At 44.4% G+C, this 576,716-nt stretch overlaps 1 protein-coding gene across 1 annotated transcript; it reads left to right on the top strand.

The window, feature by feature from the left end:
* Positions 1–126,307: 126,307 nt before the first annotated feature.
* THRA (thyroid hormone receptor alpha) lies at positions 126,308–484,402 on the top strand. The gene is made up of 9 exons (XM_083375949.1): positions 126,308–126,388; positions 247,076–247,334; positions 339,252–339,313; positions 434,107–434,207; positions 437,674–437,821; positions 438,186–438,391; positions 470,382–470,528; positions 481,691–481,949; positions 483,905–484,402. The coding sequence occupies exons 2-9, from the start codon at positions 247,282–247,284 to the stop codon at positions 484,153–484,155; spliced, it is 1,227 nt and encodes a 408-aa protein (XP_083232075.1). The 5' UTR covers positions 126,308–126,388; positions 247,076–247,281; the 3' UTR covers positions 484,156–484,402.
* The last annotated feature ends 92,314 nt before the right edge of the window (positions 484,403–576,716 follow it).

Genomic DNA, 576,716 nt, shown 5'->3' on the forward strand with positions numbered 1-576,716 from the left:
AAGGAGGCAGACCGTTTGCCCCCACACCGGCCCTACGATTGCCCCGTGGACCTTCTGCCCAACATGCCGCTGCCAGTGGGACGTCTGTACCCCATGTCGGAGCCCGAGTTGGCTGCTTTGCGGGACTTTTTGGACAAGAACCTGGCCAGGGGGTTCATTCGGCCTTCGTCGTCCCCTCTCTCGGCCCCAGTTCTCTTCGTCAAGAAGAAGACGGGGATCTACGCTTGTGTTGCGATTACCGCCGACTGAACACCATCACGGTGCAGAATTGGTACCCCCTGCCGCTCATCCCGGAGCTGATGGAGAGGCTGCATGAGGCAACCATCTTCACCAAGCTCGATCTCCGAGGGGCCTACAACCTGGTATGGATGCGAAAGGGGGATGAATGGAAGATGTTTGGCACCCAATACAGTCATTTTGAATATACTGTTATGCCGTTTGGGCTGACCAATGCCCCCGCAGTCTTCCAACATCTGATGAATGATGTTTTTCGGGACATGTTGGACAGGTTCGTGGTGGTCTACCTGGACAACATTCTGATATACTCCCGGTCCAGGAAACGGCATCTGCAGCACGTCCGCCTCGTCTTGCAGCGCCTTCGGGAGCATCAACGCTATGCGAAGCTGGAGAAATGCCTCTTCTTCCAGACTTCCATAGAGTTTCTTGGCCACATCATCTCTCCCGAAGGCATCGCCATGGACCTGCATAAGGTGGAGGCCTTGTGTAGTTGGGAACCCCCCCCGTCGAGTGAAGGATATCCAGCGCCTTCTGGGGTTTGCCAACTATTACCGGACCTTCATCCCGAGCTTTGCTACATTGACAGTTCCGCTAACCCAGCTCCTTATGAAGAAGGTCCCATTCCGGTGGGGTCCCCCACCGCAGCAAGCATTCGAGACCGTCAAGAAGGCCTTCATCATGGAACCCATCCTGAAACACCCCGATCCGAACCGTCCTTTCGTCGTGCAGACAGACGCAGCCAACGTGGCTCTTGGGGCGGTGTTATTGCAGGCCTCGGTGGATGGCGGCACTCTTTCCCTGCACTCGAGCGCAATTACACCATCTGGGAAAAACAGTTGCTGGCTATCAAGGCCACGTTCGAGGCTTGGCGGCATCATCTCGAGGGGGCCCGACATCAGGTGGCGGTCCGGACGGACCATCGGAACCTAGAACACCTGAAGACGGCCAGGAAGTTGACCCAGTGGCAGATCCAGTGGTCTTTGTTTTTCGCCCGGTTCAACTTTCGTGTGACCTACATCTCCAGTGGTCACAACCAGAGGGCAGATGCCCTGTCCTGCAAGCTGGAGTACCTCCGCACCAAGGACCCACTGCCCCCGCGGACGGTGCTGCCCGTGGAAGCCTTGGCCACAGTCCATGAGCCAGTGGACTTGCGGGCTCAGGTGCATGAGGCACAGCGCCTGGACGACTGGTCGCAACAGAGGAAGGCCGAGGTTGGTCCTGCGTCCCCGTGGACTTTGGAGGAGGGTTTGCTGAAACATCGGGGGTGACTATACATACCCACGGGGCCGCTCCGAACCCTCGTGATGACACAATGTCATGACAACCCTGCGGCGGGGCACTTGGGTTTTTTTACGGCCCTCAATTTAGTGACACGGACCTTTTGGTGGCCTCGGGTACGGCACGACGTACATACGTATGTGACGTTCTGCGTGCCATGCCAACAAGCAAAGGCCCCCACGGGCACACCTCCCGGCCTCCTCCAACCCCTGCCAACACCAGAGAGACCATGGGGAGCAATCTCCATGGACTTCTTAACAGACTTGCCACCGTCCTCAGGGTTTACCACCGTCCTAGTGGTGGTTGACATGTTAACTGAAATGGCGCACTTTATTCCGTGTCGTGGGCTGCCAACAGCCCGGACGACTGCCCAGTTGTTCCTGCAGCACGTTTTCCATCTCCATGGCTTGCCAGACAGGGTAGTGTCGGATCGCGGCGTAAAATTCACAGCACAATTTTGGAAAAGCCTGATGGCCACATTGGAGTTGCAGGTGTGTTTGTCGTCGGCACACCATCCCGAGACCGACGGGGGGAAGGAGAAGGTAATCAGCATCCTAGAGCAGTACCTGTGCTGTTTCGTGAATCAGCAGCAGGACAACTGGGCTGATTACCTCTCCCTAGCGGAGTTTGCCTTTAACAACTCTCAACACACCTCCATCCAGACCACCCCGTTCTATGCCAATGTGGGGTACCATCCGCGGCTCTTCCCTCTAGCTCCCTCAGATTCTCCGGTTCCCGAGACCCAGGACTTCCTGTCGGAGTTGCAGGCAGTCCAACAATTTTTACGTCGCCAATTGATCCAGGCCAAGGAGGACTATAAACGGTTAGCCGACCGCTCCCGACGGGCAACGCCACCGCTGGCGGTCGGAGATCGAGTGTGCTTATCCACGAGGCATCTCCCGACTGACCGACCGCCCGGTAAAGAAACTGGACCATGGATACGTCGGCCCATTCCCGATCGAAGCGGTCATCAACCCTGTGGCCTACCGGTTGACCCTGCCGCGCTCCATGCGGATCCACTCGGTCTTCCACTGATCCCTGCTGGTCCCCGAAGCCGCCTCGTGTTCCCTCCAACTCCCGACGGCTCCTGCTCCACCACCTACACCCGACCAGGACAGCTCAGCAGAATACGAGGTGGCCAGTATCCGGGACTCCTGCCTAAAGGGGCGCTATCAATATCTGGTTGAGTGGAAGGGGTATGGACCTGAGGACTTCTCCTGGGTAGACGCTTCTGCAGTCCACGCCCCTGAACTTGTGCGGGTTTTCCATGAACAATTCCCATCTCGACCGCATCCCGACCGTCAGACCCGGGGGAAGGGCCCTGCGGTGGGGGGATAGTGTTGTGGCCCTGACCCCCTTGCCTGTCCTAACCGAGGAAGAGGACTCTGAGGATGATGGGGAGGAACTGGCAAGGCCTCCTTCTCCAGGACCCTCCCCTCTGGCAAGGCCTCCCTCTCCAGGGCCCTCCTCTCTGGCAAGGCCTCCGTCTCCATCTGAAGGCCGAGAGGAGCAGCCTGGGAGTAGCCAGGCTGGGACGGAGCTCGAGCAGCTGCAGCAAATACAGTCTAGTGAAGATGACCCATGGCTAGACCCTCGAGAAAGATGCAGGACCAAGCGTTTGCAGCAACGTAGGATGAGTAGGAGGGCCAGGGAGTAGCTGAGTCATTAAGCCACACCCCATAAGGTACAAAAGGGGGTGTGGCTGCTCTCAGAACTTTGTGACGAACAATTTAATTCAACACTGTTTCTGGTCACGTCTGTCGGATTTCTCTACCTGTGTGAACCCTGGTCTGGATTTTGTGACTATGCTTGTTCATCTCTGATGACTTACTTGTTGGCAGTTATCTCATGTCAGCGAACGTTTGAGATAACTAGCTTATTTTTGCCTGACTGGGTAGCTTGCTGCCAAGACTTTATTGGACAGCAATTATATTGTGGCATAAAGACTTAACCCTTTTGATTAGTACCTGCTTGTTTGTTTGTTTGTACCTTGAGGGAGGGGGAACAGAACAGAGATGGTGCTAGAGTTCCGGAGGAAAAAGGAGGAACCTGCCCCACTTTACATCGGGAAGGAGGGTGTGGAGAGTTTCCTCCTTTAAATTTCTGGGAGTCTACCTCTGCGAAGATCTTACCTGGAAAGTTAATACAACCCAGGTGGCCAGAAAGGCCCAACAGAGACTTCACTTTCTCAGGGTCTTGTGGAAGAACAGGGTAGAACAACGGCTAATGACCCTCTTTTACCGGTCTACTATAGAGAGCATCCTCTCGTATGGTATTGTGGTTTGGTATGCTGGTTTGACAGCCGTGGATAGGAAAGCATTAACAGAGGGTGGTGAGCACAGCACAAGACATTGTGGGCTGTCCCCTGATACCACTGGATGATATCGCCAGGGCTTGCTGCCTTGGAAGAGCGAGGAAAATTCTCAGGGATGACTCACACCCTGGACGGTATCTCTTTACTCTCCTACCATTGGGTAGGAGATATAGGAGTATAGCCAGACTACGAATGGGCAGTATCTGACGGGCGGGAAGCGACAGGTCTTGTTGATACCATTTGGGAGGAGATCGACCCTGTGACTCCGGATGAAGTGGACAGAATCATGGGAAGACTGAGTGCCGCCACATGTTTGTTGGACCCGTGTCCCTCCTGGCTGGTGTATGCGACTCGGGAGGTTACACAAGGCTGGCTCCAAACGGTTATGAACGCTTCTTTGAGTGAGGGGTGCTTCCCTGCCGCCTTGAAGGAGGCGGTGGTGAGGCCCCTCCTCAAGAGGCCTGTCCTGGACCCAGCTAATTTGAACAACTTTTGTCCTGTCTCCAACCTTCCCTTTATTGCGAAGTTTGTTGAGAGCGTGGTGGCGCAGCAGCTCCCGCTGGTTCTGGAGGAAACTGAGTATCTGGACCCGTTCCAATCGGGCTTCAGGCCCGGGTACAGCACAGAGACGGCATTGGTCGTGTTGGTGGATGATCTCTGGTGGGCCTGGGATAGGGGTTATTCCTCAGTCCTGGTCCTATTAGATCAGACATGTCAAACACAAGGCCCGGGGGCCGGATCCGGCCCGCAAAGTGGTTTCATGTGGCCCACGAAGCCATCCTGGAAACAATGAGGGAACGGCCCCCACTGCCTTGGCCCTGTCCCAGAGACCCTCCTTCTGCCAGAGACCCTCAGATCTGACCCACTCCTGCCCAGGCCCCCATAGGCACCCTTGATGCGAACGATGTAGAGCTGGCCACGCCCACCCAGTAGGCCATACACACTCTAGCCACACCCACCCAGTAGGCCACGCCCACCCTGGCCATACCCACCTGGCCCCCTGAGGGCAACCACAATGCTGATGCGTCCCCCAATGAACTTGAGTTTGACACCCCTGTATTAGATCTCTTAGCTGCTTTTGATACCATCGACCATGGTATCCTTTTGTGACGTCTCGAGGGGTTGGGAGTGGGAGGCACCATTTTACGGTGGTTCTCCTATCTCTCGGGCCGTTCGCAGTCGGTGTTGGCAGGGGGGCAGAGGTCGACCCCGAGGCCCCTCACTTGTGGGGTGCCTCAGGGGTCAGTCCTCTCTCCCCTCCTGTTCAACATCTATATGAAGCTGCTGGGTGAGATCGTCCGTGGTTTCGGAGTAAGGTACCATCAATATGCTGATGATACCCAGCTTTTCATCTCTACCCCGAACCAACCCAGTGATGCCCTTGAGGTGATGTCCCGTTGCCTGGAAGCGGTACGAGTCTGGATGGGGAAGAACAGGCTCCAACTCAACCCGGCCAAGACCGAGTGGCTATATGTAACGGCATCTCGGGTAATCCAGGATATTCCATCTTTGGTTATGGGGGGAGAGATGTTACCCCCCGTTGAAAGGGTGCGCAACTTAGGCGTCCTCCTGGATGCACGATTCAGTTTAGAAGATCATATAGGAGCCGTAGCCAGGGGGGCATTTGCCCAGGTTCGCCTGGTGCGCCAGTTGCACCCCTATCTGGACCAAGATTCCCTATGTACGGTCACTCATGCGCTCGTTACCTCCCATATAGACTACTGCAATGCTCTCTACATGGGACTGCCCTTGAAGACCACCCGAAGGCTTCAGCTGGTGGAGAATGCGGCTGCGCGGGTTGTGACGGGAGCGTCCCGATACTCCCATATTACACCCCTCCTGCGTGAGCTGCATTGGTTATCGGTTGCCTTCCGGGTGAGATTTAAGGTGCTGGTTCTTACCTATAAAGCCCTACATGGCTTATGTCCGGGATATTTGCAGGACCGTCTGCTGCCAGGAACGACTGCCCATTGCCCTGTGCGCTCACACAGGGAGGGCCTCCTCAGGGTGCCTTCGGCCAAACAATGTCAACTGGCGACCCCCAGGGGGAGAGCCTTCTCTGTGGGGGCACCTGCCCTCTGGAATCAACTCCCCTTGGAGCTCTGGATGGCCCTGGATCTCCGTGTTGTGATTCAGGGTCAGCCTGTGGGTTCGGCAGTTGGGTCGGACGACTCAGAGGAGGAGGAGGGGGGTGTTGAAGAGCTTGCTGAGGGGATTGGACAGCTTGATGAGAGCCCCCAGCAAGGCCCCTCTCATCTGGTCACGATGCAGACCCAGCTGTGTGAGCCTGACAGCGTGGATGAAGATGACCCACAGCTGGCCCTGTTCAAGGATGCCCGACGCAGGAGGCAGTCAGTCAGGAGTAAACAGAGGAAGGCAATGGGGCACCTCGGAAGGAGGCAAAGAGAGGCCACGCCCTGAACTGTATTTAAGGGGAATGTGCGGGAGGGCTGGTTTGCTGAAGGCAACCGCTTGGATTGTTCCTGCTTCTTAGCTCGTGTTTTATGGTTGGTGTCTTGTCTTGCTCTGTTTTATGTGAATAAATTTGGCAGGCATAATTCCAGCCTCTTGCCGTTTGTAGAGGGGTTGTCCCTGCCTTTTCTGCAGGGCCGGTAGCAGGCTGGTACAGAGCACTCCGTTCCTTTCGTCACGACCTTAAAACATGGCTTTTTCAACAGGCCGACCTGGACTGATGGAAGGGAAGTTTTCTTAATTTTGTTTTATTGTGTTTTTAATTGGACTATTTATGGGATAATTTGATTTAATACCTTTTAATGTTTGTATTCTGTGTTTTTATCGTTGTTAGCCGCCCTGAGTCCTTTGGGAGATAGGGCGGCATACAAATCCCATAAATAAAATAAATAAATAAATAAATAAAAATAAGATGGAGGGTTTGTGTCACTGTAAGTTGGCGGTAGGGGCACGAAGGGAGGCTCAGCCAATCTCAATGTATACATGGTTGTACTTTGACAATAAAGGTTCATTCATTCATTCGTCTTCTGCAGTTCCGGCTTGTAAAAGCTGCTGACGATTTCTTTGTCATTAGCGTCGATTATTTTATAGGTAGGCAGATCCGTATATTGCACTTTGGATACAGTAAACAATTCCCTTCGCCATCGCATCATATATACTTTCTCAAATCGGCTCTTAAACCTGGAAATTCTAACACGATCCATAACTTTAAACTTGGTGTTTATTTCAACAGCCGGCCTCTGACCGTACAAATTATTTCAAACTTTCTGCTCGTTTTCCTTGAGGCTGGCGTCAACCAGCAACATCTTTATAGAGAAATGTTTATGGTTATTGTACAGGTCGACCATTTAATACAACAAATGGATATTTTTGTTGGTGCTATTATTGGTAAAGTACTTGAACATAATTTGTTTCATTACTCTATTCTACCTCTCTACCACACAACTCTTTTCCACCATTTTCAGTTGTGTAAATCACAAATCCCAACGACTTGACATGCTTGTTATGAGATTCTATTCTTTTATCCACTCATAATTTTTCAGGTCTACGACCGCTGCTTTTAGCAATACACTAGAGAATGCCATACTAACACTTTCACTGGTTTTATTTTTCAGTGGAATGATAACAACCGTATTTTGAAAACATCAATGACTGTCAACAAGTATTTAATGTTCTTGTTATCTTTAGCAAATGCACGCATATCAATCAGGTTGGTGGCCCAAGTATCGTCACTCCCTCTTACTTCGATGCGTCTTTTAGCGAAATGATGGATAACTGGTTTATGTAATTCTTTGGCTAGTTCGTTTGTCCACCTCAGGTTTCTTTTAAACCCAAACCAAATTTCTGTTTTGTGTTTATAATTGTTTTGATAATTGTGCGCTCTGCTCTTTCCCACACAGTAGGGTCTTTAATAGTGTTCATCTCTTCAATCATTGCCCTGTCGGCAACGTTTCTACGAGCTGTATTGGGAAAATGCTGGTACGGCAAGTCGTGACAATATGCGGCTTTATCAACTCTGTCAACGGGCATTCACCAGCCTTTACACACCCCAGTCGGAGTTAGCCTCGCGTCTAAATTACTACCAGGTCCGGCAAAGTTCATTCCTGGTAAATGCATCTCGCCCAGGAATTTCGCCCACAGAAGCTTTATCTTATTAGTGATGGAGTTCAACGACAAAACCAAGTCACCGCCAGTCACAAACTTTTTTTGTCGAGCTGCACACAGCGCACTTTCTGCAAAGCATTTTGGGGGGCGGGGTTGGTCACATTTTGAAGGTTGTTTGTTGCAGTCTTGCTTCCACATGTTACATAATACATTTTAAATGTAATATATTTAAAATGGAAGTTAAAACATCTGTCATGCAATGATGTATTATCAAAAAGGTTTAATAGCCCTCTTCTTCCAAGATCGATAAGAGACCTCATTGTTGGAAAGAGCAGTTGTGGAAAAACAACTCTTCTCTTGACTCTTCTCTTACGTCCCAGATGGTTAAACTACAATAACCTACAAGTATTTTGCAAGACTGTGTCAACCAGAGTATAGGATCATCAAGAAAGTGGTGGAAGAGAAACTGTTGAAAGAACCAATCGTTGGATTGATTGTTAACTACAATGAGATCATGAGACTTAACCTATCCCTGCCTGAAGTAATTGAAGAAATGGCAAAAGACTTGGGTAGCCCGGCCAACATCAAATGCAAGTTTTTTGAAATGGTGGACGATGTGCCAGACCCGAGAGACCTAGACATATCAAAGAAGAACCTGATGATATTTGGTGATCTTCTGCTGGAAAAGCAAAACAAGTGCAAAGCTTATTACACCGGGGTCGTCACAGCAACACAGACTGCTTTTACCTCACGCAAAACTACTTTAAACTTCTGAAGCAAACCATCAGGGAAAATGCTAATTTCATTTGCCTGTTTCCGCAAGACCAAAAAAATGTTAATCATATCGATTACGATCATGGATCAACAGAAATGCCTATTGAAGAGTTTACAACGCTTTGTAAAACCACATGGGAGCGGCCACATGGGTTTGTCATTATAGATCTAACGAGCAAGAGAGGAGTAAATACAGATCAGGATTCGACAACTTTTATATACCTCATTAAAAATGGATACAAGAGTTCTGGAAAAGATTGCTCACAACACCGAACTGAAATCTTTATTCTTCATACTGTTGAGTAAAAAAAGCACTAAAATTAGAACCGACTTTAGTCCCGTTATCCAGTTAGACAAAAAAAAAAAGTACAAAATGGCTCTAGTGAACCTCAAAACGTATTATTCATTCCCAAACATCGACACGAGCAACTTTACTTGCCGGATGACGGTACGATGTGGCTTGACATAAACTTGCCAGAAGGCTCATACAAAATCAATGACATAAATGGTTACATATAGAGAATCATGAAAGAGAACGGGCACAATAAGTCTATTGTAGTCAAGAATTACATATCCATAGAGCCAAACAGCAACATGCTCAAGTCCGTACTCGATATAGTGCCTTGATACAAAGTTGACTTTACGCCAGCAAATTCTATCAGAACCATCTTAGGCTTCAACTTGTGAGTGTATGCAGAAGGCTACCACGAGTCAGAGAACATCGTTAACATACTGAATATAAGCAGCTTGAGAGGAACCAACGATATATTTGGATCATCGTACATTAATGGCTCAACGGGAAATATAGCTTTTCCGAATGTAGAACCCGGGTTTAAGATCATCAAGGAACTGGCTAACTTGATATACCTCCGGATCATCACGAGCACGATTTGGGCAATGGAAACAAAGCTCATCGATCAAGGTGGGAAATTCGTCAACCTACGTGGCAAAGAACTAACCATAAGGTTTCATATAAGAGAAGTTTAATATTCCTACACATATAAAATGAGTCGATACATAAATGTGAAGGTAAACATTAGCGAAGGACGAAAGGGCAAGATGAAATGCGCTATTCAATCAGGATTGGCTGTGTCTATTCTATCACATTCAGATTTGTCAGGAGAGCATGTGCTGGCATTAATTCAGTCTCAAGTTAACAAAATGGCAAAGGCGTACCAAAGCGGTATAGGAATGATGATTAAAAAAACACAAGAGCACAATGCAAAAGTTGAGGGGGGGTTATTGGAGCTGTTTTGCCTATGCTAGCTACCTCAGGCAAGTTCCTTCTCTCAAGCGTATTACTGTCACTCGCTACTGGGGCATTAACGGGCATAAGAGCAGCTGGCAGCAATAAACCTACCAATAGATATGCAATTTACATCAAAAAGGGAGGTTTTCTATGTAGGATTGTCCTGCATGGTTCTGGATTATATCTTCAACTGTACCAGAAGGGATCAGGAATAATGGTTTATGGACTCTTCATCAAATCTGGAAGCAGCAGACTTCTGGTTTGACATCGCAGCATGATGGGTTCAGGAAGACGGGGCTCCGTACTCTGCGTTTGATTTCGCCCCGCTGGGACCCTAAAAAGGGTCGAAAGTCGCCCCAAAGAGGCGATGGAGAAGGAGGGGACCCTCGTTGATCATGGGAGGGCGGCTACCCTTCTGTTTGATCCAAGGAAGCCCTCCAAACTGGCGGGGGAAATACTGGCTACATTCATGTGGCCAGTCAGAAGCTGATGACAACCAAAGAAACTAAGCACTAACCAGCAACTTTTGAGCAATGTGGATGGAACTGGGTGAAACCCTATCCTCTCTATGACTTTAAGACTTTTTTCCTGGGAAAAACCTGCCCAAAACAAAGAATCCTCCCTGATGAGAGAGGGAAGGGGAATTTCCACCTCATTCCCTCAGGAAACGAAAAGCGGCAAATTAATTGCTTTGGGGGAAAATAGAGAAAATTACAAGATTAATTTTGAAGCAACACACATCTATAACTTTGAAATTTGGGGACTAAAAGTGCTTTTGAGGTTTTTTTAAAAAAAATAAAGCTTGTAATACAAGTTTGGATGTAAAAAGTTGTAAGACGGTGTCAACGACATCTAGTGACGAACTACAGCACTACAATTTATTATGCCTAAAGGAAACTTGGCTGGAAGCCCAGACTCAGATAAAACTCTTGTTTTCAAAAACTTTCACTTTTGAAGACTGCAGCTGGGAAAAGGGAGAAAAAAACCCTCTTGGGCTGCTTATCTGTATGGCAGAGACAATAAACTATTTTGAAACTGGCCTGCCTGGACTATGAATATAAATACTAACTGTCTTTTACAGCTGTGTCATGGAGCTATTTCCCTATGGAAGAATCATGCATTATTGATTGAGATGATGGAATACTTTGGACTATAAACCTTTGATTGATGAACAATTTTTAATTGCTCTTCTCTATCTGTACAGAAAGGATGTGTTTTTCATTGGACAGAAATATTTGAAAAATTCAAACTTATATTTGCTGAGGGGAGACTTAAGGACAGACTGATAGGCTGGCTGGATAATTAGGAGTTCAAATGACAATTGACTGAAACTTTTAAAATCCCTAAATAGATTGGACTATAAAGACTACATACAAAAACAAAATGGATGTTCCATACTTAGATTCAAATGGTAAAAAACCATCCCTAACACCTGTCCCCAAAGCCCCCAGCTTAACATACCAACAAGAAAATGTTGGTGAATTTCAGAAAGAAATTTTTTCTATGTTAAAATCAACACAAGAGACAATTGCCTTAGCTCATGATGAGACTAAAAATAACACAAAGGAGATGAACAATTCTTTAAATCTGCAAACTCAGAAAATGACTACAAAGAAGGAACTAGCAACCTAGAAAATAGAAGTAAAATCAGAGGAAACAGATCCAAAGATGGATGACCTAAAGAAAGGAACTAACAGACAGATTCAGACAAATGAAGAATTAGAAGACGTAGCGATAATATTGGAAATGGAAAAGATATCTTACCTGTCAAGAACTCAGAACACACTTGAGGGTAAGAAAGAAGAGCTGATTGAATGGAAGATAGAGCTGTTAGGAGAACTGTGGGAAATTGGAGAAGGAGGAATTCTGTTTAATGAATATCAATGGGCTGAGCATCCTTCCAAAAATACTTTAATCAAATTGTCTTTCTTATTCCAAACCATATACACAAAAATAGAGGAAGAATTTCTTGATGATTCAAATGCATTGACTTGGAAAGTTAGTTGGCAAAGAAGAAAGCTAGAGTAAGACTGAAGAAAATAGAGGTTTTGACCCATTAGATGGGATATTATACTATTAATCAAACGTTTGAACATGGCTGAGAATAGATAATTCTTTGAAATAGAAGTATTATTATAACTAGAAAGATAGGATTTATAAGTAGTATATTATATTTTGGTACGAGAAGGGAAATATGAAAATGCTAAGAGGGTTTGAATAAGAGAAGCTTTTGGTTATCCAAATATAATTTATTATGAGAAATTATAAGCGATAGAGACATTTTGAACACTGATGGGAAATTAAAATTTTTAAAAAAGCAGGGAAAACAGGATATTAATTGAACAAATGGATATTAAGTGCAAATGCAATTAAGATATATTTTGGTTAGAAATATTTTAAACCGACATTATTGATATTATTAGGAAAATGTAACAAAGATATTCAATTGTATATGTATTAACAACAATAAGAATTGTATTTGCCTAATGTGGGAAAATGTGTACTACCGGAAGAAGAGAGGAAGCATTGGATGGTGTAATATTGGGCCTAGATTGAAGAAGTTCATATGTACCACTGAATTACTAATGGACCCAGGACAACACATTGTTTATTAAGTACTTATGATTATAAAACTAGAAAATTAATAAAATATAAAAAAATCTGGAAGCAGCGGTTTTGTTTCAGTTACCGTGTCTAGATTGATCACCAGTGATTCACAAATGTCAAGAGCTATTTTGAACATGCCACTGATAGGACTGTTGCTTTCAATGATAATCTAATATCAATAAAATGATACAATACATGATGCCGATACAGAAGTTTATTCGTAAATATAAATGCCCGCCGCCAGCCCTGGTCAGATGGTGACCAGAGGAAGGACTGACGCATCCGCCAAGTCGATGAAATGGAAGATGGGAGATTTTTACGCAGCAACCGTTGTCGATTCAACCCATATCGGTAGATATGCTATTGCTACAATTTGGTATTGTATTACTGCGAGGCGTTTGCTCCGTTTTGCTCAGGCAAGCCATAAAAGAGATGCGGTGCAATTTACAAGATGGGTTTGTTGCCAAGTCCATAGAAAACATAATTATAATGATTCAGAACAACTCGGATGTCATGGTAAACATTGCCGCAGGCAATTATGTTATGTTTTTCACCAGTAAATAAAAAGCATGGACAGAACGGCTCACACATACAGACTTCAAAAGATTAATGAAATCCAAAAAGAGATTGTATCGGAGTGAGAAAAGCACGCGGCGTTGTTGAAAAAGTATCACAGAGCGGTTAAAGTTATTGGCGGACTAGACAATGCTCTCGTGGCTTTGATGGGTCTGGGCATCGTAAGAATTGCATTTTTAAGCACAACAGTTGGTACAGCAGCGGCAATTGCAATGGAGGGAGTTGCTTTAGGAACAGGTTTGTTGGCGATTATAGGAAGTCAGGTGAAAAAGCTATTGCTAAAGGTGGAAAAGCATGAAAAGATCAAAACGCTTGCAGACGCAAAGCTAAACACAATAAGCATCCACATTTTCAAAACACTAAAGGACCTAATTTCAGACAAGGAATACTCTCTCATCCTGAGCAAGCTAGAAAAGTTTTAACTGAATGAAGGAAGAAATCAGGACTAAAATCAAGACTGGTATCGATGAGGAGACAAAGCAATTGGTCATTGCCCGAGGTCGTGAAGACATAATCACGTCATTTCAAAACATGTTTGACCACAAACGTGAAATGTTGCACATTAAAAATCATGTTAACATTGATGTAAGAAGTTAAAAATCACATTAACGTTGACGTAAGATGTTAAAAATCACATTAATGTTGGACGTTGGACATTGAAACATTATGCTGCTTACTATAAAATGTTCTTAAATATATTGGATCCTGTAAAGAGACTTTATCATGGAGGAGTTTCTAAAGACAAAGAGGAACATTCAACAAAATAAATTATCTGAAAGATTAGGCTATATTGGGTTACAGAGAGAGCTAGCGAAGCTTTACAAACCCATAACCTAGTTGCAATTGGCTCAAACAATGATGCTTATGAATGCTTTAATGCTGCCAGCAGTAACATTTCCTAATTATCCTAGCATACAAGCAGGAATGGATGAAGGTCTACCCATAGAAAAAAGCCAATTATTATAGACCAGCGGCTGAGCATTACCTGAGACGGCGAGCAAAACGTCGATGGATAAAACATTCGGGTTGTACAACAGAAGCGGAAAGTTCTACATTGGCGATGCTGAAGTTATTTCATTGGAAATGATAAATATAATGGGTCAGCAGGGTTATGGGAATTAATAACATCAAAGAGTCCAAATAGAGGCCTATACACTTTAGAAGACTTTGAAAACTACAAGGACATTTTTCTTAAAACTAATGCCATCATCAATCCATCAACTGGAAAGGTTAAGTGTAGTTCTGGTGAAAAATACATGCAAGTTATTAAACCAATATAGGATGAGTATTTAAAGCCACATAGAAAAGTGACCGGAGAAGGAATCACACTGATGCCTTTGGATCCAAACTCTGTAGTCAAAATGCTTAAAGAAAGGTGAGTTATAAGGCAGGCAACACAGGAGTAAGAAATGAGATTGTAGACATATCAGACAAACTGTTGAGGCAAAATATATTAAACAAGGAGTCATATAAAAAATTAATGTCAGTTCTTTTAAAAAATGCTGATTGTCAGAACTAAAAAGAAAGGTCCTGACCTCATTGACTTCTTTGAACAATTAGCTACATCGAGTGCTGCAAAAACAGCTTCAAAGGTAACAAGCGCAGCGCAGATAGATTTAGGCAAGAAGGCTATTGCTGCAGCAAAGCAGATAGGTTTACATGCTATAGATGTTGGAATACCTAAAATGAAAAGATTGATAGAGCGGCACTTTCACAAAAATAAAAAAATACACTAGAATCATTAATATGAATGCTAACGAAGCAATAAATATAAATCTGATAGCGGGCTCAGGTGTTAACGCAAGATCTAATGCTACTGCTATTCAAGATTTGGTGAAATGACTAGCTTAAATAAAAAAATCTTTGCAAAATAAAATGTCTAGTCCTAGTGATTTTCTCAGATTTACAGACCCTGTTGTAATTGAAGCCGTAGAAAAATGAGTTTCATGGTTATGGGCCTGTCGCTGGCTCAAATTTAAATGCCGTTGGTGAGATTCATATCACCATTGAAACACAAGATCTCTTCACTCCTGCAGAATCTTATCTGCTGTTTGAGGGATGTTTGACCAAAAACGATAAGCATACAGGTGAAACTCGAAAAATTAGAATATCGTGCAAAAGTTCATTTATTTCAGTAATGCAACTTAAAAGGGGAAACTAATATATGAGATAGACTCATTACATGCAAAGCAAGATAGTTCAAGCTGTGATTTGTCATAATTGTGATGATTATGGCGTACAGCTCATGAAAACCCCAAACCCACAATCTCAGAAAATATTACATGCAATCAATGAAACAAGGAGTGTACATAGAACAATATCAGACCTCTGAAAAGTATAAGCATGCATATGTACTCAGTACTTGGTTTGGGCCCCTTTTTGCAGCAATTACTGCCTCAATGTGGCGTGGCATGGAAGCTATCAGCCTGTGGCACTGCTAAAGTGGTATGGAAGACCAGGATGCTTCAATAGCGGCCTTCAGCTCTTCTGCATTGTTTGGTCTCATGTCTCTCATCTTTCTCTTGGCAATGCCCCATAGATTCTCTATGAGGTTCAGGTCAGGCGGGTTTGCTGGCCAATCAAGCACAGTAATCCCAGGGTCATTGAACCAGGTTTTGGTGCTTTTGGCAGTGGAAAATGAAGTCAGCATCCCCATAAAGCTCATCTGCGGAAGGAAGCATGAAGTGCTCCAAAATCTCCTGGTAGACAGCTGCGTTGACCCTGGACTTAATGAAACACAGTGGACCAACACCAGCAGATGACATGGCTCCCCAAATCAACACACTGTGGAAACTTCACACTGGACTTCAAGCATCTTGCAGTGTGTGCCTCTCCATTCTTCCTCCAGACTCTGGGTCCTTGGTTTCCAAATGAGATGCAAAAGTTGCTCTCATCAGAAAAGAGGACTTTGGACCACTGAGCAACAGACCAGGTCTCTTTTTCTTTAGCCCAGGTAAGACGCTTCTGACGTTTGTTGTTCAGGAGCGGCTTGACAAGAGGAATACGACATTTGAAGCCCATGTCCAGGATCCGTCTGTGTGTGGTGGCTCTTGATGCACTGACTCCAGCCTCAGTCCACTCCTTGTGAAAGTCCCCAACACTTTTGAATGGCCTTTTCCTGACAATCCTCTCCAGGCTGCGGTCATCCCTGCTGCTTGTGCACCTATTTCTTCCACACTTTTCCCTTCCACATAACTTTCTATTAATGTGCTTTGATACAGCACTTTGGGAACATCCAACTTCTTTTGCAATTACCTTTTGAGGCTTTCCCTCCTTATGGAGGGTGTCAGTGATGGTTTTCTGCACAACTGTCAGGTCAGCAGTCTTCCCCATGATTGATTCCTACTGAACCAGACTGAGAGACCATTTAAAGGCTCAGGAACCCATTGCAGGTGTTATGGCTTAATTAGCTGATTAGAGTGGGACACTTTGAGCCTAGAATATTGCACCTTTTCACAATATTCTAATTTTCTGAGAATGTGGATTTGGGGTTTTCATGAGCTGTACGCCATAATCATCACAATTATGACAAATCACAGCTTGAACTATCTTTGCATGTAGTGAGTCTATCTCATATATTAGTTTCCCCTTTTCAGTTGCATTACTGAAATAAATGAACTTTTGCACAATATTCTTATTTTTCGAGTTTCACCTGTATACAAACACTGATGCTGTAGCTTTGGCAAACAACGGTTTGATGCACCTGTTCTTTCAGATTTCATACTACTTGTGAAACCAAGAAATCAAGACCATGTTTCATCCTAGGCAGCCCACGACGATGCTCGGAATGCTAAAGTGCCCTGTCTACTTTGCCAAGACTAAGGGACTAAACCAGCTTTGGACAAAAGATACCACTGTGGCAGCCTCAATTGCAAACAACACAGGATTTGCAGTTCATCAAGCGTACTTGATCAAAAAGCGAAATGATAAAGGAATGTTTTTGTTGTTCCTGTGAAACACATTTTTGGATTCTGTGATGATTACAAGATTGTCTGCGGGTTCAAGCACACACTAATACTGGTTAGACAGCCCGACGACAATGCAATCCTTTGAGCATAGGGAATTACCACTGGAAAGGTGGACCTACGTAAAATTTCATGGTTCATGCCACATGTTGTTCCATCAGATTTAGAGTGAATGCAGTTGTACAAAACGATCAAATCAAAGACGATGATACCAGTGTGTTTTCGAGCCAGACGCTGCAATACTATAACATTACCACAATCGACTGACTTCACTTGGAGGTTGGATGTCAGGACCTCGTTGTCAAAGCCTAGGTACATACTAGTCGCATTCCAAACTGATCACGCTGGTAGTCAAGAAGCAAACCCGTTGATCTTTGATCATTCTGATCTCAAGAACATGCATTATGCTGAACGAAAAATGATATCCCGCCATCAAGTACAAGTTATCTTTCCCCAATCAACAATTTTCAAGAGCTTACTGGGATGCGACATCCTTTAGTGAGAAGTTCTATGGGATGGATGAACTACTTACGCATGGCAACATCTCCCCATCAGATTTCAGAGATCTGTTCCCAATGATGGTGTTTGATGTAAGTAAGCAGAGCAAAAGACTAAAATTGTTGGCTGTAGACATTCAAGTCATAGTGACATTCAATGAGGAGGTAAAAGCTGGGAGAAAAGCTTTTGCGATGGTTATTTCAGACAGGATACTAAACTTTCAGTCTGATGGGTCAAAAGTGTACTGAGCAGTTTTTGCAGTAATTTCCAAACCTAAATAGGTTTTGAAAACTTTAGTTTCTCGATCAATAATGTGATGCTCAGGTTCAAATCAGCAGCATCATTATTCTGTCTTAACTTTAATGATGGTGCCGTTATATTGGTATAATACCTGACCAAGCTCAAACCAATTTTTAATATCACTTTCGATTAAACTCATTTCAGTCTCTTTACCTTCACACAAAACTATCATAATAAGCTGAATTTTCGTGTCTTGGTTTGTTTTGCAGAAAAGCAAAAGCCTCCAGAAGCCAGAGTTAAGAGAAATTGTATCAGAGGCCAGTGAGCTAACGCGTGGTATGCGAACAGCATTTAGGCTGACCAACTGCCAGCTCGTTAGAGAAGTTTCAATACCACCTTTGTAGATGTGATTGAGCATACTATCCACATAGTTTTTTGTCACTGCATCTTGTGCATCACTAGGCTCTTGGAGGGCCGTGAGATGACAGCCAATCATGCTAATGTCCTTGTGGATCTTTACATCAGTAGTACTGAGCTGGCACACGTTTTGGCTGGCGGCACGGACCAGAAATCCGTGTGTGGTTTCCAGAGTAACCGGTGTCAGTGCAGCCGTAAAGTGCAGCCGGTTTTGCAAATTTCCCAGCACAAGTGTAAAGCTTTTGCCATCTGCTAGATCGGCACATCCAAGCAGTCTGTTGGTATCTGAACCAATACTCAGATACAGATTGCCTGTCACTATATCTCCAGTCTTTGAAACTTTGCTAGTAGCATCCACGTAGTGCTTAGTCGACTTATCTTGCACATCTGTTGGATCCACTACATTAACGATCTTGTGAGAATCCAAATCGATATTGTCGGTTGCAGTGTTACTGCCATCGCATCTTAGAAACGTGTTATTAACTTGCGATAAAGTAACTCCTCCGAAAACTATTCTTTCTGAGTCGCCAGTATCTGTTCTTTCAAACTTATCGATGGGCATTTATGCATATTTATACATTTGTACATATACATACATACATATATATAGGTATGTGTGTGTGTATATATATATATTATATATATATATATATATATATATATATATATATATATATATATATATATATATATATATATATATATATATACACACACACACACACAGACACTTTATTTTTAATACATGTTTATTACCTCCTGAAATTTGTAGCCGTTGCTCAACTTTTAAGCATGAAAAGAGATAAATGTCCACAAAACGTCTCGCTGTCTGGCTGTATTCGTTTGCTATTGTAGTACATGGGACGAGCCAATTACCCAACAAGCTCGTCGGGTGACAATAACCCGTAACTGTCAAAGTACAGATTCTCACTGCCGTTCTTAGACCAAGTTGTCCAGTAGGAGCCCTTTCCATTGGAGCTATCCAGGTTCAAAACACTGCACTCTATCTTGTGAGGTCTTTTCAGCAGCTCGTCTCTTAAAAAGACTCCTCCAAAGTTTTTAATTTTTAGCTTCTTAGCCGCATCCATCAGCTGAAAGTTTGACAATGGAACGTTCGGAAGCACGACTCCTTCCACGTCAATATTCATTTTGTATTATGTAGTATATAAAAAGGTAGTTTTGTTATCCATTTATAACAAAGCTTTTGGGGGACTCAAATCTGTGTCTCTGTAAGCTGTTTCATGTTGTAAAGTGTGGTAAAATGTAATTTGGAATGTGTATCTTTCACCACGCCATTAGTGACCATAAACCCACGACCTGTAAGATTTTTCAGGTCATTGTAAGGCATGATGACAACCTTTGTTTTACCTCTTGGCATGTTTTTATATATTTAATCAGTTTTGTAGTTTGTAGTGGCTGTGTGCTAATGTGTGCTAATCTTATCTTCCAATATGACTCGTTTGTCGTCATCGCTCAAGGCTATCTTGTTGACTTCTTCAGTGTAGACGTGGAGGTGGGATCTAATAACGTTCATCATTCTGTACTGCTCTGTTCTGTACCAGCCTGCTACTGGCCCTGCAGAAAAGGCAGGGACAACCCCTTTTACAAGAAGGCAAGAGGCTGGAACTAAGCCTACCAAATTTATGGATACAAAAGCAAACAAGACACGAACCATGAAACAGGAGCTATTCAAGCGGTTGCCTTCAGCAAACCAGCCCTCCCAAGCATTCCCCATTTATTTATTTATTTATTTATTTATTTATTTATTTATTTATTTATTTATTTATTTATTTATTTATTTATTTTGGGGACTTATATGCCGCCCTATCTCCCAAGGGACTCAGGGCGGCTTACAACAATAAAAACAACAATACAAAAATTAAAAAACGAATTAAATAACAGCCCCAAAATAAATTAACTACAATTAAAAATTAAAACATATTTAAAAACCCATCATCAATCCAGGTCAGCCTGATGGAAGAGAAAAGTTTTGAGGTCGCGGCGAAAGGACCAGAGGTCCGGGGCCATCCGAAGCTCAAGGGGAAGCTGGTTCCAAAGGGCTGGTGCTCCCACAGAGAAGGCCCTCCCCCTGGGGGTCACCAGCCGACATTGTCTGGCCGACGGCACCCTGAGGAGGCCCTCTCTGTGTGAGCGCACTGGGCAATGGGAAGTCGTCTCCGGTAGCAGATGGTCCTGCAAATATCCCGGGCCTAAGCCATGTAAGGCTTTAAAGGTAAGTACCAGCACCTTAAATCTCGCCCGGAAGACAACTGGTAGCCAATGCAGCTCACGCAGGAGGGGTGTAATATGGGAGTATCGGGATGCTCCCATCACTACCCGCACGGCTGCATTCTGCACCAGCTGAAGCCTCTGGGTGGTCTTCAAGGGCAGCCCCATGTAGAGAGCATTGCAGTAATCTATCCGAGAGGTAACGAGTGCATGAGTGACCGTACGTAGGGCATCTCGGTCCAGATAGGGGCGCAACTGGCGCACCAGGCGAACCTGGGCAAATGCAGTTTATACAGTTCAGGGCATGGCTTCTCTCTGCCTCCTTACGAGGTGCCCCATTGCCTTCCTCTGTTTACTCCTGATTGACTGCCTCCTGCGTCGGGCGTCCTTGAACAGGGCCAGCTGTGGGTCATCTTCACGCTGTCAGGCTCACACAGCTGGGTCTCCGTCGTGACCAGGTGGGAGGGGCCTGGCTGAGGGCTCTCATCAGCAAGCTCTCCAACCCCCTCAGCAAGCTCTTCAACACCCCCCTCCTCCTCTGAGTCGTCCGACCCAACTGCCGAACCCACAGGCTAACCCTGAATCACAACATGCTCCTTACCACTCTCCAGCACCTCTTTGTAGTCATCATGAGTGATGGTTTTCTTGACTACGGCTTTCTTTTCACCCTTACATTTCTTCATTGCCTTCAAACTTTTTGTATGAGTAAAGCTTGGCCCTCAACCTGACAAACTCTTCAATTAGCTCTCCCTTGGCTTCGTCCTTGAACGTGCCAAGAACATCTCTGTTAACTCCAGTTTTTATTCCAGAGGGGTGATCCTTAGGGATCTTGCTCGTGTCAAATAGTTTATCCATGTTGTCAGCAACGTCTGCATAGAAATCTTTAGTTTTTATTTCGTACATCAGACTGTCGGTCTTGGTAAACAACAACTCTGCTCTATCTCTGTACTTGGGTTTGATGTAGTTGTAGTGGAAATCGTACATCAGAGTCTTGCTCAAGTCAGGTATATACACACCTAGATATATTGGCTTGTACATCAGCTTTGTTTTTGTCATGTGAACAGCAGTCAGGTTTTCATTAAATATTGAGAATCTGCCATAGTTTGGTTGGGCGATCAGTTTCAACGACGGTTTCTTGCTCGTAACCAGCCTTATGTCCATGTGGTTCTCAATGTTTTCCATGGTCTTGCAGAAGACACTGTTGTTCATAAGTTTGAAGAAGTCTTTCTCAAACTCATTGGTAGCTTTCATTCTCAAGCCGGTGTTCAGATCGATCAACTGTGCTCGCTCATTAGATGGGCTAAAGTGTCCTGTAACGTCTGTTGAATCAGTGGGTGTTTAGGCCCTATGGGTAGGCTCACAGTTCTCATTCCTTTCTCCCACCAGATAAACAGCTTCCATTTGTCCAACCAAGCTAATCCTTGGATCACATCCTCAGTCATTTTTGGAACCACTAGGAAACAAATGAACTCCAAGTGCTCACCTATTTCTAGGCATAGTGGCTCAGTTAATTGCGTGACTAAAGTCCCTCCCATCAGGGAGCCATTGGCTTGCTCAAACCTCACGAGTTTGGAGAGCAGTTTTGCTTGTATGCCCATTTTCATGGCAAATGGCAAGCTAATGATGCATCGGGAGAAATCCAGAATCGACTAGCACTTTTAAGTCTACCTGTGCTCCTGACTTAGGGATTATGCGTTTGGCAGGCAGTGAGAAAGGTGAGACGAGTCGACTCACCATCGGGTCATTCTCTCTGTTGTCGCTGTCGAAAGAGGGTAGAGTGGGGGTGAATCCAGCCTTAGTCCCGGCGTCCTCCTTTGTGGCGGATGTGACTTGGGCAACAGGTTCCTGTGTGATCCAGTTGGATTTCTCTCTCGTTGGCTGCTGGGCAGGTTTCTTTCTTGCTGCTGGTCCCAGTGTGTTCTGCTGTTGGGGGTAGGGAACTGGGCATTTCGCTGCTTAATGTCCCTGCTGTCTGCATCGGAAGCACTTGTTTGGCGGGCCTGCAGGTGGCCTTGGTCTTTCAGCAGTCATAGTAATTGGTAGTTTTCGGGGGTGCGGGGGGTTGCCTTTTGGGTTGTTCTGGCTTCGGCTCAGCTTCAGGTGGGCGAGGCTTCTTATAGTGGGCGAGCTGACCGTGTAGTCTTACTGCTGCCTAGTACCATTCTTGCAGCTGCTTAGGTACTGCTCAATAGATGCAGGCCTGAGCGAGGTGATCGTCTAACACTTCCGTGAAATGATGAATTATGGATTACTCAGGCCACCTCTCTATCCAACTGGCTAACTTGCGAAACTCTCATACATACTCCAGGGCAGGCCTGCTGGCTTGTTTCATCTTATGGATTTGTTCTGCTTTGAGGGCAATGGATGGGTCTTCAAATCTTTCTCTCAGTCCTAGGAGGAAGAGGTGGGGTCCTCCAGTTCAGGGCCTTGCTCATGATATAAATTATTCAGCTATTCGGATGCCTCTCTGATAAGGATATGCAGAGTACCTCTTGAGCTAACAAGAGCTTGCACAAAAAAAGAGGATACTGAGAGTAGTCAAGTTTACGCAGCAACCACACAGATACACTGAGGTGTGTAAAAAAGTTTTACTTGTGGAATAATACAATAGCACAGTCCAAGAAAAAATCAGTCCAGGTCATACGCGAGTAAAGAGATGATAGCAAATAACAATAGTCCAAGGATTATCCAATACAGAGTCTTCTTACCAGTCCGTAAGTCAAAACACAGTTCTTCAGGTTTAGCAAACAGTAGCAAACCCACAAACCACAATAATCAGCAAGTAACAGCAAACGTAACAGAGACAATAACAGAGAGAAAGAAGCTATGTCTCTAGCTCCCTCTTATGGCCGTTGGAAAAACAGCATTGGCCAATCATCAGACATTTAAAGTGATACAATAGAGTTTCTATTACAACAATACAATCATAGTTTATATATACTGCATTGCCAACCCAACCAGTTCGGCCATAGTCATCTACCTAACATTCTCCCCTTTGGGTAGGACAATATATTGCTCTTTACAACCTTAGGCCATAACTTTCACAACAAGCTTTGTGCTTAACTGCACCCTGAGCTCTGGTAAAATGATCTGCAATGTTATCGTCGGTTGCACAGTATTCCAACCGTATTAGTTTATCTTTTACACACTGTCTGATGTTTAAGTATCGTAGGTCAGTATGCTTAGATCATGTTCTGATGGCTGCGTTTGTTGCCATCTTGATTGCAGATTGATTATCCTCATAAATGAGAATTGGACTTTCTACCGTTAGTCCCATGTCCCTTACTACTTGTTTATAACATAGTAATTCAGTAAACAAAACAGACAAACAGGAAAATTCAGCTTCCATTGTGGACAGACTGATATGTTTCTGCCTAATGGATTTTCATCCTATTAGCGAATTACCTAACATTATCACCAAACCTGATGTTGATTTCCGAGTAGTTACATCAGTAGCAAAACTCGCATCCGCATAAGCAGTTAAAACCAAATCATGATTAGGTTCCAAATATAATGAGTAATGTTTGGTTTGTTTTAGATATCTTAACACCCGCTTCGCTGCCTGCCAGTGCCTAACAGTAGGTTCAGCATTATATCTAGCTAGTTGGTTCACACTATACGAAATATCTGGCCTAGACCAATTACCCAGATATGAGAGACTACCAATCAAAGATTGATACACCAATTTGTCAAATGCAGGACTTGCTACATTAGCATGTTTAAAGTCCTGTGCCATTGGAGTCTTTGCAGGCTTACAGAGCTCCATGTTGTATCGCTTCAGCAGTTGGCTTATCTTTCCAGCCTGTGAAATCTTGTAACCTTTATCGGTCTTCACAATATCCAGACCCAAATAGTAATTAATTTCTCCTAGGTTTCTAATTCTGAACTTCTTTTGCAATTGTTTTTTTTATTGAAAAGTTTTACAATACATTTTATCTTTAACAATCCCCCCTCCCTCCGCCCACCCCTTCCTAAACCTTCCTAACCCTCCCCCCCTTCCCCCCTCCCCCCTCCCCGACTTCCCAGAGTTAAATACAAGGTATAAAAACAAAAAACAATCATAAACAACCATATGCTAACAACAATAAACTATTAAATCTATCGCACTCTAGCTCATATGAGATGACTACAAGCAATACTAATATCACATAAAAAAGAGAAAAAAAACTTATTCAAATGCTAAGTGAAACTTTTTAGTCCCATATTTGTTCTGGATATAATCAATCCACTTTTTCCACTCCATAATATAACGTTGTTGCGAATGATCTTTCAAATAAGCCGAAATCTTTGCCATTTCTGCCAGGTCAGAAACTTTTAGAGTCCATTCTTCTATAGTCGGGAGTTCCTCCTTCTTCCAATATTGACCTACTAAAAGTCTTGCTGCTGTAATTAAGTTCAACATAAACTTGGTGTCCACATCAGTAGTATCTGTAATTATGCCCAATAAGAACAATTGCGGACAAAACTTTATCCTTTGCTTAAATATCTTCTGCATATTCCACCAGATTTTAATCCAAAAAGCCTTAACCTTTTTACAGGTCCACCATATATGAAAATATGTTGCATCTTCGCCACCACATCTCCAACATTTAGGTTGATAGTTCGGATACATACTTGCAAGCTTTTTAGGATCTAAATGCCACCTATAAAACATTTTGTAAAAGTTCTCTCTTAAGTTTTGAGCTTGTGTAAATTTTATGTTCCTCACCCAAATCTTTTCCCAAGTGTCCATTGTGATAACTTCTTGAATATTCTGAGCCCACTTTATCATACAATCTTTAACAAGTTCTGTTTCTGAGTCAATTTCTATCAATCCAAGATATATCCGTTTGATATGTGCTGGACCCTGATTTCTAATTTGCTTTACCAAATTTTCATCAGTCATTGAGAAACCAATTTTCTGGTCTTCTTTCCACCTGGCCCGTAATTGACCATATTGAAACCAAGTTTGAACAATCTTCTCATCTCGTAGAAGATTATACGGCTTCAAACACCATACGTTACTCTCCAAATTTAAGATCTCCTTGTACGTAGTCACATCATGTTTGAAGCCAACATTTATGTTTTCTATTGCATGTTTCGGAATTGCCCACAAAGGTATCTTGTAGTTTAACTTATGTCTATACTTTTTCCAAACTCTCAGCAATGCCTGTCTTAAAATATGCACTTTAAACACATTATCTACCTTCTTATCATACAATAAATATGCATGCCAGCCAAATAACAAGTCGTGGCCCTCAAGATTTAATAATCTCCCTTGTGTCAAATTAATCCAATCACTTATCACTGACAACGCAGCAGCTTCATAATATAATTTAAAGTTGGGCGTTTTAAGACCACCTCTTTCACGCGTATCCTGCATAATCTTAAGTTTAACTCGTGGCCTTTCCCCTGCCCATACAAATTTATTGATACCCCGTTGCCATTCCTCCAAATTTGAATCTTTTTTAAGAATAGGTATCATTTGGAATAAAAATAGAAATTTAGGCAAGACATTCATTTTCACTGCTGCAATTCTTCCCAGTAAAGACAATTGCAATTTTTCCCAACTCTCCAATTCTTTTTGAATTTTTCCCCATAGCTTTTCATAATTATTTTTATATAACTTTGCATTTGAGGGTGACAAATACACCCCCAAATATTTAACCCTTTTAACAATCTCGAATCCAGTTAACCCTTCTAAAAGGGCCTTTTGCGATGCTGTCATATTTTTGGCTAATATTTTAGTTTTTTGTACATTAACCTTAAATCCAGAAACCTTCCCATATTGCATTATTATCTCCATCAGGTCCACAACAGAATTTTCTGGCTGGGTCACCGTAACAACCAGATCATCTGCAAACGCCCTCAGTCTATAATCCTGATCTCTAATTTGAATACCCTTAATTTTTTCCAAATTCCGTATTTTAATCAATAATATCTCCAATGTTAAAACAAATAATAAAGGTGATAACGGACACCCTTGTCTTGTGCCCTTTTCAATATTGCATACTTCAGTCAAACTATTATTTACTATTATTCGGGCAGTTTGTTTTTGATATAATGCCCTAATTGGTTGCAAAAATTTATCCCCAAAATTCATTTTATCTAAAACTTTCATCAAAAATTGCCAATCCAATTGATCAAAAGCTTTTTCAGCATCTAAAAAGATCAACGCCGCAGGGATCTGGTTGTTCCTTTCCAAAAACTCCACCAAGTCTACTATATGCCTCACATTATTTTTCATTTGTCTACCACTAATAAACCCAGTTTGGTCCCCATGAATCATCTGTTGCAAAACCCTCATCAATCTGTTAGCTAAAACCTTAGCAAATATCTTGTAGTCCGTATTCAAAAGTGATATTGGTCTGTAATTTCTTACTTGAGTAACATCCTGATCTTCCTTCAGAATCAGGGAAATAAAAGCAGTTCTCCAAGACGGAGGCACCCTTCCTCCCCTTTGAATTGTCTGAAACAATTCCCTTAATGGCTTTATCACCTCCGATTGTAGATTTTTGTAATAGACCGCAGTCAGTCCATCTGTGCCTGGCGTTTTATCCACCTTCAATTGCTTAATTGCTAAAAGAATTTCTTCTTCTGTTATCAATTGATTAATCTCTTCCTTTTGTTCTTGTGTAAGAACCGGGATGTTGGCATTCTTCAAATATACATCAATATCTGCTTCATTAATCTTATCTTTAGCATATAATTTGGAATAAAAGTCCAGAAAGGCTTCCTTAATAAGGTCCTGTTGATACACAACCTTACCCTTATGTTCTATTTTATCTATATTAGAAGCCCTTTGCTTTTTCCTTAACCTGTAGGCTAACCATCTACCTGGTTTATTGGCATTGCAAAAAGTGTTATGTCTAGCAAACCGTAAGTTAGTTGCCACCTGATCAGCCATCAGCTTATCAAATTGTCCTCTTAACAAATTAATAACCTCTTTGATCTTCACATCCGATGGTTTCAAAGTTAGGGCCTTTTCTTTTTCCCTAATTTCATTCTCCAATTCTTTCCTCCTAACTTCCAAGTTACGTCTGTATTTATTATTCATATATATTAACACCCCTCTCATATAAGCTTTACTAGCATCCCAAACCATGTCCATAGAAGTATCCTTGTTCATATTAATTTCAAAAAAGTCCTTCATCTGTTTTTTACATTCTTCCACATTACTCTGATTTCTGAACTTCTTTTGCAATTGTGAAACAATGTTAGTTGCTTCCTGTTCAGTCTTAGTAACAATTGCTATGTCGTCAGTAAATAGCAACAACAAAGAAATTACACCATTATTTTCCTTCTTAAACAAACATGGATCTGCGATGCTGGCAACAAAGCCCATTGCAGCTAACTCGTTTACAATACACTTGTTCCATTCATATCCTGATTGTTTCAAGCCATAAAGACTCTTCTTTAGTTTCCAACAATCAGTTGTCCGATCTGTGTTTACTCCTAGTGGTTTTGTAAGATAGCCAGTGTGTTGTAAAGGCGCATGCAGATAGGCTGTTTCTACATCTACGTGGTTTATTTTGTACCGATTCTTAGCTGCCCAAACTAATGCTGCTCTCAACGTAGTAGCCCTCAGACTAGGTGCAAACACTTCATCGTAGTCCTTGTCTGACTGAGCAAATCCTTGAGCAACTAAACGTGCCTTATGGGTAACAGTCCCATCTACACCCTTCTTCAGTTTATAGACCCACTTGCAACCAATTGCACGCTCTAGATCCTGCAAGGATTTTAACTCCTTATCCATTGCTGCCTTCCATGCACTCTGATCCTTTGCTGGATACACTTTAATCTCATCAAAGTTTGTTGTTGTTGTTAGCTGCGAAGTCGTGTCCGACCCATCGCAACTCTATGGACAACGTTCCTCCAGGCCTTCCTGTCCTCTACCATCTTGTGGAGTCCATTTAAGCTCACGCCTACTGCTTCAGTGACTCCATCCAGCCACCTCATTCTCTGTCGTCCCCTTCTTCTATTGCCCTCAATCTTTCCCAGCATTAGGCTGGGATGGTGTTTTGGACTCAAGTAAAGACAAGAAGGGATTTTTTAAAAATTCTCCTAATCATTCAAAATTACCTAAAGCTTTTTTTGATTTGAAAGATGATTTGGAATTTAGAGATATTTGGCGAGAACGGAATGTGGAAGACAGAGACTTCACTTTTTTTTCGGATAGGCATCAATCATTCTCCAGAATTGATTTTTTTTAATTACTACTGATCTTTTCTCCAGGGTCAAGAATGCCAAGATCTTTTCTAGAACATTGTCAGATCATAGCCCTGTATGGTTGGAGTTATTTGCTGAAGATGGGAACAGAAGATCTTGGAGATTGAACAAAAATTTATTTAGATAAATAAATTACATTTATATCCCGCCCTTCTCTGAAGACTCAGGGCGGCTTACAAGCTTAGCAGTAGCCTTCATTCTATGTATATGCCTGCTTATTAGGGCTTTCACACACACCCCAAGCGGCATTATTACAAAGTCAGCTTATTGCCCCCAACAATCTGGGTCCTCATTTTACCTACCTCGGAAGGATGGAAGGCTGACTCAACCTTGAGCCTGGTGGGATGCGAACCTGCACTAATTGCAGGCAGCTGGTGTTACTTAAGGAGGCATCAGCCCACTGCTCCACCAAGGCTCTTATGCGAAACATAATACGTTTTGTATTGCAAATAAGCCTGGTAGGTGGTTGGCTTATCAATTACGGAAGAAACAGAAATCATGTATTATAGAGAAAATAGAATATAAAGGTAAAGAGGTATATCAACAAAGGTTGATTAAAAAGTTTTTTAGATTTTTATGCAAAATTATATGCTAGTGAAAATATACAGGCTTTAGATATAGATAAGTACCTACAGGCAGCACATGAGAAGAGCCTTGGTGGAGCAGTGGGCTAATGCCTCCTTAAGGAACACCAGCTGTCTGCAATTAGTGCAGGTTCGCATCCCACCAGGCTCAAGGTTGACTCAGCCTTCCATCCTTCCGAGGTAGGTAAAATGAGGACCCAGATTGTTGGGGGCAATAAGCTGACTTTGTAATAATGCCACTTGGGGGTATGTGTGAAAGCCCTAACAAGCAGGCATATACATAGAATGAAGGCTACTGCTAAGCTTGTAAGCCGCCCTGAGTCTTCGGAGAAGGGCGGGATATAAATGTAATAAAAATAAAATAAATAAATAAAATAAATTTCCCTAGACTTTCAAACGAACAACGAAAGGAGATGAATTGTTTAATTACTTCTGAGGAAATTATTTTAGCAATTAAGCAGCTAAAAGTGGGTAAGGCTCCTGGTACAGATGGATCATCAGCAATTTATTATAAAATATTATTTGCAGAGATGGTAGAACCATTAAAGGAACTTTTTAATAATATCCAGATTGGAGGAGAAGTGCCTCCGTCTTGGAGAAGGACTTTTATATCGCTGATTCCAAAGGAGGACCAAGACCTTACCCAGCCTAAGAATTACAGACCTATATCGCTTTTGAATACAGATTATAAGATTTTCTCAAAAATATTGGCAAATATTGCCTAAATCTAAATCTTTTTTTAAATCTTTTTTTGAGATGAAGGATGACTTGGAATTGAGAGATGTCTGGAGAGAAAGGAACTTGCAAGAAAAAGACTTCACTTTTTTTTCTGATAGGCATCAATCTTTTTCCAGGATTGATTTTGTATTAATTACTAATGACTTTTTTTCTAGGATTCTAAAAAGTTTCATTTAGCATTTGAATAAGTAGTGGTTTTATATGATGTATTATTAGTTATTTGTTATCTGTTAGTAATATAATTATGACTATGGAGAGTTAAAGTGCGATAGAATTTATTGTCTTATTTTTTATTGTTAGCACATTCTAGCTTATGTTTGTATCACTATACCCTGTATTCAGCTCCGGGAAGTCAGGGAGGGGGGAGGGGAGGGGAGAGGGGAGGGGGAGGAGGGAGTTTTTTGTATTTAAAAATGTATTGTAAAACTTTTCAATAAAAATATTGGCAAATAGATTAATGCAAGTTTTGAAGCAAATGATTCATAGTGATCAGTCTGGATTTATAACTGGAAGATATATGAAATATAATGTAAGACAAATTGTTAATTTAATTGAGTATTTGGATAAGAACAACCAAGTCCCTGCGGCATTGATATTTTTGGATGCTGAAAAAGCTTTTGATCAGTTGAATTGGCAATTTTTATTGAAAGTTGTTGATAAAATGAATTTTGGGGATAAATGTTTACATTCTCTTAGGGCTATATATCAACAACAATCGGCACAAATTATAATTAATGGGGGATTAACAGAGACATTTAAAATTGAAAAAGGCACAAGACAGGGATGCCCACTATCACCATTGCTGTTTCTTTTAACATTGGAGATTTTACTGATTAAAATTCGTGAATCAATTATAATAAAGGCAATAAAAATAAAACGGAATGATTATAGGTTAAGAGCTTTTGCGGATGACTTGGTTGTGACATTATCTCAACCGATTCAATCGGTTATAGACTTGATGGAAATTATAATTCAATATGGGAAAGTTTCTGGTTTTAAGGTAAATAATAATAAGACTAAAATATTATCTAAAAACATGACTATGAAGGAAAAGGAAATGTTAGTTAAATTGACAGGTTATGAAATAGTGAAAAAGGTTAAATATCTGGGAGTATATATTACAGCCTCTAATGTAAAATTATATAAGAATAATTATGAGATATTATGGTTAAAAGTACAAAAGGATTTAAATAATTGGAAAAAATTACAATTATCTTGGCTGGGGAAAATTGCAGCTGTTAAAATGAATGTTCTACCAAAGTTTCTTTTCTTGTTTCAAATGATACCTATTTTGAAAAAAGATGCTAATTTGGACGATTGGCAGAAGGGTATTAATAAATTTATCTGGGCGGGGAAAAAACCAAGAGTTAAACTTAAGATTTTACAAGACGCACGGGAAAGAGGAGGACTTAAGGTGCCTAATTTGAAATTATACTATGGTGCGGTGGTTTTAACACTGGTTAGTGATTGGCTTAACTTAACAAATAAAAGTATACTTCATCTTGAGGGATGGGACTTATTATATGGGTGGCATGCATATTTAATTTATGATAAAAAAGTTGACAAAGCTTTTAAATCTCATATTTTAAGAAGTGCTTTATTGCGTGTCTGGAAAAAGTATTATTATAAGTTAAATTATAAAATACCAATCTGGGGGATTCCTGGACACGCGATAGAGAGTGTATCTATGGGTGTGAATTTGGATATGATTTCTTATAAGGAATTACTTAGATTGGTAGGGAATGATTGGCAATTAAAGTCGTTAGCTGAGTTAAAACAAGAAAATATTGTTCAGTCCTGGTTTCAGTATGCTCAATTGCAAGCTAGGTGGAGGTTAGATCAAAAGGTTAGTATTACACTAATGGATGAAAATTTGGTAAAACAGATTAAAGATCAAAATCGAGCACATATAAAGAGAATTTATAATGCTTTAATAGAATTGGATTCGGAAACGGAATTAGTTAAAGATTGCATGGTAATGTGGGCCCAAAATATTCAAGAACCGATCCCATTGGATATATGGGAGGTAATTTGGGTTAGAAATGTAAAATTTACTCAGGCCCAAAATTTAAGAGAAAATTTTTATAAAATGTTTTATAGATGGCATTTGGATCCTAAAAAGTTGTCTCGTATGTATCCTAATTTACAGCCTAAATGATGGAGATGTGGCAGTTTGGATGCTACTTATTTTCATATTTGGTGGACTTGTAGAAATATTAAAGCTTTTTGGATTAAAATTTGGTGGAACATTCAAAAGATTTTTAAGAGAAAGATAAAAGTTTACTCCACAATTATTTTTATTGGGTGTTATTACAGATTGTGATACTAAAGAAATTAACTTAATGTTGAATTTGATAACAGCTGCAAGGTTATTGGTAGGGCAATATTGGAAGAAGGATTGCTTGCCTACTATAGAAGAATGGACGCTTAAAGTGTCAAATTTAGCAGAAATGGCTAAGATTTCTGCTTATTTGAAGGATCATTCACAAGAAAGATACATTTCGGTCTGGAGAAGATGGATAGATTATATTCAGAATAAATATGGGACTATAAAGTTCCATTTAGCCTATGAGTACATTTTAAATTGTTATTATTATTAATAGTTTATTATACTGGAATTTTTATTAGTTTTAAGTATATGGTATTATTACTATTTTTAGTATTAGTATGGTTTAATAATTTGGATATTGTATTGTTTAATAATTTGGATTTTAATTTGTTTATGTTTTTTATTATTATGTATACTGATATTTTGCTTGTTTTTATGTTAAAGGGGAGTTAAAGCACATTATGAACTTGGTTATTTATATAGTTGGTTGACGTTAGTTAGATTATGATTATTATATTTGTAACCCTGTACTCAGCTCTGGGAAGTGGGGGAGAGAGGGAGGGTTTGGAGTGGGTTGGTTTTGGGGATTTTTTTGTAACTTTTATAAAACTTTTCAATTAAAAAAAAAATCTCCGACCCATCGTGACCCTATGGACAACGTTCCTCCAGGCCTTCCTGTCCTCTACCATCTTGTGGAGTCCATTTAAGCTCACGCCTACTGCTTCAGTGACTCCATCCAGCCACCTCATTCTCTGTCGTCCCCTTCTTCTATTGCCCTCAATCTTTCCCAGCATTAGGCTCTTCTCCAGTGAGTCCTTCATTCTCATTAGGTGGCCAAAGTATTTGAGTTTGAGCTTCAGGATCTGGCCTTCAAAGAGCAGTCAGGGTTGATCTCCTCTAGGACTGACCAGTTTGATCGCCTTGCAGTCCAAGGGACTCGCAGGAGTCTTCTCCAGCACCATAGTTCAAAGGCCTCAATTCTTTGGCACTCAGCCTTTTTTATGGTCCAGCTTTCACTGCCATACATTGCAACTGGGAAGACCATAGCCTTGACTATACACACTTTTGTTGACAGGGTGATGTCTCTGCTTTTTAGTGTGCTGTCTAGATTTGCCATGGCTATCCTCCCCAGGAGCAAGCGTCTTTTAATTTCTTGACTACAGTCCCCATCTGCAGTGATCTTGGAGCCCAGGAAAATAAAATCTGTCACTTCCTCCATTTCTTCCCCATCTATTTGCCAGGAATTGAGAGGGCCGGATGCCATGATCTTGGTTTTCTTAATGTTAAGTTTCAACCCAAGTTTTGCACTCTCCTTCTTCACTCGCAACAAGAGGCTCTTTAGTTCTTCTTCACTTTCTGCCATTAGAGTGGTATCATCTGCATATCTTAGGTTGTTGATATTTCTTCCGGCAAACTTAATTCCAACTTTTGATTCATCTAGCCTTGCCCTTCTCATGATGTGCTCTGCATATAAGTTAAATAGGCAGGGCGACAGTATACAGCCTTGCCGGACTCCTTTCCCAATTTTGAACCAATCAGTGGTTCCGTGTCCAGTTCTCACTGTTACTTCTTGGCCAACATATAGGTTTCTCAAGAGACAAATAAGATGGTCTGGTACGCCCATCTCTTTAAGAACTTGCCACAGTTTGTTATGATCCACACAATCAAAGGCTTTAGCATAGTCAATGAAGCAGAAGTAAATGTTTTTCTGGAACTCTCTAGCTTTCACCATGATCCACCGTATGTTGGCAATTTGATCTCTAGTTGCTCTGCCTCTTCGAAATCCTGCCTGTACTTCTGGTAGTTCTCGATCCACATACTGCTGGAGTCTAGCTTGTAGGATTTTAAGCATAACTTTACTAGCATGAGAAATGAGTGCAATGGTGCGATAGTTTGAACATTCTTTGGCACTGCCTTTCTTTGGAATTGGAATGTAAACTAATCTTTTCCAATCCTGTGGCCACTGTTAAGTTTTCCAAATTTGCTGGCAAATTGAGTGTAGCACTTTCACTGCATCGTCTTTTAAGATTTTGAATAGCTCAGCTGGAATACTGTCACCTCCACTAGCTTTGTTGTTGCTCAGCTTTTCTAAGGTCCACTTCACTTCACATTCTAGGATGTCTGGCTCGAGGTCAGTGACCACCTCATTGTGTTTATCAGGGATGTTAAGCTCATTCTTGTATAGTTCTTCTGTGTAATTTTGCCACCTCTTCTTAATCTCTTCTGCCTCTGTTAGGTCCCTGCCATTTTGGTCCTTTATCATGCCCATTTTTGCATGAAACGTTCCCTTCATCTCTCCAATTTTCTTGAAAAGATCTCTGGTCCTCCCTATTCTATTGTTTTCGTCTATTTCTTTGCACTGTTCATTTAAGAAGGCATTCTTTTTTTATTGAAAAGTTTTAAAATACATTTTTAAAAACATAAACTCCCTCCCTCCCCTCCCCCCCACTTTCCCCCCCTTCCCCTCCCCCCCTGACTTTCCAGAGCTGAATACAGGGTATAAACTTTGACCAACTTAAGCTAAAATATGCTAACCAACTAAAAAAAGACTCTTTAGATTCTATTGCACTTTAACTCCTCTTAACATAACTAAATAACTAAATAATAATAACTAATTAATTATAGATCATATAATACTAATACTTATTCATATACTAAATGAAACTTTCTAGTCCCATATTTATTCTGAATATAATCGATCCATCTTCTCCATTCCAAAATATATCTCTGTTGTGAGTGTTCTTTCAAATATGCTGAAATCTTTGCCATTTCCGCCAGGTTGCATTCTTATCTCTTCTATCTGTTCTCTGGAATTCTGCATTCAATTGGGCGTATCTTTCTTTTTCTCCCTTGCCTTTCGCTTCCCTCCTTTCCTCAGTTATTTGCAAAGCTTCCTCAGACAGCCATTTTGCTTTCTTGCATTTTTTTTTCTTTGGGATGGTTTTGGTTGCTACCTGTTGTACAATGTTGCGAACCTCTGTCCATAGTTCTTCAGGCACTCTGTCTATCAGATCTAATTCTTTAAATCTATTTGTCACCTCTACTGTATATTCAACAGGGATATGATTTAATTCATACCTGAGTGGCTTAGTGCTTTTCCCTACTTTCTTCAGTTTAAGCCTAAACTTTGCAATGAGAAGCTCATGGTCTGAGCCACAGTCAGCTCCTGGTCTTGTTTTTACTGACTGTATAGAGCTTCTCCATCTTTGGCTGCAGAGCATATAGTCAATATGATTTCTGTGTTGACCGTCTGGTGATGTCCATGTGTAGAGCCGTCTCTTGGGTTGTTGGAAAAGAGTGTTTGCTATGACCATCGTATTCTCTTGACAAAATTCTATCAGCCTGTGCCCTGCTTCATTTTGTACTCCAAGGCCAAACTTGCCTGTTATTCCAGTTATCTTTTGGCTTCCTACTTTAGCATTCCAATCCCCCATGATGATAAGGACATCATTTTTTGGTGTTAGTTCCATAAGGTGCTGTAGGGCTTCATAGAACCGGTCAATTTCATCCTCTTCAGCACTGGTGGTTGGGGCATAAACTTGGACTACTGTGATATTGAATGGTTTGCCTTGGATTCGAACTGAGATCATTCTGTCATTTTGAGGATTGTATCCCAGTATTGCTTTTTCTACTTTTTTTTTTCTTTTCTTTTTTTTTTTTTTTATTAAATTTATTATTTAAAAACATTGGACACAGTACCAGCGAGCTGACAAACCTTTTTGTCTACAATGTTTAAATATATATATATACATGTATATATGTACATCAAAAATACACTTAAATACACTTAGATTACAAATCGGTGAGATACCACAATATTTAAAACAGTGAGCTAGTCTGTAAAACCTAATAGAGACCTTTCTTTTTATCCATCCAAAGATACAATTTGTTCCAAATTCTATAATAGTCTGATTGATCTTTATTCTTTAATTCCAAAGTTAATTTGTCCATTTCAGCGCAATCCCAAATTTTCCTAATAACCTCTTTTTGTCCTGGGATCTCATTCTTTTTCCATTTTTGCGCAAATGATATTCTAGCTGCTGTGATAATATGGATCGTTAAGTATAGCACATCTTTAGGATATTTCTCTTTCGTGATTCCCAACAAGAAAAGTTCTGGACTAAACTCCAGATCTTGTTTCAATATTTCTTTCAGCCAAATCCAAATCATTCTCCAAAATTTTTGTGTTTTACTGCAAGACCACCACGTGTGGAAGTATGTGCCTATCTCTTCAGAACACTTCCAACATTTGGGAGATGCTGTTGTGTACATTTTTGCTAAGCGGGCTGGGGGAAGATGCCATCGGTAAAACATTTTAAATAAATTTTCTTTATACGATGAGGCCAGTGTTATCCTTTTATTCCTATCCCAAATTGTTTGCCAAGTATCTAGGTCGATGTTATGTCCTAAATTGTTAGCCCAGATCAACATGGGGTCTTTCACTTGCTCTTCAAACAGCTTATATCCCAAAAGTAATTTATAAAAATTCCTTATTTGTTTAGAGTCCGGTCCCAATAATATTTTGTCCAATGCTGTTTCAGAGGTATATATCCCCCATTCATTTTTATCCTTCCTAAATCTCGATTGGATTTGTAAGTAGGCCCACCAATCGAGTTTTATACCTTGTAATTCTAGTTCATTCCTAAGTTTCAATTCCCCCTCCTCATTCAGAATATCCTTGTATGAGATTATGTTACCCAAATCAAACAGATTTGGGTAAACTATCGCTTCAAGGGTGGATAGCCAGACCGGTATTTTGGTGTAATTGTGAGATCTAATTTTTTTCCAAGTATTGAATAGCGCTTGCCTGATCCGGTGTCTTTGAAAATGCGAGAAAAGACCTTGTTTCTCCGTCCATAGGAAAGCATGCCAGCCATATTGCAAATCGTGACCCTCTAAAGTTAATAGTCTTCTATTTCTCAAGATTACCCATTCTCTAATCCAGCTCAGGGCCGCGGCGTGGTAATATAATTCCCAGTCTGGCAATCCAAAACCCCCATTTTCCTTCGTGTCTTGTAAATATTTCAATTTAATTCTTGGTTTTTTCCCCTGCCAAATAAAATTTAGTGATAATTTATCCAAATTTCGAAAAAATTTAGAGTCGAGTTGAATTGGGATATTCTGAAACAGAAACAGGATTTTAGGCAGAATATTCATCTTAATGACAGCGATTCTTCCCAATAATGAGAGTTTTAGGTTTCCCCATCTTTCCAGGTCACCTTTTATTTGATTCACTACACTATCATAATTATCCTTTTTGAGTGAAGTGCATCTAGCCGTAATGTTAATCCCTAAATATTTTATTTTCTTGACTATTTCTATATCCGTGATTTCGGCCAGATTACCTTTTTGTTTATTGGTCATATTTTTAACAATCATCTTGGTCTTATTTCTATTTATTCGCAGTCCGGCAACCTCACCATATTTAGATAATTCTTCCAATAGCTTTGGTCCCGTCTGACATGGATCCTCCATAATAAAAACTAGATCGTCCGCGAAAGCTTGCAATTTAAAGGTTTCCTTTTTAATGGTTAATCCTTTTATCTTTGGGTCGTTTCTTATAGTTCTCGTTAATACTTCAAGAGTCAATATAAACAGCAACGGTGATAAGGGGCAGCCTTGCCGTGTTCCCTTTTGAATTTGAAACTTGCTAGATGCTTCCCCATTAATAATTATTTTTGCTTCCTGATTGTCATAAATTGCCCTAATTATATTTATAAACTTTTCTCCCATATTCATAAAGCTAAGCTGTTGGCACAAAAAAGACCATTTAACATTGTCAAATGCCTTTTGGGCGTCTAAGAAAAGTAATGCCATCTGTTGTTCGCTATGTAATTCATAGTACTCCAATGTATCTAATATTATTCTAATGTTGTGCTTAGTGTGTCTCTTAGCGAGAAAACCATTTTGATCTGCATGTATGAAATCATTCAGAAATCGTTTCAATCGTTCCGCTATAATTGATGTAAATATCTTGTAGTCCGAGTTAAGAAGTGATATGGGTCTGTAATTTTGGATTAATGTATGGTCTGTGTTATCTTTCGGAATAAGGGTTATGTTTGCCTCTAGCCAAGATTTAGGCGTCCTTGCGCCTTCTAATACTGCGTTAAATACCTCCACTAGGGGTTGAGCTAGGATATTTTGTAATTCTTTATAAATCTCTGATGGAAGACCGTCGGGTCCCGATGCTTTATTATTCTTTTGTGCATTAATAGCTTTTATCACCTCAGATAGTCGAATTTCCTCGTTTAACATATTTCTGGTATCTTCTGTGACCTTAGGTAGTTTGGCTCTTTGAAAATATTCCTCCATTTTCTCCACACTTGCCTGGCTATCTTCTTTGTATAAACGTTCATAAAATTCCTGGGCTATAATTTTTTTTTTTCCTCCTGGTGGAATATTCTCCCTTCCTCATCTCGTAGTTCGTGAATCCAGTTTTTCCCCTTTTGTTTTCCCAATTTGTATGCGAGCCACCGGCCCGGTTTATTTGCATTTTCAAAAAAATTTTGTTTCGTGTTTCTCAATTGTTGTGCCAATTTCTCTTTGTCTAGAATGTTAAGTTTGTGTTTAATCAGATCCATAGATAGCTTGATATTCTCTTTTTGTGGATCTTGTTGGAGTGTAACTTCTAAGCTCTTATATTCCTCTTCTAATCTTTCCCGTTGTTGTCTTTTCCCCTTATTTTTATATACCATAAATGCCCTCGCTACCCCTCTCATCATTGCCTTAGCTGTATCCCAATTGTTTTGTACTGAGGTGTCTATAGCTTTATTTTCCTTAAAGAAAAAACTTAGTTCTCTCTCCATCTTAGATTTGAATTCGTCTTCTTTTAAAATTGCTCTTTGAAGCGTCCATCTGGGTATTTTTTTGGAACCTTTCCAGATAAGTTTAATAGGATTATGATCTGCCCAAGTACCTGTCGCTATATGTACCTCGTCTATTTCTGAACTAATTTCTTTCGTCATCCATACCATGTCTATTCTAGACCATGAGTTATGTCGGTTGGAGTAATATGTATATTGTCTAGCCTTACGATTTCTTTCCCTCCAGACATCTTGGATATTTAGGTCATTAGCCAAGTTGAGAAAAGATCTTGGTAGAGTTCTTCTCTTCTTTTTCCTAAGCGTCTTACCCATATAATCCAAATTTATATCTAGGATAGCATTAAAGTCTCCTATTAAACAGATCTCCTCATAATCAATGCTACATATCTTATTGTGAAGTGTTTTAAAAAATTGTTCTTGGTTATGATTTGGGGCATATATCTCTACCATCGTGACCTTCCTGTGATTTATTACAACCTCGACTATCAGTATTCTACCCTCTTTATCGTTATAGATTTGTTTTGCTATCAATTTTGGGTTTACATATAATGCCACTCCTCTCTTTTTCTTGTGTCGGTCTAAGGAAACGAATAGGTTCCCTATTTTTGGTTGTACTAACAAATATTTTTGTTGTTCCTTTATATGGACTTCTTGTATTGCCACGATATCCAATTGTTGGTGAATAAGCCTATTAAAAAATTTCCGCCTTTTCACTGGCGAATTCAGTCCATTAATATTCACAGACATAATACTACACTCACCTCCCTTCATCTTACTTATTTCTGGTTTTTGTGGATCTCGTGATTCGGGGCTCTCTCTCTTCCTTGTCTCTGGCTCCATGTTTCTCTGTTAACTCTCCAGATTTGTTCCTTCTATCCTCTGTTGCTAAGACCTTCCCATCCATTGCCACTCGTATTGTATCTCTTTCTCTTACCTCCCTTCCATCTTGATCTTCTAAATCTACTTCCTCTTGGCTATGGAAGTGGAGTTTGTAAAAATCTTCTGCCTTCTCTATCGTGTCCAGTCTATGCCTTCTGTCCTGCCACGTAACTAGGATACCCTCTGGGGTTAGCCATCTAAAGTTTACATTTTCCCTAATTAATTTAGATGTTAAGAATTGATAGCCACGTCTAAGATCCCTCATCCTTTTAGGTATCTGTTTAAGGATGGTAATTGGTTGGCCCCGAAATTCTAATGGTTCCTCTCTAGATCTATGCAGAAGCTCATCCCGGATTGATTTTTTAACTAGCCGGACTTGGGGCGGAGCCAACTGTCAGAGCGGGCGGCTGTGTGAACGGAGCTCTCTCCTCGCACAACCTCTCACCCAGTGTTCGCGGGGGCTTTTCGGAGCTTCAGGAGGTCCTGTAGGGACATCCGAAGTTGCAGGCAGCCCGGAGAACCTTCATGAGCGGCAGTTCGTGTTGAAGATCCGGAGAAAGTCTGATGCGAGCGAACCGGGGAGAAGGAGGCCAGTAATGGCCGACATGAAGATCTGACAGAGGGACGGAGCTAGCACGTAAGCAGCGGAACAACGGTAGAGCGGAGCTGACGGAGAGTGTATCCGAATATTAAATAGGAAGCGCTTGTGAAAGAGGTACTGGTTCGAAGTGGGAGCCTCACGGAGAGGGAATAAGCGGCGATAGAAGTCTTGAGGGAGGCGTTTGGCAAAAACAGCAAGGGACAGAAAGCCGAAGACTATATGACTGTATTCTAGCTGGAGAAAAGCTACAACAGGTCAAAGTCTGAGCTTTGGAGCCTTAGAGACTGAACTCTGGATTGTCGGGCGTGGAAAGCGATCAGCTTGGTCTAGTCTGGTCTATCCTGGTAAATTTTGAATTTGTGAACTTTTGAAACTTTTGAAATTCTACTCTACTTGTCACGGGCGGCCATTTGATATAGCAATTTAGTAACTGGAGGTTTGTTTAGTGGGACACCTACTGGTCTTTGACAGCAGAGGAAGACGGAAAAGGTGCCAATTTCTGCGCCGGAAACGGGGGGGGGGAAAAAAAAAAAAGAAGAAGAACGTGACTTTGATTATATTCATACTATAGAATTCTATTATATAAATTGCTTAGTTGGTAATAAGTATCTGGTGGTAACTGTTTTATATATCTTTTGTCATAGAGTTAAAAGGTTTATATAAGACTCAGGGTATTATACATTGATAAAACGCTGTTAAAATTGGGGAAACATGACAAGTATCTCGGGAGCAACTAAGCCTAGCGCTGGCAAAAAGGCAGCAGCACAGGGACAGGGGATGGCCTCAAGTCCCTCCAATCAGAAATCTATAGAGGATATGCTGCAAAGGGAAAGATCTAACTCGAATTCCTTTAAAGATTTACATGCCCTTTTGCAAAACCTACACGAGGCAATGGCCAAAAACCACGAGGAGATGAAGAGAGAAATAGGCCAAATAAGAAACGACACTGGTGAATTAAAGGGGAAAATCCAAGCGATAGATGATAAATTTGAAGGGATTCAACAGCAATTAGTCAAAAATGAACAAAGACTTCAAGATATGGAAGCTAGAATGGAAAAAGAGGAAAAGAGAGTAGATGATTTAAATGAAACACTCCTTCAGGCTAATAAGGAATTAGAAACAACAGTCATTTTTCTGGAAGCAGAAAAGGCTGCTCATTATCTACGCTTCCAGAACGTTCAAGAAAAAAGAGGGGAAGATCTGTTGGTCATGATGGCAGAACTGATGGCAAAGGCACTCGGTGTAGGGAAGGAGGAAATGCTGGCGGAAATTGATGAAACATACAGGGTCCAAACTAATTATGCGAGAAGGCACAACCTCCCAAAAGAAGTACATGTAAGGTTAGTTAAAAAATCAATTCGGGATGAGCTTCTGCATAGATCTAGAGAGGAACCATTAGAATTTCGGGGCCAACCAATCACCATCCTTAAACAGATACCTAAAAGGATGAGGGATCTGAGACGCGGCTATCAATTCTTAACATCCAAACTAATAAGAGAAAATGTAAACTTTAGATGGCTAACTCCAGAGGGTATTCTTGTTACGTGGCAGGATAGAAGGCATAGACTGGACACGATAGAGAAGGCAGAAGATTTTTACAAACGCCACTTCCATAGCCAAGAGGAAGTAGATTTAGAAGATCAAGATGGAAGGGAGGTAAGAGAAAGAGATACAATACGTGTGGCAATGGATGGGAAGATCTTAGCTACAGAGGATAGAAGGAACAAATCCGGTGAGTTAACAGAGAAACATGGAACTAGAGACAAGGAAGAGAGAGAGCCCCGAATCACGAGATCCACAAAAACCAGAAATAAGTAAGATGAAGGGAGGTGAGTGTAGTATTATGTCTGTGAATATTAATGGATTGAATTCGCCAGTGAAAAGGCGGAAATTTTTTAATAGGCTTATTCACCAACAATTGGATATCATGGCAATACAAGAAGTCCATATAAAGGAACAACAAAAATATTTGTTAGTACAACCAAGAATAGGGAACCTATTCGTTTCCTTAGACCGACACAAGAAAAAGAGAGGAGTGGCACTATATGTAAACCCAAAATTGACTGCAAAACAAATTTATAACGATAAAGAGGGTAGAATACTGATAGTCGAGGTTATAATAAATCACAGGAAGGTCATGATGGTAGAGATATATGCCCCAAACCATAACCAAGAACAATTTTTCAAAACACTTCACAATAAGATATGTAGCATTGATTATGAGGAGATTTGTTTAATAGGAGATTTTAATGCTATCCTAGATATAAATTTGGATTATATGGGAAAGACGCTTAGGAAAAAGAAGAGAAGAACTCTACCGAGATCTTTTCTTAACTTGGCTGAGGAACTAAATATCCAAGATGTCTGGAGGGAAAGAAATCGTAAGTCTACTTTTTTATTGACTATGAAGGCTACTCCATTTTTTCTGAGGGATTCTTGCCCGCAGTAGTATACCTGATGGTCATCTGAATTAAATTCACCCATTCCTGTCCATTTTAGTTCGCTGATACCTAAGATGTGGATGTTCAGTCTTGTCATCTCTTGTTTGACCACGTCCAGCTTTCCTTGATTCATGGATCTTACATTCCAGGTTCCTATGGAGAAAAAATCTTTACAGCATCAGACTTTCCTTTCACCACCAGACACATCCACAGCTGAGCGGTTTTTTGGCTTTGGCCCAGTCGCTTCATTCTTTCTGGCGCTACTAGTACTAGCCCTCTGCTCTTCCCCAGTAGCATATTGGACGCCTTCCGACCTGAGGGGCTCATCTTCCAGCGTCATATCATATTGCCTTTTGGTACTGTCCATAGGGTTTTCATGGCAAAGATACTGGAGTAGGTTGCCATTTCCTTCTCCAGTGGATCACGTTTTGTCAGAACTCTCTGCTATGACCTTTCTGTCTTGGATGGCCCTGCACGGCATAGCTCATAGCTTCATTGAATTACGCAAGCCCCTTCGCCACGACAAGTCAGTAATCCATGAAGAGGTCATCAAAGTTAGAAGGCTCTATATTCATATGACACACAATACTAGCCTCGTATCTATCAGGTGGACGCCTATCACGAGTCGAGTGTCTAGGCAGTACAGGACTTGGTGTTGGACTCTCCTCTTCTACCTCCTCTACCTCCCCCATCGAGTCCTCCTCTTTAACAGTTACAGAAGGTTCATCATCATGTCTGTTTTCAGTATCAGGGGTGTCACTAAAAACGAGAGGATGAACACCAACACTTTCCTGCTCTAGTTTACTCCAACCAACGTGTTCTAGAAACTTAGCACTAGCACTACGGTACACATTAGTGGTACCTTGTTCGCAAAACCTAAAAGACCTATGGTTGGACTCATAGCCAACAAAAAACAATTGTCTTGCTCTATGTTGTCCCTTTCGCCTCAGTTGCGCTGGAATATGAACTCATGCTGGGGCTCCAAATGTGTGTAAGTAACCTAGATCAGGTTTCCTACCATGCCAGCATGTATATGGTAGTTCACCGGTTGTAGAATTAACCACAACGTTTAAGACGTGGTTAGCACACATTGTTGCCTCTCCCCACAGTTTTTCGGGTAATCCAGAATCAGACAACATTGTTCTAGCCATAGCCTGCAGCGTTTGCCCTTGTCGCTCAACAAACGCGTTGTGTTGTGGTCTGTAAGGGGCCGAACGCTTGTGTTAAATGCCAGCTGTCTGTAACATAGCTACAAAACGCGTATTGGTAAACTCAGTACCATTATCCGTTACAAGGCAAAGAACCTTACATTTCATTTTCCTTTCTGCAAACTTCAGCCAGTTTGAAAAATGCTGAAATGTGTCTGCTTTGGTTTTCATTAAGTAACAAAAACCATACCGTGAATAATGGTCCATGATACTCAACATATAGCAGGCTCCACCAAGACTAGGTTTCACAGGGCCAATGATATCTGCAAACACTACCTCTAAAGGTACAGTGGTCTTAAAACCATTAGTCCTGTTTGCAGGGGTTACCTTGCTTTTCTCTTGGCTACACGCATTACAGTTCAAATACTTTTGACACGGTTTCAGTTTTATCCCTTTAGCCAATTCAACAGTCTTCTGTAGCATTTTGAAATTCACATGCCCTAAATGTCTATGAAGCAGATGGATACACTCATCATGTGGCTTTTTGGTATCATAGACAGAACTTGCATTAGCCATAATTGTTGGCTTGTTGGTGAGAACAAATAGATCGTTCTCCAGGTTAGCAGTAACACTAGTACCATTCCTTTCGATAATATATTTATCTCCCCTAAATGTTACTACAAACCCAGCTTTCAACAATGCCTTAACGGATAACAAGTTAAACCTTAGTTTAGGCACATATAACATTGGTAAATGCTCATTAGTACACGAACAGTATGCATTACCTTCTCCAGAGGCTTTCATTCTCCATCCATTGGCTAATGACACATGCTGTTTGCTCTTAGTCATATGGACAAACCTCTCTTTAGTCTTGGTTATACACTGAGATGCCCCACTATCAACCACCCACAAATCATGGTTTACGGATGTTGGTGAACCAGAAACAGCTAAACCAACATCTTTTCTTACTCTCCTATTGCTATCTGAATTCTGTTTCTTACCCTTCTTACAGAATTTAGCAATATGCCCTTTAGCTCCACAAGAATAACATTTTTAACAGTATAAGCAGTAGTAGACTGTTTTTCCTCTTGTGGTTGTGTCTCTCTCAGTTGGTCTCTGTCTTGCCTTCTTCTGTACTTTTCCAGCAATCTCCCAGTTATGTCTGTCAATGTCAGTTCATCTCTGGTCAGGACTTCCAGAGAAGAAACATAAGCATCATAACTTTCATCCAAAGAGGAAAGAATAATGTACACCTGATGCAGCTCTGGGAAAATCAGCTCCTTTTCATGTAGCTCTTGCAGCATTTTCTTCATAAATGCCAAGTGAGCTAACATATCTCCACCTTTCAGAAGACGAGCCCTAAACAGTTTACGTGTAAGGTGTATATGTGCACCCACACTATCATGAACATAAATTCGTCTCAAAGTGTCCCAACACCTAGCAGCAGACTCCTCACCACGAATATGGACAAGCTGCTGGTCATTCAGTGTTAGTCCAATTATGCAAAGAGCTCTTTCGTTATCTTGGTTAAATTGTGCTATCTTCTTTGCATCTTCCTCATCTGCTGGATCCCAAGCAGTCACATTCGGTGGATCATGAACTACAGCCCATAGTCCTTCCTTGCGCAGGAGCAAGCAACATTTTGTGTACCAGGAAACGTAGTTTGTTCCATCTAACCGGGTTATCCAGGAGATACTTGTTGACTGTTCTTGTGCCATTTTCAGTTGAACAGATAACACAAACTCAGCTGTCTTAATATGGTACTGCGTACACTAGCTCTCAGTATGTCACTGGGCCCATAACCAATGATAAGGATATGCAGAGTACCTCTTGAGCTAACAAGAGCTTGCACAGAAAAAGAGGATACTGAGAGTAGTCAAGTTTACGCAGCAACCACACAGATACACTGAGGTGTGTAAAAAAGTTTTACTTGTGGAATAATACAATAGCACAGTCCAAGAAAAAATCAGTCCAGGTCATACACGAGTAAAGAGATGATAGCAAATAACAATAGTCCAAGGATTATCCAATACAGAGTCTTCTTACCAGTCCATAAGTCAAAACACAGTTCTTCAGGTTTAGCAAACAGTAGCAAACCCACAAACCACAATAATCAGCAAGTAACAGCAAACGTAACAGAGACAATAACAGAGAGAAAGAAGCTATGTCTCTAGCTCCCTCTTATGGCCGTTGGAAAAACAGCGTTGGCCAATCATCAGACATTTAAAGTGATACAATACAGTTTCTATTACAACAATACAATCATAGTTTATATATATTGCCAACCCAACCAGTTCGGCCATAGTCATCTACCTAACACTCTCCCTTTAAGCTGGACACAATCACATCGACCATAGCGGCTGGGTCCAGGCAGAGACAGGCCCAGCGGTTCAAATGAGAGTGCACTTGGTTGAGGAAAAAAATCAGCTTCTCTGGGTCCCCATTGAAGATTGCTCTGGAAGGTGGAGCAATCATTGGCTGCTGGGCACCCCACTGTGGCTGTGCACTCCAAGTTGCTGCTGGCCCCACCTTTGCTGCTGATACAATGGCTGCGGGGACCCCTGCTGTTGCTGTTGCACCGCCAGTTGCTGCTGGCCCCACCCTGGCTGCTTCTGTATGCCCAGGGGTTGCACGTTCAGGGGCTGTGGCCACCACCCCCCGGTGTGGTTGCAATACTGGCAGTTGTGGCTTCCTTAGTTGCTGAAGGTTTCCCAAAGATTGCTGTCTGGGTGGGGGCTGCTGTTGTCTTCCCTGCTGCTGGTCAGCGGGGAGTTGTTGCGCCCTCTGCTGTTGTAGGCCCCTCCATGGTTTCTGGATGGGTGGAGGTTGCTGCCATCCCCCCCCTGCTGTTGGCCTGCCAAAAGCTGTGGTATCTTCAATTGCTGTAGGGCCCCCTGTGGTCTCGGAGGGGGTTGTTCCTTGATCTCCCTCATTTGCGGGCCCATCAGTGGTTGCTGTACCTTTGGGGGCGGTGACCAATCTCCTTGCTGCAGTCCTCCCATCAGTTGCTGATCTCCTAGCCTCTGCACCACCCCAAGTTACTGCAAGGCCTCTATTAGCTGCTGCAAGCTCAGAGATTGCTGACCTTCCACCTGTGGGGGCTGCCATACTTTCCATTGCTGCAGGGGGCCAAAACTGCGTGATCAATATGCACATCGGTCTGGGGTTTGGCTGTCCCAGCGACTGCCCGGGCCCTCAATTCACCGGCGGCCGGCGGGGCTTCTGGAGGGGTGGAGAATGGAGCTCTCTCTCTCTCTGTGGCTGGAGGCCCTAGCAGGGGACTTCAGGGGCTGGAAGGCTGTCCGATCTGCGAAGGAGGAGCTGGGGGCTTCTCTTGGCAGGAGTTGATCTCTGCTTCTCATTTCTAGCTCCTCAAATTTTCCCACCAATTTTTCCACTGACTGACTTCGAGCTGCAGACAGGTATTTCCACTCACCTGAGTCCTCAGTGGCAGACGGTCTGGTAGCTCTCCACCGGTCTGGGGAATGTGATATGCGGGAATCCCTTCATGGTAGCTCAACCTTGCCTGCCTTTGAAGCCCTTGAGGGTGGCAAGGCCGTCTTGAGGTGTCTGGAGTCTCCTCTGGGCTGGGCCCAATCTGACAACCAGATCAGCTCTCCTAGCTGCTTTGATTTTGCCCCCAGCTGGGAGGCCTGCAAAAGCTCCTTCTCCACCGGCTTGCTGGCTGTCGCTTCCCCCCCTGGGGTAGCAGCTGCTGGCAGGGTGCTGGCTTCAGGCAATTTCTCTTTCTCCATGATGAAATCTTTCCCGAATCTTTGTCAGCTTATCCCTCAAGTCTAGGTACAGCAACTGGGGCTCAGGACCCCTAGATAGTTTGGAAAGGTTGGAGATTTTGGCTTAATGTCATGGTTCCGACAGATGAATCTCTTCAAAGAATGAATCTCTTCAAAGAACTTCGAGGCATTGTTTACCTTAAAGAATCTTTATTCAAGAACCATAGCATCGGCATGTACATGGTTGAAGCCAAAATCTGAATTCCCCTCCCCTGAACACATAGTATCAAAGCACAATTCCCTCCTCTAATTAACAATCATAAATCACATTCTCCAATTAGTTTGAAATGCAGACTTTCCCTCCAGTTCTCCAACCCAACCTAAGAACTCTGAGGCAATTGCTTTCTTCAAGAACACATTTAATGGCTACATAGTATCGGCACGAACAAAGGTGAAACCAAGACTGAAAGTCCCCCCCCCACAAGGTTACAAAGTAACAAGTTGAACTCCCCACCCCTGCAGTGTGTCATAAATCACAATCCCCAATTAACTACTTTGGCGGGCTTTCTAATGGTACTGTCATGGTTCCAATTAATGAGACAGTTCAAACAACAATCAGGCATTGTTTTTTTTAAAGTCTATAATAATGAGAACGAAGCATCGGCACTCATGGATGGATGCCAGAATCTGAATCCTCCTCCCCTAAACACATCATTATCATGCAGAACTCCCTCCCTTAATTACACGTCATTAATCACATTCTGCAATTAGCCCAAAACGCAAGCTCCACTTCCGTTATCTTGCGTGCCATTCTTATCTAATTTATACATCCGGTTAGCATGCTCCTTCCCACAACTTCTTTATATTCAGAGCAAGCAGTTTAAAGAAAAATGCTGCCTCATATTGTCAGAGCGAAAATATCCAATGTTTGCAGCGTTGACATCCGGCCCCCCTTACAAGAAGGATAGATGCTGTAATGTAAACAAAAGCATATGTCAGGGATTATCTTTTGGTTTGTTGGGGTTTCTTTCTTGAAACTTTTTGATGAGTCGGTCAGCCTTCACATCGCTAGATTTCACCCAAGTAGCTTCAGATAGCAAGTACCCCTTCCATTGTATTAGCTACTGCACTTTTCCCTTAAAGATTCTAGAGTCAAGAATGCTTTTCACTTCATAGTGTCTCTCACCCGCTACTACGAGGGGTTCGGGTGCCTTCTTAGGGGGAGGTCTTAAGGTGGAGCCCAAAAAGGCTTCAGTAGGCTGCAATGGAAGACAGGGTGAACTTTCCCTAAAAGCCTAGGGAGTTTTAATTCTACTGTGACTGGGTTGATGATCCTTATGATGGGGAAAGGCCCCAAGAATTTCGGTCCTAATTTCTTGCTGGGTAACTTGAGACATAAGTATTTAGTTGACAGGTAAACCTTTTCCCCAACTTGGAATGTTCTTTGGGGAGCCCTCTTTTTATCAGCCTGTTTTTTGTAAGTCTCGGAAGTCTTCTTTAATGCCGTTTTTGTGTTTTTCCAAACTCCTTCCCATCCCTTCACCCATTGATCAAGTGTCTGGGAAGCGGAGGGCACCTGAGGGTATTCAGGCATTGGGCTGAACTCTTTTCCTGTGGCTACTCTGAAAGGCGTGTAGCCAGTGCTGCTGCGAACAGAATTATAAGCCACCTCGGTGAAAGGGAGGAGGTCAGTCCAGTTTGTTGGTAGGAAACATACCATCTGAGGTATTGCTCCACCATTTTGTTATCAGATTCTGCAGCCCCATTGGTAGCTGGATGAAAAGCAGATGATAAGCCTTGAGATGATCCAATTAATTTAAGGAAATTCCTCCAAAGTTTCGCTGTGAACTGCACTCCTATATCCGAAATTATTCACTTGGGCACCATGTAGTCGGTAGATATGTTTCAGGAACAGTTTAGTCAATCGTTGGGCAGATGGGAGTCCTTTGCAGGCGATGAAATGAGCCTGCTTTGAAAACAGGTCTATCACAGTCCAGATGACAGTATTTCTTCTACTTTCGGGTAGGTCTACAATAAAGTCCATGGCTATTTCTTCCCATGGTTGAGAAGGGTCTGCCACTGCCTGCAGTAGCCCAGGGGTTTTCCCTGGAATTCTTTTCATGGTGGCACATACGGTACAACTCCTGACATAGTTTTCTACATCTCTATTTAGCCCTGGCCACCAAAATTGCCAGCGGATGAGGTGTAGAGTTTTTAAATATCCGAAGTGTCCAGCCTGTTTTACATCATGGCTGTGTAGGAGAGCATTGTGACGAAGGGATTCAGGTAGATACAGTTCCCCCCCCTTGTATGCTAAACCATCCCTGCATGTTAGAGAGGTTTAATTATCTTTGAACCAACTTCTTCAACTTTATTGATTAGCCCTTGGGCCATATCAAAGTACAAAGTTCCAGCAACAATCTGTCACCGAAACTAGATAAAAACAATCCGAAATGGAATTTGATAAAATACAATTTAAAATGGGATTAAAATACAATTTAAGTTAAAATAGTAATAAAATACAAATTTAAGATATAGATAAAAATTGGTAACATTATATTTCGGAGTCGCCCTTACAATCTACCCCAATCAGTCCCACATATGCAGATCTTAACTGGATCATTTTGTTTAAATACTGTGCTACGTTGAATGTTCTTTTCAAGTTCTGGCCGGACATAAGGTAAGTTATTTTGATATGGGGATCCCAATGGGTCATTCGTTTGGTATATAGACCAAGATACCTGTCTCTCACCCTCTTATACAAACAACAGTCAAATAGGATGTGAGCCAGGTCCTCTACCTCTGCCGCTCCGCAAATGCAGAGACGCTCATTGTACGGTATAGCATGAAATCTCCCATATCTGACCATTGTATCGAGCTGTTCGAATCTCGCTCTCGTAAATATCTCCCTAAGATGTTTTGGGAGTTGTGACTTCAAATAACTGTCCACTTGAAAAGTACATTTGTATTTACTCAGCCATTTCAAGTTACCCACCTTACTAAGGATAGCTATATCAGTTTGTGCTTCTATATCCTTAATTCTTTGGGCAACTCTTTTTTTAGATTGTTCTCCTGTTACGCAAGAAACAGGAAGGCCACAGCTTCTTACAAAATTTGTTAGTTTGGTGATCCAGGAGATTTGTGATTGCAGTTTTATTTGCTCTAGTAGCCATAATTTGGGGAGTCTATCAGTCTCCATTTCATTAACTTTGCACCAGTAGTTATAAGCTCTAATTTTAGATAATGCCTGAATTGTATGAATTCCCAATTCAGCTCTAACTGCTGCAGCAGATGTTCTTGGGTCTACACCCAAAATACATCTCAGATGCTGGGACTGTGTTTGTTCTAAAGCTGTGGTTGAATAAAGACCCCAAATTTCTGCTCCATACAAGAGCATTGTCGTAACCTTAGCCTTATAAACTTTGAGTAGTGGAGCTAGGGACCCTGGGTAACTATGGTTCTTTAGTTTGAGCAATAAATTCAAATGGGCTTTTGCTCTAAATGTACTTCGTTGATGATGGCAGGCCCAAGATCCAGTCTTGGAAAAAGTTACTCCCAAATATACAAAGGTATTAACCTGCTCAATTGGTTCACCATCTAATTGCCACTTATGTCTCTGATGGTTTCTTCCAAACACCATTATTTTCGATTTGGATTTGCTAATAATTAGGGAGTTATCCTGGCAATAAGAGCTGAATCTTCTTAATAGCCTACGTAATCCTACTTGTGAGTATGATAATAAAATCATATCATCAGCATAAAGCAAGCTGTTACAGTAAGTATTTAGGATCATCGGCATGTGTACCATGGTATCCTTCATTAACCCTGGCAAGTCATTGATGTATAAATTAAATAATAATGGGGCCAGGATACACCCTTGCCTTATCCCTTTATTTGTGTGAATCCTGTTAGTCAGGGCCCCATTAACCCCATACCGCACCCTCAAACAGGTACTTGTGTAAAGGGCTTTAATCAAAGCCAGAAGTCTGGGTTCTATTTTAAGAGATGTCAATTTACTCCATAGTACGTCTCTATTTACCATATCAAATGCTGCTGTAAGGTCTATAAAAGCAGCAAACAGGGGTCTCCTCTTATAGGCATATTTGGTAATCAGATGGTTCAAAACAAAGCAGTTATCAATAGTAGATCTGTTCTGTCTAAAACCTGCTTGTTCTTCTGTGAGGATGTTGTTTTCCTCTACCCAGATTTCAATTCTGTTCAAATATTTTTTCCTCCCAGTATGTACTTTAGAGTGAAGTTGAAACGATTAAAGTACTGTGCCCACCGCACTTGCTTTGGGGACAATTTGCGAGGGGTCTTCAGTGCCTCTAGGTTTTTGTGATCTGTCCATACTTCAAATGGCACCTTTTCGCAAAGGAGGGAATGAATTCCTGTTAAAAGTTAGCAACCCCCCCCCCCCAAATGTAGCTGCTTGTGAGTTCAAGGGGGCTGCCATTCCAGAACGGCTTTGACCTTCCCTGGGTCCATCTCCAACCCTTTGTTCGAGATTCGGTACCCTAGGTAGTTGAGGCGTGTTTGATGGAACTCACATTTTGTTAGTTTGGCATAAAGGTTTGCTGTTAATAATTTCTTGAGCACCTCATGAACCAATTTGATATGCATCTCCATTGTCATTGAGACAAACCCCCTTCTATATAGGTGGTCATGTAACAACCTCATTTATCAGCTGCATGAACACAGCAAGGGCCCCCTGGAGGCCAAAGGCCATCACCTTGAACTGGAAACTTCGCAGCAGGCAATTAAAGGCAGTTTTCCACTCATCTCCCTCCTTAATTCTTACTCGGTAGTAAGCTTCTTGCAGATCCAGCTTAGATTTTCCCCTTGGCGAGATGAGCTAACATGTTCTTCATTAGGGGAAGGGGGTACATGTTCTCCACGCTAACAGGGTTTAAGCCTTTAAAATCCATGCACAATCTGAGTGTCACATCTTTTTTTTCTTTGAACAACACAGGAGCAGCTACTCATGATTTTGCAGGCTGGATAAAGCCCCTAGCCAGGTTTTTTATCAATGTATTCTCTTAGTTCATTCATCTCTCGGGGGGTCGTGGAATACATTTTTGGTTTGGGTAGTTTAGCTCGGTGAGGGGGGAGCACATCACATTCCTTCTTGCTGAACACCTCGGCCAGATCCTGGTATTCTTTAAGAATGAGTTGGACCCCAGGTAACCAGTCCGCTGTGATTTTCAAAGTCTCATTTGGTTCATGTCTGGCTTCAGTGGGGGTGGCTCCCTTCTACGGATCATCATGAGTAGGCAGAAAAGGCCCTGTCCCTAATCTCATGGTTCTCACCCCATTTCCCCACCATTTATCTAGCCAGGTCAACCCCAGGATTACAGTCTCATCATTTTGAGGATCACCACAAAACGAATAATTTTCCACTGCTGCCCCATTTTAGCCATACTGGTTCAGTTAGGTGTATTACAGGTGACCCTCCAATTAATGATCCGTCAACCTGCTCAAATTTCATGGCCAGGGACAGTCGCTTGGCTCAGATTCCTAGCTTAAGCACAGTTTGGAGATTGATCAAGCATCAGCAGCTTGAATCTACCAGGACATCTAATTCCGTTTGGTCTCCTGTTTTAGGTACTATAAGTTTAGCAGAGATGGCGAAAGGAGGGATGGCTCGACTTACCATTGGATCATTCTCACCTTCATTGTCACTGTCGTATGGGGCTGGTAGTGGTTGGTGTTCAACTGGAGTTTTCTCTCTCACCCTTGTGGGGGAGGAGACCTCAACGGTCTGGCTTTGATGCACCCAGCTCAATTTCTCCCAACCTCTCCACTGCAGTATTTTTGGTTTTGATGTGGCTGGGGTGCTTTTTCTCTGGGGAGCCGGTGCTAGGCATTCAGCTGCCTGATGTCCCTGCTGACTGCACTTGAAGCATTTGATGGGGGGGCAGTAGGACCTCTGGGAGTACTGGTCACTGAAGTTGCTGTTGGGCATCTGAACTGGCGCCTCTCCTAGCTTTGCCTGGGCTTCGATTCAGGAGTGCTGGGCTTCTTGTAGCACTTAAGGTTGATGTCTAAGGTCACTGCCATCTGGTACCACTCACAGAACTGCTCAGGAATTCCCCAGTAGGTGCAGGTCTGGTACAGGTTGCGGTCTAAGCCCTCCTTAAATCAGTGGATGAGTAATCACTCCTGCCACTGTCTTATTGTGCCTGCAACCCTTTGGAACTCTGGTACAAATTCCTTAGACTGTCTACCTCTCTGCTTTAGGTCGCATATTTCCACTTCAGTTTGCAGGGCTTGGGATTCATCCTCAAACCTAGCTCTCAGCTCTTCCAGGAAAAGGTCTATGTTTCTAAGCTTTGGTGCATCCTCATTGTGAAGGCTGGTCACCTACTCTGCAGTTTCCCCCTCTAAATTTGCAGCCACTTGATTCACCATCACCCTCTCATTAGGGTAGGCAGGAGCGTAGAAATCCAGGTGTGCCCACACCTGGTTCGTAAAGAATGTCAGCCTATCCACGTCCCTATCAAACATGGCTCTGATCGGCGGTGGGTCCACAAGGGGTGGAGGTGCCCAGTGTGCCAGGCACCAGCTAAGCTGCTGGTACTGAGAATGCAGTTGAGGTTGAGCCCATCCCTGGAACCCTCTCGGTTGCCCGACTGGGCTTGTAGCTCCCTGTTGGCATGGGGGACTTCGCCTGGGTCCTGGGCTCGATGCTGTTGCCGGTCGGGGAAGCAGGGAAGTGGCATGGGCTACGACAACTGGACTCAGGCTCCAATGGGTGGGAAGCGGTTGCCTCGCCCTGGTGTCAAACCGTCCCCAATGAGAAATCAGTCGATGAGTCGTGGTACGGTCAACTACGATGGTTCCTTTATTCATGAACTCCAAAGTAAATGCAAAGTCAACGTTGGGAACCACACGCCCCAACGCCTGCTTTATGCCGATACACGCCTTGGCCCCACCCTCCCCAAACCAAGCCAGCATCCGGCTGGCACCTATTAAACCCGTCCTCTTTCCGTCCCCTCGCACATCCTCGCGCCCATGCTTCCCTGTGACCCGTCCGCCGTGAAGTGAGTATCTCATGTTATCCCCCAGCCCACTCCCAATCCTACCTTAAACGCCCAGTGTGTGACCATCCCTCCATACCCCACTATGCCCCCCTCAGCCCCACCTAGCTCCGATATACCCTTCCACACGTCCCACAAGAAGTCTTTGCCAAAGCCCGACTCCGGCTCGTCCGGTGTTCCCAATAACGGCCGATGGTCACAAGGCCCCACCGGAGTACAGGCATCAGCATAGACAGACCCATCCCGCCAGGACCCCTCTCATCTGGCCACGCACCCTCCCGACGGAGGCCTATCTATGGTCGGGCCTTCGGCGGCCACCCCGGCGCCAACTGCTGGGTTCCTTGTGTGATTGGGCAGTCTGGGGTGCCCTTTCGAGCGCCTGTGGGGCCTTCCTCAGGTCCCTGTGATGCAAGTGCGATGGAGAGTCCTGGAACAGCTGGTCGTCGGAGTGCCGGAACCCGGAAGAGTGAAGCAGCCGGCTGCCAGCCTCGGGAGGCGACGAACGGCTGGGACTCTTCCGGAGCTCGCAGACGAGGTGGCAACTGAGTCTGAGTGTGTGGGGCCTGCGGAACAACTGACTGACACCCAGCTGGTTGTTGGGACCGCTGCCCCCGTGTCTGTGTGGGCGCAGAGCCGTGTGGGTGGGTGGATGTCCCTGAACGCCCCTCGTAGTGGCGGGCCCACGGGGCTCGACACCTGGCCTCAGCTCTGGCCGAGATCTCGTATCGTGTCATTGGGGTCACTTTCCTGATCTCCAGTCGGTCGAATTTCTCCTTTAATTTCTCAACCGAGTGGCCATGCATCACTATCAGGTACTTCCATTCCCCTGACTCATCCCATCCGGCCACTCTCTTCACCCTACACTTGGGTGTGAGGGATTGAGGGCTGTGGATAGAGACCAAGGGGAACTCAGCCTCAGCAGCTTTAGGGATGCTCTTGTGCCGGAAATCTTCCTCTGCACGGTAAAGGTTCCCAATGGGTAGAGCTTCCTCCCGCACCGTTGGCCTGTCAGCTTTGTCCTCACGGGCTTTATGTTGTGCCCCAGCCAGTGGGGCTCCATCCCCAGCCTGGACAGTCACCCGTGTTCCATCAGCAGGAGTAGCACTGGGATTAGCAGTTGCTTCCCCTTTCTTCTCTATCCTGGAATCTTCTCTGAGTCTTTACCGTCCTCCGAAAAGAATCGGGTAGGCGGTCAGGGCTCAGGACCCCAAGGATCACTCCTTGATAGCCCTCTATCTTAGAGCAGTAAAAACGTTTTGGAGAGTTGGTTTAATGTCACGTTTCTGACTAATGAAACCAAATAAATCAGAACACTGAGGCTTGAAGCTTCCTCAAAGCCCATGTTTATTGGATACGTAATATCGGCAGTCAAAAGTGAAACCAACTCTGAAATTTCCCTAGAGATTCAATGTAACTTAAAGTAACATTTCCCTCCCCTCTACTGTGCTATAGATCATATGAGCCAATGAAAGTAATTGGCGGGCTCCTCAATTAATCTTCGCTCCTCCTTTCAGCACCTGCAGAAAAGACCTTAGTTCCCATGGGACCGTTCTATGTTTTGTCTAGCAATACTTTCATTTTCCTTCCCCTCTGTCCCCCCAATCTACATGGCAACTTAGAATGACAAAGATGGCTTCACCCAGGCTCATTTCAGAAGTTGACACCCAACCCCCATTTCCTTAGCATCTTGCAATAACTTATATCTAATTCTTGGTTTCTTTCCTTGACATATGAACTTGGAAATATCCCTTTGCCATTGTTTAAATGGAGCTTCAGTTGCAAGTATTGGTAATGTCTGGAATAGAAAAAGCAACTTTGGTAAAAACATTCATCTTAGTTACAGAGATCCTACCCAATAATGATAAATGCAGTTTATCCCATCATCTTAGGTCCTTTTTAATATCACCCCAGAGAGCCACATAGTTATTTTTAAACAGTTTTATATCCCCCAAATATTTCACCTTTTTCTCAACCTTAAAACCCAACTTTTTAGTCAATGTATTATTATCCTGGGATGACATATTTTTGAATGAATGAACCTTTATTGTCAAAGTACAACCATGTATACATTGAGATTGGCTGAGCCTCCCTTTGTGCCCCTCCCCCACAACTCACAGTGACAACAAACCATCTTGTTACACCATGTGAGCTAATTGCACAACACACCGGCCTTGTAAGTCCGTCATACATAAAATTATAAAATTATTTCCCGTTCAAGAGCCTAACAGCCCATGGATAAAAGCTGTTCTTCAGCCTGTTGGTACGGCTGGCTATACTCCTATATCTCCTACCCGATGGTAGGAGAGTAAAGAGATACCCACCAGGGTGTGAGTCATCCCTGAGAATTTTCCTCACTCTTCCAAGGCAGCAAGCCCTGGCGATGTCATCCAGTGGTGTCGGGACAGCCCACAATGTTTTGTGCTGTGCTCACTACCCTCTGTAAATACTTTCCTATCCACGGCTGTCAGGCCAGCATACCAAACCACAATACAGTGTGAGAGGACGCTCTCTATAGTAGACCGGTAAAAGAGGGTCATAAGCCGTTATTCTACCCTGTTCTTCCGCAAGACCCTGAAGAAGTGGAGTCTCTGTTGGGCCTTTCTGGCCACCTAGGTTGTATTAACTGTCCAGGTAAGATCTTCACAGACGTAGACTCCCAGAAATTTAAAGGAGGAAACTCTCTCCACACAGCCACCCCCCCGACGTAAAGTGGGGCAGGTTTCTCTTTTTTCCTGCAGAAGTCTAGCACCATCTCTTTCGTCTTGCCGATGTTCAGGTGCAAGTTGTTCTTGGAACACCATATGGATAGTTTTTGTACCTCCCCCCTGTATGCTGTTTCATCTCCACCTGTAATAAGACCCACTACGGTGGTATCATCTGCAAACTTAATTATTGCAGTAGATGTGTTGGACGATACACAATCATAAGTGTACAATGAGTACAGGTAGGGGCTAAGCACACAGCCCTTTGGCGAGCCAGTGCAAAGCTTCAGAGGGGTGGATAAAACAGACCCGACCCTCACTGTTTGTAGCCGGTCCCTGAGAAAGTCTTTAATCCAATCGCAGATGGAGGGGGAAAAATTCAAGTCAGTCAGCTTTTCAATGAGAGTGCTTGGCAAAATGGTGTTGAAAGTCAACAAAAAGCATCCTGACATAGGTTCCAGGTTTCTCTAGATGGCTTGCTACAGAGTGTAGAGCAGTAGCTATGGCATCGTCTGTCGATCTGTTCCCCCTGTAGGCAAATTGATGTTTACAGGGGGAACAGGTCGACAGACGATGCCATAGCTACTGCTCTACACTCTTAGTCAACATTGTTGTTTTCTGTTTATATATTTTGAAACCTGCTAAAGACCCAAACTCATTTAACTTCACCATCAAGTATTCTATATTATTTTTTGGGTCTTGCAGGAATATAACCAGATCATGAGCAAATGCCCTCAATTTATAAACTTCTTTCTTGATACTTATACCCTTTATTTTCTCATCTTGCCTAATATCGCTATTCAAAACTTCTAACACCAAAGTAAACAGCAGAGGAGATAAAGGCTATCCTTGTCTTGTGCCCTTTTGACTTTTGCATGAGTTAGTTACAGTAAGTCACCATTAATGACAACTTTTGCTTGCTGTGATATATAAATAGCTTTAACTCCATGAATAAAATTATCTCCAAAATCCATTTCTTCCAATACTTTAAACATAAACACGCAGTTTAGATTGTCAAAGGCCTTCTCTGCATCTAAAAATATTAGAGCTGCCTGTTTCTCGTTATGATATTGTAACTATTCAATAATATTCAAGAAAGCCCTCACATTATCCCTTAGCTGTCCTTTTGGCAGAAAGCCAAATTGGTCTTCATGTATATATTCTAATAAGATCTTCTTTAGTCTTTCTGCCAAAACTGCAACAAAGAGTTTATAATCTTTGTTTAATAATGAAATTGGTCTGAAGTTCTTTGTCCTTGTAGTATCTTGGCCCTCCTTTGGTAACAACACAATGTTTGCTTCCTTCCACATTTGGGGTATCTTTCCCCCCTGTAATATTTCATTCATTATGTCCTTTAGTGGTTGAAGAAGTTCATCTTCAAAACACGTATTTAATATTGGCTTGAAAGGCCATCTGGGCCTGGAGCTTTACCTGATTTCATTTTTTTAATAGCTTCAGAGATCTCAAAGGTAGTTATTGGGTCATTCATAAGTTGTCTCTGGGTCTGTGATAATTTGGTCAGCTGTTGTCTTAAAAGATATTCATTTATTCTAGACGTATGTAACTCCTGTTTTTTTATATAAATTGGAATAAAAGTTATGAAAAGACGTTTTGATAAGTCCATTGTCTGTTATTACATTACTACCTTCACAGATTTTCTCAATCATTCTCTTTTCCCTTTCCTTTCTTAATTTATATGCCAACCATCTTCCTGGTTTATTTGCAAACTCAAAATGCCTTTGTTTCACATACTTCAATTTTGTTTCTATTTCTTGTACTGTTAACATAGACAATTGTTGCCTTAGCAGTTTAATTTGATATAGAATTTTAGGGTCCATAGCCACACCTTGTTGATAAGCCACAGTTGCTGGGTTTTGAAAGCATGGTAAGCCAAAATCAAATGAATTTATGACTTAGCATATTCTTGAACTTGAATGTTCTTCATTGTGCATTGCCCTATATGGACTCTTACAGGGATTCAGATAGTGTCTTCCGTGGATTATGTTTCCTGTTTGCCCTTTTCAATCCGTTTTCTCTATAGGAAATCTGTTAAGAAAATGTAAAATAACTTACAGCATGGGTATCCAATCTTTCGGCTTGCCTGGGCCACACTGAGTGAAGAGGAATAGTCTTGGACTGCATATGAAATATGTTGTTGTTGTTGTTAGTTGCGAAGTCGTGTCCGACCCATCACGACCCTATGGACAATGTTCCTCCAGGCTTTCCTGTCCTCTACCATCTTCTGGAGTCCATTTAAGCTCACGCCTACTGCTTCAGTGACTCCATCCAGCCACCTCATTCTCTGTCGTCCCCTTCTTCTATTGCCCTCAATCTTTCCCAGCATTAGGCTCTTCTCCAGTGAGTCCTTCCTCCTCATTAGGTGGCCAAAGTATTTGAGTTTTAGCTTCAGGATCTGGCCTTCTAAAGAGCAGTCAGGGTTGATCTCCTCTATGACTGACCGGTATGATCGCCTTGCAGTCCAAGGGACTCGCAGGAGTCTTCTCCAGCACCAGAGTTCAAAGGCCTCAATTCTTTTGCGCTCAGCCTTTCTTATGGTCCAACTTTCACTGCCATACATTGCAACTGGGAAGACCATAGCCTTGACTATACGCACTTTTGTTGACAGGGTGATGTCAGTGCTTTTTAGTGTGCTGTCTAGATTTGCCATGGCTTTCCTCCCGAGGAGCAAGCGTCTTTTAATTTCTTGACTACAGTCCCCATCTGCAGTGATCTTGGAGCCCAGGAAAATAAAATCTGTCACTACCTCCATTTCTTCCCCATCTATTTGCCAGGAATTGAGAGGGCCGGATGCCATGATCTTGGTTTTCTTAATGTTTAGTTTCAACCCAACTTTTGCACTCTCCTTCTTCACTCGCAACAAGAGACTCTTCAGTTCCTCTTCACTTTCTGCCATTAGAGTGGTATCATCTGCATATCTTAGGTTGTTGATATTTCTTCCGGCAATCTTAATTCCAACTTTTGACTCCTCTAGCCCTGCCTTTCTCATGATGTGCTCTGCATATAAGTTAAATAGGCAAGGCGACAGTATACAGCCTTGCCGGACACCTTTCCCAATTTGGAACCAATCAGTGGTTCCGTGTCCAGTTCTCACTGTTGCTTCTTGGCCCGCATATAGGTTTCTCAAGAGACAAATAAGATGTTCTGGTACTCCCATCTCTTTAAGAACTTGCCACAGTTTGTTATGATCCACACAATCAAAGGCTTTAGCATAGTCAATGAAGCAGAAGTAGATGTTTTTCTGGAACTCTCTAGCTTTCTCCATGATCCAGCGTATGTTGGCTATTTGATCTCTAGTTCTTTTTGATCTCTAAATATATAATATAGTTAATGTATATAAATCACATAATAATGTTAAAAGTTTACCATCTTGTAGACCCACATTACTAGCTGTCCAGGGCTGCATGCGGGCCATGGGTTGGACATGCCTGACTTATAGAATGACTGGATTCACACATTGTGCTAAGTCGAAAGATGCTTTGGTTTGTTTTCTCTATATATATAATATATATTTCTAGCTGATCAGTTGTGGCTTATTTAACAAACTAAGCCTTAGCACAGTGTATGAAATCAGCCATTTTTTTTCAGTGATACAAGTGCTGCATATCTGGAAGTGCTTTCAGTTGCGGAATGGGACAACTTGGCACCGCTAGCTTGGGGTGGCCAGCTGGGAGAGGCCTCCTCGCCACTGCCAAGTCCCCTCTGCCAACTAGCTGCCACCATGTCCTTGTAGGACATATCAACACCAAAAATTCACTGTGGGGACAACTTGCTGCAGGCACTGGATGGAAAGCAAGCAAGCAGACTGTCAGACGGCAGAGTGGTGGCAGCGGCCAGAGGCTTCCCATTTGACCTGTTCAGGGGCAAGGCGGTGTGCTGGGTGGCACCACTGTTGCCTTTGCATCTTGGCTCCAGGCTGAACGCCAAATGGGCTGTTGGGCTATGGCGGAAGGTGGAGCAGGCAGTGGGGAGGCTCCACATGGAGTGGGGTGGAGTGGAGAGTAGAATGGAATGGAGTGGAATGGAGAGTGGGGTGGGGTGGGGTGGAGAGTGGAGTGGAGTGGCTTTTTTTATTTAGCAAGTTAGCAACATAATAAAGCCAGGCATCCTTTAGAAATGGCCATAAATTCAAGAATGGTTTATTTGGGCAGGATAGTTCTAAGTTTTTTTATAAGGGGATGTCTCAGATAGAGGGACAACCAGGGCAGAAATAAGCTGGATTTCCCCCTCCTCCTTTTATTCTTTTAATTCTTAGAGCGTCTAATAAAAAGGAGCTTCCTAGTTCACAGCAGTTAGTGATACCAGAGTAGTTGCTTTGAATGGTATAAATACATAATACAGTTTGCAAAATATTTTGCAGTAACCATGCTCTTTATCAGGACCAAAGTCTGGGGCAGAATATTAAAGATCCCTTGCCTGGGGTCTCTCCATTTAAATCAATAATCCATGTACCTGCCATTTGCTTTTTAAAACAATATGTGTAGTTACTAATGCAAAATTCCAAAAGGTTTCTTTTTATTAAGTATTGGAAAAGTCAGCTGTAGTTTCATGAAATTAGGTGGACTTAATTATAATTTCACTACAGTAATCAGGTAAATTCCTCTTATGGTTCATTAAAAATCAGCCATATTATTTTTAACTTTTAACAACTCCGATGTCCAGATGAATAGTATTTTAAGAATCAGTTCTGTTCATTGAAATTCTCATACCTTGGGTGATTCTTGTTTAAGAAACTGGAATGCATACTGTATATGTTGTGGTTGACTTCACAATGTTATAGTGGTGTCTTTGAAAAAAACTTTTGAGATTTCATGAAACTACAACTGACTTCTCCACTCCACTCTCCACCCCATCCCACTCCACGGGGAGTGTCCCTGATGCCCGCGGGGTGTCAAAATGGGAAGCCCCTGGCTGCTTACTCCCCACCAACCGCCCTGCCCACCACTCCCACCACTGAATCGGTTGAATGGGAAGTCCCCAGCCACCACTGACGCTGTGCCCTTTGACAGCCCACTCACTCGCCCTCCCGCCCAGCTCTCCATCCAGCACCACTCCGCCCACTGCCATCACCCTCTGACAGCCTGCTCCCTCACTTGCTCACCCAGCTCTCCATCTGGTGTTGTCCCACCCACCGCCACCACCTGACAGCCCGTTCACTTGCTCGCCCGCCCATCCAGCTCTCCATCCGGTGCTTGTAGCAAGTTGTCCGTGCAGCAAATTTCCAGTGTTGAGATGTCCTGCAAGGACATGGCAGCATGTTGGCAGAGGGGACTTGGTGGTGGCAAGGAAGCTGCCACCAGCTGGCCACGCCAAGCTGGTGGCACCAAGTTGTCCTAGACCCTTTCAGTCAGGGATCTTAATTAGGTCTGGCATTATTTAATTCTTGCTCTTTGTATTAGAGTAACTATTAGATGTAGATGGTCTAGAGTTAGATCAATATTGAGGAACACAGATAGTTCTCAACTTACAGCTGATTGCTTAGCAACTGTTCAAAGTTACAGTGGTACTTGCAACACAGATTCATGTTTTTTTTAATCCAAAATGTCTAAAGATGTTATTAATCTCATCTTGAATTTAGCTCTTAAATTTATCAATCCTGCATAGCTATGAATGGACCTATGTTCCCTTGGTCTAAGTGCTGTTAATGGCTACAAGTTACAGTATGCATCTGTTTTTGGAAGAAAGGCTTTAGCTCTGTGATAAAGGAATAGGTCTTGGAAGCTCTAGCAGCTTTAACTAGAGTCTAGCTGAAAGTATCAGGTAATAGGGCTGGGAAATACTTCTCTCTGACATTCTGGGGCAGACTTTCCACAAGCTGGTGCCCTTTAGATCAGAGGTCCCCAACCTTTTGGGCACCAGGGACTGGTTCTGTGGAGAGAGGTTTTTCCGCGGACCAGAGGGAGCATGTTTTTGTGTGCTGCCTGCATCTTGCGGATGGGGCTTTGCTTGTTTTTGCGGACCAGTTGTTGGCATGCCGCAGCAGGGTACTGGTCCACGGACTGGAGGTTGGGGACCCCTGATTTAGATGTGTTGTTTCACTACTAGCCCGAGTGGATGGTACTGGGATAAGTGGGTCATTGAGCTTATTAGATTTAAATGTCAAACAACTCACTGCTACGGAATGTGGACAGCAGTGGAAATCTGAAAAAAATGTTGAGTCTGTACTCTTTCCACTCCCTTTTCCATAAAACCCTTAGGACCTGGCTTTGTCATCAAGCCTTGGGGTCCCAGGGGACCAGGGATCTCTTAAGATGGATTGTGTTTAATCTACTCTCTCCTGTACCAGATAGTTGTAATTTTAATATGACTCATTGTTTTTATATATTGTTTTATTTTAATGGTTGTACATGGCCCAGAGCCAGTTCATGCAAGACAGGCGGCCATATAAATTTATTAACTAAATAAATACTAAATAAATAAACTGCACTGGATTAAAGTAGGAGTTGGTAGTTTGTGGTTCTGTGTTTCATGGGACCTAGGCATTGTTTATCATATTGTATGAATCAGGACCTTATGTTAAGCCATAAGATGGTATAATTGTTTGGGCACAGCATACTCTGTGAGAATAGAGATTTTGTGCTTTTAATCTGAATTTAAGGTGTAGCATGTAAACCCAGTCATTGGATTATTTTTATTTTTACTTTTACTTTTACTTTTTCATCTTATATGCTGGGGGATTCACATTATATGGTAAACTCTAAACTAGTGGCTGTTTTCATACAATATGTTTGGTCACAAACTCCCCTTTCTTAGTCTAGTGCAGCATTTTCTATGAACCTAGCCACCATGCTTTCTTTATACTGACTTCTCTTTGTGGTCTCTTATTCTCATCATCTTTTCCCTTCTCTCTCTTTCACACCCAAATCTTTCTCTACCCCTGCCCCAGTAAATAAAAATAAGAAATTGGTATCAGGTGTCAGATTAGAAAAGACTCTCTAAGGTTTACATCAGTGGGTTTCACTTGGCAGTTCATAAGCCCCATGATAGCAGTGTTCCAATACTGTACCTCAGCCATTTCTGGAATGGGACAACTCACAGCAGCCAGGTTATAATAACAACAAATTAATAATAATAATAATAATAATAATAATAATAATAATAATAATAATAATAATAATAATAATAATAATAATAATAACAACAGCAACAGCAACAACAACAACAACAACAACCACTTAGAAACAAGGAAGATCAAGGAAGCACTGGAAATAATAAAGCAGCAAATAACAGCTATAGCCAGGAAAATCAGTAGATACAAAGCTTGAATTGAAAATTATAGGCAGAACCTCCAATTTCAATCCAATCAGAAATGTTTCTACCAATCCATCAATGGAGAAACTACAATGAATCAGTCAGTACCCGAGAAGGAATAAACAGTGCAATACGGGATAACCCAAAGAAACACAACAAAGATGCGGCTTGGTTAAAAGAGGTGGATGCAAATAAAACAGAAGTTGAAAGAACTAGTAATAACAACAAAAATAGTAGAAAAAAGAGGAAGGAAGATCAAAAATTGGTCAACACCAGGTGAAGATGAACTGCATGGGTTTTGGTTGAAACATCTAACTATTATATACCCTCTCTTTGCCAAACAGTTCAACAATATACAGTACTACAAGGAGGAGAAATTGAAAAGTGGCTAACAACTGGGAAAACATGCCTAATAGTGAAAAATCCAGCAAAAGGGGCAACACCAGGCAACTACAGGCCAATTACCTGCTTACCAAGAATTGTCAAATTGCTAACTGGTGTGGTAGCTGATGCAGTACAACAACATCTAGTTGAAAACAATCTCTTTCCACCCGAGCAGAAAGGAAACCGCCCCAATAACAGAGGAACAAAAGTTCAACTTCTAATAGACAAAATGATGTTGGGAAACTGCAAGAAAAGGAAGACCAACCTGAATGGGGCATGGATTGACTACAAAAAGGCATTTGACTTTCTGCCACATGACTGGATAATCAAGTGCCTAGAAATAACAGGAGTCAGTAGAAACATCAGAAAATTTGTGCAAAGATCGATGACACAATGGAAGACACAGTTGCAGGTCAATGGTGAAAGACTGGGAGAGGTTAATATCAAGAGAGGAATATTTCAAGGAGATTCATTATCACCACTACTATTTGTTATTGCACTGTTTCCTCTGTCAACAATACTGAATAACTCAGGACATGGCTATCAAACATCAAAAACATCTGCCAGGCTATCCCACCTCCTTTACATGGATGATCTGAAGCTGTATGGAAAAACATCATCTGAAATAGAATCGCTGCTGAACACTGTCCGTATATATAGTCAAGATATTGCAATGGAGTTTGGCTTGGACAAATGTGCCACACTTAATCTCAAACAAGGAAAAATAGTGAAAACTGAAGGAATAAAGATGCTCCAGGAAAATAACATTTAAGAGTCTGGATGAGGAAGATTACTACAAATATCACAGACGTCCTCAATAATGAAACACAAACACGGCTGAGGAACGGGTGACAAGGTTTATTCTCCACATACACACAAAACCGCAATAAAGTCAGCGTTGGCAGCATCCTGCTCCAACGCTCTTTTTATCACCAGGCCACGCCTCTACCCCACCCCACCAGTACAAGCTGTCTTCCGCCCGCTATCCCATAAAGACCCCGCCCACAACCCTGTGCACTGGCCTCCCTCCACGCTTCTCACCAACAACCCGCAGGGCCACCCGCCAGGTAAGCCCCGTCCCTATGCAACCCCACCCGTGTTCCTCCTGGAGCCCACCACCCTCCACCGTGGCATGCCCATCACCCGCACGCCCGAAGGTCCGGCCGACGAAAGGGGCAGCGCAGGCATGGCCACCAACTGGCCGGCTGCTGCCTGCGTCGGCCTGGTCCATCCGGGCCGCCCCTGAACGTCCCGGGGTGCAGGCATCAGCTGGTTGGCGGCAGACACAGCCGGCAGCTTTGGTGCCGGCCGTTCAGGTGCCGGCCGCCCAGGCGCCGTGGGGCTGTTCCGCCATTGCCGTCCTCCCGCGCAGGCGCGGGCGTCAGCTGGAAGGCAGCAGGTGGCTCCGATACCGGCCGCTCAGGCGCCGGCTGCTCAGGCGCCGTGCTGCCGCTGCCATGCTGCCGCTGCCACTGCCGCTGCCGTCTCTCTGCAATGGAGGGGGCGTCAGCCGGCTTCTGACGGCTGGGCGCCGCACGGGAAGTTGCTCCGCTGTGTGGGACGGAGGGAATGGCTCTCCAATTTGGGGATGGGACACATCAGGTGAGCCAGCGTGCCGAGGTGTCCCCGAAGAGTGGCAAGCCAGCAGGGCTTGACAGTCGGCTCCCCCTACCAAAGACCCACCTGAAATGGAAGGACAAACAGATGGACGGTGGCTGACCCAGGCCATCGAGTCTCCGGTGTCACCCCCTGGCTTGTTTGGGTGTTTGTGGTGGAAGGCCACGACCAAACGGGCCACCCAGACGTCCGCCTTCCCCACCCAGGAGGCTTCTGTCATCGGGTATCCCTTCCACAGCACTAGGTACTGTAACCGCCCCCTCTGTACCCTTGAGTCGGGAACCGCCTGTATTTCGTACTGGTCCCCATGGACAGGGCCCAGTGCTTCCCCATCCCCGTCCCTGGCCGGACCCCGGGCGGGCTTCAGCAGACTGCTGTGGAATACCGGGTGGACTTTCCCCAGGAGCTTAGGCAGCCGTAACTGCACCGTCACAGGGTTAACCACCCAGACCACTTGGAATGGACCGAGGTACTTGGGCCCTAACTTTTTGCTAGGTATCTGCAACTGCAGGTACTTAGTTGAGAGATATACCCAATCCCCCAGCTTGGGGATTTCAAACGGCTCTCGCCTCTTATCTGCTTGTTCCTTCGCTCTGGCCAAGGCTTTTGTCATCGCCTCCTTGGCGACCACCCAGACACCTTCCATTTGGTGAACCCACTCCCCGGACCCAGTTGGTAACCTCGTTTCCTGACTGCATTCAGGGATAGGTATGAAGTCGTATCCCGCCACCACCCAGATTGGTGTTAAATCCGTGCTGCTATGCACAGCATTGTTGTGAGCAACCTCAGCGAACCTCAGCAAACCTCAGCGAACACCAGGAGGTCTACTGGTACATTACGTAGCTTCTGAGGAGCCTTTCCACCGTGGCGTTGGCCCTCTCAGCTGCGCCGTTGCTGCTTGGGTGGTAACCGGAACTTAGCCCTTGGGTGGACCCGATGCGTCGCAGGAACTCCCTCCAAAACCGTGTTGTAAACTGTACACCACGGTCGGAGATTATCCGCCGAGGAACTCCGTGAAGTCGGTATACATGAGTGAGGAACAGCCAAGCCAACCTTTTGGCCGATGGTAGCCCTTTACAGGGGATAAAGTGTGCTTGCCTGGAGAAGAGGTCCACAACCGTCCAGATCACATTGTAACCCCTGCTCTCTGGTAACCCGACAACAAAATCCATGGCGATATCCTGCCATGGTCGTTCAGGGTCAGACACTGTCTGCAATAGCCCCAATGGCTTTCCAACCCGAGGTTTTGCTGTGGCACACACATGGCAGCTCCGGACGTACTGCTCCATGTCCGCCTTCATACATGGCCACCAAAATTGTCGCCGTGTCAGGTGCAAGGTCTTAAGAAAGCCAAAATGGCCAGCCTGCTTAGCATCGTGGCATCGGTACAGGACAGTGGAACGAAGAGCCAGGGGTACGTACAACCTGTCCCCATGCCAGGCCAAGCCGTCACGCATGGTGAGGCTGGGATGCTCCTTCAGCCAGGCATCTGCAGCCAACGCGTCGCACATAGCACGGGACAAATCATCCCCCGCCTTGCACGCTACCTGGTCAACAGCCATTGGGCTGTTTGGAGGGATGAGTTCCTGGACTACTGCTTCCCGTTTGGTGTCGTATTGTGCGAGTCGTGAGAACGCATCCGCAAGGAAATTCCGTCCCCCCAGCACGTATTTCAGCACAAACCTGAAACGCCGGAAGTAGATAGCCCACCTCACGTGTTTAGGCGCCAATTTCCTTGGTGACTGCAGGACCTCCAGATTCTTGTGGTCCGTCCATACTTTGAAGGGGTGGGAGGCCCCCTCCAGCAAATGACGCCATGTCTCCAGGGCCGTGCGCACGGCGAACGCTTCTTTCTCCCAAATCGCCCATGCACGCTCTGAGGATGACAGCTTCTTGGACGCATAGGCGCATGGTTGGAGTGCGCCTTCGGCGTTTCACTGCAGCAACACTGCTCCCACCACAACGTCGCTGGCGTCTACTTGGACCACGTACGGTATGTCTGGGTTGGGATGCGCCAACACCGGTTCCCTGGCGAACAGGGCCTTCAAGGTCTCGAACGCTTGTTGGCACGTGGTGGTCCATGCCAACTTTGTCCCAGGACGTGGTTTCTCCCCGGTCTGCCGTGTACGTAACAAGTCTGTCAACGGCAGGGCTACGGTGGCAAAGCCCGGGATAAATTGCCGGTAAAAGTTGGTGAAACCTAGGAAGCTTTGCAGCTGTCTTCCTGTCTGTGGCGCTTGCCACTGCTGCACGGCCTCTACCTTACGGGGGTCCATTTCAATTCCGTTCGCCGAAACCCAATACCCCAAGTAGTCTAACCTTGTCTTATGAAACTCACACTTCGTGAGTTTCACATAGAGACGGGCGGCCAGCAGTTTCCGTAACACCTGGCGCACAAGGGCAATATGCTCCTCCATGGTGTTGGAGTATATCAGGATGTCATCCAAATAAACGAGCACCCCACGGTACAGGTGTTTGTGTAGCACCTGGTTTATCAGCTGCATAAAGACCGCTGGGGCTCCCTGGAGTCCGAACGGCATGACCCGGAACTGGAAACTGCCCAGTGGGCAATTGAATGCCGTCTTCCATTCATCCCCAGCCTTGATCCTTACCCGGTAGTACGCTTCCCGTAGGTCCAACCTCGTGAAAATGCGTCCCGTTGACAGGTGTGCTAAAAGGTCCTTCATGAGGGGCAGCGGGTGCAGGTGTTCAACACAGACCGCGTTGACACCACGGAAGTCGACACACATGCCGTCCTTCTTTTCCCAGAACAGTATCGGAGCCGCTATCTTGGACCGGGCGAGCTGAATGAATCCCCTTGCGAGTTTTTTGTCGATGTAGTGTCGCAACTCCTACATCTCGCGGGGTGTTAGGGCGTACATGCACGGTTTTGGCAGCTTGACACCCGGTTCAAGCTCGATGGCGCAGTCCGTTGCTCTGTGCGGAGGCAGGACATCGCACTCCTTCTCATCGAACACCTCAGCCAGGTCAGCATACGCCTGTGGTATGTGGGCCTCCGCCACCCCATCCACCCCTTGGACACTCTCGCCACTTGGCTGGCCAGCGGGGCCCACATAGGCATGTTGTGGTGGTTGTGGCCCTGTCCCCAACCGTAGGTGTCGACACCCTCCTTCCCACCATATCGTGGGACCCCACCTATCTAACCATGTAAGCCCCAGGATTACCGCCTCCGTCATTGACGGAACGACGATAAACCGCAACATCTCCCAATGAGTCCCCATTTCCAGGCCAATGGGCTTTGTCACATGGGTCACCAGTGCCCCCCCAGGAGAGACCCATCCACCTGCTGGAAACGGAGAGGGGTTGGCAACCACCGCAGCTCAAGGCCCAACTGGGTAACAACTGCCTGACTGAGCAAGCACCGGGTACTGCCCGAGTCAATCAGCGCTGGGTAGGCCTCCCTCCGTCCTGTCCGTGGGCTAACGAGCACTATCGGGATCGTGAAGGGCACCACCGGGTCACTCACCATGGGGTCCTCCTCTTGCTCCTCTTGGCTCTCATAGGGCTCTGGGTCGCTGGCAACTGGCTCATCCATCCCTGTTGACAGTGTCGCCTTGGGCATGATGGCTGCCTTCTGGTGAGCTGCTCTCGAATGCTCCACCGAGTTCCTTGCTGTGGCCCCCTTGCCGGAAGGGGTGGCAGTGGTCGCACGGAGCGCTGGCAGTGGGCATTCGACAGCCCGGTGCCCTGGCTGGTCACACCGGAAGCATCTAATGGTTGGCTTTGATGGTGGAGCGGGTGGCTTTACCGTTGATGCCACGGTCTTCCGGTCCTCCTCCTTCAGTTTGTCGGGGACCCTACGGGGCCCAAACGCCCCCTCCAGTCTCCCCCTGCACTCCCGTAGCCCAACGTCGAGTTCGACAGCGACGCGGTACCACTCCAACAGCCTCACAGGAATGCCCCGCACCACACACGCCCTGCACAGAGCCCCATCCAGCTCCGCCTGGAAGTGGTGTACCAGAAGGCGTTCTGGCCAGGAGCGTAGCTTGCGAGCCACTCGACGGAACTCACCGATGTATTCTGCCGCAGGCCTGCCTTGTTGTCGCAGCCCTACCACCTCCGCCTCAGCCCTGTGGGTACGGGCCACGTCCTCAAACTGCATACGCAGCGCTTCCAAGAACAGTCCAACGTCAGCCAGCTCTCTGGCGTGCTCGCTGTACAGGTCGGCCACCCATGCCGCGGCCTCTCCCTGCAGGCTCACGGTGATGGCCACCACCATGGCCCACTGGGAGGCGTAGGCCGTACCGTACTGGTCCAAATGATGGATGGTGTGGCTCAGGAACATGGCGAGCTGATCAAGGTGTCCATCGTACGTCACCGGCAAGGGCGGAGGGCCCCAATTAGCCCCTGGAGTCCCTCATACCTGGTGCCTGGTGTTGCCCACTCGGCGGCCCAGTAGGGGCCCCGGCCGTCATTGTCCACACAGTGGGCTCCATCTGACCCGATGCTCTCGGGGGAAGCTGTTCGGACCGGGCAAACCCCGGAACCGTCGGCTGTGATGGTGGCCCACGGAACCTCGGGCTTGCCAAACGAAAGCCGGACTGGCCCGTCTGACCGGGCAGCGTTCCCCTCTGCAACCACTGTCACGTTTCACGGCCCGGGGCGACGGGTGACCAGGGTGTGGGTTCCTGGCATCCAAACTCCCCGAAACGGTCTCTCAGAAGCCGTGGAGTAACTCCACTCCTCACCTTCCTCTTCTGTCAGCCGCCACTCCCTCCAGGCTGATGCCGAGACCCCTGAGTGGGACTTTCCATGGGCCAAGTCCAGGTGCTCCAGCGCAGGACTGTACCACCAGTCCCCGCTCCGAGTCCGGGGCCCTTCCTCCCGGCCTCCACTGCTGCCAGCTGTGGGTGCAAAGCTCCTGGCCTTGGGCTGCACCACCGGCTGAGGCCCTTCCACTGCAACCGGGTCAGGTGGCGCTGCAGCAGCAGCCCCTGCGGGCCCCTCCCCGTCAGCCGCCGAAGCAAGCCCCTGCGGTTCCTCTGCCATGCCTCAAGGCGAAGGTAACGGCAAAAGAGAAACCAGGTTAACGCTGACTTACTATCACAGACGTCCTCAATGATGAAACACAAACACGGCTGAGGAACGGGTGACAAGGTTTATTCTCCACATACAGACAAAACCGCAATAAAGTCAGCGTTGGCAGCATCCTGCTCCAACGCTCTTTTTATCACCAGGCCACGCCTCTACCCCACCCCACTGGTACAAGCCATCTTCTGCCTGCTATCCCATAAAGACCCCGCCCACAACCCTGTGCACTGGCCTCCCTCCACGCTTCTCACCAACAACCCGCAGGGCCACGCGCCAGGTAAGCCCCGTCCCTATGCAACCCCACCCGTGTTCCTCCCGGAGCCCACCACCCACCACCCTCCACCGCGGCACGCCCGAAGGTCTGGCCGACGAAAGGGGCAGTGCAGTTATGGCCACCAACTGGCCGGCTGCTGCCTGCGTCAGCCTGGTCCATCCAGGCCCCCCCTGAACGTCCCGGGGCACAGGCATCAGTTGGTTGGCGGCAGGCACAGCCGGCGGCTTTGGTGCCGGCTGCTCAGGCGCCGGCCGCCCAGGCGCCGTGGGGCCGTTCCGCCATTGCTGTCCTCCCGCGCAGGCGCGGGCGTCAGCTGGAAGGCGGCGGGCGCGGACGGCGGCTCTGGTACCGGCCGCTCAGGCGCTGGCCGCTCAGGCGCTGTGCTGCTGCTGCCGCTGCCGCTGCCGTGTCTCTGCAATGGAGGGGGCGTCAGCCGGCTTCTGACGGCCGGGCGCCGTACAGGAAGTCGCTCCGCTGTGCGGGACGGAGGGAACGGCTCTCCAGGTTGGGGAGGGGACACCGGAGTCATCAGGCGAGCCGGCGTGCCGAGGTGTCCCCGAAGAGTGGCAAGCCGGCAGGGCTTGACAACAAATACTTGGGTATCCTTCAAGCTGACAACATCAAGCACACTGAAGTCAAATAAAAGTTTAGAGGTGAATACATCAAGAGAGTGAAGAAGATCTTAAAGTCCAAAGTCAATGGAGGAAATACTGTGAAGGCAATCAACACCTGGGCAATTCCAGTCATTAGATACACAACTGGAATAGTGGACTGGACTCAAGCAGAACTAAAAGCAATGGATAGGAAGACCAGAAAAATAATGACAATGAATCATGCCCTTCATCCACGCAGTGACATTGACAGACTCTATCTACCAATGCAAAGAGGTGGACGTGGAATGCTGCAAGTATATCAGATGGTTGAAGAAGAAAAAATGGCTTTGGAAGAATATCTGAAGGACAATGATGAAGATGCACTGAAATTAGTATATCAGGAAGGCTTACTGACTACTGGAGAGACCAAACTGTCCTACAAGAAAGACCAAATGAAGAACAGAATAGAAGCATGGGAAGACAAAGCACTACATGGCCAGTACATTTAAAAAAAAGCTGGGAAAGCAGATAATAACAAGACCTGGCAATGGCTAAGAGCAGGAAAGTTGAAGAAAGAGACCGAGGGATTAATTCTGGCTGCACAAGACCAAGCCTTAAGGACAAATCCATACAAAGTCAAAATTGAGAAGATAGCAACAGACAGTAAGTGCCGCCTATGCAAAGAAGCTGAAGAAACAGTGGACCACCTGGTAAGCTGCTGCAAGAAGATCGGACAGACTGACTACAAGCAGCGGCATGACAAAGTAGCAACAATGGTGCATTGGAAGATCTGCAAGAAATATCATTTGCCTGTAAGCAAGAACTGGTGGGATCATAAAATAGAGAAAGTCATAGAAAATGATAAAGTTAAACTGCTCTGGGACTTCAGAATTCAAACAGACAAGCACCTGCAACATAACACCCCAGACTTAACAATTGTCGATAAGAAAGACAAAAAAGTCTGGATAGTGGACATGGCAGTGCCTGGAGACAGCAGAATAGATGAGAAAGAACTGGAGAAGGTAAAAAAATGCAAAGACCTACAAATAGAAATAGAAAGACTGTGGCAAAGGCAAGCAAGGGTAGTACCAATAGTAATAGGTGCCTTGGGTGCAATCCCAAAACAACTGGAGCACCACTTGAACACCATTGGCATTGACAAATTCGCCATTAGTCAATTGCAAAAGGCGGCCTTACTAGGAACTGCTTCCATCCTGCAATGATACAGTATCTATAATACCATCAAACATCCACATCTGCCTATCCCAGGTCCTTGGTAAGGACTCGATAGGTAGACAAAAATGCCAGATCCAGTCTGAACATCTGGCTGACTGTGCGATGATCAATAATAGATTTGGAAGGGACCTTGGAGGTCTTCTAGTCCAACTCCCTGCTCAGGCAGGAAACCTTATACCAGGTGGGTGTGACTGGGTGGGTACAGCCATTTGAGCGCAGACAGGTGGGTGTGACTGGGTGGGTGTGGCCAGATCAGCACAGAGGAGTAGGTATAGCCGGCTTGGCGCAGATAACAATGTGGCTATGTGGGTGTGGACAGGTGGGTGCTGCTCTGGGGGGCATGGCCAGAACAAGTCACCCTGGGCAAATGGATGTGGGGCTAACTCGGAGCCCCACCAGAAGAAAAATCACCCTGAGACACGCCAGCAAACAGGAACCGGAGAAGCAGCAATGTTTGCAAGAAAAGGGGAGGGAGGATTTCTCCCCCCCCTTGCAGAAACTCTGTTTTCCATTCTCCAGACCCACTTTCTGAGGAGAGGTTTCCCTACAAAGTTTGAAAGGAAAGGGCAGGGAGGATTCCCCCTCTTGCAGAAATGCTCTGTTTTCCATTCTCTAGACCCACTTTCTGAAGAGAGGTTTCCTTGCAAAGTTTGGGGGTTGGTTCACAACATGGAGCATGTGAGGATGATGAGTTCTGGTTGTGACTTCTACATTTATTTAGAATTATAAATCCTCACAAAGCAGTAGTCCTTTTGCAGCAATCTCACTGAATCCGGGGAAGGGCTTCATCATTCCCCATTTGATCAAATCCACAGAAATGGGGATGTCAAGCTATGAAACCTACTGCCTTTAGGACCGCTGCGTGCTTCTAGCTTGCCTACAGAATGGGGAGGGAGATATGCCAAGCTGTCAAAATGCAAGTTTCACAAATCTAGACTGGACTAATTGGGCTACCGTGTGTTGTTTGAAGGAATAAAGATGGACCCGGGGAAAGTGAAGTCCATCTTGGAGTGGCAAGCCCCTCGCACCTGCAAGCAGTTGCAAGGTTTCTTGGGGTTTGTAAACTTTTACTGGCAATTTATCCCCTCCTTTGCCAAGATTGTCCTACCGGTCACCAAGTTGCTGAAGACCGGAAAATATTGAAAAGACAAATGGAAATAATAAAACATAAATTTAATAGAATCAGAAAAACTGACACAGCAAATTAAAAAGGTAAAGCAAAACGTTTTTGAAAATGCAAATAAACCAGGAAGATGGTTAGCTTATAAACTTAAAAAACAGAAGAAGAAAAAATTGATAAACAATTTAATACAGGGGTGTCAAACTGCCGGCCCGCGGGCCGGTTTCATCATAGGGAGGCTGGGCCCACCCCAGCTCCGGCAATGCAAAAAAAGTCACGATATATCGCGACATGTCACGAGTTTGACACCCGTGATTTAGTAGATGATATAGGGTGTTTACAATTTAAAAATGAAGTAATAAAACAGATAATTAAAGAATACTATGAGAAACTGTATGTTAAGGAAGAAACTCCATGGGAGGAAATGACTCAATATATAGAACAAAAAAATTTACCAAAAATTCCAGAAAATTTCAAGACTATGTTAAATGAAAAAATAACAGTGATGGAACTGACAGAGGCAATAAAAAGACAAAAAAGAAAAGAAAAGAAAAAACACTGGGACCAGATGGACTCCCGGCAGAGTTTTATAAATGCTTACAAGATACATTAAGTTTACCATTGAAAGATATATGTAACGAACTTTTATTGGAGGCAAAACTCCCAAATATATAATAATAATAAGTTGGAAGGGACTTTGGAAGTCATCTAGTCCAACCCCCTCCTCAGGCAGGAAACCCTATACCATTTCAGGCAAATGGTTGTCCAGTCTCTTCTTAAAACTTCCAGTGTTGGAGCATTCACCACTTCTGGAGGCAGGTTGTTCCACTGGTTAATTGTTCTGTCAGGAAGTTTCTCCTTAGCTCTAGGTTGCTTCTCTCCTTGACTAGTTTCCATCCATTGCTTCTTGTCCTGCTTTCAGGTGCTTTGGAGAATAGCTTGACTCCCTCTTCTTTATGGCAGCCCCTGAGATATTGGAACACTGCTATCATGTCACCCCTCACCCTTCTCTTCGTTAAACTACACACACCCAATTCCAGCAACCGTTCCCTATATGTTTTAGCCTCCAGTCCCCTAATCATCTTTGTTGCTCTTCTCTGTACCCTTTCTAGAGTCTCAATATCTTTTTTACATTGTGGTGACCAAAACTGGATGCAGTATTCCAGGTGTGGCCTTACCAAGGCATTGTAAAGTGGTATTAGTACTTCACGTGATCTTGATTCTATCCCTCTGTTAATGCAGCCTAGCACTGTGTTGGCTTTTTTGGCAGCTGCAGCACACTGCTGGCTCATATTGAAGTGATTGTCTACTAGGACTCCGAGATCCCTCTCACAGTTACTACTATTGAGCAAGGTACCACCTATACTATACCTGTGCATTTGATTTTTCCTGCCTAAATGTAGAACCTTACTTTTTTCACCATTGAATTTCATTTTGTTAGATAGCGCCCAGTGTTCGAGTCTGTCCAGTTCCTCCTGTATTTTAAGCCTATCTTCTGGAGTATTGGCTATTCCTGCCAGCTTGGTGTCGTCTGCAAATTTCATGAGTTCCCCATCTATCCCCTCGTCCAAATCATTGATGAAGATGTTGAAGAGCACTGGGCCCAGAACAGAGCCCTGGGGCACCCCACTACACACTTCCTTCCATGTAGATGCAGTTCCATTCAGGACCACACACTGAGTACAGCCTGTCAGCCAGCTATGAATCCATCTGGTAGTGATGCTGTCTAACCCACATTTTTCTATCTTATCAAGTAGAAGGTTGTGATCTACTTTATCAAATGCCTTACTGAAATCCAAGTAAATTATATCCACAGCATTCCTCTGGTCCACTAATTTTGTCACTTGGTCAAAGAATGCAATAAGATTTGTCTGGCATGATCTGTTTTTGACAAACCCATGTTGACTTTTTGTGATGACTTTGTTTGCATCAAGGTGTTCGCTGATTTGTTGTTTGATTATCTTTTCCAGAATCTTGCCAGGTATTGAAGTCAGGCTGATAGGTCTGTAGTTTCCTGGATCTATTTTTTTCCCTTTTTTGAAGATGGGAACTACATCAGCTCTCTTCCAGTCCTCTGGTAGTTCCCCAGTGCTCCAGGATCTTTGAAAAATATAGTTCAGTGGTTCTGAGATCACGTCTGCCAGTTCCTTGAGAACTTTGGGGTGTAATCCATCTGGTCCTGGTGATTTGAACTCGTCTAGGCTGGACAGGTGCTCACTTACCATTTTCTTGCCTATCTTAACTTGCGTTTGTATTCTGTTTTTTATGGCACTGGTTTTGGTAGGTTGGACTGTTTTTTCCCTTTGTGTAAAGACAAATGCAAAAAATGAGTTAAATAGTTCTGCTTTCTCCCTGTTGCTTGTCACCTTCTTGCCACTTTCCCCCACTAATGGACCAATCATTTGCTTAACTTTTTTCTTGTTTTTTATATGTTGGAAGAAGCTTTTTTTGTTATTTTTGACTTTGGTCACAAGCCTTAGTTCATTTTGAGCCTTAGCTTCCCTCACTTCATCTTTGCAGGCACGAGCTATTTGCTGATATTCTGCCTTAGTTATGTGCCCCTCTTTCCACTTCTTATACTTGTCCTTTGTAGCTTTCAATTTATCAGAAAGTTCTTTATGCAGCCATGCTGGTTTCTTTTGAGAGCTGTTATTTTTCTTCTTTGTTGGTATTGTGCTAGACTGGGCCTTTATTATCTCACTTTTCAAAATTTCCCAAGCTTCTTGAGTTGTTTTCCCCTTTAGGATTCTCATCCATGGAATTCTTCCCAAGGTCTCTCTAAGTTTATTGAAATTAGCTCTTTTAAAGTCCAAGACTCTAGTTTGATTGTTCTATTGCTTGTGCTTCCAGAATGTTGAATTCCAATATTGCATGATCACTTTCCCCCAAGGTTCCTGTGGCTTCGACACCTTCTATCATTTCATCTCTGTTAGTGAGAATTAAATCCAATATGGCTAATCCCCTAGTTCCCTTCTCTACTTTTTGGGAGAGAAAGTTGTCTGCTAAGTTTGTCAGGAATCTGTTTGATCTTCCACTTGGTGCAGAGTTTGTCTCCCAGTTGATATCAGGGTAATTAAAGTCCCCCATTACTATTGTGATGTGCTTCCTACATACCTTAGTTAGCTGACTAGCAAAAAGTTCATCTATTTCCTCTGCTTGGTTGGGCGGTCTATAGTATACACCTATGACAATGTCATTTTTCCCCCTTTTATATTGACCCAAATGCATTCAAGTTTACAGTTTTCATCCTTGTTGTGCTCTATTTTTGTAGAGATAAAGTTATTTCTTATATAGAGAGCAACTCCACCTCCTCTTTTGTTTAGTCTGTTTCTTTTAAATAGTTTAAATCCCTCTAGCTGTGTGTTCCATTTGTGGGTTTCGTCCCACCATGTTTCCGCAATGGCAACAATATCATATCCACTCTCATTTACCTGAATTTCTAGTTCTAAATACACGGATAGAAGCAAATGTTACTTTGATACCAAAAGAGGATTCAGATTTGACCCAGATAAAAAACCATAGACCAATATCACTATTAAATGTGGACTACAAAATCTTCACTTCAATAATAGCTGAGAGGCTGAAAAGATTTTTGACTGAATTTATATATCCATACCAAAATGGATTTTTGCCAGAGACAAATAAAAAATAATTTGAGAGTAATATCAGATATATTGGAATATTATGAACTGCATCCAGGAAAACAACTGTCATTAGTATTTTTAGATGCCCAAAAGGCATTTGATAATGTTACTTGGCAATTTATGATTCAACAACTAAAAACAATGGACTTTTGTCAAAACTTTATAAATACGATTCAGACAACATATCAGAAACAAACAACAAAAGTGATTGTAAATGGGGATTATACAGAGAATTTTGATATACGAAAAGGCACAAGACAAGGATGTCCATTATCCCCACTGCTATTTATCTTAACTTTGGAAGTTTTAAATAGAAACATTAGGCAAGATCCAGAAATTAAAGGATTGAAAATAAAAGGTGAAACCTATAAATTGCAAGCATTTGCAGATGGTTTGGTATTCATTGTAGAGGAACCTTTAGAGACGATTCCTAAACTGTTGGAAAAGATAGAAAAGTTTGGAGAGATAGCAGGATTAAAGATAAATAGAGAAAAAACTAAAGTGATAATTAAAAATCTTACAGATAAACAAAAAAAGCAATTCTCAGAAAAAATAGAATTGCAAATAGTCAAAAAGGTCAAATATTTGAGAATATATTTGACAGCAAGATGTTCAACTATAAAAGAAGATAACTATTAAATTGTTAAATAAAGCTTGGTTTGGAAAAATGGAAGAATCTGCAACTGTCAATGTTAGGAAGAATTGCTACGGTGAAAATGAATATACTACCAAAAATTTTGTTTTTGTTTCAAACAATACCTATAAAACTAGAGAAAAAATTCTTTGAAGATTTAAACTCTCTAATTCAAAAATTTATCTGGCAAGGAAAGAAAGCTAGAATTAAATTGAAGATGTTACAATAAGCTAAGGGAAATGGAGGTTTTGGCTTGCCAGAATGGATTTTATATTATCAAGCATCAGTGCTAACTCTTACAAATAAAAGATTTTTGTACTTGGAGGGACATGACCTACAACTTGGTTGACATGCTTTTTTATGGTATGGGAAAAATAAAATACATAAATATTTCCAAAACCACTATATTAGAAATGCACTATGATTAACATGGGAAAAATAAAATGTGAAATCTATTTGAAAATTCCATGATGGCTTTCAACAATGGAAGCATTTGTACATCCAAATCTAGTCAGTCTCGATAAAATATGGACATATAAAGATATTCTAAATTCTGAAGGGAATTTAAAATCCAGGCAAGAGATGGAAAATCAGGGCATTGATTTAACATGGTGGTCACATTTACAAATGCAAGTGAGATATGACAAAGATATTAAACAGTATGGATTTTATAAAGAGGAGATAATGTTTGACCAGACATTACTAACTTCCGATGAAAAGTCAATTAAGAAAATGTACAATTTCTTATTAAATCTGAAAATGGAAGATGAACAAGTAAAAGAGACAATGATAGTATGGGCAAAGAATTTTGGATATAATATAGACTTAGAGAAGTGGCAAAGTTTGTGGGAAAGAAACTATAAATTGACAATGTCAGCTTCATATAAAGAAAATTTATACAAAATGTTCTATAGATGGCACTTGCCACCAACAAGATTAGCAAAAATGTTTAAAAATATGTCAGAGAAATGTTGGAAATGTAAACACAAACCAGGTACTTATTATCATATGTGGTGGACATGTGTTAAAGCAAGGAAATATTGGACAAAAATTCATACTTGGTTAGAAAAAATGTTAGAGAAACACATAGACTATAAACCTGATTTTTTTAACTAGGTATAATGCCAGAAAAACTTGATACACAAAGTACATATCTGATTTTACATGTGATAACAGCGGCAAGAATTATATTTGCACAATATTGCAAGAATGAAGAAATACCACCAGAAGAAGAAATAATTAAAAAAATACTAGACTGTGCAGAAATGGACACACTTACTTTAAGGTTGAAAGAAAAAGAAGAAACAGAATATTTTCAAACTTGGGACCTATTTTATCGATGATTAGAGAAAATATTTAAGGATTAGGAATTTAATTTGTATTAGTGAATAAGATACTCAGACAACACGTTTTGAATGATTACTATTGAATTCTGTTAAAAAAATGAAACTTTATAAAAAAAAAAGACCGGAAAAGGAGGTGAGCTGCCTTGGCTGAATCAGCCTGTCATGGTTCCGACAGATGAAACTCTTCAAAGAACTTTGAGGCATTGTTTACCTTAAAGAATCTTTATTCAAGTAGCATGGCATTGGCACATACATGGTCAAAGCCAAAATCTGAATTCTCTTCCCCTAAACACATAGTATCAAAGCACAATTCCCTCCTCTAATTAACAGTCATAAATCACATTCTCCAATTAGTTTGAAATGCAGACCTTCCCTCCAGTTCTCCAACCCGCCATTTCTTATCATCTTTTCAAGCAACCTTGAAAAACTCTCTACTATGATGTTGTTATGTCTAATTCCCATACACATTCTTCCTCCTCTCCCCACCCCAGCATCATCTAATTCTAACTCTAAAAGTAACACACAAGTTAAGGGGAAAATGGCTGCATCTTCATATATTGTCAAAGCAAGAACATCCAATGTTAGCAGCGTTGACACAGCCTTTGAACTGGACAATGGAATGCCAAGTGGCATTTGAGAAATTAAAGGGGCTGTTCACTGCCGAGCCTGTGTTAAAACACCCAAACCATGAAGAACCTTTCATGATCCAGGCAGATGCCAGCGATGTGGCTGTGGGAGCCATCCTCCTCCAATGAAATCGGGGATTTACAGCTGTGCGCGTACATATCCTGCAAATTGAATGATACAGAATGGAGATGGGCAGTGTGGGAGAAATATGTTTTTGCAGTATGATGGGTGCTGCTAACTTGGAGACACTTCCTGGAAGGGAGCAAAGTCCCCTTTGAAGTTTGGACTGAGCACAAAAACTTAGAGGCTTTGAAAAACCCCCCACAAACTTTTCCCTAAGCAAGTCAGATGAGCGCATTACTTCAAAACATTTGATTTTGAACTGAAGTACATCCCTAGCTGATGCCCTGTCCTGCATACCTCAGTACAAAAGCACCCGGCAGGAGGTGGTGAGTTTGGTCGTCTTCGATAGACACCAAGCAGTGCATGCGACAAACAGGCAGCAGGAGAAAAAAAGGAGCTCACCCCCACTGATGCGTTTGCCAAGCAGCTGAAGCAAGAGTTGCAGACCGACACATGGTTCATGGCTCACCAGGCAGAATTGACCATGAGAGATGAGTTGGCGTGGAATGGGGACAAGTTGTATGTCCCAGAACACCTGCAGTTGCAAGTCCTGTAACACAGCTATGATGCCAAACTCTACATCTCATGAATCGTCAGTTCTGGTGGCCAAAGATGAAGAAGGATGTTGAGAACTATGTGGAGAGTTGTGCGGTTTGTGCAGCCAGCAAAGGACTACCGGGGAAGAGTCCAGGGCTATTACAGCGGGTAGCCAACCCGACCAGTCCTTGGGAAGAGATAGCCATGCACTTTATCATAGTGCTGCCAGAGAGTGGGGGGAGCACCGTAATTTGGACTGTAATAGATCTGTTCTCTAAGCAAGCCCATTTCAACATCTGTGCCAGTCTCCCCTCGGCCCAGAGGCTAGCGAAGATGTTCTTGCAGCACATCTACTGATTGCACGGGGCACCCAAGCGAAACATTTCAGATCGGGGGGGTCGAGTTTACTGCCAGGTTCTGGAGGGAGTTTGTGAGGATTATTGGGTCCTCCCAAGGGCTCAAGCTCTGCTTTTCATCCAAGTACAAATGGATCTGCAGAACAAGCCAATGCCATAGTGGAGCAGTACCTGCATTGCTATGTCAACTACCAGCAAACAAACTGGGCAGAGCTGCTGCCATTTGCAGAAGTGGCATACAACAATGCAATGCACAGCAGCACTGGTTTCACTCCATTTAAGTTAGCCACAGAAGTGGAGTTTGTGCCCATTCCAGAGTGCCCCCAGGAGCCTCCATCCTCAAGCACCATGGGGGATTAGGTGAGTTCGTTCCAGAGAGTCTGGAACAATGTGAAGAAGGCTTTAGCTAAGGCAGCTGAAAGTCAGAAAAAACAGGCAGATAAGAAATGAGCTCCCCAGGAGACAGTCCATGTAGGGGATAAAGTGTATCTGTCTACAAAGTATCTTAAGCTGAAACACAGTTGCAAGAAGTTAGGCCTGAAATACATAGGTCCATTCCCCATAGTGAAAGTTATTAATCCAGTGGCAGTTGAACTGAAATTGACAAAAGTGGTTAGGGAAAGTGCACCCTGTATTCTATTGCAGTTTGCTAAAGCCATACAAGGAATCTACGCTGAGGCCAGTCGGGATGGCAGCTGCCGCCCTGATAGTGGTGGAGGGGGAAACACATTATGAAGTTAAGCAACTCCTCGACTCCAGAATCCACAAAGGGAAATTGCAGTAATTAATTCAATAGGAGGGTTACCCAATGTCAGAATCTAGATGGATGAAAGTGCAGCATGTAAGCACAGATCACTTGGTAAGGTGATTCCATGCAATGTACCCCCAGAAGCCGGGGCCGGCATGAGGGAAAGATTAGCAAACATTGATGTGTATTCTGTTTATTTTTTTCCAGGTTCCCTTTCCTTCTTAGGGTGGCAACCTGTCAAGCTATGAAGCCTACTGCCTTTATGCTTCATGCTTCTAGCTTGCCTACAGAGCACGGGGGGGGGGGAGACGGGGGGGGGGACTTTGGATCCACAGGTGTTCTTATCATCATGAGAGCCAAAGAGTTATTTTGGCGAACTAAAGTTTCTTCTCATAATAACTACTGGGAGATGTATTGGACAATGTGACCTGAACTGTCAGAGAGGGGAGGAGAAGATTCTTTTAATTAACTGCTTCCCGCCATTGCTTCAGAGATAGCTTTCACTTTAATCCACTGGTATGATATTGCTCAATAAAGTTTACATTAGAGGATGCAATGGCTCTGGTGTTTTTCTTAGTTGGGCTTTTCAGCTGGAGCTTGACGGGAACGGGAGGGTGGAAACAGGAGGAGATAAACAGAAGGAGGGGAGGGTGGATATTTTATATTTTCACTGCAGTTTGACATAGTTCTTGCTGTGACACCCCCCCAAAAAAATCCTAAGAATTTGATTTTGGATACCACCTTACATCTCTTTAAGTTCTGTTAATATTTTTTGAATAAGAGGCAAACTGGTTTTACAGTTATATACTATGTGTTATGCTTTCTTTGTATTTAAACTCTGTCACTAAATCTGGGTACTAATTTTTTAGATTATACCGATGGATTTAATAAAAGCCCATATTTTTCCTGCTTCTTATTCCAGCCATTTATTTCTCTTACCCTGCTTCCATATGTAGTGTTGGGAAACTCACAGTGCATAGGAGATGTACCAGTTTGTTTTCTTTGGTTTCCTGACTATATTGGTCTATGTCTTCCTTATTAGTGTTTCCCATAGTTAAGGCAAGATGTCATAAACAATTACAAATGTAGAATCCTGGTTTCCATGATTGTTAGCTTACCAGAATATAAAATAGGCAAGTGTTCCTTTTATTTATGCATATGCACATCGTTCCTTTGGACCTATCAGGCAAGAGATCCTTATCTGGCCATCCTGCCAAGATTACAAGCAAGAGTAGCATAAGAACATAAATCATAAGATTATGAAAAATCACAGTGATAGCCAAAGCATTGTCTTATCCTGCATTCTGTTTCTAAAGTGATAACTTGATATCTATGAGAAGGCCACCCCACTTTGCCTCTCAAATGACTGGATGACTGAATGTTTAACCATCATTATTAGCAAATATAGATAAAACATAACCTATCTTATGTGAAGATGGCTAGCCCCTTTTAAAGCTGTTTGTTGATGGCTTTTGCCACATTTTATGTTAGCAGATTTCATTGTCTACTATGCACAGTGTGTGAAGAAGTACTTGGTTATGGGTTTTTTGGGGGGAGGAGAGAATCTACCTTAATTCTTTTTAATCATATGAACCCAATTCCAGAATTATTAAAGAGGTGTCTATCTGCTGTCTCCATATCCCATACATTTTTATATTCCTATTTTTTGCCATTTTTCTAAACTGAATGCCTCCAAGGTTGTATCATTTTCAGTTAGGCAAGTTGCTTCAGCTTCTTGATCATTTTTGCTGTCCTTTTTCAAAGTTTCAGTATATATGCCAGGGGTGTCAAACTGCCGGCCCATGGGCCGGATGCGTCATCCAGAAGCCACACCAACCCCATTGGTGGCAATGGCAAAACTCTCCCGATACATTGCGCGACGTCATATGACGTCACGAGTTTGACATGTCTGATTTAGGAAATATTATTTATCAGGTGTGGCCATTGGAGCAGTACCTGGCACCCCAATGTCAATTCTCAAATTAACAATTATGTTTTGGGAGGGGGGGTTATCTCTTTAAGTTTTCTAACATTCAGTACTGGGAATTTTGTAGAGGATTAGAATATATACTTTCAGTGAGAAAGTGACAAAAACTTGTCCCTGGCAATGGGTCATTTACATGAGGGCCCCCCAACCTTTTGTTGGTGAATTCTGAGAGGTCATCAGCACATTTTAAAGGGGAGGGGGGAAGGTTGAGAAACACAGGACTAAGCATCCAACTTCTACACTGACTCAGCAACTTGGCGAACAGGATGTTCCAGGACCAGATAATGCCCGGGCCTGAAGCCTGATTGGTACGGGTCCAGATAATCAGTTTCCTAAAGGAACAGAGGAAGCTGTTGCGCCACCACACTCTCAACAACCTTCGCCAAAAAGCGAAGGTTGGAGACCGGACGATAGTTATTTAAAACAGCCGGGTCCAGGGCAGGCTTGTGATTTGTCATAATTGTGATGATTATGGCGTACAGCTCATGAAAACCCCAAATCCACAATCTCAGAAAATTAGAATATTACATGCAATCAATAAAACAAGGAGTGTACATACAACAATATCGGACCTCTGAAAAGTATAAGCATGCATATGTACTCAGTACTTGGTTTGGGCCCCTTTTGCAGCAATTACTGCCACAATGCGGCGTGGCATGGAAGCTATCAGCCTGTGGCACTGCTGAGGTGTTATGAAAGACCAGGATGCTTCAATAGCAGCCTTCAGCTCTTCTGCATTGTTCAGTCTCATGTCTCTCATCTTTCTCTTGGCAATGCCCCATAGATTCTCTATGGGGTTCAGGTCAGGCGAGTTTGCTGGCCAATCAAGCACAGTAATCCCACGGTCATTGAACCAGGTTTTGGGGCTTTTGGCAGTGTGGGCAGGTGCCAAGTCCTGCTGGAAAATGAAGTCAGCATCCCCATAAAGCTCATCTGTGGAAGGAAGCATGAAGTGCTCCAAAATCTCCTGGTAGACAGCTGCGTTGACCCTGGACTTAATGAAGCACAGTGGACCAACACCAGCAGATGACATGGCTCCCCAAATCAACACAGACTGTGGAAACTTCACACTGGACTTCAAGCATCTTGCAGTGTGTGCCTCTCCATTCTTCCTCCAGACTCTGGGTTCTTGGTTTCCAAATGAGATGCAAAAGTTGCTCTCATCAGAAAAGAGGACTTTGGACCACTGAGCAACAGACCGCATCTGTTTTTCTTTAGCCCAGGTAAGACGCTTCTGACATTGTTGTTCAGGAGCGGCTTGACAAGAGGAATACGACATTTGAAGCCCATGTCCAGGATCCTTCTGTGTGTGGTGGCTCTTGATGCACTGACTCCAGCCTCAGTCCACTCCTTGTGAAAGTCCCCAACACTTTTGAATGGCCTTTTCCTGACAATCCTCTCCAGGCTGCGGTCATCCCTGCTGCTTGTGCACCTTTTTCTTCCACACTTTTCCCTTCCACATAACTTTCTATTAATGTGCTTTGATACAGCACTTTGGGAACATCCAACTTCTTTTGCAATTACCTTTTGAGGCTTTCCCTCCTTATGGAGGGTGTCAATGATGGTTTTCTGCACAAGTGGGTGGGTTTGGGGTGGGAGGGATTTGGGGATATATTGTAAAATTTTGTTTTTGTAAAACTCTTTAATAAAAAAAATCACGGCTTGAACTATCTTGCTTTGCATGTAATGAGTCTATCTTATATATTAGTTTCTCCTTTTAAGTTGCATTACTGAAATGAACTTTTGCACGATATTCTAATTTTTCGAGTTTTACCTGTAGTACTCAAATGGATCAAGGCAAACATCTATCAATTTCTGCCATTGCTTTGCTGTATGTCCACCTGCCATAAATACTAAATACAAAAGGAACAATGTGCATATTAAAGAAGATCTGGGTAATGGATCCAGCACCATTCTCTTGGTTTATAACTGGCCCCAGGCATTCACACACACACACATTTACACACTTCAGCTATTGGACAATATATAAATGTGGTATATAAACTACATTTTTTAAATCAGATTGTCCTCGCTACCAGAAGAAATCTGGATGTTCAGATACAGAGAGGAAGACATCTCCTCCCCCACCGGCAAATTCTACTTTGCAACCACATAAAAAAATGCTCTTCTATAGTAATTAATATTTAGAGCTACACAGTACTTTGGATTAAGTTACAAAGTAGTGCTCTGAAGAGTGTTAAATATGCAAATAAAATACCTATAGGCAACTCTTAAAAATAGCCATGTGTTTTCTGGGTGCATATGGCAGTCGCAAAAAGCAGCCATCATGAATACATTCCAGGTGCCAAGCTTCTGAACTTTGATCATGTGACAACAGGAAGGTTGCAATGGTCATAAGTGAAAAATGGTCATAAGTCACTCTTTTTAGTGCCATTGTAAATTCAAAGGCTCACTAAACAAATGGTTTAAGTTGAGGACTACCTGTACCATGACACTGTGATGCGATATCATTGGCTTTTTTACCAGTACACATAATGATATGTAACTGCAAATTCTCTAACACCAGCTGCTTTTTTCACAATTCCTGTCTTGAGCATCTCTAAAATTTGTGGTTTTTTTAAATGCTGATATCCTTAAATGAACACTTTTGTTTCACTATCTTTCACTGAGGGAAGTAAAAACTAAGAATACAGGAACTATTGGCATCAGTGTGACAGTTTCTCTTTTTATTCTCACAGCCTTGTCTTTGCAGTTTACATTTCTCAAACACAGGCAAATAGATAAAGCATTAAAGACTCAAGACAGAACATGTATAGTGAGCAATCCTAGTAATTTTGCAGAAGGATGTTGGATGAATTAATATCTGCTCTGCAATTGATGATAATCTGTGATGGGAAGATGATTTGTTGCCCCTCCCAGGGCTTTGTGGTGTGTTAGTGAAGGAAATATAAGTGTGTTATTTTTATGACCTGAGGAACTGGAGGAAATAACATTGTCTTATCTCCTGTATCAGTTGGAATTTTTCTTTGTAGTGCATATGGTTCTTGTACTTGCCTGCCTTTATTATAGTAAATATGGGATAGGTGTGAATTCTCATGCCCTCTAATTGGGTTTGGCTCTAGCAAGTAGTCCCTGTTTTGCAGGGAAACCTGTCCTTTCCTTTCAAACTTTGCAGGGAAACCTCTCCTCAGAAAGTGGGACTGGAGAATGGAAAATGGAGTATTTCTGCAAGTGGAGGGGGGAATCCACCCCCTCTTTTCTTTCCTTGCAAACCTTGCCGCTTTCCCACTTCCCGTTTGCTGGCATCTGCCCCAAGCTGGCTGCACCTACTCTGTGCCGACCTGGGCACGCCCACCCAGTCACTGCCACCTGTGTGCTTCAGATGGCCGTTCCCACCCAGCCACACCCACCTGGCTGCTGTGAGTCATCCTAGACCCCATCCTTTCAGCTGCTACTCCAGGAAAGGGTGCAGGATGCTCCAGTCTCAGTGTAGTACCTTACCAAATACACTACACTGGCTCTTTTTTATTTAGTAGTTAGACACAAGATGTGGGGGCTAGGCCTTGTTTTGTACACAAGCATTAGGAAAGGCTAATAAAATTGGAAAAGGGGCTCCAGATACTAAAACCTGACATTTCCAGTTTTCCTAACTAGCTAGTGACATGGCAAACCTATTTTGTTTTTTTGATGATTATTACTTCAAATAACAGTTGAGATATTGTCACCTGACCACAAACCCAACGAATCTGAGGGGGAATGATGAGAAGGATGTTGCCATGGGACTAGAGGAAGGTCTTACAGTTGTGTAATGCCAAGAGGCCTCTTCACACCATGAAAGCTGACCTCTTATTTCTAATAATGGTGCTTCTCTGAAGGCTAGGAGCCCCCCCCCCCAAGTTGTGGAAAACAAGTTCCCTATCTAGTGGCATTGCAAGCTGCACTTCCTGTCTAGGATTGTCTTTGTAATATCTTTGCTGGTTGAAGAAACTGAGGCCACCTCTTTCCCCTTACAAATATTTCTTCCCCCTCCCTAACTGCTACTTTACCCATTCTGTTCCTTTACTCTCCAGAATGAGCTGTTGGACCAATTATTCTAGAGCACTTTGCTGTAATTTGTCAGAGCATGCACAGTCTTATTGTGCTGAGGTAACCCAGGAGTAAATACAGTAAACAGTGGTTGGTAATAAATGGTGGTTTATCACACACTATCTACAAATATACACTAGAAACAAAATACATACATGTGGTAATTCAGCAAACTCCAACACACAGCAGTTACAGCAGGGAACAGACGAGATGTCAACGCTGCTAACATCGAATGTTCTTGCTTTGACAACATATGGAGATGCAGCCTTTTTCTTTAACTTGTGTGTTACTCTTAGAATTAGATGGTACTGGGTGGGGGGAGGAGGAAGAATGTGTATGTGAATTAGTTAGACATAACAATATCATTGTAGTGTATGATTCAAGGTTGTTTGAAATAAGAGATAAGAAATGGGTTGGAAAACTGGAGGGAAATTCTGCATTTCAGACTAATTGGAGAATGTAATTTATTACTGTTAATTAGAGGAGGGAATTGTGCTTTGATACTATGTGTTCAGGGGAGGGGAATTCAGATTTTGGCTTCGACCATGTACGTGCCGATGCTATGGTTCTCGAATAAAGATTCTTTAAGGTAAACAATGCCTCGAAGTTCTTTGAAGAGTTTCATCTGTCAGAACCAAGACATTAAGCCAAAATCTCCAAACTTTCCAAACTACCTAGGGGTCCCGAGCCCCAGTCGCTGTCCCTAGACTTGAGGGATAAGCTGACAAAGATTCGGGAAAGATTTCATCATGGAGAAAGAGAAATTGCCTGAAGCCAGCACCCTGCCAGCAGCTGCTACCCCAGGGGGGGAAGCGACAGCCAGCAAGCCGGTGGAGAAGGAGCTTTTGCAGGCCTCCCAGCTGGGGGCAAAATCAAAGCAGCTAGGAGAGCTGATCTGGTCGTCAGATTGGGCCCAACCCAGCAGAGACTCCAGACACCTCAAGACGGCCTTGCCACCCTCAAGGGCTTCAAAGGCAGACAAGGTTGAGCTACCATGAAGGGATTCCCGCATATCACATTCCCCAGACCGGTGGAGAGCTACCAGACCGTCTGCCACTGAGGACTCAGGTGAGTGGAAATACCTGTCTGCAGCTCGAAGTCAGTCAGTGGAAAAATTTGAAGAGCTAGAAATGAGAAGCAGAGATCAACTCCTGCCGAGAGAAGCCCCCAGCTCCTCCTTCGCAGATCGGACAGCCTTCCAGCCCCTGAAGTCCCCTGCCAGGGCCTCCAGCCACACAGACAGAGACAGCTCCATTCTCCACCCCTCCAGAAGCCCCGCCGGCCGCCGGTGAATTGAGGGCCCGGGTAGTTGCTGGGACAGCCAAACCCCAGACTGATGTGCATATTGATCACCCAGTTTTGGCCCCCTGCAGCAATGGAGAGTATGGCAGCCCCCACAGGTGGAAGGTCAGCAATCTCTGAGCTTGCAGCAGCTAATAGAGACCTTGCAACAGCTTGGGGTGGTGCAGAGGCCAGGAGATCAGCAACTGGTGGGAGGACGACCACAGCAAGGAGATTGGTCGCCACCCCAGAACATACAGCAACTGCTGAGAGGCCCACAAATGAGGGAGTGTTGTGATTCAGGGTCAGCCTGTGGGTTCGGCAGTTGGGTCGGACGACTCAGAGGAGGAGGGGGGTGTTGAAGACCTTGCTGAGGGGGTTGAAGATCTTGCTGATGAGAGCCCTCAGCCAGGCCCCTCCCACTTGGTCACCACGGAGACCCAGCTGTGTGAGCCTGACAGCGTGGATGAAGATGACCCACAGCTGGCCCTGTTCGAGGACGCCCGACGCAGGAGGCAGTCAAGTAGGAGTAAACAGAGGAAAGCAATGGGGCTTCTCAGAAGGAGGCAGAGAGAAGCCACGCCCTGAACTCTATATAAGGGGAATGTGTGGGAGGGCTGGTTTGCTGAAGGCAACCGCTTGGATAGTTCCTGTTTCTTAAAGCTCCTGTTTCTTGGTTCGTGTCTTGTTTGTTTTTGTAGCTATAAATTTGGCAGGCGTAATTCCAGCCTCTTGCCTTCTTGTAAAAGGGGTTGTCCCTGCCTTTTCTGCAGGGCCGGTAGCAGGGTGGTACAGAACAGGGAGATCCAGCAACCCCCTCCGAGGCCGCAGGGGACCCTACAGCAATTGAAGATAATATAGTCCCTGGCAGGCCAACAGCAGGGGGAATGGCATCTACCCTCACCCATCCAGCAACCATTGAGGGGCCTACAGTGGCAGAGGGCACCACAACTCCCCACTGACCAACAGCAGGGAGGACAACAGCAGCCCCCACCCAGACAGAAACCTTTGGAAAACCTCCAGCAACTCAGGAGGCCACAACTGCCAGTACTGCAAACACAGTGGGCAGGGGGGGTAGCCACAGCCCCCGAACATGCAACCCCTGGGCATACATCAGCAGCCAGGGTGGGGCCAGCTGCAACTGGGGGTGCAACAGCCAGAGTGGAGAGCCCAGAAGCCATTGAATCAGCAACCAGGGTGGGGCCAGCAGGAACTGGAGGTGCAGTTCACAGCAAAGTTTTGGAGGAGCTTTCTTAAATTAATTGGATCATCTGAAGGCTTATCACCTGCTTTTCATCCATCTACAAAGGGGGCTGTGGAATCCACTAACAAGATGGTGGAGCAATATCTCAGATGTTATGTTTTATACCAACAGACAAACTGGACTGACCTCCTCCCTTTTGCACTGGTGGCTTACAATAATTCTGTTCACAGCAGCACCAGCTACACGCCTTTCAGAGTAGCCACAGGAAAAGAGTTCAGTCCAATACCTGAATACCCTCAGGTGCCCTCCACATCCCACACACTTGATCAGTGGGTGAGGGGGTGGGAAGAAGTTTGGAGAACCACGAAAACTGCTTTAAAAAAGACTTCCGAGACCTATAAAAAGCAGGGAGATAAAAAGAGGGCTCCCCAAAGAACATTCCAAGTTGGGGAAAAGGTTTATCTACCGACTAAATATTTATGCCCAAAATTAGGTCTGAAATTCCTTAGCCCTTTGCCCATTGTTGTTGTTGTTACTTGCGAAGTTGTGTCCGACCCATCACAACCCTATGGACAACGTTCCTCCAGGCCTTCCTGTCCTCTACCATCTTCTGGAGTCCATTTAGGCTCACGCCTACTGCTTCAGTGACTCCATCCAGCCACCTCATTCTTTGTCGTCCCCTTCTTCTCTTGCCCTCAACCTTTCCCAGCATTAGGCTCTTCTCCAGTGAGTCCTTCCTTCTCATTAGGTGGCCAAAGTATTTGAGTTTCAACTTCAGGATCTGGCCTTCTAAAGAGCAGTCAGGGTTGATCTCCTCTAGGACTGACCGGTTTGATCGCCTTGCAGTCCAAGGGACTCGCAGGAGTCTTCTCCAGCACCATAGTTCAAAGGTCTCAATTCTTTGGCGCTCAGCCTTTCTTATGGTCCACCTTTCACAGCCATACATTGCAACTGGGAAGACCATAGCTTTCACTATACGCACTTTTGTTGGCAGGGTGATGTCTCTGCTTTTTAGTGTGCTGTCTAGATTTGCCATGGCTTTCCTCCCCAGGAGCAAGCGTATTTTAATTTCTTGGCTGCAGTCCCCATCTGCAGTGATCTTGGATCCCAGGAAAATAAAATCTGTCACTACCTTCATTTCTTCCCCATCTATTTGCCAGGAATTGAGAGGGCCGGATGCCATGATCTTGGCTTTCTTAATGTTAAGTTTCAAGCCCACTTTTGCACTCTCCTTCTTCACCTGCAATAAGAGGCTCTTTAGTTCCTCTTCACTTTCTGCCATTAGAGTGGTATAATCTGCATATCTGTGTGGTTGCCGGGCACCGTTTTGTGGTGTGAAGGCGCTCTTCGAACTGGTCGTGGAGCTGGTGGAGCTGGGGCGGTGACTGGGGATATGCCTGCTGTTTCGCTGCGACTTCCAGCTGGCAGCGTTTCGGCTCGTGCGTTGTTGCAGCGAGGAGACTTTCCCCTTCTCTCTTCCTCCCCCTTCGATTGAGATGGGGATTTTTGAGGTCCGTATCATCTATGGGGTGTTTTTTCGCCTGAAGACCTCCCCCTCTCTCTTGGAGTTTTAGGACTGGGGAGTGATATGGCGGTCCGAATTAATCGCCGCCTGTTAACAGCTGTTCAGCACTGGTTGTGGCGCTGATGGGAACTCTCTGAGCAATGATTATATCTGCTGCAGCAAAGAGACTTCTCCCTCCCTCCCCCGACTGAGATGGTTGTGATTCTGAGGTCCTGGATCATCTGTTTGTGCCGTGGAGACCTCCCCCTCTTTCGGAGTTGTAAGATAGTATGGGGATATGGCGGCTAGGAACCAACTTGGCTGCCTCAGAACAGCTGACCAGCGCCCCTCTCTTTCTCGGCTACGGAATGTTAGCTGCAATTTTAAGAACTTTGTTGGCCAAGGATGGACCTGATAGACCTGGGACTTGACTGCAGTGAGAGGGCAAAACAATTAACTATCAATCCACCCCCTGATGTGAGAGATCAGCTGAGGTGGATTTATCCCGGTTGTCTTTAGCCAAGTTTTGCCCAGATTAATTTGCCATTCGTTGTGAGAGAACTATTATGGCTCTTATATCTGCAGCCAGCTCGGGTGAGAGTAGAGCTGACTTGGCTTGGCTTGGATGGGCTTGGCTTAACGGTTTTTGTTTTGCCGCCCTGACTTGATAACATCAACAATGTTCCTTAACATCTTTATTAACATCTCCACCTGCCTCCATTGCTCACAGCTCGGCGGATGCCTTAGTGGAAGCCTGGGAAAGGGCAGCCACTGAGGCACTCGACCGGGTTGTACCCTTGCGGCCCCTGACCCGGCGCAGATCCCAGCGAGCTCCATGGTTCTCCGCAGAGCTCCGGGAGATGAAGCGGCGGAAACGGGGCCTAGAGAGCTGCTGGAGGTCCAGCCGATCTGAACCCGACCGATTGCGGTTAAGAACCTACATTAGGTCTTATCTCGCTGCGATGAGGGAGGCGAGGTGTAATTACTTCTCTACCCTCATCGCGTCCGCAGACAATCGCCCGGCCGCCTTGTTTAGGGTGACTCGCTCCCTTCTTAATCAGGAGGTGAGGGAGGATCCCTTGCAGGGTCGTGCCGAGGAGTTTGGTCAACATCTGTCGGATAAAATCGCTCGGATTCGGACCGGTTTGGACTCCAGCTGGGCAGAGTCTGACGATCAGGACACGGGCGGTCTTGTCAATGTTATCTGGGAGGAGTTCGATTCTGTGACCCCTGATGAAGTGGACAGGATTATGGGGAAGCTGAGTTCCACCACATGCTTATTGGACCCGTGCCCTTCTTGGCTGGTTTACGCAGCTAGGGAGAGGACACGAGGCTGGCTCCAGGCGGTTATATCTGCTTCTTTGAGTGAGGGTTATTTCCCCACCGTCTTGAAGGAGGCGGTGGTGAGACCTCTCCTCAAGAAGCCTGCCTTGGACCCAGCTGTATTGAACAACTTCCGTCCAGTCTCCAACCTTCGCTTTCTTGCGAAGGTTGTTGAGAGTGTGGTGGCGCATCAGCTCCCTCTGGTCCTGGATGAAGCGGATTATCTGGACCCTTACCAATCGGGTTTCAGGCCCGGGCACAGCACGGAGACGGCATTGGTCGCTCTGGTGAATGATCTCTGGAGGGCTCGGGATAGGGGGTATTCCTCTGTCCTAGTCCTATTAGACCTCTCGGCGGCTTTTGATACCATCGACCATGGTATCCTGCTGCAGCGTCTCAGGGGATTGGGAGTGGGAGGCACGGTTTTTCAGTGGTTCTCCTCCTATCTCCTGGGACGCTTGCAGTCGGTGTTGGCAGGGGGGCAGAGGTCGACCCCTAGGACTCTCGCTTGTGGAGTTCCTCAGGGGTCGGTCCTCTCGCCTCTCCTGTTCAACATCTATATGAAGCCGCTGGGTGAGATCATTCGTGGTTTTGGAGTTGGGTATCATCAATATGCTGATGATACCCAACTTTTTATTTCGACCCCAAACCACCCCAGTGATGCCCTCGCTGTGATGTCCCGTTGCCTGGAGGCGGTTCGGGTCTGGATGGGGAGGAACAGACTTCAACTCAACCCTGACAAGACTGAGTGGCTGTACATTCCGGCTTCCCGAGACACCTGGGATGTTCCACCTCTTTCTATGGGGGGTGAGCTTTTACCCCCTGTGGATAGGGCTCGCAACTTGGGAGTCCTCCTAGATTCACGACTCACTTTGGAGGATCACATAGTGGCCGTGACTAGGGGGGCTTTTGCCCAGGTTCGCCTGGTGCGCCAGTTGCGGCCCTATCTGGATCGGGAGGCCTTGTGTACGGTCACTCATGCGCTCGTGACCTCTCGCCTAGACGACTGTAACGCTCTCTACATGGGACTTCCCTTGAAGACTACTCGGAGGCTCCAACTGGTACAGAATGCGGCCGCGAGAGTTGTCTTGGGAGTTTCCCGGTACTCCCATGTTACACCTTTGCTCCGTGAGCTGCATTGGTTGCCAGTTGTCTTCCGGGTAAGGTTCAAGGTTTTGGTTATGATCTTTAAGTCCCTACATGGCATGGGTCCGCGATACCTCGAGGACCACCTGCTGCCGGCGTCGACTCCCCTCCGCCCTGTGCGCGCCCACAGAGAGGGCCTCCTCAGGGTGCCTCCTGTCAAGGAATGTCGACTGGTGGCCCCCAGGGTGAGGGCCTTCTCTGTGGGTGCTCCGGTGTTATGGAATCAACTGCCGGTCGAGCTCCGGATGGCATCAGACCTCCGATCCTTCCGTCGCGGGTTGAAGACCCATTTATTTGAACTAGCGGGTCTGGCCTGATGGGGGTACTTGGGTTTTTTATTGGTTTGTTTTAGTATTCTGGTTTTAACTTGGGCATTAATTTAATTATTTTTTAATGTTTGTATTGGTGTTTATATTTATGCCCTGTGAACCGCCCTGAGTCCCTTTGGGAGAAGGGCGGTATAAAAATCTCAATAAATTAAAAAAAAATTAAATTAAATTTTAACCATCTACAAATTTTAACCATCTACAAATAGCCCAATGTGGACATTCTGGCATATGGCCCGCTTACACTACTCTTTTGCGGACTTATATGCCCTTAGGAGAGTTCCTGCTGCCTGGGCACGACCTGCCGCCTTGTGCTCTATCTCCCTTGAGGACGGGCCCAATTGCTGGGACCCTGAGAGGTGGTTGGGCATAGATAGGGGCTGTTGGTTGAAGCGGATTAAAAAGCCCCTACTATGTTTTTTAGCCGGTTGTTTTAGGGGGTTAGGGAGGGGGTGAATGATAGGGGTGGGAGGGATAAGGGTATTTTTATCAACCGGCTGTCAGTCCAGGCCGGAGATGGTTCCCGGCGAGGGCCGTATCAACATCCGGGATCACGCCCCCGCTGTCTTCAAGCGGTGGCGTGCTCCGACCCTCCGGTTGATACCCGTTTACCCGGGGGTGAGGGAGATCGGGCCCCTGAGCTTACGCTGGTGTATTTTAATGCCAGATCCGTAGTGAATAAAGCTCCCCTCGTCCGAGATTTGATTGAGGAGGAACACGCGGATCTGGCATGCATTACGGAAACCTGGTTGGGCTCAGAGGGAGGTGTCCCTCTGACTGAGCTCTGCCCTCCAGGTTTCTGTGTGCTGCACCGGCCGCGGGCTCAGGGTAGGGGCGGAGGGGTGGCGGTGGTTATACGGGAGACCTTATACCCTTGGGAGACCACTGTCGTACAGATTGGCGGGAGTGAGTCGCTCCTCCTGAAGTTTGGCTCTGGGGTTCAGTTGGGTTTGTTGCTGACATACCTGACGCCCAGCTGTGTTGCAACAACTCTGCCCGGGCTTCTCGACACCCTTTCAGGGCTGGTGGTTGAATTTCCCAGACTTATTGTTCTGGGTGATTTCAACCTTCCATCCCTGGGCAGGTCGTCAGAGTTAGCTCGGGAGTTCATGGCCTCCATGACGGCCATGGACCTGACCCAGATAATTCAGGGCCCGACCCATGGAGGGGGTCACACTCTCGACCTGGTTTTCCTATCTGGACAGTGGTTTCATGATCTGGGAGGGGGTATGCCAAATACTGTCCCCCTGTCATGGTCCGATCATCACCTCCTACGGCTGGTCTTCCGATATGCTACCCCTTGCTGCTGGGCTGCGGAGCCGACCAGGTGGTTCTGCCCCAGGCGCCTAATGGATCCAGAATGATTCCAGACGGCGCTTGGGTCTATACCTATCTCCCTCACCCACAGCCCGGCTGATGCCTTGGTGGAGGCTTGGGAGAGGGCTGCCACCGAGGCACTTGACCGGGTTGTACCCTTGCGACCCCTGATCTGACGTAGATCCCGATGGGCTCCATGGTTTTCTGTGGAGCTACGGGAGATGAAACGTCGGAGACGGAGTCTGGAGAGCTGTTGGAGATCCAGCCGGTCTGAATCTGACCGATTGTGAATAAGATCTTTTACTAGGTCTTATCTCGCGGCGACGAGGACAGCGAAGTCTAATTACTTCGCCGCCCTCATCGCATCCGCAGATAATTGCCTGGCTGCCCTGTTTAGGGTAACCCGTTCCCTCCTTTCTCAGGAGGTGAGGGAGGAGCCCTTGCAGGGGCGGGCCAAGGAGTTTAGCCAGCATCTGGCGGACAAAATCACTCATATTCGGACCGGTTTGGACTCTGACTGGGCAGAGTCTGACGGGGAGGAATAGAGCGGTCTTGAGAGTATTATCTGGACTGACTTTGATCCTGTGACTCCGAGGAGGTGGACAGGATTATGGGGAGGCTGAGCTCTACCACCTGTTTATTGGACCCGTGCCCTTCCTGGCTGGTTTATTCAGCTCGGGAGGAGACACGATGCTGGTTCCAGGCAGTGATATCTGCGTCTTTGAGCGAGGGTGTCTTTCCCACTGCCTTGAAGGTGGTGAGACCCCTTCTCAAGAAGCCTGCCCTGGATCCAGCTATTTTGAATAACTATCGTCCAGTCTCCAATCTTCGCTTTTTAGAGAAGGTTGTTGAGAGTGTGGTGGCGCATCAGCTTCCTCTGTTCCTGGAGGAAACTGATTATCTTGACCTGTACCAATCGGGTTTCAGGCCCGGGTACAGCACAGAGACAGCATTGGTCGCGCTGATGAATGATCTCTGGCGGGCTCGGGACAGGGGTTATTCCTCTGTCCTAGTCCTATTAGATCTCTCAGCGGCTTTTGATACCATCGACCATGGTATCCTGCTGTGACGTCTCAGGGGGTTGGGAGTGGGGGGCACTGTTTTGCAGTAGTTCTCTTCCTACCTCTTGGGCCGTTCACAGTCGGTGTTGACGGGAGGGCAGAGATCCGCCCCGAGGTCTCTCGTTTGTGGAGTTCCTCAGGGGTCGGTCCTCTCTCCCCTCCTGTTCAATATCTATATGAAGCCGCTGGGTGAGATCATTCGTGGTTTTGGGGTGGGGTATCATCAGTACACCGATGATACCCAACTTTTTCTTTCCACCCCAAACAAACTCAGTGATGCCCTCGACATGATGTCCCGTTGCCTGGAGGCGGTTTGGGTTTGGATGTGGAGAAACAGGCTCAGACTCAATCCTGCCAAGACTGAATGGCTGTGCATACAGGCATCTCGAGTGAACCACTCTATTCCATCTTTAATGATGGGGGGGTGAGGTGTTACCCCCCCGTCGATAGGGCTTGCAATTTGGGTGTCCTGGATTCGCGGCTCAGCCTTGAAGATCATATAGGAGCCGTGACCAGGGGGACTTTTGCCCAGGTTCGCCTGGTGCGCCAGTTGTGGCCCTATCTGGACCGAGATGCCTTGCGCACGGTCACTCATGCGCTCGTGACCTCCCAGTTAGACTACTGCAATGCTCTCTACATGGGGCTACCCTTGAGGACCACTCGGAAGCTTCAACTGGTGCAGAATGCAGCCGCGCGAGTTGTGATGGGGGCCTCCCGATACTCCCATATAACACCTCTGCTCCGTGAGCTGCATTGGCTTCCGTTTGCCCTCCGGGTGAGATTCAAGGTTCTGGTGATGACCTATAAAGCCCTAAATGGCTTGGGTCCGGGATATCTGAGGGAACACCTGCTACCGGCATCAAGTTCCCTTCGTCCTGTGCGCTCCCACAGGGAGGGCCTTCTCAGGGTGCCGCTGGGAAAGGATTGCCGGCAGGCAACACCCAGGGGGAGGGCCTTCTCTGTGGGCGCGCCTGCCCTCTGGAACCAGTTACCCGTAGAGCTTAGGACTGCCCCTGATTTTCGTTCGTTTCACCGGGACCTGAAGACCTGGCTCTTTGAGCTTTTCGGCCAGGACTGAGGATTTTTTAATTTTTTTAACTTATTGTAATTGGGTTTTTAATCAGAGATATACGGGTTTAGATTTTAATCAAGGAAAATTTAATCTATTTTAATTGCTATTAATTTTTGTATTGTAATGTTGATTTAATTGCCTTGTGAACCGCCCTGGGTCCTACGGGAGAAGGGCAGTATATAAGTTTAATAAATGTAAATATAAATATAAATATATATATCTTAGGTTGCTGATATTTCTCCCGGCAATCTTAATTCCAACTTTTGATTCATCTAGCCCTGCCTTTCTCATGATGTGCTCTGCATACAAATTAAATAGGCAGGGCGACAGTATACAGCCTTGCCGGACTCCTTTCCCAATTTTGAACCAATCAGTGGTTCCATGTCCAGTTCTCAGTGTTGCTTCTTGACCCGCATATAGGTTTCTCAAGAGACAAATAAGATGGTGTCGTATGTTGGCAATTTGATCTCTAGTTCCTCTGCCTCTTTGAAATCCTCCCTGTACTTCTGGTAGTTCTCGATCCACATACTGCTGGAGCATAACTTTACTAGCATGTGAAATGAGTGCAATGGTGCGATAGTTTGAACATTCTTTGGTACTTCCTTTCTTTGGAATTGGAATGTAAACTGATCTTTTCCAATCCTGTGGCCACTGTTGAGTTTTCCAAATTTGCTGGCAAATTGAGTGTAGCACTTTGACTGCATGGTCTTTTGAGATTTTGAATAGCTCAGCTGGAATACTGTCACCTCCACTAGCTTTGTTGTTGCTCAGCTTTCCTAAGGCCCACTTCACTTCACATTCTAGGATGTCTGGCTCGAGGTCAGTGACCATCTCATCGTGGTTATCAGGGTTGTTAAGCTAGTTCTTATATAGTTCTTCTGTGTAATTTTTCCACCTCTTCTTAATCTCTTTTGTCTCTGTTAGATCCCTGCCATTTTGGTCCTTTATCATGCCCATTTTTGCATGAAACGTTCACTTCATCTCTCCAATTTTCTTGAAGAGATCTCTAGTCCTCCCTATTCTGTTGTTTTCTTCTATTTCTTTGCACTGTTCATTTAAGAAGGCATTCTTATCTCTTCTAGCTATTCTCTGGAATTCTGCATTCAATTGGGTGTATCTTTCTTTTTCTCCCTTGCCTTTCGGTTGCCTCCTTTCTCAGCTATTTGCAAAGCTTCCTCAGACAGCCATTTTGCTTTCTTGCATTTCTTTTTCTTTGGGATGGTTTTGGTTGCTACCTGTTGTACAATGTTGCGAACCTCTGTCCATAGTTCTTCAGGCACTCTGTCTATCAGATCTAATTCCTTCAATCTATTTGTCACCTCTACTGTATATTCATCAGAGATATGATTTAGTTCATACCTGAGTGGCCTAGTGCTTTTCCCTACTTTCTTCAGTTTAAGCCTAAATTTTGCAACAAGAAGCTCATGGTCTGAGCCACAGTCAGCTCCTGGTCTTGTTTTTACTGACTGTATAGAGGTTCTCCATCTTTGGCTGCAGAGCACATAGTCATTCTGATTTCTGTGTTGACCGTCTGGTGATGTCCATGTGTAGCACCATCTCTTGGGTTTTTGGAAAAGAGTGTTTGCTATGACCATCGCATTCTCCCCCATGATGATAAGGACATCATTTTTTGGTGTTAGTTCTATAAGGTGCTGTAGGGCTTCATAGAACCGGTCAATTTCATCCTCTTCAGCACCGGTGGTTGGGGCATACACTTGCAGTACTGTGATATTGAATGGTTTGCCTTGGATTCGAACTGAGATCATTCTGTCATTTTGGGGATTGTATCCCAGTATTGCTTTTCCTACTCTTTTATTGACTATGAAGGCTACTCCATTTCTTCTGAGGGATTCTTGCCGGCAGTAGTATACCTGTTGGTCATCTGAATTAAATTCACCCATTCCTGTCCATTTTAGTTCGCTGAGTCCTAAGATGTCGATGTTCAGTCTTGTCATCTCTTTTTTGACCACGTCCAGCTTTCCTTGATTCATGGATCTTACATTCCAGGTTCCTATGGAGAAAAAATCTTTACAGCATCAGACTTTCCTTTCACCACCAGACACATCCACAGCTGAGCGTCCTTTCGGCTTTGTCCCAGTCGCTTCATTCTTTCTGGCACTACTAGTACTAGCCCTCTGCTCTTCCCCAGTAGCATATTGGACACCTTCCAACCTGAGGGGCTCATCTTCCAGCATCATATCTTTTTGCCTGGAGTGGGTTGCCATTTCCTTCTCCAGTGGATCACATTTTGTCAGAACTCTCTGCTATGACCTTTCTGTCTTGGGTGGCCCTGCATGGTATAGCTCATAGCTTCATTGAATTACGCAAGCCCTTTCACCATGACAAGGCAGTAATCCATGAATCCCTATTGTGAGGATCATCAACCCAGTCACGGTAGAATTAAAACTCCCTAGACCTTTAGGGAGAGTTCACCCTGTCTTTCATTGCAGCTTACTGAAACCTTTTCGGGGCTCCACTTTAAGACCTTCCGCTAAGAAGGCACCAGGGCCCCTCGTAGTGGCAGGTCAGACTCACTATGAAGTAAAGTGTATTCTTGATTCTATAATTTTTAAGGGGAAATTTCATTACCTAGTACAGGGGTCAGCAACCTGAAACAGCAAAAGAGCCACTCGGAACCGGTTCCGTCACACACACAAAAAAGTGCGAGCCGCAAAATGTGCGTGCGAATGCGCACGTGCACGCAAGCGCAAAACAAATCAAAATGTGCACCACCCCGATGCTCGCGCCGCATCCTGAGCCGCATGCACTTGTTGCCGCCCAGTGCCACCAGCTTACCAGGGGGGGACTCGCAGGCTGAGATGACCACGGAGGGCCGCACGAAGACGAGGAAGGAAACGGCCTTTCAGAGGATCCCGCCTGGCCCCCCCTTGGAGGCAACGGGCCCTTCCCCGGCCAAAGGAAGCCTCGCGAGCGTCTCCTGCAGCACGGCTCCCCCGAGCTGGGAGGCACCTGTGTGGTGGCAGTGGGTCTCCCTGGCAACTGGCGCTGTGTCGCAGCGTTGCCTTCAGCCTGGGCACCGCCAGAGCCACCTGAGCCCCCTGCCCCTGCCCCTGGGGCCTCCAAACCTCCATGTTTGACGAAGGCAGCAGCTCTCCAAACGGGGAGGCGGAAGTTTGGAGAGCTGCGCGGCTCTCCAAACCTCCGCCTCCCTATTTGGAGAGCTGCTGCCTTCATCCGTGTTTCTTTCAAACGCGGACGAAGGCAGCAGCTCTCCAAATGGGGCGGCGGAGGTTTGGAGAGCTGTGCAGGTCTCCAAACCTCCGCCGCCCCATTTGGAGAGCTGCTGCCTTCGTCCGCATTTCTTTCGGCCCTGAAAGAAATGCGGACGTAGGCAGCAGCTCTCCAAACCTCTGCTGCCCCTTTTGGAGAGCTGCTGCCTTCATCCATGTTTCTTTCAAAGGCGGACGAAGGCAGCAGCTCTCCAAAAGGGGCAGCAGAGGTTTGGAGAGCTCTCCAAACCTCCGCCACCCCGTTTGGAGAGCTGCTGCCTTCGTCCGCGTTTCTTTCAGCCCCGAAAGAAACGCGGACGAAGGCAGCAGCTCTCCAAACCTCTGCCGCTGTTGTGATTCAGGGTCAGCCTGTGGGTTCGGCAGTTGGGTCGGACGATTCAGAGGAGGAGGAGGGGGGTGTTGGAGACCTTGCTGATGATGGCCTTGGGGCTCCGCAGAGCCCTCAGCCAGGCCCCTCCCACCTGGTCACGACAGACCCAGCTGTGTGAGCCTGACAGCGTGGATGAAGATGATCCACAGCTGGCCCTGTTCAAGGACACCCGACGCAGGAGGCAGTCAATCAGGAGTAAACAGAGGAAGGTAATGGGGCACCTCGGAAGGAGGCAGAGAGAAGCTACGCCCTGAACTGTTTAAAAGGGGAATGTGTGGGAGGGCTGGTTTGCTGAAGGCAACCGTTTGAATAGCTCCTGTTTCATGGTTCGTGTTTGCTCTCTTTGCTCTGTTTTATGTTAATAAATTTGGCAGGCTTAGTTCCAGCCTCTTGCCGTTTTGTAAAAGGGGTTGTCCCTGCCTTTTCTGCAGTGCCGGTAGTAGGCTGGTACAGAACAGTTTGCCTTCTGCCTCCCACCCCTCATTATTATTATGGAGCAGCTACGTGCTGAGAATGCCCAGCTCGCCCAGCAACTCGCTTTGTTGGCAGCTCAGGTGGCTCAATTGCAAGCTCAGGTCCATGCTGCACCCCCACCATCACCCTCACCCAGGAGAAAATGCCACGTTGCGATGCCGGATAAATTTACTGGCAATCCAGAACTGTTTCCTGCTTTCCTGGGACAATGCCAGCTCTTTATCAGCGTGAGAGCAGCTGATTTCCCCACTGACCGGGATAAGGTGGGGTTTGTGTTAAGCCTTCTTTCGGGTGATGCAGCTCGTTGGGGCACGCCTCTGCTGGCTCAACCTAGTCCATTGTTAGACAACTTTGTGGGGTTTTGTGATCATATGCGTCTGATGTATGAGGACCCTATAAAGACGCAGACTGCTACTCGACACCTGAAAGCTCTGAGGCAGGGTCAACGCCCCCTACAGGGCTATATCAGCGATTTTCGGCTGCTTAGCCAGGATTCCGCCAGGATTCCGCCTGCATTGCAGGACTTTCTAGAGAAGAATTTGGCTTGCGGTTTCATCCGGCCCTCGTCCTCGCCAGTGTCTGCACCTGTGCTCTTCATTAAAAAGAAGTCCGGCGAATTGCGGCTTTGCTGCAATTATAGGAAACTCAACGCCATCATGGTGCGCAATCGTTACCCGCTGCCCCTCATCCCCGAACTCTTGGACCGACTCCGGGAGGCTAAGATCTTCACAAAACTGGACCTGCGTGGAGCTTACAACCTCGTCAGGGTTCGGCCGGGTGATGAGTGGAAGACGGCGTTTGGTACTCGTTATGGACATTTTGAGTACACGGTGATGCCGTTTGGCCTGACCAACGCCCCCGCCGTGTTTCAGCATTTCATGAACGACATTTTCCGGGATTTGTTGGATCAGTTTGTCGTGATCTACTTGGACGACATCCTGATCTACTCCCCGTCGCATGAGGTGCACCATCAACATCTCCATCAGGTCCTGCAGCGACTCCAAGAACATCGGCTGTTTGCCAAGTTGGAGAAGTGCCAGTTCTACCGGGTGACCATCGATTTCCTGGGTCACCACATTTCTCCTGAGGGCATCGCCATGGAGTCGAGTAAGGTTGAGTCTTTGCAGAGTTGGCAACCCCCGCGTCGTGTGAAGGATGTTCAGCGACTTTTTGGGTTCGCCAACTATTACCGAGCTTTCATCCCTGGGTTTGCTGCCTTGACAGCCCCCCTCACCCGGCTCCTGCAGAAGAAGACTCGGTTTCAGTGGAACGCTCCAGAACAACGGGCTTTCCAGACTTTGAAGGAAGCCTTCATGAAGGAGCCTATCTTGAAGCATCCTGACCCGCAACGGCCGTTTGCCGTGGAGGCGGACGCCTCCGACATTGCCATTGGGGCGGTGTTACTCCAGGCAACGACGCTCAGCGGTACCCTCTTCCCTTACGCGTACCATTCACGAAAACTGAACCCGTCGGAGCGCAATTATACAATCTGGGAGAAGGAGCTGCTGGCCATCAAAGTGGCGTTCGAGGCCTGGAGGCATCATCTGGAGGGAGCGCGGCATCAAATCGAGGTCCGGACGGACCATAAGAATTTGGAAAGCCTGCAGACCGCTCGGAATTTGAACCAACGCCAGATCCGGTGGTCTCTTTTCTTTGCGAGGTTTGACTTCCAAGTTCGGTACATACCAAGCGGGCACAATCAAAGAGCGGATGCTCTGTCCAGGAAGCCCGAATATTACTGAGTGGAAGACAAGCTTCTGCCCAGGACAGTGATCCCCGTCGAGTCTTTTGCTGCGGTGCGGGAGCCGGTTGATATACGGGCTCGGATCCGGGAGGCACAGCAGCAGGACGTGTGGGTGGCTCAGCGGAAGGAGGAGGTGGGGCCAGATTCTCCTTAGACGGTCACGGATGGACTCTTGTTTTATCGTGACCGGCTCTACGTTCCAGGAGGGCCACTCAGGGGACTCATCCTCAGCCAGTGTCACGATAACCCGGCGGCGGGGCATTTTGGCCTGTTCAAGACCCTGAACCTGGTCTCCCATACCTTCTGGTGGCCACGAGTGACACGACGTCCAGTCCTATGTCACTTCCTGCATCCCATGCAGGCAGGCCATGTCAGCGACAGGGGCCCCGCCTGGATTACTGCAGCCCTTACCGACACCCAAAAGACCCTTGGGGACTGTGTCCATGGACTTTCTGATGGACTTACCCCCGTCCTCTGGTTTTACGACAGTGTATATGGTGGTGGACATGCTGACCAAGATGGCGCATTTCATCCCCTGTCGCGGCTTACCGTCAGCCCGCGCCACTAGTCGTATGTTCATTCAGCAGGTGTTTCGGCTGCACGGCCTCCCTGATAGAGTCGTCTCTGATAGGGGGGCCCAGTTTACAGCCCGCTTCTGGCAGGAGTTGATGCATGCGTTGGATATCAAGATTTGCCTCTCGTCCATGCATCATCCTCAAACTGACGGGGGAACCGAGAAGGTCATCGGTATTCTGGAACAATATCTGCGCTGCTACGTCAGTCTGCAGCAGAACAATTGGGTGGACTATCTGGCCATAGCTTAGTTTGCATTCAACAATTCGCAGCACACCTCCACACAGATGACACCGTTCTTGGCCAATGTGGGATATCACCCCCGGTTTTTCCCCCTTTCTCCCGTGGACTCACCGGAGCCGGCAGTGAACGACTTCATGGCAGAGTTACAGGCGATCCATCGATTGGTGCAACGTCAGTTAGAGAAGGCCAAGGCCGATTACAAAAGGTTTGCTGATCGGTCAAGACGGGATACGCCTCTACTATCGGTGGGAGATCGGGTCTGGTTGTCCACCAGGAACCTACCGTCAACACAGCCAGTGAGAAAGTTAGATCATCGATATTTAGGACCGTTCCCAGTCGAGGCTGTCATCAATCCGGTCGCCTATCGCTTAACTCTGCCACGTTCCCTGCGCGTGCACCCAGTCTTTCATCGGTCTCTGTTGGTCCCCGAGCAACCGGCCTGTCCACTCCGCCGAGCGGAACCTCCCTCATCAGGACCTCGTGATGGAGATAGCACCCCCGAGTATGAGGTCGCCAGCATCAGGGACTCCTGTTGGCTGAAAGGTCGTTTCCAGTATCTGATTGAATGGAAAGGTTACGGACCAGAGGACTTCACCTGGGAAGACGCGACCACCGTTCATGCCCCTGCGTTGGTGACCGCTTTTCATGAACAATTTCCATCCCGACTGCATCCGGATCGGCAGACCCGGGGGAAGGGCCCTGCAGTGCGGGATAGTGTTGTGATTCAGGGTCAGCCTGTGGGTTCGGCAGTTGGGTCAGACGATTCAGAGGAGGAGGAGGGGGGTGTTGGAGACCTTGCTGATGATGGCCTTGGGGCTCCGCAGAGCCCTCAGCCAGGCCCCTCCCACCTGGTCACGACAGACCCAGCTGTGTGAGCCTGACAGCGTGGATGAAGATGACCCACAGCTGGCCCTGTTCAAGGACACCCGACGCAGGAGGCAGTCAATCAGGAGTAAACAGAGGAAGGTAATGGGGCACCTCGGAAGGAGGCAGAGAGAAGCTACGCCCTGAACTGTTTAAAAGGGGAATGTGTGGGAGGGCTGGTTTGCTGAAGGCAACCGTTTGAATAGCTCCTGTTTCATGGTTCGTGTTTGCTCTCTTTGCTCTGTTTTATGTTAATAAATTTGGCAGGCTTAGTTCCAGCCTCTTGCCGTTTTGTAAAAGGGGTTGTCCCTGCCTTTTCTGCAGTGCCAGTAGTAGGCTGGTACAGAACAGCCGCATCTCTCCAATCCTCCGCCGCAGCTCTCCAAACCTCAGCTCTCCAAACCTCCGCCGCCCCATTCTCTCAATGGGACTTTTTTATTCGCACTTTTCCCCCAGAACTGCACATGGTGGAGGAGGACTGGGAGCCGCAGGAGACGGCTTAAAGAGCCTCATGCGGCTCCGGAGCCACAGGTTGCCGACCCGTGACCTAGTACAATGGAAGGGATACTCGCTGTCTGAAGCCACTTGGGTAAAATCTAGCGTTGTCAAAGCTGACAGACTCATCAAAAGGTTTTACAAGAAACACCCCAACAAACCGAGAGATTGTCCCTAATTTATGCTTTTGTTTACAGGATCTGTCCTTTTTGTAAGGGCGGGGCAGATGTCAACGCTGCTAACCTCTAATATTCTTGCTTTGACAACATATGGAGATGCAGCCTTTTTCTTTAACTTGTGTGTTACTCGAGTTAGAATTAGATGATACTGGGGGGAGGAGGAAGAATGTGTATGGGAATTAGTTAGACATAACAATATCGTAGTAGTGTATGATTCAAGGTTGTTTGAAATAAGAGATTATAAGAAATGGGTTGGAGAACTGGAGGGAAAGTCTGCATTTTAAACCAATTGGAGAATGTGATTTATGACTGTTAATTAGAGGAGGGAATTGTGCTTTGATAGTATGTGTTCAGGGGAGGGGAATTCAGATTTTGGCTTCGACCATGTACGTGCTGATGCTATGGTTCTCAAATAAAGATTCTTTAAGGTAAACAATGCCTCAAAGTTCTTTGAAGAGTTTCATCTTTTCTAACCATGACACAAGTGCGAAAGACTCCAGCACGCCTTCCCTCTTATACTCAGGCTCTTAAGGGGATACATGCACCTGCTGAGTCATTTGTATGATTGCATCATCCACTTTACATTACATTGCATCATTACACAAGCTGTTTATCCTTTAAATAATTATCCTGAAACTCCTCCCATTTAGAGCTAAACAGCTGTTAAACCAAATGCTTTTACATTCATGCCTGCTTGCATTTAAACACTTAGTCAACATATTGGCTTGAACAATTGAACAATTTATTTCTGTATACATTCCTGCCTTTTACTGGAGTTCATTATTGTGTCCTTCCATTTACCCTTTTCTACATGAAGTAATGATAACATTGCTTCATAATTACAGGGTTCATACCTTACACTATATGCTCTAACCCAGGGGTGTCAAACTCAATTTCATTGAGGGCCGCATCAGCATTGCGGTTGCCCTTGGGCCAGGTGGGTGTGGCCAGGGTGGGCGTGGTCTGGGTGGGCATGGCTAGAGTGCATGTGGCCTACTGGGTGGGCATGACCAGCTCTACATCATTCGCGTCAAGGGTGCCTATGGGGGCCTGGGCAGGAGTGGGAGAGATCTGAAGGTCTCAGGCAGAAGGAGATGGGACCAGGGCAAGTGCCAAGGCATAGGCCACTGGAGGAGCCTCACTGTTCCTCTCAGGCCATGGTGGTGGTGGGGGGGGCTAGATGGTGGCACGGAGGTCAAATGCCCAGCCCAGCCCTCAACCACCAGTGGCACTAAGCCCAGCCCCACTTTCCCAAAGGGGGTGCCCAGCTGCACTTACCTCCTCCTCAAGGCTGCTGCTGCTGTGCTTGTTCTCCTTAGCTAGGTTCTAATGATGGGTATGAGGGCAAAGTCAAGATGGAGGCCCACTCCCTCTCCATGGGAGGAGACCCGGCTTTGTATCCAAAGCTTCCTTAGCAATAGGATAGGAGACCCCCCAGGATAGGCCAAGAGCAGGGGGCAAGTGGATGGTGAAAGGGCAGCAGGGAAGGACTAAGGCAGGACTTCCCTCAGACCCTTCCTTCCTTCCTTCCTTCCTTCCTTCCTTCCTTCCTTCCTTCCTTCCTTCCTTCCTTCCTTCCTTCCTTCCTTCCTGTGGTGGGAAAATATTTGAGATGAGGGAGAAAAACAGGCAAGAAACGCAGCTGGGGAAGTGTCATCTTTCGTGAGGAATGAAGAAATGCACCATTGCCTGGAAGTGGCCAGCACATGGCCCTCGCCTTCTTCACATATCCGGCTTGGTGGGCTCTGGGGGAGGGGATGCCATGAGGAGCATGAGTCGATGTTACCTAAGCAACACTGCCCAACCCCTAGCCTGCCCAAAGTAGGCAGGGCCATGTGCTGGACACTTCCAGGTAATGGTGCATTTCTTCATTCTTCAAAAAGGGTGATACATCCCCAGCGCGAGCCCAGGGGGCGGGGCCGATGCGGCAGAGGCTGGTCCGTTGCTGTTTCCAGACGGCCTTGTGGAGGTAAGACAATGCGTTTCAGCATAGATGGCCACTACAAAATTGTACATTGGCTCCCAGGTGACCTGGGCCTGGGCCAAGGCAGCGGGGGCCAATCTCTCACTGTTTCCAGGATGGGTTCGAGGGCCACATAAAACCACTTCGTGGGCCGGATCTGGCTCCCGGGCCTTGTGTTTGACATGTCTGCTCTAACCCCTTTTGCTGTGAATTGATCAGGAGGTACACCTTTGCTGCTACGTTCAGACCTCCTTGGGATCACCTGTTCCTGTTTTTCTGTTACTTCTCTTTTTATTTCAGGTCCATCCTCATCTATCCCTGCTACTGTATTTCTGACCTGCTATCCTGTTCTTCCTTCATTGGGTTTTGTGTAGCCTCTCCTTCCTGAGAACTAATGCTACTTGTTGGCATGAACACCTCAGTGTTAGCATGCACCCTGTTCCAATTATTCTGCTCTGCAAAACTGGCAGACCTTGAGATTACAACCTTCCTAGTTCCATCTGAAAATCTATATCCCTTGGAACCTGGCTCATATCCTAGAAACCTAAATTTCCTGGCCTTTTTCTGTCCTTTCCTTCTGGTGCCTTTGGGGATATGCACCCAAGCATAACTGCCAAATGTCCTTAGGTGAGCTAATAAAGTTTTCCTTTCATACAACATGAAATATGGAGTTTCATTGATAGCAACACTCCATACCCTGTTTACTAAATAGTTGGCTGTTTTTATGGCCTCTCCCCAGTACGTGTTACTCATTCCTGCATCTGCCAGCAGTGAGTCCTTCATGGTCTGCAATATACCATTTCTCCTTTCAGCCACACCATTTTCTACTGGTGTGTAAGGGTTTGTACATCTATGCTTTATGCCTAAATTTCTCAACCACCTTTGGAAATTATCAGACCTGAACTCTGTTCCCCTGTCTGTTTGCAGCTGGCATACTTTATGGCCATAACTTCTCTCTACAAAGTTCACCCATTGCCTAAACTGTTGTAGAATTTCAGTTTTGCTCTTTAATAAGTAGCAGAACCCAAACCTGGTGTAGTTATCTACTAAGACTAGTATGTACCTAGCTCCTCCAAGAGAGGGTGCCATAGGTTCAATTAAATCATGCACTAACTGCAAAACCCTGTTAGTTTTCCTCGTGCTTTTCTTACTTACAAGATACACACTAGACTTTGATTCCTTGCAAATAGGACAATCTTAATATGTATTGCATTGCTTAATGTTAAATCCCTCAGCTAGGTCTGGCATCCTATGCCGCACTTTAAAACTTGCATGTCTTAATCTTCTGTGTAATAGATGTACACCGTTATCATGCTTGGGAGTGTTTGTGCACAACCTTCCTGCTGCTTTCTTAGTACATACAAATTATCCTGTTTAACACCTTGTGCACAAATCCTCCCACCTTTCCTTATGGTGTATTGACCCTTTACAAACAGTATTTCATACCCCATTTTGTCCAAGCTAGAAATAATGAGTAAATTATGGTCTAACTCTGGCACATGTAATACATTATCCATTTCTCCTATATCAGTTACATAAACTTTACCTTTCCCTTTAACAACAGACTGTTGTCCATTTGCCAAGCTAACAAATGTTTGTTTAGCTGGTCTTAGGTTTGAAAACAATTGTGGGTCATTTGCAATATGCTGACTGGCCCCACTGTCCAACAACCAAGTGTTTTTCTCAGTTGAAGTTGCTGCCAGGGAAAATGTTGGTTGTTTCCTCCTCTCAGGGTAGCGTCTCTGGAGATGCTCTGTAGAACCACACGTGAAGCAGCGTTTCACCACACAAACTTTCTCAGCTACTGTGCCGGCACCCTGGGAGGTAGCAATTCTAGGTTTGGACTGTGTGTTGTGGTCACCCTCTCTCTGCTGCTTTTCCAGACGTTTCTGTTCCTCTTCCAGCAACTGGCCAGTCAAATAACTCATGGTTAAGTCCTGCTCCTGTATGGACTCTAAACTGGTCATTAGGACGTCCCATGAATTGTCCAATGAACTGAGCACCACATACACCTTCTGTGACTCAGTAAAAGCCATCCCTCTTTCCTCTAATTCTAGGAATGTCTTTCTCTTGGACTGCAAATGCAGACATCCTCTCTCCTAGCTTTAGCTGTGCCTTATATAGCTTTCTTGTCAGCATTACTTCACTACTTGCAGTCTCTCTCACGTACACACTGCGCAAAGCTTCTCAGCACTCCTTAGCAGACTGGAGACCCCTCACGTGTATCAGCTGGCTATCCTCCAAACTCAGGATTATGCTGGCCAATGCTTTCTCATTCTTTCTCCAGTCCCCATCATCCAGGGCTGCAGGTGGATCAACAACTATCACCCACAACTCCTCTCTTCTCAGGTACATCTCCATTTTCAGACACCAGGAGAGGTAGTTTGTCTCATTCAGACGAGATACTGCAAAATCTCCTCCCATTACACTGATGGAAGCCATGTTGCCTGCTTCTTCAAACCACTACAAACCACCACAAACCATAAGCCTCAACTCCTCTGGCTCTGGTTCAAACTCTCACTGGGTTTCTTCTCACTCTGGGCCCATAATCTGTCAGAGCATGCACAGTCTTATTGTGCTGAGGTAACCCAGAAGTAAATACAGTAAACAGTGGTTTGTAATAAATGGTGGTTTATCACACACTATCTACAAATATACACTAGAAACAAAATACATACATGTGGTAGTTCAGCAAACTCCAACACACAGCAGTTACAGTAGGGAACGGACAAGAGAGAGAGACTCCAGCACACCTTCCCTGTTATACTCAGGCTCTTAAGGGGATACACACACGGGGGCGGAGCCAGCTGTCAGAGCGGGCGGCTGTGTGAACGGAGTTCTCTCCATGCACAACCTCTCACCCAGTGTTCACGGGGGCTTTTCGGAGCTTCAGGAGGTCCTGTAGGGACATCCGAAGTTGCAGGCAGCCCGGAGAACCTTCATGAGCGGCGGTTCGTGTTGGAGATCCGGAGAAAGTCTGATGCGAGCGAACCGGGGAGAAGGAGGCCAGTAATGGCCGACATGAAGATCTGACAGAGGGACGGAGCTAGCACGTAAGCAGCGGGACAACGGTAGAGCGGAGCTGGCGGAGAGTATATCCGAATATCTAATAGGAAGCGCTTGAGAAAGAGGTACTGGTTTGAAGTGGGTGCCTCACGGAGAGGGAATAAGCGGCGATAGAAGTCTCGAGGGAGGCGTTTGGCAAAAACAGCAAGGAAAAGAAATTCGAAGACTATTTGACTGCATACTAGCTGGAGATAAACTACAACAGGTCAAAGTCTGATCTTGGAGCCTTAGAGACTGAACTCTGGATTGTCGGGCGTGGAAAGCGATCAGCTTGGTTTATCCTGGTCTATCCTGGTAAATTTTGAACTTTTGAAACTTTTGAAATTTTACTCTACTTGTCACGGACGGCCATTTGATATAGCAATTTAGTAATTGGAGGTTTGTTTAGTGGGACACCTACTGGTCTTTGACAGTAGAGGAAGACGGAAAAGGTGTCAATTTCTACGCCGGAAACGGGGCAAAAAAAAAAAAAAAGAACGTGACTTTGAATATATCCAGACATATATATTATAGAATTCTATTATATAAATTGCTTAGTTGGTAATAAGTATCTGGTGGAAACTGTTTTATATACTTTTTGTCATAGAGTTAAAAGGTTTATATAAGACTCAGGGTATTACATATTGATAAAACGCGTGTTACAACCGGGAAAACATGACAAGTATTTCGGGAGCAACTAAGCCTAGCGCTGGCAAAAAGGTGGCAACACAGGGACAAGGGATGGCCTCAAGTCCCTCCAATCAGAAATCTATAGAGGATATGCTGCAAAGGGAAAGATCTAACTCAAATTCTTTTAAAGATCTACATGCCCTTTTGCAAAACTTACACGAGGTAATGGCCAAAAACCATGAGGAGATGAAGAGAGAAATAGGCCAAATAAGAAACGACACTGGTGAATTAAAGGGGAAAATCCAAGCGATAGATGATAAATTTGAAGGGATTCAACAACAATTAGTCAAAAATGAACAAAGACTTCAAGATATGGAAGCTAGAATGGAAAAAGAGGAAAAGAGAGTAGATGATTTAAATGAAACACTTCTTCAGGCTAATAAGGAGTTAGAGACAACAGTCATTTTTCTGGAAGCAGAAAAGGCTGCTCATTATCTACGCTTCCAAAATGTTCAAGAAAAAAGAGGGGAAGATTTGTTGGTCATGATGGCAGAACTGATGGCAAAGGCACTCGGTGTAGGGAAGGAGGAAATGCTGGCGGAAATTGATGAAACATACAGGGTTCAAACTAATTATGCGAGAAGGCACAACCTCCCAAAAGAAGTACATGTAAGGCTAGTTAAAAAATCAATCCGGGATGAGCTTCTGCATAGATCTAGAGAGGAACCATTAGAATTTCGGGGCCAACCAATTACCATCCTTAAACAGATACCTAAAAGGATGAGGGATCTTAGACGTGGCTATCAATTCTTAACATCTAAATTAATTAGGGAAAATGTAAACTTTAGATGGCTAACCCCAGAGGGTATCCTAGTTACGTGGCAGGACAGAAGGCATAGACTGGACACGATAGAGAAGGCAGAAGATTTTTACAAACTCCACTTCCATAGCCAAGAGGAAGTAGATTTAGAAGATCAAGATGGAAGGGAGGTAAGAGAAAGAGATACAATACGAGTGGCAATGGATGGGAAGGTCTTAGCAACAGAGGATAGAAGGAACAAATCTGGAGAGTTAACAGAGAAACATGGAGCCAGAGACAAGGAAGAGAGAGAGCCCCGAATCACGAGATCCACAAAAACCAGAAATAAGTAAGATGAATGGAGGTGAGTGTAGTATTATGTCTGTGAATATTAATGGACTGAATTCGCCAGTGAAAAGGCGGAAATTTTTTAATAGGCTTATTCACCAACAATTGGATATCGTGGCAATACAAGAAGTCCATATAAAGGAACAACAAAAATATTTGTTAGTACAACCAAAAATAGGGAACCTATTCGTTTCCTTAGACCGACACAAGAAAAAGAGAGGAGTGGCATTATATGTAAACCCAAAATTGATAGCAAAACAAATCTATAACGATAAAGAGGGTAGAATACTGATAGTCGAGGTTGTAATAAATCACAGGAAGGTCACGATGGTAGAGATATATGCCCCAAATCATAACCAAGAACAATTTTTTAAAACACTTCACAATAAGATATGTAGCATTGATTATGAGGAGATCTGTTTAATAGGAGACTTTAATGCTATCCTAGATATAAATTTGGATTATATGGGTAAGACGCTTAGGAAAAAGAAGAGAAGAACTCTACCAAGATCTTTTCTCAACTTGGCTAATGACCTAAATATCCAAGATGTCTGGAGGGAAAGAAATCGTAAGGCTAGACAATATACATATTACTCCAATCGACATAACTCATGGTCTAGAATAGACATGGTATGGATGACGAAAGAAATTAGTTCTGAAATAGACAAGGTGCATATAGCGACAGGTACTTGGGCAGATCACAATCCTATTAAACTTAACTGGAAAGGTTCCAAAAAAATACCCAGATGGACGCTACAAAGAGCAATTTTAAAAGAAGACGAATTCAAATCTAAGATGGAGAGAGAACTAAGTTTTTTCTTTAAGGAAAATAAAGCTATAGACACCTCAGTACAAAACAATTGGGATACAGCCAAGGCAATGATGAGAGGGGTAGCGAGGGTATACATGGTATACAAAAACAAGGGGAAAAGACAACAACGGGAAAGATTAGAAGGGGAATATAAGAGTTTAGAAGTTATACTCCAACAAGATCCACAAAAAGAGAATATCAAGCAATCTATGGATCTGATTAAACACAAGCTTAATATTTTAGACAAAGAGAAATTAGCACAACAACTGAGAAACACGAAACAAATTTTTTTTGAAAATGCAAATAAACCGGGCCGTTGGCTCGCATATAAATTGGGAAAACAAAAGGGGAAAAACTGGATTCGCGAACTACGAGATGAGGAAAGGAGAATATTCCACCAGGAGGAAAAAAAAAATCATAGCCCAGGAATTTTATGAGCGTTTATACAAAGAAGAGAGCCAGGCAAGTGTGGAGAAAATGGAGGAATATTTTCAAAAAGCCAAACTACCCAAGGTCACAGAAGATACCAGAAATATGCTAAACGAGGAAATTCGGCTATCTGAGGTGATAAAAGCTATTAATGCACAAAAGAACAATAAAGCATCGGGCCCTGACGGTCTTCCATCAGAAATCTATAAAGAATTACAAAACATCGTAGCACAACCCCTAGTGGAGGTATTTAACGCAGTATTAGAAGGCGCAAGAATGCCTAAATCTTGGTCGGAGGCAAACATAACCCTTATCCCGAAAGATAATACGGACCATACATTAATCCAAAATTATAGACCCATATCACTTCTTAATTCGGACTATAAGATATTTACATCAATTATAGCGGAACGATTGAAACGATTTCTGAATGATTTCATACACGCAGACCAGAATGGTTTTCTCGCCAAGAGACACACTAAGCACAACATTAGAATAATATTAGATACGTTGGAGTACTATGAATTACATAGTGGACAACAGATGGCATTACTTTTTTTAGACGCCCAAAAGGCATTTGATAATGTTAAATGGTCTTTTTTACACCAACAGCTTAGCTTTATGAATATGGGTGAAAAATTTATAAATATAATTAGGGCAATTTATGACAACCAGGAAGCAAAAATAATTATTAATGGGGAAGCATCTAGGAAGTTTCAAATTCAAAAGGGAACACGGCAAGGCTGCCCCTTATCACCATTGCTGTTTATATTGACTCTTGAAGTATTAACGAGAATTATAAGAAATGACCCAAAGATAAAAGGATTAACCATTAAAAAGGAAACCTTTAAACTTCAAGCTTTCGCGGACGATCTGGTTTTTATTATGGAGGATCCATGTCAGACGGGACCAAATCTATTGGAAGAACTATCTAAATATGGTGAGGTTGCCGGACTGCGAATAAATAGAAATAAGACCAAGATGATTGTTAAAAATATGACCAATAAACAAAAAGAAAATCTGGCTGGAATCATTGATATAGAAATAGTCAAGAAAATAAAATATCTAGGGATTAACATTACGGCTAGATGCACCTCACTCAAAAAAGATAATTATGATAATGTAGTGAATCAAATAAAAGGTGATCTGGAAAGATGGGGAAAGCTAAAACTCTCATTATTGGGAAGAATCGCTGTCATTAAGATGAATATTCTGCCTAAAATCCTGTTTCTGTTTCAGAATATCCCAATACAACTCGATTCTAAATTTTTTCGAAATTTGAATAAATTATCATTAAATTTTGTTTGGCAGGGGAAAAAACCAAGAATTAAATTGAAATATTTACAGGACACGAAGGAAAATGGGGGTTTTGGATTGCCAGACTGGGAATTATATTACCATGCCGCGGCTCTGAGTTGGATTAGAGAATGGGTAATCTTGAGAAATAGAAGACTATTAACTTTAGAGGGTCACAATTTGCAATATGGCTGGCATGCATTCCTATGGACGGAGAAACAAGGTCTTTTCTCACATTTTCAAAAACTTCGGATCAGGCAAGCGTTACTTAATACTTGGAAAAAAATTAGATCTCACAATTACACTAAAGTACCGGTCTGGCTATCCACCCTTGAAGCGATTGTTTACCCAAATTTATTTGATTTGGGTAACATAATTTCATACAAGGATATTCTGAATGAGGAGGGGGAATTGAAACTTAGGAATGAACTAGAATTACAAGGTATAAAACTCGATTGGTGGGCCTACTTACAAATCCAATCAAGATTTAGGAAGGATAAAAATGAATGGGGGATATATACCTCTGAAACAGCTTTGGACAAAATATTATTGGGACCAGACTCTAAACAAATAAGGAATTTATATAAATTGCTTTTGGGATATAAGCTGTTTGAAGAGCAAGTGAAAGATCCCATGTTGATCTGGGCTAACAATTTAGGACATAATATTGACTTAGGTACTTGGCAAACAATTTGGGACAGAAATAAAAGGATAACACTGGCCTCATCGTATAAAGAAAATTTATTTAAAATGTTTTACCGATGTCATCTTCCCCCAGCCCGTCTAGCAAAAATGTATACAACAGCATCTCCCAAATGTTGGAAGTGCTCTGAAGAGATAGGCACATACTTCCATACGTGGTGGTCTTGCAGTAAAACACAAAAATTTTGGAGAATGATTTGGATTTGGCTGAAAGAAATATTGAAACAAGATATTGAGTTTAGTCCAGAATTTTTCTTGTTGGGAATTACGAAAGAGAAATATCCTAAAGATGTGTTATATTTAACGATCCATATTATCACAGCAGCTAGAATGTCATTTGCGCAAAAATGGAAAAAGAATGAGATCCCAGGAGAAAAAGAGGTTATTAGGAAAATTTGGGATTGCGCAGAAATGGACAAACTAACTTTGGAACTAAAGAATAAAGATCAATCAGACTATTATAGAATTTGGAACAAATTGTATCTTTGGAGGGATAAAAAGAAAGGTCTTTAATAGGTTTTTCAGACTAGCTCATTGTCTTAAATATTCTGTTATTTCACTGATTTGTAACTTAAGTATATCTAAGTGTTTCTTTGATGTACATATATACATGTATATATATATATATTTGAACATTGTAGACAAAAAGGTTTGTCAGCCCGCTGGTACTGTGTCCAATGTTTTTAAATAATAAATTTAATAAAAAAATTTAAAAAATAAAAATAAAAAAAGGGGATACACACACCTGCTGAGTCATTCGTAAGATTGCATCATCCACAGGCTCTTAAGGGGATACACCTGCTGAGTCATTCGTAAGATTGCATCATCCACCTTACATTATATCGTTACATAAACTGTTTAGCCTTTAAATAATTATCTTGACATAATTATTTTTATTTTTTTAAAAAAATGGCTTTAGTATGTGAATTATATAAGTAATTAATCTGTAGCAATAGGAATAGGACTTGGTCTGCTGAGTGGTATTATGTTGGTTCCTTACATTTTCAGCTTTCCAGATTTATCACCCCCTTTAAAAAGCATAAAACATCTAACCTTTCTAGAGTTGTTCAGCATGACATAACTCTTTCTTTAGATTCCAGAGCAGGGGTGTCAAACTTGCAATGTCACATGACGTGTTGTGACATATCATGACTTTTTTTCCATTGCCGGCAATGGGGTGGGCACGGTTTCGCTATGATGCATCTCGTCCGCAGGCCAGCAGTTTGACACCCCTGTTCCAGAGAATTCACCAAATATTTTTTTAAATTTAAATATGCTTTATATTTTGGTTTTGCAGTTCCTTGTTTACTTATATGTTTTGCTGCTTTGGTCATTCTGCTTTGTTTTCCTAAGACCTGGTTTACTGATTTTTTTGCTATGAGACAAGCAGTATATTGAAACAGTCTTTTGGAACTTGATGCCTTCCAAATGTATTGGATTATGTTGTTGGGAACTGCAGTCTAACATTTCTGGAGTGTGCCAGGTTAGGGAACCCTGTGTTAGATTCATGCTTATTTTGGATTATTAAGGAGCATAATCTGTGATGTGAGAGCCACTTTGGTTAGTGGTTAAGGCATCAGGCTAGAAACTGATAGACTGTGAATGGCACAAAGCCATCTGGGTGACCTTGGGACAGTCACACACAGGGCTTTTTTTGTCATAGAACGCTCAGAACGGAGTTCCGGCACCTTTTTTGGATGGAACCTTGTAGGGTATGCAGGGAGGGTTGTATGATATGTGTGAGTTCCGGCACCTTTTTCTTTTACAAAAAAAGCACTGGTCACACACACACACACACACACACACACACACAGCTCTAAGATGCAGGCAAGGGCAAACCACTTCCAAAACACTCTGTCAAGTAAACTGCAGGGGCTTGTTCAGGCAGGTGTCGGGAGTCAAAAACTGACTTGAAGGCACACACAGACAAACAAAAATAAATAAAATATATCTGTGAAGTGCTTTCCCCCAAAGCCCCTGCCTTTGCATTAAGAAGGTGAACTCAAAATTGCTTTTAAAGCAAATAAAGTGTCCCATAATTGATCTTTTGCTAAGAGGAAACCATATGCTGGATGCTGCAAAGTTTCCTGTTTGTTAATCTAGTCCAGACATGTCAAACTCGTGACGTCACATGACGTCGTGCAACATATCAGAGCTTTTTCCCCATTGACGGCAATGGGGTGGGTGTGGTTTCCCGGTGATGTGTCTGGCCCGTGGGCCGGCAGTTTGACACCCCTGATCTAGTCTATACAAGGGATGCTGTTTGTAGCATATTTTCTTATAAACCTAAACCAGTATTCTGCAATCTGTTGCTCTCTTTACTTGATGAAGTAGAATTCCCATCATCCCCATCAAAATTAGGCTGTTCTGTATGCTGATAATTCTGCACTGATATGCTGCAGTGCTTATACAAATGAAATAATTTTAGTTAGGAGAATTCTTTGAAAAATATAAACGTTCTTTAAGAAAAAAACATTGAAGCAGGAAAGTTTCAGTTATGAGAGTGAAAATGTTCACTGGGTACAGAAAGTGGTTGTTTAGTGGAAAATCAATATTAAAATATCAGGAAAAATAAAGATTTAGTATTATGGAAGATAACAGCTGGAATCTGGAACTGAAGTATTCTATGTTGCAGCATTTTTTTGCAGATGTTATTTTTTAAAATGTCTTAATTAGGAACTCAAGTGACTGAGTTATTAAATTGGAAGTAAAATAGAGCCACTAATAAATAACATAGTTTATGCATACTACGGGCTGCCCACAAAAAACAGAACTACCGTATATACTTGAGTATAAGCCGAATTTTTCAGCCCACTTTTTGGGCTGAAAAATCCACTTCGGCTTATACTCCAGTGAACAAAAAAAGAGAACTTACCGAGGACTTGCACGCGCGACTTGTGTGTGTGTGTGTGTGTGTGTGTCAGACCCGCAGGAATGGCTAGTAAAGGTGGCGGCAGTCCGGCATTTGCATTTCTCTGTGTGTCAAGCCCCGTGGGCCCGACACACAGGAGGGGGGGGGGACGCCGCTTCCTTACCAGCCATTCCCGTGGGTCTGACACACGCACGCATGCATGAGGGGGGGAAACGCTGGACTGCCGCCGCCTCTTCTCTCCGCTGCCTGGCCTGAACAGAGGAGCCGAAGGGAGCAGCTCTGCAAGGCTCTGCCGCTCCCTTCTCTCAGCAGCCTGGCCCGAACGAAGGGACGCCCCTTCGTTCGGAACAGGCAGCGGAGAGAAGGGGCGGCAGAGGCTTGCAGAGCTGGTAGAGGCGGCGGCAGTCCAGCGTTGTTTCTCCCCCTCGTGCGTGCGTGTGTGTGTCAGACCCACGGGAATGGCTGGTAGAGGTGGCGGCAGTCCGGCGTTTGCATTTTTTTGTGTGTCGAGCCCCGTGGGCCTGACACACAGGAAGGGGGGGAATGCCGGAATGCCGCTTCCCTACCAGCCATTCCCGTGGGTCTGACACACACACGCACGCACGAGGGGCGTCCCTTCGTTCGGGCCAGGCTGCTGAGAGAAGGGAGCGGCAGAGCCTTGCAGAGCTGCTCCCTTCGGCTCCTCTGTTCAGGCCAGGCAGCGGAGAGAAGAGGCGGCGGCAGTCCAGCGTTTCCCCCCCTCATGCATGCGTGCGTGTGTCAGACCCACGGGAATGGCTGGTAAGGAAGCGGCGTCCCCCCCTCCTGTGTGTCGGGCCCACGGGGCTTGACACACAGAGAAATGCAAATGCCGGACTTCCGCCACCTCTACCAGCCGTTCCCGCGGGTCTCTCACACACACACACACACACACACGCACGAGGAGGGAAACAACGCTTGACTGCCACCTCCCTAGCAGACCTTCCCATTCCTGTTAGAAATGGATCCCAGTACTTCTAATCCTGCACCAAAACAAAAACGCAGGTCATACGAAGCTGCTTTCAAACTAAAGGTTGTGCCAAGAGCAGAAAAAAGCAATAACAGTATTGCAAGTAGGGAATTTGGTGTTGATGAAAAACAAGTGAGGGAGTGGCGGAAAATGAAAGCTGACTTGGAAAAGATTCCAAAGCCAAAAAAAGCTCGACGTGGTTTAACAACTCCATATGGGGCTCTAGAGACTGAATTGCATAAATGGGTTATGGAGTATCGTCAAAATGGTTACTGCGTAACACGCATGGGAATTCGCTTACGTGCCCTTCAAATGGCTAAAGATGACAAATTAAAAGCACCAGGCATTGAAAATTTTGTTGCGTCAGCAGGATGGTGTACTGGCTTCATGAAGAGGTATGGCCTATGTTTGCGGCAAAGAACAAAGATTTCACAGAAGTTGCCAAAAGACCTTGATGAAAAAGTGATGTCATTCCATTCATTCATCATAAAACAAAGAAAGATCCATAACTATGACCTGGGAGATATTGCGAATATGGATAAAACACCTATGACCTTTGATCTTCCAAGCAACAGAACCGTGGCAAGTTTGGGAGACAAAACTGTTTTACTCAGAACCACAGGTAATGAGAAAAACCATTTTACAGTCGTTCTGTCATGTTTGGCTAATGGAACTAAGCTGCGGCCTGTCATTATTTTTAAAAGAAAGACCTTGCCTAAAAAGGTCAATTTCCCACCACGAATTACAGTGCGCCCACATGTTAAAGGCTGGATGGATGAAGATGGAACAAAAAAGTGGCTGGAAGAAGTTTGGAATGGACGACCAGGAGCAGCCTTAAAGAAAAAACCATCATTGCTAGTTTGGGATATGTTCAGAGCCCACACATCTGATGACATAAAAATATTGGCAAAGTCTTCTCAAGTTACTTTAGCCGTTATTCCAGGTGGGCTTACATCTGTATTACAGCCCTTAGATGTGTGTTTAAATAAACCTTTCAAAGACCGTGTGCGAAAGATGTGGTGCGAATGGATGTCATCTGGTCAAGCCCGACTAACAAAAGGTGGAAATATGATGAAGCCTGACATAGAACTGATAGCAAAGTGGGTTTGTGATGCATGGGAAGAGATTCCAGAGGACATGGTGAAGCACGCCTTCAAGAAATGTGGCATAAGTAATGCTATGGATGGCAGTGAAGACAGTGCTTTGTATGAGGACGACAGCTGTGATAGTGATGACTGCGAACTCTGTGACAATGTATATGATGATAACCTCACACCAGCTACAGCTGAAGCTCTGTTTGGAGATACAGATGAGGAGGAGGAATCCAGTTTTGAAGGATTTTGATGCTTGTGTTTTAGCTTGGTTGCTTATTGAGTTAAGGTTTTTGTACATTTAAAGTTATTGTTAATACTTTAATGTTATACAGACATGTCAAACACAAGGCCCGGGGGCCAGATGTGGCCCGCGAAGTGGTTTTATGCGGCCCGCGAAGCCATCCTGGAAACAGTGAGGGAACGGCCCCCACTGCCTTGGCCCTGGTCCAGAGACCGTCCTTCTGCCAGAGACCCTCAGATCTGTCCCACTCCTGCCCAGGCTGCCCATAGGCACCCTTGATGCCTTGATGCCAGCACCCAGTAGGCCATACACACTCTAGCCACGCCCACCCAGTAGGCCACACCTACCCTGGCCATACCCTCCCGGCCCCCTGAGGGCAACCGCAATGCTGATGTGGCCCTCAATGAAATTGAGTTTGACACCCCTGATGTTATATATTGTTTTTGTTGAATATACTGATAATATATTGTTTTTGTTGACCCTCTTTTCCAGATGCCTCAATTAAAGCAATTTTATTGTTATCTACCTGTATTTTTATTTTTGAAATTTACCGTGAGCTGCTGCATTTCCCAGCCTCGGCTTATACTCGAGTCAATAACTTTTTCCAGGTTTTTTTGGGGTAAAATTGGGGGTCTCGGCTTATACTCGAGTTGGCTTATACTCAAGTATATACGGTATATAGGCAAGAAAATGGTAAGTGAGCACCTGTCCAGCCTAGATGAGTTCAAATCACCAGGATCAGATGGATTACACCCCAAGGTTCTCAAGGAACTGGCAGACATGATCTCAGAACCACTGAACTATATTTTTCAAAGATCCTGGAACACTGGGGAACTACCAGAGGACTGGAAGAAAGCTGATGTAGTTCTCATATTCAAAAAAGGGAAAAAAATAGATCCAGGAAACTACAGACCTATCAGCCTGACCTCAATACCTGGGAATATTCTGGAAAAGATAATCAAACAACAAATCAGCGAACACCTTGATGCGAACAAAGTTATCACTAAAAGCCAACATGGGTTTGTCAAAAACAGATCATGCCAGACAAACCTTATTGCATTCTTTGACCAAGTGACAAAACTAGTGGACCAGAGGAATGCTGTAGATATAATTTACTTGGACTTGAGTAAGGCATTTGATAAAGTAGATCACAACCTACTACTTGATAAGATAGAAAAATGTGGGTTAGATAGCATCACCATCAGTTGGATTCGTAGCTGGCTGACAGGCTGTACTCAGCGTGTGGTCCTCAATGGAACTGCATCTACATGGAAGGAAGTGTGTAGTGGGGTGCCCCAGGGCTCTGTTCTGGGCCCAGTGCTCTTCAACATCTTCATCAACGATTTGGATGAGGGGATAGATGAGGAACTCATCAAATTTGCAGATGACACCAAGCTGGCAGGAATAGCCAATACTCCAGAAGATAGGCTTAAGATACAGGAGGATCTGGACAGACTCGAACACTGGGCACTATCTAACAAAATGAAATTCAATTGTGAAAATAGTAAGGTTCTACATTTAGGCAGGAAAAATCAAATGCACAGGTATAGTATAGGTGGTACCTTGCTCAATAGTAGTAACTGTGAGAGAGATCTCGAAGTCCTAGTGGACAATCACTTAAATATGAGCCAGCAGTGTGCTGCAGCTGCCAAAAAAGCCAACACAGTGCTAGGCTGCATTAACAGAGGGATAGAATCAAGATCATGTGAAGTACTAATACCACTTTACAATGCCTTGGTAAGGCCACACCTGGAATACTGCATCCAGTTTTGGTCACCACGATGTAAAAAAGATGTTGAGAGTCTAGAAAGAGTACACAGAAGAGCAACAAAGATGATTAGGGGACTGGAGGCTAAAACATATAGGGAACGGTTGCTGGAATTGGGTATGTGTAGTTTAATGAAGAGAAGGGTGAGGGGTGACATGATAGCAGTGTTCCAATATCTCAGGGGCTGCCACAAAGAAGAGGGAGTCAAGCTATTCTCCAAAGCACCTGAAAGCAGGACAAGAAGCAACGGATGGAAACTAGTCAAGGAGAGAAGCAACCTAGAACTAAGGAGAAACTTCCTGACAGTTAGAACTACTAACCAGTGGAACAACCTGCCTCCAGAAGTGGTGAATGCTCCAACACTGGAAGTTTTTAAGAAGAGACAGGACAGCTATTTGTCTGAAATGGTATAGGGTTTCCTGCCTTAGCAGGGGGTTGGACTAGATGACCTCCAAGGTCCCTTCCAATTTATTATTATTATTTTTATATATACTTTTGAAAATTAAGGAAAACAAGACTTTTCAGAAAATCCCAAACCACTTGTAAGCATCCAGAAAAAAAGTATCTTCACAGCGGTTGGTTTGAGAGGAGAAAAGAGATGAAAGGCTTCAAAGAACCAGAGGTCAGGTGAACCATATGCAATTCAGTGTTAAGTCTGTGTCAGAGCTGTTGAGATACAAATTTTTAAGAAGGAAACTGGGGAAAAAATCAGCATATCTCCCCCCCTTCCCTCCTACACCAACAATGAAAAAGTGAAAATGGAAATCAGGGAATTGTCCAAATTAAGTTCCTGGCAGCTTATAGTAAGTTGACCACCTGCTGCCGGCGTCAACCTGTGAGTTTCCACAGAGAGGGCCTCCTCAGGGTGCCACCGATCAGAGAATGTCGGCTGGTGGCCCCCAGGGGGAGGGCCTTCTCTGTGGGCGCCCCGGCTTTATGGAATCAGCTGCCAGTTGAGCTCCGGATGGCAGCTGACCTTCGCTCCTTCCGACGCGACTTGAAGACCTACCTATTTGAACAAGCCGGCCTGGCCTGATGGGGCATGCGTTGGGTTTTTTTTTTATTGGGGATTTTTTACATTTTTCTACTGTTTTTAGTTTGGGCTCGTATTTAATTCTCTTTTTAATTTTTGTAATTTGTATTTTTATATATGCCCTGTTCACCGCCCTGAGTCCTTCGGGAGAAGGGCGGTATACAAATATAATAAACTTAAACTTAAACTTAATTATCTGACAGGGTTTAAAAATTGGAGAAGATGCAAGCAGTGTCAGCATTGCCTACAGTGGTGTTTAAGAGTTTGTGAATCCTTTAGAAATTTCAGTATTTCTGCACAAATATGACCTAAAACGTTATCCACATAAGCCCTAAAATTACATATAGAGAACCCAAATAAACAAATGAGTAAAAAAAAATACTTGTTAATTGATTCATTGAGGCAAGTGATCCAAAGCTACATATTTGTGTGTGTCAAAAGTATTTGAACCTTTGCTTTCTGTAACTGGTGTGCCCCTTTTGGGCAGCAATAACTGCAATTAAATGTTCGGGATAACTGTTGATCAGTCCAGCACATCGACTTGAAATAATTTTAGCCCATTCCTCCTTACAGAACAGCTTCAACTCAGGGATGTTGGTGGGCTTCCTCACATGAACTTTCTGCTTCTGGTCCTTCCACAAGATTTCTGTACGATTAAGGTCAGCACTTCAACTTGGCTATTCCAAAACATTAACTTTCTTTCTTGAAGCATCTTTGGTTTTGTGATTTGTATGTTTTGGGTGTTGCTTGCTGCATGACCCACTTTCTCTTGATCTTCAGTTCACGGACATATACCTTGACATTTTCCTGTAGAATTTTCTGGTACAAATCAGGATTCATAGTTGTGTTAATGATGGCAAGCCATCCTGATCTGTAAGCAGCAAAGCAGGCCCATACCATGATACTGTTACCAGCATTTTCACAGATGGGATAAGGTTCTTATGTTGGAATGCAGTGTTTTCTCCAAGCAAAATGCTTTTCATTCAGGCCCAGAAGTTCTATTTTGGTCTCATCCATCCACAGAACATTCTTCCATTAGTCTTCTGGCTTATCCATGTGGACGTTTGCAAAATGTAGAAGGGCAGCAGTGTTCTCTTTGGAGAGTAGTGGTTTTCTCCTTGCAACCCTGCCATATACACCATTGTTCACCAATGCAAGAGTGGCCTTTAGTTCCTTGGATGTTACCTTGGGGTTCTTTGAGACCTCCCAGAGTATTACACACCTTGCTCTTGGTGTGATCTTGATTGGTCAACCACTCCTGAATAATGGTGTTGAATTGCCTCCATTTATACACAGTCTTCCTGACAGTGGACTGGTGGAGTCCAAACTCTTTGGAAATAGTTTTGTAATATTTTCCTGCCGAATGAACGGATGACCTTAGAGGTTCACATACTTTTCCTATACACAAAACCAGTTTGGTTGCCAGAGGCAGCCGACATCACAACCTCATTATTCAGCCATCTCCCCATGATGCTGACATGGACAAAGCAAAGAGGAGAGGAACCCATGCAAATAGGGGCAGCATGAAAATCATCAGCTGCAGAATAAAGAGATGCAGAGACTAGGCACTCTGTTTTTACTGTAGAGAATCTGGGCATATAGTGAGAATCTGCCCTACCAGGCACCAGAGGAAAGGAGAAAGACCCTCCCCTGCCTTGGGACCATAGAGCACCGCCCTGAACGCAGACTCCAAGAACAGGGAAATGACAACAGCTCCTCTCACAAGGGCTCACAGGAAGGGCTATTCAAACATTAAAGAGAGCTCAACACCAAGGTACATTGCTGAAAATCTATGTTGAGTTGACCCTACCCCATTGGTGGGAAGACAAAGTTGCAGCTTTAGTAGATTTAGGGGGCAATGGCCAACTTTATAGACTTTGCAACAGTTAAAGCATTAGAGATCCCTGTAGTGTCTGATTACACACACCACGACCCCACTGCAACTGTTGCCTAACATACTGAGCTTTTAACCCTGTATGTCACAAGACACTTTCTGATAATATTGGGATCAGAGTGTCTAAAGCTTCACAATCCTATGATAGATTGGGAGGCAGGAACCCTGTCTTTTACTGCCCCAGCTTGCCACCTTCACCATGCCCAGACAGTAAACCCCTCGTTCTAGCTGGCAGTAAGCCCCAAGAAAGGAAATTCCAGGCTACCCAGCAAGTATGCAGATTTTGCAGACATATTTTGAGAGGAAGAAGCAGCAGTCCTTTCTCCACATAGAGACTACAACTGTGCTATAAACCTGATCCCTAGGGCTAAAATAACTGCTAAGAGACAGTGTCCCATGTCAGCTAAAGAGCTATCAATTTTGAAGCAGTATCTGGACTCCAACTTGCAGAAAGGCTTTATTAGACCTTCAAAATCCCTGTCTTTACTGCCTACCTTTTTTGTGCCCTATAAACAAGACCCAGGCACCACAAACCCAAACAGTGAAATTCCCTTGAGGATTGTTCACAACTACAAGTTCCTCATATCAGACTTGCTGGGTAGGTTGCACACATTTTTACCAAGTATGATCTTTGCAATGCATGCAAACTTATTAGGGTCAAAGAGGGCCATGAATTTTTTAACTGCATTCATAACCAGATACAGTAAGTTTGAATACACCATCGTGCCATTTGGACTCAATGCAGTGTTTTCAAGATTTATGAAGCAGATTTTTTCTGATGTGATTGACACATTTGTGGTGCTTTAGCTGATGACATTCTGATCTACTCTGAAGATGAAACTTAGCATGAACATGATGTGCAGGAGGTCTTGAATAGAATGAGGGGAAATCACCTTTTTGCCAAATTAGAAAAATGTGCTTTTGACTTGAAATAGCTAGATTTCTTGGGTTACTGCATTTCCACAGATGGAGTTCAAATGGACTCCCAGAAAATCCAAGCAGTGCTTGACTGGCAAACTCCTTGCACAGCTAAGGATGTTCAAAGTTTCTTAGACTTTGCGAACTTTTACAGAAAGTTTATCCCGCACTTTGCACATAATGTTAAGCCCCTAACACAGCTGTTATAAAAGGAGTCAAATTTGCTTGGACAGTTGCTGCACAGCAAACTGCACTTGAAGAGTTAAAACAACTTTTTGCACGTTAGCCATCCTTCAACACCCCCATCCATCCAAGAGATTTATTGTCCAGACCAACTCCTCCAATGTGGTGATCTCTCTTACAAGAGGAGTTGGGGGAGGGGACCACTTTTTGCCTTGTGTGTTTTTCTCAAAGATTTTGACTACTCCAGAACAGAACTATGACATTTTTAACAAGGAGTTGTTAGCAGTCAGATCAGCTTTTGAACAATGGAGAGACATTTTTGTGAAAGTGCATGTTGGCCCAAATAAGTTAATATGAATCATAAAAATTTAGAAATGCTGCAACAGATTGAGCTGCAAGTGAGATGGAGCCAATTTTTTCCCTACTTTGTCTTTTACATCCAGTATGTCCCAGGCTCAAAAAAATCTGATGCCAGACGTGCTGTCCTGTAAACCAGAGTAGTCACAATTGCACCAAGCCCCAGTAGTAGTTACCATTTTACAACATGTACCTGCGCAAGTGACCACTGGAGTGTTAGGAGCAACACAACCACACCAGGACTTAAATCACCAGGATCAAGGCACAGCAACTTCTAGACCACTTCTTGTGGGCCCAGATGGATGACCTCCAGAGGCCCCAACCAGGTACTATATCCTTGTTTTTGATGGGGGGGGGACATTGAAGCACATGGGCAAGAATAGTGGTGCCTCCACCTTTGAGGGAAGATGTTTTGCAGCTTTGCAACAATAACCAGACAGCAGGGCATGGGGGAGTGTTCAAAAAACTACAGAATGTTAAGAGACTTGGCCTAAAATGGTAACCGACATCAAGGGCTACCTAGTATCTTGTCATACCTGCAGAAGGGCTAAATCCCACCATCAGAAGGCAGCAAGGGTTTTACAACCACACTCTACTCACCAACCCACCCACCCCCACACCAGCATACAACATCTCTGGATATTATTACTGATTTTTCCCCAGTCCATGACTACACATCCACATTAGTTGTAGTGGATCTTTTTACCAAGATGGCTCACTTCATTGCTTGTAAAGGGTTGCCCACTGAGAAAGAAACAGCTCAAGTTTTTTGGACCACATCTTTTGCTATAGAGGCATGGTGACCAGACTGGTCTCAGGGTCAGTTAATTTGCCTCCAGGTTTTTAAGGGCCCTGTCCCAACTTTAGAATGTACAAATGAGCTTAACATCAGCCCACCACCCAGCTACAAATGGTGAGGCAGAGAAGACTAATCAGATGCTCCAGCAATATTTAAGATGTTATTGCACCTACAGCCAAGACAACTGGCACTCACTACTACCATTGGCAGAATTTTCATGGAATAACTCTCTCCACACATCGATTGCTATGACCCCCTTTCAAGCTTTGTTTGGCACACATCCCAGAGTTTTGCCAGAGAACCCAAGGGAGGAGGGCTTCATCCCAGGAGCTCTGGATTTTCTGTAGGAGCAGCTTGCAGCCCAAACCTTGTTGAAACAGTAACTAAACAGGGAAAGCAGTTGTACAAGAAGGCTACAGATGTCCATTGACAGGATGAGCCAAATCATCTGAAGGAGAAACAGTCTGGCTCTCTACCAACTTTTTGGTCTCTAGAAGACCGTCTAGGAAGCTAGCTGCAAAATTTGTGAGACACGTCAAGGTCATCCAGCAGATCAATCCCATTGCATTTTGCTTGCAGTTACCTACCTCTATGAAAGTGCATCCAGTCTTCAAACAAAAGGAAAAAAACCCAGTCCAACCTATCAAAAACAGTACCATAAAAGACAGATTAGGAATGCAAGTCAAAACAGCCAAGAAAATGGTAAGACAACACCTATCCACTCTAGAGTTCAAATCACCAGGTCCAGATGGATTACGCATCCCAGGGTTCTGAAGGAGCTGGCAGACGTGATTTCAGAAACACTATACCATATCTTTCAAAGATTTTGGAGCACCGGGGAACTACCAAAGGACTGGAAAAGACCTGAGGTGGTTCCCATCTTCAAAAAAGGAAAAAAGATGTATCCAGAAAACTACAGACTTATTGTTGTGATTCAGTGTCAGCCTGTGCTCCCAGCAGCTGAGTCCGATGAACCTGAGGAGGAGGAGGAGGGGTTTGGAGAGCCTTTGGTGTCAGAGGGAGGCTCTGATGCACTGCAGGACTCTCAGCCTGACCCCTCCAGTCATATTCCTCATGAAGCTCAGCTGTGTAAGTACAAGGTGTTGGACTCAGAGGAGTCACAGCTGAATCTGTTCAGAGACACTAGAAGCAGAAGGCAATCCAGCAGAGCAGAGCAGAGAAAATCAATGAGGCAACTCAGTGAAAGGAGGAGAAGGCAGTGAGAAGCCACGCCTTGGGACTGATAATAAAAGGGGAAGGTGTGGGTAGGGCTGGTTGCTGAAGGCAACTGTTTGGAGACATTCTAAGAGAATCCTGGTCTGTTCTTGCTAATCTGTTTGACTCTTGTTTGTTAACTCTTGTTTGATATTTTGAATCATTTATTATTATTTTTTTTATTGAAAAGTTTTAAAATACATTTTATCTTTAACAATCCCCCCTCCCCCTCCCCTACCTATCCCTCCCTACCCCTCCCCCCCTTTCCCCCCTCCCCCCCCCGACTTCCCAGAGCTAAGTACAGGGTATAAAAACAAAGAACGATCATAAACATCCATATGCTACCAACAATAAATTCTTAAATCTATCACTCTCTAGCTCATATAAGATAACTACAAACAATACTAATATTTCATATAGAAAAAAAAAGAAAATAGAAAGGAAGACTTATTCAAATGCTAAATGAAACTTTTTAGTCCCATATTTCTTCTGGATATATTCAATCCATTTTTTCCACTCCATAATATAGCGTTCTTGCGAATGATCTTTCAAATAAGCCGAGATCTTTGCCATTTCTGCCAGGTCAGAAACCTTTAAGGTCCATTTTTCTATAGTCGGCAATTCCTCCTTCTTCCAATACTGACCTATTAAAAGTCTTGCTGCTGTAATTAAATTCAACATCAACTTAGTGTCCACAACAGTAGCATCTGTAATTATACCCAACAAAAAGAATTGCGGACAAAACTTTATCTTTTGCTTGAAAATCTTCTGCATATTTCACCAAATTTTTATCCAAAAAGCCTTGACCTTTTTACAAGTCCACCATATGTGAAAATATGTTGCATCTTCACCACCACACCTCCAGCATTTTGGCTGATAGTTCGGATACATACTTGCAAGCTTTTTAGGATCTAAATGCCATCTATAAAACATTTTATAAAAGTTCTCTCTTAAGTTTTGAGCTTGTGTAAATTTTACGTTCCTCACCCAGATCTTTTCCCACGTGTCCATTGTAATAACTTCTTGGATGTTCTGGGCCCATTTTATCATACAATCTTTAACAAGTTCTGTTTCTGAATCAATTTCTATCAATGCAAGATATATCCGTTTAATATGTGCTGGACCCTGATTTCTAATTTGCTTTATCAAATTTTCATCAGTCATTGCAAAACCAGTTTTCTGATCTTCTTTCCACCTGGCCCGTAACTGAGTATATTGAAACCAGGTTTGAACAATCTTCTCATCTCGCAAGAGATTATACGATTTTAAACACCATACACTTCTTTCCAAGCTTAAAATCTCCTTATACGTGGTCACGTCATGTTTGAAACCAACATTTATGTTTTCTATTGCGTGTTTTGGAATTGCCCACAATGGCATCTTACAGTCTAACTTGTGTCTATACTTCTTCCAAACTCTCAACAATGCCTGTCTTAAAATATGCACTTTAAACACATTATCTACCTTCTTATCATACAACAAATATGCATGCCAGCCAAATAACAAGTTGTGGCCCTCAAGATTTAATAATCTCTCTTGTGTCAAATTAATCCAATCACTTATCCCTGCTAACGCAGCAGCTTCATAGTATAATTTAAGATTGGGCATTTTAAGACCACCTCTTTCACGAGTATCCTGCATAATCTTAAGTTTAACTCGTGGCCTTTTCCCTGCCCAAACAAATTTATTGATACCCCGTTGCCATTCTTCCAAATTAGAATCTTTCTTAAGAACCGGTATCATTTGAAATAAGAATAAAAATTTAGGCAGGACATTCATTTTCACTGCTGCGATTCTTCCCAACAAAGACAATTGCAATTTTTCCCAACTCTCCATTTCTTTTTGAATTTTTCCCCATAGTTTTTCATAGTTATTTTTATATAACTTTGTATTAGAGGGTGACAAAAACACCCCCAAATATTTGACCCTTTTAGCAATCTCAAATCCAGTTAATCCTTCTAAAAGAGCCTTTTGCGATACTGTCATATTTTTGGCCAGAATTTTAGTTTTTTGTGCATTAACTTTAAATCCAGAAACCCTCCCATATTGCATTATTATCTCCATCAGGTCCACAACAGAGTTTTCTGGCTGGGTCACTGTAACAACCAGATCGTCTGCAAACGCCCTCAATCTATAATCCTGATCTCTAATTTGTATACCCTTAATTCTTTCCGAACTCCGTATTTTTACTAGTAATATCTCCAATGTTAACACAAATAGTAAAGGCGATAACGGACACCCTTGCCTTGTTCCCTTCTCAATATTACATGCTTCAGTCAAACTATTGTTAACTATTATTCGGGCAGTTTGTTTTTGATATAATGCCCTAATTGGTTGCAAAAATTTATCCCCAAAATTCATTTTATCTAAAACTTTCATCAAAAATTGCCAATTCAATTGATCAAAAGCTTTTTCAGCATCTAAAAAAATTAGCGCCGCAGGGATCTGGTTGTTCCTTTCCAAAAACTCTAACACATCAACTATATGCCTCACATTATTTTTCATTTGCCTACCACTAATAAACCCAGTTTGATCCCCATGAATCACCTGTTGCAGGACCCTCATCAATCTGTTAGCCAACACCTTAGCAAATATCTTATAATCTGTATTTAAAAGTGATATCGGTCTATAGTTTTTAACTTGAATAGCATCTTGATCTTCCTTCGGAATCAAAAAGATAAAAGCAGTTCTCCAAGACGGAGGCACCTTTCCCCCTCTCTGAATTGTCTGAAACAGTTCCTTTAACGGCTTTATCAACTCCATTTGTAAATTTTTGTAGTAAACCGCAGTCAAACCATCCGTACCTGGCGCTTTATCCAACTTCAATTCCTTAATTGCTATGAGAATTTCTTCTTCTGTTATCAACTGGTTAATCTCCTCTTTTTGTGCTTGCGTAAGAACCGGGATGCTAGCATTCTCCAAATATACATCAATGTCTTTTTCATTAATCTTCTCCTTAGCATATAATTTAGAATAAAAATCCACAAAGGCTTCCTTAATAAGATCCTGTTGAAACACAACCTTTCCCTTATGCTCAATTTTATCTATATTAGAAGCCCTTTGCTTTTTCCTTAGTCTATAAGCTAGCCATCTACCTGGCTTATTAGCATTGCAAAAAGTATTATGCCTAGCAAACCGCAAGTTGGTTGCCACTTGATCAGCCATCAATTTATCAAATTGTCCTCTTAATAGCTTAATAACCTCCTTAGTCTTCACATCCGATGGGTTCAAAATTAAGACCTTTTCTTTTTCCCTAATTTCATTCTCCAATTCTTTCCTTCTGGCTTCCAAAGTACGTCTGTATTTATTATTCATATATATCAACACCCCTCTCATGTAGGCCTTGCTAGCATCCCAAACCATGTCCATAGAGGTATCCTTATTCATATTAATTTCAAAAAAATCCTTCATCCGCTGTTTACATTCTTCCACATTTCTCTGATTTCTAAACAAATTCTCATTTACGCGCCATGAGCGCCTATCCCTATTGTCCTTATTGATCTCTAACCAAACTGGACTATGGTCCGAAATAGTTCTTGCACAAATCTTTACCTTCTTAATCCTAGAAAAAAAATCATTAGTCAGCAAAATAAAATCAATCCTAGAAAAAGATTGATGTCTGTCAGAAAAAAAAGTATAATCCTTTTCATGTAAGTGTATGTCACGTCAAATATCTCGCAATTCCAAGTCGTCCTTCATTTCAAAAAAAGATTTAGGCAATCTGGCATGACTCGGAGCATGCTTAAAAGAACCAGCCTTGTCCATCTGTACATCCAAAACACCATTCCAGTCCCCCATAAAAATAAACGATTTGTAATCCAATTGAGTAAGCTTTGTATGAAGTGAACTAAAAAAATCAGCTTGTTGTTGATTAGGAGCATACAGTCCAACTAAGAGCGTTTTTTTACCTTCTAACAACAAATCTATCATAACATATCTTCCTTGCTTATCTGCTTCAATTAATTCCGCTGTTAGAGTACTTTTAACGTAGACAACCACTCCATTTTTCTTATTCATCGCAGAAGCAACAAATTGCGTGCCCAACCTTGAGTTCGATAAATACTTTTGGTCCATAACCCTAATATGCGTTTCTTGCAGACATATAACATCAATCTTAAATTGTTTTAAATATTGAAAAACTTTTTTTCTCTTCTGTGGTGAGTTTAATCCATTAACATTCCAGGTTAGAAATTTAGTCACCATGCGTGGCATCCCAAAGCTTTTGGAGCACATCTTTAATAGCCCCTATATTTTCTTTGGGCTGCGCTCCTCCCACAGCTTCACTATAAGTACGCTTTGAGAGTTCCATAAACTTCTGCTGGTCTTGCTCTTGTACTTGTCTTGCTCGTTTTACAGCGGCACGCGTCAATCTCTGCTCTCCAGCAGCAGCCGATAAAGCTGTAATTTGATCCCCTCCCGCACCATTCTCCTCTGTCTGTCCACCTTCAGCCTCTTGAGGTTTTCCCTCTCCAGATCCCTTTGCAGCTTCCAGGAGTGATAGAGGGGTTGCTTTTAAAACATTATTGTAGAAATCACGCGCCTGAGTCACAGTAACCAGACGATATCTTTTACCTTCGTGCATCACCACCAATCCAACTGGAATCTCCCATCTAAACTTAATATCACGTTACTTAAGTTCCTGTACGAGAAATGCAAAATCCTTCCTTCTCCTTAAAATCTTTGGAGGAATTTCTTTTAGAACCAGAACTTCTTGCTCAGCAACCACAACTTTAGTATCATAAGCAGCTTGAATAACTTCATCTCTAGTTGCTCTCTTTGTAAAATATACCACCACATCTCTAGGTAACTTCCTCTGCCTTGCAATCCATGAATTTACACGAAAAACTTTATCCATGCATCCCTCTATTTCAGATGCTGGCTGGCCCAATACTGCTTCCAAAGCCTCAGAAATCAGCTGCTTTAAGTCTTCTTTAGGATTCTCTTTTAAGCCCCTGATTCTAATAGCATACTGCATCTGATGATACTGGACAAGACTCAATTCTCCGTCCATTTTATCCCTTAAATTTTCATTCTCCAGTACCTTTACTTCTAATATAGTGTTCTTTTGACTAAGATCCTCCATTTTTTCTTCCAAACATTGCACACATTCAGCCACGCTTTCCACTGTAGACAAGATGTCTACCCTCATTGCACTAAACTTCTCGTTAAACTTCTCTTCCATCGTCTCCTCCAATTTCTCCAATTTCTCCTCCAACTTTACCATCTTATCATCCAGCATTTCTGACATTACCTGGGATTGCTTTGCAAAGGCATCTTGTAAGTCCTTTAGCGTCAATGCCACAGGAGGTGCAGGAGGAAGCAAAGCTTGCAACGATGTCTGTTGCACCGGGGAAGTTCCCGCACTCCGAAGAACTTTAGAGGAAGATTTAGCCGCCATCTTTCGTCACTTTCACTTGTTGCGCACTTTCACTTTAAGTTTATAAAGTCCATTAAGCTAGAGAGTAAGAATAAAAGTCCTCTTCACCTTGACCTCCTGTACCGCTCTGCCTGCTCCTTTTATTCCAAAGTCTTTCCTTCTGGCAGGGGTGGTCGCAACCCAGGCTACGGGGGAGTTCAATCCTTCAGCCGCCCAAGCTTTCAGCTCAGGCGGCCCCGGAGAACTCAACCCCTACCTGGGGCCTCACCCCCTCCTCTTCTCCCGAGGAGGGGGCTTCAAATCCACCTAAACAGCTGATCGGCGCTGTTTTAGGTGGAAAAACTCTGCTGTGAAGCGGACAGCCCGAAACGGCTATCTTCGGCGCCGCGCCGCCACCGGAAGTCAATATTTTGAATCATTTATTGAAGGAAATATTCTGTTGCCTTTTTGTTTGAACTGTAAATAAATTTGGGTTGGGTTTTTCCAGCCTATTGATTGTTTAAAGGAAGAAGGGGTTGTCCCTGACACACAAACAGGGCCGGTCGTAGGCTGGAACAGAACACCTATCAGCTTGACCTCAATACCTGGGAAGATTCTGGAAAAGATTATCAAGCAACGAATCAGCAAACACCTAGAGGCAAACAAAGTCATAACCAAAAGCCATCATGGGTTTGTCAAAAACAGACCATGCCAGACAAATCTTATTGCATTCTTTGACAAAGTGACAAAATTAGTGGACCAGAGTAATGCTGTGGATATAATTTACTTGGACTTCAGTAAGGCATTTGATAAAGTAGACCACAACCTACTACTTGATAAGATAGAAAAATCTGGGTTAGAAAGCATCACCACCAGATGGATTTGTAACTGGCTGACCAACTGCACTCAACACATAGTCCTTAATGGAACTGCATCTAAATGGAGGGATGTATGCAGTGGGGTACTTCAGGTTTCTGTCTTAGACCCAGTACTCTTCAATATCTTCATAAACAATTTAAATGAGGGGATAGAAAGGGAACTCATCAGATTTGCAGATGACACCAAGCTGGCGGGAATAGCCAACACTCCAGAAAATAGGTTCAAGAGCCAGAAGGATCTTGACAGACTTGAACACTGGGCCCTATCTAACAAAATAAAATTCAGTGGTGAGAAAAGTAAGGTTTTACCTTTGATAAGAAAAACCAAATGCACATACATATTAGGTGGTACCTGGCTCAATAGTAGTAACTTTGAGAGGGATCTTGGAGTCCTAGTAGATGATCACTTAAATATGAACCAGCACTGTGCTGCATCCACCACTCTAGACTCTAGAAAAAATGCAGAGAAGAGTAGCAAAGATGATTAGGGGACAGGCTAAAGAATGTTTGCAGGAATTGGGTGAATCTAATTTAATGAGAAGAATGACTAGGAGTGACAGCAATGTTCCAGTATTTGAGGGGCTGCCATAAAGAAGAGGGGGGGGGGTCAACCTATTCTCCAAAGCCCCTGAAGGCTGAATAAGAAGCAGTGGATGGAAACTAATCAAGGAGAGAACCAACCTAGAACTAAAGAGAAATTTCCTAACAGTGAGAACAATTAATCAGTGGAATGGCTTGCCTTCCGAAGTTGTGGGTGCTCCAACACTGGAAGTTTTTAAGAAGAGATTGGACAGCATTTGTCTGAATTGTATAGGGTCTCCTGCTTGAGCAGGGGATTGGACTAGAAGACCTCCAAGGTCCCTTCCAACTCTGTTATTTTGTTAAGAAATGAAAGAACTGGGAATAAAAGAACAGATTGTGTTGACTTGATGCTTTTCCTCCATAAATTAGTTTGCATTTGCTACAATTAATCATCCAAATATATAATTACAGCTAAGCATCTATATACTGTAGCTATGATGAACTAGTATTGTTAGTGTATTATATAAAAATGTTTTATAGCCAAGGAATATGGTAAAGAACATGTCCACGCAACCTTAACCTTATTCCACAAAGGTATATGTTTACTTGAGTGCACATTCTAACTATGTTTCTCGTATCAGCATTACAAGTAAAGATGCAGAGTGAGAAAAGCACTTCTCCCAGAAAGGGGAACTGAATCTATTTTCCTTTGCTATGGTGCACTTTTTAAAATGGTCCATTCAGGTATCCTTTTTACTCTGTTATATGCACTGCCTTCCTTTCCTTGTAAGTCCACAGACCATACACCAAGTTGTGCTTATTTAATCAAATTTATATGGTCACTCATCTCATGGAAAGTGACTCTGGGCAGTGTACATTAATCCAATTAAAAAGTAAATTTATCCATTGGCCTGTACTGTAGATTTGGTTTTATGCTAAGCATACATGGATACTGATGATTATATTTGTAAGTTCCTAATAGATTTATTTAGGTTTAATTTTTACATATAATAAACATACTTTTCTTTGTGTTATTCATATGAATTTTGTGTGTAATATACATAGTTGCTTTGGTAGCTAAATGTTTTTTCTGAAATAATGAAGTGTGAATGCAATATACTGTGTTTCCCTGAAAATAAGATCTGGTCTTTTTTTTTTTGCCTCCAAAAGAGGCACCAGGTCTTATTTTAGGGGGCTGTCTTTTCCACTCACCTCCAGCACCGACAGCCCCGCCCAGCTGGTCCACTTCTTCTACAACCGAAGGAACAGCTTCATTCTGCAGCTGAGAATGTAGCTCCAGCTTGCATTTCACCATCAGAGGCCTTTCTGGAAGGCCTCTGCAGCTGAGAACCAAGCTGTGGATTCAATCCGTAGCTCAGTTCTTGGCTGCAGTGGCCTTTCCGGAAGGCCTCTGCCTGTAAACTGCAGGCCAGGGGATGCCGCAGAAGAAGTGGGCTGTCGAGGAGAGGCAGGCTGCAATGGTAAGTGGGTGCAGAGCGTGGGGGGCAGCTCCACCCCCACCCTAACTTGATTTTTAGGCGTGTGCCTCGCCCCAAAACTAGGTCCTATTTTTGGGGTAGGTCTTATATTAGGCCCAACCCCAAAAATCAAGCTAGGGCTTATGTTTGGGGTAGGGCTTACTTTCGGGGAAACACTAGTAATCAAGGTGTTAGACTAGGAACAGAGAGACCCAGGTTCTAATCTACCCTCGGCTGTGGAAAACCACTGGCTGACCTTTGGTCAGTCATTGTCTCTCAGCCCAACCTACCTCGCAGAGTTGTTGCTGTGGGGAAAATTACGAAGGAGCATTATATATGCCACTTTGAATAATGAAAGGTAGGACACAAATACTGGTTTCAGTAAATTACATTTAATGCAGCTTTTATTCAAATACTTTTGAAGCTTTGATTGAAAACTATATTGTTGTATGTGTAAATAACAATTTAACAGCATCCATTTCCCTTGCATAGTTTTGATTTTAAGGTGGAAAAGCATTTATTTATTTGTTAGTTTATAAAATTTATTGGCTGCCCATCTTACAATAGGGTAACTCTGGTCAGCTTACAGTTACATCTACACTTAAAACTATAAAAAGTTAAAAACAAACATTAAAACCAAAAACACATGGGAAGGGTGGGTGTCGAGTTGGGGGGGAGTTGGGATCTGTTATTAATCAACCACCTCCACTATGCTGTTCCCCCATTGGGACCACAAGCCAACTGGCAAAACCATGTCTATAGGCCCTTATGAAAAGATAGGGTTAGGTGACTTCCGGTGACGTTGTGGACTAGGCGAGTGGGTGAGGAAAGTTCTCTTCCCCCCCCCCCAGCTCGATCTCTTCGCTGATTTGCGGCCAAACGTGGCCGTTGCCAGCCCCGGAGAGGCTGGTAAGGAAGAGCGGATGCGCTAGAACGTGGGGAGCAGTGCGAGCTCTCCGACGATTGTTGCGCGGCTCTGATCCCAGGGCGAAAAGAGGACCCCGTAATGGCAGCCCCAATACTACGACGCCACTAACTTGGACACTATCAACTGTGCATTGCGGGCGGATAAGGATAGTCTGCAAGCCCCGACAAAGAATTTTTTTGTTTATACTTGGCTTGGAGATCAGCTTTCCTCAGGGGAGGAGTGGAAGCTTCGGAGCGGAGTGGCAGTTGAGCTAGTGATTGATGGTGGCGAACTTTACTTTTGCTTTCCTTTGGATTTAAAAACTAAGTTGGATTCTGGACTTTGCGTTCTGTTTTGAGGGGCCTCTCCCTCTTTTAGTTGGCTTTTCTCCTGACTGCTTTATCAAGCAGCTGTTTGGCTGTGCAAGGATCTGCTGAACAATTAACAATTAATATCTTGTTGGTTGATTAGTTCCTTTATATTTTTGCTGATTCACAGTCGCATTTGGAGTGTGGAATATGCCTTTCACTATTTGAACTGGAATAGTAGCACTTTGAAGAAGGCTTCCAATTATTGGAACTTTTTGGACTCTGCTCCTTGATTTACACTGATTTTTTTTCTTTTCCTTAATTGATTGATATTAATAACTAGACATAAGATTTTTTGCTTGTATCTCTGGATAAATTTATTACTTATAAGTATTTTGGCTTTACAGTTAGATGAACTAATCTAAATAACTATTAATTTGGTTAATTAAACCCATAGGGGGAGGGGGAAGGTAGCAAAAAGAGCCTTGGTGGAGCAGTGGGCTAATGCCTCCTTAAGTAACACCAGCTGCCTGCAATTAGTGCAGGTTCGCATCCCACCAGGCTCAAGGTTGACTCAGCCTTCCATCCTTCCGAGGTAGGTAAAATGAGGACCCAGATTGTTGGGGGCAATTAAGCTGACTTTGTAATAATGCCGCTTGGGGTGTGTGTGAAAGCCCTAATAAGCAGGCATATACATAGAATGAAGGCTACTGCTAAGCTTGTAAGCCGCCCTGAGTCTTCGGAGAAGGGCGGGATATAAATGGAATTTTAAAAAAGGGGGGGGAGGAAAAGGAAAGGAAGGGGGGGAAAAGGGGGATTACTATATTGGATGTGGGTAGTATATAACTTTTAAAAAGGGTTTGGAGGCCTTATGGAAATGTCGAGTTCCTCTGCAGCAGTTAAACCAAAAAAGGGTTTTACAACGCCCCCTACATCACATAGAGTGATTGAAAGTATGGCAGCTGAGAAGGCTCCATCCCTCCAGGGGATTCAAAATTTATTATATTCTATGCAGGAAACGATGGTACGGAATCAGGAATCTATGGCAAAGGATTTAGTGGAGTTAAAAAATGAAGTGGGGGATATGAGAGGCAAGATACAACAATTAAATATTCAATTTAAGGAGATACGGGCAACTTTGGAGGAGCATGATGGGAAAATTCAAGAATCAGCAACCAAGATTCAAAATGTGGAAGGGAAAGTGGAAAGGGTTGAGCTTAAGCAAATAGTAATTAACAGGGAGATGAAAGACAAAATTATTAAATTGGACATGGAAAGATCCGCATTTCTCTTGAGGTTTCAGAATATTGGTGAGGAATCTGGTGAAAATTTGCTTAAAGTGATCTCAGGAATTGTGGCGGAGATGTTACAAAGAGAGGCTGAAATGGTATGCAGAGATATTGACGAATGCTTTCGGGTGTACACTTCTTATACTAGGAAATTTAAACTCCCAAAAGAAATATATGTTAGATTCAGTAAAAAGGCGCTTAGGGATGAAGTGTACCAAAAGTCTAGAAGCCAGACCTTCTCTCATGCTGGGAAGCAAATCATTGTGTTAAGACAATTACCCCGTAGGGTCAGAGAGAGAAAGCAGAAATATTTGGCACTGACATCTGAACTTAGAAGATTAGACGTAAGATATAAGTGGTTAGTTCCTGATGGTCTCTCGTTGACGTGGCAAGGCAAGAGAATTTGGTTGGACACCCCCCAAGATGCACAGGTTTTTTTAGCTAATGAGATCAAACCTTCGGGAATAGAGTCTGGGGATGAAATGGGAGTGAAGGAACCAGAAGGTGGTGCGACAGGGGGAAGGGTGGATGATGTGGGGAGCGGGGGAGACAAAGAGGAAGAGGAGAAGTATCAGAGAGTCACTAGACAGACCACCAGGGCAAGAATGGCGGAGAAATGAAAATGGGCGATGTATCTTTACATTCAGGTAATGTTAATGGTTTGAACTTGCCAGTTAAAAGGAAACTTTTTTTTCAAAATTGTTAAAGTCGGGTGTGGATATAGTGTGTCTCCAGGAAGTGCACATTAAAAACAACATGAAACTGTTTTGCATTGCCCTAAATTAGGTAATTTATTTGTGGCCTTAGCAGATAAAAAGCAAAGGGGAGTGGTTTTTATGTCAAACAGTATTTGAAAGCTAAATTAATTTATCAAGGCGAAGATGGGAGAGTTTTAATGATTGAAGTTGAGATTGGTTGTCACAGGGCACTGCTGGTGGGGATATATGCCCCGAATGGAGCCCAAAAGCAATTTTATGAAAGGCTATATTATAGGTTGGGAGATTTGCAGTATGACCAAATTTGTATAATAGGTGATTTCAATGGGATTATCAATAAGGAGATGGACTATAATTGTGGTCAGGAACAAGGGCTTAGGCGGCTGATAGACAGGCGGATACTCCCCCAAATTTGTGACAAGATGAGGGAGGAGCTTGGCCTTCGAGATGTTTGGTGGGAGTTGAACCCAAATGGGAAGCAATTTACTTTTTTTTCTACGAGGCATAGATCTTGGTCACGTTTGGACATGGTGTGGATGACGGCAGAGATAAGATCTTTAGCCACTGTGGAAATACAGACTAATTTTTGGGCTGATCATAACCCCATAGTGGTGGTATGGGATGAAGGTAGGATTGGGAAAAGGAGAAGGTGGACCCTTGATGTAACAATATTAAGAGATATAGAATTTCAGCAGTTAATTAAGAGAGAGATGTTTTTAGGGAGAACGATAAAGAGGAGACATCGTTACAAATCCTTTGGGATACGGCGAAAGCTTATATGCGTGGGGTGGCAATAAAATTTATCGTGAGGAAGAAAAAGGTTAAATTACGAGAAAGGGAGGAGTGGGTAAAGAAATTAAGAGAAGCGGAAGGGGACTTACAATCATACCCATTAGATCGAAGTTTGGGAGAGAAGGTTGATAGAATTAGACATCAGATTACGCTATTAGAACAGGCCGATTTGGCCCAGAAATTTCGAAGTGTTAGGCAGCACCATTTTGAGCACGCTAACAAAGCAGGGCGTTGGTTGATTTACCAGTTGAAGAAAGAGAAAGAGAAAAGGTTTATTGATCAATTACAAGATGAGACAGGAGAGATTAGAGTAGATATGGATGGAAAGAAGAGAATTGCACAAGATTTTTTTTCACGTCTATACTTTGGAGAAGAGATACAGGAGAATAAGATCTTGGACTATCTGACTTATGTGGATCCCCCTGTAGTTCCACAACACATGAGGGAGCTTTTAAATGAAGAGATAACAGAGGGGGAGATAGAAAGTGTGATTAGGAGTCAAAAGACGGGTAAGACTCCAGAGACAGACGGCTTGCCTGCTGAAATTTATAAATTGCTCTTAGAGACTTTGGTGAAATATTTGAAAGATCTATTTAACACAGTTTTAGAGGAAACTGTAGTTCCCAAATCTTGGTCCGAAGCCTATATCACATTAATTCCTAAAGAAGGCACTGATCACTCACAAATTAAGAATTATAGACCTATCTCCCTTTTAAATACAGATTATAAGATATTTGCCTCTATCATGGCTGGGAGACTTAAAAGATTTTTGAATAGCTTCATTCATAGTGACCAAAATGGTTTTTTACCATATAGGCAGATTAGGGATAACTTGAGAATTATAATCGATGTGTTGGAATATTATGAGGTCCAACCTGATAAACAGTTAGCATTGGTATTCCTTGATGCCCAAAAGGCATTTGACAAGGTGAATTGGAGGTATCTAATTTGGTTATTGAGGTACATGGATTTTGGTCCAAGGTTTTTGAATGCATTTCAGGCGGTTTATAAAGAGCAAACTGCCAAAATTTTGATTAATGGAGAGGAATCGGAAGAGGTGAAAATAGCGAGAGGAACGAGGCAAGGCTGTCCTATGTCTCCTTTGTTATTTATCTTATCTTTGGAACCATTTTTGAGAGCCTTGAGAGGAGACCCGGAAGTTAAAGGGTTGAGGATAAAAGAACAAGAATATAAAGTCCAGGCGTTTGCGGATGATTTGGTGTTTATTCTTGAAGAACCTATGAATTCGGGTAAGCGTCTTTTGGAGAAGTTGGAGGAGTACAGAGAGGTGTCAGGGTTACACATTAACAAAGAAAAAACGAAAGTCATGGTAAAGAATATGACAATAGCACAAAGGGTGGAGCTGCAAGGCAAGTTGGGGCTGCAGGTGGTAAAATACCTTGGAATCTGGCTCACAGAATGGTGCTCCTCAATTAAAGAAAATAATTATCAAAAATTACTGGTACAAATATCCAAGGACTTGGAGAAGTGGAACAAATTGTCCCTGTCTCTATTTGGTAGAATAGTATTAATAAAGACGTAGGTTTTGTTGAGATTTCTCTTTTTTTTCCAAACAGCTCCTGTGAAGTTAGACAATTCGTTTTTTAAGAACTTGGAGAGACTTGTTTCTAGATTTGTTTGGGCAAATAAAAAACCTCGGGTTAAGGCTAAGATAATGCAAGGACCAAAGGCAGAAGGAGGACTTGGGCTCCCTAATTGGAAGTATTATTATGTTGTGGCGTTGTTAGTTTGGATAAGGGAGTGGATGACTCTCCAAAATAGGCGATTGTTAGCGTTAGAGGGACATGATCTAGCCCAAGGGTGGCATGCCCATTTGTGGCGGGAGTCAGGAAGCCCACCAAAATATTTTATTAGGCATTATTTGCGTAATATACTATTAGGGGCTTGGTCGTTGGTTAGGAAGAAGTTTTATACGAGGACACCGTATTGGCTGTCCCCAATGGAAGCATTAAGCTTCCCTAATGTGTTTAATCCAGAAAAAAGGGTGATTTATAAAGAATTATTACATTCAAATGGAGAATTAAAATCTAAATCGCAATTGCAGGAACAGGGTATCCAGGTAGATTGGTGGGCGTATATGCAGCTTCGCAGTCGGTTCATGAAGGAGAGAGTGGTGCCAGGGATTACTAGAGAAGCTCAAGGATTCAATAAGATTCTTTTCGGGAAAAGTGAGAAGTTGCTGGCAAAATGTTGCTCCTTACTATTGGATATGGATGGGTTAAATGAGCTTACAGAGGGCTTTAGGGTCGCCTGGGAAAGGAATCTGGGTTATCAAATTTAACGTGATAAGTGGCGGTCCATTTGGGAGAAAAATGTTAGGCTAACGAAATCTACTGCGTATAAGGAGAACGTTTATAAGATGATGTTTCGTTGGCATCTCCTGCCAGCTAGGTTGGGTAAAATGTTTTTGGGTGTGTCCCCAGCATGTTGGAAGTGTGGAGAAAGAGAAGGCACCTATTACCACCAGTGGTGGACCTGCGGCGAAGCGAGGAAGTATTGGCATCGGCTTCATATCTGGATGAATGAGATTTTAGGATATTCTGTTAAATTGACTCCTGAGACATTTTTGTTAGGCTTAAAACCAGACAACTTGAATAGATCTGCATGGTATTTGATGTCGCATTTGTTAACGGCGGGACGCATATTATGGGCTCAATACTGGAAAAACTCTGTTAGCCCTCCCGAGGATCTGTTAATTAAGAAATTTATTGATTGTGCGGAATCGGACCGTTTGACCATGCTGTTGAAAGATAAGGGGGGTACAGATTATTATCTATCTTGGAGACCATGGTATGAATGGTTGACAAAAAGGGATGGTTATGGGAAGGATTGATTATATAATGTAATAGCAATTTGTCTAAATCATTAGAATGTTTATTATTATGTTTTGTATTTCTTTTAAAAAAAAGAATTTTAATAAGCACTGCGATGTATTGTTATGATGTAGTTGTGGATGATTTCAATAAAATAAAAAAATATATTGGAAAAAAAAAGAAAAGATAGGGTTAGGGCCAACCTCACATCCAGGAGCAAGATGTTCCAGAGGGCAGGAGCCACAGCAGAGAAGGCCATCCTCCTGGACCCCATCAGATGGAATAATTGGGCTGATGGGACCCGCAGCATGCATCCTCTGGCAGCATGAGTGGTACGGGCCAATCCCAGTGGGGTGAGATGGTCCCTCAAGTAACCTGGACCCATGCAATGAAGGGCTTTAAAGGTGATCACCAGCACCTTGAATTGCACCCAGAGGCAGACTGGTAACCAATGCAGCTCATGGAGCAGTGGTGTTACAGGGGTCGTTCTTGGGGGCCCCAAAACTACCTGCGCTGCTGCACTCTGCACCAGCTGTAGCTTCTGAATGCTCTTCAAGGGTAGCCCCATGTAGAGCGCATTACAGTAAACCAGTCGTGAGATGACTAGGGACTGAACGACTGAATGCAGGGAATCCTGGTGTTGTGACTCAGGGCCAGCCTGTGGGTCCGACAGCCGGCTCCGATGTATCGGATGACTCAGATGAGGGGGAGGAGGAGGGTGTGGAAGACGAACCGGCTGATGATGGCTTGGAGGCTTTGCAGAGCCCTCAGCCGGGGACCTCTTCTCAGCTGCGTGAGCCCGATAGTGCGGAGGATGATGACCCACAGCTGGCCCTGTTCAAGGACGCCCGACGCAGGAGGCAGTCGAGCAGGAACAAACAAAGAAAGGCTGTGGGACTCCTCGGGAGGAGGCACAGGGAGACCACGCCCTGAACTCTAAATAAAAGGAGTGTTTGGGGAGGGGCTGGTTGCTGAAAGCAACCCTTCCGCTTGAGGATTCAAGTTCCAGTGTTTTTGTTTCTTGTTCTGTTAATTGACTAATAAATCTTGGCAGACGCTTTTCAGCCTTGGACGCTCTCCAGTCTCTTCTGTTTGAATAGGGGTTTGCCTTACTACAAGGCCGGAAGAGGGCTGGTTCAGAACAGTTTGCTTTCAGCCTCCCACCCCTTACTACTACGATGGAGCAGCTTCGTGCCGAGAATGCTCAGCTCACCCAGCAACTCACTTTGCTGGCAGCTCAGGTGGCTCAACTGCAAGCTCAGGTACACGCTGCACCCCCACCCAGGAGAAAATGTCAGATAGCTATGCCGGATAAATTTGCTGGTAATCCAGAACTGTTTCCTGCCTTCCTGGGACAATGCCAGCTTTTTATCAGCGTGAGAGCAGCTGATTTCCCCACTGACCGGGATAAGGTGGGGTTCGTGTTGAGTCTTCTGTCGGGGGATGCAGCTCGTTGGGGCACGCCTTTGCTGGCACAGCCTAGCCCTTTGTTGGATAACTTTGGGGGGTTTTGTGACCATATGCGCCTCATGTACGAGGACCCAATTAAGGCGCAGACCGCCACCCGACGCCTGAAAGCTTTGAGGCAGGGTCAGCGCCCCCTACAGGCCTATATCAGTGATTTCCGGCTGCTTAGCCAGGATTCCGCCTGGAATGAGGCTGCGCTCGTGGATGCCTTCCAGGATGGCTTGTCGGAGGAGGTGTTGGATGAGCTGGCCCGCGTGGACATTCCCTCAGACCTGAATGGGCTGATCCATCTTTGTCTGCGGATCGATGCCCGGCTGCAGCAGCGAAAGAGTCGCCGTGCCACCCCACAGACCCCTGCCGCTCCTGTTGTGCGTGAGCCCCCAGTCCAGAGGGAGGAGCCAATGGAGCTGGGTGCCGCCAGGTCCCGTCTCTCGGTGACGGAAATGGACAGACGACGATCGGGGGGGTTGTGTTTTTACTGTGGGGACCCTGGACATTTGGCTGCTTCTTGCCCGAAGAAGCGTCAGCGGGCATCAGTGACCAAGCCTGCCCCGAGAAAGTCTTCTACTTTGCTGTCGGGAAACGGCCCGAGCCCGATCTAGACGGTGTGATAGATCGGGCGACCCACAACGACCACGCCGAGCGACGCCGTTCGGACGGTGCCTGTGAACCTCCACGGCATTTGATTTTGGAGGCACGTCTGATCCTTCCTGGCAAGCCAGAGGGGATTCCGATCCATGCCTTAATTGACTCTGGGGCTACCACTAACTTTATGGACTCGGCCTTCGTGGCCAAATGGGCTGTTCCCCAGTGTCCGGTGGATCCGCCCATGCTTGTGGAGACCATCGATGGTCGAGTGCTCCTGTCCGGGCCTATTTTTTTTTTTTTTTATTGAAAAGTTTTACAATACAATTTTCCATTAAAAACCCCCATCCCCCTCCACCCTCCCCTCCCTACCTCCCCCCTCCCTCTTCCCTCCCCCCTTACCTCCCCCCTTCCCCCCTCCCTCTTCCCTCCCCTACCTCCCCCCCACCCCCCTCCCCCCCCCGGACTTCCCAGAGCTAAATACAAGGTATATATATATAAAAGCAATCATAAGCAACCATATACTAACAACCATAAATTCTAAAATCCATCACTCTCTAACTTATATAAGAACAAACAAAACTTAACATTATTAAATATATATAAAAAAGAAAATAGGAAAAAAAAAAGAAAAAACACGAAAGAAGACTTATTCGAATGCTAGATAAAACTTCTTAACCCTATACTTATTCTGGATAAACTCAATCCACTTTCTCCATTCCATAATATAACGTTCTTGCGAATGATCTTTCAAATAAGCCGATATCTTCGCCATCTCTGCCAGGTCGGAAACCTTTAAAGTCCATTCTTCTATGGTCGGCAGCTCCTCTTTCTTCCAATATTGTCCTATCAAAAGTCTTGCTGCCGTAACTAAATTCAGCATCAACTTAGAGTCCACCACTGTAGCATCAACAATTATTCCCAACAAAAAAAATTGCGGACAAAACTTTATCCTCCTTTTAAAAATCTTCTGTATATTCCACCAGATTTTAATCCAAAAGGCCTTAACCTTTTTACATGTCCACCATATGTGAAAATATGTTGCATCTTCAACCCCGCACCTCCAACACTTAGGCTGATAATTCGGGTACATACTTGCAAGCTTTTTAGGATCTAAATGCCATCTATAAAACATCTTATAAAAATTCTCTCTTAAATTTTGAGCTTGAGTAAATTTCACATTCCTCACCCAAATCTTCTCCCACATGTCCATTGTAATAACTTCCTGGATATTTTGGGCCCATTTTATCATACAGTCCTTAACAAGCTCTGTTTCTGAATCAATCTCTATCAATGCAAGATATATCCGTTTAATGTGTGCAGGTCCCTGATTTCTAATTTGCTTTATCAAATTTTCATCAATCGTTGCAAATCCAATTTTCTGGTCTTCTTTCCACCTGGCCCGTAACTGAGTATATTGAAACCATGTTTGAACAACCTTCTCTTCTCGCAAGAAGCTATATGATTTCAAGCACCAAACATTCCTTTCCAAACTTAAAATTTCCTTGTAGGTAGTCTCATCGTGTTTGAAACCAGCATGTATATTTTCTATTGCGTGTTTTGGAATTGCCCACAATGGTATCTTACAACTTAGCTTATGTCTATACTTCTTCCAAACTCTCAGCAATGCCTGTCTTAAAATATGCGTCCTAAACACAGTACCTACCTTCTTATCATACAACAAATATGCATGCCAGCCAAACAACAAATCATGGCCCTCAAGATTTAATAACCTCGATTGCGTCAAATTGATCCAATCACTTATTCCTACTAATGCAGCAGCTTCATAATATAATTTAAAATTAGGCAATTTAAGGCCACCTCTCTCACGAATATCCTGCATAATCTTAAGTTTAACTCGTGGCTTTTTCCCTGCCCACACAAATTTATTGATACCACGCTGCCATTCCTCCAAATTAGAATCTTTCTTAAGAATCGGTATCATTTGAAATAAAAATAAAAATTTGGGCAGGACATTCATTTTCACTGCTGCAATCCGTCCCAACAAAGTCAATTGCAATTTTTGCCAACTCTCCAATTCTTTTTGAATTTTCCCCCACAATTTTTCATAATTATTTTTATATAGCTTTGTATTCGAGGGCGACAAAATTACCCCCAAATATTTAACCCTTTTAACAATCTCAAATCCAGTTAATCCTTCCAAGAAGGCCTTCTGTGAAACTGTCATGTTTCTAGCCAAAATTTTTGTTTTCTGTATGTTTACTTTAAATCCAGAAACCTTCCCATATTGTGTTATTATCTCTATCAGGTCCACAACAGAATTCTCTGGCTGGGTCACTGTAACAACCAGATCATCTGCAAATGCTCTCAATCTATAGTCCTGATCTCCAACTTGTATCCCCTTAATTTTTTCCGAATTCCGAATCTTGTTCAATAATATCTCTAAAGTTAATACAAATAACAAGGGCGATAACGGACATCCTTGCCTTGTACCCTTCTCAATATTACATACTGCCGTCAGACTATTGTTAACTATAATTCGGGCAGTTTGCTTTTGATATAATGCCCTAATCGGCTGTAAGAAATTTTCCCCAAAATCCATTTTGTCTAACATTCTCAACAGAAATTGCCAATTCAATTGATCAAAAGCCTTTTCAGCATCTAAAAAGATTAGCGCAGCAGAGATCTGGTTGTCCCTTTCCAAAAACTCTAACACATCAACTATATGTCTAACATTATTTTTCATTTGCCTACCACTAATAAACCCCGTTTGATCCCCATGAATCACCTGTTGCAGAACCCTCATCAGTCTGTTAGCCAAAACCTTAGCAAATATCTTATAATCTGTATTTAAAAGCGAAATCGGTCTGTAATTTTTAACTTGAGTAGCATCCTGATCTTCCTTCGGAATCAATGAGATAAAAGCTGTTCTCCAAGACGGTGGCACCTTTCCCCCCCTCTGGATTGTCTGGAACAGTTCCTTTAACGGTTTTATCATCTCAAATTGTAAATTTTTATAAAAGGCCGCAGACAAGCCATCCGTACCGGGCGCCTTATCAACCTTCAAATCCTTAATTGCTGTAAGGATTTCTTCTTCTGTGATCAGTTGGTTAATCCCCTCTCTTTGTGCTTGCGTAAGGACCGGAATATTAGCATTCTCCAAATATTTATCAATGTCTTTTACCTCAATTTCCTCTTTGGTATATAATTTCGAATAAAAATCCACAAAAGCATCCTTAATAAAATTCTGTTGAAACACAACCCTTCCTTTATATTCAATCTTGTCTATATTAGAGGCCCTTTGTTTCTTCCTCAGTCTATAGGCTAACCATCTGCCTGGTTTATTAGCGTTGCAAAAAGTATTATGCCTAGCAAACCGCAGATTGGTTGCCACTTGGTCTGCCATTAATTTATCAAATTGTCCTCTTAACAGCCTAATAGCCTCTTTAATCTTCACGTCCCCTGGATTCAAAATCAAAGCCCTTTCTTTTTCCTTTATTTCATTCTCCAGTTCTTTCCTTCTAGTTTCCACTACACGTCTACGTCTATTATTCATATATATCAACACACCTCTCATATAGGCCTTACTAGCATCCCAAACCATATCCATAGAGGTACCCTTATTCATGTTAATCTCAAAAAAATCCTTCATCCGCTGTTTACATTCTTCCACATTTCTCTGATCTCTAAACAAGTTCTCATTTACGCGCCACGAGCGCCTGTCTCTTTTCTCCTTATCAATCTCCAACCAAACTGGGCTGTGGTCTGAAATAGTTCTTGCACATATCTTCACTTTTTTAGTTCTCAAAAAGAAATCATTAGTCAACAAAATAAAATCAATCCTTGAGAAAGATTGGTGTCTGTCAGAGTAAAAAGTATAATCCTTCTCCTGCGGGTGCCTCTCACGCCAGATATCTCTCAATTCCAGATCATCCTTCAATTCAAAAAAAGTTTTAGGCAGTCTGGCGTGGCTTGGAATACGCTTAAAAGCTCCAGCTTTATCCAAGTGTACATCCAGAACACCATTCCAATCTCCCATAAAAATAAAAGATTTATAATCCAACTGGGTAAGCTTTGTATGAAGTAGGCTAAAAAAATCAGCTTGTTGTTGGTTAGGTGCATATAGTCCAACTAGAAGCATCTTTTTACCTTCTAACAGCAGCTCAATCATAACATATCTTCCATGCTTATCTGCTTCAATTAAATCTGCTGTTAAGGCACTTTTAACATAAACAACTACTCCATTTTTCTTATTCTCTGCAGAGGCAACAAAATGCGTACCCAGTCTCGAGTTCAATAAATACTTTTGATCCAAAGCTCTAATATGCGTTTCTTGCAAACATATAACGTCTATCTTAAATTGCTTTAAATATTGAAAAACTTTCTTCCTCTTCTGCGGTGAATTCAGTCCATTAACATTCCAAGTTAAAAATTTAGTTGCCATGCATATCCTCCAGAAGCTCTTGGACCACAGCTTTGATGGGACTAACTTCTTTAGGCCGTGCTCCTCCCACAGCTTGACTGTATGTACGTTGCGAAGAAACTGAAGACTTTTGCTGATCTTGTTCTATTATTTTCTTTGCTCGTTTTAAAGCAGCACGCGTCACTCTTTGCTCTCTAGGATCATCCAAAGAAGTTGTAACTTGATCTCCTCCCGCACCACTTTCCTCTGTTTCCTCCTCTTGTTGTTCTTCTTCTCCAGATCCTTTTCCAGCTTCCAGGAGCGTTAATGGGGTTGCTTTTAGGACATTATTGTAGAAATCACGCGCTTGCTTCACAGTAATCAACCGGTACCTTTTACCTTCATGCATCACCATCAGCCCCTGAGGAATCTCCCATCTGAACCTTATATCTCTTTGCTTGAGCTCATGCACGAGGAATGTATAATCCTTCCTTCCCCTTAAAATCCTTGGAGGAATTTCTTTTAAAACCAAAACTTCTTGTTCAGCAATCACCACTTTAACATCATAGGCAGCTTGTATAATTTGATCTCTGATCTCTCTTTTTGCAAAATAAACCACCACATCTCTAGGCAACTTCCTCTGTCTGACAATCCATGAATTCACCCGAAACACTTTATCCATAGCTGCTCTTATTTCAGATGCTGGCAGGTTTAATACTTCTTCAAAAGCCTCAGAGATCAGCTGCTTCAAATCTTCTTTAGTATCCTCTTTTAAACCTCTGATTCTGACAGCAAACTGCATCTGGTAAAATTGGGCTAAGCTTAAGTCCTTCTCCAGTTTGTCTCTTACATTTTCATTCTCTCTTACTTTAACTTCTAATATAGCATTCCTTTGAGCCAAATCATCCATCTTTTCATCTAATTCTTCCACACATTCCGCCACTTTATGCACTGAAGACAAAATGTCTACCTTCATCACGCTGAGCTTCTGTTCCATCCTCTCTTCCATTCTCTCCTCCAGTTTCTCCAATTTCTCCTCCATCTGCGCAAATTTATCAGCCATTGATTGATTAATTGAGTCCAAAAGTTTATCCACAGCATCTCGAAACTCCTTCGCTGTCAGCGCTTCAGAAGGGTGCAACGCCTGTAAAGATGATTGTTGCACTGGCGAGGATCCACCACTCCGAAGAGTTTTAGGGGGAGGTTTCGCCGCCATCTTTTAATCCTCAAATATGACGCACTTTCACTTAGAGTTTAAAAAGTTCAAGTAGTTAGAGAGTATAATAAAATAAGCCTCTTCACCTTTATCTCTTGTACCGCTCTGCCTGCTCCTTTAAATCATAGTCCTTTCTTCAGGCAGGGATGGTTCGCAGACGCCTGGCTCTGCTCCAAAAAGTTCAGAGCAGACACGCCGGCCAGCTGGGAGCAACCCAGGCTTCGGGGGAGTTCAATCCTTCAGCCGCCCAAGCTCCAAGCTCAGGCGGCCTCGGAGAACTCTACCCCTACCTGGGGCCTCACCCCCTCCTCTTCTCCCGAGGAGGGGGCTTCAATTTCGCCCGAACAGCTGTTCGGCGCTGTTACGGGCGAAAAAACAAACAGCTGAGCCGCGGGCAGCCCGGGAAGGCTGTCTTCGGCGCCGCGACGCCACCGGGCCTATTACGGCCGCCACGCAACCCGTGTGTATGGCCATCAGTTCTCATGTGGAGGCCATCCAGTTCTACATCACTTCGGATCTGCACTTCCCCGTGGTCTTGGGTCTGGCGTGGCTCCGGGCGCATGATCCACAGATCTATTGGTCTCAGAACTTGGTCACCTTCCCGAGTTTGCAGTGCGTGGACCACACCCGCCATATCTGTGCCGGCCAGGTGGAGGGTTCCCCAGGGGTTTCCTTGCCTCCCGAACTGTCCGACTTTGCTGACGTGTTCAGTGAGTCAGAGGTGGACCAATTACCCCCGCACAGGCCCTACGACTGCTCCATTGATCTAGTCCCTGATGCGCCTCTCCCAGTGGGGCGTTTGTACTCCATGTCGGAGCCCGAGTTGGCTGCATTGCGGGACTTCCTGACAAAGAATTTGGCTCGTGTTTTCATCCGGCCCTCGTCCTCGCCAGTGTCTGCGCCGGTGCTCTTCGTCAAAAAGAAGTCGGGCGAGTTACGGCTTTGCTGTGACTACCGGAAACTCAACGCCATCACGGTGCGTAACCGCTACCCGCTGCCCCTCATCCCCGAGCTCTTGGACCGACTCCGGGAGGCTAAGATTTTCACGAAACTGGACCTGCGTGGAGCTTACAACCTCGTCAGGGTTCGGCCGGGTGATGAGTGGAAGACGCCGTTTGGTACTCGCTATGGACATTTCGAGTACACGGTGATGCCGTTTGGCCTGACCAACGCCCCCGCTGTGTTTCAGCATTTTATGAACGACATCTTTCGAGATCTGTTGGACCAGTTTGTCGTGATTTACCTGGACGACATCCTGATTTACTCCCCGTCGCGTGAAGTGCATCATCAGCATCTCCGTCAGGTCTTGCAGCGCCTTCGGAAACATCGGCTGTTTGCCAAGTTGGAGAAGTGCCAGTTCTACCAGGTGACCATCGATTTCTTGGGTCACCGCATTTCTCCTGAGGGCATCGCCATGGAACCGAGTAAAGTTGAATCGTTGCAGAGTTGGCAACCCCCGCGTCGCGTGAAGGATGTTCAGCGACTTCTTGGATTTGCCAACTACTATCGAACAAGGCTTTGCTGCCTTGACAGCCCCCCTCACCCGGCTCCTGCAGAAGAAGACTCGGTTCCAGTGGAACGCCCCCGAACAACAGGCGTTCCAAGCTTTGAAGGACGCCTTCATGAAGGAGCCCATCTTGAAGCATCCTGACCCGCAACGGCCGTTTGTCGTGGAGGCGGACGCCTCCGACATTGCCATTGGGGCCGTGTTACTCCAGGCAGCGACGCCCAACGGTACCCTTTTCCCTTGCGCGTATCACTCTCGGAAATTGAATCCCTCGGAGCGCAACTATACCATCTGGGAGAAGGAGCTGCTGGCCATCAAGGCGGCGTTCGAGGCTTGGAGGCATCATCTGGAGGGGGCGCGGCATCAAATCGAGGTCCGGACGGACCACAAGAATCTGGAAAGCCTGCAGACCGCTCGGAATTTGAACCAACGCCAGATCCGGTGGTCCCTCTTCTTTGCGAGGTTTGACTTCCGGGTGCGGTACATACCAAGCGGGCACAACCAGAGAGCGGATGCTCTGTCCAGGAAGCCCGAGTACACCCGAGTGGAAGACAAGCTTCCGCCCAGGACAGTGATCCCCGTCGAGTCTTTTGCTGCGGTGCGGGAGCCGGTGGATATACGGGCTCGGATCCGGGAGGCGCAGCAGCAGGAGGCGTGGGTGGCTCAGCGGAAGGAAGAGGTGGGGCCAGATTCACCTTTGTCGGTCACGGATGGACTCCTGTAGTATCGTGACCGGCTCTATGTTCCAGGAGGGCCACTCAGGGGACTCGTCCTCAGCCAGTGTCATGATAACCCGGCTGCGGGGCATTTTGGTCTGTTCAAGACTCTGAACCTGGTCTCCCGTACCTTCTGGTGGCCCCGAGTCCGACACGATGTCCAGTCTTATGTCACCTCCTGCATCCCATGCAGGCAGGCCAAGTCAGCGACAGGGGCCCCGCCTGGTTTACTGCAGCCTTTGCCAACACCCAAGAGACCCTGGGGGGCTGTGTCCATGGACTTTCTGACGGATCTACCCCCATCCTCCGGCTTCACGACAGTGTTTGTGGTGGTGGACATGTTGACCAAGATGGCGCACTTCATCCCCTGTCGCGGCTTACCGTCAGCTCGCGCCACTAGTCGCATGTTCATCCAACAGGTGTTCCGGCTGCACGGCCTTCCCGATAGAGTCGTCTCCGATAGGGGGGCCCAGTTTACAGCCCGCTTCTGGCAGGAGTTGATGCGGGCGTTGGACATTAAGGTTTGCCTCTCGTCCGCACATCATCCTCAGACCGACGGGGGTACCGAGAAGGTCATCGGCATCTTAGAGCAGTATCTGCGCTGCTACGTTAACCTGCAGCAGGACAATTGGGTGGACTATTTGGCCATAGCCGAGTTTGCTTTTAACAACTCGCAGCACACCTCCACGCAGATGACACCGTTCTTGGCCAACGTGGGTTATCACCCCCGGTTTTTCCCCCTTTCTCCCGTGGACTCACCGGAGCCGGCAGCGAACGAATTCATGGCGGAGCTACAGGCGATCCATCGGTTGGTGCGACGGCAGCTGGAGAAGGCCAAGGCCGACTACAAGAGGTTCGCCGATCGGTCGAGAAGGGATACGCCTCCACTATCGGTGGGGGATCGGGTCTGGCTGTCCACCCGGAACCTACCATCCACTCGGCCGGCGAGAAAGCTGGACCACCGTTACCTTGGACCGTTCCCAGTCGAGGCCGTCATCAACCCGGTCGCCTATCGTTTAACTCTGCCACGTTCCCTGCGCGTGCACCCCGTCTTCCATCGGTCCTTGTTGGTCCCCGAACAACCGGCTTGTCCACTTCGCCAAGCGGAACCTCCCCCATCAGGACCTCGTGATGGTGGCAGCACCCCCGAGTACGAGGTCGCCAGCATCCGGGATTCCCGCTGGCTGAAAGGTCGCTTCCAGTACCTAATCGAGTGGAAAGGGTACGGGCCGGAGGACTTCACATGGGAAGACGCGATCGCCGTTCATGCCCCTGCGTTGGTGACTGCTTTTCACGAGCAATTCCCATCCTGACCGCATCCGGATCGGCAGCCCCGGGGGAAGGGCCCTGCGGTGCGGGATAGTGTTGTGACTCAGGGCCAGCCTGTGGGTCCGACAGCCGGCTCCGATGTATCGGATGACTCAGATGAGGGGGAGGAGGAGGGTGTGGAAGATGAACCGGCTGATGATGGCTTGGAGGCTTTGCAGAGCCCTCAGCCGGGGACCTCTTCTCAGCTGCGTGAGCCCGATAGTGCGGAGGATGATGACCCACAGCTGGCCCTGTTCAAGGACGCCCGACGCAGGAGGCAGTCGAGCAGGAACAAACAAAGAAAGGCTGTGGGACTCCTCGGGAGGAGGCACAGGGAGACCACGCCCTGAACTCTAAATAAAAGGAGTGTTTGGGGAGGGGCTGGTTGCTGAAAGCAACCCTTCCGCTTGAGGATTCAAGTTCCAGTGTTTTTGTTTCTTGTTCTGTTAATTGACTAATAAATCTTGGCAGACGCTTTTCAGCCTTGGACGCTCTCCAGTCTCTTCTGTTTGAATAAGGGTTTGCCTTACTACAAGGCCGGAAGAGGGCTGGTTCAGAACACCTGGTCCAGGAAAGGCCGCAACACGAAGTTGTGCAAAGGCTCTCCTAGCCATGACTGCCACCTGTTCCTCAAACAGGACTCATGAGTCCAGGAGAACCCCCAGGTTGCAGACCAGGTCTTTCTGGGGCAGTGCCACCCCATCCAGAGTTAAAGATGACAAGATCCCAGATCCTCATGTACCCAAGGCCATTTGGTTCAGTCAAAACCTGTTGTCCCCCATCCAGGCCCTCACAGCCTCCAAGCACTGTGAAAGGGTGGTCACAGCATCACTTGGGTCACCAAGAGTGGAAATATAGAGTTGGGTGTCATCAGCATACAATATATACCTCAACCCATGTTGACAAATGATCTCACCCAGTGGTTTCATATAGATGTTGAAAAGGAGTGGAGAAAGTACCAAGGCCTGCGGTACACCACAGAATAGCAGCCAAGGGCTGGACCTCTCACTCCCTATTAATACTGGCTGGGACCTGCCAGAAAGAAGAGCCGAACCAGCACAGAACTGTGCCACCCATCCCCATCCCCTGCAGCCGGCCCAATAGGATACCATGGTTGATGGTATCAAAAGCTCCTGAGAGGTCAAGGAGAGCTAGGATGGTTGCACTACCACCATCTCACTCTCGCCAGAGATCATCAAGTGTGGCCAATGCCGTTTTTATCCCATAAACAGGCCTAAATCCAGACTAAAAGGGATCCAGATAATCTGTTTCATCCAGGACCCTCTGCAGCTGCCAGGCCACCACGTTCCCTGAGAATGGGAGGTTGGAAACTGGATGAAAATTGTCCAGGCAGGTGGGATCCAGTGATGGTTTTTTTAAGTAGGGGGCAGACCAGGGCTTGCTTAAAAACTGAATAAAACTCTGTTTTAAACTATTTAAAGGATGATACTCCCCATTTGTGGAATTTCTTTTCTGAAGAAGACAACCAGGTTTATTTATTCCAGGTCACAGAAGGGTAAAGTAATTCTGTGTATAGCCTGGCCTTGCTTTTTAGCCAGCTTTGGGAGGGTACGAAGGGGAGCAAGTTATAGTAAGGATGTAAAGATTTATTTTAATTAGTTATTGTGCAGCTTTATTCTTGGCAGGGGCTGCACAGACTAGGCAGTTGCTGTTCATTGGGGCACTGAGTTTGAGGGGAAAAAGTTTATCCTTAGTGATTTAGAGGAAATTTATCATAAGCTGCATAGGCATAAGCAATAGAAGCTTTTGTAGGAAAATGGAAGATTGGTTGATGAATGTGGTAAAGTAAATGGAATGTTTGCAAATTGTTCAATGCTGAGCAGGAAATAAGACAAGAATGTGTGATATTCCCCTGATTGTTTAATATTTTTGTGAATAAACATGTAGATAAATTGTGATATTTAGTGAGTAATGTGAGTGGGTAGATGTGTATTTTTGTATGTAAACTATTTTTTGTTGTTAGTTGCAAAGTCGTGTCCGACCCATCACGACCCCATGGACAACGTTCCTCCAGGCCTTCCTGTCCTCTACCATCTTCTGGAGTCCATTTAAGCTCACACCTACTGCTTCAGTGACTCCATCCATCCACCTCATTCTCTGTTGTCCCCTTCTTCTCTTGCCCTCAATCTTGCCCAGCATTAAGCTCTTCTCCAGTGAGTCCTTCCCTCTCATTAGGTGGCCAAAGTATTTGAGTTTCAACTTCAGGATCTGGCCTTCTAAAGAGCAGTTAGGGTTGATCTCCTCTAGGACTGACCGGTTTGATCGCCTTGCAGTCCAAGGGACTCGCAGGAGTCTTCTCCAGCACCATAGTTCAAAGGCCTCAATTCTTTGGTGCTCAACCTTTCTTATGGTCCAACTTTCACTGTCATACTATCGAGCCCAGTGGGCCCGACACATGAAGGGGGGGACCCAGTGCCGGACCACCGCCTCCTGACCTCCTCACCGGCCAGGGCCGCCACCAGGAAGCCAGGGGGTTTGACAGTAGTTCTCTGCCCCACCGCCGGACCACCGCCACCCTCCCAAGCACCTCACCGGCTGGGGGCACTGCCAGGACGCCAGGTGGCATGACAGGAGTTCTCCGTCCCAACGCCGGACCGCCACCTCCCTTCCGACGTCCTCACTGGCTGGGGCTGCTGCCAGGAAGCCAGGCGGTTTGATGGCAGCTCTCCGCAGACTGGAGCTCCATTAGCGGAGGTCGGGGCTGGCTCTGGAAGACCGCCAGCTGATGGGTGGCCGGTGCGATGATGGGCAGTTTGGTGCAGGTCCAACTTTGGCACGGCTGGGAGGCCAGCGGAGCAAGGAGGTCATGCGGCAAGGGACGACCCAGTGTAGAAACTGGAGGCGGCGACGGACAACCTGGTGTAGCAACTGTGGAAAAGGGAATACCTGCGGGGGCTGTGGGGAGGGGAATCCCTGCACTCCATGGCACGGATCACTGAGAGGCAGCCCGACGCTGCATGGGACATTGTTCCTGGTCCTGCGTGCCTGTTGCGAGGGAAGGAGGCGATGGCCTGAACTGCCGCTTATGTGGCCTTCTCGCCGGATGATGGCTTGCAGATTTGGGGTGGGGCTATGAATCGGGATGGCTAAGTAAAGCGCTGGGAGCAGTTCACTCCCAGCGCTGACTTTTTCCTTGCATGGAATAAACCATCTGTTACGCATACCTGTCTGCTGGTCGTTGCTTTCAACCCGAGAAGGACGTTGTGACACATACATTGCAACTGGGAAGACCATAGGGACTCGCATGAGTCTTCTCCAGCACCATAGTTCAAAGGTCTCAATTCTTTGGCGCTCAGCCTTTCTTATGGTCCAACTTTCACAGCCATACATTGCAACTGGGAAGACCATAGCCTTGACTATACGCACTTTTGTTGGCAGGGTGATGTCTCTGCCTTTTAGTGTGCTGTCTAGATTTGCCAGGAGCAAGCGTATTTTAATTTCTTGGCTGCAGTCCCCATCTGCGGTGATCTTGGAGCCCAGGAAAATAAAATCTGTCACTACCTCCATTTCTTCCCCATCTATTTGCCAGGAATTGAGAGGGCCGGATGCCATAATCTTGGCTTTCTTAATGTTAAGTTTCAATCCAACTTTTGCACTCTCCTTCTTCACCCGCAACAAGAGGCTCTTTAGTTCTTCTTCACTTATAAAGATATTTTGAATACTGATGGGAAACTACAAACTAAACAAGAATTGGAACAGGGCGTAGAGCTATCATGGTGGTCACATTTGCAAATGTAGATGTGATACAAGAAAGATACAAAAATATATGGTTTGTACAAAGATCAGACAGCGTTTGACCAGATACTATTGTCATCAGATGACAAATAGATTAAGAAATTGTACGGTTTTCTGTTAAATTTAAAGATGGAAGATAAACAAGTTAAAGAAACAATGATAACTTGGGCAAAACATTTTGGGCACAATGTAGAGTTAGAAAAATGGCAAAACATATGGGAAAGAAACTATAAAATAACAAGGGCAGCTACTTGTCAAGAAAATTTATATAAAATGTTCTATAGATGGCACTTACCACCTTGAAGACTAGCAAAAATGTTTAAAATATGTCTAGCAATTGTTGGAAATGCAGACAAAATCCAGGCATTTATTACCAACTTTGGTGGACATGCCCTAAAGCAAAGAACTTTTGGTCAAAAATACATAGGTGTGTAGAGAAGATGACAGGAAAACATGTAGACTATAAACCGGAACTATTTCTTTTAGGTATAATTTCAGAAAACTATGATAAAAATGTGTATATTTAATATTACATGTATTAGCAGCGAGAATTACATTTGCTCAGTATTGGAAAAACAAAGAAATGCCATCTTAAGAAGATGTAATTAAGAAAATCCTGGACTGTGCAGAAATGGATAGGCTCACATTGAAAATGAAAAGGAAACAAGATTCAGAATACTTCCAAACTTGGGAAAATTTTTATAAATGGTTAGAAAACCGGAATAAAGGGTAGGAATGGAAACTGTATTACTATTAAAGTTAAATATGTAAACCCAGACAACGCATTGCTTAGTAAATACTAAAGATTGTTATTGTAAAGAACTAATTTTTTAAAAAAAATATTATTTTTTACATAGAATTATGTTAAATAAATCATGGAATCTATAGTATACCTTCAAAAGTATGTTCAGAAAGTGAAAAGGTTTTACTTAACATCAAGAAGAGAGAAGAGTACAATTTAAAATATTTTCCAAATGGAAGGTGAAATTGATAAAAGCACTGGGTCATAAGGCTCTGTGCATGTGAAAGGAGTTGACCCATTTTGAACAACTTTTTGTGGAGTTTTGCACCTAACCCACCCAGGACGAGGAATCTTGAAGATTACAGTTCCTAGTAGGAGCCGCGGAAAACCAGGTCATTCATCTTTTTCCTTTTGGCAGACCACACACCTGGGTTTCAACTACACTTTTTAAAGCTTCTATTTTGTTTTGCTTCTTATCTCTAAAAGTTGATGGACTGGTTGAATGCTGATTTATTTTAACCCCCTGCTGGACTTCATCTGTTTCTTGTTCTTTTCCTTTGATCTTTTTGGCTTTTTTGAATAACCTTTGTCTTCTGTAAGGAAAACATGGCATGCCTTGGAGTAGTGGAAGTGTTTGGACTTTGTTAAGGAATTTATTGTGCAGAGGTCTCCTTGTGCTACCAAAGAGTTGCACAGACAAGGAAGGGTACTGAGAGCAGCAAGAGTCACACAGTAACCACAAGAGTACACTGAGTTGTAAAAGCAAAAAGTAGTTTACTTTTGAGGTGGTGTAAAAACAAAAATGCACAGTCAAAAATAAACAGTCCAGGTCATTCACAATAGCAACAGTCCAAGAAGTAATCCAAAATACAAAGTCTTTTTACCGGTCCAGAGGTCAATACACAGTTCACAGTAACAGAGCAAAAACAGTAATAGTAGAGAGCAGTGAATTCAGAGAGAGAAAGAAGCTACGTTACTAGCTCCCTCTTATGGCCATGAGAACACTTACACACCCATTGGCCAATTAACCTCTTAAAGACATAACATCTTGGTTAATATATTTTCAACCCAACATTGTAGGCTAACACCATATGCCTAACATACTTGATTTACATTTATATTGGATTTTCACTACAGTGATTTTGCATATTATTAACTTGCAAAAACTTTGGAGATTATTTTTTGAAAAATCTTTTTTATCCAGACTGAAACATCAAAACATATTTTCTCTGCCTCTCTATTCTGAGGAATATCCTCCCTGTCTTTGAGGAGCTTTATGTCTTTTGCCAAGAGCAACAATGTATCAGATTACAGACAAGGAAGTGTGGCTGGTAGAAAAAGACAGTTTGGTAATATGCAAACCCAAGCTGAACACTTTTTAAAACAGTTTGACAAAAGAATAACGCTTGCAAAATACAGGTGAAACTCGAAAAATTATAATATCGTGCAAAAGTTCATTTATTTCAGTAATGCAACTTAAAAGGGGAAACTAATATATGAGATAGACTCATTACATGCCAAGCAAGATAGTTCAAGCCGTGATTTGTCATAATTGCGATGATTATGGCGTACAGCTCATGAAAACCCCAAATCCACAATCTCAGAAAATTAGAATATTAAATGCAATCAATAAAACAAGGAGTGTACATAGAACAATATCGGACCTCTGAAAAGTATAAGCATGCATATGTACTCAGTACTTGGTTTGGGCCCCTTTTGCAGCAATTACTGCTTCAATGCCGTGTGGCATGGAAGCGATCAGCCTGTGGCACTGCTGAGGTGTTATGGAAGACCAGGATGCTTCAATAGCGGCCTTCAGCTCTTCTGCATTGTTCGGTCTCATGCCTCTCATCTTTCTCTTGGCAATGCCCCATAGATTCTCTATGGGGTTCAGGTCAGGTGGGTTTGCTGGCCAATCAAGCACAGTAATCCCACGGTCATTGAACCAGGTTTTGGTGCTTTTGGCAGTGTGGGCAGGTGCCAAGTCCTGCTGGAAAATGAAGTCAGCATCCCCATAAAGGTCGTCTGCGGAAGGAAGCATGAAGTGCTCCAAAATCTCCTGGTAGACAGCTACGTTGACCCTGGACGTAATGAAGCACAGTGGACCAACACCAGCAGATGACATGGCTCCCCAAATCAACACAGACTGTGGAAACTTCACACTGGACTTCAAGCATCTTGCAGTGTGTGCCTCTCCATTCTTCCTCCAGACTCTGGGTCCTTGGTTTCCAAATGAGATGCAAAAGTTGCTCTCATCAGAAAAGAGGACTTTGGACCAACAGACCAGGTCTGTTTTTCTTTAGCCCAGGTAAGACGCTTGTGACGTTGTTTGTTGTTCAGGAGCGGCTTGACAAGAGGAATAGGACATTTGAAGCCCATGTCCAGGATCCGTCTGTGTCTGGTGGCTCTTGATGCACTGACTCCAGCCTCAGTCCACTCCTTGTGAAAGTCCCCAACACTTTTGAATGGCCTTTTCCTGACAATCCTCTCCCTGCTGCTTGTGCACCTTTTTCTTCCAGACTTTTCCCTTCCACATAACTTTCTATTAATGTGCTTTGATACGGCACTTTGGGAACATCCAACTTCTTTTGCAATTACCTTTTGAGGCTTTCCCTCCTTATGGAGGGTGTCAATGATGGTTTTCTGCACAACTGTCAGGTCAGCAGTCTCCCCCATGATTGTGATTCCTACTGAACCAGACTGAGAGACCATTTAAGGGCTCAGGAACCCTTTGCAGGTGTTATGACTTAATTAGCTGATTAGAGTGGGACACTTTGAGCCTAGAATATTGCACTTTTTCACAGTATTCTAATTTTCTGAGATTGTGGATTTGGGGTTTTCATGAGCTGTAAGCCATAATCATCACAATTATGACAAATCACGGCTTGAACTATCTTGCTTTGCATGTAATGAGTCTATCTCATATATTAGTTTCTCCTTTTAAGTTGCATTACTGAAATAAATCAACTTTTGCACGATATTCTAATTTTTCGAGTTTCACCTGTACATCCAAATGCAAGTAATTGGAGTTAAATTAGTTTCACAAAAGGAATTTGATTTGAAAGTGGTAGATTGGGTGAAAGAGACTGAAACAGATACAGAAGTTATAAACGTAGAGCCTGAGGGGATTATGCATGCCTCCCCAAATTTCAGGCTTGCACTCTTTTACAACAGCAGAAAACTGACTAAATGGGCAAGTGAAGGTGATTGGGGAATGGATTTATCATACTCAACTCAAAAACAACTTCATTTGTACTTTTTGTGGAAAATAGATAGACTTTGGAGAATGGATCTATATTTAACCAGACAACAATTGATAAGAGATGGCATTAAGAAACAATCATTGATATTTGATCCAGGATGAATCAAAGTTAACTGTCGGGATGATTGGTGATAGATAAGCTGTGGTAAACTTTCTATGAGTTGAATACAATAATAGTTTGTTAACAGGGTTTTAATATTTTACTCTTGCCTTTTTTGTAATTGCCTTTTTAAAATCATTTGTAAGCAAAATTAGAAGTTTGAAAATGTTGGGTTGTTTCACAAGAGGTAGGAAATTATTGTTATATTTATCAGTATTCAACAAGGGGGGATAATATGTGTATATGTGCTTGGTTTTTTTTCTTTTCTCAATGCACTTTTAAAATCTTGTTTCTTTTGTTTTTTGTTTGTTCCTCTGAATTTCCTTCTTTTTTGGAGTTTTATATTTTAACATTTTTTTGAATAAAAATAAAAATCCTTATATAAAAAAAGGTTTCCTCACGCTGTTCACCAAAGTGTGTGAGCCTTGGGGAATGGAGCAATTGCCCCTGCAGCAGAGCATTCCCCAGGATCCTCTGCATGCCACTTACCCACAGGTGGTGTTCTCTTTCTGTTGAAAAGCCTCTGCGACCTCCTTGAGGCTGCTCAGTGTTGCACAAGGCCTTCGTTCTTGAAGCGGCTTTGGAGAATACTCTGCAGTCTCTGCAGCCTCTGAAAAACATGTGAAAGTACAGCCCATTGTCACATGACTTTTAGAGACTCCAGAAGCCATGCAAGAGCACATCCCATTCTTGTGCAGCCTCAAAGAATCTCACAAGAACAGGGTGTGCTTTTGAGAATAGTTGTTGGGTGTTGATGAACACTGGAAGCCAATGCAGCTCGTGGAGCAGAGGTGTAACATGGGAGTGTTGGGAAACTCCCAACACAACTCTCGCGGCTGCATTCTGTACCAGCTGGAGCCGCCGAGTGGTCTTCAAGGGTAGCCCCATGTAGAGAGCGTTGCAGTAGTCCAGACGAGAGGTCACGAGCGCATGAGTGACTGTACGTAAGGCATCCCGGTCTAGATAGGGCCGCAACTGGCGCACCAGGCGAACCTGGGCGAAGGCCCCCCTAGTCACAGCTACTATATGGTCTTCTAGGGAAAGCTGTGAATCTAGGAGGACTCCCAAGTTGCGAGCCCTATCTACAGGGGGTAATAACTCACCCCCCATAGAGAGAGATGGGATATCCTGAATATCCCGAGATGCCGGTACGCACAGCCACTCGGTCTTGTCAGGGTTGAGTCGAAGCCTGTTCCTCCCCATCCAGACCCGAACCGCCTCCAGGCAGCAGGACATCACGTCGAGGGCATCACTGGGGTGGTTTGGGGTCGAAATGAAAAGCCCAACTCCAAAACCACGAATGATCTCACCCAGCGGTTTCTTGATATGTAAACAAATTTTCATTTAGCCTCCAAGACCACCTGTCTCTATTGTCTTTTTCTATTTCCAACCATACTGGACTATGATCTGATATAGTTCTTGGACATATCTTTATCTTCTTAATCCTAGAAAAAAAATCATTAGTAATTAATACAAAATCAATACTGGAAAAAGATTGATGCCTATCGGGAAAAAAGGTAAAATCTTTTTCTTGCAAATTTCTTTCTCTCCAAACATCTCTCAGTTCCAAATCGTCTTTCATCTCAAAAAAAGATTTAGGCAATCTAGCATGACTTGGTATACTTCTAAAAAGACCTTTTTTGTCCTTTTGTACATCCAAAACACCATTCCAGTCTCCCATAAAAATACAGGATTTATAATCCCATTGCGTTATCTTGCTATGTAATAGTTTATAAAATTCTCCTTGCTGTTGATTAGGAGTGTATAATCCAACCAAAAGTATTTTCTTGCCTTCTATTAATAATTCAATTATAACATATCTTCCTTGTTTATCTGTTTCAATTAAATTAGCTGTTAAGTTATTCTTGACATAAATAACTACTCCATTTTTCTTGTCTGGAGCAGACGCAATAAACTGTGTACCCAGCCTAAAATTTATCAAATATTTTTGATCAGCTACTCGAATATGCCTTTCCTGTAGACAAATAACATCATTTCTAAATTGTTTTAGATACTGAAATACTTTCTTCCTCTTGTGTGGGGAATTTAATCCGTTAACATTCCAAGTTAGAAACTTTGTCGCCATCTTTTGCGACCTGAAGCTTTCGGAGCGCCTCTTCCAAGACCACCTTCACTCTCTTTGGTTTTGCTTCTCCCACTGCTTCACTGTAAGTAGGTTTTTGAGATATGATTGTAGCTTTCTGTTGTTCTTGTTCTTGTCTCATTCGTCTAATTGCAGCCCGTGTTATTCTTTGTTCTCTAACTTCTTCTGTTGGCACCTGAGACTGATCCACTTCTGTGATTTGCTGGGATTCTTTATCCTTCTGCAGAGTAGCTCCTTCAGCTCCTTGTATGCTCTCCTTCCTTCCTTTAAATTCTGAAGATGCCGGAGAACCTGCCTTCAAAATATTAGAATAAAAATCTTGTGCCTGCAAAACTGTATTAAGACGATATCTCGTGCCTGCATACATCACCGCCATGCCTGCTGGAATCTCCCATCTAAACTGAAGCTGCCATTTCTTTAATTCATCTGCCAAGAAAGCAAATTCTTTTCTTTTCCTTAAAATTCTTGGAGGAATCTCTTTCAGAATTAAAACTTCTTGCTCAGCAACTGTAAATCTGTTGTTATAGAAGGCTTGGATGACCACATTTCTAATTGATCTGTTTGTAAAATAAACCACCACATCTCTAGGTAACTTTCTTTGTCTTGCAATCCAAGAGTTAACACAAAATATTTTGTCTATATCCCCCATAATATCTTCTGCTGGACGCTCCAAAACCGGTTCAAGGGCTTGTGCCAATAATTCTTTCAAATCTTCCTTAGGATCTTCTTTCAAACCTCTGATCCTCACAGCAAACTCCATATCCTATATTGTATCAATAACTACATCCTCAATCTTTTCCATCACATTTTCAGCATCCAACATTTTAGCATCTAATCTCATATTGTTTTGACTGAGCTCTTCCACGCGATCATCCAAATGCTCAATACAAACTGCAAGCCCTTGAAATGCAGCCAAAATGTCTGCTCTTATTTCAGTATTCTTCTCCTCAATAAGTTCAGCTATTTGTTGGGATTGTGTTTTTAAAGCATCTTGTAAAGCATCTTGTAAATCTTTTATTGTTAATGCTGGTGCGGGTGCGGGTGCCACAGGAGGAGGCATCAAAGCCTGTAACGAAGAATGCTGAACTGGCGAAGAACCAGCACTTCTAGGAACTTTAGTTGGTTTAGAAGCCATCTTAACACCCAGTTAATTTATATTACGCACTTTCACTTTCCACACAGATTGCAGCTTTCTCTCAAAGTATTCAGAGTTAAAGTTCAAATACTTGGTATTACAGTATTCTCCTGCACAGCTCTGCCTGCATCCAGGTAATCCACAATTAATTATTGATAGCAGGGATGGTTGCAGCGTCCTGCTCTGCTCCAAAGCCTTGGAACAGAGGAGTCCCGGAGTCCGGAGCAAATTCAGGCTTCGGGGGGGCTCACACCCTTCAACCACCAGAATTTGAGCTCTGGTGGTCTAGGGGAGCTCTACCCCTACCTAAACGCTCACCCCCCCTCTTCTCCCGAGGAGAGGGTTTCCGAGCCGCCAAACAGCTGATCGTCGCTGTTTTTAGTGGCTCCACGGAAAACAACGGGGCTGACGGCCGGAATGGCCGCCATCGACAGAGCCTTGCCACCTGGAAGTCGGAAGCCCTCTCCTTGACTTCAGAGTCATCCTGGTGAGATAGTCAGCATTTAAATTTAATAAATAACATTTTTTTTTCAAATGCCCCTATCAGCAATTGAATTTGAGTGAAGTTTCAGAAAAGCAAATGTTATGTGCTGGTGGTACTAAGCTCCCAAAGATCTAGCATGGGATAAATGAGTTCTTCCTAATAAAAATAACTTCCTGCCTTTTTCTAATCATCATTTCTTCCCTACAGCAATTTGAAAAGTAAAACAAAGTGAAACAAACCACTACTCCCTCCATGCAGGGAAAATTTCCTTGAGTCATACTTGGATATCTTATTTGCAAATAATATCTTACTTACCTAGTTGAGATGGTGTAGTTGGGGAGCAGGGAAGAGTTCCATGTTCCTGCCTTCGCTGCAACGTTTGCCTGCTGGGTCTTTTGGCAAGCTCAGCAGCAATTCCTATTGGCTTCCAAAAGCCAATAGCATAGCTGACTCAGGAATTCTGGGAGTTGAAGTCCATGAGTCATAAAAGAGCAAAGCCTGCAATAGGCTAAAGCCAATAGCAGCACAGCTTGTGCAAAAGCGCTTTTTTTTGCAAAAAAAAAAAAAGGTGCCGGAACGCCGTTCTGAGCGTTCTATGAGAAAAAAAGCCCTGTGTACACACATGCACGTACATAGACATACAGCATTCTCAAGGCTGTAGAAAAGAGACTGAAAGTATTCATTCCATTAGTCAAATGCACTGTTAGTGAACTAGCTAGGACCAGAAAATTGTATTTAATATTGTATGGTTATGGTAAACCTTAACTTACTTGAAGTTAAATGTAGGTTGTCTCAGGCCTCGTTCGGAGAGCAGGAAACAAAACAACCGAAACGAGTGCTGACTCCTCAGGAAAAGGTTTATTGACGACAGAAAAACAAATCCAAGGGAATCAAAGCCAGCGTTGGCTGCTACCCGCAACCAACGCTGTTAAATACATGTTGGATGTAAACGCCCACACCCCACCCGGCCGCACCCATATCCGCCCATCCCACATTTAAGGATCGGCCCTCCCAGGAACCTCCTTTCGTTTCCCATCCCGGCATCCGGCACCCTCCACCTTCCAGGTAAGCCCCCTTGCACAACCCTGCCCCACCACCATCACAATCCACCCCCGCACCCCTCCCCTGGGCTGGCACCTCCCGCCCCTGCTCCTCAGACACCTCTCCAACCTGCCACGGACCCCTGGTATATAGAGCCATCAGGTCTTCAGCTGTGCTAACCCGGGCACAGGCCGCAACTCCCCGTCCCGCACACAGGTGCCTGCGGGGCCCAAGTCCTTCCATTGGCGCCGTTGGTGCTTCAGCAGCCAGCCCCACGGCAGCCAGCCCCACGGCCGACTCAGGCTCACGCCGCAACGAACTCGCGGGTTCTACCGGCACCGGAGGGAGTTGGACAGGCCGTTGTGCACATGCGCGCGCTTCCACGGCGACAGCAGACCCGTCGTGCGCATGCGCGTGACTCCCGACGCTGTGCTTCCTGTCGTCGCTGACGCTGCTGTTCTGACGTCTGGCGAGGCGCAGGAGCCGCCCGCCATCGGTCAGGTACGTCAGAGCGAGGGGTAGGAGCGGAACGGGTTGAGGCGTGGGCTTGGGAATGCGGTGTCGGTCGTTGGGGCACTGCTGAGTGTCGGGCCCGCGGGGCGTGACATGTTGCCCCTCCTACCAGGGCCCCTCCTGCAGGGGAAAACATAAGGGGTAAGTAACTGTCCACCCAGTTCGCGGCCTCCACCCATCCCCCCCTCGGCTTGCCGGGGTGTTGTCGGTGGAACGCCCGCACTAGCCGAGGAGCTTGCACATCTGTTTCCCACACCCATGGTACCCCTTCCATCTGATTAGGTATTGGATAGCCCTCCCTACGCTCCCTGGAATCGAGGACTTCCTGTACCTCAAAATGCTCGCCGTGAACAGGCCCAGGTCCCCCCTTCCCTGCTGCAGTCAAGGCCGCGGTGGTGGGCTTCAGCAGGCTACTATGGAAGACCGGGTGGAGTTTACCCAAGATCTTCGGTAGTTGGAGCCGCACCGTTACGGGGTTAATCACCTGTATCACCCGGAACGGCCCGATGTACTTGGGCCCTGGTTTCTTACAGGGAACCTGCGTACGTAAGTACTTGGTGGACAGGTAGACCAGATCCCCCACCTTTGGAACTGCGAACGCCTTCCGTTTTTTGTCAGCCTGCTCCTTATACATTACCGCTGCCCGCTCCAGTGCCTTTTTTGCCTCACCCCAGGCCTCCTCTATCTGCCTCATCCATTCCTGAGGCTGACAGGGGGCCCCGTTCTTCGGGATACACTCAGGGATTGGGACGAAGTCATTGCCAGTCACCACTTTGAAGGGGGAGAATCCCGTACTACTATGAACGGCGTTATTATATGCCACTTCCGCAAACGCCAGAAGGTCTACCCAGTTGGTTTGTTGGTAGGACACGTAGCACCTCAAGTAACGCTCTACGGCGGCGTTGGCCCGTTCTGCCGCGCCATTGGTGCTAGGGTGGTACGCCGTGCTGAGCCCCTGTGATGATCCAATGAAGCTAACAAACTCCCTCCAAAAGCGTGCCGTGAACTGCACGCCTCGGTCCGAAATTATACGGCGCGGCACCCCATGTAGACGGTAAATGTGTGTCACGAAGAGCCAGGCCAACCGACGAGCCGAGGGCAACCCTTTACAGGGAATGAAGTGGGCTTGCTTGGAAAACAAGTCCACTACTGTCCAGATGACGTTGTGGCCCTTGCTATCAGGTAGCTCGACGATAAAGTCTATGGCAATGTCTTGCCATGGTTGGGTGGGGTCAGCTACTCTCTGGAGGAGGCCCAGAGGTTTCCCCACCATGGGTTTGGTGGTAGCACAAACGTGGCACCTTCGCACGTATTCCTCCACGGTCTTCTTCATATGAGGCCACCAAAATTGTCGGTGTGCCAGGTGTAGACTTTTCAGGAACCCATAAAGCCCTGCTCGTTTGGTGTCATGGCACCAATACAAAATCCGTTCCCGCAAGGACGCAGGCACGTAAATCCGAGTCCCGTACCAGGCCAAGCCATCCCGCATTACCAGAAGCCCTGGGTGGGTCTGCAGCCAGTCGTCCCCCTGGAGGGCTTTCCGAAGGACCTCACACAGCTCATCCTGTGTCGCTAGGACTACGTCCCCCTCCCGGGCTGTACCCTCTGCCCTGGTTGGTACGAGTGCCTGAACGACGTCCTCCCTTTTGCTTTCAAATTGGGGCATACGCGACAGCGTGTCTGCCAGGAAGTTTTTTCCCCCCAGAACGTACTTTAACACAAAGCGGAAATGCCGGAAGTATAGCGCCCATCGGACATGCTTGGGCGACAGCCGTCGAGGTGCCTGTAGGGCCACCAGGTTTTTATGGTCTGTCCACACCTCAAACGGGTGGACAGCCCCCTCCAGGTGATGTCGCCATAGTTCCAGGGCCCAGCGTACCGCGAAAGCCTCCTCCCATATCGCCCAGGCGCGTTCCGCGGGAGACAACTTTTTGGATGCGTAAGCGCATGGCTGGAGCACCCCGTCCTTGTTCCTTTGGAGGAGGACAGCCCCGAGAGCGACGTCACTCACATCCGCCTGGACCACATAGGGCAGGTCGGGGTTCGGATTCAGTAAAACCGGTTCTTTGGCAAAAAGAGCTTTGAGCGTTTCAAAGGCCCGTTGGCACGCTAAAGACCATGCCAGTCGAAGTCCGGGTCGTGGCTGTACCGTCAGCTGTCGTGTACGAAGGAGGTCCGTGAGTGGCAGGGCAATGGCCGCGAAGCATGCTATAAACTGCCGGTAGAAGTTAGCAAAACCTAAGAAGCTTTGCAATTGACGCCGCGTCCGCGGGGCCTGCCATTGCTGGATGGCCTCCACCTTTTTAGGATCCATTTCCACCCCCGCTGCGGAGATCCTATACCCCAGATAGTCAAGCTGTTGAACTCGCATTTGGACAGCTTTACGTAGAGGCGTGGTTCCCGTAACTTAGTCAGCACTCGCCGAACCAAGGCAACATGCTCCTCCAACGTTGCTGTGTAGATCAAAATGTCGTCCAGGTAGACCAGGACCCCGCGGTACAAAAACTCATGCAGGACTTGATTGATCAGCTGCATGAAAACAGCAGGGGCTCCCTGTAACCCGAACGGCATCACCCGAAACTGGAAGCTCCCCAGGGGACAGTTGAACGCCGTTTTCCACTCGTCCCCGGCCTTAATCCTGATCCGGTAGTAGGCCTCTCTGAGGTCCAGTTTGGTGAAGACATGGCCTTTAGCCAGATGGGCCAGCAAGTCCTTCATCAACGGGAGTGGGTAGAGGTGCTCGACACACACTGCATTCACTCCGCGATAATCCACACACAGCCGAAGCCCTCCGTCCTTCTTCTCGCGGAAGAGGATGGGCGCCGCCATCCTGGACCTTGCTGGCTGTATGAACCCCCTCTCCAGGTTCTTATCGATATATCGCCGGAGTTCTTGCATTTCTTTTGGTGACATGGCATACATCCGTGGTTTTGGAAGTCTGGCACCGGGTTCCAATTCGATAGCGCAATCCGTAGAACGATGGGGTGGCAGCGTGTCGCACTCGTGCTAATCGAACACATCCATCAGGTCGGAGTAGTCCCGAGGTACCTGGACTTCCTGAACCAACCCGCCCCCACAGGCCTTCTCCCGTTCCCCCGTGTGAGCTGGACCCATAAACGTGTGTTCCAGAGGGGGCTGTGGCCCCAACCCCAGTCGGAGATGGCAGCAACCCCCCTCCCACCAGATCGTGGGGCCCCACCGGTCCAACCACGTGAGCCCCAAAATGATTGCCTCTGTCATGGAAGGCACTACTATAAACCGCAGGGTCTCCCAATGATCGCTCATCTCCAATCAGACAGGCTCAGTGACGTGGGTGATAGGCGCCCCCCCAGGAGAGACCCTTCCACCTGTTGGAACCGTAGGGGAGTGGCCAGCCGCCTTGTCGTGACCCCCAACCCAGCCACCACTGCCTGGCTCATAAGGCATCGAGTACTGCCCGAATCGACTAGGGCTTTGTATGATCTCTTTTGCCCCATACGGGGACTGACTAGTACCACAGGGAACACAAAGGGGCACACCGGAGCACTCACCATTGGGTCCTCGTCCAGTTCTTGTTCCTCCGGACTCTCGTACTGCACGGGCTGGGTGGCTGCTGGCATCTCCACTCGTACGGGGGTTGTTGGTCTGGACATGTCTCTGGCTAGTTGGTGAGCAGCCCATGTTAGCTCCGCGGACCTCCGTGAACCAGCCCCCCGTGCTGAGGAGACAGAAGGGGCTGCCCAGGCAGGTGGCAGCAGGCATTCGGCCGCCCAATGACCCGGTTGATCACACCGAAAACACCGAAGGACGGCCCGTGCTGGCTGGGTGGGAGGACGTGCAGTCGTCTCCACGGGTCGCTCGTCTGCCTTTGCCTTCTCAGCAGACCGCCGGCCACCAGGAAAAGGTTTGGGCCGTCCTGCAACCCCACGTCCAGCTCCACGGCCACACGGAACCACTCCTGCAGCCGTGCCGGGATGCCACGTACCACACAAGCCCGACAGAGGGCACCGTCCAGGCCGGCCCTGAAATGGTGAACAAGGAGGCCATGAGCGCAATTTCCCGGCCACCTTACGGAACTCCTGTACATACTCTACCGCTGGTCTGCCTCGCTGCCGTAGAGATAGGATGTCAGCTTCGGCCCGTTGCACTCGGGAGATATCTTCAAAGCGGGCCCGTAACGCTTCCAGGAAGAGGCCAACAACCCCGAGCTCTCGGGCATGGTCGCTGTATAAATCGGCCGCCCAGGCCGCAGCCTCTCCTTGCAGGCAAGCCGTCACTGCCACCACCATAGCCCACTGAGACACATAAGCCTGGGCATACTGGTCCATGTGGCCTATCACCTGGCCTAGGAACATGGCCAGGCGGTCGGGGTGGCCGTCGTATGAAATCGACAGAGGTGGTGGACCCCACACCACACCAGGACCCCAAGAGCCCACCTGTGTCCCCAAAGCCAGAGGGACTCCAACCGGCCGTGTTGTCGGCTGACCGGGTCTGTCGTCTGTTCCCGACCAAATCCCCGCAGCACCTTGGCCGAGGCCTGCGGGAGCCGAGCCCTCACGGGGCACGCCGAGACCGGGTGGGCTCTGGAATGGTGGACCGACCAAAGGGGAACGGGACACCCCAGCCCGGCCTGCTGGAGCCCCAGCAAGGGACCATTGGCCTGGTTCCGCCCTGGAATCAGCGCCCACCCATGAGGCTGGTTCCTGGCCGCCAGCCACCCCGAATCTGGTTCGCAGAATGTCCATCGTCCGGCTGCCTGGGGTGGTAGAGTAGCTCCACTCTTCGCCATTGTCCTCCATTAGGCATCGCTCCCTCCAAACCGACGAGGGGACCCTCAGCAGGGATTCGTGGCCCCCTTCAAGTCCCCTGTGATCAAGGGCAGAGCCCAGCCACCACTCTCCGGTGTGACCATGGCTACCTGCCTCCCTTGGCTCCACTGCGAAGTCCACAGGCAACGAAGGTCGCTGTTTAGGCCGAACCGTTGGAAGCGCAGCCTCCCCCACATCCACCGCCTCGGAGGGTGCTGCAACAGCCCCAGCTTCCTCCTCTGTAACGACCGCTGGAGCGGCCCCTTGCATACCCTCTGCCATAACAACTCACCCACTTGCTACACGGAAGGCAAAGCGAAAAGGGGCAACGCTGGCTTTCTCTCAGGCCTCGTTCGGAGAGCAGAAAACAAAACAACCAAAACGAGTGCCGATTCCTCAGGAAAAGGTTTATTGACGACAGAAAAACAAATCCAAGGGAATCAAAGCCAGCGTTGGCTGCTACCCGCAACCAACGCTGTTAAATACATGTTGGATGTAAACGCCCACACCCCACCCGGCCGCACCCATATCCGCCCATCCCACATTTAAGGATCGGCCCTCCCAGGAACCTCCTTTCGTTTCCCGTCCCGGCACCCGGCACCCTCCACCTTCCAGGTAAGCCCCCTTGCACAACCCTGCCCCACCACCATCACAATCCACCCCCACACCCCTCTCCTGGGCTGGCACCTCCCGCCCCTGCTCCTCAGACACCTCCCCGCCCTGCCACGGACCCCTGGTATGTAGAGCCATCAGGTCTTCAGCTGTGCTAACCCGGGCACAGGCCGCAACTCCCCGTCCCGCACACAGGTGCCTGCGGGGCCCAAGTCCTTCCATTGGCCCTGTTGGTGCTTCGGCAGCCAGCCCCACGGCAGCCAGCCCCACGGCCGACTCAGGCTCACGCCGCAACGAACTCGCGGGTTCTGCCGGCACCGGAGGGAGTTGGACAGGCCGTTGTGCGCATGCGCGCGCTTCCGCAGCGACAGCAGACCCGTCGTGCGCATGCGCGCGGCTCCCGGCTGGCTGTGCTTCCCGTCGGCGCCGATGCTGCTGTTCCGACGTCTGGCGAGGCGCAGGAGCCGCCCGCCGCCGGTCAGGTACGTCAGAGCGAGGGGTAGGAGCGGAACGGGTCGAGGCGTGGGCTTGGGAATGCAGTGTCGGTCGTTAGGGCACCGCTGAGTGTCGGGCCCACGGGGCGCGACAGGTTGTCTTTCTTGAATGTATGAATTAGTTTAAAAATTGAAACAGATGCTTCCAATCTTCTTGTGGTTGAAAGAGAGATTGCAAGAGCATGATATTCACCCAGACTCATTCTGTACATCAGCCTTGCCTTTCTTAACATGATGACCTCCAGATGTATTGGATTTCAACTGTAGGTACATCTGCCAGGCAACTTCTAAAATTCCTAGCCAGAATATCTGGGGCATCACATTGAAGAAAGCTAAACTGTAGTTTAGTTTTAAATCAAATATCGTCTGGTGTCTATAAAGCACTTTAAACAAATGCAATGTATAGTGTGAATTCTCCTATACTATGGCAGTAAGTGCAATAAATCAGTATAATTTAGTAGAAGGCTTTTTCTTTTCTCTCCCAATGTAGACAAAGGCCGCTCTTAAAGGAGGGTGGGAAAAAAAATCCCTTCCCTCTCTCCTCGCAGGGGGAAGCCAGTTCAAAAAGCTTTTGGCAGGGAAAGTAGACAATTAGGAAAACAAAAAGGCAATTCTCACCCAGTTTTCAAGTGCTTTCAAGTGCTTTGTTGTACTTTTGGCTTTGGCAGGAAACGGCTAAATGATGGGCCATGGGAGTGGCCGATCCTTCTTCGGTTTGGAGAGTAGGTCCAAGCCAACGGGAGGGCCGCCGCCCTTCTACTGCCAACTGGAGAGACCTCTCCCCTGCTCATCGCCAGTCCAGGGTGACTTTCGACCCCTTTACAGGGGCCCCCCGATGAAGAAATCCAGGCGACACAAGGAGCGATTCCCTCGCGCATCTGGGAGCACCAAAATTCCGGAACCGGAAGTGGAGAGGAGGTCTCTCACTAGGCCCTTCCTTTACGGGGTACCACAGAGCTTGAAGATTTCTCCCATCCTATTCAACAACTATATGAAAGCACTAGGTGAAGTCATGTGCTGGTTAGGTGTTGGGTATTGTCAGCATTATATTTTTTGACCCCAGTTTAGCTGAGTGAGGCTGTGAAATTCCTTCCCAATGCCTGGCAGCTATGTGGGCCTAGATGGACAGGAACTGTGCATACTCTGGGGGTCCTCCTGGACTCGCGGCTCCTGTTCGAAGAGCAAGTGGCAGCCATGTTTAGGAGGGCCTTTGCTCAACTTTGTATTGTACGCCAGTTATGCCCTTTCCTGGATAGGGAGGCTGTCCACTCCATCACTCATGCCCTGGTCATCTCCCATTTGGACTATTTTCAATGTGCTCTACACGGGGCTTCTCTTGAAAACCAGAAATTTCAACTGGTACAGAATGCAGCCACATTGGCAATCTTGGGTGCACAAAGAACGGCCCATGTAATACCTTTACTGCACGAGCTGCATTGGATGCCAACTTTGCTTCTGGGTCCAATTCAAGGTGTTGGTTATGACCTTTATAGCCATACATGGCATGGGGCCAGGCTACCTACAGAAGCATTTTTGTCCCATTGCATTGGCCTGTCCCACCTGGTCAGGCAAGGAAGGTATGTTACGGACCCCATCAGCGAAAGAATTCCAACTGGTGGGGTCCAGGAAGAGAGCTTTCTCTGCCATTGCCCCTGCCCTTTGGAACATTCTCCCCCAGAGGTGGACCCTACTCTCCTGGCCATTTGGACAGGTGTGAAAACATGGCTCTATGCCCTTGCTTAGGGGTCACAGAGGAGCGTGCAGCCATGGGGTTGGTTACTGCCCTGAAAGCCTTCACTGATTTTAATTCATCCTTTTTAAAATTTATATACTGTTTTTATGTTCTAATATTTTATTTGTACATCACCTATAGTCTAGCTGTGAGGGAGATGGGTGGTTTTAAAATTAGATAAATAAATAAATTGGGCTGTGACCTATTTGGAACTGGGCCCCGCGAGCAGTGGGGTGGCTTGCATGCATGCCCGCGCAGCTCAGCTTGTGTGAGTGGCAGGCCAGCACAGGTGCACACACACACAGCTCAACTTGCACACGTTGAGCTGTGCACGCATGCACATGTGCACCAGCCTGCCACTTGTGCATGTCGAGCTTCACATATGTGCGTGTACACCAGCCCGCTGCTCACATGGCCCGGTTCCCCTCTCTACCCCCCCGCCGGGCCGCCAAGCCACAAAGTTTGGGGACCACTGATTTATATAGAATGGTGTTGCAATCTGGAGATCTTAGACTCACAAATCCTGCTGTACTGTAGTCAGACAGATCTTTGCACAGCTTCATCTAGTTCATCAGTTGCACCCTTTCCTAGATTGGGAGACACTTCAGACAGTCACTTCCTAGTCACACCCTAATCACACCCTAGTCGTTTCATGGCTCAGCAGCGTCAATTGATGCAGAATGCAGTGGCACAGGCAGCAATGGGCATGCTTCAGTATGCTGGTGTGACACTCATGCTCTATGAGCTGCACAGGGGTGTGTGAGCCAAGCCCTTTCAGTTAAAAAGTGTCATTGTTTAGTAAGTATGCTTTCTTTGTTGGCAGCCCCTGACCTCTGGAATGAAATCCCCCCTGAGGTTTTGAAAAAGCAGAATAGAAAGAGTATTCATGTTTTTGAACGTTTTGAACATTCTCTCATGGAATATTGCAGGTTGGAATGCTAAATCCAAAGACCTCTGCTTTTATAAATTACATAGCTGAATTCAATATACTCCTACTCCAAGAAACTTGGCTTGAAAGTAGCTTGCATATAGGTGGGTATAAAACCTTGCTCCCACCAGTTCCTGGAGCAGGACATAGCAGATTGTGTGGTGGTTTAAGTACAGGTGAAACTCGAAAAATTAGAATATCGTGCAAAAGTTCATTTATTTCAGTAATGCAACTTAAAAGGGGAAACTAATATATGAGATAGACTCATTACATGCAAAGCAAGATAGTTCAAGCCATGATTTGTCATAATTGTGATGATTATGGCGTACAGCTCATGAAAACCCCAAATCCACAATCTCAGAAAATTAGAATATTACATCCAATCAATAAAACAAGGAGTGTACATAGAACAATATCGGACCTCTGAAAAGTATAAGCATGCGTATGTACTCAGTACTTGGTTTGGGCCCCTTTTGCAGCAATTACTGCCTCAATGCGGCGTGGCATGGAAGCGATCAGCCTGTGGCACTGCTGAGGTGTTATGGAAGACCAGGATGCTTCAATAGCGGCCTTCAGCTCTTCTGCATTGTTCGGTCTCATGTCTCTCATCTTTCTCTTGGCAATGCCCCATAGATTCTCTATGGGGTTCAGGTCAGGCGAGTTTGCTGGCCAATCAAGCACAGTAATCCCACAGTCTTTGAACCAGGTTTTGGTGCTTTTGGCAGTGTGGGCAGGTGCCAAGTCCTGCTGGAAAATGAAGTCAGCATCCCCATAAAGGTCGTCTGCGGAAGGAAGCATGAAGTGCTCCAAAATCTCCTGGTAGACAGCTACGTTGACCCTGGACTTAATGAAGCACAGTGGACCAACACCAGCAGATGACATGACTCCCCAAATCAACACAGACTGTGGAAACTTCGCACTGGACTTCAAGCATCTTGCAGTGTGTGCCTCTCCATTCTTCCTCCAGACTCTGGGTCCTTGGTTTCCAAATGAGATGCAAAAGTTGCTCTCATCAGAAAAGAGGACTTTGGACCACTGAGCAACGGACCAGGTCTGTTTTTCTTTAGCCCAGGTAAGACGCTTCTGACGTTGTTTGTTGTTCAGGAGTGGCTTGACAAGAGGAATATGACATTTGAAGCCCATGTCCAGGATCCATCTGTGTGTGATGGCTCTTGATGCACTGACTCCAGCCTCAGTCCACTCCTTGTGAAAGTCCCCAACACTTTTGAATGGCCTTTTCCTGACAATCCTCTCCAGGCTGCGGTCATCCCTGCTGCTTGTGCACCTTTTTCTTCCACACTTTTCCCTTCCACATAACTTTCTATTAATGTGCTTTTATACAGCACTAGGGGAACATCCAACTTCTTTTGCAATTACCTTTTGAGGCTTTCCCTCCTTATGGAGGGTGTCAGTGATGGTTTTCTGCACAACTGTCAGGTCAGCAGTCTTCCCCATGATTGTGATTCCTACTGAACCAGACTGAGAGACCATTTAAAGGCCCAGGAACCCTTTGCAGGTGTTATGGCTTAATTAGCTGATTAGAGTGGGACACTTTGAGCCTAGAATATTGCACCTTTTCACAATATTCTAATTTTCTGAGATTGTGGATTTGGGGTTTTCATGAGCTGTAAGCCATAATCATCACAATTATGACAAATCACGGCTTGAACTATCTTGCTTTGCATGTAATGAGTCTATCTCATATATTAGTTTCCCCTTTTAAGTTGCATTATTGAAATAAATGAACTTTTGCACGATATTCTAATTTTTCGAGTTTCACCTGTAAGTACTCTTATGCTAAATATTAGCTTATGTAATAGTCTCTTTTGACTTAAATGCAAGGGTAGGAGAGAATGACAAGGCAATCCAAAGATTTAAAAGGGATTATAAGGGGGTGTCTCTTTTACAAAGTATTAACAACCTAAATATATCTTTACTGAATGGATCTAGCAGCAGTGATTTCCCTGGTGAATTCTCCCACTGGGCTGGCTCAAGACCTTACCTAATTGATTACACTCTAATCTCATGAAATCTGATTACCTTTGTACAAAAAATTGTATCTAGATAACTGACCTGATAGTGATTATCTCCCAGGTATTATAGCCATACTTTTGATAATTGTTTTATGGAAACAGAACCAACTCCAATTCTGGAAACAGATCTAGAGCTGGGACTGGTCTGTGTTAGATGGACCCAGCAACTTAGTGAGCAAATCTCTCAGCTGCTTCTATTTGAAGCACCATTGCAATTCCATACTACTATACAGTAGTTAGTGAGAGCTCTGAGAATTCTCCCTTGCAGATGTTTGCCCGACTGATGCAGTTTCTCCAGCCAGTGGTTTCCACCCAGATATCAAGGAAGAGAAGAAAACAAGGGGGCAGGGCCTATTCATCTCAACCCTGGTTCAATACAGAATTTTTTCAGTTCAAAAGTAAACTGATTGGAGAATTTAAGTTATATAAAGAGAATACAGCAGAGCATCCCATCCAAGATTTTATGCTCCTGAAGAAACAATACAAATGTCTTCTAAAAAACAAGAAAAGAGAGCTCACCAGAATTTCCTGGCTTCACAACACTGCAATACACTGGGACAGAGGGACTCTGTCGTTTGCCACCCCAGGTTGCCATCTTCACCTTGTTCAGCCGACAGCCCCTTTGTGAAAAGAAACAGAAAGCCCTGTAGGGGAGAGGAAAAGTTACCACAGACATGTTCAGGGAACAAGAGGAATCAGTCCTTCCCCTATATAGAGACTACAACTGTGCGATCAATTTGGTCCCGGGTGCTAAAATCCCTGCTAAGAGACAGTATCCCTTGTCAGCAAGGACCTGTCAATTTTGAAGCAGTATTTAGATTCTAACCTGCAGAAAGGCTTTATAAGACCTTCAAAGTCACTGGCTTCAGCATTTACCTTCTTTGCCCCCAAGAAGCAAGACCCAGGTTCCCCCAACCCAACTGGTGAGGTTCCAATGAGAACTGTTCAGAACTATAAACCCCATAATTCCATTACAGTGAGAGACCATTATCCACTACCACTCATATCAGACTTATTGGATAGATAGCAAAGTGCATGTGTATTTATCAAGTTAGACCTTCAAAATCCATCAGTCAAGGAGGGCCATGAATGTTTAACAGCATTCGACACCAGGCATGCCAAGTTTGAATACACCGTAATACCATTTGGGCTAATTAATTGCAGAGGTGTGTTTCCTAGATTTATGAAGCAGATTTTTTCTGATACAATTGACAAATATATGTTGATTTACCTGGGTAGCATCCTAATCTACGCTGAAGATGAGAAACTACATGATCACCATGTGTGAGAGGTCTTGAGAAGTGCGTGTTTGTCTTGAAGTAGTTAGATTTCTTGGGTTATTGCATTTCCAGATTCCAAATGGATCCCCATAAAGCGCAGGCAGTGTTGTCATGGCAAGCCCCCCATGTGATTTGCGCATAAAGTTAAACCTCTAAGCTGTTCAAAAAGGGAGTGAGATTTGCTTGGATGGGAACGGAGCAGGCGGCATTTGAAAATTTAAAACCACTCTTTGCATAACAGCCCTTTCAACACCCCGACCGATCCAAGAGATTTATTGGCTGCCCAGAGTCACTGTATCAGTGATATGGGCAGCATAGGAATTTAGTTGACTTCCCCAGAGAGAAACTATAAGACTTTTTAACAAAGAACTGTTAGCAGTTAAAACAGCTTCTCATCAATGGAGACATTTCTTGGAAGGGGCACGTTGGCCCATAGAAGTCCATACCGACCATAAGAATCTGGAAATGCTTCAACAGACCAAGCCACTTTCCTCGAGGCAAGTGAGATGGAGTCAGTTTTTCCTCTCACTTTGACTTTTACATTACATATGTAGCATGCTCGAAGAATTTGATGCCAGATGCGCTCTCATAAGCCTGAATACCCACAAACGCACCAAGCCCCGGTAGCTGCAAGCATTTTACATCCTTCTAATTTTTGGCAAGGCCCTGCATAAGTGGATACCAAGGTGTTGGGAGCTACACTCATGCCCCAGGACTTAATTGCCAGAATCAAAGGATAGCAATCTCTTGACCTGTTCTGCAGGCCCAGATGCATGACCTCCAGGGGAACCCACTAGGTACTATATCCCCATTTTCAGTGGTAGGGACTTTGAGGTGCAAGGGCAGAATAGTAGTGTCTACCCCTTTGAGAGAGAGGAACCTTTTAGCTTTTTAGCCCATGATAATCAGGGCATGGGGGGAGGGGTGTTCAAGATGTTGCACAGAACATTAAGAGACTTTTGGTGGTCTAAAATGGCAGTGGAGGTTAAGGGCTACGTGACATCTTGCTACACCTGCAGTAGAGCTAAATCCCACCATCAGAACTCAGCAGGGCTGTTACAACCCCTCCCAACTCCACTCCATCCTTGGCACATGGTGTCAATGGATTTTATTACTGATTTACTTCTAGTCCAAGGCTATACCTCCATACTAGTAGTAGTGGATGTTTTTACCAAGATGGCACATTTCATCCCTTGCAAGTGTTTGTCCACTGCCAAAGAAACAACTTTTTTCAGACCACGTCTTTCACTATATTGTTGCTTGAGCAGGGTCCGCAGAATTGTCTGGGACACTACACACCCTTCATGACCTGTTTTCTGTGTTACCTTCTGGGTGGAGGCTTTGTGGTATCTGAAGCAGAACATCCAGATTCAGTCACAGTTTTGTTCCATACAGTATTAACCTTGTGAACTCTCAAGCTTCTTCCTTCTGCTATGTATTCAAGATGGACAGTGATTAATATTTATATGTATTTATATGTAAGGGTATAGGTATATACTGTACATATGTTGTATATAGCATGTTTATATGTGTGTTGTGTATGTGTACACTTTTGAGAGCAAGCAGCAGAATTTCATTTTTAAAGTGTTCCAGTGTGCCCACAGTAAAAAAAATCACAATAAAGGTTATCTAATCTGTTTTTTATAAGAAATGTTATTGGTTTTCCAGTTTTCCATTTAAGTATTTTGAAAGCAGCATGGTGATTGGGTAGTCAATACTTCAATAACAAAATCTTTAGTCCATATTTCAGGTTACATCATCAAAAATTCCTTCACTATTTCCCTTAACATTTGCTATATCATATTTAAGCTAGTAAATTTCTAATTAAAACACGCTCAGTTAAAACATTTATCAATATATTTTTGCTTATACATATTTATGTCCTGTTTTTAAGTTAAATTTTCAATTTTTAATTACAGTATTCAAATTTAACCTTTAATATCCATAATATTTAAGCTTCGGGTAACCCAAATTTCCTTTATTTCACTACATAAAAATTATCATATCTAAAATACACATATTACAGGTGAAACTCGAAAAATTAGAATATTGTGCAAAAGTTCATTTATTTCAATAATGCAACTTAAAAGGGGAAACTAATATATGAGATAGACTCATTACATGCAAAGCAAGATAGTTCAAGCCGTGATTTGTCATAATTGTGTTGATTATGGCGTACAGCTCATGAAAACCCCAAATCCACAATCTCAGTAAATTAGAATATTGTGCAAAGGTGCAATATTCTAGGCTCAAAGTGTCTCACTCTAATCAGCTAATTAAGCCATAACACCTGCAAAGGGTTCCTGAGCCTTTAAATGGTCTCTCAGTCTGGTTCAGTAGGAATCACAATCATGGGGAAGACTGCTGACCTGACAGTTGTGCAGAAAGCCTCAAAAAGTAATTGCAAAAGAAGTTGGATGTTCCCCAAGTGCTGTATCAAAGCACATGAATAGAAAGTTATGTGGAAGGGAAAAGTGTGGAAGAAAAAGGTGCACAAGCAGAAGGGATGACCGCAGCCTGGAGAGGATTGTCAGGAAAAGGCCATTCAAAAGTGTTGGGGACTTTCACAAGGAGTGGACTGAGGCTGGAGTCAGTGCATCAAGAGCCACCACACACAGACAGATCCTGGACATGGGCTTCAAATGTCGTATTCCTTTTTCAAGCCACTCCTGAACAAGAAACAACGTCAGAAGCATCTTACCTGGGCTAAAGAAAAACAGACCTGGTCTGTTGCTCAGTGGTCCAAAGTCCTCTTTTCTGATGAGAGCAACTTTTGCATCTCATTTGGAAACCAAGGACCCAGAGTCTGGAGGAAGAATGGAGAGGCACACACTGCAAGATGCTTGAAGTCCAGTGTGAAGTTTCCACAGTCTGTGTTGATTTGGGGAGCCATGTCATCTGCTGGTGTTGGTCCACTGTGCTTCATTAAGTCCAAGGTCAACGCAGCCGTCTACCAGGAGATTTTGGAGCACTTCATGCTTCCTTCCGCAGACAAGCTTTATGGGAATGCTGACTTCATTTTCCAGCAGGACTTGGCACCTGCCCACACTACCAAAAGCACCAAAACCTGGTTCAATGACTGTGGGATTACTGTGCTTGATTGGCCAGCAAACTCGCCTGACCTGAACCCCATAGAGAATCTATGGGGCATTGCCAAGAGAAAGATGAGAGACATGAGTCCGAACAATGCAGAAGAGCTGAAGGCCGCTATTGAAGCATCCTGGTCTTCCATAACACCTCAGCAGTGCCACAGGCTGATAGCTTCCATGCCACGCCGCATTGAGGCAGTAATTGCTGCAAAAGGGGGCCAAACCAAGTACTGAGTACATATGCATGCTTATACTTTTCAGAGGTCCGATATTGTTCTATGTACACTCCTTGTTTTATTGATTGGATGTAATATTCTAATTTTCTGAGATTGTGGATTTGGGGTTTTCATGAGCTGTACACCATAATCATCACAATTATAACAAAACACGGCTTGAACTACCTTGGTTTGCATATAATGAGTCTATCTCATATATTAGTTTCCCCCTTTTAAGTTGCATTACTGAAATAAATGAACTTTTGCACGAAATTCTACTTTTTCGAGTTTCACCTGTACTTACTTAAATATATTCTTATATTATTTCATAAACATTTTCTATTTCTCATCCTAGTACCTCACCACTTACTAATAGAGTGTCCTTTGTTGTCTCAAGTCCATCTTCTACATATTATCTGAGCTAAACAATAATTCAAAGCTATTTCCTAATAGTTAATTTTCATTTCCCTTATAAATCTAAATCCTAAATATTAAGCCAATTAATCCCTTATTTTTTATCATTTTCCACAATATTTAAATCTATATTCATATTTCCCTTCATCTCAAAATCTCCCTTTAGCCCATTAGTTGAGACTTTAGGATCTTCTGTCATAAATGAAAGGACCGTATTTTTTAAATCTAACTCTAGCTTTCTTTTTCTGCCAACCAGGCTTCCATACCAGTGCCTTTAAATCATCAGATAGATCTCCCTTCATTCTTCTACATGTTACTTGAATCAAAGGAGACCATCTAGTTATCAGTTTTCCAAATGAACTGGCCCATTTATAATCATTAAATTGCTGCCCTGGTGCCTCAGATCTCTATATTTGCTCTAGTATATTTATCTTCAATTCGGTCTGGTCTTCTTCTTCTCAAGTTTCTTCTTGTTTAAGTAAAAAGTCATGTCCAATATTATGGTTGTTGTTTGGTTATCTAGGTTTTCAGTATGCTGTACGTGTTGATCTTTAACACCCTCCATCTTGGTATTACTTTCTTCTGCTTCTGTTGCTTTTTGGGTTGTAAGTTATTTAGTTGCAGTCAGGGTTTGATTGTCAAAATTCTCAGTGCATTGTACTTGTTGTTCTTTAAAATCCTCTGTCTTGGTATTAATTTCTTCTGCTTCTGTTGTTTTTGGAATTGTAAGTTCTTTAGTTGAAGTCAAGGTTTCATTTTGTAAATTTAAGCTGGTGCCTTTGTCTTTCAATCTGGATTTAATTTTCTCAGTAGCTTCAAGAATTTTTTCAAGTATATGTTTATAATTAACCGAGATTTGTTGCTGGTACTCCTCCATTTCTAGGATGGTTATAGATGGTCCTTTAGTGGAAGCTATTTTTGAAACAAGAGTCAGTAAGTGTTCACCTCCACAGTTCCCAAAAGGCAATTTCACCACCCAGCTGTTCTCTCAGCTTTGTATCTCTGTTAGATAATACCAAGGACTGGTCTGGGCTATAAGCAGGTCTCCTAGTCAGGAGTATTCACTTGCTGTACCAAGCTTTGCCACACAATGTCCCCGATAGCATTTAAAGTCTTTTTCAAAATCCAAGCTAGGTTTTTATCCAATTTAAATACTTTTTCAACTTTTTTACAAGTAGATAAGGTAACAGGTCCCTGTAGAAATAGGAACTTTTTGGGTCCCCAAATATCAAGAAGATGCAAATCCAATTACTTAGTTGTTCTTTTCAAGGCTTTATTTCCCCTAGGTAGTCAGACGCCACCATTTTAGAGGGTGGGAAGAAGGCATTCCCTTCCCTCTCTCCTCACGGGGAAAGAAGTTTCAAGAAGCTTTTACAGGAAAATACTTGGGATACAAAGAAGATAGGATCTCACCCAATTCCTCTGCAGTGCTTTTGATGTGCTTGATAGTAATTTTGGCCTCAGCTGGTAGCAGCTTAGTGATGGGCCATGTTAATGGCCGATCTTTTCCCCGTCAGTTTGAAGAACTGCCCCGGATCAAACGGAAGGGCTCCTGCCCTTCCGCAATCAGTTAGGGGTCCTCTTCACGCTTGTCGCCCCTCGAGGGTGACTTCCAACCCTTTTCAGGGTCCCCTGGCAGGAGAAAACTGGACGGCGGAGAAAGCGATCACCTCCAACGTCCGCTGGTGCCGCAATCGCAAACCAGAACCAGGTTGTCTAACCTTAACCTTAACCTTATCCTTAACCTTAACCTTAACCTTAACCTTAACCTTAACCTTGCAGAGTTTTCATACAATAATGCTTTTCACAGATCAATTGCTATGACCACCTTTCAAACCTTGTATGACAGACACCCGAGGGTTTTACCAGTGGCATCACAAGAGGAGGGCTCCCTCCCAGGGGTGGTAGAATTTTTGCAAGAGCAATTGGCTGCCCAGGCCCTGTTGAAACAGCAGCTATATCAAGCTAAACAGTCTTACAAGAAGTCTGCAGATGCCCATTGGCAGCAAGGTCTGTCAATTGTTGAAGGGGACAAAATCTGACTCTCTACCAGATTCCTGGTTTCTACAAACCTCTAAGAAGTTTGATACAAAGACTATGGGGCCTTTTAAGGTCTTCCAGCAGATTAATCATGTGGCCTTTCGTGTGCAACTACCACCCTCTATGAAAGTGAACCCAGTTTTTCACTGTTCATTGCTAGTCAAGGAAGCCCCTCCTAGCTCTGTATTGCTCGCAGCACCCACCGCCTCCACCAGCGATTGTGCAAGGTGAGGTGGAGTACAAAGTTAAAGAAATGCTGGAGACTAGATGAAGGGGCAAAGGCATACAGTATTTGATCCATTGGAAGGGCTATCCAGAATCCTAAAGTTCCTGGGAAAATGTCAGATACATACACGCGCTTCACTTGGCACGGCAATTCCATCAGCATTTCCCAGAAAAGTCACAGCCTTCCAGTTGTAGTAGAAGTAAAACCTGGACCACCATCTTGCCTACCATAATATAGCATTCCAACTGAAGCAGTGGAGCCTATCCAGGCATTAATAAAAGCACAGATGTACACCCCCCTGCAACACCTCAATATTCCCAGTTGCAAAATCTAAGAAGGATGCCATGGGGAAGCCAATGTATCATGCCGTTCATGACCTGAGGAATATTAATTCCTATGTAATCCCACTTGCTCCAGTGGTGCCAAATGCAGCCACAAACCTCACTGTGATCCCTCCCTGTCAAGTGCCAGGGAAATCAGGAAATCCAGGCAGTTCAAATGACTATAAAGATTTATTACAAGCTTAAACTCTTCACAAGAATCTGAACTACTAATGGTCAAAGCAAATTAGCGGTAGATAAGAGTGAAATGAATTCAAGGAGAGGAGAGGAGAAGAGAAGAGAGGAGAGGATTTTTATTGGCCAAATGTGATTGGAAACACAAGGAATTTGTCTCTGATGTGTCAGATCCCCAAAACCTCTTTGTTTCCCTTGCATATATATTCTACTTTTGGGGCCTGCCATTCTGCTGGGGGGAGAGGCAGCTTGGGATAACTTTCACTCTCTACTTTCCCTCTCCTGCCTCTATCCTTGAGAAAGGAATGTGTCTCCCTTATGAGGGAGACGGTTACAGAGAAACAAAAGCTGGAGAAGACCTTGAGATGCACACCAACTGTGCCAGTTACCCACACACTATACCACTTGTGGATTGGCTGAATTTCAAATGGACATTATGACTTTGGTGGGAGGAGGAATATTGCTTGCTTAACTATACTGTTTGCTCGGGATTTTCCCCAGATCTCACCTTGACTTCCCTACTGTCACTGACCCCTAATAAAAGTATCCTTTTGAGACAATGCCTGTTTCAAGAGTTCTGCTTTCTTGGGTGGTTAGTTGAAGTGGGTCCTTACAGATGCATAAGCTCTCAGGGTACATACAAACAACAAAGTGATAGGTCATATATCATAGATAATAGTTACAATCATTAATTATAATATACAACAAGTGATAAATCATAGATACCAATAGGAGAAAGTAGTAGGAAAGATGTGAAGATGAGAAGGATAATATCAATACAGCCCTACTACATGGGTAAATATCTTTAGACCTAAGACAGTGCTGTGGGAATTAGGTGTTCAGCAGAGCAATGGCACGGGGGGGGGACTATCTTTGTGTCCATGTGATTTTACCTAGCTTCACCTGCTGCTTCCTATCTGTTAGAAAGCTTATAATCCATCTGCAAGTGTGGTCAGGCACAGCTAGCTGAGTCAGTTTAGAGAGGAGGATTTCTGGAATGATGGTGTTGAATGCTGAGCTAAAGTCTACAAAAAGGACCCTTGCATAGGTCTTTGGGCATTCAAGATGTTGTAAAATGTAGTGCAGTGCCCTACTGACAGCTTCATCTGCCAACTTATTTGCACAGAAGGCAAATTGCAAGGGGTCTAGCAGCAGATCCGTTATGGCTTCCAGGTGGGCCAGCACTAACCTTTCGAAGGTTTTCATAACTACAGAGGTCAGAGCAACCGCTCTGTAGTCATTCAGCTCCTTAATGGAGGGTTTCTTGGGCACCAGGATGATAGTAGAGTGTTTGAAGCAAGAAGGGACATGACACATCTCCAGTGATTTATTAAAGATGTGGGTGAAGATAGGGGCCAGTTGATCAGTGCAGACTTTCAAGCAGGAAGGTGTTACCCTTTGTGGGCCTGGTGCTTTTCCAGGCTTTTGTCTGTGAAATAGACCTCACACATCTTTTTCTGTGATCACCAGAGGTGGGGAGCCCAGAGGGATGGAGTCAGGTGTAGAAGACTTGGCTGTTGTTGGTGTATCTGACAGTGAATTCCTCTCAAACCTACAGTAAAACACATTCAGGTCATCTGCCAGTTGCCAATTCCCTTCAGCAAGTGAGGGAGGTCTGCTGTAGCCAGTGATATTTTTCAGGCTTTTCCACACATTTGCTGTTTCATTTGTTGAGAACTGATTCCTCAGCTTTTCAGAGTAGCTTCTCTTTGCTGCCCTGATCTCCCTTATTAATACATTCCTGGCCTGATTATACAGCATTCTATCGCCTTTCCTATAAGCGTTCTCTTTGGCACAGTGTAGAAGTTTGAGCTTAGCTGTGAACCAAGGTTTATTATTGCTGTACAGTAGATGTGTAAGGTATTGGTCAGCGCACATAAGCCCTCACAAAAACTGATGCATGATGTCACAGTGTCAGTGAGTTCATCCAAGTCCTCTGAGGCAGCTTCAAAAACACTCCAGTCTGTGCAATCAAGGCAAGCCTGTAGCTTTAACTTTGCCTCTTCAGTCCAAGATTTCATTGTTTCAACTATTGGTTTTATGATTTTAAGTCTTTGTATATAAATAGGTACAAGGTGAATCATACAGTGATCTGAGTGTCCCACAGCTGCTCTTGGTAGAGAGCAATAGGCATCTTTTATTGGTGAGACAGTTGACATGCTGAATGTATCTTGGCAGCTCTTAACTTAGGTTAGCACTGTTCAAATCTCCTAATACAATGAGTAGGGAGTCTGGATATCTCTGTTCAGCCCACAGGATTTGGTCAGTTAAGGTTTGCAGTGTCTTGTTTATGCAGGCTTGGGGTGGTATGTACAGTAGACCCGTGTTAGGATGAATGAAAAAAAATTCTCGGGGAGCATAATACGGTATGCAATTAATGAATAGTGTCTCTAAGTCCACATCACAAAATTTCCTGGGATTTGCAAGCAGCTATCATTAAGCAAATTGTCCAGCCACATTTCAATAAAGCAGAGGGCTCCCGAGTTAGAAAAGTCTGAGTTGTTGCTATTTAAAAGTAGCAGTTCATCTATCTTATTTACGAGTGAGCGAAGATTAGTTAAATGCAGAAAGGGGAGGGGAGATTTCCTTACCCCATGCTTCCTGAGTCTTTGTAATATGCCTCCTCTCTTGCCCCTCCTTCTCCTTTTTTTTGTCTGCTTCTTTGTTTCTGCTGGGCCAAAAGAGATAACTGCCGTTCCCTCAGTCAGAATTTCCTCCGCATTTGAAAAGAACGGAGGAATAGTCCCAGAAAGCTGCTTGTTATTTGAAGTCCACTGTCTGATATTCAAAAGTTCAACTTTTTGAGTATGAAATTCTCAGAGAGTCAAAGAAAATATAGAAAACATCAAAACTACAAGAGAGCATTTCACTGAGGCTGCCATCAGTGGTGCCATGTTGAGGTCTCTTCCTGAAGATAGACTGGACTTAGATCTCTTGTGGGATGGACAAGATGGACAGGATGGACAAGGTGGACTGGACTTAGATCTCTTGTGGGCGTGAAGGGACTCACGACCAATGACACACTTGACCCTTCCTTCGGGCTCAGCCTGGTTATCTCCTACATCAACCATCCCTCCTCCTTGGTCCCCCGCCTCTTCCATGGTTTCTTCTATGCTGTTTTCCCATTCCTGCATTGTGTCTTACAGTTACAGGAATTACAAGCTCACGATCCCAAAAGATCTTGATAGACTTGAACACTGGGCCCTATCTTAGCAAAATGAAATTCAACATAAATAAAAGTAAAGCTCTACACTTAGGCAAGAAAAAACAACTGTAGAGGTACAGACTAGGTGAAACCTGGCTTAATGCCAGTAACTATGAGAGGGATCTTGGAGTCCTAGTGGACAATCACTTAAATATGAGCCAACGGTGTGTGGCAGCAGCCAAAAAAGCCAATTCAATCCTAGGCTGCATTAATAGAGGGATAGAAGCAAGTTTATGTGAAGTTCTAGTACCGCTTTACAAAGCCTTAGTAAGACCACACTTGGAATACTGCATCCAGTTCTGGTCACCACAATATAAAAAAGATGCTGAGACTCTGGAAAGAGTGCAGAAAATAGAAACAAGAATGATTAGCGGGCTGGAGGCTAAAACATACAAAGAACGGTTGCAGGAATTGGTTGAAAAGAAGGACTGGGGGTGAAATGATAGCACTGTTCCAGTATTTGAGGGGCTCCTACAAAGATGAGGGGGTCAAACTATTTTCCAAAGCACCAAAATGCAAGACACGAAACAATGGTTGGAAACTAACCAAGGAGACAAGCAACCTAGAAATAAGGAGAAATTTCCTAATGGTGAGAGCAATCAACCAATGAAATAGCTTGCCTTCAGACATTGTGGGTGCTCCATCACTGGAGGCTTTCAAAAAGAGACTGGAGAACCTTTTATCTGAAATGGTATAGGAACTCTGGCTTGAGCAGGGGGTTGGATTAGAAGACCTCCAAGGTCCCTTCCAACTCTATTATTCTATGTTCTATGTCTTCAAAGTCTGAGTTCTCATGCGAATGTGGCAAGGGTGCAAGGGAAGCAGTCTCAAAGGAATCTGCCTCCCCCTCCTCTGAAGGAGCTGGCGAGCTAGGTGGTGGTTGCTATAATACAAAAACATTGTTAGAAGCAAGTGTCCCGCCTCCCCCCAGAAGAATGCAGAGGGGCTGGTTAACCCATTCCTCGGCAGGTTCCTCAGGCAAAACTGGGAAGGGGGCTGATAGCTTGGTCAGCCTTGGCTTGTTGGAGAAGCGCTGGTGAAATTGACCAACTAAGTCAGGGGCATGAATATACTGTTCATTTTCCAAGGAACAATCTGCAACAGGGTAGCCTTTTTAATGAATCAAGTACTGAATTCCTTTGCCTCCTTTCCTAGAGTGTAGGATTTCTTCCACCACGTATTCTGATTTTCCCTCTACTAGGACTGGCAGTGGAGGGGGATACTGGGATCATATTGTGCTTGGGGGAGCATCTTTGGAGAGCAATGCTCAGTGAAATACTGGATGCACCTTCATTGACAAAGGTAATTGGAGGTGGAAGGCTACTGGGTTGATTTGTTGGAGAAGTTTTAATGGACGCACAAATTTAGCATCTAGCATCTTGGTAGGTCTTGAAGTGGCTAAAAACCTAGTAGAGAGCCAAACTTTCTTACTGCTATGGGTGGGCCCTCCTGTTGATGGACATCTGCTGCCTTCTTGTAAACCTGTTTCACTTGGTCAAGATACTGTTTCAAAAGGTCTTGGGCTGCAAGTTGCTCCTGTAAAAAGTTAACCGCCCCTGGGACAGTTGAGTCCAGTGCAGGGTGGTGTCATGGCTGCAAATTGGCTTGCATAGCAACTCCTGTTTACAGCCAGACATCTAGCAACAGTGGGAGGGATGTGGGGAGGTAAAGGGGGGGGCTAAAGGAATGCCAAGAATGCCGGCTCAAAGCCTGGGACAATGCCAGCCTCCCAAGGTCTTCTGCTGGGGATGTCTGTCAGAACAAATAGCTTGTTCCCCAAACAAGAACAAAAAGGAATTCAAGTGATTCGGTAGTGAATAACAACTATGGGCAGGCCAAGGTAGAAAGGGAAAGTTAATTATGCTTTTTGCATGCAAAAATATCAGAGCTGCCTTTGTTTTTCTTCTGTAACCAATTAAGTTCCAGTAAAGTGGCGGTCTTATGGTTTGACGTTGTGGTGTGACAGGCTCAGGAAGACAGGACTCCATCTTCCACGTTCGATTTTGCCCTGCTGGGGACCCTAAAAAGGGTCAAAAATTGTCCCCAAGAGGCGACGAAGAAGGAGAGGACCCTCGTCAATCGCGGAGGGGCAGCGGCCCTTCTGCTGGATCCAAGGAAGCCCTCCAAACCGGCAGGGGAAAGACTGGCTACATTTGTGTGGCCAGTCAGAAGCTGCTGACAACCGAAGACAAGCACTAACTAGCAATTTCTGAGCAACGTGGATGGAACTGGTTGAGACTTTATCCTCTTTTTATGACCCTAACACTACTTTCCTGTAAAAAAATAATGCCCAAAACAAAGAATCCTCACCGATGAGAGAGGGAAGGGAAGTTATTGCCCTGCTGCCTCAGGAAAAGAAAAGCAGTGAATTAATTGCTTTGGGGAAAAACAGAGGAAACTACAAGATCAATTTGGAACTAATACAGATCTATAGCTTTGAAATTTGGCGACTAAAAGTACCTTTGAGACATTTTTTTTAGAAAAAATATTTGAAAGTTTGCAAAATAAGCTTGGATTTGGAAAGCTAGAAGGCGGTGTCAACAACATCTAGTGGAGAATTATGGCACTACAATTTATTATGCTTAAGGAAAACTTGGCTTGAAGCCCAAACTCAGATAAGACTTTGTTGTTCCTGGACACTTTCACTTTTGCAGACTACAGCTGGGAAAAGGGAAAAACAAAAACTCTTGGGCTGCTTATCTGGGTTGGGGACCCTATTGAACTATAAAGACTACATACAAAAACAAAATGAGTGTTCCATACTCAGCCTTAAATGGTAAAAAATCATCTTCATCACCTGTCTCCAAAGCTCCCACCTTGATATATCAACAAGAAAATGTTAATGAATCTCAGAAAGAAATTCTTTCCATGTTGAAATCAATCCAAGAGACAACTGTTTTATTTCAGGATGAGACTAAAAATAATGCAAATGAGATAAAAGAACAATTTTCTAACCTAAACGTACAAATCCAGACAATGACTGCAAAGAAGGAACTAATAACCCAGAAAACAGAAGGAAAATTAGAAGAAATGGATCCAAAGATGGAGGACCTAAAGGAAGGAATTAACAGATACAGACAAATGAAAAATCAGGAGATGAGGTGATAACACTGGAAATGGAAAAGACATCATACTTGTCAATATCTCAGAACAAATTTGAGGATAAGGAAGAAGAGCTGATCAAATGGATGATAAAGCTGTTAGGAGAAATGCTGAATATTGAGAAACAAGAAATGAAAAGAAAAACTGAAGGAGAAGGATGGAGGCTGTTTAATGAATATAAATGGGTTGAGTGTTCTTCCAAAACACTTCAACCAAATTCTTTTCCTCATTCCAAACAATATATACAAAAACAGAGGAAGAACTACTTGATTTAAATGTACTGACTTGGAAAGTTATTTGGCAAAGGAAAAAAGCTAGAGTAAGACTGAAGAAAATAGAGGTTCTGACCTATTAGATGGAATATTATACTACTAAACAGATGTTTGAATATGGCTAAGAAAATAGATAACTGTTAGAAATAAAAGTATTATTATAATTAGAAGGATAGGCTTTGTAGCTAGAATATTATACTTTGTTATGAGATGGGAAATATGAAAATTCTAAAAGGGTTTGAATAAGGGAAGCTTTTGGTTACCCAAATATAATTTATTATGAAAAAATTATAAGCGATAGAGATATTTTGAACATTGATGGGAAATTAAAATTTTAAAAAAGCGGGAAAAACAGGATATTGATTGAATAAATGGGATTTTAAGTGCAAATGCAATTGAGATATATTTTGGCTAGAAAAGATATTATAAATTGATACTATTGATATTATGTATAATACCAGAGAAATGTGATGAAGATGTCTATATTTAATTGTATATGTATTAACAGTGTCTATATTTAATTGTATATGTATTAACAGTAACAAGAATTGTATTTGCCCAGTATGGAAAAATGCATACTACCAGAAGAAGAGAGGACCAAGGAAGCACTGGATGGTGTAGTAGTGGACTAGACTCAGAAAGTTAATATGTACCACTGAATTACTAATAGACCCAGACAACACATTGCTTATTACATATTTATGATTGTAAAATTAGAAAATTAATAAAATATTTATTTAAAAAAGTTCCAGTAAAGTGTACTCTTGGTTAAGCAATGGCCGAGGAGTTTTCTTTGCTAGCTAAATGAATGAACCCCACTGGGGAGGTTGAGCAACAATGTCGGCTCCAGGAAGGGGTCATGAGCAAAAGAAGAAACCGGTGGAGAGCCTGACCCGGGAAGCCCAGGGTCCCTCCTAGGAGGGAGCGGGCATTCAAGCCACTGGAGCGGGCCTGAAAACCAAAGATGAGAAACCAGAACAGCAACCTGCAACTTTGAAAGAGCAATCGGAGGGCACCGCCCCCCAGGGGCTGAAGACTGGGTGGTTGTGGAGGGTGTGGAAGGTGGCAGACACCAAAGATTCCCCCCCCAGTGGTCAACGTAGTGCAGGGAAGCTACTGGAAGACTCAACGGTCAGCAGAATAGGACGACCCCACTGAGTGGAAGTTCCAGGCTGTCATCCCAGGCCCAACTGTAGAACTGTTGAGGGAGAAGTTTAAGGGGATGGATGTTCACACCCTGGTGACACCAGGAGCTGCTGCCCAGTACTGGGACCCATCATCACCCCTGCGGCAGCACCTGCCGTTGCTACTCACGTACCAGCGGCTCAGCCAGTGGTCCTGGCAGCGCAGGCGGCTGGTGGGGCCACAGCTGCAGGATTTTACCTGGTTCACAAAGAGCACCAGTCACCTCCCTTTGTGTCCCATTTTGATGGGCATCCGAAGCCCTTAGCACATTTCTTATCCTACATGGAGTGCAACAGAGCATTGTATCCAGATGTTGCAGCCCGCATCGATGCCATTGCCATCAACCTGGAGAAGGACACCTCAGAGTGGCTGGTGTTAATACACAATGAGGATGCCACAGAGTTAATTGACCTCAATGCTTTTATGCAAGCATTGTGAGAGAGTTTTGAAGACCCTCTTGCAGCCCAGCATGCAGAGACCTGCATCCAGGCCATTAAGCAGGGGAAGCGGCCAGTAACAGAGTACATTCAAGACTTCTTGTTCTGTCCCAGCCTATGTGAGTCCTTGTTATGCTCACAAGGAAAAACCCCTCTTCCAAGAAACAAGCAGGAACTGTAAGAAAAAAACAACCCCTTTTATTCTCACAGACCTGAGTCAATGTCCAAGGCAAACCAACACAGTCCACAGAAACTCGATCCTCAACATGAACTGTTGCCTTCAGCAACCGGTACCTCCCACACCTTCCCTTTTATAATTCAGCCAAGGCGAGGCTTCCTAATGCCTTCTCCTTTGCCTTTGGAGCTGCCCCATTGCATTCCTCTGTCCTACTCACTTCTCTTTCCTGCACATTCGTGCATCCATGATTTGTCCCAACTGTTCTTCATCACTGTCCAACTCAGGCTACCAGCACAGCTGTGCCTCATCCTGCACACGAGTAGAGAGGCCAGGCTCCTCGTCCAACTGTAAGTCTTGGAGCTCCTCAGAGCCTTCCTCTGACTCTAATGTCACTCCAGGCCCCTCCTCCTCATCTGATTCCTTAGACTCAGCTGCCAGATCCACTGGCTGGTGAGGAATCACAACACTTCTGCCATCTGGCCAGCCACCTAGGAGACTGGCCTGAATGCCTGTTGATAACCCATTTCTGAGAAGGGCTGAGAAAGAAGGTGTACCACACCTGCCTATCCTGGGGGATGCCGTGAACCCTATGAGCATGGTATCATCTCGGCAGTGAAGTGGAAATCGATCTGATGGAGTTCCATGAGCATGCAAAATGAGAGAGCTGAGGTCACCGTCTACCCAAGAAATGAGTGGCCCCGAGAGGAGGAAGAGGAGGCGCAGCCCCTGTCAAAATGGGCAAAAGTGTCATGCACCACACCCGATGACCGCTTCCCAACCACGGGGCCAACCAAAGAAGGGGAAGAGCTTACCAAAACCAAAAGAAGGTGGTTGCAAAGGAGTGGAAGTCATAGAGTTCACCACACCATCCAGCGAGGGGGAGGGAACTCCGACCAAGGATGCCCCAGCCGCACTCGAGAGTGACAGCAAAGGGGAAGACAACTTGATGGTAAGTGGCAGCATCTTCCCCATGAACGCTAGGGTAGAAATAGCGGTGGCTTCCTCAGGGCGAACAGGTACCCTGTTCGCCCTGCTAGACCTAGGGTGTACCAGGTCCCTAGTTAGCCCTGGTGTAGTGGGAAAACTGGGAATGCGACTAAGGGAACTGAAAACACCCATAGCTTTCACCCAGCTGGATGGATTGTGGGGGCGCACCGCTGGCTACATTCCTAACTGAACCAGTGCAGATGAGGGTAATGGCCCATGTAGAAAGCATCCAACTCGTGACCTCAGGAATGACTGAAACCTGATCCTGGGACTTGCATGGTTCAAAAAGTGGATCCCCTCCATAGACTGGGAGTGAAACTGGTTGAAGATGTGGAAGAAACCCTCTGACCAGGAAACCAGTGCAAAAGTGCGAAAAATTGCCCATGAGCCACTGCTTAGAAAAACAAAAGCTGAAGGTGCGAGAAAAGCCCAGGTGGGAGAGGGGCCAGATCCATCCATTCCTAGCAATAATTGGGATCTGGCCAAGGTGTTCAGTGAAAGGGAGTCTGACGTGCTCCTACCTTCCACCCCATGGACTGTGCCATCGAGATTGTCTCCAGGGCCAAACTGCCAAAACCTAAGCTGTACTTGATGACACATAGAGAAATGGAGGACCTCCAAACATTAATTGACAAAAACCTAGCCAGGTGTTTTATTGAATCGGCAAAGACACGCATGGCAGCCCCTTGTGTTCTTTACAGAGAGAAAAGATGGGTCACTTAGGATGTGTGTGGACTACCACAGATTAAATGCTATTTGCATGGAAAACATGTACCCCCTCCCCTTAATGAAAGATATGTTGGGACACCTTGTCAAGGGAACGAACTTTACAAAATTGGACTTAAGAGAGGAACATTATCAAATGAGAATCAAGAAAGGCAATGAGTGGAAAATGACATTTAATTGCCCGTTGGGTTGTTACCAGTTTTGAGTATTGCTTTTTGGACTGCAAGGGGCCCCAGCCATCTTTTTGCAGTTGATAAATGACGTCCTGCACAAGGATTTGTACAAAGGGTGTTGGTGTATTTAGTGACATTTTGATTTACACCAAAACAATGGAAGAACACGTGAAACTAGTCAGAGAGGTACTTGAAAAGCTCAGAAAAGCCCAGCTTTACATAAAACTATCCAAATGTGACTTTCATAAAACAAAACTAGACTACCTAGGGTACTGAATCTCACAGGACAGCATAGAGATGGACCCTGGAAAGGTGCATGCAGTCTTAGATTGGGAAGCACCTCGGATGAGGAAACAATTGCAGAGTTTCCTCGGCTTCACCAACTTTTACCAGCAATTTATCCCTGCTTTTGCTCAAATCACCCTGCCCATCACAAACCTTTTAAAAAGTAAGAGGGTCACCAAACAGCCAAGCAGCATTTGAAAAGCTAAAACACCTGTTCACAGCCAAGCCAGTCTTAAAACATCCTGACCCTGACAAGCCATTCATCATTCAGGCGGATGCTAGCGATGTGGCCGTGGGAGCAGTGCTCCTTCAAAAGAACTCTCTAAATCTAGTGGAGAATTATCCAGGATGGGGTAATTGGTTTTGATGAGTGGAAGCACCCATTTGCAGCAGAGTCGATTAAAAGACTGAGGATGAAGGAGACACTCAATCTGTCTGTTTGAAACTCCCCTGGTCAGGTGCCGATGAACACTTCACACTGGGCTAGGAATGTCCTCATCTTATCAGACTCTCCAGTGAATCTCTGTGGTAAGCTGCTGGGACTCTTGGGGATGGGCATAGCAGGAATTGGCAGTTATGCTTGGGCAGGTGGAGCAGTTGGCCGTCATTGTGGAGGAATCTCTTGTTGAGTCAAGATCTGCATTTGCTGCATCAGTTGTTGAAGGCTGGCTGCAAAATTCTTCATTTCATCTATGCCTTCTTGGTGTCTGCTGATAGAGTGTACATCTGGCTTATGCACTATTGCTACAGCTCTGGGATCTGAATCCATGGCTTGGGTATTCCGAAGTCTGTGCAAATTTTGGTGAAGAGTAGTAGTTCGGATTAATGTCAAGTTCCAGGGAAATCAGGAAATCCAGGCAGTTCAAATGCATATAAAGATTTATTGCAAGCTTAAGCTATCCTGGGCTTTTACCCACCCAGCCTCTGCTAAGGGGTAGCCTCTCCACAGGACTAGGTACTGTAGCTTCCCCCTAGAAATCCTTGAGTCTTGTATTTTCTTAATTTCATAATCCTTCTCCCCCCTCCACCAATATAGGAGGAGGGGGTTCCTCTATCTCTGGTCTTAAGCTAGACCTTTTGAATGGTTTCAGCAAGCTGCAGTGGAATATTGGGTTAACTCATGTCAATGCTTTTGGTAACCATAGCTCAACAGTTACTGGATTAATGACTTTCACAATTGGGAAAGGTGCTATGTACTTAGGACTCTATTTCTTGCAGGGCTGCCTTTGTTTGAGATACTTAGTAGACTGATACACCTGGTCCCCAATCTTATAACTTTCTTGGGGAGCCCTCTTTCAATCAGCCTGCTTCTTATACGACTCCCTAGCCTTATCCAATGCCTTCTGCACCTCCCCTCATGTAGTTTTCAATTTATCCATCCAATCAGCTAAGGACAATGAGGAAGGGGACCCTGGTGGTAGTTCTGGCATAGGCACAAAATCCACTCCCGTCACTATTTTAAATGGGGTGAACACAGTGCTGCTATGTACAGAGTTATTGTAGGCTACTTCTGCAAAAGGCAGAAGTTCTGCCCAATTGGTCTGCTGATAGTTCACATAGCAACACAAGTATTGCTCTTATCATTGAGTTTCTATGGCAGGTTGAGTAGCGAGACAGGTTAGCAAGCATCTTAGCAATTCAACCTTTTTTTAAAATTCCATTTATATCCCGCCCTTCTCCGAAGACTCAGGGCGGCTTACAAGCTTAGCAGTAGCCTTCATTCTATGTATATGCCTGCTTATTAGGACTTTTGCCCCCCCCCCAAAGTCAGCTTAATTGCCCCCAACAATCTGGGTCCTCATTTTACCTACCTCGGAAGGATGGAAGGCTGAGTCAACCTTGAGCCTGGTGGGATGCGAACCTGCACTAATTGCAGGCAGCTGGTGTTACTTAAGGAGGCATTAGCCCACTGCTCCACCAAGGCTCCACCTTGACACATCTTCTTCTCACAAATCCTAAAAGCAGACCTTGCCTCCATCTCCTTGCATTGTGGATCTACCCTCATCCAGTATGTGAATGACCTGCTGCTAGCCTTCGACTTAGATCGCAATGCCAACCTGCTCCCAATTGTTGTGCAGAGGTCTCCTTGTGCTACCAAGGAGTTGCACAGACAAGGAAGGGTACTGAGAGCAGTAAGAGTCACACAGTAACCACAAGAGTACACTGAGTTGTGAAAGCAAAAAATACTTTACTTTTGAGGTGGTGTAAAGAACAAAAATGCACGGTCAAAAATAAACAGTCCAGGTCATACACAATAGTAACAGTCCAAGGAGTATTCCAAATAGAAAGTCTTCTTACCGGTCCAGAGGTCAATACACAGTTCAAGTTTATCACAGTAGTAAACCAAAAGTACAGCAAAACAGTAATAGTAGAGAGAGCAGTGAATTCAGAGAGAGAAAGAAGCTACGTTCCTAGCTCCCCTTTATGGCCATGAGAACACTTACACACCCATTGGCCAATTAACATCTTAAAGTCATAACATCATAGTTTATATATTTTCAACCCAACTATGTAGGCTATCACCATATGCCTAACAGCTTCTATTTGTCCAGCCAGGCTAGTCCTAGAATCACAGTCTCAGACATCTTTGGAGCTACCAGGAAGTAAATAAACTCCCAGTGCTCGCCTATTTCCAGGTGTAAGGGCTCTGTTAATTGTGTGACTAAAGTCCCTCCCATTAGGTAGCCATCGGCTTGTTCAAACCTCACAGGTTTGGAGAGTGGCTTAGCCTGTATGCCCAGTCTCAAGGCACACAACAGGCTAATGATGCATCGGGAGCAGCCAGTATCGACTACCACTTTCAGGTCTACTTGTGCCCCTGACTTAGGGATTATGAGTTTAGCAGGCAATAAAAAAGGTAGGATGTGTCGACTCACCATCGGGTCGTTCTCCCCTTCATCGTCGCTGTCAAAACCGGGTAAAATGGCTGTGGGTCCCCTCGGTGGGCCAGTGTCCTGGGTGGGGGACGTAACCTGGGTAACGGGATCCTGAGTAGGCCAGTTGGACTTTTCTCTCAGTGGCTGTTTTGCGGGTCTCTTCCTCGTTGTAGGTTCTAGTCTACTCTGCTGTTGCTGGTAAGGAACTTGGCAGTTCGCTGCTTAATGTCCCTACTGTCCACATGGAAAGCACTTGATTGGTGGACCTGTAGGTGGCCTAGGTCTTTCAGCAGTAGCAGTCATTGGGGTTTTTTGGGGGAGTGGTAGCCATCTGGGTTCTGGCTTTGGCGCAGCTTCAGGTGGGAGAGGCTTTTTATAGCGGGTGAGCTGAACATCTAATTTCACTGCTGCCTGGTACCATTCATGCAGCTGGTCGGGCACAGCTCGGTAGATACATGCCTGAGAAAGGTGGTCATCTAACCCTTCTCTAAAAAGATGAATTATTGATTGCTCAGGCCATCTCTCTATCCGACCTGCCATCTTTCGAAACTCCCGCACATACTCTAGGGCAGGCTGGCCAGCTTGCTTTATCTTATGGATTTGTTCTTCCGCTTTGAGGGCAATGGATGGGTCCTCAAATCTTTCCCTTAGCCCGAGGAGGAAAAGGTGGGGGTCCTCCAATTCAGGGTCTGCTCATTATATAAATTGTTCAACTATTTGGATGCTTCTCCCTCTAGGCTGGACACAATCACATCGACCATCGCACCCGGGTCCAGATAGAAATGATCCCAGCAATTCAAATGAGAGCGTACTTGGTTGAGGAAGAAAATCAGTTTCTCTGGGTCCCCATTGAAGGTTGCTCTGAATGGTGGGCTCATCATTGTTTGCTGGGGCCCCCATTGCTGCTGGCCCCACCCTGGTTTTTGGTTCAATGGTTGCTGGGGCCCACACTGCTGTTGCTGTGCCTCCAGTTGCTGCTGGCCCCCTCCTGGTTGTTGATTCAATGGCTGCCAGGGGCCCCACTGCTGCTTTTGAGCACCCAGATGCTGTCTAACCCATTGGTGGTGCTGTAGGCCCAGGGGCGGCACGTTTGGACCCTGATGCTGCCTCCCCTGCTGTGGTTGTCTGACAGGAGGGTGCTGTTGGTTGGCAGGATGTTGTGGCACCACCTGCTGTTGTAGGCCCCTCAATGGTTGTTGGACAGATGGGGGTTGCTGTTGTCTACTCTGGATTTTGGCTGCAGGGAATAGTGGCGCCCTCTGCTGTTGATCTACTAAGAGACGTCTTAGTCTCAAATGCTGTGGTGCCTCCCTCACTTGTGGGCCCCTCAGTGGTTGCTTGGCACTTGGGGGTGGTGACCAGTCTCCTTGGGATTGTTGTCCTCCAATTGGCTGTTACTTTCCAGGCTTCTGCAACACCCCAATCTGCTGCAAGGCCTCTATCAACTGATTTAGGCTCAGAGGTTACTGCCCCTCCTTCTGAGGGGGCTGCCACACTCCCCACTGCTGAGGGGGCCCTAGTTCCTCTTCTTCTGTGGGACTGGAGGCCCTAACAGGGAACTCCAGGGGTTGGAGTGCCGTTAGCTCTGTGAAAAGGGGGCTGGTGTCCTCTTTTGGCAGGAACTGTTCTGCACTTCTCACTTCTAGTTCTTCAAACCTTTCTGCTAAATTGTCAATTGATTGGCTTTGGGCTGCAGCCAGATATTTCCACTCACCCGAGTATTCAATCTCAGCTGGCCTGGCTGCTCTCCACCGGTCTGGGGAATATGATGTGCAGGATGCTCTTTGTTGTCGTCCCACCTCCTCTGCCTTTGAAGCCCTTGGGGATGGCAAGGCTGCTTCAAGGAGCCTGGAGTCTCCGCTGGGCTTAATCCACTCTGATGACCGGACCAATTCTCCTGGCTGTTTGGGTCTAGCTCCCAGCTGGGAGGATTGCTGAAACTTTTTCCCTGCCAGCTTCTTTGCTGGCCCTGGGGTGGCTGCTGGTGCCGGGGAGCTAGCTTCAGGCAATTTTTCTTCCTCCATGATGGGATGTTCCCCAACTCTTTGCCAGACTGCCTCCCAAACTTGGACACAGCGACGGGAGGTCGGGTCTCCCTAATTAGTTTAAAAAGTAGGGGGATTCCAGCTTGATGTCAAGTTTCCGACATATGGGCTTTTCAAGTGACTCTGAGGCATTGTTTACCTTAAAAGTCCTTTATTAGCCTAATACACCAGCAAATGCTTGCTCGAAGGAAGCTGGAATCTGAAATCTCTGCCCCCTTACACAATATATTAAACACAATTCTCCACCTTTCTAATTTTGTCATTAATCATATTCTCCAATAAATTTAAAGAATCAGTTTCCCTTCTGTTAAACAACCCAAGTTCTTATCTTCTTTAATTTCATATGTCCTTGAGGCACAATCGTCCTCCCCCCCTCCCAGCCTTAACCCTATCTCTTAAATCAATACACAAGTTTAACATATGAAATAGCTGCTTCTTCATCTCTTGTCAAGCAAGAACATTCGATGTTAGCAGCATTGACATCTAGGTTACATAACTGGCCAAGGGACCCACAGATTGGCCCCAGAGAGTACCCAAGCCATATTATGTATGAACTCCACTACCACAAAATGCCAGGTGCAGGCCCTTTTAGGGGTCCTAGGATTCTGCAAACGTTTGAACACATCCTTGAAAGAATTGGCACTACTGCTCATCTAGCTTACTGCTAAGGATGCACCTAAACCCATTCTGTCCAGTGGAGCATCCCACCCAAAATGTTATGCTCCTGAAGAAACAGTGCAAACACTTTCTACAAAACAAGAAAAGAGAGTTCACCAGACTTTCCTGGCAGTGATTGATAACAGCATCTCAAGCCAGGAACTCTACTCTGTTTTGGCACCTGATAGCCTCCCACCCATTTGATAAGCCCCATTCACCCCCTTATCTTGTATCTGCCTCTGTATGGGAGGACAATTTTAGAGCATTCTACTCACAAGAAGAGTCTCTTAATTTTGACTTAGATCGCAATGCCAACCTGCTCCCAAATTGGGCTTCAGTTACTAGTGCTGATTAATCAGCTAAAGCCAGTTAAAGCTTGAGTCTAGGCAATGATTTTATTACTCCTGAAATACTACAAAATAATCTGGAATGGTGGACCCCTATTCTTGCCTCCCTGTTTACTTATATTGATCACACTGCACACATTGTGCCCATTTACAAAAAGGGCACCAGAGACCTGCCTCTACTAATTAGAAGCCTATCAGCCTCTTAAGTATAATAAGTAAGCTCTATGTTAGACATTTATACTACAGACTAGTACTAGGTGATTGGATTGACTTAGAGCATATATTGGCAGATGAGCAAGCGGGCTTCATGTCTGGACGTTCTATTTATGAACATGCCTTTATTCTTCAACGCTTGGCCAAAAAATACACATCCAAACCAGGTTCATCACTATGTACTGAATTTGTTGATTTTAGGTCTGCATTTAATCTAGATCACAGGGAAAGGGTTTGGTTTAAGCTTCTGCATACTACCATTGATAGATGCCTATTTATTGCTTATGCAGAACCTTTATAAGAACTCCAGAATCAAAGTTCGATGCAGTATGCAAGGCCACTACACAAACGAGATTCTAACCTATAGAGGAGTAAGGCAGGGATGCATTTTAGCTCCTCTGCTGTTTCATCTCTATATAAATCCATTTGTGACCCAATTAAACAATTAGAACATCACCTCCTCCTCCCCCCCAAATTACCTAATAGACATGGTATCTTACTGCGGCGCCTCAGGGGGTTGGGAGTGGGTGGCACTGTTTTACAGTGGTTCTCCTCCTACCTCCTGGGTCGTTCGCAGTCGGTGTTGGCAGGGGGACAGAGGTCGGCCTCGAGGCCTCTCGTTTGTGGAGTCCCTCAGGGGTTGGTCCTCTCACCCCTCCTGTTCAACATCTATATGAAGCCGCTGGGTGAGATCATTCGTGGTTTTGGGGTGGGGTATCATCAGTACGCTGATGATACCCAGCTTTTTATTTCCACCCTAGATCAACCCAGTGATGCCCTCTCTGTGATGTCCCGTTGCCTGGAGGCGGTGAGGGTCTGGATGGGGAGGAACAGGCTTCGTCTAAATCCCGACAAGACCGAGTGGCTGTGCATACCGGCATCTCGGGTTGTCCATTCTATTCCATCTTTATCTATAGGGGGTGAGTTGTTACCCCCCGTAGATAGGGCTCACAACCTGGGTGTCCTCCTTGATTCACAGCTCAGTTTTGAAGATCATATAGGAGCTGTGACCAGGGGGGCTTTTGCCCAGGTTCGCCTGGTGCGCCAGTTGCGGCCCTACTTGGACCGAGATGCCCTACGCACAGTCACTCATGCTCTTGTGACCTCTCGGATAGACTACTGCAATGCTCTCTACATGGGGCTGCCCTTGAATACCACTCGGAGGCTCCAGCTGGTGCAGAATGCGGCCACGCGAGTTGTGATGGGGGTCTCCCGATACTCCCATGTAACACCTCTGCTCCGCGAGCTGCATTGGCTTCCGGTTGTCTTCCGGGTGAGATTCAAGGTGCTGGTGATGACCTATAAAGCCCTAAATGGCATGGGTCCGGGTTATTTACGGGAGTACCTTTTGCCGGCGTTAACTTCCCATCGTCCTGTGCGCTCCCACAGAGAGGGCCTCCTCAGGGTGCCGTCGGTCAGGGAATGTCGACTGGCGGCCCCCAGGGGGAGAGCATTCTCTGTGGGCGCACCTGCCCTCTGGAATCAGCTTCCTGTTGAGCTCTGGATGGCTCCCGACCTTCGCTCTTTTCGCCGCGGCCTGAAGACTTGGCTATTTGAACTTGCCGGCCTGGACTGGGATTGGGATTTTAGATCTTAAATTTTAAAAATTTTAAATTTTAGAATGTGTTTATTGTTTAGGGCTATTTGATTTGATTTCATTTTAATTTTTGTATATTATGTGTTGTTTATAGTGTTTTAATTGCCCTGTACACCGCCCCGAGTCCCTTGGGAGAGGGGCGGTATATAAATCCAAATAAATAAATAATGCACCCTTGTTGTATGCAGGTGATATAGTACTTTTATCACAAATGCAAATTGGACTTAGAACACTCTGGTTAGTTACTGCTCTGAAGAGGCCTTTGAAATCAACTATAGTAAAACTAAGGCCATGATCTTTGCAAAAAGACCTAAATTGCATGCCTGGAAGATAAATGGCCAGAACATCGAACAAGTTAAATCCTTTAAATATTTGGCCATGGTTTTCCATAGCTGTACTAAATACTGTCTGCAAAATTAGGCAGACTTTGACTGCCCACTGACAATCCACCACCAATAGTAATATATTATCTTGTCTTTTTATTATTATTTTTAAATAATAACATCTGCAAACATCCCAACCAGCTTCCAACAAGCAAAGTAAATGGGGGAAGTTGGATTTGCTTAAAGACCACATAATTCACTTAACAACTGCAGTGACTTGCTTAACAACCATGGCAAAAACGATCATAAAATTGGGTGCGACTCACTCAACTGCCTTGTTTAGCAACAGAAGTTCTGGTCTCAGTTGTGGCCATAAATCAAGGACTACCTGTAAATGAACACCTATATGACCCAACCATACCAGTTTATTGACTTCTGAAAACCAAGCTACAGATGAGATAAACAAATTGATGAGTTTTAAGCCTAGACTTCTAGCAATTGTATCAGAAGTAAAAGCTGGCACTCTCCCTCTTTTCACCCCTCTCCCTGCAGATAGAAGCTGGGTGCTTACTCCAGAAATGAGAAGTCAAGAGCTAAAATTAGACCACGGTGTTATTTTCAATGTTAGATTGTAGAGTGTAAATGTTGCTTTCTAGTCTTGCCTTTAACCTTCAATAAATACTGGCTGCATGTTTCTTGAAACATGAGGATTACTCACTTACATTCTTATTTTCATTAAAACAGTGGAGGAGCACATCCAAGTGAATAATCCTCATGAAGTTCTATGTTTCAGAGCCATTAAATCCTGTAAAAGAATATTTTGCAATTTCTGTCCTGAACTCCAAAGGAAGAAAAATGAGCATCTCTGCATATTCTGTTGTATACCACACCCTACTTCAGGCATGTCAAACTCGCGATGTCACGTGACATCGCGCAACATATCGTGACTTTGTCCTCATTGCCGGCAATGGGGTGGGCGTGGTTTTGGCATGATGCATCCGGCTGGCAGTTTGACATGCCTGCTTCCCTCCCCCAAACTTAGCATGTGAATTAATGACACTGAAGTTAGGCCAACCCACCTTTCTTCTGATATTTCAGCTGTTCCTGGCATGGCCTCAAGTAGTGTGTTCCTAGCTCAATCCCCATCACTGTCTTCCTGTGTTTTAAGTGTGCCACAAATGTTGCAAGTTTGGAAACCACACAAGCAATGTTTATTGCGTGATCAGTAACCACAATAAGGTTGTTTATTGCATGTTCAATAACCACAACAAGAGTGACTTGGAGGGGAGAATAACATGATCCACTTCCTGGTGACAAATGTCCACTATGCCTTTTAAAACCCTTTGGTTCAAATTCTACAAAATCTTCCAAGTTGCCATGGGCATTGCCTTGAAAAATAGTATGCAAAACTTTGAGTTTAGGAATCTGTTTTTAAGAGCAGTAAGACATACTTGTTTTCAGAAGTTTTTTACCTAACCTGTTTTTTACGGGATGGGGAGAACTTTGATGTAACATTTTGGCAAAAATTAAGACAGTCCAATTGGCATGAATAAGGTAGTAGCATCCCAATTGGAAGAAGGATATACAGGTAGTCCTTGACTTACAACAGTTCATTTAGTGACCGTTCGAAGTTACAACAGCACTGAAAAAATGACTTATCATTTTTCACACTTATGACTGTTGCAACATTCCCATGGTCACATGATTTACATTCGGATGCTTGACAACTGACTCAAATTTATGATGGTTGCAGTGTCTGAGAGGCATGTGATCCCCTTTTGCAGCCTTCTAACAAGTGAAGTCAATGGGGAAACCAGATTCACTTAACAACAGTGTTACTAATGTAACAACTGCAGTGATTCACATAACAAATGTGGCAAGAAAAGTTGTAAAATGGGGCAAAACTCACTTAACAAATTTCTCACTTAACAACATAAATTTTGGGCTCAATTGTGGTCAAAAGTTGAGGACTACCTATATAGAATCAGTGGTGGGCAATTCTGGAGCAGAACGTTAAACTTCTGCAGGTAGTCCTAGACTTAGACCACAATTGGGACTGGAATTTCAGTTACTAAGCAATGTGGTCATTAAGTGAGTCATCACGTGACCAGACACAATTTTATGATCATTTTACTATGGTTGTTAAGTGAATCACATGGTTGTTAACCAAATCCAGCTTCCCCAATTGACTTTGCTTGTTGGCTGGGGGGGTCGCAAATCAAGTTCACATGATTGCATGATACTGCAATCATCTTAAATGCAACCTGGTTGCCAAGCATTTGAATTGTGACCATGTTACCACGGAGGTGGTGCAACAGTTGTAATTTTGAGGACTGGTCATAAATCACTTTTTCCAAAGCTGTTATAACTTTGAACCAATGTTCAGTGAATGGTCATAAGCTGAGGATGACCTGTACAGATGGAATGTCATTCTCAAAAGGCAGCAGAGCTTCATCCTCCCATATGAATTACCATCACTTTCTAACTTGGTGCCCATGAGGTATGTTGGGACTGCAACTTCCAGAATTTCCAGCCAGCATGAAGGGGACAAAACTGAGCAAGAGAAAGGAGATCTATCCATCACCCCCAACCAGCATTGGAAGTCATCAGGAAGAATGGAAATTAGAGTTAAGCAATATATGGAGTATCAATGGTTCCTGCTCCCACTTTATGGAAAGAACAAAGAGGAACTGCAGAAATTTAACCTCAAGATCTCTTCTCCCCTAAGTTCAGCATTGCAGGTACAGGAAATCTTCATTTAGTGACTTCCCTTGTTTAGCAGTTATTCGCAGAAGTAACTTTGTGACCAAATCACACATTTACAACCTTCACAGTTCTGCAAAGCAAAGGACAGCTGAAGTAAGATCATAAGTGGCAGTTTCATTTAGCGACTATTTCGCTTAAGAACAGAGTTGCTGGTCCCAATTGTACTTGTTAAACAAGGACTTCATATAAACTTCATAAACAAGGACTTCATAACATTATATTAGTTCTGTAAAAAGGAAGAACTCCTTTTACTCAAGATCAGATCTTAAAAACTTCATGAACATACCATGTACTTTTTGTGACAAATATATGAAAGTGGCTTACCATTGCTTTTTCTGGGGTGCTTTTTGACTTATCACTCAACCTGCTGCTCAGATTTCCTGTTGGCTTTTGATCCAAGCAGGTTTTATCCTGCTTAACTTTTTCAAGAGCAGCCAAGTTCTAGCCAAACCTTTTAATTTATTGGCACATACTTATTAACATAATGTAACTTAACAACTAAATGCAAATCAGTTTTTAAAGTATTTACCTTAGTAAATTCAAATCTACTTTTAAAGCTTATTTTTATTTTTAAAAATGCATTACAGTTTTTGAAATAAGTATTTTTCATAATTTGTAACTTAGGTTGAACTTATTCAACCTATTCATGTGTACCTAAATGAATTTTATATTTATTGATATGATATTATGTTGTATAGGATGCTTTGGGATCTGAAGTTAATATATGCCACAAAGATGTCTAGATAGTGGTCTGTTATTGCTTCAATACATATTACTGTCCTCTGCAGAATCACCTTATAAGTGAAGGTTTGAGCATACTGATGATGATGTTACAGTGAGGGAAAAAGTATTTGATCCCGTGCTGATTTTGTACGTTTGCCCGCTGACAAAGAAATGATCAGTCTATAATTTTAATGGTAGGTTTATTTTAACAATTAGAGACAGAATAACAACAAAAAAATCAAGAAAAACACATTTCAAAAAAGTTATAAATTGATTTGAATTTTAATGAGTGAAATAAGTATTTGACCCCTTCGCAAAACATAATGACTTAGTACTTGGTGGCTAAACCCTTGTTGGCAATCACAGAGGTCAGACATTTCTTGTAGTTGGCCACCAGGTTTGCACACATCTCAGGAGAGATTTTGTCCCAGTCCTCTTTGCAGATCCTCTCCAAGTCATTAAGGTTTCAAGGCTGATGTTTGGCAATTTGAACCTTCAGCTCCCTCCACAGATTTCCTTTGGGATTAAGGTCTGGAGACTGGCTAGGCCACTCCAGGACCTTAATATGCTTCTTCTTGAGCCACTTCTTTGTTTCCTTGGCCATGTGTTTTGGGACATTGCCATGCTGGAATACCCATCCATGACCCATTTTCAATGCCCTGGCTGAGGGAAGGAGGTTCTCTCCCAAGATTTGATGGTACATGGCCCCGTCCATTGTCCCTTTGATGCAGTGAAGTTGTCCTGTCCCCTTAGCAGAAAAACACCCCCAAACCATAATGTTTTCACCTCCATGTCTGATGGTGGGGATGGTGTTCTTGGGGTCACAGGGAGCATTCCTCCTCCTCCAAACACAGTGAGTTGAGTTGATGCCAAAGAGCTTGATTTTGGTCTCATCTGACCACAACACTTTCACCCAGTTCTCCTCTGAATCATTCAGATGTTCACTGGCAAACTTCAGACGGGCCTGTACATGTAGTTTCTTGAGCAGGGGGATCTTGCAGGCACTGCCTTGGTGGAGCAGTGGGCTAATGCCTCCTTAAGTAACACCTGCTGCCTGCAATTAGTGCAGGTTCGCATCCCACCAGGCTCAAGGTTGACTCAGCCTTCCATCCTTCCGAGGTAGGTAAAATGAGGACCCAGATTGTTGGGGGCAATTAAGCTGACTTTGTAATAATGCCGCTTGGGGGGTGCATGAAAGCCCTAATAAGCAGGCATATACATAGAATGAAGGCTACTGCTAAGCTTGTAAGCCGCCCTGAGTCTTCGGAGAAGGGCGGGATATAAATGGAATTAAAATAAATAAATAAAAATAAATAAATTTCAGTCCTTCACAGCGTAGTGTTACCAATTGTTTTCTTGGTGACTATGGTACCAGCTGCTTTGAGATCATTGACAAGATCCTCCTATGTAGTTCTGGGCTGATTCCTCACCGTTCTCATGATCATTGAAACTCTACAAGGTGAGATCTTGCATGGAGCCCCAGACCGAGGTAGAGTGACAGTTATTTTGTGTTGTCACCTACTCACCAAGCTGCTTGGCAATGGTCTTGTAGCCCATTCCAGCCTTGTGTAGGTCTACAGTCTTGTCCCTGACATCCTTGGACAGCTCTTTGATCTTGGCCATGGTGGAGAGTTTGGAATCTGATTGATTGCTTCTGTGGACAGGTGTCTTTTATACAGGTAACAAGCTGAGATTAGAAGCACTCTCTTTAAGAGAGTGCTCCTAATTTCAGCTCGTTACATGTATAAAAGACACCTGGGAGCCAGAAATCTTGCTGATTGATAGGGGATCAAATATTTATTTCATTCATTCATTTTTGTTGTTATTCTGTCACTGTTAAAATAAACCTACCATTAAAATTATAGAATGATCATTTCTTTGTCAGCGGGCAAACGTACAAAATCAGCAGGGGATCAAATAATTTTTTCCCTCACTATCTATTCAGTCGTGTCCAACTCTTGGTGATTCTATGGGTCAGGTCTCTCCACATCTTCTGATCTTGCACTGCTTCTTTGAGTTTTTGTATGCTCTGGCTGGTGTCAGCTTTCATGGTGTCCAGCCACCATGTTCTTTGGCAGCCTGGTTTCCTTTTACTGCTAACTCTTCCCATAACTGCTTTCACCAGTGAATTCCCCGCATGACGTGGCCAAAATAAGTGAGACACAGCCAGCCTTCTAATGACACATCTGGTGTTATGTACTCCAGTACTTGCTTTTTTTTAATACAAGTTTTATTGATTTTTTAATATTTACATATAGATGTATTTATGAAACAATATGGTGGTTGGGTAGTTAAAATAAAAAATAACCAGTTGTAAATAGTTCAGGTTACATCAACAGAGATGCCCTCTCTAATTCCCTTAGTGATTACATAGTCAAAATAAACAAGTTAGTATATTTCTAGTTATAGCCCAGTCAATCAATAAAATTCAAGATATATTTTCAGTAATACATATCAATATCCTGTTTTTAAATTTTATCTAATTGCAATAGGATATTCTAGAATAGCCTATAGTATATAGAAGAAAGCTTAATTTTGGGTAACCCACAATTCCATATTTCAATAAAAAATAGTTCTTTTGTCTAGAAAACTTATATTGGTCATTACAAAACATTCTTATGTTTTACCATTAAAGTCTAATTTTCATCTTAAAATTTTAGATTCTATACTATAGTTCAAAAATAGCCACCGAATATTCTATAAATCATCTTAGCCGTACATCAGTTATTAACATACTATCTTTTGATATGTCATTCCAAATTCTATAATATGATTCAGAGTTATAGTTCCTTTACAGATCTAAAAGCTAAATGTAAAATCAATGATATTTTTTTTGAGATTCCCCTTGATCCATAGAAAGATATTTTTATAGTCTATCTTTAGGAATCCCAAAAGCGAAACAAGTTCAGTTTTTTAAATCTAATTCTTGGCTTCCTTTTGTGCCAATCATACTTCGCTCTTGGTATCTTTAAATTCTCAAATGTATCTTCCTTTCTTCCTATACCCCTTAGTTGAATCCAGGGAGCGTATCCAAATGTCAGTTTTGCAAGGGAGATGTCCCCTTTGTAACCATGGTATTTTTGCTTTGATAGTTTGGTTTTTGGTAGTTGATATAATATAGTTGTCATTAAATCAGTCAAGTCTTTTTGAACTTCCAATTCTATCTGGGTTAGGTAGAAAGTAGTAGCTGGCATTATGGTTGTCATTGGATTAATTGAATTCTCAATATAGTATATTTGGAGTGTCAAGCCCCGCCGGCTTGCCAACCGTCCAGGCTTCGCCATCCTCGCCGTCCTCGCCGTCTCTGCCGCCCTCAGCAGTGACACGCCCTCAGCGAGCCGTCACCGGAGCCCGCCGGCCTTCCGTGGACGCAGCAGCTCGCCGCCAGCCAGCTGACGGGGCCGCCGGTCGTGCTCGCACCCGAGGGGCGGGAGCGGCGCCACGACACCGCCCTCCATCTGCTGTCACCTCAGCCTGCCAGCCAACTGAAGGGGCCGCCGGCCGTGCTCGCACCCGAGGGGCAGGAACAGCGCCATGAGACCGCCGAATCCACGGCCAACCGGCGAGGGCGGGACCGGGCGCCCACCAGCCAGCCACCGGGCGCGCCTGCGCAAAACGGACCCACCGCCGAACAGCTGATGGGTGCGTCCGCAGCCACCCGGCAAGGGCGGGGCCGGGCGCCCGTCAGCCAGCTACCGGGCGCGCCTGCCTAGAATGGACCCCCGGCACCCGGGCGACCGGTCCCGGAGAACGCGCCCGCGTCTGGGCCCTGGGCACAGCGCCAGCCGCCCGCCTACCAGCCGGCGGCCATACGCACAACGGAGCACCCCGCAGGCACTCGGATACAGCCGGAGCCGGGGCAAGCGGAGAGTATGAGGGGAGCAGCTGGAAAGGCTGGCCTGCTGCTGCTGGAGCCTGGGCGAGCGGAGAGCGAGGGAGAAGAAGCCGGAAGGACTAGCTCGCTGCATGCAGGCACGGTCTGGATAGTGGCCATGCCTGCGCTGCCTCTCTCGTTGGCCGGGCGTTCGGGCGGACCAAGGGGGGAAAGCGCGGTCGCAGGAACAGGAGGGCCAGGGGGGCATAGGGAGGGGGAAGGATGAGACTTACCCAGAGGATGGCCCAGCGGGTCGCGGCAATGCACGCAATGGGTGATGGGTGTGCAAGGTGATGGGTGGGGTCTTTATGGGGAAGTGGGCGGATGCCGGTTTGCTCTGAAGGGGTGGGGTTAAGGTGGTGCTGCATGATAAAAAGAGCGTTGAGGCAGGATGCCGTCAACACTGACTTTTCCGCGGTTTGCATTGTGTTGGAGAAATAAACCTTGTCACCTGTACCTTCGTCGTGTTCGTGGTTCATCGCTGAGGACGTCGTGACATGGAGGCCTTTAGTGTCTTCACTCTTCATTTTGCTTTGTTCAGGTGCTGTTGTTTTTTGGCTTGTAAGTTTTGTAGTTACCATTAAAGTTTGGACTTTAAGGTTTTCTGTAGGTTGCTTTTGTTGTTCTTTAAAATCTCTTATTTTGATGTTCGTTTCCACTTGTTCTATTTGGTTTTGGGTTATCTTTTCCTCATTTAAATTCAGAGTTTGATTTGGTGGCTTTAAGTTGTCAGATTTTTCTTGCAGTTTGGCTTTAATTTACTCTGTCATTGCCAAGATCGTATCCAGTATTAGATTATAATCAAGTGGCAGGATGCATTCATCCATTTCGTTGTTGTTTGCAGTTAAATCTTCCATGGAGGCTGTTTTAATAATAGTCAAAGATTTTCCACCTCCTGAAGAGTTGTAATCAGTGCCAGGTGTTCCCACATTTATCTTCGACAGCTTTGTTATTCAGTCAGCTCTCACAACAGAAAAAGGAAATTTACTTGCTGTACCAGGTTACACCACAAGATGTCATCAATAACATATAACATGCAATGTAAGTGGTTTTTTTCTTTTTCTTTTTCCAAATTAATATAGAACTTTTGTAAAATTAGTCCAATTTTTTTCTTTAATTCACAGTTTAGAGAGAAAATGAGATAGTGAATCCCCAGTAACAAAAAGAAGCTTTTTAGTAGATACAGATGAAATTGCTTAAATTCTTTGCTGAATTAATTGAATTTCTTTTGTAACTTTGAGGCTTTAAGATTTGTTCCCAAAGTAGATATTCGCCGTTTTCTCAAAACAAGGGGAAGGAGATTTTCAGGAAAGTCCCACAGGAAGATGATTAAGGAAAAAGGAAAGGTAAAAGCTCACCCAGGTCCTCCAGATTGCTTCTTAGTGCTAGGTAGTACTTTTGGCGTTTGGCAGGGAGTGGCTTAGTGATCGGCCATCTTTATGACCGGTCTCTTCTTCGGGCCAAAGGAGATGATCCCGGATTCCAGTGGAGGGCTGCTGCCCTTCCGCGATCGCAGGGAAGTCCTCCTCTCGGTAATCGCCCCTCCAGGGCGATTTTTTACCCTTTTCAGGGTCCTCTAAAGGAGAAAGAAATGGACGGCAGGAAGCAGACTGTCCCTGCATGTCTGGAAGCATCGTGTGCGTGAACCAGAAGCCCAGTACTTGCTGTTGGTCACCTTTGCTGACCAAGGAATACACAGGAGCCTTCTCCAGCACCACAGCTTAAACAAGTGTATTTTCTTCCTGTCTTACTTTTTTAAGGTCCAACTTTCACAACCATAGGTAGCTATGGGGAACACAATAGAGCAGACTAACCTACATTTGGTTGCCAGGCTGATGTACTTTCTTTTCCGTATTCAGCACATGCTCATCATTACAATATGGCATTTTATTTCTGGGCTGCATTAACCACTTTGATCGATTTGTGACCCTATGAAAGTGAATTTTTTAATGTATTCTTTCTCTTTAACATAAATTTCTATTTTGATGTTTCCATTCCTTGCAGTGGTCATGGGCTTGGTCTTTTTGATGTTCAGAAAGAAAACAAAATTCTTACTTTCTTTGATTTTCTTGATCACATGTTCCAGGTCTTTGGTTTCTGAGAAGAGTTGTATTATCAGTATATTGAAGATTGTTGGTGTTTTTTCCTCCAATCTTTACCCCAATTTTTGATTCTTCAAGATCTAGTTTCCTCATGATCATTTCGCCATACAGGTTGAATAAGAAAGGGGAGAGAATACAACCTTGTCACACTCCTTTCTCTATCTTAAACCAATTGGTGTCTCCATATGGTGTTCGCACAGTGGCTTCCTGATTTGTGTACAGTGATTTTACCAACTTGACCATATGTGCTGGTACCCCCAAGTCTTGTAGGGCTCTCCATAGATTCTCATGATTAACACAATCAAAGGCTTTCTTGTAGATGATGAAGCACATGTAAACCATGTTTTGATATTCCTGAGATTTTTCCATGATCAGTGCAGATTTGCAATATGGTTATGGGTGCCAGGACCCCTTTGGAGGCTGGCTTGGACATCTGGTAGTTCGATGGTTGGTGCTAGACATTGCTGTATAATTTTAAGCAGAACCTTGCTGATTTGAGGGATAAGAGCAATGGTGTGATAATTGGAGCAATCTTTAGAGTCACCCTTTTTGGTAGTGGAATGAACACTGAGCGTTTCCAATCCTGTGGCCATGTCTTGGTTTCCCAAATTTTCTGGCACAGGTCTCTAATGACTGGGTAATACAGGTTTCAGTAATTCTGCAGGGATTGTGTCAACACCTGGAGTTGTGTTGTTTGGCAGTTGGTTCATCGCCCATATGATCTCTTCCTCAAGGATGGCTGGTTCTATTTCTACTTCTCTTTCCTCATCATCCTGAGGCTGGGCCCCTTTGCTACCTGCGTACAGCTTTTCTGTATATTCTCACCATCTGTTCTTGATGCCTTGCTGGTTGGACAGTTCTTTCCCTTGCTTGTTTTTAATGATGCCTTTATGTGCAATAAAGTCTTTTCCGATCTTGTTGGCTTACACAGATGCATTCCTGATGTGACCATTCATATAGTCCGCTTCAAGTTGTTTACATCACTTATCCCAGTAAACTTCATTGCCCTTTCTTGCTGCCCTCTGGAAAGCTGCATTCAGTCTTCTTACTTCTTCCTGTTTGCCTGTTGCCTTGGCTGCTTTTCTTTGCTCGGCTATTTTGATGGTTTCATCTGAGAGCCACTTGCACTTTTTCTCTGGCTTCTTGTATGGTATGTGTTCTTCTGCAATTCCAATCAATAATGGTTGATCAAATTTCCTGCCACAGTTCATCAGGAGTCTTCTCAGCAGTGTCCAGTAGTTCAAACCTGTTTTTCACCTCAGTTATATATGTAGTAGGGATTTTTGTGACATCAAACTTCTTTGGAGGCACTGCCTTTTTGATGGTTCATAGCTTGACTTTAATCTTTGCCACCAACAATTCATGATCTGAACCGCAATCAGCACTTGGATATGTCTTAACAGGAAGGACTGAACTGGTCCATAGATCACTGCATAGGACATAGTCAATCTGATTGCAGTGAGGTCCATTTGGTGAGGTCCAAGTGTATAAGTGGCACTTGTGCTGGTTGAACCATGTATTCTAATTCAGGTTTTTAGCAAAACTGTACCAAACACCTACATCATTCCTCTCACCTAGTCCAAAACAACCACTGATGCCTGTCTTTGCTTGTTTGCCAACTTTTGCATTAAACCAACTTATCCAGTCAGTTCTGAGTCTATAAAGTCCATATTTCTTTCAGTCTTCTCTACCGAATCTGCCAGCTTCAAAGTTCCTTTTGTAAATCTGCTTTGTATGTTAGAAAGCAGACATTGTTCAATTTCAAGCCACAGCTTCTTGTCTGTAAGTTGATACATTCTTTTCTCTTGTAACTTAGCAACTAGAGATAAGAAAACTCTCCAAAGACAGAGAACAAAGAACGTTGAAGTGATATTCTTCTGAACAATGAACTGGATAGAGAAGCAAGGAGGATATTTTTTGGATATTTTGATCCAAAATTAAAAGAAAATAAAATTGAAACGAATAGGCTCCAAACTTTTTGCAAATTAATAAAATGCAGAATTCCTGTAGTGAAAGTCCAATATAGAGGTAAATTGGGTCAAATCAAAACACTTTCACTACCCAAAAGCATGCCATGACTTCCTTACGGAGAAGCAAGAGTTATTCAAAGCAGCCAAATAGATCAAAGGAAAGAGACCAAAAAAAAACCAGATAAAGTCCAGCAGGGGATTAAAATAAATCGGCAACCAGCTTTGACAGCAAAATCAGCAGATCATTAACAGGAGAGAAAAATCTTCCTACCATTCAGCAGCCATCTTGGGGAAGTGAAAAAGCCATTTTCTGAACACAAGTAGCTCACTGACACCAAGGAGATCAATTTCCAACCTGATCATTTCTCGTTTGACAAGATCTAATTTACCCAGACTCATTCCTCTGACATTCCATGTGGCTATCTGATGTACCTCTGTACAGTGCAGACATTTGCTTATGCCACTGGCTGCCTGAGCAGCTGGGATTCCTTTTGTCCTATCATTGGGCACCCTATCTGACATGATTTGAGACCCTTTCCATTGATTTTTTTGTGCAATAGATCACCATGTCTTTCTCCCTGTAACTCACTTTTTGACAGCTGCCCAGGGACAGCAACTACTGTGGTCCTTGAGGGATCCTTGGTGCTCTATGAGCTTGGTTGTTTTCTTGCAGACAGTTCATTACCCTAACTAACTATCTAACTATCATCTTCAGTGCTAGTAAGGAGTGCTGTTTGCTGTCAGTTTATATTTTGGTGTCTTGTCTGGGTGGGTGGGGGTGGTCTTAGGGATTCTTTAGTTGGGCTGTTTACTAATGGCTCTGTGGCAGTTTCTTGATTGGGGTATTGCTTACTTGATTGTTGGTCTGAAGGTGACCTTGGAGTTAATCTATGCTGATCTGAGTGCTAATTACTGGTGGAGAGGTGCTGGAGTCTTTTTCTCTTTGGGGCTGGTTGATTGTTATGACATATTTTATGTTATATGTTATGAATATATCACAAATATGATATAAGTTATGAATATAGAGGGACTGTATTACAACCATAGTTAGTCTTTTCATGAATTCACTGGGGAACTCACATTGCTGGAATATGTTATTTGAATAGCCTTGTTGGGCACAGTTATTTGAATAGCCTTGTTGGGCATAATTTATTGTAGTAAGATAACTTTGAAATTAGACAAGTATATGTACAAATATAAAAGGACTAATTAAGTTTAATAGCACACTTGCCTTGCTTTTTGTCCAAATAACACAAGAATAAAAGAACTATTGGAAAACTTCACTTTGAGTGGCTTGAGCTCAATTTTATGACATAATCTCTTTTGCATAATCTGTAGATGTTGTTTATCTCTATGTGCCTGTTGATGGCTGATTTGTCAGAGTGCCAGGCTTCTAGAAATTCCCTAGCACTTTTGGATTTGGCCTGGCCTAGGATTGTCACATTTTCCCAATTGAAACTATGGTTAAATCTGTCTATATGTTGTGAAATTAAAGAATTTTCGTCGTGCATTTGACTGCCAGTTGGTGTTCATGGATGCGTTCTGCCAGTCTTCTGCCTGTTTGTCCTACATAGCGGTTGTTGCAGTTCTTACATTGCAAGTTGTAGATGACTCCTTTTTTTTTTCTTCTGGGGTTGCTGAATCTTTTGGTTTACTTAGGATGTTTTGAAGGGCTTTAGTTGGCTTATGTGCTACGCTGATTCCATGTGGTTGTAGTAGTTTATTTGCAGTTTATGAGATGTTCTTGATGTATGGCAGTGTAATTCTTTTTAGGGTTTGTGTTGGCTGTGCTGTATTAGGTTGAGTGGGGAAAGAAGGGAGGCAGTGAGGGGGAAGTAAGGGAAGGGCCAAAGCCTAGCATATAGCAATTTACTAACCTGGAATGGAGAAGGTGAGGTTCCAAGCAATAGCCAGTCACATAAGAGTAGGTAGGAGAAAACTGAGGCCATTTTTCCTTCTTATGTTCATATGTCTGTCTACTACTTGCCCTTGTTGCTCTGATGATACTGTTTATACAATATTCCTGCTACCCATGCTAATCTAACCTTACCAACTACTAAAAACAAATAGATGTATTATAACATCCATGTTTTCATTTTGCTGAAGGAGAGGTGGGAAATTTGTGTCCCTCCACAAATTTCTGAATTTTAGTTCCCATCAGCTTTAATCACCATGGTTTATGGTGGGGGGTTCTGGTAGTTTTAGTATCATCGGGGGGGGGCATATGTTAGGAAGAAATTAATGCAGAAATTACTAAATTGGGAGGTCTAGGGAACCAACTAAGCCAAACCCTATAGGGAAATGAATAGGTTGTATAAATGGGTCACCATGTTTCAGGTTGAGAGAAAAAAAATCTAGAGCTAAACCTTGCTTTTGAGCCAGATCCAGCAGTTCCTCAGCTCTAGCTCCATGCTAGGAAGATTTAAGCCATGACACTCATTCTTGGGCTGGTATATTTTTTTAACAGGGTAGTTCACTCCCTATTGGCAAGTCTTTTATTTAAATTTATACATAAATAATAGTGTTCTCTACCTAACCTTGAAGTGGAGTTGTTAAAAAGAGGCTCAATACAATCCACTTAAAACCAGTCTAGTGGCTTCTCCTCCTTTCTTTGCCCATCTCCTCCTCAGCCTGGTTCCTTTTTGAGTTAGGTAGGTGCATGTTTTTTTTTCTGACCACCAGTCCTGTTTAGAGAACAAGAGGTTCAGCACAGGATGCTCTGACAGGTTTTCTGACACTGCTAGGCATAGAAAGAACCTTCTGTTTCTCTGCATCACAAGAGACATATGGGACTGTTACGGAACTTTTATTAAGCTCTATTGGTATTGATCAGCTTTCCTCAGCCTGGCTGCTCAGGTGGTGGTGGACTTTTGGCTATGCTCCCTTGGAATTTTGAGTGCTGCAGTCCTGTCACATCAGGAGAATGCAAAGTGAGCTTTTCAAGAGGAATTATACAAGCTCATAGAAGACATTTCTGAGTGTCTGTCAGCTGGGATAGCGTAATTGAACCAGGACAGGTTCAAGGCATTTTGGTTGAGGTCAAGGGGAAGATGGTGTCCCTATTGTGTTGTTTTCCACTTAGAAGATGGTTGGTCAGGCAGTTCAGTTTTACTTTATCACTGAACTTGAGAGAGGCAGGGTCATTTAGGATTCACAAAACAACGCTTCCATGAGCCCTATCCTGTACTGTCCAAGGTTGCTGTCTCATTCTGCCAAACGGCAGAGTCAGTGCTGAACTGAGTCTGCCTTTTCATATACCTCTCCATATCTGATGCTGAATGTAGAGAAGAGGAAGCTCTGTCCATACTATAAACAAACAAACTAAGTGAACACTGGGATGGAATAAGAAAAACTAAAACAGTTTTTATTGCTAAAAGATCAAGCTTTCATTGGCTAACTGCCATTGTTGTCAGGATGGAAACGCTGGGGTGGGGAGATCACGTTTATACTGTTGGTGTCTGCACTCCGCTCATGGAGCGTGTCACCGGTCTGTTTGTTAAGGCCGGCCGTATTCCTTTGAGTTGTGGCACATCCGCTTTTGGGGGATGTAGTTGTCTCTGGGTGTCTGTTGTGAAAAGTGGATTGCTGACAGTTCCGTGTGTTATAGCCATAGCTCTAGTCATTGCCCGTGTTCTTATACCAGAGGTTCTAAATAGTTGTTTCTCTTCTTCCCTGTGTTCTACAATGCAGGGTGGTTGTATTTTTGTGCAATCTTGATTTTAATACAATGAGGTGCTCTGTAAGTGTTTGCGCTGTTTGCCTCCATATCGCGCATGTTGTTCCTCTTCCCAATTCTTTAGACGTACAGACACGCATTGCAGCACGAATAAGGCAAGAAAGGAGGAAAGATGCCACCTTTATCGTGTCTGCAGAAACAATGGGTATCCACCTAACTTCATTAGACAATATAGCAGGCCAGGTGAACCTACCCGCCATCAATGTGAAAACGCCTTAACATCATGGGTAACACTGCCTTATATTCACGGTGTATCCGAGGCCACAGTGCACATACTAGCCCCTCACAAGGTCGGTGTGGCCCACAGACCTGATCGGACTTTATGAGCTTGTGTCATGTGCCCTAAAGATCCACTCCCCAATGAAGAAAAATCCCCGGTCGTATACAAGATGTCATGCCAAAATTGCAATTGCAATTACATTGGGGAGATGGCAAAACGACTGAGGACTAGAGTGCATGAACACAAGCTCGCTATTAGAAGACAAGAACAACATTCACAGGTTTGGGCACACATGGCTACACATAACCATGTCTTTAATCTAACAGGGACCGAGGCAATTTCCAGTGACAACACTAAAGGCGGCCGCTTGTTTAAGGAAGCTTGGTTTTCAAACCACTCCTCTATCAACCAGCACATAGACCTCACCCCTGCATACCAGGCAATAAGGAATTGGGAAGATGTTATCAACACCATTTTTCAGTTTTTAAATCAGTTCTTTGAGGGGCTCTCTTTTTATCTGCCTGCCTTTTATAAGTCTCAGAAGTCTTTTTCAAAGCAGCTTTCATGTTTCTCCAAACTTCTTCCCACCCCATCAGCCATTGATCAAGTGTCTGGGAAGCGGAGGGCAACTGAGGGTATTCAGGTATTGGGGTGAATTCTTTTCCTGTGGCTACCCTGAAAGGCGTGTAGCTGGTGCTGCCGTGAACAGAATTATTGTAAGCCACCTCTGCGAAAGGGAGGAGGTCTGCCCAGTTTGTTTATTGGTATGAAACATAACATCTGAGATATTGCTCCACCATCTTGTTAGCGGATTCTGCACCCCATTGGTAGCTGGATGGAAAGCAAATGATAGGCCTTGAGATGATCCAATTAATTAAGAAAACCTCTCCAAAGCTTTGCTGTGAACTGCACCCCCCTATCTGAAATTATTCGCTTAGGGGCGCCATGCAGCCGGTAGATATGTTTCAGGAACAATTTAATGAGTCATTGGGCTGATGGGTGTCCTTTGCAAGCAATGAAATGAGCCTGCTTCAAGAACAGGTCTACCACAGTCCAAATGACAGTATTTCCTCTACTTTCAGGTAGGTCTACTATAAACTCCATAGGTATTTCTTCCCATGGTTGAGAAGGGTCTGCCACTGGCTGCAGTAACCCAAGGGTTTTCCCTGGAATTCTTTTCATGGTGACACATACAGCACAACTCTGGACATAGTTTTCCACATCCCGTTTTAGCCCCGGCCACCAAAATTGCCAGCGAATGAGATGTAGAGTTTTTAGATATCCAAAGTGTCCAGCCTGTTTTACATCATGGCTGTGTTTGAGAGCATTAAGACGGAGGGATTCAGGCAAATAGTTTCCCGCCCTTGTAAGCCAAACCATGTTAGGGAGGCTTGATTGTCTTTGAACCATTGATCAGTGAGGAGTTCTTGTTTTATTTTCTTTGCCCCAGGGTCATCAGGGTTCGGGGCCCTGTGAGGCGTGAGCTGAACGGCAGTTTGTGGACTGGAGACGATTGCCTTGTTAACCTCTTCACATTCACTTTTGTACTGGGGTAATCTCGATAATGCATCAGCTAGGAAGTTTTTTCCTCCCGGTATGTACTTTAGAGGAAAGTTGAAACAGTTAAAGTACAGTGCCCACCGCACTTGCTTTGGGGACAATTTGCGGGCAGTTTTCAGTGCCTCTAGATTTTTGTGATCTGTCCATACTTCAAAAGGCACCTTTCTCCCTTCCAGATAGTGTAGCCAGTCTAATAGAGCCCACCTAATGGCGAAGGCCTCCTTCTCCCAGATTGCCCATCTTCTTTCGCTTTCAGTGAATTTTTTGGAGGTGTAGGCACAGGGTTGCAGGACCCCACTTTTATTCTTTTGCAGTAATATCGCTCCGACTGCCACGTCACTGGTGTCAACTTGAATTACAAAGGGCTCCCCTGGGCAGGGGTGCTTTAGAACTGGTTCAGCAGCAAATAGTCTTTTTAAAATTCTCAAAAGGTGTTTGGCAGATCATAGTCCAAGCTAGTGGCTGTCCCGGTCATGGTTTCCCTCCTCCTTTGCCTGTTTTTAGTAGTTCTGTAAGGGCCAGGGTAATCTCGGCAAAGGAGGGGATGAATTGACGCTAGAAGTTGGCAAAACCTAGGAAGCTCTGGAGCTGTTTGTGAGTCATTGGGGGTTGCCATTCAATTATAGCTTTCACTTTGGTTGGGTCCATTTCAATGCCCTCATTGGAAATTCTATAACCAAGATAATCTAATCGGGTTTGGTGAAATTCACATTTTGACAATTTGACATAAAGCTTGGCATTCAATAGTTTCTTTAACACTTCTCTGACCAGCCTTATATGGTCAGTCATATTCGTGCTGTATATCAGGATGTCATCAAGATATACCAGAACCTCTTTGTATAAATTATCATGTAGGACCTCATTAATCAACTGCATAAATACGGCTGGGGGCCCCTGCAGTCTAAATGGCATGACTTTGAACTAGTAGCTTACCAAGGGGCAGTTGAAGGCAGTTTTCCACTCATCCCCCTCCTTTATTCTCACCCCGTAATATGCTTCTCTCAGGTCTAACTTAGTGAAGACACTCCCCTTAGCCAGGTGGGTTAGTAAGTCCTTCAGGAGGGGGAGAGGGTATTTATTTTCCATACTCACCATGTTCACACCTTTATAATCAATGCATAAATGAAGAAACCCATCTTTTTTTTCTTTAAACAGCACAGGGGCTCCCACAGCAGACTTGGCCCGTTCAATGAATCCCCTTGCTAGGTTTATACCCACGTACCGCTGTATCTCCTCCATTTCAAGGGGGGACATAGCATACATTCTTGGTCATGGAAGTTTGGCCCCTCGCAACAGTTCAATGGAACAATCATTGGGCCAGTGAGGAGGCAAGGTATTGCATTCTTTCTCACTGAATGCCTCTGCTAGGTCCTGATACTCGCTGGGGATGAGCGGCTCGCCTGGTGGCTGTGAGGCAGCCATGTGTGCTCGCTCATTGGGTGGGCTGAAATTCCCTGTAACATCTGTTAAATCAATGGGGGGCTTGGGCCCTATAGGTAGTCTCACAGTTCTCATTCCTTTCTCCCACCATATAAATGGCTTCCATTTATCCAACCAGGCTAATCCTAGGATCACAGTCTCAGTCATTTTTGGAGCCACCAGGAAACGAATGAACTCCCAGTGCTCACCTATTTCTAGGCGTAGGGGCTCTGTTAATTGTGTGACTAAAGTCCCTCCCATTAGGGAGCCATCGGCTTGCTCAAACCTTACAGGTTTGGAGAGCATTTTTGCTCGTATGCCCAATTTCATGGCAAATGGCAAACTAATGACACATCGGGAGCATCCAGAATCAACTAGCACTTTTAAATCTACCTGCGTAGATTTGGTAGGTAGTGAGAAAGGTGGGACATGTTGGCTCACCATTGTATCGTTTTCTCCTTCGGCATCACTGTCGAAAGAGGGTAGAATGGGGGCAGATCCAGCCTGAGTCCCTGCATCCTGTGTGGGGGATGTGACTTGGGCAACAGGTTCCTGTGTGATCCACTTGGATTTCTCTATCACTGGCTGCTGTGCAGGTTTCTTTCTTGCTGCTGGTCCTGGTCTGCTCTGCTTTTGGGGGTTGGGGACTGGGCAGATCGCTGCTCGGTGTCCCTGCTGTCTGCATCGGAAGCACTTGATTGGTGGGCCTGCAGGTGGCCTGGGTCTTTCAGCAGCTGCAAGAGTTAGAGATCCTCGGGGTGGTGGTTGCTGTTTGGGTTGCTCTGGCCTCGGCTCGGCTTCAGGTGGGGGAGGTTTCTTATAGCAGGCAAGCTGAACATCTAGTTTTACCACCGCCTGGTACCATGCTTGCAGCTGATCAGGAACCACTTGATAGATGCAGACTGTTCTGTTCCAGCCTACGACTGGCCCTGTTGGAATGTCAGGGACAACCCCTTTTTTATATTCAATAGGCTGGAATTAAGCCAACCAAATTTATTTGCAAAAGCTAAACGAAACAGTTCAAAACAGAGTTAAACAAATACAGACCGAGACTATATCAGAAGCTCTTCAAACGGTTGCCTTCAGCAACCAGCACCTCCCACACATTCCCCTTTTAAACAGCAGTCTCAAGGCGTGGCTTCTCTTTGCCTTCTCCCGAGGTGCCTCATTGCTTTTCTTTGTTCACTTCTGCTAGTCTGCCTCCTGCTTGGAGCGTCCCTGAACAGAGCCAGCTGTGGATCATCTTCTTCCAATCTTTCAGGCTCACACAGCTGGGTCTGAGGAGGAACAAGACGGGAGGGGCCTGGCTGAGAGCTCTGCGGTGCATCAGAACTTTTCTCTGCAACCAAAGTCTCTCCAAACCCCTCCTCCTCCTCCTCCTCTTCAGAATTGTCCGACTCAGCTGCCGAAACCACAGGCTGACGCTGAATCACAACACAGGCCCGAGAGAGGTGGTCATCCAACCCTTCCCTGAAGTGATGGACTATGGATTGCTCAGGCCACCTCTCTAGCCAACTGGCTATCTTGTGAAACTCTTGTACATACTCCAGGGCAGGCCGGCCGGCTTGCTTTATCTTATGGATTTGTTCTTCTGCTTTGAGGGCAATGGACGGGTCCTCAAATCTTTCTCTCAGTCCTAGGAGGAAAAGGTGGGAGTCCTCCAATTCAGGGGCTTGCTCATTGTATAAATTATTCAGCCATTCAGATGCCTCTCCCTCCAGGCTGGATGCAATCACGTCGACCATAGCAGCTGGGTCTGGGTAGAGGTAGGCACAGGTTCAAATGAGAGCGCACTTGGTTGAGAAAGAAAACCAGTTTCTCTGGGTCCCCATCGAAGGTTGCCCTGAAAAGTGGATCAAATGCTGGCTGCTGCATGCCCTGGGGTTGCACATTCAGGGGCTGTGGCCACACCCCCTGCTGTGGTTGTCCTCCCACCAGCTGCTGATCTCCTGGCTTCTGCACCACCCTAAGCTGTTGCAAGGCCTCTATTAGCTGTGGCAAGCTCAGAGGTTGCTGACTGTCTACCTGCGGGGACTGCCAAACTCCCCATTGCTGAAGAGGCCTCAGACTGGGGTTCTCTTTCTCTGTAGGGCTGGAGGCCCTGGCAGGGCAAGACAGGGTCTGGAAGGCTGTCTGATCTGCAATGGAGGGGCTGTAGGCTCCTCTCAGTAGGAGTTGATTTCTGCTTGTCATCTCTAGCTTTTCAAATCTTTCCAGTGACTCACCCGAACCTTCAGTGGCAGACGCTTATGCTTTTAAAACCTCTGAGGGTGGCCTGGAAGTCTCGAGGCGTCTGGAGTTTCTGCTGGGATGGGCTTGTTCTGAGGGCCAGATCAGCTCTCCTAGCTGGGAGACCTGCCAAAGTTTTTCTTCCCCCAGCTTGTTATCTGTTGCTTCCAACCATGGGATAGCAGTCACTGCCACAGCCGGGTTGCTAGCTTCAAGCAGTTTCTTTTTTCCCATGATGAAATCTTCTCTTGAATCACTGCCAGCTTCCCTCAAGTCTGGAGAGAGTGGCTGGGGTTCAAGACCCCTAAATAGTTTGAAAAGTTTTAGATCTTGGCTTAATGTCATGGTTTCGAAAAATGCAGTACTTCAAAGAACTTCAAGGCATTGTTTACCTTAAAGAATCTTTTATTATACTCGCATAGCTTCGGCACTTACATATTAGAAGCCAAGATCTGAATTCTCCTCCCCTGAACACATCTTAACAAACACAATTCCCTCCCTTAATTTAACGTCATTAATCACATTCTCCAATTAGTTTAAAATGCAAACTTTCCCTCCTGTTTAACAACTTGCCAAATTCTTATCTTCTCTTATTACAAACAGTCTTGAGATACATTTTCCCTACTCCCCCCCAGCGTCCACTAATTCTAGCTCTAAAAATAATATATGAGTTAAAGGAAGGCTACATCTCCCTATGTTGTCAAGCAAGAACATCCGCTGTTAGCAGCATTGACACATCACTAAGTTATTAGTATCTGCATTACTGAGTCAGACATTATATGCAGGAATGCAATTATTTACTTAGTCTGTCAGAACTTATCTGCAGAAATCCAGATGACCACTAGATGGCAAAGAAGAGTTAGAGTTTGCTGTATTTCACTGCTGTTGTTTAGTCGAGGGGTTCTCAACCCTTGGCCGCAGCCCACTACTGGGCTGTGGCCTGTTCAGAACCAAGTCATGGAAGCAGTGGGCAAGCACACTTGCACAAGCAGCGGTTGAGCATGCACACACGCAAAGCTCTATTTGTGCGAGTGGCGGGTGCACATGCCCGCCACTCATGGGGAACCATCCCCTTCCCCCCCACCACCAGTTCTCAAAGGCAGAAAAGGGGAGACCGCTGGTTTAGTCACTATCCAGATTTTTGGAGCCAAGACTAATATTCTTTATTAAATTATTAATATTATCTGAGTCACTAGGTGTCATGGTTCCGATAGATGAAACCAATTAAAAGAACTTCAAGGCAAGGATTTCTTCCTTAAACAACATTTTATTCAGGAGACAAAGTATCGGCACTTACATAGTTGAACCCAAGACTAAAGTTCCCTCCCCCTGATACAAAGTAAGAAGTTGCAGTTCTCACCCCAGAAAGGCCGTCATAAATCACATTCACCAATTAATCTAAAATCCTCCCCACTTTACAGCCCCCCAAAAACTTTATCTAGAATTGATCTTGAAGCTTACCCAGCTGCAATTGTTGAGGCTAACTTAAAAAGCTCAAGCGTTCCTCCCATCCCCACTTCTACATCTGAGAATCCCAAGCAACAGAAAAAGCACAAGTAAAGTAAAAGGTAAAATGGCTGCAATTTATTAATTGTCACAGTGTTGACATCAGGATTCACTCATAGTTGGACTTTGACTGGACTGTTTGTTTTTTAAATTTATTTGCTGCCCATCACACAGTTCGAGGTGACCCTGAGTGGCTGTTCCCACTGGGGTGACTGAAACACGGCTTGGTTAGGTGGGACAAGTTTGCCCCTGTGACTCCCAAGGAAGGGGACCAGATCCTCAAGACTACTAACCCAAACAACTACTTGTTTATTATATCCTGTCTCCTCCTGACTTAAAGGTGGTATAGAGTTGGTCCATGCTGTACATTCAGCTTCTTTGAGGTAGGAAGTGGTTCTGCCAGTATTAATGGAGGTTATATACTCTTCTCAAAAACTGTTGTTAGACTCAAATGATCTGGGCAATTTTTGTCCAGTTTCCAACTTTATGTTGATGAAGATTCTCAGTAATCCAGGTAGAGTTGTCTAGAAGTTGAGTCATGGCAACTGGACTCCTTTTCTTATTGGTTTAAAATGTTTTGCTGCTTATCCAAGTAGCTTCTTCAGTCTGAGCAAGTTGGTTAGAGAGCCCCCATATATGTCCTCCCCATCTGCAGTGATATTGGAGCACAGGAAAATAAAATCTGTCACTACCTCCATTTCTTCCCCATCTATTTGCCAGGAATTGAGAGGGCCGGATGCCATGATCTTGGTTTTTTTAATGTTAAGTTTCAACCCAACTTTTGCACTCTCCTTCTTCACCCACAACAAGAGGCTCTTTAGTTCTTCTTCACTTTCTGCCATTAGAGTGGTATCATCTGCATATCTTAGGTTGTTGATATTTCTTCCAGCAATCTTAATTCCATCTTTTGATTCATCTAGCCCTGCCTTTCTCATGATGTGCTCTGCATATAAGTTAAATAGGCAGGGCGACAGTATACAGCCTTGCCGGACTCCTTTCCCAATTTTGAACCAATCGATGGTTCCGTGTCCAGTTCTCACTATTGCTTCTTGGCCCAGATATAGGTTTCTCTTTTTTTTTATTAAAGAGTTTTACAAAAACAAAATTTTACAATATATCCCCAAATCCCTCCCACCCCAAACCCACCCACTTCCCCCCCCCACTTCCCAGAGCTAAATACAGGATTATAGTTACAATAATCATATTCTAAATAAAAATTATGCATAATATACAATTAACCAAATTCATAATACGCTTTAACTCTCTTTTAACATAACTACAAACAACGTACCAATAACAATATCCCACTAAAATCTACTCATAAGCTAAATGATACTTTTTAGTCCCATATTTGTTTTGAATATAATTTATCCATCTCCTCCAAACTGAAATATATCTTTCCTGTGAATGATCCTTTAGATAAGCAGAAATCTTAGACATTTCTGCAAGATTCGAAACTTTAAACACCCATTCTTCTACAGTGGGCAAACTATCCTTCTTCCAATATTGTCCCACCAGTAACCTTGCTGCTGTTATCATGTTCAACATCAAGTTAGTTTCTTTAACATCACAATCTACAACAATGCCCAATAAAAACAATTGCGGGGAAAACTTTATCTTTCTCTTAAAAATCTTTTGAATGTTCCACCAAATTTTAATCCAAAAAGCTTTTATATTTCTACAAGTCCACCACATGTGAAAATAGGTAGCTTCTAAACTACCACACCTCCAACATTTAGAATGTAGATTAGGATACATGTTGGACAGCTTCTTGGGATCCAGATGCCATCTATAAAACATTTTATAAAAATTTTCTCTTAAATTTTGAGCCTGGGTAAATTTAACATTTCTGACCCAAATTATCTCCCAGGTGTCCAATGAAATTGGTTCCTGAATATTTTGTGCCCACTTTATCATGCAGTCTTTAACCAGTTCCGTTTCCGAATCCAATTCAATTAAAGCATTATATATCCTCTTTATATGTGCACAATTTGAATCTCTAATTTGCTTTACTAAATTTTGATCTGTAGTTGTGATGCCAACCTTTTGATCTGACTTCCACCTAGCTTTCAATTGGGTATATTGAAACCAAGAGTAACTTATGTTTTCTTGCCTTAACTCCTCTACTGGTTTAAGTTGCCAATCATTCCCTTGCAATCTAAGTAGTTCCTTATAAGAAACCATATCCATACTCACTCCCATAGATACGCCCTCTATCGCGTGTCCAGGAATTCCCCAAATCGGTATTTTATAATTTAACTTATAATAATACTTTTTCCAGACACGCAATAAAGCACTTCTAAGAATATGAGATTTAAAAGCCCTGTCTACCTTCTTATCATAAAGCAAGTATGCATGCCATCCATATACCAAATCCCATCCCTCAAGATGCAGTATTCTCTTGTTAGTTAGATTAAGCCAATCGCTAACCCAGGTCAAGGCAACCGCATCATAGTACAATTTCAAGTTCGGCGCCTTGAGTCCCCCTCTTTCCCTGGCATCTTGTAAAATCTTGAATTTAACTCTTGTTTTTTTCCCCGCCCAGATAAATTCGTTAATACCCTTCTGCCATTGATCAAGGTTGGCATCCTTTTTCAATATAGGTATCATCTGAAACAGAAAGAGAAACTTTGGTAGAACATTCATTTTAACAACTGCAATTCTTCCCAGTAATGATAATTGTAATTTTTTCCAATTATTTAAGTCCCTTTGTACCTTCAACCATAGTGTTTCATAATTATTCTTATACAATTTTACATTTGAGGCTGCAATATATACTCCTAGATATTTAACCTTCTTCACTATTTCAAAACCTGTTAATTCAGATAACATATCCCTTTCACTCATAGATAAATTCTTGGATAGTATCTTAGTCTTATTACTATTCACCTTAAACCCAGAAACCTTACCATACTGAGTTATAATTTCCATCAAGTCTATAACCGACTGTAACGGTTGGGATATTGTCACAACCAAGTCATCAGCAAAAGCTCTCAATCTATAATCATTCTGTTTTATTTTAATTCCCCTTATCAAAGAGGACTCTCGAATTTTAATTAGTAAAATCTCTAATGTTAAAACAAACAATAATGGTGATAGGGGGCAACCCTGTCTTGTACCTTTTTCAATTTTAAAAGTCTCTGTTAATCCCCCATTAACTATAATTTGTGCAGTTTGTTGATATATAGCTTTAATAGCATGTAGAAAACCTTCTCCAAAATTCATCTCCTCAACGACTCTTAATAAAAATTGCCAATTCAATTGGTCAAAGGCTTTCTCTGCATCCAAAAATATCAATGCTGCGGAGACTTGGTTGTTCTTATCCAAATATTCAAGCAAGTTAACAATTTGTCTTACATTATATTTCATATACCTCCCAGATATAAATCCCGATTGATCATTATGAATCATTTGTTTCAAAACTTGCATTAATCTATTAGCCAATACTTTAGCAAAAATCTTATAATCTGTATTTAAAAGTGATATAGGTCTATAATTTTTAGGTTGAGTAAGATCTTGATCCTCCTTTGGGATCAACGATACAAAAGCTGTCCTCCATGATGGAGGAACTGCGCCTCCAGTCTGAATCTCATTAAACAAGATCTTTAAGGGTTCAATCATTTCAGGCAGCAACTTTTTATAATAAATTGCTGTTAATCCATCTGTTCCCGGAGCTTTGCCCAATTTCAACTGTTTAATAGCTAAAGAAATTTCTTCTGATGTAATTGGGCAATTCATCTCAAGTTGTTGTTCTTGTGAAAGTCTTGGAAAATGAGCTCCCTGTAAATACTTGTCTACATCTAAAGCTTGTATATTCTCTTTAGAATATAATTTCAAGTAAAAATCTAGAAAACTCCTCTTAATCAAATTTTGTTGGTAGACTTCTTTTCCTTTATATTCTATTTTGTCTATAGTACGTAATTTCTGTTTCTTCCTTAATTGATAAGCCAACCATCTACCAGGCTTATTGGCGTTACAAAAAGTATTGTGTTTGGCATAACGCAAATTAGTTGCTACTTGATCAGCCAATAGCATATTAAATTGTTCTTTCAATAAATGTATTGAGATCTTTAAATTATTATCCAATGGATTCAAAATAAACTTTTTCTCCTTAATTTTAATCTCTTCCTCAATATCTAAACGTTTTTGCACTTGCTTACGCCTATAAGCATTATTCATATAAATCAAAACCCCTCTCATATAGGCTTTACTAGCATCCCAAACCATTTCCATCGAGGTACCTTTATGCATATTCATGACAAAAAATTCTTTCATATGTTCTCTACATTTCTGCAAGAACAAGTCATTTGTAAATAAATTCTCATTCAGCCTCCAGGATCTCCTACTAGTATCTTCAGCAAAGAACTCCAACCAAACAGGACTATGGTCAGACATTGTCCTAGGAAAAATCTTAACGTTCTTAACCAAAGAGGAAAGATCAGTAGTAATCAAAATGAAGTCAATCCTGGAAAAAGATTTATGTCTATCCGAAAAAAAAGTAAAATCTCTGTCTCTCATATTCCTTTCCCGCCATACATCTCTTAATTCCAGATCTTCCTTCAAATCAAAAAAAGCTTTAGGCAATTTTGAATTAAAAAGTTTTTAGAAGATCCCTTCTTATCTTCAGATGGCACCAAAACCCCATTCCAGTCCCCCATCATAATAACAGATTTGTAATCCAGTTCAATTAGTCTCTGATGTAAAAATTTAAAAATTTTTTGCTGTTGTTGATTTGGAGCATATAATCCAATAAGAACTTTCTTTCCTTGTAATGTTAATTCAATACTAACATATCTCCCTTGTTTATCCGATTCAATCAATCTTGCTGAAAAGTCTTTTCTTAAGTAAATAACCACTCCAGCCTTCTTGTCCGGAGCAAAAGATGCAAAATGTGTTCCCAATCGGGAATTAATCAAATATTTTTGATCTTTTAATGCAATATGTGTCTCTTGTAAGCAAACAATGTCATTTTTATGTTGTTTCAGATAAAAAAATACTTTCTTTCTTTTCTGTGGTGAATTTAACCCATTAACATTCCATGTCAGGAACTTCACCATCTCTGGTGACCATGAGCCTTTGGAACATGGCCTGAAGATCAGCTGTTGCTCTCTTAGGACGTGCTCCTCCCACAGGCTCTGAAACGGCTGCATCTTGCGTAGCTGGACCAGTTACAGACTTTTGTTTTTGCTCTTTTTCCATACGCTTATGTGCAGCTCTTGTCATCCTCTGTTCTTTTAGATCTTCCTTTAATGCCAAACTCTGCTCCATGGCCTCCGGCTTCTGCGTCTCCTCAAGGGGCAGTAACATTGCCCCTTCACTCAATTGTTTATCATCTTGTCTAGCTTCTGTTCTTTTAATTCGGGGAGATGGTGGTAAACCTGCTTTCAGGACCTTAGTGTAGAAATCTTTTGCTTTTAAGATTGTATCCAGTCTATATCTGGTCCCTGCATAATTTACCACAATTCCCATAGGTATTTCCCATCTGAACTGGATTTGTCGCTTCTTAAGCTCATCAGACAAAAAGACAAAGTCTTTCCTCTTTCTAAGAATTTTTGAAGGTATCTCCTTTAAAATCATAATATCTTGGCCTGCAATCTGAAATTTTTCCCGATAGAAAGCCTGGATAATAGAATTTCTGGTTGATCTCCTGGAAAAATAAATCACTACGTCTCTAGGTAGACTTTTTTGCCTGGCAATCCAGGAGTTAACCCTAAATATCTTATCCATTTCCTTAAGTAGTTCTTCAGGTTCCCATTTCAAAACAGGAGCCACTGCTTGTGCTATTTCCCATTCCAGATTTTCTTTAGGATTCTCTTTGAGGCCTCTGATACGCAAAGCAAACTCCATGTTCTTATATTCTGATATAATAACCTCATTTTCTGTTCTGTCAATCTTGGCCTCTGCTCTATCAATCTTCTGTTCAGCATCAATAATTTTATTTTCCAAGTACTCCATAACTGAGTCCACACGAACATCCAGGCGTTCTATATGTGCAGCTAAGCCCTGGAGTGCATGCACTATATCTTCCCTCATCTGGTTGTTTTGATTCTTTATTTCTTGTTGCAAAACTTGCGTTGACTGCATCACAACTTGCTGGATGTCTGTCAGTGTAAATGCAGGAGGTGGGGGAGAGGGTGGTTGTACTGTAGGTTTCATCGAAGTCTGCCCTGCAGCTTGTGGTATAGGTGAGGAGATAACATTCTTAGAAAGCGGGGGCCCTCCCCCACGTCTCGCAGCCATCTCTTAAGTTTCAATTTCCTCTTTCACCCAGCAGAATCAAAGTTCAAAAGAAAAAAAAAGGGAAGAAGAAATAACAATTCTCTCAAAGTTCTTAACCTTCAATAAGAAGAATAGGGAACAGGCTTTCAAATACACAAAATCCGATACTGGATAAAGTCAGTTGCAAATTGTATCTCTTGCTTTGTAGCAAAATATAACAATTTTCAAACACAGTCACTTCACACAGGAGAGAAACATTCCAGTGCCATTTTTACTCCATTTCAAACTTGAAACTTGAAGAAGATAATGAAACTGAGTTAAAGTTGAAATCCAATTTGTAAATTCAGATCTTCCTGCTTTGCTCTGCCTGCTTTCCAAAGGAACAAAATACTCACAATCCCCTCTAAGCAGCAGGTGCAGTTGTCGCGTCTTGTTCCACTCCTTTTGGAGCGAAGACGTCCTGGGAGCGGAGAAAGCCTGGGCTCCGAGGGGGCTCACCCTATTATCCCCCAAACTACTTGGGAGAATCGCAGGGGAGCTCTACCTCTATCCAGGCAGGCTCGCCTCTCCCTCTTCTCCCGAGGGAGAAGCTCCAGCGCCGCGGAACAGCTGATTTTCGCTGCCTCCGGGCGTTTTGACACTTCCTAGGATCGGGCGGCTTCAGAACGCCGCCATTCGGCGCGGCAGCGCTACCGGAAGTCAGATATAGGTTTCTCAAGAGACAAATAAGATGGTCTGGTACGCCCATCTCTTTAACAAACTTGCCACAGTTTGTTATTATCCACACAATCAAAGGCTTTACCATAGTCAATGAAGCAGAAGTAGATGTTTTTCTGGAACTCTCTAGCTTTCTCCATGATCCAGCGTATGTTGGCAATTTGATCTCTAGTTCCTCTGCCTCTTCGAAATCCTGCCTGTACTTCTGGTAGTTCTTGATCCACATACTGCTGGAGTCTAGCTTGTAGGATTTTAAGCATAACTTTACTAGCATGAGAAATGAGTGCAATGGTGCGATAGTTTGAACATTCTGTGGCACTGCCTTTCTTTGGAATTGGAATGTAAACTGACCTTTTCCAATCCTGTGGCCACTGTTGAGTTTTCCAAATTTGCTGGCAAATTGAGTGTAGCACTTTTACTGCATCGTCTTTTAAGATTTTGAATAGCTCAGCTGAGCTGGAATACTGTCACCTCCACTAGCTTTGTTGTTGCTCAGCTTTTCTAAGGCCCACTTCACTTCACATTCTAGGATGTCTGGCTCGAGGTCAGTGACCACCTCATTGTGATTATCAGGGACGTTAAGCTCATTCTTGTATAGTTCTTCTGTGTAATTTTGCCACCTCTTCTTAATCTCTTCTGCCTCTGTTAGGTCCCTGCCATTTTGGTCTTTTATCATGCCCATTTTTGCATGAAACGTTCCCTTCATCTCTCCAATTTTCTTGAAAAGATCTCTGGTCCTCCCTATTCTATTGTTTTCTTCTTTTTCTTTGCACTGTTCATTTAAGAAGGCATTATTATCTCTTCTAGCTATTCTCTGGAATTCTGCATTCAATTGGGCGTATGTTTCTTTTTCTCCCTTTCCTTTCGCTTCCCTCCTTTCCTCAGCTATTTGCAAAGCTTCCTCAGACACCCATTTTGCTTTCTTGCATTTCTTTTTCTTTGGGATGGTTTTGGTTGCTACCTGTTCTACAATGTTGCGAACCTCTGTCCATAGTTCTTCAGGCACTCTGTCTATCAGATCTAATTCCTTAAATCTATTTGTCACCTCTAGTGTATATTCAACAGGGATATGATTTAATTCATACCTGAGTGGCCTAGTGCTTTTCCCTACTTTCTTCAGTTTAAGCCTAAACTTTGCAATGAGAAGCTCATGGTCTGAGCCACAGTCAGCTCCTGGTCTTGTTTTTACTGACTGTATAGAGCTTCTCCATCTTTGGCTGCAGAGTATATAGTCAATCTGATTTCTGTGTTGACCGTCTGGTGATGGGGACTGTAGATGGGGACTGTAGCCAAGAAATTAAAAGGCGCTCCTTGGGAGGAAAGAGAAAGTGGTTGGGCTGCAACATGAAGGAAATGGATTATCTAGATCACTTTCAATCAGATTTCAGATGAGGACATACCACTGAAATGCCACTGGTCATACTTTTTGATTAACTTTGTGGAGCCAGACGGGGTGATGCAACTGCCCTTGTTTTCCTTGATCTCTCAGTAGCCTTCAATACCATTGCCAATGGTATCCTTCTGGATGACATCTGAGGTTTGGGAGGCACTATGCTTTATTATTAGTTATACTGCTTTCTCTGTGGTCAGTTCCAGTTGGTCTTGATCCAAGGAGATTGAACCAGGTACCCCTGACATAGGGTGCTACAAGGCTCAACGCTCTTGTGTCTCCTCTGCCACCAATAGACCCCTGGTCCTCCACCCCCAGCCCCTTGTCCCACCCGATTCCCCGAGCTACATTTGTACCCTAGCGATTTACCCCAAGAGACAAGTAGCCGTGCCTCCTGGCAGCCAATCTGTGCATCGAGGAGTGGGCCTCTGCTGAGCCATGGAGACAGTGGTGGGGCAGCAGTGGGAAGTGGGGCGGCACCAGCAGCAGGATGCTCAGCCTGGGATCGGAGCCTCCATGGAGGCCGTGGTGGGGCAGCAGTGGGAGGCAGGGCGGTGCCAGCAGCGGGAGGGTCTGCTTGGGATCAGAGCCTCCGTGGAAGTGGTGGAGGGGCAGCAGTGGGAGGTGGGGAGCGCCAGCAGGGGGATGCTCGGCCTGTGATGGGAGCCTCTGTGGAGGTGGTGGAGGGGCAGCAGTGGGAGGTGGGGTGTGCCAGCAGCAGGAACTCAACCTGGGATCAGAGCCTCCATGGAGGCGGTGGGGGTTTCAGCAGTGGGAAGCAGGTTCTTTGTCTTTTCAGTGAACTTGGGTGAACACGTGAAGTTTTTTTGACACAGGCCGCAACCTTGTCCAGCTGCCTCCCACCGAGATCTTTATGCCATATTAAATATAGTCAAAACTGCACCCTGCAGGGAGTAGGGAGAAGACAATAAAAGTTCTTTTCTGTCCTTCCACCAGCCACTTTTCTTGCAATTGAATTGTCTCTATAGAGGTTGCAATTTAGAATTGCACCCCATCCAGTTTGTAATGTGGGGGCAGAGGGGGGCAGTTTTTCCCCCCCTTTACCTCAGTTATAACCCTAGGCAAGAGGAGAGATAAAACGTAGCTCCAGTTTGTTCTTGTTAAGTTCTCCTTCTTCCCCCTTGTACAAGAGGAAGGAAGGAAGTGACTGATCCAGGGTGCACCCCCACACACACCGCCTCCATGGAGCCTCCGATCCTGGGCCAAGTGTATGGTGCTGGTGTGCTCCGCCTCCCACCACTACCCTCACCCTGCCTCCATGGAGGGTCTGATCCCAGGCCAAGCATCCCACTGCTGGTGCCACCCCACCTCCCACCACTTCTCCACCACTGCCTCCATGGCTCAGCAGAGGCCCACTCCTTGGCACATAGATTGGCTGCTGGGAGGCATGGCTACTTGTCTCTTGGGGTGAATCACCGGGGTACAAATGTGCCTCATGGAATCAGGCGAGGGGGTGTAGGGCCAGGGGTCTATTGACGGCAGAGGAACACTGGCATAGGGCCAACCTGTGGTGGGTTGGTTGTGGCGAGAGGCCTGGGGAGAAATGGGCACAAGAATGTGACAGTGGCCAATTGTCCCATTCTGAGTTATTTGGACACCTGTATATGGAGATCATCCATCATTAGACCTGAATGAAATGGTGGTATCCTACGTGGGGTTTGTGCAACATTTTGGAGTCTTGGTGGACTTACAGTTCCTGCTCAAGGAGCAGGTAGCAGCTGTGGCTAAGAAGGCCCTCACATGGATTCACCATATACACCAATTGCACTCTTTTCTGAACTAGGAGGCCCTTTAGACCAGTGCTTTTCAACCCGTGATACGCGTACCACTGGTGGTACTTTGGCACCTGGCAGGTGGTATGCGTACAATGGGTTGAAAAGCACTGTAAAAGAAAGAGTATTAAAAAAAGTGTAAAAATGTAGTTGGGGGGATGAGCTGAAGCGGCGGCAGTGCTGCACAGGCATGTGGGAGAGTCAGCTGGAGCTATGGTGTTGCTGGGGCTCTGCTCAGCTCCCAGGATTACCATGGGGCTCCAGCTGATTGGTGCTTCCAGAAGCAGTGTGTAGCCTTGGGGAAAGGCATCAGCTGCAGCTACACTGAAGAGAAGAGGAGGAGGAGGAGAGAGGAGAAGATATAAAAGGAGGTTTTGGAGGGAAAGGGAAAGGAAAAACCCAGTGAGGAAAGAGAAGGGGACTGAGTAAGAGGCGGAGAAACACGCAGCCTTGGGGAAAGGCATCAGCTGCGACTACATAAAAAGGAGGAGGAGGAGGAGAGACGAGAGGATATAAAAGGAGGTTTTGGAGGGAAAGGGAGGGAAAAAACCCGACAGGGAAAGAGAAGGGGATGGAGAAAGAGAGACAGAGAAGAGGAAAGGCTTTTTTGAGTCAACCAGAAGCGAAGGGAATGGAACAGTGCAAAGATTAATGTCAGAGAAACAAACAAAAGTTTCCCATTAAAAGTGTGGTAAGTGGATGTACAGATAGACCTCAACCTACAATCAAAATTGAGCCCAAAATTTATGTTGCTAAGTGAGAAAATTGTTAAATGAGTTTTGTCCTATTTTATGACTTTCATTGCCACATTTGTTAAGTGAATCTCTGCAGTTGTTAAATTGATAACATAGTTCTTAAGTGAATCTGGTTTCCCCATTGACTTTGCTTGTCAGAAGGTTGCAAAAGGGGATCACATGACCCTGGGTCACTGTGACCATCATAAATATGAATCAGTTGCCAAGCATCCGAATGTAAATCACGTGATCCTGGAGATGCTGCAACGGTCATAAGTGTGAAAAATGGTCATAAGTCACTTTTTTCAGTGCCGTTGTAACTTTGAACAGTCACTAAGCGAACTGTTATAAGTCAGGGACTACCTGTACTTCATCACTTTTTTCCTTTTTTTTTTTGGTCATCAAGTTTTTGACACCTTGCTAGGCGGTGGTACTTGAATATTGCCATATCCTAAAAGTGGTACAATCCATGAAAAAGTTGAAAAGCCCTGCTTTAGACAGTCACACACACTTTGGTCATCTTACAAATGGACTGTTGCAGCATGTTCAGGCTGATCCTGAAGACCACTTGGAAGCTGCAGCTAATCCAAAATACAGTGGCTCAGGTAATTATGGGCATGTCTCAGTATATCCATGTAATACCTTTGTTTTGGGAGATGCGCTGGCTACTGGTAGTCTTACAGGTGCAATTAGGGTGCTGGTTATCGTCTTTCAAGCCTTTTGTGGCCTAGGGCCTAATTATTTGAGGGGCCGTTTATTTTCTATAGTGTCTACCTGATCTGTTTGATCTCACAGAGTTCGCATGTTCTGGGTCCCATTGTTAAAACAGTATTATCAATGGGACCCAGGAAGCATGCTTTTTTGGTCACTGCCTGCCCTCTGGAACATCATTTTTATTGAAATTTGTATGGTCCCACCTTTGCCTTATTTTAAAACATCTTTAAAACCTGAGTTTTTGCCCTGGGCTAATTTGGATGGTAAGGTCCTTTAGAGAGCTCTTCCCTGGGGCTGGGGCAGGGGATTGTTGTTTTCATGAATGAAGGTGAATATACGTGTCCCAGGATAATGTTGCAGGATCCAATCTGGGTCGGTCACTGAGACCAGAGGTTTTGTCTTCTGAGCTTTGGGACTCATGCTGGAGCCTATCCTCAGGGAACTTCTCTGTGTCTTTGATTGTTGTTTTGTGTCACTATCATTTCCTATTTTTATGTTTTTAATATTGTATTCTGCCTAGAATCATTTCTGAACCGAGTGGCTGTACAAAGCTAATAAGTAAATAATATATACTGTACTTAAATAAATATTGTGCAAGTATTTGTTGCAGGTGGGCATTGGTGAAGGAAATACAGTCTGTAATACTAGGGCACTATTTGAAGTGGCTTGATGCCCTGATATCTGCCTTTTCCAAGAATCTCACTCTTGGCCTCACAACAGGCCTTTCCTCTCTACCAAGATAAAATGTTATCCACTCATCCTTGAACATGGAGATGAGGCAGTAATTTAAAGCATTTGTCCAACTCTTTACAGAATGAATAACAAAATGGCAGTGAAGAAACTAATTAAGAAGGTGTGGGTGAGGGTGGGAAAGTGTCTCACATCAGCTAAAGCATTCAAAAGGGATGTTTCTTCTGCGCATGTCTAAGATGGCTGCTCACTGGTTTCTGATCTCTTAGTGCGGAGCGGTTTTCGGCTCTGCTGGGTCGCCATGGGGCTTTTTGCCATCGTTTGGCCCCTGTTCGGTTGGTGGAGCTGCCGGTGGAGCATTGGCGCCCTCCCCTGTCGGGATACAGCCCAGAATGACAGAGGATGGAGGAGGAGAAGCCAGAGAGGTTGATTGTCTAGCTCACCAGTGAGAGGACGCTGGAGGCTGAGCGGGGCCAACTCAACTGTTTCCCTGCTTGTTCGAGCCGAGCGGAGCTGGGCCGAGTGATTTTGTGCCGGAATTTGGACTCTGCTCATGCTTGTTTGTTTTGTTGAGACCAGGGTTGTGGCAGGGGGGAAGGGGGCTTTGATGTCATTTCTCCCCCCCTCTGCCACTTGGCGAGTTCGGCTCCGTGAGTGCGGTGGACCTGTTGGCATTGTGGTCACAGCTATGGGGTTTGCTGCTGCTGCTGCTGTTGCTTCCTTGCCGCTGCGGAGGTTGCAGCTGCCCTTGTCGCCGTGCCACTTGGCGAGTTCGGCTCCGTGAGTGCGGTGGACCTGTTGGCATTGTGGTCACAGCTATGGGGTTTGCTGCTGCTGCTGCTGTTGCTTCCTTGCCGCTGCGGAGGTTGCAGCTGCCCTTGTCGCCGTGCCTGAATCCTGTTGTTTTGGGTCCGTCGCCATTGTCATCGGGCTGCCTCCCCTTTTTTGGACTTGTCATCACTTGTCATCACCACTTTGTCATCACCACCTTATGGCTTTTGCTGTCGCCGCCGCTGATTTATTTATTTTATTTATTTATTTTAATTCCATTTATATCCCGCCCTTCTCTGAAGACTCAGGGCGGCTTACAAGCTTAGCAGTAGCCTTCATTACTCTACTGTTGCCACGATTGTGGCTTTCGGACCTGCCACAGGCTGACTGAACTCTTTATTTCCATCTGCTGGCACCCTCCATTCTCCGAAGCTACCGTTTCCCTCTGTATGCCAGCGTATACTTTTGGAGAACTTTACTCGCTGCAAGATTCCCCCCGCTCGCAGGAGCGTCCATCTGTCTTACATAAGATCTTTCTTGATGATGGGTTGTGGGACCCTGAGAGATGGCATGCTTCAAAGAGGAGTCTGAGGGGATTTTTATCAAGATTTTTATATAAAATTTTAAGGGGATCCGGAACGGACTTGGGGGAGTTTGACCCAGACAGCAGTCCAGACCATCGGACGGTCGTGGGGGGGGAGTAGGGGTTTGGGGGTGGACTCAGCTCCGAGTGAGGAGGGTCTTCCTATTTTGATGGTGATTGGGAGGGGCAGAGAGTGTGGGAGCAGAGGGCTTTATCGCAATTGGGGAACGGGCCACCGCTGTCTTCAAGAGGTTGCCTATTCCCGCCCTTGTGGCTCTTCTTGCTACCCCGGGGGCATAGGATTGCAGGACCCTGGGCTCAGGTTGGTTTATTTCAACGCCAGGTCCATGGTGAACAAGGCTCCCCTCATACATGATCTTATTGAGGAGAAGAACGCGGACCTGGCCTGCATCACGGAGACCTGGTTGGGCCAAGAGGGGAGGGTGTCCCCCTCTCAGAACTATGCCCACCGGGCTTCCGGGTGCTTCACCAGCCGCGGGCCCAGAGCAGGGGTGTGGGGGGGTGGCGGTTATTATTAGGGAGAGTCTTTGTCCGCGAGTGGCCACTGTCCCTCAGATAGGTGGGTGTGAGTCTCTCCTTTTGAAGTGGGGTCCTGGAGTTCAGTTGGGCCTATTGATTACGTACCTGTCTCCCAGCTGCATGTCATCGGCCCTGCCCAAGCTCCTCGATGTCTTACTCGGGTTGGCAATTGAGCTCCCCAGGCTTATAGTTCTGGGGGATTTCAATCTCCCTTCTGCGGGTGAGGCGTCTGAGTTGGCTCGGGAGTTCATGGCTTCCATGACAGCCATGGACCTGACTCAAGTAATTCAAGACCCGACCCTTAATGGAGGGCGCACACTCGACCTGGTTTTTATCTCTGGACAGTGAATTAATGATCTGGGTAGGGGGGATTTAACCATCCAACCCCTGTCATGGTCCGATCATTTTCTTCTCCGGCTAGACTTTCAGTACGCCACCCCCCGCCGCTGGGAGGCGGAACCAACCAGGTGGTTCTGCCCCAGGCACCTGATGGATCCTGAGAAGTTCCAGGCAGAGCTTGGGACATTTCCTGCTTCCCTTGTCCACGACTCTGCCGAGACCATAGTAGAAGCCTGGGAGAGGGCGGCTGCTGGGGCCTTGGATCGAGTTGTGCCTTTGCGGCCTCTGACCCAGCACAGATCTCGGGTGGTACCCTGGTTCACTGAGGGTCTCGGAGAGATGAAGCACCGGAAAAGACGCCTAGAGAGCTGTTGGAGGTCCAGCAGATCCAAATCTGACCGAACACAGCTAAGAACTTATCTTAAGTCTTACCTAGTGGTGATGGAAGCGGCAAAGCGTGTTTACTTTTCCGCTCTCATTGCGTCCGCAGATAACCGCCCAGCCGCCCTGTTTAGAGTGACCCGCTCACTGCTTAATCAGCGACCGAGGAATGACCCCTTGCAGGGTAGGGCTGAGGAATTTGTACAGTATCTGCAGGACAAAATTGCTGAGATCCAGACTGGTTTGGACTCCGACTGGGTGGAATCCGGTGGAGTGGAGAGGACAGGTCTTGGTTATACCATTTGGGGTGAGTTTGACCCTGTGTCTTTGGATGATGTGAACAGGACTATGCGTAGACTGAGTGCTACAACTTGTCTATTGGACCCATGTCCCTCCTGGCTAGTTTCAGCTGCCGGGGAGGTGACTGGGGGCTGGCTCCAGGCAGTTGTCAACACTTCATTGATGGAGGGTGTCTTCCCCTCTGCCTTAAAAGATGCGGTGGTTAGGCCCCTTCTCAAGAAGCCTGCCCTGGACCCGGCCTCCTTGAATAACTATCGTTCTGTCTCCAACCTTAGCTTTGTAGCGAAGGTTGTTGAGAGTGTTGTGGCACGTCAGTTCCTGCAATTCCTGGATGAAGCGGACTATCTGGACCCGTACCAGTCCAGTTTCAGGCCCGGTTACAGCACGGAAACAGCATTGGTCGCACTGGTAGATGATCTCTGGTGGGCCTGGGACAGGGGTTGTTCCTCTATCCTGATCCTACTTGACCTCTCAGCAGCTTTTGATACCATCGACCATGGTATCCTGCTGTGACGGCTAGAGGGGTTAGGAGTGGGAGGCACTGTTCTACGGTGGTTCTCCTCCTACCTCTTGGGCCGCTCGCAGTTTGTATTGGCAGGGGGGCAGAGATCTACTCCGAGGCCCCTTGCTTGTGGGGTGCCTCAGGGGTCGGTTCTCTCCCCCCTCCTGTTTAACATCTATATGAAGCCGCTGGGTGAGATCATCCGTGGCTTTGGGGTGAGGTATCACCAATATGCAGATGATACCCAGTTGTTCATCTCCACCCCGAGCCAACCCAGTGATGCCCTTGACGTGATGTCCTGGTGCCTGAAGGCGGTGCGGGTCTGGATGGGAAGGAACAGGCTCAGGCTTAACCCCTCCAAGACGGAGTGGCTGTGGATATTAGCATCTCGTATTGTCCAACATGTTCCATCTCTTTTGATGGGGGGGAGGTATTGCCCCCCTTAGAAAGGGCCCACAACTTGGGTGTCCTCCTGGATTCACGGCTTAATTTGGAGGATCATCTAACTGCTGTGACCAGGGGGGCCTTCGCACAGGTTCGCCTAGTGCACCAGTTGCGCTCCTTTTCGGACCGAGATGCCCTATGCACGGTCACCCATGCCCTTGTCACTTCTCGCCTGGATTACTGCAATGCTCTATACATGGGGCTGCCCTTGAAGTGCACCCGGAGGCTTCAGCTGGTGCAAAATGCTGCCGCGCGGGTGCTTATGTGAGTATCGAGATACTCCCATGTTACACCACTCCTGCGTGAGCTGCATTGGCCTCCGGTTGCCCTCCAGGTGCGATTCAAGGTGCTGGTAATTACCTTTAAAGCCCTACATGGCTTAGGCCTGGGGTACTTGCGAGACCACCTGCTGCCATTGTCAACCTCCCATCGCCCGGTTCGCTCCCACAGAGTCGGCCTCCTCAGGGTTCTGTCGGCTAAGCAATGCCGGCTGGCCACCCCCAGGGGGAGAGCCTTCTCTGTGGGTGCGCTGACCCTCTGGAATGAGTTGCCTCCGGAGCTGTGGATGGCCCCTGACCTTCGGTCCTTCCGCCTTGACCTGAATACATGGATGTTCCAACAATCGGGCCTGGACTGACTATAGTTTTAAATTTGGTTTTATTGGGTTAATTGTTATGTATTTATTACATTTATTGTTTAATTCTTTTTAAAAATTTTGTATTTTAGGTTTTTAACTTTTTATTGTTGTGAGCCGCCCTGAGTCCTTAGGGAGAAGGGCGGCATATAAATTTAATAAATTCAATTCAATTCACTTCTCTGATCACTCCCACTTGGTTACATGACTTTGTTTCCAGCATCAAGACTGGCAAAAATTACTGAATTTCATACACTTTGAGGGTGTCAATGAATAGTGTACTAAGGGAGAAAATGATGCTTTAACACCAGTACAGCTACAGATGTCTGAGTCATGGGCTGGCGACAAGGGGAAGGCACCAACATGAGAAGGAGGAGGAAAATTGCTGTTGTCAAAGAATGGTTCTGCCTTGGTTAAATGCATGTAGAATTCAGCCAATGTGTCAAGTGCTCAAAAATATTTTTTTCTTCTTCTTAATTGTTTTGCATTTGAAATATAAAGTATATTATTCAGTTATTCTGAGGCAGGCATGAGCAAAACTGTATTTCATTCATATAATTCATCCTGCTTTTTTGTGGCTTTGATTTGCAAAAATTAAGAGTTTAGGAGGAAAGATTCAAACATTATTAAATTCATAACTGGCATATTATATGAATTATTGTGGTCACTGAATTAGAATTTTCTTTAATTTTTGTTCCAAAGTCAGGGGATTGGGAAGGAGTCAGCATAACAATATGAGTAAGAAATCTGTTCTTGCTTTTTATCTTTATAGGGTCTCATCCTCAAGCCTTTGACCCAGAATGCTTGCAATTTGCCAACAATGAAGGAGACAACAATGGGGCTTGTCTCTTAGCAACAGCGTAACAGTCCTTCCTCTCTCATATCCCAAAACCACATCTGTCGTGGTGACTGTGGAGTGTTGCCTCTGGGGGCGGAGCCCACCTTGGTCTCTATTGGTTCTGGATGGAATTGCGGTGAATGGAACAGAAGCCCAGCATACTGGAGTGCGTCTTGGAGCCAGAGGACACCCGGTAAGGCCATCAAATTGATGGCAATCTGCAGAGCATTAGAGAATTAGAATGTTGGAGATTTCCTTCTATGGTAGTTTCAAAACCTCTGTTTAGTTCTGAATTTGTTCTGGAAATGCATGTGATAAAGAGCTCTGTTCTTATTGATGGAACACAGTAATAAATAGCTGTATGCCAAATAGTGCATGGTCTTGTCCATGTTTCAAGTTAGCTAGCCATGCCTTCCAGGACATGATAAACAGCTTTCCTCATTCTAGGGCCCCCAGAAGTATTATCTAGAAATAAGTGTCTTTACCTACTAAAAGTCAGTAAATGTGCTGAGTTTTCATCAGATTGTTGTCAGGGGTGAGTTCTATCTCCACTGAGATTTATTTTTCATTTAAAAGTTATATTTCTACAAATTTTGGGGTTCATTCAAAGTATCTTTGAGTATCCTCGATTCTCGTTTATCACAATTTGACTCATTTCTGATGGTCCAGCAATACTGCATTAACTTTTAGGGGGAGCAATGGAGTGTATATAGCTGGGCCTGTATGATTTTAGAGTGCTTTCCATTTGATGCCAGCTGTCCTTTTTTCTGCATTCACATTATGAAACATGCAATTTAGTATTGTATATAGCATTCAGTATACTTTTCATTGCTTTTTAAAAAAGAATAGGTCTGAAAAAACAACTTTCCACCTACAATTCTCTTTTTTGACTGCCTTTCTTCATGTCTTAGAGCCGTGATGGCGCAGTGGTTAGGATGCAGTACTGCAGGCTAACTCACTGCTCACTCCAGGAGTTTGATTCTGACCAGCTCTAGGTTGACTCAGCCTTCCATCCTTCTGAGGTCAGTAAAATAAGGACCCAGATTGTTGGGGGCAATATGCTGACTCAGTAAACCGCTTAGAGAGGGCTGTAAAGCACTATGAAGCAGTATATAAGTCTAAGTGCTATTGCTATTGCTTAGTTAAAATGCTACCCACTCATCCCTGAACCAGCATAAAACTAAACGAACATAAAACTTGCTGACTCCTATCCTGCCTCTGTATCCTCAGTTGTAGTGACAGCCTGATTTCATTGTACAGGCATGTTAAACAAATCCTTTGGCTAAACCTTCTGTTTTTGGCAATCTTCTCTTTTCTGAACATCACCAGCTGGCAGCAAATGATCATAGCACTGCTAAACACCTGCCCCATCCCAGACTCCATAGATCAGCTATTGGAGACACTTGTTTTAAGAATTAGTTTAACATTTTTTTCAAAGGAGCACTAAACCCACTTGAAAACAAGCCTGTGTGAAACTAATTTGTGGGATGGGATAGCTACTTGATAAAGTAGGGGAATCTTCTAGCAGTGACAAGCAGCCAGCAGCTGTGCCTTGCTCTTTTCACACAGAGAAAAAATGAATGGGAGCCATAAGGGACCAAAGGGAAACGTTTGTGTATACAGAAACCCAAAGTGACCCATAGGTAGTGGGTTCATCCTCTCCCTGTGGGTCAACTAACTATACTGTTGCCAACATGGATGATTAAGTTTAGCAGATTTCATGCACCTGGATAATGCAAAAATGGGCATGATAAAGGACCAAAATGGCAGGGACCTAACAGAGGCAGAAGAGATTAAGAAGAGGTGGCAAAATTACACAGAAGAACTATACAAGAATGAGCTTAACGTCCCTGATAATCACAATGAAGTGGTCACTGACCTTGAGCCAGACATCCTAGAATGTGAAGTGAAGTGGGCCTTAGAAAAGCTGAGCAACAACAAAGCTAGTGGAGGTGACAGTATACCAGCTGAGCATTTCAAAATCTTAAAAGACGATGCAGTAAAAGTGCTACACTCAATTTGCCAGCAAATTTGGAAAACTCAACAGTGGCCACAGGATTGGAAAAGGTCAGTTTACATTCCAATTCCAAAGAAAGGCAGTGCCACAGAATGTTCAAACTATCGCACCATTGCACTCATTTCTCATGCTAGTAAAGTTATGCTTAAAATCCTACAAGCTAGACTCCAGCAGTATGTGGATCAAGAACTACCAGAAGTACAGGCAGGATTTCGAAGAGGCAGAGGAACTAGAGATCAAATTGCCAACATACGCTGGATCATGGAGAAAGCTAGAGAGTTCCAGAAAAACATCTACTTCTGCTTCATTGACTATGCTAAAGCCTTTGATTGTGTGGATCATAACAAACTGTGGCAAGTTCTTAAAGCGATGGGCGTACCAGACCATCTTGTTTGTCTCTTGAGAAACCTATATGTGGGCCAAGAAGCAACAGTGAGAACTGGACACGGAACCACTGATTGGTTCAAAATTGTGAAAGGAGTCCGGCAAGGCTGTATACTGTCGCCCTGCCTATTTAACTTATATGCAGAGCACAGCATGAGAAAGGCAGGGCTAGATGAATCAAAAGTTGGAATTAAGATTGCCGGAAGAAATATCAACAATCTAAGATATGCAGATGATACCACTCTAATGGCAGAAAGTGAAGAGGAACTAAAGAGCCTCTTGTTGTGGTTGAAGAAGGAGAGTGCAAAACTTGGGTTGAAACTTAACATTAAGAAAACCAAGATCATGGCATCCAGCCCTCTCAATTCCTGGCAAATAGATGGGGAAGAAATGGAGGTAGTGACAGATTTTATTTTCCTGGGCTCCAAGATCACTGCAGATGGGGACTGTAGCCAAGAAATTAAAAGACGCTTGCTCCTTGGGAGGAAAGCCATGGCAAATCTAGACTTGCTGGGACTTCCGGTGGCTCCGCGGCGACGGAGGGAGCCTTCCCGGGCTGCCCGCGGCTCAGCTGGTGTTTTTTCGCCCGAAACAGCGCCGATCAGCTGTTCGGGCGAATCTGAAGCCCCCTCCTCGGGAGAAGAGGAGGGGGTGAGCCCCCAGGTGGGGGTTGAGTTCTCCGGGGCCGCCTGAGCTTGGAGCTTGGGCGGCTGAAGGATTGAACTCCCCCGTAGCCTGGGCTGCTCCCAGCTGGCTAGCGTCTCTGCTCCGGATTTCATGGAGCAGAGCCAGGCGTCTGCGACCATCCCTGCTTGAAGGAGAGACTATGAAAGGGAAAGAGCAGGCAGAGCAGTACAAGAGGGAAAGATGAAGAGATGAAGAAGATTTTATTTTACTCTCAAGCTTGATGGACTTTGCTTAAAACTTAAAGTGAAAGTGCGTCACAATTGTAAGTAAAAGATGGCGGCTAAACCTCCCCCTAGAACTTTTCGGAGTGCTGGAAATTCTCCGGTGCAACAACAATCATTGCTGCAGGCGTTGCATTCTCCTGATGTATTGACATCGAAGGATCTTGAAAAACATACCCAGTTAATTTTGGAGTCAATGGGTGTTAAATTTCTACAGATGGAGGAGAAATTGGAGAAATTGGAGCAGAGAATGGAAGAAAGGATGGAACAGAAACTTAGAGAAATGAAGGTAGACATTTTGTCCTCAGTGCAAAAAGTTGCTAAATGTGTGGAGGTGCTGGATGATCAAGTGCAAGATTTGATTCAAAAGAATGCTTTATTAGAAGCAAAAGTATTGGAAATTGAAGATTTAAAAGACAAAATCGACAGTGAACAGAGCTTGGCTCAATTTTACCAGATGCAGTTTGCTGTGAGAATTAGAGGCCTAAAAGAGAATATTAAGGAAGATTTAAAGCAGCTGGTTTCTGAGGCTTTTGAGGGAGTATTGAACCATCCAGCATCTGAATTAAAACAAGGTATGGACAAAGTGTTCCGTGTGAATTCGTGGATTGCTAAACAGAGAAAGTTGCCTAGAGATGTGGTGGTTTATTTTGTAAAAAGGGAAATTAGAGATGAAGTTATACAAGCTGCCTACGATACCAAAGTTGTGATTGCTGGTCAACAAGTTTTGGTTCTAAAAGAAATTCCTCCAAAGATTTTAAAGAGAAGGAAGGATTTTATATTTCTTGTGCAAGAGCTCAAGCAAAGAGATATAAGGTTCAGATGGGAGATCCCAGCTGGGTTGAGCTTCATGTATGATGGCAAAAGGTACTGTTTGAGTAATGTGAAGCAAGCGCATGATTTTTATAATAATGTCTTGAAAGTAACCCCATCAACACTTCTGGAAGCTGCAGAGGGATCTGGAGAAGGAGAACATCAAGAGGATGAAGATGCACAGATAGACGAGAAGGGTACAGGAGGAGTTCAAGCTGCAACTCTTTTGGATGATCTTAGAGAACAGAGGGTGACGCGTGCTGCCTTAAAACGCTCAAAAAAGGAAAAAAAAAATAAGACCAGTAGAAATCTATGGAACTTCCACAAAATATTTATAGTTAAGTGGTAGTTGTGTTTTTTTTTAAAAAAAAAAAAAAAAAAGTTTTGGGATGCTATGTATGGTAATAGATTTTTTTTTTTAATTTGGAATTAATGGATAACTTACTACAGAGGAAGAGGAAGAAAGTTTTGTGGGTTAATGTGGGTTAATTTGTGTAAGAACTATTTATTAATGTGCAAATGAGAATATGTTAAGGTAATAGTGAATTGTGGAAGAACATAGATGGGAATGATGCTAGTTTTCTTTTATTTTAGTTTTTTATATATATTTAGTATTATTAAGGATTGGTTTACTATATACAAGCTAGAGAGTGATGGATTTTAGAGTTTATAATTGTTAGTATATGATTGCTTATGATTGCCTTTTAGATATATACCTTGTATTTTGCTCTGGGAAGTCGGGGGGGGGGGGGGGAGGGGGGAGGAGGGGAAGTGGAGGGGGGGAGGTAGGGGAGGGAGGAGGGGGAGGGGGAGGGGGGGAGATAGGGGGGAGGTAGGGAGGGGAGGAGGGAGGGGGAAGGGGGGTTTTTTTAAAGGAAAATTGTATTTTATAAAACTTTTCAATAAAAAAAAAAAAAAAAAAAACTTGCTGACTCCTATCCTGCCTCTGTATCCTCAGTTGTAGTGACAGCCTGATTTCATTGTACAGGCATGTTAAACAAATCCTTTGGCTAAACCTTCTGTTTTTGGCAATCTTCTCTTTTCTGAACATCACCAGCTGGCAGCAAATGATCATAGCACTGCTAAACACCTGCCCCATCCCAGACTCCATAGATCAGCTATTGGAGACACTTGTTTTAAGAATTAGTTTAACATTTTTTTCAAAGGAGCACTAAACCCACTTGAAAACAAGCCTGTGTGAAACTAATTTGTGGGATGGGATAGCTACTTGATAAAGTAGGGGAATCTTCTAGCAGTGACAAGCAGCCAGCAGCTGTGCCTTGCTCTTTTCACACAGAGAAAAAATGAATGGGAGCCATAAGGGACCAAAGGGAAACGTTTGTGTATACAGAAACCCAAAGTGACCCATAGGTAGTGGGTTCATCCTCTCCCTGTGGGTCAACTAACTATACTGTTGCCAACATGGATGATTAAGTTTAGCAGATTTCATGCACCTGGATAATGCAAAAATGGGCATGATAAAGGACCAAAATGGCAGGGACCTAACAGAGGCAGAAGAGATTAAGAAGAGGTGGCAAAATTACACAGAAGAACTATACAAGAATGAGCTTAACGTCCCTGATAATCACAATGAAGTGGTCACTGACCTTGAGCCAGACATCCTAGAATGTGAAGTGAAGTGGGCCTTAGAAAAGCTGAGCAACAACAAAGCTAGTGGAGGTGACAGTATACCAGCTGAGCATTTCAAAATCTTAAAAGACGATGCAGTAAAAGTGCTACACTCAATTTGCCAGCAAATTTGGAAAACTCAACAGTGGCCACAGGATTGGAAAAGGTCAGTTTACATTCCAATTCCAAAGAAAGGCAGTGCCACAGAATGTTCAAACTATCGCACCATTGCACTCATTTCTCATGCTAGTAAAGTTATGCTTAAAATCCTACAAGCTAGACTCCAGCAGTATGTGGATCAAGAACTACCAGAAGTACAGGCAGGATTTCGAAGAGGCAGAGGAACTAGAGATCAAATTGCCAACATACGCTGGATCATGGAGAAAGCTAGAGAGTTCCAGAAAAACATCTACTTCTGCTTCATTGACTATGCTAAAGCCTTTGATTGTGTGGATCATAACAAACTGTGGCAAGTTCTTAAAGCGATGGGCGTACCAGACCATCTTGTTTGTCTCTTGAGAAACCTATATGTGGGCCAAGAAGCAACAGTGAGAACTGGACACGGAACCACTGATTGGTTCAAAATTGTGAAAGGAGTCCGGCAAGGCTGTATACTGTCGCCCTGCCTATTTAACTTATATGCAGAGCACAGCATGAGAAAGGCAGGGCTAGATGAATCAAAAGTTGGAATTAAGATTGCCGGAAGAAATATCAACAATCTAAGATATGCAGATGATACCACTCTAATGGCAGAAAGTGAAGAGGAACTAAAGAGCCTCTTGTTGTGGTTGAAGAAGGAGAGTGCAAAACTTGGGTTGAAACTTAACATTAAGAAAACCAAGATCATGGCATCCAGCCCTCTCAATTCCTGGCAAATAGATGGGGAAGAAATGGAGGTAGTGACAGATTTTATTTTCCTGGGCTCCAAGATCACTGCAGATGGGGACTGTAGCCAAGAAATTAAAAGACGCTTGCTCCTTGGGAGGAAAGCCATGGCAAATCTAGACAGCACACTAAAAAGCAGAGATATCACCCTGTTAACAAAAGTGCGTATAGTCAAGGCTATGGTCTTCCCAGCTGCAATGTATGGCAGTGAAAGTTGGACCATAAAAAAGGCTGAGCACCAAAGAATTGAGGCCTTTGAACTGTGGTGCTGGAGAAGACTCTTGCGAGTCCCTTGGACTGCAAGACGATCAAACCGGTCAGTCCTAGAGGAGATCAACCCTGACTGCTCTTTAGAAGGCCAGATCCTGAAGCTAAAACTCAAATACTTTGGCCACCTAATGAGAAAGAAGGACTCACTGGAGAAGAGCCTAATGCTGGGAAAGATTGAGGGCAATAGAAGAAGGGGACGACAGAAATTAGGTGGCTGGATGGAGTCACTGAAGTAGTAGGTGTGAGCTTAAATGGACTCCAGAAGATGGTAGAGGACAGGAAGGCCTGGAGGAATGTTGTCCATAAGTCATGACGCTTTTCAAGTTTCACCTGTATCTAGGCAGATAACCTTTCTTGCCATTCAACAAAGGAAACAGTATTTTGCCATCTAACCTTTATTAAATGCTACAACATAAGGTAAAACTAAAAGAAAAAAACAATTGCAAACAATTACGAAATGAATAAACCTAATACATGTGAACATATATACATAACGGCTAGCCACTCTAATCTGACCTGGTTTTTTAGGGTGGTATACCCCAAATATGGGCAGATACCAACATTCCTCATCGTCTTTAAGCACAGGGGTGTATTCAGCATGATTGTTTTCAAGTAACTTTCCCATGAAGGCAAAGAAGTGATCTTTCATTTCTCAGAAAATTGTGTCTGAGAGAGGCAAAGCACTTGAACACCTGTTTCTTGTTGTTAGGCAGGCACCATCTTTGAGGTCTAAATGTAAGGGGTGTGACCCAATGATTTGACTCTTCTTTTAATACTCCCCGTTCCATTATTTGTAGGAAGAGTCTATCCTCCTGGGACATTGCCATCTACTGGTCTTCCTTTGTTCTGTGAAAGACTGTACACCCTAGGTCAGTGATGGCGAACCTTTTAGAGACTCTTTTTACCTCTTTTTCAGTGGTATTGTGCTGGTCTGGGCTTTTATGATCACATTTTTCATATACCTGAGGATAAGGAAGACGATTTTAAAAAATAGATCTTACAGCTGTTAGGGGAAATGTCAGAAATTGGGAGGCAAAAAATGAAAAGAGAAATTGAGGGAGAAGGAAAGTGGGAGTTGTTTAATGAATACAACTGGGCAGAATTCCCCCTCAAAAATATACTATTTAAATTGTTTTTCCCATTCCAAGCAGTATTTACAAAAACAAAGGAAGAATTTGTTGGCGATTTAATTACTTTGGCCTGGAAAGCTAATTGGCAAAGAAAGAAAGCTAGAGTTAGACTCAAAAAACAGAAGATCTGATGGGGTATTATATGAGCCAATATTTGCTTCAATATGGACAAAAGAATAGATAACACATAGATATAAATAGACTTTTAGAATAAGAAAGATATGATTTATAATTAGAATAGCACTCTTTTTTGATATGGGAATTATAAAAAGACTAGGATGGCTTGTATAAATGAAACCTTCAGCTACAAAAATTAACTTTGAGAAATTCATAACTGACAAACATATTTTGAATACTGATGGGAACTTAAAATTAAGAGCTTGAAAAACAGGACATTGATTTAATAAGGAGACTTTGTTTGCAAATACAATTTAAATATACAGTGGTTAGAAAAGAGGTTATAAATTGATATTATTATTTGTATAACACTAGATAAATATTAAGAGGATGTGTATATCTAATTTTGTGTTTTTTGTTTTTTTTTACTTTTTTATTATTATTATCTCAAAAATTCCATTTCTGTATTGGACAGTATGTTGTCTAGGTATACAAGTATTAGAATATAAAAGTGATCACATTCACAATAATCTTATCAGAATACAATCATATACTAGGAAATAGTATTGTATTTCTGTAATGTTGAGAAAATGAAAACATCAGGGGAAGAAGAGGGGATTAAAAAAAACCCACTGGATTGTGTCACATTGAATAGATTTATACCAAAGTTAAGATGCAAAATTGAGTAACAAATGTACCCGCACATCATGTTTGTTTACTAAGCATTTATGATTTGTAATAATAGAAAATCAATAAAACACCTATAAAAAACCAGCTGTCAACTCTACAAATGAGCATGGCTGCAGCCATTTTTCTTCTCATTCTAGATTGACACTTAGAATGGAGGGAGGGGGGTTGCCCAGGTGTTTTGTTAGTCAAAATAATCTTGTCCCGTGGGAACCAAGGTCATTGGCAAGGGACTGGGCGTTGCATAAAAAGCCCACCAAATAATCATGTTGGGGAACATAGTTGCTTGCATAGTTTTATGGGTGGAACATTTAACTTTGTATTGGGAAATTGTTACTTGGGTATTCAGACTTGGTTTCACTCTTGACTGTGCCGATACTTTGTAACTAATAAACATGTTCTTTGAGGAATTTGCAACCCTGAGTTCTGCTTTATTTGTCTCTGTCTGTCGGAACCATGACATTAAAACAAGTCTCATAAAACTTCATTTTCTTGGGTTGCTGGGCCCCGACTGCCTACCCACTTACTTTTGGGAGAGTGGTAAAGACTCGGCGAAGATTTGAAATGGAGAAGAGTGAAACCTCTGCTAGCTGCAACGGAACTCTGGCTGTCAGAGCGCAAGCTGGTGCTCCAGCCACTGAGGAGGCATCACTGGCAGGGGCTCAGCTGAAGGCCAGGTTAATCCAACCTGGAAAACTGGTAGCGCAGGAAGGAGCTACAATCCTGGCGGAACTCTATCAAGCCAAGGATGCCCTTCAGTGCAGGAGCACTCCTGTAACTGCTGGAGAGGAGCTCCTACTGCTGCCATCCCAGGGTTCTTCATCTGTGGATTGCAAGAAAGGAAAGGGGTCAATTGGATGAGATGACTCTGGAGAGTTGGAGGTTCCAGTCCACAGTCCAGAGCCCCTCACTCGAACAGCTGAAGGAGAAGTTCGTCAAGGTGGAGGTAAAGGATACGATTCCTGTTGCCCAGGAGGTGGGTCCCATGGGGGGGGAATGCTAAGAGCTACCCACCTCTTCCCCCCTCCCTCGCCGGAGTCCAAGCCGGACTGCTGGAGCCTGTGCCACTTTGCCCATTCCCCAGCCAGCTGTGATGTCGAGCCCTGTATCCCAGCCAAGCCCACTGCCACGGCCTCAGGCTGCCAGTCCAAGAGCCCAGCCAAGGGAAGTCCAGAGAGTGGTTCAGCCACATCCCCAGGACCAACAAGTAGTCCAGCAGCAGGTGCAGGTGGCTCCGCCGATGTTCAAACTGCTTCCCATCAAGCCCACCTTTGATGAGGAGCCCGAGAAGCTAACCTTCTTCCTAAATCAGGTATGGGCTCATTTAGATCACTATGCTTATGCCTAGATGGTACTATGATGGTGAATGCTGTGGCAGCAAATTTAGAGGGGAAAGCGGCTGACTGGGTGACCAACCTTCACAATGAAGGGGCTCCTGAATTGCACAATGTTAACCTATTCGTGGAGCAACTGCAGGGTCATTTTGAAGATGAATCCCAGGCCCTGGTGGCTGAGAAGGAGATCCACCATCTGAAGCAAAGAGGTCGCTACAGCAAGGAATATGTTCGTGAATTCAGAAGAGTTGCTGGTCGCCTAGGGCAGTGGCCAAAACGGTCACTGATCAACTACTTCAAGCAGGGGCTAGACCGCGACTTACTTCAAGCCTGCATCATTCAGGGTTTTCCTAACCTATTGTGTGAGTGGTACAGCATGGCATTGATGCTAGACATTGAGGTGGATCACCCTAGAACAGTGATGGCGAACCTTTTAGAGACCGAGTGCCCAAACTACAACCCAAACCCCACTTATTTATGGTCGGGTGCCAGATGGGCGTGGCCCACTGGGTGGGCATGGCTGGGATGGGTGTGGCCTACTGGGTGAGCGTAGCCAGCTCGATGTCACTCATGTCAAGGGCACTTGTGCAGGGCTGGGCAGGACTGGGGCGGATCCGAGGGTCTCCGATGGAGGGGGGATGAGACCGGGGCGAGCACCGGGGCATGGTCCACTGGAGGAGCCGCACTGATATTAAAGGGGATGGGGAAGAGATGATATTAAAGGGGAGTGAGGACTACCTGTACTTTATCTTTAAAACTACCTTTTAATTTCAACTCGTGCCAATTCCTCTTAACTTCCCATTCAATCCAAAGAGTTCTATGATTTTAGGGAGGGGAGGTGGCAAGAATAGACCACAAAGCCCTCTTGCCTGCAGGCACACCACCTCCCCTATGCAGCGTGTGTGTGTGTGTGTGTGTGAGAGAGAGAGAGAGAGAGAGAGAGAGAGAGAGAGAGAGATCCTCTTTTTGTAAGTTTGCTTACTCTGCAACCCTTTCCTTTCCCCACACTTTTCGCTTCCCTGATGGCTCAATCTCTCTTTCTCTCTCTCTCTCTCACACACAAAAACTCCCTGGCCCTACAACGTGGCGGAGAGGGCTGTGGCAGTGGGGGCCAGTCTCTTGCAATTTTTGGGACAGCTCCAGGGGGGCCAATTTGGGCCCGGCCCAGCCTGGCCCCAGCACCTGCTGCTTTGGTGGCTCTGTAGGCAGAGCAGTCAGAGAACTTCGCAGCTCTGCTCACAGAGCCACCAAAGCTGTAGCTGAAACCCGCCATTTGCCGCGACACGCGAGGCAGCTGTTTGCCTCCGGCTGGAGGTCAGCAGCCGCGCCATGCCAAAACTGGCCATTTGCGCAATGTGCAAGGCAGCTGTTTGTCTCTGGCTGGAGGCCAGCAGCCGTGCCACACCGAAACCAGCCGCTGCTGTTTCCCCACTACCACACGGATCATGATGGTGCCGCTGCCATTTTCCCCACCCACCCACTGCACAGATTGTGCTGCCACTACCGCCGCTTGGACAAGGCCTTTTTCAAGCTCCGGAGCTCGCATCCATGGCTGCAGGGTGATTTTGCGGTGTGCCAGCAGCCCGATCTGGGCTCCAGAGGCCTGGAAAATTCTTCTGCCACCCGGATCGGCCGTGGGGGGGGGGGCGTGAAATCGATCTGCAGCCCTAGATGCAAGTTCCAGAGGCCTGGAAAATGCTTCTGCCGCCAGAATCTAGGGCTGCAGAGTCATTTTGCACTCCCCCCACCACGGCCGATCCGGGTGGCAGAAGAATTTTCCAGGCCTCTGACACCTGGTTCAAAGATGACAAATCTCTTTTAACCCTAAGGGGGGGGACTACACCTGGAAGGGCTCTAAATTATACCTCTCAGATGGCCTTAGACTCCAAGCACTTCAGTGGAGTCATGATGCTAAGCAGGAGGGTCACTTTGGATTTTTGAAAACATTGCATCTGGTGTGGAGGCAATTCTGGTGGCCAGGGATGAAAAAAGACATTGAGAGTTATGTTGAGAGCTGTGCCACCTGTGCTGCCATGAAGAGATGTCTTGGAAAACCCCCAGGATTGCTGCAACAAGTTGCTGATCCTTCCCAGCCTTGGGAGGAAATAGCCATGGATTTTATAGTGGAGTTGCATAAGAGCAAGGGAAACACTGTAATATGGACTGTGATTGACTCAGGGGCTTTTGTTGGCTTTTCATTCAAGTACAGATGGAGCAGCTGAAAAAGCTAACGCAATGGTGAAACAATATCTCAGGTGCTATGCTAATTACCAGCAGACTAATTGGGCTGATCTCCTGCCTTTTGCAGAGGTAGCCTAAAACAATATTGTGCAGTAGCACTGGACTCACCCCATTTAAAATAGTAACGGGTTGAGATTTTGTGCCTATACCTGAGTACCCCCAGGAGCCTCCTACTTCTCAGACTTTGGATCAATGGGTGACATCTTTCCAGGGGGGTTGGGTGAATGTGAAGAAAGCATTGGCCAAGGCTACCAAGGTTTATAAGGAGCAAGCAGATAAACGATGCTCCCCTCAAAACCCTTTTTATGTTGGGCAATTGGTTTATCTGTCAACAAAATATTTAAGGTTAAAGTTACCCAGCAGAAAATTGGGGCCAAAGTTCCTTGGTCCTTTTCCCATCACAAAAATCATAAACCCTGTAACAGTGGAATTGAAACTTCCATGACTGTTGGGAAAAGTCCACCCTGTGTTTCACTGTAGTCTGTTGAAACCTGTGTCTGAATCCTCTTTAAGACCTATTCCAAAGAAGCCGCCGGGTCCAGTAGTGGTAGAGGGGGAGACACATTATAAAATAAAACAAATTCTTGATTCTAGGTTGTACAAGGGAAAGTTACAGTACCTCGTTCAGTGGAAAGGCTAGCCCCTGTCAGAAGCTACATGGGTGAAATGTACCAGTGTGAAAGTGGACAGGTTAATAAAAAAGTTTTATGATAAATATCCTCACAAGCCTTGAGGAAATACTTAACCTGATTTTTGTTTCCCCTACTGGAGACTTTTTGAGAGGGGCCGACTGTCAACTGTACAAATGAGCATGGCTGCAGCCATTTTTCTTCTCATTCTAGGTTGCCACATAGAACGGAGGGAGGGGGGTTGCCCAGGTGCTTCGTTAGTCAAAATAATCTTTTGCCCCATGGGAACCAAGGTCATTGGCTGCTCCCAAGACTAGGGACTGGGCGTTGCATAAAAAGTCTGCCAAATAATCATATTGGGGGCCATAGTTGCTTGCATAGTTTTATGGGTGGGACATTTAACTTTGTTTTTGAACATTGTTACTTGTGTATTCAGACTTGGTTTCACTCTTGACTATGCCAATACTTTGTAACTAATAAACATGTTCTTTGAGGAATTTGCAAGCCTCGGAGTTCTGCTTTATTCATCTCTGTCTGTCAGAACCATGACAACAGCTGCAAGAGGAAATGGCTAACCAAGGAAAATTAGCTGAACTGAAAAACAGGAAAGAACCTATTGTTCTAAGGAGCCATAAAATATCCTAGAGCTCAAAACAACCATATTAATATGTCTTAATATTTTATATTATTAATGTACATGTGAGTATGATTTAGTATGTTTAAGGAAGGTAGAAGGAAATATGTAGGAAGTGGTCGGAAAGAATGTAACCTCAGTACCTCAACTAATGGAGAACTAGGAGGGATGTGGTGGCCAGGACAGGGCTGTATAAAGAAGGGAATATTTTGGGTTGAAACTTTGGAGAGAACCAAGCTTTGATAGCTTGCTTCTCTTCCTGCTTACTGCAATAAATGAAACAAAAGGTCTTCACTGTGTCTTGACTGGTTATTGGTCAGGTGAGCTTGCCTCTGGTCATGAAGGAAAGTAGCGAGGAGCACATAACAAAGATAACCTGTCCAGTATCATTGAGGCCCTCTTGCCTGTTCTCCTTCCTCTGTTTCTAAAGGCAGTTGTTTCTCATCATCTTAGGGCTTTATGTTGGATCTTGGCATTGAGTGTAAGTCCCCTCTTAAGTAGCCAAAGCACTGCATTTCTGGTTCTTGCAAAAAAAAAACAACAACACTTTGTGGCAGGAGGCCAGCATACTCAATTACTAATCTTTCTGGAGTCCATTCCTTGCATGCTGCAACTTTTGGTCCCAAGGCATGGAGATGGTTCTCTTACTGGTAGATATTTTTCAATTAAGCGCTGTACCTCCCTCTCTGTTGTGTATCATATGGCCTGTTTTTTTATGATTGTTGGCTAATTCATGAATGGTGTATAAAAAATCATTTATTGAGATTCAGGTCACACAAATTATTTTTGGGAATCGTGGACCACAAAGTTGGAGAATTCTTCTATTACTAAAATGTAGAAACTATGCTGTACAGCAAATACTGGGGGCCACTTTGCTGCAGTGATTCCCATTCTCCCTCCATGGGTGGTTCCAATTGATGTTAGGGAGAGAAGAGGTTGAGCCTGTTGGTTCGCTATTGTAGAGTGTTGTATAACTTGACCATCTCCCCTTCTTCCCATACTACTTAATGTTTACATGAAGCTGTGAGGAAAGTCATCAATCTGCATGCTGATGATATCCAGCTAGGTCAAAGATACAGTTAACCATCTGTCTCTGTGCCTGGAAGCCATAAGTATTTGGGTGGGGAGAAACAGGCTGAGTTTTAACCCCAGCAAGATGGAGTGGTTGCTGATCCAGAAGTTGATGTATCCTGCTTAAAGCACAAATGCAGACCTTTGCACAATTTCATCTTATTGCCTGTTGTGGTTGCTTCTTGTATGGAAGCTTTTGTTGATGGGTCACTTCATGCCTTGTCACCTCATGTTTGGACTGTGGCAATCTGCTGTACATGTAGCTAGCCTTCAGAACCACTTGGAAGATAAAAGTAGTCCAGAAGTCAGCAGCCCAGATATAACAGGTACTATGCATTTTACCCATCTTCTCTATTGTACTGTGGGATACATTAACCATAAATGAACCAAATAACTGGGACAGGACAGTTTGTTTCTAGCCCACACCTCCCCAGGAGTTGTCCCACGTCCCACCACCATGAAGCGGCTCCTAGCTGATAACGCACAGCAGGTTCAGTAAGTGGCTCTTCTTTCCTCCAAATTGGCTCAGCTACAGGTGTCTGGACCTGTTCTGCCACACCACAACTGTCCCGTATCTGTTCCCAACAAATTCAATGGGAATTTGGCTCAATTCCCCATGTTCTTTGGACAATGCCAGTTGTTTATGAGCCTATGGCCAGATGATTTTCAAACAGACTGGGAAAAAGTGGGCTTTATAATCAGCCTATTGACGGGACTGGCAGGCAAATGGGCAACCCCACCCCTCACTCAGCCCAGCCCGCTGTTGAACAATTATGCAGGGTTTTGCAGTCAGCTAAAATGCATGTTTGAAGACTCTGTCAAAGCTCAAACAGCAAATAGGTGGCTGTGGGAGTTAAAGCAGGGGCGACACCTGGTTGTTGAGTATATTAGTGATTTTCGGCTTGTGAGCCAGGATTTACTTTGGAACAAGGAGGCTCTCATGAATCAATTCCAGGAGGGCCTGTCCTCGGAACTACTAGATGAGATAGCCCAGACAGAATGCCCTAATAACCTGTAAGAATTGATGCACCTCTGCCTATGCATCAATGGCCGGCTTTAACAAGAGGTGCAGAGGCGAGGAGCGGAGTCCCTGGCACTGGGGAAAGTCCATGAGGAACCCCAGTCCTATGAGGAGCCAATGCAGGTGAGGGGAGCTTGACCATGCCTCACACAAGCAGAGATGGACTGGCGCCACTAGGAAGAACTTTGTCTTTATTGCAGGGGACCCAGTCACATGGCAGCCATGTGCCTGTCAACGCTGCTAACATCAAATGTTCTTGCTTGACAAGAGCTGAAGAAGCAGCTATTTCATATGTTAAACTTGTGTATTGCTTTCAGAGATAGGGTTATGGCTGGGAGGAGGGAGGAGGAAGATTGTACCTCAAGGCCATCTGAAATAAAAGAAGAAAAGAACTTGGCGGGTTGTCTAGCGGAAGAGAAACTAATTCTTCAAATTAATTGGAGAATGTGATTCATGACAAAAATAGAAAGGTGGAGAATTGTGTTTAATATATTGTGCAAGGGGATGGAGATTTCAGATTCCAGCTTCCTTTGAGCAAGCATTTGCCGGTGTATTGGGCTAATAAAGGACTTTTAAGGTAAACAATGCCTCAGAGTCACTTGAAAAGCTCATACGTCGGAAACTTGACATCAAACTGGAATCCTCCCACTTTACAAACTAACTAGGGAGCCCCGACCTCCCGTCGCTGTCTCCAAGTTTGGGAGACAGTCTGGCAAGTGTTGGGGAAGATCCCATCATACAGTAAGAAAAATTGTCTGAAGCCAGCTCCCCGGCATCAGCAGCCACCGCAGCAGGGGAAGGGCCAGCAAAGAAGCCAGCAGGGAAAGAGTTTCAGCAATCCTCCCAGCTGGGAGCTAGACCCAAACAACCAAAATTGGTCTGGTCATCAGAGTGGATTAAGCCCAGCGGAGACTCCAGGCGCCTCGAAGCAGCCTTGCCATCCCCAAGGGCTTCAAAGGCAGAGGAGGTAGGACGACAAGAAAGAGCATCCTGCATATCATATTCCCCAGACTGGTGGGGAGCAGCCAGGCCAGCTGAGATTGAATACTTGGGTGAGTGGAAATATCTGGCTGCAGCCCAAAGCCAATCAATTGACAATTTAGCACAGACATGTCAAACCAAGGCCCGGGGGCCGGATCCGGCCTGCGAAGTGGTTTCATGTGGCCCGCAAAGCCATCCTGGAAACAGTGAGGGAACGGCCCCCACTGCCTTGGCCCTGGCCCAGAGACCCTCCTTCTGCCAGAGACCCTCAGATCTGTCCCACTCCTGCCCAGACCCCCATAGGCACCCTTGATGCGAACGATGTAGAGCTGGCCATGCCCACACAGTAGGCCATATGTACTCTAGCCACACCCACCCAGTAGGCCACGCCCACCCTGGCCATGCCCACACGGCCCCCTGAGGGCAACCACAATGCTGATGCGGCCCTCAATGAAATTGAGTTTGACACCCCTGATAGCAGAAAGGTTTGAAGAACTAGAAGTGAGAAGCGCAGAACAGCTCCTGCCAAAAGAGGTCCCCAGCCCCCTTTTCACAGAGCTAACGGCCCTCCAACGGCTCTCATTTGAATTGCTGGGCCCATCTCTACCCAAACCCAGGTGCTATGGTCGATGTGATTGCGTCCAGCCTAGAGGGAGAAGCATACGAATGGTTGAACAATTTATATAATGAGCAGGCCCCTGAATTGGAGGACCCCCACCTTTTCCTCCTGGGGCTGAGGGAAAGATTTGAGGACCCATCCATTGCCCTCAAAGCGGAAGAACAAATCCATAAGATAAAGCAAGCTGGCCGGCCTGCCCTAGAGTACGTGCGGGAGTTTCGAAAGATGGTTGGTCGGATAGAGAGATGGCCTGAGCAATCCATAAATAATCTTTTTAGAGAAGGGTTAGACAACCACCTTTCTCAGGCATGTATCTACCGAGCTGTGCCCGACCAGCTGCATGAATGGTACCATGCAGCGGTGAAATTATATGTCCAGCTCGCCCGCTATAAGAAGCCTCTCCCACCTGAAGCTGCACCAAAGCCAGGACCCAGATGGCTCCCCCCCCAAAAAAAATCCCCAACTACTGCTACTGCCGAAAGACCTAGACCACCTACAGGTCCGCCAATCAAGTGCTTTCGATGCGGACAGCAGGGACATCGAGCAGCGAACTGCCCAGTTCCTTACCCACAACGAGGAAGAGACCCACACAGCAGCCACTGAGAGAAAATCCAACTGAACTACCCAGGAGCCCGTTACCCAGTTTACTTCCCCCACCCAGGAGGAGGCTGGCCCACGGACCGGACCCGCCCCCACTTTACCCGGCTTTGACAGTGACGATGAAGGGAAGAACAACCCCACTGTGAGTTGACACATCCCACCTTTTTTATTGCCTGCTAAACTCATGATCCCTAAGTCAGGGGCACAAGTAGACCTGAAAGTGCTAGTCGATACTGGCTGCTCCCGATGCATCATTAGCCTGTCATGTGCCTTGAGACTCTCCAAACCTATGAGGTTTGAGCAAGCCGATAGCTCCCTAATGGGAGGGACTTTAGTCTTTAGACTTTAGACTTTAGTCACACAATTAACTGAGCCCTTATGCCTAGAAATAGGCGAGCACTGGGAGTTTATTCGCTTCCTGGTAGCTCCAAAAATGTCTGAGACTGTAATCCTAGGACTAGCCTGGCTAGACAAATGGAAGCCATTTATCTGGGGGGAAAAAGGAATGAGAACTGTGAGACTACCCATAGGGCCCAATCCTCCCACTGATTCAACAGATATTACAGGAGAATTTAGCCCACCCAATGAGCGAGCGTACATGGCTGCCTTACGGCCACCCGGTGGGCCGCTCATCCCCAGCGAGTACCAGGACCTAGCGGAGGCATTCAGTGAGAAAGAATGCGATACCTTGCCTCCTCACCGTCCCAATGATTGTTCCATTGAACTGTTACCTGGGCCCAAACTTCCCCGAGCAAGAATGTACACTATGTCCCCCCTTGAAATGGAGGAGATGCAGCGATATGTGGATACAAGCCTAGCGAGGGTATTCATCGAGCAGGCCAAGTCAACCATGGGTACCCCTGTGTTGTTCAAAGAGAAAAAGGATGGGTCTCTTCATGTCTGCGTAGACTATAAGAGTCTTAATGCTGTGAGTGTGGAAAATAAATACCCCCTCCCCCTCCTGAAAGACTTACTAACCCACCTGGCGAAGGGGAGTGTCTTCACTAAATTAGACCATGAAAAGAATCCCAGGAAAAACCCCTGGGTTACTGCAACCGGTGGCCAAACCTTCTCAACCATGGGAAGAAATAGCTATGGACTTTATAGTAGACCTACCTGACAGTAGAGGAAATACTGTCATTTGGACTGTGATAGACCTATTTTCAAAACAGGCTCATTTTATCACCTGCAAAGGACTTCTATCGGCTCAACGCCTGACTAAGTTGTTCCTAAAACATATCTACCGACTACATGGTGCCCCTAAGCGAATAATTTCGGACAGAGGGGTGCAGTTCACAGCGAAATTTTGGAGAAATTTTCTTAAATTAATTGGATCATCTCAAGGCGTATCAACTGCTTTTCACCCGGCTACTAATGGAGCTGCAGAATCCGCCAACAAAATGGTGGAACAATAACTTAGATGCTATGTCTCTTACCAACAAACAAACTGGACCAACCTCCTCCCTTCCACAGAGGTGGCTTACAATAATTCAGTACATAGCAGCACCGGCTACACTCCTTTCCGTGTAGCCACAGGGAAAGAATTCAACTCCATACCGGAATACCCTCAGTTACCCTCCGCTTCCCAGACTCTTGATCATTGGGTGAGGGGTTGGGAAGAAGTTTGGAAAAATACAAAGGTGTCCTTAAAAAAAGACTTTTGAGACCTATAAAAAGCAAGCTGAGAAAAAGAGAGCTCCCCAAAGAACATTCCAAGTTGGGTAAAAGGTCCATTTGTTGACCAAATACTTACGCCTTAAACTACCCAATAAGAAATTAGGACCAAAATTCTTGGGGCCTTTCCCCATTGTGAGAATCATTAACCCGGTCACAGTGGAATTGAAACTCCCCAGACTTTTGGGGAAAATTCACCCGGTTTTCCATTGCAGCTTACTAAAAACTTTTTGGGTCTCCACTTTAAGACCTCCCCCTAAAAAGGCACCTGGACCCCTAGTAGTAGCGGGTCAGACCCATTATGAAGTGAAACGTATTCTTGACTCTAGAATTTTTAAGGGAAAATTGCAGTACCTAGTACAATGGAAGGGGTACCCATTGTCTGAAGCCATTTGGGTGAAATCTAGTGATGTGAAAGCTGACAGACTTATCAAAAGGTTTTATGAGAAACACCCCAACAAACCAAAAGCCAGTTCCTAACTTGTGTTTTGTTTACATTACAGGATCTGTCCTTTTTGTAAGGGGGGGGGGCGGATGTCAATGCTGCTAACATCTAATGTTCTTGCTTGACAAGAGATGAAGAAGCAGCTCAGATTCGGGCCGGTCTGGACTCTGACTGGGCAGAGTCTGATGGGGAGGAATCGAGCGGTCTTGAGAATGTCATTTGGAGTGAGTTCGATCCTGTTACCCCGGATGAGGTGGACAGGACCATGAGGAGACTGAGTTCCACCACGTGTTTATTGGACCCGTGCCCCTCCTGGCTGGTGTATTCAGCTCGGGAGGAGACACGAGGCTGGTTCCAGGCAGTAATAACTGCTTCTTTGAGAGAGGGTACCTTCCCTACTGCCTTGAAAGAGGCGGTGGTGAGGCCCCTTCTCAAGAAGCCTGCTCTAGACCCGGCTATTTTGAATAACTATCGTCCGGTCTCCAACCTTCACTTTTTAGCGAAGGTTGTTGAGAGCGTGGTGGCGCATCAGCTTCCTTTGTTCCTGGAGGAAACTGATTATCTGGACCCGTACCATTCAGGCTTTAGGCCCGGGTACAGCACGGAGACGGCATTGGTCACACTGGTTAATGATCTCTGGCGGGCCCGGGGCAGGGGTTGTTCCTCTGTCCTAGTCCTATTAGACCTCTCAGCGGCTTTTGATACCATCGACCATGGTATTCTACTGCGGCGTCTCAGAGGGTTGGGAGTGGGGGGCACTGTTTTACAGTGGTTCTCCTCCTACCTTCTGGGCCGTTCACAGTCGGTGTTGATGGGAGGGCAGAGATCTGCCCCGAGGCCTCTCGTTTGTGGAGTTCCTCAGGGGTCGGTTCTCTCTCCCCTCTTGTTCAACATCTATATGAAGCCACTGGGTGAGATCATTCGTGGTTTCGGGGTGGGGTATCATCAGTACGCTGATGATACCCAGCTTTTTCTTTTCACCCCGAACCAACCTAGCGATGCCCTCGCCGTGATGTCCCGTTGCCTGGAGGCGGTCCAGGTTTGGATGGGGAGGAACAGGCTTCGACTCAATCCCGCCAAGACTGAGTGGCTGTACATACCGGCATCTTGGGAGAACCAGTTTTGTCCATCATTAACTATGGGGGGTGAGGTGTTACCCCCCGTCGATAGGGCCCGCAACTTGGGTGTCCTCCTGGATTCACAGCTCAGTTTAGAAGACCACATAGGAGCCGTGACCAGGGGGGCTTTTGCCCAGGTTCGCCTGGTGCACCAGTTGCGGCCCTATCTGGACCGAGATGCCCTACGCACAGTCACTCATGCGCTCGTGACCTTCCAGTTGGACTACTGCAACGCTCTCTACATGGGGCTGCCCTTGAGGACTACTCGGAGGCTTCAGCTGGTACAGAATGCAGCCGCGTGAGTTGTTATGGGAGTCTCCCGAAACTCCCGTGTAACACCTCTTCTCCACGAGCTGCATTGGCTTCCAGTTGCCCTCCGGGTGAGATTCAAGGTGCTGGTGATGACCTATAAAGCCCTACATAGCATGGGTCCGGATTATCTTAGGGAGCACCTGCTGCCAGCATCAACTTCCCATCGTCCTGTGCGCTCCCATAGAGAGGGCCTCCTTAGGGTGCCAGCGGTTAGGGAGTGCCGGCGGGTGATCCCCAGAGGGAGGGCATTTTCTGTGGGCGCGCCTGCCCTTTGGAATGATTTACCTGTGGAACTCCGGACTGCCCCCGATCTGCGTTCATTTCGCCGGGACCTGAAAACCTGGCTTTTCGATCTATCAGGCCTGGACTGAAGGGGTTTTAGCTTTTTAATATTGTTTTAATTGTTGGGCTTTAATTAATTTAATTCATTTTAATTTTATATTATCTTTTTATATTGTCTTTTATATGCTGCCCTGTAAACCGCCCTGAGTCCTTCGGGAGTAGGGCGGTATAGAAAACTAATTAAATAAATAAATAAATAAATAAATATGGAACTCTTGGCTTTGAAAGTGACTTTCGAGATATGGTGACACCAACTGGAAGGGGTGTGGCACCAGATAGAAGTGCACACAAACCACCAGAATCTGGAACATATGCAAACAGTGAGAAAACTGAACCAACACAGATCTGATGGTCACTTTTCTTTGCCCAGTTTGACTTTTGGGTGATGTATACTTTGGGTGGCCATAATCAGAGGGCTGATGCTCTCTCTCAGAAGCTGCAATACACCTGTGCCAAGGACAAGTTGTTGCCTCGATCATCCCATTGGAGAGGTTTGTGGTTACTCAGCCACTGGTGGATTTAAAGAAGCAGATCTTAATCAATTAGGACGCGAAAAGATATAGATTGGACTCCATTTTTAAGGCAACAGAATTCTATGGGAGACACCTAAGTTTCTTTGAAGAAAAAAAGAAAAGAATCACAACGGGATAGGGAATATGACAGACAGGAAAAGTTAGTAACAGAAGAGGCAGTTATACAAAGAGAAGAAGAAAGAAAAGAAAATACAGTTCAAGAAGGAGAGGGAGTGGTAAGAGAAGAGAGACAGGAAAGGACTACTAGGAAAATAAAACCTAAATACAAGTAAAGTAGATGGAGAAGGAAAGTGGAATTCTCTCAATTAATATAAATAGATTGAACTCCCCATCAAAAAGGAAAAAATCTTCACAAGATTATGAAAATTAAAAATGGATATAATTTGTCTCCAAGAAACGCATATAAAAAAAAAACATTATAAACTCTTGGAATGTCCAAAAATTGGGAAACTCTATTTTACATTAGCACATGAAAAGAAAAGAGGAGTAGCTTTATACATTAAAGAGACATTGGATTCCAAACAGGTCTATTCAGATGAAGAAGGAAGTATTTTAATGGTAGAAATAATGATAAATCAAAAACAGATATTGATGGTAGCAATATATGCACCAAATAATAAACAAGAAAATTTTTACCAAAAACTACACAGGAAAATATTGGAAATGGAATACCAAAACATTTGCGTAATAGGAGATGTTAATGCAATTGTAGACAGAAAACTAGACTATACTGTAGAAGCAGTAAAATAGGGGGAAAAAGGGAAGAAAGACACTCCCTAAGGCAGGGGTGTCAAACTCAATTTCATTGAGGGCCGCATCAGCATTGCGGTTGCCCTCAGGGGGCTGGGTCGTATAGCCAGGGTGGGTGTGGCCTACTGGGTGGGCGTGGCTAGAGTGCGTATGGCCTACTGGGTGGGCATGGCCAGTTCTACATCGTTCGCATCAAGGGTGTCTATGGGGGCCTGGGCAGGAGTGGGGCAGATCTGAGGGTCTCTGGCAGAAGGAGGGTCTCTGGGCAAGGCAGTGGGGGCCGTTCCCTCACTGTTTCCAGGATGGCTTTGTGGGCCACATGAAACCACTTCGCGGGCCGGATCTGGCCCCCGGGCCTTGTGTTTGACATGTCTGCCCTAAGGCGTTCTTTAAAATGATAGAAGAAATCTGCGTACAAGACATTTGGAGAGAAATAAACCCAAAAAAGACCCAATATACATTCTATTCATCTGAAGAGATAATCATGAAAGCACTGGACTGTGCAGAAATGGACAGATTTATACTGAAAGATAAAGAAAAAGAAGACACAGAATAATTTTAAATATGAGATGTAGTGTATTAATGGCCGGAAAAACAGGGTAGAGACCAGGAATTTAATGTGTATTATTAAGTAAGGCAAATGGACCCAAACAACATGTTGTTTACTAAGTACTTATGATTTGTAAAAATGGAAAACTAATAAAATATGTTTTTTTAAAAAAGAAAAAATGATTAAGAAACTATAACTTTTTATTGAATTTGAAAATTGAAGACGAACAAGTGAAAGAAACAATGATAATATGGGTGGAAAAATTTGGATATAATATAGAATTAGAGAAATGGCAAAATCTTTGGGATAAAAACTATAAATTGACAATGGCAACTTCGTATAAAGAAAACGTATATAAAATGTTTTATAAATGGCATTTACCACCTGTTAGGTTAGCAAAAATGTTTAAAAATATGTCTAGCAAATGTTGGAAATGTAACCAAAACCGTGGTACATATTATCACTTGTGGACATGTGTTAAAGCAAAAGAATTTGGGGCAAAAATACATACTTGGTTAGAAAAGATGTTAGGGAAACACATAGATTCTAAACCTGAACTCTTTTTATTAGGTATAATTTCAGAAAAAAATGATAAACAAAGTGTATATTTAACATTACATGTATGAACAGCAGCGAAGATTGTATTTGCACAGCACTGAAAACATGAAAAAACACCATTGGATGAAGAGATAATTAAGAAAATAGTGGACTGTGCGGAAATGGATAGACTTACACTGAGAATTAAAGAAAAAGAAGATACAGAATATTTTCAAACATGGAACCTCTTCTATCAATGGCTGGAAAAACACGACAGAGAGTAAGAACTTAATTGGTATTACTAAACTTAATAAATTAACCCAGAAAACACATTGTTCATTAAACACTAAGGAATTGTAATAACAGAAAATTAATAAAATATTATATTAAAAAATAAAGGAGCAGATCTGGGAGGAGCAGTGTCAGAACCCTTTTGTGGAGGGCCACAGAGCAGAACACAACTGCATGGCAGCAGGACAGCCAAGCCCTTGGTCTTGGACAGAGGACATACTCTGCTTCTGCAGGCGGTTCTATGTTCCTAATGGCCCATTATGAGTAGAAGTGTCTGTCAATGCCATGACAACCCGCCACTGGGCCATTTTGGATTCCTTAAAACAGGGGTCCCCAACCTGTGGGCCATGGCCTGGTACTGGACCATGGCCTACTAGCCACTGGGCTACGGGACAGGCTGGCCCACTCACACTAGTGCCACGGCCGCAGTGTGTGAAACAGGATGCCGTGCCACAGGGTGTGAAAACGGGCCGCCACCGCACTGCGGGATGCAAAAACAGGACGCCACCATGCCTTGGGGCACAAAAATGGGACACCACTGCATCGCAGGGTGTGAAAACAGGCTGCTGCCATGCTGCGGGGCACAAAAATGGGCGCCGCTGCACTGCGGGGTGCAGAAACAGGGTGCTGCACTGCACAAGAATGGGACAGGGCTAGCGAGTATCACGTGGGTGCTAGCCCCACCCCATTGGCATCGTACGCATGCTTGCAGCTGCACACATGTGTAAAATGCTTCCCCCTCCCTTTCCCTCCAGTCTGCCAACCGAGAAAGGTTGGTGATGTCTGCTTTAAAACTCTCCACTTGGTGGAATGGACCTTCTGGTGGCCCCATATGCGCTATGAGGTGGAGAGCTATGTAGCCTCCTGTCTGGAATGCCGGAAGGCAACTAATGCTACAGGAGCTCCACCGGGACTTCTGTAACACTTGCCCACCCCACAAAGACCATGGGGAAGCATCTTCATGGACTTTATCACAAATCCCTGGGCCCCATGATGATTCTAGTACTGGTGGATATGTTGTCTAAGATGGCCCATTTTATTCCGTGCTCCAGACTCCTGATAGTGTGAGAAATGGCCCAACTGTTTATTCATCATGTCTTCCGGTTGCATGGATTATCTGAACATTCGTGACAGACTGGACGATCCAGTTTATGGCCTTGTTTTGGCAGGCGCTCCTAGCCAGCTTGCAGGTGCAGGTGTGCCTATCCTCAGCCCATCATCCAGAGACTGATGGAGGCTCAGAACAGATGAATACAGTGTTGGAGCAGTATCTGCAATGCTTTCTCAACTTTCAGCAAGACAACTGGGTGGACCTATTAGCACTGGCTGAGTTTGCATATAATAACTCACAACATGCATGCACACAGATAACCCTGTTCCTGGCTAACTATGGTTTCCACCTGCGACTGTTTCCACTGACCGTGTCTGACTCGCCTATGCTGGCCTGAGGACTTTCTTCAGGAACTGAGAGCTTTACACCAGGTCCTGAAAGACCAGTTGTGATAAGGCAAAGTATTACAAGAAGTTTGCAGACCAACATTATCTCTCCTCGCCTCCCCTGGCTGTTGAGGATTTGGTATGGTTATCCACCCAGAACCTACCATCTCTCTACCCTTCCAAGAAGCTGGACCACCAGTTTGTGGGACCATTCCTAGTGGAGGTGGTCATAAATCCGGTGACATTTTGCCTGACCTTGCCTGCCCATTTCCATGTCCATTCAGTATTTCATCATTCCCTACTGGTTCCTGTAGCCCCTGCCAGTCCTTGTCGCCCAGTGATGCCACTGCCCACACCAGTCTTGATGCAGGTCATCCGGAGTATGAGGTGGCCTTTATTGTTCACTCTAGATGGCATTGGAACCAGTTGCAGTACCCGATCGACTGGAAGGGGTACGGTCCCAAGGACATGTCCTGGGAAGATGCCATGCACGCCCCCCATTTGGTCCGCCAGATCCACCTCCAATACCCATGGAAACCCAGTCTGCAGGGTTCCAGGAGACGGGCCATGCCAGGATGAATAGTGTAATTGATGCCCCAGAAGTCAGCTCAGTCAATGAGGAAGAGCTCGCTTCAGGAACTTTGGAGGGGGGCACGGAGGTGCATTTGGAAGACATGGGGGACTCTGAATCTGAAGGGGAAGGTCAAGAGGAGGAGGAGAGGCCAGGAACCTCAGGGCTGGAGGAGCGACCAGATGAGCAACTGGCTGACAAAGGGAGGGATGAAACACAGCTGCAGCTTGGAGGATCGGAAGGCCAGCAGAAGGTGGAGAAGGGGCGTAGCTGCAGCCAGTCAGTGGGGATGAGGAGGAATTGTCTCTACCAAATCCTAGGGTATGCAGGACTGAGAGGAGGGAGGCACAATGGAGGTCATCAAGGCTACTCGCAAGGAGGCAGCCTTGCCCCTCCTAATGAGTTGCACTGGTCAGCAGCTATTTAGCTCAACATGTGGAGCAAAAGACACTGGAAACATCTTATCCATTTCTTGCCATGCCTTTATTCAGCCATCGTGTTTCTTGCCATGCCATTGTGATTCTTGCATGGATTGAAACCTTGACTCTGCTACTGGACTTGGACTTTGCCTCTTGAACTTTGAACTTGGATTTTGGTTTTGGTGTTTTGTGTTCAGACCATGGACTTGTCTTTTGACTTCAAACCAGGTGGGTGACTTTATGGATTTGCCCAGACTAGAGAACTGGACTTATTATTTTTTTTTAATTGAAAAGTTTTAACAAACAGTTTATCTTTAACAGTCCCCCCTCCCCCTCCCCTCTCCCTCCCCCCCTACCCCTCCCCCCCCTCCCCCCCGACTTCCCAGAGCTAAATACAAGGTATAGGAAAAAAAACAATCATAAACAACCATATACTAACAACCATAAACTCTAAAATCCATCACTCTCTAGCTTGTATAGGATAATACAAACCTTAGTAATATTAAATATATATAGAGAAGAAAGAGAAAAAAGAGAAAAAAAAGAAAAAAAGAAGGAAGACTTATTCAAATGCTACATGAAACTTCTTAACCCTATATTTGTTCTGGATATACTCAATCCATTTTCTCCATTCCATAATATAACGTTCTTGCGAGTGATCTTTCAAGTAGGCCGAAATCTTTGCCATCTCTGCCAGGTCGGAAACCTTTAAAGTCCATTCTTCTATGGTCGGCAGTTCCTCTTTCTTCCAATGCTGACCTATTAAAAGTCTTGCTGCCGTAATTAAATTTAACATCAACTTAGTGTCCACAACCGTAGCATCTGTGATTATTCCCAACAAGAAGAGTTGCGGACAGAACTTTATCCTTTGCTTAAAAATCTTCTGCATATTCCACCAAATTTTTATCCAGAAAACCTTAACCTTTTTACAAGTCCACCATACATGAAAATATGTTGCATCTTCATCACCACACCTCCAACATTTTGGTTGATAATTCGGATACATACTTGCAAGCTTTTTAGGATCTAAATGCCATCTATAAAACATTTTATAAAAGTTCTCTCTTAGATTTTGAGCTTGTGTAAATTTTACGTTCCTCACCCAAATCTTTTCCCACGTGTCCATTGTAATAACTTCTTGAATATTTTGGGCCCATTTTATCATACAGTCCTTAACAAGTTCTGCTTCTGAGTCAATCTCTATCAATGCAAGATATATCCGTTTAATATGTGCTGGACCCTGATTTCTGATTTGCTTTATCAGATTTTCATCAGTCATTGTGAAACCATTTTTCTGATCTTCTTTCCACCTGGCCCGTAGCTGAGTATATTGAAACCAATTCTGAACAATCTTCTCGTCTCGCAAGAGACTATATGGCTTCAAACACCAGACATTTCTTTCCAAGCTTAGAATCTCCTTGTACGTAGTCACATCATGTTTGAAACCAGCATGTATATTTTCTATTGCGTGTTTTGGAATTGCCCACAATGGTATCTTACAATCTAGCTTATGTCTGTACTTCTTCCAAACTCTCAGCAATGCCTGTCTTAAAATATGCACTCTAAACACATTATCTACCTTCTTATCATACAACAAATATGCATGCCAGCCAAACAACAAGTCGTGGCCCTCAAGATTTAATAATCTCTCTTGTGTCAAATTAATCCAATCACTTATACCTGCTAACGCAGCAGCTTCATAATATAATTTAAGATTAGGAATTTTAAGACCACCTCTTTCACGAGTATCCTGCATAATCTTAAGTTTAACTCGTGGCCTTTTCCCTGCCCAAACAAATTTATTGATACCTCTCTGCCATTCCTCCAAATTAGAATCTTTCTTAAGAACCGGTATCATTTGAAATAAAAATAAGAATTTAGGCAGGACATTCATTTTTACTGCTGCGATTCGCCCCAACAAAGACAATTGCAATTTTTCCCAACTCTCCATTTCTTTTTGGATTTTTCCCCATAATTTTTCATAATTATTTTTATATAATTTTGTGTTAGAGGGCGACAAAAACACCCCCAAATATTTGACCCTTTTGACAATCTCAAATCCAGTTAATCCTTCTAAGAGGGCCTTTTGCGATGCTGTCATGTTTTTGGCCAAAATTTTAGTTTTTTGTACATTAACTTTAAATCCAGAAACCTTCCCATATTGCATTATTATCTCCATCAGGTCCACAACAGAGCTCTCCGGCTGGGTCACTGTAACAACCAGATCGTCTGCAAACGCCCTCAATCTATAATCCTGATCTCTAATCTGTATACCCTTAATTCTTTCCGAATTTCGTATTTTTACCAATAGTATCTCCAATGTTAACACAAATAACAAAGGCGATAGCGGGCACCCTTGCCTTGTACCCTTCTCAATATTGCATACTTCTGACAAGCTATTGTTAACTATTATTCGAGCTGTTTGTTTTTGATATAATGCCCTAATTGGTTGCAAAAATTTATCCCCAAAATTCATTTTATCTAAAACTTTCATCAAAAATTGCCAATTCAATTGATCAAAAGCTTTTTCAGCATCTAAAAAAATTAGCGCCGCAGGGATCTGGTTGTTCCTTTCCAAAAATTCCAACACATCAACTATATGCCTCACGTTATTTTTCATTTGCCTACCACTAATAAACCCAGTTTGATCCCCATGAATCACCCGTTGCAGAACCCTCATCAATCTATTAGCCAGCACTTTAGCAAATATCTTGTAGTCTGTATTTAATAGTGATATCGATCTATAGTTTTTTACTTGAGTAGCATCTTGGTCTTCCTTCGGAATCAAAGAGATAAAGGCAGTTCTCCAAGATGGAGGCACCTTTCCCCCTCTCTGGATTGTCTGGAACAATTCCTTTAACGGTTTGTTGTTGTTGTTAGTTGCGAAGTCGTGTCCGACCCATCGCGACCCTATGGACAATGTTCCTCCAGGCCTTCCTGTCCTCTACCATCTTCTGGAGTCCATCTAAGCTCACGCCTACTGCTTCAGTGACTCCATCCAGCCACCTCATTCTCTGTCGTCCCCTTCTTCTATTGCCCTCAATCTTTCCCAGCATTAGGCTCTTCTCCAGTGAGTCCTTCCTTCTCATTAGGTGGCCAAAGTATTTGAGTTTTAGCTTCAGGATCTGGCCTTCTAAAGAGCAGTCAGGGTTGATCTCCTCTAGGACTGACCGGTTTGATCGCCTTGCAGTCCAAGGAACTCGCAGGAGTCTTCTCCAGCACCATAGTTCAAAGGCTTCAATTCTTTGGCGCTCAGCCTTTCTTATGGTCCAGCTTTCACTGCCATACATTGCAACTGGGAAGACCATAGCCTTGACTATACGGATTTTTGTTGACAGGGTGATGTCTCTGCTTTTTAGTGTGCTGTCTAGATTTGCCATGGCTTTCCTCCCAAGGAGCAAGCGTCTTTTAATTTCTTGGCTACAGTCCCCATCTGCAGTGATCTTGGAGCCAAGGAAAATAAAATCTGTCACTACCTCCATTTCTTCCCCATCTATTTGCCAGGAATTGAGAGGGCCAGATGCCATGATCTTGGTTTTCTTAATGTTTAGTTTCAACCCAAGTTTTGCACTCTCCTTCTTCACCCGCAACACCAGGCTCTTTAGTTCTTCTTCACTTTCTGCCATTAGAGTGGTATCATCTGCATATCTTAGGTTGTTGATGTTTCTTCCGGCAATCTTAATTCCAACTTTTGATTCATCTAGCCCTGCCTTTCTCATGATGTGCTCTGCATATAAGTTAAATAGGCAAGGCGACAGTATACAGCCTTGCCGGACTCCTTTCCCAATTTTGAACCAATCAGTGGTTCCGTGTCCAGTTCTCACTGTTGCTTCTTGGCCCGCATATAGATTTCTCAAGAGACAAATAAGATGGTCTGGTATGCCCATCTCTTTAAGGACTTGCCACAGTTTGTTATGATCCACACAATCAAAGGCTTTAGCATAGTCAATGAAGCAGAAGTAGATGTTTTTCTGGAACTCTCTAGCTTTCTCCATGATCCAGCGTATGTTAGCAATTTGATCTCTAGTTCCTCTGCCTCTTCGAAATCCTGCCTGTACTTCTGGTAGTTCTCGATCCACATACTGCTGGAGTCTAGCTTGTAGAATTTTAAGCATAACTTTACTAGCATGAGAAATGAGTGCAATGGTGCGATAGTTTGAACATTCTTTGGCACTGCCTTTCTTTGGAATTGGAATGTAAACTGATCTTTTCCAATCCTGTGGCCACTGTTGAGTTTTCCAAATTTGCTGGCAAATTGAGTGTAGCACTTTTACTGCATCGTCTTTTAAGATTTTGAATAGCTCAGCTGGAATACTGTCACCTCCACTAGCTTTGTTGTTGCTCAGCTTTTCTAAGGCCCACTTCACTTCACATTCTAGGATGTCTGGCTCGAGGTCAGTGACCACCTCATTGTGATTATCAGGGATGTTAAGCTCATTCTTGTATAATTCTTCTGTGTAATTTTGCCACCTCTTCTTAATCTCTTCTGCCTCTGTTAGGTCCCTGCCATTTTGGTCCTTTATCATGCCCATTTTTGCATGAAACGTTCCTTTCATCTCTCCAATTTTCTTGAAAAGATCTCTGGTCCTCCCTATTCTATTGTTTTCTTCTATTTCTTTGCATTGTTCATTTAAGAAGGCATTCTTATCTCTTCTAGCTATTCTTTGGAATTCTGCATTCAATTGGGCATATCTTTCTTTTTCTCCCTTGCCTTTCGCTTCCCTCCTTTCCTCAGCTATTTGCAAAGCTTCCTCAGACAGCCATTTTGCTTTCTTGCATTTCTTTTTCTTTGGGATGGTTTTGGTTGCTACCTGTTGTACAATGTTGCGAACCTCTGTCCATAGTTCTTCAGGCACTCTGTCTATCAGATCTAATTCCTTAAATCTATTTGTCACCTCTACTGTATATTCAACAGGAATATGATTTAATTCATACCTGACTGGCCTAGCGCTTTTCCCTACTTTCTTTAATTTAAGCCTAAACTTTGCAAGGAGAAGCTCATGGTCTGAGCCACAGTCAGCTCCTGGTCTTGTTTTTACTGACTGTATAGAGCTTCTCCATCTTTGGCTGCAGAGCATATAGTCAATCTGATTTCTGTGTTGACCGTCTGGTGATGTCCATGTGTAAAGCCGTCTCTTGGGTTGTTGGAAAAGAGTGTTTGCTATGACCATCGTATTCTGTTGACAAAATTCTATCAGCCTGTGCCCTGCTTCATTTTGTACTCCAAGGCCAAACTTGCCTGTTATTCCAGTTATCTTTTGGCTTCCTACTTTAGCATTCCAATCCCCCATGATGATAAGGACATCATTTCTGGGTGTTAGTTCTATAAGGTGCTGTAGGGCTTCATAGAACCGGTCAATTTCTTCCTCTTCAGCACTGGTGGTTGGGGCATAGACTTGGACTACTGTGATATTGAATGGTTTGCCTTGGATTCGAACTGAGATCATTCTGTCATTTTGAGGATTGTATCCCAGTATTGCTTTTCCTACTCTTTTATTGACTATGAAGGCTACTCCATTTCTTCTGAGGGATTCTTGCCCACAGTAGTATACCTGATGGTCATCTGAATTAAATTCACCCATTCCTGTCCATTTTAGTTCGCTGATACCTAAGATGTCAATGTTTAGTCTTGTCATCTCTTGTTTGACCACGTCCAGCTTTCCTTGATTCATGGATCTTACATTCCAGGTTCCTATGGAGAAAAAATCTTTACAGCATCGGACTTTCCTTTCACCACCAGACATATCCACAGCTGAGCGTCCTTTCGGCTTTGGCCCAGTCGCTTCATTCTTTCTGGCGCTACTAGTACTAGCCCTCTGCTCTTCCCCAGTAGCATGTTGGACGCCTTCCGACCTGAGGGGCTCATCTTCCAGCGTCATATCGTTTTGCCTTTTGGTACTGTCCATAGGGTTTTCATGGCAAAGATACTGGAGTGGGTTGCCATTTCCTTCTCCAGTGGATCACGTTTTGTCAGAACTCTCTGCTATGACCTGTCCGTCTTGGGTGGCCCTGCACGGCATAGCCCATAGCTTCATTGAATTACGCAAGCCCCTTCGCCACGACAAGGCAGTAATCCATGAAGTAATCCATGAACGGTTTAACCATCTCTAATTGTAAATTTTTGTAGTAGGCCGCAGTCAAACCATCTGTACCTGGCGCTTTGTCGACCTTCAACTCCTTAATTGCTGTAAATATTTCTTCTTCTGTAATCAGTTGATTAATCTCCTCTTTTTGTACTTGCGTAAGCACCGGGATGCTAGCATTCTCCAAATATTCATCAATGTCTTTTTCATTAATCTTCTCCTTAGCATATAATTTAGAATAAAAATCCACAAAGGCTTCCTTAATAAAATCCTGTTGAAACACTACTTTCCCCTTATGTTCAATTTTGTCTATGTTAGAAGCCCTCTGCTTTTTCCTTAGTCTGGACTTATTGTGTTTTGCGCTGGCTCCTGCATGGGGTGAATCCATGGGAATAGTATTTGGGGCTGGTGAAGCCTCAATAAAGACTTTAAACCCATGTGGTGTGTGAGCAGGACAGGACAGAAATGGAGATGAGCTCTATGTGACTTGGAGAAGTTAATACATATTATTTGACTACTAGAATGTAATTGGCCTGATGTGCAGGTTCTGACGCTTTGCTTGATAAAAAATACAGGAAACCAGAAGTTGCCTTCAAGCTTACATGTTTATTCAGCTGAACAAAGACGGGCTTCTCTAAAAAGAGACAAAAAGCCCCAAATATCAGAAATGCCTTATTTTTATACCTACTTTGATTGCATAAGCAATTCACCCAGCAAAGCTGACACACATAAGATTAAGACCTCACCCTTTAAGGCTGGCACACTGTAGATAAGAAAGCAGAAGTAGCTAGTATTTCCCTTTTGGGTGTTTCCCCAAGACACCAGCTGTTCCTGGGTGGGTTAGAATATTGGGTATTTCCTTTGCTGTCCTTTCATGACCCTGCATTCATAGGCCTGCAAGTGGCCAGAGAGAGAGGGGCCATCTGCACGTATTCACAATTGATACTACCCCCTAAGTCCTGGTCATCAGGCCAGCCCTTTTCTCTCTTTTGATGCTTTTCGTTGATTACAGCTCAGCTTTCAACACCAGTTTGCTGAGCACTCTCATTGAAAAGCTGACTGACTTGAATTTTTCCCCCTCCATCTGCGATTGGATTAAAGAGTTTCTCAGGGACCGGCTACAAACAGTGAGGGTCGGGTCTGTTTTATCCACCCCTCTGAAGCTTTGCACTGGCTCACCACAGGGCTGCGTGCTTAACTCCTACCTGTACTCATTGTACACATATGATTGTGTATCGTCCGACCTGTCTACTGTGATAATTAAGTTCACAGATGATACCACCATAGTGGGTCTTATTACAGGTGGAGATGAAACAGCATACAGGGGGGAGGTACAAAAACTATCCATATGGTGTTCAGAGAACAACTTGCACCTGAACATCGGCAAGACAAAAGAGATGGTGCTAGACTTCCAGAGGAAAAGAGAGGAACCTGCCCCACTTTACATCGGGGGGGGGGGCTGTGTGGAGAGAGTTTCCTCCTTTAAATTTCTGGGAGTCTACGTCTGTGAAGATCTTACCTGGAAAGTTAATACAACCCAGATGGCCAGAAAGGCCCAACAGAGACTGCATTTCCTCAGGGTCTTGCGGAAGAACAGGGTAGAACAACAGCTAATGACCTTCTTTTACCGGTCTACTATAGAGAGCGTCCTCTCACACTGTATTGTGGTTTGGTATGCTGGCCTGACAGCCGCAGATAGGAAAGTACTACAGAGGGTGGTGAGCACAGCACAAGACATTGTGGGCTGTCCCCTGACACCACTGGATGACATCGCCAGGGCTCGCTGCTTTGGAAGAGTGAGGAAAATTCTCAGGGACAACTCACACCCTGGTCGGTATCTCTTTACTCTCCTACCATCGAGTAGGAGATACAGGAGTATAGCCAGCCGTACCAACAGGCTAATTAAGTTCACAGATGATACCACCATAGTGGGTCTTATTACAGGTGGAGATGAAACAGCATACAGGGGGGAGGTACAAAAACTATCCATATGGTGTTCAGAGAACAACTTGCACCTGAACATCGGCAAGACAAAAGAGATGGTGCTAGACTTCCAGAGGAAAAGAGAGGAACCTGCCCCACTTTACATCGGGGGGGGGGCTGTGTGGAGAGAGTTTCCTCCTTTAAATTTCTGGGAGTCTACGTCTGTGAAGATCTTACCTGGAAAGTTAATACAACCCAGATGGCCAGAAAGGCCCAACAGAGACTGCATTTCCTCAGGGTCTTGCGGAAGAACAGGGTAGAACAACAGCTAATGACCTTCTTTTACCGGTCTACTATAGAGAGCGTCCTCTCACACTGTATTGTGGTTTGGTATGCTGGCCTGACAGCCGCAGATAGGAAAGTACTACAGAGGGTGGTGAGCACAGCACAAGACATTGTGGGCTGTCCCCTGACACCACTGGATGACATCGCCAGGGCTCGCTGCTTTGGAAGAGTGAGGAAAATTCTCAGGGACAACTCACACCCTGGTCGGTATCTCTTTACTCTCCTACCATCGAGTAGGAGATACAGGAGTATAGCCAGCCGTACCAACAGGCTAATTAAGTTCACAGATGATACCACCATAGTGGGTCTTATTACAGGTGGAGATGAAACAGCATACAGGGGGGAGGTACAAAAACTATCCATATGGTGTTCAGAGAACAACTTGCACCTGAACATCGGCAAGACAAAAGAGATGGTGCTAGACTTCCAGAGGAAAAGAGAGGAACCTGCCCCACTTTACATCGGGGGGGGGCTGTGTGGAGAGAGTTTCCTCCTTTAAATTTCTGGGAGTCTACGTCTGTGAAGATCTTACCTGGAAAGTTAATACAACCCAGATGGCCAGAAAGGCCCAACAGAGACTGCATTTCCTCAGGGTCTTGCGGAAGAACAGGGTAGAACAACAGCTAATGACCTTCTTTTACCGGTCTACTATAGAGAGCGTCCTCTCACACTGTATTGTGGTTTGGTATGCTGGCCTGACAGCCGCAGATAGGAAAGTACTACAGAGGGTGGTGAGCACAGCACAAGACATTGTGGGCTGTCCCCTGACACCACTGGATGACATCGCCAGGGCTCGCTGCTTTGGAAGAGTGAGGAAAATTCTCAGGGACAACTCACACCCTGGTCGGTATCTCTTTACTCTCCTACCATCGAGTAGGAGATACAGGAGTATAGCCAGCCGTACCAACAGGCTAATTAAGTTCACAGATGATACCACCATAGTGGGTCTTATTACAGGTGGAGATGAAACAGCATACAGGGGGGAGGTACAAAAACTATCCATATGGTGTTCAGAGAACAACTTGCACCTGAACATCGGCAAGACAAAAGAGATGGTGCTAGACTTCCAGAGGAAAAGAGAGGAACCTGCCCCACTTTACATCGGGGGGGGGGGCTGTGTGGAGAGAGTTTCCTCCTTTAAATTTCTGGGAGTCTACGTCTGTGAAGATCTTACCTGGAAAGTTAATACAACCCAGATGGCCAGAAAGGCCCAACAGAGACTGCATTTCCTCAGGGTCTTGCGGAAGAACAGGGTAGAACAACAGCTAATGACCTTCTTTTACCGGTCTACTATAGAGAGCGTCCTCTCACACTGTATTGTGGTTTGGTATGCTGGCCTGACAGCCGCAGATAGGAAAGTACTACAGAGGGTGGTGAGCACAGCACAAGACATTGTGGGCTGTCCCCTGACACCACTGGATGACATCGCCAGGGCTCGCTGCTTTGGAAGAGTGAGGAAAATTCTCAGGGACAACTCACACCCTGGTCGGTATCTCTTTACTCTCCTACCATCGAGTAGGAGATACAGGAGTATAGCCAGCCGTACCAACAGGCTGAAGAACAGCTTTTATCCATGGGCTGTTAGGCTCTTGAACGGCACGTAATTTTATAATTTTATGTATGACTGACTTGCAAGGCCGGTGTGTTGTGCAGTTAGCTCACATGGTGTAATAAGATGGAGGGTTTGTTGTCACTGTGAGTTGTGGTGGTGGGGGCACGAAGGGAGGCTCAGCCAATCTCAATGTATACATGGTTGTACAAAGGTTCATTCATTCATTCATTCAGATGTTTCTCCTAATTGTTTTTCAGGCAGAGCCTTTTCTGTCGTTCCTGTACCCTTTTTGTAAAAAGCTCACCTTTTGTCATTGTTCTAAATGTAAAATAGAATAGAGAGAAAAATATGAAAACAAACAAAATGAACTGAAGTTTCTTAAGATTTCATACTCCTAACCTGATGTCACATTTACTATTTGGTTTCCTTTCTGGAAACAAGTAAAAAAAAACCAAGGATACTGTAGTGTGAATTGACAACTTCCAGTTTTACCACTTGGAAATTACATCAAGAACTTGGCTGAAAGCAAACTTGTCTATCAGTTCATGAAATGACTGCAACCTCTATACATATTGCATATGCCTATAAACTTACATACTTTTTTTCACATGCAGAACCTTACCTGCCTCCCCAGACAATTTTAATTTCATTAATCATTAATGAAATGAAATCATTAATTTCATTCATCATACAAATAAATAACATTTGGTCTCTGAGAATTTTTATTAAAATCAACAGAATGGAGTACAAGTTTGTGTCAGGATTCAAGCTTTATACCTAGAAGTCATCAAGTTCTATTTTGGGTTAAAATAATTCAGAGACAACAGAGTTGAGGGTGGCCTCTTTCCAATAATCTAAATTAGAGATAGTCAGCATGGTATATGCAGTTACAAACAGATCTGCAGAAACTTTTCTGGTCACTCAGCAAGCTCTCTAATCCACTTGATTTTATTTACTTATTTTTAGGTACTTTTAATTCAGCCAATGTCATTAAGGGAGGCAACCCAGGCTCACACGGCCCGGTTCCGAATAGGGGGTTGCGGACCCTCGGGGTAGACCACAACCTACTACTTGATAAGATAAAAAAATGTGGGTTAGACAGCATCACCACCAGATGGATTCACAGCTGGCTGACCAGCCATACTCAGCATGTGGTCATCAATGGAACTGCATCTACATGGAGGGAAGTGTGTAGTAGGGTGCCCCAGGGTTCTGTTCTGGCCCCAGTGCTCTTCAACATCTGCATCAATGATTTGGATGAGGGGATAGATGGGGAACTCATCAAATTTGTAGAAGACACCAAGCTGGCAGGAATAGCCAACACTCCAAAGATAGGCTTAAGATACAGAAGGATCTTGACTGACTTGAACATTGGGTGCTATCTAACAAAATGAAATTCAATGGTGAAAAAAGTAAGGTTCTACATTTAGGCAAGAAAAACCAAATGCACAGGTATAGTATAGGTGGTACCTGGCTCAATAGTGGACAATCACCTAAATATGAGTCAGCAGTGTGCTGCAGCTGCCAAAAAAGCCAGTGCAATTCTAGGCTGCATTAACAGAGGGATAGAATCAAGATCACGATTTATAATGCCTTGGTAAGACCACACTTGGAATATTGCATCCAGTTTTGGTCACCACGATGTAAAAAAGATGTTGAGACTCTTTCTAGAGTGGAGAGAACAGTAGCAAAGATGATTAGGGGACTGGAGGCTAAAACATATAAAGAACGGTTGCTGGAACTGGGTATGTCTAATATAATGAAAAGAAGGACTATGGGTGACATGATAGCAGTGTTCCAATATCTCAGGGGTTGCCACAAAGAAGAGGGAGTCAAGCTATTCTCCAAAGCACCTGAAGGCAGGAAAAGAAGGAACGGATGGAAACTAATCAAGCAGAGAAGCAACCTAGAACTAAGGAGAAATTTCCTGACAGTTGGAACAATTAATCAGTGGAACAGCTTGCCTCCAGAAGTTGTGAATGCTCCAATACTGGAAGTTTTTAAAGAAGATATTGGACAACCATTTGTCTGAAATGGTATAGGGTTTCCTGCCTGAGCAGGGAGTTGGACTAGAAGACCTCCAAGGTCCTTTCCAAATCTGTTATTCTGTTAGGAAGTTTTTCCTTAATTCCAGGTTGCTTCTCTCCTTGATTAGTTTCCATCCATTGTTTCTTGTCTTGCCTTCTGGTGCTTTGGAAAATAAGTTGACCCCCCTCTTCTTTGTGGTAGCCCCTTAAATACTGGAATACTACTATCATGTCACCCCTAGTCCTTCTTTTCTCTAGACTGGCCATACCCAATTCCTGCAACTGTTCTTCATATGTTTTTGTCTCCAGGCCCTTAATCATTTTAATTGTTCTTCTTTGCACTTTTTCCAAAGTCTCAACATCTTTTTGTAATGTGGTGACCAAAACTGGATGCAGTATTCCAGGTGTGGTCTCACTAAAGATTTATAAAGCGGTACTAATAGTTGAAGTTATTTTGATTCTATGCCTCTGTTTATACAACCATGGATTGTATTAGCTTTTTTGGCTGCTGCCACACACTGCTGGCTCATGTTTAAGTTATTACAGTGATCCTACATGGAAACACCACCATGGTTATTATAAAAAGACTCACTTAAAAAGGAGCATAATACATTATATTGAAGACCCTAAATGTTAGTAGGAAAGCATATAGCAGACACTGGCAAGTTCACCTAGCTACTATCACTCCTGATTACATGCAGTAGAAATAAATTATAATCCACATGTGCCTTCTGTACTTCCTGATGTACAGTATTCTCTCCCCCCCTCCCGGCACCCTAGCTCCATCATCTCTGTTCTGGGTAGGAATATAACTGAAAGCTCAGCGGGGATCAAACGGGGTTTATTAGTGGTAGGCAAATGAAGAGTAATGTGAGGCATATAGTTGATGTGTTAGAGTTTTTGGAAAGGAACAACCAGATCGCTGCGGTGCTAATTTTTTTAGATGCTGAAAAAGCTTTTGATCAATTGAATTGGAAATTTTTGTTGAAAGTTTTAGATAAAATGGATTTTGGGGAAAATTTTTTACAACCGATTAGGGCATTATATCAAAAACAAACTGCCCGAATTATAGTTAATAATAGCTTGACAGAAGCATGTAATATTGAGAAGGGCACAAGGCAAGGGTGTCCGTTATCGCCCTTGTTATTTGTGTTAACATTAGAGATATTATTGGTTAAAATTCGGAATTCGGAAAAAATTAAGGGGATACAAATTGGAGATCAGGACTATAGATTGAGAGCATTCGCAGATGATCTGGTTGTTACAGTGACCCAGCCAGAGAACTCTGTTGTGGACCTGATGGAGATAATAACACAATATGGGAAGGTTTCTGGATTTATAGTTAATACACAGAAAACCAAAATTTTGGCTAGAAATATGACAGTTTCGCAAAAGGCTCTCTTAGAAGGATTAACTGGATTTGAGATTGTTAAAAGGGTTAAATATTTGGGGGTGATTTTGTCGCCCTCTAATACAAAGCTATATAAAAATAATTATGAAAAACTATGGGGGAAAATTCAAAAAGAATTGGAGAGTTGGGAAAAATTGCAATTGTCTTTGTTGGGACGGATCGCATCAGTGAAAATGAATGTCCTGCCTAAATTTTTATTTTTATTTCAAATGATACCGATTCTTAAGAAAGATTCTAATCTGGAGGAATGGCAGCGAGGTATCAATAAATTTGTGTGGGCAGGGAAAAAGCCACGAGTTAAACTTAAGATTATGCAGGATACTCGTGAGAGAGGTGGCCTTAAATTGCCTAATTTTAAATTATATTATGAAGCTGCTGCATTAGTAGGAATAAGTGATTGGATTAATTTGACGCAAGGGAGGTTATTAAATCTTGAGGGCCATGATTTGTTGTTTGGCTGGCATGTATATTTGTTGTATGATAAGAAGGTAGACAACGTGTTTAGGGTGCATATTTTAAGACAGGCATTGCTGAGAGTTTGGAAGAAGTATAGACATAAGTTAAGTTGCAAGATACCATTGTGGGCAATTCCAAAACACGCAATAGAAAATATACATGCTGGCTTCAAACACGATGTGACTACGTACAAGGAGATCCTTAGCTTGGAAAGAAATGTTTGGTGTCTGAAATCATATAGCCTCTTGCGAGAAGAGAAGGTTGTTCAAAATTGGTTTCAATATATTCAGTTACGGGCCAGGTGGAAAGAAGACCAGAAAAATGGATTTACAATCACTGATGAAAATTTGATAAAGCAAATTAGAAATCAGGGACCTGCACATATCAAACGGATATATCTTGCATTGATAGAGATTGACTCAGAAACAGAGCTTGTTAAGGATTGTATGATAAAATGGGCCCAAAACATTCAGGAAGTTATCACAATGGACACGTGGGAAAAGATTTGGGTGAGGAACGTAAAATTTACTCAAGCTCAAAATCTAAGAGAGAACTTTCATAAAATGTTTTATAGATGGCATTTAGATCCTAAAAAGCTTGCAAGTATGTATCCGAATTATCAGCCTAAATGTTGGAGGTGCGGTGATGAAGATGCAACATATTTTCACATATGGTGGACATGTAAGAAGGTTAAGGCCTTTTGGATAAAAGTTTGGTGGAATATGCAGAAGATTTTTAAACAGAGGATAAAGTTTTGTCCGCAATTTTTTTTGTTGGGAATAATTGCAGACGCTACAGTTGTGGACACCAAATTGATGTTGAACTTAATTACGGCAGCAAGACTTTTGATAGGCCAATATTGGAAGAAAGAGGAACTGCCGACTATAGAAGAGTGGACTTTAAAGGTTTCCGACCTGGCAGAGATGGCGAAGATTTCGGCCTATTTGAAAGACCATTCGCAAGAACGCTATATTATGGAATGGAGAAAATGGATTGAGTTTATCCAGAACAAGTATAGGGTTAAGAAGTTTTATGTAGCATTTGAATAAGTCTTCTTTCGTTTTTTTTTTCTTTTTTTTATTTTAGTTTCTTTTTATACATATTCAATATTACTAAGGCTTGTTTATCCTATATAAGCTAGAGAGTGATGGATTTTAGAGTTTATAGTTGTTAGTATATGATTGTTTATGATTGCTTTTTATATATATACCTTGTATTTAGCTCTGGGAAGTCGGGGGGGGAGGGGGGAGGGGGGGAGGTAGGGGGGGAGGAGGGAGGGGGAAGGGGGGATTTTTAAAGGAAAATTGTATTTTAAAACTTTTCAATAACTGAAAGCTCAGCCACTTGCTACCAGTCTTGGCTTCCAATATTTGATCTTTGCCCATTTGGAAGTTGGTACTGGGTCTGCTGAGACCTCAGGAAGATAAATCCATTACTGTAGCAGCTAAATGGAGAAATCAATCTAAGGATGGAAAACATAAGACTGAAAAGAACCTGACAGAAACACAGAATCCAAGTGAATTACAGCAGGTTGCATGTCCCTCTATAAAGGTACAAGAAAGTGAATTGGGACTAGAATTGTGCAAAAAATTACACTGAAGTAGATGTCTTTGCAGACTTTCAGTGTTTTCACTGCTAGTTGGGGCTAGCAAAGAATTCAGAGAACCCTAGTAGGATTGTTCAGACCATGCTGCAATTTATTGGTCAGATTTATACTCTTTCCACCAAATGGAAAGGCAAATGTTAAAGGCTGTAGGCAACCTTTAACAATATAAATATAATATATAATATAAAACAGTAAGATTTTAAAAAAAAACATAAAAGCAATTTGATTAAAAAAAACCCTCAATTGCCTCGGATTTAGAGATCAACGTATGGGGCAAAATCTTTTCCAAATTAAAATATATCTACTGATGAAAACCTTCAAAGATAGAGCTAACCAAGCCACTCATGGCAAGGATGCCCAGAGCATGGAAGCCATCTCCAAGAAGGACTTGTGATTCAGGTGTTAATGATAGAATGGTATTTCCTGAGCAGTCTTGAATGGGGTAATTTATCCTCCCCCACCCGACAAGCTGGTTCCATATCATGTAGGATGGGATCCATACTTTTGGATTATGAGATGTTTTAGAACGGGGGTCTTCAAACTTGGCCCTTTTATGACTTGTAGACTTCAACTCCCAAAATTCCTCAGCCAGGCATGCGGGCTGAGAAATTCTGGGAGTTGAAGTCCAGAAGTCATAAAAGGGCCAAGTTTGAAGACCCCTGTTTTTGAAGTACCTTTTCAAAAAAATTGCATTGGTGGCTGTGGCCAGTTACAGAAAGCTCATAACCTAAGAAAGTAAATGAAATGCTATGTAGCAGCATGTAACATTTTATTTTCTAATTATGCCACAGGGGTCTGTGTGGGACTGAGAAGCATTGTTAGAAAGAATGATTTTCATTAAGCTGACCCTTTGCTTTGTAGCATGCTAACTTTCCATTCCTTTTTTTAAATTAAAATAATTTTAATAAATGAAATTAGGCCACAGCCAAAACTTAATGGGGCAGTAACTGTGTTTCTTCCCTCATTTCCAAATGATGGATGCAGGAATGGGAACTCCTCAATTCAAATTTTGCCAGGAGCTCCCTGATATTTTTTTTAATAAACTCTCCTGCTGTTACTGCAGCAGGAAGAAATTAATACCAGCATAGTTATTTATCATATATTATTATTTAGGTTTGCCTGCATTTAAGGGCTCCTGTGTGTGATTGGATTGTTGATTAATTTTTTTAGATATTTACCTGGAAAGACAGGTGTGAAAGGCAACCAATCAGTGACTGGCCCAAGGTCATCCAGCTGGCTTCATGCTTAAGGCAGAATTAGTACTAACAGTCTCCTGGTTTCTTTTTACACATACATTTGAGTAGGGAGTGTATTATATTGAGTTCAACAGGGGTTTTATTTTATTCAAGGACTAAATTTAATGATTTTAATTGTTCTTAACTTTTGTAATTTGTATTGTTATTTTAAATACCTTGTGAACCGCCCTGAGTCCTACGGGAGAAGGGCGGTATATAAGTCCAATAAACATAAACATAAACATAAACATATGGGTTGATGTGATAGATGCTGTAATCTCCTAATTCTTTTGATTATATTTCAGGCTAGCTATATCTCTGTGCTTTAGTATTTGAAACCAGTGTTCATTTGTAAGCTTAACAACTTTCCAACAACAGAAAGAGAGACCTCATCTTGTGAGTGGTGACCTGTAAATGCACTTTTCCTGCCAGCCAGCACCCCCTCCCCCATATAGGTATCTACATGTGGTTAATCTCTGGTGTTGAGAACACCTGGCACAAGTTAGCAGCCTTGTTCTGTAACTTATGTGCTAGGGGGCCTCTAACTACTGGGAGGCAACACCATTCCAGAAGAAATTGACACGTGCAGATTAAAGGTCATGTGGAATAGACTTGAACAGAAACCATGCAACCCTTTTGGCCTTCTGAAAGGACATTAAAACTTGGTTTTGCCAATTGGCTTGGGATCACGAGGGGGGGGTGCTCACTACTGAAGGTGGTTGACAGGGTAAGACGACCTCATGCCTGTCCCACCCGCCTCCTTGGCTCTGGTTTTCTGCATACTTTTAAATTTTTAATATGCATAGTTTTTTAAAAAAAATAATTGATTTTTATTTATCTTTTTATGTTCTGTAAGCCACCCAGAGTCACCCTAGCAGGGAGATGGGCGACATATAAATTTACCCAAACTAGGTAACATCATCAGTGCTAGTAAGGAGTGGGGTTTGTTCTCAGATTATAATCTAGTGGCTTGTCCTGTCAGTGTTGGTGGGGGTGGTCTTGGATGTTCTTTGGTTGAGCTTTTTACTGTTGGCTTGTTTGGCAGTTCCTTGCTTGGGGTATTCTTTACTTGATTGTTGGTTTGATGTTAATCTTGGAGTTAAATCTATACTCATCTGGGTGCTGATTGCTGGTGGAGAAGTGTTTTGGTCTTTGTTCCCTTTTTGGCTTGTTGATTGTCTCTTTTGCATAGTATGTAGATATTCTTTATGTGTATATGGCTATTGATGGCTAAGTTGTCAAGGTGCCAGGCTTCTAGATATTCCCTAGCGTTTTTGGACTTGGCTTGGTCTAGGAAGGTGTTTCCCAATTTTAACTATGGTTTCTGTCAGTAATTGTGCAGAGGTCTCCTTGAGCTGACAAGAAGTTGCACAGACAATGAAGGGTACTGAGAGCAGTAAGAGTCACACAGTAACCACAAGAGACACTGAGTTGTGATAAACAGAAAAAATATTTTACTTTGTGGTTGAAAAACAAAGCACGGTCAAAAATAAACAGTCCTGGTCATACACAATAGTAACAGTCCAAGTAGTAATCCAAATACAAAGTCTTCTTACCGGTCCAGAGGTCAAAAACACAGTTGTTCAGGTTTAACACAGTAGTAAACCAACAATAGCAGTAACAGAGTAACTAACAGTGAAAAACAGCGAGAGCAGAGAGAGAGAAGCTACGTTCCTAGCTCCCTCTTATGGCCATCCAAAAACTTTCACACCCATTGGCCAGTTAGCACCTTAAAGTTACAACATTGTGGTTTATATATTTCCAACCCAACTAGATAGGCTATCACCATATGACTAACAGTTTCGTCTGTCCATATAGTGTGAAATTAAAGAGTTTTCATCATGTCTTATGACTGCTAGTTGGTGTTCATGGATGCATTCTGCCAGTCTTCTGCCAGTTTATCCTACGTAGTGGTTGTTGCAGTCATTATACTGTATGTTGTAGTTGGCTTCTGTTTTTTCTTCTGGGGCTGCTGGGTCTTTTGGTTTACTTCAGATGATTTGAAGGGCTTTAATTGGCTTGTGTGCTATGCCAGGGGACCCCAACCCTGGGCTGCAGCCCACTACTGGGCCATGAGCCATTTGGAAGTGGGCCACAGAAGTGGTGGGTGAGTGCAATCATTCCCACTTGTGCAAGCAACAGGTGAGCGCGTGCTCCATTTGCACAAGCATCGGATGTGCATGCCTGCACTCGCGCAAATGGAGATGCGTGCACGCACTTGCCAGCCACTCATGCAGAACCATCCCCTCTTTACCCCCTCCACCAGTCCACAAAGCTGGAAAGGTTGGGGAACTCTATGCTACGCTGATTCCATGTGGGAATGGAATGGAATGGAATGGAATGGAATGGAATGGAATGGAATGGAATGGAATGGAATGGAATGGGGGAGGGGGAGAGGATATTCTTTATTGGCCAAGTGTGATTGGACACACAAGGAATTTGTCTCCAGTGCATAAGCTCTCAGTGTACATACAAACATCAAAGTGGTAAGTCATAGATCATAAATCATAAGATACAGTCATAAATCATAAGATACAGACAAGTCATAAATCATAAGATACCAATAGGAGATGGTAGTAGGTAAGATGAGAAGATAAGAAAGATGAGAAGATGAGAAGGATAATAGCACAAGCCTGACTACATAGACAAATATCTTTAGGCATAAGACAGTGCTGTGGGAATTAGGTGTTTAACAGAGTGATGGCATGGGGAAAAAACGTTGAAACAATTTCTGTAGATATTTTCTCAGCCCTCTTTCTGGCTCATGTGGTATACAGGTCCTCAATGGAAGGTAGGCTGGTTTCAGTTGTTTTCTCTGCAGTCCTACCTATCCGTTGAAGTCTGTACCTGTCCTCTTTGGTTGCTGTGCCAAACCAGACAGTTATTGAGGTACAAATGACAGACTCAATAATTCGTCTGTAGAACTGTATCAGCAGATGCTTGGGCAATCTGAGCTTCCTGAGTTGACGCAGGAAGAACATTCTTTGTTGTGCCTTTTAAATTATGGTTCTAATGTTCACTGTCCATTTCAAGTCCTGGGAGATTATAGAACCCAGAAACCTGAAGGTCTCTACTGTTGATACTGTGTTATCCAATATTGTAAGAGATGGTAGAATAGGAGAGCTTCTCCTAAAATCTACTGTCATATCTACAGTTTTAATTATGTTCAGCTCCAGATTGTTCTGGCTGCACCACAGGGCCAGTTGTTCCACCTCCTGTCTGTATGGAGACTCATCATTGTCTCAAATGAGACCAATGATTGTTGTATCATCTACAAACTTCAGTACTTTAACAGAGGGATCCTTTGAGATGCAGTCATTGGTATATAGAGAAAAGAGTAATGGAGAGAGCACACAGCCCTGGTGTCACTGCATGTTTTTTAGTTTTGCCAGCTTCACTCGTTTCTATCTGTACATTTTTCCCCTGCTCTCTGCACCTGTGTTCCTATCTCATCATGTAACCATAGTGACTCTCATATGTCCAGCTATGTTATGGTTTCAGACTGTTTTGTGCGCATGCCTAGAAAAAGTTTCTCACAGTTACTTTCTTACTTTTCTCTTCTGCCTGATGAGAGAATGTAGTCAGTTTAGGTCTTCTGTTTTCTCATTAAACAAATTTTACTATAGAATATGCCTTGGATTTCTTTTCTTTGATATTGACCATGCAAATGAACCACGGTCCATCCACCTCTGGTCGGACTGTTAATTGTTCCGCGACATTTGGTAGCAGAGGATGGTTTATTTTTATTTTCAAGATTTATTGATAGGCAATTAGCCAGGCAGTTAGTCCGGCACTGAGGAGGCTGTGATTAATTGCTGCAAATATGCCGAGGAAAAGGAGAAAGAAGAAGGCCGGTTATCTGTCTGCTGAGGAGGAAGAAGCCATTTCACAGAGAGATGTCCCTTCAAGTTTACAGACTCCGTTGGCATCGGCTACACATCTCGGAGAAGCAGCCTCTGAGCCAAGGTCAGTTTCACCGTTTTCTGTTTTTGCAGACTCTCAAGCTGATGCCCCAGTTGTAACCTATGCTCATGGGGATCAGGCTGATTATGAGAGATTTGGTGCTAGACCTAAGGCTTCACTGGGGAAGGAAGTGATGTATTATCCTCCAAGCCCTGAGCAAACTGTGCAGGAGAAGGCTTTGCAAAGTTATTATGAACAAATTGAGGTTTTTGAGAAAGAGCTGCAAAATGCAAAGTTGTGTGCAGCATGGTATAAAAAGCATGGGAGAGCCTCTGCTGGCATTCAGTTTTCAGAATCGGCCATTTTGCCTCCCTCTTCACAAGCAAAGCCACACCCACAAGGGATCGCCATTTTGCCTTCTTCCTCAAAGACAGAGGCACGCCCACAGTGGAATCTTGTGTCAGACGAATGGGAGCCTGACTGCCTGCTGTGTCAAATGACACGTGAGGATACAATGGTGCCTGAATCTAATGTTATAGCACCATCTGCTGGTGAATCTGTTTTACAAGATGCATTTCAAAGAATGCAGAATGCATTTTCACAGATGTCCCTTCATCAGGCATCGCTCCAAGCTGCCACACCTCCTCATTCATTGGGAGCTTCAGCTAGAATGCCTATTAATACTGCTACTATTAAGGTTCCTGTCTCAGATGGAGCACAGCAGCCTTCACCCCAAGTGCAGCCTCCACTGGTTCCTCAAATACAAAGGCCAGTGCTGACTGCAGGCCAACTTAACGTAGCAGCTCAAGCGCCAGCACCTTCTGCTGGCCAGGGTGGTATTGCAGCTCAAGTACAGCCACCCCCAGCACCAGTACCTGTAGCCGCTTCAATGCAACTGCTGCAAACCCTGGCACAGGGGCCACTGGTGCCCCCTGTTGGTTATGTCCGGATGACACAGCCTGCACAACCTGCGCCTCCTGCAGGCCAAGTCCCAATTGCACAACCTGCACAGCCAGTACCCCAATTGCATGTTCTTCAACAGGCACCCACTATTGTACCACTGGCTGGTGATTCAAAACTGAAGCGGTCAGGACAGAATTACAGGGCATGGGTCAGTGAAGTTGGACTTTTGCTTCGTAGAGAAGGTACCCATGTGATGGTGTTTAATCCTCCTGCCCAGCCATGGCCTTCTGACATATGGGACTTGAATAATAGAGCATGCAAAACGTTATTGATGTCCATGGACACTGAATTGCAGCTCACATTTTCACAAGATGCAACTGCCCAACAAATCTGGGCTCCATTAGAAGCATGTTACCAGCCTACGTCCATTGAGTCTACATGTTTGCTTTTGTCCGAGTTCCATGGTTCTAGATTAAAACCTGGTGAACATATTGGAGAACACTTAACTAAAATGAAAGGAATAAGAAAAGAACTGGGTGAAAAAGGCTATCCTATTGATGACTTTCAAATGATCAGCATTATCATTAACTCTTTGAATTATGAATGGAAAGATGCTATTTCTAAGATTAATCAAGTGCCTATTGCTCAACGCACAGTGGATCATGTATGCAGAATTTTGACTGAAGAAGAGGCACTTATGCAAGCCGCGCCACATTTAAGGGAACCACCCGCATCAAAAGCTTCAGTGAGGCGTTCCTTCCGTGGAAGAGCCTACGTTCCAAGGATGCCAAGATGTTACATCTGCAATCGTGTGGGACATGCCACCCGGGATTGTCCCCAACGGTTTCCAGCGCCCGCCATGTACCAGTCCAGAGGAACAGATTCCAGAGGAGGCAGAGGTAGAGGCGGACGACAAGGTCGTGGTCGTGGTCCCAGGCGTGATCCGCAAGCTCCACTTGCCACATTGGTCGTAACCAACGATCCACAGCCTCAACCAGAGTACGACAGACGACTTCTTTGGACTTTGGACAGTGGAGCAGCATTACATGTTACCTACAGAAAAGAGCTGTACACAGAGATGCACGAGCCTGAACCTGAACTTCGTGAACTGTATTCTTTTTCATATCATCCTGTTCAGGTCATGGGAAAAGGAACTGTTTATATTGAAGAGCTCGGTGCATTCATTCCTGATGTTTACTACGTACCATCAGCTAATAGTAGTTTACTTAGTCAGAGTCACTTGTCTAGGGTGTCAAAATTCCAGGTCCATCATCTTGAAAAAGCAAGTTATGTAGTTAAAGATGGAGATATTGTTGCTGAAACCATGTTGATTGGTGGTGTTTATTACTTAAAACCAAAGTCTAAGCCGCAAGAGCAGGCAAGTATACCAGTTCCAAAAAGGGAGAGCACAGGCCCAGTGAGAGATGTCCCAGAGAGAAATCCTGTTGCTACCCCAAAGGCTCCTAAAGCCAATAAAAGGACAAATAAGACACAGGTTGCTCACAGCAAGCCTGGGGTTCCTAATAAACATGCTAATGTTGAGAATTCACTAACAGGTAAACATTTGCATTCCATGTGTATCCATAAGTGACATAGAAGATTGGGTCATGCCAGTCTCTGTGTTCTAAAGAAGATGCCAGAGTTCGCAAGAGGTTTGGATCTAAAGGGATGTAAGGTGTTCTTGGACTGTGCTGTCTGCAAGAAAGCCAAATCTAAAGCAGCAGCAATTCCAAAATGCGCTACACGCCTGTCAACACGCATTTTTGATTTGGTACACACCGACATAGTGGGTCCTTTTACACCAACAATTGGTGGTAAAAGGTATTTCTTGACAATTGTTGATAATTACTCTAGATATGGTTATGTATTTCCTATGAGAGAAAAATCTGAGACCTTTCAGATCTTTAAAGACTTTGCCAGTCTTGTCTATACCCAATTCGAAGTCAGCATCGCCAGAATTCAGAGTGATCGTGGTGCTGAATTCATGTCTCAGCGTTTCCAGGACTGGATGCGTAGGAACGGCATACTACACCAGACCTCAGCTCCTTACACTCCGGCTCAAAACGAAGTGGCAGAACGCAGAAATGGAGTTCTGCAAACCATGATGCATTGCCTTCTTGAAGATGCTAACCTCAGTCTCCCGTACTGGGGTGAGGCTATTAAATATGCTAATCATATCATCAACTGTACTTGGAGTAGTGTAATCAATCAGACCCCTTATTTCATGTTATATGGACACAAGCCTGACCTCTCACATCTCCATATTTTTGGTTCATACGCTATGGTCAATATTCCTTTAGCCCAAAGAAAGAAAGGGGGTCCTGCAGCAAAAAGGATGAGATTTATGGGCATTGATGATAATTCAAAATGGAGCAAATATATTGACTCTCATCATGTCATAGTGATTTCACAATCTGCTATTTTTGAGGAAGATGCTAACTGGTCCAGGATTCATTCTAACGATCCTGGAGTTTATTTTCCTAGAGGTGATGCTGCTGATGCCATGCAGCCTGATGATCAAGATGCACAGGCGAATGTTCCCTCCACGAGTTCTTCTCAACCCATTGTTCCGTCTTCGCAAGCCACCGATGCTGCTGCTGGTGACGATGATGAAGATGAGGACGAAACGGAAGAAGAATGGACGGTTGTTCCGAGATGTTCCAAGAGGACCACAAAGGGAATTCCTCCAAAACGGTGTTCGTGGCAAGTAACGAAAGCACCTTTACCTTTGATTTGTAATGTTACACTTCCTCCTGAGATGTTCACACAAATCAAACATCCTCCTGAATCAGAGCAAGATAAATGGTTTGAGGCAATGCAGGCTGAAATGGACAGTCTAAAGAAACTTCATGTGTTTACACCTGCAAGTCCTCCAGCAAACAAGAAAGTTATTGGCACTCGATGGGTCTACAGAATTAAAAAGAAGCCAAATTTATTTAGTTAGTTAAATTTATTTAGTTAAATTTCTATACCGCCCTATTCCCGAAGGACTCAGGGCAGTTTACAGGGCAGCATAAAATACAATATAAAAGATAATATAAAATTTAAATACATTAAATTAATTAAGCCCAATTAAAACAATATTTAAAAAGCTAAAACCCCTTCAGTCCAGGCCTGATAGATCGAAAAACCAGGTTTTCAGGTCCCAGCGAAATGAACGCAGATTGGGGGCGGTCCTGAGTTCCACGGGTAAATCATTCCAGAGGGCAGGCGCGCCCACAGAGAACGCTCTTCCCCTAGGAATAACCCACTGGCATTCCTTAACCGGCGGTATCCTGAGAAGGCCCTCCCTGTGGGAGCGCACGGGACGAAGGGAGCTTGATGCCGGCAGCAGGTGTTCCCTCAGATAACCCGGACCCAAGCCATTAAGGGCTTTATAGGTCATCACCAGCACCTTGAATCTCACCCGAAGGGCAACCGGAAGCCAATGCAGCTCGCAGAGTAGAGGTGTTACATGGGAGTATCTGGAAGCCCCCAGCACAACTCGCGCGGCCGCATTCTGCACCATTGAAGCCTCTGAGTGGTCCTCAAGGGCAGCCCCACGTAGAGAGCGTTGCAGTAGTCTAAACGGGAGGTCACGAGCGCATGAGTGACTGTGCGTAGGGCATCTCGGTCCAGATAGGGTCACAACTGGCGCACCAGGCGAACCTGGGCAAAAGCCCCCCTGGTCACGGCTCCTATATGATCTTCTAAACTGAGCCGTGAATCCAGGAGGACGCCCAAGTTGCGAGCCCTATCAACGGGGGGTAACACCTCACTCCCCATAGTTAACGATGGACAAAACTGGTTTTCCCGAGATGCCGGTATGCACAGCCACTCAGTCTTGGCAGGATTGAGTCGGAGCCTGTTTCTCCCCATCCAGACCTGAACCGCCTCCAGGCAATGGGACATCACGTCGAGGGCATCACTGAGTTGGTTCGGGGTGGAAAGAAAAAGTTGGGTATCATCAGCGTACTGATGATACCCCACCCCGAAGCCACCAATGATCTCACCCAGCGGCTTCATATAGATGTTGAACAGAAGGGGGGAGAGGACTGACCCCTGAGGAACTCCACAAACGAGAGGCCTCGGGGTGGACCTCTGCCATCCCGTCAACACTGACTGCGAACGGCCCAGGAGGTAGGAGGAGAACCACCGTAAAACAGTGCCCCCCACTCACAACCCCCTGAGACGTCGCAGCAGGATACCATGGTCGATGGTATCAAAAGCCGCTGAGAGATCTAAAAGGACTAGGACAGAGGAGCAACCCCTGTCCCGAGCCCGCCAGAGATCATTCATCAGCGCGACCAGTGCCGTCTCCGTGCTGTACCCAGGCCTGAAACCCGATTGGTACGGGTCCAGATAATCAGTTTCCTCCAGGAACAGAGGAAGCTGATGCACCACCACACTCTCAACAACCTTCACCAAAAAGCGAAGGTTGGAGACCGGACGGTAGTTATTTAAAACAGCCGGGTGCAGGGCAGGCTTCTTGAGAAGGGGTCTCACCACCGCCTCCTTCAAGGCGGCAGGAAAGACACCCTCACTCAAAGAGGCAGATATCACTGCCTGGAACCAGCCTCGTGTCTCCTCCCGAGCTGAATAAACCAGCCAGGAGGGGCACGGGTCCAATAAACACGTGGTAGAGCTCAGCCTCCCCATAATCCTGTCCACCTCCTCGGGAGTCACAGGATCAAACTCAGTCCAGATAATACTACTCTCAAGGCCGCTCGATTCCTCCCCGTCAGACTCTGCCCAGTCAGCGTCCAACCCGGTCCGAATCTGAGCAATTTTGTCCGCCAGATGCTGGCTGAACTCCTCGGCCCGCCCCTGTAAGGGCTCCTCCCTCACCTCCTGATTAAGGAGGGAACGAGTTACCCTAAACAGGGCGGCCGGGCAATTATCTGCAGACGCGATGAGGGCCGCGAAGTGATTAGACTTCGCTGTCCTCATCGCCACGAGATAAGACCTAATAAAAGATCTTAGTCGCAATCGGTCAGATTCAGATCGGCTGGATCTCCAACAGCTCTCCAGACTCCGTCTCCGACGCTTCATCTCCCGTAGCTCCACAGAAAACCATGGAGCCCAACGAGATCTGCGCCGGGTCAGGGGTCGCAAGGGTACAACACGGTCAAGTGCCTCGGTGGCGGCCCTCTCCCAAGCCTGCACCAAGGCATCGGCCGGGCTGTGAGTGAGGGAGATAGGTATAGACCCAAGCGCCATCTGGAACCGTTCTGGATCCATCAGGCGCCTGGGGCCGAACCACCTGGTCGGCTCCACAGCCCAGCAGCGAGGGGTAGCGTATTGGAAGACCAGCCGTAGGAGGTGATGATCGGACCACGACAGGGGGACAATATTTGGCGAGCCCCCTCCCAGATCATCAAACCACTGCCCAGATAGGAAAACCAGGTCGAGAGTGTGACCCCCTCCATGGGTCGGACTCTGAATTATCTGGGTCAGGTCCATGGCCGTCATGGAGGCCATGAACTCCCGAGCTAACTTTGATGACCCACCCAGGGATGGAAGGTTGAAATCAGCCAGAACCATAAGTCTGGGGAATTCAACCACCAGCCCTGAAAGGGTGTCGAGAAGCACGGGCAGGGCCATTGCAACACAGCTGGGTGACAGGTATGTCAGCAACAAGCCCAACTGAACCCCAGAGCCACACCTCAGGAGGAGCGACTCACTCCCAAATGGTGAGTCGTTGTACAAGGCCAGACTTGTAGCCCAGGGTTTCGCTCAATGTTATCCTGAGGACTATACAAATACCTATTCACCCACAGTGCGGACTGAGAGTGTGAAAATCGCCTTAGCCACTGCAACTATCCTTGGCCTAGAAGCTTTCCAGTTTGATGTTGAAACGGCTTATCTACAGATGAATGTGTGTTTACAAAAAGATCTGATAATAGGTATGAGATAATTCTTGTTTATGTTGATGATATTGTTTATATTGGTCTAAATAAGCAGATGAGTGAATGTTTTGCTAAAGCTTTACAACAGTTTTTCACATTGAGGTCTTTAGGACATATTAACACTTATTTAGGTGTTCAAGTTACCAAAACTCAGAAGGGGTTCAGTCTTACACAGGAAGAGAAGATTGAACAACTATTGCATCACTGCAGCATGAAGGATGCTAAACCAGTGAGTATACCCATGCAAATTGACTTTCACAACTTGACACATGAACCATGTGCTCCTGTGCTAATTGAACAAGTAGTGCCTTAGTGGTAGTCCCTTGGTGGTTTCTGAGATGTTATTGATGTATGGCAGTGTTATTCTTTTTAGGGTTTGTGTTGGTTGTGCTGTATCAGGTTGAATGGTCAGGCACTTTTTGATGCAGTTGCATGGATATCCATTTTGTTGGAAGATGTTGTACAGGTAGTCCTCAACTTACAACAGTTCATTTAGTGACCATTCAAAGTTACAATGGCACTGAAAAGAGACTTACAGGTGAAACTTGAAAAATTAGAATATCGTGCAAAAGTTCATTTATTTCAGTAATGCAACTTAAAAGGGGAAACTAATATATGAGATAGACTCATTACATGCAAAGCAAGATAGTTCAAGCCGTGATTTGTCATAATTGTGATGATTATGGCGTACAGCTCATGAAAACCCCAAATCCACAATCTCAGAAAATTAGAATATTACATCCAATCAATAAAACAAGGAGTGTACATAGAACAATATTGGACCACTGAAAAGTATAAGCATGCATATGTACTCAGTACTTGGTTTGGGCCCCTTTTGCAGCAATTACTGCCTCAATGCGGCGTGGCATGGAAGCTATCAGCCTGTGGCACTGCTGAGGTGTTATGGAAGACCAGGATGCTTCAATAGCGGCCTTCAGCTCTTCTGCATTGTTCGGTCTCATGTCTCTCATCTTTCTCTTGGCAATGCCCCATAGATTCTCTATGGGGTTCAGGTCAGGCGAGTTTGCTGGCCAATCAAGCACAGTAATCCCACAGTCATTGAACCAGGTTTTGGTGCTTTTGGCAGTGTGGGCAGGTGCCAAGTCCTGCTGGAAAATGAAGTCAGCATCCCCATAAAGCTCGTCTGCAGAAGGAAGCATGAAGTGCTCCAAAATCTCCTGGTAGACGGCTGCGTTGACCCTGGACTTAATGAAGCACAGTGTTGTGATTCAGTGTCAACCTGTGGGTTCGGCAGTTGAATCGGACAATTCTGAGGAGGAGGGGGGGATTGGAGAGCCTGCAGAGGACAGTTCTGAGGCATCGCAGAGCTCTCAGCCAGGCCCCTCCCATCTGGTTCCTCGTCAGACCCAGCTGTGTGAGCCTGACAGCTTGGACGAAGACGACCCACAGCTGGCCTTGTTCAAGGACGCCCGAAGCAGGAGGCAGACAAGCAGGAGTAAACAAAGGAAGGCAATGGGGCACCTCGGGAGGAGGCAAAGAGAAGCCACACCTTGAAACTGTTTAAAAGGGGAATGTGTGGGAGGTGCTGGTTGCTGAAGGCAACCGTTTGAACAACTTCTGATTTAGTCGTGGTTCGTATTTGTTTTGCTCTCTTTGCTCTGTTTTGGATCTGTTTTGTGTAAATAAATTTGGCGGGCTTACTTCCAGCCTATTGACTTTTGAAAAGGGGTTGTCCCTGACATTTCTGCAGGGCCGGTAGTAGGCTGGAACAGAACACACAGTGGACCAACACCAGCAGATGTTATGGCTCCCCAAATCAACACAGACTGTGGAAACTTCACACTGGACTTCAAGCATCTTGCAGTGTGTGCCTCTCCATTCTTCCTCCAGACTCTAGGTCCTTGGTTTCCAAATGAGATGCAAAAGTTGCTCTCATCAGAAAAGAGGGCTTTGGACCACTGAGCAACAGACCAGGTCTGTTTTCCTTTAGCCCAGGTAAGACGCTTCTGACGTTGTTTGTTGTTCAGGAGCGGCTTGACAAGAGGAATACATTTGAAGCCCATGTCCAGGATCCGTCTGTGTGTGGTGGCTCTTGATGCACTGACTCCAGCCTCAGTCCACTCCTTGTGAAAATCCCCAACACTTTTTTTTATTCCATTTATATCCCGCCCTTTTCCGAAGACTCAGGGCGGCTTACAAACTTAATGGCCTTTTCCTGACAATCCTCTCCAGGCTGCGGTCATCCCTGCTGCTTGTGCACCTTTTTCTTCCACACTTTTCCCTTCCACATAACTTTCTATTAATGTGCTTTGATACAGCACTTTGGGAACATCCAACTTCTTTTGCAATTACCTTTTGAGGCTTTCCCTCCTTATGGAGGGTGTCAATGATGGTTTTCTGCACAACTGTCAGGTCAGCAGTCTTCCCCATGATTGTGATTCCTACTGAACCAGACTGAGAGACCATTTAAAGGCTCAGGAACCCTTTACAGGTGTTATGGCTTAATTAGCTGATTAGAGTGGGACACTTTGAGCCTAGAATATTGCACCTTTTCACAATATTCTAATTTTCTGAGATTGTGGATTTGGGGTTTTCATGAGCTGTACGCCATAATCATCACAATTATGACAAATCACGGCTTGAACTATTTTGCTTTTCATGTAATGAGTCTATCTCATATATTAGTTTCCCCTTTTAAGTTGCATTACTGAAATAAATGAACTTTTGCACGATATTCTAATTTTTCGAGTTTCACCTGTATACTCTGTGTGTGTGTGTGTGTGTGTGTGTGTGTGTATGTTAAGAGTGATGTAACGTAATTAATATGTATGGATGTAGTGATAAGAAATAGAATTATAAGCTTAAATATGAGAAAGTGGACATAAAGAAGAAGAGATAGGATGTATTAAATGTTGAAATGGGAGAAATTTTGGTTATTGAATCTACAATATTTGGAAATTATAATGAAAATAAGAATATTACACTGTATTACTAATCTGTTGATATGGAAGTGAGATAGATAAGATATATATCTGGAACATTAGATGTTGTGGGGTATTGTGACAAAGGGAATTGGGGTCATTCAAAAATTTGGAAACGATAAATACTAAATGTTTAATTTAAATATTAATGCAAAATTAAAGCCGGGAAAACCTATAAGGTTATTGATGGTCCAAAAGATGGACTATCAAAATAAATAATATATATAAAATCATTGATAAATGTAAGAAAACTATTAAGTAGCTGAAGGATAGAATAAGAAGTATATTAATTTAGATTAGAAACAGTATGTATTAAAGGAAAAAAGAGAGGAAATATTGGCTGTAATAGTTGGAGATTTGTATTAATACATATTTGTATGTAATGAAATTATTGTAACCCAGACACCACATTGTTTTTCAAAGATATAATTATAGCATTGGAAAATTAATAAAAAGTTGTATAAAAACATATTTATTACATTTATCAATAAATTTTAGCTTATTACGCATCTTACTTTTACATTCAATCTTTATAAACAATCAATATCCTATTTATTTGTTTTCCCCAATTTTTAATTTCCCATCAATATTCAAATTCAACTTTTAGTCTTTATACTTCCAAGTTTTAAATAACCCAAGTTTTCTTTATCTCAATTCATAACAAAATCTGGTATTCAAAATACACATCTTTTCTATTTAAATAATAATAAGTCTTTATTGATTAGCCCTTGGACCATATCAAAGTGCAAAGTTCCAGCAACAAATTGTTACTAAAATTTGATAAAAGCAATTTAAAATGGAATTTGATAAAATACAATTTAAAATGGAATTAGAATAAAATACAATTTAAAATGAAATGGAAATAAAATACAATCTAAAATGAAATTGTAATAGTGTACAATAATTTAAGATATAGATAAAATATGATAAAATTATATTTTGGAGTCGCCCTTGCAATCTACCCCAATCAGTCCCACATATGCAGATCTCAACCAAACCATTTTTATTTAAGTACTGTGCTGCGTTAAATGTTATTTTAAAGTTCTGGCCGGACATAAGGTAAGTTGTTTTGATATGGGGATCCCAATGGGTCATTCGTTTGGTATATAGACCAAGATACCTGTCTCTCACCCTCTTATACAGGCAACAGTCAAATAGGATGTGAGCCAGGTCTTCTACTTCTGCTGCTCCGCAAATACAGAGACGCTCATTGTAGGGTATAGCATGAAATCTCCCATATCTGATCATTGCGTCAAGCTGTTTGAATCTCGCGCACATAAATATCTCCCTAAGATGATTTGGCAGTTGTAACTTCAAATAACTGTCTACTTGAAAAGTACGTTTGTATTTACTCAGCCATTTCAAGTTACCCACCTTACCAAGGATAGCTATATCATTTTGTGCTTCTATTTCCTTAATTCTTTGGGCAACTCTTTTTTGGGGTTGTTCTCCTGTTACACAAGAGACAGGAAGGCCACAGCTTCTTACAAAATTTATTAGTTTGGTGAACCAGGAGATTTGTGATTGTAGTTTTATTTGCTGTAGTAGGCATAACTTGGGGAATCTATCAGTCTCCATTTCATTAACTTTGCACCAGTAATTATAAGCTCTAATTTTATATAATGCATGAATTGTATGAATTCCCAATTCAGCTCTAACTGCTGCAGCAGATGTTCTTGGATCTACACCCAAAATACATCTCAAATGCTGGAACTGTGTTTGTTCTAGGACTGTGGTTGAGTAAAGACCCCAAATTTCTGCTCCATACAAGAGCATTGTGGTAACCTTAGCCTTATAAACCTTAATTAATGGGGCTAGGGACCCTGGGTAACTATGGTTCTTTAGTTTGAGCAGTAAATTCAAATGGGCTTTTGCTCTAAATGTACTCCGTTGATGATGGCAGGCCCAAGATCCAGTCTTGGAAAAAGTTATGCCCAAATATACAAAGGTGTTAACCTGTTCAATTGGTTCACCATCTAATTGCCACTTATGTTTCTGATGGTGTCTTCCAAACACCATTATTTTTTATTTAGATTTGCTAATGACTAGGGAGTTATCCTGGCAATAAGAGCTGAATCTTCTTAATAGCCTACATAATCGTACTTGTGAGTATCATAATAAAATCATATCATCAGCATAAAGCAAGCTGTTACAGTAAGTATTTAGGATCATCGGCATGTGTGAAAGGGAAAGAAATTCAGATGAAGGGAAAGGAATTCAGACGAAGGGAAAGGAATTCAGACCCGGGTCGATAGAGAGCTCTGAACCAGCCAGGCAGCCTCGTCTCCACAAAAAAAACCCTTGAGCACCGCCCGCTGAACTTTTATTCACCTCCAACATTACAAAAACTCCATCAATCTCATACAACATAGGATACATAGAAATAATTGGATACATACATAGTGAGAACTTCTCAGGTGCCTATGAGATCATTACAAAAACAAGATACTAAAGATATATGTGAAAGCTCTATCATAGCGTTTCCCAAACCTCCCACATGCCAGCCTGCCTGTGAGCCAGGAGAGTATGCTCTGCACTGTAACTCAAGTGGAGGCCAATTAAGGGGGTTTGGGAAAGCTGAAGGCTGAGAAACCAAATTCTTGGGAGGCCAAATTCTGGCCTTTCCCACAATGTGTACCATGGGATCCTTCATTAACCCTGGCAAGTCATTGATGTATAAACTAAATAATAATGGGGCCAGGATACACCCTTGCCTTATCCCTTTATTTGTGTGAATCCTGTTAGTCAGGGCCCCATTAACCCCATACCACACCCTGAAACAGGTACTTGTGTAAAGGGCTTTAATCAAAGCCAGGAGTTTGGGTTCTATTTTAAGAGATGTCAATTTACTCCATAGTACTTCTCTATTTACCATATCAAATGCTGCTGTAAGGTCTATGAAAGCAGCAAACAGGGGTTTCCTCTTATAGGCATATTTGGCAATTAGATGGTTCAAGACAAAGCAGTTACAGTATCAATAGTAGATCTGTTTTGTCTAAAACCTGCTTGTTCTTCTGTGAGGATATTGTTTTCCTCTACCCAGATTTTAATTCTGTTCAAAAGGTACCTAGCATATATTTTTGCTACAATGTCAATCAGGCTGATGGGCCTGTAATCACTAGGATCCTTTTTTATTCCCTTTTTTATATATGGGGACAACTATTGCCATCTTCCACCCATCTGGTATATGGCAGGTGTTATTTATGTGTGTAAAAAGACCTGCTAATACAGGGCCCCACCAATTGGGAAATTTCTTAAATAATTCTGCTGGTAAAAAATCCTCACCTTGGGCTTTATTGCTCTTTAAGCTTTTAATGATGGACTGTATCTCATTTTCTGAGACTGGTGGCCAAGGGGGGGAGCTCTAGGGTTTACTAAATCACTGTTTAAAAATAAGTTTCTTTACCGGTTTGGTGGGAGCAAACAAGCACTGATAATTCTCCCAGTCCTCAGCAGAGATTAGTATGTCGAATGCAAATCTCCATTCCTTCAGGATACCTGCTACAGAGTGCCAAAATAATACTGAGTTATGACTTCTGGCAGCCAACGCAAGTTCTGACCAGACTAAAATGGCAAAACTTGTTTTCTTTAATGTTATAGTTTTTTTATATTCCCTTCTTGTGTGCAGCATCTTAGCTTGTATATGAGCAGTAGGATTCCTCTGGGCAAGCCTCATGGCTGCCTTCAATTTCTTTTTCAGTTGCTGGCAATCAGGATCAAACCAGTGAGGTCTACCCACTCGGGCTCTTTTTGTAGCAGGCTTAGCTGTTAGGTGTTTCTTCAGTATATTACAGAGATTGGAGAATGCATTGAAAGGTAACATCCAGTTAGTAGTAGATGACTGGATTGTTCTAGCCCACTTAGTAGCATTCTCTGTTTTAAGGCATTCTAATATTGCCTTAGTATCAACTTTGGCCCAAATTAACCATCCCTTTCCAGCCAGCTACGTTCCAGGTCATCATCTGTATGGGGTTCTTGGAGGCAAGGTGGTCTGGCTTGGTTGGTTGGCTAGATGGTAAAAATGCCAGATGTCAACTTGACATTGGAGCCGGGTCGATATCATCTATGCTTCCCATATAAATACAGTTGTTGTGAGGTTCGATATTTGTCCTCGTGGGTTGCAGAACTTGTTGTTGCTCCTCTATATCTCGGTTGCCAGTGTTCCTCTGCTCTTGCTCCAAGAATGATTTTTTTCCAATGGGCAGTTACTCTGGCTTAAGTCTGTAAATGTAGATTTATGTCCATTGTTGGAGGGGCGTAGCTGATGATTCATCTTGTGAAAAGATGTGGGAACTTCTAAATCAAATGAGGATGGAAGCTGGATTATATTACTATTACTATTATTATTATTATTATTATTATTATTATTATTATTATTATTATTATTATTATTATTTATTAAATTTATATGCCGCCCTTCTCCCTAAGGACTCGGGGCGGCTCACAACAATAAACAATTTTAAAACATAGAATACAAAAATTAAAAAAGAATTAAACAATAAATAAAGGAATAAAGGACAATTTAAGCCGATAAAAACCAAATTTAAAAACCATGATCAGTCCAGGCCCGCTTGTTGGAACAACCACGTCTTCAGGTCACGGCGGAAGGATCGAAGGTCAGGGGCCGTCTGCAGCTCCGGAGGCAGTTCATTCCAGAGGGTCGTTGCGCCCACAGAGAAGGCTCTCGCCCTAGGGGTTGCCAGCCGGCATTGCCTGTCCGACGGCACCCTGAGGAGGCCGACTCTGTGGGAGCGAACCGGACGATGGGAGGTTGACATTGGCAGCAGGTGGTCTCGCAAGTACCTCGGGCCTAAGCCATGTAGGGCTTTAAAGGTAATTACCAGCACCTTGAATCGCACCCGGAGGGCAACCGGAAGCCAATGCAGCTTGTGCAGGAGTGGTGTAACATGGGAGTATCTCGATACTCCCATAAGCACCCGCGCGGCCGTATTTTGCACCAGTTGAAGCCTCCGGGTGCACCTCAAGGGCAGCCCCATGTAGAGAGCATTGCAGTAATCCAGGCGAGAAGTGACAAGGACGTGGGTGACCGTGCATAGGGCATCTCGGTCCAAAAAGGGGCGCAACTGGCACACCAGGCGAACCTGTGCAAAGGCCCCCCTGGTCACAGCAGTTAGATGATCCTCCAAATTAAGCCGTGAATCCAGGAGGACACCAAGGTTGAGGGCCCTTTCTGAGGAGGGCAATAGCTCCCCCCCATCAAAAGAGATGGAACATGTTGGAGAATACGAGATGCAGGTATCCACAGCCACGCGGTCTTGGAGGGGTTCAGCCTGAGCCTGTTCCTTCCCATCCAGACCCGCACCACCTCCAGGCACCGGGTCATCACGTCAAGGGCATCACTGGGTTGGCTCGGGGTGGAGATGAACAACTGGGTATCATCTGCATATTGGTGATACCTCACCCCAAAGCCACGGATGATCTCACCCAGCGGCTTCATATAGATGTTAAAAAGGAGGGGAGAGAACCGACCCCTGAGGTACCCCGCAAGAAAGGGGCCTTGGGGTAGATCTCTGCCCCCCTGCCACTACGAACTGCGAATGGCCCAAGAGGTAGGAGGAGAAGCACTGTAAAACAGTGCCTTCCACTCCCAACCCCTTGAGCCATCGCAGCAGGATACCATGGTCAATGGTATCAAAAGCCGCTGAGAGGTCAAGTAGGACCAGGACAGAGGAGCTACTCCTGTCCCGGGCCCGCCAGAGATCATCTACCAGTGTGACCAATGCTGTTTCCGTGCTGTAACCGGGTCTGAAACCAGACTGGTATGGGTCCAGATAGTCCGCTTCATCCAGGAATTGCGAGAGCTGATGCACCACAACACTAACCTTCGCTACAAAGCTGTTGTGACTCAGGGCCAGCCTGTGGTTTCGGCAGCCGGCTCAGATGTGTCGGATGACTCAGATGAGGGGGAGGAGGACCGTGTGGGAGACGAACCGGCTGATGATGGCGTGGAGGCTTGGCAGAGTTCCCAGCCGGGGCCCTCTTCTCAGCTGCGTGAGCCCGATAGTGCGGAAGATGATGACCCACAGCTGGCCCTGTTCAAGGACGCCCGACGCAGGAGGCAGTCGAGCAGGAACAAACAAAGAAAGGCTGTGGGACTCCTCGGGAGGAGGCACAGGGAGACCACGCCCTGAGCTCTCAATAAAAGGAGTGTTTGGGGAGGGGCTGGTTGCTGAAAGCAACTCTTCCGCTTGAGGAGACAAGCTCTAGTGTTTTTGTTAATTGAGTAATAAAACTTGGCAGACGCCTTTTAGCCTTGGACGCTCTCCAGTCTCTTCTATCTGAATAGGGGTTTGCCTTACTACAAGGCCAGAAGAGGGCTGGTTCAGAACAAAAGCGAAGGTTGGAGACAGGATGGTAATTATTCAACGAGGCCGGGTACAGAGCAGGCTTCTTGAGGAGGGGCCTCACCACCGCCTCTTTTAAGGCAGAGGGGAAGACACCCTCCATCGAAGAAGCATTACTAACTGCCTGGAGCCAGCCCTCTGTCACCTCCCCGGCGGCCGGAACCAGCCAGGAGGTACATGGGTCCAGTAAACAAGTTGTAGTGCTCAGTCTACACATGATCCTGTCCACATCATCCAGAGTCACAGGGTCAAACTCACCCCAAATGGTATGATCAAGACCTGCCCTCTCCACTCCGCCGGATTCCGCCCAGTCAGAGTCCAAGCCAGTCCGGATCTGAGCGATTTTGTCCTGCAGATACTGTACAAATTCATCAGCCCTACCTTGCAAGGGGTCATCCCTTGGTCCCTGATTAAACAGGGAGCGGGTCACTCTAAACAGGGCAGCTGGGCAGTTATCTGCGGACGCAATGAAAGCGGAAAAGTAAACACGCTTTGCCACTTCCATCGCCACTAGGTAAGACTTAAGATAAGTTCTTAGCTGTGTTCGATCAGATTCGGATCTGCTGGACCTCCAACAGCTCTCTAGGCATCTTTTTTGGTGCTTCATCTCCCAGAGCTCCTTGGTAAACAAGGGGGCCACCCAGGGTCTGCGCCGGGTCAGAGGCCTCAAAGGCACAACTCGATCCAAGGCCCCAGCAGCCGCCCTCTCCCAGGCTTCTACTAGGGCACAGGTCTGCAACCCGCGGCTCCAGAGCCGCATGCGGCTCTTTCAGCCGTCTCCTGCGGCTCCCAGTCTTCTGCTATGTGTAGTCCAAAAAAAAAAGTGGGACTAAAAAAGTTCAACCAATCAATTCAAATATGCAGGGTAGGTGCATATCTCGCCTTGGCTCCACTCTTCAGTCAAACCCTGTTCTGCGCATGTGCGCATGTGCGCACATACGCACACATTTTTTGCGGCTCCCAGTTTTTCCTTTTGTGAGGGAACCGGTTCCGAGTGGCTCTTTCACTGTTTCAGGTTGCTGACTACTGCACTAGGGCCTCAGCAGAGTCGTGGGCAAGGGAAGCAGGAAATGTCCCAAGCTCTGTCTGGAACCTCTCAGGGTCCATCAGGCGCCTGGGGCGGAACCACCTGGTTGGTTCTGCCTCCCAGCGGCGGTGGGTGGCATACTGAAAGTCTAGCCGGAGAAGAAAATGATCGGACAATGACAGGGGTTGGATAGTTAAATCCCCCCTACCCAGATCATTAATCCACTGCCCAGAGATAAAAACCAGGTCGAGTGTGCGCCCTCCATTATGGGTTGGGTCTTGAATTGTTTGAGTCAGGTCCATGGCCATCATGGAGGCCATGAACTCCCGGGCCAACTCAGATGCCTCACCCGCAGAGGGCAGATTGAAATCCCCCAGAACTATAAGCCTGGGGAACTCAATTGCCAACCCGAGTAAGACATCGAGGAGCTTGGGCAGGGCCGATGACACGCAGCTGGGAGACAGGTACGTAATCAATAGGCCCAACTGAACTCTAAGACCCAACTTCAAAAGGAGAGACTCACACCCGCCTATCTGAGGGACAGTGGTCACTCGCGGACAAAGACTCTCCCTAATAATAACCACCACCCCACCACCCCTGCCCTGGGCCCGTGGCTGGTGAAGCACCCGGAAGCCCGGTGGGCATAGTTCTGAGAGGGGGACACCCCCCCCTTGGTCCAACCAGGTCTCCGTGATGCAGGCCAGGTCCGCGTTCTCCTCCTCAATAAGATCATGTATGAGGGGAGCCTTGTTCACCACGGACCTGGCGTTGAAATAAACCAACCTGAGCCCAGGGTCCTGCAATCCAATGCCTCCGGGGAGGCGAGAAGAGCAACGAGGGCGGGAACAGGCAACCGCTGTTTGAAGACAGTGGTGGCCCATTCCCCAATAGCAATAGAGCCCTCTGCTCCCACACTCTCTGCCCCTCCCAATCACCGTCAGGATAGGGAGACCCTCTGATCTCGGAGCTGAGTCTGCCCCCAAACCCCTACTCCCCCCTGCGACCATCCGATGGTCTGGACTGCTGTCCAGGTCGAACTCCCCCAAGTTCATTCCAGATCCCTAGAGCCTCCCCCCTCCCGGGTCCCCTTAAAATTGTATATAAAAATCTTAATAGAAATCCCCTCAGCCTCTTTGAAGCATGCCATCTCTCAGGGTCCCACAACCCGTCATCAAGATAGTTTTTATGTAGGACAGATGGGCATTCCTGTGAGAGGGGGGAATCTCGCAGCAAGTAAAGATCTCCAAAGGTGTACACTGGCATACAAAGGAAAGCGGCATCCGACAATGAAGGTGTTCTGTACCAGCCTGCTACCGGCCCTGCAGAAAAGGCAACCCCTTTATAAACGGCAAGAGGCTGGAATGACGTCTGCCAAATTTATTACTACAAAAAACAAACAAGACACGAACCAAGATTCAGGAGCTTTGAAACACTATCTGAGCGGTTGCTTTCAGCAAACGAGCCCTCCCCAAACATTCCCTTTATAAAGAGTTCAGGGCGTGGCCTCTCTCTGCCTCCTTCCGAGAAGCCCCACAGCCTTCCTCTGTTTACTCCTACTTGACTGCCTCCTGCGTCGGGCGTCCTTGAACAGGGCCAGCTGTGGGTCATCTTCATCCACACTGTCAGGCTCACACAGCTGGGTCTCCATGGTGACCAAGTGGAAGGGGCCTGCCTGAGGGCTATCATCAGCAAGATCTGCAACCCCCTCAGCAAGGTCTTCAACACCCCCCTCCTCCTCTGATTCATCTGACCCAACTGCCGAACCCACAGGCTGACCCTGAATCACAACAGAAGGGTGCCAGCAGACGAAGTCAATGTAAAATTCAGTCTACATGTGGCAGGTCCCAAAGCCACAATCATAAGAGTGGAGTAGTCTATGGCGGCAACAGGAAAAGCCATAACAGGTGGTGATGACAGGTCCAAAAAAAGGAGGGAGGGTGGCCTGATGACAATGGCAACGGACCCAAAACAGCAAGATTCAAAGACAGCCATAAGGGCGGCTGCAATCTCCGCAGTGGCAGGGAAAGCAGCAACAACAGCAGACCCCACAGCCGCAGCCACAGCACCAGCAGGACCAGGTCCACTGCACTCATGGAGCCGAACTCGCCGAGTGGCAGAGGGGGAGTGGGGAAACAACATTGAAGCTCCCTTCCCTCTGCCACAACCCTGGTCTTGATAAAACAAACAGGCACGGGCAGAGCCCAGAAATTCCGACAAAGATCACTTGTCACAGCTCCGCTCGGCTTGGATGAGCAGGGAAACAGTCAAGTTGGCCCCGCCCAGCCACCAGCGTCTTCTCACCTGTGAGTTAGAAAGTCGGCTTCTCCAGCTTCTCCTCCCCCGTCCTCAGCCATTCCAAGACGTATCCCGACAGGGGAGGGAGCTAACGCTCCGCCAGCAGTTCCACCGACTGAACTGGGGCCAAAATGATGACAAAAAGCCCCATGTTACCCAGCAGAGCCGAAAAAACACTCGACATTAAAAGCCCAGAAGCCAGCGAGGAACCATCTTGGACATGCACAGAAAGAGGCATGCACATATCTTTAGTGTTTGTCGGCTTAGGGGGCACTATGTGAAGAAGCCCTTTGTCTTTCAGTTGTTTCTCAGAGGCTGGGTCAGTCAGTGCAGTTACCCAACTGTCAGCCTGTGTGACACTGCCTTTTTCTACTATTGAGGTAAAGGCAGATTGTTGATTAAATATATTGTCACAAGGTTGTGTGATTAGTGGAGCCAAATTAAATAGAGGCTTTGCTGTAGATTGAGTTGTTGTCAGTGCCTCTTTTAGGTCATCCAATCTTGGAATGATATTAACTTGCTCAGGTTCCAGCAATGCACTGAATAGGTCAATCAGCATTTCTTCTGGCACATCCTTAGCAGTTCCTGCAGCTGTGGGTAACACAGTTTGTATATTGCTCCTTTGCCTTCTGAGGGTCAATTCAGTTGCAGCAGCCTCAGGCTTAGTAGTGTGAGGGCTGTTACAGCCTGGATTTAAAGCAACAGTTCCCTCTTGGTGATGCTGTTTCAGGAGTGGGGACACTTTGTCTGAGCAAAAGACCCTTATTGGAAATATTGAAAAGTTGTTCAGAAAGGGCTTCATTCTGAAGAGCATGGAGGGAATTGTGGGCTGCTTGAACAATAGAATTCTCATACATTGTGTTCTTGCTGGCAGCCACTCTGCATGTAGTAGATCTACAGTATCAGAGTGAATTCACAGCAAAGCAGCTGGCTCAGGGACAGCCTAACAGCTTCTCTATTACTCCAATGCCCTCTATTTACTCTCTTGTCATAAATTTGCAAAGTAACCTGGTTAGTTTGCAGACTGTAGTTATATTGGTCATCTCTTAGGCCTTTACCTGATTGAGTGTTTTCTCTATGTGTGTTCAAATTTTTGGAAGGAAGACAAGGTCCTTCTCTAGTTTCATTTTCTGAATTAGCCGTGCCATGTCTACCCATGGTTGTCCTCCCAAGTCCTTCTGCAGTATTTGGGTGGCTCCTAACAAACTTTGCGAAAGATTCTTTCAGGCAGTCAACCTTATTTATGACAATTGACAAAAGATCATATATTGAGTTTATAGTTTGAGCTGTAAGCAAACATTGTCTAGAGAGGAAGTCTGTCACATTTTCCCCCTTTAAATTTGTTACATCTCCCTCCTGTGCAAAAAAGGCTGCTCTGGGTTCCAAGGAGGGGAGCCATTCTCCAAGAGGGAGGAGGACAGCTCTACATGCTGTTTGCTTTCCAGTTCGGTTTGTAAGTCCCATCCCAATGAGTCACATAAATTAAATTTGTCTGATAAGGTGCCTGCAAATGAGTTACTTACTGGAACAGACTGTCTGTTTGCAATATAATCTTCCGTTTTCTGCTGCTTCAATGGCTTGGATAAACTCTGCTGCAGAGTGCTGTCTCTTCCTCCTTTTCCCCATTCAAGTTTGTTAAAACAGGTTTAAAAATAAGTTTAAAACTAGGTTTAAAAAGGTTAAAATGGTTTAAAAATGGGTTTACAAAGGTTAAAATAGATTAACAAGGGGTAGGTTAAAAATACAATATTAAAAGAAGTTAAAAAGTTAAAATAAAAATAAAGTAAAATAAAATAAAGCTTTTACTTTTGGAGGAGCTCTTTACAGCCTTTGCTACCTGTCCACAATCTTGGCTCCTCCCCATCTATTTAAATGTATTCTATTTTAATTAGTAATATAAAATCCTCACTGATAAATCAAAGCCCCAATTTTCTTCAGCCTTATTCTAGCTTTCTTCCTTTGCCATCTCGCCCTCCATGTTAGTGCTTTTAGGTCATCAAATAGAGCTCCCTCTGTTATTACATATATTATTTGAAATAAAAGAGACCATCCAGTCGCCATTTTTGTGGAAGGGCTAATAAATCGTCTATTATTCCAGATCCCCATAATTGTCCTGATATGTTTATCTTCCCTTCGGTCTGTTCTTCTTCTTGCTTCTCAGGTTTCTTCTGGTTTATATAGAAAGTGTCAATGCCTCAAAGTTCTTTGAAGAGTTTCATCTGTTGGAACCATGACAGAAAATCTTTTCCATTTTTAATGTTGTCAGTCCCTTTTCTGGACTTTCCATTGACCGTATTTGTTGGTCAGTTGAATCCTCTGTCATAGTATTTAATTGTTCCACTTCTTCTGTTATGTTTTGTGTAGTTGATTCTTGAGTTGTAGTCAAAATTTGAGTTTGTATATCTTGGCTGACATCTTGTTCTTTTCTGTAGCATCTTATTTCATCACAAGCTGAAAGAATGGTTTCATGTATTGCTTTTAACATAAGGAGACTCTGTTACTGATCTTCATTCATATTCTCTTAGTAGTGTGTTAAATTAAGAGCTTTAAAGTCAGAGAGTGAAAATAATTTAATATCTGAGTATAGAACACAGTTGAGCTTCTCACAGCTGATAATTGTCAAGGTTAAAAAAGTCTTATCTGTAGTCTGGGCTTCCAGCCAAGTCTCCTTTAGACAATAACAGGTTGTAATAGCAAACTTAGCCACAAGATGTCACCAATGCCATTTAAGGTTTTTTTAAGTCCAAAATTTTTTAATCCTTTTTCCAATTTTATTTCTTTTTTGTAAATAAAAGCCAAGGTCTTCGATAAAAATAAAAAATCTTTTGGTCCCCAAATTATAGAAGCATAATTCCAGTTAGATTAAGGTTATTCTTTTGGTGTTTTAACTCCCCTGGATAGTCATTTGCCGCTATTCTTGATGGGATAAAAGTTCCCTTCCCTCTCTCCTCACAGGGAGGAAGATACTTTGGTCAGCTTTTGCAGGAGAAAAAAAATACTTGGGATTAAAGAGAGGTTCAGATCTCACCAAGTCTCATCTGCGTTGCTTTGGAGTGCCTGGTGGTTAGTTTGACTTCAGCTGTCTGCAGCCTAGTGACGAGCCATGTTTCTATGGCCAGTCTTTCGTCCGCTGGTTTGGAGGGCTGCCCTGGATCGAGCGGAAGGGCTACTGCCCTCCCACGATCAAGCAGGGATCCCCTGCTTGCTGGTGGCCCCTACAAGGTGACTTTCGACCCTTTCCAGGGTCCCCCAGCGGTGCAAAATCGAACATGGAAGATGGAGCTCACTTTCCAGCAGCTGCAGCGGCCGCGATGGCAAACCGGAAGTGGTGATAAGAGTGGCCAAATGTTCTTATTTCTTCACCCTTATTGTATATTCCAGTAGCCACTCGGCATTCATGTTTAGGGAGATTGTCCCTGCTGGGGAGGGCTGCATGACTATCTGCAGGGCTACTGTGGGAATATTCTTGTTATTTGGCAGATAAAATCACTCAGATTTGCACAGAGTTGGACTCCAATTGGACATAATCCAGTTGAGGTGGCCAGGGCAAGGCATTGTGTTGCTATCTGGAGCAACTTTGATTCTGTGAGTCCTAAGATAGTGGATAGGATTCTTTAGTCTTTTAGCACAGCCACCTGTTTTTTATATCCAGGTCCCTCTTGGATGGTTAAAGCCACCCAAAAGGTGCCTTGTGGTTGGGTGTATATGGTGGTTTTAGCTTCTTTGAGAGAGGAGGTGGTCCCCTCAGCCTTGAAAGAGACTGGTGCCTCCTCTCCTCAAGAAGACAGTCTTGAACTTTATCATACTATCTCCAATCTTCCATTTCTAGGGAAGATGGTAGAAAGGGTATTGGGCTCTAGCTCTAAAGGACCCTAGAGGTATTATTTGGGTCCATTTCAGAGGTTTCAGGCAGGAGTGTAGTATAGAGATGGCATTGGTCACACTTGATGCCCTGTGGCAGAGCCAGGACAGGTGCAGTGTATCTATTTTAATGCTTCTTGATCTCTCAGTGGCTTTCAGTACTGTCAACTGCAGTATACTTCTGAGCTGACTTCAGAGGTTTGGGGTGGAAGTGTTACATGTGTGCTCCCAGGTTTGGCTTATGGTCACTCAGTCACATACACTCACAGCCCTGGAAAATTGCTACACTCAAATCACTTTCAACTGAACACTGAGGCACAACTGGTTCTTTAGCATACATGGAGACCCAGTGAATTTAAAATAACAGCAAACTTTATTGGTTATGATGTATATCTATTTGCTCTTTCACACACACACAGACACACACTCATCCACACTTACCCACATCCTCAACTAGGCTGGCAGGCACTAGCCAGAGGGATGGAAGACATGAAGTCTGGGTCCAAAGATGATTCAAAGAGTGGGTGGGCTTCAGGACCCCTTTCATCCCCCAAAGTCCTTGCTTTGTTCTGGTTGGTGGGACTTTGGGAGGGGCTTCCTGTGTGCTCAAGCCCAACTTCTTTTGTCTTATTCAGGTGAGGGTTTTTTTTGTTTCCTTAACAACTTGATTCCTTCTTAACTACTTTCCCTGAGGGAGCTTTTCCTGGATTTTGTCCACTCTGCTTATGTGCTTGCTTCATCTTTAGGTATGGCAGCTTAGGCCTAGCCTCACAGAAGACACAGTTTTGCAGCAATTTTACTCCTTTCTCTGTGACTGGTTTCATTTGTTATTGACAGGCAGGGAGAGATCACATCCATGGCCTCTCACTTACGGAGTGCCGTAGAGTTTGACACTCTCCCCCCTTCTGCATAGTATCTACAGAAAACTGCTGGGTGAAGTCATCCAACCAGTTTGGGGTTAGGTATCATCAATATGTGGATGATGCCCAGCTGTACATCTTGATATCTGGCCAGCCAAGCAATATGATCAAAGTCCTAATCCAATGCCTGGAGGCTGTGTAGGCCTGGAAGTGAAGGAACAGATTTAGGTTCAATCCTGACAAGACATATTGGCTATGTTTGTTTGGCCCCCTGGTTCTAGAGCAGGGATGTCAAACTGCTGGCCCGTGGGCTGGATGCATCATGCCAAAACTGCACCCACCCTATTACTGGCCATGGAAAAAAAAGTCATGATACATCACCACACGTCACGTCACGTCACGAGTTTGACACCCCTGGTCTAGAGGGATTCCACTGTTGACTTTCAGTGAAGTTGCAGCTGTTCATATGAGATTTGTGCACAATCTGGGGATCCTCTTGGATCCTCTGTTCATAGGTCAGGTGGAAGCTGTGGCCAAGGGGGGCTTCGCACAAACATCTAGTATATGAGTTGCACCATCTTCTGGCCCAGGAGGTCCTTCAGACAGTTGCGTATGCCCTAGTGACCTCATGATTGGATTACTACAATGTGTTGTTCATGGGACTACCCTTAAAAACCATTCCAAAGCTACTGTCAAGGTTCTGAGTAATAAAACCAAATAAATCAGAACTTCGAGGCTTGAAGTTTCCTCAAAGCATATGTTTATTGGATACATAATATCAGCAACTCTAAAATTCCCCTTAGGGATTCAATGTAACTAAATGTAACAAATCCCTCCCCTCTACTATGCTATAGATCATGCCACCCAATAAAAGCAATTGGTGGACTTTGAGAAACCTTTTCTCACCACCTTCCAGCTCCTGTGGGAATGACCTTGGTTCCCACAGGACTGCTCCGTGTTTAGTCTAGCAAAACTGTTGTTTTCTTTCCCGCTTCCCCCCCTCCAACCTGTGGCAACTCAGAACAACAAAGATGGCTTCAGCCAGGTTCATTTCAGAAGTTGAGAATTGGAGTCCCCTAAAGAGAAAGCAGTTCCTGAAAATATCAAGCACAGATACACATTAGTATTTTGCTAATCCTCTATTCTATCATCTGGAGGTTCTCTAGGTTTTGGGGGATGTTTATCATGAAACTTCTGCATTAATCTATCTGCCTTTACATCTTTAACTCTTCAGCCATGTAGTCTCGGACAAAGGATAACCCTTCCATTGAACTAAGTACCATAATTTCCCCTTATACAATCTAGAATCAAGAATTCGTTTCATTTCATAATAGGTGTCAATGGGACCTGGGGCGGTTCGAGGTACTGGTCTCAATGTTGATTCTACAACTGGTTTCTACAAACTGCAATGGAAAACTGGATGCATTTTCCCCAAGAGTCGTGGGAGCTTGCTGTTCTGTTCCAGCCTATGACTGGCCCTGTTTGAATGTCAGGGACAACCCCTTTTTATAGTCAACATGCTGGAAAAACTCAACCAAATTTATTTACAAAGAAATCAAAAGTTCAAACAAGAGTTAAACCAAAAGTTCAAACAAGAGTTAAACAGGAATAGCAGACCAGGACTCTAGCAGAAGATCTTCAAACGGTTGCCTTCACCAACCAGCACCTCCCACACCTTCCCCTTTTATCAGAAGTCCCAAGGCATGGCTTCTCATTGCCTTCTCCTCCTCTCACCCAGTTGCCTCATTGCCTTACTCTGTTCTACTCTGCTGGATTGCCTCCTGCTCCTAGCATCCCTGAATAGATCCAGCTGTGAATCATCTACGTCCAATACCTCGTGCTCTCATGGCTGAGACTGATGAGGAACATGATGGGAGGGGCCAGGCTGAGAGTCCTGCAGTGCATCAGAGCCTCTCTCTGACACCAAAGGCTCTCCAAACCCCTTCTCCTCCTCCTCTTAAGAATCATCAGACTCAGCTGCCGGTATCACAGGCTGACACTGAATGACAACACTTGCTCCTTTTGAAACTTTGTGGCATTGGCTAAGGCACGTTTGACGCTTGTCCAAGCGCTCTGCAGTGAGTTTACCCACTCGGTCAGTGTTTGTGAGGAGATGGGCTCTTAAGGATATTCAGGCATGGGAATGAACTCCCTGCCTGTAGCCACTCTGAACGCAGTAAGTCCGGTACTGCTGTGCACATTGTTGTTGTATGCCACTTCAGCAAAAGGCAGGAAATCTGCCCAATTAGTTTGCTGATAGTTAACATAGCGTCTCAGGTATTGTTCTACCATTGTGTTCGCTTGTTCAGAAGCTCCATTTATATTCAGCCAAGCTGAGCCCCTGGGTGGATCCGATCAGCTTTACGAATTACCTCCAAAATTTTGCTGTGAATTGGACCCCTCGGTCTGATATAATTTTTCTTGGTGCTCCGTGGAGTCGGTAGATGTGTTTTAAAAACAGCTTTGCCAGTTTCTGGGTGGAGGGAAGACGAGGGCAGGCTATAAAGTGAGCCTGCTTTGAGAAAAGGTCAATAACAGTCCCTATTATGGTATTTCCACTATTTTCCAGGAGTTCTACGATGAAGTCCATTGCGATTTCCTCCCAGGGCTGGGATGGTTCCGCAACCTGCTGTAATAGTCCAGGGGGCTTTCCTGGTGTTTTCTTCATGGCAGCACAAATTGCACAACTCTTTACATAGCTTTCAATGTCTTTTTCATTCCTGGCCACCAGAACTGCCATCTTACTAAGTGTAAAGTCTTTGAGAATCCAAAGTGACCGACTTACTTCGCATCATGGCTTCATTGTAGGGCTTGGACCCTGAGGGTGCTAGGAAGGTACAATTTGGAACCTTTCCACGCTAATCCATCTCTATGGGTCAACACTTGCTTATTGTTTCTGAACCAAGGGTCAGATTTCAGTTCGGTTCTGAGTTTCTGGGTCAAGCTGCTGTCGGGGTTGGGGGATTGTTTTTGCACTTGACGTCTAGTGGTGATTTGTGAGGCTTTTTGTGGAGAGGGGATGATAGCATTGACCACTTTCTCATGATGGCTTTTATACTGTGGCATTCTAGACAAGGCGTCAGCTAGGAAGTTGTTCCCTCCAGGAATGTACCTTAGAGAGAAGTTAAAATGATTGAAATATTGCCCCCATTGAACCTGTTTGGGGGATAACTTCCGTGGGGTTCTAAGTGCCTCAAGGTTCTTATGGTCAGTCCACACTTCAAATGGTATCTTACTTCGCTCTAGGAAATGGCGCCAGGTTAGCAATGCCCATTGCACACCAAATGCCTCCTTCTCCCATACAATCCATTGCCGCTCTGTGTCAGTGGGTTTCCTGGAGGTGTAAGCGCATGGTTCCAGGTCCCCCTTGTTTTTCTGAAGAAGGACTGTCTCCACTGCAACACAACTGGCATCTGCTTGGATGACAAACTGCTCTTCAGAGTTAGGATGTTTAAGGACTGGTTCTCCTGAGAACAACCTTTTTAGTTGTTCAAAAGCCACTTGGCATTCCATTGTCCATTTTAAAGGTTGGCTGGGATGGGGTATTGCCCCCCCCCTTTACCTATTTTCAAAAGTTCAGTAATCGGTAGGGCTATTTTAGCAAAGGAGGGAATGAATTGCTGGTAAAAATTAGCAAACACCACAAAACTCTGTAGTTGCTTATGAGTCTGAGGGGGTTAAAATAGAATAATAATAACTTTATTGCCACTTTAAATGTACACTAATTGGCATACATTAAAATGAAATTTCATTGCCACTCAAGAACAGCCTTGACCTTTTCTGGGTCCATCTCCACCCCTTTGTTTGAGATTTGGTACCCTAGGTAGTTAAGGCATGTCTGATGGAACTCACCTTTGAATAGCTTGGTGTAAAGGTTTGCCTTTAATAACTTTTTGAGCATTTTGTGAACCAGCTTGACATGCTCTTGCATTGTTTCTGTAAAGATGAGGATGTCGTCAAGGTAAACTAGGACCCCCTTGTATAGGTGGTCATGTAACACCTCATTTATCAGCTGCATAAACATGGCAGGAGCCCCCTGGAGACCAAAGGGCATCACTTTGAATTGGAAATTCCCCAACAGGCATCTCCCTCCTTAATTCTTACTCAGTAGTAAGCTTCCCATAGATCCAGCTTCGTGAAAATCTTCCCCTTAGCTAGGTGAGCTAACATGTCCTTCATCAGGGGGAGTGGGAACATGTTTTCCATGCTGACAGGGTTTAAGCCTTTACAGTAAAATCCATGCACAATCTCAGAGTCCAGTCTTTTTTCTCTTTGAATAACACTGGGGCAGCCACATGTGATTTAGCTTGTTAAATGAAACCCCTAGCCAGGTTTTTGCCAATGTTCTCTTAGTTTGTTTATATCTCTGGGGATCATGGAATACATTTTAGGCTTAGGGAGTCAGTAGCTCGGTGAGGGGGGGAGCATGTCACATTCCTTCTCACTGAACACTTCAGCCAGATCTCAGTATTCCTTAGGAATGAGTTGGATCCTGGACAACCGCTCAGCTGCAATTTTCAAAGGCTCAGTTGGTCTATGTCCGGCTCCAGTGGAGGTGGCCTTCTTTTCCTGTTCATTATGAGTTGGAGGAAGGGGACTCATTCCTAATATCATGGTTCTCACCCTTTTTTCCCACCATATGGTAGGTTGCCACTTATCTAGCCAAGCCAACCCCAGGATCACAGTTTCAGTTATTTTGGGGATCACTACAAATCAGATAATTTCCCAATGCTGTTGTCAACTCTACAATGAACCTGGCTGCAGCTATTTTGCTCATTCTAGGGTGCCACAAGAACGGGATGGGGTCCGGAGGATTTCTGCTAGTCTAAAAATTTCACTGTCCCATGAGAACCAAGGTCATTTCTGTCGGTTAGGTGGGGGGGCATAAGCATTTGGTTAGAAAGCTCACCAAACTATTCTATTGGGAAACGTAGCTGATTGCATAGCAATGGGATGGGAAGTTTAACTTTGTACTAGTGTTTTTTTAAGGGGATTTCAGACTTGGTTTCACTTTTGACCGTGCCAATACTATGTAACCAATAAACATGTTCTTTCAGGAAATTTTTAGCCTCGGAGTTCTGGTTTGTTTGGTCTTGTCTATCAGAACCTTGACATTAAAGCAAGTCTCATTCAGAATGCTATTTTTGTGGGGTGCTGAGCCCTGGCTGCCTACCCACCACTGGGAGGACAGTGATGACTCAGTGAAGATTTCAATATGGAAAAGAAAGAGAAATCAGCAGGGATTTGGCTGGCAGAGCACAAGTGGCTGCTCCGACCCTTGAAGAAGAGCTGATGGCAGAGGCCCTGCCGAGCAGCTGGATAATTCAACCAGGGAAGTTGAGGCCACAAGAAGGAACCATGATCTATCAAGCAGAGGCAGCCCTTCAGTGCTGAAGCATCCCTAGGACTGCTGAAGAGGAGCTTTTGTTAATTCCACTCCACAGATCATCATCCACAGTGAAGAAGAAGGGGAAGGGGTCGACTGGTTGGGAAAGCTCTACGGAGTGGAGGTACCAAACTGCAGTCCACAGTCCCTCGGTTGAACAGCTGAAAGAGAAGTTCGATCAGCTGGAAGTCAGAGAAGTGGTTCCTGCAGCCCAGTGAGGGTATTTGATGGGGAGTAAGGCCAGGACCTATCTATAGCTTCCACCTCCCCGCCAGAGTCCCAGCCCCATAGCTGGGGCCTGTGCTACATCGCCCGCTCCCCATTCATCAACATTCTCAAGTCCCTGATACCAACCAAGCTCTCTGCAGCAGTGTCGAGCCACGAGCCCGAGGACCCCGCAGAGGGGTTTCATTGACTATTTTAGAAGAAAGAGGGGGGGCTGACTTCCTATGCAATGAACATGGCTGACTGACCAGTCTAAGGGGACTTTAATCCTGTTATATCTTCGGTTCTTTAGGCATTAAGTGAGACAAAGTGTTGAAACAGCAAACAAGTTTATTAACTCAGCACAGAAGCAGCCCTAATGGCTGCTACACAGCTATTTATACGGTTAGCTTCTAGGTAGTGAACAATAAGTTTAAAGTAACAGTTTCCTGCCCAAAACCTAATTATCAGCCTGGAGACAGCCAGTCTGGCTTTCAGTAACAGCAACCATTCCATAACACAGAAATATAGGTCACACATTAAGCAAGTGATTTAAAACAGTTCTGGCCAATACATTACACCCCTTCCCCCTAGCTAGCTCAAACTCTCAATTGTTTGACATAATCTTGCAGATATTTAGGCAGCCTTCTTGACCATTCAGAACATTCTAAGGGTTGCAGGGATATCCTGGTCTACCTGCTTGCCTGCCAGGCTGGGTAAACCAGGGCTCTAAGGTTCAGTGGAGTCGGATTGACTTGAGTCCCTTTGGCTGGTCAGTCCCGGTCGGCCGAAACCAAAGTCCAATTATGCAGCAAAGTCTGCAGGGCTGTCTCTCAGTGCAGTTGTTCTGTCCTGTTCAGCGGAAACAGTCTGTGTGTCCAGAGAGGACTCTTCTGCGGCCATTCCCCCGTCTCCTTGACCGAGAGTTCTGTCAAGTGTGCAAGCTCCTCTGTTGGACTGCTGTCATGTGGGCCCTGTGTTCGGCCCTCTTGGGAGTCCTGAGCCAGTGACTGATCCTCTAGCCTCCGACACAGCTGGTCAATGTGCCGGCGAACGACTCACCCATCTTCCAGGACCACCTCGTAAGAGAGTGGTCCTGACAACTTAACAACCACTGCTGCCACCCACAAAGCCCCTTGCCCGTAATTCCGGATCCAAACAAGGTCACCAACTTGCAAACCTCTTGGTGCCTTTGGCTGTGCAGTGTCTGAGGCGACTCTGTCGGGGTGTAGCCTGTCCAGTTTGGTAATCAAGCGTTGGCCCCATCGGAGCTCGGCTGGGCTCCTACCCGTGGTGGTGCAGGGCATTGTGCACTGGCAGAGTAGGAAATTGCCCAGTCTGTGTTGCCAATCCCTTGTGACAATCCGTTTCAGGGATTCCTTGTTTGTGCGGACCATGCGTTCCGCTTGACCGTTCGATGCCAGGTGAAAGGGAGCCGACATGGCGTGCCTTATGAGATTTGCCCTGAAGAAGGCCTGGAATTCTGAAGCAGTGAACCGAGCCCCATTGTCTGAGACTAAGACGTCTGGAAGTCTGTGTCTTGCAAATATTCTGCGCACTTCCTGGATGGTCCCGGCAGTAGTCATAGTGGGAACTGGTGCAACCTCTAACCATTTAGAGTGGCTATCGACCACTATTAAAAACAGCTGTCCCTGAAAAAGCCCAGCAAAATCGATGTGGATTCTTGACCACGGTGTGTGAGTGTCCTCCCATCGGTGGACAGGGGCCTGCAGCATCTCCGGTCTGGATTATTGGCACGTGTAGCAGCCATGTACTTGGGCCTTGATAGCTTTATCTAGCCCTGGCCACCATAGGTAGCTCCTTGCCAGTGCCTTCATCTGGACTATTCCCAGATGGCCTTCATGCAGAGACTCAAGAACTCTGGGCCTTAAAGAGCTGGGGACTATGACTCTACTTCCCCAAAGAATGCACCCTTTATGAGCTGAAAGCTCATCTCTCTTCATGAAGAAACTCTGAAATTCTGGCCCTGGACATTTGTCCAACCATCCTGTGTATACCCAATTTAACACGCGGCTGTTTTGTCAGCTGCTGTCTCAGCAGCTACGTCTCCAGCATGGAGAGGAGACTCTGGCAAATCCTGTATAGCCAGGATGCGTGGAGCCGGAGCTGGATTTGGCTCCATGTGTGGCAGGGACAATCTGCTAAGGCCGTCTGCATGGCCCATTTCTTTGCCCAGTTTGTGAATCAGCCTGTAGCTGTACACTGAAAGGAATATAGTCCACCTCAGCTTTCGAGGAGACAGAATTTGAGGTGTCTGCTTGTTTGTGGTGAACAACCCTAGAAGTGGCTTGTGGTCCATAAAGACCATGTAATGGCAGCCATACAAGTAGTCATGGCCAAGGCCTCCTTGTCAATTTGCGCATAATTGCACTCTGCGGACAACAGGGTCCTAAAATAGTAGGCGATAAGAGACTGTTTCCCATCAGACAACAAATGGCTCAACACAGCCCCAACCCCATACGGGGATGCATCACATGCATCACATGGCAGCTTCTTGTTAAACTGAGTGAGCACAGAGTTCAAGGACACCAGTGATTTGACTGCCTTGAAACTGCCACTGAACCTTTTTGTCTAAGAGCCAGCGTAACGGCTCTGCCACTGCAGGCTTATGTGGGAGGAATGCATGATAAAAATTAAGAAGACCCAAGAAGGCCTGAAGGTCTCCCTTGGACTTTGGGCCTGCTGAAACGCTTTCAGCTTTGAGTCCGCTGGATGAATGCATCGATGTGGAACCCAAGGAACTCAGTTGACTCTACCCCAATCTTGCACTTTTCTTTTTTCAATTTAAGTCCTGCTGAGCGGATACCTTGGGGTACCCCACTGTATACTTCCCTCTATGTAGATGCAGTTCCCTTCTTCTATGATTGGGGCCTTTGATGTGCAGGTTCGGAGGTTTTGCTTGATAACAAAATACAGGGAACCAGAATTTGACTTCAAAAATACGTGTTTATTCAGCTGAATAGAGACGGGCTTTTCTAAAACAAATGCAAAAAGCATCACATAGCAAAGATGTCCTATTTTTATACTATTTTGGTTATATACGCACTTCACCCAGCAAAGCTGGCACTCAGTAGATTAAGACTTCGCCCCTTAGGGCTGGCACACTATAGATAAGTAACTAGAAAGCAGAAGTAGCTAGCAGGTTCCCTTTTAGGTGTTTCCCCAGGACACCATCTGTTCACTCTGGGTGTTTCCCCAAGACATCATCTGTTCACTTTGGGTGTTTCCCCAAGACTCTAGCTGTCCCCGAGTGAGTTAGAACATTGAGTGTTTCCTTTGCTGTCCTTTCATGACCCAGCATTCAGAGGCCTGCAAGTGACCAAAGAAAGAGGGGCCATCTGGACACATTCACTGTCCCCTAAGTCCTGGTCATCACCTTGACAAGCCAAAGGGCCTTTTGTGGGTAAATGAAATCATGGGCTAAGTCGTTGGATATGTATATGTCCAGAAGGGTCTCCCAAGGTGAATGGGCCATGATGGATACCCCAGACTAACACCAATCACATCTGCTAACCCGCCTTGGACCAGCATGGTAAATTATGGCCTATTCCTTCCACATGCCAATGCAACTTTAAAAATGGCCGTCATTCCCCGGAGGCCCTAGGTCAACTACCCACGCCAGCAGGAAGACCTGCCTGAAGGTAGAGTATTCTAAGAATCACTGGGTTAAATCAGGCTGCCTTTGTACTTTGGACATAGGAACGGTCAACTTTCAAACAATGAAAATGGATGCTCGACTAGAAGAACTGCTGATTGAACTCAATAATATGCATTGGGATATCATTGGATTATGTGAAACACGACGAAAAGGTGAAAATTTAATTGAACTTGATAGGTCTGGGCATTTACTCTACACTAGAGGTACTGAAGATGGATGATGTGGCGGAGTTGGTTTTCTCATCAACCAAAAGCTGAAAGACTCTGTAGTAAAATTTGAAAGTATATCAGACAAAGTAGCCCAATGCATCGTTCAATTGAACAAACAATACAAGCTTCAAATCATCCATACTTACACGGCAAAAAGCTATAGTGATGATGAGGTTGAAGAATTTTATGATGATGTGGCCCGCCTTCAAGACACAGAAAAATGCTGATACAAAATACTAATGGGTGATTTTAATGCAAGAATAGGAAGAACAATACCTGGAGAAAAAGTGACTGGCCCATATGGAAGTGGTGAACAAGTTAATAGAGGTGACAGACTAGTAGATTTTGCAGAAAGAAGAGACTTTATATCATGAATTCATTTTACAAGAAAGAAACTAGCAGAAAATGGACAAGGAAGAGTCCATCTGGGTACACAAGCGAAATTGACTACAACATGTCAAGTGACAAAACCATATTCTGCAATTGTACTGACATCAATCGTTTTAACATTGGAAGTGACCATAGAATGGTACAAGCTAAAGTAAATGTTGAAAAGAGTGTATGAAAATGATAAAGATGTCACAAAAAACAAAAATAGAGTGATAAGCTATTAGAGGACAACAGCGATTTTGAGATTAATCTATTAAATTGCTTTGCTCTAATGCAAGATTTTGAAGAGATGAACATTGTTATTGCTAGTTGCGAAGTCATGTCCAACCCATTGCGACCCCATGGACAACGTTCCTCCAGGCCTTCCTGTCCTCTACCATCTTCTAGAGCCCATTTAGGCTCACGCCTACTGCTTCAGTGACTCCATCTAGCCACCTCATTCTCTGTCGTCCCCTTCTTCTCTTGCCCTCAACCCTTCCCAGCATAAGGCTCTTCTCCAGTGAGTCCTTCCTTCTCATTAGGTGGCCAAAGTATTTGAGTTTCAACTTCAGGATCTGGCCTTCTAAAGAGCAGTCAGGGTTGATCTCCTCTAGGACTGACCGGTTTGATTGCCTTGCAGTCGAAGGGACTTGCAGGAGTCTTCTCCAGCACCATAGTTCAAAGGCCTCAATTCTTTGGCGCTCAGCCTTTCTTATGGTCCAACTTTCACAGCCATACATTGCAACTGGGAAGACCATAGCCTTGACTGTACACACTTTTGTTGGCAGGGTGATGTCTCTGCTTTTTAGTGTGCTGTCTAGATTTGCCATGGCTTTCCTCCCAAGGAGCAAGCGTCTTTTAATTTCTTGGCTCCAGTCCCCGTCTGCGGTGATCTTGGAGCCCAGGAAAATAAAATCTGTCACTACCTCCATTTCTTCCCCATCTATTTGCCAGGAATTGAGAGGGCTGGAAGCCATAATCTTGGTTTTCTTAATGTTAAGTTTCAAGCCAACTTTTTCACTCTCCTTCTTCACCTGCAACAAGAGGCTCTTTAGTTCCTCTTCACTTTCTGCCATTAGATGAACATTATGGACCACAATGAACAAATAGTCAAAAATATCCTTGAATCTGCTACATCTATAGCACCACTGGAAAAACACTTGGTACAGTCAAAAATCTCTGATGAAACTATTGATTGAATGAAAAAATGATGGACAATGAAGAATACCAGAAATTTCACTGATAAACAGTAGTACGTTCAACTTTGCAAGACCATAAGAAAACATATCCAAGAAGAAGCGCACCAGTTTAATGTGAAGCTTGTGAAAAAAGCAATTGAAGAAAACAAAGGGATTAATAGAGCAAAATGCAAGCTTATAAATACAAGAAGGAATGTTTTTGCATTAAAACATGAAGATGGCTCTGTGTAGAATGAGACAGGAAATGTTAGAAATAATTGGAAAATTCTATTCAGAGCTATACAAAGATCAAGATCACTCAAAAGTAACAACACCCACAAAAGAGGAAATGCCAGATATTCTAGTGGAGGAAGTATTAACTGCCATCAAATCGATGAAAAATGGCAAAACTTCAGGAAATGACTGGGTTACGGTTGAAATGCTGAAAGCTGGTAGTCACAGTTTACACAAGATACTAGCAAAACTATACCTCAGATGCCTCAGAGAAGGAAAAATACCCAATGCATGGAAAAATGCTGAAGTGATTCTTATACACAAGAAAGGGGCCCAAGATGATTTAAAGAACTATCGGCCAATAAGTCTTCTTTCAGTCATCTACTGTACTGTACAAGGTTTTCACCAAGATAATAGCAAAAAGAACATTGAGAACATTAAATGATGCACAGCCAAAGGAGCAGGCACTAGTCTTACACTAGTGGAGTTAATGGTGGGGGAGGGAAGGCATGTAGCCATCAGCAAACCTCTCCTTCCTACAGGCTTTTGTGTGTGCGTCCTTACACATGCTTCTCCTCTCCGCAAAAGTGGTTTTGCTGAGAGCAGAACTGTGCACAAGGACGTGCATACACACACACTTCCTCTCCTTGCAAAAGCAGTTTTGCAGAGAGGGGAATTGTGTAAGGACGCACACACACAAGCCTGTAGGAAGGAGAGGTTTGCTGATGGCTACATGCCTTCCCTCCCCCACCATTAACTCCACTAGTGTAAGACTAGTGGAGCTAATGGTGGTGGGGAGGGAAGGCTAGAATCTAGTGACGAAAGGAAAACAGCTTTGTCAGCATCTAAGAAGAAGATGGCCACTTTTCTGCAACATGGCCTGGCCTGTTCTTTCCTAGCCCGATGTCTTAAGCCCTGGCAATCTTTGCAATTGGTGATGGGGTGGGGTGGAGCACATGGAACCCTGTGGGCTAGCAAAGCAGACCCAGTACCTTTGGGGACTTGGCAGGGAAGGATGGGGGGAATATAGGAAGGGGGCATGTTGCAGCATCTCTGTGGTCAGTTGTAAGGGCGAACGACCACTGTGGTGCTGCAACATACGTAGGTTTGGGACCAGGTCAAAAGTACTTGGGGTGTCGTATCTTTGAACCATTGCTAAGTGAACTATCATTCAAAAACTACCTGTATTTTCCTCCTCTGGCACATTAGGAGTCTCTTTTGCTGCTTCATCTTCTGAGGGCCCTCAGTAAACATGGGATCCATCTGGGAATGGGCAACAGAGGGAGGCCTCTTGGGGCAGTTCCATCAAGTGCCTGGGCTGCTTTTTTCAGTGGCTAACAAGTTGCTCAACAGAACTGCTCACAAGATCACATGTTGCCTGGATTCTTTAGAAGAATATCAGAGATTTCTAATATTTATTTCAAAGATTTTTTTCTCTAAGAACTTAATTTCTCAATATGAATCTAGTTCTTTGACTAGGAAAAGTATTTTCTGATACTGCATGCTATACTGTACTCCAATTACTGAAACACTCAAAGATTCACAGAATTTCTAGTAGTTACTTTAATTTCATACTATTGGGTAAGAGACAGTTTTGATAGGTTTTCTGTGATTATTTATTAGTTTGGGTCAGCATTTCTAATCAGTAAATCATCTTTTTATTTTAAAAAAGCATTCAGGTATCTTTACCCAAAAGGAAAATAATATGGAAATTAGGATACACCAGGCACCCCTCCCACAAATGAAGGTTAAATAGAAAAACCCTCAGCTGTTTCCATTACCGTATTTTCCAGCGTATAAGACGACTGGGCGTATAAGACGACCCCCTACTTTTCCTGTTAAATTACCATATTTTTCAGACCATAAGATGCACCTGACCATAAGACGCACCCAGTTTTTAGAGCAGGAAAACAAGAAAAAAAATATTCTGAACCAAATAGTACCGGTATACTAAAACAGGGCTTTTCAACCTTTTCATCCATTGTACCACTTTTAGGACAAGGCAATGTCTGAGTACCACCAGTCGCCCAACAAAGTGTCAAAAACTTGACACCCCCCCCAAAAAAGGAAAAAAATGATAAAGTACAGGTAGTCCTCGGCTTACAATGATTCACTTAGTGACCGTTCAAAGTTACGATGGCACTGAAAAAAGTGACTTATGACCATTTTTCACACTTATGACCATTGCAGCATCCCCAGGGTCATGTGATTTACATTCGGATGCTTGGCAATCGATTCATATTTATGATGGTCACATTGTTCCAGGGTCATGTGATCGCCTTTTGCAACCTTCTGACAAGCAAAGTTAGTGGGGAAACCAGATTCACTTAAGAATCATGTTACTAATTTAATTTCTCTCTCTCCTTCTCTTTCTCTCCCTCTCTCCCCCTCCCTCTTTCTTTCTCTCTCCTCTCTCTCCTTTCTCTCTCTCTCCCTTTCTCTCCCTCTCCCTCTTTCTCTCCCTATTTTTCTCTTTCCCTCTATTTCTCCCTCTTTCTCTCTCCCTCTATTTCCCTCCCTCTTTCTTTCTCCTTGTCTCTCTCTCCCTCTTTATTTTTCTCTTTCCCTCTATTTCTCCCTCTTTCTCTCTCTCCCTCTATTTCCCTCCCTTTCTTTCTCCTTCTCTCTCTCCCTCTTTCTCTCCCTCTCTATTTTTCTCTTTCCCTCTATTTCTCCCTCTTTCTCTCCCTCTATTTCCCTCCCTCTTTCTTTCTCCTTGTCTCTCTCTCCCTCTTTCTCTCCCTTTCTTTCTCTCCCTCTCTCTTTCCCTCTCCCTCTTTCTCTCTGCCCCTCTATTTCCCTCCCTTTCTTTTTCCTTCTCTCTCTCCCTCTTTCTCTCCCTATTTTTCTCTTTCCCTCTATTTCTCCCTTTCTCTCTCTCCCTCTATTTCCCTCCCTCTTTTTCTCCTTGTCTCTCCCTCTTTCTCTCTCTCTCCCTTTCTTTCTCTCCCTCTCTCTTTCCCTCTCCCTCTTTCTCTCTCTCCCTATATTTCTCTCCCTTTCTTTCTCCTTCTCTCTCTTTCCTTCTCTCCCCCCCTATTTCTTTCTCCTTCTCTCTCCCTCTCTTTCTCTCTCTCTCTCTCTCTCTCTCTGTTTCTCTCTCTCCCTCCCTCTCCCATTGTCCCTTCCTTCTTTCATTCCTTCCTTTCTTCCTTCCCTCCCTCTTTGTCCTTCCCTCTCCACGTTAGAGATGTACCTGCAGAGGCGGCCCTGCGGCCCGGCTTTCTCTTGCAGAAAGCAAGCTGAAACGGACTGAGGGAGATTGCTAGGAACGTGAATCAGCCGATCTCGCGCTCCTGCAATCTCCCTCACTCGGTTTCAGCTTCCCTTGCTACAAGAGAAAGGAGGCTGAAACGAGGGAGATTGCAGCAGCGCGAGATCAGCCGATTCGCATTCCTGGCAATCTTCCTCACTCCGTTTCACCCTGCTTTCTCTTGTAGCAAGGGAAGCTGAAACCAAGCGAGGGAGATTGCAGGAGCATGAGATCAGCGTTTCTCAGCACGTGCCGATTCGTGCTCCTGGCAATCTCCCTTGCTTTCCACTTGCGGAGGTTGGGGCTGGCCATACGGATCAGCTTCGGACCATAAGATGTACCCTCATTTCCCCCCCTACTTTGGGGGGGGGGGAAAGTGCATCTTATGGTCCGAAAAATACGGGTACAGGGTTTGGGCTATACTCGCTGTATAAGACTACCGTATTTTCCGGCATATAAGATGACTGGGCGTATATTATTTATTTATTTATTTATTATTTAAATTTATATACCGCCCTATTCCCGTAGGACTCAGGGCGGTTTACAGGGAAAATTAAAAAACATAGCATACAAAAATTAAAATCAGTTAAAACTATTAATTAAATTCCAGTCCCTGAAGTTAAAACTAAAACCCAATTAAATTAAATTAAATTAAAACCCCTCAGTCTGGGCCAAACAGCTCAAAGAGCCAAGTTTTCAAGTCCCGTCAAAATGAGAGAAGGTCGGGGGCAGTCCTGAGTTCCGTGGGAAGTTGGTTCCATAGGGTCGGCGCGCCCACAGAAAACGCCCTTCCCCTGGGAATAACCTGCCGGCATTCCTTAGCCGGCGGTACCCTGAGAAGGCCCTCCCTGTGGGAGCGCACAGGACGATGGGAAGTTGATGTTGGCAGCAGGTGTTCCCTTAGATAATCCGGACCCAAGCCATTTAGGGCTTTATAGGTCATTACCAGCACCTTGAATCTCACCCGGAGGGCAACTGGAAGCCAATGCAGCTCACGGAGAAGAGGTGTTACACGGGAGTATCGGGAAACTCCCATAACAACTCGTGGCTGCATTCTGCACCAGTTGAAGCCTCCGAGTGGTCCTCAAGGGCAGCCCCACGTAGAGAGCGTTGCAGTAGTCTAAACGGGAGGTCACGAGCGCATGAGTGACTGTGCGTAGGGCATCTCGGTCCAGATAGGGTCACAACTGGCGCACCAGGCGAAGCTGGGCAAAAGCCCCCCTGGTTACGGCTCCTATATGGTCTTCAAAGTTGAGCCATGAATCCAAGAGGACACCCAAGTTGCAAGCCCTATCGACGGGGGGTAACACCTCACCCCCCATCATTAATGATGGAACGGCCTGGCTAACCCAAGATGCCGGTATGCACAGCCACTCAGTCTTGGCAGGATTGAGACGAAGCCTGTTTCTCCCCATCCAAACCCGGACCGCCTCCAGGCAACGGGACATCACGTCGAGTGCATCACTGGGTTGGTTCGGGGTGGAAAGAAAAAGTTGGGTATCATCAGCGTACTGATGATACCCCATCCCGAAACCACAAATGAGCTCGCCCAGCGGTTTCATGTAGATGTTGAACAGGAGGGGAGAGAGGACCGACCCCTGAGGAAGTCCACAAACGAGAGGCCTCGGGGCAGACCTCTGCCCTCCCGTCAACACCGACTGTGAGCGGCCCAGGAGGTAGGAAGAGAACCACCATAAAACAGTGCCTCCCACTCCCGACCCCCTGAGACGCCGCAGTAGGATACCATGGTCGAAGCCGCTGAGAGGTTTAAAAGGACTAGGACAGAGGAACATCCCCTGTCCCGAGCCCACCAGAGATCATTCACCAGTGCGACCAATGCCATTTCCGTGCTGTACCCGGGCCTGAAACCCGATTGGTACGGGTCAAGATAATCAGTTTCCTCCAGGAACAGAGGAAACTGATGCGCCACTACACTCTCAACAAACTTCGCAAAGAAGTGAAGGTTGGAGACCGGACGGTAGTTATTTAAAACAGCCGGGTCCAGGGCAGGCTTCTTGAGAAGGGGTCTCACCACCGCCTCCTTCAAGGCAGCGGGAAAGATACCCTCCTTCAAGGAAGCAGTTATTACTGCCTGGAACCAGCCTCGTGTCTCCTCCCAGGCTGCATAAACCAGCCAGGAGGGGCACGGGTCCAGTAAACAAGTGGTGGAGCTCAGTCTCCTCATGATCCTGTCCACGTCATCGGGGGAAACAGGGTCGAACTCAGTCCAGATAACATGCTCAAGACCGCTCAATTCCTCCATGTCAGACTGCCCAGTCAGAGTCCAAACCGGTCCGGATCTGAGCAATTTTGTCCACCAGATGATGACTAAACTCCTCAGCCCGTCCCTGTAAGGGTTCTTCCCTCATCTCCCGATCAAGGAGAGAGCGAGTCACCCTAAACAGGGCATCTGCGGACGCGATGAGGGCAGCGAAGTAATTAGACTTCGCCATCCTCATCGCCGCGAGGTAAGACCTTGTGAAGGCTCTTAGCTGCAATCGGTCAGATTCAGACCGGGTGGACCTCCAACCGCTCTCTAGACCCCGTCTCCAACGCTTCATCTCCCGGAGCTCCACAGAAAACCATGGGTCCCAACGGGATCTGTGCCGGGTCTGGGGTCGCAAGGGTACAACATGGTCGAATGCCTCGGTGGCCGCCCTTTCCCAGACATCCACCAAGGCATCAACCGGGCTGTGAGTGAGGGAGATAGGTAAAGACCCAAGCGCCATCTGGAACCATTCTGGGTCCATTAGGCACCTGGGACGGAACCACCTGGTCGGTTCGACAGCCTGGCGGCGGGGGGGTGACATAGCGGAAGACCAGCCGCAGGAGATAATGATCGGACCATGACAGGGGGATAATAGTTGGCAAGCCCCCTCCCAAATCATCCAACCATTGCCCAGATAGAAAAATCAGGTCGAGAGTGTGACCCGCCCCATGAGTCGGGCCCTGAATTACTTGGGTCAGGTCCATGGCCATCATGGAAGCCATGAACTCCCGAGCTAACTTTGACGACTCTCCCAGGGAAGGCAGGTTGAAGTCGCCCAGAACTATGAGTCTGGGAAACTACACCGTCAACCCTGAGATGGTGTCGAGCAGCTCGGGTAGGGCCATTGCCACACAGATGGGCACCAGGTATGTTAGTAACAGGCCCAACTGAGCCCGAGGGCCACATCTCATGAGGGACTCACTCCCGCCTATCTGCACAACGGTGGTCTCCCGCGGACATAAGGTCTCCCGTATAACCACTGCCACCCCACCGCCCCTGCCCTGAGCCCGTGGCTGGTATAGCACACAGAAACCCGGAGGGCACAATTCAACCAGAGGGACACCACCCTCTCGGCCCAACCAGGTCTCCGTAATGCATGCCAGATCCGCGTGTTCCTCCTCGATCAATTCCTGGACGAGGGGAGCCTTGTTCACAATGGATCTGGCATTAAAATACACAAGCCTGAGCTCAGGGTCCTGATCCCCCTCACCCCCGGATAAAAGGGTACTAACCGGAGGGTCGGAACACACCACCACTCGAAGACAGCGGGGGCGCGGTCCCAGATATTGATGCGGCCCTCCGTGTAACCGCCTGCTGCCATTCCCAATCGTCGTGGGGATTTGCAACCCCCACCCCAGTACAAACAGAACCAAAAGCCCATGCCCCCAACCCCATCTCACCGGGAACTGTTGTAGGCCCAGACTGACAGCCGGTTGATAGAACACACCCCAATTTCCTCCCCTCCCTCCCATTCCCCCACTCCCTAACTCTTTAAAACAACCGGCTAAAAACATACCAGGGGCCTCTTAATGCATTTCCACCAGAGGAAATTTGGTAATTTCCTAAGTCGTAACTTACACTACAAAATTGTCACAAGGTTAAATGGAATAATCACCCAGAGCTTCTTGGGCAAGTGTAAATGCTACCACAGAAACCTGTCATTTCTTTTTAGGGCAGCCATAGATTCAGTGCACGAAGTATGAGCCGGATTGGGTTAGCTTCCTTTAAGTCAGGGGTACCCAACCCCTGGTCCACAAACTGGTACTGGCCCCTGGCCCATTGGGAACCAGGCCATGCAAGTGACAGGTGAGTGCACAAAGCTCCATTTGTGCAAGTAGCAGGCTCATGTGTGAAACCATCCCCCCCCCACCAATCCATGGAGCTAGAAAGGTTGGGGACTGCTGCTTTGAGTGATTGCTGGTAATTTAATTTCACTTTTTGATCTCCTGCACATAGTCCATACTGGCTTGAGGTGAGAACAATGTATCAGGAGTGTATTACAGGTGAAACTCAAAAAATTAGAATATCGTGCAAAAGTTCATTTATTTCAGTAATGTAACTTAAAAGAGGAAACTAATATAATTACTGCCTCAATGCAGTGTGGCCTGGAAGCTATCAGCCTGTGGCACTGCTGAGGTGTTATGGAAGACCAGGATGCTTCAATAGCGGCCTTCAGCTCTTCTGCTTTGTTCGGTCTCATGTCTCTCATCTTTCTCTTGGCAATGCCTCATAAATTCTCTATGGGGTTCAGGTCAGGCGAGTTTGCTGGCCTATCAAGCACAGTAATCCCACGGTCATTGAACCAGGTTTTGGTGCTTTTGGCAGTGTGGGCAGGTGCCAAGTCCTGCTGGAAAATGAAGTCAGCATCCCCATAAAGCTCGTCTGCGGAAGGAAGCATGAAGTGCTCCAAAATCTCCTGGTAGATGGCTGCGTTGACCCTGGACTTAATGAAGCACAGTGGACCAACACCAGCAGATGACATGGCTCCCCAAATCAACACAGACTGTGGAAACTTCACACTGGACTTCAAGCATCTTGCCGTGTGTGCCTCTCCATTCTTTCTCCAGACTCTGGGTCCTTGGTTTCCAAATGAGATGCAAAAGTTGCTCTCATCAGAAAAGAGGACTTTGGACCACTGAGCAACAGACCAGGTCTGTTTTTCTTTAGCCCAGGTAAGACGCTTCTGACGTTGTTTGTTGTTCAGGAGCGGCTTGACAAGAGGAATACGACATTTGAAGCCCATGTCCAGGATCCGTCTTTGTGTGGTGGCTCTTGATGCACTGACTCCAGCCTCAGTCCACTCCTTGTGAAAGTCCCCAACACTTTTGAATGGCCTTTTCCTGACAATCCTCTCCAGGCTGCGGTCATCCCTGCTGCTTGTGCACCTTTTTCTTCCACACTTTTCCTTTCCACATAACTTTCTATTAATGTGCTTTGATACAACACTTTGGGAACATCCAACTTCTTTTGCAATTACCTTTTGAGGCTTTCCCTCCTTATGGAGGGTTTCAATGACTGCTGTCAGGTCAGCAGTCTTCCCCGTAATTGTGATTCCTACTGAACCAGACTGAGAGACCATTTAAAGGCTCAGGAACCCTTTGCAGGTGTTATGGCTTAATTAGCTGATTAGAGTGGGACACTTTGAGCCTAGAATATTGCACCTTTTCACAATATTCTAATTTTCTGAGATTGTGGATTTCGGGTTTTCATGAGCTGTACACCATAATCATCAGAATTATGACAAATCACGGCTTGAACTATCTTGCTTTGCATGTAATGAGTCTATCTCATATATTAGTTTCCCCTTTTAAGTTGCATTACTGAAATAAATGAACTTTTGCACGATATTCTAATTTTTCGAGTTTCACCTGTACTTGTTAAAAGGATAGAATGGGAATCCTGTATCTAGAGGGGGTTAGCCATACATATGTGCATTAAAACATCTTCCCAACCACTTTACCACTTCTCCTCTTCTCAGATAAGTGCCTTTGTACTTCTTACACCTCCTGATTTCTTAAAAGGTGTAGGTTAATGGAAATGCTGCAACATAAAGAAAGATGGTGAACTGAGTCCTGGTGATTTGGGAAAGTTTTGAGGCAGGGGTTGCATAGGATAAGGCTTGAGCAGGTGATCAAGAAAGATAAATTGAATGTGTCAAGCTCCAAATTAATGACAGATTCTCCCTCTCTTCTCTGAAGGTGGCCCAATGGGAAACGTAAAAGGAAAAGCAGCCAATGTTTGATGAAAAGCAGCATGTCGGGTAAGCATCTCTTCCAAGCACACAAATGCTCAAAATTTTCAGATCAATGTGCTTATCTCTTTGTGATACTAGAAGACAGTACATTTCCTTGTAGTCCTACCAGCAGGATATTGAGGAAGTGATTCACATTTTAGGATTCTTTCCTCTTCTTCTATTTTAAATATATATATTATTAGTTTTTAGGGTTAGGGTTGGGGTTGAGGTTAGGGTTTTTTCAAATAACATTCTCAATATTTAGCAAACAGCATAATTTCTGGGTTTATGTGTTAAAAAATGAGTAATAGTTAATTATCATAAACAATATCTTAATTGCTCGATGGTCTTCTTCTTACTAATATATATTCAAAATTACCTATCACATTCGTTTCTCTCTAACTTGTTCTTCTAGTCATTGATAAAAAATATCCCATGTTCTAAAATACACTGAGTCTTCTTTCTCTTTTGTCTTTAAAGTCAATCTATCCATTTCACACTCTAAAATTTTCTTAATTAATTCTTCAGTTGGTAAATTTTCATTTTTCCAATGTTGGGCAAATACAATTCTTGCTGCAGTTAGTACGTGTAGACTTAAATATATACAGTCTTTCTCATAATTTTCTCCTATTATTCCTAATTAAAATAATTCTGGCTTAAAGTCTATTTGTTTTTTTAGTCATTTTCTCCAACCATAAGTGTATTTTTAACCCAAATCTTTTTGCTTTAGGGCATGTCCACCAGATATGGTAATAAGTACCTGGTCTTTATTTGTATTTCCAACACTTGTTTGAAGTATTTTTAAACATTTTTGCTAATCTCACTGGTGTCATATGCCATCTTTAAAACATTTTATATAGGTTTTCTTTATATGCCACTGCTTTCATTAATTTAACATTTCTTTCCCATAACTTTTGCCAATTTTCTAATTCTATATTACTGTATATCCAAAGTTCTTTGCCCATATTATCATTGTTTCTTTTACTTGTTCTTCCTCCATCTTTAAGCTTAACAGATATTTACAGAGTTTCTTAATTAACTTTTCATCTGTTTTTAACAGTATCTGGTCAAATTCTGTCTGTTCTTTATAAAATCCCATTGTTTTAACATCTTTTTCATATCTTGTTTGGATTTGCAAATATGGCCACCATGATAGATCAATACCTTGTTCTTGTAAATCTTGTCTGTCTTTCAATTTTCCTTCATTGTCCAAGATATCTTTATAGGTCACAACTTTGTTGTAATTACAGGTGAAACTTGAAAAATTAAAATATTGTGCAAAAATTCATTTATTTCAGTAATGCAACTTAAAAGGGGAAACTAATATATGAGATAGACTCATTACATGCAAAGCAAGATAGTTCAAGCCATGATTTGTCATAATTGTGATGATTATGGCGTACAGTTCATGAAAACCCCAAATCCACAATCTCAGAAAATTAGAATATTACATGCAATCAATAAAACAAGGAGTGTACATAGAACAATATCGGACCTCTGAAAAGTATAATCATGCATATGTACTCAGTACTTGGTTTGGGCCCCTTTTGCAGCAATTACTGCCTCAATGCGGCGTGGCATGGAAGCTGTCAGCTTGTGGCACTGCTGAGGTGTTATGGAAGACCAGGATGCTTCAATAGCGTCCTTCAGCTCTTCTGCATTGTTCAGTATCATGTCTCTCATCTTTCTCTTGGCAATGCCCCATAGATTCTCTATGGGGTTCAGGTCAGGCGAGTTTGCTGGCCTATCAAGCACAGTAATCCCACGGTCATTGAACCAGGTTTTGGTGCTTTTGGCAGTGTGGGCAGGTGCCAAGTCCTGCTGGAAAATGAAGTCAGCATCCCCATAAAGCTCGTCTGCGGAAGGAAGCATGAAGTGCTCCAAAATCTCCTGGTAGACGGCTGCGTTGACCCTGGACTTAATGAAGCACAGTGGACCAACACCAGCAGATGACATGGCTCCCCAAATCAACACAGACTGTGGAAACTTCACACTGGACTTCAAGCATCTTGCCGTGTGTGCCTCTCCATTCTTCCTCCAGACTCTGGGTCCTTGGTTTCCAAATGAGATGCAAAAGTTGCTCTCATCAGAAAAGAGGACTTTGGACCACTGACCAACGGACCAGGTCTGTTTTTCTTTAGCCCAGGTAAGACACTTCTGACGTTGTTTGTTGTTCAGGAGCGGCTTGACAAGAGGAATACGACATTTGAAGCCCATATCCAGGATCCATCTGTGTGTGGTGGCTCTTGATGCATTGACTCCAGCCTCAGTCCACTCCTTGTGAAAGTCCCCAACACTTTTGAATGGCCTTTTCTTGACAATCCTCTCCAGGCTGCGGTCATCCTTGCTGCTTGTGCACCTTTTTCTTCCATACTTTTCCCTTCCACATAACTTTCTGTTAATGTGCTTTGATACAACACTTTGGGAACATCCAACCTCTTTTGCAATTACCTTTTGAGGCTTTCCCTCCTTATGGAGGGTGTCAATGATGGTTTTCTGCACAACTGTCAGGTCAGCAGTCTTCCCCATGATTGTGATTCCTACTGAACCAGACTGAGAGACCATTTAAAGGCTCAGGAACCCTTTACAGGTGTTATGGCTTAATTAGCTGCTTGAACTATCTTGCTTTGCATGTAATGAGTCTATCTCATATATTAGTTTCCCCTTTTAAGTTGCATTACTGAAATAAATGAACTTTTGCATGATATTCTAATTTTTCGAGTTTCACCTGTAATTAAATTTTGGTAAGCAACAGCTTCCATTGTTGAAAGCCATCCAGGTATCTTGATAGAAATTTTCACATTTATTTTTTCCCATTCTAAAAGAAGTGCATTTCTTCCAAAGTGGTTTTGAAAATATCTATGTATTTTATTCTTCCCATACCACAGAAAGGCATGCCCCTCTAGGTATAATAGTCTTTTGTCTCTAAGCATTATCCATTCTTTAAGCCATGTTAAAATACGTAGTTACTTGGTAGTATAACCTCTAGTCCGGCAGTCCAAATCCTCCACTTTCTTTCGCTTCTTGTAGCATTTTCAGTGTAATTCTAGCTTTTTTTCCTTGCCAGATAGATTTCAGTATTGTTGTATTCAGTTCATCAAAAAAGGCTTTTTCCCCAGTCTTACAGGTATTTTCGGTAAGATATTCATTTTCACTGTTGCTATTCTCCCCAGCATTGAAAGTTGTAAGTTTTTCCACTTTTCCAGATCCAATTTTATTTGTTTTAGCAATCTTAGATAATTATCTTCTTTTATTGTTACGCAACTTGCTGTTAGATAAATTCCCAAGTATTTAACTTTTTTAACTATTTGAAGATTATTTTTGCTAATTGTTTTTTTTGTTTTTCTGTTAGATTTTTTGTTAGCACTTTAGTCTTTTCTGTTTATTTTCAACCCTGTCACTTCTCCAAATTTTTCTATTTTCTCCATAAGTTTAGTGCTTGTTTCAAGCGGATCTTCCAATATAAAAACCAAGTCATCTGCAAATGCTTGTAATTTATATTTTTCATCTTTTATCTCCAGTCCTTTAATTTCTATATCTTGCCTGATGTTTCTATTCAATACTTCCAGTGTAAGTATAAATAATAATGGAGATAGTGGGCATCCCTGTCTTTTGCCTTTTTTAATGTTAAAGTTTTCTGTAAAATCTGCATTTACAATTATTTTGGCTGTTTGTTTACAATAAATTGTTTTAATTGCATTTATAAAGTTTTCTCCAAAGTCCATTTCCGCTAGTTGCTGAAACATAAATTGCCAGTTTACATTGTCAAATGCTTTCTGTGCATCAAGAAATATTAAAGCCATCTGTTTCCCTGGATTAATTTCATAGTACTCTAGCAGATCAAAAATCATTCTTAAATTATTTTTTATCTGTCTTTTAGGTAGAAAACCATTTTGGTTTGTATGTATAAATTCGGTCAAAAATTTCTTTAGTCTTTCTGCTATTATTGAGGCAAAAATTTTATAATCTACATTTAATAGCGATATTGGTCTATAGTTTTTTATTTGTGATAGATCAGAGTCTTCTTTGGGTATTAAGGTAATATTGGCTTCAATCCATGTATTTTGCTAAGCTTGTAAGCCGCCCTGAGTCTTCGGAGAAGGGCGGGATATAAATGGAATTAAAATAAAATAAATAAATAAATAAATATTTTAGCCTCCAAAAGTATTTCATTACACAGTTCTTTCAAAATAGGACTTAGTATATCTTGTAATGATTTATAAAGCTCTGCAGGTAACCCATCTGGACCCAGAGTCTCATCATTTTTTTGCCTTTTTATAGCCTCTATAATCTCCATCATTTATATATTTCCATTTAATATATTTTGAATATTCTCTGAAATTTTTGGTAAGTTTGCTTTTTTTAAATACTGCTGTATTTTTTCTTTCTGAATTTCCTCTGCATTCTAAAGTATCTCCTAATAGTCTTTGATAATTTTTTTAATTGCATCATTTGGAAACTGTCATTCACCTTTTGAATCTTGCAGCTTATTTATCAGTTTTTTCTTTTTCTTTTTTCAGTCTATATGCTAACCATCTCCCCTGTTTATTGGCATTTTCAAAAAAGTTGTTTAGCCCTTTTAATCTGTTGAGCTATTATTTCCACCTCTACTAAGTTAATTTATGTTTTATTATCTCAATTTGCTTTTTATGTATTTTCTTTTGTGGATATATTTGTAATTCATTTCCTTTGTTGCTAGTTGTAAGAATTCTTTTTCTTTCAATATAGATTTGTGCAAGGACTATCTTAATTTTTTCTTGGTTCCTCTCCAAGTCATCTTTATTGGGTTATGATCTGCCCAAACATTAGTTTCTATCTCAATTTCTTGTATCATCGTATTAGGTTCCAAAGATGGTGCTTAGAAGGGGCAACACATTTAAGCAGCTGGACTTGAATTCATGGTGGGCAGATCAAGGAGTTGGGAAATTGGGAATGCAATTGTGTGTTTTCTCATATGTTTTAGTTGTCTATTTAGTTGTGTATTTCTGCATATGTTTCAGTCTCTAGGAAGATTAAAGGCATGGAGACAAAAACATATGAAGAACGATTGCAGGAACTGGGTATGGCTAGTCTAGAGAAATGAAGGACTAGGGGTGACATAATAGCAGTGTTCCAAATTTGAGGGGCTGCCACAAACAAGAGGGGGTCAGCTTATTTTCCAAAGCACCAGAAGGCAAGACAAGAAACAATGGATGGAAACTAATGGGGGAGAGAGGTAACCTGGAATTAAGGAGAAACATCCTTGCGGTGAGGCCAGTTGATTGGTGGAGTGGCTTGCCTTCAGGGGTTGTAGGTATACTATAGGCCACCCAACCAAATAAAGGAAATAGGTGAACGTTTTGCTAGTCAGTTAACTAAGGTATGTAGAAAGCACATCACAATAGTAATAGGGGACTTTAATTACCCTGACATCAACTGGGAGACAAACTCTGCACCAAGTGGAAGATCAAACAGATTCCTGACAAACCTAGCAGACAATTTTGTCTGCCAAAAAGTAGCGAAGGGAACTAGGGGATCAGCCATATTGGATCTAATCCTCACTAACAGAGATGAAATTATAGAAGCCACAGGAACCTTGGGAGGAAGTGATCATGCAATATTGGAATTCAACATTATGGAAGCACAAGCAATAGAATACAGTCAAACTAGAGTCTTGGACTTTAAGAGATCTAATTTCAATAAACTTAGAGAGAGCTTGGGAAGGATTCCATGAATGACAATCCTCAAGGGGAAAACAACTCAAGAAGCTTGGGAAATTTTGAAAAGTGAGATTATAAAAGCCCAGTCTAGCACAATACCAATGAAGAAGAAAAATAACAGCTCTCAAAAGAAACCAGCATGGCTGCATAAAGAACTCTCTGATAAATTGAAAGATAAAAAGGACAAGTATAAAAAGTGGAAAGAGGGGCACATAACTAAGGCAGAATATCAGCAAACAGCTCGAGCCTGCAAAGATGAAATGAGGAAAGCTAAAGCTCAAAATGAACTATGGCAGTGATGGTGAACCTTTTAGAGACCGAGTACCCAAACTGCAACCAAAAACCCACTTATGTATTGCCGGGTGCTGGGTGTGTGTGGCCCATTGAGTGTGTGTGGCCCATTGGGTGGGCGTGGCTGCAGTGGTCACAGCAGACTGGTGAACGTGGTCGGGGTGGGCATGGCCACCTTGATGTTGCTTGTGGGGAGGGACGCCTGTGGGGGCCAGGCAGGGTTGGGGGAGATCCAGGGGTCTCTGGTGGATGGGACGGTGGGCAGGAGGCTTGTCCTGCGGGGTGAGGCAAGGTGACGCAGGGGGCAGGGCAGCGGTGCCATTGCTGCAGGGCAAGGCAAGGCAAGGCAAGGCAGGGGCCGGGACAGCTGCTGCCTGACACCATCAGCCCCCCCCAGCGAGTGCATGGGGTCCGACTGTGTCCATCAGCAGCCACAGCCTGCCAGCCCCTTGGTTTCAGCGCAACGTGGCTGTTTGCCACCAGCCGCAGCCATTTGCCGCCTCGCGCATCACAGTATACTGGTTTCTTACCACCACCGGGCTTTTTCCATATCCTGATGGCAGCGGCACTGGGCAGGAGGCAGCAAACGGCCAGTTTTGGCGTGACGTGGCCATTTGCTGCCAGTCACGGCCATTTGCCGCCTTGCATGTCGCACCCACCCATCGCAAATCTTTTCAGAAATTCACCGCAAAGGACGCCCAGCATGAAGGACGCCAGCACAACTCCCAGGAGCCAGAGGGGCACCTCATGGCAGCAGCACTGGGCAGGAGGCGGCAAACCACCTCAACACCCTGCCACTGCTGCCTGGCACGGCTGCCCCAGGGCTGTAGGGGCTGGCCTGGCACAGGAAGGGCACGCACCCCACCCTCCCGCCACCATGCAGGGTAAGGTTGCTGCGCCCGCCCCCACCCAGATGCCCTTGCCTCCCCGAAGCGTTTTTTACTAACCTGCCTTTCAGCTGCATTCCATTTCTCCATTCGCTTCTCAGCCTTCGCTGCATGTTTTAGACTATTGTTTTTTTTTAAAAAAAGTTCTATCAGACTTTCTAACTTCTTGAGATCTCGCGAGAAGTTAGAAAGTCTGATGGAACTTTTTTTTTACTGATAGTCCCACGAACACGTGGTGAAGACTGAGAAGCAAACGGAGAAACAAAATGCAGCTGAAAGGCAGGTTAGTAAAAAAACGCTTGGGGAGGCGGGGGCAGGTTCAGCCACCCTACCCTGTGTGGGTATTGATGCAGGTTGCTCATGGATGGGACTGAAGGCCTAGAACTGGGGCAACGGCACGCGTGCCCACAGAGAGGGCTCTGGTGCCGCCTATGGCACGCGTGCCATAGGTTCGCCACCACAGAACTAAGGCTTGCGACAAAAGTCAAAAATAACAACAACAAAAAAGCTTCTTTCAACATGTAAAGAACGAGAAAAAAGTTAAGGAAATGATTGGTCCATTAGTGGGAGAAAGTGGCAAGAAGGTGACAAGCAACAGGGAGAAAGCAGAACTACTTGGTTTTTGCATCCGTCTTTACACAAAGGGGAAAAACAGTCCAACCTATCAAAAACAGTACCGTAAAAAACAGATTAGAAACACAAGTTAAGATAGGCAAGAAAATGGTAAGTGAGCACCTGTCCATCCTAGATGAATTCAGATCACCAGGACCAGATGGACTACACCACAAGGTTCTGAAGGAACTGGCAGATGTGATCTCAGAACCACAAACATGAGTTTGTCAAAAACTGATCATGCCAGACAAATTTTATTGCATTCTTTGACCAGGTGACAAAATTAGTGGACCAGAGGAATGCTGTGGGTATAATTTACTTGGACTTCACTAAGGCATTTGATAAAGCAGACCACAGCCTACTACTTGCTAAGATAGAAAAATGTGGGTTAGACAGCATCACCACCAGATGGATTTGTAGCTGGCTGACAGGCTGTACTCAGCGTGTGGTCCTCAATGGATCTGCATCTACATGGAGGGAAGTGTGTTAGTGGGGTGCCCCAGTGCTCTGTTCTGGGCCCAGTGCTCTTCAACATCTTCATCAATGATTTGGATGAGGGGATAGATGGGGAACTCATCAAATTTGCAGATGACACCAAGCTAGGAGGAATAGCCAACACTTTAGAAGATAGGCTCAAGATACAGGAGGATCTTGACAGACTTGAACACTGGGTGCTATCTAACAAAATGAAATTCAATGGTGAAAAAAGTAAGGTTCTACATTTAGGCAACAAAAACAATATGCACAGGTACAGTATAGGTGCTACCTTGCTGATTAGTAGTAACTGTGAAAGGGATCTCAAAGTCCTATTGGACAATCACTTAAATATGAGCCAGTAATGTGCTGCAGTTGCCAAAAAAGCCAACACAGTGCTAAGCTGCATTAACAGAGGGATAGAATCAAGATCATGTGAAGTGTTAATACTTTATAATTCCTTGGTAAGGCCACACTTGGAATGCTGCAACCAGTTTTGGTCACCATGATGTAAAAAAGATGTTGAGACTCTAGAAAGAGTACAGAGAAGAGCAACAAAAATGGTTAGGGGACTGGAGGCTAAAACATAAAGAATGGTTGCTGGAATTGGGTATGTCTAATGAAGAGAAGGACTATGGGTGACATGATAGCAGTGTTCCAATATCTCAGGGGTTGCCACAAAAAAGAGGGAGTCAAGCTATTCTCCAAAACACCTGAGGGCAGGACAAGAACCAATGGATGGAAACTAATCAAAGAGAGAAGCAACCTAGAACTAAGGAGAAATTTCCTGACAGTTAGAACAATTAATCAGTGGAACAACCTGCCTCCAGAAGTTGTGAATGCTCCAACACTGGAAGTTTTCAAGAAGAGACTGGACAACCATTCTTTTGAAATGGTATAGGGTTTCCTGCCTGAGCAGGGGGTTGGACTAGAAAACCAACCCCCCTTCCAACATTATTATTATTATTATTATTATTATTATTATTATTATTATTATTATTATTATTATTATTATTATTATTGTTGTTGTTGTTGTTGTTGTTGTTTTGTTGTTATACGTTTTTAAGAAAAAAACTGGACAGCCACTTGTCTCAAATTGTATAGGGTCTCCTGCTTGAGCAGGGGGTTGGACTAGAAGACCTCCAAGGTCCCTTCCAGCTCTCTACTGATTGATTGATTGATTGATTGGACCACGATCCCCTGCTCAGCTGAGTCATCAGTGTCATCACAATCCACAGCTATTGATGTAGGGTAGATGCTTCCTGATTATTTCTACAATCCACTTACTGAGGATGGTCACAAAGTGGCATAATCAGCTACTGATATGCTTGGAGGACAGACAATCCGACTGATTCAGCCATCTAATTTCAGCCTGAAGAGCAAAAAACCTCTAGTCAAGCAGACTGTCCAGGTAAACTAGCAATCTGCTTACAAATACGATAGTATTCAAACTTTAAAAGAGTACCACAAAAAACAGCTGCGCAGCAAGTGTTCCACTGAACTAAACCAGACATTCTAAATTAAAATTGCAATCACACAAGCATTTACCAAGGATGAACCACGGCTGTTTTCAAACTACTGCTGTTTTAAAGACTACACTTTTGTTCAGATGCACATTTCTGGTCAGATGACCTCACAATGAGTAATTTCACAGTCAGTGCAAACAGATATTCTCTTGTACAGTAGCCTTCCTGTTTTAGATTTTTAGTTTTATGATTTGTGATCTGGCTGCTAGCTTGATCAACTGGACAAAGTTCCAGTTCTCTTTAGCTAACAACAACAACAACAACAATAATAATATGTTTGAAGGGACCTTGGAGGTCTTCTAGGTGTCTTGGGTGCAATCCCAAAACAACTGGAGCACCACTAGCCATTAGTCAATTGCAAAAGGCGGCCTTACTAGGAACTGCTTCCATCCTGCGACAATATCTGTAATACCATCAAACATCCACATCTGCCTATCCCAGGTCCTTGGTGAGGACTTGATAGGTGGACAAAGATGTCAAATCCAGTCTAAACATCTGGCTGACTGTGCGATGATCAATACTAATATGTTGGAAGGGACCTTGGAGGTCTTCTAGTCCAGGGCTTTTCAACCAGTGGTATGGGTACCACCTGTGGTACATTGGCACCTGGCAGGTGGTACGTGACCATCCTAGAAAAGTAGCGAGGGAAGGGAATGAGCTGAACCTGTGGCAGCACTGCACAAGCCTGAGTGAGAGATGGCTGGAGCTGCAGGGCTGTCAGGGCTCAGCAGAAGCGCCAGGATCAGTGCCAGGATCCAGCTGCTGAGCCCAGAAGAAGCGCCGATCAGCTGGAATGTTGCAGCATCCCCAGGGTCTTGTGATTTACATTCAGATGCTTGGCAACTGATTCATATTTATGACGGTCACAGTGTCCCAGAGTCATGTGAAGTGACCAAAACCTGCTGCAACCACCCAGCAGACGGAAGGAATAAAAACCAAACATACCCCCACCCCACCCCTGCTGCCAATCCTCAACAGAAATGCTCACAACAATGAAAAGCTTGGACAGGAGAAAGAGCGCCGCCGGGTGGGCAGGCAGGTGTCTTGCTCAGCTGTGGCTTGGGGATCAATTTTCAGTGCCATTGTAACTTTGAAGAGTCACTAAGCGAACTGTTGTAAGTCAAGGACTACCTGTAGTTCATCACTTTTTTCCTTTTTTTTTTGGTCATCACGTTTTTGACACCTTGCTAGGCAACTGGTGGTACTTGGATGTTGCCATATCCTAAAAGTGGTACAATGGGTGAAAAGGTTGAAAAGCCCTGTTCTAGTCCCTCTTCTTTATGAAGTATATATTAGAAATAATATTTTTCATTATTTTCTCATACAAATGAAAAAACAGTAGATGAGACTCAATTTCATATTCATAGATGTTGCTATTTGGATAGACCACGTTGAAGAAAACTCTTTTCAAAATAGTTTAACATCATTGTTGCCTTTTACCTGGCATTGCATTAATTTAGTGGTTGCCAAATGGAAAGATGCTACTATGAATACAGTTGAATAGTGATCTGTATAAAAAGAAACATACCACAAGGCTAGGAAAATTGAGATGAAGAGGCAGAGAGATCCTGTGTCTGCACTGAAAAGGTTCTTGGTTATCTTTTGTTTCCCAAAAAAATCTGGGAAGTTGTAGTTGGTTTCCTCTTTAGAAAAAATTTCCCAGTTTTTTCTGCAGAGAATGAGTATTTGGTTTAAGTTCATAATGTATCTGCCAGGGGATGGTACAGCAGAAAGGAAGCAGAATAGAACAGAATAACAGAGATGGAAGGTACCTTGGAGGTCTTCTAGTCCAACCCCCTGCTCAAGCAGGAGACCTATACCATTCCAGACAAGTGGCTGTCCAGTCTCTTCTTAAAAGCCTCCAGTGATGGAACACCCACTTCTGCAGGCAAGCCATTCCACTGGTTAATTGTTCTCACTGTTAGGAAATTTCTCCTTAGGTCTACGTTGCTTCTCTCCTTGATCAGTTTCCATCCATTGTTTCTTGTCTTGCCTTCTGGTGCTTTGGAAAATAGGTTGACCCACTTCTCTTTGTTGCAGCCCCTCAAATATTGGAACACTGCTATCATGTCACCCCTAGTCCTTCTTTTCACTAGACTAGACATACCCAATTCCTGCAACCGTTCTATTTTTTTAAGCCTATTTTAGCCTCCAGCCCCCTAATCATCTTTGTTGCTCTTTTTGGCACTCTTTCCAGAGTCTCAACATCTTTTTATATTGTGGCAACCAAAACTGGATGCTGTATTCTAAATGTGGTCTTACTAAGGCTTTATAAAGTGGTACTAATACTTCACGTGATCTTCATTGTATCCCTCTGTTAATGCAATCCTAGATTGGCTTTTTTGGCTGCTGCTACACACTGCTGACTCATATTTATGTAATTGTCCACTAGGACTCCAAGATTGCTCTCACAGTTACTGCTATTGAGCCAGATTTCACCTAATCTGTAACTGCACATTTGGTTTTTCTTGTGTAAGTGTCTGCAAATTTGATGAGTTCCCGATCTATCCCCTCATTGAAATAATTGATGCAGATGTTGAAAAGCACTGGGCCCAAAACAAAGCCCTGGGGCACCCCACTACACACTTAATTTAATAATTTAATATTTGCATTTGTATACCGCCCTTTCCCTGAGGACTCAGGGCGGTTTACAGGGAATTAAAATCGAAACATACAAAAGTTAAAACCAATTAAAAAAGCATTAAATTCACCCTGTAGATTAAAACCCCAGTTAAAATTTTCTCCTCAGCCTGGGCCCGAGAGCTCAAAGAGCCAGGTCTTCAGGCCCCGGCGGAATGATCGGAGGTCGGGAGCAGTCCTCAGCTCTACCGGCAGCTGGTTCCAGAGGGCAGGCGCTCCCACTGAGAAGGCCCTATCCCTGGGTGTCACCCGCCGGCAATCTCTCACCGGCGGAACCCTGAGCAGACCCTCCCTGTGGGAGCGCACTGGGCGAAGGGCGTTTGATGCCGGCAGCAGGTGTTCCCTCAAATGTAGATGCAGTTTCATTGAGGACCACATGCTGAGTACGGCCGGTCAGCCAGCTACGAATCCATCTGGTGGTGATGCTGTCTAACCCACATTTTTCTACCTTATCAAGTAGGTTGTGGTCTACCCCAAGGGTCTGCAAGGCCCTATTCGGAACCGGGCTGTGTGAGCGGTGGTCCAGTGAGCACGAGCAGCTCCACTCTCACAAGCGGTGCCCCAAAGGCTTCTCTCTTGCATGAATGAAGCTGCGCGTGCACACCGGCCCACCGCTTGTATAGCCCAGTTCACCTCTCTCCCCCACCCAGCCAGGCCACCAAGCCGCAAAGGATGGGGACCACTGGTCTACCCTGTCAAATGACTTACTGAAATCTAAGTATATTATGTCCACTGTATTTCACTGGTCCACTAATGTTGTCACTCTGTCAAATAATGAAATAAGGTTTGTTTGGCATGATATGTTTTTGAGAAACCCATGTTGGCTTCTAGTTATAACTTTGCTTGCTTCTAGGTGTTCCCAGATCTATTGCTTGATTATCTTCTTTTGCAATTACCTTTTGAGGCTTTCCCTCCTTATGGAGGGTGTCAATGATGGTTTTCTGCACAACTGTCAGGTCAGCAGTCTTCCCCATGATTGTGATTCCTACTGAACCAGACTGAGAGACCATTTAAAGGCTCAGGAACCCTTTGCAGGTGTTATGGCTTAATTAGCTGATTAGAGTGGGACACTTTGAGCCTAGAATATTGCACCTTTTCACAATATTCTAATTTTCTGAGATTGTGGATTTGGGGTTTTCATGAGCTGTAAGCCATAATCATCACAATTATGACAAATCACGGCTTGAACTATCTTGCTTTGCATGTAATGAGTCTATCTCATATATTAGTTTCCCCTTTTAAGTTGCATTACTGAAATAAATGAACTTTTGCACGATATTCTAATTTTTCGAGTTTCACCTGTATGGTTCAATAGTTCTGAGATCATGTCTGCCAGCTCCTTCAGAATTCTTGGATGTAATCTGTCAGGTCCCAGTGATCTGAAGTCATCTAGAGTGGACAGGTGTTCTCTTACCTTTTTGTTGCTTTTTAAAAAACATTTCCTAGTCTGTCTTTTACAGTTACGTTTTTGGCAGGTTGGGCTATATTATCTTTTTGTGTGAAGACAGATGCAAAGAATGAATTAAGCAGCTCTGCTTTCTCTGTACTGCCTGTTCTCGACACCGCCGAGCAGCTGATCAGCCCAGGACAGGTCCGCATGGCTGTGACACAGCCGGGCAGCCGGGAGGTCTAACAGCCCGCTGATCAGCTAAACGCACAGCTGAACCTCTCCCAGTGCTGACTTTGTTTGCGAATCATTAAAGCATCTGTTGTAATGTTCCTGTTTGCCAGTGGCCTGTTATTCAGTGTTCTGGTTGGAAGAGACCAGGGATCAGTAAGGACGTTGACAGGAAAGTCAGCGCTCATCCTATTCTGTTACCCTTCCCATTACCCCTTAGGGAATGGCTGAGGGAACGCAGGAGGCCACACCGGTGGCTGAAGGAGGTGGCTGTTGTGATTCAGTGTCAGCCTGTGCTCCCAGCAGCTGAGTCTGATGATTCTGAAGAGGAGGAGGAGGAGGGGTTTGGAGTGCCTTTGGTTTCAGAGGGAGGCTCTGATGCAGTGCAGAACTCTCAGCCTGGCCCCTCCAGTCATGTTCCTCATGAGGCTCAGCTGTGTGAGTACGAGGTGCCGGACTTAGAAGAGTCACAGCTGAATCTGTTCAGAGACGCTAGAAGCAGAAGGCAATCCAGCAGAGCAGAGCAGAGAAAATCAATGAGGCAATTCAGTGAGAGGAGGAGAAGGCAGTGGGACTGGGACTGATAATAAAAGGGGAAGGTGTGGGCGGGGATGGTTGCTGAAGGCAACCGTTTGGAGACATTCTAAGAGAATCCTGGTCTGTTCTTGATACTTCTGTTTAACTCTTGTTTGTTGACTCTTGTTTGATATTTTGATTCATTTATTGAAGGAAATATTCTGTTGCTTTTTTTTTATTGAAAAGTTTTAAAATACATTTTATCTTTAACAATCCCCCCCTCCCCCTCCCCTACCTATCCCTCCCTACCCCTCCCCCCCCTCTCCCCCCCCCCGACTTCCCAGAGCTAAGTACAGGGTATAAAAACAAAAAACAATCATAAACATCCATATGCTACCAACAATAAGTTCTTAAATCTATCACTCTCTAACTCATATAAAATAACTACAAACAATACTAATATTTCATATAGGAAAAAAAAAGAAAATAGAAAGGCAGACTTATTCAAATGCTAAATGAAACTTTTTAGTCCCATATTTCTTCTGGATATATTCAATCCATTTTTCCCACTCCATAATATAGCGTTCTTGCGAATGATCTTTCAAATAAGCCGAGATCTTTGCCATTTCTGCCAGGTCAGAAACCTTTAAAGTCCATTCCTCTATAGTCGGCAATTCCTCCTTCTTCCAGTACTGACCTATTAAAAGTCTTGCTGCTGTAATTAAATTCAACATCAACTTAGTGTCCACAACAGTAGCTTCTGTAATTATGCCCAGCAAAAAGAATTGCGGACAAAACCTTATCTTTTGCTTGAAGATCTTCTGCATATTCCACCAAATTTTTATCCAAAAAGCCTTAACCTTTTTACAAGTCCACCATATGTGAAAATATGTTGCATCTTCGTCACCGCACCTCCAGCATTTGGGCTGATAATTCGGATACATACTTGCAAGCTTTTAAGGATCTAAATGCCATCTATAAAACATTTTATAAAAGTTCTCTCTTAAATTTTGAGCTTGTGTAAATTTTACATTCCTCACCCAAATCTTTTCCCACGTGTCCATTGTAATAACTTCTTGGATATTTTGGGCCCATTTTATCATACAATCTTTAACAAGTTCTTTTTCTGAGTCAATTTCTATCAATGCAAGATATATCCGTTTGATATGTGCTGGACCCTGATTTCTAATTTGCTTTATCAGATTTTCATCAGTCATTGTAAAACCAGTTTTCTGATCTTCTTTCCACCTGGCCCGTAGCTGGATATATTGAAACCAAGTTTGAATAATCTTCTCATCTCGCAAGAGGCTATATGGTTTCAGACACCAGACATTTCTTTCCAGACTTAAAATCTCCTTATACGTAGTCACATCATGCTTAAAACCAACATTTATATTTTCTATTGCGTGTTTTGGGATTGCCCACAATGGTATCTTACAATCTAACTTATGTCTATACTTCTTCCAAACTCTCAACAATGCCTGTCTTAAAATATGCACTTTAAACACATTATCTACCTTCTTATCATACAACAAATATGCATGCCAGCCAAACAACAAGTCGTGGCCCTCAAGATTTAATAATCTCTCTTGTGTCAAATTAATCCAATCACTTATTCCTGATAATGCAGCAGCTTCATAATATAATTTAAGATTGGGCATTTTAAGACCACCTCTTTCACGAGTATCCTGCATAATCTTGAGCTTAACTCGTGGCCTTTTCCCTGCCCAAACAAATTTGTTGATACCTCGCTGCCATTCCTCCAGATTAGAATCTTTCTTAAGAACCGGTATCATTTGAAATAAGAATAAAAATTTAGGCAGGACATTCATTTTCACTGCTGCGATTCGCCCCAACAAAGACAGTTGCAATTTTTCCCAGCTCTCCATTTCTTTTTGAATTTTTCCCCATAATCTTTCATAGTTATTTTTATATAACTTTGTATTAGAGGGTGACAAAAACACCCCCAAATATTTGACCCTTTTAACAATCTCAAATCCAGTTAATCCTTCTAAAAGGGCCTTTTGCGATGCTGTCATATTTTTGGCCAGAATTTTAGTTTTTTGTACATTAACTTTAAATCCAGAAACCTTGCCATATTGCATTATTATCTCCATCAGGTCCACAACAGAGTTCTCCGGCTGGGTCACCGTAACAACCAGATCATCTGCGAACGCTCTCAATCTATAATCCTGATCTCTAATTTGTATACCCTTAATTCTTTCCGAATTCCGTATTTTTATCAATAATATCTCCAATGTTAGCACAAATAACAAAGGCGATAACGGACACCCTTGCCTTGTGCCCTTCTCAATATTACAAGCTTCAGTCAAACTATTGTTAACTATTATTCGGGCAGTTTGTTTTTAATATAATGCCCTAATTGGTTGCAAAAATTTATCCCCAAAATTCATTTTATCTAAAACTTTCATCAAAAATTGCCAATTCAATTGATCAAAAGCTTTTTCAGCATCTAAAAAAATTAGCGCCGCAGGGATCTGGTTGTTCCTTTCCAAAAACTCTAACACATCAACTATATGCCTCACATTATTTTTCATTTGCCTACCACTAATAAACCCAGTTTGATTTCCATGAATCACCTGTTGCAGAACCCTCATCAGTCTATTAGCCAACACCTTAGCAAATATCTTATAATCTGTATTTAAAAGTGATATCGGTCTATAATTTTTTACTTGAGTAGCAACTTGATCTTCCTTCGGTATCAAAGAAATAAAAGCAGTTCTCCAAGACGGAGGCACCTTTCCTCCTCTCTGAATTATCTGAAACAGTTCCTTTAACGGCTTTTCAACTCCATTTGTAAGTTTTTGTAGTAAACCGCAGTCAGACCATCCGTACCTGGCGCTTTATCCAACTTCAATTCCTTAATTGCTGTAAGAATTTCTTCTTCTGTTATCAATTGGTTAATCTCCTCTTTTTTTTTTTTTATTGAAAAGTTTTAAAAAATACAATTTTCCTTTAAGAAACCCCCCTTCCCCCTCCCTCCTCCCCTCCCTACCTCCCCCCTATCTCCCCCCCTCCCCCTCTCCCTCCTCCCTCCCCTGCCTCCCCCCCTCTACTTCCCCTCCTCCCCCCCTCCCCCCCCTCCGACTTCCCAGAGCAAAATACAAGGTATATATCTAAAAAGCAATCATAAACAATCATATACTAACAATTATAAACTCTAAAATCCATCACTCTCTAGCTTATATAAAGTAAACCAATCCTTAACAATACTAAATATATATAAAAAACTAAAATAAAAGAAAACTAGCATCATTCCCATCTATGTTCTTCCACATTTCCCTATTACCTAAACATATTCTCATTTACACATCACAAACACCTATCCCTATTAACCTCTCTAGCCAAAATAGACTATAATAGATAGTTCTTACACAAATTAACCCGCATTAACCCACAAAACTTTCTTCCTCTTCCTCTGTAATAAATTGTCCATTAATTCCAAATTAAAGATTCTGTTACCATACATATCATCCCAAAACTTTTAAAAACACAACTACCACTTGTCTATAAGTATATTGTGGAAGTTCCATAGATTTCTGCTGGTCTTATTTTTTTGTCTTTTTTGAGCGTTTTAAGGCAGCACGCGTCACCCTCTGTTCTCTAATATCATCCAAAAGAGTTGCAGCTTGAACTCCTCCTGTACCCTTCTCGTCTATCAGTCCATCTTCATCCTCTTGATGTTCTCCTTCTCCAGATCCCTCTGCAGCTTCCAGAAGTGTTGATGGGGTTACATTTAAAACATTGTTGTAAAAGTCATGCGCTTGCTTCACATTACCCAAACAGTACCTTTTGCCATCATACATGAAGCTCAGCCCAGCTGGGATCTCCCATCTGAACCTTATATCCCTTTGCTTGAGCTCTTGCACAAGAAAAATAAAATCCTTCCTTCTCTTTAAAATCTTTGGAGGAATTTCTTTTAGAACCAAAACTTCTTGACCAGCAATCACAACTTTGGTATCATAGGCAGCTTGTATAACTTCATCTCTAACTTCCCTTTTTACAAAATAAACCACCACATCTCTAGGCAACTTTCTCTGTTTAGCAATCCACGAATTCACACGAAACACTTTGTCCATACCTTGTTTTATTTCAGATGCTGGATGATTCAATACCCCCTCAAAAGCCTCAGAAACCAGCTGCTTTAAATCTTCCTTAATATTCTCTTTTAGGCCTCTAATTCTCACAGCAAACTGCATCTGGTAAAATTGGGCCAGACTCTGTTCACTATCCATTTTGTCTTTTAAATCTTCAATTTCCAAAACTTTTGCTTCTAATATAGCATTCTTTTGAGTCAAGTCTTGCACTTGGTCATCCAGCACCTCCACACATTTAGCAACTTTATGCACTGAGGACAAAATGTCTGCCTTCATCTCTCTAAGTTTCTGTTCCATCCTTTCTTCCATTCTCTGCTCCAATTTCTCCAATTTCTCCTCCATCTGTGCAAATTTAGCACCCATTGACTCCAGAATTAACTGGGTATGTCTTTCAAGATCCTTCGAAGTCAATACATCAGGAGAATGCAACGCCTGCAGTAATGATTGTTGTTGCACCGGAGAATTTCCAGCACTCCGAAAAGTTCTAGGGGGAGGTTTAGCCGCCATCTTTTACTTACAATTGTGACGCACTTTCACTTTAAGTTTTAAGCAAAGTCCATCAAGCTTGAGAGTAAAATAAAATAATCTTCTTCATCTCTTCATCTTTCCCTCTTGTACTGCTCTGCCTGCTCTTTTCCTTTCATAGTCTCTCCTTCAAGCAGGGATGGTCGCAGACGCCTGGCTCTGCTCCATAAAGTCCGGAGCAGAGACGCTAGCCAGCTGGGAGCAGCCCAGGCTACGGGGGAGTTCAATCCTTCAGCCGCCCAAGCTCCAAGCTCAGGCGGCCCCGGAGAACTCAACCCCCACCTGGGGGCTCACCCCCTCCTCTTCTCCCGAGGAGGGGGCTTCAAATTCGCCCGAACAGCTGATCGGCGCTGTTTCGGGCGAAAAATCACACAGCTGAGCTGCGGGCAGCCCGGGAAGGCTGTCTCCGGCGCCACGGAGCCACCGGAAGCCGTTAATCTCCTCTTTTTGTGCCTGCGTAAGAACCGGGATGCTAGCATTCTCCAAATATACATCAATATCTTTTTCATTAATCTTCTCCTTAGCATATAATTTAGAATAAAAGTCCAGAAAGGCTTCCTTAATAAGATCCTGTTGAAACACAACCTTTCCCTTATGTTCAATTTTATCTATATTAGAAGCCCTTTGCTTTTTCCTTAATCTATAAGCTGTCAAACCCTCGTCTCCGCCGGGAATAACAAACACTCAGGAAAACCACGACGAAGTACGGATGACTGCAGAGAGCACCTTTAATGTCAGGATCTCCAAGCATTAACAAAGTCAGCGTTGGGAGTTACTCACCCCCAACGCGCCTTTTATACTCTGCTGATAATTAGGCAACAGCTCCACCCATTAACCCCACCCTCTCCCCGCGCAGGCCAGCACCCGCCTGAGCTGCGTAAATACCCCGCCCCAATCCCGTCACCCCACACCCTACCTCTTCCCCTGCTACTGTGGACCACATAACTCGAAGAAAGGTACAATCCCAGCACCCCCCTCCCCCATTACCGAAAGCCCTCGCTGTGCTCCCCTCCACCATCCCAGCGCCCCGTATTGTTCCCGCAGCCGCGCCGTGTGAGCGTAATTGTAGAGCCCCCTGGGCTACCGCCGGTGGAGGCGGCCGAGGCTTCGCAAGCCCCGCGTGGTCACTGACGCTCGAACTCAGCCGCCGCACAGCTGACCGCCGTGAGGACCTGTAGCTGTTTCTAACCACAGGTGTCCCTGGCCGCCCCGCAGCCGATGGAGCCGCGCGACCGCCAACAGTCATTTCCGACCGCCTCTCGGCTCTCCGTGCCGGCACGAGCTCCCCGCGGCTGCGCGTAGTCATTCCCGGCCGCCTCTCAGCTGTTCGTGCTAGCGCGGGCTCCTTTCGGTCGTTTCTAGTGCTCTCCAGCTGCCTCGAAGCCGTTCCTGCCGGCGCGGCCCCGTCTCGGCCGTTCGTAGTGCCCTCCGGCCGCCTCTCAGCTGCTGACGCAGCTGCGGGCTCGGCGTTCGCCCGCCAGACAGCTGGTGAGTTCGGGCGCGGCTGGACAGGGCGGGTAATTCCGTTTGTGCTCCCCCGGTCCCTTCTGTAATGTCGAGCCCAAAGGGCTTGACAGTCGGCCCCTCCTACCAAGGCTCTTCCTGGAAAGCAAGACACAGGAGTTAGGCATGCACTAACGAGAGCAGTAGTTTCCCTCCGTCTCCCCCCCGAGGGCCTGCCAGGATGCCTTCGATGAAATGCCTTAACTAACCTAGGGGCCTGGACATTCGGTTCCGCCACCCAGGATGCCTCAGTAACCGGGTATCCCTTCCACAGCCCCAGGTATTGCAGTCGCCCTCTCCGTATTCTAGAATCTAGAATCTCCTGTATCTCGTATTGATTATTGCCCACGGGCCCCGGGGCCACTGACTCCCCCCGGACAGGAACGGCAGCTGGTTTTAACAAGCTGCCGTGGAACACGGGATGCACCTTGCCCAGGAACTTAGGCAACCGGAGGCGCACCGTGACTGGATTGATGACGTGGGTGACCTGGAAAGGGCCTATGTACTTAGGGCCCAGCTTCTTGCTAGGTACTTGCAACCTCAAGTATTTTGTAGACAAGTACACCCAATCCCCAACCCCCGGGGTGTAGAACGGTTGGCGCTTCTTGTCTGCTTGGGCCTTTACGATACCGGCTTGTTTGGTCAAGGCCTCCTTGGTTGCCGCCCAGGCTTTTCTGATTTGCAGCATCCACTCCTGGGGTTGACAGGGGGAGGTCGAACCTTGGTCGCACTCGGGTACGGGAGGGAAATCGTAGCCAGACACCACCGTGTACGGTGGGAGACCAGTGCTACTGTGCACAGCGTTGTTGTGGGCGATTTCTGCAAACGCCAGTAGATCAACCCAATCTGCCTGTTGGTACGAGACATAGCTGCGCAGGTATTGCTCCACCGCTGCGTTGGCCCGTTCAGCAGCACCATTCGTGCAGGGATGGTACCCCGAGCTTAATCCCTGAGATGACCCGATGAACTGGAGGAATTCACGCCAAAACCTGGCGGTAAACTGCACTCCCCGGTCCGATATAATGCGTCTAGGCGCCCCGTGTAAGCGGTACACATGGGTTATGAATAGCCAGGCCAAACGCCGGGCCGAGGGTAAACCCCTCAACGGGACAAAATGGGCCTGTTTAGAAAACAGGTCAACCACGGTCCAGATAACAGTGTATCCCCGGCTCTCTGGTAGGTCCATGATGAAATCCATCCCGATGTCCTGCCATGGCCGGTTAGGGTCTGCCACCGTCTGTAAAAGCCCCGCTGGCTTCCCGGGCTGGGGTTTGGCCATAGCACACGTGCGGCAACGCTGGACATAATCTTTGACCTGCCGCCTCATTCCTGGCCACCAGAACTGACGTCTACCAAGGTGCAGGGTTTTCAGGAATCCAAGGTGTCCGGCCTGTTTGGCATCATGGCACCTATAAAGCACAGTCTCTCGCAAGGTTTGCGGTACATACACCTTACTCCCATACCAGGCCAGGTCATCCCGTCGGGTTAGGAGTCGCGGGTGTTGCTGTAGCCAGTCATCTCCCACCAGAGCTTTTTTCAGCTGCTGTACAAGGTCCTCCACACCCTTGTTCTGAACAACCCGTACCATCTCTGGGGCGAGAGGAGGGATAAGAGCCTGCACCACCTCCTCCCGCTGGTTGTCATACTGCGGAAGCCGCGAGAGGGCATCCGCCAGGAAATTCTTCCCCCCCGGAACGTATTTCAGGGTAAACCTGAACCGCCTGAAATACAGGGCCCACCGCACATGCTTAGGGGCCAACTTACGTGGGGACTGTAGGGCTTCTAAGTTCCTGTGGTCTGTCCACACTTCGAAGGGCTTCTCTGCCCCCTCTAGGAGATGCCGCCATGTCTCCAACGCCCACCGAACGGCGTAGGCCTCCTTTTCCCAGATAGCCCAGGCGCGTTCGGTGGTCGACAGTTTTTTGGACGCATAAGCACAAGGTTGCAATGCGCCTTTACTGTTGTGTTGTAATAGAACAGCTCCGACTGCCACGTCGCTAGCATCTGCTTGCACAACGTATGGTGCTGCTGGGTCGGGATGCAACAGTATGGGCTCTCGGGTGAACAAACCTTTCAAGGTCTCGAAGGCCCATTGACACTCTATGGTCCACGTTACACGCAACCCTGGCCGTGGTTTCACCGCTAACTTCTTAGTTTTGAGCAAGTCTGTTAATGGAAGAGCTACTGCAGCAAAAGATGGTATGAATTGGCGGTAAAAATTGGCAAACCCCAGGAAGCTCTGTAGCTGTTGTCTGGTCCCCGGGGCTTGCCACTGCAATATAGCCTCCACTTTCTTGGGATCCATGGCAATCCCGGCCGCTGAGACCCGATAGCCCAAGTAGTCCAGTCGAGACGCGTGGAATTCACATTTTGATAGTTTCACGTACAACCGTGCGTCTAGGAGTTTTCGCAAAACCTGGCGTACAAGGGCAACGTACTGGACCATTGTCTCCGTATATATAAGGATGTCGTCAAGATACACGAGCACCCCCCTATATAAATGTTCATGTAAAACCTGATTTATTAGTTGCATGAACACGGCGGGGGCCCCCTGGAGTCCGAATGGCATTACACGAAATTGATAGCTGCCCAATGGGCAGTTAAACGCCGTTTTCCACTCATCTCCTTTCTTGATGCGCACCCGGTAATAGGCCTCGCGTAAGTCCAAGCGGGTAAACACCCTCCCCTTAGCCAGGTGGGACAACATGTCTTTCATTAAAGGCAGTGGATACAAATGTTCAATACACACTGCATTGACCCCCCGGTAGTCCACACAAAGACGCAGGCCCCCATCTTTCTTCTCCCTAAAAAGAACTGGTGCTGCCATCCGCGAGCGAGCTGGTTGTATGAACCCCCGTGCAAGATTCTTATCGATATAATTTCGGAGTTCTGTCATCTCCCGCGGGGTCATGGCATACATCCGGGGCTTAGGAAGCTTGACCCCCGGCTCTAGCTCAATCGCGCAGTCCGTCGGTCGATGGGGTGGCAGGAGATCGCATTCCTGCTCACTGAACACCTCAAGGAATTCGGTATACTCTGGTGGCACATGTACCTCTGCCCCAGCCCTGCAACTCTCCTCCGGTTTCCCTGGCGGGCCAGATGTGCTTGGCCGCTCATGATCAGGGGGCTGTGGCCCAATCCCTAGGCGCAGGTGACGACAACCCCCCTCCCACCAAATGGTCGGCCCCCACCTGTCCAGCCATGTTAACCCCAAAATCACCTCCTCCGTCATGGAGGGCACCACGATGAACCGCAACCGCTCCCAGTGCTCCCCCATATCCAGCCGCACAAGTTCTGTGACATGGGTGATAGGCGCCCCCCCAAAAGAGACCCATCCACCTGCTGGAAACGTATTGGACTCCTCAACCGAACCACCCCAACACCCAGTGTGGCCACCACCTTCCGGCTAATAAGACACCTCGTGCTACCCGAATCAATTAAAGCCCTAAACCCCATCACCTCCCCCGTGGCAGGGTTGGTTAACGTAACCGGAACTGAAAATGGGCTAACCGGAGCACTTACCATGGGGTCCTCCTCTGGCCTATCACCATGCTCGTAATACTCCACGTTCACATCGATGGCACCGTCCCCCTCCGTCTGGCCTCTTCCCCCTGTTGTTGACTCCACAGCTTGCCGAGAAGCCCGGGAACGCTCTGCAAAGCGCCCGGGGGTTGTGCTCCTTGCTGGAGTTGCTGCTGCAACCACCCGGGATGCAGGTATAGGGCAGGCGGCCACGCGATGCCCTGGCTGATCGCACCTGAAGCATCGCAGAACGGACCGTGGTGGCTGGATGGCAGGACCCAGCGACGATGGCGGCGGCTTCTGCACTTGACCCTGCGATCTCGGCGGGACCTGACGGGAATCTCCTACGGGCCGTACACGCCGTTGACAAACCCGTAAGGCCACATCCAGCTCGACCGCGACCCGCAGCCACTCTTGGAGCCTAGGAGGGATCCCCCGGACGATACAAGCTCGTAGGAGAGAATCGTCCAGTCCGGCCCGGAAATGGTGAACCAACATTCTCTCTGGCCAGGAACTGAGCCTGCCAGCCACTTCACGAAAGTCCTGCACATAGGCTGTAACTGGACGCCCGTTCTGCCGCAAGCCAACGATCTCAGCTTCCGCTCGATGCGTGCGCGTCACATCCTCGAATCGTGTACGCAGCGCTTCAAGGAGAAGGCCCACATCCCCCAGTTCACGGGCACGATCACCGTAAAGGTTCGCCACCCAGGCCGCTGCCTCCCCTTGTAAAGCCGTTGTAACAGCCATCACCATTCCCCACTGGGAAGTATACAAAGGACCGTACTGGTCCAGATGGTGGATGGCTTGTCCGAGGAACAGGGCCAAACGATCGGGGTTGCCGTCAAAGGTCACAGGCAGCGGTGGTGGGCCCCAAACCGCAGGCCCTCCCCAAGGACCCACTGGGCCTCCCGGCCTCTGTGCAACCCCTGGTTGTTGCCACCCCAGCCCCCCGGCTGGCACAGCACCCCCCGGCCTTGTTCCACCAGGCCCTGCGAGGCCCAAGTCGGGAGCAGCCGCCGGTCCCGGCGATGGAAGGCCTGGGACCTGTGGGGTACCAGGGGCCTGCGGAGCCCAAAAACGGGGACTTGCCAAACGGAACCGGGTTTGACTCCTACGCTCCGGGTCGGTCTGGGGTCGTGTCCATCTACCAGTCTCCAGGTCGGCATCAGTAGGGGTCCATGGCCGGGGTTCTCCAAAATGGTCCCTCAGGACGTCCATAGTATAACTGCCAGGAGCCGTGGTGTAGCTCCACTCCTCTCCGCCCTCATCGGTGGCACGACGCTCTCTCCACTCCCAGAGGGACCCCTTCCCTCTAGATGGTTGGGTTTGTCCAGCCACTGGCTGGCTCAAGACAGGACTGAGCCACCATTCTCCAGGCTTCTCCTGGGCAGCCGGTTCTGGAGCCTCAGCTCCCTTTGGTGATGGTCCAAGGTCCCGGACCTTAGGCCGAACCACTGGTGGGGCCTCTGCCAATTCCCCCACCTCAAGGGGCACAGCAACCCCAGCTGGTTCCTCCCCTCCTGCCACGGGCACACCGCCCTGGGTCCCCTCAGCCATGGTGGCAGGCAAAAACCAGAGCCCAGCAAAAAGAGCGCTGTGCTGTTTGAACGCTGACTTACTGTCAAACCCTCGTCTCCGCCGGGAATAACAAACACTCAGGAAAACCACGACGAAGTACGGATGACTGCAGAGAGCACCTTTAATGTCAGGATCTCCAAGCATTAACAAAGTCAGCGTTGGGAGTTACTCACCCCCAACGCGCCTTTTATACTCTGCTGATAATTAGGCAACAGCTCCACCCATTAACCCCACCCTCTCCCCGCGCAGGCCAGCACCCGCCTGAGCTGCGTAAATACCCCGCCCCAATCCCGTCACCCCACACCCTACCTCTTCCCCTGCTACTGTGGACCACATAACTCGAAGAAAGGTACAATCCCAGCACCCCCCTCCCCCATTACCGAAAGCCCTCGCTGTGCTCCCCTCCACCATCCCAGCGCCCCGTATTGTTCCCGCAGCCGCGCCGTGTGAGCGTAATTGTAGAGCCCCCTGGGCTACCGCCGGTGGAGGCGGCCGAGGCTTCGCAAGCCCCGCGTGGTCACCGACGCTCGAACTCAGCCGCCGCACAGCTGACCGCCGTGAGGACCTGTAGCTGTTTCTAGCCGCAGGTGTCCCTGGCCGCCCCGCAGCCGATGGAGCCGCGCGACCGTCAACAGTCATTTCCGACCGCCTCCCGGCTCTCCGTGCCGGCACGAGCTCCCCGCGGCTGTGCGTAGTCATTCCCGGCCGCCTCTCAGCTGTTCGTGCTAGCGCGGGCTCCTTTCGGTCATTTCTAGTGCTCTCCAGCTGCCTCGAAGCCGTTCCTGCCGGCGCGGCCCCGTCTCGGCCGTTCGTAGTGCCCTCCGGCCGCCTCTCAGCTGCTGACGCGGCTGCTGGCTCGGCGTTCGCCCGCCGGACAGCTGGTGAGTTCGGGCGCGGCTGGACAGGGCGGGTAATTCCGTTTGTGCTCCCCCGGTCCCTTCTGTAATGTCGAGCCCAAAGGGCTTGACATAAGCTAGCCATCTACCTGGCTTGTTAGCATTGCAAAAAGTATTATGCCTAGCGAACCGCAAATTGGTTGCCACTTGATCAGCCATTAATTTGTCAAATTGTCCTCTTAATAGCTTAATAACCTTCTTAGTCTTCACATCCAATGGGTTCATAATCAAGGCCTTTTCTTTTTCCCTAATTTCATTCTCCAATTCTTTCCTTCTGGCTTCCAAAGTACGTCTGCGTTTATTATTCATATATATCAACACCCCTCTCATATAGGCCTTGCTAGCATCCCAAACCATGTCCATAGAAGTATCTTTATTCATATTAATTTCAAAAAAATCCTTCATCCGCTGTTTACATTCTTCCACATTTCTCTGATTTCTAAACAAGTTCTCATTTACGCGCCACGAGCGCCTATCTCTATTGTCCTTATTGATCTCTAACCAAACTGGACTATGGTCAGAAATAGCTCTTGCACAGATCTTTACCTTCTTAATCCTAGAAAAAAAGTCATTAGTCAGCAAAATGAAATCAATCCTGGAAAAAGATTTATGTCTATCAGAAAAAAAAGTATAATCCTTTTCATGCAGGTGAGTGTCACGCCAAATATCTCGCAGTTCCAAATCGTCCTTCATTTCAAAAAAAGATTTAGGCAATCTGGCATGACTCGGAGAGCGCTTAAAAAGACCAGCCTTATCCATCTGTACATCCAAAACACCATTCCAATCCCCCATAAAAATAAACGATTTGTAATCCAATTGAGTAAGCTTTGTATGAAGTGAGCTAAAAAAATCAGCTTGCTGTTGATTAGGAGCATACAGTCCAACTAAAAGCGTTTTTTTTCCTTCTAACAGCAAATCTATCATAACATATCTACCATGCTTATCTGCTTCAATTAATTCCGCTGATAAAGCGCTTTTAACATAAACAACCACTCCATTTTTCTTATTCATCGCAGAGGCAACAAATTGCGTGCCCAATCTTGAGTTGGATAAATACTTTTGGTCCATAGCCCTAATATGCGTTTCTTGCAAACATATAACATCAATCTTGAATTGTTTTAAATATTGAAAAACTTTCTTTCTCTTCTGTGGTGAATTTAGTCCATTAACATTCCAAGTTAGAAATTTAGTCGCCATGCGTGGCATCCCGAAGCTGTTGGAGCACATCTTTAATAGCCCCTCTACCTTCTTTGGGCCGCGCTCCTCCCACCGCTTCACTGTAAGTACGCTTTGAAAGTTCCATAAACTTCTGTTGGTCTTGCTCTTTTATCTGTTTTGCTCGTTTTAAAGCGGCACGTGTCACCCTCTGCTCTCCAGCAACAGCCGACGAGGCTATAATTTGATCCCCTCCAGCACCATTCTCCTCTTTCTGTCCACCTTCAGCCTCTTGGGATTTCCCTTCTCCAAATCCCTTTGCAGCTTCCAGAAGTGATAGTGGGGTCGCTTTTAAAACATTATTGTAGAAGTCACGCGCCTGTGTCACAGTAACCAGACGGTATCTTTTACCTTCATATATCACCACCAATCCGACAGGAATCTCCCATCTAAACTTTATTTCACGTTGCTTAAGTTCTTGCACGAGAAATGCAAAGTCTTTCCTTCTCCTTAGAATCTTTGGAGGAATTTCTTTTAAAACCAAAACTTCTTGGTCAGCAATCACAATTTTAGTGTCATAAGCGGCTTGAATAACATCATCTCTGGTTTCTCTCTTTGTAAAATAAACCACCACATCTCTAGGTAGCTTTGTCTGTCTAGCAATCCATGAGTTTACACGAAAAACTTTATCCATGCATCCCTTTATTTCAGATGCTGGCTGACCCAATACTTCTTCCAAAGCCTCAGAAATCAGCTGCTTTAGGTCTTCTTTAGGATTCTCTTTTAAGCCCCTGATTCTAATAGCATACTGCATCTGGTGATACTGCACAAGACTCAATTCTCCGTCCATTCTATCCCTTAAATCTTCATTCTCCAGTACCTTTACTTCTAATATAGCATTCTTTTGACTCAGATCCTCCACTTTTTCATCCAAACTTTGCACACATTCAGCCACGCTTTGCACTGTAGACAAAATGTCTACCCTCATCGCACAAAACTTCTCTTCTATCCTCTCCTCCAATTTCTCCAGTTTCTCCTCCACCTTTGCCAACTTGTCACCCAGCATTTCTGATATTACCTGGGATTGTTTTTCCAAAGCATCTTCTAAATCCTTCGATGTCAATGCAGCAGGAGGAAGCAAAGCTTGCAACGATGTCTGTTGCACCGGGGAAGTTCCCGCACTCCGAAGAGTTTTTGAGGGAGGTTTAGCCGCCATCTTTTCACTTTCACTTGTTGCGCACTTTCACTTTAAGTTTATAAAGTCCATTAAGCTCGAGAGTAAAAATAAAAGTCCTCTTCACCTTGACCTCCTGCACCGCTCTGCCTGCTCCTTTTTATTCCAAGGTCTTTCCTTCTGGCAGGGGTGGTCGCAAACGCCTGGCTCTGCTCCAAAAATCCCGGAGCAGAGACGCTGAACAGCTGGGAGCAACCCAGACTACGGGGGAGTTCAATCCTTCAGCCGCCCAAGCTTTAAGCTCAGGCGGCCACGGAGAACTCAACCCCTACCTGGGGCCTCACCCCCTCCTCTTCTCCCGAGGAGGGGGCTTCAAATCCACCCAAACAGCTGATCGGCGCTGTTTCGGGTGAAAACAACTCAGCTGAGCAGCGGGCAGCCCGAAACGGCTGTCTCCGGCGCCGCGCCGCCACCGGAAGTCCCTTTCTGTTGCTTTTTTGTTTGAACTGTAAATAAATTTGAGTTGGGTTTTTCCAGCCTATTGACTGTAAAAAGGAAACAGGGGTTGTCCCTGATACACAAACAGGGCCGGTCGTAGGCTGGAACAGAACAGTGGCCCAGCTGAGGCTGCCGAGCCATCACCTGATGCTGAAGGTGGAGAGGCCCAGCCAGTGGTAAGGCCCAAGGTGCGAGAGGCATGGCATGGTGAGTAAGGATCAGGATGCAGGGGCCCCGGGGCATTTTGGGGAATGGTGGCACAGCTCAGTGCTTACCAACCCAGATGCTGGCCATACCCACACACCGAGGGCTGCAGGACCCCTGACAGAGTGGAGGGTTAGGCTTGTTATGGATGAGGACAATGGGGATTGGAGTTACTGCACAGCACCCGGTCAAACCACCATAGACATCCTCAGGGATAAGTTTGGCAAAGCCGGGTTCCAGGATCCATCCTCGTGGTCAAGATGGGAGGCAGGGTGTGAGACGGCTTCGTGGCCCTGCACAGAAACACAGCCATCCAGGTCAGGCCCACCCTGTGGGTCCCCAGATCAGAGGCTTCGGTATGGGAGGACCGGCAGACCATTCACGGCCTCTGTGGGGAGGTAGGCCGGTGGTGGATGCTGACAGAGAGCCCACTGGACCAACGACTAGGTCACTTGGACTTTTGAGCCGGCAAGCAGTGGGACCCGGGAATCAACGCTCCGTATCTGTGGGCAGTATGCTACGGGGCCCGGGAGTGCCTGGTGCCCCATGGGGTCCAGGGATGGTCTGGGGTCCCCCACCATTACCAGCCACATTTGACGGAAACCTGGATCGCCTGGCAATGTATCTCAGCCAGGACATAAATCATCTGGATCAGTATGCCAGACTCTACCCATCTCAGTGGGCTGTGGTGGTGGCTCTAACAGCAGGTTTGCAGGGTGAAGCAGCGGACTGGGCGGCCGACCTTTACACCGACCACACCAGGGAATTGGCCGACACCAGTTTATTCCTGGAAGCCCTGAGGTCCCAGTTTGAGGACGTCTCGCGGGTTCAGCGGGCTGAGGTGGAGATCCTGTCACTGAAGCAACGAGGCCGGCCTGCGGTGAAATATGTTCGGGATTTCAGGCAGGCAGCTGGTAGGCTGTGCTCCTGGCCAGAATGTTTGTTGATCCATCAATTCCGAGCAGGCCTAGACCGGGACCTGCGCCAGGCGTGTGTTTTCCTGGGGGTCTAGAGTAGGCTCCAGGAGTGGTTCCATGTGGTGGTGGACCTGAACGCAGGGCTGCGAGAGTTCTGCAACAAAGGGGAGGACCTGGCCGTACCATGTAGGTGTTCTGTACCAGCCTACTACCGGCCCTGCAGAAAAGGCAGGGACAACCCCTTTACAAACGGCAAGAGGCTGGAACTAAGCCTGTCAAATTTATGAACATAAAACAGAGCAAAACAAGACACGAACCATGAAACAGGAGCTATTCAAACGGCTGCCTTCATCAAACCAGCCCTCCCACACATTCCCCTTTTAAACAGTTCAGGGCGTGGCTTCTCTCTGCCTCCTTCCGAGGTGCCCCATTGCCTTCCTCTGTTTACTCCTGATTGACTGCCTCCTGCGTCGGGCATCCTTGAACAGGGCCAGCTGTGGGTCATCTTCATCCACGCTGTCAGGCTCACACAGCTGGGTCTGCGTCGTAACCAGATGGGAGGGGCCTGGCTGAGGGCTCTGCGGAGCCTCAAGGTCATCACCAAGCTCTCCAACACCCTCAGCAAGCTCTCCAACACCCCCCTCCTCCTCCTCTGAATCATCCGACCCAACTGCCGAACCCACAGGCTGACCCTGAATCACAACACTATCCCGCACCGCAGGGCCCTTCCCCCAGGTCTGCCGATCCGGATGCGGTCGGGATGGAAATTGTTCATGAAAGGCAGTCACCAAAGCAGTGACATGAACAGCGGTCACGTCCTCCCAGGTGAACTCCTCTGGTCCGTAGCCTTTCCATTCAATGAGGTACTGGAAACGACCTTTCAGCCAACGGGAGTCCCTGATGCTGGCGACCTCGTACTCGGGGGTGCTGTCTCCATCACGAGGTCCTGATGGGGGAGGTTCCGCTCGGCGGAGTGGACAGGCCGGTTGCTCGGGGACCAACAGAGACCGATGAAAAACTGGGTGCACGCGCAGGGAACGTGGCAGAGTTAAGCGATAGGCAACCGGATTGATGACAGCCTCGACTGGCAACGGTCCTAAATATCGGTGATCTAACTTTCTCACTGGCCGTGTTGACGGTAGGTTCCTGGTGGACAACCAGACCCGATCTCCCACCGATAGTGGAGGCGTATCCCACCTTGACCGGTCAGCAAACCTTTTGTAATCGGCCTTGGCCTTCTCTAACTGACGTCGCACCAATCGATGGATCGCCTGTAACTCTGCCATGAAGTTGTTCGCTGCCGGCTCCGGTGAGTCCACGGGAGGAAGGGGGAAAAACCGGGGGTGATATCCCACATTGGCCAAGAACGGTGTCATCTGTGTGGAGGTGTGCTGCAAATTGTTAAATGCAAACTCAGCTATGGCCAGATAGTCCACCCAATTGTTTTGCTGCAGATTGACGTAGCAGCGCAGATATTGTACAAGAGTCCATCCGTGACCGTCCAAGGAGTATCTGGCCCCACCTCCTCCTTTCGCTGAGCCACCCACACCTCCTGCTGCTGTGCCTCCTGGATCTGAGCCCGTATATCAACCGGCTCTCGCACCACAGCAAAAGACTTGACGGGGATCATTGTCCTGGGCAGAAGCTTGTCGTCCACTCGGGAATATTCGAGCTTCCTGGACAGAGCATCCACTCTTTGATTGTGCCCGCTAGGTATGTACCGAACTCGGAAGTCGAACCTCGCAAAGAAAAGAGACCACCGGATCTGGCGTTGGTTCAAATTCCGAGCGGTCTGCAGGCTTTCCAAATTCTTATGGTCCGTCCGGACCTCAATTTGATGCCGCGCTCCCTCCAGATGATGCCTCCAGGCCTCGAACGCCACTTTGATGGCCAGCAGCTCCTTCTCCCAGTTTGTATAACTGCGCTCTGAAGGGTTCAGTTTTCGTGAATGGTATGTACAAGGGAAGAGGTTACCACTGGGCGTCGTTGCCTGAAGTAACACCGCCCCAATGGCAATGTCGGAGGCGTCCGCCTCCACGACAAACGGCCGTTGCGGGTCAGGATGCTTCAAGATGGGCTCCTTCATGAAGGCTTCCTTCAAAGTCTGGAAAGCCCGTTGCTCTGGAGCGTTCCACTGAAACCGAGTCTTCTTCTGCAGGAGCCGGGTGAGGGGGGCTGTCAAGGCAGCAAACCCAGGGATGAAAGCTCGGTAATAGTTGGCGAACCCAAGAAGTCGCTGAACATCCTTCACACGACGTGGGGGTTGCCAACTCTGCAAAGACTCAACCTAACTCGGCTCCATGGCGATGCCCTCAAGAGAAATGCGGTGACCCAGGAAATCGATGGTCACCTGGTAGAACTGGCACTTCTCCAATTTGGCAAACAGCCGATGTTCTCGGAGTTGCTGCAGGACCTGATGGAGATGCTGATGGTGCACCTCACGTGACGGGGAGTAGATCAGGATGTCGTCCAAGTAGATCACGACAAACTGATCCAACAAATCTCAGAAAATGTCGTTCATGAAATGCTGAAACACGGCGGGGGCATTGGTCAGGCCAAACGGCATCACCGTGTACTCAAAATGTCCATAACGAGTACCAAACGCCGTCTTCCACTCATTACCTGGCCGAACCCTGACGAGGTTGTAAGCTCCACGCAGGTCCAGTTTCGTGAAGATCTTAGCCTCCCAGAGTCGGTCCAAGAGTTCGGGGATGAGGGGCAGCGGGTAACGATTGCGCACTGTGATGGCGTTGAGTTTCCTATAATCGCAGCAAAGCCCCAATTCGCCAGGCTTCTTTTTGACGAAGAGCATGGGTGCAGACACTGGCGAGGACGAGGGCCGGATGAAACTGTGAGCCAAATTCTTCTCCAGAAAGTCCCGCAATGCAGCCAACTCGGGGTCCGACATGGAGTACAAACGCCCCACTGGGAGAGGCGCATCAGGGACTAAATCAATGGGGCAGTCATAGGGCCTGTGCGGGGGTAATTGATCCGCCTCTGTCTCGCTGAACACATTAGCAAAGTCGGACAGTTCGGGAGGCAAGGAAACCCCTGGGGAACCATCCACCTGGCCGGCACAGATATGGCGGGTGTGGTCCATGCACTGCAAGCTTGGGAAGGTGACCAAGTTCTGTGACCAATAGATCTGTGGATCATGTGCCTGGAGCCACACCAGTCCCAAGACCACGGGGAAATGCAGATCTGAGGTGATATAGAAATGGATGGCCTCCACATGGGAACTGATGGCCATACATAATGGTTGCGTGGCGGCCATAATTGGCCCAGACAGGAGCGCTCGACCATCGATAGTCTCCACTAACATGGGCGGATCCACCGGGCACTGGGGAACAGCCCATTTGGCCACAAATGCTGAGTCCATAAAATTTGTGGTGGCCCCAGAATCAATTAAGGCATGGACTGGAATCCCCTTTGGCTTGCCAGGAAGGATCAGATGTGCCTCCAATATCAGATGCCGTGGAGGTCCACAGGCAGCATCGGAAAGACATCTCTCAGTGTTGTTGTGGGACGCCCGATCTATCACACCGTCTAGATTGGGCTTGGGTCGTTTCCCGACAGAAAAGTAGGGGACTTTCTCAGGGCAGACTCGGTCACTGATGCCCGCTGTCGCTTCTTTGGGCAAAAAGCAGCCAAATGCCCAGGTTCCCCGCAGTAAAAACACAACCCCCCCCCGATCGTCGTCTGTTCATTTCAGTCACCGATAGACAAGACCTGGCAGCACCCAGCTCCATTGGCTCCTCCCTTTGAACTGGGGTCTCACGCACAACAGGGGCTGCAGGGGTCTGTGGGGTGGCACGGCGACTCCTTCGCTGCTGCAACCGAGCGTCGATCTGCAGGCAGAGATGGATCAGCCCATTGAGGCCTGAGGGAATATCAACACGGGCCAGCTCATCCAACATCTCCTCCGACAATCCATCCTGGAAGGCATCCTGGAAGGCTATTCAAACGGTTGCCTTCATCAAACCAGCCCTCCCACACATTCCCCTTTTAAACAGTTCAGGGCGTGGCTTCTCTCTGCCTCCTTCCGAGGTGCCCCATTGCCTTCCTCTGTTTACTCCTGATTGACTGCCTCCTGCGTCGGGCGTCCTTGAACAGGGCTAGTTGTGGGTCATCTTCATCCACGCTGTCAGGCTCACACAGCTGGGTCTGCGTCATAACCAGATGGGAGGGGCCTGGCTGAGGGCTCTGCGGACCCTCAAGGTCATCACCAAGCTCTCCAACACCCTCAGCAAGCTCTCCAACACCCCCCTCCTCCTCCTCTGAATCGTCCGACCCAACTGCCGAACCCACAGGCTGACCCTGAATCACAACAGTAGGAGTGTGGAGAAGTTGAGGGATGAAGGACGCAGGACCCCAGTTCTGAGTACCGGTTCCTGTGGGCCTCCTTCTTGGCTGTCGTTCAGGTGTTTCTGGTGTGAATGGCCCAGGTAGCGGAGTGCCCCCTTCCCATTCCATGGGGACTCCCACCAACCCCAGGGAAGGGTGGACTAACACCTACACCCAAGAAGGGACCGGAGAGGTCATGGAGTGGAAATGGACCCTAACAAGGTGAAGGCCGTGTTGGAATGGCAAGCGCCCCGGACCCATCGTCAACTGCAGAGCTTCCTGGGTTTTGCCAACTTTTACAGGCAGTTCATCCCCTCATTCACAGCGGTGGCTCTGCCCCTGACTGACCTACTCCACACACGATACGCTGCAACAAAGCCACGGCCTGGTCATTCATTGGTGTGGACCATGGCATGCCAAAAGGCCTTTGAGTACCTAAAGGCCCTGTTTGCAAGGGAGCCAGTCTTGCTCCACCCAAATCTCAACATGCCATTCGGGGTACAGGCCAACACTAGTGACTTCGCGGTGGGAGCAGTCTTACTGCAAAAGAATAGTGAGGGGATGTTACAGCGCATATACGTCACAAAAACTGACGGAAACCGAAAGGGTTTGAGCCATTTGGGAGAAGGTGGCGTTTGCAGTACGGCGGGCATTGTCCACATGGCAACACCTACTGGAGGGAGCGGCGGAGCCATTTGAGGTCTGCTCGGACCTTAAAAACCTTGAGGTACAGGCGATCATGCCCCCCTACCGGCAAGCAGCAGCGCGAGTGGTACCATACAACCTGGCAGTCGATATGCTCCAGGAGCTGCACAAGGCAGTCCAGGATGACCCCTGGCTACAGGAGATTCAGATCTATTTACACAAAGGGATGGCCTAGCGTGGAAAAGCGATAAGCTGTACATCCCACAGGCCCTATGGGAAGGGGTATTGTGGTGGTGCCATGATGCAAAATAAGCGGGACATTTTGGATTCCTTAAGACCCTCTACCTGGTACAGCGTCAATTCTGGTGGCCGCACATGAAGGTGGACATAGAGGCCTACGTCCAGGGTTGACATATTTCTGCCACCACAAAGCACCGAACAGGGAAGCCAGTAGGGTTGTTATAGTTGGTAGCAGACCCGACCCGACCATGGGAAGACATTGGAATGGACTTTGTTGTGGAGCTGCCAGAGTCGTGGTTACACCGTGATCTGGATTGTCATAGACCTCTTCTCCAAACAGGCCCACTTCGTCCCATGTAAGGGGTTGCCATCAGCCTGGAAGCTAGCCAACCTCTTTATTCAACACGTGTATCACTTGCATGGGGTACCCCAGCGGATCATTTCTGATCGGGGGGGTGCAGTTCACGGCTTGGTTTTGGTGAACATTTATCCGGTCCATTGGGTTGTCGCAGGGCCTCAGTTCAGCATATCACTCCAGCATCAACAGAGTGGCGGAATGCGCAAACGCAATGGTGGAGCGTTATCTCCGGAGCTATGTCTCGTATCAGCAGACGGATTGGGTCGACCTCCTGCCATTCGCAGAAGTGGCATTCAACAATGCGGTGCACAGTAGCAACAGGATTGCCCCCTTCAGGGTGGTGCATGGCCTGGATTTCGTCCCAATCCCTGAGTACAACCAAGGGGACCCTTCGCCCTGCCAGCCACAAGAGTGGATAACACACATCGGGGGTGTGTGGGGTAACGTAAAAAGGGCTTTGGCAAAAGCAGAGGAAAGCACAAAAGCACAGGCTGACAAGAAACGAAGGCCCCAAAAACCTCTCCGGGTGGGTGACCAGGTGTATCTCTCAACAAAGTACCTATGGCTGAGGGTGCCCTGCAAAAAGTTAGGTCCCAAGTACCTGGGGCCCTTCCGGGTCACACAGGTCATTTAACCTGGTGACTGTACGGCTACAACTGCCCCGGTTCCTGGGAAAGATACACCTGGTGTTTCATTGTAGCTTGTTGAAACCGGTGGGGGATGCCTCCTGTAGGCCCAGAGGAGAGGCACCAGGGCCCATCAAGGGGGACGAGTATGAAGTGCAGGAGATCCTGGACTCTCAGGTCCGAAGGGGACAATTACAATATTTAGTACGGTGGACAGGATATCCTGTCATGGAGGCATCCTGGGTGGGGGAACCAGATGTCCAAGCCCACCGGTTGGTGCGGAGATTTCATCGCCAGTGCCCGGGTAAGCTGGGTGGGGGGGTCAGCTGACCAGTCCTCAAATAGGTGCTTACATGTTTCTCCTTGCCTTCCAGGTGGACCCCTTGTAGAGGGAGCTGCCTGTCAAGCCCCGTGGGTTCGACATTCAATGGGGGGGGGACACAGTGCAGCCATAGCACCACCAAGCCTGGGAGACCAACAGGGCTGCCTCCCAATGCTGCTGAGCAGCTGGGAGGTCTGGCAGCCCGGTCACACCACTGACGAGCAGCTGATCCGCCACTGAGCAGCTGGGAGGCCTGGTAGCCCAGTATCCTCACCGCCGAACAGCTGATCAGTCCGGGACGGTCTTCACGCAGCCGCAGCACTGCCAAGCCCCAGGAGCCCAATGGGGCCGCCTCCAGACGCCACTGAGCAGCTGATCAGCCCAGGACGGTTCCACATGGCTGTGACACAGCCAGGCAGCTGGGAGGTCTACCAGCCTGCCAATCAGCTGAATGCACAGAATGGTTTCTGCAGAGCATGGAGACTTACCGGGCCAGAGGCAGCTCTGACGCTCCATGGACCAATGAAAAAACACTGGTGTCAGGAAGGCAGGTGGGAGTGAAACCCGGTTGCTTTTACAGATGAACACCAGATGCTGGCCTGATGTGAGGGGAGGGGTGGAGCCGCAGGGGGGAAGATATTTAACGCACTGGGAGCAAACCACTCCCAGTACTGATTTTGTTTGCGAATCATAAAAGCACCTGTTGCAATGTTCCTGTTTGCCAGTCTCCTGTTATTCTGTGTTCTGGTTGGAAGAGACCAGGGATCGGTAAGGACGTTGACACCTGTTACTTCCTTGCGATCTTCTCTCATTAGTGGGCTGACTGTTTCCTTGACTTTTTTCTTGTTATTTATATGTTGAAAGAAACTTTTTAAATTATCTTTGACTTTTGTTGCAAGTTCATTCTGAGCCTTTGCTTTCCTGACTTCATCTTTGCAGAATCGGGCTATCTGTTGATATTCTGTCTTAGTTATGTATCCTTCTTTCCATTTTTTGTACTTATCCTTTTTGTTTTTCAGTTTATCAGATAGTTTTTTCTGTAACCATGCTGGTTTATTCTTGGATTTCTTATTTTTCATTTTCAGTGGTATTCAGCTGGACTGGGCTTTTATAATCATATTATTCAGAGTTTCCCAAGCTTCTTGAGTAGTTTTTCCTTGTAAGATTTTCATCCATGGAATCCTTCCCAAGCTCTCAGTTTGCTAAAATCAGCTCTTTTAAAGTCTAAGACACTGCTTTGACTGTGTTCTATTTTTTGTGTTTGCATTATATTGAATTCCAATATGACATGGTCATTCTCCCCTAAAGTTCTGTCAACTTCACTATCACTTTTTCTCTGTTAGTAAGAATTACTGTAGGTCCAGTATAGCTGTCCCTCTAGTTCCCTCCTCTATCTTTTGGATGACAAAGTTGTCAGGTAGGTTGGTCAGGAACCTGTTCGATCCACTCTATGCAGAGTCTCCCAGTTGATGTCAAGGTATTGAAAGTCCCCCATTACTACTGTGGTGTTTTTCCTACATACATTGGTTAACTGGTTAGCAAAAAGTTCATTTATTTCTTCTGCTTGGTTGGGTGGCCTGTAGTGTACACCGGTGGAAATGTCATTTTCCTTTTATATTGACCCATATGCATTCTAGGAGGCTTTCATTCTTGGTTTTGTGCATCTCTGTAGAGATGTAGTGATCTCTTACATACTGTATAATGCAACTCCACCTTCTCTTTTGTTAGGTCTGTTTCTTTTGAACAGTTTGTATCCTTCCATCAGTACATTCCAGTTGTCAGTTTCATGCCATCAAGTTTCTGTAATGGCAACTATACCATACTTGCCCTCTTGTACTAGTACTTCAACTTCACCTTGTTTGTTCCCCAAACTTTGAGCATTTGTGTATAGGCATTTGAGTCCTTTATGGTCAACCCTGGGTATGCTTCCTGTATATTCTACTTTATATCTGAGTTTTTCTTCCTTCCCATCACTCCCTACCTCACTGTTTGATAGGTTGTCTTGGGGTTTACATTTGGGATTTGGTCCTAAAGATCCTAAGCATTTGTCACCCTTCCCGCTCAATTTTAGTTTAAAGCCCTTCTGATAAGTTGAGTCAGTCATTTTCCGAATACATTCTTCCCGGTTTATGTGAGGTGCAGCCCATCCCTTACCAGAAGCCCTTCATATAGGTAATACAGACCATGGTCTAGGAGTCCGAAGTTCTCTTGGTGGCACCAACTCTTAAGCCATTGGTTCATTTCTAAAATTCTTTGTTCCCTCATTAGATGTTGACCTTTCATTGGAAGTACAGCTGAAAACACCACTTGTGCTCCTAACCTCTTAACTTTCTTACCTAGCTGCTCATAATTTCTCGATATTATTTTCAGGTTCATTGTCATGTTCATCTCAATGTGACGGAGAAGAAAGGGGCAGTAATCTGGGCTTGATTATTTTAGTAAGGTTCTCAAGCACATCTTTGATTTTTGCTGCAGGGAGACAACATACCTTGTTAGATTGAATGTCCGGTCTACAGATGGCTGGTTCTGTTCCCCTGAGAATTGAATCTCCTATCACCAACACTTGCCTTTTTTCCCCCTAGGGAAGTCTGAGCTACTTTTCTTCCTATCACAGGAGCACTTGATAAGGTGCCTCTTTTCTAGGTTTCTGCATGCTTTCTTCCGGGGGGGGGGCTATCAGATCGATTGCTCAGCTCCAAAGGGGCTGAACTAGACAGAAGGGGCATTGTTCTTGATTGTTATTTTCTTCTATGAGTAACATATTTCCCTCGGTTTTCCTGTAAATGTTCATATACAGGGTCATGTCTTTTAGAAGTTGTTTGTTCCTTATTATGTTTAATTTGGATATAATCTTCTTACTTAGGTTGGAGTTTCTCATTTTGTAGGTTGTGTTTCAGAGTGGCTACTGATGCCTCTAGACCAGGGGTCCCCAAGCCCCAGTCTGCAAAACACTACCGGTCTGCATCCAGTTCAGAACCGAGCCATGCAAGCAGCGGGCAAGAGCACAAAGCTTCATTTGTGCCATGCACAGGATCTAGATTGCCTGCGCAAAACCATTGCCCCCCCTCCCGCCACTGCCGCCAGTCCATGGAGCTAGAAAGATTGGGGACCACTGCTATAGACCCTTTACTTTTTTTCAGAAATTGTTAGTTTATTCAAAGAAGGTTAAAATACAAAACATCAAAATATTTTAAATAGGACAAAAGAATAAAAACAACAAAAAACATTAAAAAGAAAAGGTGTCTTAAAAAAAGAAAAAGAAAAAAGTTAAGGGAGGGGGGTGGAATGGAATGCAAGGGGTGGGGGACTGGCATCCAAGCATCTGTCGGCTCTCGTGAGACATTGCTTCCATCTCAGGGACACACCGAGCAGATGTCCCTGTGTGGCTGGCTGGTTCCCATAACAAAATAAACAGAAGTGATTGGTGAATGTAATAGACTGTGGGTGGCCCATAGGGAAAGCGGGAATTAACTTTTGCACGGGAAATCCAGAGCTGGTTTCGCTTCTTCTGTGCCAATGTGGTTTATTCAGTTAAGTTTTATACTCTTGGTAAAATAATGTCTCAGTTTCTTTTTCTGGATTCACCAACTGGACAGTTGATATTAAACCATCTCTCTCTGTAGCAGCCTACCTGGATCCCACCAGGAGGTTGGCAGTTTTGAGATGTCGGCAGCCGACAAAGAAATGGAGGGGGGGTGAAGCCAGGGGAAGCCTCCTCTTGAGAGACCCCAGTGGCAGTCCAAACCAAAGCCAAGATGCAAGCGGCCAGTGCACGCCCCAAACAGGGCTGAGAAGCCAGAGCAACAGCCTGCACTCAAAGGGGAAAGTGCGATGGAACGACGCTATTTGGGCCCCAAGGGCTGGTGGGCAAGCCACATGGGGAAGGCGGCAGAAGCAGAGGATCAGCCAGTCCCCCCTGGAGTCATGGTGAGCTGGGGGAGCAACTGGAAGGCTACATGAGCAGCTAAGTGGGATGACTGAACCAAGTGTAAGTTCTCAGCCACAGCTCGCAGTCCATTGATGGAACAGCTGAGGGAGAAATTCAGTGGGCTGGAGGTCCAGGGAACCACCTCAGTGAGGGCAGCGATCACAGGAGTCAGGATGGGGGCCATGAAACCACTTGCTATCCTGTCTCTTCCCCTCCTGCAGCCGATGGTGCTGACCCCGCTTGAGGCAGTGGGAGCCCCCCGCCAAGGGACAGCAGCTCCCATCACTGCCCCATCAGCAGGGTAGGGGCTGGCACACTCAGCCTCAGCGGCATCCAGCATCCCTGTTCAGGCACCCCTGGCAGCAGTCGTGTTGTTGCCTGGGTATGTCTTAGTGCGAGAGGACCTTCCCTAGTGGTCTGGTTTGATGGGCAACCTGACAACTTAGCCTACTTCCTGACTCAGGTCTGGAAGTATATGGAATGCCATGAAGCGATGTACCCAGAGGAGCGGGGCCGGGTCAATGCAGTTACATCTAACCTGGAGGGGAATGCAGTGGAATGGGTGGTGTCTCTCCAAGACTAGGGGGCTCTGGAGCTGCAAGACCTGGACTATTTCATGCAGGCACTGCAAGACAGATTCGAGGACCCCACAGCAGCCCAGCATGAAAAGACCCGCATCCGCTTCCTGCAGTAGGGCAAGTGGCCAGTTGCAGAGTACATCCAAGATTTTTGTAGCCTGGTGGCTCATCTGAGAGATTGGCCCAAGCATATGCTGGTCTACCAATTCCAGGAGGGGCTGAACAAGGAGCTGTATCACAACTGCCTGCCCTGGGGGGGTGCACCGCAACCTTTGAGCATTGTACCAGTTAGTCACAAATGTGGAGCTCAACCTGATGGAGTACCAGGAGTATGCTGCGCATTGAATGCCCAAGGGACGCCCAGCACCCCGTGGAGATAACAGGTGGTGCACCCCCTGCCACGGGAGAAACCCTGCTGGACTCCATGAGCATGTTTCTGATGTGAGAAGGAAGGCCACCAAGCGGCCAATTGCCTCTCACCATGTGCAGCATCTGTACCACGAGCCCTGGCCCAACCAAAGCCAGAAAAACCACACGCAAAGCTGAAGGAGAAAACATGGGCGGCTAAACAGGTCGTGGAAGTCTCTCCCAAATCCAGCGAAGGAGAGGAAACTCCAGCCCATGACAAGCCCGGCTTGGTCTTCTATGAGAGCGACAGTGAAGGGGAAGACAACCCAATGGTAAGTGACACCATCATCCCTATGATGACCCAGGTGGAGATTTTGGTGCCCTCCTCGGGAGTAAGGGAACCCTCATGGCCTTGCTGGACTTGGGGTGCACTCAGTGCCTAATTAGCCTTCAGACAGTGGAAAAACTAGGACTGAGGCTGAGGAAGTTAAGGCAGCCCATGGGGCGTCACCCAGATAGATAGTTCCCTTACAGGAGGGGCACCAGCAACTTGCCTAATGGAGCCAGGGAACCTCAGGGCTGGGACCCACATAAAGACTATCCATTTTATTGTGGTTCCTGGAATGACTGAGACCATGGTCCTAGGACTAGCCTGGTTGAGGAAATGGAATCTGTCAGTAGATTGGGACAGCAACAAGTTGCAAATGAGGACGAAAGCGGCTAGCCAGCAGGAGCCAGCAAAAGCGCCATACGCCAGACATGAGCCTGCGAGTAGGAAAGTGAAAGTGGAATCAGCAAATACACTAAAGGGAAGCAAGTGGTTAGAGCCACTTGTTCCTTTTGAATACTGTGACCTAGCAGAGGTGTTCAGTGAAAGGGAATATGATGTGCTCCTGCCCCATTGCCTCACAGACTGTGCTATTGAGATCTTGCCAGGGGCTAAATTACTCAAGCCAAAGTTGTATTCCATGACACCAAGGGAGATGGAGGAACTTCGGGGGTTTATAGACAAGAACTTAGCCCAGGGGATTTATCCAGCCAACAAAGTCAAGGATGGTTCCTTAGACTTTGTGTGGATTACTATGGACTGAATTGTATCTGTGTGGAGAATATTTATTTTATTTATTTATTTAATTATATTTTTATACCGCCCTTCTCCCGAAGGACTCAGGGCAGTGTACAGGGCAATAAATATAAAAAAGCGGAATACAAAAGTTCAAAAACGATTAAATATTTAGCCCAGTTTAAAACAGTATTAAAACATATTAAAACCCCAACCCTAACCCATCAGACCAGGTCAGAACTGCTCGAATAGATATGTTTTTAAGTCGCACCGGAAGGAGCGGAGGTCAGGGGCCGTCCGGAGCTCAACCGGCAAGCGGTTCCATAGGTCTGGCACGCCCACAGAGAACGCTCTCCCCCTGGGGGCCACCAATCGGCATTCTTTGATCGGAGGCACCCTGAGGAGGCCCTCTCTGTGGGAGCGCACTGGACGGAGGGAAGTTGACGCCGGCCGCAGGTGTTGCCGTAGGTAATCCGGACCCATGCCATGTAGGGCTTTGTAAGTCATTACTAACACCTTGAATCTCACCCAGAGGGCAACCGGCAGCCAATGCAGCTCGCGGAGCAAAGGTGTAGCATGGGAGTATCGGGAGACCCCCAGCACAACTCGCGCGGCTGCATTTTGCACCAGTTGGAGCCTCCGAGTGGACTTCAAGGGCAGCCCCATGTAGAGAGCATTACAGTAGTCTAGACGAGAAGTCACGAGCGCATGAGTGACTGTACGCAAGGCATCCCGGTCTAGATAGGGTCGCAACTGGCACACCAGGCGAACCTGGGCAAAGGCCCCCCTAGTCACAGCTCCGATATGCTCTTCTAAAGAGAGCTGTGAATCTAGAAGGACCCCCAAGTTGCGCGCCCTATCTACGGGGGGTAATAGCTCACCCCCCATGGCCAAAGATTGAATAATTGGAATTTCCCGGGATGCCGGCACGAACAGCCACTCAGTCTTGTCAGGGTTGAGTCGAAGCCTGTTCCTCCCCATCCAGACCCGGACCGCCTCCCGGCAGCGGGACATCACATATGTATCCCCTCCCCCTCATGAGGAACATGCTGGGTTACCTAGCCAAGAGGAAGCTCTTCACTAAGCTGGACATGAGGGAAGCCTATTACCAAGTGAGGATTAAAGAGGGGAATGAGTGGAAAACTGCATTTAACTGCCCTCTGGGTTGCTACCAATTTCAGGTGATGCCATTTGCGCTACAAGGAGTGCCAGCAGTATTCATGCAGTTAATAAATGAGGTCCTGCATGAACACCTGTACAAAGGGGTGCTGGTATACCTAGATGACATTCTAATTTATACCGAAACCATGGAACAGCACATAAGGCTAGTGAGGGCAGTACTTGAGAAGTTGCATAAAGCCCAGTTGAATGTGAAGCTATCTAAATGTGACTTCCAGAGGACTTCCAGTTTGGCGCGTGACAAGATGGGTGAAAGAAGCTGGGGCTCTGGCTTCCCAGCCTGATTTTGTTCTGCCTGGCGACTCTAAGGGTTTGGAAAGTTGTGTTGTGATTCAGTGTCAGCCTGTGGGTTCGGCAGCTGAATCGGACAATTCTGAGGAGGAGGAGGGGATTGGAGAGACTGCAGAGGACAGTTCTGAGGCATCGCAGAGCTCTCAGCCTCCTCAGACCCAGCTGTGTGAGCCTGACAGCTTGGACGAAGACAATTCACAGCTGGCTTTGTTCAAGGACTCCCAAAGCAGGAGGCAGACAAGCAGGAGTAAACAAAGGAAGGCAATGAGGCACCTCGGGAGGAGACAAAGAGAAGCCACGCCTTGAAACTGTGTTTAAAAGGGGAATGTGTGGGAGGTGCTGGTTGCTGAAGGCAACCGTTTGAACAGCTTCTGATTTAGTCATGGTTAGTATTTGTTTTGCTCTGTTTTGGATCTGTTTCATTTCATTTGTGTAAATAAATTTGGTTGGCTTACTTTCAGCCTATTGACTTTTGAAAAGGGGTTGTCCCTGACATTTGTGCAGGGCCGGTAGTAGGCTGGAACAGAACAAGTTGCCCTGAAGGGGCAACGAATAAGGAGGGATGTTTCAGGAGTCCGGACGAGACGGCAATCGGGCGGACTGAAGAAATCCTCTGAAAGGACAGAGGAAAGGCTGCCAGGTCTGCCGAGGCAGCCCAAGTTGTCACCAGCTGGAAGAAAAGTGAGGCGCTGCAGGGCTCTGCTAAACAGCTGACTGTCAACAGCATGCTGAAACTGGGTGAGCCAGTTCTTTTTTCCTTTTTTTGGAACTACAATTAGAAATGTTGACCCCCTGATTGGGAAGAGCAAAAAATAAGTAAAGACCCCAGAAGGACTAGAGGAGAAAGTTAAAGGTGGCAAGCAACTACAAGGGGGAAGGCTTTTTAAGGAATACAAAAGAGCTTTTAAAACTGAACTCAGATTGATTCAAAGAAAGACTATTTAATTTACAAGAGGTGGAAAAATCTTTTTAGCTATAATTTTAAGACTAAACAAGTACAAAGAACTTTAAAAGAAAAACTTTGTAACAATTTTTTAAAACCAGACATTGATTAAACAGCCTACGAGGACATGTAGTGGTGAAAGAAGATATTATAGTAATATTAAACAATAAAATAATCTCACAGTATGTGACCTTGACATAACACCTGTTCTAAACAAAGTGCCTTTGTGTGAGTTTTTAAGTGAGAAGACTCTTCATAGCTAGACTTGTTGAGTCTGGATATAACTAAAACAGAAATTATTTGAAGACAGCAAATTTTTACATCTGAGACCTGGCTGAGGAGTTGGATTTGGCCTAAAGAAGTGGATTTGCTTTTTCCTGGCAGGATTTTAAACTAAGACAGCTGGCTTTTTTTTTCTTTTTTCTTGTTGCCTGCTTTATTCTGTTTCCTCTCCCTGAGATATTGGATTTAGCCTAAAGAAGTTGGCTCCCTTCACATTGTGGATTTTAGTCTAAGATAGTTGGCTGGAAGAATGAGTACATCAAACCTTACCAGACTTATGAAAAAGACCTCCTCTGCACCCTCTGTTGGAACACCTAGTCCAACAACCCAGGGATCTATTGAGACAATGTTGCAGTGTAAGAAAATAAGCACTGCACAAAATGAGATGCAATCCACATTAAAATTGATTCAAGAATCAATGCAAAAAATCATGAAGGGACAAAAAGTAAATTTGACAAATTAAGAGAAGAAATCTTGGATGTAAAGACACAATTTGAAGCTCACCATCAAATGATGCTTAAAAATGAACAAAGAATTCAGAAAATGGAAAACAAAACAGAAGATATTGATAAAAATAGAAATACTACTGCAAGAAAATGAGAAACTGGAACAACCAAATCAAAATCTCAAAGGAGCAGTGGCAATCTTAGAAATGGAAAAAGCGGAACCTTACCTAAGATTTCAAAATATCCCTGAAGATAGAGAAGAAAATATAGCAGTTGTGTATATTGAGCTTTTGGCAGGGGCCCTGAAAGCAGACAAAGCAGAGATCCAAATGGAGATAGATGAAATGTTCCAAATGAATTCAAGCTACGCAAGAAAACACAAACTACCCAGAGAAGTGCTTGTGAGATTCATAAAGAAAACAACACGGGATGAAATACTGAGAAGAATTCGAGAGGAACCATTACAATATAAGAGTAAAGAAATTGTGGTCTTAAAGCAGATACCTAAAAGAGTAAGAGATACTGGAAGACAATATCATTTTTTAACCACAAAGCTGACTGCAAAAGGCATAAATTTTAGATGGTTGATGCCAGAAGGGATTTCAATCAACTGGAATAATACAAGATACCAATTGGATTCAATCTGGAAAGCAGAAGATTTCGATGAAAGAAATAGAGCATTTCTAGATGAAGGATCGCAACATCAACAAGAGGAGAGAAAAGAACAGAAACAAACGGAAGATGCAATTGAAGAAGCACCTACACAATTACAACATAAAGAGAAATCTGAGCAAGAGAGTGAAGGAATGGCCAGAGAACAGAGGATTACGAGATCTACTAGACTTAAATATAAATAAACTGAAATGGAGAAAGAAAATGGGATTTTTTTCAATGAACATAAACAGATTAAACTCCCCATCAAAAAGAAGCAATTTTTTAGGAAACTACAGAAATTAAATATAGATATAATTTGCTTGCAAGAGACACATATAAAAAACAACATTATAAAGCTGTTGGAATACTCCCAAATTGGGAAACTTTATCATGCATCAGCGCAACAAAAGAAAAGAGGCGTTGCGGTATATATTAAAGAGACAATAGACTCCAAAATGATTTATTCAGATGAAGAAGGAAGAATTGTGATGGTAGAAATATACTTACATCAAAAACAAATATTGTTAGTAGTAATTTATGCACCAAACAACAATCAGGAAGAATTTTATCAAAATCTTCATAGAAAAATAACAGAATTGGAGTACCAAAACATTTGTTGTTTTTTTATTGAAAAGTTTTACAATACATTTTTTTAAAAAGACAAAACCCCTCCCAACCCCCTCCCCTCTCCCCAACCCTCCCCAACACCTCCCTCCCTTCCCCCTCCCCCCTCCCCGACTTCCCAGAGCTCAATACAGGGTATAAAAATACAAGCAATCATAGTCTACCTTATGCAAACAACAATAAGATATTAAATCTATCGCACTTTAACTCTTATAAAATAACTACAAGCAATTTAAATATCACATCAATACTTATTCAAATGCTAGATGAAACTTTTTAGTCCCATATTTATTCTGGATATAATCAATCCATCTTCTCCACTCCACAATATATCTCTGTTGCGACTGGTCTTTCAAGTACGCTGAGATCTTTGCCATTTCCGCCAGATTGGAAACTTTTAAAGTCCATTCTTCTATAGTCGGCAGTTCTTCCTTCTTCCAATATTGCGCTACTAAAGGTCTCGCTGCCGTAATTAAGTTCAACATCAGCTTAGTGTCCACAACAGTAGTATCAATAATAATGCCCAGTAAAAACAGTTGCGGACAAAACTTTATACTTTTCTTGAATATCTTTTGCATGTTCCACCAAATTTTAATCCAAAAAGCTTTAAACTTTTTACAGGTCCACCATATATGAAAATATGTTGCATCTTCACCGCCACACCTCCAACATTTGGGCTGACAGTTCAGATACATACTTGCTAATTTTTTAGGATCTAAGTGCCACCTATAAAACATTTTATAAAAGTTCTCTCTTAAGTTTTGAGCCTGCGTAAATTTTACATTTCTCACCCAAATCTTTTCCCAAGTATCCATTGTAATGACTTCTTGAAAATTCTGAGCCCACTTTATCATACAGTTTTTAACAAGTTCTGTCTCTGAATCAATTTCTATCAATGCAAGATATATTCTTTTAATATGTGCTTGACCTTGATCTCTAATTTGCTTTACCAGATTTTCATCAATCATTGAAAAACCAATTTTCTGGTCTTCCTTCCACCTGGCCTGTAATTGCCCATACTGAAACCAACTTTGTACAATCTTTTCTTCTCTTAAAATATTATATGGCTTTAATTGCCATACATTCCTTTCCAAACTTAAAATTTCCTTATATGTAGTCACATCATGTTTAAACCCAACACTTATATTTTCTATTGCGTGTTTCGGTATTGCCCATATAGGTATCTTATAATTTAACTTGTGTCTATACTTTTTCCAAACTCGCAACAGAGCATGCCTTAAAATATGTACCTTGAACACATTATCCACCTTCTTATCATACAATAAATATGCATGCCAACCAAATAACAAATCATGGCCTTCAAGATTTAGTAATCTCACTTGTGTTAAATTAAACCAATCACTTATCGCTGACAAAGCAGCAGCTTCATAATATAATTTAAAATTAGGCATTTTAAGACCACCTCTCTCACGCGTATCCTGCATAATCTTAAATTTAACTCGTGGCCTTTTCCCTGCCCAAACAAATTTATTAATACCTTTTTGCCATTCCTCCAAGTTTGAATCCTTTTTAAGTATAGGTATCATTTGAAATAAAAATAAAAAATTTGGCAAAACATTCATTTTCACAGCTGCAATTCTTCCCAATAAAGATAATTGTAGTTTTTTCCAGCTATCCAATTCTTTTTGAACTTTTCCCCATAACTTTTCATAATTATTTTTATATAACTTTACATTTGAGGGTGACAAATATATCCCCAAATATTTAACCCTTTTAACTATTTCAAATCCCGTTAGCTCTTCTAAAACAGCCTTTTGTGATACTGTCATATTCTTAGACAACTTTTTAGTTTTTTGTATGTTAACCTTAAATCCAGAAACTTTCCCATATTGCATTATTATCTCCATCAGCTCTACAACTGAGTCTTCCGGCTGAGTCACTGTAACAACCAGATCGTCTGCAAACGCCCTCAATCTGTAATCCTGATCTCTAATTTGAATTCCCTTAATTTTATCCGAACCCCGTATTTTAATCAATAATATCTCCAATGTTAAAACAAATAATAAGGGTGACAACGGGCACCCCTGCCTTGTACCCTTTTCAATGTTACATACTTCCGTCAAACTATTATTAACTATTATGTGGGCTGTTTGCTTTTGATATAATGCCCTGATTGGTTGTAAAAATTTATCCCCAAATTTCATTTTATCTAATACTTTCAACAAAAATTGCCAATCCAATTGATCAAAGGCTTTTTCGGCATCCAAGAAGATCAACGCTGCAGGGATCTGATTGTTTCTTTCCAAAAATTCCAACAAATCAACTATATGCCTCACATTGTTCTTCATTTGTCTACCACTTATAAACCCAGTTTGATCACCATGAATTACTTGTTGCAATACCCTCATTAATCTGTTAGCTAAAACCTTAGCAAATATCTTGTAGTCTGTGTTCAAAAGTGATATTGGCCTATAATTTTTTGCTTGGGTGACATCCTGGTCTTCCTTAAATTTTTGTAATACACAGCAGTCAATCCATCCGTACCTGGCGCCTTACCCACTTTCAATTGTTTAATTGCTGAAAAATTTTCTTCCTCAGTTATCAATTGGTTCATCTCTTCCTTTTGTTCTTGTGTAAGAACAGGAATATTAGCTTTCATCAAATATTCATCAATATCTGCCTCACTAATCTTATCTCTAGCGTATAACTTAGAGTAAAAATCAACAAAAGTCTTTTTTATAAGACTCTGCTGATATACTACCTTACCCTTATGTTCTATTCTATCTATATTAGAAGCCCTTTGCTTCTTCCTTAACAAATAAGCTAGCCATCTACCTGGTTTATTGGCATTGCAAAAAGTATTATGTCTAACATACCGTAAGTTAGTTGCCACTTGATCAGCCATCAACTTGTCAAACTGTCCCCTTAATAAATTAATTACCTCTTTAATCTTCACATCCGATGGATTCAAAATTAAAGCCTTTTCTTTTTCCCTAATTTCATTCTCTAATTCCTTCCTCCTGAATTCCAGATTGTGTCTATATTTGTTATTCAAATATATTAATACACCTCTCATATAAGCTTTACTAGCATCCCAGACCATTTCAATAGAAGTGCCTTTATGCATATTAATTTTTAAAAAATCCTTCATCTGTTTTTTACACTCTTCCACATTTTCCTGATTTCTAAACATATTCTCATTTAAACGCCAGGAGCGCCTATCCCTATTATCTTTTTCTATCTCTAACCAGACTGGACTATGATCAGACATAGTTCTTGGACAAATCTTAATCTTCTTAATCCTAGAAAAAATCATTAGTAATTAATATAAAGTCAATCCTAGAAAAAGATTGATGTCTATCAGAAAAAAAGTATAATCCTTTTCTTGCAAATTTCTTTCTCTCCAAATATCTCGCAATTCCAAATCGTCCTTCATTTCAAAAAAAGATTTAGGCAGTTTAGCATGACTTGGAGTACTTTTTTAAAAAAAAACTTTGTCCATTTGTACATCCAAAACGCCGTTCCAGTCCCCCATAAAAATACAAGATTTATAATCCCACTGAGTAATCTTGCTGTGTAATAAACTATAAAATTCTGCTTGTTGTTGATTAGGAGCATATAATCCAACCAGAAGCGTTTTCTTGCCTTCTATTAACAGTTCAATTATAACATATCTTCCTTGTTTATCTGCTTCAATTAACGCCGCTGTCAAGGTATTCTTAACATAAACAACCACTCCATTTTTCTTATCCGTTGCGGAAGCAATAAATTGTGTACCCAGTCTTGAGTTTAACAAATACTTTTGATCCGTAATTCTAATATGTGTTTCTTGTAAACAAATAACATCATTCTTAAATTGTTTTAAATATTGAAAAACTTTCTTTCTCTTCTGTGGTGAATTTAAGCCATTAACATTCCAGGTTAGAAACTTTGTCGCCATCTTTCGCGACCTGAAGCTTTTGGAGCACTTCTTCCAAAATCACCTGCACTCTCTTAGGTCGCGCTCCTCCCACAGCTTCACTATAAGTACGTTTTGGAGGTGCCATCATGACTTTCTGCTGTTCTTGTTCTTGCTCTCATCTCATTCGTCTCGAAGCAGCACGTGTCATTCTCTGGTCTCTAACCTCCTCCAATGATACTGAAATTTGATCCACTCCTGTAGCTTTCTCTTTCATCTGTGTTGTTCCTTCAGCACCTTGTAAATTCTCACTGCGTGATTAAGACTCTCCCTCACCATTCTTCTTTGTAGATTCCAAAAGTGGTATGGGGACTGCTTTTAAAACATTGCTATAAAAATCACATGCCTGCAGCACTGTAATAAGACGATGTCTCGTGCCTTCATGCATCACCACCATACCCACTGGTATCTCCCATCTGAACTTAATATCACGTCGTCTTAATTCTTGTGCCAAAAAGGCAAATTCCTTCCTTCTCCTTAGGATTCTTGGAGGGATCTCTTTTAGAATCAAAACTTCTTGTTCAGCAATTGCAAATTTATTATTGTAAAAGGCTTGAATAACCTCATTTCTAATTGCTCTCTTTGTAAAATAAACCACCACATCTCTGGGTAATTTCCTTTGTCTTGCAATCCACGAGTTAACATGAAAAATTTTGTCTATATCTTCCATAATTGCGTCTGCTGATAGCCCCAAAATACCTTCCAAAGCCTCGGAAACTATTTTTTTTCAAATTTTCTTTAGGATCCTCTTTTAAGCCTCTGATTCTCACAGCGAACTCCATCTCGTGGTACTGTACCAAGGTCAAATCATCGTCAATTTTATCCACCACCTTTTCAGTCTCTGTCATTTTTGCATCTAATCTGATATTATTTTGGCTGAGATCTTCCACTCTCTTGTCCAAGCGCTCTATGCATACAGCCATGCCTTGAAATGCAAGTAAGATGTCTGCCCTCATTTCTGTTAACTTCTCATCCATAAGTTCTGTAAGCTTCTCATCCATAAGTTCAAATAATTGTTGAGATTGCTTTTTCATAGCCTCTTGCAAAACATCCTGCAAGTCTTTAACTGTAAAAGTTGGTACAGGTGCAGGTGCAGGTGCAGAGGGGGGGCATTAAGGCTTGTAACGAAGATTGCTGCACCGGAGAAGCCCCCGCACTTCTAGGAACTTTTGAAGATTTGGCAGCCATTTTCACCCACTATTGCCTGCTACGCACTTTCACTTTCATCAAACTCCACAAAATCCACCGAGTTAAAGATCAGAAATTCACTTTCACCTGATTCTCCTGTATCGCTCTGCCTGCATCCAAGTTCTCTAAAGTTCTCTCTTGCTGGCAGGGATGGTTGCTGATGCCCTGCTCTGCTCCAAAAGCCCGGAGCAGAGGCGCCCCGCAGTCCGGAGCAAACTCAGGCTTCGGGGGGGCTCAATCCTTCAGCCGCCAGAATTTCAGCTCTGGCGGCCCCGGAGAGCTCTACCCTTACCTGGGCGCTCACCCCCTCCTCTTCTCCCAAGGAGTGGGCTTCCGAGCCATCAAAACAGCTGATCGGCGCTGTTTTCATTGGCTCTACGGAGACGACGGGGCTGACAGCCAGAATGGCTGCCTGCGGTGAAGCCTTGCCACCCGGAAGTTTAGTAGGAGACTTTAATGCAATTGTGGATGGGACAATAGACTATAAAAGCAGTAAAACAGGAAAAACTGGAAGAAGAAAACTACTTAAGGCTTTTTTTAATATGACAGAAGAGATTTGAATACAAGATGTTTGGAGGGAAATTAATCCAGGAAAATTACAATATACATTTTATTCAAATAGTCATAAGTCCTGGTCTAGAATCGATATGGTTTGGATGACACCTGAATTGAGGATGAATATACAGGAAATTGAGATAGAACCTGGTACATGGGCAGACCACAACACTTTAAAAATGAAGTAGAGAGGAATACAAAAAAAATTAAGATGGACTTTGAACCAATCTATGTTAAAAGAAAGAGAATTTATAGAACTAGCAACAAAAGAAATGGAGTTTTTATTTAAAGAAAGTAAAAAAGAAGATACAACACTACAAAATGCATGGGACACAGCTAAAGCATATTTTAGAGGTATAGCTATAACTTACATGGCAAAGAAAAATAAACAGAAAAGACAGCAGTATGTACTATTAAAAGAGAAGTTTGGAAAATGAGAATCAGAACTGCGAATGAATCCACAAAAGAAGACCTTGAAAAGAGAAATGGAAATAATAAAACATAAATTAAATTTGTTGGACTCAGAAAAACTGGCACAGCAAATAAAAAGAGCAAAGCAAAACTTTTTTTTATTGAAAAGTTTTACACTACATTTTTTAAATAGAAAAAAAACTCCCTCTCTCCCCCTACCCTCCCCCCAACCCTCCCCTACCCTACCCTCCCCCCTCCCCGACTTCCCAGAGCTGAATACAGGGTATAAACTTACAAACTTAACCTACAATATGCTAAGAACAAAAATAAAACATTAAATTCTATCGCACTTTAACTCTCCATAAACATAACTATATTACTAACAAATAATAAGTAACTAATAATACATCTTATAAAACGACTACTTATTCAAATGCTAAATGAAACTTTTTAGTCCCATATTTATTCTGAATATATTCGATCCATCTTCTCCATCCCACAATATATCTCTGTTGCAATTGTTCTTTCAAATATGCTGAAATCTTTGCCATTTCCGCCAAGTTAGAAACTTTCAAAGTCCACTCTTCTATAGTAGGCAGTTCCTCCTTCTTCCAATATTGCGCTACTAAAAGTCTTGCTGCCATAATTAAATTCAACATCAATTTAGTATCTATAACAGTACAATCTGTAATAATACCCAACAAAAACAACTGCGGAGAAAACCTTATCTTTTTCTTAAATATCTTTTGCATGTTCCACCAAATTTTAATCCAAAAAGCTTTGACTTTTTTACAAGTCCACCATATGTGATAATACGTTGCATCCTCACAACCACACCTCCAACATTTGGGCTGGCAGTTCGGATACATACTTGCTAGTTTTTTAGGGTCTAAGTGCCACCTATAAAACATTTTATAAAAATTCTCTCTTAAATTTTAGGCCTGTGTAAATTTTACGTTTCTAACCCAAATCTTTTCCCAAGTATCCATTGTTATAACCTCCTGAAAGTTCTGGGCCCACTTTATCATACAATCTTTGACAAGTTCCGTTTCTGAGTAAATTTCTATCAATGCATTATATATCCTTTTTATATGTGCTTGACCTTGATCTCTAATTTGTTTTACCAAATTTCCATCAGTTATTGAAATACCAACTTTCTGATCTTCTTTCCATCTTGCTTGCAACTGCCCATACTGAAACCAAGTTTGTACAATCTTTTCTTCTTTTAAAATATTATATGGCTTTAATTGCCATACATTCCTTTCTATTCTTAAAATTTCTTTGTATGTAATCACATCATGTTTAAATCCAACATTTATATTTTCTATTGCATGTTTAGGTATTGCCCAATTGGTATTTTATAATTTAACTTACCGTATTTTCCGGCGTATAAGATGACTGGGCGTATAAGACGACCCCCTACATTTTCTCTTAAATTATAGGGTTTGGGCTATACTTGCCATATAACACTACCCCTCTTCCAACGCACACCAAATAAAAATTAAAAAACATCAGATTTGATTTTAATATGGTAATTTTAATTCAGATGCTTATGACATGCAGGTACTTAGTAGGAAAACTGTCACTTATAAACATAAGGCTGTTTGTCACCAAACATGTAAAGATAAAACAGTGTAAGTGGATTAAACTTTTCCTAATTCACTCTAAAGCTTTCCCTGCGCAGACCAAATGGGAGATCTGCTCCAGGTTTTCCAGCCAGCCCGCCCAGTTTCTGAGTCAAATGTGTCCTTAGAGCTGAGCAGCTGCTCTGTCTGCTGCATTCCTCACCTGCCTTTCAAGTTGGGATAGACTGCAGCTGCTCTTCAACTTTAGAAGGAAAGACGCCCAGACCCCAGCCTGTAAAAAATCACAGACTGCAGCTTCTTCTCCAATTGGTCCCACTTTCCCTGCGCAGACCAAATGGGAGATCCGCTCCAGGTTTTCCAGCCAGCCCTGTCCCTAAAGTTTCAGCACCTGGCATATAAGACGACCCCTGACTTTTGAGAAGATTTTCATGGGTTAAAAAGTCGTCTTATACGCCAGAAAATACGGTATGTCTATATTTTTTCCATACTCGCAACAGAGCATACCTTGATATATGTATATTAAAAACATTATCCACCTTCTTATCATACAATAAATATGCATGCCAACCAAATAACAAATCATAACCCTCGAGATTTAATAATCTCCCTTGTGTTAAATTAAACCAATCACTAATTGAAGATAGAGCAGCAGCCTCATAGTATAATTTAAGATTAGGCATTTTAAGACCACCTCTTTCACGTATATCTTGCATTATCTTAAATTTAACTCGTGGTTTTTTCCCTGCCCAAACAAATTTATTAATACCTTTCTGCCATTCCTCCAAATTTAAATCCTTTTTAAGTATAGGTATCATTTGAAACAAAAATAGAAATTTTGGCAAAACATTCATTTTTACTGCTGCAATTCTTCCCAATAAGGATAATTCGATCTGTCTCAGGAGTTATTTGGCCAGCTCAAGTGGCAGGGAGCTGGTGCACTGGACATTGACGATCTTCTATTTTACATCTCTTCGAGTGACTATGGGACTGCCTGGCTGGATCTACCCGAAAAATGGTTTTATCCTATTCAAGCACGGACTTATTTGCGCTCAGGGGTGCCCCCCCTTCCTGGGTGCGACCCGCCTTTCTTTCAATCTATCCTCTTGATGACGGGCCCAATTATTGGGACCCTGAGAGATGGTTGGGCAAGGACAGGAGCCTCTGTCACAAATTTAATAAGAGGCCCCTGGTGCACTTTTTAGCTCAATTTTTTGTGGAGTTAGGGAGGGGGGAGGGTTCTAAAAAGGTTTGGTTGGAGACTGGGGGGGGGTTTCCACCAACCGTTTCTCAGACCAGGCCTGGGATTGATTGCGCCGTGATGAGGCTTGGGTTGGGTGCCTCCGGGGCCCCGGAGCGGGGTGTGGGTTTGTCTATTTAATTTAATTTATTTAATTTAATAATATTTGTATACCGCCCTTCTCCCTGAGGACTCAGGGCGGTTCACAGGGCAGAATAAAATACTAAATACAAACGTTAAAAAGAGATTAAATAATTGCCCATGTTAAAACAGTTGGAATAGAATTCTAAAACACCAAGTTAAAATTAAGACACCAAAATTAAAAACCCCCACCAATCCCCATCAGGCTAGGCCGGCTTGTACAAACAGAAATGTCTTGAGATCGCGACGAAAGGAGCGAAGATCGGGCGCCATCCGGAGCTCTACCGGTAGCTGGTTCCACAGCTCCGGAGCGCCCACAGAGAAGGATCTCCCCCTGGGGGCCACCAATCGACATTCTCTGATCGGTGGCACCCTGAGGAGGCCCTCTCTTTGGGAACGCACAGGGCGCAGGGAGCTTGATGCCGGCAGCAGATGTTCCCTAAGGTACTCCGGCCCCATGCCATGGAGGGCTTTGAACACCGTTACCAGTACCTTGAATCTCACCCGGAAGACAACTGGCAACCAATGCAGCTCACGGAGCAGCGGTGTAACGTGGGAGTATCGGGAGACTCCCAACACAACTCTCGCGGCTGCATTCTGTACCAGTTGGAGCTTCCGGGTGGTCCTCAAGGGCAGCCCCATGTAGAGAGCGTTGCAGTAGTCCAGACAAGAGGACACGAGCGCATGAGTGACCGTGCACAAATCATCCCGGCTAAGATAGGGCCGCAACTGGCGCACCAGGCGAACCTGGGCGAAGGCCCCCCTAGTCACAGCTCCTACATGGTCTTCCAAGGTGAGCTGTGAATCTAGGAGGACTCCCAAGTTGCGAGCCCTATCTACGGGGGGTAATAGTTCACCCCCATAGCCAGAGGTGGAATATCCGAATAAACCCGGGATGAAGGTATGCAAAGCCACTCAGTCTTGTCGGGGTTGAGTTGAAGTCTGTTCCTCCCCATCCAGACCCGAACCGCCTCCAGGCACCGGGACATCACGTTGAGGGCATCACTGGGGTGGTTTGGGGTCGAAAGGAAAAGTTGGGTATCATCAGCGTACTGATGATACCCAACTCCAAAGCCACGAATGATCTCACCCAGCGGTTTCATGTAGATGTTGAACAGGAGAGGCGAGAGGACCGACCCCTGAGGAACTCCACAAATGAGAGACCTCGCGGTCGACCTCTGCCCTCCTGCCAACACCGACTGCGAACGTCCCCGGAGATAGGAGGAGAACCACTGTAAGACTGTGCCTCCCACTCCCAGTCCCCTGAGACGCCGCAGCAAGATACCATGGTCGATGGTATCGAAAGCCGCCGAGAGGTCTAATAGGACTAGAACAGAGGAATATCCCCTGTCCCGAGCCCTCCAGAGATCATTCACCAGCGCGACCAATGCCGTCTCCGTGCTGTGCCCGGGCCTGAAACCCGATTGGTACGGGTCTAGATAATCCGCTTCATCCAGGACCAGAGGGAGCTGATGCGCCACCACACTCTCAACAACCTTCGCAAGAAAGCGAAGGTTGGAGACAGGACGAAAGTTGTTTAATACAGCTGGGTCCAAGGCAGGCTTCTTGAGGAGAGGCCTCACCACCGCCTCTTTCAAGACGGCGGGGAAGCTACCCTCACTCAGAGAAGCTGATATAACTGCCTGGAACCAGCTGCGTGTCCTCTCCCGGGCTGCATAAACCAGCCAGGAAGGGCACGGGTCCAATAAACATGTGGTGGTGCTCAGCCTCCCCATGATCCTGTCCACTTCCTCCGGTGTCACAGAATCAAACTCCTCCCAGGTGATATCGACAAGACCGCCCGTGTCCTGATCGTCAGACTCTGCCCAGTCAGAGTCCAGACCGGTCCGAATCCGAGCGATTTTGTCCGACAGATGTTGGTTAAACTCCTCGGCACGACCCTGCAAGGGATCCTCCCTCACCTCCTGATTTAGGAGGGAGCGAGTCACCCTAAACAGGGCGGCCGGGCGATTATCTGCGGACGCGATAAGGGTGGCAAAGTGGTTAGACCTCGCCTCCCTTATTGCAGCGAGATAAGACCTAATGTAGGCTCTTAGTCGCAATCGGTCGGATTCGGATCGGCTGGACCTCCAACCGCTCTCTAGGCCCCGTCTCCGACGCTTCATCTCCCGGAGCTCCGCAGAGAACCATGGAGCTCGACGGGATCTGCACCGGGTCAGGGGCCGCAGGGGTACAACTCGGTCAAGAGCCTCAGTGGCCGTCCTTTCCCAGGCTTCCACTAAGGCGTCTGCCGAGCTGTGAGCAAGGGAGGCAGGTGGGGACCCCAGCGCTGTCTGGAACCTCTGGGGATCCATTAAGCGTCTGGGGCGGTACCATTTAATTGGTTCCAAACACCCACGGCGGGGGGGTGGCAAAACGGAAGACCAGCCGCAGGAGATGATGATCGGTCCACGGCGGTAGAGAATGGCAGCAGGCATATGAACAGGGGGCCGTATCTATATCCGGGAGTGCGTCCCCGCTGTCTCCGTGCAGTGATGCGCTCCGACCCCCTGATTTCAGCCTATGATTCTGGGAGCGAGGATGAGCAGCCTCCTGAGCTCAGGCTCGTGTATTTTAATGCCAGGTCCGTAGCCAATAAGGCTCCTCTTATACGTGATTTGATCGAGGCGGAGAATGCGGACCTGGCTTGCATCACGGAGACCTGGTTGGGCCCAGAGGGAGGTGTCCCTCTGGTTGATCTTTGTCCATTGGGTTTCCGGGTGCTGCACCAGCCTCGAGCTCAGGGTAGGGGTGGTAGAGTGGCGGTAGTTGTGAGGGAGACCTTATGTCCGCGGGAGGCCACCGTTGTCCAAATAGATGGGTGTGAGTCCCTCCTCCTGAGATGTGGCCCTAGAGCTCAGTTGGGCCTGCTGCTGGTGTACTTTTCGCCTAGTCGCGCAGCAGCAGCCCTGCCTGAGCTTCTCGATATCCTCTCAGGGTTGGTGATTGAGTTCCCCAAACTTATGGTTTTGGGTGACTTTAATCTACCATCCCTGGGGGGATCATCTGAGTTAGCTCGGGAGTTCATGGCTTCCATGACGGCCATGGACCTGACGCAAGTTATTCAGGGTCTGACTCATGGGGGGGCCACATGCTCAATTTGGTTTTCCTATCTGGACGGTGGTTAGATGATCTTGGTGGGGGTTCTCCAATTGTTATGCCCCTGTCATGGACCGATCATCACCTCCTGCGGTTGGTCTTCCGTTTTGCCACTCCCAGTCGTGGGGCGGTTGAACCAACGAGATGGTTCCGCCCTAGGTGCTTAATGGACCCTGAGCGGTTCCAGGCGGCGCTTGGATCCCCACCTGCCTCCTTTGCTCACAGCTCGGCCGATGCCCTAGTGGAAACCTGGGAAAAGGCGGCCATGGAGGCACCCGACCAAGTTGTACCCATGCGGCCCTTGACCCGGCGCAGATCCCAATGGGCACCATGGTTCTCCATGGAGCTCCGGGAGATGAAGCGTCGGAGACGGGGCCTAGAGAGCTGTTGGAGATCCAGCCGATCTGAATCCGACCGGTTGCGACTAAGGTCTTTCACGAGATCTTACCTCGCGGCGATGAGGACGGCAAGGTCTAATCACTTTGCCGCCCTCATCGCGTCCGCAGATAATCGCCCGGCCGCCCTGTTTAGGGTAATTCGCTCCCTCCTTAATCAGGAGGTGAGGGAGGAGCCCTTGCAGGGTCGTGCCAAGGAGTTTAGTCAACATCTGTCGGACAAAATCGCTCGGATTCGGACCGGTTTGGACTCTGACTGGGCAGAGTCTGACGATGAGGACGAGGGCAGTCTTGTCTATATTATCTGGGAGGAGTTTGATCCTGTGACTCCCGAAGATGAGCTCCACCGTGTGTTTGTTGGACCCGTGCCCCTCCTGGCTGGTTTATGCAGCCCGGGATGGGACACGAGGCTGGCTCCAGGCAGTGATAACTGCTTCTTTGAGGGAGGGTAGTTTTCCCGCCGCCTTGAAGGAGGCGGTGGTGAAACCCCTCCTCAAGAAGCCTGCCCTGGACCCAGCTGTATTAAATAACTTTCGTCCGGTCTCCAACCTTCGCTTTCTTGCGAAGGTTGTTGAGAGCATGGTGACGCATCAGCTCCCTTTGTTCTTGGAGGAAGCTGATTATCTAGACCCGTACCAATCGGGTTTCAGGCCCGGGTACAGCACAGAGACAGCATTGGTCGCGCTGGTGAATGATCTCTGGCGGGCTCGGGATAGGGGTTGTTCCTCTGTCCTAGTCCTATTAGAACTCTCAGCGGCTTTCGATACCATCAACCATGGTATCCTGCTGCGGCGCCTCAGGGGGTTGGGAGTGGGAGGCACAGTTCTTCAGTGGTTCTCGTCCTACCTTCTGGGGCGTTCGCAGTCGGTGTTGGCAGGAGGGCAGAGGTCGACCTTGAGGCCCCTTGTTTGTTGAGTTCCTCAGGGATCAGTCCTCTCGCCTCTCCTGTTCAACATCTACATGAAGCCTCTGGGTGAGATCATTCGTGGTTTTGGAGTTGGTTATCATCAGTACGCTGATGATACCCAGCTTTTTATTTCAACCCCAAACCACCCCAGTGATGCCCTCGATGTGATGTCCCATTGCCTGGAGGCGGTCCGGGTCTGGATGGGGAGGAACAGGCTTCAGCTCAACCATGACAAGACTGAGTGTCTGTGCGTGTTGGCATCTCGGGAAATGCAGAATATTCCATTTCTTAATATGGGGGGTGAGCTATTACCCCCCGTAGATCGGGCTCGCAACTTGGGGGTCCTTCTAGATTCACAGCTCTCCTTAGAAGATCATATAGGAGCTGTGACTAAAGGGGCCATCGCCCAGGTTCGCCTGGTGCGCCAGTTGCGGCCCTATCTAGACCGGGATGCCTTGCGTACAGTCACTCATGCGTTCGTGACCTCTCGTTTGGACTACTGCAATGCTCTCTATATGGGGCTGCCCTTGAGGACCACTCGGAGGCTTCAACTGGTGCAGAATGCAGCCGCGCGAGTGGTGTTGGGGGTCTCCAGATACTCCCATGTTACACCTCTGCTCTGCGATCTGCATTGGCTGCCAGTTGCCCTCCGGGTGAGATTCAAGGTGCTGGTAATGACCTATAAAGCCCTACATGGCATGGGTCCGGATTACCTACGGCAGCACCTGCTGCCAGCATCAACCTCCCTCCGTCCAGTGCGCTCTCCCAGAGTGGGCCTTCTCAGGGTGCCTCCGATCAGAGAATGTCGATTGGTGGCCCCCAGGGGGAGAGCCTTCTCTGTGGGCGTGCCAGACCTATGGAACCGCTTGCCGGTTGAGCTCCGGACGGCCCCCGACCTTTGCTCCTTCCGGCGCGATTTAAAAACTTATCTATTTGAACAATCTGGCCTGGTCTGATGGGTTTAGGGTTGGATCTAATTTTAACATAGTTTTAATTATTGTATTATATTGGGCATAATTATTTAATTCTTTTTAACTTCTTTTTTAACTTTTGTATTTATATTTTGATATTTATTGCCCTGTACACCGCCCTGAGTCCTTCGGGAGAAGGGCGGTATAAAAATTTAATAAATAAATAAATAAAAATAAATAAATAATTGTAATTTTTTCCAACCATCTAGCTCTTTTTGTATTTTTGACCATAACAATTCATAATTATTTTTATATAATTTCACATTTGAAGCTGAAAGATATACCCCCAAATATTTAATCTTTTTAACTATTCCAAATCCCGTTAACTCTTCTAAAACAACCTTTTGTTCTATAGTCATATTTTTAGAAAATATTTTAGTTTTTTGTGTATTTATCTTAAATCCAGAAACTTTCCCATATGAGGTTATTATCTCCATCAACTCTACAACTGAATAAGTCGGTTGACTTACTGTAATAACCAGGTCATCCGCAAATGTTTTCAGTCTATAATCTTGATCTCTTATTTTAATTCCTTTAATTTTATTTGAATCTCGTATTTTAATAAATAATATTTCCAATGTTAAAACAAACGGCAAAGGTGACAACGGACACCCCTGTCTTGTACCCTTTTCAATATTACATGTTTCTTTCAAACTACCATTAACTATTATTTGAGCTGTTTGCTTTTGGTATATTGCTCTAATAGATTGTAATTTCTTTTTCCAAACTCCATTTTCTCCAATGCCTTAAACAAAAATTGCCAATCCAATTGATCAGAAGCTTTTTCAGCATCCAAAAAGATCAGCACTGCGGGAACCTGGTTATTTCTGTCCAAAAATTCCAATAAGTCTACAATATGTCTCACATTATTCTTCATTTGTCTACCACTTATAAATACAGTTTGATCACTATGAATCATTTGCTGCATTACCTTCATTAATCTATTTGCTAAAATTTTTGCAAATATCTTGTAATCAGTATTTAAAAGCGATATTGGCCTATAGCTTTTGGCTTGAGTAACATCTTGATCTTCCTTCGGAATCAACAATATAAAGGCTGTTTTCCACGATGGAGGCACTTCTCCTCCCAATTGAATTGTCCTAAACAATTCTCTTAAAGTTTCCACCATTTCTGACTGTAAATCTTTATAATAGACGGCAGTCAAACCGTCTGTTCCTGTTGCTTTACTCACCTTTAATTGCTTAATTGCTAAAATAATTTCTTCATCATTTATCAATTGATTTATCCCTTCCCTTTGCTCTTGTGTAAAAACAGGGATATTAACTTCTCGTAGATATCTATCTATATCTACATCTCGAATCTTGTCTCTAACATACAACTTAGAATAAAAATCAACAAAGGCCTTTTTAATAAGATTCTGCTGAAGCACCACTTTACCCTTGTACTCTATTCTATCTATATTACGTGACCTTTGTTTCTTCCTTAACAAGTAAGCTAACCACCTACCCGGCTTATTAGCATTGCAAAAGGTATTATGTTTAGCATACCGTAAATTGGTTGCCACTTGATCTGCCATCAACATATCAAACTGGCCTCTTAGTAAAGTGATTACTTCTTTAATCTTCCCATCAGAGGGATTCAAAATTAAAGCCTTCTCTTTTCTCTTAATTTCCTCCTCTAATTCTTTTCACCTATGTTCCAGTTTACGTCTGTATTTATTATTCAAATATATTAACACTCCTCTCATATAAGCTTTACTTGCATCCCAAACCATCTCAATAGAAGTACCCTTGTGCATATTCATATTAAAAAATTCTTTCATCTGTTTTTTACACTCTTCCACATTTTCTTGATATCTAAACAAATTTTCATTTAGTCGCCAAGACCGTCTGTCTCCATTATCTTTTTATATTTCCAACCATACTGTACTATGATCTGATATAGTTCTTGATATAGTTCTTCCATCCTTCCGAGGTAGGTAAAATGAGGACCCAGATTGTTGGGGGCAATTAAGCTGACTTTGTAATAATGCCGCTGGGGGGGGGGGAAAGCCCTAATAAGCAGGCATATTTATTTATTTATTTTATTACATTTATATACCGCCCTTTCCCGAAGGACTCAGGGCGGTTTACATAGAATGAAGGCTATTGCTAAGCACATTGGTTTGTGCTTAAATTGTAAGCCGCCCTGAGTCTTCGGAGAAGGGCGGGATATAAATGGGATTAAAATAAAATAAAATAAAATAAATATCTTAATCTTCTTAATCCTAGAAAAAAAATCATTGGTAATTAGTACAAAATCAATCCTGGAGAAAGATTGATGCCTATCGGAGAAAAAAGTAAAGTCTTTTTCTTGCAAATTTCTTTCTCTCCAAACATCTCTCAATTCCAAGTCATCTTTCATCTCAAAAAAAGATTTAGGCAATCTAGCATGACTTGGTGTACTTCTAAAAAGGCCTTTTTTGTCCATTTGTACATCCAAAACACCATTCCAATCTCCCATAAAAATACAAGATTTGTAATTCCATTGAATGATCTTGCTATGTAATAATTTATAAAATTCTTCTTGCTGTTGATTAGGAGCATATAATCCAACCAAAAGTATTTTCTTGCCTTCTATTAATAGTTCAATTATAACATATCTTCCTTGTTTATCTGTTTCAATTAAATTAGCTGTTAAATTGTTCTTAACATAAATCACAACTCCATTTTTCTTGTCAGGAGCAGAGGCAATAAACTGTGTGCCCAGCCTAAAGTTTATCAAATACTTTTGATCAGCTGCTCGAATATGCATTTCCTGTAAGCAAATAACATCATTTCTAAATTGTTTTAAATACTGAAATACTTTCTTTCTCTTGTGCGGGGAATTTAATCCATTAACATTCCAAGTTAGAAACTTTGTCGCCATCTTTTGCGACCTGAAGCTTTCGGAGCGCCTCTTCTAAAACCACCTGCACTCTCTTCGGGTTCACTCCTCCCACTGCTTCACTGTAAGTATGTTTTTGAGATGTAATTGTAACTTTCTGTTGTTCTTGTTCTTGTCTCATTCGTCTGATTGCAGCCCGTGTCATTCTTTGTTCTCTAACCTCTTCCATTGGTGCCTGAGTCTGATCCACTCCTGTATTTCTCTACATGGGGCTGCCCTTGAAGTCCACTCGGAGACTTCAACTGGTGCAGAATGCAGCCGTGCGAGTTGTGGTGGGGGTTTCTCGATACTCCCATGTTACACCTTTGCTCCGCGAGCTGCATTGGCTGCCGGTTGCTCTCCGGGTGAGGTTCAAGGTGTTAGTGATGACTTACAAAGCCCTACATGGCATGGGTCCAGATTACCTACAGCAACACCTGCGGCCGGCGTCAACTTCCCTCCGTCCAGTGCGCTCCCACAGAGAGGGCCTCCTCAGGGTGCCTCCGATCAAAGAACGTCGATTGGTGGCCCCCAGGGGGAGAGCGTTCTCTGTGGGCGCGCCAGACCTATGGAACCGCTTGCCGGTTGAGCTCCGGACGGGCCCCAACCTTCGCTCATTCCGGCGCGATCTCAAAACCTTCCTTTTTGAACAAGCTGGCCTGGTCTGATGGGATGGGGTTGGGTTTTATAAATCGGTTTTAACTTTTAACTTTTAATGTGTACTAATTTATTTACGGGCATTGCTGTTTAATTACTTTTTAATTTTTGTATCCTGTTTTTTATTATGTATTGCCCTGTTTTATTATGTATTGCCCTGAGTCCTTCGGGAGAAGGGCGGTATACAAATTAAATTATTAAATTAAATTAAATTAGTTTGCTGGGATTCTCTATGTTTCTGCAGAGTAACTCCTTCAGCTCCTTGTATACTCTCCATTCGTGACTGACGCTGTCCTTCACCATTCCTTCCTTTAAATTCTGAAGATGGCGGAGAGCCTGCCTTCAAAATATTGGCATAAAAATCTCGTGCCTGCAAAACTGTATTAAGACGATATCTCATGCCTGCGTGCATCACCACCATACCTACTGGAATCTCCCATCTAAACTGAATCTCCTGTTTCCTTAATTCTTCTGCCAAAAAAGCAAATTCTTTTCTTTTCCTTAAAATTCTTGGAGGAATCTCTTTCAGAATTAAAACTTCTTGCTCAGCAACTGTAAATCTATTGTTGTAGAAGGCTTGAATAACCACATTTCTGATTGCTCTCTTTGTAAAGTAAACCACCACATCTCTAGGTAACTTTCTTTGTCTTGCAATCCAAGAGTTAACACGAAATATTTTATCTATATCCCCCATAATATCTTCTGCTGGACGCTCCAAAACCTGTTCAAGGGCCTGTGCCAGTAATTCTTTCAAATCTTCCTTAGGATCTTTTAAACCCCTGATCCTCACAGCAAATTCCATATCTCGGTATTGTAACATCACTACATCATCATCAATCTTTTCCATCACATTTTCAGCATCCAGCATTTTAGCATCTAATCTCATGTTATTTTGACTGAGCTCTTCCATGCGATCATCCAGATGCTCAATACAAACTGCCAGCCCTTGAAATGCAGCCAAAATGTCTGCTCTTATTTCAGTATTCTTCTCAATAAGTTCAGCTATTTGTTGGGATTGTATTTTTAAAGCATCCTGCAAATCTTTTATTGTTAAAGCTGGTGCGGGTGCGGGTGCCACAGGAGGAGGCATCAAAGCCTGTAATGAAGAATGCTGAACTGGAGAGGCACCAGCACTTCTAGGAACTTTGGTTGGTTTAGAAGCCATTTTAACACCCGTTTATTTCTATTGCGCACTTTCACTTTCCGCACCGCTTGCAACTTTTTCTTTCAAAATACTCTGGGTTAAAGTTCAAATACTTGCTATTACAGCACTCTCCTGCACAGCTCTGCCTGCATCCAAGTAATCCACAGTTAATTATCGATGGCAGGGATGGTTGCAGCGTCCCGCTCTGCTCCAAAGCCTTGGAGCAGAGGCGTCCCAGAGTCTGGAGCAAACTCAGGCTTCGGGGGGGCTCACACCCTTCAACCACCAGAGTTTAAACTCTGGTGATCTAGGGGACCTCTACCCCTACCTAAGCGCTCACCCCCTCCTCTTCTCCTGAGGAGCGGGTTTCCAAGCCACTAAACAGCTGATCGTCACTGTTTTTAGCGGCTCTACGAAGAACAGTGGGGCTGACGGCCAGAACGACTGCCATCAACGGAGCCTTGCCACCCAGAAGTCAAAACAAAACTTTTTTGAAAATGCAAATAAACCAGGAAGATGGTTAGCTTATAAACTTAAAAAACAGAAGGAGAAGAAAATGATAAACAAATTAGTAAATGAAAAAGGTGGTCTACAATTTAAAAATGAAGAAATAAAAAAGATAATCAAAGAATACTACAAAAAACTTTATGATATAGAAGAAATTCCAAGAGAGAAAATGATTCAATATTTAGAAGGAAATAACGCTGAGCTTGTCGATCAGAAGGTCGGCAGTTTGGTGGGTCGAATCCCGAGTGCCGCGTAGCAGAGTGAGCGCCTGTTACTCGTCCCAGCTTCTGCCAACCTAGCAGTTCGAAAGCACGTAAAAATGCAAGTAGAAAAATAGGGACCACTACGGTGGGAAGGTAACAGTGTTCCGTGCGCCTTTGGCGTCTAGTCATGCCGGCCACATGACCACGGAGACGTCCTCGGACAAGCGCTGGCTCTTCGGCTTTGAAACGGAGATGAGCACCAGCCCCTAGAGTCGGAAACGACTAGCATGCACGTGCGGGGGAACCTTTACCTTTACCTTTAACCTTCCAAAAATTCCAGAAACTTATAAAACTATGTTAGAGGAAACAATTTAAGAGTGATAATGGATGTATTAGAATACTATGAATTGCATCCAGAAAAACAAATTGCACTAGCATTTCTAGACGCCCCAAAGGCATTTGATAATGTTTCCTGGCAATATATGATTCAACGATTACAAATAATGGACTTTGGACAGAATTTTACAAATATGATAAAAACATTATACAATAAACAAACAGCGAAAGTGATTGTGAATGGAGACTATACAGAGAACTTTGAGAGAAGGAAAGGCACAAGGCAAGGATGTCAACTATCTCCACTGTTATGTATTTTCACTTTGGAAGTTTTAAATAGAAATATTAGACAAGATATAGAAATTAAAGGATTAGAAATAAAAGGTGAAATATATAAACTACAAGGATTTGCTGATGATTTGGTGTTTATTTTAGAAGAACCTTTGGAGATGATTCCTAAACTATTGGAAAAGATAGAACAGTATGGAGAAATGGCAGGACTGAAAATAAACAAAGAAAAAACTAAAGTAATAATTAAAAACCTTACAGATAAGCTATTTCAAACAATAGCTATAAAATTGGAGAATTTTTTTTGAAGATTTGAACTCACTAATTTTGAAATTTATCTGGCAAGGAAAGAAAGCTAGAATTAAGCAGAAATTGTTACAAGATGCCAAGGAAAATGGAGGGTTTGGCCTACCAGAGTGGGTTCTATATTATCAAGCATCAGTGTTAACATGGGTAAAAGAATGGATAATTCTTAAAAACAAAAGGTTGTTATATCTGGAGGGGCATGATTTACAATTGGGGTGGCACGTTTTCTTATGGTATGGGAAAAATAGAGTTCATAAATATTTCCAAAATCATTATATAAGAAATGCATTGTTAACATGGGAAAAAATAAAAAGTAAATTATATTTTAAAATTCCAGGGTGGTTGTCAACAATGGAAGCATTTGTACACCCAAATTTAGTGGACTTTGAAAAAATCTGGACATATAGAGATATTCTAAACTCTGAAGGAAATTTAAAATCTAAACAAGAAATGGAAAATCAGGGTATCAACGTAACTTGGTGGACACATTTACAAATGCAAACTAGATATGATAGAGATGTTAAAATGTATGGATTTTATAAGGAACAAATTGAGTTTGATAAGATATTGTTGACTTCGGATGAAAAATTAATTAAGAAAATGTATAATTTTTATTAACTTTAGAAATGGAAAGTGAACAAGTCAAAGAAACAATAAGATGGGTGAAAAATTTTGGTTATAATATAGAATTAGATAAATGGTAAAATTTATGGGAAAGAAATTATAAATTGACAATTTCAACTTCCTATAAAGAAAACTTATATAAAATGTTTTACAGATGGTACTTGCCACCAGCAAGATTAGCAAAAATGGTTAAAAATATGTCAGATAGATGTTGGAAATGTAAACATAAATCAGGCACGTATTATCATGTTTGGTGGACATGTGATAAAGAATTATTGGAAAAAGATACATACCTGGCTAGAAAAGATGTTAGGAGAACATGTTGATTTTAAACCTGAACTTTTAAAATTAGGTATAATGCCAAAAAAGACTAATAAACAAAGCTTATATTTGACTTTGCATGTCACAACAGCAGCAAGAATTATATTTACGTAACACTGGAAAAATGAAGGAATACCATCAGATGAAGAAATAATTAGAAAAAAATACTAGAATGCGCAGAGATGGACAGATTGACTATGAGACTGAAAGAAAAAGAAGAAATGGACTATTATCAAACTTGGGCTTTATTTTACCATTGGCTGGAGGAAAGAAGAAAGGATTAGGAATTAAATATGTATTAGCATGTAAACTCAGACAGCACATTGGTTGAAATTTTTTTAATGTATGTATGGAAAAAATGAATTAAAAAAGTATAGAAATAAATAAATGTGACTTCCACAAGACCAGCCTATATTACCTGGGGTACTGCATCTCCAACAATGGAGTGGAGTGTCAGCCTCCTTGAGTGTCAGCCTCCTCCTTCTCTCTGTAATCCGATTTGTTGTTGCTCAAAGCAGGGAGCAAACAAAAAAGATAGAAGATATTTTCTGACTATTTTGATCCAAAAAGTTTTTACAGGTTAATAAAATGCAAATCCAGAGTCATGTGCCATGTTTCAGTACAGAAAGCAGAAACTGATAAGAGCAGTCAAATCAAAGAAGCAAAAAAGAAAGCAAAAAAGCAAAAACCCAAGTAGAAAGAATCCAGTAGGGGTTGAAATAAATGAGCATTCAGCCAGCCAATTAGCCTTTAAAGATAAGAACAAAAGCAAAAGTTCAAAAAGTGAAATTAAATGTCCCAGGCATGCTTATGAAAACATTCTGCCGGTAGGAAGAGGTGTAAATGCCCATTGACTTTTCAGCTGCTCCCACAAAGAGCCACAATCTTCAAGATTCCCCTTCCTGAGTTGGTCCACAGCCATCCAAAAGTTGTCTTGGGTCATTCCTAAGTGCCCCCATTCAAATCCAGGGGGCAAGGATGCCAAAGAACCAGCTCTGGCAGCAAACACAACAGATCATGAGTAAGATTGAGAAAAAAAATCTAATTTAAAAATTTAAAATTCTAAAAGTTCATTTAAAAAATGTAAAAGTATGTATGCACTTCTTTTTGCAGGAAATCTCTTTGCTCTTAGTCCTCTACTCCCTGCCTTGAAAATTTATCCCTGTCTAGAAGTGTTTTGTACTTATCCCTTTACTCCCTGCCTTCTTGCCCTTTGGTTGCCTGGCCACTGCCAGGATTTTCAGGTACAATGTGCTGTGCTGGGCACTCCGCTGCCACTTAGCTCTGTTTACCTTTTACTTTAAAAGAGGCGCCCTCTAGCTGCAGCCTGCCTTTTCCTTTTTGTTGAAATATTTCTGAAGCTTCGTGAATTTAAGATGGTGAGGGGAGGAGTTGGAGTATCCGAGCCAAAGTAAACTGGAAAGACTGTGGAAACTGAAATGTATTGGCCATAACTGTTTTAAATCACTTGCTTAATATCTGATCACTTGCTTAATGTCTGACCTAGATTCTGTGTTATGTAACGGTTGCTGTTACTGAAAGCCAGACTTTCTGTCTCCAGGCTGATAATTAGGTTCTGGGTGGGAAACTGTTACTTTAAACCTATTGGTCGCCACCTAGAGGCTAACCATATAAATAGCTGTGCAGCAGCCATTAGGGCTGCTTCTGTTCTGAGTTAATTAACTTGTTTGCTGTTTCAACACTTCGTCTCGCTTAATGCCTAAAGATCCGAAGATATAACAGTGGCGACGAAGGTGGGATGAAGGCTGCAACCCTCCTCTGTGTGTGTGGCCCTGCCACCTTCAACATTGCCGAGAACCTGGTCGCACCAACGCCACTCAAGTCTGTCACCTACGCGGACTTGAAGAAAAAGCTCCGAGACCACTTCGAGCCCAAATTATCCATCATAGCATGGAGGCATGCTTTTGAGCAGTGGGAGCAACAGCCCAGTGAGTCTGCTACAGAATTAATTGCCGCTCTTTGTTAACCATCCCGACTCTGCAATTTCGCTGATTTGGAGGAGAGACTAAGAGACCATTTAGTCTGTGGACTCCAGAACCGAGAGCTCCAACAAAAACTGTTCGCCAAGGAGACTCTCTCGCTACAGGAGGCCTTGAAGGAGGTCATGGCGGATGAAACCACCAGAGGGGTTGTTAAAGTGCTGCGGCCCTCCAAAAGCACTTCAAGCACTGAAGCCGTCCACCACGAGGACGCTGAATGGATGGAAGACACCGACTCAGACTACGAGGTCGACAAGCTACAGAAGCACCAGGAGAAGGGACTGCAGCCAGCTGAGAAGACAGTTCTGTTCCTAAGATGCATGGGCTGCGGAGGCCGCCATCAACGCCTGGAATGCAGATTCCGAACAGCCACGTTCCGGGCCTGTGGCAAACCAGGGCACATTGCCTCCATCTGCTGAGGTCGCCAGAGGGACCGTCCACAGGAATACCCAGTCAGGAGAGGTACTGGGGCCCCAGGGCAATACCAAATAGGGTTCTGCTCCAGCCGAAGGAGCATGTTCCGCACTGGTGCCCATCGCCCCCTTAAACAGAAGCTTTGACTTCAGGGCAAGTTTCAGGGAGTTCTATGCAAAATGGAACTGGACACAGGCTCAGCAATGTCCATCATCTCCATAGGGACATTCAGGCACATTTGCAACCGCAGCAACAGATGGGTCAAGCTTTGGCCGTCTAATCTACTGCTCACAGACTTCCAAAACTCCCGAGTGGCAATCAAGGGCAAAGCCACACTTCTGGTGAATTGAAAGGGGTTTGCAGGCCCGCTAGATGTTGTAGTGGTGGAAGGCCAACACACGAGCCTCATAGGGCTTAATTGGTTTGATGCACTGGGCATTCAAGTAACAGGCATTCACCAAACACAAGCGGCAGACTTGTCTTCAGTCTGCCAAGAGTTCATGGATGTTTTCAGTTCAAGCCTAGGGGAGTACAAGGGTCCTCCGATAGCCTTCAAGCTTGATCCCCTGGTAACACCAATACAGGTCAAGCCTCGTCGAGTGCCTTTTGCTTTAAAAGCCAAAATCGATGCAGAGCTGGACAAGCAGGTCAGTCAGGGGGTATTGCAGCCTGTAGACAGTGGGGTGTAGGAGACCCCCATAGTAACGCCACTTAAGGCCAACGGAGAAGTACGCATATGTGCTGACTATAAGTGTACCATTAACCGGGCACTTCAACAGCATGCGTACACGGTGCCAGTTGTCAGCCATATTTTGGCGTCATTGCAAGGAGGCCGCGTGTTCGCCAAGTTATATTTGGAGCAGGCCTACCAACAGCTGCCAGTGGACGAGGCCATGGCAGTCACCCAAACCATTGTCACCCATCGGGGAGCCGTCAAGGTCAAGCGCCTACAGTTTGGGGTGAGTGTAGCCCCAGGGATTTTCCAGGGAGTAATGGAGTGCACGATCAAGGGCATTCCAGGGGTCTGCCCCTACTTCAATGATGTTCTCATTGCCAGGGAATCTGTAGAGGTTCTGGTTGAACAGCTTAGAGCCGTCCTTCAGTGGTTCTGCTCAGCGGGACTTAAATTGAAAAAAGAAAAGTGCAAGATTGGGGTAGAGTTAACTGAGTTCCTGGGGTTCCGCATTGATGCCAACAGCATTCATCCGGCGGACTCAAAACTGAAAGCGATTCAGCAGGCCCCAAGTCCAAAGTCCAAGGGAGACCTTCAGGCCTTCTTGGGTCTTCTTAATTTTTATCATGCATTCCTCCCAGATAAGGCTGCAGTGGCAGAGCCATTACACTGGATCTTAGATAAAAAGGTTCAGCGGCAGTGGACCAGTGTCCACGAAAGGAGTTTCAAGGCAGTCAAATCACTGGTGTCCTCGAACTCTGTGCTCACTCAGTTTAATGAGAAGCTGCCAGTCTGCATCGCGTGTGATGCATCCCCGTATGGGGTTGGGGCTGTGTTGAGCCATTTGTTGGTTGATGGGAAACAGTCTCCCATTGCCTACTATTCTAGGACCCTGTTGTCCGCAGAGCGCAATTACACACAAATTGACAAGGAGGCCTTGGCCATTGTGGCCGGAGTGAAAAAGTTCCATGACTACTTGTACGGCCGCCAATTCATGGTCTTTACGGACCACAAGCCTCTTCTAGGGTTCTATACCACGAACAAACAGACACCTCAGATTCTGTCTCCTCGAATGCTGAGGTGGTCTATATTCCTTTCAGCCTACAGCTACAGGCTGATTCACAAATTGGGCAAAGAAATGGGCCATGCAGACAGCTTTAGCAGATTGCCCCTGTCACACGTGTAGCCAGCTCCTGCTCCAGCTGCACACATCCTGGCTATTAAGGATTTGCCAGAGTCTTCCCTCCATGATGGAGACGTAGCTGCTGAGACAGCAGCTGACAAAATACTTAGCCACGTGTTAAATTGGGTGCACAAAGGATGGTTGGACAAATGTCCAGGGACAGAATTTCAGAGTTTCTTCATGAGGAGAGATGAGTTTTCAGCTCATAAAGGGTGTATTCTTTGGGGAAGTAGGGTCATAGTCCCCAGCTCTTTAAGACCCAGATTCCTTGAGTCTCTGCATGAGGGCCATCTGGGAATCATCCAGATGAAGGCACTTGCAAGGAGCTAACTTTGGTGGCCAGAGCTAGATAAACCTATAGAGGGCCAAGTACATGGTTGCTACACATGCCAGCAATCCAGACTGGAGATGCCACAGGTCCCTGTCCACCGATGGGAGGACACTCACACACTGTGGTCAAGAATTCACATTGATTTTGCCGGGGCCTTTCAGGGACAGCTGTTTTTAATAGTGGTCGATAGCCACTCTAAATGGTTAGAGGTTGCACCAGTTCCCACTATGACTACTGCCGGGACCATCCAGGAAGTGCGCAGAATCTTTGCAACACACGGGCTTCCAGATGTCTTAGTCTCAGACAATGGGGCTCAGTTCACTGCTTCAGAATTCCAGGCCTTCCTCAGGGCAAATCTTATAAGGCACACCACATTGGCTCTTTTTCACCCGGCATGGAATGGCCAAGCGGAATGCATGGTCCGCACAACCAAGGAATCGTCACAGGATTGGCACCACAGACTGGCCAATTTCCTGCTCTGCCAGCGCACAATGCCCTGCACTGCCATGGGAAGGACCCCAGCCGAGCTCCGATGGGGCTGACGCTTGATCACCAAGCTGGACAGGCTACACCCTGACCAAGTTGCTTTGGACTCTGCACAGCCAAAGGCACCAAGAAGTTTGCAAGTTGGTGACTGTGTTTGGACCCGGAATTATGGGCAAGGGACTTTGTGGGTGGCAGCAGTGGTTGTTAAGGTGTCAGGACCACTCTCTTATGAGGTGGTCCTGGAAGATGGGCGAGTCATTTGCTGACACGTTGACCAACTGTGTCAGAGGCTAGTGGACCAGCCGCTGGCTCAGGACTCTCAAGAGGGCCACACACAGGCCCCGTGTGACAGCAGTCCTACAGAGGGGCTTGCACGCTCCGACAGAACTCTTCCTCTAGGAAATGGGGGAATAGCCATAGAAGAGTCTCCTCCGGACACACAGACTTTACCCACTGAACAGGACTGGCATACTGAGCTGAGAGACAGCCCTGCAGACTTTGCTGCATGATTGGACTTTGGTTTGGGCCGACTGGGACTGGCCAGCCAAAGGGACTCAAGTCAACCCGACTCCACTGAACCTCAGAGTCCTGGTCTACCCAGCCTGGCAGGCAAGCAGGTAGACCGGGAGAACCCATCAACTCTTAGACATTCTGAACGGCCAAGAAGGCCACCTAAATATTTGCAAGACTATGTTAAACAATTGAGAGTTTGAGCTATGTAGGGGGAAGGGGTGTAATGTATTGGCCATAACTGTTTTAAATCACTTGCTTAATGTCTAACCTAGATTCTGTGTTATGTAACGGTTGCTGTTACTGAAAGCCAGACTTTCTGTCTCCAGGCTGATAATTAGGTTCTGGGCGGGAAACTGTTACTTTAAACTGTTACTTTATTGGTCGCCGCCTAGAGGCTAACCATATAAATAGCTGTGCAGCAGCCATTAGGGCTGCTTCTGTTCTGAGTTAATTAACTTGTTTGCTGTTTCAACACTTCGTCTCGCTTAATGCCTAAAGATCCGAAGATATAACAGTGGCGACGAAGGTGGGATGAAGGCTGCAACCCTCCCCTGTGTGTGTGGCCCTGCCACCTTCAACATTGCCGAGAACCTGGTCGTACCGACGCCACTCGAGTCTGTCACCTACGCGGACTTGAAGAAAAAGCTCCGAGACCACTTCGAGCCCAAATTATCCATCATAGCATGGAGGCATGCTTTTGAGCAGTGGGAGCAACAGCCCAGTGAGTCTGCTACAGAATTAATTGCCGCTCTTTGTTAACCATCCCGACTCTGCAATTTCGCTGATTTGGAGGAGAGATTAAGAGACCGTTTAGTCTGTGGACTCCGGAATCGAGAGCTCCAACAAAAACTGTTCGCCAAGGAGACTCTCTCGCTACAGGAGGCCTTGAAGGAGGTCATGGCGGCCTAGGGGCTAATTGTATAAATAGCTGCGCAGCAGCCATTAGGGCTGCTTCTGTTCTGAGTTAATAAACTTGTTTTCTGTTTCAACACTTTGTCTCGCTTAATGCCTAAAGAACCAAAGATATAACAGAAACTATTTTAGAAATTTCTGGACTTAAATCTTCTAGAGAATTTTATTCTCTTTACTTGACTGTGCTGAACTTCTTTCCTTTCAAAACAAAGAATGCTTAAATGTTGTTTTGATTCTGTTGTGAGGAGGGGGAGAAATAGTTCCGATTTTACTTGCATCTGATTGGATCAGCCATGTGGGTTCTTAAACAAAGAAGCACAGATTTCAAGTTTCTTTTGTAGCTTACATTGTAGTGGTGTTGTTTCACCACACGAGGGAGCCAAAAGACTGTAGTATTATCAGTTCTTATTAACTCTCCAGTCGCATTATTTTACATACTAAACACATTGGATTCAATGTTATAAATTTATAAGTTCCAAATTTTAAAATTTTAAAATTTAAACTTTAGTTATATTCTGGTAAATATGGCCACACACAAGAAGACTGAGAAGGCTGAAAAAATATCAGGAGATGCAGCATCTGTAAGACCTTTTTTGGATGAATATACAGCTAAAACAGATGACCTAATTCAGGCAATGCGAACAAATCTTGAATCAAAACTTGATACACTTTCAAAGGAACTTCGGGAGGAGATATAACACTTGCCTGGAGATATTAAACAGGTGAAGAATAGAGTGGATCTTATGGAGCACAGATTGGAGAAGAAAGATGTCCAGTATGAAGCTGATTTGGATGAAAGGGCTCTTTTGCAATTACAGCTTAAACAACTCCAATTTCAAATACTGATGGGAAATCAAACCTTAACAAGTGCAGAAAAACAGGATGTTGATTTATGAATTGACATTATTGATTTATGAATTGATATTGTTATTTGTATATTAGTAAAATATGATGAAGATGCTTATATCTAACTCTGTATACATTAACAGTACCAAAAATTGCAACTTTGTAATGAGGGGAAAATGGAGAAAATATGGTGAAGAAAGGAGGATCAGGGAAAAAATACTAGATTGTGTAGTATTGAACAGATTTATATTGAAGAAGTTAATGTTAAATATCTGAACCCAGACAACATGTTGTTTAATAAACACTAAAGATTGTAATTCTTAAAAATTAATAAAACTTTTATAATAATAATGAAAAAGAATGCCTGCTTTTCATCTAAAAGCTCTGTGTAACATTCTTCGGTTAAACATGGCTGCACTTTGGTTCATAGTTATACTTTAAAATACTAACTCTAGGCAGTTTTTATATAAAAATAAACCTTATATAAAATGAATAATATGTTATTCATAAGCTATATGCTATTTTACAATAGTGTGCACTACTCTAAGCATATGTTTTAAGTCAGTGTATATAGTTCCTCTCTATTCCTTCAGCTTACTACATCTCCTTTCCTAAAAGTACCTTAGCTAAGTGTCTCTATATGCCTATTCCTTTAAGCAGAAATGGAAAATTACAACATGTACATTTATTGTGTACCTCCCATGACTGCTTTGATTAAAGAAAAAAAACAATTACTTTTGTTTCTACTTGGAAACCGCTTCTGGAATTTGTGCTTGAAGTGGAAAAAAATTAAACTTTGATTTTGGGTTTTACCAATTAGATAAGTTTGTTGTTATAGAAATGGCTAGTTTATACTATTATGTAAAAGTAAAAAGTTGAGGTTTGATGTTATTATCTTATTCTACTGCACCAAAGGGAGTTGGAAGTCAATGCCTTTTCTTTCTTTTTCCCCTTTTTCATACACTTTTTCCTCCCCTATTTTTTCTACTATTTTCTTTCGGGGCTTTTTGTATTTTATATTATAAACTAATTAAATTAAGGAAATGTCACCTTAGTTCTACGAGTTCTTAGTTCTCCTTTTGATCGCTCCTGTGTTGAATGTTAAAGTTGCCCTCTTGATATAGTTTGTAATCCACAGATGTATTAAAACAGGGCTTTTCAACAGGTGGTGGAATGAAAAAAGGCAGCTGGAGGTGAGGCAGGAGGGAGGGAGGGTGATGGCAATGAGAAAGAGGGAGGGAGGAGCAGGAGGGAGGGAGGAGGTCTTTAATGGCAGAAGCGAAGTGCTGTTTCAGCTGAACAACAAGTGGAAGGATTCTTATGTGCTTTTGTGACTTTGAAGTTCTGGAATTTGTGCAGTGTGGGCTTTGTGTTCTTAAGGAGTGAGTGTTTGGCCATTTCTATAATGGCTGATGTCTCCTGTTAGCTTTTATTACTCTGCTATTGTTAGCTGTAAGTTTTGCTGCAAGGGATTTTGAAGTATTTTTCTCCTGAATGGATTTTGCCTGTAGCATTCCTTTACTTATGAATGCAGCCATTTGGGGAGGCTGCCTTAGCCGGCAGCCGTACTAACTACATTTTTTTTTCTTCCTTAGGTGCCGGCTGCTGGCTCCTTAACTTTCCTTTCTAGCCAGTAGCTTATTCTTTTTTTTTTATTGAAAAGTTTTAAAATACAGTTTTCCTTTAAAAAAAACCCCCCTTCCCCCTCCCTCCTCCCCTCCCTACCTCCCCCCTTCCTCCCCCCTCCCCCCCTCCCTCCTCCCCCCCCTAACTCCCCCCAACCCCCCTCCCCCCCCCCGGACTTCCCAGAGCTAAATACAAGGTATATATATATAAAAAAGCAATCATAAACAACCATATACTAACAACTATAAATTCTAAAATCCATCACTCTCTAACTTATATAGGATCAAACAAAACTTAGCATTATTAAATATATATAGAAGACTAAAATAGAAAAAGAAAAAAGAAAACGAAAGAAGACTTATTCGAATGCTACATAAAACTTCTTAACCCTATACTTGTTCTGGATAAACTCAATCCATTTTCTCCATTCCATAATATAATGTTCTTGCGAGTAATCTTTCAAATAGGCCGAAATCTTCGCCATCTCTGCCAAGTCGGAAACCTTTAAAATCCACTCTTGTATAGTCGGCAGTTCCTCTTTCTTCCAATATTGACCTATCAAAAGTCTTGCTGCCGTAACTAAATTCAACATCAACTTAGAGTCCACAACTGTAGCGTCAACAATTATTCCCAACAAAAAAAATTGCGGACAAAACTTTATCCTCCGTTTAAGAATCTTCTGCATATTCCACCAGACTTTTATCCAAAAAGCCTTGACCTTTTTACATGTCCACCATATGTGAAAATATGTTGCCTCTTCATCACCACACCTCCAACACTTAGGCTGATAATTCGGATACATACTTGCAAGCTTTTTAGGATCTAGATGCCATCTATAAAACATTTTATAAAAGTTCTCTCTTAGATTTTGAGCTTGAGTGAATTTTACATTCCTCACCCAGATCTTTTCCCACGTGTCCATTGTAATAACTTCCTGAATGTTTTGGGCCCATTTTATCATACAATCCTTAACAAGCTCTGTTTCTGAATCGATCTCTATCAATGCAAGATATATCCGTTTAATATGTGCTGGTCCTTGATTTCTAATTTGCTTTATCAAATTTTCATCAGTCATTGCAAATCCATTTTTTTGGTCTTCTTTCCACCTGGCCCGTAACTGAATATATTGAAACCAAGTCTGAACAACCTTCTCTTCTCGCAAGAAGCTATATGATTTCAAGCACCAAATATTCCTTTCCAAACTTAAAATTTCCTTGTAAGTAGTCTCATCATGTTTGAAACCAGCATGTATATTTTCTATTGCGTGTTTTGGGATTGCCCACAATGGTATCTTGCTGCTTAACTTATGTCTATACTTCTTCCAGACTCTCAGCAGTGCCTGTCTTAAAATATGCATCCTAAACACAGTATCTACCTTCTTATCATACAACAAATATGCATGCCAGCCAAACAACAAATCATGGCCCTCAAGATTTAATAACCTCGATTGTGTCAAATTAATCCAATCACTTATTCCTACTAGTGCAGCAGCTTCATAATATAATTTAAAATTAGGCATTTTAAGGCCACCTCTCTCACGAGTATCCTGCATAATCTTAAGTTTAACTCGTGGCTTTTTCCCTGCCCACACAAATTTATTGATACCACGCTGCCATTCCTCCAAGTTAGAATCTTTCTTAAGAATCGGTATCATTTGAAATAAGAATAAAAATTTGGGCAGGACATTCATTTTCACTGCTGCAATCCGTCCCAACAAAGACAATTGCAATTTTTCCCAACTCTCCAGTTCTTTTTGAATTTTCCCCCATAACTTTTCATAATTATTTTTATATAGCTTTGTATTAGAGGGCGACAAAATCACCCCCAAATATTTAACCCTTTTAACAATCTCAAATCCAGTTAATCCTTCTAGGAGAGCCTTCTGCGAAACTGTCATATTTCTAGCCAAAATTTTAGTTTTCTGTATATTTACTTTAAATCCAGAAACCTTCCCATATTGTGTTATTATCTCCATCAGGTCCACAACAGAGTTCTCTGGTTGGGTGACTGTAACAACCAGATCATCTGCGAATGCTCTCAATCTATAATCCTGATCTCCAACTTGTATCCCCTTAATTTTTTCTGAATTCCGTATTTTAACCAATAATATCTCTAATGTTAACACAAATAACAAGGGCGATAACGGACACCCTTGCCTTGTGCCCTTCTCGATATTACATGCGTCTGTCAGGCTATTATTAACTATAATTTGGGCAGTTTGTTTTTGATATAATGCCCTAATCGGTTGTAAAAAAATTTCCCCAAAATCCATTTTGTCTAAAACTTTCAACAAAAATTGCCAGTTCAATTGATCAAAAGCCTTTTCAGCATCTAAAAAGATTAGCGCAGCAGAGATCTGGTTGTGCCTTTCCAAAAACTCTAACACATCAACTATATGTCTCACATTAGTTTTCATTTGTCTTCCACTAATAAACCCCGTTTGGTCCCCATGAATCACCTGTTGCAGAACCCTCATCAGTCTATTAGCCAAAACCTTAGCAAATATCTTATAATCTGTATTTAAAAGCGATATCGGTCTGTAATTTTTAACTAAAGTAGCATCCTGGTCTTCCTTCGGAATCAAAGAGATAAAAGCTGTTCTCCAAGACGGGGGCACCTTACCCCCCCTCTGGATTGTCTGGAACAGTTCCTTTAACGGTTTTATCATCTCTAATTGTAAGTTTTTATAATAGGCCGCAGTCAAGCCATCCGTGCCTGGTGCTTTATCCACCTTCAGTTCCTTAATAGCTGTAAAAATTTCTTCTTCTGTAATCAGTTGATTAATCCCCTCTTTTTGTACTTGCGTAAGAACCGGGATGCTAGCCTTCTCCAAATACGTATCAATATCTTTTGCATTAATGTCCTCTTTAGTATATAATTTCGAGTAAAAATCCACAAAGGCATCCTTAATAAGATTCTGTTGATACACAACCCTTCCTTTATACTCAATCTTATCTATATTAGATGCCCTTTGTCTTTTCCTCAGTCTATAAGCTAACCATCTGCCTGGTTTATTAGCATTGCAAAAAGTATTATGCCTAGCAAACCGCAGATTGGTCGCCACTTGATCAGCCATTAATTTATCAAATTGTCCTCTTAACAGTCTAATAGCCTCCTTGATCTTCACCTCCTCTGGGTTCAAAATCAAAGCCTTTTCTTTTTCCTTTATTTCATTCTCCAGTTCTTTCCTTCTAGTTTCCACTGCACGTCTATGTCTATTATTCATATATATCAACACCCCTCTCATATAGGCCTTGCTAGCATCCCAAACCATATCCATAGAGGTACCCTTATTCATATTCATCTCAAAAAAATCCTTCATCCGCTGTTTGCATTCTTCCACATTTCTCTGATTTCTAAACAAATTCTCATTTACGCGCCATGAGCGTCTATCTCCTCTTTCCTTATCAATCTCCAACCACACTGGCCTGTGATCAGAGATAGTTCTTGCGCAGATCTTCACCTTTTTAATTCTCAAAAGAAAATCATTAGTCACCAAAATAAAATCAATCCTCGAAAAAGATTGGTGTCTATCAGAATAAAATGTATAATCCTTCTCCTGCAGATGTCTCTCACGCCAAATATCTCGCAATTCCAGGTCATCCTTCATTTCAAAAAAAGATTTAGGCAATCTAGCGTGACTTGGAATGCGCTTAAAGGCTCCAGCCTTATCCAACTGTACATCCATAACTCCATTCCAGTCTCCCATAAAAATAAAGGATTTATAATCCAACTGGGTAAGCTTTGTATGAAGTAAACTAAAAAAGTCAGCTTGTTGTTGATTTGGTGCATATAATCCAACTAAAAGCGTCTTTTTACCTTCTAACAACAGCTCGATCATAACATATCTTCCATGCTTATCTGCTTCAATTAGATCCGCTGTTAAGGCACTTTTAACATAAACAACCACTCCATTTTTCTTATTCTCTGCAGAAGCAACAAATTGCGTACCCAGCCTCGAGTTCAATAAGTACTTTTGATCCAAAACTCTAATATGCGTTTCTTGCAGGCATATAACATCTATCTTAAATTGTTTTAAATATTGAAAAACTTTCTTCCTCTTCTGCGGTGAGTTTAGTCCATTAACATTCCAGGTTAGAAATTTAGTTGCCATGTATATCCTCGAAAAGCTCTTGGACCACAGCTTTGATTGGACTAGTTTCTTTAGGCCGTGCTCCTCCCACAGCTTGGCTATGAATGCGTTGTGAAGAATCTGAAGACTTTTGCTGATCTTGTTCTTTTATTTTCTTTGCTCGTTTTAAAGCAGCACGCGTCACTCTTTGCTCTCTAGGATCATCCAAAGAAATTGTAGCTTGATCTCCTCCAGCACCATTTTCCTCTGTTTCCTCCTCTTGTTGTTCTTCTTCTCCAGATCCCTTTCCAGCTTCCAGGAGCGTTAATGGGGTTGCTTTTAAGACATTATTGTAGAAATCACGTGCTTGTTTCACAGTAATCAGCCTATACCTTTTACCTTCATACATCACCATCAGCCCATCTGGAATCTCCCATCTGAACCTTATATCTCTTTGCTTGAGCTCTTGCACAAGAAATGTATAGTCCTTTCTTCCCCTTAAAATCCTTGGAGGAATTTCTTTTAAAACCAAGACTTCTTGTTCAGCAATCACAACCTTAGCATCATAGGCAGCTTGTATAACTTGATCTCTAATTTCTCTTTTTGCAAAGTAAACCACCACATCTCTAGGCAACTTTCTCTGTCTAGCAATCCATGAGTTCACCCGAAACACTTTATCCATAGCTGCTCTTATTTCAGATGCTGGCTGGTTCAATACCCCTTCGAGAGCCTCAGAGATCAGCTGCTTTAAATCTTCTTTAACATTCTCTTTTAAGCCTCTGATTCTGACAGCAAACTGCATCTGGTAATATTGGGCAAGGCTTAACTCCCTTTCCAACTTGCCTCTTACATTTTCATTCTCCCGTGCTTTTACTTCTAATATAGCATTCCTTTGAGCCAAATCATCCACTTTTTCATCTAGATCTTCCACACATTCCGCCACTTTATGCACTGAAGTCAAAATGTCTACCTTCATCACGCTGTACTTCTGTTCCATCCTCTCTTCCATTCTTTCCTCAAATTTCTCCAATTTCTCCTCCATCTGTGCAAATTTATCAGCAATTGATTGATTAATTGATTCCAAAAGTACCTGGGCATGTTTATCCAGGGCATCTCGCAAATCCTTCGATGTCAGCACTTCAGGAGGGTGCAATGCCTGTAATGATGATTGTTGCACCGGCGAGGATCCTCCACTCCGAAGAGTTTTAGAGGGAGGTTTAGACGCCATCTTTTAATCCTCAATTATGACGCACTTTCAATTAAAGTTTAAAAAGTCCAACAAGTTTGAGAGTATAGTAAAATAGTCCTCTTCACCTTTTCCTCTTGTACCGCTCTGCCTGCTCCTTTAAAGGACTTCCGGTGGCGGCGCGGCGCCGAAGACAGCCTCCCCTGGCTGCCCGCGGCTCAGCTGTTTGTTTTTTCGCCCGAAACAGCGCCGATCAGCTGTTCGGGCGAAATTGAAGCCCCCTCCTCGGGAGAAGAGGAGGGGGTGAGGCCCCAGGTAGGGGTAGAGTTCTCCGAGGCCGCCTGAGCTTGGAGCTTGGGCGGCTGAAGGATCGAACTCCCCCAAAGCCTGGGTTGCTCCCAGCTGGCCGTCGTCTCTGCTCCGAACTTCCTGGAGCAGAGCCAGGCGTCTGCGAACCATCCCTGCCTGAAGAAAGGACTATGATTTAAAGGAGCAGCCAGTAGCTTATTCTTAAAGGGGAATGCGCTTTTTTAAGCTAGTTCACTCAGCGGCTTGTCTTTTCTGTCTCTGGAGGCTTTTCCTTGTTTGATAAATATATTGAAGAGGGAAAATAGGGGTGGGGGGATTCAGATTCTTCCTTCAGAAGAATATGGGAATGAGAAAGAGGGAGGGAGGGAAGGAAGTCCCACCTTAGCATTTGGTCACCAGCAGCCCTGCCATTGACTTTGCTTGTCAAAAGGTTGCAAAAGGAGATCACATGACCCTGGGACACTGTGAGCATCATATATATGAATCAGCTGCCAAGCATCCAAATATAAATCACATGACCCTGGGGATGCTGCAATGGTCATAAGTGTGAAAAATGGTCATAAGTCATTTCAGTGCAATTGCAACTTTGAACAGGTTTTTTTTTTGGTCATCAGGTTTTTTACACCTTGCTAGGTGGTACTCGAATATTGCCATATCCTAAAAGTGGTACAATTGGTGAAAAGGTCGAAAAGCACTGGTGTAAAAGATTATACAAAAATAGTAGTCTGCAATAATACCGAAGATGTTCCTTACTTTAAAATTGTTGTAGTCTCTGACATAAACAAATAACAGATAATAATAAAAAATTGTTTGTTTGATGATAATCAAAAAAATAATCAAAAAACAGATCTGCAAACAACTAGAAACAAAGTTATAAAGTTATAAGTAGAAGCCAGCATGGGTTTGTTAAAAACAGATCATGCTAAACCAATCTTATTTCATTTTTTGACAAAGTGACTAAATTAATAGACCAGCGAAATCTGTGGACATAGTATACTTAGACCAGAGTTCCCCAACCTTTCCAGCTTTGTGGCCCAGTGGGGGAGGGGGGAAAGGGGCTGATTCTACACAAGCGGTGATCAAGGGCATGTGCGCAGCTCCATCTGCGAGAACGATGGGCACATGCACCTTCTGCTCACACAAATGGAGTACATAGGCATGCACTTACCCACTGGTCACACAAGTGGGGATGCGTGCATATGCGTGCACACTTGCCTGCCACTTCCGTGGCCTGTTTCTGAACAGCTCAAGGCCTGGTAGTGAGCCGTGGCCTGGGGGTTGGGGACCCCTGACTTAAGACTTCAGCAGGGCATTCAACAAGGCAGACCACAACCTATTTCTTGGTAAGCTAGAAAAATGTGGGATAGACAGCATCACCACCAGATGGATTTGTAACTGGCTGACAAACCTTACTTGAGTCGTCCTTCATGGTACTACATCTACATGGAGGGAAGTAAGCAGTCGGGTACCACAAGGTTCTGTCTTAGGCCCAGTACTCTTCAATATCTTCATAAATGACTTAGATGAGGGTATAGAAGGGGAATTCATCAAATTTGCAGATAACACTAAGCTGGCAGGAATAGCCAACATGTCACTGCGTGTTTTTTTAGTTTTGCCAGCTTCGCTCATTCCTAAGTGTATATCTCTTTCTGCTCTGCACCTGTGTTATTATCTTATCATGTAACCATAGTGACTCCAGCTATGTCCAGCTATGTTTTGGTTTTAAACAGTTTTGTGCGCATGCCTAGAAAAAGTTCTCACAGTTACTACGTTTACTTTGTTCTTCTGCCTGATGAGAGAATGTAGTCACTCTAGCTCTTTTGTTTTCTCATTAAACAAATTTTACTATAGAATATGCCTTGGATTTCTTTTCTTTGATATTGACCATGCAAATGAACCACGGTCCATCCACCTCTGGTCGGACTGTTAATTGTTCCGCGACACAACACCCCAGCAACACCCTGCTCTGCTACAGTATGCTGTGAGGCCTTCTATAGAGAGGTGTGTGTGCCTTTCCAAATCATGTCCAATCAATTTAATTTACCACAGGTAGACTCTAATCAAGGTGTAGAAACATGTCAGCAATGATCAAGAGAAATGGGAGGCACTGGAGCTAAATTTTAAGTGCTGTTGCAAAGGGTCTGAATACTTATGCCAATGTGATATTTCAGTTTTTTCTTTTTAATAAACAGACAGACGTTTTTAATTTTCTGTTTTCACTTTGTCATCATGGGGTACTGAGTGTAGATTAATGAGGAAAAAATTAATTTCAGCAACTGTAGAATCAGGTTGCAGCATAACAAAATTGACAAAAGAGAAGGGGGTCTGAATACTTTTTGAATGCACTGTATATAAATTCATATTTGGTTCATTCAAGATAATTTAGTTCATAGAGACTGTAATTCTTATAAATATACAGAGGAAAAAAACTCCCTTGCAAATAGATCTGCACCTAAGAGAGAATAAAAAGCCTTTTCGCCAACTTCCTACCTCGCTCTCCCTCCTTTTGGCTTGTCTCTCTGGAATAGAGAAAATAAAATCATCTTCCCCCAGTCAATCACCTCTTCCCCTTTAAAAATCCCTCCCCAAGAGCCCCACCCCGCTGCCAGAGCTCCCGACATCTCTGCTGAATCCGCAGAGCTCTGGCAAAGCTTTCCAGCCAGCACCGATCCCTCCCCAACTCCCTTCTCTGCTACACTTTCTTCCTTCCTTCTCTCCTTCTCATCTCTTTCCTTCCTCCATGCTCAGGAAGGGGTGATGGGAGGGGGAGAGATTGCCAGTGCTGCCATGTTGCTGCCGGTCTTACTATCCCGTGGGTGTGTGTCTGTGCCGGTGAAAGGAAAGCCTTGTGGCTGCGAAGTTGGAGGTGCTGGGGGGAGGAGGGGTTGGTGCTGATCTACAACCTGGTTGTGTCCATCAAACCCAGAATGCACTCACCCTTAAATCCACGGGGCAGCCCCACCCCGTCCCCTGGGTGTGCGCGCAAGTAGAGTCCAGCGTCCTTGCTGGCTGTCTTGCCCTGCAGGCTGACTTCAGCTAGGATGCTGGCACTGGCCGTCTCCTGTGCGCACACCTGGGGGGCAGGACAGTGGCGGCGGGGCAGCTCTGGCTTTGATGGATGCAACCAGGTTGTAGATCAGTGCCACCCCCCACCCCACCAGCACCTCCAGCCTCGCAGCTATGAGGCATCCCTTTCAACGGGACCACCCACATGGTATAGGAATGGCTGGCAGCAGCATATTAGTACTGGCAATCTCTCCCCCTCCCATCACCCCTTCCTAAGCGCGGGGGAAAGAAAGAGATGAGAAGGCGAAGGAAGGAACGGAGGGGGGAAGGAAGGGAGGGTGGTAAGGAGGGAGGGAAAAAGGGAGGGAGGAAGGAAGGAACAGGGAAAAAGGAATGGAGGGTGAGAGGAAGGAAGGAAGGAACGGAGGGAGGAAGGGAGGGAGTGGGAGGGAGGGAGGAAAAAAGGGAGGGAGGAAGGAATGGAGGGTGGGAGGGAGGAAGGAAGGGAGGGAGGGAGGAAGGAAGGGAGAGTGGGAGGGAGAGAGGAAAAAAGGGAGGGAGGAAGGAAGGAACGGGGGGGAAGGAATGGAGGGTGGGAGGGAGGAAGGAAGAAACAGGAAGGAAGTGAGGGAGGGTGGGAGAGACCATGTTCCAGTGCTCGCCCCAGTCCCATCCTCCTCTGCCAGAGACCCTCAGATCTGCCCCAATCCTGCCCAGGCACCCCTGAAGTGAGTGATGTCGAGCTGGCCACGCCCACCCAGTAGGCCATGTCCACTCCAGCCACACCCACCCAGTAGGCCACAACCATCCCAGCCCCCTGAGGGCAACCACAATGCTGATGTGGCCCTCAATGAAATTGAGTTTGACACCTTTGACTTAAAGCAAACAATTATTTCCACTTTAAAGTTTCTTGAATTTCACCCCAATATTCTTTCCAAAGAGAAAACCCTTAACAGTTTTCTCAATTCTGCAGTTTGTCAACACTCTATAGTACTTCCACTTTGGTATTATATTCTTCTTTATTTTGTCCTCAAAAAAGATTGACCGGCTGCTTTTGTTTCTCTGGAAGGGTGGAGCAAAGGTCCCCTTCCTTCTCACACTTGAGGATTTCTTGTTTTATGGGAGTTTGTCTTATCCAGGGAGTCAGGTATCAAAATAGTAGAGAAAAGATTAATATTCTCACCCAGTTCCACGCACGCTGTTTAGAATGCTGGTGTCAAGTTTCTGACGGATGAGCTTTTCAAGTGACTCTGAGGCATTGTTTACCTTAAAAGTTCTTTATTAGCCCTATACATTGGCAAAAGTATAGGGCTAATAAGTATAGGAATCTGGAATCTGAATCCCCTCCCCTTTGCACAATATATTAAACACAATTATCCACCTTTCTATTTCTGTCATGAATCACATTCTCCAATTAATTTGAAGAATCAGTTTCTCTTCTGTTAGACAACCCGCCAAGTTCTTATCTTCTCTTATTTTAGACAGCCTTGAGGTACAATCTTCCTCTTCCCTCCTCCCAGCAATAATCTAATTCTAGCTCTTTAAAGTAATACACAAGTTTAACATATAAGATAGCTGCTTCTTCATCTCTTGTCAAGCAAGAACATTCGATGTTAGCAGCGTTGACAGCTGGTAATGCTGGTGCTTTTTTTGGTTGTTGGTGACTTGGGCTAGCCACAGAAATGAAGCTAGCCTTTCCCCTGCTGGTTTGGAAGGCTTTCTTCAGATCAAACGGATCGACCACTGTCTTTCCGTGATCTACGAGGGTCCCCTCCTTCATCACCTCTCCAGGGTGACTTTAGGCCCAATTAGGGGCCCCTGGCAGGGCGAAATCAGCTGTGGGAAGTGGAGCTCCACTTTCCTTTGGCTGCATCGCCACAACACAAACCAGAAGTCAGCTAAATGTAAAATGATTTTTAGAACTGCTTATGCATAATGGAAAAAAGTTTGCACCTGCCATTTCTCTTTAACACTTATACAGGTGAAACTCGAAAAATTAGAATATCGTGCAAAAGTTCATTTATTTCAGTAATGCAACTTAAAAGGGGAAACTAATATATGAGATAGACTCATTACATGCAAAGCAAGATAGTTCAAGCCGTGATTTGTCATAATTGTGATGATTATGGCGTACAGCTCATGAAAACCCCAAATCCACAATCTCAGAAAATTAGAATATTACATGCAATCAATAAAACAAGGAGTGTACATAGAACAATATCGGACCTCTGAAAAGTATAAGCATGCATATGTACTCAGTACTTGGTTTGGGCCCCTTTTGCAGCAATTACTGCCTCAATGCGGCGTGGCATGGAAGCGATCAGCCTGTGGCACTGCTGAGGTGTTATGGAAGACCAGGATGCTTCAATAGCGGCCTTCAGCTATTCTGCATTGTTCGGTCTCATGTCTCTCATCTTTCTCTTGGCAATGCACCATAGATTCTCTATGGGGTTCAGGTCAGGCGAGTTTGCTGGCCAATCAAGCACAGTAATCCCACAGTCATTGAACCAGGTTTTGGTGCTTTTGGCAGTGTGGGCAGGTGCCAAGTCCTGCTGGAAAATGAGGTCAGCATCCCCATAAAGCTCGTCTGCGGAAGGAAGCATGAAGTGCTCCAAAATCTCCTGGCAGACGGCTGCGTTGACCCTGGACTTAATGAAGCACAGTGGACCAATACCAGCAGATGACATGACTCCCCAAATCAACACAGACTGTGGAAACTTCACACTGGACTTCAAGCATCTTGCAGTGTGTGCCTCTCCATTCTTCCTCCAGACTCTGGGTCCTTGGTTTCCAAATGAGATGCAAAAGTTGCTCTCATCAGAAAAGAGGACTTTGGACCACTGAGCAACGGACCAGGTCTGTTTTTCTTTAGCCCAGGTAAGACGCTTCTGACGTTTGTTGTTCAGGAGCGGCTTGACAAGAGGAATATGACATTTGAAGCCCATGTCCAGGATCCATCTGTGTGTGATGGCTCTTGATGCACTGACTCAGTCCACTCCTTGTGAAAGTCCCCAACACTTTTGAATGGCCTTTTCCTGACAATCCTCTCCAGGCTGCAGTCATCCCTGCTGCTTGTGCACCTTTTTCTTCCACACTTTTCCCTTCCACATAACTTTCTATTAATGTGCTTTTATACAGCACTAGGGGAACATCCAACTTCTTTTGCAATTACCTTTTGAGGCTTTCCCTCCTTATGGAGGGTGTCAGTGATGGTTTTCTGCACAACTGTCAGGTCAGCAGTCTTCCCCATGATTGTGATTCCTACTGAACCAGACTGAGAGACCATTTAAAGGCTCAGGAACCCTTTGCAGGTGTTATGGCTTAATTAGCTGATTAGAGTGGGACACTTTGAGCCTAGAATATTGCACCTTTTCACAATATTCTATTTTTCTGAGATTGTGGATTTGGGGTTTTCATGAGCTGTAAGCCATAATCATCACAATTATGACAAATCACGGCTTGAACTATCTTGCTTTGCATGTAATGAGTCTATCTCATATATTAGTTTCCCCTTTTAAGTTGCATTATTGAAATAAATGAACTTTTGCATGATATTCTAATTTTTCGAATTTCACCTGTATATGCAATTGGAGAACCTGAGTAGGATTCTATATATCTGGGTTCAGCCCTCATTCTTGTCCCCTGCTTGAAGCAAGCTGTCCAACTGTTTATTCTCAGCTATTAAAAACATATTCTACAAGTCACGTTTCACTTAAAAAAGACCAAAACATTTTGTTAAAATTGGCAAACAACCTGCTCCAGGTTTTCTGTTTTGGAGAAATGGGGGAGAAGATACATTAGTGATATCATAGCTTTCAGTTAATTGGTGACTGCAAATACAGGTAGTCCTTGACTTATGACCAGAATTGGGAGCAGAATTTCTGTTGCTAAACAAGGTGGTTATTAAATGAGTTGTGCCTGATTTTATGACCTTTTTGCCATGGATGTTAAGCAAATCACTGCACTTCTTAAGTGAATCATGGGGTTGTTAAGAGAATACAGCTTACCCCACTGGCTTTGTGCTTGTTGTAACCTGGTTGGGAAGGTTGCAAATGGAGATCTCATGACCCCAGGATGCTGCAACCATCATAAATACATGCCAGTTGCCAATGGCCCAAATTTTGATCATGACCATGGGGTTGCTGTGATGGTCATAAGTGCAGGGTTTGGTCACAGGTCACTGTTTTCAGTGCCATTATAACTTCAAATGGTTGTTAAACAAATGAGGACTACCTGTTGAGAACTATCTGTACTGCTACTGTTACCTTTACAAGGTAGATCATTTTTGTCACGTAGGCATCTTGCAAGCCACCATTTATAGATATAGGTTCAGTGTGTTTTCCTGTGTATTTAGCCCTTTAAAAAAGCTATTACAAGTGACTCTCAGTGTAACTGGGAAGACTTCCATAGGATTTTACTGCTTTTATGAATTCCAGAGGGTTTAGAATGTCCTCTGGGGGCCAGAACAGAAAATGGAATTTCTTCTCCTACTGGAAGTTATTTGTCCTAACACCAACATGTTATGTGACCAGATAAGCTCTAGGAAAGGAGTGCCAGAACTGTTTTTTAGAACTGTACGTTCATATTAGAGCAGTTCGTATGTGAAAGATTCCATACTCTGTCTCAGGCATATCCACATTGGGATTCTGACTTACTGTAAACCCTAGCAAGCCTTTTTTTCTGAGAAGTTGGAAGTTCTGATTAAACTTTTTTTTTTAGTCCCACAAACTTCTTTTGTTTCCCTGCACGTTTCTTCCATTTACAATGCAGTGTTTTTTATATACAAGTTTTATTGATTTTTTAATATTTACAAATACATGTATTTGTGAAACAATATGGTGGTTGGGTAGTTAAAATAAGAAATAACCAGTTGTAAATAGTTCAGGTTACATCAACAGAGATGCCCTCTCTACTTCCCTTAGTTATTACATAGTCAAAATAGGCAAGTTAGTACATTTCTAGTTGTAACCTAGTCAATCAACAAAACTTAAAATATATTTTCAGTAATACATATCAATATCCTGTTTTTAAATTTTATCTAATTGCAATAGGATATTCTAGAGTGGCCTATAGTATATAGGAAAAAGCTTAATTTTTGGGTAACCCACAATTCCCTATTTCAATAAAGAATAATTCTTTTGTCTAGAAAACTTATATTGTTCATTAGAAAGCATTCTTATGTTTTACCATTAAAGTCTAATTTTCATCTTAAGAAATCACCAATTAGAAATATGTTTTTTTGCCTTAACCATTCAACAATTATTAAAATACTATCTTTTATATAAAAAATTCTAGATTCTATACTATGGTTCAAAAGTAACCACTGAATATTCTATAAGTCATCTTGACCGTACATCAATTATTAAAATACTATCTTTTGATATGTCATTCCAAGTTCTAAAATATAGTTCGGAGTTATATTCTGAAAGCTTACATTTGTTTTCCTTTACCGATCTAAAAGCTAAATGTAAAATCAGTTATATTTTTTTGGGATTCCCTTTAATCCACAAAAAAGATATTTTTATAGTCTATCTTTAGGAATCCCAAAAGAGAAACAAGTTCAGTTTTTTTTAAATCTAACTCTTGCCTTCCTCTTGTGCCAATCATGCTTCCCTCTTGGCATCTTTAAAATCTCAAATGTATCTTCCTTTCTTCCTATACCCCTTATTTGAATCCAGGGAGCATATCCAAATGTCAGTTTTGCAAGGAAGATGTCCCCTTTGTAACCATTGTATTTTTGCTTTGACAATTCAGTTTTTGATGGTTGATATAATATAGTTGTCATTAAATCAGTCAAATCTTTTTGTTCTTCCAATTCTATCTGGGTTAGGTAGAAAGTAGTAGCTGGTATTATGATTGTCCTTTGATTAATTGAATTCTCAATATATTGTATTTGAAGGCTTTTAGTGTCTTCACTCTTGGTGTTGTTTTCTTCAGGTGCTGTTGCTTTTTGGGTTGTAAGTTTTGTAGTTGCTATTAACGTTTGGACTTTAAGGTCTTCTGTAGGTTGCTTTTGTTGTTCTTTGAAATCTCCTATTTTAGTGTTAGTTTCCACTTCTATTTGATTTTGGGTTATCTTTTCCTGATTTAAAGTCAAAATTTGATTTGGTGGCTTTAGGTTGTCAGATTTTTCTTGCAATTTGGCTTTAATTTGCTCTGTCATTGCCAAAATTGTGTCCAGTATCAGGTTATAATCAAGTGGTGGGATGTATTCATCCATTTCGTTGTTGTGTGCAGTTAAATCTTTCATGGAGGCTGTTTTAATAATAGTCAAAGATTTTCCACCTCCTGAAGAGTTTTATTCAGTGCCAGGTGTTCCCACCCTTATCTTAGTGTCAAGGACAGCTGTGTTATTCAGTCAGCTCTCACAACAAAAAAAGGAAATTTACTTGCTGTACCAGGTTTCGCCACAAGATGTCATCAGTAACATATAACGTGCAATGTAGGAATTTTCTTTTCTTTTCTTTTTCCAAATTAATATAGAACTTTTGTAGGATTAGTCCAATTTTTTTCCTTAATTCACAGCTTAGAGAAAAGATAGGGTAGTGGATTCCCAGCAACAAATAGAAGCTTTTTAGTAAATACAGATGAAATTACTTAATTTCTTTGCTGAATTAATTAAAGTTCTTTTGTAGCTTTGAGGCTTTAAGATTTGTTCCCAAAGTAGATATTCACCGTTTTCTAAAAAAATGGGGAAAGAGATTTTCAGGAAAGTCCCACAGGAAGATGGTTAGGGAATAAGAAAGGTAAAAGCTCACCCAGGTCCTCCAGATTGCTTCTTAGTGCTAGGTAGTGCTTTGGCTTTCGGCAGGGAGCGGCTTAATGATCAGCCATCTTTATGGCCGGTCTCTTCTTCTTCGGGCCAAAGGAGATGATTCCGGATTCCAGCGGAGGGCTGCCGCTCTTCCACGATCGCAGGAAAGTCCTCCTCTCGGTAATCGCCCCTCCAGGGCGATTTTTGACCCTTTTCAGGGTCCTCCAAAAAAGGAAGAAACGGACGGCAGGAAGCAAGCTGTTCCTGCACGTCCGGAAGCGCCGCATGCGCAAACCGGAAGCCCCAAATGCAGCGTTTTTTAAGCAGCACAGCCAAGACCAGCGGTCAGGCAATGGAAGTTATTTCCCATTCCATTCTTGCTTGGAAGGGAACCAGGATTAAATGGAGCGCAAAGAGGAGCTTCACCCAGACATTTGAGGTCAGGCTCCCACCCTCCCCAGGCTCCCTCTGGTTCCAGGTTAGAGGTGGAGGCCATGAATGGGATTCCAGACTGGTGGATTCATGGTTGCAATGAGGGACGAGCTGGTTCTGCCAACCTGCGCTATGCAAAGCTGCAAAGGCATTACCGTGCCCCACTCCTCTGCAAAAATCTCCGCTTAGGGAGGGTAGGCAGAACCGGGCCAGCCAAGCCTCATTCCTTCCAATCTAGAAGCTAGACAGGGGCAGCCAGCTTCCTCTGGGTGGTTTCTTCCTGCTCGCATCCAAATAGCAGCAAGTGCTACGAAGCTAGGGGAGCTGGGCAGTGGCGTGCCAAGCTCTCCAGCTCCATGGCAGCAGAGAAATGAGACGGAGCTAGAGAGTAGGATTGTTTAGGAGCCCCTCTTGCAATTTGGAAAAGGAGTGTTTTTGGCAAGCGAGGGGAGCAGGGCGGTGGTGCGCCAAGTTCACCAGCTCCGTGGCAGTGCAATTTGTGAAACCTGGGTGGGTTCAGCACTCCAGCAAGTGGCAGAGCAAGGCTGTGCCCACTTGTGAGAAAAACTGGGGCTCAGAGGGGAAGGGAAGAGACTGGTCGAGCGCTTCTCCACTTGACTAGACAAGGGTTCTAGCACTCAAGGCCACGCAGGTGATCATGGGAAGTGCAGGGCTCTCAAACATGGTGCCAAAGGTAAATTAGTGGTCGGTGACGGGGTGAGGAGGAAAGACCCAAGCAGCTTTGGACCCCAAGGGGTGGAAAGAGAAGCATGGGGTCTCTCAATAGGTGGGGAGAGGCCTTTGGTGCCTGGACGCAATGGTCTTGTCCCTGCACTAGGCCCCCCATGGCGTTCCCCACCCTGAGATACCTCGTGTGCACTTAACGACCCGTGCATTTAATTAGCGAATGTGTGGGCGAAAGCAGGGAGTGATTGCCTTCAAGTTACGCCATTCACTCCTATGAATTCTCAGGTTATGAATGTAATTGGTAGGCTCCATTACATTCGTAACTTGAGGACTACCTGTACTTGTAAGTAGCCACAAAGGAATAGCTGTTGCTATCTTGCTCTGTTTTTCTATGGAGTGAGAGTGGTGGGCAACAATGCTTCATAGTCTACTACAGTAGGTCTTAACCTCTTCCAGCTGCTGTTTTCTCTTTCCAGCTTTGACATCTTGGCTGTTTTCTTCTACAGGGTACATCCCTAGCTATTTGGACAAAGATGAACAGTGTGTTGTATGTGGAGACAAAGCCACAGGGTACCACTACCGCTGTATTACCTGTGAAGGCTGCAAGGTAAAAAATGCTTGAAAAAGGTGTGTCTAAACGCAGTACCTTCCATACCTGCACCTACTCATGCACCAATATGACTCAGCAACCTTTTCAACCTGATCCTCAAGTCATACCCGAGGCAGCTTAAGTCATCCTCAGTTATACAGTAATGCTTTGCCCTTTAAGCAGTCAATAGACTGTGACAGTTGTACCATGGGTGCAATCTGACAAATTCAGTGACCATTCAGTTGGTGCTGCAGACAAGTGACCCTCTAGAGGCTGGGAACTTTTAGCTGCTTGGGCTGCTACAGGTATGTCACTTACTTTCCAACCCTTAGATCAAACTCGCAACGTCATGTGATGTGTTGCAACGTATCGTGACTTTTTTCCCATTGCCGGCAATGGGGTGGGCACAGTTTCGGCATGACGCATCCAGGCCACGCACCAGCAGTTTGACACCCCTGCCTTAGATGCTGTCTTCCAAGGTCAATCTGCTCCAGGCAGCATAAGTGTCCTGTTCTTTCAAAGCAGGCTGTACCCTGTATTCCTCAAGTCTCCAAGCTAATTTCAGGTTCAGAGACTTGGAGCAGCCTGAACAGCAGTTGACTAGCAAGAGGGGACCTACATGGTGAAGCAAATGACAGGTTCCTCTTTGCTGTTTCATGATGCAATTCTTCCTATGTCTGTCAGTTGTTTGGGCTGTGTTTGCATACAGGTTTAGAACTCTTCTGGAATGTTGCTAGATTTGTGTTCAGATGTAACACAGCTGATACCAGTCTGACTTACAAATCACTTGGACAAAACCCAAGTAAGTTTTGACAGATGGCTAAACTCATCAGTCTACCCATTTAGCAAAACTTGTTTCTTCCCTGATCTGCCTCATCTACAGGTGAAACTCAAAAAATTAGAATATCGTGCAAAAGTTCATTTATTTCAGTAATGCAACTTAAAAGGGGAAATATATGAGATAGACTCATTACATGCAAAGCAAGATAGTTCAAGCCGTGTGTTGTCATAATTGTGATGATTATGGCGTACAGCTCATGAAAACCCCAAATCCACAATCTCAGAAAATTAGAATATTACATGCAATCAATAAAAGGAGTGTACATAGAACAATATCGGACCACTGAAAAGTATAAGCATGCATATGTACTCAGTACTTGGTTTGGGCCCCTTTTGCAGCAATTACTGCCTCAATGCGGCGTGGCATGGAAGCTATCAGCCCGTGGCACTGCTGAGGTGTTATGGAAGACCAGGATGCTTCAATAGCGGCCTTCAGCTCTTCTGCATTGTTCGGTCTCATGTCTCTCATCTTTCTCTTGGCAATGCACCATAGATTCTCTATGGGGTTCAGGTCAGGCGGGTTTGCTGGCCAATCAAGCACAGTAATTCCACGGTCATTGAACCAGGTTTTGGTGCTTTTGGCAGTGTGGGCAGGTGCCAAGTCCTGCTGGAAAATGAGGTCAGCATCCCCATAAAGCTCGTCTGTGGAAGGAAGCATGAAGTGCTCCAAAATCTCCTGGTAGACGGCTGTGTTGACCCTGGACTTAATGAAGCACAGTGGACCAACACCAGCAGATGACACGGCTCCCCAAATCAACACAGACTGTGGAAACTTCACACTGGACTTCAAGCATCTTGCAGTGTGTGCCTCTCCATTCTTCCTCCAGACTCTGGGTCCTTGGTTTCCAAATGAGATGCAAAAGTTGCTCTCATCAGAAAAGAGGACTTTGGACCACTGAGCAACAGACCAGGTCTGTTTTTCTTTAGCCCAGGTAAGACGCTTCTGACGTTGTTTGTTGTTCAGGAGTGGCTTGACAAGAGGAATACGACATTTGAAGCCCATGTCCAGGATCCATCTGTGTGTGGTGGCTCTTTGATGCACTGACTCCAGCCTCAGTCCACTCCTTGTGAAAGTCCCCAACACTTTTGAATGGCCTTTTCCTGACAATCCTCTCCAGGCTGCGGTCATCCCTGCTGCTTGTGCACTTTTTTCTTCCACACTTTTCCCTTCCACATAGCTTTCGATTAATGTGCTTTGATAGAGCACTTTGGGAACATCCAACTTCTTTTGCAATTACCTTTTGAGGCTTTCCCTCCTTATGGAGGGTGTCAATGATGGTTTTCTGCACAACTGTCAGGTCAGCAGTCTTCCCCATGATTGTGATTCCTACTGAACCAGACTGAGAGACCATTTAAAGGCTCAGGAACCCTTTGCAGGTGTTATGGCTTAATGAGCTGATTAGAGTGGGACACTTTGAGCCTACAGGTGAAACTCGAAAAATTAGAATATCGTGCAAAAGTTCATTTATTTCAATAATGCAACTTAAAAGGGGAAACTAATATATGAGATAGACTCATTACATGCAAAGGAAGATAGTTCAAGCCGTGATTTGTCATAATTGTGATGATTATGGCTTACAGCTCATGAAAACCCGAAATCCACAATCTCAGAAAATTAGAATATTGTGAAAAGGTGCAATATTCTAGGCTCAAAGTGTCCCACTCTAATCAGCTAATTTTGGAGCACTTCATGCTTCCTTCCGCAGACGAGCTTTATGGGGATGCTGACCTCATTTTCCAGCAGGACTTGGCACCTGCCCACACTGCCAAAAGCACCAAAACCTGGTTCAATGACTGTGGGATTACTGTGCTTGATTGGCCAGCAAACTCGCCTGACCTGAACCCCATAGAGAATCTATGGTGCATTGCCAAGAGAAAGATGAGAGACATGAGACCGAACAATGCAGAAGAGCTGAAGGCCGCTATTGAAGCATCCTGGTCTTCCATAACACCTCAGCAGTGCCACAGGCTGATCGCTTCCATGCCACGCCGCATTGAGGCAGTAATTGCTGCAAAAGGGGCCCAAACCAAGTACTGAGTACATATGCATGCTTATACTTTTCAGAGGTCCGATATTGTTCTATGTACACTCCTTGTTTTATTGATTGCATGTAATATTCTAATTTTCTGAGATTGTGGATTTGGGGTTTTCATGAGCTGTACGCCATAATCATCACAATTATGACAAATCACGGCTTGAACTATCTTGCTTTGCATGTAATGAGTCTATCTCATATATTAGTTTCCCCTTTTAAGTTGCATTACTGAAATAAATGAACTTTTGCACGATATTCTAATTTTTCGAGTTTCACCTGTAGAATATTGCACCTTTTCACAATATTCTAATTTTCTGAGATTGTGGATTTGGGGTTTTCATGAGCTGTACGCCATAATCATCACAATTATGCCAACTCACGGCTTGAACTATCTTGCTTTGCATGTAATGAGTTTATCTCATATATTAGTTTCCCCTTTTAAGTTGCATTACTGAAATAAATGAACTTTTGCATGATATTCTAATTTTTCGAGTTTCACCTGTAGAAGCTCAAGGGTTGGGGAGAGTGGAATATGGTTTGAGAATGGAAGGATACATGCTCTGCTTTCTCAAGGTTACCTGGCTCTGACTGTATTCTCTGTTCTACAGGGCTTCTTCCGACGGACCATTCAGAAAAATCTGCACTCAACATACTCCTGCAAATATGATGGTTCCTGTGTCATTGATAAGATCACTCGCAACCAGTGTCAGCTTTGCCGATTCAAGAAGTGCATTGCCGTTGGCATGGCCATGGACTGTAAGGGCATTGCGCCCACTGTGGAGAACTAGGGCGGTTGGGAGTGGTTATAGGCTATTACCAGAGAATAGGGGAGAAGAAATGTGCCCAAGAATGGACACACTTTGGAGGATCAAGAGAGGGAAATAATTGTTTGGTGTGTAGAATTACATGGGGATCATCTTTGAATCCCTACTTTTTGAGTCTTTGGGATACCATGAGAGCTATCATAGTATTCCATAGGGTTTTAAATATAAGCCTATCAAATTGCTATTCATAATTCCCTTTGGCACCTTAGAATTGGCCAAATTGGTTGCAGAATTCTGATTGACTATGTGAGCCCCCCCTTCCTCTCATACCTCTTCATTCTTCACCACCCTCCTAGTGGTGCTGGATGACTCCAAGAGAGTAGCCAAACGTAAGCTGATTGAAGAGAACCGTGAGAGACGGCGCAAAGAGGAAATGATGAAATCCCTTCAGCACCGACCAGAACCAACAGCAGACGAATGGGAGTTGATCCGAATCGCTACGGATGCACACTGCAGTACCAACGCCCAAGGCAGCCATTGGAAACAGAAGCGGAAATTTCTGGTAAATTGTACTGGCAAATAGGGTGGACAGTTCTATTTGTCAGTATTGACACAATACATAATTTTACATACTTTTCATTCTTTATTTTGAATTACATGTAGTCCTCACTTAACAATTCATTTAGCAACTGAAGTTACAACGGCACTGAAAAAAGTGAGTTATGACTGTCTCAGTGTCACTGTGGTCACATGATCACAATTAGTGCATTTACAACAGTTGCAGCATTGTACATTCACGTGATTGCCATTTGCCTGCCCAGCCAGCTTTGGACATGTAAAATCAGTGAGGAAGCCAGCAAGAGGTTGCAAGTTGTAGTCATGTCATGCCTCACTGAACAGTTGCAGGTTATTCAAGTAATGACCGCAACTGGGACTGCTGGAACTGACATCACTAAGCAAGGTGGTCAAATGATGGTTCACTTAACAACCACTTAACCACAGATTTTCCAGTCCCAATTAGGGCAATTAAGCGAGGACTAACTATAATAATTACTGTTTTGAAAGGTCCATATCTTTCTGTAGATCTTTTTACTCCAGGCTTTCTGCAAAATCTGGTAGATTAAAGGTAAATCAGGCAGAATAAGTGAATATATGCATAATATACTATGCTTCAAGTTTTGGTTACCTGAATATGCAGGTAATCCTTGACCTATGACAGTAATGAAGCTGGTCCATTAGGGTCACAGCTTGCAACAGCTGTTAAGCAAGATGAGCTGGCTTAACAACTCCCACCCCCTCGTCTTCCTGATGTGGTCATAAAATGAATGTGCAGGTTGTTAAGCAGAGCACGCAGTAAATTTAGCAAATTAAGTGGTTAAAGGGGGTCAACATTGGAGGGCAGAGGCAGAGAGTTTAGCTTTGGGGGGGGAGGTGAAAGATCAACAAGTTTGTCCCCACCAGCTTTTTTGTTTTCTTAATTGAAAAAAATGTGGGTTTGTGGTGGGAGGGAAGGGGTTAAGTAAGGGAAAACTTGTGGGAAGCCAGTCCTGGAGATGCTGCCTTTGCATGCAGGAGGCTCACTTCTCCAAAGCCTAGCAAGAGCTAGGAGAGGCCTGCAGTCTCTGTACTGCCAGCTGATTGGGGTTGAGGCCTAGCCTAGCCCACAAGCCAGTTTCATTCTTTTGTAAAATACCACAAGTGGATGGATCACTAATCTCCTTCCCTGGTGTTTCAAAGCATCAGGGCTTCTCAAAGTCAAGTATCTAGGCTTGTTTGGAAGCCTCTTTGGTATTGGAATGCAGAGCTGGGCCTTAATCTAACTGGGCTCTTCCCCCACTGCTGGGCTATTTTTTCTTCCTTCATTTCAGTTTGTTTTACTTTTGGTTAGTAAGCCAGTTTCTCCTTTTTGTTCCTTTGCTGCCTGCCTGACTTCTTTTAGGACCCTACTTCACCTGCCACTGTTTGCAACACATGCCTAAAACTTTGGGTTTGCTTGCTGCCCAACAAGGCAGGGTAGTGGGACCCAGAAAGGCATAGATAGGGGAGGGAGATGGGTGGGTGGGAGTTGCAGTCCCCCCCTTAAGCGTGGGTGGATTGCCAAGCACCCACATTTTGATATTGTGACTGCAGGGGGGCTGCAACAACCGTAACTTTGGGCATGAGTTGTTAGTGCTTTCAGTGCTGTTATTTCAGTTGCTGAACGAATGGTCATAAGTTGAGGACTACCTGTATACATGCCAAGTTGACACACTTCTCTATTTTGTGCTGCTGTTGGACTTAGTGATTCTCAACCTTGGCAACTTTAATATGTGTGGACTTCAACTCACAGAATGCTGGCTGGGGAATTCTGGGAGCTGAAGCCCACACATCTTAAAGTTGCCAAGGCTGAGAAAAACTGTGCTAAACATAGCAGATAATTGAGCATTGGTTGCTGAAGTTTATATTGTTTCTGTGTTTTCTTCCTTAACCATTCGATAAAGAAGCAGTCCAAAATTAACACATGCATAAAGTTTGTGTTGTTAAAATTATACATATGGCTGAAGTGTATTCACATTCTGCTTACAGTAGCTACTTAAGATACTTGGAAAGTACACATTTTCAACTATTTGCTAGCTTTTCTGAAACTCTCTACTATGAATTAGGCCAGGGGTTTCCAAACTTGGCCCTTTTATGACTTGTGTGCCTGGCTGAGGAATTCTGGGAGTTGAAGTCCACAAGTCATAAAAGGGCCAAGTTTGAAGACCCCTGGTATAGAATTTCCTGCCTGAGCAGGGGGTTGGACTAGATGACCTCCAAGGTCCCTTCCAACTTTATTATTATTATTATTATTATTATTATTATTATTATTATTATTATTATTATTATTATTATTATTATTATTATTATTTGAATTTGACCGTAATTGCCAATAAATTTCAATTGGACTGGAAATAGAGTGTAATTTTTTAAATCTCTTTCATTGCTGCTCATACATAAACCATCTGGCCAATTTACAGTATAAGCTTATTTTAGTTTAGTACACGTGATAAAAACATTGCTCAGCCTTTGAAAAGAAAGTAATCTTTTATAAATTTAACATTAGTCCCACTCTTTTAAAAATGTACAGATCTGTTCCCAGGCTACTAATGTGGGAAAATTGTAATCCATCTTGAATGTTAATAATTTATACTAAACTCAGAATCAGCATAAACGTAATGATAAATCCAAGAATTGAATCATTTTAGTTAAGATTTCTCTTGCTGCCATAGCTCAGCACAGTATTTCTCAACCTCAGCAACTTTAAGATATGTGGACTTAACTCCCAGAATTCCCCAGCCAGCATGTCTACACATCGTAAAGTTGTTGAGGTTGGAAACACTGGTTTAGGAGATTCGAAGCTGCAGATTTGCCTTTGAAGGGTTAATTTGCTTGAGCAAATGGACAGGGCTGTGACCTTTCAGCTCTGATCAAGGACAAATGGAATAGAAATCCCTCAATGCAAGCCCCTCTCTCCTCACCCATTTCTGAGCAGAGTAGGAATTGGTGGCTTTTGGCTACCTCTGCTGGCTGTTGTTAGTTGCGAAGTCGTGTCCGACCCATCGCGGCCCCATGGACAACGTTCCTCCAGGCCTTCCTGTCCTCTACCATCTTCTGGAGTCCATTTAAGCTCACGCCTACTGCTTCAGTGACACCATCCAGCCACCTCATTCTCTGTCGTCCCCTTCTTCTCTTGCCCTCAACCTTTCCAAGCATTAGGCTCTGTGGTGATCTTGGAGCCCAGGAAAATAAAATCTTTCACTACCTCCATTTCTTCCCCATCTATTTACCAGAAATTGAGAGGGGTGGATGCCATGATGTTGGTTTTCTTAATGTTTAGTTTCAAGCCCACTTTTGCACTCTCCTCCTTCACCCGCATCAAGAGGCTCTTTAGTTCCTCTTCACTTTCTGCCATTAGAGTGGTAGGATTTTAAGCATAACTTTACTAGCATGTGAAATGAGTGCAATGGTGCGATACTTTGAACATTCTTTGGCATTGCCTTTCTTTGGAATTGGAATGTAAACTGACCTTTTCCAATTCTGTGGCCACTATTGAGTTTTCCAAATTTGCTGGCAAATTGAGTGTAGCACTTTTACTGCATCATCTTTTAAGATTTTGAATAGCTCAGCTGGAATACTGTCACCTCCACAAGCTTTGTTGTTGCTCAGATTTCATAAGGCCCATTTCAGTTCACATTCTAGGATGTCTGGCTCATGGTCAGTGACCACCCAATCGTGGTTATCTGGGACGTTAAGCTTGTTCTTATATAGTTCTTCTGTGTAGTTTTGCCACCTCTTCTTAATCTCTTCTGCCTCTGTTAGGTCCCTGCCATTTTGGTCCTTTATCATGCCCATCCCCTTCATGGATTACTGCCTTGTTGTGGTGAAGGGGCTTGCATAATTCAATGATGCTATGAGCTACAGTATGCCATGCAGGGCCACCCAAGACGGACAGGTCATAGCAGAGAGTTCTTTTTTTATTATTGAAAAGTTTTACAATACATTTTATCTTTAACAATCCCTCCCCCCCTCCCCCCACCCAACCCTTCCTAACCCTCCCTAACCCTCCCCCCCTTCCCCCCTCCCCCCTCCCCGACTTCCCAGAGCTAAATACAAGGTATAAAAGTAGAAACAATCATAAACAACCATATGTTAACAACAATAAACTATTAAGTCTATCGCACTCTAGCTCATATGAAATGACTACAAGCAATACTAATATCACATAAAAAAACTTATACAAATGCTAAATGAAACTTTTTAGTCCCATATTTGTTCTGGATATAATCAATCCACTTTTTCCACTCCATAATATAACGTTGTTGCGAATGGTCTTTCAAATAAGCCGAAATCTTTGCCATTTCCGCCAGGTCAGAAACTTTTAGAGTCCATTCTTCTATAGTCGGCAGTTCCTCCTTCTTCCAATATTGACCTACTAAAGGTCTTGCTGCCGTAATTAAGTTCAGCATCAACTTGGTGTCCACAACAGTAGTATCTGTAATTATGCCCAATAAGAACAATTGCGGACAAAACTTTATCCTTTGCTTAAATATCTTCTGCATATTCCACCAAATTTTAATCCAAAAAGCTTTAACCTTTTTACAGGTCCACCATATATGAAAATACATTGCGTCTTCGCCACCACATCTCCAACATTTAGGTTGATAGTTCGGATACATACTTGCAAGCTTTTTAGGATCTAAATGCCACCTATAAAACATTTTGTAGAAGTTCTCTCTTAAGTTTTGAGCTTGTGTAAATTTTACGTTCCTCACCCAAATCTTTTCCCAAGTGTCCATTGTGATAACTTCTTGAATATTCTGAGCCCACTTTATCATACAATCTTTAACAAGTTCTGTTTCTGAGTCAATTTCTATCAATGCAAGATATATCCGTTTGATATGTGCTGGACCCTTGCAGTGTATGCCTCCCAGCATACACAAAGGACAGCACAGCAGGAGGCTGATGGTGCAGATCAGTAGAGGGGTTGGACAGCTCCGGGCGATAACTGCTCACTCAGGATAAGCCTAATGAGTTAAGCTGTTGACAGTCCCAGGCATGGTCAGCCTGGTGGGAAGCCAGGATCTACACCCATTGTCACCTGCACTGGCAGGAAGCCCAGGTTTGAACTGATTGGATGCCATCCACCTGGACAGGTACAAATAGACGCCAGGCTTCCCTGTTTTCCCCAGTTCGTTCTGTTCAGAATAAACTCATCTTTACCCCAGCTCTGTGTCCGTCTCTATGTGAAGCACGCGACTTTACAACCCTGATTTCTAATTTGCTTTACCAAATTTTCATCAATCATTGAGAAACCAATTTTCTGGTCTTCTTTCCACCTGGCCTGTAATTGACCATATTGAAACCAAGTTTGAACAATCTTCTCATCTCGTAAAAAATTATATGGCTTCAAACACCATACGTTCCTCTCCAAACTTAAGATCTCCTTGTATGTAGTCACATCATGTTTGAAGCCAACATTTATGTTTTCTATTGCATGTTTCGGAATTGCCCATAAAGGTATCTTGTAGTTTAGCTTATGTCTATACTTTTTCCAAACTCTCAGCAATGCCTGTCTTAAAATATGCACTTTAAACACATTATCTACCTTCTTATCATACAATAAATATGCATAGTCATGGCCCTCCAGATTTAATAATCTCCCTTGTGTTAAATTAATCCAATCACTTATCGCTGACAACGCAGCAGCTTCATAATATAATTTAAAGTTGGGCATTTTAAGACCACCTCTTTCACGCGTATCCTGCATAATCTTAAATTTAACTCGTGGCCTTTTCCCTGCCCATACAAATTTATTTATTTATTTATTTATTTATTTATTTATTTATTTATTTATTTAATTTATATACCGCCCTTCTCTCAAGAGACTCAGGGCGGTTAACAGGGCATTGTTTATTTATTGATACCCTTTTGCCATTCCTCCAAATTTGAGTCTTTTTTAAGAATAGGTATCATTTGAAATAAAAATAGAAATTTAGGTAAAACATTCATTTTCACTGCTGCAATTCTTCCCAGTAGAGACAACTGCAATTTTTCCCAGCTCTCCAATTCTTTTTGAATTTTTCCCCATAACTTTTCATAATTATTTTTATATAACTTTGCATTTGAGGGTGACAAATACACCCCCAAATATTTAACCCTTTTAACAATCTCAAATCCAGTTAACCCTTCTAGAAGGGCTTTTTGCGATACTGTCATATTTTTGGCTAATATTTTAGTTTTTTGTATATTGACCTTAAATCCAGAAACCTTCCCATATTGCATTATTATCTCCATCAGGTCCACAACAGAATTTTTTGGCTGGGTCACCGTAACAACCAGATCGTCTGCAAACGCCCTCAGTCTATAATCCTGATCTCTAATTTGAATTCCCTTAATTTTTTCCAAATTTCGTATTTTAATCAATAATATCTCCAATGTTAAGATAAATAATAAAGGTGACAACGGACACCCTTGTCTTGTGCCCTTTTCAATATTACATACTTCAGTCAAACTATTATTTACTATTATTCCGGCTGTTTGTTTTTGATATAATGCCCTAATTGGTTGTAAGAATTTATCCCCAAAATTCATTTTATCTAAAACTTTCATCAAAAATTGCCAATCCAATTGATCAAAGGCTTTTTCGGCGTCTAAAAAGATCAGCGCCGCAGGGATCTGGTTGTTCCTTTCCAAAAATTCCAACAAGTCTACTATATGCCTCACATTATTTTTCATTTGTCTACCACTGATAAACCCAGTTTGGTCCCCATGAATTATCTGTTGCAGAACCCTCATCAATCTGTTAGCTAAAACCTTAGCAAATATCTTGTAGTCCATATTCAAAAGTGATATTGGTCTATAATTTCTTACTTGAGTGACGTCCTGATCTTCTTTCGGAATCAAAGAAATAAAGGCAGTTCTCCAAGACGGAGGCACCCTTCCTCCCCTTTGAATTGTCTGAAACAATTCCTTTAGTGGCTTTATCATCTCCAATTGTAGGTTTTTATAGTACACCGCAGTCAGTCCATCCGTGCCTGGCGCTTTATCCATCTTCAATTGTTTAATTGCTAAAAGGATTTCTTCTTCTGTTATCAGTTGATTAATCTCTTCATTTTGTTCTTGTGTAAGAACCGGGATGTTAGCATTCCTCAAATATACATCAATATCTGCTTCATTAATCTTATCTTTAGCATATAATTTAGAATAAAAGTCCAGAAAGGCTTCCTTGATATGATCCTGTTGATACACAACCTTACCCTTATGTTCTATTTTATCTATGTTAGAAGCCCTTTGCTTCTTCCTTAACCTGTAAGCTAACCATCTGCCTGGTTTATTGGCATTGCAAAAAGTATTGTGCCTAGCAAACCGTAAATTTATTTATTTATTTATTTTTATTTTATTTATTTATTTTTGGGACTTATATGCCACCCTATCTCCCAAGGGACTCAGGGCGGCTTACAACAATAAAAACAACAATACAAAAATTAAAAAACGAATTAAATAACAGCCCCAAAATAAATTTACTACAATTAAAATTAAAACATTTTTAAAAACCCATCATCAATCCAGGTCAGCCTGATGGAAGAGAAAAGTTTTGAGGTCGCGGCGAAAGGACCGGAGGTCCGGGGCCATCCGAAGCTCAAGGGGAAGCTGGTTCCAAAGGGCTGGTGCTCCCACAGAGAAGGCCCTCCCCCTGGGGGTCGCCAGCCGACATTGTCTGGCCGACGGCACCCTGAGGAGGCCCTCTCTGTGTGAGCGCACTGGGCGATGGGAAGTCGTCCCCGGTAGCAGACGGTCCTGCAAATATCCCAGGCCTAAGCCATGTAGGGCTTTAAAGGTAAGTACCAGCACCTTAAATCTCGCCCGGAAAACAACTGGTAGCCAATGCAGCTCACGCAGGAGCGGTGTAATATGGGAGTATCGGGATGCTCCCATCACTACCCCCGCGGCTGCATTCTGCACCAGCTGACGCCTCCGGGTGGTCTTCAAGGGCAGCCCCATGTAGAGAGCATTGCAGTAATCTATCCGAGAGGTAACGAGTGCATGAGTGACCGCACGTAGGGCATCTCGGTCCAGATAGGGGCGCAACTGGCGCACCAGGCGAACCTGGGCAAATGCCCCCCTGGCCACGACTCCAATATGATCTTCAAAACTGAGTCGTGAGTCCAGGAGGATGCCTAAATTGCGCGCCCTATCAACGGGAGGCAACACCTCTCCTCCCATAACCAAAGATGGAACCTCTTGGACGAGTCGAGATGCCAGTACGTAAAGCCACTCAGTCTTGGCCGGGTTGAGCTGGAGCCTGTTCTTCCCCATCCAAATCCGTACCGCTTCCAGGCAGCGGGACATCACGTCGAGGGCATCACTGGCTTGGTTCAGGGTGGAGATAAAGAGCTGGGTATCATCGGCATATTGATGATACCTCACCCCGAAACCACAGATGATCTCACCCAGTGGCTTCATATAGATGTTGAACAGGAGGGGCGAGAGCACCGACCCCTGAGGCACCCCACAATTAAGGGGCCTAGGGGTTGACCTCTGCCCCCTGTCAACACCGTCTGCGAACGGCCCAAGAGGTAGGAGGAGAACCACCATAAAACGGTGCCTCCCACTTCCAACCCCCCAAGACGTCACAGCAAGATACCATGGTCGATGGTATCAAAAGCCGCTGAGAGATCTAAAAGGACCAGGACAGAGGAATAACCCCTGTCTCGGGCCCGCCAGACATCACCCACCAGTGCGACCAATGCCGTCTCCGTGCTGTACCTGGGCCTGAAACCCAATTGGTATGGATCCAGATACTTAGTTTCCTCCAGGACCAAAGGGAGCTGCCGTGCCACCACGCTCTCAACAACCTTCGCAAGAAAGCGAAGGTTGGAGACAGGACGAAAGTTGTTTAAAATAGCTGGATCCAAGGCAGGTTTCTTGAGGAGGGGCCTTACCACCGCCTCCTTCAAGGCAGCGGGGAAGCACCCCTCACTCAAGAAAGCATTTATAACTGCCAGGAGCCAGCCTCGTGTAACCTCCCGGGCCGCATAAACCAGCCAGGAGGGACACGGGTCCAACAAACACGTGGCGGCACTTAATTTCCCCATGATCCTGTCCACTTCATCCGGAGTCACAGGATCAAACTCCTCCCAGATATTATCGGCCAAACCCATCGTTTCCCCCTCGTCAGATACTGCCCAGTCGGAGTCCAAGCCAGCCTGAATCTGAGCGATTTTATCCACCAGATACTCACTAAACTCCTCGGCCCGTCCCTGTAAGGGGTCCTCTCCCGTCCCCTGATTTAAAAGGGAACGGGTCACCCTAAACAGGGCGGCCGGGCGGTTATCTGCGGATGCAATGAGGGTGGCGAAGTGAGCACGCTTCGCCACCTCCATTGCCACAAGGTAAGATCTAGAAAAGGATCTTAACTGTGTCCGGTCAGACTCGGACCGAGTGGACCTCCAAATGCTCTCTAGGCCCCTTCTCCGGCGCTTCATCTCCCGCAGGTCCACGGAGAACCAAGGAGCAAGCCGGGATCTGCGCCAGGTCAGAGGCCGCAAAGGCACAACACGGTCGAGAGCCTCCGAAGCCACCCGTTGCCAGGCATCAACTAAGGTCTCGACCGGGCTGTGGGAAAGGGAGGAAGGAATAAGTCCAAGCGCCGTCTGGAACCTATCTGGGTCCATCAGGCGCCTGGGGCGGAACCACCTGGTCGGTTCCGCCTCCCAGCAGCGGGGAGTGGCATGACGGAGGCTCAGCCGCAGGAGATAATGGTCTGTCCATGAAAGGGGTTGAGATGTTGGGGTAACCCCACCCAGACCATTAAGCCACTGCCCAGAGATGAAAATAAGGTCGGGCGTGTTTCCCCCCTCGTGAGTCGGACCCTGAATAATCTGGGTCAGGTCCATGGCTATCATGGAAGCCATGAACTCTCAGGCCACCCCCGACGCACCACCCAGGGAAGGCAGGTTAAAATCTCCCAGAACCATAAGCCTGGGAAACTCAACCGCCAACCCTGAGAGAGCGTCGAGTAGCCCGGGCAGGGCTGTTGCCACGCAGCTTGGAGAAAGGTACGTGAGCAACAGACCCAACTGACCCCCAGGACCCCACCTCAGGAGAAGGGACTCACATCCGCCAATCTGCGGGGCAGTGGTCTCCCGTGGACAAAGGGCCTCCTTGATAACAACTGCCACCCCCCCGCCCCTACCCTGAGCCCGAGGCTGGTGAAGCACACGGAAACCTGGTGGGCATAACTCAATAAGAGGGACCCCTCCCTCCGGGCCCAACCAGGTTTCAGTGATGCATGCCAGGTCTGCGCCTTCCTCCTCAATCAAGTCCCGAATGAGGGGAGCCTTATTCACCACAGACCTGGCATTCAAGTAAACCAGCCTGAGCTCAGGCACCTGTCCTCCCCCACCCCCGGAAAAGCAGGATGAAGTCAGAGGGTCGGAGCGCGCCACCGCTCGAAGATAGCGGGGGCGCGATCCCAAGTTTCGATATGGCCCTCTGTTCATCCATCTGCCACCATTCCCAATCACCGTGGGGAGGAAAGTCCCCACCCCATCCCCTCGGGCCCCAGGACCCTCCCCCCCACCGCGGTGACCATTTACCAACCTGGATTGGGAAAGATCCAGCACAGTCCCCCCAACTTTCTGCCGGAAATTACATCCCTCCCCCCTCCCTAACCCATTAAAAAATTTACATAAAAAATTCCTAAGCCTCCTCTTTGTGCTGTGCCACCTCTCAGGATCCCAGGATCCGTCATTAAGGAATCGGCGGCACAAACCAGAGGGCCACACCTGGGAGAGGGGGGAATCTCTCAGGGCAAGCAGAGTACCCGCGGAATAGATCATCAGTAGGATGGAAGGAATAAAATAAGCTATAAGCAGGAGGGGAAAAATCGGCTAAAATCAATACAGTAGCCATTGATGATAAAATTACAAAGCTGGATAGTGACTCCTGGACAAAGTCACCCTCTCACAGTGACAAAAGATCTTCTGGCATCAGGGAATGTCACCATCCAGTTCCAAACAGGTCGTAGAAAGGGAGAAGAAAAATCCAATGACTGGGAGGTAGTAATAGTCCATTTGTCGGTGGAGGCATCATGGTTCTAATAACGAGTAAATATAATCCAGTCTCTGGCTTCAGGTTCCAGGTCCGGCCAGCTACAGCCGGGCCCTCCTGCTGCCAAACATCGTTAGGCCCCACCGCCAGTACCTCCAAAGCCACCCCAGATGGAAAATGGTGGCAATAAAGTTCAATGGTGGCAATAAAGTTGCCACCTGATCAGCCATCAACTTATCAAATTGTCCTCTTAACAGATTAATAACCTCTTTGATCTTCACATCTGATGGATTCCGAATTAGGGCCTTTTCTTTTTCTCTAATTTCATTCTCCAATTCCTTCCTCCTAAATTCCAAGTTACGTCTGTATTTGTTATTCATATATATTAACACCCCTCTCATATAAGCTTTACTAGCATCCCAGACCATATCCATAGAAGTGCCCTTATTCATGTTAGTTTCAAAAAAGTCCTTCATCTGTTTTTTACATTCTTCCACATTTCTCTGATTTCTAAACAAGTTCTCATTTAAGCGCCAAGAGCGCCTATCTCTATTATTCTTGTCAATCTCTAACCAAACTGGACTATGGTCAGACATAGTTCTTGGACAAATCTTTATCTTTATAATCCTGGAAAAAAGTCATTAGTCAATAATATAAAATCAATCCTGGAAAAAGATTGATGTCTATCAGAAAAAAAGTATAATCCTTTTCTTGTAGATGTATTTCTCTCCAAATGTCTCGCAACTCCAAATCATCCTTCATTTCAAAGAAAGATTTAGGCAATCTAGCGTGGCTCGGAATATGCCTAAAAGAGCCACCCTTGTCCAGTTGTACGTCCAAGACTCCGTTCCAATCTCCCATAAAAATAACAGATTTATAATCCAACTGAGTAATCTTACTGTGTAATAAACTATAAAAGTCAACTTGTTGTTGATTAGGAGCGTACAGTCCAACCAAAAGCGTTTTTTTGCCTTCTAACAGCAAATCTATTATAACAAATCTTCCTTGTTTATCTGCTTCTATTAGCTCCGCTGTCACAGTATTCTTGACATAAATAACCACTCCATTTTTCTTATTCATTGCTGAAGCACTAAATTGTGTACCCAATCTAGAGTTCAATAGGTACTTTTGGTCCATAACCCTAATATGTGTTTCTTGCAAGCAAATAACATCAGTCTTAAATTGTTTTAAGTATTGAAAAACTTACTTTCTCTTCTGTGGTGAGTTTAAGCCATTGACATTCCAAGTTAGAAACTTAGTCGCCATCCTTAGCGGCCTGAAGCTTCTGGAGCACGTCTGTCAAGAGTCCCTTAACTTCCTTAGGCCACGCCCCTCCCACAGCTTCGCTATAGGTACGCTTTGGAGGTTCCATAACTTTCTGCTGGTCTTGCTCTTGCTCTTGTCTCGCTCGTCTCAAGGCAGCACGCGTCATCCTCTGCTCTCTGGCATCTTCCGATGAAGCTGTAATTTGATCCCCTCCAGTAGCTTTCTCATCTGTCTGTGTTCCTTCAGCATCTTGAGGCTTTCCCTCGCCATTTTTCTTTGCAGATTCCAAAGGTGGTAAAGAGGTTGCTTTTAAAACATTGCTATAAAAATCACGTGCCTGGATCACTGTGACCAAACGGTGTCTTATGCCTTCATGCATCACCACCATGCCCACTGGTATCTCCCATCTAAACTTGATGTCGCGTTTCTTAAGTTCCTGTGCCAGAAAAGCAAAATCTTTCCTTCTCCTTAAGATTCTTGGAGGAATCTCTTTTAAAACCAAAACTTCTTGCTCAGCAACCACAAGCTTAGTATCATAAGAAACTTGGATAACTTCATTCCTGATTGCTCTCTTTGTGAAATAAACCACCACATCTCTAGGTAGCTTCCTCTGTCTTGCAATCCATGAATTCACACGAAAGATTTTGTCTATATTTCCCTCAATTTCAGCTGCTGGCTGTCCCAGTACCACTTCCAAAGCCTCAGAGACTATCTGATTTAAATCTTCTTTAGGATTCTCTTTTAAACCTCTGATTCTGATAGCAAACTCCATCTGGTGGTACTGGACCAGAGTCAAATCACCGTCCATTTTATCCATCACATTTTCATTCTCTAACACTTTTGCTTCTAATCTGGAATTCTTCTGGCTAAGATCTTCCATTTTTTCGTCCAAGCATTGAATACTGTACATGAAGCCACACCTTGAAGTGCAGGCAAGATGTCTGCCCTCATTGCTGTAAACTTCTCTTCCAGCTTTTCCATCTTCTCCTCCAGCTTTTCCATCTTTTCATCTATAATATCTGCTATTTGTTGTGAGTGCTTTTCCAAAGCATCCTGTAAATCTTTAACCGTCAGTGCCGGAGCAGGTGCAGGAGGCAATAAGGCTTGCAGCGAGGACTGTTGCACCGGGGAAGCCCCCGCACTCTGGAGAACTTTAGAAGTTTTAGCCGCCATCTTCCCCCACTTTCACTTGCTACGCACTTTCACTTTTAAAGTCCATAAAATCCATTGAACTAGAGAACAAAAATCCACTTCACCTTGACCTCCTGTATCGCTCTGCCTGCCTCTTCACACTCCAAACTCCTTCCTTCTGGCAGGGGTGGTTGCTAATGCTTAGTTCTGCTCCCAAAAGCACGGAGCAGAAACGCTGCGCAGCCCGGAGCAAACCCAGGCTTCGGGGGGGCTCAATCCTTCAGCCGCCCGAACTAGAAGCTCAGGCGGCCCCGGAGAGCTCAACCGCTACCTGGGGCCTCACCCCCTCCTCTTCTCCCGAGGAGGGGGCTTCCGAACCGCTGAAACAGCTGATCGGCGCTGTTTTCAGCACTTCTACGAAGCCGCGGAGCGGACAGCCCAGAGATGGCTGTCTTCAGCGTCGCGTCGCCACCGGAAGTCCTAGGTCATAGCAGAGAGTTCTGACAAAATGTGATCCACTGGAGATTTTTTCTCCATAGGAACCTGGAATGTAAGATCCATGAATCAAGACAAGCTGGACGTGGTCAAACAAGAGATGACAAGACTGAACATCGACATCTTAGGAATCAGCGAACTAAAATGGACAGGAATGGGTGAATTTAATTCAGATGACCATCAGATATACTACTGCAGGCAAGAATCCCTCAGAAGAAATCGAGTAGCCTTCATACCCAATTAAAGAGTAGGAAAAGCAATACTGGGATACAACCCCCCCAAATGACAGAATGATCTCAGTGTGAATCCAAGGCAAACCATTCAATATCACAGTAGTCCAGGTCTATGCCCCAACCACTGGTGCTGAAGAGGATGAAATTGACCGGTTCTATGAAGCCCTACAGCACCTTATAGAATTAACACCTGTTCTGTTCCAGCCTACTACTGGCCCTGCAGAAATGTCAGGGACAACCCCTTTTCAAAAGTCAATAGGCTGAAAGTAAGCCAGCCAAATTTATTTACACAAAGGAAATGAAACAGATCCAAAACAGAGCAAAACAAAATACTAACTAAAAAAGTATGTGAACCCTTTGGGATTACGTGGAGTTTTGCATGAATTGGCCATAAAATGCGCTCTAAACATCATGTAAGTCACAACAATAGAAAAACACAGTCTGCTTAAAATAATACTACACTGGCACAGATATGGCGGGTGTGGTCCACACACTGCAAGCTTGGGAAGGTGACCAAGTTCTGTGACCAATAGATCTCTGTGTCATGCGCCCGGAGCCACGCCAGTCCCAAGACCATGGGGAAATGCAGATCTGAGGTGATATAGAACTGGATGGCCTCCACATGGGAACTGATGGCCATACATAATGGTTGCGTGGCAGCCTTAATTGGCCCAGACAGGAGCACTCGACCATCGATAGTCTCCACTAACATGGGCGGTTCCACCAGGCACTGGGGAACAGCCCATTTGTCCACAAATGCTGAGTCCATAAAATTTGTGGTGGCCCCAGAGTCAATTAAGGCATGGACTGGAGTCCCCTTTGGCTTGCCAGGAAGGATCAGATGTGCCTCCAATATCAGATGCTGTGGAGGTCCACAGGCAGCATCGGAAAGCCGTCGCTTAGTGTTGTGGGATGCCTGACCTAACACACCATCTAGATCGGGTTTGGGGCATTTCCCAACAGAAAAGTAGGGGACTTTCTCGGAGGAGACTCGGTCACTGATGCCCGTTGTCGCTTCTTTGGGCAAAAAGCAGCCAAATGTCCAGGGTCCCCACAGTAAAAACACAACCCCCCCGATCGTCGTCTGTTCATTTCAGTCACCGATAGACGAGACCTGGCAGCACCCAGCTCCATTGGCTCCTCCCGTTGAACTGGGGTCTCACACACAACAGGGGCTGCAAGGGTCTTTGGGGTGGCACAGCGACTCCTTCGCTGCTGCAACCGAGCGTCGATCCGCAGGCAGAGATGGATCAGCCCATTGAGGTCTGACGGAATATCAACACGGGCCAGCTCATCCAACATCTCCTCCGACAATCCATCCTGGAAGGCATCCACAAGCGTAGCCTCATTCCAGGCTGAATTCTGGCTAAGCAGCTGAAAATCGCTGATATAGCCCTGTAGGGGGTGTTGACCTTGCCTCAGAGCTTTCAAGCGTCAAGTAGCGGTCTGCGTCTTTATAGGGTCCTCATACATCAGACGCATATGATCACAAAACCCCACAAAGTTGTCCAACAATGGACTAGGTTGAGCCAGCAGAGGTATGCCCCAACGAGCTGCATCACCAGAAAGAAGGCTTAACACAAACCCCACCCCACCTCCTCTACCAATACTCAACAGAAATGCTCACAACAATGAAAATCTCAGACAGGAGGAAGAGCGCTGCCAGGCGGGCAGGCAGGTGTCTTGCTCGGCTGTGGCTTGGGAAGCCGGTTCTATGAAGGCCTACAGCACCTTATAGAACTAAGACCAAAAAATGATGTCCTTATTATCATGGGGGATTGGAATGCTAAAGTAGGAAGCCAAAAGATAACCGGAATAACAGGCAAGTTTGGCCTTGGAGTACAAAATGAAGCAAGGCACAAGCTGATAGAATTTTGTCAAGAGAATACAATGGTCATAGCAAACACTGTTTTCCAACAACCCAAGAGACGGCTCTACACATGGACATCACCAGACGGTCAACACAGAAATCAGATTGACTATGTGCTCTGCAGCCAAAGATAGAGAAGCTCTATACAGTCAGTAAAAACAAGACCAGGAGCTGACTGTAGCTCAGATCATGAGCTTTTCATTGCAAAATTTAGGCTTAAAATGAAGAAAGTAGGGAAAAGCACTAGGCCACTCAGGTATGAAGTAAATCTTATCCCTGACAAATATACTGTACAATAGAGGTGACAAATAGATTTAAGGAATTAGATCTGATAGACAGAGTGCCTGAAGAACTATGGACAGAAGTTCGCAACATTGTACAAGAAGTAGCAACTAAAACCATCCCAAAGAAAAAGAAATGCAAGAAAGCAAAATGGCTGTGTAAGGAAGCTTTGCAAATAGCTGAGGACAGGAGGGAAGCGAAAGGCAAGGGAGAAAAAGAAAGATACGCCCAATTGAATGCAGAATTCCAGAGAATAGCTAGAAGAGATAAGAATGCCTTCTTAAATGAACAGTGCAAAGAAATAGAAGAAAACAATAGAATAGGGAGGACTAGAGATCTCTTCAAGAAAATAGGAGGGATGAAGGGAACTTTTCATGCAAAAAAGGGCATGATAAAGGACCAAAATGGCAGGCACCTAACAGAGGCAGAAGAGATTAAGAAGAGGTGGCAAAATTACACAGAAGAACTATACAAGAACGAGCTTAACGTCCCTGATAACCACGATGAGGTAGTCACTGACCTCGAGCCAGACATCCTAGAATGTGAAGTGAAATGGGCCTTAGGAACGCTGAGCAAAAACAAAGGTAGTGGAGGTGACAGTATTCCAGCTGAGCATTTCAAAATCTTAAAAGACGATGCAGTAAAAGGACTAGGGAGTTCCAGAAAAACATCTATTTCTACTTCATTGACTATGCTAAAGCATTTGATTGTGTGGATCACAATAAACTGTGGCAACTTCTTAAAGAGATGGGAGTACCAGACCATCTTATTTGTCTCTTGAAAAACCTATATGCGGGTCAAGAAGCAACAGTGAGAACTGGACACGAAACCACTGATTGGTTCAAAATTGGGAAAGGAGTCCGGCAAGTCTGTATACTGTCACCCTGCCTGTTTAACTTACATGCAGAGCACATCATGAGAAAGGCAGGGCTAGATGAATCAAAAGTTGGAATTAAGATTGCTGGGAGAAATATCAAAAACCTAAGATATGCAAATGATACCACTTTAATGGCAGTAAGTGAAGAGGAACAACAAGTGAAACTCGAAAAATTAGAATATCATGCAAAAGTTCATTTATTTCAGTAATGCAACTTAAAAGGGGAAACTAATATATGAGATAGACTCATTACATGCAAAGCAAGATAGTTCAAGCCGTGATTTGTCATAACTGTGATGATTATGGCGTACAGCTCATGAAAACCCCAAATCCACAATCTCAGAAAATTAGAATATTGCGAAAAGGTGCAATATTCTAGGCTCAAAGTGTCCCACTCTAATCAGCTCATTAAGCCATAACACCTGCAAAGGGTTCCTGAGCCTTTAAATGGTCTCTCAGTCTGGTTCAGTAGGAATCACAATCATGGGGAAGACTGCTGACCTGACAGTTGTGCAGAAAACCATCATTGACACCCTCCATAAGGAGGGAAAGCCTCAAAAGGTAATTGCAAAAGAAGTTGGATGTTCCCAAAGTGCTCTATCAAAGCACATTAATCGAAAGCTATGTGGAAGGGAAAAGTGTGGAAGAAAAAGGTGCACAAGCAGCAGGGATGACCGCAGCCTGGAGAGGATTGTCAGGAATGTCAATAAAACAAGGAGTTTGCATAGAACAATATCGGACCTCTGAAAAGTATAAGCATGCATATGTACTCAGTACTTGGTTTGGGCCCCTTTTGCAGCAATTACTGACTCAATGTGGCGTGGCATAGAAGCTATCAGCCTGTGGCACTGCTGAGGTGTTAAGGAAGACCAGGATGCTTCAATAGTGGCCTTCAGCTCTTCTGCATTGTTCGGTCTCATGTCTCTCACCTTTCTCTTGGCAATGCCCCATAGATTCTCTATGGGGTTCAGGTCAGGCGAGTTTGCTGGCCAATCAAGCACAGTAATCCCACGGTCATTGAATCAGGTTTTGGTGCTTTTGGCAGTGTGGGCAGGTGCCAGGTCCTGCTGGAAAATGAACTCTGCTGTGTTGACCCTGGACTTAATGAAGCACAGTGGACCAACACCAGCAGATGACATGGCTCCCCAAATCAACACAGACTGTGGAAACTTCACACTGGACTTCAAGCATCTTGCTGTGTGTGCCTCTCCATTCTTCCTCCAGACTCTGGGTCCTTGGTTTCCAAATGAGATGCAAAAGTTGCTCTCATCAGAAAAGAGGACTTTGGACCATTGAGCAACAGACCAGGTCTGTTTTTCTTTAGCCCAGGTAAGACGCTTCTGACGTTGTTTGTTGTTCAGGAGCGGCTTGACAAGAGGAATACAACATTTGAAGCCCATGTCCAGGATCCGTCTTTGTGTGGTGGCTCTTGATGCACTGACTCCAGCCTCAGTCCACTCCTTGTGAAAGTCCCCAACACTTTTGAATGGCCTTTTCCTGACAATCCTCTCCAGGCTGCGGTCATCCCTGCTGCTTGTGCACCTTTTTCTTCCACACTTTTCCTTTCCACATAACTTTCTATTAATGTGCTTTCATACAACACTTTGGGAACATCCTGTTCTGAACCAGCCCTCTTCTGGCCTTGTAAAGGCAAACCCCTATTTAGAAAGAAGAGACTGGAGAGCGTCCAAGGCTAAAAGGCATCCGCCAAGATTTATTACGCAGTTAACAAAAACACTAGAGCTTGTCTTCTCAAGCAGAAAAGTTGCTTTCAGCAACCAGCCCCTCCCCAAACACTCCTTTTATAGAGAGCTCAGGGTGCCTCAGCTCAGCTCCCTGTGCCTCCTCCCGAGGAGTCCCACATTCTTTCTTTGTTTGTTCCTGCTCGACTGCCTCCTGCGTCGGGCGTCCTTGAACAGGGCCAGCTGTGGGTCATCATCTTCCGCACTATCGGGCTCACGCAGCTGAGAAGAGGGCCCCGGCTGGGAACTCTGCCAAGCCTCCACGCCATCATCAACCGGTTCGTCTCCCACACGGTCCTCCTCCCCCTCATCTGAGTCAACCGACACATCTGAGCCGGCTGCCGAAACCACAGGCTGGCCCTGAGTCACAACACATCCAACTTCTTTTGCAATTACCTTTTGAGGCTTTCCCTCCTTATGGAGGGTGTCAATGACTGCTGTCAGGTCAGCAGTCTTCCCCGTAATTGTGATTCCTACTGAACCAGACTGAGAGACCATTTAAAGGCTCAGGAACCCTTTGCAGGTGTTATGGCTTAATTAGCTGATTAGAGTGTGACACTTTGAGCCTAGAATATTGCACCTTTTCACAATATTCTAATTTTCTGAGATTGTGGATTTGGGGTTTTCATGAGCTGTACGCCATAATCATCACAATTATGACAAATCACGGCTTGAACTATCTTGCTTTGCATGTAATGAGTCTATCTCATATATTAGTTTCCCCTTTTAAGTTGCATTACTGAAATAAATGAACTTTTGCACGATATTCTAATTTTTCGAGTTTCACCTGTAGAAGCTCAAGGGTTGGGGAGAGTGGAATATGGTTTGAGAATGGAAGGATACATGCTCTGCTTTCTCAGGGTTACCTGGCTCTGACTGTATTCTCTGTTCTACAGGGCTTCTTCCAACGGACCATTCAGAAAAATCTGAACATTACTGAACATAGGAAGTGAATGAAATTCAGTTCAAAAATGGACTGAAAAGCTGTTCAGTTCTGATCACAAAACTAAACAGGTCCTGCTCTCAATCTGTCTCCAAAGGAGCACACGGTCATGGGGTTGGTTGGTGCCATGAGAGCCCTCCCTTTGTGTTTGTCAACTAATTTTTAACAGGGCTTAATTATTCTTGCCTCCTTAATTTTTTTTATTTTTATAAAAAATTAATTCTGAAATTTTAACTCTTAACATTTTAATTTTTTATTGAAAAGTTTTACAGTACATTTTAAATATACTCATCTAAACTACCACATCTCCAGCATTTAGACTGTAGGTTAGGATACATGTTAGACAACTTTTTGGGATCCAAATGCCATCTATAAAACATTTTATAAAAATTTTCTAACCCAGATTACCTCCCAAGTATCCAACGGAATTGGTTCCTGGATATTTTGTGCCCACTTTATCATACAATCTTTAACTAATTCCGTTTCCGAGTCCAATTCAATTAAAACATTATATATCCTCTTTATATGCGCACGATTTAAATCTCTAATTTGTTTTACTAAGTTTTCATCTGTAGTTGTGATGCCAACCTTCTGATCCAGCTTCCACCTAGCTTTCAATTGGGTATATTGAAACCAAGAGTAACTTATGTTTTCTTGTTTTAACTCATCTAATGATTTAAGTTGCCAATTATCCCCTTCCAATCTAAGTAATTCCTTATAGGAAAACATATCCAAACTCACTCCCATAGATATGTCTCCTATCGCGTGTCCGGGAATTCCCCAAATCGGTATTTTATAATTTAACTTATAATAATACTTTTTCCAGACACGCAGCAAGGCACTTCTAAAAATATGAGATTTAAAAGCCCTGTCCACCTTTTTATCATAAAGCAAATATGCATGCCATCCATATGCCAAGTCCCAACCCTCAAGGTGAAGTATTCTTTTATTAGTTAAATTAAGCCAATTGCTAACCCATGTCAAAACCACCGCATCATAATACAATTTCAAATTAGGCACCTTGAGTCCCCCTCTTTCCCTAGCATCTTGCAAAATCTTAAATTTGACTCTTTGTTTTTTCCCCGCCCAAATAAATTTATTAATACCCTTCTGCCATTCATCAAGGTTGGCATCCTTTTTCAATATAGGTATCATTTGAAACAAGAAGAGAAACTTCAGCAGAACATTCATTTTAACAGCTGCAATTCTTCTCAATAGAGATAATTTTAATTTTTTCCAATTATTTAAATCCTTTTGTATCTTCAACCATAGTGTTTCATAGTTATTCTTATATAATTTTGCATTTGAAGCTGCAATATACACTCCCAAATACTTAACCTTTTTTACTATTTCAAAACCTGTTAATTTGATTAACATTTCCCTTTCACTCATAGTCATATTCTTAGACAATATCTTAGTCTTATTACTATTTACCTTAAACCCAGAAACCTTACCATACTGAGTTATAATTTCCATCAAATTTATAACCGATTGTATCGGTTGAGATAATGTCACAACCAAGTCATCAGCAAAAGCTCTCAATCTATAATCATTCTGTTTTATTTTAATTCCTTTTATCATAGAGGACTCTTGAATTTTAATTAATAAAATCTCTAACGTTAAAACAAACAACAATGGTGATAGGGGGCATCCCTGTCTTGTACCTTTTTCAATTTTAAACGTCTCTGTTAACCCCCCATTAATTATAATTTGTGCAGTTTGTTGTTGATATATAGCTTTAATAGAATGTAAGAATCCTTCTCCAAAATTCATTTCCTCAACAACTCTCAATAAGAATTGCCAATTCAATTGATCAAAAGCTTTTTCTGCATCCAAAAATATCAATGCTGCAGGGACTTGGTTGTTCTTATCCAAATATTCAAGCAAATTTACAATTTGTCTTACATTATATTTCATATACCTTCCAGATATAAATCCCGATTGATCACTATGAATCATTTGCTTTAAAACTTGCATTAATCTGTTAGCCAATACTTTAGCAAAGATCTTATAATCTGTATTCAAAAGTGATATAGGTCTATAATTTTTAGGTTGAGTAAGGTCTTGATCCTCCTTTGGAATCAATGATACAAAGGCTGTCCTCCAAGATGGAGGAACTGCTCCTCCAGTCTGAATTTCATTAAACAATATCTTTAAAGGTTCAATCATTTCAACCAACAACATTTTATAATAAATTGTTGTTAATCCATCTGTTCCCAGGGCCTTGCCCACTTTCAACTGTTTAATAGCTAAAGAGATTTCCTCTGATGTTATTAAGCGATTCATCTCAAGTTGTTGTTCTTTTGAGAGTCTAGGAAAATGTGCTTCCTGTAAATATTTATCTATATCTAAAGCTTGTATATTTTCTCTAGAATATAATTTCGAATAAAAATCTAAAAAACTCCTCTTAATCAACTTTTGTTGATAAACATGTTTTCCTTTATATTCTATTTTATCTATAGTACGTAATTTCTGTTTCTTCCTTAATTGGTAAGCCAACCACCTACCAGACTTATTAGCATTACAAAAAGTGTTCTGTACCAGCCTGCTACCGGCCCTGCAGAAAAGGCAACCCCTTTACAAACGGCAAGAGGCTGGAATTACGTCTGCCAAATTTATTACTACAAAAACAAACAAGACATGAACCAAGATACAGGAGCTTTGAAACACTATCCGAGCGGTTGCTTTCAGCAAACCAGCCCTCCCCACACATTCCCCTTATAAAGAGTTCAGGGCGTGGCTTCTCTTTGCCTCCTTCCGAGAAGCCCCATTGCCTTCCTCTGTTTACTCCTACTTGACTGCCTCCTGCATTGGGCGTCCTTGAACAGGGCCAGCTGTGGGTCATCTTCATCCACACTGTCAGGCTCACACAGCTGGGTCTCCATGGTGACCAAGTTGGAGGGGCCTGCCTGAGGGCTATCATCAGCAAGATCTTCAACCCCCTCAGCATGGTCTTCAACACCCCCCTCCTCCTCTGAGTCGTCCGACCCAACTGCCGAACCCACAGGCTGACCCTGAATCACAACAAAAAGTATTATGCCTAGCATAACGCAAATTAGTTGCTACTTGGTCAGCCATTAGCATGCTAAATTGTTCTTTCAATAAACGTATCGAGGTCCTTAAATTATTATCCAATGGATTCAAAATAAAATCTTTCTCCTTAGATTTAATCTCTTCCTCAAGATCTTTACGTTTTTGCATTTGCTTATGCCTATAAGCATTATTCATATAAATCAAGACCCCTCTCATATAAGCTTTACTAGCATCCCAAACCATTCCCATCGATATACCTTTATGCATATTTATAACAAAAAATTCTTTCACATGTTCTCTACATTTCTGCAAGAACACCTCATTTGTAAATAAATTTTCATTCAATCTCCAGGATCTTCTATTACCATCTTCAGCAAAAACTCCAACCAAACAAAACTATGATCCGACAATGTCCTAGGAAAAATCTTAACATTCTTAACCCTAGAGAAAAAATCAGTAGTAATTAAAATAAAATCAATCCTAGTGAAAGATTTATGTCTATCCGAAAAAAAAGTTAAATCTCTGTCTTTCATATTCCTTTCCTGCCATACATCTCTTAGCTCCAGATCCTCCTTCAAATCAAAAAAGGCTTTGGGCAGTTTCGAATAATTAGAAGGGTTTTTAAAAGATCCCTTCTTGTCTTCAGATGAGTTCAAAACTCCATTCCAGTCCCCCATCATAATAACAGATTTGTAATCCAATTCAATTAGTCTTTGATGTAAAAATTTAAAAAACTTTTGCTGTTGTTGATTTGGAGCATATAATCCAATAAGAAGAACTTTCTTTCCTTGTAACATCAATTCAATACTAACATATCTCCCTTGTTTGTCCGATTCAATTAATCTAGCCAAAAAATCTTTTCTTAAATAAATAACCACTCCAGCCTTTTTGTCCGGAGCAAAAGCTGCAAAATGTGTTCCCAACCGGGAATTAACCAAATACTTTTGGTCCTTTAATGCAATATGAGTCTCTTGTAAGCAAACAATGTGATTTTTATGTTGTTTCAAATAATAAAATACTTACTTTCTTTTCTGTGGTGAGTTTAAGCCATTAACATTCCATGTCAAGAACTTCACCATCTCTGGTGACCAGGAGCCTTTGGAACATAACCTGAAGATCACCTGTTGCTCTCTTTGGGCGTGCTCTTCCCACAGGCTCTGAAACAGCTGCATCTTGTGTAGTTAAACCAGATACAAGCTTCTGTTTTTGCTCTTTTTCCTTACGCTTGTATGCAGCCCTAGTCATCCTCTGTTCTTTCGGGTCGTCCTTTAACGCCAAACTCTGCTCCATAGTCTCAGCCTGCCGCATCTCCTCAAGAGGCAGTGACATTGCCCCTTCACTCAGTTGTTTATCTTCCTGTCTTTTAACTCGAGGAGACGGTGGTGAGCCTGCTTTAAGGACCTTAGTATAAAAATCTTTTGCTTTTAAAATTGTGTTCAGCCTATACCTCATCCCTGCATAATTCACCACAATTCCAATGGGTATTTCCCATCTAAACTGAATTTGTCGCTTCTTAAGCTCATCAGACAGAAAGGCGAAGTCTTTCCTTTTTCTAAGAATTTTTGGGGGTATCTCCTTTAAAATTATAATATCTTGGCCTGCAATTTGGAATCTTTCCCGGTAAAAAGCCTGGATAATTGAATTTCTAATTGACCTCCTGGAGAAGTAAATCACTACATCTGTAGGTAAATTTTTCTGTCTGGCAATCCAGGAATTAACCCTAAATGTCTTATCCATCTCTTTAACTAATTCTTCAGGTTCACATTTCAAGACAGGAGCCACTGCTTGCACCACTTCCCATTCCAAATCTTCTTTAGGGTTCTCTTTCAAACCTCTTATATGCAATGCAAACTCCATGTCTCTATATTGTGAAATGGTGACTTCATCTTCTGTTCTGTCAATTTTAGTCTCTGCTCTGTCTACTTTCTGTTCAACACTGATAATTTTATTTTCCAAATTCTCAACATACTCCATCACTGAATCCACACAAACATCCAGGCGTTCAATATGTGCAGCCAAGCCCTGAAGTGCAAGCACTATATCCTCCCTCATCTGCTTGTTTTGATTAACAAATTCTTCCTTTGTTTCCTTTATTTCTTGCTGTAATACTTGCGTTGATTGCATCACAACTTGCTGAATATCTGCCAATGTAAATGCAGGTGGTGGGGGGGAAGGTGGTTGTGCTGTAGGTTTCATTGTAGTTTGCCCTGCAGCTTGTGGTACGGGTGAAGAAATTGCACTTTTAGAAATTGTAGGGCCTCCCCCACGCCTTGCAGCCATCTCTTAGGTTTTGATTTCCTCTTTCTTCCAGCAGAATCAAAGTTCAAAAAAAAAGAAGGGAGAAAAAAATAAAAGTTTTTCTCCCAAAGTTCCTTATCCTTCAGTAAAAAAAAGGCAAGCTCTCAAATACACAAAATCCGGTATTGGTTAGAATCAATTGCAAATTGTATCTCTTGCTATGTTGCAAAATGTAGCAACTTTCCAAAACTGTCAGTTCATACAAGAAAGCAACATTCCAGCGCCATTTTTACTCCATTTCCAACAGCTTAAAACTTGAAGAAGATAATGAGTCTGAGTTAAAGTTAAAATCCAACTTGAAAATTCAAATCCTCCTGTTTCGCTCTGCCTGCTTCTTAAAGAAAAAATACTCACAGTCCCATCTAAGCAGCAGATGTAGTTGTCGCGTCTAGTTCCACTCCCTTATGGAGCGAAAGCGTCCTGGGAGCGGAGAAAGCCTGGGCTCTGAGGGATCTCACCCCGTTAACCCCCAAACTGGTTGAGGGAATCACAGGGGAGCTCTACCTCTACCCAGACAAGCTCGTCTCTCCCTCTTTTCCTGAGGGAGAGACTTCGGCACCCCAAGACAGCTGATGTTCACTGTCTCCGAGCGCTCTAACGCTTCCCAAGATCGGGTGGCTTCTGAAACGCTGCCATTCGGTGTGGCAGCGCTACCGGAAAACCATTTTATAATTTAACTTATAACGATATTTTTTCCAAACTCGCAACAGGGCATACCCTAATATATGTGTCTTAAAGATATTATCCACCTTTTTATCATACAATAAATATGCATGCCATCCATATAATAAATCATGTCCCTCAATATTCAATAATCTTCCTTCTGTTAAATTAAACCAATTACTAATTGATGATAAAACCGCAGCTTCATAATATAATTTAAAGTTGGGCAATTTAAGACCACCTCTTTCACATATATCTTGCATTATCTTGAGTTTTACTCTCGGTCTTTTCCCTGCCCAAATAAATTTATTAATGCCTTTCTGCCATTCTTCCAAATTTGAATCTTTTTTAAGTATAGGTATCATTTGAAACAAAAATAAAATTTTTGGTAAAACATTCATTTTAACTGCTGCAATTCTTCCCAATAAAGACAATTGTAGTTTCCTCCAACTATCTAATTCTTTTTGTATTTTTAACCATAACAATTCATAATTATTTTTATATAATTTCAAGTTTAACTGTGTAAGATATACCCCCAAATATTTAATCTTTTTAGCTATTTCAAATCCTGTTAATTTTTCTAAAACTACCTTTTGTTCCATAGTCATATTTTTAGACAGAATTCTAGTTTTTTGTCTATTAACCTTAAATCCAGAAACTTGTCCATATTGCAAAATTATTTCCATTAAATCTAGAACCAAATGAATCGGTTGAGCTAATGTAATAACCAAGTCATCTGCAAACGCTCTCAATCTATAATCTTGATCTTTAATTTTAATTCCCTTTATTTTATTTGAGTCACGTATCTTAATCAATAATATTTCCAATGTTAAAACAAACAGCAATGGTGACAACGGACATCCCTGTCTTGTACCCTTTTCAATTTTGCAAGCTTCTGTTAATCTACCATTAATTATTATTTGAGCTGTTTGTTTCTGATATATTGCCCTGACAGGTTGAAAAACTTATCACCAAACTCCATCTTCTCTAAAACTTTAAATAAAAATTGCCAATTCAATTGATCAAACGCCTTTTCAGCATCCAAGAAAATAAGCGCTGCAGGGACTTGATTATTTCTTTCCAAATATTCTAATAGGTTTACAATATGTCTCACATTACTCTTCATTTGTCTACCACTTATAAATCCTGTTTGATCACTATAAATCATTTGCTGCATAACCTTCATTAATCTATTTGCTAAGATCTTTGCAAATATCTTATAATCTGTATTTAAGAGTGATATAGGTCTATAATTTTTTGGTTGGGTAAGATCTTGATCTTCCTTTGGAATCAACGATATGAATGCTGTTCTCCATGATGGAGGCACTTCCCCTCCAGATTGAATTGTCCTAAATAATTCTTTTAAAGGTTCCACCAACTCTAATTGTAAATTTTTATAATAAATGGCTGTCAAACCGTGTGTGTTCCAGCCTTGGTGGAGCAGTGGGCTAATGCCTCCTTAAGCAACACCAGCTGCCTGCAATTAGTGCAGGTTCGCATCCCACCAGGCTCAGGGTTGACTCAGCCTTCCATCCTTCCGAGGTAGGTAAAATGAGGACCCAGATTGTTGGGGGCAATTAAGCTGACTTTGTAATAATGCCGCTTGGGGTGTGTGTGAAAGCCCTAATAAGCAGGCATATACATAGAATGAAGGCTACTGCTAAGCTTGTAAGCCGCCCTGAGTCTTCAGAGACGGGCAGGATATAAATGGAATTAAAATAAAAAAATAAAAAATAAAATTTACCCACTTTTAATTGTTTAATTGCTAAAATAATTTCTTCAGCAGTTATTGGTTGGTTCATCCCTTCCCTCTGCTCCTGTGTAAGTATAGGAATATTCACTTCTTGTAAATACCTGTCTATATCTAAACCTTGAGTTATATCCCTTGCATATAATTTAGAATAAAATTCACTAAAAGCCTTTTTAATAACATTTTGCTGAAACACCTCTTTACCCTTATATTCTATCTTATCTATGTTACGTGATTTTTGTTTTTTCCTTAACAAATAAGCTAACCATCTACCTGGCTTATTAGCATTATAAAAAGTATTATGTTTGACATATCGTAAATTGGTTGCCACCTGATCTGCCATCAGCATATCAAACTGCCCTCTTAACAAATTAATTGCTTCTTTCAACCTTTTATTAGATGAATCCAAAATAAAAGCCTTCTCTTTCATCTTTATTTCCTCCTCTAATTCTTTACGCTTATATTCCAATCTATGTCTATATTTATTATTCAAATATATTAACACTCCTCTCATATAAGCTTTGCTTGCATCCCAAACCATTTCAATGGGTGTACCCTTATGCATATTTATAACAAAAAATTCTTTCATTTGTTTTTTACATTCTTCCAAATTTTCTTCGTATCTAAACAAGTTTTCATTTAACCTCCAAGATCTCCTATCTCCCTTCCCCTTGTCCAATTCCATCCATACTGGACTGTGGTCTGATAAGGTTCTTGGACATATCTTGATCTTCTTGACCCTAGAAAAAAAATCATTAGTAATTAATACAAAATCAATCCTAGAAAAGGATTGATGTCTATCAGAAAAAAAAGTAAAATCTCTTTCATCCATGTTTCGTTCTCTCCAAACATCTCTCAGTTCCAAATCGTCTGTCATGTCAAAAAAGGATTTAGGCAATCTAGCGTGATTTGGAGTACTTTTAAAAGGTCCTTTTTATCTTTTTGTGTATCCAGCACTCCATTCCAGTCTCCCATTAAAATACACAATTTATAATCCCATTGAATTATTTTGTTATGTAGAAGTTTATAAAATTGGTTAGGTGCATATAGTCCAATTAAAAGTATTTTCTGTCCTTCTATTAAGAGTTCAATTATAACATATCTTCCTTGTTTATCTGCTTCAATTAGATTGGCTGTCAGATTCTTCTTCACATAAATGACTACACCATTTTTCTTTTTTGGAGCAGATGCAATAAACTGTATACCCAATCTAGAGTTTATCAAATATTTTTGATCAGCTACACGAATATGTGTTTCCTGCAAGCATATAATATCATTTTTAAATTGTTTCAAGTACTGAAATATTTTCTTTCTCTTTTGCGGTGAATTTAAACCATTAACATTCCATGTCAGAAACTTTGTCGCCATCTTTTGCGACTTGAAGCTTTCGGAGCGTATCTTGCAGATTCACAAACATCTGCTTCTTTGGTCTTGCTCCTCCCACTGCTTCTGTATTAGTAGATTCTTGAGTTGTAATTGTAGAATATTGTTTCTGTTGTTGTTGTTGCTCCTTGCATCTAGTTGCAGCTCGTGTCACTCTTTGAGCCCTTGGATCTTCTAATGGGACCAAGGGCTGCACAATTTCCAAAGTTTGCTGTACTTCTTTTGAAATCAGCGAGGTGATTTCTTCATCTCGCTGTGTACCTTCCAATTGTGTCTGTCACACTTCTTTTTCCTCTCTCCTTTTAATTTCTGGGGATGGCGGTGAGCCTGCCTTCAGTATATTGCAATAAAAGTCTCGTGCCTTAAGAACTGTATTAAGACAATACCTTGTACCAACATATTTCACCACTATCCCGGTTGGTATCTCCCATCTAAACTGAATCTGTCATTTTTTTAATTCATCTGCCAAAAGAACAAATTCTTTCCTTCTTCTTAAAGTTTTTGGTGAGATTTCTTTCAGAATTAAAACCTCTTGATCAGCCACTTTAAATCTGTTGTTATAAAAAGCTTGAATAATCACATTTTTGATCGTTCTCTTTGTAAAATAAACAACCACATCCCTTGGCAATTTTATTTGCCTAGCAATCCAAGAGTTGATGCGAAACATTTTATCTATTTCCAATATAACATCTTCAACTCGCCAACCCAAAATAGGCGCCACAGCTTTTGCCACTATTTCTTCCAAATTTTCTTGTGGATTTTCTTTCAGACATCTAATCCTCAAAGCAAACTCCATGTCTCTATATTGTATCATTACCATCTCATCATCGATTTTTTCCATTTTATTCTCAGCTTCACTGACTTTGGCTTCCAATATCAAATTATTTTGATTAACTTCTTCCACACGATCATCCAGATTCTCAATACAAACTGTCAGTCCCTGAAATGCCAGCAAAATATCCTCTCGTGTTTCTTTATTTTTCTCATTAATAAGCTCTGCCACTTGCTCAGATATTTGCTCAGATTGGAGTTTTAGAGCATCTTGTAAATCTTTCAATGTTAATGTGGGTGCAGATGCTGCAGGGGGTGGCATCAGTGATTGAAGTCCAGATTGTTGAACTGGTGATGCCCCTGTACTTTTAGAGACGAAAAATCTAGGTGGTTTGGAAGCCATTTTAACACCCAATTAACTTTCGTTTCTCACTTTCACTTTTCCGCACTAATTGCAACTTTGTTGCTTTACTGTCAAATAGCCAAGTCTCTTAAATCACCTTTAAGCCAACTTCAAATGTTTTAGACAAAGTCTTTTACAACTTTTAAAAATCCACATTCTGTCTTCCCCCTTGCTTTTATTTTATTTTCCTTGTTCTTTTGTACTTCACGTTTTCTCTCAGAAGTTATTCCGGCGCCATCTTCCTCCCCTTCTTTTAAGTTAAACCGGAGTTAAAGATCATATACTTGCTGTTTCTGTATTCTCCCGCTCAGCTCTGCCTGCGTCCAAGTAATCCAAAATACAATGTTGAAAGCAGGGATGGTTGCAGCGTCCTGTTCTGTTTCAAAGCCTTGAAACAGAAGAGTCCCGAGTCCGGAGTTAATTCAGGCTCTGAGGGAGCTCTCACCCTTCAACCCCCAGATTAAGTTCTGGGGGTCTAGGGGAGCTCTACCTCTTACCTGAATACTCATACCCCTCTCTTCTCCCGAAGGGGGGATTCCCAAACCGCGAAACAGCTGATCGTCGCTGTTTTCGCAGTTTAAACGGAACAGCGGGGCTGACAGTCAAAAATGACCGCCATCAATGGAGACTTGCCACCTGGAAGTGACATTTTAATTTTTATATACTGATTTATGTTTTGATGTTTTATTGTACACCACCCAGAGTCCCTCTTTGAGGGAGACGGGTGGTTCAGAAATGTGAAACATATATAAATATATAAGAAAGAAATTTAAACAAGTACCCCTCGATTTACAACCATTTGTTTAGTGACTGAAGTTACAATGGCACTGAAAAAAGTGACTTCAAAACTGTGGCAAAAAAGTTCATAAAATGGGGGGAAACTCACTTTACTGCCTTGCTTAGCAACTGAAATTTTGGACTCAATTGTGGTCATAAGCCAAAGACTACCTGTATTGACCTTTGCACAGTGTGGTAGCAGAGTGATATCTGTTAAAACTAGTCTTTTAAATTGCTAATAATGGTTTTAAAGATTTTTAAATAAAATATATTTAAATAATAAATATTATGTTTATTAAAATATTTTAATAAGGTGATATTATTTTGATTCTAATTGTAGAAAGGCTATGAAATATAAAGAGATTGTCTTGTAAAGAAGTTGAGAGAAGGAAAAGATACTGACAGGGTCTAGGACAACTCTCCACTGCCAGCTCGCCAACCACTGCCTTGCCCTGGATGCCTTGCTACAGGACAACTGAACGCGGGCAACTCACCATGGGACAACCCACTGAGGGAGAATGCTGGAGGCGAGGGGAACATCTTCCTCCTTCTCTGTAGCTGTGACTGAGGAAAAAAATCAGGGAGGACAAAGCGGGGAGGGGAAGAAGGACTCCCCACCACCACCAGAAAAAAGATCACTTGGGAGAGAGTCACACACTTTTCGGTGCACAGGAGTTTCTGCTACAGAGTTCAAGGGGTATTGGTGAGGGGGTAAGCCAGATCAAGGAGGGAGGGAAGGAGAGAGTGGAGGTTACCCTTGCCTCTGGCATTCTCCCACAGTGAGTTGTCCCAAGGCAAGGGAGAGTGAGAGAGGAGGAGGTTCCCCTCGCCTCCAGCATTCTCCCATGGCATGTTGCCAGCGATGAGTTGTCCTGCAGCAAGCTGGTGGTGGCAACCCGGTGGTGGTGACCCAGCTGCGGCAATCCGGCTGTGCCAAGTTGTCCCATTCTGCTGACAGATAAGAGTTATGTTTCCAATTTTGGGGTTGGATGATAAATTTCCTGTTGGGGTATCCTGAGTCAGTTCTCTGCAGTTTTAATTCTATTTCTTCCTCCCACTAATAGCCTGAAGATATTGGTCAGTCACCAATGGCCTCCATGCCTGATGGGGACAAAGTAGACTTGGAGGCATTCAGTGAGTTTACGAAGATCATCACCCCTGCCATCACCCGTGTGGTGGATTTTGCCAAAAAACTGCCCATGTTTTCAGAGGTAAGCAAAAGATGGTAAGCCGTGAAAAGATGGAGGAATTTGGTTATTTGGTTGTGAAGTTTTGAACTTCCAGAGAATTTCTCCTTTCATTCCTCTTTTCTCACTATTAGAACCATTTTGGCTCATTGTTAAGAAGACATAGGAATACAGTATACAGGTAGTCCTCAGCTTAGTGACTATTTAAAGTTATGATGGACCCCAAAAGATACTTATGACCCAGTTCCAATGGCTGCCCTTGCCCCATGTTCACATGAACACATTTCAGGCATTTGGCATCTCACTCACATTTACAGCCTTTTGCAGTGTCCTACTGTCATGTAACCAGGATTTACAATGTTTTTACAGAAAACCAGCATTTACTTCCTGTCTTCAGAAAAAATGTCCCATAGTTAACAATGGGTTTGCTTAATGACCACCATGTTTGCTTAACAACTGCCACAAAAATCATTGTAAAATTTGGTCTGGTCACATAGTGACCTGCTTTATGACTGTCACAACTTACAACCATAAGGGGCAGGCTCTATTATGGTTGTAAGTCAAGGACTACCTGTATGCTGACATCATCAGTATCTTCACATGTCATCTGTCATCAAATCCTGGTCCAAACGATTTTGGTGTTGGTGGGCTTGTCCCATCAGCCCTACTATGGTCATACCCCTCTATTCAGCTCTTTACATACATAGGAGATGATAGGAAGTTATGAAGATAAGTTTCAAAAGTTATCAGTTTGTCCTGTCTGCAGGAGTAAAGGGTGGATTAAACTGAAGGAAAAGGTTTTCATACAGGTGAAACTCGAAAAATTAGAATATCGTGCAAAAGTTCATTTATTTCAGTAATGCAACTTAAAAGGGGAAACTAATATATGAGATAGACTCATTACATGCAAAGCAAGATAGTTCAAGCCGTGATTTGTCATAATTGTGATGATTATGGCGTACAGCTCATGAAAACCCCAAATCCACAATCTCAGAAAATTAGAATATTGTGAAAAGGTGCAATATTCTAGGCTCAAAGTGTCCCACTCTAATCAGCTAATTAAGCCATAACACCTGCAAAGGGTTCCTGAGCCTTTAAATGGTCTCTCTCTCTGGTTCAGTAGGAATCACAATCATGGGGAAGACTGCTGACCTGACAGTTGTGCAGAAAACCATCATTTATTATTTATTTATTTATTATTTAAATTTATATACCGCCCTATTCCCATAGGACTCAGGGCGGTTTACAGGGAAATTAAAATACATAGTGTACAAAATTAAAATCAATTAAAACTATTAATTAAATTACAGTCCCTGAAGTTAAACTAAAACCCAATTAAATTAAATTAAATTAAAACCCCTCAGTCTGGGCCAAACAGCTCGTAGAACCAGGTTTTCAAGTCCCGGCGAAATGAGCGAAGGTCGGGGTCAGTCCTGAGTTCCGTGGGAAGTTGGTTCCATAGGGCCGGCACGCCCACAGAGAACGCCCTTCCCCTGGGAATAACCCGCCAGCATTCCTTAACCAGCGGTACCCTGAGAAGGCCCTCCCTGTGGGAGCGCACAGGACGATGGGAAGTTGGGGCACTGTTTTACGGTGGTTCTCCTCCTGCCTCCTGGGCCGCTCACAGTCGGTGTTGACAGGAGGGCAGAGGTCCGCCCCAAGGTCTCTCGTTTGTGGAGTCCCTCAGGGGTCAGTCCTCTCTCCCCTCCTGTTCAACATCTACATGAAACCGCTGGGCGAGCTCATTTGTGGTTTCGGGGTAGGGTATCATCAGTACCCCCCGTCGATAGGGCTCGCAATTTGGGTGTCCTGGATTCGCGGCTCAGCCTTGAAGATCATATAGGAGCCGTGACCAGGGGGGCCTTTGCCCAGGTTCGCCTGGTGCGCCAGTTGCGGCCCTACCTGGACCAAGATGCCCTGCACACAGTCACTCATGCGCTCGTGACCTCCCGATTGGATTACTGCAACACTCTCTACATGGGGCTGCCCTTGGGGACCACCCGGAGGCTTCAGCTGGTGCAGAATGCAACCGCGTGGGTAGTGATGGGGGTTTCCTGATACTCCCATGTAACACCTCTGCTCCGCGAACTGCATTGGCTTCCGGTTGCCCTCCGGGTGAGATTCAAGGTGCTGGTGATGACCTATAAAGCCCTAAATGGCTTGAGTCCAGGATATCTGAGGGAACACCTGCTGCCGGCATCAAGCTCCCTTTGTCCTGTGCGCTCCCACAGGGAGGGTCTTCTCAGGATACCGCCGGTAAAAGATTGCCGGTGGACAATACCCAGGGGGAGGGCCTTCTCTGTGGGTGCACCTGCCCTTTGAAATCAGCTCCCTGTAGAGCTTAGGACTGCCCCTGACCTTTGTTCATTCCGCCAGGACCTGAAGACCTGGCTCTTTGAGCTCTCTGGCCTGGTCTGAGCATATTAATTGGGATTTTAACTGTTTTTAACTGGGGTTTTATTGCAAGGTTTATATAATTCTTTTAATTGATTTTAAGATTTTTGTAAATGTATCTGTTTTTAAAAATACCTTGTGAACCGCCCTGAGTCCTACGGGAGAAGGGTGGTATATAAATTGAATAAATAAATAAATAGGGCCGCAACTGGCGCACCAGGCGAAGCTGGGCAAAAGCCCCCCTGGTCATGGCTCCTATATGGTCTTCAAAATTGAGCCGTGAATCCAAGAGGACACCCAAGTTGTGAGCCCTATCGACAGGGGGTAACACCTCACCCCCCATCATTAATGATGGAACGGCCTGGCTAACCCGAGATGCCGGTATGCACAGCCACTCAGTCTTGGCAGGATTGAGACGAAGCCTGTTTCTCCCCATCCAAACCCGGACCGCCTCCAGGCAATGGGACATCACGTCGAGTGCATCACTGGGTTGGTTCGGGGTGGAAAGAAAAAGTTGGGTATCATCAGCATACTGATGATACCCCACCCCGAAACCACAAATGAGCTCACCCAGCGGTTTCATGTAGATGTTGAACAGGAGGGGAGAGAGGACTGACCCCTGAGGGACTCCACAAACGAGAGACCTTGGGGCGGACCTCTGCCCTCCTGTCAACACCGACTGTGAGTGGCCCAGGAGGCAGGAGGAGAACCACCGTAAAACAGTGCCTCCCATTCCCAACCCCCTGAGACGCCGTAGTAGGATACCATGGTCGATGGTATCAAAAGCCGCTGAGAGGTCTAAAAGGACTAGGACAGAGGAACATCCCCTGTCCCGAGCCCGCCAGAGATCATTCACCAGTGTGACCAATGCCGTCTCCGTGCTGTACCCGGGCCTGAAACCCGATTGGTACGGGTCAAGATAATCAGTTTCCTCCAGGAACAGAGGAAACTGATGCGCCACCACAATCTCAACAACCTTCGCCAAGAAGTGAAGGTTGGAGACCGGACGGTAGTTATTTAAAACAGCCGGGTCCAGGGCAGGCTTCTTGAGGAGGGGTCTCACCACCGCCTCCTTCAAGGCGGCGGGAAAGATACCCTCCTTCAGGGAAGCAGTTATTACTGCCTGGAACCAGCCTCGTGTCTCCTCCCAGGCCACATAAACCAGCCAGGAGGGGCACGGGTCCAGTAAACAAGTGGTGGAGCTCAGTCTCCTCATGATCCTGTCCACGTCATTGGGGGAAACAGGGTCGAAGTCAGTCCAGATAACATGCTCAAGACCGCTCGATTCCTCCACGTCAGACTCTGCCCAGTCAGAGTCCAAACCGGTCCGGATCTGAGCGATTGTGTCCACCAGATGACTACTAAACTCCTCAGCCCGCCCCTGTAAGGGTTCCTCCCTTGTCTCCCAATCAAGGAGAGAGCGAGTCACCCTAAACAGGGCGGCCGGGCGATTATCTGCGGACGCGATGAGGGCAGCGACGTAATTAGACTTCGCCGTCCTGATTGCAGCGAGGTAAGACCTTGTGAAGGCTCTTAGCTGCAATCGGTCAGATTCAGACCGGGTGGACCTCCAACCGCTCTCTAGACCCCGTCTCCGACGCTTCATCTCCCGGAGCTCCACAGAAAACCATGGGGCCCAACAGGATCTGTGCCGGGTCTGGGGTCGCAATGGTACAACACGATCGAGTGCCTCGGTGGCCGCCTTTTCCCAGGCATCAACCAAGGCATCAACTGGGCTGTGAGTGAGGGCGATAGGTAAAGACCCAAGCACCTGCTGGAACCATTCTGGGTCCATTAGGCGCCTGGGACGGAACCACCTGGTCGGTTCCACAGCCCGGCGGCAAGGGGTGACATAGCGGAAGACCAGCCGCAGGAGATAATGATCGGACCATGACAGGGGGACAATAGTTGGCAAGCCCCCTCCCAAATCATCCAACCATTGCCCGGATAGAAAAATCAGGTCGAGAGTGTGACCCGCCCCATGAGTCGGGCCCTGAATTACTTGGGTCAGGTCCATGGCCGTCATGGAAGCCATGAACTCCTGAGCTAACTCTGACAACTCTCCAAGGGAAGGCAGGTTGAAGTCGCCCAGAACTATAAGTCTGGGAAAATCCACCGTCAACCCTGAGAGGGTGTCGAGCAGCTCGGGCAGGGCCGTTGCCACACAGCTGGGTGCCAGGTATGTTAGCAACAGGCCCAACTGAGCCCGAGGGCCACATCTCATGAGGAGGGACTCACTCCCACCTATCTGGACAATGGTGGTCTCCCGCAGACATAAGGTCTCCCGTATAACCACCGCCTCCCCACCACCCCTGCCCTGAGCCCAAGGCTGGTGTAGCACACAGAAACCTGGAGGGCACAATTCAACCAGAGGGACACCGCCCTCTGGGCCCAACCAGGTCTCTGTAATGCATGCCAGATCCACGTGTTCCTCCTCGATCAATTCCCGGACGAGGGGAGCCTTGTTCAAAACGGATCTGGAGCCTTGGTGGAGCAGTGGGCTGATGCCTCCTTAAGTAACACCAGTTGCCTGCAATTAGTGCAGGTTCGCATCCCACCAGGCTCAAGGTTGACTTTACCTTCCGAGGTAGGTAAAATGAGGACCCAGATTGTTGGGGGCAATTAAGCTGACTTTGTAATAATGCCGCTTGGGGTGTGTGTGAAAGCCCTAATAAGCAGGCATATACATAGAATGAAGGCTACTGCTAAGCTTGTAAGCCGCCCTGAGTCTTCGGGGAAGGGCGGGATATAAATGGAATTAATAAAAAATAATAAATAAAATAAAATACACAAATCTGAGCTCAGGGTCCTGATCCCCCTCACCCCCGGATAAAAGGGTACTAACCGGAGGGTCGGAACACGGCACCACTCGAAGACAGCGGGGGCGCGGTCCCAAATATTGATGCGGCCCTCCATGTAACCACCTGCTGCCATTCCCAATCGTCGTGGGGATTTGCAACCCCACCCCAATACCAATGGAACCAAAAGCCCATGCCCCCAAACCCATCTCACCGGAAACTATTGTAGGCCCAGACTGACAGCCGGTTGATGAAACACACCCCGATTCCCTCCCCTCCCTCCCCTTCCCCCCCTTCCTAACCCTTTAAAACAACCGGATAAAAAACATACCAGGGGCCTCTTAATGCATTTTCACCAGAGGCCCCTATCTAAGCCCAGCCACCTCTCGGGGTCCCAACAACTGGGCTCGTCCTTAAGGGAAGTAAGGGACATGGCGACAGGTCGTATCCAGGAGGGAGGAGCCCCCCTGAGAGCGTACAAGACCGTGCTAGAATATTGAATACGGGTCATAACATAGTAAAAACTGCATAGGGCAATAAACCAAATGAACAATTAGATGACTGTGATGATGTTATAAGGCCAGGATATGTATCTCAGTCCCCAACTCAGTTCAACTCGGCTCTCACCCGAGTCAACCAGGTGGAGCAACCGCAGCCACTCTCTCACCGCCGCTAAGGGAAGCCCACCTAGAGTGGACTGAGTCCAGAGTGCCAGGGAAACCCATCCCACTGATCTCTCACATCAGTGGGTGGTTGATGAACAATCCAGGCCGCCCTCTCACCACGGCCTGATCCCGGTACCATATCAACTGACAATAGGAAGCCTTAGGAGTAGGGACAAATGTTCATATTCCATCCTGCTCCAACCAACCGGGCGTTAAGAAGGCAGTCCTTCATGCCAAAAACAGCATACGTCAACCAATCCAGGGGGCTCAAACCAGGGCCCCCAACCGAACAGAGCACCAGGGCCATGCCATGGAAAGTCCACAAGCCATCAGGCCATCAAGCCACCATCTTCAGCAGGAAGCGCCCGGCAGCAATCCAGACTACAAGGGCACATCTCAGCCGGTATTTGGCCCAGCAGGCCATCCAAAACGGAAAAGGGGTCTCCACGCCACCAAAAAAGGGCGCCCACCCCCTGTTCGTTTCTCCGCAAAGCCAAAGGCGTCCAGCAATCGTCCCAGCCTCAAAGCCATTCTCCAGCTGATAAGCCTTCCAGGAAGAGAAGGGAGCCCACCTACTGTTTGCAAAAATGGCAGCGTTCCAAACAGCATGACCACACCTCAGCCGATCTTTGGGCCGGGAGGCCTTCCAGGAGAAAAAGGAAGCCCCCCTGGTGTTGCTAGAAACGGCAGTGCTCTGAACGGGGTGGCTACACCTCAGCCGATCTTCGGGCCGGGAGGTCTTCCGGAAGGAGAAGGGAGCCCCCCTGGTATTGCTAGAAACGGCAGCGCTCCGAATGGGGCGGCTACACCTCGGCCGATCTTCAGGCCGGGAGGCCTTCCAGGAGGAAAAGGAAACCCCCTTGGTGTTGCTAGAAACAGCAGCGCTCCGAACGGGGCGGCTACACCTCAGCCGATCTTCGGGCCGGGAGGCCTTCCGGAAGTAGAAGGGAGCCTACCAGCTGATTCCTGGAAGCAGCAACGCTACAGCCAGCACGCCACGCCATGGCCGATCTTCGGGCCAGCGGGATCACAAAAAGACAAAAAGAGCCCCCACGCCGCTTAAAAATGGCCCCCGACTGCTGTCAACCCCTCCAACCTCTCCATCGGGTCGTCGCCATGGTTGTGCTTCCCCCAAAGCTCATTTGGAGCCCATCGCAGGGAGCACAGAGCTCAAGAAGCAACCGTCGCCATCTTGGGCAGAAAAAAAAATCATTGACACCCTCCATAAGGAGGGAAAGCCTCAAAAGGTAATTGCAAAAGAAGTTGGATGTTCCCCAAGTGCTGTATCAAAGCACATTAATAGAAAGTTATGTGGAAGGGAAAAGTGTGGAAGAAAAAGGTGCACAAGCAGCAGGGATGACCGCAGCCTGGAGAGGATTGTCAGGAAAAGGCCATTCAAAAGTGTTGGGGACTTTCACAAGGAGTGGACTGAGGCTGGAGTCAGTGCATCAAGAGCCACCACACACAGACGGATCCTGGACATGGGCTTCAAATGTCGTATTCCTCTTGTCAAGCCGCTCCTGAACAACAAACGTCAGAAGCGTCTTACCTGGGCTAAAGAAAAACAGACCTGGTCTATTGCTCAGTGGTCCAAAGTCCTCTTTTCTGATGAGAGCAACTTTTGCATCTCATTTGGAAACCAAGGACCCAGAGTCTGGAGGAAGAATGGAGAGGTACACACTGCAAGATGCTTGAAGTCCAGTGTGAAGTTTCCACAGTCTGTGTTGATTTGGGGAGCCATGTCATCTGCTGGTGTTGGTCCACTGTGCTTCATTAAGTCCAGGGTCAACGCAGCCGTCTACCAGGAGATTTTGGAGCACTTCATGCTTCCTTCCGCAGACGAGCTTTATGGGGATGCTGACTTCATTTTCCAGCAGGACCTGGCACCTGCCCACACTGCCAAAAGCACCAAAACCTGGTTCAATGACCGTGGGATTACTGTGCTTGATTGGCCAGCAAACTCGCCTGACCTGAACCCCATAGAGAATCTATGGGGCATTGCCAAGAGAAAGATGAGAGACATGAGACCGAACAATGCAGAAGAGCTGAAGGCCGCTATTGAAGCATCCTGGTCTTCCATAACACCTCAGCAGTGCCACAGGCTGATAGCTTCCATGCCACGCCGCATTGAGGCAGTAATTGGTGCAAAAGGGGCCCAAACCAAGTACTGAGTACACATGCATGCTTATAGTTTTCAGTGGTCCGATATTGTTCTAGGTACGCTCCTTGTTTTATTGATTATCTTTAATATTCTAATTTTCTGAGATTGTGGATTTGGGGTTTTCATGAGCTGTACGCCATAATCATCACAATTATGACACATCACGGCTTGAACTATCTTGCTTTGCATGTAATGAATCTATCTCATATATTAGTTTCCCCTTTTAAGTTGCATTACTGAAATAAATGAACTTTGGCACGACATTCTAATTTTTCGAGTTTCACCTGTATTTTTGTCACAGTGTCAAAAGATGCCCCTCATTTTCCATGATCTTTCATGGAATGGATCATGGATTACCAAAAAAAGAATTGTTGTTGTTGTTGCTATTTAGTATGCATTGCCCCCACATGGACTTTGATTAGTTTTGTTAAACTGAATTTTGTTGAATTAAACTTAATTTTATTATTAGTTACAATCACCCTTATAGCCAGCCAAGGATGTTCTCCTGCTGTAGATTTGCTTTCAGTGATAAAATAATGCGGCCAAGTTAACTGGGTGTATCACGATGTTGTCACTTTCAGTTTGTGATACCTGCTTGACAGGCATCATTTTGTAAGGGAGAAATCCTGAACTAAAGGAAAAAAAATTACACTGAAACAGCAGGTTGTGCAAATAGAAACTCCAGGTAGGCATGTAGTGTTGAAAGTAGAGAGGTATTTGAAGAAACAATTTTTGGGGGAGGGGCCTAAGCTCTAAGTTGGTTCCCAAAGTGGATAAATGATTATGATTGTGATAATGATTACAATTCCCCTTTACCATATATTCCAATATAATGGAATATCCCAGCAGTTTACAGCAAAAAAACAATATATAAAATAAACAACACAAGTTAAATACCACCCATTGGCACCCAGTGACAGTGACAGTCATTACAACTGAAAGGCTATCTGGAATGATACAATTTACCATTTCTAAATGCCATCAAGGGGGTGTTGGAGATAGACTATCAACCTGTGGTGGGGAGGAAGTAGGCTGTTCTAAAGCAATAGAGCTGCAGTGGAGAGTCATTGCCTTCAGGCTCCTCCTAACCTTTATCTTAAAGGAGATGATCCTGAAAGTATCTGGAAGCCAAGCCATGAACAGCTTTATAGTTTAAAACCAGCACTTTGAATTGTACCTGGAAAAATCACTGACAGCCAAAGCCATGCCACAAAATCAGTTATAGCCTATGCTTACCAGCCAAGTGGCCACAGCATTTTGTACATATTCCAGTTTCTGAATAACCTTCAAAGGCAGCTTCAGGTCTGGTGTATAGGTAGTCCTCCACTAACTACAGTAATTGACTCTGGAATTTCCATCGCTAAGCAATACAGTTGTAAAGCATGATGTCAGGTGACTGCAATGCTTACGGCAGTGATGGCAATCCCCACTGCCATTGTTAACCAAATTCCACAGGTTTAGTTGAGGACCCAGCCCAATCCAAGCCATTCTCAGCCTGAAGCATGGTAAAGTAACAGATTGCCTCTGCAACTCCCCCCCATCTGCCTATCACCCCTCTATCTCTGCCCTTTTTACTACCTGCCTACCCACTGCTGTCAGCTGCAACTGCTGTCCACCTCTGCCTGCCACTGTCACACCAGCTACACCACATGCCACTATGTATCAGCCTGGACCTTCATTCATGCTACCTTCTTTCATGTTGGTGCAGCCAAAGCTTTTTTCCACCCTGCCTGTGGCCTCTGTACACCAACCAGGGCCTCCATTTGTGCCCTCCCTACAATTCTTTTGTGAAAGAAGCTCAGGGTTTGAACAAAGGCCCCAGCTGGAAGGGCTATTGTTTTGCACCAGTGCAGCTAGGGCCTTCTTTAATGTGGCAGCCTTCTTTTGTAAAAGAAGGCCCTGGGTAGGGCATGATTGGAGGCCTTGACTGGCATGCAAGGAGAGACCCTGGGTGGAGTGCAAGAGAAGTCCCAGCTGCACTGGTGTGAAATAAGGCGGTGTGAAAGAAGGCCCTGGCCAGAAAAATAGTGCTGCACAGTGTGACAGGTATGGCAGCAGGGAACAGGGCAAAGTGGGTATGCAGGTGACCAAAAGTGGTAGTAAATGCGGGTGAGACCAAATTGGACTAAATTTTGTTCACATGACATGGGGGTGCTGAAATGGCCAGAACTCCGAGGACCAATCGAAAGTCCCTTTGTTCAGCATTGTCATAACTTTGAACAGTCGCTGAACGAATGTACATTAAACAAGGGCTACCTGTATTGCAGTAGTTTAGCCCAGAGGTGATAAGAGTGTGGGTTGTACAAGTGGAGAACATCAAGTAAGTTTACACTGAGTCCTTCCTTTAAGTAATGAAAGTTAGTGAGGCCTCATTCATCATACTCTCAAAGAGTAGTTTTGTTTTCCTCTTCTAACTGTTATTTAATTTAGGAAAATGTAAACCTTTGAATGGATGGGTTTATACAACATGCTAAGACAAAGGCAGGATTCCCACAATATCCTGAACCATAAACTACCCAATTTTACCCTATTCTAATGTGCTGTGAAAACTCAGCTACTATATATTAATTTTAACAATATAAAGTATCCTCTTTAATATTCCATATATGATGGTTTAGATTAGTGAATTATCAAAAACTATCTTGTTATGCCTGCAAAATGTTCTGGATGGATAAATAAGCCAAAATTGGGAACCAGGGACAAATGCAGGAGACAAAGAACATATTATCTCAGACAAAAAATTGCAGGAGAATTATTATGCAGTAACTTGTTGTTCATAGATGATCCGACTAGCTGGGCCAGCAAATTTCAGTTAGCTTCTTGATGAATAGAGCGAACTGCTAGAACAGGAACATTTCCTGCAAATAAGTGATTTTCAAAACAAGCATACATTTCCCACCACAACTAACTTCTGACTCGATTTCCTACTACTTTTACATGGAGAATGTATGCTCTTTCTACTTCTGGGACCCACTCTTTATAGCATAAACACTCAACATCTCTTTATATTAAGACCTTGTACTGCTTTTCTGCCCTGGGGAGCAAAAACATCTTCATTCTCTGGGAGGTGGAATAAGATCTTTTACTCCAATGGGACTATCCTAGGCAGCACTCTTAGATAACCATGTATACCATAGCCAAGGTGATCATGCTTCTCTCTGCCTTTAGCTGCCTTGTGAGGACCAGATCATCCTTTTGAAGGGCTGCTGCATGGAGATTATGTCATTGCGGGCAGCTGTGCGTTATGACCCTGAAAGTGAAACCCTGACGCTCAGTGGTGAAATGGCCGTCAAAAGGGAGCAGCTGAAGAACGGTGGCTTGGGTGTGGTATCAGATGCCATCTTTGATCTGGGAAAATCCCTCTCTGCCTTCAGCCTGGATGACACTGAAGTGGCACTGCTCCAGGCTGTGCTACTCATGTCCTCAGGTATGAGTGGTGGGTTGATTAAGCACTCAGTGTGCCCCTTATGCAGTTGGCATTATTCAAAAAGGGAGTCAGACCAAGGCTCGATATAGCTCAGTATTATCTGTATTGATCATCAATAGCTTTGTAAAACTTCAGATTAAAATTGTACTTTGGTAGAAGATGGAAACTGAACTTTTGTGGGCTAGCACAGAGTTCCCCAACCTTTTGGGCACCAGGGACTGGTTCCATGGAGAGAGGTTTTTCCGCAACCCAGAGGATGCATGGTTTTGTGTGTTGCCTGTATCTCGCGGATGGGTCTTTGCTTGTTTGTGCGGCCTGGTTGCTGGCATGCCGCTGCCCAGTACTGGTCCACGGACCGGGGGTTGGGGACCCCTGGGCTAGCATCTTAGCTACAGCCCTTCCCTTAGATCAAGGATGGGCAACATGCAACTTCAGATTTGTCAAAATGCCAAAGTGAAGCCACGACCATCAGCAATTTTATATCTTTAGCTATTTTTTGTCACACTCTCCCAAATCACCAACTAGAGCATAATATGTGTCACATTTGTTAAATGCATGGGATAATATACATGGCTAGTAAATGGTTTGAGGGTTAAGTAAAAGGATATTAAATAGTAAAGAAGAGGATTGTTTTAATAGCTTCATCAGAGGGAAGTTCAGTCAGTCAGTTGAAGGATTAATTAAATTAGCTTTACATGTGTTGAAAAATTGAATTCAAGTTGAATGTTGTAAAGTGGACTACATTGTTAAGTTCAGGTGAGAAGGTTGCATTGACAAACCAAAGAGAAAGGAAGCTTTGTCAGTTTGATTTGAGGGACATTTTTGAAGATTGAATTGAGTGATTCAGAGTGAAAAGTCATTCTCAGGTATATTATGACTGTCAATGACTAATTATCAAATCCAGAGAGTAAAATTATCCCCAGAATTCATTCAGTCCTTACTGGAATTTGTGGATCAAGCTGCAGCATTGCTATCATTTATAAAAGAACACCAACACTCCTGAGTCTCTGAAGCTATGCAGGGCATTTATTTATTTGGTATATGGCAAAATGTTAAAAAGCACATCACAATTACATCTCAATGAGCAAATATGAAACTATTCTATTTACAGATTCAGAGGTAAGCTATGTATATAGTCAATAAGTGAAGGAGTTGCTTATAGAAAGTCTCTGGAGTTTCCCTGATATGCGCTCAGAGGGCACTGTTCCACAATATGTTGCACTGTCTGCTTTGGAGCACCACAGCTACTATGCAGGGCATAACACCTGGGACAGTAGAGATGGTGCTGAGAAGAAATGTGCTTTGTGTGCTTCATTAAACAATGCCAAATAAGTGGCAAATGTTTTCTGAAAAAAACCAACTGTTTTTTGAACTCTTAAACTATACAGGTAATCCTCACTTAATGACTGCCCTGTTTAGCAACCATTCAAAATTACAACAGCACTGAAAGTTTACAACCAGTCCTCACACTTCTGACTGTTGAAGCAACAACATGGTCACACAATCAAGATTCAGGCACTTCACAAACCAGTGGGCGTTTACAACCATTACAACATCCTGCAGTCATCAGATCTCAATTTGCTTGATTCCCACCTGGCTTTCAACAATGGAAAAACTGACAGTAAAATTGAATGTTGTGGCCATGTGATTTATCATTATGACTGACTGCATTGCCTGTCCCAATTATGGTGATTAAGCAAGGACTACCTGTACTCTTTTTCTGAAAATCATTAGAAGATAGCTGTAAGGCAGTGAGCAAGGGTTTGTGCTTTGTCCATATGGAGACAAAACTGAGCATACAGTTAATTCTAACCTCAGCAATGAGGGTTTAGGAGATTTAGTGAGTCAGAAAGGTAACCTGGGATTAGGGCAATTTAGTTGATTGCAGAGGGACAAATTTACAGATGCAGATTTAGCCTGCCTGATGTATATCCTCTTTTCCATTTATTTTGCAGACCGCAGTGGGCTAATTTGTGTTGACAAGATTGAAAAATGCCAAGAGACCTATCTGCTGGCATTTGAACACTACATCAATTATCGCAAACACAACATTCCCCACTTCTGGCCCAAGCTCCTCATGAAGGTGACTGACCTGCGCATGATTGGGGCTTGCCATGCCAGCCGCTTCCTGCACATGAAGGTGGAATGCCCGACAGAGCTCTTCCCCCCACTCTTCCTCGAGGTCTTTGAGGATCAGGAAGTTTAGGGTGTGGAGAGGGAGGGGGCAAACAGGGTGGCATGGGCAAATTGGGGACATGGGGCAATTTGGGGCTGGGGCAATGTCTGGACTTAGGTCATAAGGCCCTCACCTCATCACCTCAGACACAACAGATTTTCATTGTTTTAGGTTTTTTTGTTTTCTTCTCATTTTTTTTTGTTTTGTTTTTCTAAATATTGCAAGTCAACATCAGTGAATCCCATGGATAGGAAAAACAAGGGCATCGTTGGTAGGGGTTGGGCCATGAAAAAATTGAAGCTTTACAAAATCTGGGTTATGAGGTAGATGTGTGCAGTAGCCAACACGTTCTTTGTCTAGGTAGATTTTTAAAAAGTAAGTGGACAGTACAATTCCCACCTACCCCCTTTTTATATCCTCTGTTGTCCAAATTTGTCTTTCCGGGGTGAAATGTCTGTCTTAAAATTTAACACAAAAGAAAAGGAAAATAATCCACATGTTATCCCCCCCCAAAAGTGCTTTGCCTTTCTCCCCTTCTTTAAAAAAGTTTTCTGGGCCCCACAACACTGGAAACAATTGGCACCTCTTTCTTCTAGCTGTGATCAAACATCTCATTTAAACAGACTTGATAATCAATATATATAAGTATAAATACATTCTGTACATGTATACATTTTTATTTCTTTTGCACATAACAGCCCCAGGAAACGTCAAGAGTGTGTTTGGTTGTTTTATTCTTGGTTTTGGTTTCTTTTAGAACTTTTAGCATAGTTATCCTCCCTGCGAGGCTAAAATTGAAAATGCACTTTTTGTGAAAGAAATGGAAATGAGAGAGGAAAAGAGAAATCCCATTAAATTATTGGGGGCAGGTTGGAGGAAGGAAGGTCACAGATGTTTTGACAAAAAAATAATAAACACAAATTGAGGCTCAAGGTCCACATGTGAAGACAAATGCACTTTGAATGAGACAAAAATCCTTTCCCCCCCTCCAGTAGTGAAGAAACAGGTGATTGAATAAGAAATCTATTTTATATTGCTTTGAATCGCACTGCAGGTCTTGTCTGTTAAGAGGTGCTCACTTTGTATTCCAGTGTTGAGAGGTACAGGTGAAACTCGAAAAATTAGAATAGCGTGCAAAAGTTCATTTATTCCAGTAATGCAACTTAAAAGGGGAAACTAATATATGAGATAGACTCATTACATGCAAAGCAAGATAGTTCAAGCTGTGATTTGTCATAATTGTGATGATTATGGCTTACAGCTCATGAAAACCCCAAATCCACAATCTCAGAAAATTAGAATATGGTGAAAAGGTGCAATATTCTAGGCTCAAAGTGTCCCACTCTAATCAGCTAATTAAGCCATAACACCTGCAAAGGGTTCCTGAGCCTTTAAATGGTCTCTCAGTCTGGTTCAGTAGGAATCACAATCATGGGGAAGACTGCTGACCTGACAGTTGTGCAGAAAACCATCATTGACACCCTCCATAAGGAGGGAAAGCTTCAAAAGGTAATTGCAAAAGAAGTTGGATGTTCCCCAAGTGCTGTATCAAAGCACATTAATAGAAAGTTATGTGGAAGGGAAAAGTGTGGAAGAAAAAGGTGCATAAGCAGCAGGGATGACCGCAGCCTGGACAGGATTGTCAGGAAAAGGCCAGATTTTGGAGCACTTCATGCTTCCTTCCGCAGACGAGCTTTATGGGAATGCTGACTTCATTTTCCAGCAGGACATGGCACTTGCCCACACTGCCAAAAGCACCAAAACCTGGTTCAATTCTAATTTTTTGAGTTTCACCTGTATATTCATCAGCTTTCCTCCTTACCCTGATGCCCTCTTCCCTCCCCAAAGCTTCAGCCAATCTACCTCCATGTTCAGCAAGGTGGGTGGATTTAACACATCCCCACCCACACCTGCTGTCCACCTCCAGCTAAAAGGCTGCATGCAATGTTCCCACTGGGCTTTTAAATGGTCCTTGCTATTTCTTTGCACACATGCCATGTGGTGGTACACTTCTTTCTTCACTAGTATTCTTGCTGTCCTGCTGGACCCTCCATTCAATTCCCTACTCTGAAGAAGAAATGAGAAATTCTAATGCTTTGGTGCTCTAACACAGGGGTGTCAATCTCGCAACATCACATGATGTGTTGTGATGTATCACGACTTTTTTCCATTGCCAGCAATGGGGTGGGCATGGTTTCGCCACGGTGCATCTGGCCTGCGGGTCGGCAGTTTGACACCCCTGCTCTAAGAGAATCAAAGTTTGGTTCAGTTCTTTCTTTTCTCTTTGGGGGAAGGGGGGAAATGACACTCATCAGTACAGTAAACATGAAAACAATGATTCATGGGGACACGGCAACACCCTTTACATCCCAGAAATGTACAGGCTCTCTGTACTAAGAGGATGTGGACTCTGCATAATGACTTTTGTTTCTCGTACAGCATTCCATGTCCCCTGCACTTCTATATTGCTTTTGTAGTCCCGGGTGTGTTTGTGCACATGGGAAGAAAAGCCAAAGGTTTCTTTTATATAGAAGAGGCCTGTTACCATAGAAAGGTTATCCTGCCCTATTTTTCCCTTTTGGAGGCCTGCTACATCAAGGAAATAATATTCTAATGCCCTTCCTTGCACAGAAGGAGGATCATTCTGCCCAACTTGAATGGCCATGGGCAGAACAAAGCTCTAAGTCTCAGGCTGCATGAACTGTATCAGAGGTGATCCAGTTGGGAACTTGAAGGCAGGCTACCCACATTTGTAAAACTGAATTGGCGAAGCTGACAAGAGAAAAACACCCCAGGTTTTCAAACTTGGGTCTTGTATCAATTTGATTTCTGATTTTTTTATTTAGTGTTGTGCTTATGTGCTTGTAGCTGGTTGTTGGAAGATAGAACCTCTGAAGTTCGGGAACATCATGTGGAGAAGGGGAATAGTAAGTAGTGATTGACCAGGCCTAGCAACCCCATTGCTGTAGCCACGAGCCCTGCCTTTAACTCTGCTTTCCTGCCTCTTGGCTGACCCTTGGGAGGTGGACCAGTTGGTACCTAGGGCCATATTTGGCATGGAACATCCAGTTATGAATCCCCACTCTAAAGATTTGCCTTTGGAGGAGGTATTGCTAAAGAAAAAAAACAAACACCAGCTTCTCGTCTGTTTCACCTTTAATGCAAAACAGACTGTGACCACCTTAATTCAAGTATTTTGGCATTTAACACTAATAGATCAGACTTCTTTCTTATCTCTTAAACTGTTAATTGTAACAAATCCATTTCTTGTCAACTTACTAGCCAGCTCTTTTTCTTTTTTTTGCAACTGTAATGTAATGTTATTGGGAAGAGGGGTATATTTTACTCACTCCTCCTTCCCCTGTTCTTTCTCTGTCATATGCTTTCTGTTGAAAAAAAACTCTTTACTCTTACCTCATTCAAGATGCTGTGGGAACTGTTACATGATGGGTTGGGTGCATGTTGGATGTACCATATGGAAGGTTCAGAGGCCAGCACATGGAGAACAGAGCTCCAATTTAAGCTATATATGTATGTATATATTTTTTTAATTAGAAAAATCTTTGTTTGGGTCTGTACACAAAAAAGAAAAGAAAAACCACACAAACAAAATTGGAGTTGGAAAAAAGTAATGCTTTTTTGTTTGATTTTTGTTTTTGTCACCTTTAAATTACATGGGGTTAAATGTGGAACTGATTTCTGGGCTTGAATTGAAGGAAGTCTGGAGTACAAATGCCAGCAGTCATGCTGGATAATATTCAAGTCAATGCCTGTTCCTCTGTTCCATGCAGTCATCAAATGTGATGTTGAATACAGAACTTAACAGTCTGTGTTTTTTAAAGCAAGTTTCTAACTTTTATGACTGTGAAGATAGTCTATAAAGCCTAATGAAATCTCAGAAAAAGAACTTAAGTGGTATTTCCAGTGATGTGGAGTATACAACTCTAGTGCTCAAACAGAATATATTGTGCAAAATAAGTCCATATTTGCAGTTTTGCTTAATTATTCCATTTTTCTTAGCACAGCATTCAGCTTTTCTTGATGTGGGAGTTAGAAGTTTGTGTTCAAAGTGTAGAGGATACACAGCCCCATTTGTATTCCACCAGCTATTTCCTGGAGGAATAAAACTGGGTCCATCAAAATAGTGTATCTTGTGAATATGCAGATGCAGAAGTTTTGCCTTGAAGATCTGAGTTAATCTTGGGTTTCTTTGAGAGAGAAAACTTTTTTGTCCAACTCAGAGGCTGGTGAGCCTTGCCTGAACTACCAAAGCCTATCCATGCAATAACAATTTGAAAAACATCCAAAGATGATCAATGTTATAGCCTGGTTGGCCAATTTCTAAGACTGGTGTTTTCTTGTACTTATGTCATAACGTGCTATTTCCTATATACTTACATGCATGTTCACACAGCCTATTAGAGGCTTTGGTGCCTTCATACTTGGTCTAGCTTTTCCAAAAAATAAAAAATGAAGTAGCCAGCTTACCCAGGCCTCCTTAACATGCCCCTTCTTGCTACAACCCTCATTGTTCTGCCATTCTCTAATATCACCAATCACTTTTAAAATCTGTTTCAGTCCCATGAAGCAGTCTTGCAAGTCTTTGGCAAACAGTTCCCTTCTTACATTAATCTTCTCTGTGCAATAAAAGTTCCATTTCTGTGTCGGTGAGAGACAGAGGTTAATTAAAATTAGGTTGAATTCCTCTATAGCAGGGGTGTCAAACTCCCGGCCTGTGGGCCGATGCATCATCTGGAAGCCACACCCACCCCATTGCCGGCAATGGCAAAAAAGCTCCAACGATGTCGCGAGTTTGACATGTCTGCTCTATAGGTTTTCAGAGAAGGAATCCTTCTGAAATCAGTGAATTTTCTTCGGCGTGACCATGAAAATTCTTTTGCTAGGCCCTAATCCTGTATCTTAAAGCTGTGAAGGAAAATACACTCTTTGGATCTGAATCAAAGACTCATTCTATGAACATATGTTGCTGCCTGAAATGATGAAAACCTTATTGAATGTATTTGGGTTACTATAAAAGGAAAAAGAAATGATATTGTCATAGGTGTAATTACAGACCACCCAACCAAACAGATGAAATAGATGAACATTTTGCTGATCAGTTAGCTAAGGTGTGCAGGATGCACACTGCCATAGTAATGGGGAACTTTAACTACCCTGTCATCAACTGGGAGACAAAATGCATCTAGTGGGAGATCAAATGGATTCCTGACAAACCTAGCAGACAACTTTGTGTCCCAAAAATTAGAGGAGGGAACTAGAGGGTCAGCTATACTGGAATTAATTCTTACTAACAGAGATAAAATGAAGGGGCTGAAGTTGCTGGAACTTTGGGCAAGAGTGACCATGTCATATTGGAATTCAATATAATGCAGGCACAAGCAATAGAACAAAGTCAAACTAGTATCTTACACTTTCAGAGGGCTGATTTCAACAAACTTGGAGCTTGGGAAGGATTCCATGGATGGAAATCTTAAAGGGGAAAACAACTCAAGAAGCTTGGGAAACTCTGAAAAATGAGATTATAAAAGCCCCGTCTAGCACAAAACCACTGAAAAAGAAAAATAAGAGATCACAGAAGAAACCAGCATGGTTGCATGAAGAACTCTGATAAACTGAAAGACAAAAAGGACAAGTATAAAAAATGGACACATAACTAAGGCAGAATACCAGCATATAGCCTGACTCTGCAAAGATGAAGTCAAGAGAGCTAAGGCTCAGAATGAACTAAGACTTGCAACAAATGTCAAAAATAATAAAATTTCAACATGTAAAAAGCAAGAAAACAAGTCAAGATGACTGGTCCACTAATGGAGGAAGATGGCAAGGAAGTGACGGGCAGCAGGGAGAAAGCAGACCTGCTTAATTCATTATTTGCAACTGTCTTCGTACGAAAGGAAAAAATAGCCCAACCTACCAAAAACAGAACCATAAAAGACAGACTAGGAATGCAAATCAAAGTAGAGAAGAAAATGGTAAGACAACACCTATCCACTCTAGATGAGTTCAAAACACCAAGTACAGATAGATTACATCACAGGGTTCTGAAGGAACTGGCAGACATGATCTCAGAACCACTGAACTATATCTTTCAAAGATCCTGATGCACCAGGGAACTACCAGAGGACCGGAAAAGAGCTGACCTGGTTTCCATCTTCAAAAAAGGGGGAAAAATGGATCCAGGAAACTACAGACCAATCAGCCTGACATCAAAACCTGGGTAGATCCTAGAAAAGATAATCAAGTAACAGATCTGTGAACACATAGAAACAAGCAAAATTATTACTATAAGCCAAGCTGGGTTTGCCAAAAACAAATTATGCCAAAGAAATCTTATTGCATTCTTCAACAAACTGTCTAAATTAGTGGACCAGAGAAATGCTGTGGACATAATTTACTTGGACTTCAGTAAGGCATTTAACAAAGTAGACCACAACCTATTTCTTGGTAAGATAGAAAAATGTGGGTTAGACAGCATCACCACCAGATGGATTCATAACTGGCTGACAAACCACACTCAATGTGTAGTCCTTAATGGAACTGCATCTACGTAGATGGAAGTATGCAGTGGAAAACCTTGAGGTTCTGTCTTAGGCCCAGTACTCTTCAGCATATTCATAAACGATTTGGATGAGGGGATAGAAGGGGAACTCATCAAATTTGCAGATGACACCAAGCTAGGAGGAATAGCCAACACTTTAGAAGATAGGCTCAAGATACAGAAGGATCTTGACAGACTTGAACAGTGGGTCCTAGCCAACAAAATGCAATTGAATTGCGAGAAAGGTACAATTTTGCACTTAGGCAAGAAAAACCAAATGCACAGGTATGGAATAGGTGGTACCTGACTCAACAGTGAGCTTAATCTAGGAGCCCTAGTGGATAATTCCTTAAATATGAGCCAACAGTGTGCTGCAGTTGCCATAAAAGCCAATGCAGTCCTAGGCTGCATTAACAGAGGGACAGTAACAAGATCACATGAAGTGTTAGTACCAGTTTATACTGCACTGGTAAGACCACACTTGGAATACTGTACAAGAAAGATACTGAGACTCTAGAAAGAGTGCATAGAACAGCAACAAATAAGTTTAGCTGGAGGCTAAAACATGATGAACAGTTGCAGGAACTGGGTATGTCTACTCTAAAGAAGAGAAGGACTAAGGGTGATAGACATGATAGCAGTCTTCCAATATTTGAGGGACTGCCATAAAGAAGAGGGGGACAACCTATTCTCCAAAGCACCTGAGGGCAAGACAAGAAATAATGGATGGAAACTTATCAAAGAGATCTGACCTAGAACTAAGAAGAAATTTCCTGACAGTGAGAACAATTAATTAATGGAACAGCTTGCCTTCAGAAGTTGTTGGTGTTCCATCACTGGAGGGTTTAGGAAGAGATTGGACAGCAATTGGTCCGAAATGGTATAAGCTCTTCTTTTTGAGCAGGGGGTTGGAGTAGAAGTCCTCCAATGTCCCTTCCAATTCTGCTATTCTGCCTTAGATGGAAGCATGCCAGTGTCCTGTGTAGCTCAGTAGTCTCTATTTGTGCGGGCAGCAATCCCCAAGGCTTTGGGCCATTTTCTCCAGCTTTGGCACCTGAGAGCAAAGCGGAACATGAGGCTGGAGAACAATGAAGAGTGTTCTGTTTAGGTTTCTAGTGAATCAGAAACCTTGTCAGAATAGAAGCTAGGGCTGAATTTCTCATGAAAAGTTCATTTTCTGCTTCCTCATTTAGAGTTCTGTTTAGGTTTCTAGTGAATCAGAAACCTTGCCAGAATAGAAGCTAGGGCTGAATTTCTCATGAAAAGTTCATTTTCTGCTTCCTCATTTAGAGTGGAAGACATATGCCCTGGCAGTTGGAGATGCTAGGAACTGAATGTGGGACCTCCTTTGTGCCATGGAAGTTTAGTTAACCTTTTAGTTAGTTCCAAGTTGGAGACTTTGACAGCTGTAACTATTTTGGTGGGGCAATTGGGTAATTATAGACCATGGAAACCACTATCTTAAAGGGGCATTTGGTAAGGGATGTACAAGCATTTTATTAAAACAGGAGGAATTGGCTCTGATCTCCAAGCATCTCCATGCTGTCCTCATTTTGCTGCAAAAGCCTAGAGTGCCTCCTATCCTGAGAGCTTCACTATTTAGTAAGTTTTTAAAGAGTGCTCAGTGTTAGCATAACCATCCATAATGCAAAGTAATGAACCAGGTTGCTCCTTTTTTTGAAACTAGATATTTTCATGCAGTCATTACTCTTTAGATGTACAACACACAAGCACCACACAGTCAATACAGCTGAAAAAGGAGTTTGAAACAAAATCAGCTTAAAAATGTGTATATAAAAGATAGAGTTGTTGTATTGGACTGATCAGCTAAAAAAAATCCAAAAAACAGCATAAGGGTGTTCCATAGAAATCAGACAGCCATTTGAAAACCTCTTTTAAAAAGATATGCTCCTTTTTGTTCCCTTAAGATGAAATGCTTGTCCTAAGGTGGCACCTACTACAAACATGGCCAATATACAAAAAATTTCTGCATCTTCCTTTAAAAGCAATATTTTTGTGACCATTGTGCTTTTTATGCAGCATTTTGGAATTTCCTTGACTTTTCCAGAGTGCTCTACCCACTTATTTATGCTGGGAAATCCTGCGCAACTAAGCAGGAACACTGCCTTTTTCTGAGGAATGTTTCAGTTGCTTTTTTCAGCAGTCAAACCTCAGTTACTTTGCTGCCAATTTTTAAATATACTCCAAAGAAAATCAGAATGAATTTATTAAATGGTTGAAACATCTGGGTTGATTCTAAAGCTCAACTTCCATAAATTTTATTTGAGTTGAAGCCAAAGTATTGTATAGAAGAACCCAAATAATCTTTTAACTGATAAACCTATCTTCCATCTTAATTTCCTAACGTCTGGAGATGAGTGTGCCCCAATTGACTATACTTGCATCGCATTGAAGTGACAGGCTGTTTGCCTTAAACACAGAGATGCAGAAAAACAAGATTCCTGAAGCCAAGGGTTCTGCAGAACCATTTACAGTGTTTGAAGGGTCTCATATTTCTTCTTATTTTCATTTAGAATGACAATAAGCAATACATAAAAATTAAAAAGTTGATATTGAAGTAGAATAATGATTTTTAGAGCTTCTATCCCAGCCTGCCTGCTAAAAAATGTTCTAGTGCATTTGGTATTCTTGCCTCAAGTCAGTCTCCTTTATTCTCTTTTCTTTCCTCCCTTTCTCTCCCCACAGATCAAGGAGTCCCAGCTGGACAGTCTCACACTGAAAGACAAACATCCTCTAGCACTAGTCCTTGACTTACTACTCTCACATCACCAGCCAGACTTTCAAGTGTTTACCCCACCTCCTGCCACATAGTTCTTTTAAAAAATGCCTCTGGAGGTTAATGCCATTTATTCTGGTAACAGAGAAATGAACCACAGGTAGTCCTCATTTAGTGACCATGACTGGAACTAGCAAATTGGTTAAGTGGTTGCTAAGTGAAACAGTGATTGTGCTTATAATCTACTTTAGCTTTCCTTTGCTTTACAGACCCACAAAGGTCATAAATGGGAAGATTGGTTGCAAAGTTACTTTTTCATCACTGTCATAACTGAATGGTTGCTAAATGAGACAGCTGCTAAAGAAGGACTACCTGTATACTTCTGCTGCCTGTAGAAGTGTCATCTGAAGGGCTGCAGAAAGCCTGGCTCTCTTTGCTGTCCTACCACTTATAACCCTCTCTGTGAGGCTGCAAAGGTTTCCATGGATAACTAATCTGCATTCTGCAGCCCTGGACTGGCAAGCAGCGAAGCTTCATCTGTATTTGCAGCCATTCCTCAGTGCTAGCATCACCACCTCAGCTCCACCTCAGATCATCAGGCATTAGATTCTCATAGGAGTATGAACCCTACTGTAAACTGCACATGTGAGGAATCTAGGTTGTGCACTCCTTATGAGAATCTAATGCCTGATGATCAAGGTGGAGCTGTTGGAGTGATGCTAGTGCTAGGGAGTAGCTGCAAATACAGATTATCATTAGCAGAGAGGTTTGACTGCAGAGACCATAATAAATCAATTGCTTACAGACTCCAATCAAAAACCTATCAGTGAATGGCAAGTGATAAGTTGCATCTGGTGGCAGGCTATATAGTGGCAAGTGAGCATCTTACTTCAACTGTAAAAAGCCGCATCTGGTGGCAGGCTTTAAGTCAGAATCCAACACTTAGTTTAGTCCACACATGGCCTGCCTGTTATTTTTTTTTACCACTTCTCTTTCCCGCACTGGGCACTTGTCCCAGTCACAGTTTTAGAAAGCCCTCAAGCTAACCCTAGGCAAAATGAGTAAAAAAAATGTTGCTGGAGAGTTTCTTTGAAAAGGGGGAAAAAACCAATGACGAGACAGCAGAAGATTCTAAGACTGCCAACAACAAAAAAGCTGCATTTAAAAGAAAATACCAAGAGTCCTACTTAAATTATGGGTTCATTGCAGCAGGTGATTCACATTCTCCAAGCCTGTTTTGTATAATATGTGGCAACCAGCTATCCAACGAAGTCATGAAATCTTCAAAACTGCTTCACCACATGGAGACCAAGCACCCTGCATTAAAAGACAAGCATTTGGAGTTTTTCAAAAGAGAACATCATTCTTGGTGGCTAACCGCATTGCTAAAGCTAAGAAGCCCTTTACTATTGGTGAAGAGTAGAACCTGTCTGCTGCTGAGGACATTTGTCGTGAGAGGCTGCAGTTCAAAAGGTGGCACATGTTCCTCTTTCAGCTAGCACCATATCTAGACAAATTGATGAAATAGCAGAGGATACTGAGGCACAATTGTTAGAGAGGATTAATGAGTCACTGTGGTACACACTCCAGGTTCATGAGTCTACCAATGTTGACAACAAGGCAACAATGCTTGTTTTTGTGCAATATATTTTTCAGGAGGGTCTGCATGAGGATATGTTAAGTGCACTTTTGTTGCCAACCAACACCACAGCTGCAGAAGTATTCAAGTCTTTGAATTATTACATATCAGGAAAACTGAATTGGTAATTTTGTGTCTGTATATGCACAGATGGAGCAGCTGTCATGACTGGACAGCTTTCTGGTTTCACTACTTGGGTCAAGGAGCTTGCTTCTGAATGTGAGTCTATGCACTGTGTCATCCATAGAGAAATGCTGGCTAGCCAAAAAATGTCACCTGAACTTAATGTTTCACAGGATGTGATTAAAATAACCACATTAAAGTACATGTCCTTAACTTGCATCTCTTTGCACAGCTCTGTGAGGAGATGGACACAGAGCACACACATCTTCTATTATACATTGAAGTGAGATGGCTTTCTAAAGCTAGATCACTGGCCAGAGTTTTTGAGTTACGGGAGCTGCTCCAGAGATTTCTTTCAGAAAAACAGTCACCATTGGCAGCGCATTTCAGTGATAGAGAGTGGGTCACAAAACTTGCTTACTTTTGTGATATATTCAACCTGTTCAACAAACCCAATCTGTCACTTCAGGGGAGAATGACAACTGTGTTCAAGTCAGCAGATAAAGTGGCTGCATTCACTTGGGGCAACAAGTGAACATTGGAATTTTTGACATGTTTTAAACAGCAGAGATTTTGAAAGACTGAGCCAGGGCCTTCTTTCTCCCAGCTGGAGCATGATCACCTATCTCAGCTTACAAAAGAGTTTTGAGCATTACTTCTCAACCACAAAAGACCCCTGAACTGGGAAGGAATGGATTCACAACCCATTTGTGAGTAAGCCAGGTGAATCAACTTTGTCTATGCTTAGAAGAGGATCAAATGCTTGAGATTGCAAATGGTGGTGGCCTTAAAAGTATGTTTGAGACAACTTCAAATCTCCATAAGTTCTGGATTAAAGTCAAGGCAGAATATCCTGAGATTGCCACAAAAGCACTGAAAAGCCTACTTCCATTTCCAACATCATAACTTTGTGAAGCAGGGTTTTCTGCAGTAACAGGAACCAAAATGAGGTTATGGAGTACACTGGACATAAGCAACACACTTCAGGTGTCACTGCCTCCCATCACCCCCAGATGGGACTGTCTAGTTTTACGAAAACAAGCTCAGGGCTCCCACTGATTCTGCATTATGGTGAGTTGTATAATTATTATATATTACAATGTAATAAAAGAAATAAAGTGCACAATAAATGTAATGCACTGGAATCATCCCCAAACCATTCCCCGTGAAAAAATTGTCTTCCACAAAACCAGTCCCTGGTGCAAAAAAGATTGGGGACTGCTGCTTTACACACACACACACACAGCCCAAAACACAAATCTCAAATAATCCTACTTTCATTACTTTGTTCCCAAACCCTACCTTCATTTAGAAATAAAATACTTCCTCCCTTTTCATAATTTGGGGGGTGGGGGGTTGAGCCAGGTTTGCCTTGCTCCCTGTACTGTAGGTGCAGCATCCTCTTTGGCAGCCCAGGATCCTAATGAAATTATTTATTTATTTAGGTAACATAAGAAAGGTGAATGCCTTCCATAGCCATGTTCTGCACATTTTGTAGATGGAACAAAAGCACAGGCCTTGAAAACGTTGAGGCATTCTGGTGCTGCTAGGAGACCTTGCTGAGGCCAGAACTAGTCACATGCATTTGTTATCTCAATAGGTATGTTATTATGGCATGTCTAACAAAGTGGTTGTTATCAACAACTTTTATTGATTAGCCCTTGGGCCATATCAAAGTACAAAGTTCCAGCAACAAACCGTCACCAAAACTAGATAAAAGCAATCCGAAATGGAATTTGATAAAATACAATTTAAAATGGAATTAAAATACAATTTAAGTTAAAATAGTAATAAAATGCAAATTTAAGATATAGATAAAATATGGAAACATTATATTTCGGAGTCGCCCTTACAATCTACCCCAATCAGTCCCACATATGCAGATCTTAACTGGATCATTTTGTTCAAATACTGTGCTACATTGGATGTTATTTTCAAGTTCTGGCCGGACATAAGGTAAGTTATTTTGATATGGGGATCCCAATGTGTCATTCGTTTGGTATATAGACCAAGATACCTGTCTCTCACCCTCTTATACAAACAACAGTCAAATAGGATGTGAGCCAGGTCCTCTACCTCTGCCGCTCCGCAAATGCAGAGACGCTCATTGTACGGTATAGCATGAAATCTCCCATATCTGACCATTGTGTCAAGCTGTTCAAATCTTGCTCTCGTAAATATCTCCCTAAGATGTTTTGGGAGTTGTGACTTCAAATAACTGTCCACTTGAAAAGTACATTTGTATTTACTCAGCCATTTCAAGTTACCCACCTTACTAAGGATAGCTATATCAGTTTGTGCTTCTATATCCTTAATTCTTTGGGCAACTCTTTTTTTAGATTGTTCTCCTGTTACGCAAGAAACAGGAAGGCCACAGCTTCTTACAAAATTTGTTAGTTTGGTGATCCAGGAGATTTGTGATTGTAGTTTTATTTGCTCTAGTAGGCATAATTTGGGGAGTCTATCAGTCTCCATTTCATTAACTTTGCACCAGTAGTTATAAGCTCTAATTTTAGATAATGCCTGAATTGTATGAATTCCCAATTCAGCTCTAACTGCTGCAGCAGATGTTCTTGGATCTACACCCAAAATGCATCTCAGATGCTGGGACTGTGTTCGTTCTAAAGCTGTGGTTGAATAAAGACCCCAAATTTCTGCTCCATACAAGAGCATTGTCGTAACCTTAGCCTTATAAACTTTGAGTAGTGGAGCTAGGGACCCTGGGTAACTATGATTCTTTAGTTTGAGCAATAAATTCAAACGGGCTTTTGCTCTAAATGTACTTCGTTGATGATGGCAGGCCCAAGATCCAGTCTTGGAAAAAGTTACTCCCAAATATACAAAGGTATTAACCTGTTCAATTGGTTCACCGTCTAATTGCCACTTATGTCTCTGATGGTTTCTTCCAAACACCATTATTTTCGATTTGGATTTGCTAATAATTAGGGAGTTATCCTGGCAATAAGAGCTGAATCTTAATAGCCTACGTAATCCTACTTGTGAGTATGATAATAAAATCATATCATCAGCATAAAGCAAGCTGTTACAGTAAGTATTTAGGATCATCGGCATGTGTACCATGGTATCCTTCATTAACCCTGGCAAATCATTGATGTATAAATTAAATAATAATGGGGCCAGGATACACCCTTGCCTTATCCCTTTATTTGTGTGAATCCTATTAGTCAGGGCCCCATTAACCCCATACCACACCCTCAAACAGGTACTTGTGTAAAGGGCTTTAATCAAAGCCAGAAGTCTGGGTTCTATTTTAAGAGATGTCAATTTACTCCATAGTACGTCTCTATTTACCATATCAAATGCTGCTGTAAGGTCTATAAAAGCAGCAAACAGGGGTCTCCTCTTATAGGCATATTTGGCAATTAGATGGTTCAAAACAAAGCAGTTATCAATAGTAGATCTGTTCTGTCTAAAACCTGCTTGTTCTTCTGTGAGGATGTTGTTTTCCTCTACCCAAATTTCAATTCTGTTCAAAAGGTACCTAGCATATATTTTTGCTACAATGTCAATCAGGCTGATGGGCCTATAATTACTAGGATCCTTTTTATTCCCTTTTTTATATATAGGGACAACTATTGCCATCTTCCACCCATCTGGTATATGGCAGGTGTTATTTATGTGTGTAAAAAGACCTGCTAATACAGGGCCCCACCAGTTGGGAAATTTCTTAAATAATTCTGCTGGTAAAAAATCCTCGCCTGGGGCTTTATTGCTCTTTAAGCTTTTAATGATGGACTGTATCTCCTTTTCTGAAACTGGTGGCCAAGGGGGGAGGGTTCTCGGATTTACCAAATCACTGTTTAAAAATAATTTCTTTACCGGTTCGGTGGGGGCAAACAAGCACTGATAATAATTCTCCCAGTCCGCAGCAGAGATTGGTATGTCAAATGCAAATCTCCGTTCCTTCAGAATACCTGCTACTGAGTGCCAAAATAATACTGAATTATGACTTCTGGCAGCCAACTCAAGTTCTGACCAGATTGAAATGGCAAAACGTTTTTTCTTTAATGTTATAGTTTTTTTATATTCCCTTCTTGTGTGCAGCATCTTAGCTTGTATATGGGCAGTAGGATTCCTCTGGGCAAGCCTCATGGCTGCCTTCAATTTCTTTTTCTGTCGCTGGCAATCAGGATCAAACCAGCGAGGTCTACCCACTTGGGCTCTTTTTGTAGTAGGTTTAGCTGTTAGGTGTTTCTTCAGTATGTTACACAGATTGGAGAATGCATTGAAGGCTGACATCCAGTCAGTAGTAGATGACTGTATTGTTCTAGCCCACTTAGTAGCATTCTCTGTTTTAAGGCATTCTAATATTGCCTTAGTATCAACTTTGGCCCAAATTAACCTTTTATTTTGGGTCACCTCTACCTTTTTGGTGAGCCATTTATCAGCCATGTTATATGGTCTTAAATCTGAGCGGCCTCGCAATGTCACACTTACAGGCTGATGGTCGCTATTGTCGCTAAGGTGTACTGTGACCTCTGAGAAGAGGTCAGCCTTATCTCTAGACACACAAAAGAGATCCAGTACACTACTTGAATTGGCTGAGTGGTATGTATAAGGGTATGTATAATTCTTGTCCTTACCTCCCAAAATTTGGAGATTACCCTTAAAAATTAAGGAGACTAGGAGCAGGCCAGCGGCATTACTTTTACAGTCTCTTGAGAGCCACTGAGGATGGTTATCAAAGAACTCCCCTGGGATTCCCTTCTTCTGGGCAAGCTCATACAGAGAGGGACCCAGTCTGGCGTTCAGATCTCCTAATAATACCACTATGGACTGAGGGTACAATATAGATAAATCTTCTAAGATAACTTCCAAGCCCATCTAATATTCAAAATTATAGTGCTGGGATGTGCTTGGAGGAATGTACACATTTACCAATATTAACTCAAACTGGTCATATTCAAATTTGACAGCTAGAAAGTACGGATACTTATCTTCGTTATATAATTTCTCTCCCTGCCATTGCAACTCTTCCTTTATAAGAATGCATAGCCCACCAGAGGGTCTCCCTTTGTTCTTTGTTTTTAGGGCTGGGGAGGCCCATCCCTGAAAGCCTGGCAATTGTACTGGTTCATCCATTTCGGTTAGCCAGGTTTCTTGAAAGGCTATTACGTCAAATCTAGAAAGAAAGCTCATTAGTCCACTATCAACCATCCTTTTCCAGCCAGCTATGTTCCAGGTCATCAACTGTATGGGGTTCTCAGAAGCAACATGGTCTGACTTGGTTGATTGGCTAGATGGTGGAAATGCCAGATGTCAACTTGACAATGGAGCTGGGTCAATATCATCTAAGCTTCCCATATAAACACAGTTGTTGTGAGGTTCGATATTTCTCCTCGTGGGTTGCAGAACTTGTTGTTGCTCCTCTATATCTCGGTTGCCAGTGTGCCTCTGCTCTTGCTCCAAGAATGATTTTTTTTCCAAAGAGCAGGTACTCTGGCTTAAGTCAATAAATGTAGATTTATGTCCATTTTTGGAGGGGCATGGCTGAGGGTTCATCTTGTGGAGAGATGTTGTGGGAACTTCTAAATCAAATGAGGATGGAAGCTGGATTATGTCCTTAGTGTTTGTCAGCTTAGGGGGCACTGTGTGATGAAGCCCTTTGTCTTTCAGTTGTTTCTCAGAGGCTGGGTCAGTCAGTGCAGTTACTCCACTCTCAGCCTGTGTGACAACACCTTTTTTTACTGTTGAGGTAAAGGCAGATTGTTGATTAAATATCTTGTCACAAGGTTGCGTGTTTAGTGGATCCAAATTAAATAGAGGCTTTGCTGTAGATTGGGTTGTTGTCAGTGCCTCTTTTAGGTCGTCCAATCTTTGAATGATGTTAACTTGCTCAGGTTCTGGCAATGCACTGAATAGGTCAATCAACATTTCCTCTGGCACATCCTCAGCAGTTCCTGCAGCTGTGGGTAACACAGTTCGTATATTGCTTCTTTGCTTTCTCAGGGTCAGTTCAGTTGCAGCAGCCTCAGGCTTAGTAGTGTGAGGGCTGTTGCAGCCTAGATTTAAAGCGACAGTTCCCTCTTGGTGACGCTGTTTCAGGAGTGGGCACACTTTTTCTGAGCAAAAGACCCTTATTGGAAATATAGAGAAAAAGCTCAGAAAGGGCTTCATTCTGAAGAGCATGGAGGGAATTGTGGGCTGCTTGAACGATAGGAGAATTCTCATACATTGTGTTCTTGCTGGCAGCCACTCTACATGTAGTAGATCTATCAGAGTGGATTCACAGCGGAGCAGCTGGCTCAGGGACAGCCTAATAGCTTTTCTATTGCTCCAACGCCCTCCATTTACTCTCTTGTCATAAATTTGCAAAGTAACCTGGTTAGTTTGCAGACTGTAGTTATATTGGTCATCTCTTAGACCTTTGCCTGATTGAGTGTTTTCTCTGTAGGTGTTCAAATTTTTGGGAGGAGAACAAGGTCCTTCTCTACTTTCACCTTCTGAGTTAGCCATCCCATGTCTGTCCATGGTTATCCTCCCAAGTCCTTCCACAGTATTTGGGTGGCTCCTAACAAACTCTGCAAAAGACTCTTTCAGACAATCAACCTTATCCATGACAATTGACAAGAGATTATATATTGAGTTTACAGTTTGGGCTGTAAGCAAACATTGTCTAGAGAGGAAGTCTGTCACATTTTCCCCCTTCAAATTTGCTACATCTCCCTCCTGTGTAAAAGAGGCTGTTGCCAGATTCCAAGGAGGGGAGCCATTCTCCAAGAGGGAGGAGGACAACTCCACATGCTGTCTGCTCTCCAGTTCAGTTTGTAAGTCCCATTCCGATGAGTCACATAAATTAAATTTATCTGATAAGGTGCCTGCGAATGAGTTACTTACTGGAGCAGACTGTCTGTTTGCAATATAATCCTCCATTTTCTGCTGCTTCAAAGGCTTGGATATACTTTCTGCTGCAGAGTGCTGTCTCTTCCTTCTTTTCCCCATTCAGGTTTGTTAAAACAGGTTTAAAAATAAGTTTAAAACTATGGTTTAAAAAGTTGAAATGGGTTAAAAATGGGTTTAAAAAGTTTAAAAGAGGTAGGTTAAAATACAATATTAAAAGAGGTTAAAAAGTTAAAATAAAAATAAAGTAAAATAAAATAAAACCTTTACTTTTGGAGGAGCTCTTTACAGCCTTTGCTGCCTCTCCACCATCTTGGCTCCAAGTGGTTGTTGAAATCAACATTTATTTTAACCTTACCATAAGTAGGTGTGCCATCCAAATCTTAATTCATGGCCCTCCAGATCAAGTAACCTCTTGTTTTGGAGAGTCACCCACTCTTTAGGCCTGTGAGGTGTTCTCACAATGAATCGTTAAAGGTGCTTCCAAGCAAAGGCATCACGCAGAGATGCAATCATATTATCTTTATTCATGATAGATCAAAGAGAAAGAAATACTTGGCATGAAAGCATTCATGCCTGCATGTAAGAGAGAAATAAAATAAAACAAGCTAGCATAACATGACTAAAAGAAGGACTAAGAACTAGGGGAGGAGAAATGGAGACTAGAAGCTGAAATAGAACTAGAACAAAGAGCAGCCCCTCGTGCAGAGGTATTTATGGGGGGTCTTGGCCCCTCCTTGACCATAAAACACTCTCACCAATGGGGCTGTGGGTCCGAGACCCTTGGCTCATCAGTGGAAGCAAAGAAGCCTCTTTGCCTCCATCTGATGACCCTTTTGGGGAACTGCCAATGGCTGGCACTAAACATCTAACAAGGCCAGACCAAACAACAAGCATCAAAGTACAATTTCAAATCTAGTAAACCGAAACCTACTCTTTCTTTAGCATCTAGCCATAATTTATACCTAAGTCTTGGTTTTTTCTCTTGCCATAGGAACTTAGAAAGTTACTCGGTTATAAGTATTGGTAAAGTCTAAAATAGAAATAACATCTTCTGTAAAATGTTCATCTTAATTACAGAGATTCTACCCAATAAAGATAGTTGCAATTCTTTCAATCTTAATAGGTTTTTGATATCATTACATAGAGGCACAAAATTGTTTTGAAACGGTTTAGAATTTGTGTTTGTCAGTGTAACCCCAAGGTATTTCACCTTTTTCTCCACCATGAAGCACAACTTTTTGGTCAATATTTCATAGTCCTGAGAGGTCATATCTTTGACAAGCATTGTTATTTTCTGTTTATTTATTTTCAAGCCTGCTAAAGCTCCAAAGTCATTTAGTTTCTTCATCAAGTGTTCTATGCCAGCTTTTGAGCCTTGCAAAATTGTCTAATATCATTTAATATCCCTATTCAAAACTTCCAGCACCAATATAAACAACAAAGGAGATAAGGAGCATCCTTGCCTCGTACCCTTTTGAATTTCACATGGTTTAGTTAAGTCTTCATTAATAATAATCTTTGCTTGCTGTGAAGTATAAATTGCTTTAACCCAGGGGTCTTCAAACTTGGCTCTTTTATGACTTGTGGACTTCAATTCCTTGAATTCCTCAGCCAGCATGCCTGGCTGAGGAATTCTGGGAGTTGAAGTCCACAAGTCATAAAAGGGCCAAGTTTGAAGACCCCTGCGTTAACCCCTTGAATAAATTTCTCCCCAAAATTCATTTCTTCCATGACTTTAAACATAAAAACCCAATTTAAATTGTGGCAGGCTTCTGTACATCCAGAAATTTTAGAGCTGCCTGTTTCTCATTAAGGTATTGTAAGTATGCAATAATATTCAAAACAGTCCTCACATTGTCACTTAACTGTCTTTTTGGCAAAAAGCCAGATTGATCATGGATATACCACTGTAAAACCTTCTTCAATCATTCTGCCAATATTGCAGCAAAAAGTTTATAATCATTTATTTATTTATTTATTTGTTAAATTTCTATACCGCCCTTCTCCCAAAGGACTCAGGGCGGTGTACAGGGCGATAAAATACAACATACAAAAGTTAAAAGTTAAATTAAATTACTTTAGCCCTAACAATAAATAGTTAAAAATAAACCCAAACCCTTAGTCCAGGCCGGCCTGTTCAAACAACCAGGTCTTCAGATCACGGCGGAAAGAGCGAAGGTCGTGAGCCATCCGGAGCTCAACAGGCAATTGATTCCAAAGGGCTGGCATGCCCACAGAGAATGCTCTCCCCCTGGGGGGCCGCCAGCTGGCAATCCCTGACCGACGGCACCCTGAGGAGGCCTTCTCTGTGGGAGCGCACAGGACGAAGGGAAGTTGACGCCAGCAGCAGGTGCTCCCGTAGGTAATCTGGACCCATGCCATTTAGGGCTTTATAGGTCATCACCAGCACCTTGAATCTCACCCGGAGGGCAACTGGAAGCCAATGCATCTTGCGGAGGAGAGGTGTTACATGGGAGCATCGGGAAACCCCCATCACAACTCGTGCAGTCGCATTCTGCACCAGTTGAAGCCTCTGAGTGGTCCTCAAGGGCAGCCCCATGTAGAGAGCATTGCAGTAGTCCAAACGGGAGGTCACGAGCGCATGAGTGACTGTACACAAGGCATCTCGGTCCAGATAGGGCCGCAACTGGCGAACCTGGGTGAAGGCCCCACTAGTCACAGCTGCGATATGATCTTCCAAGGAGAGCTGTGATTCTAGGAGGACACCCAAGTTGCGAGCCCTATCTACGGGGGGGGGGGGGGTGGTTAAATAAATAATTTGAGAATCTAGGCTCTTGGTTTCTTTCTACCCTGCTTTCACTGAGATTACTCAGTTGGTAACTCTATAACATTATAGCCAAAGTAAACCTTTCCAGCCAGGCCAACACCACTGGATCAGCTATGAAGAATGAATGCATTTTGCACCCCATTAACACTTTTAAAATGGTACAGATAGTCCTCAACTTACAACCACAATTGGGACTGAAATTTCTGTTGCTAAGTGAATCATGCAATTGTTAAGTGAATCCAACTTCCCCTATTGACTATTCTTACCAGAAGCCATCTTACAAGATCATGCCAAACCATTCTTATTTCATTATTTGACAAAGTGACTAAATTAGTAGACCAGCAAAATGCTGTGGACATAGTATAGTTAGACTTCAGCAAGGCATTTAACAAAGTAGACCACAACCTACTTATTGGTAAGCTAGAAAAATGTGGGATAGACAACATCACCACCAGATGGATTTGTAACTGGCTGACAAACCATACTCAATGAGTAGTCCTTAATGGTACTGCATCTACAGGTACATGAATAAATGAATAAGCAGTGGGGTAACACAAGGTTCTGTCTTAGGCCCAGCACTCTTCAATATCTTCATAAATGACTTAGATGAAGGAATGGAAGGGGGACTCATCAAATTTGCAGATGACACTTAAGCTGGCAGCAATAGCCAACACCCCAGAAGACAACAAGCTCAGGATCCAAAAAAAGATCTTGGCAGACTTGAACAATGGGCCCTATCCAACAACATGAAATTTAATGTGGAGAAAAGCAAGGTTTTACACCTAGGCATGAAAAATCAAAGGTACAAGTACAGATTAGGTGAAACCTGGCTCAAAAACAGTAACTGTGAGAGGGACCTTGGAGTCCTAGTGGACGATCACTTGACTATGAGCCAGCAGTATGTGGCAGCAGCCAAAAAAGCTAATACAATCCTTGGTTGTATAAACAGAGGCATAGAATCAAAATCACACTAACTATTAGTACCACTTTATAAAGCCTTAGTAAGGCCACACCTGGAATACTGCATCCAGTTTTGGTCACCTCATTACAAAAAAGATGTTGAGACTTTGGAAAAAGTGCAACGAAGAGCAACTAAGATGATTAAAGGCCTGGAGACTAAAACATATGAAGAATGGTTGCAGGTTTTGGGTTTGGCTAGTCTAGAGAAAAGGAGGACTGGGGTGGGGGGAGGGGATATGATAGCAGTATTCCAGTATTTGAGGGGCTGCCACAATGAAAAGGAGTTCAACTTATTTTCCAAAGCACCAGAAGGCAAGACAAGAAACAATGGATGGAAACTAATCAAAGAAGCAACCTGGAATTAAGGAGAAACTTCCTAACAGTGAGGACAATTAACCAGTGGAACACCTTGCCGTCAGAATTTGTGGGTGCTTCATCACTGGAGGTTTTTAAGAAGAGACTGGACAGTCACTTGTCTGAAATGGTATAGGGTCTCCTGCTTGAGCAGGGGGTTGGATTAGAAGACCTCCAAGGTCCCTTCCAGCTCTATTCTGATTGATTGATACCATCTGGGAAGGTCATAAATGATTGTCACATGGCCCTGGGACACTGCAACAGTCATAAATGCATGCCAGTTGCCAAGAACCCAAATTTCGATAGCATGCATGGACACTACAACAGTTGTAATTTCAAGGACTGGTCATATGTCTCTTTTTTTCAACACCATTGTAACATCAAACAGTCACTAAATGGATGGTCATAAGTCAAGGACTACCTGTAAATGTCTGTTTTTAGGACCTGGATTGTAGTCCTCATCCACAACCCTTTCTTCTCTCCATCACCAGCACACACATACCACCACCTCTTAAGCAGAACTGAAATAGCTTTTACATACAGACTTTAAACGCAAAAAGGTAGAATCTTTACTTTTTATTTTCTTTGTACCAGAGATTTATATATGCAAGTCACTCTGCAGGAAAGCTGCTAATGCAGAAAGGAGGCCTCTGTCCTTACTCCTGTGTGCCCATTTTTCTACAGAGGGCACTGTGCCCCATCTTATGACAGCTGGGGCAGGAGAGTACATAGGCTACTGCCTAGGTCATAACCTATCCTTAAAGGAATATGAAGATCTCAGGGTATAAATCCCTCCCACAATACTTCGCCACCATAGGTATCATCCTCCCCATCATGCCATGCTCACATTTTGCCCAAAGTTCAGTATAAGGAAAACAGTATGTCCCCCACCTCTTTTGTATGCCATACCATTTCTATGGGGGTGGGAGCCACCCTTCCTGAAGAAGCAAAATCCTTTGCAACCTATAGTGTAGAAGGTGTTGGTTCTTAGAGCACAATGCCCCAAATCCCTTCCTCCATCCATTTGGGGCACTTAATAACTGTGACAATTTGTGGGTAAGAATGTATTTTTTCACATTGTAGGCCTATTCATTGGGGGAGGGGGAGAGAAAGATTATTCCCACACCTCCTCTCAGTGTTTCTTTGCTAAGTACATACATCATATAGTTGTGTAAATGAAATCCCACTATCTCTTCTTCACCACCACCCCAGCTAGTCTTTCTGAAAGGTTTTTTTTAATTTTGAATCCAGATCATCAAAGATTATGGGAAAATAGAAAGGTGTTTCCAACAAGGAGGCAACTTTGTACTTAACTTTATACTTAAGCCCCAATATACTATGCATCGTGGTTTTCCCCTGGCAGTCCAGTTCAGGGAAAGAAACTGTGAGCAGGGAGTGAATGTACATTTGGGACATGGGGTTTTCAGTATGTTTCTGAAGGGAGGGGGTGTTGGGTGTTGGGGTGAGTTCAGAGGGAAGGAAAAACCAGGTAGGGAAATGGTTCCCCCTTTTTCCCTCTCTCCCTTGCTTGTCTCTTTTCTGTTTTTCTTCTCTTTTTTGCATCTGGGAAGCAGGAAGCTGCTGATGTAAAAAATACGACAATCAAAATTTGTCTGTGACGTGTGATTTTGAAGAATAATAACCCTAAAATGTCTGTGGTGGGGGGAAAAAACTAACCTTTTTGTGTTTTTGGTCAGGATTTTAAAGAAAGATATTTTTATGGTAATTGTTGCTGGTCTATTTTACTATATATTTATGTAATAAATATGATTAAAAAAACAAACCTACCCTAAAACAAAGACAAAAAAACCTCACTGCCCCAACTGACTTTTGGTGTCTCATTTCTGGTGAGTGGTGACTAGTATGACATCCTTTCTTTTAACTGCCAAAACTGAGTACAGGGTTGGACTGAAATCTGTTGTACAATTGTTGTCTTCTACCATTTTACTCATCAAGTCTGTCTTAACATGTAAAACCTCAGTTGCACTACACACAAAAAATTCACCAAGCATTCAGGCCATGGGGGAAGAGGCTAACTGCAGAAAATGAACACCTTGGTTGTCTTGTTTTATTTAAAATTTGTCCGAGGATGGGCAGTTTTCTTTTTGCTAGGCAGGAGTGTTTCAAAGGGAATCTAGTTGTTTCCCTTGTATCTCAGCTAATGGTATTATTTCAAATACCCTTCAACTTTCCTAGAAGTAGCACCTATTACAAAGGGACTCATAGGCCTCCTATACCAGAAGGGAAAACCTTTCCTAAACAAAAAATGAAAATCTTAAGCCTCAAAGGAACCAATAAGGCAGGTGATCCTGTTTACCTTCCACTGGTTTCTGCAGGACTTTAGACAACACCTCCCTCTCTAGAGAAAATAAGTGGGGCTCCAGTTACCCGCCTATGTTTAAGGCTTCCTTTCCTTCTGGCAGGAGCAGTGGTGGGAGTCAGCCAGTTTGCACCAGTTCGGTAGAACCAGTAGCTAAATTTTGTTGAGTTCGGAGAACCGGCTGAACCCATGCTGCTTCTGGAAGTCTGTTCTAGGCCTCGGAGGCCTGGAGGAGGTCTCCCAGGCCTAGAACGGCCCACCAGAAGTGTGTGGATATCACTTCCAATCAGTCTAACATCAATACCTGGGAAGATCCTGGAAAAGATAAAAAACAGTTCTGCGAACAACTAGAAGCAAACAAAATTATAACTAGTAGCCAGCATGGGTTTGTTAAAAACAGATCATGCCAAACCAATGTCATTTCATTCTTTTATAAAGTGACTAAATTAGTAGACCAGCAAAATGCTGTGGACATAGTATACATAGATTTCAGTAATGCATTTGACGAAGTAGAACACAACCTTCTGCTTAGTAAGCTAGAAAATGGTGGGATAGACTACATCACCACCAGATGGATCTGTAGCTGGCTGACAAACCATACTCAGCGAGTAGTCCTCAATGGTACTACATCCACATAGAGAGAACTAAGCAGTGGGGTACCACAAGGCTCCGTCTTAGGCCCAGTACTCTTTAATATCTTCATAAATTACTTAGATGAGGGAATAGAAGGAGAATTCATCAAATTTGGAGATGACACTAAGCTGGCAGGAATAGACAAAACCCCAGAAGACAAGCTCAGGATCTGAAAAGATCTTGACAAACATGAACAACGGGCCCTATCCAACAAAATGATTTTTAATGTGGAGAAAAGCAAAGTTTTACATTTAGGCACGAAAAATCAAAGGTATAAGTACAGATTAGGCAAGACCTGGCTCAAAAACAGTAACTTTGAGAGGAACCTTGGAGTCCTAGTGGACGATCACTTGACTATGAGCCAGCAGTGTGCAGCAGCAGCCAAAAAAGCTAATACAATCCTGGGCTGTATAAACAGAGGCATAGAATCAAAATCACGTGAAGTATTAGTACCACTTTATAAAGCCTTAGTAAGGCCACACCTGGAATACTGCATCCAGTTTTGGTCACCTCATTACAAAAAAGATGTTGAGACTTTGGAAAAAGTGCAACAAAGAGCAACTAAGATGATTAAAGGCCTGGTGACTAAAACCTATGAAGAATGGCTGCAGGACTTGGGTTTGGCTAGTCTAAAGAAAAGAAGAAAAAGAGGTTACATGATAGCAGTATTTCAGTATTTGAGGGTCTGCCACAAAGAAGAGGGCATCAAACTATCCTCCAAAGCACCAGAGGGCAGGACAAGAAACGATGGTTGGAAACTAAAAAGAGAGAGAAGCAACTTGGAATTAAGGAGAAACTTCCTGACAGTGAGGACAATTAACCAATGGAACAGCTTGCCTTCAGAAATTGTGGGCACTCCATCACTGGAGGCTTTTAAGAAGAGACTAGACAGTCACTTGTCTGAAATGGTATAGGTTCTCCTGCTTGAGCAGGGGGGGTGGACTAGAAGACCTGCAGGGTCCCTTCCAGATTTCTATTCTATTCTATTCTGTTCTGTTCTGTTCTATTCTATTCACACAGCTTAATTCACAATGGTCATGATTCAATGTGCCCAAGTGTTTCCATGAATACAAGTTTGGGATTTTATCCCGCCATTTTACAATACTGGTATTTCCTGCCAAGAATCCTCCAAGGTGCTTCCAGAGCCAATGTACTTAAGAGTCCAATTCAAACTCTATATGTTTGATACCATAGCATAAATGTGAGATAAATGACAATCCCATGGGCTAAAGCATGGTGTTATGATTAGCTTTCTCCATTACTATGTACATAGAAATGTACATAGAAATGTACATAGAGAAGCTAGTTTTGTCTAGTGGTTAAGGCATCAGTCTAGAAACCAGGAGACTGAGTTCTACTCCCGCCTTAGCCATGAAAGCTAGCTGGGTGTCCTTGGGCCAGTCACTCTCAGCCCAACTCACCCCACAGGGCTGTTGTGAAGGAAATAGGAGGAGCAAGGTGTGTTGGATATGTTCGCTGCATTGAGTTATTTGTAAAACTAATAAAGGCAGGATACAAATAAAAATAAATTTCCACATTCCCAATAAAGATATCTGCATGTTGGCACAAACCATGTTGGCTGGTTTCATTTTGAAGGAGATCCAAGTTTGCCTAACATCAGTAAACCATGTCAACAGTGGAAAACCTTTATCATCATAACCAGTGATGGACCAGAGGACCAGTGGACCAGTGGTATCCATAGGAACTTGCTGTTTTTATGGGAATGGCAAAGGTAGTGGAGTGCCACAAATGCCACCCATTTTCAGTATCCATGCAATGTGATACACATACAAAAAAGACAGCTTTTGATACTACTGAGATCAGTCAGAAATACACAAACACACCCCATGCACTGCAGACCTGTTGGTAAGGAATAACTCTAACACTTTTCTCCAATATTAATTCACAAAAAAGTTAATAATCTCTCACATTAAATTGCAATTCTGCAAACATGCTCAGAATCAAACCACAGGGTGGCTGTTTTTTCTTTCAGAGATCCCAAAGAAAAATGATTTGTGAGAATTTCAACCCAAATTCGTTTCCTTGCTTTCAAAGCACTTGGTTTGCTCTGGGTGTGGCTAGGTTGCAGTCTCCCAGAAGCAGACCGTCCTGACAACAATCCTTCAATTTTTTCTAATTATACAGGTGAAACTCAAAAAATTAGAATATTGTGCAAAAGTTCATTTATTTCAGTAATGCAACTTAAAAGGGGAAACTAATATATGAGATAGACTCATTACATGCAAAGCAAGATAGTTCAAGCCGTGATTTGTCATAATTGTGATGATTATGGCTTACAGCTCATGAAAACCCCAAATCCACAATCTCAGAAAATTAGAATATTGTGAAAAGGTGCAATATTCTAGGCTCAAAGTGTCCCACTCTAATCAGCTAATTAAGCCATAACACCTGCAAAGGGTTCCTGGGCCTTTAAATGGTCTCTCAGTCTGGTTCAGTAGGAATCACAATCATGGGGAAGACTGCTGACCTGACAGTTGTGCAGAAAACCATCATTGACACCCTCCATAAGGAGGGAAAGCCTCAAAAGGTAATTGCAAAAGAAGTCTACCAGGAGATTTTGGAGCACTTCATGCTTCCTTCCGCAGATGAGCTTTATGGGGATGCTGACTTCATTTTCCAGCAGGACCTGGCACCTGCCCACACTGCCAAAAGCACCAAAAACTGGTTCAATGACCGTGGGATTACTGTGCTTGATTGGCCAGCAAACTCGCCTGACCTGAACCCCATAGAGAATCTATGGGGCATTGCCAAGAGAAAGATGAGAGACATGAGACCGAACAATGTAGAAGAGCTGAAGGCTGCTATTGAAGCATCCTGGTCTTCCATAACACCTCAGCAGTGCCACAGGCTGATAGCTTCCATGCCACGCCGCATTGAGGCAGTAATTGCTGCAAAAGGGGCCCAAACCAAGTACTGAGTACATATGCATGCTTATACTTTTCAGAGGTCTGTTATTGTTCTAGGTAAACTCCTTGTTTTATTGATTGCATGTAATATTCTAATTTTCTGAGATTGTGGATTTGCGGTTTTCATGAGCTGTAAGCCATAATCATCACAATTATGACAAATCATGGCTTGAACTATCTTGCTTTGCATGTAATGAGTCTATCTCATATATTAGTTTCCCCTTTTAAGTTGCATTACTGAAATAAATGAACTTTTGCACGATATTCTAATTTTTCGAGTTTCACCTGTACCTTTACGCAAAGCTTGAAGCTCATGGTTGTTTGCTGAAATAGCTACAGAAGTAGCATTAATTGTTTTTGCCAAATTACACGCAACAGCGTTAATGTTAAGATGAGCGCGAACAGCAAGCGCTGGCACACCCACTATAGATATAGCCAAAGCTACGTATTCTGCTTTATTAAGTAAAGCTGTTTCAGAGTCACAAGTGCTATCTAGCGTGACTCCTCGTCGAAAACGGTTTGAGTGAATTTGCTGTTTGGAAAGCAAAACAGGAATCAACCGGCTGAGACAACACTGTGCTTCACTAATATTAGCAGGAATGTAATTAAAAGTTTCTTGACCACGTGTAAAAAACCATCCTTGCGGGAGCCAAACATGAGCAAAATTAAAGGAAGTCTCATCAAAAGCTGTACAATTTAACACAGGTGAACTAATTTAATTTAATTTAATTTAATTATGGGACTTGTATGTCGCCCTATCTCCCGAAGGACTCAGGGCGGCTAACAACAATAAAACAACCATAAAAACAATGAATACAAATATTAAAAGAGATTAAATTTTACAAAGCCCCACTAAAAACCAATAAAAATTAAAACAAAATTAAAAACCCCGTCGTCAGTCCAGGTCGGCCAGTTGGAAAAGATATGTCTTTAGGTCGCAACGAAAGGACCGGAGATCTGGAGCTGTCCGAAGTTCTCGGGGGAGCTGATTCCAAAGGGCAGGTGCCCTGACAGAGAAGGCCCTCTCCCTGGGGGTCGCCAGCCGACATTGTCTGGCCGACGGCACCCTGAGGAGACCCTCCCTGTGTGAGCGCACAGGGCGATGGGAAGTTGTTCCTGGCAGCAGACGGTCCTGTAAATACGAAAACAGTGAGGTTTTTTACTTGAAGATGTACAATTAACTATTTTAGCGCATGTTATATTCTCAGGGATTGCTACTATCGGGGTGTGCAAATCAATTACAAAAGGGGGTAAATCATAGGCAGTCAACCCCCAACTAGATATAGTCCCATAGTTAAAGTTTTATACAATAAAAATTTGCTCAAGCCAGTAAAGTTTTGAATTACTGCAGAAGGAGTGCAGACAGGGACTAGACATGTAGAAAGCAAATTTTCCATGTCATACGATTCAGATAAGCAGAAGGCTTCATTTTTGTGTGATGTTAGCTAGCTGCACCCATAGGTTTTGCTTCATTCGCTAAGTGAATGTTTGGGTGAGATGACAGCTGCTGACACTAAAGGGCAACAATTAATAATCAAACATAAACAAATAATGGCTAAGGAATTGGCAGTTAAAACCGCAAAAATGGCAGCACATAAATTCTCGGGGGTTTGCTCCACATGCTGCTGTTGCAGCACTGCCTGGGCTTTGATGGTCAGGTTTTTCATATCTCCCCACGTTACTGGACAGCTGGTCTGGCAAGAACATATTGGCCACTGTGCCGTCTGTAAAGTTATTTTGGCCATTTCTGAAACCAGATTTGGGGACTGGTGCCACGACATCCTTAGCTGGGCAGACGCAACGTGCTAGAATCCACAGAGGTCCTGTAGGAGCAAGCACAGCAGCATATCCTCCTCCCCAAATAATTAGAGGAACTGGCCCTAACCATGTTTTGTCTTGCAATTTCCGATAATATACTAGAGGGGGAGGCAAACTTGTTTTTTGTTGAAAGTGTCTCTGATAAGCGGTCGAATTTTGAATAGAGACATTCAACTGATTTAAGGTAAATAAAACTTTTTTAACCTGTTATCTTACCCATGACAAATTGGGTACCCGAGATCCCTCCTTTTTTATTTGTTTGTGAAAACAGTCCTTAAAGGACTGATTAGCATGTTCCACGATGGCTTGACCTGTGGAATTGTAGGGTAACCCATGAATAAGAACAATATTCCAGGTTGTACAAAATTGCAAAAAGGCTGATGAAGAATAGGCCAGGCCGTTATCAGTTTTTAAAGCGGAGGGTTTGCCCAAGGCAGTAATGGCTGAAAAAAGATGAGAAATAACATGATTAGCCATTTCCCCTCGTTGAGGTGTGGCCCATAGTGCTCCTGAATAGGTATCAATATATAAGTGAATATACTTCCAGGGAGCCAAGGATGGAACATGAGTGACATCCATTTGCCATAGATGATTAGAGGCAAAACCACGGGGATTAACTCCCGTGTCCCCCAAGGGGGATGCCCCAGAACATTGGGGACAGGATGAAACAATTTGCTTGGCTTAGTCAAGTGGAATATGGCAAGCTTGTGCCAGCCCCCTGGAATTTTGATGAAAAAAAGAGTGACTGAAAAAAGGATCTGAAAACAAAGTGGGTAAAACATGAACAGCAGTATCGGCACGAATATTGCCTTCAGAAAGAGGTCCAGGAAGAGACGAGTGACTGCGTATGTGAGAAACAAAATATAAATGCTTTCGGTCTTGTAGTAATTTCTGTAAAGTTAACAACAAAGCCATGAGATTGGAGTCAATCCTGGGTGTGATGTAAGCACCTGGAAGATTAAAAATAAGTTGACACACATAATGAGAGTCAGAGATTAAATTAAAAGGCTGTTGAGAAAAAGTATAAAAAGCTAAAATAGCAGCAGATAATTCTGAGCGTTGCGGGGACAACTATATTGCAGTATAGGACACCTTCCATGTATCATCATGAGAATCCTTGTAAGCATTCGCTCCTCTCATTCGCCCTCCATCTGAAAAAAAAAACAGTCGGAGCTTGCAAAAGTGGAGAAGACTAAAGCAATGGGCGGATGGGAAAGGAAGAAGTCGTTAAACACGCAAGCCAAGGATCTTTAGGCAAATGATATGCAATACAGCCCACATAGTCAGTTAAAGCACACTGAAGAGATAGGTTATTCTGAAAATAAAATTGAAAATCAGATTCCAATCAGATGGAAACAAACTTCTGTCAAGTAGGTTAAAACTTACAAATCTAAACAAAACAATGCAGAGTAATTTCTTTTAAAACTCAAAAGATTTCAAAAAGAATTGTCCAACAAGTACTGTCTCCTCCTTCCAGGAAAAAAAACTGCAAGCTGAAACTGCAAGAGTGGGTATTAAATTTCACATCCACCCTCCCTTTCTCAGACCAGAATTCTAAGCAGAGAGAAAAAAACAGTTAAAACGACCAGCCCCCCCCTTCTTCTCTCTCTCTCTCTCTCTCACTCACTCTTAAAGTAACACAGCGGGGAGGGGGAGAAAGAGACTGGAAATGGGACAACATTGGGAAATTATCCAGTTTGTGGTGATCCCCAAAATGACTGAGACTGTAATCCTGGGGTTGGCTTCGCTAGATAAGTGGTGACTGACCATATGGTGGGAAAAAGGGGTGAGAACCATGAGATTTGGTAAAGGTCCCCTTCCTCCTACTCATAATGGTCAAGAAAAGAAAGCCACCTGCACTGGAGCAGGACATGGACCAGCTGAACCTTTGAAAATCACAGTGGAGCCATTGCCTGGGGTCCAACTCATTCGTAAGGAATACTGAGATCTGGCCGAAGTGTTCAATGAGAAGGAATGTGACATGCTCCCCCCACACACACCGAGCTACTGACTCCCTAAGCCTAAAATGTATTCCATGGCCCCCAGAGAGATGAACAAACTAAGAGAATACATTGGCAAAAACCTGGCTAGGAGTTTCATCTAGCCAGCTAAATCACGTGTGGCTGCCCCTGTGTTATTCAAAGAGAAAAAAGATGGGACGCTGAGATTGTGCATGGATTTTAAAGGCTTAAACGCTGTCAGAATGGAAAACATGTACCCACTCCCCCTGATGAAGGACATGTTAGCTCACCTAGCAACGGGGGAAATTTTCACTAAGGTGGATCTACGGGAAGCTTATTACCGAGTAAGAATCAAGGAGGGAGATGAATGGAAAACTGTCTTTAATTGCCCATTGGGGAGTTTCAAGTTCAAAGTGCTGAACTTTGGCCTCCAGGGGGCTCCTGCCATATTCATGCAGCTGGTAAATGAGGTGTTACATGATCACCTATATAAGGAGGTCCTAGTTTATCTTGATGACATCCTCATCTTTACAAAACCAATGGAGGAACACATCAATGTAGTTTGCAAAGTGTGCAAAAAATTATTAAAAGCAAACCTTTATGCCAAGCTATCTAAATATGAGTTCCATCAAACACGCCTTGACCCAGAGAAACTCAAAGCCATCCTGGAATGGCAACCCCTTTGGACTCACAAGGAGCTGCAGAGCTTTTTGGGGTTAGCTAACTTTTACTGGCAATTCATTCCTTCCTTTGCAAAAATAGCCTTACCAATTACTGAGCTCTTGAAAAAAGGTAAAGGAGTGGCAAAACCCCATCCCAGTCAAATTTTAAAATGGACTATGGACTGCCAAGCAGCATTTGAACAGCTCAAAAGTTTCTTCGCAGGAGAACCAGTCCTCAAACATCCTAACCCCGAGGAGCAGTTCATCATCCAAGCGAATGCTAGCGATGTTGCAGTGGGTGCAGTTCTTCAGAAAAACAAGAGAGAACTACAACCTTGTGCGTACACCTCCAGGAAACTCACTGACACAGAGCAGCATTGGGCTGTATGGGAGAAGGTAGCATTTGCTGTATGGTGGACATTGCTAACCTGGCGACATTTCGTAGAGGGGAGTAAGGTACCATTTGAAGGGTGGACTGACTATAAGAACCTTGAGGCGTTAAAAACACCATGGAAATTATCCCCCAAGCAGGTTCTCTGGGCACAGTATTTCAATCATTTTAATTTCTCTCTAAAGTACATTCCTATAGAGACGAACTTCCTAGCTGACGCCTTTTCTAGAATGCCACAGTACAAAAGTCAGTGTGAGGAAGTGGTCAATGCTATCATCCCCTCACTGCAGAAAGCCTATCAAGTCACCACTAGACATCAAGCTAAAAAACAATCCATTGGCTCCGACAGCAGTTTGACCCAGAAACTTAGAACCGAACTGAAATCTGACCCATGGTTCAGAGACAACAGGCAATTGTTGACATATAGAGATGAATTAGCATGGAAAGATTCCAAATTGTACCTTCCTAGCACTCTCAGGGTCCAAGCCTTGCAAAGAAGCCATGATGCCAAGCAGGCAGGTCACTTTGGATTTTTAAAGACTTTACATTTAGTAAGATGACAATTCTGGTGGCCCGGAATGAAAAAAGACATTGAAAGCTATGTTAAGTGCTGTGCAATCTGTGCCGCCATGAATAAAAAGACCAGGAAAACCTCCTGGGCTGTTACAGCAGGTGGCGGAACCATCCCAGCACTGGGAGGAAATTGCAATGGATTTCATCGTACAGCTCCCTGAATATAGCGGAAATACCGTAATAGGGACTGTTATTGACATTTTCTCAAAGCAGGCTCATTCTATAGCCTGCCCTGGTCTTCCATCTGCCCAGAAACGGGCAAAACTGTTTCTAAAACACATCTACTGACTCCACAGAGCACCCAGGAGAATTATATCAGACCGTGGAGTCCAGTTCACTGCAAAATTCTGAAGAGAGTTCATGAAGCTGATCGGATCCACCCAGGGGCTCAATTTGGCTTTTCATCCAAGTATGAATGGAGCTGCTGAATGAGTGAACACAATGGTGGAACAATACCTGGGGTGCCATGTTAACTATCAGCAAACTAACTGGGCATATCTCCTGTCTTTTGCTGAAGTGGCATAGAACAACACTGTGCACAGCAGTACTGAACTTACTCCTTTTAAAATAGCTACAGGCAGGGAGTACATTCCCATGCCTGAATACCCTCAAGAACCCCCCTCCTCACAAACACTGACCAAATGGGTAAACTCAATGCAGAGCGCTTGGGTAAATGTCAAACGTGCCTTAGCCAAGCCGCAAATATTCAAAAGGAGCAATCTGATAAGAGGCAATCCTCCCAGAAACCCTTTCATATAGGACAGAACGTCTATCTCTCAACCAAATACCTAAGCTTAAAACTACCGTGTAAAACGCTGGATCCTAAATTTATTGGTCTTTTCCCCATCGTAAAAATCATTTTTTAAATTGTTGCAACTGATTCTGTATATTATGTTGGTGCTGTCTTCCTTCCATGTTCTGTCTCTGATCTCTGTAAATTTCTGTCTGAATGTGAACATAGGTTTGTGGGCTATTGTTATTCCTAGGGGTTGCAGTAGCCTGGCAGCCACTTCTGATGTGCCTTTGATGTATGACAGGACTTTTTTCTGTGCTGCACCTTTCTCTGTGGCTTTCTGGGGTTTAGATGTTATGCATCGCAGTATGAAATTCCTGGGATAGCTGTTGCAGAGAAAATTGTTGAAGAGGTATTTTTCCTTTGCTTGTCTTAGGAATTTGGTGCTGCAGTGTGTTCTGGCTCTCTTGAAGAGGGTCTGGACACAGTTTCTTTTGTGTACTGTGGGGTGGTTGCTGGAGAAGTTGAGGATTTGGTTCATGTGCATGGATTTCCAGTATACACAGGTCAGTGTTGATGGAGGTGAATAGAGCACTGACATTGAAGGAGACAATGATTTCTTCGTTGTTTGACATTTTTGATTAGTTGAAGGAATTGTTCAGGTGAGTTCACAGAAAACACCGAGCCATCGACAAGGTGGAAAAGTCTTTTTTCTAGTGCTTTTGCTTGTTTGTAGGTCGGTGCTCTGGGGAGTGCTATGATGGGGCAGAGGGGGGGGATTACGTTTTTGTGCACTTTGGGGAGTCCGTAGAATTTTGGTATTGTGGAGTCCTGTGGCTGTACTGTACAGTCCTCCAGAAATTGTTGAATTCCAAATCCCATCAGTACACTCAGGTTAGCCGATGATGAGACTAACAGTCCAACAACTAGAGGTCTGCATGCCCACCCCTTCTTTAGGTACCAGTATTGTGGTCTTCAGATGTTTTGTACTTCATATATCCTAAATCCTGGCCAACATAACAGCAAGTGATTGTAGAGTAGTAGAGCGCCTGGAGGCGATGAGTTTATTTCTGGATTATGGACATCAAATGCTATGTTATGCTAATTTGGCTAGTCTGAAAGTGATATTTAAGATGATCTTTGCAGTGATTTATCATAATCTAAAGCAGCTTTTCTTAACTTTATCCATAATCTCAAAGCATGCTGGTTGGGAAATTCTGGAAGTTGAAATCCATGCATCTTAAAGTTGCTGAGATTGAGAAACACTGTTTTAAAGACCAGCTAGGATTGAGATGGATACTTAGACTAAGAGCAAGCTTTGTTTATCAAAAGCTGGGCAGCTATTTCCTTGTTTGCATGCAAAATTTGTTTACCACTCTCCTCAGGCAACATCACTGTCTTAAAAGCAACTTCCCCCAACCTGGTGCTCCAGATGTACCAGTGAAGAGATTGTTGGAATTGAAACTCAGCCTATCTAGAGAATACTAACTTCATTTTTTAAAGAAATGGAGGTGGGGGAGCTATTTTATCATTTCTGGAGAGGTGTGATACAGTGGTAGCCAACCTAATAACACCCATGTGTTTTTGATCTGAACTCCCATCAGCCCCAGTGGCTTAGCCAATGACAAGGGAGTGTAAGTATTGTAGTCCAAGCTAACTGTAGGTTGTCTGCCCCCACTGTAATACGTTCCATGTAGTCTGCTCAAGAGTTTCATTAAATGCCATGTGCCTTGTATAGCAACACACAGTAGGCTTCATTCCTGCACTCAGATTTAGGTTCATATTGTAATCAGGTCATCCTTAAGGGATATTACTCACCTGGGAGAGTCTAGAACAGAGGTGTCAAACTGCTGGCCCGTGGGCTGTATGCATCATAGAGAAACTGCGCCCACCCCATTGCCAGCAATGGCAAAAAAGTCACGATATGTCGTGACACGTCACGTGACGTTACGAGTTTGACACCCCTGGTCTAGAGCAATTGCTGAGTAAAAGAAGGCAGGCACTGTAAAACAATGTGTGCTGTACTTATGGTTCAGAGGAATGTCACTGAAGACAGAAAACCAGTGGTTTGTTTTTATCTGCTCACTCTGGTTCCCATTTAGTACAGACCAGTTGAACTATAATAAATACATTCTCCAAAAGCATACTTTAGACAGCATCTACTACGAAAGTGTGATTTGTGGAAAGCAGCACAGTTTCCAGCTATTTTCTAAAGCCATGTGCATCACCATACCTACTATTTATATAGCTCACCTTAAATATTAATAGTATTTTCCATATAATAGTTAAGTGGCCTCATTGTGAGAAAGGTTAGCATCATGGCAGTAGGGAATCTGTACATGTAAAGACATGAGTAAAGACTTCTAGACATTCTGTATGTTAGTTGAAATTTAAAGCAGAGAATTTCTCAAAAGAAATAACAATCTGAGCCACAATGGTAAGACATCAGCTACAGCAGCCAGCTACAGCCTGATGACCTCCAAACGTTTTGAGGCTGCAAGGTCCAGAATTCCATTAATTTTGGGAGCAGTAATATTGTAAAAGGCATTAGATTGGGGAAGAACGATCTCATAAAGTAAAATTCAGGAAGTTAACCCAGCAATCACATGCCAGATTGCAAAAGAGCTGCATGTATTGATATTTCTATGTAAAGGCACAGGTGGGGCACCATTGGCACAAATCAATCAATCAGTCAATCAATCAATCAATCAATCAATAAACCAGTCAATCAGAATACAGCTGGAAGGGACCTTGGAGGTCTTCTAGTCCAACCGCTTGCTCAAGCAGGAGACTCTATACCATTTCAGATAGGTGGCTGTCCAGTCTTTTCTTAAAAACCTCCAGTGATGAAGCCCCTACAACTTCAGAAGGCAAGCTGTTCCACTGGTTAATTGTCCTCACTGTTAGGAAGTTTCTCCTTAATTCCAGGTTGCTTCTCTCTTTGATTAGTTTCCATCCATTGTCTTGCCTTCTGGTGCTTCGAAAAATAAGCTGAACCCCTCTTCTTTGTGGCAGCCCCCCAAATACTGGAATACTGTTATCATGTCACCCCTAGTCCTTCTTTTCTCTAGACTAGCCATACCCAATTCCTGCAACCGTTCTTCATATGTTTTAGTCTCCAGGCCTTTAATCTTCTTAGTTGCTCTTTGCACTTTTTCCAAAGTCTCAACATTTTTTTTGTAATGTGGTAACCAACACTGGATGCGGTATTCCAAGTGTGGTCTTACTAAGGATTTATAAAGTGGTACTAATACTTCACATGATTTTGATTCTGTGCCTCTGTTTATACAACCAAGGATTGTATTAGCATTTTTGGCTGGGGAATTCTGGGATACTTTTCTTCCTGTCACAGGAATGCTGGGTTGTGCCTCTTTTTTATAAACTATTGGTGTGTTGTGAGTCCTCGCCTGCCAGCAGATCCAGCAGCCGAGTCACATGAATCGGATGAGGAGGAAGGGTTGCCTGGGGTCACATTGGAGTCTGTGGAAGGCTCTGAGGAGCACAAAGACTCAGAGCTAGATGTGACACCGGGCCCATCTACTCAAGCTCAGGCAGAGAGACAGCTGGGTTGGGGGCCTGAACTGAGTGAAGACGAGCAGCTGGAGCCTGTTCTGGATGCATGGATGCGCAGGGAGGAGACACATGCAGGACAGTGGAGGGTGGTGGGCCGGCTCCCCAGGATAAGTAAAAGACTCTAAGAAGCCACACCCTGGCTGGACTATAAAGAGGAGAGGCGTGGGAGGGGCTGGTTGCCATAGGCAACCATTCATGCTACAGCTTTGTGCTTCTGTGGTTGGATTTCTTGCCTCAGGATTGTTGGATATTTAACAAGGTTTGTCGGATTTCTGTGTGTTTGAGTGACTTAAACCTTGAGCATTCCAGCTGAGAACTCAGAGACTGATCTTGTTTGTTTCAATAGCTAAAGGACTGATTGGAGTTTTGTTCCATAAAATCTGTGTCAAAATAAATGGGGTTTATCTTACCAAGTCCTGCCTTGTTCAATGCAAAGGGGTTTTCTCCTCACGAGTAAGTGGTTGAGCAGTATTTGCAGAGGCTGGGACAGAACATGATGAATGTTCTTTTGTGTCTGTATATTTTCTTCCAGGGGGAGGCTATGAAAGCAATTGTTGAGTTCCAGAGGGGCTTCACTGGAGTGGGCCATTGTAGATAGTAGGGGGCTTTCCTCTTGGTTGTTTTCTTCTAAAAGTGACATGTTTCCATCGATCTTGCTCTTTAGGTACATATATAGGGTCATTTTTTACAGAAGCTATTTGTTCTTTATTGTGTTCAATTTGGGTATATTGGTTTTCTTCTTTATGTTCATATACAGGGTCATTTTTTTAGAAGGTGTTTGCTCCCTATTGTGTTTTATTCTGGTGTAGTCTTCTTGTTTAGGTTGGGATTTCTTGCTTTGTTCATTGAGTTTCAGAGTAGCTAGAGTTACCTCTAGACCCTTTACTATTTCTTTTAGTAATTCTGTCAAGGTAATGATTTAGAAGCTAAACAGATGATATAATGTAAGATGTAATGATGGGAATGACTCAGCAGGGTCTGTGTCTCTTTAAGAGCAAGCAGGGTCTGTATCTCTTTAAGAGCTTTGTATAAAAGGGAAGGCTCCACAGATGTGTGCTCTCTCTTCCGTTTTCTTGCTATAACTGCTGTGTGTTGGAACCTGCTGTATTAGCACGTGTATGTATATTGTTCCTGGTGTATGATATTGTAGATAGATAAACCACCATTTAATATAGACCACTGTTTACTGTGTTTACTCCTGGGTTATCTCAGTGCAATAAGACTGTGCATGCTCTGACAGGTTATGGGCCCAGAGTGAGGAGGAACTCAGTGAGAACTTAACCCAGAGCCAGAGAAGTTAAGGCTTGTGGTTTGTGGTGGTTTGTGGTGGTAGCAGGCAACATGGACTCTGTCAGCGTAATGGGAGGAGGTTTTGTAGTATCTCATCTGAACAAGACAAACTACCTCTCCTGGTGTCTGAAAATGGAGATGTACCTGCAAAGGGAGGAGTTGTGGATGATAGTTGCTGATCCACCCACAGCCCTGGATGATGGGGACCGGAGAAAGAATGAGAAAGCATTGGCCAGTATAAGCCTGATTTTGGAGGATAGCCAGCTGACACACATGAGGGGTCTCCAGTCTGCTAAAGAGTGCTGGGAAGCTTTGTGCAGTGTGTACATGAGAGACACTGTGAGCAGCAAAGTAATGCTGACAAGAAAGCTATATAAGGCCCAACTGAAACCGTGAGAGAGCATGTCTACTCATTTGCAGTCCATGAGAAAGACATTGCTAGAGTTAAAAGAAAGAGGAATGACTTTTACTGAGGCACACAAGGTATATGTGGTGCTCAGTTCATTGGACAATTCATGGGACATCCTAGTGACCAGTTTAGAGTCCATGCAAGAGAGGGACTTAACCATGAGTTATTTGACTGGCCAGTTGCTGGAGGAGGAACAGAAACGGCTGGAAAGGCAGCAGAGAGGAGGTGATAACAATGCACAGACCAGGCCTACAACTACAACATCTAAAGATGCCAGTAGAGCAGCCAAGAACATTTGCATGGTGAAATGCTGCTTCACGTGTGGTTCTACAGAACATCTCCAGAGATGCTGCTCTGAGAGGAGAAACAGAGGAGCAGCGAAACACGATCATAGAACTACACAACTGACATTTTCCCTGGAAGCAACATTAACTGAAAAAAACCCTCGGTTGTTGGACAGTGGGGTGAGTCAGCATATTGCAAATGACCCACAAATGTTTTCAAACCTAAGACCAGCTAAACAAACATTTGTTAGCTTAGCTAATGGACAACAGTCTGCTGTTAAAGGGGAAGGTAAAGTTTATGTACCTGGTATTGGAGAAGCATTGGATAATGTATTATATGTACCAGAGTTAGACCATAATTTACTCAGTATTTCGAGCTTGGATAATATGGGGTATGAAGTACTGTTTGCAAAGGTTCAATACACCATCAGCAAAGGTGGGAGGATTTGTGCACAAGGAGTTAAGTTGGATAATTTATATGCGTTAGGAAAGAAGCAGGATGGTTGTGCACAAACACAAACACTCCCATGCATAATAATTGTGTACATTTATTACAGAGGAGGTTAGGTCATGCAGGTTTTAGAGTGCTGCAAAGGATGCCAGACCTAGTGGAAGGACTACACATTAAGCAATGCAACACATATTTAGATTGCACTATTTGTAAAGAGTCAAAATCCAGAGTGTATCCTGCAATTAAGAAAAGCTCAAGGCAAACAAACAGAGTTTTGCAGTTAGTGCACGCTGATTTAATTGGTCCTATAGTGCCCTCTCTAGGAGGAGCTAGGTATGTACTAGTCTTAGTAGATGGCTATGCCAGATATAGATTTTGTTATTTATTAAAGAGCAAAACAGAAGTTCTTCAACAGTTCAGGCAATGGGTGAACTTTGTAGAGCGAAGATATGGCCATAAAGTATGCCAGCTGCAAACAGGGGAACAGAGTTAATCTCTGACAACTTCCAAAAGTGGCTGAGGAACTTAGGCATAAGGCATAGACGTATGAATCCATACTCGCCAGCAGAAAATGGTGTGGCTGAATGGAGGAATGGCATATTGCAAACCATGAAAGACTCACTGCTGGCAGATGCAGGAATGAGTAAAACGTACTGGGGGGAAGCCATGAAAACAGTCAACTATTTAGTAAACAGGGTATGGAGCGTTGCTATAAATGAAACTCCATATTTCCTGTTATATGGAAGGATACCTTCATTGATTCACCTAAGGACATTTGACAGTTATGCCTGAGTGCATATTCCCAAAGGCACCAGAAGGAAAGGACAGAAAAAGGCCAGGAAACTTAGGTTTGTTGGATATGAGCTGTAGAAATGGAGGTCAAGGATATGAAGGGACCGTGTGCAGCAAACTGCCTGCCTTAGTATCTTGTTTACCGCATGTCTATGAGCTCACCCCAATTAGCACTGCCAAGGGCTGCCAGAAACCATCAAGATATATGAGACTCTACCCTGGCTGGGATGTTCTTAAAGATTGACAAGGGAGTACACCAATAAACAATGCTTTTGCTGTGCTCTCTTTCCTGCTTGTTAAAACTGTATAAATACAATAAACTCTGCGTAGGCAGACAGACATTTTGGACACCCTGCGATGACTGGTCTCTGAATCCCACAATGAGCCAGGTTCCAAAGAATATAGATTCAAAGATGGAACAAAGAAGGTTGTGATTTCAAGGTTTGCTAGTTTTACAGAACAAAACAATTGGGACAGAGTACATGCTAATACCAAGGTGTTCATGCCAACATGTAGCACTAGTTTTCAGGAAGGAGAGGCTACATAAAGCCCAATGAAGGAAGAACTGAATATCAGGCCAGAAACAGAAGGAATAGAAGAGGATAGACCTGAGGTAAAGAGAGAAGTAACAGAAACACAGGAACAAATGATACCTAGGAGGTCTGAACGTAGCAATAAAGGCATACCTCCTGATCAATTCTCAGCAAGTGAGGTTAGAGCATATAGTGTAAGGTATGAACCCCATAATTACCAAGAGATGTTATCATTGCCTCAAGTAGAAAAGGATAAATGGAAGGAGGCTATGGACAGAGAAATGGAGTCTATGAATATGCATCAGGTATATAACAAGGTTTAACACAATAATTAACTGCAGTATAACACAAGGATTTATAAAGGAATGTTCATATGTTGACTAAGCCTTTAAACGCAGGCAAGCATCAAAAGTGTGTAAAAGCGGAGACTTCCTGTTCCAGTTTCAGTGAGGCAGTCGGAGAACTTGATCCTCCGGCTGAAATTTCTTTTTTTGGGGGACCCTAAGGGGCCAGAATCCACCCTGGAGGGGTGGACTGAAGGAAGGAAATTCCAGGGACCTAGGAGAGACGGCGGTCTCTCCAAATAGCCCAGGAGAACCCTCCCAAAAACCAACAGAAGAAAAGGCTGGCTAACGTCATGTCCAGTCATAGCTGAAATACCAACGGAAGTCAAAAGCAATCAAACAAGCGAATAATAAAGAGCATGCTTGAATCTGGGTAAGAATATTGATTTTCTCTATCCTACCTACTTTTCCTGAAGAAGAAATCCCCAAGATAAGATCTCCGAAGAAAGAGGGGGAGGGAGATCTCGTTCCTTCCCTTTTGCTTGGGTGGCGACTTTTTTACTCCTTGGAGAAGGAAAACAACTAAAGACATGATAAATGAGTAAATGCTGACACCTGCTGGCGGATGAGGATTTCTTTTCTTTTTCCTTCTTTTCCTTTGTCTTTGAACTCTTAAGCTCTTAGAATGCACCTGTGTAAACAATAACACAGTTGAAGCAATGAATACGTTACAAAAAAACCATGCAATGAGTGACAACAATTTCAAAGGACAATGACTTTAAACTACATAGAGAGTCAGAATAATTTCGAGAGTATGAATCAACTTATTCTCAACTTAATTTCACTCCAAGAAACCTCTCAGGAAAATATAGCAGAGAGAATTGAAACGCTTAGTTTACAAAAGGAAACATACGATAAGCAGCAAAACTTCCAAAGGGCAATGACTTTAAACTACAAGATAATGCAGAAGAACCTTGAGAGTATGAACCAATTTATTTTTAACTTAACCTCACTTCAAGAACTTCCTCAGGAAAAGATAGCAGAGATGATTAAATGTAACTCTGAAGAAAGAGACTGGAGGATGGAACTATATAAAATAAAAAATCATGACTTAATTCAAATGGGAAATATTTTAATGTCTAAACAATTTGGAACATAGGGGAAAGAATGAGAAAAGATTTTTTTAGGGAAACAAACGATAGAAAGAGAGGGATTTTACCAGAAAGAATACTTTAAAAAGAAACATTTGTTTGAATATGGTTGAACAATGGGGAAATCTTGAAATATATACTCTTAGAGGGAATTTTTTTGTTTGTTTTTCTCTTTCTTCCTCTTAATTAATATAATTGTGTCTTATTTTTTTTCTTTTTCCTTTTCCTTTTTTGTTTTATTCTTCTAATTTGAAATGATTTAAACAGGAATAAAATATAAAAGATATGTTTTAAATGAGTTTTAGAGGACTGGATGATTAGAAATATTGAAGGGAATGTTTAAAGCTTAAATAGATTAAATATATTTTTAGCATAGGTTGAGAAGAGTGGAAATTGAGGGAATGGATGTATATTGAATTGGAAGAAATGTATATCTCTTCCTCTTTTTTCTCTATTTTTTTTCCTCTTTTTAACTCTGTATTTGTCTCTTTTTTGTTTCTTTATTAAGAAATATAAAAGCATAGAGGGTCTATATGGAAAAAAACAGAATTAAATTCATAAATGTAAATATAGCTGAATGTTGAAATGATTGTTATCTGTAAGAACATTTAGAATGTTGAGGGAGAAATAAGCTGTCCTTGTTCTTTGTTGTCTTTTTTATATATATTTTTACTCATTGATTGGGAAATATAAAAGTATGAGAGGGTCTGCATGAAGGGAGAAAAAAAATGAAATCCATCAGCGTAAATATAGTTGAGTGTTAAAAAAAGATTGTTATTTGTAAATATTTTTGTTTGGGGGGAAAATAAGCTGAAATAAATATAGTGACAGGATTTATGATAAGGCAACTAAAACAATATATAGGATTATTGAAACTATATATTTAACTGTTGTTTAAATAAATAAAACTGTTTCAATATAATGCTTTGCGAGGAACGATATGTTAGGGATAGGGGAAATCAAATGAAATTAACAGATGGAATATAGATTATAGAAATTAATTGTTAAATATTGTTTTATAAATGTTACCCAGACAACATTCTGTTTTACAATGATCTATGTTATGTTAAAGAAAAAAAATTCTAATAAAATATATATACAAAAGTGTGTAAAAGCATTTGGGTTAACAGCTGTTTAGCTTTAAATGGGAGGAGTGTCAAGGTAATGATTTAGAAGCTAACCAGTTGATGTAATATAAGATGTAATAATGGGAATGACTCAGCAGGGTCTGTGTCTCTTTAAGAGCAAGCAGGGTGTGTATCTCTTTAAGAGCTTTGTATAAAAGGGAAGGCTCTGCAGATGTGTGCTCTCTCTTTTGTTTTCCTGCTGTAACTGCTGTGTGTTGGAGCCTGCTGTATTAACACATGTATGTATATTGTTCCTGGTGTATGATATTGTAGATAGTGTAAGATAAATCACCATTTAATATAGACCACTGTTTACTGTGTTTACTCCTGGGTTATCTCAGTGCAATAAGACTGTGCATGCTCTGACAAATTCAAGTAGTTTACATTTGATACATACATAGTTTGGGTCTTCTGTGGGCATAGGCTCAAACATATGACACACTTTGCAAGTCACTATAGTGTTAGTCTCTATTTCTATGACTTTTTTTCTTTGTTAAAAAATTAAAAATTTCAGGCTTCCGGTTCGCGCACACGGCGCTTCCAGACGTGCGGGAACAGTCTGCTTCCTGCCGTCCATTTCTTTCTTTTTTGGAGGACCCTGAAAAGGGTCAAAAATCACCCTGGAGGGGCAATTACTGAGAGGAGGACTTCCCTCCGATCGTGGAAGGGAAGCAGCCCTCTGCTGGAATCCGGGATCAACGAAATGGATGAATACATCCCACCACTTGATTATAAACTGATACTGGACATGATTTTGGCAATGACAGAGCAAATTAAAACCAAACTGCAAGAAAAATCTGACAACCTAAAGCCACCAAATCAAATTTTGACTTTAAACGAGGAAAAGATAATCCAAAACCAAATAGAAGAAGTGGAAACTAACACTAAACTAACACTAAAATAGGAGAACTCAAAGATCAACAAAAGCAACCTACAGAAAACCTTAAAGTCCAAACTTTAATGGCAACTACAAAACTTACAAGTCAAAAAGCAACAGCACTTAAAGAAAGCAACACCAAGAGTGAAGACACTAAAGGCCTTCAAATATACTATATTGAGAATTCAACTAATCAAACAACAACCATAATACCAGCTACTAATTTCTACCTAACCCAGATAGAATTGGAAGAACAAAAAGATTTGACTGATTTAATGACAACTATATTATATCAACCATCAAAAACTGAATTATCAAAGCAAAAATACAATGGTTACAAAGGGGACATCTTCCTTGCAAAACTGACATTTGGATACGCTCCCTGGATTCAAATAAGGGGTATAGGAAGACAGGAAGATACATTTGAGAATTTAAAGATGCCAAGAGGGAAGCATGATTGGCACAAAAGGAAGGCAAGAGTTAGATTTAAAAAATTGAATTTGTTTCTTTTTTCAGATTCCTAAAGATAGACTATAAAAATATCTTTCTATGGATTAAGGGGAATCTCTAAAAAATATAACTGATTTTACATTTAGCTTTTAGATCTGTAAAAGAAAACAAAAGTAAGCTTTTAGAATATAACTCCGAACTATATTATAGAACTTGGAATGACATATCAAAAGATAGTATTTTAATAATTGATGTACGGTCAAGATGACTTATAGAATATTCAGTGGTTACTTTTGAACTATAATATAGAATCTAGAATTTTATATATAAAAGATAGTATTTTAATAATTATTGAATGGTTAAGACAAAAAATATATTTCTAATAACTGGTGATTTGTTAAGATAAAAACTAGACTTTAATGGTAAAACATAAGAATGTTTTGTAATGAACAATGTAAGTTTTGCAGACAAAAGAACTATTCTTTATTGAAATAGGGAATTGTGGGTTACCCAAAAATTAAGCTTTTTCCTATATACTATAGGCTATTCTAGAATATCCTATTGCAATTAGATAAAATTTATAAACAGGATATTAATATGTATTAGTGAAAATATATTTTGAATTTTATTAATTGACTAGGTTACAACTAGAAGTGTACCAAGTTGCTTATTTTGACTATGTAATAGCTAAGGGAATCAGAGAGGGCAACTCTGTTGATGTAACCTGAACTATTTACAACTGGTTATTTCTTATTTTAACTACCCAATCACCATATTGTTTCACAAATACATGTATATGTAAATATTAAAAAAATCAATAAAACTTGTATAAAAAAATAAAAATTTCTAAAAATTAAATATTTTCCCTGTTGCAAAGTGTCAGTTTAAAATAATTTATAAGATTTCTTGGCCTTTTTTTCTGTTTTGAAAAATTCATCACTATCTTCCCTATTTTGAAGTATCTGTCTCTTTTTCGGTGGTTTATTTTTTTTCTCTTAGCTCATTAAGAATTTCTATAGAATTAAAATAAGTAAACTGTTTTTTTTCTATTTTTTAGTTTAAAAAAAGTAAAAATTGAAAAAATAAGTTGAAAAAAGATTTTTTTAAAAAATTGAAAAAGAATTTTAAAATTGGAAAAGAATTAAAAATTTAAAAAATAATTTATGCAGGATACGCGTGAAAGAGGTGGTCTTAAAATGCCCAACCTTAAATTATATTATGAAGCTGCTGCGTTGTCAGGAATAAGTGATTAGATTAATTTGACACAAGGGAGATTATTAAATCTTGAGGGCCACGACTTGTTATCTGGCTGGCATGCATATTTGTTGTATGATAAGAAGTATAGACATAAGTTAGACTATAAGATGCCGTTGTGGACAATCCCGAAACATGCAATAGAAAACATAAATGTTGGCTTCAAACATGATGTGACTACGTACAAGGAGATCTTCAGCTTGGAGAGGAACGTCTGGTGTTTGAAGCCGTACAATCTTTTGCGAGATGATAAGATCGTTCAAACTTGGTTTCAATATGGTCAATTACGTGCCAGGTGGAAAGAAGACCAGAAAATTGGTTTCTCAATGACTGATGAAAATTTGATAAAGCAAATTAGAAACCAGGGTCCAGCACATATCAAACGGATTTATCTTGCATTGATAGATATTGACTCAGAAACAGAACTTGTTAAAGACTCTATGATAAAATGGGCTCAGAATATTCAAGAAGTTATTACAATGGACACGTGGGAAAAGATCTGGGTGAGGAACGTAAAATTTACGCAAGCCCAAAACCTAAGAGAGAACTTTTATAAAATGTTTTATAGATGTCATTTAGATCCTAAAAAGCTTGCAAGTATGTATCCGAACTATCAACCTAAATGTTGGAGATGTGGTGGCGAAGATGCAACGTATTTTCATATATGGTGGACCTGCAAAAAGGTTAAGGCTTTTTGGATAAAAATTTGGTGGAATATGCAGAAGATCTTCAAGCAAAGGATAAAGTTTTGTCCGTAATTGTTTTTATTGGGCATAATTACAGATGCTACTGTTGTGGACATTAAGTTAATGTTGAATTTAATCACAGCAGCAAGACTCTTAATAGGCCAATATTGGAAAAAGGAGGAACTGCCGACTATAGAAGAATGGACTCTAAAAGTTTCTGACCTGGCGGAAATGGCAAAGATTTCGGCTTATTTGAAAGATCATTCGCAAGAACGTTATATTATGGAGTGGAAAAAGTGGATTGATTATATCCAGAACAAATATGGGACTAAAAAGTTTCACCTAGCATTTGAATAAGTTTTCTTTTCTTTTTTTCCCCTTTTTTATGTAATATTAGTATTGCTTGTAGTCATTTCATATGAGCTAGAGTGTGATAGACTTAATAGTTTATTGTTGTTAGCATATGGATGTTTATGATTGTTCTTTGTTTTTATACCTTGTACTTAGCTCTGGGAAGTCGGGGGGGAGGGGGGAATGGGGGGGAGGGATAGGGAGGGTTAGGTAGGGGTGGGTGGAGGGAGGGGGGATTGTTAAAAATAAAATGTATTGTAAAACTTTTCAATAAAAAATTTTTTAAAAATAATTTAAAATTAAAAATGATATTTAAGCATTGAAAAACGATTAAAATTTGAACAAAGAATATTTTAAAAAAAGAAATTTAGAGATTTTAAAATTTAAGTATTTACAAGAGTTCTTGGCCTTTTATGAAATAATATGCACTTCTTTTTTGTTGAAAATCTCAGGCTGTTTTCTAGGAGATGCTTTGCTCTTAACTCTCTACTCCCTGCCTTGAAAGTTTATCCCTTTCCTCCCTGTCCACAACTGTTTTGCACTTATCCTTTTCTTCCCTGCTTTCTTGCCCTTTAGTTGCCTGGGCGCTGTTGGGGTTTTCAGGTACGATGTGCTGATGTGGGCAATCTGCTCCACTTAGCTGGTCTGCCGCCTGCTCTCAGCTGCTGTTGGTCTGCCACGCTGCTCTCAGCTGCTGCTGTTGGTGCTACTACTCAGTTGGTCCTCTGCGCTGCTCTTAGCTGCTGCTGGTCCACCATGCTGCTCTTAGTCGCTGCTCTGAGCACTTTGCTCCTCTGCCACTTAGCTCTGCACTGCTGCTGCTCAAGGTCTGCCATGCTGCTCACAGCTGCTGGTCTGCTGCCACCTAGTTCCATTTCACCACTGCTCTGTGGCCTCCGTTTGTACTGCACTGCCTCTACTCAGGTGTCAGGCTAGGTCGCTGGGCTGCCTCTCTGTCTCTCAGATCAGCTCTCTCTCCTCTCAGATGGGTCACCAGGCCACCTCTCAGTTGGGACACTGGGCTGGGTCTCAGCTGGGCCACCTCTCAGCTGGGCCACCTCTCACCTCTTTGTTCTAAGAGTTCAAGTTCTCTTTTTGTTCGCTCCTGTAGCTAATCTTGATGTTGCCCTCTTGATTTGTTTTGTAATCCACACATGTATTTAAAATGACAGATGAATAAAATTTGCAAAGTAAAACAAAATCTCAGCTTAAAGGAAAAAAATAATATAGTATAATTATATAAATAAAGCAAATAAAGAATTAGACTCAATTGGGAGTCTGGTTTGCGTTGTAGCACTACAGCCGATGGAAAATGGAGGTCTGCTCCCCCACGGCTGATTTCGCCCTGCCAGTGGGCCCTAAAGGGGTCTAAAGTCACCCCAGAGAGGCGATGAAAAAGAAAGGGACCCTTGTCAATCACGGAGAGATGGCGGTCGATCCTTTTGATCCAAGGAAAGTCCTCCAAACTGGCAGGGGAAAGACTGGCTGCATTCCTGTGGCCAGCCTGAAGCTACTGACAACTGAAGAAAGAAAGCACTAATTAGCAGATCGTAAACAACATGCTTGGAACTGGGTGAGAACATTGATCCTTTATTTACTACTTTGCAACTGGAAAAGACAAATTCCCAAGAAGCAAAAAAAACCCCAAATGTCAGAAGGAAGGGGATTGCTGCCCCACCCTTCCAGAGAAATGGAAGCGACATTTTAATTTTTTATGGGGGATAGAAATACATAACATCAAAGTGGAAGTAATACAAAGCTATAGCCTTGACAAATTTGAAAACTGAGGAAACTGTTAAGATTTTCTCTTTGAAAGAATATAGGGGTGAAGTACAAGAAATTAACTTTTCATTTTAAGAGTTGGAAAATGGATATTTAATGACATCTAGTGGTGGAATAGCACCATAGTTGTTATGGCTGGAGTGAACTTGGAAGAATGCCCAGACTTAGATAACTATTCAGCTTCTTTGATATTTGGTGACTCTTAGTTCAACAGAGAGCAGCTGGCAACGGAGAAAAAAAACTTTGGGCTATTTTCTACAGGGTGGGAGCTATAATTGTTTTCAAACCTGCTGACCTTCCTGGATTACAAATATTGACTGAAGACTGACTTTTAATTTTAAGAACTATTTGGAGTGAAAAGAAAATTTGATTTTTGGCTACTTTTGTCTAGGAAAGACGTATGGACTGTTTTTTAAGGGTGGTTGAACATTTTGGATTATAAACATTGGCTGATTGATCATTTTTGAACTACTGAACAGAAGAACTGTTACAAAATATTACCTTTAGTGGTGGACCTATATTTTGGGACCTGTTGCATTATAAAAGCTACACGTAAAGACTATTATAACTTTATGAGACACTGCTGCATTGCTGTATTGATTCTAAGATTGGTTGTGTTAGTTAAGGCCAATACTTGGGGAATACAATATTATATCTGGAAGGAGGAAACAAAATGGGTGTTTCATACCTAGCTAAAAGTGGGGAAAAACCATCCTCAATATCTCCCTCTGAAACCCCCAGCTCAGTATATCAGGGAACTGTAGGAGTGACACTCCAACAAGAAAAAGCCAATATTTTCAAGAAGGAAATGCAGTCTATGTTGCAATAAATTCAAGAGGCAATTATTTCACATAAAGAAGACTCAAGAAGAAACCATGATGAGACTAAAAAGAAGTTTGACAATATAAATGAGCAAGTCTTTAACTTAAACCTATAACTAGTAAACCCTCAGAAAATGAATATAAAGAATGAACAAGCAAGTCAGAAAACAGAACACAAATTAGAGGAAATTGACCCAAAGATGGAGGATTTAAAGGAAGGAAATTACAGGCTAGCACATGCAGATAAAAATCTGGAAGACTTAACCATAATACTGGAAATGGAAAAAATATCCTATTTCTTAAGACCTCAAAATATACCTGAGGATAAGGAAGAAGACCTTATTGAATGGACTATAGAACTGTTAGGTGAAATGTTAGAAATTGGAAAACAAGAAATGAAAAGTGTGGGAACGGCCAGAATTTGGCTTCTCAAGAATTTGGTTTCTTACGCTTCTGCTTTTCCGGCCCCCCCTTAGCTTGGCCTTCACTTGAGTTACAGTGAGAGCACACTCTCCTGGCTCATGGGAGGGCTGGCATGTGGGAGGTTTGGGAAACGCTATGATAAAGACTTCACATACATCTTATGCTACCTTGTTTTTGTGTGATCTCATAGGCACCTGAATAATCCAATTATTTCTATGTATCCTATTTGGTATGAGACTGATGTAGTTTTTTGTAAGATTGGAGGTGAATAAAAGTTCAGCGGGCAGTGCTCGGGGGAGTTCTTTTTCTGGAGACGAGGCTGCCTGGCTGGTTCAAAGCTCTCTATCGACTAGACCATTTTTAGGGTTAACTACTGCTTTGTTGCGTCCACTTTTTATTGCCTTGCAAGGTCATTTAACCCCTGACGCGCAGATTCCAGTCTCCACGGCGATGCAACATTGCCTTCATCAAATCAATTCTGCCTTTTGCAAAGTTATTATTGTGTAGTGGGTCCGACGCAAGAGAGACGCAAGCCGGTGTGTGAGTTCAGCTCTTTATTGGAAGGGGAAGTGAACTAGGGAATGAGGGCTACCTGGCCTCCTTATATACCTGGCCAGGTAAGTTAACAGCCAATGGGGTTGGCCCTAGGTTTCCCGCCGAAACTGTCCAGGCCCACGCCCCCTGGTGGCTGTTGCTATGCAGGTGCCTGCATACATAACACCCCTCCCCCCTTAGAGAAGACCCACATAACAACAACATGCAACTACTATAACTATGAGTATATATTAAAAAAACAGTGGTGTCCTTGTGTGAGGATCACTTGCATACATAGTCCGACAGGTAGGCTGGTGTCCTGTGTGGACGGGTGGATCGTCTGGGTGTGCTTGGCCCCTGGGCTTGGACCGTGGGTTCCTGAGGCCTTTGTGCAGGGCTGCAAGGAGCCGGCATCAGGCAGTCCTCCTCCTCTGGTCCCTGCCCTGTGACGTCCTCAGCTGGGTTGACCCCTCCTGGAGTGTGGTCCTCCTGTTGATCGTGTGCGTTGAGTTCAGGGGCGTGTGTGACGTGCTCAGGGACTCTTCCTCTGAGCTGATCGATGTGTCGCCTTATGCGTCTGTCCCCCTCCACCCCTACAATGTACGAAAGGGGTCCTGTTTTCCCGACCACTGTCCCCGGAACCCAAGGATGTCCAGCCCCATAGTTCCTTGCCCAGACCAGGTCCCCCAGGTTGAGGACCCTGTGTGTGGGTGATGATGGCAATGGTGATGGTAGTGATGCTGGTGGTGATGGTGATGATGGTGATGATGGTGATGTTGCCCTTCCGGTTTCGGCTGCTACCCGGTCTGGGTGTAGGCGGTCCAGCTTGGTGATGAGGCGCCGTCCCCATCGCAGTTCTGCTGGGCTCTTGCCGGTAGCCACGCATGGTGTTGTGTGTTGGGCTAGTAAAAATTTGGCCAGTCTGTGGTGCCAGTCCCCGCTGATGATGCGCCGGAGTGCGTCTTTGGTCGTCCTTACCATCCGTTCGGCCTGCCCGTTGGTAGATGGATGGAAAGGCGTGGAGGTGGCGTGCCTAATCCAGTTCGCCTTCAAGAACGCCTGGAAATCAGCAGCAGTAAACTGAGGCCCATTATCAGACACAATTACGTCGGGGAGGCCGTGTGTGGCAAAGAGAGCTCTGAGCACCTGGATTGTCCTCCCCGAGGTCATGTTGGGGACAGGGACTACCTCTAACCACTTGGAGTGACTGTCCACCACTACTAAAAATATTTGACCCTGGAATGGCCCCGCATAGTCAATGTGAATGCGGGACCATGGCGTGTGTGTGGCCTCCCACCGGTGTACTGGTGCATGTGGCACTTCTGGCCTGGATCTCTGGCACGTATAACAGGCCTTGACCCGATCCTCAACCTCCTTGTCCAACCCAGGCCACCAGAGGTAGCTCCTAGCCAGTGCCTTCATCCTGACCACCCCCAGGTGCCCTTCGTGTAAGGAGTCCAATACCCTGGCGCGTAGTGCGGGTGGAATGATGACCCTGCTACCCCAAAGGAGGCACCCCTTGTGTGTGGAGATTTCATCGCGTCTAATGAAATAGGCCTGAAACTCTGGTCCCGGGGATTTGTCCTGCCACCCTGTGCAAACCCATGAGTGCACCCTGCCCATGATGTTGTCTGTGGCTGTGTGGCTGGCAATGTCCTTGGCAAGAACTGGACACTCGGGTAGTTCCTGCAGGGCTAGGATCTGTGTGGCTGGTGCTGGGTCTGGGTCGTGTGTGTCTAAGGGGAGCCTACTTAGACTGTCTGCGTGGCCCATCTCCTTCCCTGGCTTGTGCACCAGCTTGCAATTGTATGCTGCAAGGAAGATGGACCACCGGAGCATCCTGGGGGACAGAATCTGGGGGGTTTGCCTGTCTGTGGTGAACAAGCCCAGGAGTGGTTTGTGGTCCGTGAAGACAGTGAACTCCCTGCCATATAAGTAATCGTGGAATTTCTTGATTCCTGCCACGATTGCCAGGGCTTCTTTGTCTATTTGGGCATAGTTTCTTTCTGCTCCAGACAGTGTCCTAGAATAGTATGCTATGGGGACTTGTGCCCCGTTGGGCTCAAGGTGGCTTAGGACAGCGCCCACACCATAAGGGGATGCATCGCAGGCGATACAAATGGGCTTGGACTCGATGAAATGGGTTACTGTGGACTTGTCCGACAGCAATGCCTTCAGGGCCTTGAAGCTCTGATCATGGGTGGCCGTCCAGGCCCATGTTGCCTGTTTGTCTAGCAGCCTGTGGAGCGGTTCAGCGATGGCTGCCTTGTGTGGGAGGAATGTATGGTAGAAATTCAGCAGACCCAGGAATGCCTGAAGCTCTGCTTTGTTCTTGGGTGTGGGTGCTAGTTTGATGGCCCTCACCTTGGATTCTGTGGGGTGGATTCCCCTGGCGTCTACTCTGAACCCCAAAAATTCTGTGCATTTTTCCTTTTTGAGTTTGAGGCCAGCTGTGCGCAGCCTTGCCAGCACTTCCCTAAGCCTACCTGCCAGTTCCTCTGCTAATGCTCCTGCGATCAGGATGTCATCAAAATAGGGGCAGACTCCTGGAATGCCCTTGAGTGTCTTTTCCATAACCTCCTGGAAAATGCCGGGAGCAACGCTGACTCCAAACTGCAGCCTGTTCACCCGGAACGCCCCCCTATGGGTTACTATGGTTTGGATGTCAGCTGTTTCCCTAGTGACCGTGAGTTGCTGGTACGCCTGCGCAAGATCGAGCCTTGCAAAGATGGCGCCGCCTTGGAGGGAAGCGAGAACGTGGCTGACCGCGGGAACCGGGTAAGTGTGCGGGTTTAGGGCGCGGTTCACCGAGCACTTATAGTCGGCGCAGATCCTTATTTCCCCGTTGGATTTGAGGGGGTTCACGATGGGGGTTTCCCACTCCCCTCCATCTATGGGCTCTAAGATTCCCTGGGCCACCAACTTGTCTAGTTCGCACTCGATTTTGTGTTTGAGTGCAAAAGGGACTCGCCGCGGCCGGACCCTAACGGGGGAGACGTTCGAGTTAAGCTTGAACGATATGGGGGCCCCGGTGTACTTGCCTAATGACCCGTCAAAGACGTCGGCGAACTCCCAGCAAACAGCCTCAACGGAGTCCCCCTGGATCCAATGGATCCCGGATACTGAGATTCTCAGGGCCTCAAACCAGTCCAGCCCGACCAGGCTGGCTCTGCGGCCCTCTACCACTACAACGTCCAGGTGCCCTTCACGACCCTTAAACCCCACTGAAATGGTGGCCTCCCCCATCACCTTGACCGGCGAATTCTGAAAATCGGTCAGGGTTAATTTAGTAGGCCGTAATTTAATCCATTCCTTGCTCCGGCTAATTATGTGGTTAAGGGTCTCGTCCGAAATAATCGAGACCGCTGATCTGGAGTCAAGCTCCATGCTTCAAGGGACGCCTTGCAAACGGATTGCTAATCTAATTTTGGGTTTGAGCAGCCGGCGGCTACCTGTGTGGTTAATGGCCAGCCGGCTCTCGACATAGCCAATTTTTGTTTTGGTGGGGGCCCCAGTACCTTTGAATGGCGGTTCCTCCGGCTGCAGCTCGTGGATCTCCTCCCGGGGGTGGCGGCTACGGCAGACGGCGGCTATGTGGCCTGTTTTCTTGCAGGCCCGGCACGTGGCGGACCGGAACTTGCAGAGGCTGTGCTTGTCTAGCAGCCTGTGGAGCGGTTCAGCGATGGCTGCCTTGTGTGGGAGGAATGTATGATAGAAATTCAGCAGACCCAGGAATGCCTGAAGCTCTGCTTTGTTCTTGGGTATGGGTGCTAGTTTGATGGCCCTCACCTTGGATTCTGTGGGGTGGATTCCCCTGGCGTCTACTCTGAACCCCAAAAATTCTGTGGAAGGAACGCCTATGCTGCATTTTTCCTTTTTGAGTTTAAGGCCAGCTGTGCGCAGCCTTGCCAGCACTTCCCTAAGCCTCCCTGCCAGTTCCTCTGCTGATACTCCTGCGATCAGGATGTCATCAAAATAGGGGCAGACTCCTGGAATGCCCTTGAGTGTCTTTTCCATAACCTCCTGGAAAATGCCGGGAGCAACGCTGACTCCAAACTGCAGTCTGTTCAGACGGTGGCTATGTGGCCTGTTTTCTTGCAGGCCCGGCACGTGGCGGACCGGAACTTGCAGAGGCTGCGCATGTGGTTCCCACCACACCCTGCGTACCTCTGGGGAACGGCGGTGTTGCTGGGAGGCCTGGGCCTGTCTGGGCGTCTGGCTCGCTGGTCGGGGGTCGACTTCCGCTGGAGGAGGTCGATGCTCAGGTCGTCCTCCTCTGTGGCCCCTTGCCGGTGGACGCTGGTTGCCTGGTTGCCGGGCCGGTTTCCCTGGCAGGCTTGGACGACCCCGCAGGCCGCTTCGTGGGCTAGGATGGCGTCCTCGGCTTCCTGGAGAGAGACCTCCTCTCTTTCGAACAGGCGCTCCTGCAACCGCCTGTCGCGTAGGCCGCAAATCAGCCGGTCCCGTAGTCGCTCCTCCAAATTTGTGAACCTGCAAGTGATGGCAGCTTCCCGCAGGGCGGCGAGGAAGTCGGTGCCGGTCTCGTCGGGGCGCTGGTCCCTTTTCTCGAATTGTGACCGTGCGGCCACCTTGGAGCGCCGGGGCCTGAAATGTGCGTTGATCCTGGCCACGAGGTCTCGGTACGCGACGGTGTTGATGGCCTCCTGGGGGAACAGGTTCGCGGCGACTTCCAGCAGCGCTGGTCCCCCAAGGCAGAGCAGGGCGGCCGCCTTTGCACCATCCTCCGATATCTGATTGAACCACATGTACAGTTCAACGTGAGCCAGGTAACGGGTCCAGGTTTCGGGGCGGCGGGTCTCGAATTTGCGGGGTTGTCTGGCTCTAGCCATGGCAGCAGTTGGTCGTAGACGTGGCGCTTGGCGTTGCCGGTTCAGCTGGCGGTCGTGGGGGGAAGAAGGAAAAATGCCTTTCCCTTCAGCTCGCGGAGCGTTTCCCCAGTGACTTCAGCTCTTGGTCGGCAGCAATCCCACCTTCATCGCCACTATTGTGTAGTGGGTCCGACGCAAGAGAGACGCCAGCCGGTGTGTGAGTTCAGCTCTTTATTGGAAGGGGAAGTGAACTAGGGAATGAGGGCTACCTGGCCTCCTTATATACCTGGCCAGGTAAGCTAACAGCCAATGGGGTTGGCCCTAGGTTTCCCGCCGAAACTGTCCAGGCCCACGCCCCCTGGTGGCTGTTGCTATGCAGGTGCCTGCATACATAACAGTTATGGTTAACAGAGCTTCTCTTTTAGGATTGTTACAGCCAACTGCTATCTTATTTTTTCCTGAAACGCTTAAATCTATCTGCATTGTAAAATGGTTGTATTTGATACACACACCAGCTAAAAATGTATTTCCCATTGAGGTGTTATATTCTGGCTTTCATCCTTTAGTCTTTCATTTGCCTTGCACCAAGGATTAGCATGATTTCTTTCTGCAAATGTCTACTGCTTATGCGATTGCTTTTGTAGATTATGTGAGAGCTGTATTGTTTAACCCCCCCAAGGACCAACGTTTGATTTTATTACAGGAATTACCTTTTGTTTTTCAATCTGCACAGGTTTATACCTTTCTTCCTAATGCTATTACTTTATTTACAGATGGATCTCATACCCGTGAGGTGGTTGTTTGGCAAATTAATGGAAAATGGCAAACTAAGTTCACAGCTTCTCAAACCTCAGCCCAGCGTGCTGAACTTTCTGCAGTGATTTTAGCCTTTAAATTACATGATTTGATTCCTTTTAATCTTATTGTGGACAATCTTTTTAATAATATTGCCTTTGCTTACCTGTCTCCACTTTTGGATCGTAATTTACTTTCTTTATTCCTTACTTTTCAAACTTTCCTGCGTGATACTATTCCTGATGGCAACCATAGAGCCGATGTGGTTTTCCATTATCTTAAGGAGGCTTACCCTTTGACTAACCATTCCTATTTTCACCAGAATGCTAAATCTCTTCATGCTACCTTTAACATTCCACTTTCTCAGGCTGGTGATATTATCTCAGCCTGTCCTCCTTGCTCTTCCTCCCCCCTCTCTTTTCCCTTTGATGCTATTACTCCAAGAGGAACAGATGTGTGGGTTACCACCCTTCGCAGCGAAACTACCTCTCATGTTATTCAGCACCTTCTTGCTGCCATGGCTGTCATGGGACGACCACTTGTTTTAAAGACTGACAACTTTCCTGTGTATACTTCTAATGCTTTTTTTCAATTTTGCAGAACTTGGGATATTTCTCTCCGACATGGCATTCCATACAATAGCTCAGGCCAAGCTATTGTGGAACGTGCACATGGTACATTTAAAGCTTTGTTGTTTAAACATTCAAAACAAAGGGGAATTACTCCCTCAGATCTTAAATCCTTGATTCCAGTATTGCTATTTACTTTGAATCATTTAACTATCACTAATCAAGCTTATACTCCTGCAGACAGACATTTTAGGAAGGAACTTTCCCTGGAATGACCACGAGTGCTATATAAGGAGCTGCCCGAGCCAACCTGGAAGGGATCAGCTGAATTGATTACTTGGGGAAGGGGTTTTGCATCTATTCTTACTCCTACAGGACCGGTGTGGGTGCCTGCCAGGTGTGTGAAGCCATTCCGAGCCAAACATGAGCTGGCACCAGAGGCTCCCAGAATTCAATCCAGCCCTGACATTCAACCCGAACCCGGTGGGTGAAACACCACGAAGGCGTAAAAGACCTTCGTGGCCAGCAGGAACTCAGCCACCAGTAACATGGGGAATGTTAAAAACACTCAGCGCAGATGCCCTTTGTGACCTTACAACTATTCCTGTCGGCAATTATCGCTCATCTTAACACCAATTCAGCACTTGGACTGTTGCTGTGTTTTTTTGGTTTTTTTTATTTTTTCATCTGTAGGAATTCATGAAGTTTTAGCAAATAGAGGACAATTCAATTTGTGGCTACAACTGGCCAACATTTCTAGTCACAGTAATTTTTGTTTAAAAATGTCTGCTTCTGCTCATGAAGTTATTAGCTCTTGCATTGTTCCTGTCTGTGCTCCAGCTACTACTATTCAAAATTATACTCTTTTTACCAATTTTAATATATCCACCACCTATATACTATGTATTCTTGGGGCTTTCCAACTTATAGACTTAGGAAAATGCTTTTTCTATGGCTACCAGATTTAGCGTCGCTTAAACATTTATTTGTTTATGGTATTTTAACTATAGTCATATTGATTAGTTTGTGTTGCTATATTCAATGTATTCCCTCTTTGCTGGCATTATGCCGTTCGCTTTTTGTTAAATGATCTCACACCTCTACTTTCAACACCACAGATTTACACGTTATGCAAGCTTATCTCAAACATTCTGCTTCTGTCATTACACAAAAAAGGGGACATGTGGGAACGGCCAGAATTTGGCTTCTCAAGAATTTGGTTTCTCACCCTTCTGCTTTTCTGCCCCCCCCCCCAGCTTGGCCTTCACTTGAGTTACAGTGAGAGCACACTCTCCTGGCTCATGGGAGGGCTGGCATGTGGGAGGTTTGGGAAACGCTATGATAAAGACTTCACATACATCTTATGCTACCTTGTTTTTGTGTGATCTCATAGGCACCTGAATAATCCAATTATTTCTATGTATCCTATTTGGTATGAGACTGATGTAGTTTTTTGTAAGATTGGAGGTGAATAAAAGTTCAGCGGGCAGTGCTCGGGGGAGTTCTTTTTCTGGAGACGAGGCTGCCTGGCTGGTTCAAAGCTCTCTATCGACTCAGGTCTGAATTCTTTTTCCTTCGCCTGAATTCCTGTCCCTACATCTGAATTTCTTTCCCCTTCAAAAAGAGAAGCTGAAGGAGAAGGAAAGTGGGAGTTCTTTAATGAATATAAATGGGTTGAACTCCTGCTCAAAAATACTCTACCGAAATTGTCTATTTCAAACAATATTAGGGTTTTTAATTGGGTTTTTATATTGTTACTGTTTTATCTGGGCGATTATTTAATTCTTTTTTTAATTTTTGTATTTTCTATTTATATGTGCCCTGTTCACCGCCCTGAGTCCCCCGGGAGAAGGGCGGTATACAAATTTAATAAATACAAATACAAATACAAATACAAATATCCAAAAAACAGAGGAAGAATCCTTTGGTGACCTAAATACATTGACTTGGAAAGTTATTTGGCAAAGGAAGAAAGCCAGAGTTAGACTGAAGAAAATAGAAGATATGACTTACCAGATGGGACATCATATGAATAAACCTGCATTTAAATATGGCTAAAAGAACAGATAACCTTTCAATATAAAAAGAGTTCTATAATTAGAAAGATATGATTTATATTTAGGATACCACAATTCTTTATGATAGGGGAAATATGAAAATACTAGGATGGTTTGTATAAGCGGAGCTTTTGGTCACCCAAATGTAACTAACATTGAGAAAATTATAACGGATAAAGATACTTTGAATACTGAGTGGAAATGAAAGCTAAATAAGAGCTGGAAATACAGGATATTGACTTAACAAGGGGACTTTAATTACAAAATTAAAGTGGGTGAGAAGAGATGTTACAAACTATACTATTTTTATTATGTATAATGCTAGAAAATTATGATGAGGATGTGTATACTTAATTTTGCATGCATTAATAGTAGTAAGATTTGTATTTGCTCAGTGTTGGGAAAATGAAAACACAATTGGAAGAAGAGAGGATCAAGAAAACACCAGACTGTGTAGTATTGGACAGATCTATGCTGAGGATGTTAATATGTATTACTGAATAACAAATGGACCCAGACAACACATTGTTTACTAAGCACGTATGACTTCTAATAACAGAAAATTAATATTTTTTTTAAAAAAAGAATTGGACTCAATTGGACTTCATTTTGTTATCTTTAGGATTGGGCCTGACAAGTACACAGTAGGCAAGGTTATATACACACTAAATTGTGTCAGTAGTACAGGGGGAGGGTCTGGCTCAGTTGACCCCCTCTTTTTGCCCATTCTGCACACAAGCTCTGATTGGTCGAAAACAGGTCACATGACCTGATTAAGCCCCGCCTGCCCACCCCCACCTACGAGCACTGATTGGCTCATTGACTTAAGCCCCACCCACCCTGCACATGAGTATTACATATATTAGAGCCTCAAAAGGCAAAAGTGATTTTTTTCCTTTAACTTTACTTTGTACATTATAAAAGATGGATAACAAAACTGTTCATGAGTTGTGTGCTATTGCAAAACAGCGAGGCTTGACGGACTTCTATAGGCTCAGAAAGGCTGAATTGGTTGCTCTACTTAGTACACCTACAAAACCATTACTCGATGAGCCAGTTCCAAATATACAGGTTGCGCCTCTTACATCAACACCTTACAAACCTCCAACACTTACCTCAATAGTAGAAAAAGTTTACAACACCATCAACACATTTGCTGATTGGATTATTAACCATACACCCGAAGAACCAAAGAGAATTGTGAATGAAAAACTCGATGCGCTCAAAACACGAGTCCATTCTATCTTTGACAAGCTTTATAATAACAAACCGTGAGTCAGAGAAAACAAGGCTATCAAAGGAATTGTAAAGCAATACTGTATTGACAGTATCGATGGAGTTGACCCTATTCCATTTCTAAGACGGGCGAGAAGCAAAGTCGTCAATCTGTTGGGTAATAATCATGGGATAAAAGTTAACTTGGTTTTTAATTGCATGATGGAACGAGTCTATATGAAAAGTGGAGAAGTTATCCGCGACGACGCTCCATTTCGATCAATGATGGAAACAATATTAGAAGCGACCAACCTCAACAAAACGTACAACAAAGCCGTTGATAAGTTGATGGAGTCCATGGCAACATTCCAAATGTGAGGCAGTAACTGGAGGTTCAAAGCCATGCAAAGGTTGGATATAAACATTGTTAAATACATACCGTTAAAGGGTAAATCGTACATTCCATTGCTGAAAGAGTGAACAAAAAAGCGATTGTTAACATGAAGAACAATGACGACAAATGGTTCATGTGGTGCATGGCACGAGCATTAAATCTGGTAGACCATAACGCTAAAAGAATATCAAAAGTATTGAGAAAACAAGCTGAGAACCTCGATTGGAGTGGTATCGAATTCCCGGTTGCTGTCAAGGAAAATGTTTATGGAAGATTCGAACGAAACAACAACATCAGTCTTAACGTCTTTGGTTACAGAACATTTGTTTTCCCGATGTACATTTCCAAACATCAAAGCGATAAAGTTGTAGAGCTGCTGCTTATTTCCGACAATAACAAGAAGCACTATACCTGGATAAAAAAAATTAATAGACTGATGGCAGAGCATACAGATAATTCAGTCCATTCAATGCACTATTGCAGAAGATGTTTAACTGGTTACCAAATGAAAGAATCTCTTAAGAAACACGACAAGCTTTGCTCAAAGCATGAAGCTGTAAGGATAGACCTCCCAGAAGCTAATACGATGCTATATCAGATTGAAGAGAATGCCATTTATAGTGTACGCTGACTTTGAATCGTTCAATAAACCGATAGATATATGCCAGCCAAACCCCGAAAGTCTTACACGTACAAGTATCAGAAGCATGTTCCAAGCTCGTTTTGCTATTATATAAAATGCTTTGACGATACGATATATGAACAAGACCCAGTTGCATTCGTTGCAGAAAGTGAGAAAGATGATGTAGTGCGGATATCTGTTGACACACTTGTGCAAAACATTAAGGATATATATCATTGGTTCAAGTTCCCAAAGAGGATGATATTTACAGAAGACAACAAAGATAGATACAACTATGCTACTAAGTGTCATATATGCAAAATAAATTGTGGAATAATAAAAAAGTTAAGGATTACTTTCACTTGCCAGGAAGGTTTGGAGATGCAGCTGCTGCTATATGCTTCATACGCGAACACAAGTTGAATGATTTTGATAAAGTTTGTGATCATTGTCACTATACAGGAAAGTTTAGAGGTGCGGTGCACTATTGCTGCGATCCAAAATATAAAGTGCTGAAGTTTATCCCCATAATATTCCATAACCTTTCCAGGTACGACAGCCATCTAGTCATCAAAAATCTGCAAGGCGACAACAATGAAAGAATAAATTGCATACCAAATACGAACAAGAAACAGTTGTTGAAACTAACCGCCCAACCAAACTACGACAGATTCATGATATTCGACGAAAACTTGATTGCCATTCACATGAGAAAAACAATGCTGGAATATGACAAACCTATATATCTAGGTGAGGCTATACTGGACTTGAGCAAGATATTGATGTATGATTTCCACTACAACTACATCAAACCTGTTCTGTCCTCTCCCACTGAGTAGCCTCAAAGAGGCTCAAAAGTCCAACAGAAGCCAAACATAAGCTGAACAAATGAAAACTGGACTTCTAACAGTTAACTCTCTCCAAAGTTTATATCAGACAGCAATGTTGTAATTACCGGGCAATGTTCCCAAGTTCTTGGCAGATGGCCAGCAGCTTCAGAGCCTAGATACGGACAAGCAGACACGCTACAAAACTCAAACGCCAACAAATTGTCCACCACGCCTGTCCTGCGCAGCCACACCCCTTTTATACTCTGTAGGGTGTGGCCCTACATCTCCCGGCCATGCCTCTTGGGACGTTGCAACAATTGCTGCTGTTGTTGACGACGTATTCTACGTCTCTCCCTTGCATCCAAAAGGGGCTCTTTCTCGGTGCTTCCGGCCTCTGCCTGCTGTTCTGCCTCCCCCTCTGTTTGGCTGGGATCCATAGGCACATCAGCCACAGTCAGTTCTTGCTGACTCACCAAGGGAGTCGGCCCCTCCGGCACGCTGCTCGTGCCAGCTTCCTCCTCCTCCAACTCATCCTCCGAGTCGGTAAGCCACGATAAAGCACCCTCCGGGGCCGGGGTCACAACACTATCCCCCACCGCAGGGCCCTTCCCCCGGGTCTGATGGTCTGGATGTGGTCATGGAAGGCCCGTACGAGGTCCGGGGTGTGTACGGAGGAGGCATCCACCCATGAGAAGTCCTTGGGCCCGTATCACTTTCATTCGATTAGGTATTGGAAGCGCCCCTTTAGCCAACGGGAGTCTCGGATGCTGGCCACCCCGGTCGGTCAGTTGGGAGGTGTTTTGTGGATAACCACACCCGGTCTCCCACTGCCAGCGGTGGTGTCGCCCGTCGGGAGCGGTCGGAGAACTGTTTGTAATCCTCCTTGGCCTGGATTAGCTGCTGACGCACCAACTGCTGAACCACTTGCAACTCCAACAGAAAGTCCTGGGTCTTGGGAACAGGAGAATCGGATGGGGCCATGGGGAAGACCCGTGGATGGTACCCCACGTTGGCTTAGAACGGGGTCAGGTATGTTGGGAGTTGTTGAAAGCAAACTCCACCAGGGAGAGGTAATCGGCCCAGTTATCCTGCTGTTGGTTCACAAAGCAGCGCAGATACTGCTCCAGGATGCCGATTACCTTCTCCGTCCCCCCGTCGGTCTCTGGATGGTACGCTGATGACAGGCACACCTGCACCTCCAATGTGGCCATCAGGCTCCTCCAGAATTGGGCCATAAATTGTACACCGTAGTCCGAAACCACCCTGTCCGGCAAGCCGTGGAGGCGGAAGATATGCTGGAGAAACAAGTGGGCGGTGGGGCAGGCCATTGGCAGCTTGCAGCATGGAATAAAATGTGCCATTTTCGTCAGCATATCTACCACCACCAGCATGGTGGTGAACCCAGCGGACAGCGGCAGGTCCATCAGGAAGTCCATAGAGATCGCTCCCCGTGGCCTCTCTGGTGTTGGCAGTGGCTGGAGGAGGCCGGGAGGTGCACCCGTCGTGGCCTTTTCTTGTCGGCATGGCACGCAGGACGTCATGTACGCATGCACCTCATGCCATACCCGAGGCCACCAAAAGGTCCGCATCAGTAGGTGGAGGGTCTTAAAGAATCCAAAGTGCCCCGCCGCAGGGTTGTCGTAGCTCTTAGTCATGACGAGGGCTCGGAGCGGCCCCATGGGCATGTACAACTGCCCCCGATGCTTGACTAAGCCCTCCTCCAAAGTCCACGGGGATGCGGGACCAACCTCGGCTCGCCTTTGCTGCGACCAATCGTCCAGGAGCTGTGCCTCTCGCACCTGAGCTCGTAAGTCCACTGGCTCCTGGACTGCGGCTAAGGACTCCGCAGGCAGTACCATCCGTGGGGGAAGTAGATCCTCGGTGTGGAGGTATTCAGGCTTTCTGGACAGTGCATCCGCCCTCCGGTTCTGACCACTGGGAACATAGGTCACGTGGAAGTTGAACCGGGTGTTCTGAACCAGCCCTCTTCTGGCCTTGTAAAGGCAAACCCCTATTTAAGAAGAAGAGACTGGAGAGCTTCCAAGGCTAAAAGGCATCTGCCAAGATTTAATTACGCAGTTAACAAAAACACAAGAGCTTGTCTTCTCAAGCGGAAAAGTTGCTTTCAGCAACCAGCCCCTCCCCAAACACTCCTTTTATAGAGAGCTCAGGGCGTGGTCTCCCTGTGCCTCCTCCCGAGGAGTCTCACAGCCTTTCTTTGTTTGTTCCTGCTCGACTGCCTCCTGCGTCGGGCGTCCTTGAACAGGGCCAGCTGTGGGTCATCTTCCTCCGCACTCTCGGGCTCACGCAGCTGAGAAGAGGTCCCCGGCTGAGGACTCTGCAAAGCCTCCAAATCATCATCAGCCGGTTCGTTTCCCTCCTCCCCCACATCTGAGTCATCCGATACATCGGAGCCGGCTGTCGGACCCACAGGCTGGCCCTGAGTCACAACACCGGGAGAAAAACAGGGACCACCGGATCTGCCGCTGGTTCAACTTCCGGGTGGTCTTTAAATGCTCCAGGTTCCGATGTTCCGTCTGAACCTCCACTGTGTGCCGAGCCTCTTCGAGGTGATGCCGCCAGGCCTCGAACACGGCCTTGATGGCCAGCAACTCTTTTTCCCAGATGGTGTAATTGCACTCGGAAGGATTGAGTTTCCGTGAATAATAAGCGCAGGGGAAAAGAGTGCCGCCATCCACTGCAGTAATACTACCCCGATGGCCACATCTGATGTGTCCGTCTCCACCATGAAGGGATGATGTGGGTCTGGTTGTCTCAGGATGGGCTTGGTGGTGAATGCCTGTTTCAAAGCCTGGAATGCCTGTTGCTGCAGGGGACCCCACTGGAACAGGACCTTCTTGTGGAGGAGCTGGGTCAGCGGAGCCGTCAGGGATGCATAGCCCGGGATGAAGGTGCGGTAGTAGTTGGTGAACCCCAGAAGGCACTGAACCTCCTTCACCCGGCGAGGGGGTTACCAACTACACAAGGCCTCCACCTTGCAAGGGTCCATGGCGATGCCTTCAGGAGAGATGATGTGGCCCAGGAACTCTATGGATGTCTGGAAGAATTGGCACTTCTCCAGCTTCGCATAGAGCTGATTCTCCTGAAGGTGTTGCAGAACGAGATGTACTTGCTGGAGGTGTCTTTCCCTGGACCGGGAGTAGATCAAAATATTGTCCAGGTAGACCACCACGAACTGGTCCAGCATGTCCCAGAACACCTCGTTCATGAAGTGTTGGAAGACCGCGGGGGCGTTGGTCAACCCGAACGGCATTATGGTGTACTTGAAGTGGCCGTATCGGGTGCCAAACGCCATCTAACATTCATCGCCCTCACGCACTCGCACCAGGTTGTAGGCCCCATGCAGGTCGAGCTTCATGAAGATGGTCACCTCACACAGCCTCTGCATGAGCTCTGGGATCATCGGCAGGGGATATCAATTCCTCACCATGATGGCATTCAGCCGGCGGTAATCGCAGCACAGGCGCAGATCCCCCGTCTTTTTCTTGATGAAAAGAACTGGGGCCGAGAGATGAGAGGATGTTGTGATTCAGCATCAGCCTTTGGCCCCTGTTTTGCTTGAGACCCCAGGTCAAAGGGAGGAGCCAATGGAGTTAGGTGCCGCCAGGTCCCGTCTATCGGTGGCAGAAATGAACAGATAACGATCGGGGGGGTTGTGTTTTTACTGTGGGTACCCTGCGCATTTGGCTGCCTTCTGTCCAAAGAAGCGACAGCGGGTATCAGTGACCGAGTCTGCCCCAAGAAAGTCCCCTACTCTTCTGTCGGGAAACGCCCCGAGCCCGATCTAAAAGGTGTGTTAGGTCAGGCATCCCACAACACTGAGCGATGTCTTTCCGATGCTGCCTGTGGACCTCCACGGCATCTGATATTGGAGGCATGTCTGACCCTCCCTGGCAAGCCAAAGGGTATTCCAGTCCATGCCTTAATTGGCTCTGGGGCCACCCCAAATTTTATGGACTCAGCATTTGTGAACAAATGGGCTGTTCCCCAATGCCCGGTGGAACCGCCCATGTTAGTGGAGACTATTGATGGTCGAGTGCTCCTGTCTGGGCCAATTAAGGCCGCCACACAACCATTATGTATGGCCATCAGTTCCCATGAGGAGGCCATCCAGTTCTATATCACCTCAGATCTGCATTTCCCCGTGGTCTTGGGACTGGCGTGGCTCCGGGCGCATGACGCACAGATCTATTGGTCACAGAACATGGTCACCTTCCCAAGCTTGCAGTGCATGGACCACACCCACCATATCTGTGCCAGTCAGGTGGAGGGTTCCCCAGGGGTTTACTTGCCTTCCGAACTGACTGAATTTGCTGATGTGTTCAGCGAGACAGAGGTGGATCAATTACCCCCGCACAGGCCCTATGACTGCCCCATTGATTTAGTCCCTGATGCGCCTCTCCCAGTGGGGCGTTTGTACTCCATGTCGGACCCCGAGTTGGCTGCATTGCGGGACTTTCTGGAGAAGAATTTGGCTCGAGGTTTCATCCGGCCCTCGTCGCCAGTGTCTGCACCCGTGCTCTTCGTCAAAAAGAAGTCGGGCAAATTGCGGCTTTGCTGCAATTATAGAAAACTAAACGCCATCATGGTGCGCAATCGTTACCCGCTGCCCCTCATCCCCGAACTCTTGGACCGACTCCGGGAGGCTAAGATCTTCACGAAACTGGACCTGCGTGGAGCTTACAACCTTGTCAGAGTTCGGTCGGGTGATGAGTGGAAGACGGCATTTGGTATTCAATACGGACACTTTGAATACACGATGATGCCATTTGGCCTGACCAATGCCCCCATGTTTCAGCATTTCATGAACGATATTTTCTGGGATGTGTTAGATTAGTTTGTCGTGATCTACTTGGATGACATCCTGATCTACTCCCCGTCACGAGAGGGGCACCATCAACATCTCCGTCAGGTCCTGCAGCGCCTCCGAGAACATCGGCTGTATGCCAAATTGGAGAAGTGCCAGTTCTACTGGGTGACCATCGATTTTCTGGGTCACTGCATTTCTCCTGAGGGCATCGCCATGAAACCAAGTAAGGTTGAGTCTTTGCAGAGTTGGCAACCCCTACGTCGTGTGAAGGATGTTCAGCAACTTCTTGGGTTTGCCAACTATTATCGAGCTTTCATCCCCGGGTTTGCTACCCTGACAGCCCCCCTCACTCGGCTCCTGCAGAAGAAGACTCGGTTTCAGTGGAATGCTCCAGAACAACGGACTTTCCAGGCTTTGAAGGAAGCCTTCATGAAGGAGCCCATCTTGAAGCATCCTGACTCACAACGGCCGTTTCTCGTGGAGGCGGACGCCTCCGACATTGCGATTGGGGTGGTGTTACTCCAGGCAATTATGCCCAGTGGTACCCTCTTCCCTTGCACGTACCATTCACGAAAACTGAACCCTTCGGAGCGCAATTATACGATCTGGGAGAAGGAGCTGCTGGCCATCAAAGTGGCGTTCGAGGCTTCAAGGCATCATCTGGAGGGAGCGTGGCATCAAATCAAGGTCCGGATGGACCATAAGAATTTGGAAAGCCTGCAGACCGCTCGGAAATTGAACCAACGCCAGATTCGGTGGTCTTTCTTTGCGAGGTTCAATTTCCGAGTCAAGTACATACCCAGTGGTCACAATCAAAGAGCGGATGCTCTGTCCAGGAAGCCCAAATATTCCCGAGCGGAAGACAAGCTTCTGCCAAGGACAGTGCTCCCCATCGAGTCTTTTGCTGCGGTGTGGGAGCCGATAGATATACGGACTCGGATCCAGGAGGCACAGCAGCAGGATGTGTGGGTGGCTCAGCGGAAGGAGGAGGTGGGGCCAGATTCTCTTTGGACGGTCACTGATGGACTCTTGTATTATCGTGACCGGTTCTATGTTCTGGGAGGGCCACTCAGGGGACTCATCCTCAGCCAGTGTCACAATAACCCGGTGGCGGGGCATTTTGGCCTGTTCAAACCCTGAACCTGGTCTCCTGTACCTTCTGGTGGCCCCGAGTCCAGACCTATGTCAGTTCCTGTATCCCATGTAGGCAGGCCAAGTCAGCGACAGGGGCCCCGCCTGGATTACTGCAGCCCTTGCCAACACCCAAAAGACCCTGGGGGGCTGTGTCCATGGACTTTCTGATGCATTTACCCCCGTCTTCTGGGTTTATGACAGTGTTTGTGGTGGTGGACATGCTGACCAAGATGGCGCATTTCATCCCATGTCATGGTTTACCATCAGCCCACGCCACTAGTCGTATGTTCATTCAGGAGGTGTTTCGGTTGATGCATGCATTGGATATCAAGATTTGCCTCTCGTCCGCGCATCATCCTCAAACTGACGGGGGAACCGAGATGGTCATTGGTATTCTGGAACAATATCTGCGCTGCTATGTCAATCTGCAGCAAAACAATTGGGTGGAATATCTGGCAATAGCTGAGTTTGCATTCAACAAGTCGCAGCACACCTCCACACAGATGACATCATTCTTGGCCAATGTGGGATATCACCCCTGGTTTTTCCCCCTTTCCCCAGTGGACTCACTGGAGCCGGCAGCGAACAACTACATGGCAGAGTTACAGGCGATCCATTGATTGGGGTGGCGACAGTTAGAGAAGGCCAAGGCCGATCACAAAAGGATTGCTGATCGGTCAAGGTGGGATACGCCTCCACTATCGGTGGGAGATCAGGTTTGGTTGTCCACCAGGAACCTACTGTCAACATGGCCAGTTAGAAAGTTTCAAGTTTCAAGTTTTCAAGTTTTATTTAATTTGTATACCGCCCTTCTCCTTGGTAGGGACTCAGGGCGGTTCACAGGGCATATATAAAAAAGACAATACAAAAATTAAAAAAGATTAAACCCATGCCCAGTTAAAAACAGTAATACAAATCTAAAACAACAAATTAAAACCCATAATCCCCCATCAGGCCAGACCAGCTATTTCAAATAGGTGGGTCTTCAGGCCACGACGGAAAGTTCGGAGGTCTGATGCCGTCCGGAGCTCCACCGGCAGTTGGTTCCATAATGCCGGAGCGCCCACAGAGAAGGCCCTCCCCCTGGGGGCCACCAGTCGGCATTCCCTGACTGGCGGCACCCTGAGGAGGCCCTCTCTGTGGGAACGCACAGGGCGGAGGGGAGTTGATGCCGGCAGCAGGTGGTCCCTGAGGTATCCCGGACCCATGCCATGTAAGGACTTAAAGATCGTAACCAAAACCTTGAACCTCACCTGAAAGACAACTGGTAACCAATGCAGCTCGCGGAGCAAAGGTGTAACATGGGAGTACCGGGAAACTCCCAAGACAACTCTCGCGGCCGCATTCTGTACCAGTTGGAGCCTCCGAGTGGTCTTCAAGGGAAGCCCCATGTAGAGAGCATTACAGTAGTCAAGGCGAGAGGTCACAAGCGCATGAGTGACCGTACACAGGGCATCCCGGTTCAGATAGGGCCGCAACTGGCGCACCAGGCGAACCTGGGCGAAAGCCCCCCTAGTCACGGCCACTATATGATCTTCCAGGGTAAGCCGTGAATCTAGGAGGACTCCCAAGTTGCAAGCCCTATCCACGGGGGGTAAGAGCTCACCCCCCATAGAAAGAGATGGAACATTTTGAATGTCCCGGGATGCCGGAATGTACAGCCACTCAGTCTTGTCAGGGTTGAGTTGAAGTCTGTTCCTCCCCATCCAGACCCGAACCGCCTCCAGGCAACGGGACATCACAGCGAGGGCATCACTGGGGTGGTTTGGGGTCGAAAAGAAAAGTTGGGTATCATCGGCATATTGATGATACCCAACTCCAAAACCACGAATGATCTCACCCAGCGGTTTCATGTAGATGTTGAACAGGAGAGGCGAGAGAACCGACCCCTGAGGAACTCCACAAACGAGAGACCTAGGGGCCGATCTCTGCCCCCCTGCCAACACCGACTGCGAGCGTCCCAGGAGATAGGAGGAGAACCACTGAAGAACTGTGCCTCCCACTCCCAATCCCCTGAGACGCCGCAGCAAGATACCATGGTCGATGGTATCGAAAGCCGCCGAGAGGTCTAATAGGACTAGGACAGAGGAATATCCCCTATCCCGGGCCCTCCAGAGATCATTCACCAGAGCGACCAATGCCGTCTCCGTGCTGTACCCGGGCCTGAAACCCGATTGGTAGGGGTCCAGATAATCCGCTTCATCCAGGACCAGAGGGAGCTGATGCGCCACCACACTCTCGACAACCTTCGCAAGAAAGCGAAGGTTGGAGACTGGACGAAAGTTGTTCAAAACAGCTGGGTCCAAGGCAGGCTTCTTGAGGAGAGGTCTCACCACCGCCTCCTTCAAGACGGTGGGGAAATAACCCTCACTCAAAGAAGCAGATATAACCGCCTGGAGCCAGCCTCGTGTCCTCTCCCTAGCTGCATAAACCAGCCAGGAAGGGCACGGGTCCAACAAACATGTGGAGGAGCTCAGCCTCCCCATAATCCTGTCCACTTCATCAGGGGTCACAGAATCAAACTCTTCCCAGGTAACATTGACAAGACCGCCCGTGTCCTGATCGCCTGACTCTGCCCAGCTGGAGTCCAAACCGGTCCGAATCCGAGCGATTTTATCTGACAGATGTTGACTAAATTCCTCGGCACGACCCTGCAAGGGATCCTCCCTCACCTCCTGATTAAGAAGTGAGCGAGTCACCCTAAACAAGGCGGCCGGGCGATTATCTGCGGACGCGATGAGGGTGGAGAAGTAATTGCACCTCGCCACCCTCATCGCTGCGAGATAAGACCTAATATAGGTTCTTAACCGCAACCGGTCGGGTTCGGATCGGCTAGACCTCCAGCAGCTCTCTAGGCCCCGTTTCTGACGCTTCATCTCCCGGAGCTCCGCGGAAAACCATGGAGCTCGCTGGGATCTGCGCCGGGTCAGGGGCCGCAAGGGTACAACCCGGTCAAGTGCCTCAGTGGCTGCCCTTTCCCAGGCTTCCACTAAGGCATCCGCCGAGCTGTGAGCAGTGGAGGCAGGTGGGGACCCCAGCGCCGCTTGGAATCTATCAGGATCCATTAAGCGTCTGGGGCGGTACCATCTAATTGGCTCCGTGCCCCCACGGCGGGGGGTGGCAAAACGGAAGACCAGCCGCAGGAGATGATGATCGGTCCATGACAGGGGCATAATAAATGGAGAGCCCCCACCTAGATCATCCAACCACCGTCTAGATAAAAAAATCAGGTCAAGGGTGTGGCCTCCCTCATGAGTTGGCTCTGAAATTACTTGCGTCAGGTCCATGGCCGCCATGGAAGCCATGAACTCCCGAGCTAGCTCAGATGAACCTCCCAGGGATGGTAGATTGAAGTCTCCCAAAACTATAAGTTTGGGCAACTCAACCACCAAACCCGAGAGGATATCGAGCAGCTCGGGCAGGGCTGCCGCTGTGCGACTAGGCGAAATGTACACCAGCAGCAAGCCCAACTGCGCCCCAGGACCAAATCTCATAAAGCGAGACTCACACCCGACTATCTGAGAAACGGTGGTCTCCCGCGGGCATAAGGTCTCCCTAATGGTAACCGCCACTCCCCCACCCCTACCATGAGCTCGTGGCCGGTGTAGCACCCAGAAGCCTGGTGGGCAGAGGTCAACCAAAGGGACCCCACCCTCTGGGCCCAACCAAGTCTCCGTGATGCAAGCCAGGTCCGCATGCTCACCCTCAACTAAATCCCTAACGAGGGGAGCTTTATTAACCACGGACCTGGCATTCAGGTACACCAGCCGGAGCTCAGGAGGCTGCACATCCTCGCTCCCGGGATCTCGGGGAAGAAAGTTAGATCACCGATATTTAGGACCGTTCCCAATCGAAGCTGTCATCAATACGGTCGCCTATCGCTTAACTCTGCCACGTTCCCTGCGTATGCATCCAGTCTTTCATCGGTCTCTGTTGGTCCCCGAGCAACTGGCATGTCCACAACGCCGAGCAGAACCTCCCCCACCAGAACATCGTGACGAAGACACCGCCCCCGAGTACGAGGTCACCAGCATCAGGGACTCCCGTTGGCTGAAAGGTCGTTTCCAGTATCTGATTGAATGGAAAGGCTATGGACCAGAGGAGTTCACCTGGGAAGACGCGACCACCATTCATGCTCCTGCTTTGGTGTCTGCCTTTCATGAACAATTCCCATCCCAACTGCATCCGGATCGGCAGACATGGGGGAAGGGCCCTGCAGTGCGGGATAGTGTTGTGATTCAGCGTCAGCCTGTGGTTTCAGCAGCTGAGTCAGACAATTCTGAAGAGGAGGAGGAGGAGGGGTTTGGAGAGCCTTTGGTTACAGAGGAATGCTCTGATGCACCGCAGAGCTCTCAGCCAGGCCCCTCCCATCTTGTTCCTCCTCAGACCCAGCTGTGTGAGCCTGAAAGATGGGAAGAAGACGATCCACAGCTGGCTCTGTTCAGGGACGCTTGAAGCAGGAGGCAGACTAGCAGAAGTGAACAAAGAAAAGCAATGAGGTACCTCAGGAAAAGGCAAAGAGAAGCCACGCCTTGAGACTGCTGTTTAAAAGGGGAATGTGTGGGAGGTGCTGGTTGCTGAAGGCAACCATTTGAAGAGCTTATGATATAGTGTCGGTCTGTATTTGTTTAACTCTGTTTTGAACTGTTTCGTTTAGTTTTTGCAAATGAATTTGGTTGGCTTAATTCCAGCCTATTGAATATAAAAAAGGGGTTGTCCCTGACATTCCAACAGAGCCGGTCGTAGGCTAGAACAGAACAGAGGATGAGGGCCGGATGAATCCCCTGGCTAGGTTCTTCTCCAGGAAGTCCCGCAAGGTGGCCAACTCGGGCTCTGACATAGGATACAGGCGTCCCACTGGCAGCGGCGTGTCGGGCAACAGGTCCACAGGGCAGTCGTATGGCCGATGTGGGGGCAGACGGTCCGCCTCTTTTTCGCTGAATATGCTAGGTCAGAAGGCAAGGAGGTGGCAGGGGCGGAAACTTCCTGGCTGGCACAGGTGTGGCAGATGTGGTCCACACATTGTAGGCTCAGGAAGGAGATGGCATTCCGTGACAACGCCACCTGAGGATCCTAAGTCCGAAGCCAGGCCATCCCCAGGACCAGAGGGAAATGGAGCTGAGAGGTTACATAGAATTGGATCGCTTCTTCATGCGATCCAATGACCAGACGCAGGGGCTGAGTGGCAAATTTGATGGGTCCTGCCACCAGGTCCCACCCATCGATGGTTTCCACCCTCAACGGGGGGTCTACTGGACACAAGGAGATGTTACATTGGGCCGCAAAGGCCCGGTCCATAAAGTTTGTGGTGGCCCCTGAGTCCACCAGCGCATGCACAGGAATACCCCCTTGTCAGTTTGACACAAAATCCTGGGTAGCCAGGATCAAATGCCGAGGGGGGCCAGAGTCCACATCTGCCACATCAGGTGGCGAACTGGTACGTGCCTGGCCTAGGGTTTCCATTAGACCGGGCACGATTTGTTTATCTGAGTTTGGGGCTTGGGGCCAGGCTTCAACGCCCCACCTTTCTTTTGTGGACAGGAGGCAGCGAAGTGTCCAGGTGCACCACAATACAAGCACAACCCCCCCCCGGCATCTGCAAGTCTTTTCCTGGGCCAGCAAGTGAGGTCGAGCTGCTCCCAGCTCCATCAGTTCTTCTGCCGTAGCTACGAAGCTTGGGACGACTCGGGGTGCCACCGGTACAGGGCGAGAAGCAACAGACAGGGTTGGTGCAGGCAGCGGCTCTGGGGCCATCCATTGACTTTTTCAATGCTGCAGGTGTGCGTCAATCCGGAGACACTGAACCACCAAGGCGTCGAAGGTTGGGGGGACCTCGACTCTGGCCAATTCATCCTGCAGTTCTTCCGACAGGCCATCTTGGAAAGCATCTATTAATACCGCCTCATTCCAGGTGGAGTCTTGAGACAGCAGTCAGAATTCTGCGATGTAATCCTGCAGGGGGCGCCTCCCCTGTTTAATGTCCCTGAGGCGCCTCGCCACGGTCTGTGCCCTAATGGGGTCTTCGTACATTTGCTGCAGGTGGCACCAGAACCCCTGGCAGTCAGTCAGAAGGGGACTATTCTGGGCTAATAAGGGCGTGGCCCATCAAGCAGCAGAGCTAGATAGAAGATTGATGATGAACCCCACCCTAGTTCGATCATCTGGGAAGTCTTCCACTCTTAGGGCCATATACAGTTGGCACTGCCCCATGAACGCTGAGAACTTGTCCGGCTGCCAAGTGAACTTATCTGGCATGGCTACTGGACATTTCCGACATGGCTGGGGAGGGGCAGGCACATTTAATTGAGCCACTTGACCAGCAAGCTGTGTGACCTGCTGGCATAGCAGTTGGTTCTCAGCTAGCTACTGCTGTTGTAGTTGGAGGTCTGTGTTGATTTAAAGGTGGCTTGTTATAATAATAATAATAATAATAATAATAATAATAATAATAATAATAATAATAATAATAATAATAATAATAATAATAATAATAATTTTATTTATATACCGCCCTTCTCCCGAAGGACTCAGGGCGGTGAACAGGGCAAGAATAAAAAATACAAAGTTACAAAAGTTAAAAAAGAATTAAATATATGCCCACTAAAAATAGTAAATACAAATATTAAAATAACAAGAAAAAACCCCACCAATCCCCCATCAGGCCAGGCTGGCTTGTTCAAATAAGAATGTCTTTAGATTGCGACGGAAGGAGCGAAGATCGGGCGCCATCCGGAGCTCAACCGGTAACTGATTCCATAGCTCCGGGGCACCCACAGAGAAGGATCTCCCCCTGGGTTCCACCAATCGACATTCTCTGATCGGTGGCACCCTGAGGAGGCCCTCTCTGTGGGAGCCTCCGGGTGGTCCTCAATGGCAGCCCCATGTAGAGAGCGTTGCAGTAGTCTAGACGGGAGGTCACGAGCGCGTGAGTGACCGTGCATAAGTCATCCCGGCTTAGATAGGGCCACAACTGGCGCACCAGGCGAACCTGGGCGAAAGCCCCCCTAGTCACAGCCACTATGTGATCTTCCAAAGTGAGCCGTGAATCTAGGAGGACTCCCAAGTTGCGAGCCCTATCTACGGGGGGTAATAGTTTACCCCCCACAGAGAGGGATGGAATATCCGGAATAACCCGGGATGCAGGTATGCAAAGCCACTCAGTCTTGTCGGGGTTGAGTTGAAGTCTGTTCCTCCCCATCCAGACCCGAACCGCCTCCAGGCAACGGGACATCACGTTGAGGGCATCACTGGGGTGGTTTGGGGTCGAAATGAAAAGCTGGGTATCATCAGCATACTGATGATACCCAACTCCAAAGCCACGAATGATCTCACCCAGCGGTTTCATATAGATGTTGAACAGGAGAGGTGAGAGGACCGACCCCTGAGGAACTCCACAAACGAGAGACCTCGAGGTCGACCTCTGTCAACACCGACTGCGAACGTCCCAGGAGATAGGAGGAGAACCACTGCAAAACCGTGCCTCCCACTCCCAATCCCCTGAGACGCCGCAGCAAGATACCATGGTCGATGGTATCGAAAGCCGCTGAGAGGTCTAATAGGACTAGGACAGAGGAATATCCCCTGTCCCGAGCCCTCCAGAGATCATTCACCAGCGCGACCAATGCCGTCTCCGTGCTGTACCCGGGCCTGAAACCCGATTGGTACGGGTCTAGATAATCCGCTTCATCCAGGACCAGAGGGAGCTGATGCGCCACCACACTCTCAACAACCTTCGCAAGAAAGCGAAGGTTGGAGACCGGACGAAAGTTGTTCAACACAGCTGGGTCCAAGGCAGGCTTCTTGAGGAGAGGCCTCACCACCGCCTCTTTCAAGACGGCGGGGAAACTACCCTCACTCAAAGAAGCCGATATAACTGCCTGGAACCAGCTTCGTGTCCTCTCCCGGGCTGCATAAACCAGCCAGGAAGGGCACGGGTCCAATAAACATGTGGTGGAGCTCAGCCTCCCCATAATCCTGTCCACTTCCTCCGGAGTCACAGAATCATACTCCTCCCAGGTAATATCGACAAGACCGCCCGTGTCCTGATCGTCAGACTCTGCCCAGTCAGAGTCCAGACCGGTCCGAATCCGAGCGATTTTGTCCGACAGATGTTGGTTAAACTCCTCAGCACGACCCTGCAAGGGTTCCTCCCTCACCTCTTGATTAAGGAGGGAGCGAGTCACCCTAAACATGGCGGCCGGGCGATTATCTGCGGACGCGATAAGGGTAGCAAAGTGATTAGACCTCGCCACCCTTATCGCAGCGAGATAAGACCTAATATAGGTTCTTAGTCGCAATCGGTCGGATTCGGATCGGCTGGATCTCCAACCGCTCTCTAGGCCCCGTCTCCGACGTTTCATCTCCCGGATCTCCGCGGAAAACCATGGAGCTCGACGGGATCTGCATCGGGTCAGGGGCCGCAAGGGTATGAGGTGGTGGACAAGTTTGTTCTGTCCTCTCCCACTGAGTAGCCTCAAAGAGGCTCAAAAGTCCAACAGAAGCCAAACATAAGCTGAACAAATGAAAACTGGACTTCTAACAGTTAACTCTCTCCAAAGTTTATATCAGACAGCAATGTTGTAATTACCGGGCAATGTTCCCAGGTTCTTGGCAGATGGCCAGCAGCTTCAGAGCCTAGATACGGACAAGCAGACACGCTACAAAACTCAAATGCCAACAAATTGTCCACCACGCCTGTCCTGCGCAGCCACACCCCTTTTATACTCTGTAGGGTGTGGCCCTACGTCTCTCGGCCACACCTCTTGGGACGTTGCAACAATTGCTGCTGTTGTTGATGACATATTCTACGTCTCTCCCTTGCATCCAAAAGGGGCTCTTCCTCGGTGCTGCCAGCTTCTGCCTGCTGTTCTGCCTCCCCCTCTGTTTGGCTGGGGTCCATAGGCACGTCAGCCACAGTCAGTTCTTTCTGACTCACCAAGGGAGTCGGCCCCTCCGGCACGCCGCTCGTGCCAGCTTCCTCCTCCTCCAACTCATCCTCTGAGTCGTTATGCCACGATAAAGCACCCTCCGGGGCCGGGGTCACAACAAAACCCAAGTATGCAGATGGAGCAAAGTTGTTGTTCACCAACACCAACAGTCTAATGTATAAGTTAAAGATCAAAAATTTCTACGCAGAAATCGCCGATGATGTGGAAAAGCTATTCAATATGAGCCATTACTCAAAGAACCATCCGTCTGGAATAAAAACTGGGGTTAATAAGAAAGTGATTGGTATGTTCAAGGACGAGGCTGAGGGAAAACAAATTGAAGAGTTTGTCAGGTTGAGTGCCAAGCTTTACTCGTACAAAATGTTAAAGGGACATGAAGACGAGAAGTACAAAAAGTGCAAGGGTGTAAAGAAGAATGTCATTGATAAAACCATCTCTCATGACGACTACAAAGAGATGCTGTTCAGTCATGAGAAAAAGTACAGAATGATGAATGCCATTAGATCCCACCTCCACATCTACACAGAAGAGGTTAAGAAGATCGCTTTAAGCGCCGACGACAAACGCGTCATCATGAAGGATAAGATACACACCCTTGCACACAGTTACTACAAGGTACAACATTAAAGAATTTTTTTTTATAAAAACATGCCAAGAGGTAAAACAAAGGTTGTCATCATGCCTTTGTCAAATCCTCGTCTTCGCCGGGAAAAACAAGCACACAGGAAAAACCACGACGAAGTACGGATGACTGCGAGAGTACCTTTAATAGCAGGATCTCCAAGCAATAACAAAGTCAGCGTTGAGAGCCACACGGCCCCAACGCACCTTTTATGCCATACCTGTAACTAGGTAGCAGCCCCACCCCTAGGCCCCACCCCTCCCCCGTGCAGACCAGCATCCGCCTGGCCTGCGTAAATACTCCACCCCCCTACTCCTTCAACCCACGCCCAGCTCCCTCCACTGGCACCGTGCTTCCCAGCGTGAAGGTAAGTACAAGCCCACCCCCCTCCTAACATCCTGAGCGTGCTCCCCGCCACCACTGCATCTCCCCGCGCCACACCAATGACCCCCTGGCAGCCCCCAAGGTCCGGGCGCAGCTGTTCAACACCCCGCGTCGCTGCCGGCGTGCCCGCAGTAACAGCCACCGGGTCCGTAAGACCATCGCCCATAGCCACAACCGCCAGGCCGTCATCAGCTCCAGAAAGTGTTGTGCGGCTTCCGCGGGCGTCTGTAGCTGTTCTGGGCCGTCGCTCAGCTGACCGAGCTGCGCGACCATCAGCGGGTATCCCGGTCCCCCTCTCAGCTGCTTGAACTATACGGGCCCCGGTAACAGTTTCCGCCCGCCTGTCAGCTGACTGTGCCGGCGCGGACCGCCTCCCGGCTGGCTGCCCCAGCGTAGCCTCCCTGCAGCCGCTCACGACCGCCCTCAGCCGCCTCTCAGCTCGCAGCACGGCCGCGGGTCCGGTGCTCGCCCGCCGGACAGCTGGAGGGCGTGGGCGCGGCTGGGCTCTCGGCGTCGCGTGGCCGCTCGCCCGCCGGACAGCTGGGGTCTGCGGGACGCCCGGAGTCTTTGACGGCCGCCGAGCAGCTGATCGAAGAGATACGGGCCCAGCGTGGGTGGCCGGGGTCTCCATCGGCCGCTGATCAGCTGTCGGGCGCAGCTGCGGCTGTTGCTGAGGGCTGCGGGCTGCGGCTGAATCCCTCTCCCAGTAAGTATGTCGAGCCCGAAGAGCTCGACAGCCTTACTGTACAACGACCTGAAGCATCTTACAGGTCGTGGATTTACAGCCACAAAAGTTTCCAAAAAAGACCTACCTTTAATTTTCACTAAAGATACACATCCCAAATTACACTTCACCACACTTTACGACAAGAAGCAGCTTATAGAGATGTGGTTTTGAGACCCTAAAAAGTTTTGTTATAAATGAATAACAAAACTACCTTTTTAAAATACATAAAAATAAAGTTAATGCAAAATTACCTCCAGCTTTGTGAAAAGTATTGACGTTCATGGCGTAATTTTACGTAATCATCCATTAACTAACTTTGAACTGGACAAAGCAGCAAAAAAATAAATAAATAAATACATATCACATGTTATAGAGGATCTTTTGTTTGTGATATGTTGCCTAAAATGACTAAACAAATTGAGTGTGGAATATTAAATTCTGTAGACTCAATCGGTAATTCAGGCCACTGGACCGCTTGGTACAAGAAAGGAAGCGAGAAGCTGTACTTTGACAGTTACGGGTTATCAACGCCCAATGAGCTCGTTGGGTACTTGGCTCATCCCATGTACTACAATACGAAATGAATAAAGCCAGACAGCTAGACATTTTGCGGCCATTTGTGTCTCTTTGTGCTTAAAACGTTGAGTGATGGCTACAAATTTCAGGAGGTTATAAACACACTGTATTAAAAACAATATATATATATATATATATATATATATATATATATATATATATATATATATATATATATATATATATATATATATATATATATATATATATATATATAAAGTGTCCATCAACAAGTTTGAAAGAACAGATACCAGCGACTCTCAAAGAATAGTTTCTGGAGGAGTTACTTTATCGCAAGTTAATAATGCATTTCTAAGATGCGATGGTGGTAACGCCACAACTGATGATATTGATTTGGATTCTCACAAGATCGTTAATGTAGCAGATCTGACCAATGTGCAAGATGTTGCGACTAAGCGCTATGTGGATGCTAGTAACACAGTTTCAAAGACTGGAGATACAATGTCCAGTGACCTGCACTTGAGTATCGGCGACGATGCAGTCAGGCGTCTGGGTTGTATGGATCTCACACCTGGCCAAAGATTCACCCTTGCACTGGGAAATTTGTAAAACCGGTTGCTCTTTGCCCTCGCTGAACCATCAAACATTTTTGACCCATCAGACTGAAAGTTTAGCATCCTGTCTGAAATAACCACCACAAAAGCTTCAGTTCCTGTTTTTACCTCCTCATTGAATGTCGCCTTGATGTTAATGTTTACAACCGACAATTTTAGTCTGTCGCTGTGCTTACTTACATCGAACACCATAATCAGGAACAGATCTTTGAATTCTGCCGGGGTGATGTTGCTCTGCGTAATTAGTTGATCCATCCCGTAATAATTATCACTGAACGTCACTGCATTCCAGTAAGCTCTTGAAAATTGTTCATTGGGAAAAGATAAGTCGTAGTCATGTATCATTTTTGAGGTTCTTGAGGTTGCAATATTTAAAGATGGAATGTTTTGCTTCTTGGCTACTAGTCTGGAATGCAACTAGTATCCACCTCTTCGATTGCAGTACTGTTATAGTTTTGCAGTGTCTGGATCGAAAACCCACCGGTATCGTATCCTTTGATTCAATCATTTTGAACAACCACATTTGTTCTAAATCTGACAGAACGATGTGTGGCATGAACCACTAAATTTTATCTAGCATTACCTTTCGACCTCAATTCCTTGTGCCTGAAAGATTGCATTGTCGGACTTCCTAACTAGTGTCAGCATGTGCTTGAGTCTGTAGACGATCTTGTCGTAGTTGTCGCAAAACCCAAAAATGTGCTTCAGAGGAACGACAAACGGAAATGTTCCTTTGTCGTTTGGCATTTTGATCAAGTACGCTTGACGAATGGCAAATCCTGAGTTGTGATTGTGGCCGTCACAGCAGTAACTTTTGTCCAAAGCTGGTTTAATCCCTGGGCCTTGGCAAAGTCGTCAGGGTACATTAGCATTCCAAGCATCATCGTGGCCTGCCCAGTATAAAACATCATTTTGGATTTCATTAATCTTTTGAAGCCTATATGTGTGACCTTCGATTTTAATTTACCTAAATTAAATTATCATTGAAAGCAAGGGTCCTATCAGCGGCACATTTGAAATAGCTCTTGAAATTTGTGAATCGCAGGTGACCAATCCCGAGGTGGTAACTGGAACAAAACCGTTTCCCGATTTGAGGTAGAGTCCATCGCCCGTTATTCTCGATCCTTTCTGGTATGGTTGAAGATACAACCCAGAAGCTTGTGGGACCATCTTACATATGGAACCTCCCATTTTGATGTAAACTGCAGAGCCGTTGATGAGTTTATTGCCGGCAGCGGCTCCTATACCCATTAATGCCCTGGTAGTGAGTGATGGTAATACGCTTGATAGAAGGAATTTACCTGCAGTAGCTGGCATAGGCAAAATAGCTCCAATAAAAGCTCCCTCAACTTTTGCGTTGTGCTCTAGCTGCATTTTAGGTATTTTAATCATTATTCCTATGCCGCTTTGGTACGCCTTTGCCATTTTGTTAACTTGCACTTGAGTTAATGCCAGCACGTGCTCTCCTGATAAATCTGAATGTGATAGGTGAATAGACGCTGAAGATCCTGCTTGAATAAAGCATTTGATCTTGTTCTTTTGCCCTTCGCTAACGTTTACTTTCACATTTATGTATCAACTCATTTTATATGTGTAAAAATATTACACTTCTCATATGTGAAAACTTACGGACAGTTCTTCACTGCACAGGTTGATGAGCTTCCTGTCTTGATCAACAAGCTTTGTTTCCATCTCTGAAATTGTGCCCACGATGATCGGAAGGTATGTCAAGTTAGCCAGTTCTTCGATGATCTTGTACCCAGGTCCTACATTCAGGAAGAAGCTATATATAATATTTTCTGTTGAGCCATTAGCGTACGACGATCCAATTATATCGTTGGTTACTCTCAAGCTATTTATATTCAGTATGTTAATGATTAGTGACAGATTTTATTTTCCTGGGCTCCAAGATCACTGCAGATGGGGACTGCAGCCAAGAAATTAAAAGACGCTTGCTCCTGGGGAGGAAAGCCATGGCAAATCTAGACAGCACACTAAAAAGCAGAGACATCACCCTGTCAACAAAAGTGCGTATAGTCAAGGCTATGGTCTTCCCAGTTGCAATGTATGGCAGTGAAAGTTGGACCATAAGAAAGGCTGAGCGCAAAAGAATTGAGGCCTTTGAACTCTGGTGCTGGAGAAGACTCCTGCGAGTCCCTTGGACTGCAAGGCGATCAAACCGGTCAGTCCTAGAGGAGATCAACCCTGACTGCTCTTTAGAAGGCCAGATCCTGAAGCTAAAACTCAAATACTTTGGCCACCTAATGAGGAGGAAGGACTCACTGGAGAAGAGCCTAATGCTGGGAAAGATTGAGGGCAATAGAAGAAGGGGACGACAGAGAATGAGGTGGCTGGATGGAGTCACTGAAGCAGTAGGCGTGAGCTTAAATGGAGCCCAGAAGATGGCAGAGGACAGGAAAGCCTGGAGGAACATTGTCCATAGGGTCGCGATGGGTCGGACACGACTTCGCAACTAACAACAACAACAACAACAAATGTTAATGATGTTCTCCAATTCGTGGCAGCCTTCCATGTATACTTGCGAGTCAAAGCCTAAGACGATTATGATAGAATTTGCTGTCGCAAAGTTGACTTTGTATCGAGACAGTATGTTGAGTACAGATTTTAGTGTGCTGTTGTTTGCCTCTATTTTTATGTACAGCTCATCTGTGATAGAGTTGGAGTCCCTGGTCTCTCTCATTATTCTCTGTATGTAATCATTTATGTCTGTAAGTTCGTACGATCTTTCCGGCATGTTTATGTCGACTCAGGTTGTGCCATTATCTGGCAAGTACTTAAAGTTGTTGCTCACGTCGATGTTTGGGAATGAATAATACGTTTCGAGGTTCACTAGAGCCATTTCATTTTTTTTTGTCAAATTGTATCAGCGGTCTAAATTTGATTCTAATTTGAGTGCTTTTTTCACTCAGCAGTATGGAGAATGAAGATTTCAGCTCGGTGTTGCATGCAATCTTTACCAGAAGCGAAATATCCATTTTTTAATGCGGAATATAAAAGTTGTTGAATCCCAATCTGTACTTACCCCATCTCTCCCACTCGATAAATCTATAATGACAAACCCATGCGGCTGCTCACAGGTGGTTTCACAAACCCTTGTAAACTCTTCAATAGGCATGTCTCCTGACACATAAACATAATAGATATGATTAACACTTTTTTTGTTTTGCAGAAATAGATGAAATTCGAATTCCTTCAGATGGTTCGCCTTGGAAGTTCAAAGTAGCCTTGTGTGAGGTAAAAGCAGTCTACGTTGCTATGAAGGCCTCTTGTGTAATACACTTCACACTTGTTTTGCTTTTCCATCAGAATGTCATCAAAAATTATCAGGTTCTTCTTTGATATGTCTAGGTCTCTCGGGTCTGGCACATCGTCTGCCATTTCAAAGAACTTGCATTCAATGTCAGCCAGTCTACTTGTGTCTTTTGCCATTTCTTCAATTACTTCAGCCAGAGATACATTAAGTCTCATGATCTCATCATAGTTTGCAATCAATCTAATGATTGGTTCTTTCGATAGTTTCTCTTTGAATGCTTTCTTGATGATCCTGTACTCTGGTTGAAATAGAGACTTGCTAAATACTTGTAGTTTGTTGTAGTCTAACCATTTGGGGCATAAGAGAAGATTCAACATAAAAGTTGTTTTTCCACAACCGCTCCTTCCAACGATGAGATCTCTTATCAATCTTTTTGATAATACATCATTGCATGAGATATCAACAACTTAAGATATGCAGATGATACCACTCTAATGGCAGAAAGTGAAGAGGAACTAAAGAGCCTCTTGTTCCGAGTGAAGAAGGAGAGTGCAAAAGTTGGGTTGAATCTAAACATTAAGAAAACCAAGATCATGGCATCCAGCCCTATCAATTCCTGGCAAATAGATGGGGAAGAAATGGAGGTAGTGACAGATTTTATTTTCCTGGGCTCCAAGATCACCGCAGATGGGGACTGCAGCCAAGAAATTAAAAGACGCTTGCTCCTCGGGAGGAAAGCCATGGCAAATCTAGATAGCACACTAAAAAGCAGAGGCATCAGCCTGCCAACAAAAGTGCATATAGTCAAGGTTATGGTCTTCTCAGTTGCAATGTATGGCAGTGAAAGTAGGACCATAAGAAAGGCTGAGTGCCAAAGAATTGAAGCCTTTGAACTATGGTGCTGGAGAAGACTCCTGTGAGTCCCTTGGATTGCAAGGCAATCAAACTGGTCAGTCCTAGATGAGATCAACCCTGACTGCTCTTTAGAAGGCCAGATCCTGAAGTTGAAACTCAAATACTTTGGCCACCTAATGAGAAGGAAGGACTCACTAGAGAAGAGCCTAATGCTTGGAAAGGTTGAGGGCAAGAGAAGAAGGGGACGACAGAGAATGAGGTGGCTGGATGGAGTCACTGAAGCAGTAGGCGTGAGCCTAAATGGACTCCAGAAGATGGTAGAGGACAGGAAGGCCTGGAAGAACGTTGTCCATGGGGTTGCGATGGGTCGGACACGACTTCGCAACTAACAACAACATTGCATGAGATATCTATTACACAGCGAAATGCTGTGGACATAGTATACTTAGATTTCAGTAAGGCATTTGATAAAGTAGACCACAACCTACTCCTTGGTAAGCTAGAAAAAGGTGGAATAGACAACATTACCACCAGATGTATCTGTAGCTGGCTGGCAAATCATATTCAATGAGTAGTCCTCAATGGCACCACATCCACATGGAGAGAAGTAAGCAGCGGGGTACCACAAGGTTCCGTTTTAGGCCCAGTACTCTTCAATATCTTCATAAATGACTTAGATGAGGGAATTGAAGGGGAACTCATCAGATTTGCATATGACATCAAACTAACAGGAGTAGCCAACACCTTAGAAGACAAACTCAGGATTCAAAAAGATCTTGACAACCTTGAACAATGGGCCCCATCCAACAAAACGAGTTTCAATGTGGAGAAAAGCAAAGTCTTACATTTAGGCAGGAAAAATCAAAGGTACAAGTACAGATTGGGTGAGACCTGGCTCAAAAATAGTAACTGTGAGAGGGACCTTGGAGTCCTAGTGGATGTTCATTTGACTATGAGCCAGCAACTGTGCAGCAGCAACCAAAATGGCTAATACAATCCTGGGCTGTATAAACAGAGGCATAGAATCAAAATCCCACAAAGTATTATTACCACTTTATAAAACTTTATAAAACCCTAGTAAGACCACAGCTGGAATACTGCAGCCAATTGTGGTCACCATATCACAAAATAATATGTTGAGAGTTTGGGGAAAAATCAGACAAGAGCAATTAAGATGCTCAAACGCTTGGAGATTAAAACATACAAAAATGGCTGTGGGACTTGGGTTTGGCTAGTTTAAAGAAAAGAAGAAATAGGGGAGACATGATAGCAGTATTCCAGTATTTGAGGGGCTGCCACAAAGAAGAGGGGTCACGTTATTCACCAAAGCACCAGAGGGAAGGACAAGAAACAATGGTTGGATACTGATCAAAGAGAGAAGCAACCTGCAATTAAAGAGAAACTTCCCAGCAGTGAGGACAATTAACCAGTGGAACAGCTTGCCTCCAGAAATCGTGGGCACTCCATCACTGGAGATTTTTAAGAAGAGACTAGACAGTCATTTGTGTGAGATGGCATAGGTTCTCCTGCTTGAGCAGGGGGCTGGACTAGAAGACCTCCAAGGTCCCTTCCAGCTCTATGCTATTCTATTCTATTGTATTTCTATTTTAAATGTTACATATTTAAAATGGTGATGCTGTATTGTGTAAGGTATAGAAGCAAGACCACAACGAGTGACCTTCAAAACTTTGTTAGGAAAAATGGAAGACCTATACTTTGTGGGAAGTGTGCCATGTGCGACTCGACAAAAACACAATTTGTAAAGATGCCTCCAACTGGAGGTGATTTGGTTTCATTGTTGAACTCCATCACTAGTAAGATAAAGCTTCTGTGGGCAAAATTCCCGGGAGAGATGCATTTACTGGAAATGAACTTTGCCAGACCTGGTACTAATTTGGATGCATGGCTAACCTCAACTGGGGCATATAAAGACTGGTGAAAGCCCATTGACAGAGTCGATAAAGCCGCGTATCATCATGACTTGGCGTACCAGCATTTTCCCAATATAGAAACGTTGCTGATAGGGTGATGATTGAAGAGATGGACATAATTAAAAATCCTACTATGTGGGAAAGAGTGAAGTGCATGATTATAAAACTGATTATAAACATGAAACAGAAATTTGGTTTGGGTTTAAAAGAAACCTGAGGTGGACAAATGAACTAGCCGAAGAATTACATAAACCAGTTATCCATCATTTCGTTTTCCTTTTTTGGAGCACATTTGGATTATAATATCTCATTGATACTTGGATTATAAATCACTGGAGAAGATGAAGAAGACTACAGCACACTTAGCAACAGCTGTCCTAATATCACAGAGTCCTGTGGCACAGAAAACACTGGACACTACAACACAGCAAGATAAATCCAACATGGAATTGAAAAACATGATACAGGCACTACACACAGACTTCAAGGAAGGGATAGGCACACTAGAAGAGGAACTAAAAGAGGTCAAAGAACTGATGGAGAAAAACGAACAAAGACTGCAGCAAGCGGAAGAAAAAATTGAATCAACAGATAAGAGACTAGAGGAGATGGATAACCAATTTACATCAACAGACAGGAATCAGAAAAAAAAATGATTATTTCTTTAGAGATGAATAGAGCTGATTATTACTTAAGATTCCAAAATGTTGAAGAAGAAAAGGGAGAGAACATAGCAGATGTGATGGCGGAAATATTAGCAGAAGCATTGGAGGAAAGCAAGGAAAAGATAATTAATGATATAGACAAGATATTTAGAATACATACTAGATATGCAACGAGAAATGATCTCCCCAGAGAGGTTCATATAAGATTTACTAAAGATAAAGACTGTATGATAAAATGGGCTCAGAATATTCAAGAAGTTATTACAATGGACACGTGGGAAAAGATCTGGGTGAGGAACATAAAATTTACGCAAGCCCAAAACCTAAGAGAGAACTTTTATAAAATGTTTTATAGGTGGCATTTAGATCCTAAAAAGCTTGCAAGTATGTATCCGAATTATCAACCTAAATGTTGGAGGTGTGGTGGCGAAGATGCAACGTATTTTCATATATGGTGGACCTGCAAAAAGGTTAAGGCTTTTTGGATAAAAATTTGGTGGAATATGCAGAAGATCTTCAAGCAAAGGATAAAGTTTTGTCCGCAATTGTTTTTATTGGGCATAATTACAGATGCTACTGTTGTGGACATTAAGTTGATGTTGAACTTAATCACAGCAGCAAGACTCTTAATAGGTCAATATTGGAAAAAGGAGGAACTGCCGACTATAGAAGAATGGACTCTAAAAGTTTCTGACCTGGCGGAAATGGCAAAGATTTCGGCTTACTTGAAAGATCATTCGCAAGAACGTTATATTATGGAGTGGAAAAAGTGGATTGATTATATCCAGAACAAATATGGGACTAAAAAGTTTCATTTAGCATTTGAATAAGTTTTCTTTTCTTTTCTTTTTTTTTCTTTTTATATGTAATATTAGTATTGCTTGTAGTCATTTCATATGAGCTAGAGTGCGATAGAATTAATAGTTTATTGTTGTTAGCATATGGATGTTTATGATTGTTCTTTGTTTTTATACCTTGTACTTAGCTCTGGGAAGTCGGGGGGGGGAGGGGGGAATGGGGGGAGGGATAGGGAGGGTTAGGTAGGGGTGGGTGGAGGGAGGGGGGATTGTTAAAGATAAAATGTACTGTAAAACTTTTCAATAAAAAAAAGATTTACTAAAAAAAACATTAAGGGCAGATATATTACAGAAGCTGAGAAATCCTACAATAAAATACAAAGAAAGAGAGGTAGTGATATTAAAACAGATCCCAAGAAGAGAGAGATTTGAGAAAGGAGTATTAATTTTTGACGAAATGCTTAATTAAAAAAGGGATAAATTTTAGATGGTTAATACCAGAAGGAGTAATGGTAAATTGACAAGAACAGAGACATAGACTGGACACATTAGAAAAAGCAGAACTTTTCTATGACCGCTACTTTGGGCAGCGAGAAGAAGAAAGGCTGAGAGGAGAAAGAGAAACCAGGCATCAGGGAGATGAGACAGAGAAGCAACAGAGTGAGTATAGCAAACAACAGGAGGAAAGGGTATTGAGAGAAGGGACAAGAGCAAAAGAGGCAAAAGAGCAAAGAGAGATGAGAATGACGAGATCAGTTAAAACTTTAAACAAATAATCATGGAAGAAGAGATAAAAGCAATTTCGATAAATGTAAACGGGCTCAATTCAGCCATAAAAAGGAAAAGAACACTAAATAAACTTGAAGGGAAAGCGAGGACCTCCTGGTGACAAGGCTCCGTCGATGGCGGCCGTTCCGGCCGTCAGTCCCATTGTTTTCCGTTACAGCTGCTAGAACAGCGACGATCAGCTGTTTTGCGGCTCGGAAAACCTCTTCTCGGGAGAAGAGGGGGGGTGAGCATTTAGGTAGGGGTAGAGCTTCCCTAGACCACCAGAGTTCAAATTCTGGGGATTGAAGGGTGAGAACCCCCCCCCGAAGCCTTAATTAGCTACGGACTCGGGGACTCCTCTGCTCCAAGGCTTTGGAGCGGAGCAGGACGCTGCAACCATCCCTGCAATCAACAATTAACTTTGGATTACCTGGATGCAGGCAGAGCTGTGCAGGAGAATATTGAAACAGCAAGTATTTGAACTTTAACTCTGTTTACTTTGAAAGAAAAAGTTGCAAGCGGTGTGGAAAGTGAAAGTGCGCAACAGAAATTAACTGGGTGTTAAGATGGCTTCTAAACCAACTAAAGTTCCTAGAAGTGCTGGTGCCTCACCAGTTCAGCATTCTTCACTACAGGCTTTGATGCCTCCTCCTGTGGGGGATATAGATAAAATATTTTGTGTTAATTCTTGGATTGCCAGACAAAGAAAACTACCTAGAGATGTGGTGGTTTACTTTACAAAGAGATTAATTAGAAATGTGATTATCCAAGCCTTTTACAACAATAGATTTAAAGTTGCTGAGCAAGAAGTTTTACTTCTGAAAGAGATTCCTCCAAGAATTTTAAGGAGAAGAAAAGAATTTGCTTTCTTGGCAGATGAATTAAAGAAATGGCAACTTCAGTTTAGATGGGAGATTCCAGTAGGCTTGGTGGTGACTTATGCTGGCATGAGATATCGTCTTAATACAGTTTTGAAGGCACAAGATTTTTATTCTAACATATTGAAGGCAGGTGCTCCGCCATCTTCAGAATTTAAAGGAAGGAAGGACGAAGGATAGCGTCACCTTCGAGTGGAGAGTATACAAGGAGCTGAAGGAGTTACTTTGCAGAAGGATAAAGAATCTCAGCAAATTTCAGAAGTGGAGCAGTCCCAGAGGCCATCAGAAGAGGTTAGAGAACAAAGAATGACACGGGCTGCAATTAGAAGAATGAGACAAGAAGAAGAACAACAGAAAGCTACAATTATATCTCAAGAACCTACTTACAGTGAAGCAGTGGGATGAGCGAAACCGAAGAGAGTGCAGGTGGTTTTGCAAGAGGCGCTCCGAAAGCTTCAGGTCGCAAAAGATGGCGACAAAGTTTCTAACCTGGAATGTTAATGGATTAAATTCCGCGCACAAGAGAAAGAAAGTATTTCAGTATTTGAAACAATTTAGAAATGATGTTATTTGTTTACAGGAAATGCACATTTGAGCAGCTGATCAAAAATATTTGATAAACTTTAGATTGGGTACACAGTTCAGTGCGTCTGCTCCAGATAAGAAAAATGGAGTAGTTATTTATGTTAAGAAGAATTTAACAGCTAATTTAATTGAAACAGACAAACAAGGAAGATATGTTATAATTTAATTGTTAATAGAAGGCAAGAAAATACTTTTGGTTGGATTACATGCTCCTAATCAACAGCAAGGAGAATTTTATAAAGTTTTACATAGCAAGATAATTCAATGGGATTATAAATTGTGTATTTTGATGGGAGATTGGAATGGTGTCCTGGATGCACAAAAGGACAAAAAAGGTCTTTTCAGAAGTATACCAAATCATGCTAGATTGCCTAAATCTTTTTTTGAGATGAAAGATGACCTGGAATTGAGAGATGTGTGGAGAGAAAGAAATTTGCAAGAAAAAGATTTTACCTTTTTTTCCGATAGACACCAATCCTTTTCTAGGATTGATTTTGTATTAACTACTAATGATTTTTTTTCTAGGATTAAGAAAATTAAGATATGTCCAAGAACTCTATCAGATCATAGTCCAGTATGGTTGGAACTGGAAAAAGAGAGTGGAGATAGGCGGTCTTGGAGATTGAATGAAAATTTGTTTAGATATCAAGAAAATGTGGAAGAGTGTAAAAAACAGATGAAAGAATTTTTTAATATAAATATGCATAAGGGTACTTCTATTGAAATGGTTTGGGATGCAAGCAAAGCTTATATGAGAGGAGTGTTAATATATTTGAATAATAAACATAGGCGTAAACTGGAATATAAGCAAAAAGAATTAGAGGAGGAAATTAAGAGGAAAGAGAAGGCTCTAATTTTGAATCCATCTGATAAGAAGATTGAAGAGGTAATTACTTTGTTAAGAGGTCAGTTTAATATGTTGATGGCAGATCAAGTGGCAACCAATTTACGGTTTGTTAAACATAATACCTTTTGTAATGCTAATAAGCCGGGTAGGTGGTTAGCTTACTTGTTAAGGAAGAAACAAAGGTCACATAATATAGATAGAATAGATTACAAGGGTAAAGAGGTGTTTCAGCAGAATCTTATTAAAAAGGTTTTTGTTGATTTTTATTCTAAGTTATACGTTAGGGATAAGATTCAAGATGTAGATATAGATAGATATTTAAAAGAAGTTAATATCCCTGTTCTTACACAAGAGCAAAGGGAAGGGATGAATCAACTGATAAATGATGAAGAAATTATTTTAGCAATTAAACAATTAAAGGTGGGGAAAGCACCAGGAACAGATGGCTTGACTGCCGTTTACTATAAAGATTTACAGTTAGAAATGGTGGAACCTTTAAGAGAATTATTTAGAACAATTCAATCTGGAGGAGAAGTTCCTCCATCGTGGAAAGCAGCCTTTATATCGCTGATTCCGAAGGAAGATCAAGATCTTACCCAAACCAAAAATTATAGGCCAAAATCACTTTTAAATACTGATTATAAGATATTTACAAAAATTTTAGCAAATAGATTAATGAAGGTAATGCAGCAAATGATTCATAGTGACCAAACAGGATTTATAAGTGGTAGACAAATGAAGAATAATGTGAGACATAGTGTAGATTTATTGGAAATTTTGGAAAGAAATAACCAGGTCTCTGCAGCGCTGATTTTTTTGGATGTTGAAAAAGCTTTTGATCAATTGGACTGGCAATTTTTATTTAAGGTACTGGAGAAAATGGAGTTTGGGGATAATTTTTTACAACCTATTAGGGCAATATATCAGAAGCAAACAGCTCAAATAATAGTCAATGGTAGTTTGACAGAAACATGTAATATTGAAAAGGGTACAAGACAGGGGTGTCCGTTGTCATCTTTATTGTTTGTTTTAACATTGGAAATATTATTGATTAAGATACGAGACTCAAATAAAATTAAGGGAATTAAAATAAGAGATCAAGATTATAGATTGAGAGCGTTTGCGGATGACTTGGTTATGACTTGGAAGAACGGTGTGGAGGAATCGGTGCGTTGAGGAGCGTTTGGAGCGTTTAGAGCGGCGGAGTGGCAGAGGTGGAAGAGGTCCCTGCGGTCGTCTCCGTGAGTTTCAGCGACCCTCGGAAGGGCCTTGGTTGGGCCCGGAAGACCCCGGAAGAGCCACGGCCTGTAACGGCTCCGACCAGCTGGTTTTTGGGCTTGTAATGGCTCCGACCAGCTGATTTTTTGAGCCGGTGGAGCCGCGGCTTGGAACGGCACGCGGAAGAACGGCTCATGGAGGAGCGTTTGGAATAGCGGAGTGGCAGAGGAACCTGAAATTATCTCCGTGAGCTCCAGCGACCTTCGGAGGGGCCTTGGTTGGGCCCAGAAGATCCAGGAAGAGCCGCGGCTTGTAACGGCTCCAACCGGCTGTTTTTCGGAGCCGGTGGAGCCGCGGCTTGGAACGGCGTGTGGAAAAACGGTGTGTAGAGGAATGTGTGGAACGGCGGAATGGCGGAGGAACGGTAGCAATATCTGGAATGGCTGGCGAGGAGGGCTTTATAGCTCCTTGGTACTCCGTCGGCCGGTGCTGGACCCGCCTGTTGCTGGATCTTTTCCTGATACGGAGTAGAACTTTTGTAGCCGAGACAT

This window comes from Vipera ursinii (assembly GCF_947247035.1).
Source record: "Vipera ursinii genome assembly, chromosome: W".
Classification (NCBI taxonomy): Eukaryota; Metazoa; Chordata; class Lepidosauria; order Squamata; family Viperidae; genus Vipera; species Vipera ursinii.

Excerpts from the sequence above, each read along its gene's own strand:
- THRA (XM_083375949.1), top strand. The coding sequence starts at position 247,282 with ATGGAACAGAAGCCCAGCATACTGGAGTGCGTCTTGGAGCCAGAGGAC. Across the intron at positions 438,392-470,381 it reads AACAGAAGCGGAAATTTCTG|CCTGAAGATATTGGTCAGTC; the intron begins GTAAATTGTACT and ends TCCCACTAATAG. Across the intron at positions 481,950-483,904 it reads TGTGCTACTCATGTCCTCAG|ACCGCAGTGGGCTAATTTGT; the intron begins GTATGAGTGGTG and ends TTTATTTTGCAG.